The sequence below is a fragment of the Sinohyriopsis cumingii genome, chromosome 1, assembly GCF_028554795.1.
Source record: "Sinohyriopsis cumingii isolate HCF-2022 chromosome 1, ASM2855479v2, whole genome shotgun sequence".
Classification (NCBI taxonomy): Eukaryota; Metazoa; Mollusca; class Bivalvia; order Unionida; family Unionidae; genus Sinohyriopsis; species Sinohyriopsis cumingii.
The window spans coordinates 136,246,584-136,823,299 of NC_142961.1; the positions used below are offsets into that span (position 1 = coordinate 136,246,584).

At 35.7% G+C, this 576,716-nt stretch overlaps 4 protein-coding genes, 2 long non-coding RNA genes and 1 pseudogene across 16 annotated transcripts; 5 read left to right on the forward strand and 2 right to left on the reverse strand.

Moving 5' to 3' along the window:
* The first annotated feature begins 23,586 nt into the window (after window positions 1–23,586).
* LOC149807918 (dystrobrevin beta-like) lies at window positions 23,587–160,483 on the forward strand. 2 transcript variants are annotated; one of them, XM_089971962.1, is made up of 19 exons: window positions 23,587–23,995; window positions 34,348–34,445; window positions 58,746–58,844; window positions 68,143–68,223; window positions 74,386–74,599; window positions 83,925–84,010; window positions 86,091–86,242; window positions 91,193–91,301; window positions 94,054–94,220; window positions 96,725–96,849; window positions 104,412–104,495; window positions 120,839–120,941; window positions 132,344–132,429; window positions 136,834–137,041; window positions 142,062–142,371; window positions 144,158–144,196; window positions 146,155–146,323; window positions 146,904–147,057; window positions 153,049–160,483. In XM_089971962.1, the coding sequence occupies exons 3-19, from the start codon at window positions 58,760–58,762 to the stop codon at window positions 153,196–153,198; spliced, it is 2,322 nt and encodes a 773-aa protein (XP_089828088.1). In that variant the 5' UTR covers window positions 23,587–23,995; window positions 34,348–34,445; window positions 58,746–58,759; the 3' UTR covers window positions 153,199–160,483. The 2 variants fall into 2 exon arrangements, with proteins under 2 accessions (XP_089828088.1, XP_089828095.1); XM_089971969.1 differs by lacking the exon at window positions 104,412–104,495.
* On the forward strand, window positions 63,246–65,453 carry LOC149807919 (uncharacterized; annotated as a pseudogene).
* Window positions 160,484–164,661: 4,178 nt separating the features above from the next.
* On the reverse strand, window positions 164,662–261,538 carry LOC149807920 (CAP-Gly domain-containing linker protein 4-like). Of its 4 annotated transcripts, none has more exons than XM_089971995.1 (14): window positions 261,367–261,538; window positions 234,134–234,422; window positions 227,232–227,487; window positions 221,696–221,839; window positions 218,658–218,857; window positions 215,060–215,195; window positions 211,155–211,295; window positions 199,493–199,618; window positions 199,068–199,191; window positions 193,934–193,957; window positions 186,285–186,373; window positions 180,458–180,506; window positions 176,983–177,086; window positions 164,662–176,002 (listed from the first exon to the last, which is right to left on the reverse strand). In XM_089971995.1, exons 1-14 carry the CDS (start codon window positions 261,381–261,383, stop codon window positions 175,749–175,751), a joined length of 1,953 nt encoding a protein of 650 aa, XP_089828121.1. In that variant the 5' UTR covers window positions 261,384–261,538; the 3' UTR covers window positions 164,662–175,748. The 4 variants fall into 4 exon arrangements, with proteins under 4 accessions (XP_089828121.1, XP_089828127.1, XP_089828109.1 ...); XM_089972001.1 differs by lacking the exon at window positions 261,367–261,538 and adding an exon at window positions 244,517–244,679; XM_089971983.1 differs by lacking the exon at window positions 261,367–261,538 and adding an exon at window positions 239,245–239,620.
* A 678-nt stretch (window positions 261,539–262,216) lies between these two features.
* Window positions 262,217–264,157, forward strand: LOC149807921 (uncharacterized). Its single transcript, XR_016423772.1, has 3 exons — window positions 262,217–262,551; window positions 262,837–263,064; window positions 263,324–264,157. It is a non-coding gene; the product is annotated as an uncharacterized LOC149807921 (long non-coding RNA).
* On the reverse strand, window positions 263,802–265,783 carry LOC149807922 (uncharacterized). The gene is made up of 2 exons (XR_016423773.1): window positions 265,463–265,783; window positions 263,802–265,142 (listed from the first exon to the last, which is right to left on the reverse strand). It is a non-coding gene; the product is annotated as an uncharacterized LOC149807922 (long non-coding RNA).
* A 28,548-nt stretch (window positions 265,784–294,331) lies between these two features.
* On the forward strand, window positions 294,332–355,424 carry LOC149807923 (uncharacterized). Of its 7 annotated transcripts, none has more exons than XM_089972032.1 (17): window positions 294,332–294,484; window positions 295,312–295,485; window positions 300,231–300,297; window positions 311,077–311,241; window positions 325,121–325,186; window positions 325,961–326,056; window positions 331,040–331,150; window positions 335,828–335,932; window positions 341,627–341,704; window positions 342,621–342,950; window positions 343,696–344,019; window positions 348,188–348,247; window positions 348,720–349,103; window positions 349,831–350,136; window positions 350,508–350,819; window positions 351,857–351,970; window positions 354,674–355,424. In XM_089972032.1, the coding sequence occupies exons 2-17, from the start codon at window positions 295,330–295,332 to the stop codon at window positions 355,063–355,065; spliced, it is 3,066 nt and encodes a 1,021-aa protein (XP_089828158.1). In that variant the 5' UTR covers window positions 294,332–294,484; window positions 295,312–295,329; the 3' UTR covers window positions 355,066–355,424. The 7 variants fall into 7 exon arrangements, with proteins under 7 accessions (XP_089828158.1, XP_089828164.1, XP_089828150.1 ...); XM_089972038.1 differs by lacking the exon at window positions 294,332–294,484 and adding an exon at window positions 294,501–294,641 and having other exon boundaries at window positions 295,312–295,486; window positions 300,235–300,297; XM_089972024.1 differs by lacking the exon at window positions 294,332–294,484 and adding an exon at window positions 294,501–294,641.
* A 191,382-nt stretch (window positions 355,425–546,806) lies between these two features.
* On the forward strand, window positions 546,807–552,967 carry LOC149807924 (doublesex- and mab-3-related transcription factor A2-like). Its single transcript, XM_089948373.1, has 2 exons — window positions 546,807–547,481; window positions 551,085–552,967. The coding sequence occupies exons 1-2, from the start codon at window positions 547,058–547,060 to the stop codon at window positions 551,816–551,818; spliced, it is 1,158 nt and encodes a 385-aa protein (XP_089804499.1). The 5' UTR covers window positions 546,807–547,057; the 3' UTR covers window positions 551,819–552,967.
* Window positions 552,968–576,716: the final 23,749 nt, after the last annotated feature.

Genomic DNA, 576,716 nt, shown 5'->3' on the forward strand with positions numbered 1-576,716 from the left:
AAGACAGTATCGGTGTATTTATTTTTATCTTGAAATTTTGGAAATAAGTTCTCATTATATTAAAATCATGTTAACAATTAAACTAAGAACTTCACATTTTCTTTGCAATATAGCTGCCATCTCCGATTTATCTGATTTCAAATATAAAGGACCGATAGTAAACTAAAAGAGTATCTATGTATTTGTTATGATTGTAAGTAAGTTATATCAACAATAAAACCCCATTCCAATGATGTTGTACAAAAATTCGAAAATATTAAATGAAGGCACATAACGTTTGTAAATGAACAAAAGGACAGATAATTCTCAATAGAGTTATTCTGAGAACAATGACCAGAAAGTTGTAGCTGTCGCGGCAACTTCATTCATTCGTTCATTCTTACAGCCAGGCAGTCAGGCAGTCAGTCAGGCAGTCAGTTGGTCAGGCTGTCAGGCAGTCAGTCAGCCAGTCAGGCAGTCAGTCAGGCTGTCAGGCAGTCAGTGAGACTATCATTCAGTCGGGCAGTCAGGCTGTCAGGCAGTCAGGCAGTCAGCCAGTCAGACTGTCAGTAAATCAATCGAAGAAAGATTTTCTATTTAAGACACGTATGTTAATCGGTGAATTAGACGTCTTTCATCACCGACATTTTCATCACCATCGTCTTCGTCACCTTAATCATTACCGATTATTCCATGCATTCCAATGTTATAACATAAAAATCATTACTCCTTTCACTATGTGTCTATTTTGACATAATAATTAGTTCATCATCTTCTGAATATTAATTTTTACTTTGCTAATAAGTCTTTCTCTTCTTAACTATATTTGACTGACTGACCAAACGAAAACGCATTTTTTTAAAAACTTGATAACCACTTCCTGACTGACCGAACAGAGGCGCCTTTCTTTAAACTTGACTACTTACTGACTGATCGAACTGAGATACCTTTCTCTAAACTTTACTTCCTTTCCTAAATGACCGAACAGAAACACCTTTCTTTAAACTGGACTACTTCCTGACTGACCCAACAGAGACGTCTTTCTTTAAACTTGACTGCTTCCTCTTCTAATAGTATTTTTTTCTTTTTCCTTAAGTATCAGTATTCTTCAGTGAACCGTACACAGTGTTCGATATCACAAGATTCTCCTTCAATTTCAGGAAAATTGAAGAGAAAATGATTTTTCGCAATTAAACTCAATTTACTAAATGAAAAAAGATACGTTTGACCTCTGAATTTTGCACCAGCCAGGGGAAAACTGGTTTATCCGCTGATACATGCAATCAGCATTGTGAACTGCCCAAGTAATCAGTTAAATTAACACTAGCAAATTGCATCCTCTTTGTAGTAGTTAAATTTGATTTTCTATGTACGTGGTAGGACTCGAGATCTTAAAATATATAACAGGAAGAAGTGAAACCAACAATTTAAGTAAAATCAATAAGTTATTTATGTATCTATAATACAAAATGAAAATTCAAGAGACACTTACAGTGTTGTGAATTAAATCCCAGTTAATGCTAAATGTTGTATCAGACGTCGAAACAAAAATAAAATATATGTTCCGAATGAATTCCAATATCCTGTAATGACCATTCATAAACATAGATGCAACCCAGCATGTCTTTGAATGAGTTCACAAAAATCCAAAGTGATGTATATGTCGAAAAGTCAATGATCACTTTAGTAATTGCAATGAATAGTTTAAATAAATAATTCCTCTTGAATTATATCTGATTTCCACAACAAAAATACACACTCTGATCATGGATTCCTTAAGAATTATAAAGAACAGGAATGAATTATTTGTTTACCAAGTCCCTATTTATACATATTTTCACTTGACCTAGATGTGAATTATTCCACGGAAAATTCAAATCTAATTGTAATCAAGACTGGGCCTTGAATGTTCCGAACTGAAATGCTGTTTAAAAATTCTTGTTTAAAGTTGACAGTTATGGACAAAAGTTAAGTACACAATATGAATTAAAGATACGTAACAGGGAGCATGTCAGAATAATATGCGAATAAGCATTGCGCGGTCCAAAATAGATTCTTTTTGTATAAAAGTTATAAAATTTTGTCAAATTGTTTTGAAATTATTTATCTGTTTTTATGAGCAGCTAATCTCGGCATATTGTGACGCCAATGAAGGGTCAAAAGATTAATACCAAATACATCTATTTGAGAATGTTTCGCTTTTTCTTATTAATTAAATGAATGTTCCTTATCTATCCATAAATATTTCCCAGGATTCGTATTAGCTGAAACTATTCAGACCGAGTGTTGCTGTAATCGGGGATACATCTTGTACTACAAAGAAAAAAAGAGTAAAAGCAACGATAAACAAACAAATACCCAACAGTAAATTTTAAAAAAACTGAAGGCTGAAGAAATAATTTGGTGTTTTACGGCACATCAGTACAAGTAGATTATTTAACGTCGAGGCAATTGGAGTATTGTACATTGCTGAAAGACAAACCACGATAACAATGTAAACTCAGCCTGAGCCAATGTAAATATTCGACACCGCATCCTTTCTGTTTCGAGTCTGGCATGAAGCAGCAGGGAGGGCGAATATTACAACTTTTAGAAGGTTCCAAATAAACCCTTTATAAAACCGCGATGACGCTTTATTAAACGCAATTGTCGCCGTCGTTGCTGCCCTTTGTTGTCGTTGCCCTCCCTGCTGCTTTCTGCGTCCCTTTTCGAAAATCAAGGCCTTTATCGATGTACGAAAAAAAATATTTGCCCGTCTGCTGCCATAAATTAAAAATTATGTTGGAGAATCACATTCCACTAAATTTTTCCATAATGCTCAGGAGCATTGACCTCCTCGATAAAAATCTTAAAACGTTTATCAAATACACGTATACGATCTCTTAATTTAAGTTTCATTTTATTGAGTATCTTATAAAACGGTTCAATATCGTGAATTTGATTATATCTAACAATTATAATTTCACACTGTGTTGTAAGCATTTTAAGGATTTCCCACTCTGAAATTTCTATTTCTTGGATGTTATCGCGTATGCGTTTATCTATCATTTCTAATTCACAAATTTCATTTTCGAGTTTGTGAAAATCTAAGATCGCCACAACAAATCCTTCTCTTTCTCTCTCTCCAGTCATAATGTTCGGTCTCTTTCTCGTAGTAGACGCGCGTTCCTTCTGCGAGATTGTCACGCAACTTTTTTACGCGTTCGTATATGTTAGTTAGTTTTTCCGGGTCCATCAAATTGAGACAGTATTTACTGTGTAAATTTTCAAGATGTGTTTTGATTGATGCTATAATTTTGTCGTTCGTATATGTATATGATTTTGTCTAAATGTTTGTTATGTTCAGACAAAAAATGATTACGCAAAAAAAAACTATCGCGCGTCTGTTGTCATAAATTATAAATTAAGTTAACAATAATGGCCAACATTGGAGAAGCACATTCCGCTAGATTAGCTCGAGAGCGACTAGAAGCAATCAAAAAATTTCTTCCCGTGAGAGATTCTGTAAGACAAAAATTACAAGCGCGGCAACAAGCACAAGTTGAATATGCAACAGACGCAGAACAATTATTTAAACCCGTTACAACAGCTACTGAAAAAGCTGCGGTGGTCGCTGAAAGAGCTTTACTGGGAGATCCTAAAGATGATATTAAGGAGGAAGAGGAACGAAGAAAGGGTATTTTTCCAGTGCTAAAACAAACCGCCGCGCAGACTGAAAAAATTGCGAGGAGAACCAAACAAACAAAAAAGAAATTTACGAGACTTTCCGGCTGGCGTAGTTGCAAGAAGACCACCCGAAGAAGTTTTCGTAGATGCGCCAGAAACGCTACCTGGAGCCGAAGTTCCGCCGGGATACAAACCTGGTAAGGCAACAATCAAGGAGAGTGTGGCAAAAAATATTAAGATGAAAAATTACGATAACGCGGTAGATCTTGTAGGTGAATTTAATGATCATGAAAACTACCTGGAGCCGGGTTCGCCATTGTTAAAGTATGACCAATGGGAACGGTTGGTGTTTACTACACATAAAGGTTTTAGTCAGGTTACGTTAAAACACGAAAATGAGTTTGAACAATTTAAGAAAGATGTTAAAGCAAGGAGAATTGCAAGCCCTGTTGTGACTGCACATCTGTCAACACCATTAAAAACACCTCCGATAATAATACAACCGACTAGCATAAAAAAAACATCCGGCAAAGGTTTGGGGGGCGATTTTATCCCCTGTCCTAACAATATTATCAATAACGTGTCACCGTTAGAAGCTCTCATAGGAGGAAAGGGAGCTGGAAATAACTCGCCAGAAATAATTAATGAAGCAGCTGATATCTGTCAGCGATTATTTCAAGATGGTATTATGGATGCTAGTATATACCGAGAACTTATTGATGAACTCGCGGACGGTGTCAGTGGCTACTACAGCGATTAGTTAAATAAATAACTAATTAAATAAAATGATCGTACACAATTCTCATCGTCGACCAGTCATGGTCAGAGTTGTAAATTCACGAGTACCCGTATACAGGATGACTTATGGAAATGGATTCGGTGATGTTGTTCGGGGTTTATTCGTGAGGATGGCTCCTAAAGCAATACCAATCGCAAAACAATTATCGATGAAAGCTATTGACGTTATTAAGGATAAACCTACTGGCGCTGTTGGTAGCGCTGCCGGTAAAGCATTCTTGGCAATCAAGGATAGACTAGCACGATTAATACGCAAACCTCAAAGAGGTTCGCCTCCACCGGTAAAATTACCAGCTACCGCAGACATGCCTGCAAATGTTAGTAAAGTAATAAATGAAGCCGCAAATCAAAAACTAGCAGCGCTGATAAATCAAGGGGCTGAACAAATAAACACAAGTTTGGTGGCGGGAAGTGGTCTTCGTTTTAGACGATAACTTTTATAATATAATGTTTAAACGGGAATCCGACCCAGCATTTGACATAGACGAACCGGTTCTTAAAAATGAATCAGTGCGTGATTATCAGTATTATTCTTATGACGCACGAGAACCAAATAAACAAGGACGAATTGAATTACAGGTTCAGGATACAAGTAGATATTTTTTACCTGCTGAAGCATTTATTGAAGTAGAAGGTGAAATTTAAAAAAAACAGATGATACAGAATACGGACCTGAGGTTAAAATCGGTTTTGTCAATAACGGAATTATGGCCTTGTTTAGTAGCGCCACATATATGATTGACGGAAAAAAAATTGAGTCAGTTGAAAATAATGTCGATGTTGCTGCAACAATAATTGGTCTAGCAAGATATTCTGATGATTATACAAGATCAGCTGGTCCATCAATGTTGTTTGCCAAGGACACTTCTGATCATCCTAACAGTGATCAGTACAATATTAGACGACCAAGAAACTTTGGTAACACCGCTGACGCTGGTGTGACGCCGGTGGTTCATGGTGCTAAAGCAGAATTTAATTTAGGTTTCGCTGCACGTAGATTAATGTTGAGCGGGGATCGTAGAAATTTTTCTTGTGCCATTCCGCTGTCGCATATCTTTGGATTTTGCAGAGATGTCAGAAAGGTAATTTTCGGAGCAAAACATACGGTCGTGCTTGTTAGAAAAAATGACGATAATGATGCTTTATGGCAAACCCTAGGTGACGCTGGTAAAGTAGAAATAAAAAACTATCACTGTGGATGCCGGTAATGACTCCGGCAATTCCTGAAGAACAGCGACTGCTTTCTTTTATGGATCAAGGTGGTAAATTGTTGTTATCGTGCCTTACAACAACCACAGATAGTATTCAGAGTAATAATAATGGTTTATTTACATGGCATATAGCATCACAGCAGGGAGTTTCTGCACCGCGACATATTTTCATTGCTCTTCAAGATGTTACACGAACAAACTCACAAACACGGAGTCACATGATATTTGACAAACTCGGTGTCTCAGAAATTTCTTTAAGAATAAACGGGCATCAAGAACCATCTGAGAACATACTGTTAGATTTTGATAATAATCATGTTGCACGTGCATATCAACGCTTGACGAAATATCTAGCGCGTGATTTAAATATTGATACTGGTTTGCAAATATCACAATTAGATTTTATAAATTATTATCCAATCTATTACTTCTCACTAGAGCATCTTGATTTAACTAAACAGTCCGTCGTTGATGTGCACTTTCGGGCTAATGTGACAAGAGGAGCTATAGCTAATTACAGAGCAATCGCTGTTATACTTTCTGATAAAGCAATGTTACTTGAAGGTGCTGGCGGCCGAATGAGATTCGTTGATGCACCAGTAGAAAACATGTAGACATTATTTTAATAATGTGTGGACAATCAGATCAATCTCGTATTAAATAAAATGTCATACAGTCACGTTAATGTCACTCTGACTTCTGGTCAGGCGAAAATATTACAATCGAAACACGCGAGCACATGTGGGGCAACGATAACACTAAAAAATGATCAAATTACTGGCGGTCCAAACAAATTATCGCTGACTAAAACACAACTTAATCATTTCAATAAAGCAAAACAAGCAAAAACTGGGGTTTAGCTTAGTTTTGCTCCAAAAGCCGTCAAAGACATGATTAAAACCGGTGGTATATTTCCTCTTCTCGCCGCGATACCAGCACTGATAGCTGCTGCTGCCCCAGCTGTCGCTAAAGCCGCCGCGTTAGGAGCTGTTGGAACCGCTGCTGGAATGGCAATAAAAAAAGCCACAGGGAAAGGATACAAAAAAAATGGACGCGGCCTAAGACTTCCAGGAACTCCGCCTTCATGGTACCCAAGACGGTTCTATTCATCACACAAGGTGTTTTCACATCCAATGTCAAATTTTGATTTATTCGATGCTGTTAAACAATGAAATATAAAAAATTTCAGAGGCGTCTTCATGCGAGATCAGCTACCAGCACAACCAAACAATCCAGAAACCGGAATTATTGATCTCGATAACAGTAACGGTCCAGGAACTCATTGGGTTGCTTACGCGATACATCCACGTGGAATTATCTATTTCGATTCGTATTGGTTAGCACCACCAGTTGAATTTCTCAAATATGTGCAAAACACTCCATCCACAGTCTGGTACTCAACGCTACCAACACAAACACTAACCGATCCACCAATATGTGGCCGTGAAGTATGAACTGTTCTTGACGTGATATCAAAATCAACCAAACCACCTCACAAAGTCGTGCACGAGTATACCGCCGGTCAATTTAAACAGTTTCCTATCAAATAATGGTTGATATTTACGGAAGATCTCTTCTCAACAGAAAAGTGAAGCGCACCGATATAGATTTATCAAAATATGCGACCAAAGATGAAATCGACAATCCTTTAAGTCTGACCGGGATAGACCTAGATGAGGTTGTTATTTTTCAGGACCGACACGGAAAACTAAAAACCAGCGATATCAAATGGCATGAAATAATTCGTAGGCTTATTGGAGCTACTCCGGGTAACATCCCTGTGTTCACTGATAGCGGAAAAATCAAAGATTCATTTATATCAATTGCGGAATTGCGAAATGAAATGAGGAAAGCTGCAGGGGAACGCGTAAAAAAGACCGGCGATACAATGACAGGTGAACTCAGCATGAACGGAAACAAAATAACCGTGTTAAGAGATCCAACATCCCCGGAAGATGCCGCGACGAAAATATATGTTGACACCGTTGACGGTAAATTATCCACGTTGCGGGCCGAGTATGACGTTCACGTAAATGCGTTTGCAAATCTCAGTAGAAACTTTAGAAAAATTATTGAAACCGCAGATGAATTATTTGGTGATCCACTCAGCGTTGACGCAAAACTTTCTGATATCAAAACTAACATTGACCCCATCAAACAAACACAGTAGGATGTCGTAAGTGGGATTCCTGAGATCCTTAACAAAACCAGTTTGATTAAAATCCCATCTGGAGTTACTCCCGGGCATATTACCAACATAGTATACACAGTATCATCTGGATTTGCAACATGGTCTAAACAAAATAATACTATCAAATATACAGCAACAGTCACTGGAGTGTACAGGTTATCTGTATTCAGTGCTGCAAAATTTGAAATTTTCACAACATATCCCTGGCGACATTCCACTGACAAGTTTTCCGGGGTTGTGACTATCATATTAAACAAGGGAACCGAAGAAACATTTATACTGGAATCCGCCGACAAGAAATTAAATGCAACATCTTACTGGTGGTGTTTGGAATTTGTAGCTGAAACACCTCAGTTGGTTACTGCGTAAGATAATAAATGATGTCAGAGTCAACAGATGCGCAACAATATAGATATGATCAAGTACGCGAATGGCAGTCAGAGTTAAAAAAATACCATTAACGAATGCACAATAAAATTAAAAAAATACAAGCGGCGTGTAATCATCCTAGACACAATAGTGTATTCAGTATCCGCGATAGTTGCATCTACGGGAGTATTATTATCAGCGCTAACACCAGTGACAACTGCAATCGCAATCACAGTTACAGTTTCAACATCAACGACAATTGCAGGCGTTGCTAATATTATCGCGAAAAAATATCTTCATGCGCGCTAACAAAATTGCAAGAATATGAAAAGTTAAACAATGCGGCCACAAGCGCCTACTCGAAATTATCGTCGCTGATATCATCAAGTCTCAACGATACAGCAATATCAGATTCCGAATTTACGCAAATGGTAAAGATATACGAAGACTACACCAGTCATTTGAAAAGACAAAAGATAAATAATGGCAGAATTACTTCAACAGATAGTCGAAAATACAAGCCCAAAACGAACTTCTTCGATAACAGTAATCTCGACTAAACCAGAATTCAGTATTAATTTTCCAACTGCGATTCCAGTAAACGAGATCGCGTTAGCACAATTACGAGTATTTCACAGTTGGCCCAATATCAGATCAAAATCATTAGTGGATTGCCAGCAAATAATTCGTTTGTGTTTGCACATAAAAATAAAGAAGATGGCACTCCCGACTGGAACGTTATTGGGTTACCAACCGGGTCTTATGAAATCGAAGAAATCAATGAAGAATTACAACGTCGAATAAAAAATATCACAGGAAAAGAATCTAAAATAACAATAACTGTTCATGAGCCAACGCTGTCTTCTGCAATCGAAATAAGCACTCCAGACTACGCCGTGGATATATATCAGAGTTCGATCAGAACAGTGTTAGGATGGCCTGAAACTCCGCCATCGGCACCACCAATACCACCAGAACCTAAAAGGTCTGACTATGTCACTGACAAACAATCATATCACGAAGTTGAACCATCATACAAATAACGCTTAAATCTACTAAAAAGGGCAACGTTAGGTAGTGATTTTAGATTCTTCACTAAAGACAATATTGATTGGGTTTTTGTTTATTATCGATCTTCTAGCGGAGGAAACTAAAGATATTATTATTGATTTATCTGATATTAATAATATTTTTAAAGAAATTAATCAAGAACATAAAACACAACTACAGCAACTACGGCAACACTTTCAAGAACATCTTTTTGATATAGCGCTACGCAGCGAAGTCATCAAACGCGTAGAAATATTAAATCAGTTTGTATCCGACATGGAATATTTTAACCAGCGATTAATTCAGGCGATAACTGGTGGCTTTAAACAACAATTTTTAACTACATATTCGCTAACAGAAGCCACTCTGCCAAATTTTAAACTTCCTGGGTATAACGCAGACGAACTAAAAAAATCAGTCAGCGATCTCATCAATGAGTTCTTTGATGACATACTCGCACAGCACAGACGATCACTTCCACCGGCAACTATCGTGAGACATAACAATGACCCCGAAGGGCAAGGCCGACATGTATCTCCGGGCATAGTAAATATAACCGAAATGGTCGCGGTCAATCTTGTGTGTGATGTCATTGATGGCAGCTACAGCACAGACACGACAGTATCAAATCAAGTCCAGCAAGGATTTGTTCTTTATTCATTCACCCCGAAAGATGTACCACCTGGATTTCTAATCGTGCAAGAGCCGATCAATCCAGCCTATCTACGATGTCATAATCCGTGGCTGACCTGAATAAATTTCAAACTGACAGACCACTCTGGTCACCTTCTTGATTTTCGGAATGAAACACTACATATTAATTTACTTGTGAAATTCTAAGGATTTTCCAAGATTTTCAATCGTAGAAGTCGAAGACTTCCAAATCGAAGATTTTCAGTCTTAAAATTATATAAATAATTTTCACACTGACCTTTTTAGCGGGTACTTTACTAGCAAAAGAATTATATTTTTTCACAAACAACGATTTAAATCCAAGAAGTCGCAGACTTACCAATTAATATATAATGTACCACCGCGTAAAATGTTTCACACATAACAAAGAACTTCTTGATGAAGCTGTCAAAACCGAAAAAGTTACCCCGGAAAAAATAATTGTTGACGAATACGGTACTGACGATTTTATATTAACTGATACGCAACTAAAAAGACTAAGAAAAGATCATATTATGATCGCGCATTGCAGTATACCTCAAATTTTAAAATATGTACGTATATTTAGATCTTAGATCTTAAATATGTACCACCACATAAATGTTTTCGTGTATGACAAACAAGCGCTCGAGCAAGCAGTTAAGGCTGCATTTACCCAAGAAGAAATTAACGTTAAATTCATTATCGACGAATACGGAGACGAAGATTTCTTACTAACATAACAACAGTTAGATAGTCTCAGACGCAAGCATATTATTTCAATTGTAGGTGACCGAGATCAAATTCTCAATTATGCGCTCTCTTGCATTAAATCCGAACGACTAAGGAAAACATTATCAGATTGACAAAGTCACCTTGATTTTTATCACCTTGATAAAATCAAGGAAGTAAAAAAAATTTATCTGTATCACTTTTTTTACTTTCGATTTCATTTCCAAGTACTAGACTTCATTTCTAGGTATTTACTTCCTTGACTTCGTCAAGGGATATACAATTTTTTTGTTGTCTTACACGAGTATTTATCACCTTCCTTGTTTCATATTCTTGGGCTGATTCCAACCTAATTTTTTCAATCGCACGAGACAACGAAACAAATTCATTTATTTGTGCTTCTTCTACTGTAACCAGCGATTTATATAAATTCGTCTGGATACTCTTTATAAATCTGTACTGAGCAGGCAAAATATAACGCCCTGCGCATTTAGCTTCATGTAGTGATTCAAAATCAGACATGATTTTTTCAGGATTTAGTTCATCAGATATATTAAATCCGCGCTCTTCTAATTTTTTAATAGGAACAATCACATCATTTATATTTTCGTAATTCATATATATATATATATATATATATATATATATATATATATATATATATATTATATATTTAAAAGAAGAAAAAATTGTACACCAGCGACGACACATCTCCTTTGAGTCTCTAGCTTATCAAATGATAGGCTACCAAACTCAGGAGCGGAAACACAACCCCCATGTGAGCCCCTAACCTGTCAAACAACACTCTAGAAGGCCCAGAGGGTGTGTTTGCAAAAGACGAAACATTCCCCATGTTGAACCTCTAGCTTACCAAATGATATGCTAGCGGGTTCAGAGGAATACATATAAGGACATATATATACATAACACTATTTACATCTGTAAACTCCTAAGGTGCCACCGCATCTTAGCAAGTTTACAGAGACAGACAACAATACATATAATTTACACTATTACACATAGTATTTACATTATTTACATCTGTAAACTCCTAAGGTCCACCGCATCTTAGCAAGTTTACAAGCGAGTAAACCTTAATTAAGGGACAGCACAACATGTATTTTTTAACTATAACTTATACTAAGGACAGTACAACATGTATTTTTAACTATAACTTATACTAAGGACAGTACAACATGTATTTTTAACTATAACTTATACTAAGGACAGCACAGACAGATACGGGGTTATATTCTACGCTCAACAAAGTTGCACACCCTCCCCAAAATCAATCCCGCGAAGTGCAAAATGTCACCGCGTCGAGACGATAACGCGGAAGTTGTGCAACTTTGTTGGGTTTCGAAACCCCGTATATAATTCGGACGCTATAATATATAAACTGACTGATACTTGGAAATTTAAAAATAGCTCACTGGGTTTTTCGTACTTCTTTTCTTAAATATAATCGCAGAAAAAATACAGATAAACCAGAAAACCAAACGAATTTAATAAAACAAGGATTTTATCTGTGAAAAAAATATTATTTATTGTACGCCCGCCCGTGTTGACAGTTTTCGATAAAGTCCTTGATAAAGTCCTTGACAAGTCAAGGGGAAGTAATTGGAGATACCTACTTCCCTGTTGTGATCGTATAGGTAACACAGAGAACCGTTTACCCGTTTGTAGTGTATATCGTTACAGTTAACTGTATAACGTACCATTTCACTTCAGTTATTTTTGGTTGTTGCAAAATAATACTTGAATTTAGTCCTACTTTTCAGGATAATATATTACCCGCAAAAGGTGATGACATCTTCTGAAAGTCAAGGGGAGGGAACTAATTGCATGAGATATGCTTAACGGAGTTATCTCCCTTAAATAATGCTATTTACACTAAAAAAACTTCAGGATTTTAGTGAAGTACCTAACAATCTTTTTCCTATATTTTTTGAGAGGGCAGATTTGTATATATTTTCTGCGACTCTTCGTACTGAGGGTATGCAAATATCAAAATACTTGCCAGCTGAGTTCATCGATTGAAATATTATTTCTTCATTCGTATCTAAATTTATGGATAAAATTGCTTTGACTCTTTTATCACTACAGCCAGTATTACCAGACTTACAATTTTGACTTTGTGTTACAATTCTCAGAGTGGATAAAGAATTGTCGAGTTTGTTGTTGTTGATGTGATCAATCACAAGACCGTCTTGGATCACTCCGTTAAATACCTCGAACACGAAACTATGACAGAGATAATGTTTCTTTCCAACAGTTAATCTAAGATAACCAGCATTAGTAACAACACCAGCTGGTTTTTTCAACCTGCAATTTCTGACCATTCCATTACTATTCGCTTCGTAATTCTTGATGATAGGGTGTGGGACAAATTCTTGATTCATTTTATATAATAATGTATTTGTCTAATTTATAATTTGTCTGAAAACTTAGTTATATAATCGCGCTCACATTTTAGCGCATCATTGTTATTTTTTTTTTTTGTTATAATATCTTTTAAGTTCACGGTGTCCTTTTCCCGCGCAACTTGCACATAGCTGTGTTTTACTCCTGACCCCAACACCACATCGCAGGCAGAGTATTAGTCCTAAACTCCCCCTTCGGATGCTTTGGGAATGTTCCCCGCAGAATTCTTTCCTGCAGGATTTGTTACAAGCAGTTACAGATCCCATTTTAAGCCACTTCCACTGATTGGTTTGAGACATTATATATATATATATATATATATATATATATATATATATATATATATATATATATATATATATATATATATATATATATAATATTTCTTATTTAAATGTTTGTCTTAAATATAATATGGAGGAGTTTGAAAGATTATCTGCAATCAAGCCCTGGAAAGCTTCTAGATTCGATCTTGACAGACTAACCCCTGACTCGCGGAGATGAGCCCTGACTGATCTGTTTGATATTATCAGGAACGCCAAAAAGTAATTTCGTAATGATTTAGCATCTCACGTATTGTCTACATTCAAAATTATACGTGTCGTTGAGGAGGACATTGATGCTACAATGAATGATGCACGAGCGAAAACAATTTTCGATTATCTCTTTGATAATCAGAAATATCTTTTCAGAATAAAGTTTATCGTGCAAAAAGATTCCGATATGTGGATTATCCGTGATAAAAATGACCCTGTCCTTGCTAATGGAAAAACCGTTCTGTTAAGTAAAGATTCCAAACCAGGAATGTTGACTGGGATTGATAAACCATATTACGCTCGATCGTATCCTGTAACAGTGGTCATTTATGGAATCTATCCGATAAAAAAAACACAACATCGATAAACTTACCCCAATGAGATTTTCAAAGCTGAATTGTGTAGCCGAGAGAGTAATGGAACATTTCAAAAATGCGATGCGCGGAAACGGTCTAACTGATCTAAGACGTTCCAAGATAGCAGCGTGGGCTGAAAAAGTCAAGGATACAGGAGCATGAATAAACGATGTTGCCGAGCTAGAAAAAGCACTAAGATTTCCCATAACCATAGCAACGATAACAGAGGAAGTATTATACAAATCGAAATATAATCGGAACGGAGTTCCAATAAATATCATTGATCATAACACTCACGCTTGGACTAACGCAGTTACGATATTTCCGCGGGATCGTGTTGTGAAATATTATTCGTCTTCGGGAAATATGTTTGATTTTATTAAACAGATAAGCAAAAACGACCCTGTGTCGGTGTGGTTGTTTAAAAGTTCCGAAGATGGCGAGTATGATCAGTTTGTAAGATCTAACGGTGAATTATACCGGACGGAATCTCTGCAACAGGAAATGAAAAAACTCGCACAGAGATATTCAGAAAACACTGAGCAGTTATTAACTAATTGTTTAACAGTTCCGAGTGTTGCCGCTCACGCCGCCAGAGAAAGAAATTCGTGGAAGCCAACCCGAAGTGAGTTTCTCGAAGATATACAATTGAGTTGTGTCGAATATAGACATGGCGGTTTGTGGAATACCAAGTATGACCGCAGCGACATGATATCAGTTGATATGGTTGCGTGTTATCCGGGAAGCTTTCTTGGGATGGGCGAGTGTAGTGGATATTTTAAAAGATTTGGACATCCCACGAACTCGATGACGCGAGTTGCTCTAAATGGTCATTTACCCGATTTTGACTTGACAGGATTTGCTCGTGTGACATCGTTTGAATTCGCTGAAGAGCTTCATCCAATTTGTTATGTTTGGCTTGGCAGACATTCATTTCTCAAAGAAACGTTGGGCGCCAATAGTGTTATTACGCTATATGCTTGACAGCCGAATACTGGTATAGTTGACGGTCAGTGAAGCAATCATATCATATCGACCGCAGACTTCGGTTTGGTTACCAACACCGGAGCGTATCAGTCTCGATGAAGTCATTGAGGAATATGCACGAGAGTGTCCAAATACTCCTGTTGATGTCATTAACAATAACGCTCCTTATATTCTTAAGATTAAACTCAGCAATAGTGAAAAAACAGCAAAATATCTCGGTAGAAGAATAATCGGTAAATTTACTCAAGGTGGTGCATATGATCGTAAACGACATCACTCACGATTGATTATGGATGATGCTGAATTAAATTGTATAATTGCTGATGCCGCTGCGAGAAATATATTTTGTAATCGGGAGGACGCTTTCTTGTCCGACGGAACACGGTTGGGCACAGTTGTTAGTTATATTAATGGAGAATCACCTCAATACACACATTTAAGATCCTCGATGCTGGCTTATGCTTCTATAAATTTGCTATCGCAAGTAAATAGATTTCCAGACACTGCAGTTAGAGTTGCAACGGATTCATTTTATATCGATAAAAGATATTCAGAATTATTGGCTCGTTTTACAAGCACTGATGAGTTCGTGGAGAATAAAAAAGGAAATTACATTGTTATTGTGAATCCGCTGATGTTGCTATCAAAGACAGTTATTGCAAATCAGAATTATCGGAAGTGTCGTTGGCGCCGTCTGTGAATGATCCAATCACCAGACACAAAACCGTTTGTTTGAACGGAGCGGGTGGGTCTGGTAAGACAACTCGAGCGATTGAATTATTTCGAAATTCAGATATGATTGTGCTAACACCAACACACAGACTCGCCAGGGAGATGAAACAACGAGGAGTCAATTCTTGTACTTATCACAGCTTTTTCAAATACAACGGTGGTGCGTGGACTCCTGACCGAATGGGAGAGAAATATATTCCGCGGATTATTATTTGGGATGAAATAGGCACTGTGTCGTTAGATGTATTAAAAATATTTTTTGATTGGCTATTAACAAAAAATACTGCAGTCAATATGTGCGACGATCACGGTCAGCCACCACCTTTTGTTGGTCCATCTCCGCATTTGTGGTTAAAAGATTTTGTTGACTACGTTGAAGAAGTGTCTGATGATTATAGATCTCTTGATGCAACATTGAAGGAATTTAAAACATTAATCAGATTACAACCGAATAAAATTCAATGTGAAATTATGCCTTAAATAATTTCAGAGACTTCAATGAGCGACTTTTGGAAAACGTGGAGACCAAACGATTTGATAGTGCCAAGTAAAAAGATAGTCAGAGACACACTTCAACAGCAGTTATTTCAATTACAACGGGATAAATTTCCAATGTTGCCAGTGCCGTTGTGTTATAGACCAGCTGATACACGACTACAAAATATTGACGTTGATATACCAGGACAGACCGAAAAACAGAATTTAGTATCAAATGATATTGTCACAGTTGATGTCAATGTTGTAGAAGATGCACTACGCGCTGATAAATCCCCGTGGACGCTAGGATACGCAATGATGATTCATCCATCTCAAGGACTGACTATTACTGATACAGTTGTTTGGATCATTGATGATCGCATCGAGTGGTCAAACTTAGTTTACTTAGCTGTGTCCAGAGTCAGAAGATTTTCTCAATTGCGGAGAATTGTCTTGGATGAGTCAATGGCTGATGACAACGATAAATGTCAAGTCGATATAATAAGAAAAAAAATAGCTGGTTACAAACAAAGTGACAAAAAAAATAATCGAGAATTTGATCTCGATGTTGAATTTATCATGACACTGAAACAACAGCAGAATGATCGCTGTGCGAGCTGTAATTGTATAATGTTGTGGCAGTATTCGAGTAATAATCCAAGACAATTCACCGTAGATAGAAAAGATAATAGTCGCGGTCATACACGACAAAATGTGATGCTGACGTGTCTTGAGTGTAATCGACGTAGAGGTGCCAGCACCTTTGGTGCTAGTTAAGTGATCTAGGCGGTAATTGTGTGTCCTCGTGAATTACTTGTAATTGTTCACGTATAAATCCGCGCTGAGGAGCAGTTGAATCCAGTCTGTAAATTGCGGGCCTACCAGTAGATCTAGTTATGTTAGATATCTTGTGTGTGGTGATGCTCCAGATAGGATCAGTCGCTCTTTTTTACCACCTTCAAGTTCAACTGATTCATATAAATATCTCACAGTGACATCACACAATATTGGTTTTGTTGAAAAATCACGTCGTACGGGTATATGTTTTTTGGTAATTGCATTAATAGGTTTCATGTTGGTTGTTCGAGTTATTTCATTATTTAATGCAGTTATCACGCTTGGTAATCTTGCAACCCATTCGCGAGATCTCTTGTCCTGAATGAATTCCTTCGCGTATTGATATCCAAATAACCGCTCAGCAAGTGTTCGATTAAATCGCTCAACAATTGCCTGATCACGGTGAATTTCAGTATGCCCTCGTCTGATGGTGACATGTTGCTTCATCAGCGATGATACTGCACCCTGAAATTCTTTGCCAGGATCAACTTGTAATAGATTCGGCCATCGCAGACCACCTCGTTGATAAATTCGTTCAAAAGCAGAAGCAACCTCAGATGCTGTTTTAGTCGTTAACGGTTCTGCATCTTTGTATTTACTTGCAACATCAACGACAGTTAACGCGTACTTGTATGTTCGACGACGAACGGTATCATGTGGTAGAAATAATATATCTGCCTGATGAACTTCATTTGGCACACTAACATTAAAATGTGCAAATTTAATTTTCTAAGGACGCGGTAGATAAATTTGCCATATTGCTTGTTTGGATAGCCAATCTGATGCAGTATCACGTGTGACTTTTGCTGCACTGGCAAATTTACTAATTGCTGCGTTACTCTTCCAGTATCCTCTTGAGGAATAATAAATCGACTCCATTATAATTAATTACCAGCACCTAATACAAGCTTAGATTTCATCGCAGATTCTATTAACCAACTAGCTAACCTCTCCTTGAAAAATTTATCAGTAATGGAATTTACCGCGTGAATTAATTTCACATCCGCGAGATGCCTATCTTGTAGATTTTTACTTTTATAAGCTACATCATGGACATGGCATGCTTTATCGATAGCATTTATCGGATACTCACCTGGGTTTGGTTGATCCTGGTCATCAAGTCTGATATCAAGTCTGGTTCCAGGACTACAATAATTATATCCTGGGAGATGTTTTTCTCCTGGGTATTTAGCCCACGGAGCCCCTGGTAATTTTCCTAACTTGGCGGCAATATCACCTCCTTTTTTTTTTTTTACTTGACGCTGGCTTTGACTTTGGTTTTGACTTTGGTTTTGGCGCTGACTTTGGCTTTGGCGCTGACTTTCCACTGGAGATAAATTTGAACTTTTTGTACCGCATCGCTCACACTTGCCCGAAACCGCGGATTTATTATTTTTTTGTTGTAATGGTTGTTAGATCACTTGTTGGCGTGCGCGCCCTGCATTTCACACAATATAAATCCATATTTATTTTATATTATTCTAATGGAAATCACTGACTTTTCTGCAACAAGGAAACGAGAACCAGTTAAGCATCACGCAGCGCTACCAAATTCTGTTCGTATGATTATAATTGGACCATCTGGGAGTGGTAAGACACAGTTGTTACTTAATTTTATAATGAAGTGGATGAAGTGGGATAAGTTGTATTTGGTAGCACCAAGTGTAGACGATCAACGATGCTACGAAGTGTTAAAAGATTTTAATGAAAATGCAAAATCATTAAACGACTGTGATGATGTTGTTGAATTTATAACTGACATTGATGAAGCACCAAGTGTAGAAGATATTGATGGATTTATTAATAATTTAGTTGTATACGATGATGTGATGTTGGATAAACAATCAAATCCTGCCAGGATATTTTCCAGAGGCAGACACAAATACACGTATGTGATTTATGTAACCCAGCGATATACACAAATTCCTAAAGTGATCAGGGATAACTGTAATATTCTCGCAGTGTTTGATGGAGTTGATACACACAGGTTACGAAATATTCATCAGACTTGGTGTAGCGGTGATATGGATATAAATAAGTTTAGAAATTTATTTAGTCATGCCCAATCAACCCCGCACGGATTTATAAAAATAAATTTACATGATCCTCGAACACGGTATCGAGTCAGGTTAGATACGATTTTTGGATAATTTTTCGTACATCGATAAAGGCCTTGATTTTCGAAAAGGGACGCAGAAAGCAGCAGGGAGGGCAACGACAACAAAGGGCAGCAACGACGGCGACAATTGCGTTTACATAAAGCGTCATCGCGGTTTTATAAAGGGTTTATTTCGGCATTTGGAACCTTCTAAAAGTTGTAGGGTTCGCCCTCCCTGCTGCTCATGATGACAACCCAGCTACCGTAGTTCCTGTTGCATTAGTCGTCTCTGAAAAGCAAGACAACGCAGAGGACCATGTCCCGTCCAAGGTCTTCCGTTTCATTGAGCCTGGTCCTACTCTACATCCCAAACCCGCAGGACAGGAAGAGAGAGTAATTTAATGAAGAAAAACAAAATACACTGAAAGTTATAAAGACAAGACCAAATGAAAGTAGCATATGAACATTCTTGCTTTGGCGCATGCTTTTGTATCCTCCACAATGAGTGAGCAAGAGAGAGTCACCATAGATACAGGCCCGGCCCTAGAATGTGCGTGGCCTAAGGCAGCAAGCGATGAGCGCGAGGTCCCAAGCACAAAAAGTGCATTGACTGAAAGCGCGGGGCCCAAGGTGGTTGCCTCGTTCGCCTTGCCCTAGGGTAAGGCATGCATGGATACAGACGAACAGAAGAACCATGTAGAGTAATAATGCTGTATGACGCCAATCCATGGTTTTCAGATTTCATTGATCTGTCTAAACTGACATTGTACTCATCTTCAGTTCACGTTTTTCATAACCTCATCTTCAGATTCACATTTTCATAACCTCATCTTCATATTCACGTTTTTCATAACCTCATCTTCATATTCACGTTTTTCATAACCTCATCTTCATATTCACGTTTTTCATAACCTCATCTTCATATTCACGTTTTTCATAACCTCATCTTCATATTCACATTTTCATAACCTCATCTTCATATTCACGTTTTTCATAACCTCATCTTCATATTCACGTTTTTCATAACCTCATCTTCATATTCACATTTTCATAACCTCATCTTCATATTCACGTTTTTCATAACCTCATCTTCATATTCACGTTTTTTATAACCTCATCTTCATATTCACATTTTCATAACCTCATCTTCATATTCACATTTTCATAACCTCATCTTCAGATTCACGTTTTTCATAACCTCATCTTCATATTCACATTTTCATAACCTCATCTTCATATTCACGTTTTTCATAACCTCATCTTCAGATTCACGTTTTTTTTATAACTTCATCTTCAGATTCACGTTTTTCATAACCTCTTTTCGCTTTAGACAATGTACTTGTATCCCCATTTAAAAAGAACATATCAAATAATATTAAACACAAATTAGTCAAATTAGTTTGATTCAAAATTAGAAATAGAGTGCCCTTTGAAAAATAATTGATTATAAACAATGCATAAAAATCAGAACGAAACTACGGCAATAAAACAGACATACAAAGTTTGGTTTTGGTAACAGAATGACCACACATATAGAGCTCTCTTATTTATAGTAGACACCCGTGTTTAATTCCTAAAATTAATTTTGGACTCGTTTTCTCAAATATTGTTTTACTGCGCACGAAGCTTCGAGTCTGAGAAAATAACAAACCCCCACCAACAAAAATAATAACAATAACAACAGCAACAACAACAATAATCAATTGTTATGTTCTATTACTTGAAATTAGAACCTTCATGATCGTTTAAGGTTTGGTTCATTAACTTAAGTATTGAAATATAAAGGTTTACTCCAAGCATTATATTTGATCGTTATCTGCTTGTTATCTTTCTTTTTTTTAATTATTGTACTTTATGCTTGTCTACCCCGACAGTCATGTTCCGAGAAGATCGACGAGAATTACTTTTCCAAAAAGTGTGTGTGTTTATGTGTGTGTGCTTTAGCTTTTGAGATTCTTCATCATTAGCCCTATTCAAGATATACGCGAGCGCCGAGGCGCACTTTATTGTAGGGCAATGAGGCATTTTTGGGGATTGGAGAGAGAATCGAAAGACACCGGAACCAGTGGTATCCCCTAAACGTGTACATACAGGAACATATTCGTTCCTATTTTGATGTTGCGACAGGTGTTTACTTTTTATTCCAGAGCTTTAATGAAAAAAAATCTTTAAAACAGGCAATATAAAGGTACAGCCTTATTCGTCTTCTGTTTCTAATTTGAAAGAGAAAATGCAAGTCTATTGTGATATTTTGTTAACCAGCCGTCGCCAATATTATGCGATTATTGGGATATCATGACAGTTTTGAAAGTGCTTGCAAATTTTAAATTATCGCTCAATCTCATGGTCAAAGATGAATATCAAATATAGTGGTCAAGCAATGGCATCCTTGCACCATTTCGAAAGCTTACAATAATGTGACCTCTTTTACTTATATCATAGTTAACTGACATTTAAACAAGCACTTCTTGGTCCTTTAAGTGATCAAAATACAATACAATAAATATATTCCCCCATAATCTGCTTGGCAGACTTACAAGCCAGAGGACCCCTTGTCGAAAAGTACTTGCACTTCTTCACTTGTTTAACATTTATTTCCTACGAATCTGCTTTTTCTCGTTACACTTTTATAAATAGGATCCGCTTATAAAATTCATAGCATAGCAACATCATTTCAAATAGAAACAAAGGAGTTTAAAATTTAAGCAGTTTTAAGAAACTTAATTTAAATTCCTACAGATTTTCTTATTTTAATTACAGTTTTTGAATTTAAGAGTTTTCTTCTCAGATGCTAAAGTCAAGCCGGCAAAATCACAATGTCATTAAAATAATATTGTATACTTGTTAGCAAAATGTACTTGTTTTAGTTAATGCAGTAATTTAGCAAAAAAAAAAAAATTATCTAATAAAACCTCAAGAAAACATCAATTGCAAAATGTGGGTCTACAGTACACAAGTCTCTATGATGGGAGTTCAAAACTTAATGGCATTGCTCATAACTTGTTTCATCAGAAGTATATATAAAAAATAAGGACAAAGAACATGAAGTCGCAAGAGAAAGTTTTTGTTTTCAGTTTCTTATTTTTTTTGGCCACTACCTACAAATTAAGAAGATTAAATAGACCAAGATAGGTTTAATATCAAGATGCTGCTTATGCTAAGAAAAGGACACTGAAAAACGAAAAGTACTTTTGAAGGTAGATTGCTATTTGCCAAAAGGAGAAAAGGTACAGTATGCTGATTTAATTATTCGATATATGATAAAAATATATTTCTTATTACAAATATATAGAGTGTCTCGTACGGGTACTGATTTAATACTGAATTATGAAACGAGTTAAATAATTTCCAGATTTTGAGAGCCTTGTAGAGCAAAAACTGGAAATTATTCAACGAGTTTCATAAATTTAATATTAGATCATTACCCATTAGAGATTCTGTTTATCATATAGTAATTAATTAAAGCGAACGGAAAGAGAAAAGAACACGTCTTTTTTTGGCATTTCAGTCTGGCACAGTCGCTGCACATATCAATTCTTGCGCGTGAGCAATAGTCCCAGGCATGAGTTGAAGCAGTATTGAAGTGTGATTACAAATAACGTTTAGAAGTAAAATTTGTAATAAAAAAAAAATTAAAAAAGCAAAATGTCATAATAATCAAGAGAACATTTGTCACGAATCACGAACGGGATACTTTTTCAAAATTGGACCACCGCTGGAATTTCCTACGTGACTGGGTTTGGTCAGCTAGAAATAGTTTTGCATTTGTCAGAAGGAACAACAAGCGAGTTCTTTGATGTTTGTTTGAAGGGAGTATTACTGTATGCGGAAACTGCATGATATAGAAGTGTTGCTGAGAAGTGAGGAGATTCGTTGGTGCTGATATATATTCACTTGGCTGTGGTTATTATCTGACTGGATGTTTTGTAACCGGATATGTACATTATTTGATGTGGAAGAATGTTGTCTTTTGATTTCTGTCTGTCAGTTGGGAGACTGGCATATTTCGACATTCTTTTCAAAAGAGGGGTCAGTTTAATTACTCCTATAGGTTGATATTTGAACCACACTTGTTTTGAGGGTGGGATGCGAATATCAGGTTTGAACGCACCCCCCCCCCCCCAATCCATTGCCAGATGTTCTCAATTTCATTTTGTAACGATCTACTGTGAGGTAAATTGCCCGTATTCCAACAGATATAACCTTTATATCTCAATTCCCTTGGGCAATCGATTGGAAACGTGGTCGCCACGTTCTTGATAGCAATACTTTAAAATATATATATATATATATATATATATATATATATATATATATATATATATATATATATATATATATATATATATATATATAATGCGCACTAGTTTGATGGACTTATTTAGTCCTACAATATAAGGCATATCACATATTTTTTGTTTTAGTGCTAGTGCCATGACCTCCCCCACAACAAAATATCGGGTGATGTGTCGTACATTGTAGGACTAGGACTTACTGTTATTTTTGACCAATCAATTTAACGTAGTTACGTAACGTGATTTAACATGTCAAAACTAGTACACTTCAATCGCTGTATATAAAGTGTACCAGTTATGCGATAAATACAAATTATAATTACGTCGAGTAACCTGAACATCAGTGTATTTCTCTGTCGTTGTTTATGATACCACGAGCTTTCCTCGGCATTTGCCTATACTACGGCGTTCCAACGTTTTAAGTTAAACAAACTTTGGTAATAGGAACGAACGAATCAATCACGTCTGGAACGAAAGAAAAAACAAATTTCTTACCCCCAAAAAAACAAAAACATTGAAAAAAACATGGTTGAAAACTTCATTCCCAGAAAAGGAATTACCGGTGGTCAAAGTTGACTTTGACATCGCATTGAAGAAGACAGTAAGGTTAGATAATTTATATTTTCATCTTTTATTCAGTACAGCCACAATGCGAACTATTCGGTTTCACTGTCATTCAGACGATGAAGGGTAAAAGTTGTCAAGTTACATAACTATGCTACCAATGGATCAGTTATCATCATTGTTTTAGGGTTTGCTAATGCTTTCCGAATAATACACATTATCAGAAATCTTTAACTCTAACTTGGTAATCTCGACCTAATGTACGAATATATCCAACAGAAAAAAAGAAAAACTTAATACTGCCTAGCATAAATATCATAAAGTATCACAACTAACATGTTCCGCCTTTCTCTGGCAGTACCAGTTACTGCCAGAACCATTATTTCCTATTAAAATTTGATATATGGTTTAGTTTTGTATTGTAACAGAAAAAACCATTCACGTTACGTGTCGCAAACGTCACTGTTTGCAAAAGGGAAGTTCTACTTCACGAACTGTTATCATTCAAAGCAGTGTTCACATTACTAAAAGTAAAATGTACATATTGAATAATTTGAAAAAATATGAATTTAGAATCATGATATCTGGATAAACAAATGTTTTGTTTATAGGCATGTGATGGGCAGTCTCAATATGTTATTCACATTAATTTCAAATATTGTACTACTTAACTGTCTGAAAGTAACTCATCCAGTCGGTACTACTTCATTGTCTGAAAGTAACTCATTCAGTCAGTACTACTTCACTGTCTGAAAGTAACTCATCCAGTCAGTACTACTTCACTATCTGAAAGTAACTCATCCAGTCAGTACTACTTCAATGTCTGAAATTAACTAATCCAGTCAGTTCTACTTCACTGTCTAAAATTAACTAATACAGTCGGTACTACTTCACTGTCTGAAAGTAACTCATCCAGTCGGTACTACTTCATTGTCTGAAAGTAACTCATTCAGTCAGTACTACTTCACTGTCTGAAAGTAACTCATCCAGTCAGTACTACTTCACTATCTGAAAGTAACTCATCCAGTCAGTACTACTTCACTGTCTGAAAGTAACTCATCCAGTCAGTACTACTTCACTATCTGAAAGTAACTCATCCAGTCAGTACTACTTCATTGTCTGAAATTAACTAATCCAGTCAGTTCTACTTCACTGTCTAAAATTAACTAATACAGTCGGTACTACTTCACTGTCTGAAAGTAACTCATCCAGTCAGTACTACTTCACTGTCTGAAAGTAACCCATCCAGTCGGTACTACTTCAGTGTTTGAAATTAACTAATCCCAGTCTGTACTACTTCACTGTCTGAAAGTCATCAATCCAGTCAGTACTACTTCAGTGTCTGAAAGTAACTCATCCAGTCAGTACTACTTCACTGTCTGAAAGTAACTAATACCATTAGGTTACTAGTTAGATATACTCTGGAAGATGGTTGGGAATAATCATACTGACCTAGATGGACAACGACAAATGTCAGATGTAAATTTCTCCAAAGTAAACATTTCACACATGTTTATCTTTCAAATCACACATATGGGAACATCAGTAGAATTAACCCTTTAGTGGCCCAATAGGTTGACTAACATGTTCTTTGATTGGTGAAATGATTTCACTTGTTATAGATCATAACTATTGCTGAGAGCAATTTTTGCAGAGTGTCAGTTGTGGAATAAGTACAGATCAGTGATACCTGGCAGGCATTAATGGTTGCAAAATGAAGAGCAGGTTTTATTGCCCTTCAAAGGCAAGTGTCCTTTTATACAGATTTTTGCTAACTGATTCCTCATAGCAAATTGCATAGACACAGACCTGCCAGAGCATTAGAGAATTTAGATCTGCTTTTATGAAGATTCAGGGTGGATCCAGCTTATAAGCAAGTAATATATAAACAGTTCTTAAGAAAGTCTCTGCCAGTTCCACATTTATAAATTTTTAATACAGTGTACAAGCAGTTCATGGCAAAATGCAGTCGTACTTATCCTTTATGAGGATGCTTTTAAATTTCTTAGTCATTTACATGTAGGGATCGTATTTATGGATCCATATAAACCTTTTCAAAGAATTTGATTAATGTTTTGGAAGGGAATAGAAATAAATACAAGCAGTGATGGGCAGCTTCGTTCGCTAGCCAAGTTTCTGATATGTTAACCTATCTACATTTTGGTGGATTGATCTGATATTTCATTTCTTCAGGTCTGTGAATTTCATTGGATGCAGTGGTAGACAACTGCAGCCAATCAAAATCAGGTTGTTCAGATTTGAACACTGTTAGTCCTTGATCGAGACAAGGGGTGTACACACCTGGAATGGACTCATAAATAAGCGATTTTCCTCTGTCGATAGATGTTAGCACAAATACATCCTTTCCCTCAAATACACATGTAATAACTCTCTGGTACATATTAATACTTTCAATCTTAAACTTACCAAGTTTGAAGTCAGTTGCCTCCACCGTTTTGGGCCAATGTACAATGTACTGCTGTTAAATGCTGTTTGTTAGTTTACATTACATACTCTTGGTAGCTCTTTAATCTCCAATAGATATCGCTAGTGCAAAATACAGAAATATCGGCCATGTTGTAAATAGGTTAACTTACTGGAACCATGGCTAACGAAGATGGTGAGGGTGGTGGTGGTAGTGATGGGAGAACCATGAGTGATACAACCCTTGATCACAAAATCTGGGTAAGTCAGTTGCCAAGTTTGATGTAATTATGGATGGTATAAATGACAGATGAGCATCCAAGACAAAATATACAGGCAGAGGTTTTACAGCATTACCGACTCCTTCTCAAGAAATGGGGGGGATTGTATTCCAGTCTTTATAATGAATTACCGTCAAACCATGACTTGTGACCAGCTCCATAAAGTATAGTGACCACCACCATAACATATAGTGACTACATATCCATTAAGACCACCATTTTTCATTTTCCACAATATTTACTATGCATGTATGTGTGTGTGTGTGTGTGTGTATATATATATATATATATATATATATATATATATATTCTGAAACTAAATAATAGAAAAGAACAAAACCCTGCACGTTTTGTAAAATTCAACCAATAATTTATTTCCTTAGAATACAAAAGTGACAATTTAAAAACCCCAGAACATACAGTGTAGCGAATTAAATTCCAAATAGTCCAAAAAGATTTATCATCAGTCCTACAGAATAAAGTTCAGATTAAATTCCAGTGGAGTTTGAAAAAAGATCCAGTGATGAAGGCATTGAAATGTCTGTAGTCTTGAATGAAGTAATGTACCAGTAGCCTGAATTGTGATGACTTACTGACAGTCTTTGAATTAGTCACAGTAATATTATCCAAGATGCCCTTGTCTGAATTCATTATAATTTCAGATTAATGTTTCAATCCAAGAACATTGACGAAGAGCACTTTGTATTTCCGGTGAATAATATTTTGATTAAATAAATAAATCTAAATCAGAACTGAACACAATGTTACAAATGATTCAGCATCAAGATCTTACAGCAACAATAAGTAATTTCTCAAGTAAACAAGGTTATAAAGCCCTCTGCTTGACCTAGGTCACAATTAGCATTTACTGGAAATACTATGACTTAATTGAATTTTCCATGCTAGAAGATTCTGAGCTTGTCAATGAAGATAAAATCTTTTACTAAAATTATAATAAGGAACATGGTAAACATAATGTCCTTGAATCAGACTAAGATAATGATTCCCAAACTAACAAACAGTACAAATCATATATATATAACATTTAATCATGGAAAAAACACAACACTAACAAGCAGTGCAAATTAAAAATATACATAACATTTAATCATGGAAAAAACCCAACACTAACAAGCAGTACAAATCATCATATATACATAACATTTAATCATGGAAAAAAAACAAACTAACAAGCAGTACAAATTATATATACATAACATTTAGTCATGGAAAAAATCAAATCTAACAAGCAGTACAAATTATATATACATAACATTTAGTCATGGAAAAAAAAAAACTAACAAGCAGTACAAATTACATATATACATAACATTTAGTCATGGAAAAAAAAAAACTAACAAGCAGTACAAATTATATATACATAACATTTAGTCATGGAAAAAAATCAAATCTAACAAGCGGTACAAATTATATATACATAACATTTAGTCATGGAAAAAAAAAAAAATAACAAGCAGTACAGATTATATATACGTAACATTTAATCATGGGAAAAAAAACCCAACAAATAAGCAATACAAATTATATATACATAACATTTAATCATGGATAAAACCAAAATAATAAGCAGTACAGATCATATATACATAATATTTAATCATGGAAGAAAAACCCAACACTAACAAGCAGTACAAATTATATATACATAACATTATTGCCTGCATATAGTGACCAATAGCTTGATTTTAATTACTATGTTTATGTACCCTGATCCCATATGTTTTGCTTTCTGTAGTGGCCAGTGAGTATGAGAGGAATATGTCTACTTTTTCCCATCCCTGAATTTTCTTTTTGCCTGTTAAGCTATCTATCTGTCTGTCTGTCTATCTATCTATCTATCAATCTGTCTATCTATCTGTCTGTCTGTCTATCTATCTTGTGCTGAAAATGGCATTAAACCCTACAACAACAACAACAACAACAATTTATCTATTTATATTTGTATCTATCTATCTACCAGGGCACTGAGTGGCCAATGGTCTAAAGCGCTAGCCGCTATGGATCACAGCCATCTCACCTCTGTTGGTGCGTCTCAGATTTGGCTAATGTGGGTATGTGAGAAAGCTTGCCAGTAGCTTCTTGTGGGTCTGTGCTTATTTCTGGTGTTTTCCCGGGATCTTTCTCCACCATTTATACTGGTCGCCATGTAAATCCTATCTTGTGCTGAAAAATGGCATTAAACCCTACAATAACTTACATACCTACCTATTTTTGTATCTCCCTACCTACCTACCTACTATTGTTGTAAATATCTAATTATATGTGGTTTTTTTTTTTTATTATGGATTGTAACGGTTATTTTGAAAACAGTACTTAATTTCAGGATAGTGTGGTTTACTTTTAATCGGGGTAAACATGTTATTATGGCTTTATGACCTTGGAAGCTGTAGAAGAAAATCTTGATGACAAACTTGATGGTATTTCAGCTCAAGTCATAGTTTTTCCTCAAGAAAAACCAGGTGACCTAATTTCTGATTGGCTGATTGGTTAGCCGGATTAGGCCTTGTTGACCAACAGAATATTCTGGAATTGATTATTTGACCATTGTTCTGGTTCTGAAACTGCATCTTAGTTTTTTTATAAGGGATTTTTACCTGTGAATTAGTTATTCCTATGCCTAACAGCAGTTTTAGTGGAATCATTTTAGTCTGTTCAATTTGAGTGGATATTATATTTTTAATAATTAATCATTGGAATTATAAGATGCTAACAAAAAACTTTGGATTAAGTAGCTGTGTTGGAATTACAATGAATTCATTTAAAGACATTTTGGTATATATCATTGTGTTACATCAAGACTGTTAGCACATCAAACTATTCCAGTCTATTGGGACATCAGCACAGTAGATTGGACTTCTTTGAGAACACCACTGGAATTCTTTCGAAACACCACTTGAACTCATTTGGAATACTGGAAACTTTTGGACATTAGATAGAATATGTAGGACTGTTTAGGATTTCATTCACCATCATGCAAATTAGTTTTAATTTCAGTTTAATATAACATATAAACAACTTATGAAGTCACAAAAGCAGCATCAAATTTTAAACTGTCACATTTCTGTGATACATGTAGTTGCATACAGTAGATGTTCAAGAACAAAAAGTTGACTTATGACATAAATATTAATGAATGTTTTACTATTGAAAATGGGGTCTTGATTGGCCAAGTGGTCTAAAGCGCTCTCCATTCCTGATCATTGCCATCTCACCTGTGTCTGCGTGGGTTCGAGTCTTGGATTCAGCCAATGTGGGTATGTGAGAAAGCTTGCCAGTAGCTTCTCATGGGTCGGTGGTTCTTTCCTGGGTTTTCGCGAGTTCTTTCTCCACTATTAATACTGGCTGCCATGTATTGCCTATCGTGTGCTGAAAAATGGTGTTGAATCCTACAACAACAACAACAACTATTGAAAATTAATACATTAAATAAATTACAGGATTGGATGCCTTCTATTAATTTAGTTCAAAAATTTTAATTTTCAATAACTAGCTTTCAAGTGTATTCATTGGGGATTGTATCTCATCCTTTTTTCCATGGAAATAATTTGTCATCGAGTTCAAAAATATTTTACAATACGTGACTTGAGGATGGGTCAATCGTGGCCACAAAAGGTAAACTCAAATTCTGTGAATGCAAAACGCATATCCTTCTATGAATCTTTTTTTTACCTCCACTTTAAAGAGTTATGAGCCAGTTGGGTATACTGAATATCTGTGAGGTAGAGGACAGCACTATGATGGACAAATGTCAGTTAGATATGTGCCATTGTCTATAATCCATCATCTTAGTAAATGTATGGATGGTAGGTTGAAGTATCTCTTTTACTGAATCAGTAAATGTATGGATGGTAGGGGTCTTCCTTTTACTGAATCAGTTAATGTATGGATGGTAGGGGTCTCTCTTTTATTGAATCAGTAAATGTATGGATGGTAGGGATCTCTCTTTTATTGAATCAGTAAATGTATGGATGGTAGGGGTCTCTCTTTTACTGAATCAGTAAATGTATGGATGGTAGGGATCTCTCTTTTAGTGAATCAGTAAATGTATGGATGGTAGGGATCTCTCTTTTATTGAATCAGTAAATGTATGGATGGTAGGGGTCTCTCTTTTATTGAATCAGTAAATGTATGGATGGTAGGGGTCTCTCTTTTACTGAATCAGTAAATGTATGGATGGTAGGGATCTCTCTTTTAGTGAATCAGTAAATGTATGGATGGTAGGGATCTCTCTTTTATTGAATCAGTAAATGTATGGATGGTAGGGGTCTCTCTTTTATTGAATCAGTAAATGTATGGATGGTAGGGATCTCTCTTTTACTGAATCAGTAAATGTATGGATGGTAGGGGTCTCTCTTTTATTGAATCAGTAAATGTATGGATGGTAGGGGTCTCTCTTTTATTGAATCAGTAAATGTATGGATGGTAGGGGTCTCTCTTTTACTGAATCAGTAAATGTATGGATGGTAGGGGTCTCTCTTTTATTGAATCAGTAAATGTATGGATGGTAGGGTCATTGATCTCTCTTATATTGAATCAGTAAATGTATGGATGGTAGGGATCTCTCTTTTACTGAATCAGTAAATGTATGGATGGTAGGGTCATTGATCTCTCTTTTACTGAATCAGTAAATGTATGGATGGTAGGGATCTCTCTTTTACTGAATCAGTAAATGTATGGATGGTAGGGATCTCTCTTTTATTGAATCAGTAAATGTATAGATGGTAGGGGTCTCTCTTTTACTGAATCAGTAAATGTATGGATGGTAGGGATCTCTCTTTTATTGAATCAGTAAATGTATGGATGGTAGGGATCTCTCTTTTATTGAATCAGTAAATGTATGGATGGTAGGGATCTCTCTTTTACTGAATCAGTAAATGTATGGATGGTAGGGATCTCTCTTTTACTGAATCAGTAAATGTATGGATGGTAGGGATCTCTCTTTTATTGAATCAGTAGATTATCTGAGTACAAGTTATATTTCTATAGTTGATTGCTAGAATCATTTGGAATTTTCAGTTTTGTAAATTTAAAAAATCTCCAATAATAAGATTTGTTATTATTATTATTATTATTAGATAAAATCATAGTTCGGGCTTTATTTCTTATCGAACGATAATAATACATGAATCAGTATAAGTTAACCATATAATATGAATAATTTATTAATGACAAAAAGAAGAAACAATATACATGTAGTTAACTTGTTTTAAAGTGTCATTACACTGCATTATTATCATTAAAGTGTTGTAGTATATATGCTGTGTTGTACATTGAGTGTGGGATTGCAGGTTTCTATTTATTGTTTTGTTCAATGTCTGCCATATGTTGACACATCTGTGCCACATGGCACAAATTTTTGTCAAAAAAGTTTAAATATGTGTACAACTTTAGTGGATGTCCGTCGATATCTTTGTTGATGCTGGCAGTGGTCAGAATCACTCACTGAAGGTGATTTGGATTTGGATTTTTTTTTTTAACGTAGCTTTAACAATTTTTCAGTCATATCGCTACGATGTCTGCAATGTGGCAGTTTATAGTGATGTCTAGCACTGGGGCATCATGCCGCAGACATGTAGCATGATGTCCCACCCAGTCATGTTATCCTGACACCGGGCCGACCAGTCCTAACACTAACCTCTTAATGCTGAGTGCCAAGCGAGACAGCTGTTTAAGTACCGTTTTTGTAAGTCTTTGGTATGACTTGGCCGAGGATCGAACCCACGACCTCCCGCATCCGAGGCGGACGCTCTAACCACTTGGCCACCGGAGCGGTACACTGAAGGTGATAAAAAGTTTAAGATGGCATTTAAAAATAATGTATCTGGCAATGAAAACATTCAAGATTTATGGGAGTTGGCTGATCTCATTGTAAAGTCTTTGATGGCCGATTGTGTAGCATGTTTTCAAAATTAAAGTCATGCCAGTGGCTTTGAATATTTACTTTATTTTGAGGTTCAGTTAATGACAAAAGAGACCAAATTTATGCAATTCATATTTTGGGATTAAATCTGTAATTTACTAATGCATAATGTATCATTTAAGACTGTAGTTTTAGTAGTTCCAGATCATAACAATTCTCAGATGGAATTCATTTTGAATCAGTCAATTTCAGTGTGTACGTTTAGGTTCTGCAAAGGATTTTTATCTCCACATGTTTTAAAAATATAGAAGTGATCCTTTCTCATAAAAGCTTATGAAATGAAGTAATTTCATTCTTATTGTTTATTGAAAACAACAACTGTAAAGTACTGCTTGTTGGACAGTAATGTCTATAGCCTTGCTGTATGTTTTCATCACTTTAATTCAAGCAAACAGAAAAAGTATTGAACAGGAATAGATACCTTTCTATAGCAAAATAAATCATGACTCCTTGAGGAAAGGTATTAAAGTCATGGATGGGGAGCTGTGATTCAGGATTGGATCTTCTGCCTTTGTACAGAAGGATTTTGTCATGTGATCAAAATTTATTTGATCATGTGACTCCAATCCAGCTGTCATTCTTCTGAGTAGTTGTTGTTGTTCTAGGGTTTAACGCCATTTTTCAGCACAAGATAGGCTATACATGGCAGCCAGTATAACTGGTGGAGGAAGAACCCTGGAAAACCCAGGGAAGAACCACCGACCCACGAGAAGCTACTGGCAGGCTTTCCCACGTACCCACACTAGCCGAGCTTTGGACTCGAACCCACGCAGACAGAGGTGAGATGGCAGTGATCCGGAATGGTGAGCGCTTTAGACCACTCAGCCACTTGGGGCCCCCATTCTTCTGAGTAAGGCCTTGTGATCAGGTTGAAAGCTAAGGAGTCCTGATTTAGTTTGCTTCAGAAGGGTATCTATTCTTCTTCATTAACTATAAATGGCTGTAGCAGGTAACAATATTATAAAAAAAGTTTTTTAATTCCAGTAGGTGATTGACCTGATGTTTATCCATTTAGGCTAATGATTTTGTTAACAAAACCCTTTTAGCCATCAAGTTTTGCATTTCAAATATTTATTGCTAATAATACTTTGAAATGTATTCCTTATATTTCCCAAGATTAATTTTAATAGAAAGGCCACAGCTCCAAAGTTATGGATTGTTCCAGTCCTAGCAGTTTGGAGGGTACAACAAAAATTTAAGCTTTGATAAATTAAATATGTCCATAGCAGCAGGGAGGGCGAACAGTCTCTAATTGATTTTTTTTGGTTTATACCAAAGAAGGCTTCCATGAACAAATTTTTGGGTAAAAGCTTTATTTTCCAAAATAGTTTCACAAATCGGACTTGACAAAATATTTTAAAAATGTACAGCAGCAGGGAGGGTTCATCTCAGGTATATTTTAAGATTTGTCCTGATGCTACTTAATATATTTAATCCCATAAGGAAGCTTCTATTTTGGAAAATAAAGCTTTTTCCCAACAATTTGTTCATGGAAACCTTCTTTGGTATAAACCAAAAAAAATCAATTAGAGACTGTTCGCCCTCACTGCTGCTTGTCCATAATATAAAAAACAATATTTTTTCTAAAGCAGTGTCAGATGCTTGTGTGCATAATTGTAAACCAGATAAATATTTGTATTTTGTTGCCCACTTGCCAACCATTAAAGTAAAATGTAAAATCATGGCTCATGAGACAGTATAACACAGTGTGTATAGAGGGACCTAATCTATTTTTGTCTTCATTTCAGTGGATGGTGTCTCAATCACACAAAAAGTGGAGATTTTACACAGAAGTCAGGAGAGAAGTCTAACATGTGCAAGAATTCTTGAACTTTATGAGGAGTGGGTGAGTGGTTAGTGTGGCAAACTCATAACTTTATGAGGAGTGGGTGAGTGGTTAGTGTGGCAAACTCATAACTTTATGAGGAGTGGGTGAGTGGTTAGTGTGGCAAACTCATAACTGAAATAGTGATGGTTCAAATCGAACCAGTTGGATCAGCCATGTTGATTACCATATTTTGTCCTTGGCAAGGGTACTTTACTCCAGTTGCCATGGCACTAAATAAACCTGCTTGTCTTACTGTACCATAACAGATTAAACCAATGCATTCAACTTTCTGAGACTCAGCCTGCATTTCTATATTCAGTCTGCAAAAAGTCTCGTACAACCATTAAGACACTTGTCTGTGTATTTTAAATATTGTGGAGGAAAAGCAGAATATTTCACAATAAAATACCCACAAAATGGTGACTAAGTGTTTAAAACATAATACCAGTCTTAAAAATAAATTTTGCACCTGAAATACTGCTAGTCCTGTGTAAGATTTGATTTCAAAGTAGCATACATGTACATTGGATTAAGTAGCATACATGTACATGGGATTAGGTAGCATACATGTACATTGAATTAAGTAATATATAACTCGTATTAACTCAGTATGCATCTTTTTTATCAAAGAGAAACCAAGGTTATTATGATCTATAAATGTATTGAATGTTTTATACAAACAAATAAATGAATGGTAAGATGTACGGTGCATACTGCACAAGTAATTGTAAGATAAATATACTGAGCACAATAATTTAGCAACAGTTTTGTGGATTGTGACACACTTGATGAATAAGATAGATTTGTTGAAATTCAGATCCTTTATGTACATTTTAATTTTTATAATTTGGGAGACAGTTTAAAATTCAAACCATCTAACACATTTTCTATGAGCATTTTCCTCGTATAACCCATATTTTTTACAAACACTTTGGACATCAAAGGATATCCATGAAATGATGAACAACCATGGACAGTTTTTAGCTGTGAAACTTCGTATATTTGGACGTTGTGATTTATTTTCTAATATTCCATTAAGGTCTGGTGCTTGGTTGCTGCTTTTATTATTTTCTTTATGGAAACCTAGGAAATGTTATGTCGGGACATGGTCTCTGTCTGCTGCGTATATCTGTATAGGGGCCATCCATTTAGTACGTATGCATGGAAGGGGTAAATCCAAATGCATACGCTTTCCTATGGGGGAGATCTACTGATAATGTGCATACGTATAGGAAACAGGGTGGGGGTGGGGGGTGAAACTTCGATAATAATTTGTCTACATTGGCCCTCAAATGAGCCACAGCTACAGGGAGAAGTAGGACTGTGGGAGAGGTGTCACTTGTATGCCACCGTATCCCTGATTGCTAGCTATCACACAGCTCAGCATTGAGTCTGACACAGTCTGGCAGCCTGCCTCATGGATTACACATCCTTCAATCTGGCCTCACTGTGGACTGCTGCTGGCTCAAGATTTTAGCTGCTGTGGTGCTCAAGCATACATGCGCCGGTGGGTGTGTGTAAAAAAGTATGCATGTGTACAGGGGAGGGGGATAGGTCAAGCTTTGCAAGATTTTTGCATACATACTAAATGGATGGCCCCATATTAATTTGTCCCATGTCCAATTAATATACCATATATATTTTTGTTTATAAGTCTGATAAAACTGCAAACTGCATAGACCCAGATTTGCCATCTCATAATGCAATAGCACATCTGGGTCTATGCAGTTTGTTTGAAGTAATCAGTTGAACAAACAAAACACAACCTGATCTGCTGGTGTATTATGCAATGGCACATTAGGGTCTATATTATTTGCTTTTTGGACTCAACTTATAAGTTAGTTTATATGGTATACAAGACTGTAGAGTGGAGATCTCATTTGTTTCTATGTTATAATGCTGGAGCTAAGTTTTGAGGAGGAGGGGTTGGCATAGGAAAGATCATGGAGTCCCTGGAGTACGATGTGCTGACTTTCCAAACTTGTGAGACAGACAGCTCAGGTGCCATCTGAAAATGCATGTTAATTAAATGACCCGTAACCCCGTATTTCTACCATCTAGAGAGCAGAATTCCAAAATTGTTGGCGAAATCAGCATTCATGGGACTGTCATTGACCCAAGTGTCATGTTTCTAGCTTGAATGTTGTAGGGGGACTTCAAAAACATTACACATATATATGTGGATGGACTGTATAAAAATATCCTTATTTTCTTCAAAAGGGTGGGGATACTTTCTTTTGCCTTGCTTTATTTATAGGATATAAATATATTATTACTAACATGGTTGCTTCTTTTCTGCAAGGTTAAAATGCACTGTGTGTGCTCTTTGAAAAAAAGAAAGGCTTTTCACAATTGGAGTCCTCTAGTACAGCAAAGAAGTAATAAGGTGCAAGTTTTTTTTTTTTGTTTTGTTGCTAGCTCTATCCTTCCTAACAGCCCCAGGTGAAATTCAGTTATAAACTGGTGTAAACAAGGATGCCTGTGTAACACTTAAAACTGTATTGCTTGAATAAATTACAGGCCTACCAGTAGAATATGAAGAGAGGAATGGGTGTAAAGTGCACCTGTTCAATTTCTACCATACTTGTATAGGTACAGTAGCCCTGCTACAATACTTGAATTTTATTCCAAAATTTACATTGATTTAATAATATACATATATTCAAGTGATAAAAATATATCGAACAAAGAAAATGCAACTTTCTGCTGACATTGATTTTTTATTTAGCCATAATTTTGATTCTGAATGTTCTTCAACCTCCCTGTAAGGAGGGTTGGCAATGTGAGGTTTTCAAGATTTCAAGGTTTTTAAGATTTTATTTCATCTCAGGACTGATTGGATATGTGAGTATAAACAAGTTTTACGAATGAACAATCACTAAATTACACAGACATGATTGCCAATCTCCCAGGCAGTATTAATTGTTTTTGTTTGTAAGACTAAAAAAACTTCTCAGTACACTCGACCCCAGAAAGTGCTGTATTACAGTTGAGAACGAGTTCTCTGATCTAAGAAGCCTTTGGAATTAAACTAGAAAATTCATTTTCAAATAAAAGAAAACAAATATCAGTTTTATTTGACATATAAAATACACTTTCAAACAGAAATTAGTTGGTAGACTTAGCATTGTACACACACTCACACGGTGATGCTGTTCAAACTTCTCTGACATTCTTGCTGCATTTCTTATGAGCATAAAAGGGGCCCCGAGTGGCCAAGTGGTCTCATTACGCTCTTCATTACGGATCACTACCATCTCACCTCTGTCTGCGGCGGTTCGAGTCTAAGATTCAGCCAGTGTGGGTATGTGAGAAAGCTTGCCAGTAGCTTCTCGTGGGTTGGTGGTTCTTTCCTGGGTTTTCCTGGGTTCTTCCTCCACCATTAATACTGGCCGCCATGTATAGCTTATCATGTGCTGAAAAATGGCGTTAAACCCCACAACAACAACAACAACAACAACTTATGAGCATAACAAAGATCCTTGTTGATGCGTGTCACAAAGTCGACTCCCATCAACCAGAGTTCCAAAATTTAGTTTGCTGGGCTTTGCTTGAATCACTGATGGTTCATCCTTTCCTGAATAACAGCAGCATTTCGACATTTTGCCTTAAAAATTGAATCACAATTCTGCACTATTCCAAATACTGCAATAATATGGAGTAAAATCCAACTTCAAAGAAATTTTTCTGCTATTCACAAACTAGCAAATAATCTTTAATTAAGGATGTCTTAGACATTATCATTCAAGGCAGCAAAGAGTAATAACTTTTGTTTTTTTAACATGCTTCTCTTTCAATCAGACAGTTTAAAGTTGAGATCTTTGACAATGGAGATGTGATGAACACCAGTACAAGATCATTTTCTGTTGTTATGCCAATTAGATTATAGCTTTTGCGAAAGTCAAAGGCATCATTGATAATTTTTTCCTACATGAAATGCAAGCTTTCATGTGATAGGTTCCTAAAAATAAGTAGACCAGGTATTCCAAAGGTCACCCGAACATGAACATTTATCAGTGCCTGTCAGATCAACATATTTTAAGTGGATCTCAATTTTTATGAGCTTATTGATTTACAGACTTGTAACAAAATGGCATACCGCTCTGGTGGCCTAGTGGTTAGAGCGTCCGCCTTGGATGCCAAAGGTTGTAGGTTTAATCCCTGGCTGAGTCTTACCAAAAGACTTACAAAAATGGTACTAACAGCTGCCTTGCTTGGCACGCAGCATTAAGAAATTAGTGTTAGGATTGGTTGGCCTGGTGTCAGGATAATGTGACTGGGTGGGACATCATGCTACATGTCTGCGTCATGATGCCCCAGTGCTAGGCATCACTATAAACTACTACACGGCAGACATTGTAGCAGTATGACTGAAAAATTGTTAAAGCTACGTTAAAAATCCAAAAAACACACACACAAACAAAATTAGTTGTTCCACGCCCTATACATTACTGATGCAAATTGGCCTAATTGGTTCTCCCAGAAAGATTGTCTTAACATGATATGACCCTAGCTGTAGTCTGTCATTTAAATCATATATGCAAAGGTGGTTGTTTATCTCTGACTGACTTACCTTTTAATCACCTGTGGTAATCAGCTGTGTAAATTACCCTGGGGTGATAGATTTCCATGAGTGTTGGTACACCTGTTAACTGTTTATACAGGTTACAGGCATGAATCCTGGTGTCAAGAATAGTCACATTTTTGGGTGTTTTTATATACTAATATTACTTAATATTGTGTTTTCTTGAAACATGATTTTTCTGATTGGTTTAGGAGTCAACAGTCATGATGTTTGTGTGGTACATTATATTCTAGAAGGTATGCCAAGAAGAAAATATGGATCCCATATGAGTTAGTCCCCCTTTATCCTTTACTACATCACATTAAAATAAATTTTTAATTTCTTATTGGCATGCAAGTATGTATAATATTTTTCACCTGATTAGTGTTTTATATGGTAGCAAAGTACATATAATATTTTGCACCTGATGAGTTTTTATATGGCATGAAAGTATGTATAATATTTTGCAACTGATGAATGTTTTATATGACATGCAAGTATGTATAATATTTTACACCTGATGAGTTTTTATATGGCATGCAAGTATTTATAATATTTTGCACCTGATGAGTGTTTTATATGGTATGCAAGTATGTATAATATTTTACACCTGATGAGTGTTTTATATGGTATACAAGTATGTGTAATAGTTTGCAACTGATGAATGTTTTATATGGCATGAAAGTATGTATAATATTTTGCACCTGATGAGTGTTTTATATGGTGTGCAAGTATGTATAATATTTTGCACCTGATGAGTGTTTTATATGGCATGCAAGTACATATAATATTTTGCACCTGATGAATGTTTTATATGGCATGCAAGTATGTATAATATTTTGCAATTGATGAGTGTTTTATATGGTATGCAAGTATGTATAATATTTTGCACCTGATGAGTGTTTTATATGGTATGCAAGTACATATAATATTTTGCACCTGATGAGTTTTTTATATGGCATGCAAGTATGTATAATATTTTGCACCTGATGAGTGTTTTATATGGCATGCAAGTATTTATAATATTTTGCACCTGATGAGTGTTTTATATGGTATGCAAGTATGTATAATATTTTGTACCTGATGAGTGTTTTGTATGGTATGCAAGTATGTATAATATTTTGCACCTGATGAGTGTTTTATATGGTATGCAAGTATGTATAATATTCTGCACCTGATGAATGTTTTGTATGGCATGCAAGTATGTATAATATTTTGCACCTGATGAGTGTTTTATATGGTATGCAAGTATGTATAATATTTTGCACCTGATGAGTGTTTTATATGGTATGCAAGTATGTAAAATATTTTGCACCTGATGAGTGTTTTATATGGTATGCAAATACATATAATATTTTGCACCTGATGATTGTTTTATATGGCATGCAAGTATTTATAATATTTTGCACCTGATGAATTTTTTATATGGTATGCAAGTATATATAATATTTTGCACCTGATGAGTGTTTTATATGGTATGCAAGTATGTATAATATTTTGCACCTGATGAGTGTTTTATATGGTATGCAAGTACATATAATATTTTGCACCTGATGATTGTTTTATATGGCATGCAAGTATTTATAATATTTTGCACCTGATGAGTGTTTTATATGGTGTGCAAGTATGTATAATATTTTGCACCTGATGAATGTTTTGTATGGCATGAAAGTATGTATAATATTTTACACCTGATGAGTGTTTTATATGGTATGCAAGTATGTGTAATAGTTTGCAACTGATGAATGTTTTATATGGCATGAAAGTATGTATAATATTTTACACCTGATGAGTGTTTTATATGGTATGCAAGTATGTATAATATTTTACACCTGATGAGTGTTTTATATGGTATTCAAGTATTTATAATATTTTGCACCTGATGAGTGTTTTATATGGTATGCAAGTATGTATAATATTTTGCACCTGATGAGTTTTTATATGGCATGCAAGTATTTATAATATTTTGCACCTGATGAGTGTTTTATATGGTATGCAAGTATGTATAATATTTTGCACCTGATGAGTGTTTTGTATGGTATGCAAGTATGTATAATATTTTGCAACTGATGAATGTTTTATATGGTATGAAAGTATGTATAATATTTTGCACCTGATGAGTGTTTTATATGGTATGAAAGTATGTATAATATTTTGCACCTGATGAGTGTTTTATATGGTATGCAAGTATGTATAATATTTTGCACCTGATGAATGTTTTGTATGGCATGAAAGTATGTATAATATTTTGCACCTGATGAGTGTTTTATATGGTATGCAAGTATGTATAATATTTTGCACCTGATGAGTGTTTTATATGGTATGCAAGTATGTATAATATTTTGCACCTGATGAGTGTTTTATATGGTATGCAAGTACATATAATATTTTGCACCTGATGATTGTTTTATATGGCATCCAAGTATGTATAATATTTTGCACCTGATGAGTGTTTTATATGGTATGCAAGTATGTATAATATTTTGCACCTGATGAGTGTTTTATATGGTATGCAAGTATGTATAATATTTTGCAACTGATGAATGTTTTGTATGGCATGAAAGTATGTATAATATTTTGCACCTGATGAGTGTTTTGTATGGTATGCAAGTATGTAAAATATTTCGCACCTGATGAGTGTTTTATATGGTATGCAAGTACATGTAATATTTTGCACCTGATGAGTTTTTATATGGCATGCAAGTATTTATAATATTTTGCACCTGATGAGTGTTTTATATGGTATGCAAGTATGTATAATATTTTGCACCTGATGAGTGTTTTGTATGGTATGCAAGTATGTATAATATTTTGCACCTGATGAGTGTTTTGTATGGTATGCAAGTATGTATAATATTTTGCAACTGATGAATGTTTTATATGGTATGAAAGTATGTATAATATTTTGCACCTGATGAGTGTTTTATATGGTATGCAAGTATGTAAAATATTTTGCACCTGATGAATGTTTTATATGGTATGCAAGTACATATAATATTTTACACCTGATGAGTGTTTTATATGGTATGCAAGTATGTGTAATAGTTTGCAACTGATGAATGTTTTATATGGCATGAAAGTATGTATAATATTTTACACCTGATGAGTGTTTTATATGGTATGCAAGTATGTATAATATTTTACACCTGATGAGTGTTTTATATGGTATTCAAGTATTTATAATATTTTGCACCTGATGAGTGTTTTATATGGTATGCAAGTATGTATAATATTTTGCACCTGATGAGTTTTTATATGGCATGCAAGTATTTATAATATTTTGCACCTGATGAGTGTTTTATATGGTATGCAAGTATGTATAATATTTTGCACCTGATGAGTGTTTTGTATGGTATGCAAGTATGTATAATATTTTGCAACTGATGAATGTTTTATATTGTATGAAAGTATGTATAATATTTTGCACCTGATGAGTGTTTTGTATGGCATGAAAGTATGTATAATATTTTGCACCTGATGAGTGTTTTATATGGTATGCAAGTATGTATAATATTTTGCACCTGATGAGTGTTTTATATGGTATGCAAGTACATATAATATTTTGCACCTGATGATTGTTTTATATGGCATCCAAGTATGTATAATATTTTGCACCTGATGAGTGTTTTATATGGTATGCAAGTATGTATAATATTTTGCACCTGATGAGTGTTTTATATGGTATGCAAGTATGTATAATATTTTGCAACTGATGAATGTTTTGTATGGCATGAAAGTATGTATAATATTTTGCACCTGATGAGTGTTTTGTATGGTATGCAAGTATGTAAAATATTTCGCACCTGATGAGTGTTTTATATGGTATGCAAGTACATGTAATATTTTGCACCTGATGAGTTTTTATATGGCATGCAAGTATTTATAATATTTTGCACCTGATGAGTGTTTTATATGGTATGCAAGTATGTATAATATTTTGCACCTGATGAGTGTTTTGTATGGTATGCAAGTATGTATAATATTTTGCACCTGATGAGTGTTTTGTATGGTATGCAAGTATGTATAATATTTTGCAACTGATGAATGTTTTATATGGTATGAAAGTATGTATAATATTTTGCACCTGATGAGTGTTTTATATGGTATGCAAGTATGTAAAATATTTTGCACCTGATGAATGTTTTATATGGTATGCAAGTACATATAATATTTTGCACCTGATGATTGTTTTATATGGCATGCAAGTATTTATAATATTTTGCACCTGATGAGTGTTTTATATGGTATGCAAGTATGTATAATATTTTGCACCTGATGAGTGTTTTATATGGTATGCAAGTATGTATAATAGTTTGCACCTGATGAATGTTTTATATGGTATGCAGGTACATATAATATTTTGCACCTGATGAGTGTTTTATATGGTATGCAAGTATGTATAATATTTTGCACCTGATGAATTTTTTATATGGCATGCAAGTACATATAATATTTTGCACCTGATGAGTGTTTTATATGGTATGCAAGTATGTATAATATTTTGCATCTGATGAGTGTTTTGTATGGTATGCAAGTACATATAATATTTTGCACCTGATGAGTTTTTTATATGACATGCAAGTATGTATAATATTTTGCACCTGATGAGTGTTTTATATGGTATGCAAGTATGTATAATATTTTACACCTGATGAGTGTTTTATATGGTATGCAAGTATGTATAATATTTTGCACCTGATGAGTGTTTTATATGGTATGCAAGTATGTATAATATTTTACACCTGATGATTGTTTTATATGGTATGCAAGTATGTATAATATTTTGCAAGTGATGAATGTTTTATATGGCATGAAAGTATGTATATTTTGCACCTGATGAGTGTTTTATATGGTATGCAAGTATGTATAATATTTTGCACCTGATGAGTGTTTTATATGGTATGCAAGTATGTATAATATTTTGCACCTGATGAGTGTTTTCTATGGCATGAAAGTATGTATAATATTTTGCACCTGATGAGTGTTTTGTATGGCATGCAAGTATGTATAATATTTTGCACCTGATGAGTGTTTTATATGGTATGCAAGTACATATAATATTTTGCATCTGATGAATTTTTATATGGCATGAAAGTATGTATAATATTTTGCACCTGATGAGTGTTTTATATGGTATGCAAGTATGTAAAATATTTTGCACCTGATGAATGTTTTATATGGTATGCAAGTACATATAATATTTTGCACCTGATGATTGTTTTATATGGCATGCAAGTATTTATAATATTTTGCACCTGATGAGTGTTTTATATGGTATGCAAGTATGTATAATATTTTGCACCTGATGAGTGTTTTATATGGTATGCAAGTATGTATAATAGTTTGCACCTGATGAATGTTTTATATGGTATGCAAGTACATATAATATTTTGCACCTGATGAGTGTTTTATATGGTATGCAAGTATGTATAATATTTTGCACCTGATGAATTTTTTATATGGCATGCAAGTACATATAATATTTTGCACCTGATGAGTGTTTTATATGGTATGCAAGTATGTATAATATTTTGCACCTGATGAGTGTTTTATATGGCATGCAAGTACATATAATATTTTTGCACCTGATGAATGTTTTATATGGCATGCAAGTATGTATAATATTTTGCAATTGATGAGTGTTTTATATGGTATGCAAGTATGTATAATATTTTGCACCTGATGAGTGTTTTATATGGTATGCAAGTACATATAATATTTTGCACCTGATGAGTTTTTTATATGACATGCAAGTATGTATAATATTTTGCACCTGATGAGTGTTTTATATGGTATGCAAGTATGTATAATATTTTACACCTGATGAGTGTTTTATATGGTATGCAAGTATGTATAATATTTTGCACCTGATGAGTGTTTTATATGGTATGCAAGTATGTATAATATTTTGCACCTGATGAGTTTTTATATGGCATGCAAGTATGTATAATATTTTGCACCTGATGAGTGTTTTATATGGTATGCAAGTATGTATAATATTTTGCACCTGATGAGTGTTTTATATGGTATGCAAGTACATATAATATTTTGCACCTGATGAGTTTTTTATATGGCATGCAAGTATGTATAATATTTTGCACCTGATGAATGTTTTATATGGCATGAAAGTATGTATAATATTTAGCAACTGATGAATGTTTTATATGGTATGCAAGTATGTATAATATTTTGCACCTGATGAGTGTTTTATATGGTATGCAAGTATGTATAATAGTCTGCACCTGATGAGTGTTTTATATAGCATGCAAGTATGTATAATATATGTTGAATATTTTATTTACTGCAGTATCTCAAATACAAAGAGTTGAATATTTTATTTACTATTGTATCTCAAATACAGACAGTTGAATATTTTATTTACAATATATCTTGTGAGTTTTAATTGTAGATGCAAACAAAGAACTTGTATGTACTTTTAGGCCTAACCAAGTGATTTCTCTGATCAGCATCCATCTGAACTTAAAAAAAATGCATACCTTTCAAATTTAAAGTCTTTGAAAATACATAGTGGTCATACTTGTAGAACTTGATCAATTCGATTATGAACAGAGCAAAACAGCAGTCATATGATATATCCCTTCCTCCCACCCAATATCTCACTTATGTATAGTCTTTGTAACTTGCTGAAAATACTCCTATGGTATTGCTGTGGTCATATATCCCATTATAAATTAACTCAGAATAACATGGTCCTCTATAACAAAGGTATGGTTATGAATCCTATTATATAGGGCCTCAGGATAGCATCAGGTTCTCAGGATAGCATGGTTCTCAGTATAACATTGGTATAGTCATGAATCCCGGTATAAAGTGCCTCAGGATAGCATGGTCCTTAGTATTTGATTGGTTTAGTCATGAATCCCATTATAAAGTGCCTCACTATAGCATGGTCCTTAGTATAACATTGGTATAGTCATGAATCCCATTATAAAGTGCCTCAGGATAGCATGGTCCTTAGTATATGATTGGTTTAGTCATGAATCCCATTATAAAGTGCCTCTGGATAGCATGGTCCTTATTATAGCATTGGTATAGTCATGAATCCCATATAAAGTGCCTCTGGATAGCATGGTCCTTAGTATAACATTGGTATAGTCATGAATCCCATTATAAAGTGCCTCTGGATAGCAGGGTCCTTATTATAACATTGGTATAGTCATGAATCCCATTATAAAGTGCCTCTGGATAGCATGGTCCTTAGTATAACATTGGTATAGTCATGAATCCCATTATAAAGTGCCTCGGGATAGCATGGTCCTTAGTATATGATTGGTTTAGTCATGAATCCCATTATAAAGTGCCTCAGGATTGCATGGTCCTTAGTATAACATTGGTATATTCATTAATCCCATTATAAAGTGCCTCACTATAGCATGGTCCTTAGTATAACATTGATATAGTCATGAATCCCATTATAAAGTGCTTCACTATAGCATGGTCCTTAGTATAACATTGGTATAGTCATGAATCCCATTATAAAGTGCCTTTGGATAGCATGGTCCTTCATATCCATTGGTATAGTCATGAATCCTATTATTCATGGCTGAAGTATCATATAGTCATGAATCCCATTATAAAGTGCCTCTGGATAGCAGGGTCCTTAGTATAACATTGGTATAGTCATGAATCCAATTATAAAGTGCCTCTGGATAGCAGGGTCCTTAGTATAACATTGGTATAGTCTTGAATCCCATTATAAAGTGCCTCTGGATACCATGGTCCTTAGTATAACATTGGTATAGTCATGAATCCCATTATAAAGTGCCTTAGGATAGCATGGTCCTTCATGTCCATTGGTATAGTCATGAATCATATTACTCAGGGCTGAAGTATCATATGGTCTCTGATATAATTCGAGTCTGGTCATGGATCACAGGATACTGATTCAATTATATTTTCCATCAGATTTAACCCAGTATGATGTAATCTCACTTGTCGAACATGGCATTTAAATCTTTCCTGGACCAGTGTTTTAGTGAGGGACCTCTCTGTCTTGTGATGGACGGATGAAGGCCAAGTTCTGCAAGTGACCTTATATTACTGCAATGCCTGGGTTGGTCAAGATCTGATTCAGCCATCCAGATTATAGTCTGTCTGATTGATAAAATATTATTCCAGTAAGAGAAATACTGGTACTTTTCAAAATTGATATTAGATGTATCAGCACCCCACACTTGACAGCCATATAACAAATCGGTTTTATAACTTGTTAAAAGAACTGCATCAGTGTTAGAGTGGGTTTATTATAAGACTTGATTTTAAATGATCTGACTTGAGTGCCTAATATTTAAAATTTAATACAACTGATTGCTATTTACCTTTGTAATAGAAGTCCAAGCCCAGATAAGTAGAAGACGGTACAGTGTACTGTAGTGAATGGTTGTGCCTAAGTAAGTGTTAGACATGACTTCATGCTATCGTCATGATGAATGACCATACCTAGATATTGTAGTGAATGGTTGTGCCTAAGTAAGTGTTAGACATGACTTCATGCTATCGTCATGATGAATGACCATACCTAGATATTGTAGTGAATGGTTGTGCCTACGTAAGTGTTAGACATGACAACATGCTATCATCATGATGAATGACCATGCCTAGATATTGTAGTGAATGGTTGTGCCTAAGTAAGTGTTAGACATGACTTCATGCTGTCATCATGATGAATGACCATACCTAGATATTGTAGTGAATGGTTGTGCCTAAGTAAGTGTTAGACATGACAACATGCTATCATCATGATGAATGACCATGCCTAGATATTGTAGTGAATGGTTGTGCCTAAGTAAGTGTTAGACATGACTTCATGCTGTCATCATGATGAATGACCATGCCTAGATATTGTAGTGAATGGTTGTGCCTAAGTAAGTGTTAGACATGACTTCATGCTGTCATCATGATGAATGACCATGCCTAGATATTGTAGTGAATGGTTGTGCCTAAGTAAGTGTTAGACATGACTTCATACTGTCATCATGATGAATGACCATGCCTAGATATTGTAGTGAATGGTTGTGCCTAAGTAAGTATTAGACATGACTTCATGATATTATCATGATGAATGACCATGCCTAGATATTGTAGTGAATGGTTGTGCCTAAGTAAGTGTTAGACATGACTTCATGCTGTCATCATGATGAATGACCATGCCTAGATATTGTAGTGAATGGTTGTGCCTAAGTAAGTGTTAGACATGACTTCATGCTATTATCATGATGAATGACCATGCCTAGATATTGTAGTGAATGGTTGTGCCTAAGTAAGTGTTAGACATGACTTCATGCTGTCATCATGATGAATGACCATGCCTAGATATTGTAGTGAATGGTTGTGCCTAAGTAAGTGTTAGACATGACTTCATGCTGTCATCATGATGAATGACCATGCCTAGATATTGTAATGAATGGTTGTGCCTAAGTAAGTGTTAGACATGACTTCATGCTGTCATCATGATGAATGACCATGCCTAGATATTGTAGTGAATGGTTGTGCCTAAGTAAGTGTTAGACATGACTTCATGCTATCGTCATGATGAATGACCGTGCCTAGATATTGTAGTGAATGGTTGTGCCTAAGTAAGTGTTAGACATGACAACATGCTATCATCATGATGAATGACCATGCCTAGATATTGTAGTGAATGGTTGTGCCTAAGTAAGTGTTAGACATGGCATCATGCTATCATTATGATGAATGACCATGCCTAGATCAATGTTAGACTCTGCATGTGTGCTTGTGTATTTGTTTATTCTTAACTTAGCTTTAACAATTTTGGTCATATCACTATGGTGTCTGCAGTGTGGCTGTTTATAGTGATGTCTAGCACTGGGGCATCATGCCACAGACATGTAGCATCATGTCCCACCTGGCCACATTATCCTGAAATCAGGCTGACCAGTCCTAGCTCTAACCTCTTAACGCTGAGCACCAAGCGAGGCAGCTGCTAGTACCATTTTTAAAAGTCTTTGGTATGACTCGGCTGGATGCCAAGCAAGTAATGCTCTACATCATATTACCATTGTAGTGAAAGGTTATGCCCAGGTAAGTGTTTTACACTACATAGTGAAAGATTATGCCCAGATAAGTGTATGACCCTACATATTACCGTTTTAATGAAAGGTTATGCCCAGATAAGTGTATGAAACTATATCATGTAACCATTGTAGTGAAAGGTTATGACAAAAAAGTGTGTGACACTACATCATGTTACCATTGTAGTAAAAGGTTATGCCCAAATAAGTGTATATCTTACCTATTACCATTGTAGTGAAAGGTTATGCCCAGAGAACTGTATGACACTACATCATGTTACCATTGTAGTGAAAGGTTATGCCCAGAGAAGTGTATGACACTATATTAGCATTGTAGTGAACATTTATGCCCAGAGAAGTGTATGATTCTATATAATGTTACCATTGTACTGAAAGGTTATGCGCAGAGAAGTGTATGACCCTACATATTACCGTTGTAGTGAAAGGTTATGCCCAGATAAGTGTATGAAACTACATCATATAACCATTGTAGTGAAAGGTTATGACAAAAAAGTGTATGACACTACATCATGTTACCATTGTAGTAAAAGGTTATGCCCAAATAAGTGTATATCCTACCTATTACCATTGTACTGAAAGGTTATGCCCAGAGAAGTGTATGACACTTCATCATGTTACCATTGTGGTGAAAGGTTATGCCCAGATAAGTGTATGACACTACATTATGTTAGCATTGTAGTGAACATTTATGCCCAGAGAAGTGTACGACTCCATATCATGTTACCATTATAGTGAAAGGTTATGCCCAGATCAGTGTATGATCCTACCTGTTACTATTGTAGTGAAAGGTTATGCCAAGAGAAGTGTATGACACTACATCATGTTACCATTATAGTGAAAGGTTATGCACAGAGAAGTATATGACACTACATCATGTTACCATTGTAGTGAAAGGTTATGTCCAGAGAAATGAAGTGTTTGACACTACATTATGTTACCATTGTAGTGAAAGGTTTTTCCCAAAGAAGTGTATGACACTACATCATGTTACCATTGTGGTGAAAGGTTATGCCCAGATAAGTGTATGACACTATATTATGTTACCATTGTAGCAAAAGGTTATGCCCAGATAAGTATATGACACTACATTGTATAACCATTGTAGTGAAAGGTTATGCCCAGAGAAGTGTATGACACTACATTATGTTACCATTGTAGTAAAAGGTTATGCCCAGGGAAGTGAATGACTACATCATATTACAAATGCAACCATATGCCTACTTGCCTGTTTAATGGGAAAATTTATTTCCAATATTTACTGCAAGGACAGTTAACTGTAATACTTCTAGTTTTAAGTGTATTTAAATTAAATGTCTGTTCTCAGCTCAAGAAAATTGTTAAAAGCAACTACTGTATGTCTGAAGACATATTTTAGTGACAGGATTAGTTCATCAGCAAATGAGAGGTCATTTATTGGAGTTTTTTCTGAAGTTTCAGACAGCTGTTCTAGACACCATACGATAAATTCAGACATCACCGTTTATTTTACTGAACTGTTACAACCCAATTCAACAAACTTCCATTCATCCAAGGAGTGTAATCCAAAGATTTCTAGACCACATACATGTACTGAACAATTCAAATGCAGTTATTGATAGGTGCATTGATTTGGAACTCATTTCCCTTAAATGTCAGAATGGCAAGCTGAACAGACAATTTAAAAAGGAAAGGCTTTGAAAGCAGAGACAGTCATGAAAAAGATAAATATATGACACTACATCATGTTCTGTCCTATCAGAACTGCAAGCAGTACATGCAAGTCAATTGATAAAACATATTTTTGTATATTTAATTTGCATTATTCAATTGGTTGTTTTTTTTTAAAAAAAAAAATTAATTTCATTATATGTTATTGATAATGTAACCATGAATGTTGAAATTTCCCTTGTCCAAATCAAATTCATTTTCTACCTAACCTGAATCATTGATTTTAGTTTTGTAAACAACATGTTTATCTCAGTCTGAGTCTAACAAATTTGGAAACTTCACATGAATTGTCAGCTTTACAAGTTGTTTACTATTTTTATATTATAATTTTAATGATATTCTTCTAATATAAGATTTTATTTTGTAAACATTATGAACCTTCCTGAAGTAGTAGTAGTAGTGTTATTTAGAAAATGCTAATTGTGACCTGTGGTCAGGAAGAGGGCTATATAATCTTGTTTTATAGATATTATTCATTCATGTGTTGAGATCTTAGCAGAATCAGTTGTATTATTGTTGTGTCCAGTATATCTTTTGGACTGGAATTTATTTATTTAAATTGTTTAATTCAAGTGATTCTTCTCTGGAAATACAAAGTACTCATAAAATATAACATAGTGAAATTTCAAAGAAGGATATATTCTTGGATTGTATTTATTGTTATCCAACAAAAGACTGTTGCCACATCACCACTATATGGGCCACCACAGGCACATCAATACTTTTAGTATTGGATTTAAGTTTGGATTTCCACTGAAGTTTATTCAGAAATTGAACCATTAGGACTTGTGTCTGTAATGCTAGGATTATTTGGGATTCTATTTCCAACACCATAAATTCCATTTTTCCACATTGTAACTTTCATTGCAACTTTCTATTCTAGGGAAATAAACTTTTTGTTGAATTTTAGAAAGTTTGTTACTTCTTACTCTTTTCTATTACTTGTTTTAAGACCATAGAGTCATAATAATATGTATGCTGTATTCCTTTTTGTATTTAATGTGTGTTCTTACACGTATATGCATGCTGTACTCCTTTTAACATTTTATTCGGGTTGTTACATGTATGGAGTGCATTAAATTGACAGATTTTAGGGTAGCAGAGTTCCTTAGAGGAAATTAGCTATGTACTAATTGAATTACTTAGTAAAATGAATTATTATTATTATTATTATTATTATGTAAGAGAATGGGCACATATTTCTTTTTAACCCCACTGATAGAGGCAATTATGTTAGATTGTGACTGTGTAGGTGGTGTTACTAGATTCATGTCAGTAAGGCCCTGTTCGGTTGTGACTATGTAGGCAATGTTACCAGGTACATGTCAGTTAGGCTGTATTAGATTGTGACTGTGTACGTGATGTTAGTAGATACATGAGAACTAATCATAAGTACCTTACCATCAGTTCTGTTATTAAAAAGTTTTTATAAGTGTCCAGGTCCCCAGACAGTATCGTAAACTTCACTACATTTAATGAAGACTGCAAAGAGATCAGTACCTGGGCCAACTCTTGGGCAAGGGAATATAGCTCCTTCCTGCTGATATGTATTCTCCTTTAGCATGTATTATGATCAGGTAACATATTTGAAGAAGAAGCCACTTTTTGAAGTAAATAAGTTTCTTTGATAATACCTACAAGATCATAATATGGGTATACATTCTCAAGCCCTCCCTGAAGTTAATTATTTGGAAGAGCATGGACATCTGCTCCAGTATTAACTGATGACTGAGCATATTTGATGCGAGTCCCTCTTTTCAAGGGGAGACTATTCTCATCTGACTTCTGTCTTGGCAGACAGACGTTTTAGCACTATTGTTACTAAAACAAGCTAAAAGACTTGATGAACATTTTTCTTAATTTAGGAGGGCTGGATTTGGAGATAATAGATGTAATCCTAATTAAATATTTTTGTGTAAGTGTTATCAAAGAAACAATTTTGTAATAAAAAGTATTGGTTTAAATAATCTTTCTTTGCACCACACTTTATTATTATGCTTTAAAACTTTACAAAATTGGACGTTGATGGGAAAATATATTTTGCCTATTTTGTAGCCATATCAGTATACAAAGGTTTGATCAGTATTAGATACAATTTGGACCAAGCTACATGACTGCCCTATCTTTTTTGGATCATGCTAATTGGCTACCCTATGTTTTTTGGATCATGCTACATGGCTACTCTATGTTATTTGGATCATGTTCAATGGCTGCCCCATGTTATGTGGATCATGCATCATGGCTGCTCTTATTTGGATAAAGCTACATGGCTGCTCTATTTTATTTGGATTTTGCTAATTGGCTGCCCTGTGTTATGTGGATCATGCTTCATGGCTGCTTTATGTTATTTGGATCATGCTACATGGCAGCCCTATGTTATTTGGATCAGGGACATCATTTTTTTTGGGGGGGGCAGGGGCAATTGCCCCCCCCCCCCATTTGCTTGTGCTGTAAAATGTAAAATTGTTGTTGCCCATGTACAAAAATTAACAAACTCATCAAGTTTTGGCCCCCCCCCGGAAAAAAGTTGAAATGACGTCCCTGATTTGGATCAGGCTACATGGCTGCCCTATGTTATTTGTATCATGCTACATGGCTGCCCTATGTTATTTGGATCATGCTACATGGCTTCCCTATATCATTTGGATCATGATGCATCGCTGTCCTATTTCATTTGGATCATGCTGTATGGCTGCCCTATGTTATTTGGATCATGCTATAAGGCTGCCCTATGTTATTTGGATAATGCTATGTGGATGCCCTATGCTATTTGGATAATGCTATATGGCTGCCCTATGTTATTAGATCAATCTACATTATTGCCTGATTTCATTTGGATCAAGCTTTATGACTACCCTATGTTATTTGGATAATGCTATGTGGCTGCCCTATGTTAGTTGGATAATGCTAAATGGCTGCCCTATGTTATTAGATCAATCTACATTGCTGCCTGATTTCATTTGGATCAATCTATATGAATGCCCTATGTTATTTAGATCATGCTACATGGTTGCCTTATGTTATTTGGATCATGCTACAAAAAATATGGCTGCCCTATATTATTTGGATCAAGCTACATGGCTGCCCTATGTTATTTGGACTAAAGTACATAGTCAGCAGAGGGTGCAAGATTACAGAGGGGCCCAGTTGAGGGAAGTTCAGTTGTATTTGTTGTAGAGCATTGGTTGTTGTTGTTTTTGTTGTAGGGTTTAACGTCATTTTTCAGTACATGATACATGGCAGCCAGTATTAATGGTGGAGGAAGAACCCATGAAAACCCTGGAAAAAACCACCGACCCACGAGAAGCTAGTGGCAAGCTTTCTCACATACCTACATTGGCCGAATCCAAGACTTGAACCCACGCAGACAGAGGGGAGATGGCAGTGATCCATAACTGACAGCCACACGGGGCCCCGTAGAGCATTGGACAAGGTACCCAATGGTATTAGATTTGATACCTGCCAAGGCCAGCCCTGTGCTATTGGGAGAGGCACTTATCTCCCATGCCTTGATTATGATAGAGCCAATCATGTGCTCAAAGTGCTGTTAACAACTAACCAGCCAAAAGAATTGAAATTTTCCATGACAACCACCTAACAGAATTTGTTTTCCATGACAGCCAACCATCCAACAGAATTTAAATTTTCCATGACAATCAACCATCCAATAGACTTTAAATTTTCCAAAACAAACAACCATCCAACAGAATCTTCATTTTCCATGACAAAACCAACCATCCAATGGAATTTAAATTTTCCATGACAATCAACCATCCAACAGAATTAAAATTTTCCATGACAATCAACCATCGAATAGAATTTAAATTTTCTATGACAACCAACCATCCAACAGAATTTAAATTTTTCATTATAACCAGCCATCCAATAGATATTAAATTTTCCATGACATATTAAGTTTAACTAAATAAATAGCTTATTTTAACAAGTGCCCATGATATAGCAAACAAGAAGCAATCTTTGTACATGATGGATTGCCATTATCATAAAGACAGAGAGAAATGTAGTAATGTGTAATTTAGTGACAAGCTTGCAGACAGTGGGGATAAATTTCATTTTTTTAAATTCTTAACAAAGGTTATAGACCTAAAGCTGTAAAAACAAACTTTTTTCAACAGTAACCCTTTATTAACAGTAACCCTTTATTAACAGAAAAGTATCATATACATGTGTGCATACATGCTTTGATAGATCCAAAATCATGAGGGAAAATGTTTTCATTAAACAATGAACAAATTTAAAGAATTTAATCAGATTTCTTCACTTTCAAAAAGCAATATGGTAAGGCATACATTTTGACAATGTGCAAGTTCAAAACATGGTGCAAGATAAATGTACTAGATATATGGTAGTCATAAGTCAGGCAGACTTTTTTGAAATAATGCTTCTTCTTCAACTGGCTCTAATCTGATCTGGCAGACAAGGCATATAGAATTGTGCACAGATGGAGCTATTAGTATAGTTTATTCAAAGCAGGGGAAGTAACTAAGCCAAATGCACTTCATCCAATGAATAAAGAATGTGCAAAATTAAGGCCCTTGATCAGAGGCCATAAATGCACCGAGACACACAAGGCTTAATTGTGATCATTATTGTCCAAAAATATCCTCATTATAAAGCTGCACACAAATTTGATGGAAATCCAGTCAGTATGTAATATATAATATAGTATATTAGAAATTCCCACTCTATTTCCTTCTTCCAAAGCCAATATATCCAGTGGCTTCAAAGATGCAGCTAAATTAAATAAATTCCTTTGCATGAGGGCCTCAGGGTAGATTAGTTCTTAGCTAATTGTGTTACCCTTTTTAAATAAAGTCGTTCTTCCTTTTTGTTCTTCTTCTTCTTCTTCTTCTTATTATTATTATTATCATGAATGCTCTAATTAAATTTGTTGAAGGTACATGATTTGCTGCATTGTATATATAAATAAGAGTTTATTTTTCTCTAAAGCCTATTTTACCTTGTTATAGATGTGCATAAATATAGATCTAATCACCAGAATGATGTATGCTGTCATTTACAGACGACTTGTAAGATCAATTCCACTTGAGGCTGGTTCAATTATCGTCTGTTAATTACCATATGTACTTGCTTATAAGTTGGGTCCTGCTGCATAGACCTAGCTTTGCCATGACAAAATGTGCATATAGATCTGTGTAAGTGCAGTTTGTTAGGAGTAATCAGTATAACCAACATCATAGATGCTGATTGGCTGGCACATTATTTGGTGTCAGATCAGGATCTATGTTGTTTGTAGTTAGGTCTGTCTTTAAAGTGAATATATGTGGGAAGTATTCTTTGATTCTGACTAACCTGGGTCTATGATTAATTTAGGCCATTTTTGAGACCTTGGTCACCAATTATACCATTTTTATAATCAATTAGGATTAGGTGGTTCCTCTGTAGGAAAATGTTTCTTTCTCTGCAGCTAGGTGGGAAATATTGATTTTTCCCTCAGCAAACAACAGGCAGCATTCATGAATGTACATGAAACAGCTCCAATAGCATGTCAATATGGCAGCCATTCTAGAAGAAGTATAGTTGCAGAGTGTAAAGGAATTTTCTCCTGACAGTTGGATAAGTGATGGTGAAAATAGGATTTTAAAAGTACTGCCGAAATATGAAAATTGCTGTTAGCCAATAATTGTGGCAAACTTGGTTGCATTTCACAAGAAATTTAATATTGGGAATCTGGTTGTAATTGAGACCTCACAATTTTCAGAATCCCATTGCCATTGTTCTGCAGGCCATTTAGTTAAAATGGCTCAAAGCTGAAGCTAAGGTGCTAAGTCCTGCTTGAGGATCTGTATGTATATTTGGAATATGTATGGAATTAGATGATATTATTCATGTGAAGTTTTGGATACAGCACATCATGATTTGCTCATGGCTATAATAAAATATTCTATCATATTTTGCCACCTGTTCTGCTAATGTGATCATGCTCCAAAGAGGGATAGTGTTTTTCACTTAAGTGAAAAGTGTCATATTCTGATTACTGTTTTAATGACCATAGTAACAACTATTGCTGGAGCTGTCTTTTGAGTGCTTGAAAATTTTGAAGGCTTTTAAAGGTTGTGTATACATTTTGTGAAATTGACATACATTGCTCAAGTGGTACATGCTGTGAGTTTCTTGTCATCACCTGAATAATTACAGTTATTCCATCATTGTTTTCTTGAACTCAAGCACCTACTAAGTCAAAGATGGAATGTCTTGCTGCTAACCAAAATAAATTTGCCTCTGTTATTGAGAACATCAACAGGGAACTTCAGGAGAAAGGTGGGTTGATACTAAGCAATTTGTTAAAATAGAAATTGTATTATGACCTCTATAACTTTTGTACTTATGCAGGTAACATTTATGTTTTCTGGAAAAATATTCACAGTGAATGGGAGGATATGGAATACAAGAAGTCTATATCATTATGTGTCTTTGAGAAAACCATGCATAATGATGGGCCCTTATGCATGTCCCCCACTTTTACCAATGTTTCAGAAATATTCATACTTGAAAATCTTTATTGATAAGCACATTTCCTTATTTCTAAGACTTTAAAAAGCAGACAATCCTAGGCTTATAGTGGAAACAATGTGGTGATAGGAGGAGGAGGAGGGATTATTGTTTAATTGGATAAAATTATCAAACATTCATACACACTTTATCATCCTTATTAAAAACCATTCTAATACATTTAATTTGAATTTATGTACAGAACTGGATTTGGCTTTAAGCAGGGGTGGTCTGCCCATACAGGTGAACTAGATGTTTGCATAGGGTTCTGAGTTAAATGGGTACCATATTTGAGGAAATATTATCAGGAGTGGGGTTGCACCATGAGTCACATAGTTCACCTAGCTGGCAGCTATTCAAAGGCAGACCTTGGATTTAAGCAGGCACATACATGCATGATGGAAGGGAGACTGCTTCCTATGATGAACACCTAGTTTCAAAACAGTTTTGTACACACAATTATTGACCATGGTTGACTTCTATTAATCTCATTATTAAGACTTGATATCAGCCATGTTGGACTTCATTTAAGCCAATCAGTAAGGCTAGAAGACAGTGACATTCCATCCATCCATCCGTCCATCCATCCATCCATCTATCTATCCATCCATCCATCCAGTGTCCTTCTGGTTAGAGCATCTGCCTTGGATGCAGGAGGTTGCGGGTTGGAACCCCGACCGAGTCATCCCAAAGACTTACAAAATGGTACTAACAGCTACCTTGATTGGTGCTCAGTGTTAAGAGGTTAGAGTTAGAACTGGTCAGCCTGGCATCAGGATAATGTGACTGGGTGGAACATCATGCTACATGTCTGCAGCATGATGCCCCAGTGCTAGACATCACTATAAACTGCCACACTGCAGAGATTGTAGCAATATGACTGAACAATTGTTAAAGCTACATTAAAAATATAATACTGTACTAGAAAGCCTTAAAAATGTTTTAAAAATCTATTGTGCAGTACATATAGAGCTGCAAGTCTGCAATAAGATTCAAACAAACCCTCAAAATATTAAAGCACCAAAATCCTATTGGGGATCATACCTTCCCCTTGCCCAGTTTGGCATCACATTGAAAGCTTGTCCCTTTGATTTGGACTTTGCCCCACCCCCACCCCAAGGGGAAAAATTCCTGTGGATGCCCATGTCCACTTATATAATGAAATAGAATCTATAACTAGAACTGCCATGTAAAAGGAACTGTGTTATAATGAAGTACTTTATAGTGGGTAAGTACTGTTTTAATTAAGTACTTTATAGTGAGTGAGTACTGTGTTTTTATGAAGTATTTTATAGTGATGAGTACTTTGTTATAACGATGTACTTTATAGTGAGTGAGTAATGTATTCTGTGATGAAGTTGTATGACAGAATTCCATGTCTCTGACCTTTACTATACACAGTGCAATAACATTTGATACATAAGTCTTTTGTCTGTGCAGGTTTTATCCACCAGATGATGGATGACTATCGTGTCCTAGAAGATGCCAGTCCAACATTACAGGAATTACCAGAATATAGACAAGTGATTACTGAAATGAGTAAGTTCATGGGTCTTACGGTTTACCTCCAAGTACATTGTACAAGTTGATTACTCTTTTGTTTACATCCAGATACATTGTACAACTTGTCTAATCATATAGTTTACATCCAAATACATTGTACAAGTTGATTACTCTTATGGTTTACATCCAAATACGTTGTACAGGTTGATTACTCTTATGGTTTACATCCAAATACATTGTACAAGTTGATTACTCTTATGTTTTACATCCAGATACATTGTACAAGTTGATTACTCTTATGGTTTACATCCAGATACATTGTACAACTTGTCTAATCATATAGTTTACATCCAAATACATTGTACAAGTTGATTACTTTTATGGTTTACATCCAAATACATTGTACAAGTTGATTACTCTTATGGTTTACATCCAAATACATTGTACAAGTTGATTACTCTTATGTTTTACATCCAAATACATTGTACAAGTTGATTAGTCTTATGGTTTACATCCAAATACATTGTACAAGTTGATTACTCTTACGGTTTACATCCAAATACATTGTACAAGTTGATTACTCTTATGGTTTACATCCAAATAGATTGTACAAGTTGATTACTCTTATGGTTTACATCCAAATACATTGTACAAGTTGATTACTCTTACGGTTTACATCCAAATAGATTGTACAAGTTGATTACTCTTATGGTTTACATCCAAATACATTGTACAAGTTGATTACTCTTACGGTTTACATCCAAATAGATTGTACAAGTTGATTACTCTTATGGTTTACATCCAAATACATTGTACGAGTTGATTACTTTTATGGTTTACATTCAAATACAGTGCACAAGTTGATTAATCTTATAGTTTACATTCAAATATATTTTGCGAATTGCCTGCTTTTATAGTTTACATCCAGATGTGTTTTAAAAGTTGCCTACTCTTTTAGTGAAAACAAGTGATTGTGCCATTCTCTCTGTGGGGGTGCTGGGGGGTCATGTGGTCAAAGGCTATTGCTTTTACAGGTAACAGACATCTCACCTCTGGCCACATGGGTTAGAGTCTCAGGCTCAGTCACAGTGGGTATGTGAGAAAGCTTGCCAGTAACTTCAAGTGGGTTGATGGTTCTTCTCGGGTTCTTCTTCCACCAAATATACTCACTGCCTGTAGTATAGCCTGTCATGTTCTTAAAGATGGTGTTAACCCATACAGCAACAATTCTCTTTGTGTATGTTTGTGTTTGTTTTTACTAATGCCACAAATGTCAATTTGGACAATGAAAATATTGTTTGAGTTTCATGAAAAACTTATATTTTTGTCATTTTTTCCTTCATTTAGATAAATAAAACATTCAACAATAAAAACTCTTTTGCAAATCAGCTTTTCTGGCAGAATAAAGGAGATAAATAATTTCTTCAATTAATTTTTTTAGCTTATGGGTAGTCATTGAAATGATCATGCAGGTTCAAGTTCATAGGTTGGGTCAGAATTAATTGTATATTTTGGGAATTATAATCCAGAGTTTTTATTGCAATCAAAGTTTGGTAGGTTGGCCATCATGTGATTATTTTCTTTTATTTCTTGTTGATTATAAAGGGTGGGGGTTGCATTTACCGTTATTAGATAACTGCAGTTTATTTTCTGAGAATCAATGGCTCTAATTTTGACCAAAAATATTGATTTTATATATTTTTTTCTTTGTGACTTATAAATTGCAATGTCTAAAAATTACATTCTTTCTAAACTGCATTTAAAAAACCCAAGATTGCATTACTTTATTGAAGTGAAGAAAATATCTTTATAATTCTTACCAACAATTTTCAACTGTTAATGAAAGTGTTACTTTCAGGTATGGATGATTAAGTGATAAGTTTATACAGAATCATCCATATTTGACCTGTAAATGTTTCTGCTTGAGAAGTGTTTTTTCTTGAAGGAATTTATTGATTCAAGGCAAAATGGGTATTGTACGTTTTTATGAATAATTCTTAAACCAAGTTTGATTTTCCACCTTTTTCCACAAAATTTTTGACTATGTTATTGCATCTGTTTATCTTAAGAGTTCTGCCTTTCACGATGTATTGCTGTCCACACAGCACATAATCATACCGTACATACTCACTTATAAGGTGAGTCCAACTGCAAACTGCAAGATTCTGGTCCATCGCATAAAGCATCGACATGGTCTATGCAGTTTGTTAAGAGTTTGATAGTAGAACAAAGAATATAGACCCTGATCTGCTGGCATATTACAAAATGGCAGATCAAAACATGTGCTGTTTGCAGTTGAACTCAGCTTACAAGCAAGTATATATTGTATTTTGCCTTGGGCATAATTGTCAATTAAGAAATTAAGATTGTCATGAAACTCATCTTTGGATACAAAGTAACTGAGATTAAGATCCTGTGTGTGTGTGTGATTTGGATTTTTTACATAGCTTTAACAATTTTTCAGTCATATTGCCATGATGTCTGCAGTGTGGCAGGTTATAGTGATGTCTAGCACTGGGGCATCATGCCGCAGACATGTAGCATGATGTCCCACCCAGCCACATTACCCTGACACAAGGCCGACCAGTCCTAACACTAACCTCTTAATGCTGAGCGCAAAGCAAGGCAGCTGTTAGTATCATTTTTGTAAGTCTTTGGTATGACTTGGCTGGGGATCGAACCCGTGACCTCCTGCATCCAAGGCAGATGCTCTAACCACTAGGCCACCAGATTGGTAAGATCCTGTAAAATTTGCACCTATTTTGTTTGCTTTAGAAATGCAAAGGAATGACATTATGGAATAAACAAATTAGGGCATTAATGTAAACAGGTCATGACAAAATTACCTGTGCTTCCTGTATTTATCACTGACTATCGTAACAGTGACATTCATTATAATGTAATATTCTTTTAATGACTGAAATGTTTTATAACAAATGTACACACTACTAAATTTTGACCATTTGTCCAGTACACAACATGAGAGGGATTCACTGAGCTGTTTAATATAGTACAATTCATATAGAAAATCTTAAAAAAAAGCTGGTATTCTGGGACCAGCAGTGTCATCAGCATGCGGACTATGAGCAACAACATACATTATGGATAGTTGATACAGAAAGAGGTTCAAGAAACTATTTATGAAAGAGTGCACAAGGTCAAGACTTGGGAATCTTTACTAGCCCAAGCATGGAGTTAATTTCTCCCCCCTCCCCTTGTGTCAATGCCAAACTACCCCAAATCAATATGAAAAGGGCCAAAACACCAGTATTATACCATGATGTCTATATGATCATAAGTATGTATTTTGTCAAGCGGATATGGAATGGGGATGTATTCATGTATTAATGATAAAACTGCAAGTTAAATATATGATACATAACTACACAGTATTGAATATCATTGTAGAAAGAACGTGGAACAGATCATGTACATAAACTTGAGTTGCCTTCAATGACAGTAATAATTTACATGAAAGTTGAGCAGGTCTGTACTTTGTTATTAATGTATATGACCATACAGGGCGTGTATTATTATTAGTAACATAGGTCACAAGTATATTTAGTAAAGAGAATGAATACTGTGTTGTAGGCATGGAAGGAACTAAAAATCTTACAAGCATTAATAAAATAAAAAATTAGTGGTAAATATATATAGTTAATAAGGCATGTCTAAAAGTTTTGTGCCAGAGGCTGTATGTTACCTAGAGAGAGAGCAAGCCACATATGTCTTAAGGTCCCCTGTGATACTGCATGATATTGCTGTATTAAGAAATTTGAAAAGCAGAACTCATTTGCGTCCTCAATAGCTGGGGGTAGGTGCTCATCTTAGATTTACTACACAAAAACACAAGATTGTCGTTGTCTGTTCTTGGAGAAGAATAGACAGTTGCTGTATATGCATGACGTTGGGTGCAGCAAGACAGCAAGCAGCAAGACAGCAAGATAAAATATCAAGCATAAAGACAACAAGACATCAAACAGCAAGACAACAATACATCAAGCAGCAAGACAGCAACCAGCAGTATAGCAGGACAGCAAAACAAGCAGCAAGCAGCAAACAGCAAGACAGCAAGCAGCAAGACAACAAGCAGCAAGACAGCAAGACATCAAGCAGCAAGACAAGATATCAAGCATCAAGACAACAAGACATCAAGCAGCAAGACAACAAGCAGCAAGACAAGACAGCAAGACAACAAGACAGCAAGACATCAAGCAGCAAGACAAAAATACATCAAGCAGTAAGACAGCAAGCAGGAAGATAGCAAGCAACAATTTAGCAGGACAGCAAGTAGCAAGACAACAAGCAGCAAGACAGCAAGCAGCAAACATTAAGACAGCAAGCAGCAAGACAACAAGCAGCAAGACAGCAGGCAGCAAGAAAGAAATCAGCAAAACAGCAAGCAGCAGGACAGCAAGCAGCAAGACAGCAAGCTGCATGACAACAAGCAGCAAGACAGCAGGCAGCAAGAAAGAAATCAGCAAAACAGCAAGCAGCAGGACAGCAAGCAGCAAGACAGCAAGCTGCATGACAACAAGCAGCAAGAAAACAAGCAGTGAGACAGCAAGACAACAAGCAGAAAGACAGCAAGCAGGAAGAGAGCAAGTCAACAAGCAGCAAGACAACTAGCAGCAAGACAACAAGCAGTAAGACAGCAAGACAACAAGCAGCAAGACAGCAAACAGCAAGACAGTAAGCAGCAAGACAAGCAGCAAGACAACAAGCAGCAAGACATCATGACAACAAGCAGCAAGACATCAAGACAACAAGCATATGCACAAAATATATACCATATATACTCACTTATAAAATGAATCCAACTGTAAACTGCACAGACCCAGATCTGCTGTTGCATAATGTGTGAGCAGATCTGGGTCTGTGCAATTTGTTAGGAGTAATCAGTAAAACAAATAACATGGACCCTAACTGAAAAGGTTGCTTCCTAGCTCTGGATAATTCATGATCATTAGTGATTTCCCATACTCAGAGCATAAGTATCTTACAATTTAGAAAATTTCAGCAATATTTCACTGTCTTCTTCAGTGACTAACGCTGATCATGTTACTTGTAATGGTCACATGATATGATGAGACTGTTGTAGATGTGAAGAAAGATCAAATTGTATCTGATACATTGTATCACTATCGCTACCCCACTGCATCCTGAAGCTGTATGGATTAACTAAAATTCACATGAAGAATGTCTCACTCCACTAAAATGCCCCACTCCATTCCATAGTATCTAGTTCGGGCAGAGTATTGTATGCTTTGGCCAAATATCTAACTTCTGTCATTGGGCTTCTAGTTGGCAAAACAAAACACCATATCATCAATAGCGTACACTTGTCCAGAAGATCAGGGACCCAGATGTACCACCAGGTAGAAAACTGGTCTCTTACAATATATCAGCACTGTTCCACCAGTATTCCAGTGGATAGCTATGACTGTTATCAGAGAAAAATTAGAAGTAGACCATACTTCCATTCTTGGACATGTGTATACTTATAAATGATGACAGATCAATCAAAGTCACTTTTTATAGAAAACCAACCCACACTGACCAGCACCTCAACTTTTTTCCCAATCACCATCTTGAACACAAGAGGTCAGTAGTGAGACCTTTAGTGCATCAAGCTAACTCCCTAGTCGCTGCTGAGACAGACTGACTGGAGGAAGTAGAGCATGTAAAAGCTGCACAAAGAGTAAATGGCTATCCAGAGTGGATTTTCAAACTTCCAGAAAAGTGGTAAAAACACCAAACAAAACCAAGAGTGGCCCAAATAGTGTAGCATTGGTATGCTATATATCCGTGGTACATCAGTAGTCCTGGCTGGAGTATCCAGACAACATGGGATCAATGTATATCACAAACCATACAACTCTTTAAGACCGCAACTTATGTGTGTGAAGTACCAAACAGAAAATTTAAAGAAATGTGGTGTGGTTTATTATATCAAATGTAATGATCATGAGGATGACTACATTGGGGAAATAAGTAGATTGTTAGAAACAAGGATCAAGGAGCACATCAGTAGAGAGTCATCAGTCATACGTGAACATTGTAGCAATATGGGACATCCCATCATTCCTAGTCAGACCAAAGCCATCACATCAGTAGAGAGTCATCGGTCATACATGAACATTGTAGCAATATGGGACATCCCATCATTCCTAGTCAGACCAAAGCCATCACATCAGTAGAGAGTCATCGGTCATATGTGAACATTGTAGCAATATGGGACATCCCATCATTCCTATTCAGACCAAAGCCATCACATCAGTAGAGAGTCATCGGTCATACGTGAACATTGTAGCAATATGGGACATCCCATCATTCCTAGTCAGACCAAAGCCATCACATTAGTAGAGAGTCATTGGTTATATGTGAACATTGTAGCAATATGGGACATCCCATCTTTCCTAGTCAGACCAAAGTTATCACATCAGTAGAGAGTCGTCAGTCATACATGAACATTGTAGCAGTATGGGACATCCCATCATTCCTAGTCAGACCAAAGCCATCACATCAGAGGACAAGATATGGAAAAGGAAGGTGAAAGAGGCAGTTGAAATAAGACAGCAAAGGTCAACACTAAACAGGGACAAGGACTTCAGTATACCCATCTACACCAGTTTCCTCGTATGACATGACCATTAAAAACCATGTGATCAACATTAGTGGCTGATGAAGGCAGTGTGATATTGCCAAAAATTTAAATCTTAAGATACTTAAATATGCTCTGAGTATGGGAAATTACTAATGATTAACATGGACCCCGATCTGCATATGCATTATGCTATGGCAGATCTGGATCTATGTTGTTTGTAATTGGACTCGACTTATAAGTGAGTTTATTCAGTACATGAACATAAAACAGCAATTGTGCTCATCTCCAGTTCATGTCTCTAGCACATTTGCTGTTGCAGGAACATAAAACAGTAATTGCACTCATCTCCAGTGCATGTCTCTAGATTATTTGCTGTTGCAGAAGTAATTGACAACCTTGAATGCTGAAAATTAAGTGCACTTGTAAACAGTAGAACTGTATACTTGACTGGCAGAATTAATGAATGTAAAAGAGAGATAGTGGGCATGAACTCATAAGTTGGATAGTATAATAATACTGACACTACAATTGAAAACAAATTAACATGGAACATACATGATTTAAATATAGTATCAGCAGACAATTATAAACATGTAATGATAGTTACTTAGCTCAGACCCCAGGCTGATCAAGACAGGAGCATTAAACATTGACACTAATTATATATCCAGGTAATGTAGAGGGGTTCAGGTGACTGGGTGGTCTAAAGTGCTCACCTTTACTCACACATCTCAACTCTGTCTGCAGGAGTTTGAGACTCAGCTCCACCAACATGGATATGTGAGAAAGATTGCCTGTAGCTTCCCATGAATTGGTGATTCTTTCATGGATTGGGCATTCTTCCTTGAAGACTTCTTCGGGTCTTCTTCTGCCAGATAACTTGGCTGCCAAGTTTAGCCTATTATGTGCTGAAAAATGGAATTAAAACTCATAACTGAACCAGGTATTATAGATGTACAAGCTTAATGTTGGATAGGTTTAGGGCCATCGGCCCCCGGCCGCCCAGCCCCGCCCTGCCGCAGCAGGTCAACTTTTAAGAGAGCAGGCCACATGCTTCTTGAAGTGCCTTATAAATCAATGTGATAATGTTGCTACGGTTTGGAATTTTAAGAGGAAAAACTCACTGGAGGCCTCCAGAAGCTAGGTGTATGTGCAGTTTGGAAATTCTAAAACATGAGATGATAGTTATCTGTTATTGCAAATTGGATGCATGGTACTTAGGAGCAACAAGAGATCCAGCATAAAACATCTTAAGGTGTCTGATGAATACAAGGAAGCTGTACATTGCTGAGATAAATATATGCTTCCTGTCATAGGAGCACGAATCAGCCAGCTGTGCTCATCTCCAGTGCATATGCCGATTCAGCAATACTTTGTTAACTGCAGAAGTTAAAACTGAGTGCACTTGCAAATAGTTAATTTATAATTTGCTATTAGATGTAGTATCTGTTATAAGGTGCCCAGTTAAATTGCTGAGTCAGAAATGCAGAACTGAAGATGAATTCACTGTCATTCGTAGAAATTGGATGTTGTAATAGATTTGGCAATGCAGATACTGCTATTGACTAGAAACTCACATGTAACCTACACTGTTGAGACATTGTCTCAGCAAACAGTATATACATCTTCAGAGTGTTACTTAGGCCAAAAACCCCAGGGCTGTACATGAGCATTGATAGAGTGTCACTCCATCCTTAGCCCAGACCCCCAGGGCCGTACATGAGCATTGATAGAGTGTCACTCCATCCTTAGCCCAGACCCCCAGGGCTGTACATGAGCATTTATAGAGTGTCACTCCATCCTTAGCCCAGACCCCCAGGGCTGTACATGAGCATTTATAGAGTGTCACTCCATCCTTAGCTCAGACCCCCAGGGCTGTACATGAGCATTTATAGAGTGTCACTCCATCCTTAGCTCAGACCCCAAGGGCTGTACACAAGTGAATGCATAGTGTTGGTCAGTCCAAATAAGAATAAATGATGTTAACTGTAAAAATAATTGTAGAGGGAAGGACAGGAATATTTAAATTAAATATACCCAGATAAATGTGCAAGCAATGGCAGATCAGGGTACCTGTCACTTACAGATACAACAGGGTCTGCACAGTTGGGGGTTGGGGTTAGCAAGTGATATTATTTTTAGATCTCTTGTTTAAAATAAATGAGAAAAAGTCAAAATAAACATTTCTTGTTCTGGTATGACGATTTAATTTGCCAAGATAACTATGAATGGTTGTGATAAATCATCTGAATGAAATTTCATCTAAACTTACAAACCTGCTATATTCATACAGGATTTATAGTCAAGTCATTTGGATTGAATTTTCCATTTCATGTCCCATTATTGTATCAAACTATATTGTGATGATTCCAAGAATAATCTATTAATTCAACTAACAAGAGGGAAAATTCCATTGGTATATACATTGATATAGAAATTAATATATTTCTTTATAATATTTTTTTTGTCAGTATCAATAGCTATGAGAACTATTTTTAGTAAACTATTGAATATTTGAGAAAAGTACTTATATCATCTTTCCTTCTCTTCTTTCTCTTTCATTTGTTACATGTTGTATACTGCCTAACAGAAAAGATACTCTTGCAAGCAAAAATACCTCAACTAGTGCAGTGGCAGACTTGCTATAACAATGAAATTGCTTGCAGCTATGTTGGTCATTGTCAAGAGAGATTTATATATTTTATTTTATATTTGTTTCCATTGCAGGAGCACAAAACTTTGATGTTATCAGATTTGCTACATACAGAACTGCTTGCAAGCTCCGATTTGTACAAAGGAAAACACATTGTAAGTTTTCAAGACTTTTAACTTTAATGTTAATCACTAATACAGTCTCCATGTTTGGCTACATTATTTTTTCTGATTTTCAGTATTTTTTACAATTGTTTATAAATTTATTTATTTGTAAATTTATTTATTTGTAAATTTCCCACTCCAGTGCCAGAATGTTTTTGTTTGTTAAAGTGAGTTGTGTTTGAAATGTCCATCCTTCTTTGCAAATAAAGAGGAGTAGAATCTATGTCATGCAGTGGTGTGGTTTAGGGAAATGTTTTTTTTTTGTATGGTGAAAAGGGTAAAAGGAAATCAGTCAAGTTGCTTATTTTACTTTGAGATTTGTGGATATTTTTCACATTGAGATTTGTAGATGTTATTTACATAGTTCAGCATGATTTTGATAAGATTCTTTACCAGTTATCAATAAAAATCAAATTTCTGTTATGGGAATTTAGTAGCTCCCCCCTTCCACCACCATGTTTATAATATAGGGGTGGGGTATAGTTGCCGTTATATAAATCTGTCCCATTATCTGTCTGCCCATAAGCAGTTTGTTTCCAAAGTATAATTCTTACTATTAAAACACTGATGGATCTACTGGCAAAAAGAGGAATGAAAAAACTCTCAACCTTTGTCTCACCATCCTAGATCTGAAGGTACTGATGGATCTACTGGCAAAAAGGGGAATGAAAAAACTCTCAACCTTTGTCTCACCATCCTAGATCTGAAGGTACAGTTGATGAGCTTTCCTTTGATTGGAATGGTTTGGACACATTTGCCAACCCTCTAACATACCTCTTTCCAAACGTGATACAGAAAGCAAGAGAATCCGAGTCTTGCCTTATTTGACTGCTCCACTCAAGTGGGAAAACTCATGGATCAGTGACCTCATCAATTTAGTGGCTGAAATTCCCAGGAAAAGATTGAGTTCCTCATCTAGTCTAGTAACCACGATGGCGGGCATTCCATCTTTCATCTGGATCATATTAAACATGCCTTCATGAACAAATAGTTCTCATATCAAGCGTTGATGAAAATTGCTTGAGTAAGATAGCTCTCCACGTGAAATGTACAGGGGAAAAGGAGAATGATTATGCAGTGGTGTGAGCATGAACACATTGCACCACTGATTCAATCAAAATCAAAAGTGCACAAAGTGGACCTGTCATGGGAGCTAACCTGGCTCAATAGGTCACTGTTTGAACCACTCTCAATAGTTTCATTGGTTCCCCTGTCATATAAGACTTCCTTCCTACTTGTGCTAGCAATGCCAGGTAGAATTAGTGAGACATATTACAACTCTATGGTCATAAAGTAAGTAACAGAAAAGAGTGAGAAGCACCAAGCTTTGTAAAATTCAACAAGTAATATATTTCCCTAGATTACAGAGTGAAAATTTATTTTTTAAAAAGGGACTTAATGGTTTTACAGATTAAATTCCAAATAATCTGAGAATTACAGATACCAGACCTAAGGATTAAAGTTCTGAACAAATTTTAGTGGAAATCCAAAATTAAATCCAATGCTGAAGGAATTGATATGCCTGTGGTGGCCTGTGAAGTGGTGATGTGTCAACTGTCATTTGTTGGATCACAATAATATGTAAAAATTGTATTTAAAGAAGAATTGTACCTAGTAACATCACCTACCCAGTCATAATCTGACAGCTTACTGACATAAATGCCTCTATCAGTGGCATTATACAGAGATATGTGAGCAGTCCCATTCTCTTCAATATATCTGAATGACTAGGGAGAATATATCAGTCTTAGATAATAATAATAATAATAATGATAATAATAACAATAATAATTGTACAAAGTAACTCAGTCAGTAGATAGCTAATAACCTTTGAGTACCTCTGCCTTCCTAAAATCAGTAAATTTTAAAGCAATCTACAGCATGATTATTTATGTAAATATACTCATAAAATGTAAAAAAGAATAGAGCATGCATATTATTATGACTCTATGGTCTTAATACAATAGAAAAGAATGAGAAGTAACAAGCTTTGTTGCTGTGGGGTTTAACGCCATTTTTCAGCACACGATAGGCTATACATGGCGGCCAGTATTAATGGTGGAGGAAGAACCCGGGAAAACCCCGGAAAGAACCACCGACCCTCGAGAAGTTACTGGCAAGCTTTCTCACATACCCACATTGGCTGAATCTTAGACTCGAACCGCCGCAGACAGAGGTGAGATGGCAGTGATCCGTAACGGTGAGCGCTTTAGACCACTCGGCCACTCGGGGCCCCAACAAGCTTTGTAAAATTCAACAAATAATTTATTTCCCTATAATACAAAGTGAAAATTAAGAAAAGGAACTTATTGCGAAAGAGATCCAAAAAAATCATTGAATTACAGACACATGTTCTAATGATTAATGTTCTGAATAAACTTTAGTGGAAATCCAAAATTAAATCCAATGCGGGAGGTGTTGATGTGCATGTGGTGGCCTGCATAGTGGTGATGTGTCAACAGTCTTTTGTTTGATCACAATAATACAATCCAAGAATATATCCTTAGTTGAAATTTCACTATAAATTCAACTCTCTGTTTCCAAGAATGTTATTTTTGAAGAGCACTTTGTATTTCCAGAGAAGAATAATTTGAATTAAACAATTTGAATAAATAAATTTAAGTCCAGATGAATTACTGAACACAACAATTATCGTGAATGAATAATATCTTGAAAAACAAGATTACATAGTCCTTTACCTGATCTCATGTCACAATGAGCATTTTCTAAAAAAAAACTATTACCTTATGGAAAGTTTACCTTTGCAAGGTTCATAATGTTTACAAAATAAAATCTCAGTTACTGGTGTAATTATAAGTCTATTACTAAAATTATAATATAAATGTAGTAAACAACAGGTAAAGCTAGCAATTCATGGCAAATTTCCAAAGTTCTAGACACAGATTGAGAAAAACATGTTCTCCTAAGGCATTATGATCAGATAGTTATTATTGAAGAAACATGTTTTTACAAGAATATTGGCTTTTATATATTTTTCATGCAACTTGTGTCCATACTTGGTCATTAAAATGTAGGATTTAGGTCAATGCCATTGGGGTAATTTGGTAATGTATCACCAGTCCTGAAACAAGGTCCATTTCACAGGGGTAATTTGGTAATGTATTACCAAGGCTACAGCAAGGCCCACATCACACCGGTAATTTGGTAATGTTTTACCAAGGCTATAGCAAGGTCCATGTCACACTGCTATATGGGTAATCTATGAGTAAGGTACACATCACACTATTAATTTGGTAATGTATTACCAAGGCTACAGCAAGGTCCACATCTCACTGGTAATTTGGTAATTTATTACCAAGGCTACAGCAAGGTCCTCATCGCAGGGGTAATTTGTTGTATTACCAAGGCTACAACATGGTCCATGTCACATTTAATTTGGTAATGTATTACCAAGGCTATAGCAAGGTCTGCATCACACAGGTAATTTGCTTATGTTTTACCAAGGCTACAGCAAGGTCCACATCACACTGGTAATTTGGTGATGAATTACCAAAGCTATAGCAAGCCAACTCTTACGATTTTGCCTCAGGTCGTACGAAAATTACCCTTAAAATATGGACTTACAGCATACTAGCAAAAACCACAGAAAAATTATCGTTTCTGAAAAATCCAGATAATTGGTTCATCCGTGTTTTATTTGGATCTGGGTTTCATCTTATAATTAGTGAAATTAGTCAGGGGACCAGACTTACTTTACAGCAGCACCCCAGACGCTTTAAAATGCACCTATTTGTTCATGCAAAGCGTCTGCTTGATCAAACTGTTGTTATAGAATTTTTCAAAAAGGCGTCCAGATGCTTTAAAATGCACCTATTTGTTCATGCGAAGTGTCTGCATAATCAAACTTTTGTTTAAGACAAAAGGGAAAATAAGCTTCTAGAAAAGTGTTAACAATCAACACAGAAGAATAAAAAGGAGTATGCAGATTCTGTGAATAAAAGCTGGAAAGGACACAATTACTTTTATTGGAAATCATGTGCCAGTCTGAGTATGTCTCGTGTAGGGAGATATGATTACCATCATCATGTGAAACACAAAAAAATAACCAAGAATTATGTCAAGTTGAGAGATAGCAATGAGCCATTGAGCTGCATAAGGTTAGGAACTAGAGTTTGTGCAACTGTACTAGTAAATAAAGTCTACATGTACTTTCCAAAATTTTCAGTTGAACGTAATGTTTATCGTCGATGCGTCAAACCTTTAATTACATTTTCCTGCTTTACAATAGCAGTTATTGATATTTTGTTACACCTTACTGAAAACTGGTCAATCTTATGGAAAAAAATCAATTGCCTTACTGAGACGGACTCATTAGGGTTGGCAGGTCTGACAAGGCTAAAGCAAGGTGCATATCATACTGTTAATTTGGTAATGTATTACCAAGGCTACAGCAAGGTCCATTTCACACTGGTAATTTGGTAATGTATTACCACGGGTACAGCAAGGTCCACATCACACTGGTAATTTGGTAATGTTTTACCAAGGCTAATAGCATGGTCTGTGTCACACTTATAATTGGGTAATATATGAACAAGGCTACAGCAGGGTCCACATCACACTGTTAATTTAGTAATGTATTACCAAGGCTGCATCAAGGTACGTGCCACACTGGTAATTTGGTAATTTATTACCAAGGCTACAGCAAGGTCCTCATCATGGGTAATTTGTTGTATTACCAAGGCTACAGCAAGGTCCACGTCACACTATTAATTTGGTAATGTTTTACCAAGGCTACAGCAAGGTCCATTTCACACTGGTAATTTGGTAATGTATTACCACAGGTACAGCAAGGTCCACATCACACTGGTAATTCAGTAATGTATTACCAAGGCTACAGCAAGGTCCATATCACACTGTTAATTTGGTAATGTATTACCAAGGCTACAGCAAGGTCCATTTCACACTAGTAATTTGGTAATGTATTACCAAGGCTACAGCAAGGTCCATATCACACTGGTAATTTGGTAATGTATTACCAAGGTTATAGCAAGGTCCACATCATTCTGGTAATTTGTTTTGCAGATGGGACAGTAGATTTACATATACATGTTTTGTTTATGTTGGTAATACAATAAAAAGTACTACTAAATGAAGTATCCTTGGCTACTGAGGTTTCATGCAATTGAATTTCATATAGAAGAACGGAGGTATGCAGATAAACACAATGGCACTTATACAATAACACCTTTCTTTTGAGAACCTCAATATACCGTTTGGTACCTCACTGTTGAGGCCCTCATTTTACCACTTTGTACCTCACTGTTGAGGCCCTCAATATACCCCTGAGCACCTCACTTTTGAGGTACTCATCATACAGCTTGGTAACCATACTATTGAGGTCCTTGATATACCAGTACCCATCATACATGTATAAGGCAGGTTTGGTCTTGAATCCCATAACATTTAAGTTCTATCTTGTTATCCAATGTTACACTAAAACATAGAAGAGCAGGAAGCAAATGCTGGTTTGTTACTTTTTTTTCTTACAGTAGCAGAATGTACTACCAGTACTAAGAAGCAATGGTGTCACTGGTAGTACCTCTTTAAAATTTTTTGAAAGCCAAACTTTTATATCAGATTTTTCAATATGCAGTAAATTTACTACTTGATACTGTACATTTCTATCTATTTACTATATGTACTTGTACTGCCAGTTCATTATGTTATAGCAGGTTAGGGTCTATGTTGTTTGCAGTTGGACTCCACTTACAAGCAAGTACATATGGTACTTGTCTTAATCTCAATTTTGTTGTGGGCTGAGAAGAACCTTTAGTAATATTTCCATGAATACCCTACTTTTATGATTTTATGTTCACTATGTACCTATTATTAGACGGTAATTTGATTTTAACACACTTCACTAAAAGGCAGGAGTATCCAGTAATATAACATCAATGAACCATGTGATCATATGGAGCACTATAATGGGAATAGATATCTTGTTCACAGAGTTCAGAGGTTCGATTGAAAGAAATGACTTTTTCAATTTGATTTCATGCCTATCCCTTAAAATATGTACATTAGAAAACTATCAACTGTCAAGCATGTAAGAAAATATAATTGTTAATATATGACATTATTACCCTTTAAAAAAAGGCATGCATTTTTAAAATAAATTTTCATGTGTTTCAGTGGACATGGTAGACATTTGGAATATCATTGAATCTTTTCGGGAGAATGGGCTTAATACCTTAGAACCCACAACGGAGTTGAATGCATCACGTATTGAAGGGATACTGCGGAGTATTTTCTCTCAACTGAATAAACGGGTGCCAATATCTCAACAAGTCCAAGTAGATCAGTCTGTTTCAATGCTTTTGCACTGGCTTCTTTCAGCATATGACAGGTAAGAGGGTTATGTACTACTCATGTACTACTCATCACTTTGGCCATAAAATCTTAGAATTGGAATCTAATCATCATCTCAGTTTGTTATGGAACAAGTGTAGTTGGGTTTCTTGACTGGTTCTCTGTTTCTGGAGGCTTTGCTCTTGAGTTACCTACTGAAAAAGCCAGTCGCTAAACCCCCAATACATGCATGTCATCTGCATGATCAGTCTGATGCTGCGTTCCATTTGCAAACCGATAATTCTGAGTTTTGATGTTTTTAATTTTTTAATAAATTTGTTATTGCTGATAAATGATTCGTCTGGGAAAAGTATATGCCAAGGTCACTCACAAATTTTTAATTAGAGCCAATAGTTTAGGCAATTTGTATCCAATTGATTAAGACTGTTACCATTTAGAAAGTACATTTAATGATTTTGTAAGCTCTTGTGATAATGATAGTACCTTATGATGTTTGACAGGTAATGCCAATTTATATATTTTGTGGGTATCGGCATTCCTATTTGATTGGTATTTATTTGATTGGCATTTAGAAGAGTCTCATGCAACTTAATTGAATGCTTCCGTTAATCTCATGCAACTTAACCGAATGCTTCCACCAGCCTCATGCAACTTAATTGAATACTTCCACTAGCCTCATGCAACTTAATTGATTGCTTTCATTAGTCTCATGCAACTTAATTGAATGCTTCCATTAGTCTCATGCAACGTAATTGAATACTTCCACTAGCCTCATGCAACTTAATTGAATGCTTCCATTAGTCTCATGCAGCTTAATTGAATGCTTCCACTAGCCTCATGCAACTTAATTGAATGCTTCCACTAGCCTCATGCAACTTAATTGAATGCTTCCACTAGCCTCATGCAACTTAATTGAATGCTTCCATTAGTCTCGTGGAACTTAATTGAATACATCCACTAGCCTCATGCAACTTAATTGAATGCTTCCACTAGCCTCATGCAACATAATTGAATGCTTTCATTTCCAATATTTCTTTACATTATGTATCATTTAATGGAAGGATCTGTGTTCAGATGTAAATGTATATCACAATAACTATCTTAAAAGAACTTGATGTTTTTGTTGAATTTATGTATTGCACATATAAATTTAATTCTTTCATGTGAAATTCATGAAATTTGTTTTCTCAAATGTGTTGGCACAGTTAGACATAGGTTTTACTTTCTGCTGCAATGACAGCCAACAGTGTTAAAGTTCTGTGTTATATTCCTACATCAGTTATGGAAAATAGGTGTTACTTTTCTGCCAGCAAAGGCAGCTAACAGTGTTAAAGTTCTGTTATATTCATATATCAGTACATGAACATAGGTTTTACCTTTCTGCCAGCAACGGCAGCCAACAGTGTCAAAGTTCTGTGTTATATTCCTACATCAGCAATATGGACACATGTGAGATGTAGGACTCTGCAGAACACTTGTTGTCCTGTTGTAGTTACTACACATTTAAATTATTGAGTATTTTTGATGCAATGCATATGATTTGGGTATATATGTCATATACAGGGCATATGATTTGGGTATATATGTCATATACAAGGCATATGATTTGGGTATATATGTCATATACAGGGCATATGATTTGGGTAAATATGTCATATACAGGGCATATGATTCGAATATACATGTTATACACAAGATATGCTTTAAATATATGAATACACGTGATATACATATTACATATTTTAAGTTTAAAGGATGTGTGTGTGTGATTTAGGTTTTTAAAGTAGCTTTAACAATTTTCCAGTCACACTGGGGCATCATGCCACAGATATGTAGCATCATGTCCCACCCAGTCACATTATCCTGACACCAGGCTGACCACTCCTAACAAGTACCAGTTTTATAAGTCTTTGGTATGACTTGGCCGGGGTTCTAACCCACGACCTCCCGCATATATATATATGTATATATATATATATATATATATATATATATATATATATATATATATATATATATATATATATATATATATGATTTGAGTATACAGGTTGTATAAATGACATGATTTAAGTACACATGTGACATATATATGGCATATGATTTCAGAATACAGGTTTTATAAATGACATGATTTAAGTACACATGTGACATATATATGGCATATGATCTGAGTATACAGGTTATATAAATGACATGATTTAAGTACACATATATATGACATGATTTGAGTATGCATGACATGCATTTTGAATATTCATGTCACATGAATTGAGAATCCATTTTAGGGTTCCTTTTCTCATGATTGAGTAAACATTGTTTAATCAGAATTAACAGTTTATTTTAAATGCAGTTTGAAGTACAATCAGATGCTTAATACCTAACCATTTGGTTTCATGCAGTCAAACCAGTCTATAAAGTGCACCTAAAAAACTGACCTTCAGGCACTTAAAAAGTTGTTTAAGTTGCTATAAATCGCCCTTTCTTAATAAGTTTAGCAGTTAGATTCTTTAATTTATCAGAAATGACCACAATGAGATTGCAGAATGTTGGAAAATCCAAATATATAAATAGGTGGGATTTATGTTTTTTTTCTACTTAAATAATTGTTATTAGTGCAAAAAGACCAATTAATGAGTTACAGCATCTTTCTTTTATCCATAGGCCATATAATCATTGTTCTATTCTCAAACATACTACTTCTAAAACCACTCATTGTCCTATTCTCACACATACCTAGTTCCATAATTACACATTGTTCTATTCTCATACATACCTATTTCCATAACTACTCATTGTCCTATTCTTACACATACCTATTTCCATAATTATGTATTGTCCTATTCTCACACATGCCTATTTCCAAAACTACTCATTGTCCTATTCTCACACATACCTATTTCCATAATTATGTATTGTCCTATTCTCATAAATACCTAGTTCTATAACTACACATTGTCCAATTCTCATACATACATAGTTCCATAATTACACATTGTTCTATTCTCATACATACCTATTTCCATAACTACTCATTGTCCTATTCTTACACATACCTATTTCCATAATTATGTATTGTCCTATTCTCACACATGCCTATTTCCAAAACTACTCATTATTCTATTCTCACACATACTTAGTTCCATAACCACTCAGTGTTCTATTCTCAAACAAGCCTATTTCCATAACTACTTATTGTTCTATTCTCACATATATCTAGTTCCATAACTACTCATTGTTCTGTTCTCACACATACCTAGTCTATAACTACTCATTGTTCTGTTCTCACACATACCTAGTTCCATAACTACACATTATTCTATTATCACACAGGCCTATTTCCATAACTACTTATTGTTCATTTCTCACACATACCTATTTCCATAATTATGTATTGTGCTATTCTCACACATGCCTAGTTCTATAGCTACTCATTGTTCTATTCTCACACTAGTCTATTTCCATAACTACTTATTGTTCTATTATCATATACCTAGTTCCATAACTACTCATTGTCCTATTCTCACACATACATAGTTCCAAAATTACACATTATTCTATTCTCACACATACCTATTTCCATAACTACTCAGTGTTCTATTCTCACACATACCTAGTTCCATAACTTACTCATTGTTCTATTCTCACACATACCTATTTCCATAATTATGTATTGTGCTATTCTCACACATACCTAGTTCTATAACTACTCATTGTCCTATTCTCACACATACCTAGTTCCATAATTGCACATTGCCCTATTCTCACACATATCTAGTTCTATAACTACTCATTATTCTATTTTCACACATACTTAGTTCCATAACCACTCAGTGTTCTATTCTCAAACAAGCCTATTTCCATAACTACTTATTGTTCTATTCTCACATATATCTAGATCCATAACTACTCATTGTTCTGTTCTCACACATACCTAGTCTATAACTACTCATTGTTCTGTTCTCACACATACTAGTTCCATAACTACACATTATTCTATTATCACACAGGCCTATTTCCATAACTACTTATTGTTCATTTCTCACACATACCTATTTCCATAACTTACTCATTGTTCTATTCTCACACATACCTAGTTCCATAACTACTCATTGTTCTATTCTCACACATACCTAGTTCCATAACTACTCATTGTTCTATTCTCACACTAGTCTATTTCCATAACTACTTATTGTTCTATTATCATATACCTAGTTCCATAACTACTCATTGTCCTATTCTCACACATACCTATTTCCGTAACTACTCAGTGTTCTATTCTCACACACCCCTTTTTCCATAACTACTCATTGTTCTGTTCTCACACATACCTAGTTCTATAACTACTCATTGTTCTATTCTCACACATACCTATTTCCATAAATACTCTGTGTTCTATTGTCACACATACTTATTTCCATAACTATTCATAGTTCTATTCTCACACATACCTATTTCCATAACTACTTGTTGTTCTATTCTCACACGTACCTAGTTCCATAACTACTCATTGTCCTATTCTCACACATACCTATTTCCATAATTATGTATTGTCCTATTCTCACACATACCTAGTTCTGTAACTACTCATTGTTCTATTCTCACACATACCTAGTTCCATAACTATTCATTGTTCTGTTCTCAGACATATCTAGTTCCATAACTACCCATTGTTCTGTTCTCAGACATACCTATTTCCTTAACTACTCATTGTCCTATTATCACATACCTATTTCTATAACTACTCAGTGTTCTTTTCTCACACATGCCTAGTTCCATAACTACTCATTGTTCTATTCTCATACATATCTGGTTCTATAATTACCCATTGTTCTATTCTCACACATACCTCGTTCCATAACTACTCATTGTTCTATTTTCACACATACCTATTTCCATAAGTACTCATTGTTCTGTTATCACACATGCCTAGTTCCATAACTTACTCATTGTTCTATTCTCACACATACCTAGTCTATAACTACTCATTGTTCTATTTTCACACATACTTAGTTCCATAACTACTGATTGTTCTATTCTCAAACATAACTAGTTCATAACTACTCATTGTTCAATTCTCATAAATACCTAGTTCTAAAACCACTCATTGTCCTATTCTCACACATACCTAGTTCCATAATTACACATTGTTTTATTCTCACACATACCTATTTCCATAACTACTCATTGTCCTATTCTCACACATACCTATTTCCATAATTATGTATTGTCCTATTCTCACACATACCAAGTTCTATAACTACTCATTGTTCTATTCTCACACTAGTCTATTTCCATAACTACTTATTGTTCTATTATCATATACCTAGTTCCATAACTACTCATTGTCCTATTCTCACACATACCTATTTCCGTAACTACTCAGTGTTCTATTCTCACACACCCCTTTTTCCATAACTACTCATTGTTCTGTTCTCACACATACCTAGTTCTATAACTACTCATTGTTCTATTCTCACACATACCTATTTCCATAAATACTCTGTGTTCTATTGTCACACATACTTATTTCCATAACTATTCATAGTTCTATTCTCACACATACCTATTTCCATAATTATGTATTGTCCTATTCTCACACATACCTAGTTCTGTAACTACTCATTGTTCTATTCTCACACATACCTAGTTCTGTAACTATTCATTGTTCTATTTTCACACATACCTAGTTCCATAACTACCCATTGTTCTGTTTTCAGACATACCTATTTCCATAACTACTCATTGTTCTTTTGTCACATACCTATTTCTATAACTACTCAGTGTTCTTTTCTCACACATACCTAGTTCCATAACTACTCATTGTTCTATTCTCATACATATCTGGTTCCATAATTACCCATTGTTCTATTCTCACACATACCTAGTTCCATAACTACTCATTGTTCTATTTTCACACATACCTATTTCCATAAGTACTCATTGTTCTATTCTCACACATACCTATTTCCATAATTACCCATTGTTCTATTCTCACACATACCTAGTTCCATAAGTACTCATTGTTCTATTTTCACACATACCTATTTCCATAACTACCCATTGTTCTGTTTTCACACATACCTCGTTCCATAACTACTCATTGTTCTATTTTCACACATACCTATTTCCATAAGTACTCATTGTTCTATTCTCACACATACCTATTTCCATAACTACTCATTGTTCTATTCTCACACACACCTATTTCCATAATTATGTATTATCCTATTCTCACACATACCTAGTTCGATAACAAACTCAAACATACCTGTTTCCATAACTACTTATTGTTCTATTCTCACACATACTGATTTTCCATAACTACTTATTGTCTTATTTTCAAACATACCTGTTTCCGTAACTACCCATTGTTCTATTCTCACACATACCTAGTTCTATAACAACTCATTGTTCTATTATCACACATACCTATTTCCATAACTACCCATTGTTCTATTCTCACACATACCTATTTCTATATCTACCCATTGTCCTGTGGCCCTGAGTGGTCTAGTGGTCCAAATCGCTGACCATTATGGATGATTGTCATCTCACCTCTGTCTGAGCAGGTTTTAGTCTCAAGCCAATGTGAGAAAGCCTGCCTGTAGCTTCTCATGGGTCAGTGGTTCTTTCTGGGGTTTTCCGTGGTTCTTCCTCCACTATTTATACTGGCCGCCATATATTGCTTATCTTGTGCTAAAAAATGGCGTTAAATCCTACATCAATGACAACAACCCATTGTCCTATTCTCATACATACCGATTTCTATCACTGTAGCACTGCTGACCCGAACAAAGGATTATTTGAAAGCTAATTCAGATCATTTTTTCTTTAATTTAGTGTTGGGTCCATCACTGCATTTCCCAAGGATGTTTAACTTTCTATATGTTAACTGTTTTCATGATTAGAGCATGTATACCATGTTTTGTAGTCTGATTAAATATTGGTTTGGACAATTAACCAAAAATGATATAAATAAAATCAGTGTTAATTTATGTTTCAATTAATCTAACATAACGATAATTGTTTTATATATATCTATATGTATAATAATTTCATAATAATGATTTTAGTAAGGGTAATTTAGTTAATGACATTTATAATGCTATTATTTTATTGTTGTAGCCAGCACTTTCAAGATGGCTCACATCATATATAGTGTATTACGTTGTTCATTCATAAAAGTCTGAGGTTGAATTTGTTGGAAATAACATCATTTGATCCAGTGAGGACATTGATACTGATTTAAAGGTCAGACTGTCCTAGTTCCTGATTGATACATTGAGTAGCTTGATTATTTATTTAATATAATATCATTCATTGGAACTACCAATTCATTCAGAGATATTTGTATATGAATAGCTGAATGGATTTATTGTGAAACATTCCAGGACATTTGGAGTTAAAAACAGTGATTCTTCTGTAGTGTTGGGTGGGTGGGGGGGGTGTCATTTGGATTTTTAATGTAGCTTTAAAAAATTTCAGTCATATTGCATTGATGTCTGCAGTGTGTCAGTTTACAGTGATATCTAGCACTGGGGCATCATGCTGCAGATATTTAGCATGATGTCCCACCCAGTCACATTATCCTGACACTAACCTCTTAATGCTGAGTGCCTAGGGAGGCAACTGTTAGTAACATTTTGTAAGTCTTTAGCATGACTCAGTTGGGGTTTGAACTTGCAACCTCCTGCATCCCAGGCGGATGCTGTAACCATTAAGCCACTGGAGAGGTCATGTAGTGATGGTACAAACAGACATTACAGTTTTCATTCATAATACCTTTGGAATATATTCAGATTAATTGTATCTACTGGGCTTGAGAGAACATGTAGGATTTAGAAATTCATTAACCAATGTAAGTTATTTTTAATTCTTTCATTCTGTATCTTAGAGAAATAAATTTATATTTTTAAGTTATGCAGAACTTGTTGATTCTTGCTGTTTTTTGTTATGTAGTTTAAACCCCTAGGTTGTAACATAATGTAAAATAAATATAAAATCAGTGTCTATTTAGCGCTTTGTAAATGTAAGAAATTGTCATTTTAAATTAACTGGGTTTTACTTGTCTGTGACTGTCTTGCAACTGGGTACAGTAATAGTATTCTTTCATAAGGTCTATGGTGAAGGTTAGAATCCATATCGAAGCTTGGAGTTTTTTCGTCTGATTAAAATTTTTTTTATCAAATGATAATAATAAGATGTTTTTAAATCAATAATTTAGTTCAATCCAGTATCCACCAGTTTTGTTAGTACTATCTACCATATATACTTGCTTATAAATAAGTCAAGTACAACTGCAAACAACATAGACTCTGATCTGCTGTTACACAGTGCACTGGCAGATCAGGTTCTATGTTGTTTGTTGTACTGATTACTTGTGAACAGTGTAGACCCAGATTTGCAGGTACATTATGCAATGGGAGATCTGGGTCTTTACAGTGTGCAGTTGGACTTGACTTGTTCACATGTATATAAGGTAACTGTTGCATTATAGACTGATCAGCACTCCCTTTCCTTTCACTTCATTTCTTTCCTGGCCCCTGTGGAGCTGCATTCAGTGCCCTTAATAAATTAGTTTTTATGATTTAATGTCAGAGATTTTTAACCTAAAAAAATCCCAAGTATTGGATCAAATGTGAAAATTTTAAAGAATTTCAATTTTGAGATTCAAATTTATACAGGATAAATAAAAGAAATCTTCTTAATAATTTTTTTTGCTTCAAGTTTTCAAGGATTAAAATATTTACAGAATGTGCCATATGTATTGCCAGTACCTTATGAATCTGAGTCACTTTTGGAATCAAACCATTATCATTAGTTGCTAATATATGGAGTAGCCTTACAATGCAAAGACAATCATCCTGATATGCATGATGGTGTGTGTGTTTTGTTTGTTTGGGGGGGTGGGGGTAAGTGTGTGACACCACCCTCGTCATGCATATCAGGGACCATTTCTAACATGGTAGAATTATTATACGGAAGTGATTACTCTGAAAAGTTTGATTGTTGTACATGTTTTAAAAGCATGACATTACAAGTTTATGATAGAATGCAGTAACTGTGTTTTGTATTATCTATATCTTATTTATTATCCAATGATAAGCCTATACTTGACAACTTAGACTGTCATCTGCAGTCACATTATGCACAAGCCAATCAAGGTCTGTGTTGTTTGTTCAACTAATTACTCATGACGAACCACATAGACCCAGCTTTTTTGGTGCATTATGCTACAGCAGATCTGGGTCTGTGCAGCTTGGAGTTCGACTCGATGTATAAGCGAGTATATATGGTACGTTTCATTGAGAAAATAATTTTCATAATCCAATACAGTAAAATCCTGTTAAATATTTCAGTTGTCGACATGGTAAGATTCAAGTGTTCTCCGTCAAGGTCGCCTTGTCCCATCTTTGTGCAGGAAAGCTGATGGACAAACTTAGATGTGAGTATATCGTACATAAAAACAAGTGAAACTATTGAATTACAGTGATATCTGTCATTATAGGATGGTCAAGAGACAGCCAAGGAAAATTGCCATTGAAAATAGGTGACTTTCAAATCAATATTCATGCAGATCAAAGACATTCTGCATAACTGTGAAACCGCCGAGTTACTGGATATATTTTGATTTGGAAACAGTATGAATTTGTTACTGTAAATTCTTGGCATTATGCAGTTGAAATGGCATTTGTACAGTTATGAAGCAAATTAAATTTCATTTTTGTTTTCTAAATTATGTAATAAAAACAAATATTGACCATTGTTTAGAAGAATATGTAGTTTTATGAAACAGTAAACCTATTATTTTGACCCCTGCTTCATGTCAGTAAATATGAAGTATTTTGTGGAGGACAATAATAATAAATAATTTCTTTTGGGGACTCTTCTATGTGTTCTATCTGGAAGATTTCCTGTGAGTGATGCCGATACAAAAAATGTTACCATTGGATCAGGGCATGACAAACTTCAAAGTCATGCTATATTTTTGTGATTAGAATGCACAGTGATGTATAAACTGCATCCCAATTTTTGACCCAGACTCAGGGAATAAGCAAACATCCTGATGTGCCCTAACATAATGTGCCTGTATATCAGTGTCAATCTTGTTTGTTCTACTTATTACTCCCAACAAAATTTACAGCTCCAGATCTGCTGGTGCATTATGCAATGGCAGATCTGGGTCTGTGCAGTTTGCAGTTGGACTCATCTTATAAGCGAGTATATATGGTATGTGATTGTGCAGGATAAGTGCAAGCAGTTTGGTTGGTTGGTTTGTCAGTTTTAATGGCACTTTTAATACACTACTGGCTTCATGATGAAAAGGAAATGAAGCTAAGTGTCTTTTACAAGGACAACTGAGGCAGTTGATTTGGACTCGTCTGGATGGATATCAAACCACAGCCTTTCTGAGTTTGATGCTCTACCAAAATGAGCCACCATAGCTCCCAAAATGAGCTACCATAGCTACCAAAATGAGCTACCATAACTCCCAAAAAAAGTTTTGCGTTGACATTTAACAAAATCTTGCTATGGTAATTAAGACAGAAAGAACAGTTGAAATTTATGGTAGAGGAATTTATCATATGGTACCAATTTGCCTGGAGCCTGCGGTTGTAGTTAATAATTAAGGCCCATGAATAGTTATTTTTTCCATTCCATAAAATTAAGTACTGGAAAAAATGTCCTTTTGAAAAAGACCATGTTAATTGATACTAATAAAATTTCAAAGTAGAATAGATTCATGCATCATACTATTGTGACCTTACTGCCCCTGGACTCCTCACATGAAATTGTGGTTTAAAAAAATTTAAAATTTTGGGCAAGTTGCATTTTATTAATATGATAGAATTTTGCTTGTCAAGCAAAATTTGTAACTTGCACTAGGTCATCTAGCAGTGGAATTTATTTGTGTCTACAGAGATACAAACGTCCTGTGCATAAGTCACATGTAATGGTATATTTTGAATGGTTTAGAGAAAAATGTTAACAGAGCTTCATTTCATTAAAGGACTATTCAACATTTTCTACATTGTGTAAACTCTACCTTCTCACTTGTGGAAAAATCAAATGTGATAGTGTTTTTGCAAGCATGCCTTATTATCCATTCCTAATCAGCATGAAGAAACTTCATTCAGGATTTGACAGTTGGTGTTCCCTCTCTGTACATGTAAAAATAAGACTAATATGCATAAAATATAATAGTTCTGTATGAGGTATAACAGGTACCTGCTAAATTAGATGGTTTTTTCTAAATATTTTATTTCAATGCCATTCCAGAGAAAACTTTCCTAAGAGGTAAGATTAACATAAGGATTTACAGGATACTGTTTTTTTGCCTTTTGGAAGTCTTGAAAATCTCCAAATAAAATCTCCTCGAAATAAAACAGTATACACCAAATACAGTGCAACTACATGGATACAACAAGCAACTACATGAATATAGCAAGCAACTGCATGGATATAACAAGTATGCTTTACTGCTGTGGATAGCTTCTCTGGTAATTTTATGACTTCTTTTTCAGATATATTCACACAGTTGTCAGACTCAAGTGGTTACTTGGTGCTGTCAAAGTTTGAGCAGTACCTACGTGATGTTCTTGCATTACCCACTGCAGTGTTTGAGGGACCATCCTTTGGCTATTACCCAACTGCTGCACAAAGTGTCTTTGATGGGGTAAAAAAAAATAATGCTTCTTTTATTCCTAGATACGATTTGTGCTAATTCTCTTTATACCCTGATATGAATATGGCAGATTCATGTAGTATTACCCTTATCCATTTTTCAGTGTGTCCATTGACATATCCATCCATCACATGTTTTAGTTGTTATGCATTTAGGTTAATTCATTATGCATGGTTGAATTTGATATAATGTAAATACATCCTAGTGAGCACAACACCATTTTATCAAAGGTAGGTCACTGTCACCTATCTGTCAGGCTTCACTGATCAAGTTTTGCATTGAGGGGAGTTTGTTTTGCTGGTCTCATAGTCATGCCTCTTAGAAGGTGGGTACGTTTTTGTGTGTACAACATATTTATCAAAAATATGTGACTGTGGCCTAAATGACTGGTTAAGATGAGCATTTAGGTCTGTTTTTCTGGCTTTTTTGCCACAGAGTCATGCAACTTAATATGTAGACTCATCTTGAGGAGTACAACACTAACACAACCAAAACTTTGTCACATGACCTAAATTAATTCTATGCTTATTTGACATCGATTAAGTTTTAATTTTGGTTAGTTTCTTGGGCATTATTGGCCACAATGATACAACTTGGTTTGTAGACACATTTTGGTAAGTACAATACCATCTTATGAAAAGTAGATCACCAAGACCTAAATTTCACTTAAATAATTTTAATTAAAATTTGTGTTTGTGTTTGTTGTCATTTTCTCATGCACATTTGACTACATGATCATACAGAAAGAAAAAGGTGGGGATGCATGTTCTTTGAACACATTTGACTACAGCATTATACAGAAAGGAAAAGGTGGGGATGCATGTTCTTTGAACACATTTGACTACAGCATTATACAGAAAGGAAAAGGTGGGGATGCATGTTCTTTGAACACATTTGACTACAGCATTATACAGAAAGGAAAAGGTGGGGATGCATGTTCTTTGAACACATTTGCTACAGCATTATACAGAAAGGAAAAGGTGGGGATGCATGGTCTTTGAACACATTTGCTACAGCGTTATACAGAAAGGAAAAGGTGGCATGTTTATTCTTTGAATACATTTGATTACAGACATGTGGGGATGCATACTTTTTGAACACATTTCTAGTTATTTAAATATTTGTCAGTATTGTCATTATTCATTGCCTCTTTCTGGAATCATGAACTTGATTGTTCTGCCAATTTTAATGAAAAATATTAGACTTAGTCTTGAAGTTGGTGTCTGTGGCATCAACCTAATGTTAAAATTTTATTTTTTCAAGATCATAACTCCAAAACTACTGGTAGGAATTTGAAAACACTTGTGAGACATATTGTTCTTTGGAACCTTTCTTTAAGACATATGCTCCTTGGAACTCTTGTTTAAGACATATTGTTCCTAGAAACATTTGCACAAAGCATATTGTTCCTTTGAACCCTTGTACAAGACATATTGTTCCTTGGAACCCTCGTAGAAGACATTGTAACTTGGAACCCTTGTATCAGACATTGCTTTCCTTGGAACCTTTGCAATAGACATTGTGTTTCTTGGAACCCTTATGTTAGACATATTGTTCCTTGTACAAGATATTGTTCCTTGTAACTCTTGCATAAGACATATTATTCGATGGAACACTTGTATAAGGCATATTATTTCTTGGAAACCCTATATAAGACATGTTATTTCTTGGAACTCATGTACAAGACATGTTATGAATTCACTTTTGAGGTATCCATATTTGCTGATTTAAACATAAAAGTGATTCCCAGAAAAATCAAAGAACTCATACCATATTTATTTGCTTAAAAGTTCAGTCCAACTGCGAACAACATAGACCCTTATCTTTTCTCATACAGTGGACAGTTAGATCAGGTTCTATGTTGTTTGTTCTACTGATTAGTCCTAATGAATTGCATAGGTCCAGATCTGCTAGTGTATTACACAATGGCTTATCTGGGTCTATGAAGTTTGCAGTTGAATACTGTACTTAAAGTAATACAGTGTGAGATGTCTAATACAGTTCCAGAATGTTGTAGCTCCATTCTAGATTATTTTGGCCTAAAAAAATTAACATGTAGTCATCTCATTATATTGGATTTTACACACAGTATTCTGTCTTAGGAAAGGGTTCAGGCAAATTGGTACTATTCACAGTCATATTTTACACTAAGTGTTTTGTCAAACAGGCAAATTGGTACTATTCACAGTCATATTTTACACTAAGTGTTTTGTCAAACAGGCAAATTGGTATTATTCACAGTCAGATTTTATACTGAGTGTTTTGTCTTACCATCCAGACCAGTCAAATTGGTACTATTCACAGTCAGATTTTATACTGGGTGTTTTGTCTTACCATCCAGTCCAGGCAAATTGGTACTTTTCACAGTCAGATTTTATACTGAGTGCTTTGTCTTACCATCCAGTCCAGGCAAATTGGTAATCTTTATAGTTGAATTTCACAGATTCAGTTGTTTATTATTTTCATGTCTGCCTTAAGAAGGCATGATGATGAGAACTACATTGCATGTATCTATCCATTGGTCTTCTCATGTATCCATCCATTTGTCTACATGTGTATCAGTCCACTGGTCTGCTCATGTATCTATCTATTAATCTACATGTGTATCATTCCATTAGTCTACTCATGTATCTGTCCATTGGTCTAGGTGTGTATCTAACCTCTGGTCTACTCATGTATCTATCCATTGTTCTACTCATGTATCTAGCCAGGGCCCTGAGTGACCGAGTGGTATACAGTGCTCTCCATTACGGATCACTGCCATCTGTCTGTGTGGGTTCGAATCTCGGATTTGGCCAATGTGGTTATTTGAGAAAGCTTATCAGTAGCTTCTCGAGGGTCGGTGGTTCTTTCTGGGAATTTCCCAGGTTCTTCGTCTACCATTAATACTGACTGCTGAAAAATGGCATTAAACCCTACAACAGTAACAACACTTATCTAGCCATTGTTCTACTCATGTATCTATCCTTTGTTTTACTCATGTATCTGTCCATTGTTCTACTCATGTATATATCAATTCTTCTACTCATGTATCTATCTGTTGGTTTACTCATGTATCTGTCCACTGGTCTACTCTTGTATCCATCAATTCTCCCACTCATGTATCTGTCCATTATTCTACTCATGTATCTATCCATTGGTATACTTATGTATCTATCCATTGTTCTACTCATGTATCTATCTATTGTTCTCCTCATGTATCTATCTATTGGTTTACATATGTAACTTTCCACTGGTCTACTCTTGTACCTCTCCGTTGTTCTACTCATGTATCTGTCCATTGTTTAACTTATGTATCTATCCATTGTTCTACTCATGTATCTTGCCATTGTTCTACACATGTATCTGTCCATTGGTCTACTCATATATTTGTCCATTGGTCGGTGTGTCTATATAGCCATTGGTTTACACATGTATCTATCCATTGGTCTACTGATGTATCTATTTATTGGTCTACTCATGTTTCTGTCCATTGGTCTATGTGTGTTTCGAACCATTGGTTTACTTATGTATCTGTCCATTGGTCTACTTTGTATCTGTCCATTGTTCTACTCGTGTATCTATCCATTGTTCTTATCATGTGTCTATCAGTTGGACTACTCATGTATCCATCCACTGGTCTACTCTTGTGTCTATCCATTGTTCTACTCATGCATCCATCCACTGGTCTACTCTTGTGTCTATCCATTGTTCTACTCATGTATCTGTCCATTGTTCTACTCTTGTATCTAGCCATTGTTCTACTCATGTATCTGTCCACTGGTCTACTCTTGTATCTATCTATTGTTCTACTTGTGTATCTGTCCACTGGTCTACTCATGTATCTGTCCATTGTTCTACTCATATATCTCGCCATTCTTCTACTCATGTATCTGACCATTCTTCTACTCATGTATCTATCAGTGATTGTACTCATGTATTATCTATTAGTCTACTCATGTATCTGTCCACCGGTCTACTCTTGTACCCATCAATTGGTCTACTCATGTATCTGTCCATTGTTCTACTCATGTATATATCCATTGGTCTACTTATGTATCTATCCCTTGTTCTACTCAGGTATATATCTATTGTTCTACTCATGTATCTGTCTATTGGTTTACATATGTATCTTTCCACGGGTCTACTTTTGTATCTATCCATTGTTCTACTCATGTATCTTGCCATTGTTCTACTCATGTATCTATCTGTTGGTCTACTCATGTATCTCACCATTGTTCTACTCATGTATCTGTCATTTGGTCTAATCATGTATCTATCCATTGATCTACCCATGTATCTATCCATTGTTCTGCTCATGTATCTGTCCATTGTTCTACTCATGTATCTGTCCATTGGTCTACTCATGTATCTATCCATTGGTCTGCTCATTTATGTATCCATTATTTTACTCATGTATCTAGCCATTGTTCTACTCATGTATCTATCTGTTGGTCTACTCATGTATCTCTCCATTGTTCTACTTATATATCTGTCCATTGGTCTACTCATGTATCTAGCCATTGGTCTACTCATTTTTCTATCCATTGTTCTGCTCATTTATGTATCCATTTTTCTACTCATGTATCTGTCCATTGGTCTACTCGTATGTGTATCCATTGTTTTACTCATGTATCTGTCCATTGGTCTCCTCATGTATCCATCTATTGGTTTACTGATGTATCTTTCCATTGGTCTACTTGTGCGTCTAATTTCTGATTTAAAATGTAATAATTTTTCTTTCAGTAACTTTCTGCTTTTATATTTTGTGTAGTAGTTGTGCCATAAAAAAGCCAGCATGTAGAAATATTCTGCCAGAAGTGACCATGAGTTCAAACCATATGTATTTCAGAATACATTTAATGTAATTTGTTGTGTTTTGTCTGTTACTAGTCACATATGGGAAACTGAATTGACATGAATTTAAGATATTACTGTAGGCCATTGTGTTTTGTCTTTCAGAGAAATCCAGTAAATGTGAATGACTTTCTGAATGTGATAGTAAGTGAGCCAGGCCCCAAGTGTCTGATGTGGCTGCCAATTCTCCACAGAATGATGCAAGTAGAAAATGGTATGCTTTTATTTTGCATGTATATATGTACTCATATGTAAATTGGACTCATCCGCATAGACCCATATCTGCAATCACACAATGCACTGATAGATAGTGGTCTATGTAGTTCATTAGGAGTAGTGCCAGCACACTGATCAGGGTGTATTACACTTGCAGTTGGACCTAACTTATAAGCAAGTGTATGCAGTACCAATGTCAGCACTATTTTAAAATAAAGACTCTTACCTGCAAAATCACTGGCACATTTTACATATGCCTCATTGGCAGCTTGGCAGTGAGACATTGTTGTCAGATTGGGCAAGAATGAAAGTGTAGCACACTGTTTCTGCTGAAAATAATTCATGTTTATCTGTGACTTTTAGGTGAACAGTACTATGATGATTTGTTGTCTATAAGGAACATCCAGGTACAACAATTTCAGTACATCCATTCAAGCTGCTTGCATATAACATGCTATGCATATTTATGTCATGCAAATTTACATGTCTGACTAAATTCATGCACATTAATGTCATACAAATTTACGTGACTAAATTTGTAAAAGTTCAGCTGGTATGCATTTTTGTATCTCCCACTTGAAGCATATTATCAGTTTTCTGGCAGAGACATCATTACAGTGGATACCCACGTGAAAGGTCACTTAAGAGAGGCAACCCCTGATTAGAGGGCACCTTGCCTGACACCTCTATTGTATAACTTTTTCTCCCTCATTAGAAGCCACTCCATTTATAAACCCACTTTCTTTGTGCAGAATGGATGGTCTGATAATAGGGGGACCATTGTATAATTGTCAACAGTCTTAAGATAATGTGGGTTTTCTTTCTTCTGAGTTATGTACCTTCTAAATCTGTGGCTGCATTCAACTGAAAATTTGGTATATAGCAAAATTGTCATACCTTAATTTGACTCAACCCCACTAGCAGAAACTACATCATAATGCCACTTTTAGATGAGGGACTGCATTTTGCACCATGCTCCTCACAGCTCGTATTCTTTATAAACATATTGATGTGGTAATGCTGTTTTGACCCCAGGGTCATTTGAACCTTTCTCTGGAGCTGCTGTGCATTAGGACCTGAGCACATTGACTGGATTTTACTTTTCATTTCTCATTATATTTAAATCCAGTGAGGGAAAAAGAACCAGATTATGTATGGTGGCTCAGGTGCACTTCATTGTGACATAATACATTATATTTTGTAACATGCAACTGTGTTGCCCCTTTGCTCTATTGCTGCAAGTAAACAATTTCTTGCTTTTTTCTCCTTATGAGGCAGAATTTTCCCAGTCTGCACTAAAGCTCTTATGGTGAGAAAAGATAGCAGCAAATGCAGTCAAAATCAAGTGTAATGCAGTTATCAAAGCATATGGTTTTCTCCAGGTGGCACTTTGCCACCATATTTACAGCATTGTGGCAGTGATTACCTAGCAAAGGGAGTTGATCAGAAGTATACTGAGGAGTATAGTTCTGTGGAACTCATTTTGTATTTGGTACAGGGGCACATCTGATATGATGGCTGAACATGAAACATGCCATATATTCAGTATATCCATTACAATTTATAATCTCATCCTAAAAATGCTTCTTTAGATGAACTTCTTAAAAAGTATAGCACAGTACGAATTTTGCAATTCATTAAAACACAATATGAATATCACAATTCAGTATAAAACTATGAATATTGCAGTTCAGTATAAAACTTGATGAATATTGCAACTTAATATAAAACTGTTTGAATTCAATGTCAAAAAGTATGACTATCACAGTTTAGTATAAAACACTGAATATTGCATTTCTGTATAAAAGTATCAAGATCTCAATTCAGTATAAAACACTGAATATCACAATTCAATATAAAACTATGAATATCACAATTCAGTATAAAACTATAAATATCACAATTCAGTTTAAAACTGAATATTGCAATTCAACATAAAACCATGAATATTACAATTCAGTATAAAACGTATGACTATCACAATTCAGTATAAAACTTTGAATATCACAATTCAGTATACAACACTTTAAACATTGCAATTTATTATAAAACTATGAATATCACAGTTCAGTGTAAAACACTGAATATCACAATTCAGTATAAAACTGTGAATATCACAGTTCAGTATAAAACTGTGAATATCACAGTTCAGTATAAAACTATGAATATCACAATTCAGTATAAAACACTGTGATTATTGCAAATCAGTATAAAACAGTATGAATATTACAATTCAGTATAAAACAGTATGAATATTAGAATTCAATATAAAAAGTATGAATATCCCAAGTTAGTGTGTTATTGATTGGAAAAGTTTGATGTCAAATAGTCACCCCAAGTAGAATTTCAATAGGTATGTAAATTCCGGGCTGTCATGACATTTATACACTGTAATTTTCATATTAAATAAATCATATAAGGTTTCATAATTACTTCCCTTCATACAGTTTTAATCTGATGTGGAGTGGTAGAAGGCACGATTTGTGTTACAGTCAAATAAAGTGAACTGCTTTGTCATCCTTTTCCCTTTATGACCCTACCTACATTTAACACAGCACAGAATGAGAGTTGTTTAGAAACTTGTCTCACCTTGTATTAGAATGATTACTTGTATGCTAATACAAGGTAGATTCTGTGTATTGATTTTGATGTATGATTTAGTGTATTAGCATGACTGAAACAAACTTGGGCCTAGTCGTCAAAGTGCTCATTGTCCACAAAACTGGCAACACCGTATTTTGACATTTCAGTTTTTCACCCAGTCCAGTGTGAGGGATGTCACAGAGATTCCTTTTTGGGGTTCAGATACAGGTGTCAGCGGTGTTATAACTACCAATTATGTCAGGACTGCTTCTGGAGGGGACGTGTGTCGGGGAACCATACAACAGACCATCAAATGAAGGAATACACCACTTATGTAAGACCTTCTGTGTGTCTTAGGGCACAGTTTTTCTTTGCCACAGTTATTTTGCCAAAATAATTGTTTCATACCTTATCATTTTCAGTCATCGTTTTAAAAGAATTTTATTGATGCCTTAATGTTTTTAGGCAGTGGTACACCTGCAATGATAAGAGAGTCAGACTGATATTACTTTTGGAAAGTGGAGGTATGGCTTGTTTATCATTAGAAATATAATTGTAAAGTTACGTATTTGGTTCAAATTATCAAAAACATTGGGAGAACCACATCTCAATGTTAACAATAGATCAATTACACTGATATAATGAGTAACTTTTGTTTAATACTAATTACAACTCAGAAAAGATCTCATCAAAATAATCAGAAGAATATTTCGTCCTTTATTAAAATAGAAAAATGTTAAAGTCAAAGTGTTTGTCTTGAATAGTTTGTTGATCATTACCATTACAGATAAGACTTAAAAACTGCATTTGGTCATTTATCAGTACAAATTAGTTTCAGTAGATAAAAGACATGAATTTTCATATTGTTTTTATTAAATGACATACCCTGAGACCAATTGAGTTATGTTTATGCAGATTTTCATGGGCAGTAGATGATGGTAAGAGATTAAAACACGGTAGATTCTTATGCTTCTTGTGTGAATTTGTGTTTTTCTTGTGCTTGTATATTTTGTGGAATGAAATAATATAGACAAAACAGGGCAAGTAAAGTCGGTTTTCATTGTAATGGTTTTAATGTAAATAAAAGTGTGATTACTTTGCTGTGTGATGTGAGGGATAGCCTTATAGAAAATGTGTGGGTTTCATTGCTTGGGCTTGGAGGTTTTGCTCATTTGCTTTTGGACACTAAATGAAATATTTCTGAATGTTTTGTGGGCATAAAAGAGTAGTATTTTTTTGTCTTTCGTTAGGTTTTTACATTTAGGACAGTTTTAAGAAACTGTAGCTGGGCATCCATGTTCAATAAACACATTTCTAGTTTATTTTACATCAATTTTACAAGTTCTCATATCATATATGAAGTACTCAAAATGACTCAGTTTTAGCATAGAGCAGTCATAGAGGTGGAGTAAAACAATAAACTATTACAAAACCACTAAAATACCTTGGATGGCAAACTTCTGGGGAAAAAAAACCCCAAATAAACTGCAATCAAAAATTATACAAGACTTACTGTTTTAAACAAGCCAGATACTTTTAGGCTTAATACAGAAATCTGACTGTGTATAGATTTTACTGAGGGACAATTTATGTCTCTTATATGTAAGCAAGGTGAGAAGCAGTCCAGTCATTTTTCCAGTGGCAGCAGTGGTGACAGTAGCCATGTCATCATCAACATTGTTCAGGTTTTGCATTAAAGTTTTGAAAGTCAGAAGCAGGTTATGCAGACAAGCATACAGATGCAGTTGAGACACTGGGTTATGCTGACAAGCATACAGATGCAGGTGAGACACTGGGTTATGCTGACAAGCATACAGATGCAGGTGAGACACTGGGTTATACCAACAAGCATACATATGTAGGTGAGACACTGGGTTATGCTGACTAGCAATAAGATGCTGATGAGACACTGGGTTATGCAGACAAGCAATAAGATACCAATGAGACACTGGGTTATGCTGACAAGCATACAGATGCAGGTAAGTCACTGGGTTGTGCTAACAAACACACGGATGCAGGTTAGACATGGGCTTATACTGTCAAGCATACATACGCATGTGAGACATGATTATGCTGACAAAGATGCAGATGCAGGTGAGACACTGGGGTATGCTGACAAGCATAAGCATACAGATGCAGGTGAGACACTGAGTTATGCTGACAGGCATACGGGTGCAGGTGACACACTGGGTTATGCTGTCAGGTAATAAGATGCAGGTGAGACACTAGGTTATGTAGACAGGCTATAAATGACACCTCCATATAGGACTCAATTAGGATTGCACAGCCCACAAATTCCCTGTATATAAAGGACACCTGTCTTGTGTGGACAGTGGTCACTTGTTAAAAATGTATATATTGTTGGTACATATAAATGGTATTATTCGCCAAATAAAATCTTTGAACTGTCAAACAGATGATTTCATTTTGCAACTGTTTATAGTATTGCTTATATATTTTGGGGGGGACTTGAATGTTATTTTTAAATATTCATTTTTTATTCCATTAAAATCTTGACATAAGTTGAATGAAGTTTATCAGAAACAATGAAATATTTCTTAAGTATGTTGAGTATGTACATAAATTCAAAGCTCATATAAACTTTCATTTGTATAAATATCACATGTCTGTAAATAACAAATCTTCCCAAGGCCTTTGATTGTCTATTAAAGACAGGTTTAACTTTAAATTCAGTTTGTAGCAGCAGTGGAATCCATGAAAACTGTTTTCCCTCAAATATTGCTTAATTTATAGTATTCAGATTATAAATCTTATTCTAATATTATTTCTTGAGTGCATACAAAGGAATCTTGTAATTTCTATTCTTGAATATTTCAGAAATCTCCTGCTAAACAGATAGGTCACTCCTTGAAGAAGTCTTTTCGCTGTGTGCAACAGAAAGACAACCACATTCCTATGTACCCTGAATATCCAGAGAAAACTGTGGATCTCTCTTACATCGTGTAAGTTGAAGATGCAGGTCTCTCATACTCACATGAAGAAACATTCAGTTTTCCTTGTATGTAGTGTGATATTAACTCCTGACATGTAAAATGTACTTGCTTGCAATATGGGCATGAGGATAAATTACATAATGGCACTTTGAATGAAAACCTTAGTGTATCTCCTTTGAATACATTCCCTGTTCACATTACCATTACGGATATAAGTCTGTTATTTCCCCAATTTCAGCCCTACTAAAAGATGAAAATTCTGTCTGTAGCATATATGCAAAGGGCAATAACTCTTGCAGATTACCTCCCCTTTCCACCATGGGGTGCCACAATTTTTTAAGCTTTGCATTGTATGAGACACCTGACAATCCAAACCAAATTTGTGTTAATTCAAACTATCTGTACAGGAAATTGGATATGTTTTGATTAGTATTCATTCGTAAAGAGGTGGTAAATATTTTTTTAATTTTATAAATATTTTGTGAAATTTTCACTTTCTTAGATGTTAAATTTTAGATCACATGGTACAACATGCTGTCATTGATTCAATTTGTTATTTGCGGTTTTGCATGCACTGCGTATTGCATGCTCACCCAATTAGTAATCTGTGTTGTTTTTGTGACTTACTAACATGCTGTGTTGTTAAGTTTTTCATTTTTGTTCTGTTTTATTTTATCTTGTCACTTCAGTGAAACCTGTTGATGAAGTGAAATAAATGGAACAAGTTCAAGGTCAAGGAGGCCATGCATCAGGGAATCTTACTGAAAGATGTGCCCATCATGCCAGGTCTGTGGCTTCATCATTCTACATTGATGGAGATCTTAATGATAGATTTGTCTGTCCTACCATGATATGGCTACATAGAATTACAAAATCATGGGTATCTTACTGATAGATCTATCCATCTTGCCAGGTCTACGGCTTCAACTTTGTACAGTTATGGAGACCTTAATGATTGATCTGTCCATCCTAATATGCCAATGGCTACATACAGTTACAGGGATCTTACTGATAGATCTGTCCATCCTAATATGCCAATGGCTACACACAGTTACAGGGATCATACTGATAGATCTGTCCATCCTAATATGCCAATGGCTACATACAGTTACAGGGATCATACTGATAGATCTGTCCATCCTAATATGCCAATGGCTACATACAGTTACAGGGATCATCCTGATAGATCTGTCCATCCTAATATGCCAATGGCTACATACAGTTACAGGGATCATACTGATAGATCTGTCCATCCTAATATGCCAATGGCTACATACAGTTACAGGGATCATCCTGATAGATCTGTCCATCCTAATATGCCAATGGCTACATACAGTTACAGGGATCATACTGATAGATCTGTCCATCCTAATATGCCAATGGCTACATACAGTTACAGGGATCATACTGATAGATCTGTCCATCCTAATATGCCAGTGGCTACATACAGTTACAGGGATCTTACTGATAGATCTGTCCATCATACCAGGCGTTAGGCTACACAAAAATATTATGATGTATATTTTAATGGTAGATCCGTCTGTCCTGATTCCAGCCATTTTATGGCGCAGCCGGTACTGGCACTAACTGGACCACCTTCTGCATGGCCGGTAACTGTGCTGACCATACTCATGGCAGAGCCACTTTGCCCTATATTCATAACTTACCTGTTGTTGTTGTGGGGTTTAATGCCATTTTTCAGCACACGATAGGCTATGCATAGCGGCCAGTATTAATGGTGGAGGAAGAACCCGAGAAAACCCCGGAAATAACGACCGACCCATGAGAACCTGTAGGGTATAGAGTGTGAATTATATAGATATGATGGCATAGCAACATTGTTGCCACAGGGAATGGTTTATCCCAAAATTGAAGCAGACCATGAACAGTAGACTTCACACACCCAGTGTGAAGATATTTCCGAGTAACAGTCCTACTCAGATCCGACCATGGTGAATACAGAGCTTAGGTTTAAGGCTGCTGTTGAGGAGATATAGCAGGCGTTGCAGGCTTTGAAATGCCTTCCACCCCCTACCACCTTGCATGATTATAAAGTCAATGCATTGGTCAACATTGATGATGAAGAAATCTCATTATTTCATGCTACTTCCCCGGTCAACAAAAATCAAGGAGAGTAATGATAGGGTATCTGGATGTATTCATGACCCAGGAATGTCTGAGAGCCAAATACCTGCAGCATTTTTATTGCACTGATACAAGGCACATTCCACTGCCTATCGTATTGAACTCCCAGCTTTAGAAAAAAATGTAGCTGCCGTTAACATATCTGTTATACTTTTTCATAAAGTGGAGAAAAAATTTGTCACATTGAATCAGGTTCGAAAGATTGTCTTCATATCTTTGATGTTAGATTTGGCCTCCTTGGCGATTTTCTGACTGATGGAAAAATTGGTCAACAACACACCTGGGAGTTGGCAGCCTGAATTACTTGGGTCAATAACAGAGCAGCTTACCATTCAGTGTTGAATGCATTGACTTCCAATCTTGACTTAATACATGATGATACATGCCATGTCAATAAAATCTGGCTTTAAGGATAATTCCATTTGGATCACCTAGCTGTTTCATGGCAAAATTGTAGTTCAGAGGTCGGCAGCTCAAAACTACCTCTCCAAAATTGCCAATTCACCTCTGTCCTCATTTTAAATACCAGCTGTCCCTGGCACAATTGAGTTACTACAGGCAAGCCAAGCAAAAAGGATCGTTACATCCCATGTGCTGTTCAAATCTAACAAACAGCCAGATCAGTCTAGGAAGTACCCTGACAGGGAGATAAATGTTTCTCCACCTCCAAGCCTCCTGTTTCCCACAGATGGCTTAACACCCACACCGTCTGCAGTCAGTCTACCAGGAGGTGCCAGTCTCCTGCATCCCACCCCCTCCTCTTACTTCCTCTCCCCTTCTGATGGCTCTGCCGTAAGATCCGGAGAAGGATAACATTCACCAGCAGGAGATACAGTCACTTATCATCAAACAGGTGGTGTAGATTGTATGGTAACCACAATCTCTGGGGTTCTATTCATGGCTGTTCCTTACCAAAAAGGCTAACAGCCAGCTGAGGCTGAGCATAGACCAGAGTTGTCTCTTAATAGTCTCAATCTCACAGATGTTTTCTTGTCCCTGTTCACCTGGTTTAATGAGTTTCTTCAGTTTGCTTATAGGGACAGAGGTGATCAGTTTCAAGTCCTTCTGTTTAGTCTTAATTTTAACCCATGGGTCTTTGGCAAATTATGGATTGTGTTGTCACCTTGTGTGACTCAACTTTCCGTATGGCAACATAAGTGTATATGGATGATCTCAATAAACATAAGGTAAGTTCTCCTATCTCTTTTGAATTATATGTTTTTTTTGTGAATTTTGGAAAAATCCAGCCTTCTGGTACATCTCCTTCATGCCCATGTTATACAGAGCATTAAACTTGTACAGTCCGTTTCTAACAGAATGTGGACTTCAGTAAGAGAGTTATTGCAAAAAAACAAATGGTACTCTCCTCAAGAGCCAAAATGATATCATCCCTTTTGAATTATCTTGGTTTTCTCATAAATTACAAAATTCCAACCTTCACCCAACCCAGTTTATGGTCCACCTGGATATGGAGTTTATAATCAGTCTCAATCTTCTATGTCTTCCTCATGTCCACATCATACAGATTGTCAGATTCACAGAGTCCATGTCCACATCATGCAGATTGTCAGACTCATAGAGTCCATGTCCACATCATACAGATTGTCAGACTCATAGAGTCCATGTTCACATCATACAGATTGTCAGACTCATAGAGTCCATGTCCACATCATACAGATTGTCAGACTCATAGAGTCCATGTCCACATCATACAGATTGTCAGACTCATAGAGTCCATGTTCACATCATACAGATTGTCAGACTCATAGAGTCCATGTCCACATCATATGGATTGTCAGACTCATAGAGTCCATGTTCACATCATGCTGATTGTCAGACTCTAGAGTCCATGTCCACATCATACGGATTGTCAGACTCATAGAGTCCATTTCGAACAGCATGGGGATTGTTAGACTCATATAGTCCATTTCCAGCAGCATGGGGATTGCCAGACTCATAGAGTCCATTTCCAACATCATACGGATTGTCAGATTCTTAGAGTCCATTTCCAACATCGTATGGATTGTCATTCATAGAGTCCATTTCCAACAGCATGGGGATTGTCAAATGCAGAGTCCATTCCCAACAGCATGAGGATTTCAGTGTTCTTGCAACTCCTTGCATTATTCACTGTGACAACATATTTGATCATGCTGGGCTGTCTTTATATGCACCTCTTACAAATGACTTTACTGACTCAATGGCACCCTTTCTCAAAATTGTGGTATGGTCATGCCTCTGTCAGTGTTACAACCAAATGGCTGACTCAGAGCATGAAGTCCTATTGAGAAGCCCCAACTGGAAGTGATATCATGTACAGATGTAAGTAGATACAGTTAGGGACCCCACATATTGCTGGGATTTGATATGGCCAGCAGCAAATGGGGATACATCAAAAACATGTTTCAGTTCTGGAAGGACCAGCTCATTGAGAAGTCAGTCCTGATTATGTCAAACAACTCTTTAGTGGTTTCTTTTCTCAATACCTATGCTTACTGATTTGGCAGTTTATTCATTGGTTTTGTCGATTTCAGATCAACATACAAATCAGACACATTCCTGGCAGACTCAATGTCCAGCCCAATGTTCTTCCCACAAATGTCAGGTTATCCATATGGAATGGTCCCTTTGTCCATTGGGGTTCCACAGAAAGAGTCAGGTTATCCATATGGAATGGTCCCTTCATCCATTGGGGTTCCACAGAAAGAGTCAGGTTATCCATAATGAATGGTCCCTTCATCCATTGGGGTTCCACAGAAAGGGTCAGGTTATCCATATGGAATGGTCCCTTCATCCATTGGGCTTTCATTGGATTCATGCACTTTTTGGGGTATCTGATGATCAACCTCTTTGAAACTAGCTTGAATTGCAAATGGCTTACTTTTGTCTCACTGAACCCAGAAGTTTGGACTGTGGATGCACTGTGAATCAGTCAGGAGGAGTTATGGGCCTTTGTCTACACACACCCCCTCCTGTCTTAGTAACAAAATAATGCAGAAAACAAATGGTCAGAATTGCAAGATAATTTTGATAGCTTCTCTCAGCTGGGACAAGTCCTTGGTCAATGATCTACTTGATCTGGTGATAAATCTACCCTGGAATATTACGGCCAAGCTGAATATTCTCAAACAACCTGAAGTGCAGGTGTTTCACCTCAGCCCTGAGTGTTTTCTCTTTCATGCCTGGTAACTTATTAAGATAGCCTTGTAATAGAAAGAATTTAGACATTTGATTATGGAGAGAATCTAGAGAACAAGAAATCTGACACATTTGGGCATCTTGGCAGAAGAGATTCCGGTCATTATAAAGATTTATCAGACCTACTATCCAATTTTGATTTGAATAGACCAAAATCCCTCACCTGATTCCAAAATCAAATCTGTCTTGGATCTTAACATGGATTAGTTCAGATAAAATTAAGGCATTAGCCTGGACCTCACTGTTATCATACAAAACCTTTTTCCTGATAGTCTTAGCTTTGCCATGCAGTCAAACTGAACTATCTTCAAATCAGATGGTTCAGTGATCCTCATGACAGAACTAGGCTGTGTAGCCAGGAACCAGTTGCTGTCAGTGGGCATTCAGAAAGTCTTCATACAATCCCTGTCATCTATAGATGCCCACAAGCACTACTTGAAACACACAGAGTCAAGTTGCCAGGCAACTGCAAATGACTCTGTGATGGCAGGAAAGCAGGATATCACCACCCAAGCCTGAGCTTTGTGGCATCAGTGGGTTACATACTTGGCATGCTCTGATATCTCCAAAGACGAGTCACTTCTTGAGTATTTAAGCTCATGAAACTAGAGCTAACTCAGCACACTTTGTGTTTGTGAACACAACACTTCTGAGATATCACAGTAGCTATTAGATGATTGAGAGTCAACCTTCTCAAGTTCTTTTCTAAGTGAATTAATCTGCAGAGACAAAACCTAGATCTGAAGAAACTGGATGACCACCAGACCCATTTAAACCAACATGGCCTCATAATTTCATTTGATTCGCAAGTGAATTTTGAAGGAAAGAAGATTTTAGTAATTATCTTAACCTTATGGAGTGGTCATGGTTCACATGACCGTAGACTGTGTTGCTTTAAGTAGGAGACAGGTTATCATTCATGTAGGGAATTTGGTCTTTCTTTCCTTGAAGGATACCTGAGGTATAAATAGGATGCTCAGCATTCTCTCCTCCTATAACCTATTTTCCTGATGTTAATATGATAGAGGAATGTATTCAGTGGGGAAAGCAAATTGTTATCACGAGGACCCACTCACCCTCCCCACTATAAGAGCATTTTTGTTAGTAGGTCACCCAGCTTAAAACTGGTGACATGTTTTGTTGGCAAGGGGAGTTGATAGGAAGAGTTATTGTCCTTTGTATGATATATTAACAAAAGATGAATTTTTGTTTTTTGGTAGTGCTGGAATCAGGATTTTATCTCTAATATTAATGTGAATGGGTAAGTATTCTTAGAGAAATATAATTTACTAGAAAAATCAGCTCTTTTCAAAACATGTCGTTCTTCAGGTTGAAGAATATGTTCATGGATTGTACTAAGAATCTTGATCTTTCTATGATAAACTCAAGTGGATAGTCATGTCAGTTTTCATAAATGAAATTTGCAAGAATTGAATTTAAAAAATGTGGGGCTGGGCTTACTGTAAAGGAGATGTATATACTTAATTATAAACAGTCCAGCTGCAAACTGCTCAGACCCGGATCTGCCATTGCTTAATGTATTGGCATGTCTGGGTCTATGTACTTTGTTACTAATAATCAGTAGAGCAATCAGCATATACTGCATAATGCGCTGGCAGATCAAGGTCTTTGTTGCTTGAAGTTGTACTTGACTTTGAAGTGAGTATATATGTTATGTGTATGTCGCAAAGTCAGATACCTACAGTGATAACATTAATCCAAACATAACCTTGTAGAGAACTGACACAGATGATGGGATCTTAAGGAATTCAGTTAGGAAATAATTGACATTTAGGAAAGGCACTTTATTTTTGTGCAGCCACTCAGTAAATTATTTTATATGTTAAGTTAACATTTGATTATCAAAGACCAAAGGTTTATATATACATTGTGACATTGTGTGTATGTGTGTGTTTCTATATATATATATATATATATATATTATAACTGCTCTAGTATTCAGTTAGGTCCATTGAGAAGACATTCCTTTATGCATAAATGTTTTATTAGTCTCAGATTTCCAATGATTAGATACTTGATACTTGATCAGTTTTCTTATTTTTATCAGCATGTTTTGCTGTTACACTAATCGGTCCCCATTTACTTAATACCAGTATACAGATGTAATAAATATTAGTATAAACTTTAATAACACATTCATGTAAATTAGGATACATCAGCAAATGTTCAGTTTCATGCATGTGGAATTTTTCTGTACCTTATTTCAGACCTCCAACACCAGTCAGAAACGGGTACCACAACTCAAACAAACGACCTTATGTAGATGTTACGTCTATAGATACTTCAAAAGGGTGGGTAGACTTTAAGTATTCCTCTTGAACCTGATGCACTGGCATTTAGATCACTTTGACACTTTTTGCCAAAAGTCAGGATTACAAGGCATATATAGTTTATGTTGTCTTCCTTTTGTTTGGGCCCCAAACCAGTGTGCTAGAGCCCTTTAATTACTCTTTTTGTCCATATGTCATCAGTCCATCATTCATCTGTTCATCAGTCAAAACCACCATAGCTTCCTCAACCCTTGTACAATATTAAATATCATTTGGTGGGTGAATTTTCCTTTACATTTAGTTGTGCCTTTAAAAGCATTTTAGCTTTCAAGTGTCCAGTTTTAGACATAATTATTTACCCAGTTTTGATCAGTTTTAAATCACCACTGTGTTAGATCCTTGTATCCAGCATAGCTCAGTTTTAAATCACCGCTGTGTTAGATCCTTGTGTCAATCATAGCTCAGTTTTAAATCACCGCTGTGTTAGATCCTTGTATCCAGCACAGCTCAGTTTTAAGTCACCGCTGTGTTAGATCCTTGTATCCAGCATAGCTCAGAAACCATTTAACATATTCTGATGCAATTTCATGCAGTTTGTGTGTTGCCTCAGACCTAGATGCAACTCTTATGGGTTTTGTCACGTTTATAAGAGTTATGTCCCCTGATTTCCAAATGTCCTGACATTGGAATCAGCAGTACTCAAATTTAGAAGCCCTTTTTAGCCCCTTTCAGTTTGGAGTGGTGCTGGTAACATATGCATTTTGAGGGGTTTCAAATCAGAAGGTGCCAGCTTTAGAGGGCTTATCTTTTGCAGTGACAAAGATTGTTATTTGTGACCCTCATACACATAGCCTTACCCAACATAATGTTATTGTTTCATTTATCTCACTCTCATACAGACATAGCCTTACCCACCATAATGTTATTGTTTAATTCATCTCACTCTCATACACATAGCCTTACCCACTATAATGTTATTGTTTCATTCATCTCTCTCTCATACACATAGCCTTACCCACTATAATGTTATTGTTTCATTCATCTCACTCTAATACAAATAGCCTTACCCACTGTAATGTTATTGTTTCATTCATCTCACTCTAATACACATAGCCTTACCCACCATAATGTTATTGTTTCATTAATCTCACTCTAATACACATAGCCTTACCCACTGTAATGTTACTGTTTCATTCATCTCTCTCTCATACACATAGCCTTACCCACCATAATGTTATTGTTTCATTAATCTCACTCTAATACACATAGCCTTACCCACCATAATGTTATTGTTTCATTAATCTCACTCTAATACAGATAGCCTTACCCACTGTAATGTTATTGTTTCATTCATCTCTCTCTCATACACATAGCCTTACCCACTATAATGTTATTGTTTCATTCATCTCACTCTAATACACATAGCCTTACCCACCATAATGTTATTGTTTCATTAATCTCACTCTAATACACATAGCCTTACCCACTGTAATATTACTGTTTCATTCACCTCACACCATAATGTTATTGTTTTATTTTCCTTACACCATAATGTTATTGTTTCATTCATCTCACTCTAATACACATAGCTTTACCCACTATAATATTATTGTTTCATTCATCTCACTCTCATACACATAGCCTTACCCACTATAATGTTATTGTTTAATTCATCTCACTCTCATACACATAGCCTTATCCACTATAATGTTGTTTCATTCATCTCACTCTCATACACATAGCCTTACCCACTATAATGTTATTGTTTCATTCATCTCACTCTAATACACATAGCCTTACCCACTATAATGTTATTGTTTCATTCATCTCACTCTCATACACATAGCCTTACCCACTATAATGTTATTGTTTCATTCATCTCACTCTAATACACATAGCCTTGACCACTATAATGTTATTGTTTCATTCATCTCACTCTCATACACATAGCCTTACCCACTATAATGTTATTGTTTCATTCATCTCTCTCATACACATAGCCTTACCCACAATAATGTTATTGTTTCATTCATCTCACTCTCATACACATAGCTATACCCAACATAATGTTATTGTTTCATTCATCTCGCTCTAATACACATAGCCTTACCCACCATAATGTTATTGTTTCATTCACCTCACACCATAATGTTATTGTTTTATTCTCCTCACACCATAATGTTATTGTTTCATTCATCTCACTCTAATACACATGGCCTTACCCACTGTAATGTTATTGCTTCATTCATCTCACTCTCATACACATAGCCTTACCCACTATAATGTTATTGTTTCATTCATCTCACTCTCATACACAAAGCCTTACCTGCTATAATGTTATTGTTTCGTTCATCTCACTCTAATACACATAGCCTTACCCACCATAATGTTATTGTTTCATTCACCTCACACCATAATGTTATTGTTTTATTCTCCTCACACCATAATGTTATTGTTTCATTCATCTCACTCTAATACACATAGCCTTACCCACTGTAATGTTATTGCTTCATTCATCTCACTCTCATACACATAGCCTTACCCACTATAATGTTATTGTTTCATTCATCTCACTCTCATGCACAAAGCCTTACCTGCTATAATGTTATTGTTTCATTCATCTCACTCTAATACACATAGCCTTACCCACCATAACGTTATTGTTTCATTCACCTCACACCATAATGTTATTGTTTTATTCTCCTCACACCATAATGTTATTGTTTCATTCATCTCACTCTAATACACATAGCCTTACCCACTGTAATGTTATTGCTTCATTCATCTCACTCTCATACACATAGCCTTACCCACTATAATGTTATTGTTTCATTCATCTCACTCTCATACACAAAGCCTTACCCACTATAATGTTGTTGTTTCGTTCATCTCTAATACACATAGCCTTACCCACCATAACGTTATTGTTTCATTCACCTCACACCATAATGTTATTGTTTCATTCATCTCACTCTCATACACATAGCCTTACCCACTATAATGTTATTGTTTCCTTCATCTCACTCTAATACACATAGCCTTACCCACTGTAATGTTATTGTTTCATTAATCTCACTCTAATACACATAGCCTTACCCACTATAATGTTATTGTTTCATTCATCTCTCTAATACACATAGCCTTACCCACCATAATGTTATTGTTTCATTTACCTCACACCATAATGTTATTGTTTCATTCATCTCACTCTCATACACATAGCCTTACCCACTATAATGTTATTGTTTCATTCATCTCTCTCATGCACATAGCCTTACCCACTATAATGTTATTGTTTCATTCATCTCACTCTAATACACATAGCCTTACCCACTATAATGTTATTGTTTCATTCATCTCATTCTCATACACATAGCTTTACCCACCATAATGTTATTGTTTCATTTACCTCACACCGTAATGTTATTGGTTCATTATCTCACTCACATATGCAGACAGTGTTACCAACCATAATGTTGTTTCCTTCATCTCTCATACACAGTCTTACCCATCTTAATGTTATTGTTTCATTCATCTCACACTATAATGTTTTTTTAATTCATCTCTGTCACATATACACACAATTTTACCCACCATAATGTTATTTATTCGTTCATCTCATTCTCATACATAGTCTTATCCACCATAATGTTATTTATTCATTCATCTTATTCTCATACACACAATTTTCCCCACCATTACATTCTTGATTCAATCATCTCATTCTCATACACACAGTCTTACCCACCATTATGTTATTGATTCATTCATCTCATTCTCATACACATAGTCTTATCCACCATTATGTTATTGATTCATTCATCTCATTCTCATACACATAGTCTTATCCACCATTATTTTATTGTTTTGTTCATCTTATTCTCATACACACAGTCTTACCCACCATTATGTTATTGTTTCATTCATCTCATTCTCATACACACAGTCTTACCCACCATTATGTTATTGATTCATTCATATTATTCTCATACACGCAGTCTTACCCACCATTATTTTATTGTTTCATTCATCTTATTCTCATGCACACAGTCTTACCTACCATTATTTTATTGTTTCATTCATCTCACTTGCATTTTTGCTCATTCCCTTGTAACAAAAGAGGTCTTTTTGAGTTCATTCAGTATATCAAGTTTGGGGTTTGCCAGATTTCCTAATTGCATGTTAATTCAGTGATGAAAGAGGATACAAATTAATAGGATTTTAATTGTTCTATGGAATGAATAACAACGTAACTGATGACCAAAGAACAAGCCTACTGCATCATACGCTAGTCACCTGTACATTACATTAATCATCATCAGCTCCTCTTGCATCTGCATTTAGATTTCTTGGTTTAGAGGTTTATTATCATTTTAATGGAACTTTCATTTGAGATACCATCTCTGCTTGTATTGTAAAGATTTCAAGGAATAAAATAATTTAATTTTTTTTACACCAAGAGTTTGTTCAATTTTATATTTTTACTCAAAGTTTAAATTTTGGGGGCACATGTATAAAATGCAAATTAACTACTTCGAATTGAAGGGCACTGACTTTAGAGCATTGCTAGAATTAGAATAACCATGGTAATTTAGTCATGGTAACCATGGTAATTTTAGTCATGGTAACCATGGTAATTTTAGTCATGGTAACCATGGTAATTTAGTCAGGTTTGCTCATTTCCAGTCAGATTTTACAGACAGCTTATCATAGGTGACAACTTGTACAAGTTTGAATTCCAGTGTTCTGTGAGATTGTTTGCAGCAGTTATGCCTGAACCATGACCCTCTACTCTGCTGACAGAGATTGCCTTTTGACTTAACTTTGGTTTTCAAAGCATTGCTCAGATTGTTGAATTTCAAACAAATTTGATATGCAGTTTTGTATTGATTAAACCTATAATGAATTCAGGTGTTCCATGACATCATTTACATGGCATATGGCTAACGATGGCCTGTTCTCCCAACTTGGAATTCTGCAGCATAACCATGTTGTGTTTCAAACAGGTTTGTCATAAATCTTTATATTGAGAAACCTGTAGTGAATTTGGCTTCAGGTGTTGTATGACATCATTTGCATGGCATATATCTATGTCGTGTTTTAAACAAGTTCATCATAAATCTTTATGCAGTATAGCTATATCATGTTTCAGACAATTTTATCATAAATGTTTCTACAGCATAGATATGTTTCAAATAAGTTCATCTTAAATATTTATATTGATGAAATCTTGAATGAGTTGGATTTCCAGCATTCCATGATGTAGTTATGGTCCCTGTTGTGAGTTTGGATCCCAACACATTTCTTTTTAAAGCCTTGCTATGTGATCTGTAGTGAGTGAAGCTCTTTATGATGCACTTGTTGCTCTTTATGATGTGCTCATTGCCCTTTATGATGCACTTGTTGCCATTTATGATGCACTCATTGCCCTTTATGATGCACTTGTTGCCATTTATGATGCACTCATTGCCCTTTATGATGCACTTGTTGCCATTTATGATGCACTTATTGCCATTTATGATGCACTCATTGCCCTTTATGATGCACTTGTTGCCATTTATGATGCACTCATTGCCCTTTGTGATACACTTGTCATTTATGATGCACTCATAGCCATTTATGACACTCTCATTTCCCTTCATGATGCATTCATTGCTAATAGGAAATGGTAAAATTTGCACAGGAGTGAAATTTCGTTAGTTTTCTCCTTATTTTTATAAAACAATATGTCAAGATATTTTTGCAACTTTGAGTTTAATGTTGTATGTTATAAATATTCTGTGATCAGACTACAAACTATTTTCTGATGTCTCGTACAGTGAAGTACATGATTGCCAGAGTTGAACAGAAATGACTTTGATAATGCTTGGTCAGTGTGATCTGCTTTTGAAGAGTGAGTTAGAGACAGGCTAATAGTTCTAGTCTGGCATCTGTCACTAGAAGAAATCTTGATTGTCCAGACACTATATTTCCTTGAACAAATTTGTTTGAACCCCTGTCACTAGAAGAAAATCATGACAGGCCAGACACTACATTTTCTTGAACAAATTTGTCTGAACCTCTGTCACTAGAAGAAAATCATGACAGGCCAGACACTACATTTCCTTGAACAAATTTGTTTGAACCCCTGTCACTAGATGAAGTCTTGATTGGTCAGAAGCGATATTTCCTTGAACAAATTTGTTAGGACATCTGTCACTAGAAGAAATCTTGATTGGTTGGACTATATTTCTTTGAAAAAAATTTGTTTGAACATTTGAGACTAGTCTTTTTACAGAATTGTAAGAATTCTAAATGGCATGGTATTGTATAAATTCTAAATGGCATTATAAGAATCTTAAATGGCATGGTATTGTAAGGATTCAAAATGGCATTATACAAATCCTAAATGGCATGGTATTGTATGAATTCTAAATGGCATTATAAGAATCTTAAATGGCATGATATTGTATGAATTCAAAATGTCATTATAAGAATCTTAAATCGCATGGTATTGTATGAATTTTAAATGGCATTATAAGAATCTTAAATGGCATGGTATTGTATGATTATAAATGACATCGTTGGATTGATTTTTGTTTGTATGCCCAAATTGTAAGAATTCTAAATGGCATGGTTTGATTTGTTATTTGTCCTAATTAATGGAATTCTAATGTCATCTTTGAGTGGGTGTTTGTTTGTATGCCCTGATTGTAAGAATTCTAAATGGCATGGTTTGATTGTCTTTTATTTGCATGCCTTGATTGCAGCAGGGAGCCTGTAAGATTGTGCAAAACCATTTGACCTACATTTTGGTCATGATCTTTTTTTTCACCTGCATAAGGATGATGAAACGTTTGCATAACTCTTCATGCGGCAATGTTAGCAATATTAATATTGAAGCTTGTGTTTAAGTTGTTGCAAGTGTCTTCCCTACGTTGGTGTGTTTTTGTATCCCTGTGCATCTGATACATCCACGCTGATGTATGTGATATACTGGGTTTTGTGAAACGTGTATATTTGGATGACCTGATTAGATTTTTCACATTGAAACAATTTGCTTGTTTATTTTTAGCTCACCTCTGCAAAGTAGAGATAAGCTATCATACTACCCTCAGAATAAGTGACATCAGCATCCACATAGATAAAAGCATATTCATATATGCACCCTTACTGAATGTAAACTATCTTTTCTTTCGATGCCTGAAGCAGCAGTTTGGAATGGGTTTTGTAACACCTACCCCCCAGGGACAGGAGCTAGGAGGACTAATTTTGTACATAGGTGTAAATTAGTTATACATTCTTAGTCAAGTTTTTACATTCAGCTCAGGATTTTTGCACACTGTATAAATATTGTTATTCCAGGACTCGTAAAACTTGGTGACATGATGCAACTTGATCAGTATTCTACCCTCATTACAACTGTAAGTCACTTTGACCTATATTTCATGCTTTGCCAACTTTGCTTAAATTTTTGTGGTTTAACTTTATTTCTCAAGTTCTGTTAAAAATAGAATCATTAGACTATATAATTGTATGCATCTCTCATTATTACCATGCCCTTTTTACAAAAGAAGTCACTGTGACCTACATTTAACATTTTACTGGCTTATGTTTTTGCATTTAGCTCATGATCAGTTTTTTGCACCCTTTGTATATAGTGTTGTACCAAGAATCATGAAACTTGGTGAGGGTTGCATCTTGATGAGTGCTATACCCTCATTACAAAAGTAGGTCACTGTGACCTACATATAATTTGACACTGTCTTTGGTAAAATAATTTTGTATTTTAAGTTTATTTTTCTTGCTGTGTTCATGCTAGAATAGTCAAACCAAATGATTCTCTGTATCTCTGTGACCAACATGTCACAATTTAGTGACTTGTGTTTCTTCATTTAGCCTATGACCACATTGGTGTTTTATCTACTGTATAATACTTCTGTACTTGGAATCATGAAACTTGGCAAAGGATGCCGCATGATGATTGCTACATGTTTATCTTAAAAGTAGGTCACTGTGACCTATATTTCACATTTCACTGACTTTCAGTTTTTACATTCTTACTGTTCATGTTTTATTCTCTAAACTAGATGATTGTATACATGTTTTACTACTTCACTGATACCAAAAAGTCACTGTGACCTATTTAAAGTTGTTGCATTTATCTCGTGACCACATAGGTGATTGGCATGCATTGTGCATACTATTCAATATAGAACGATAAAACTTGGGGATGCATTTCAGTGGGCATTTATATATCGTTATGGTCCATATTGTATGCTTCTCTGTCTTGGGTTAATTTTGTTTCTTTGATGCTCATTTCTCAGGTGCTGTTCAAGTTAGAATTGATGCGGATATGCATTTCTGTTACCACAACACCCTTGGAAGAAAAGAGTAGGTCCTTGTGACCTATATTTAATCTTCTATTGGCATTGGTCAAGTTTTGTGTATTTAACTCATGGCCAGATGATATTTGGGCATGTTAAATGCATTTTATTCTACCAAGAATCATGAAATATGGTGTGTGGATGCATGTTGATGAACAGGATTTATACTTAAGAACTGAAAATTTAGTCAGGAAATTCAGACCTCTTTGTGAAAGAGGGTGGGTTTTCTGAATATAGGAGAGATATAATGGAGATAAAGTTGGATCTTGTAAGTATGATGTATGATGTTGACACACTGTTGATTTTTAGCATGATTCTTTAGAAATTATATTTGCACATCCATGAATAATAATAATAATAATAATAATAATAATAATAATAATAATAATAATGCTTTATTTATAGAGGATGACTCATTAGTCAAGGACTATTCTCCCTTGAGGAGAGTATAACAATGCACATTATATGAAGAGAGCAATAATTGCTGTTTATTTTAACATGTTTAGTATTAAAATACTAAATTCCATTATCTATTAGAAGCACATACATGCTCATGATATCTCTTCTTAAATACTCTAATATTTTCAGCAGATTTTACATGTAGTGGACAAGCTTGTTCCACAGATCTGTACCAGAATATTGGAAGCTCTTTTTAAATTGCACTGTTCTTGGTTTTGATGCTACAAGGTTTCCATGTGATATTTATCTCAACTGGTATTGTGTTGAAAAAGGCCTGAATAAGTCCTGAAGATACTCTGATGCCGTTCCATGTTGACATTTATGTAAATGAACTGCCTTGTGAAAATCTATCCTGCCATATATTGTGAACCATTTGAGTTCTGTAAATAATGCTTTTGAGGGATGAACAATAGATGCATCTAAAATTACGTGTGCTGCTCCTTTCTAAAGTTTCTGTCAAGCTCAGATTTAGCACAGTTTCTCCATACATTTGATCAATAATCCATTGTTGGAAGAATATATGACTTGTAGTATAGATTTTGAGTTTCCATAGGTAAATATTTCTTGATTCTGCTGAGTAGGGCAATTTTGGAAGACAGTGTTTTAGCTTGGATAAGTTTTACATCCTTTATTCCAACGAGGTTTCTGTGGCATATAATTCATGTTTTAGTGACTTTGTTCAAATTTTTGTGCTAAAAGTTGATTTAAAGGGTGCTGTTTACGTTCAAATTATGAAACATGATAATTAGATGCATCTCTGTTACTACATTACCATTAAAACCAAAGATCACTGTGACCTACATTTTATTCCCTTCTAACATTGGTTAAGCATTTGTGTTCATGATTGCCTTGATTCATCCATGCTAGACCTGTATATATCATGTCAGAGGGTCCTCCTATGGCCAGTGCGTTTGAATGTTAGTAGATATACTTAATAAGTGGTAAACATTCCATATTAACGACTGTACATTGTATATTATGATGTTACTTTCAGCAGGTTAGCTTGTATTGTACCGTATTTGTCGGCCTATAAGTCCATGCAGAGTATAAGTCAATCCAACAAATTTGGCAAATTTTCTATCCTTCAACTTTATATAAGTCAATGCTGAGAATAAGACAAGGCCAGATCAACACCTTGGATTGTGTTTTTCACTTCGTTCCACACAGTATTGTAACTTTATCCTACCTGTAACTCAGTCACCTTTCCAGTCAGGATCATTAAATGTAACTAAAATTACCTAATTTATTTCACAATACGTATTTTAAACGTATGATGTAATTTTAGCTACATGTAATGATGCTGACCCGAAAATGTATTGAGTCGCAAATAGGATAAAACTTGCGATGCTGTGTGGAATTAAATTATAATAACTTCTGGTTTCATAAATATTAAAAGTATCACTGTATGCTATTTCAGATTACCATCAATAGGGAAATTGCATCATTAATACTAAAATGCATTTTCTGAGGGGGAGGGATGGGAAGAGAGATACAGAGAGAAGGATGCATATGTATTCCATTGCATTTTTCTTTTTTGCACCTTGTGATCAAAATCAAATATGGTCAGATATATGAGAGAGAGAGAGAGAGTTCAGCTCTTTGTGGATTTTTTGTTCTTTTTTTTAAAACTTATTGCCCACGTGTTGCTGAAGCTTTTGTCAAAGAGAGAAAACATTAATAAATGAAACAGTAAATGTAAGCTATGAAAATACATACCATACTCCATAAGGGTTTAAATATTCATTATAGTTATATCCGTATAGTCTCCATTAGGTTAAATCCCAAGAATGACTATTTTGCATGCTGTCTAATTTTCTTCACAAGTATAACAACCTCTTCATTCCCAACAATTAAGATTTTGTTTAAAGTGCATGTATTCTTTCTGTGCTTAGGCGGCAACTGTTTTTGACCTTTGCCCATGCTAGATGTAGTTTAAATTGCTGTCGGCAAGTTCAAAAATGTCACTGGCTGAGAAATTTACTGTAGCAACCATCTGGCATTTCCTTTAACTATATGGTACAGTATTCATAATACCTATGGGTAGCCTCATTTCCCTGCTAGTAGCCTCGCTAATCTGATCTGGTCTGCACAAGCTTAACCTTAAACAGGTGTTGACTTGGAATGACTTAATACAGCCATAGCATGTTTAATTAGCATGTAAATACCACAACAAAGCCATGTGATTCTTGTAATAATGGAAGTGGAAACAAAAATTAGAAGGAATCACTTAACTAGTGGTATTAATTGATAATGGAATATGGTACTTCACTTGTACACAAGTAAAATCAGTTATCAGGTAAGTGAACAATACAGATTTACAATCATGAAGAATCTGTCTCGCTCTCAATGGGGCATACAGATTATTTGATCATTAGGTGCAAGAAGAAGATTGTGATGGAATATTTCTTTGTCATGGTTTTTCATCTTCTAACTTGTTGATTCTAACGTACATATATGTAATTAAATTTAAACAATGTATGTTACAAACAATGTACATTACTGGTACATGCTGCTTTAGCACAATTGCATCTGATCTATGTTAATTTTTAATACTGACGATCATGTAATTGTTTAAAATACTCAATGTGGGATCCAATATTTGTTCATACACAATCTCTTCTCCAAAATGAAATAGTTTTCACCTTATTTTTCATACTCTTGGTAAAAAAATATCGTCTTATAGGCCAGAAAATACGGTACGTGGGAATGTGTGTAGGAATTAGATGGTTGACTGCAAGTTTTTCAGGTGAGGCATCAACTGTATTGGCTAAACAAGGAAGTTATTGATACATGAGTTTTCCTTGCTGGTTTTACTATTTAAAAAAGCCCTTGTATATATTAGGTATTTGAATTCCCTTTATGTTGGTGTATGACTGATGGATGTACAGCTTGGCCTTACTTCAGATGTGAACCTATTAAAAAACTTCTGGCTCTGCTTGGTGATTTCCTCCTCCTAGATATTTAGAGATTAATTGTAACAAAACAGCCAATAAGTTTTTTTTTCATTATTTATCTTTGGTAATTCATTCATTGCACTTTCTGTAGCTGGTATTGTCAAGCCTTTCAAAATTAATTTTCCCTATTTTAATAACTGATACAGAGAATGAACTTGAGACTGATTTTTCAAACAAATAGGAGCAGTTATTTTGGTTAACTCTGCTGATACCATGTACAATTTCCACAAGTACAGTATCCCATTTTTTAAAGTCAAAATGCATGAAAGTAACATAGAGGTATTCCAACATTCTCTCTATTGTGTATGCTGTGAATGCAGATAACATCAATTAAAAGTAGAAAACATTTACATAGCTTTATAATTACAAAAACACTTAATATAATTTTTTTCTACTTTGAAGCAAAGCATCGTGGCATTTCAAATTTGACACAAAGCATTGTGGCATAGGAAGCTTTTAATATTGGACAAATGAAGTTGATTCGGATATTGATGAAGATAAAAAGCTTGAAAAACCTTGCAACATCTATTTTGATAACGTGTAATCAACAGCAGTGGAGTGATTCAAACATAAACCATCCTACTTATCCATATTTCTTGGCCAACTGCCCTTACATTTGGCTACTTGGCAGATGTCAGCAGGTGAGTGGTCTCAAGACAGCTTGGGCCTCTTGTTAGTGTTACATTTGGACATTGTGGACTTAGATTTGTCAGGTAAAAATCTTGCCACCAACTGCTTGGCATAACAAGATTAAATATTTATATTCATAAATTTTATGCTCTTTTTCAGTGGCTCGGTATTTATATTAGTACGTTTTAAGCTCTTATTCACAGAGGCCAAGTTTGATATTATTACATTTTAAGCTTCTGTTCACAACACTAAGTATATATATATATATATATATATTAAGCTTGCCTAAAACTAAAATCAATTTCTTTTGTTCTTTCTGATGCCTACTAGTCCTTTCAGAAGTAATAATTATTACAGCACTTTCTCATCATAACAGAGCAGTTAGTGTCCATTACCACCAACTGTTTTATGTACCAAACTACTGCACGATAATGAGAACAGCATAGTGAGAACAATGTTATGTGAACAATGTTATGTACCAAACTGCAGTATCACAAGGACAGCATTATGTACCAAACTGCAGTATAGTGAGGACACATGTTATGTACCAAACCCCAGTATAGCAAGGACAGCATTATGTACCAAACCACAGCATAGTGTGACAGCGTTATGTACCAAACTGCAGCATACATGTAGTCAGAATAGTGTTATGTACCAAACTGCAGGAAAGCAAGAACAGTTTTTTGTACCAGGCTGCAGCATTGTGAGGACACCATTATGTAACAAACTGCAGCATAGCAAGAACAGTGTTATGTACTAAACTGCATTATAGTGAGAACAGTGTTATGTACCAAACTGCAGTATAGTGAGAACAGCATTATGTACCAAACTGCAGTATAGCAAGGACAGTGTTATGTACAAAACTGCAGTATAGTGAGAACATTGTTATGTAACAAACTGCAGTATAGTGAGGACAGCATTATGTACCAAACTGCAGCATAGTAAGAACAGCGTTATGTACCAAACTGCAGTATAGCAAGGACAGTATTATGTACCAGACTGCAGTATAGTGAGAACAGTTGTGTGTACCAAGCTGCAGTATAGTGAGGACAGCATTATGTACAAAACTGCAGTATAGTGAGGACAGCTTTATGTACCAAACTACAGCATAGTAAGAACAGCATTACGTACCAAACTGTAGTATAACGAGGACAGAGTTATGTACCAAACTAGTAAAGCGAGGACAGCATTATGTACCAAACTGCAGTTAACGAGGACAGTGTTGTGTACCAAATTGCAGTTAACAAGGACAGTTTTGTGTACCAAATTGCAGTTAACGAGGACAGTGTTGTGTACCAAATTGCATCATAGCAGGAATAATCATACTTTTTCAAATAATAATATTTTGAAGAGGAAATAATATCACACTAAACTTCATGTTTTTGTTTCTTTCAACTTGAATTATTATAAATAAGATAAACCATTTCAGATGTGAAATGATGGTTTCATTTTGGTCATTGGGTCCATTTCATAGCACATTTATATCCAGAATTGCATCACAATGTAGCATAATATAATGGGGTAGAGCTGTATCTTTCTATGCCAATAGTCTTTCATCCTTACCTTTTAAAAGCAGTGGAGGTTAAATCCATTTTTTCAGTTATTCTTATAAGAAATTTTTGTGTATGATAGTATGGTGTGTAACAGTTTAGTTCCTATATTCAGCTCAATGTAATGATTGCTCTGCAGAAGTGGCATTCAATGCTTATATTTCTTGACCAGTGAGGTGTAAGTTTTAAAAAGTGATATATTTCGGAAGTGATGGGGCCTCAACCATGACAGGAAGTAAAAGTGGTGTGGTAGTGTGAATTAAGGAAGTCAGCACACATAGCTCCTTGAGAGTTACTGACAGTCTATTTTAGTCTGTCTTGATAGCTCCCAGAGAGTCCCTGACAGTTTTGTTTAATCTGTCTTAATATCTAATGAGAATCAAATTTTAATCTATCTTGATAGCTCCATGAGACTCACTAACTGTCTTATTTTAATCTGTCTTGATATCTGATGAGAATCACGTTTTAATCTGTCTTGATAGCTCCATGTAACCTTGTATACATCTAGTTCTGATACTGAAGCTATCCAAATGAGATTAAACTCAGACCTTATTAGAGTCCAAAGCTGGACACAACAAAATCGGATGGTAATTAATGAAGGTAAAACAAAATGTATAATTTTGGGGACATCACAAAAGCTACACAAGTTAGGGAACCCAGAACTATCTCTTGCAATAAATAATCATCATCCATTAGAAAATGTCAAACATGAAAAGCTTGTAAGTGTGACCGTAGATGATAATTTATTATGGAATGACCATATTGATAAGCTTTGTAAAACACTGGCTTCCAAAATTGCCCTACTTAGCAGAATCAAGAAATATTTACCTACGGAAACTCAAAATCTATACTACAAGTCATATATTCTTCTAGGAATGGATGATTGTTCAAATGTATGGGGAAACTGTGCTAAATCTGAGCTTGACAGGATTCTTAAACTTCAGAAATGAGCAGCACACGTAATTTTCAGACCTGCCAACTCATACGTTTTGTTGTAAGTCTTACGAAAATTACCCTTAAAATACGAACTTATGGCATGCTAGCAAAAACTACAGAAAAATGATCATTGCTGAAAAATCAGGATAATTGGTTCATCTGTGTTTTATTTGGATCTGGGTTTCATCATAGAATTAGTGAAATTAGTCAGGGAACCAGACTAACTTTACAGCAGCACCCCAGATGCTTTAAACTGCACCTATTTATTCATGTGAAGCATCTGCATAATCAAACTGTTGATTATAGAATGTTTAAAAATGGCATCCAGAAAGTGATGCATGTTTAAGACAAAAGGGAAAATAAGCTTCTTGAAAAGTGTTAATAATCAACACAGAATAATAAAAAAAGTATTCAGATTCTTGTGAATAAAAGCTGGAAAGGACACAATTATGTTTATTGGACATCACATGCCAATTTGAGTATGTCTCGTGGCGGGAGATATGATTGTCGTTGTCATGTGAAATGGAAAAGAATTTCCAAGAATTATGTCAAATTGAGAGAAAGCAACATAAGCCAGTGAGCTGCATAAGGTTTGGAACTAGAGTTTGTGCAACTGTACTAGTGGTAAATAAAGTCTACGTGTACTTAACAAACTTTTCAGTTGAACATAATGTTTATTGCAGATGTCTCGAGCTTTCAGTCACATTTTCCAGCTTTACAGTAGCAGTTATTGATATTTTTTACACCTAACTGAAAACTGGTCAGTCTTATGAAAAAATCAACTGCCTTACTAAGACTGGCTCAAAAGCATTATTTACAGAACTCAAATGGTTCACAATATATGACAGGATAGATTTTCACAAGGCAGTTACTTTTGTATGAATATTTACATGGAACTGCACCAGAGTATCTTCAGGACTTATTCAGACCTTTTTCAACACAGTTCCAGTTGAGATCAATATCACAAGGAAACCTTGTAGCACCAAAACCAAGAACAGATCAATTTAAAAAGAGCTTCCAATACTTTGGTACAATTCTGTGGAACAGGTTTCCACTACATGTAAAATCTGCTGAAAATATTAGAGTATTTAAGAAGAGATATCATGAGCATGTATGTGCTTCTAATAGATAATGGAATTTAGTATTTTAATACTAAACATGTTACAATAAACAGTAATAATTGCTCTCTTCATATAATGTGTATTGTTATACTCTCCTTAAGAGGACCTCGAGTTAGAATAGCATTGACTAATGAGTTACCCTCTATAAATAAAGCATTATTATTATTATTATTATTACAGTCACTGACTGTCTGGTTTTAATCTATCTTGATAGCTCCATGAGAGTCACTGACAGTCTTGTTTTAATCTGTCTTGTATGCTCCATCAGAGACATTGACAGACTTGTTGTTACCTGTCTTGATACTCCATCAGAGTCATTGACAGTCTTGTTTTTATTTATCTTCATAGGTCCATCAGAGTCAACGACAGTCTTTCTGCTGCACAAACAGATGACGAACATCGACTGATTGCCCGATATGCTGCACGCTTAGCGGCAGATGCCAAAAATGCTGTAAGTTGATCTTCATCCACCTTTGTTAGATGTTTTGGGATTATGACTATCTTCAGATCTACTCATTTGTGGTGAAAAGTTATGTTTCTAGTATATAGTCACTTATAAATCAGATCCCAATGCAAGCAATGTAGACCCTGATCTGCCATTGCATAATTCCCTGGCAGACCAGGGTCTTTGTTGTGTGTTAGACTGATTACTTTAACAAACAGCATAGACCCAAATCTGCCAGTGCATTATGTGAGTGCAGATCTGGATCTGTGCAGTTTGCATTTGGACTTGTAAATGAGTGTATACAGTACAGTATGTCTTTTGATATTAGTAGTTTTACTGTTGGTTGTAAGTCTGATTTGAAAGAATTGAAAATGGAAGTATAACAGACGAGGTAAGAGTAGGACTGTTCATTTTCAAATTTATCCAGAGAAATTTCCCTGCATGGTCTGTTTTTATAACAGATTTAGAGCCATACGTTTTAATTTGGTCAATAAAGTATTTGAAAGTGTATTCACCAGGTCTTTGTGGGAAGGAAGGTCTACTGCAATCCCATCATTGCCCCAGCAAAATACCAATGATTTTATTTATGATGACTAGACCATTACTTTTAACATTTTCAGATTCCTAACACTTTATCAAGGCATGTCATCTTCTGCTAATTGATTTTCATGGTTTTGATCCTTGAATATTACCAAAGTAAAGAACTTATCAAAAACTTATAATGTCATCTTGTGAAATGTGTTTACCACTATATGCCTTCACAAAATTTACACAGATGGGTGGTCACTGGGCATATGTATATATGTACAGATAAAAGTATAAAAAGGTAACACAGTGAGAGGAGGGGCATAAATGATGCCATTATTTGCAGGTAGCTATTTGTCATCTCTGGTACCAGAGGGTAGGACTCAGTTAGTTTATTATTATTGCACATGTTAAAAGTAATGGTCTTTTCATCATTGAAAAATTCCAAGTGTTTTATGGGGACATTGATGGGATTTCAGTTTCTTGTGCTAGACCATAATATTTCAATGTTATGTCTTCCCATCTAAACTGTTCTTGCACTAGTCCATGCAGTGTATCAGTTTCTTGTGCTAGACCATAATATTTCAATGTTATGTCTTCCATCTAAACTGTTCTTACACTAGTCCATGCAGTGTATCAGTTTCTTGTGCTAGACCATAATATTTCAATGTTATGTCTTCACATTTAAACCATAATATTTCAATGTTATGTCTTCCCATTTAAACTGTTCTTACACTAGTCCATGCAGTGTATCAGTTTCTTGTGCTAGACCATAATATTTCAATGTTGTGTCTTCCATCTAAACTGTTCTTACACTAGTCCATGCATTGTATCAGTTTCTTTTTCCAATATGCTACACGATCATAGTACCTTAGGCAAACTACTATGTTGAAAATCCAGCCCACCCAGGCTAACACGATTTAGCTAAAAAGCTGAAAGTTATCTGCCCATCTACATGGCAGTTAGAGTGATCTCTCCTTGATACAGGTGTTGGCACCTAATCCCATGCATTCATCAGTTACTACTTTCACTCATGCTGAGTAGCATGCTGTCTACAGACAGAGGCCTTACAATCTACATGCAAGTATTTTTTTACATTAAAGCAAGTTGGAAGGGTGTTCTCTTTAATGTAATTTATACTCCATGTATGAATTTCCAACTGTTTGTGTTCTTTATTTCATCAATGACAAAGTTTCTGGTTTCTCAGTGTCATCACTTTGCCGTCTTCACACACTTAGGTACCTGTGGTACATACCTGCATGGGTCTCAATGGCATCCCTTCACATTGCTATTGCTGTATTTAAATAGGTGCAGGTCTGGTGTGTGATATAAAAAATATAATCATGCTGTGTAATTTCCACTATGGTTGGATACATACAGGTTTCCTATATTAATCTAGTCTTGGCATCCACTTCACAGTTTTGTATATGATGTTCTACCAGTTTTACCTCTATATGCAATCATTTTGCCTTTCATACAGGTAACTTTGTCTCACAGATGATATAATAGCATTGACTTCATAAGTATCAATGACAATGCTTCAGTACATTTTTATGTGCATGTATAGTGTGTACTTTAGAAAACTCGGTTATATTGCTGTATAGTTTCTACTGTGGCTGGATACATACAGGTATGTTTTCTTTATAATGCATTGTTTAGTCATAATGTCCACTTCACAGTTACTTTAAGCAACACTTTGGTGATTTCACTGGTACAGGCGGTGAGTTGGCTTTTCCTCCAAGTAACATTTTTTTAATTATATTTTAGTTTCCACATTGTAAATATTAATGTTGTAGACTTGTAGGGTTTATTGCCATTTTTCAGCACAAGATAGGCTATTCATGGCGGCCAGTATAAATGGTGGAGGATGAAACTGGGAATACCCTGGAAAGAACCACTGGAAAGAACCACTGACCCATGAGAAGCTACTGGCAAGCTTTCTCACATACCCACATTAGCTGAATCTGAGATTCGAACCCATGCAGACCAAAGTGAGATGGCAGTGATCTGTAATGGTGAGCGCTTTAGACCACTCAGCCACTCGAGGCCCCTAAATATTAATAGTGATGCTCTACCTGTACAGGCTGTTTGTGCATTTTTACAGGTAATTGTCATAATGTGCAGCTCTGCATGTACACTCTAAAGTTCATAAAGCAGTATGCTTGCCACACTACACCTGTACATATTGTCTGTTCTATTTTGTCTTACAGATTTAGACCAGACTGACAGCCACTCTGTATATGTAGCTTGCTCCATTTGTCAATCTATGAATACATGTCAGACTTGCTTATTATGGACAGAAGTCAGTGAATGGCAGTACATGAGGTAATTAAGGGGATGGTGCAGAAGTGCACCTTGAGTGATGAGAATGTCATCAGTTTGCATACAAGGGTGACAACAACTTATCAATTGCCAGGGATCAAGGTAGAGAGCAAACAACAGTCTCGTTTACTATCTTGCCTAACAGTTTTCCTGACCAGCTACATAGATCAATATCTGGTACCCCATAACAAGTTCAAGATAAATGAACTTGACATGTCATGCCAGCCCAGATGGCCCTGTTTCATAATGACTGGACTCTGCCATATACCTGTGATTGTTGTGGGCAATGACTAAAATCATACATTATCAGAAGAGTGAGACAGGTTTGTCCAGTTTCATGAAACCATCTAACCTGCATAGTGCTTCTAAGCACTTCCTGCTTACAATTCCAAGAACACATTTTCACAAATGCAGCTTACACAGGTATTCTATTAGATCAGTATAATCTGCATAGTGGTGCTAGGCACTTCCTGCATATTTTGTCCAGCGTGGTGCCTCAGTATCCAAGAGACTTAATCTCAAGCCTTCACTACTCAATTAGAGCCTATATTTAGCAACAGCTTGGAAGTCTCCATATCTAAATCAGGGTTGCTATGGTAATAAGCCACCATCCTTAACATTCTTCTCCAGCTACTTCACAGGTAGCACAAGAAAACATGGCTTCATCACCTTTATCATCCAAAGACAACAAATCTATGATGCATGAAGATTCAGCCTTTCAAGCATGGAATGAAGAAGTTTTCTACCTACTTGTCTTCAGTTCTGGCAGAGTTACTGATATTCTGGACAGTTTACATCATTGATTTTAAGTTCCAACCATTAACCAACTCTTTTTCTCACAGACACCTTCCCTCGAAATTTAGGTTCTATAAGGCCCACACACCAGTTTTCCATTTTGGGCACAGAGCAGTCAACAGAGATATCACAGTTTTGTAGGCATGGATTGGAATTCTTTTAATGACACAGCAGTTGGTGTGCTGCAATGTGGTGGGCATGGAGTCTATGATGGATCTCATAGCTATAGTGATCTTTCAACAGATGGAACACAGCTTGTCTTTTCCCATCCCAAATCTCACAGGACATGTCATTTCTAGAATGGCCCATGTAAAACAGTGCTGCCCAACATACTCTGGCCAATGCTGTATCAACAGCTACAAACTTACAACTTGAATGGTCAGGTTGACAAAATCCACAAACAAGCCACCAAAGAGAATGTTTTCCCTCCCTTACAGTCTCTGCTACAATGAATGGCTTTACAAGGCAATCAACAAAAATAATGCAGAGACATTTCTAGAACATAGGCCACTGACATTCATTGAAACCACACTCCTCCTGAACAAAAGTAGACATGAGGCAGAGAGAGGGCGATCATTTTTGCCAGTGTTTCAGAGCAATGAGAGGCTCCCTATCTAAAAAAACGACATAATCTTTTCGTTGCTCTTATCACAGATCCTCCAATTCTTCATTGCTAAATTGGAAAAAATTGACATAGACACAGCCAAATTGGATAAAATTTTCTCACTTGGCACCAAGTCCCAATTTATAGTCACTCGTTATGTCCTTGAAAGAAAATCCTTGATCAGGTAGGTTGATTTCCACAGTCTCTGAAATATCAGACACAGTCAGATGAAGCAGGATTGGTAAAATAGTTTCCATATTCCCAACAACTCAATCTTGGGATCCAAGAGTAGAAACAGCCATCTAATTGTGATTTTTATTCTCATGTTTTCAGAGATCTTTTTTCTTTTGTATTCTGACAATGTTTGCAAGAAACTTTTAAACCTATGTGTACAGTATTTATTTGTCACTCTAGAGACTGGCAGTGTTTAAATGTTGCATCACACAGGACACACAGATCGCTCATCTTTGATACGGAGCAGTTGTGATGCAAAAGATCACTTAGCAGTATATTACGCTTCTATCCACAAACAAAGTGATTGGGAGGAATGGTAATAAAAGAGAATGCTGGACAAGTCAAGCATCTGCTACTCTTATTTTCTTTCTACAATAAAAACAGGAACAGAATATCATCGGTTGTCAAACTTCAAAAAACATAACAGAAATGGCTATGTCAACAGTGCAAACCAAAAGGCAAAATAGCAAGAGGTCTAGAGATCAGCTTGTGCACAAGAGTTACAGATTGTCCAGCCTTATTGTTACCCATACACTGTACAATGCTGATGAGTCTGATACAGCCTTAGAAAGGCTAAAAAGTCTCTCAGAGTTATCTGCCCATCCAATCTACTTGATGATTCGGGAGTTCTCAGAGACATCTGCCCACCCAATCTGCTCAGTGATTTGGAAGCTGCAGATTAACATTAATAGCTTGTAATTTGGCTTCAAATAAACTCAGAATATCTTCTACAAAATCAGAGTATATTAGCTTTATGAAAACTGTTACTAAACTGCAATTTAGTGGTGTAATGCAAAGAAATCTCTCAGGCCATTTGCCAACCTGTCTCTATTGAATTTGTTCCAAAATCCTCCCATTCTTGCACAGAGCATTGGTTTTACATTAAAAAATCAATTAACAAGAGTTAAGTATTCTAGTAAACAATCAGGTTTTACAGGTAAATCATTTGCAAACAAAGTATTAGGTTGCAAGATCGTTAACTGCACTTTTTTGCCTGAAAATGGATATATCTAAAATATTTTGAAGCATTTACAGTTCTCAAATATACTTCTGAATTAAGAGGTTATTATATTACATGTAATGTGATTTACTTACCTGCCATTTCTGCAGGAAACAATACATAGTTGAAAGTAAAAGGGAATTCCAAGTGAGAATAAAAGAACACATTAGGGATATCTGAAATAAGGAAACCTCAATGTTTGAACACCATTAATTAACCTGACAACAGCATAAACTGTGTTTAGTATCAGATAATATAAATCATCCAGTCTGACTGCAACATAAACTGTGTTCAGTATCAGATAATATAAATCATCCAGTCTGACCACAACATAAACTGTGTTCAGTATCAGATAATAGAATCATCCAGTCTGACCACAACATAAACTATGTTCAGTATCAGATAATAGAAATCATCCAGTCTGACCACAACATAAACTATGTTCAGTATCAGATAATATAAATCATCCAGTCTGACCACAACATAAACTGTGTTCAGTATCAGATGTTAGAATCATCCAGTCTGACCACAACATAAACTGTGTTCAGTATCAGATAATAGAATCATCCAGTATCAGATAATAGAAATCATCCAGTCAGACCACAACATAAACTGTGTTCAGTATCAGATAATAGAAATCATCCAGTCTGACCACAACATAAATTGTGTTCAGTATCAGATAATAGAAATCATCCAGTCTGACCACAACATAAACTGTGTTCAGTATCAGATAATAGAATCATCCAGTATCAGATAATAGAAATCACCCAGTCTGATCTAGTAGCAACTCTCTAGTAGCATAAACATTAATTGGAAAGACAGAGGACTTTATTGGATACACCAATTACATTCTTTAGATCTAGTAGGGGTCAATATCTCTATCCAGTTTGATCTAGTAGCAACTCTCTAGTATCAACATTAATCAGAAAGATGGAGAACTTTATTGGATACACCAATTACATACTGTATATCTAGTAGGGATTATAGAAATCATCCAGTTTGATCTAGTAGCAACTCTCTAGTAACAACATTAATAAGAAAGACGGAGAACTTTATTGGATACACCAATTACATAATGTATATCTAGTAGGGATTATAGAAATCATCCAGTTTGATCTAGTAGCAACTCTCTAGTAACAACATTAATAAGAAAGACAGAGAACTTTATTGGATACACCAGTTACATATTGTATATCAAGTAGGGATTATAGAAATCATCCAGTTTGATCTAGTAGCAACTCTCTAGTAACAACATTAATAAGAAAGACAGAGAACTTTATTGGATACACCAGTTACATACCGTATATCAAGTAGGGATTATAGAAATCATCCAGTTTGATCTAGTAGCAACTCTCTAGTAACAACATTAATCAGAAAGACAGAGGACTTTATTGGATACACCAGTTACATACTGTATATCAAGTAGGGATTATAGAAATCATCCAGTTTGATCTAGCAGCAACTCTCTAGTAACAACATTAATCAGAAAGACAGAGAACTTTATTGGATACACCAGTTACATACTGTATATCAAGTAGGGATTATAGAAATCATCCAGTTTGATCTAGTAGCAACTCTTTAAGTAACAACATTAATAAGAAAGACGGAGAACTTTATTGGATACACCAATTACATACTGTATATCTAGTAGGGATTATAGAAATCATCCAGTTTGATCTAGTAGCAACTCTCTTGTTGCAACATTATCAGAAAGATTCGATGACTTTATTGGATACACCAATTAAATCCTGTATATCTAGTAGCAACTGTCTATCTTATAGAAATCATGTAAAGAACCTTCCCAAGTTAGTAAGATGGTCATATTTAATGGCAAATCAACATTATCATTCTAAATTTTAAAGACCTTGGTATTATCTGTCTAAATTTTAAAGACCTTGGTATCAAAATGTGTTCTTTCAAATACTGCCATTACTCAGATAGAAGGAACTTTTAATGACTTTGAGTGACTGACAGCAGAATTGGACATTATTTAAAGGAACACATTTTTGATACCAAGGTCTTTAAAATTTAGACAGATAATGTTGATTTGCCAATAGATATGACCAGCTTACTAACATGGGAAGGTTCTTTACATCATTTTTATGAGAATTAGAATTTTACTGAAATCATTTAGGCATTGTGGTTTTTAAGTTTGTGCAAATGATGCCAATCAGCCATCAAAATCATCAATTACTTTTTCATAATTGCTTAATAGAATTTCACAGAATTTTTATGCCATCAAATATAGTTGCCTTTGTTAAAAGTGGAAAAACTGTTACACAACTTTATCTGCAGAAAATGTCAAACAGAATTTGTCTTGACTTTTACACCAAACTTCTTGGTATAGTGCCTTTAGTATTGGACAAGTCATGCTATTGTGTGATCAAATATTGATGAAGATACAAAAATCACAGAAATCTTGAAGCAGTTGTTTGCATAAAATATGCAGTCAACAGCTTTGAAAAATTTCAGCAAAAATCATCATGCTGATCCTGGTTTTTTGGTTAACTGCTTTTGCATTTAGCAGTTAGGCAGATGTTGGCCAGGTGAGCTAGCCTAGTGTCAGCCAGGTGTGCTAGGCAGATCTTGACCAGGTGAACAGCCTCAGGCCTCTTGTTATGCTTTAATTAGCTGTTAGGCACATGTTAGCCAGGTGAGCAAGGCAGATGTCAGCCAGGTGAGCTAGGTAGATGTCATTCTGGTGAGCTGTCTCAGACCTCTTGTCATACTCTAGTTGGCAGTTAGGCTGATGTTGGCCAGGTGAGCTGTCTCAGGCCTCTTGTCATACTCTAGTTGGCAGTTAGGCTGATGTTGGCCAGGTGAGCTGTCTCAGGCCTCTTGTCATACTCTAGTTGGCAGTTAGGCTGATGTTGGCCAGGTGAGCTGTCTCAGGCCTCTTGTCATACTCTAGTTGGATGTTAGGCTGATGTTGGCCAGGTGAGCTGTCTCATGCCTCTTGTCATACTCTAGTTGGCTGTTAGGCTGATGTTGGCCAGGTGAGCTGTCACAGGCCTCTTGTCATACTCTAGTTGGCTGTTAGGCTGATGTTGGCCAGGTGAGCTGTCTTGTGCCTCTTGTCATACCCTAGTTGGCTGTTAGGCTGATGTTGGCCAGGTGGGCTGTCTCAGGCCTCTTGTCATACTATAGTTGGCTGTTAGGCAGATGTTGGCCAGGTGAGTTAGGCAAGTGTCAGCCAGGTGAGTAATCTCAAGTCTCTTGTCATACTCAAGTTGGCTGTTAGGCCGATGTTGGCCAAATGAGCAGCCTCAGGCCTCTTGTCACACTTTAATTGGCTGTTAGGCAGATGTCGCCAGGTAAGCTAGACAGATGTTGCCAGTTGAGCAGCCTCAGGCCTCTAGATAGCTGGCTGCTAGGCACATGTTGGCCAGTTGAGCTATCTCAGGCCTCTTGTCCTACTCTAGTTGGCTGTTAGACAGATGTCGCCCAGGCAAGCACTCTCAGGCATCATGTCATACTCTCCATGATGATGAAAAATTTCTCTTGCTAATCAAAGTGGACCTTAGTCCATTTTTTCTTGAGAAAGAGCTTATGTGGAACATACTCATGAAAGATTTATAATAAAAGATGGAAAAATGCACTATAATGCCCAGGCAAGCACTCTCAGGCATCATGTCATACTCTCCATGATGATGAAAAATTTCTCTTGCTAATCAAAGTGGACCTTAGTCCATTTTTTCTTGAGAAAGAGCTTATGTGGAACATACTCATGAAAGATTTATAATAAAAGATGGAAAAATGCACTAGAATGTTCTTACTTGTAAGAACAAAAGTTATTTAGAGAAATATGATATGCATTTATAGACATTAAGAATAATGTCCTCATGATTCTAGATCAACTCATTGTCGGTAGCTTTGACCACTGTATTGAAATCTGACAAGCTTTCCCAGCAATTTTCCCTGTGACATTTATAACAAATGATGTGTATACAGGAAGTTAGTGTGAGATTTGTATTTAGAATTAAATATTGATGATTTTAAATTGCCACATTCAGCCTTAGATATTGATTTCTTGTCTGAAATCATTGTTCCATTGAATGCTATTGTTCATAGAATGTTGTGGTTGGCGTATTGATCAGTTTGGAATTGTTCAGTACTTTGGCAGACACAGAAGCTGTTGTTTCTGTCTAACAATACTGCTGCATCATTCTCTCTGGATATTTATTGAGACCAAATGGTGTGTAACCAGATGGTGTGTAAAACAGTTCTGTGGGTATTGTATTGAGACCAAATGGTGTGTAACCAGATGGTGTGTAAAACAGTTCTGTGGGTATTGTATTGAGACCAAATGGTGTGTAACCAGATGGTGTGTAAAACAGTTCTGTGGGTAGTGTATTGAGACCAAATGGTGTGTAACCAGATGGTGTGTAAAACAGTTCTGTGGGTAGTGTATTGAGACCAAATGGTGTGAAACCAAATGGTGTGTAAAACAGTTCTGTGCAGTGAGACCAAATGGCATGTAAAACAATTCTGTGGGTAGTCTATTAAGACCAAATGGTGTGTTAAACATTTCTGTGGGTCGTGTATTGAGACCAAATAGTGTGTAAAACAGTTTTGTGGGTCATGTGTTGAGACTAGGTGGTGTGTAAAACAGTTCTGTGGGTCATGTATTGAGACCAAATGGTGTGTAAAACAGCTCTGTGGGTTGTGTATTGAGACCAAATGGTGTGTAAAAAGTTCTACGGGTCGTGTATTGAGACCAAATGCTGTGTAAAGCAGTTCTGTGGATCGTATATTGAGACCAAGTTGTGTGTAAAACAGTTTTATGGGTAGTGTATTGAGACCAAATGGCATGTAAAGCACAGTTTATGAATGTAATTCATTATAATAGGTAAACTACAAGTTCTAGGAATACTTCACCTCTGAAATTGATTGATATTTCTGTAATCAGTGTGGAATGTTTTAGGCTGCATGTTATTGACTGCTTTAATGTTACATGATCAAAGATTTGTTATCTCTGTGATAAGCAATTTACTATTCATTCTCTTATAGGTGACATTATTCAGCCAAAGCATATATTTTTTGTTTTTTTATCCTTATGGTAATGTAATATGGGGAATATAGCTACTTCTGTGTTCATCTTTCTGTATGTAAACATTTTCATTCTCAGAGTAAAGTATTTCAGACAAAGTTGGTAAACCTGTCAGGCAATTTCCAATCAGGTGTTGTTGTTGATGTTGTAGGGTTTGACGCCATTTTTCAGCACACAATAGGCTATACATGGCGGCCAGTATTAATGGTGGAGGAAGAAACTGGGAAATCCCCAGAAAGAACCACCGACCCTCGAGAAGCTACTGGCAAGCTTTCTCACATACCCACATTGGCCGAATCCGAGACTCGAACCCACGCAGACAGATTTGAGATGGCAGTGATCCGTAATGGAGAGCGCTTTAGACCACTCGGCCGCTCGGGGCCCCTCGCAATCAGGTGTATTTTCATGCTTACAATTTTCCACATTCAGTACATTTTTATGTTACAGTGGAAACAAAGTGTCATAATAGTTGTACAGTATGTACTTGTGTATAAATCATATCCAGCTGCATAGACCCAGATCTGCCATTGCATAATGTGCCAACAGATCTAGGCCTTGCAGTTTGTTAGAAGTAATCACTAGAACAAACAACAAGTGTCAGGGTTTTGGAATGAAACATCTCGAAGATAAAAGCTGGGGAAAGTGGACTCTGACCACCATCCGATGGCATGGATAATTTCAGTTACGAAACATTTTTGCTCAAATGCAATGCTTGTGGTACTATCCTATCTTCATGGGCTGAAATGTGTGTATTTTGTGTGCTATTTTGCACCGCGCTAACTCAAGATTTGGAACATGGGATTGCAATGACATTTTACAGTACACCTCAACCCAGGGCATGCAGACCTTGATCTTGTTATTTTTTGTTTTCATTGCAGGCAAGAAGTCCAGTCGAGTTAAACTTTGCTCTTGACACAAATAAAGCTCAAAGGGAATTGATAGCACAGTTGGAAACAAAGAACAGGTAAGACAACTAAGGTAATAAAGTACATACATAGTCCATGTATGGATTCAAATCATTTTTTTCTTCATATATATGTATCAGATATACAATGAAACCCTCTTTAAAGGAGCTTCATACCAGATCATGTCATTAATGGACAGGTGTCCTTTATACAGAGGTTGAAAATTATAAAGAAAGCAAGAAAAGTTTTTTAAAAAAATAATTTACGAATAGATTTTAAATAGAGTTGTCTATTATGGTAGGTTTCATTTTGCAGGAAATTTAAATGTAAATAATTTGTTATCGACAGTGGTTGGGCTTATAATATTACCTTTGTCTGTACCTCTCTGTCTTTCCATCCATGGATCCATGGCACTTTAAGTTTTAATTTCAGGTACTGTGTAGGGGCATTTGTGTTCTATGAACACAATTCTAGTCAATCAAAAACTACTAAATGGCTTTCATAGTGGAAATATTTTTGCGTGAATAAGACTGCTCATGTCAGAAAATCACTAAAAATGAAAGTTATTAGTATGTATACAAAATAAAAAGCAAGAAGGTTTTGTATGTGCAATCAACAAGAAAATGTGTATGTCAGTATTACAAGATAAATAAGTAGTTTATCAGTAATAGTTACAGTGGCAGAGTAAAAACTCACTGGTTAGCATGAGTCTGTGGTAGAGTATCTAAAAACTCACTGGTTAGCATGAGAGTCAGTCTCAGAGTAAAAACTCACTGGTTAGCATGAGAGTCAGTCTCAGAGTAAAAACTCACTGGTTAGCATGAGTCTGTGGTAGAGTATCTAAAAACTCACTGGTTAGCATGAGAGTCAGTCTCAGAGTAAAAACTCACTGGTTAGCATGAGAGTCAGTCTCAGAGTAAAAATTCACTGGTTAGCATGAGAGTCAGTCTCAGAGTAAAAACTCACTGGTTAGCATGAGAGTCAGTCTCAGAGTAAAAATTCACTGGTTAGCATGAGAGTCAGTCTCAGAGTAAAACTTAACTGGTTAGCAAGTGAATCAGTGGTAGTGTACATGACACTTGATCACCTAATGATACTAGTCTAGGTGTACAGAATAAACAGAATTTTGTCTCATTCTGCTCTGAACTTAAGAATCAATTTGCAACAAAAATGAAAGTTCTCAAAAAGACTTTTGTCATTGTTAGTGAACAGGAGAAAGAGAGAGAGAGAGCTCTAAGCTTTTAATTATGATATCCATTTTTGCAAGAATCACATGCTATGCAGTGTTATTTACATGCAGATTAAATATGCATAGAGGTTTGGCCAAGTTACTCTAGTTGAGACCAGACTGAGGGCAAGATTCAACTGAAGTAATCAAATTACTGCGGCTTCCAATGGAAATGAAGCTATGCATAGCAAAATGAAAATCTGTTATTGAGCTATGAAACCATTGTACAAACAGCAGTAGATATTATAAAGACAAATGATCACATACATTGCTTGTTATTCATACTTGCTGAAAAATATATCAAATAAGTGGTGTATTGTAGAACAGATTCACAATAAAATGTTTATGAGAAAACTTCTTTGCAAAATGAGATTTTGATCATTGGACATATCTAAATTGTAACTCAGTAATATTTTGAAATTATTTGAAATGGGAACCTGTCTTCAGTTGAGATAAAAAAAACAAAAAAACTGACTATAATTATATGATTTTAATTTCTTATTCATTTTTGTAAGACAAAATATAAATATTTTTGAGCTGTTTTGCTGTTAAAGCAAATGTTCTTAGTAGAACTTTTAAAGGATTTGATGACAAATATAAAGTACTAAGTATGAAAAATCATGATACATTTAATTATTAATTTGATAGCTAGATATTGTATTATTTTTCAGAATATCTGATTCAGATATTCTTTTTATTGGGCACTCACGGCGAATAATATTGCTGTGTTTACATTAGTATTAACTAAAAAGAGTTGCACATGAAAGACTTGGATCTGTCTTTACATAATTTCCTTAAAACTCAGGGTCAGTGCTGCTCGTTTCAAATCAAACAAACAGCATTGGATCTATCTTTACATAATGCTCTTACACATACCTGCCATATTCCCAGATAATGTTGGGGTTTTGTGGACTCAAAAAGTGTAATTTGACGTCCCAGTGGGGGGGGGGTTAGTGACCAGGACTTAAAAACCATGTCCAGTTGAATATAAATTACCAATTCCTAAGGGCAAATATAAAATTAATGAAAGTTAGATATGATAAAAAATGAAAAGAAAGTTTCTTTGTTATTGAAGCATTTAATATACTTACAAAGCAAAAACAGTTGGTAGACTTGGCACTGCTCAATAGCAACACCACACATATCCACATTCACAACACAGCATCACTGACAATAATTAAAAAACATACCAAGTTTCTGTCTTTTAAATCCATTGGACAGTAGAATATTTTCTTAATTAGCTCCTGTCTGTGCTGTTCTTAATAGTTCAGAAGAATGGGGTGGGGTTGAAAAAAATGCAAATGTCATTCATGCTTATCTGTAGTCTTAATATACCTCCCAATTTGTTTGTACCCCTCTACCCATTTATAAACGGAAATCTTTAATGTGACAAAAAGTGCCCAGAACTTAGTCTATTAATTCATTGATTTATAATTTTTGAATGTGACCAGAGTGGCTCTAATGCTGGCATGCTCTGCACCTTTCATGCTTAATGGACTTTCCATACTAACACGGCACCATGTTGCATACACTATGGGCAAGTTGATTTTCTCAGACAACATTGTGACATAGTTCATCCTAGTCAGTAACTGCCGAATAATTCCGTAAATTACCATAAAGTAGAGAGTTTAGAGTTATATCTCTTTGCACACATGTACTTAGAAATTACACCACTTGTTAAATCCATGTGAAAGGCAGATTTGTAATTATTTTCTTTTACTTGATTTGACATTGTAAATATCAGAAGCAGACGACATATTATTTTCCTTCTGTGGACATACTTGTGTAGTCATGCATATACCCCATTGCTGAAAATGGTCTTGTCCAGGAACTGCAAATGACTGGTGAACAAGGTGATCTTTTAGTTTGGAGCGAAATGCATATATGATAATGGTGTTAGGGTCCCACCTGGTCATATTCAGATTTGAAATTATAAGTCAGTAAAGGAACTGAAAAAGTTCTGTGCATCTTTTATCTCAATTGTGCTTTTCGTCTTTTAAATCAGTTTGTGGGGGGTGCAAACAAATGTTGAGGTATATTCAGACTATAGGCACTCACCTGGAACTGGATGATACTATTGTTTAAACTTCCCTGAAAATCTTGTTGAAATTTTATCAGCACAGATAATTATCTTTTTACATTTGTTTTGCTAATGAGGGAGTGGCAAGCTTGCTAGGTGGTATTTTGTCAGCGATGTCATGCACTTCAAAATGACTAGTGTTGATAGGGTGTTTGCACTGTGCATAAAAAAATAAAATGCTCCCCCTTGCTGATTCACTTTACAATGTCAAACTCTGTCCAGTAGTTTTTAAAATACAGTTTTGGTGGTTTAGCTCTTTTTGCAGATGACTCATCTTTTTCTAAATTAAATCTGCATTTTGAAATTATTGCATATTATTCCAACTACCAGAATAATCGTGTATTGCTTTTTATATATAGAGTAAAATCTGACTCAGAAGCAGTGCCATTAATCACAAACTTGCTAATAAATAATCTTTAATAATAATGGCTTAAATATTCTCTTTCAAGGAAATGATGTGTAATAACTTTTATTCTTCAGCAGGTATCTCTGTGACTATACTCTTCTCAGATGAATTGGGTAACTGTGTTCCACTTAGTGTACTTGACCTATGCATATTATGTATTCAAAGTACTTGACACAGCATCATCCTAGCTGTCCTCATATGAAATGGTAATTGTTTATGTCCAACTGCCTTACATTTGAATTGACTCCTTGGCGTGACATCATGTTATGGCAGGTATGTTTAAAAATCAGGGCCTTTGCTGTTCATTTAAAATTATACTTGAATATCATTGACTTTGATCTGCCAGTGAGTTGTGTACATGTCATTCCAAGCAAGTAGACTAAGACTAAGAGTGAAGGCTGCCCACAAATAAGCTCTTATTTATTCACCTGTCTTCATATTGCTCCTGTTGAAACTAAATTGAGAATAAAATCAAAGAACACTAATGTTTCCTCCAACAAAATCATTACTGTAAATATATTATAAATATTCATGAAAGAATTGATATTCCAAGCAATGCAAATACAATCCCTTTGCACATATGAAGACTTCACACATAACACAATACAGGTATTGGTGTATTTGTCTTGGAGTATTCCTCCATTTTATTAAGTTGCTAGTACACAACAATTTCAGTCAGTGCAGGCATGACTGAAGCAGTGACTATTTTTCCTAGGTTCTGACTTTTTCACATTATTTGTGACTTTCAGAGAAATAATGCATGAAATTCAAAGGCTCAGGATGGAGCAGGAGGCGCATGCTAAGAGTACAGCAGAGGCACAGTTTAATCCAACACTTTTTGCAGAGTTACGTGTCTTACGTCAAAGGAAAGATGAGCTAGAGGCCAGAATGTTAGCACTGCAAGATGGTCGTAAAGAACTGGTCATTCAGTTGGAGACATTGATGAAAATGCTGAAGGTAGGAAGACATTTAGATTTTATTCACGTTAATTATTCAAGTATTTTTGCTGTTGACAATTGAATGTTTACTATCCATCTCAGGTAGGCATAATCATTTTATTATTATGTTAGCTTTATGACATGATTCCACATACACCTCTCCCTTGATAACTTGGGAGCAGTGAAGTCCAGAAACATACCGTATATACTCGTGTATAAGCCAAAAAATTTAGGAAAAAAATAAGGCCTGAAAGAAGGGGGGTCGGCTTATCTGCTGGCCATGGTCCAAGTCTGAAATTTTTAACGCTTTTTTCCCTTGATTTCCAGTATTTATTGTTTCTGTCGTTTGCTGAAGATGAGATCACATGCCTAATGATGCCACATGGTTCATAAGATTTGTGCTGTTGTGAAGTGAAAGAAATATTTTTTTTCTAACTTAAGTGGTAGGATAATGAATGAAAAACATGTTTTAACGTACTTGACGTCTATTTGACAGATGTCCATCCACCAGAAAATGCAGCCATACGTGTTATTTGAGCCACGGTGGTACATGTATTTTCCAAAAGAACCGCCATATTAGTAGTCTCTAGCCAAGTATTTAACCCTCAGCTAATCAGTAATCATTAAACTCTATGGTATCGTACAAATGCATGCTAGCTTATTTCAGTGTAAATATGAAAAGAATCTACGTAACAAAATAAAAGAATTACGATACTGAAGGAATATACTTCAAACATTTTGATCGAGAGTAGAAATACATGTACGATAGTCTTAAAGGAACAATAGTGAGAGGCTCCATAGGGGTTTGTTGTGCGCATGCTTAGGAAGGGTAAATAACAGGGCAATATACGAGTCAGCATGAATAATTGTAAAACAATATAATTTGTGGGATTTCTTTGACAGGTGTTTTAGAAGTAATCGGCAGCGACAGTTTATATACTACTGTTGTTTAGTTGTTTGTAAAGCAAAGTGGTTTGTTAGCGGTAGAGTGTTGTACAATAGTTACCATATGCTTAATCTGTGGTAAATGCCTCGGGGATAATAGGTTTGTTTTGTTGCACAATGCCAATGACTTTACTAATACATGCCAACTCTCAGATGTATTGTTTAATGAAATATGGTAGTGGACATGGTTTCTACTCAAAGTTAAAAACTGTCACAATACTTGAATAATGTCCACGCTGAAACCGATCATATTTTGATCAATTGAATCACACTACCGGTAGTTTAAAAAAAACCACACAAATAAACAACAATGATAAATAATTATCAAATACAAATTGATAACCAACCACACATGGAAATAATTACAGGATAAGGTATATAAATAGTATACTACCACTATAAGAAATTATTTCAGTTTAATCTCTCTAGAAGTTTATATTCAGTTCAATCAGATAAAATGAATAGTGTTGGAAGTAAAAGAAAGCATTCTGCTTATGATGCAGCATTCAAACTTAAAGTTATTGAATATGCAGAAGCAGATAACAACTGTGCTGAATTTAATGAGGCCGGACATTGATTTGGTCGCCAAGTGGGTAAAAGAAGCGTGGGACTCAATTCTTTCAGAAATGATTGAAAAATCATTCAGGAAGTGCTGTATCAGCAATGCCATGGATGGAACAGAGGATGATGCTATATTTCAATCCGACAATGACGAGGAGAGCGAGAAGGAGAACAACACACTATCGGATGACCATGATGACAATGACGACACATATGATGAAAGCATGCCCGTAACAGAAGCATTCTGCTTATGATGCAGCATTCAAACTTAAAGTTATTGAATATGCAGAAGCAAATAACAACTGTGCTGAATTTAATGAGGCCGGACATTGATTTGGTCGCCAAGTGGGTAAAAGAAGCGTGGGACTCAATTCTTTCAGAAATGATTGAAAAATCATTCAGGAAGTGCTGTATCAGCAATGCCATGGATGGAACAGAGGATGATGCTATATTTCAATCCGACAATGACGAGGAGAGCGAGAAGGAGAACAACACACTATCGGATGACCATGATGACAATGACGACACATATGATGAAAGCATGCCCGTAACAGAAGCCGAGTTTCGTGAACTGTTTGGCGAGTCTGATACAGAGCCAGAATTTGAAGGATTCTAAAAGTGATAGAACTTTTATAATTCATGATTTTAGAATGAGGATTAATTAAATTTCCATTAAGACTTAACACTTTAGAATTGTTTTTATTTCAACATATAAATTAGCTTTCTTACTTTCATTTTATTTAATAATCTGATTTGCCTAAATAAACGCATTCCGAACTCACTTTGTGCATCTTGTGATGTACCGGTAGTCTAGAAATTATGGGTCGGCTTATACGCGGGTCATGCACTTTATAACAGTTTTACCAATTCAGTTTTGGGGGGTCGGCTTATACGTGAACGGGCTTATATGTGAGTATATACGGTAGACTGTACTATAAGCAAGTGCAGGAGTTACCATGGGACCTCAACAAAAATCCATTAGACATCCATAAAACTGGGGGGGTTGGGGTGGGAACTGGGCTGTTTAATGACTGAATCCTCATTTTATAATCACATTGAGAATAATTGTCCATAAAGCTTTTTTTTAATGAAGTTGTTCATTATTCTGTGTAAATTTCATTTATTTTCAGAGTGTCCAACAGCTGAAACATCATTAACGTTATTCCAACTGGTTTTAACAACCATCACATTTACGTGAAAACATGTGTTATTACATCACTGCTTTTTTTAATTATTAGTCTGGTTTGCTGAGTGGTGTATAATAGTGTAGAGTATATCAGGGAACCAGGCTAACTGCTGATACACCACCAAACAAGATTCTTTGTTTTTCAAACACTAGCAACAATTATTTCATAAGACAATTGTCTACGTCAAAACTCAAGTTTTTGATAAGATACACAGCACTCATATGAATTTCTTTGTGTACTTGGATTGTTACAAGTTTTTTTGTCAAAAATTAAATCTTATGAGGTTTGACCAGTGATAATCTTAACATGGATTTTTACATGCTTACATTGACTGATGTCAGGATAAATATGTATCTCATTTTGGTTGTGACTTTGTTGGTGCCAATAATATATTAGAATTTTTTCTTATTGATAATTGCTTGAGAAATTTTTTAATATTAATATTTTACATAACTAAGGGTCAAAACAATCAAAACAATCACTGAAAAATTATATTTTCCATAAATATAGCTGAGGGTCCAAGCAATCCAAAATCACTGAAAAATTACATTTTACTCAGCTATTTAATTTCTAAAGAAACCAAAGTCACTAAATATTTTTATTTTACTTTGCTATTGGTTCAAGCAATCCAAAATAACGAAATTACATTGCTATTGTCTAAACAGTCCAAAATCACTAACACATTTTATTTTAAATGGCAAATGGTCCAAGCAATCCAAAATCACAAAAAATATATAATGTACAAAGCTAATGGTCCAGCAATCCAAAATCATTAAAATTGTTTTATAGTTTACATAGCTAATGGTCCAAGCAACTCAGAATCACTAAAAAAGATATTTTACATAGCTAAGGTCTAAATAATTAAAAATCTCTAAAAACTTGTATTTTACATTGCTAAGGGTCCATACGATCCAAAGTCATTTAAAAAATGTAATTTCCATGGCTAAGGGTCCATACAAAAAAAAAAAACATGTTTGTGACTGAAAATACACACAAAGAAACTGTGTTTGTGACTGTGAAAACAAACAAAACAGTATGTTTATTACTGAAAATACACACAAAGAAAATGGTGTGTTTGTAACAGAAAATACACGCAAAGAAAATGGTGTGTTTGTAACAGAAAATACACACAAAGAAAATGGTGTGTTTGTAACTGAAAATACACACAAAGAAAATGGTGTTTGTAACTGAAAATACAAAGAAAACGGTGTTTGTAACAGAAAATACACACAAAGAAAATGGTGTGTTTGTAACAAAAAATACACGCAAAGAAAATGGTGTTTGTAACTGAAAATACACACAAAGAAAATGGTGTTTGTAACTGAAAATACAAAGAAAACGGTGTTTGTAACAGAAAATACACACAAAGAAAATGGTGTGTTTGTAACAGAAAATACACGCAAAGAAAATGGTGTGTTTGTAACTGAAAATACACACAAAGAAAATGGTGTTTGTAACTGAAAATACAAAGAAAACGGTATGTTTGTAACTGAAAATACACACAAAGAAAATGGTGTGTTTGTAACAGAAAATACACACAAAGAAAATGGTGTGTTTGTAACAGAAAATACGCACAAAGAAAACGGTGTGTTTGTAACTGAAAATACACACAAAGAAAATGGTGTGGTGTTGTAACTGAAAATACAAAGAAAATCTTGTGTTTGTGACTGAAAATACACTCAAAAGAAAACTATATTTTTGACTGAAAATACACTCAAAAGAAAACTATGTTTCTAACTGAAAATAAACACAATACAAATGTTATCTCAGCTACTGAAAATAAACCAAAACTACTATTTAGTGACTGAAAGTACACACAAAGAAAACAGTATTTTTTGACTGAATCTTTTTTCTCAGTTTGAGATCCTGTCAGTTTTCCGTAATAAAATCCCTACATGGTACAAAAAAACCTGTGCAGTAACAAAAAGCCTGCATAGTAATACAAGCTTGCAAGGTTGATTTACAGCAGGTCATAACTTGCTGAACGTGTCCAGAAGTCTCGTATTCTTTCTGTTCACTTTATTATTTTCTGTCACATCAGTGTTATTGCAATTTTTAAGATAAAGAGACAAAAGTTATTGTCTTGTTATTTTCAATGCAGATTTCTTCAAACCATATGATACACCCATGTAAAATGTAATGTCACAACAGTGACATGATGTTCAGATCATTATGAGCTGTGCTCTGGGAATCGATTTTGCGAAAGTGGACTATGTTAAAGTTTTTGAAATTTATATAAAACATAAAAAAGCATTGTTCACAGGCATGATGTAGTGTTTTTAGTGTTATGGGAAAACCATGAAAAAAAGACAAGTAATGTAAAGTAACATACTTTTATTTTGACAGTACCAGCCTACTTCTCCAAAATCAACACCTCATGACAGTCTACATTCATTCAGTTGTTCCCCAACAATAGACATGAGCATGAACAGTCGGAGTGGAATTTCATGCCATCATAGCGCCCCAACCACAGCCCCTACCACTCCCGCCTTTGAGTCCTCTTCCCTACTCGGGCTAAATGGAGATGTACAGCAGGCTTTCACTCACCCCCAGTCCTCAGCATCCACCCTAGTGAAAAACCTGAAGAATGAACTGCTGTTGGCTGCTGACTCCATAACTGGAGCAATGTCTTCACTGGTCAGGGAACTCAATTCAGGTACTGTGTCTTATTATCCATTTAGTAAATATTTACATGGCAGCCCAGTAACCTTTTCTTTTTAAAAATTGCAACAGTAAAAAGATAATCCTCTGAATTGACAATGTTAAAATTGCTTTGTATTCATCTTTGAATTTTAGGCAGACTAACTTTTCATCTGTTTTTGTCCCTTGCCTTTTGGTACAAAGCAGATTAAATTCAGCCTGCTCATCAGTCCTCTGTCTTTCCATCCATCCATCCATCCATCCTTCCTTCATTCCTTCATTCCTTCCTTTGCCATTCTCACTTTTGCACAGGAACACCTTGATTATTATCTGATATGAACCAAAATTTGGTATGCATGTATACATGGATGAGACCTTGGCAGAGTCAGCATTCTACATTGTTGTTTAACGAAGTTAAAGCTTCTGAATTTTGAACCCGCAATGCTTTAATTCTGCACAATAACTCCCTTAATTGTTGTTAGATGTCAATGAAATTTGGGTCGTAGTTTGCTATTGATGAGACTTGGCTGGGGTTGACTGTCAGCATTCCATATCACCATTTGGCAGAGTTATAGCCCTTGGTTGTCAGACCCACCCACTTTTGTTTCTGTACAGAAGCTCCCTTCATTATTAGTGAATTTCGACCAAATTTGTTATGCAGCTAGATTTTATTGAGTTAATGAATGATTTTGATTACAAGCTTTCTGTGTCTTTGTTTAGTACAGTTATAACTATTGACTGTCAGACCCATCTAGTTTCTTTTCTGCATAATAGATCCCTTGATTATGTATTATTGGGTTTCAACTAAATCAGGTATGCTACTTTCAGAAAAATGATGCAGTACAGTTCATTGGTTTAAAACACACTTTTATGTTCTGACTTTTGGGTATGTTTGGATACAGTAACTTTTCATTTCTACACAACCAATTGTTCATCTTCCCTGAAAGAAAACAAAGAATCACCTGAAATTCTCTCGATTTAACTGATGTAAAATATGATATGTTTGTGTTTTATAGGTGTTTTTTTGCAGATCATTGCTTGGAGTCAGGGTCTTTATCTCTCTCTTCACTATGAAAAATGACATTTTGCTGAAATTGTAATGTTATCATAGTTTTATTTACAAATTTGATAGACATTAGCTATACATTGAAAATATAAATTAGCTTAACATTGAAAATATAAACTAACTCATCAAAGAAAATAGACATTAACATGAAAGATGGACATTAGCTCAGCATTGAGAATAGACTTTGTTGTAGTATTGAATAATAATAGCTCTGCACTGAAGGTAGACATTAGCTCAGCAATGAAGAGCATTGAAAATAGACAGTCACTCATCATTGAAGATAGATATTAGCTCATCATTGAAAGGAGACGTTCACTCATCATTGAAGGTAGACAGTATCCCTGCATTGAATGTAGATATAAGCTCATCATGGAAAATAGACGTTCACTCATCATTGAAGGTAGACAAATATATATTAGTTTGAAAAATAGGCTTTAGTTCAAAATTGAAAATAGACATTGTAGTGTAGTGCAGCACTGAAATAGACATTAGATCAACATTGAAGTTAGACTTTATCACAACATTGAAAATATACATTCAAAACTCAGCATTGAAGATAGACATTAGATCAACATAAGTTAGACTTTATCACAGCGTTGAAAATGGACATTCAAAACTCAGCATTGACGATAGACATTAGCTCAACATTGATGTTAGACTTTAGCTCAGCATTGCAAATAGACATTACCTCATCATTGAAGGTTGACATTAGCTCACATTTCTTCTTCTTTTGCAGAACAAAGTGGAAGTGATGATGAAGATGACATTTTAAATGGTAAATGTTATTTTTCAGAATTTTTTATTACATCAGAATTGCACTCTTTCTTTCCATATTAGTCTGTCTGTTTAATTACTTTAACATTACACTTTTCCTTTCTTATTGGTTCGTATGTTTATTACATTACAATTACACTACTCCTTTCCATACTAGTCTGTATGTTTGATTATTCTAAAATTACACTACTCTTTTCGTATTAGTCTGTTTAATTACATTGAAATTACACTACTCCTTTCTTATTAGTCTGCATGTTAATTACATTGAAATAACTCTACACCTTTGCATACTAGTTTGTATGTTTAATTACATTAAAATTACACTACTCCTTTCCATACTAGTTTGTATGTTTAATTACATTAAAATTACACTGCTCCTTTCCATACTAGTTTGTATGTTTAATTACATTAAAATTACACTACTCCTTTCCATACTAGTTTGTATGTTTAATTACATTAAAATTACACTGCTCCTTTCCATACTAGTTTGTATGTTTAATTACATTAAAATTACACTACTCCTTTCTTATTAGTCTGTGTTTAATTACATTAAAATTATAGTACTCTTTTCTTATTAGTCTGCATGTTTAATTACATTGAAATAATTCTACTCCTTTCCATGCTAGTTTGTATGTTTAATTACATTAAAATTACACTACTCCTTTCCATACTAGTTTGTATGTTTAATTACATTAAAATTACACTACTCCTTTCTTATTAGTCTGTGTTTAATTACATTAAAATTATAGTACTCCTTTCTTATTAGTCTGCATGTTTAATTACATTGAAATTACACTACTCCTTTCCATGCTAGTTTATATGTTTAATTACATTAAAATTACACTACTCCTTTCTTATTAGTCTGTGTTTAATTACATTAAAATTATAGTACTCCTTTCTTATTAGTCTGCATGTTTAATTACATTGAAATTACACTACTCCTTTCCATGCTAGTTTATATGTTTAATTACATTAAAATTACACTTCTCCTTTCTTATTAGTCAGTTTGTTTAATTACATTAAAATTACACTGCTCCTTTCCATACTAGTCTATTTGTTTAATTACTTTAAAATTACACTACTCCTTTCCATACCTGCCTTTGTTTAATTGCATTAAAATTGCACTACTCCTTTATTATTAGTCTGTATGTTTAATTACATTAAAATTACACTACTCCTTTCCATATTAGTTTGCCTATTTGATTAAAGAGGATCAGAGTATTCACCAGTGGCATTGATCATATGATCTGTGACATCTCATCTTGTCAAAAAATGATGTATACACAATAGCAGTGTTTTGCATTTTCTGTTTGCTTGCACGGTTTTACACCAACATATACATATTCTAGTAAAAATTCCAATGTTTTTGTGCAAACTTCTGTCACACATTTAGTGTCTCTGTTGATAGTGTCATTCATCTAGACTGTCACATGATTCTGACTATCGTATCTCTTGATAGTCTCATTCTGCCAGACTTATGTAGTTCTATGCATGGTCTCTTTTGAAAATCTCATTCCACCTGACTGCTACATGTGTATCTGTTGACAGTCTCATTCAGCCAGACTCTCAGGTGGTTCCATGTGGTGTATTTGTTGATAGTCTCATTCCATCAGACTGTCACTTAGTTCCATCAGAGCTTCACCATTTGAGGGTCTTTAGAATGTTTCATTAAGCTCTGTTATTAATAGAAGGCACTTAGTTAAAATTTTGTACAAGTGAAACTACAAAGGCATGTTCCCTAACCTCAAAGTTTTTCTAGATATTTTTTCTGCATCAAACCAAAAAATAATATTGAAGGTTACAGTGATATAATGTAAGACCAACATTGATGGAGGAAGTGTGTCTTAATCAGCAAATATAAAATATCCATGTGTGTGATATCAGTTTATATTACAATTACATAAAACATCACCTCATTTCATCAGCCAGCAAAACTGTTTTTCCATTTCTTTTCCAAAGGAGAGCTGGAAGTAGCAGACAACTCAATGATGCAGACAAGAGAAGATCTGGAGAACTGGCAGAAAGAAGTTCAAAAACGACTTGATCAAGAAGCCAGATTTATTGCAAAACTTAGAGCAAAACAGAGTGTAACATCCAATACAATTTCCAGTGACCCAGGAAGTGAAAAGTTAGCATCAGTATTTGATACTTTTAAATTTGTTATCATCTTCTTCTAATCTTATATTGAGATGTTAGTAATAAATATTGCTCTCACCCACAAAATAAAGTGCAAATAATATTATTCTGACTGATGGGAAAGTTTGAAAATAAAAATAATATCTGAAGTATTTTTTCATATCCTAATGTGTTTGACAGTTGGAATCTGCATGTGGTTATCTCCAGTCTTATCTCTAATTGGTTTGATAGTGGGAGACAGTGTTAGTGTATGCATTTCTAGCTTACAATATCTGGTTCCATCTGTATCACATAAACACACAAAATATTTTTTTTTTGCATGAATTCCTCATATATTCAGAACATTCACAGCTTTATATTTATTACTTATTTAGATTATTTTTATGTTGACCCTGGAATAATTGTCAAATATTGACATCAGAAAATGTTCTGAGATATGAGTCACTAATAAAAACCATGGTTTGGCTGGTGTTATTTACACAAATTGATGTTTAGGAGTTGCTTAATTTGCACTGAGTATTTATTTTTATGTTTTAAATGGCCATTCAGTCAGGTTTTTACATCTTTTGAAGCTTAGCCCAAACAGATGATGGAGACTCCTTAGTGAGGACAGATGAAGAGTGTGCCATGGTAACCGATGATGGCGAGTCTTATGTCAAAACAGATGATGAGAGTTGTACAAGAACTGATGAAGAAGATGCAGAGCTATATGATAGTCACCCTAGGGTAAAGCAGAACTCTTTTCTGATGTCTAAACCCATCCATCTTGAAAATCCAGTTATTGCTACACCTGATGAGGGAAAATCATATTAACTTGGAATTTTCATCAGAAAATGTTTTATGATATCTAGTTGGTTCTAAATTAAAATGATGGCACTTGGACAGTCACTATGGTCACCACAACTGACATCTTTGCTGTCTCTACTCCTCCTGAATGGATGATCATATCAAAATGGGGTTTTCACTAAAAGACCATATAAGATGTCTGGATGCTGATAAATGAAAATGGTGCCTATCTATGAAAATAGCACAACTTGGACATCCAACATGACTGTCATAGTGGCCATCTTGAAAATCTTGAATGAAGGGTCATATCAGCATTGGGTTTTCACTAAAAGACTTCTTGTGTTGTCTGGTTGGTCCTAAATGAAGAGTGTTGATTTGACATATATTATGGCTGCCAAGGCAGCCATATTGAAACTTTTTGGTTGCTGCTCCTTCTGAATGGAAAGTCACTGACATGGGGTTTTCACCAGAAAAATTCTATGGATGTTTAATTGGTCCTGAATAAAAATATTGCTAATGTAATATCCTGTATGGTCACCACAGTGGCTATCTTGGTTTTAAATGAAATCTGGTATCCAGTAAGGTTGTAATAGTAACCATCTTGAAAATCACTACGTCCCTAAACAGAAAGTCATATCTAAATTTAGTTTTCATCAGAAGACTTCTTATGATATGTAGTTGGTTGCCACGGTGATTAAGAATCTAATTGCGTAAAATCTAATTGTGCAAAATTATCAACGATGGTGCACCACTTGGCAATTAAAATCCTGTTAAAAACTTTGTTACTAAAACTTGGTATTGTAAGGAAAAGTGTCTACAGCTTACGCAGAAGACACTTAGTCCTAAAATTGAAAAGAAAAATTCACCCTAACTGGCTGAAAAATGCTGGTGACAAAGCAGCAGGTCTGATTTTCTCTGGGTCCTTTTCTGCTGGGAGTTTCTCTTGATAGGGCATGGGACAACTAATGCACTTTTGATTGACCATAATGTTCGTGTTTTGTTAAATTACACTTTATTGGTTAGATCAATAATACATATTCGGGCCATAATGTTCGTGTTTTGTTAAATTACACTTTATTGGTTAGATCAACAATACATATTCGGGCCATAATGTTCGTGTTTTGTTAAATTACACTTTATTGGTTAGATCAACAATACATACTTATTAGACCATAATGTTTGTGTTTTGTTAAATTACACTTTATTGGTTAGATCAATAATACAGTAGTCCCCCTCTTGAACGGCCCCCCTGACCAGCGGCCACCCGCTCCTTACGGCCAGAATCCGTTGGCACCGACGAGTTTGTGTTCAAAAGTACCCCTCGCGAAAGGCCACCCGGCTAACGCGACCAGCGGCCAGCATATTAGTGCAAAATCATAAAATTTACCCGTCACAAGCGGCCGCATTTTATTTGAATATGTATCCAGAACCAGTATTGTATTCATAACGTGTGTTAAGTAATCCGATTTCTGTTTCCCGATGTCAGGTTTTCGTTACTGAAAGAAGTGTTGAGTAAAGTACATTTACCACTAAGGTTAATATTATATCATTTACGCCTCACGAGAAGCCAAATTTATTCCATAAAAACCGAGAAAGACTCAAATTTTAATCCATTCAAAAGGGTAAGTACATGTAATCCAATTAGCCTTACTGCTGTGTTATCATAAGATGTCCGGTTTAGTCACTCTGATAATTGTTAAGAATACAATTATCGAACAGTAGTAACAGCTGAGAAGTGGCAGTATCGATGAACAATACCCAAGTCAGCAGGTAAATGGTTTAATAGCCTTTATGGCTTCCCTTCGTAAGATGTTGAGCTTGTTCACTTTGGTAATCAGTGGCTATTACTACTGACAATAATTGTCAAAATTACGAATCCTAGCGGCCGCGAGGTCAAATCTGCGTGATGTTAATGGTACACATCGAACCCGTTTTGGCTTCTCTCACCTAGTTTCAAGAAATGTATAAAAATAATAGGGTACCAGACTGCGACTAACAAATCACGTGACAAGATCACTTCCTTTAAAAACACACGGCAATTTGTTTAGATGCATACAAAATTGTTTTATCAGTATTGTAGTTGGCAACATGAATAACTTACTGCAAAAAGATCAACATGTCATCGAGGAAAATAAAGATTCTCAGTTTAGAGGAGAACGTGAAAGTAATTCAACTGACGGGGGGGGGGAGAGGGATCGTCGAGGATCCTTGCAGAAAACTAACGTCGGGAAGACTCAGATAAACAATATCGTGAAAGATAATGAAACAGTTCTGCAGAAGTGGAAAGGTGAAATGGACGGAGAAAGGAAGATTGTTTGAGCCAGGAGACGTTTGTATCCTGATTTGAAAGACAAGAAAAAGCAAAAATTTTGTCTGTTGAACTGGGATATGACGACTTTACCGCAAGTAACGGATGGTTGCACAGATTTCAAGTGCGACACAATAGCAAGTGTTCTGTCATTAGCGGCGAATCAGCTGATGTTAATAATGAAGTTGTTGAAGATTGGAACAAAAGACTAAACGATATATGCAGGGGATATCACAGCAAGGATATTTTTAATGTGATGAGACTGGTTTGTTTTTTAAACTGTTACCAACAAAGTGACGTGATGTGAACTGTAACATAATTAAAAAGGCAGTTTTAAAACTGTATCAATGGTTATTCATAGCATTCTTTTGCAAATGATGACAAAGTTTGTTTTACATTTATTTCACATCATGCATGTGATTTTTTAATTAAAATATTAAATATTTAAAATTAAATGTACTTGTGACTTTTTTCATATGTATTTACTATTCGCATTTGTCATCCCCCTCTAGAAAGGCCACCCGCATTATAAGGCCACTTCCCTGCTGCATTGGGGTGGCCTTATAAGAGGGGGACTACTGTACATATTCGGGCCATAATGTTCGTGTTTTGTTAAATTACACTTTATTGGTTAGATCAACAATACATATTTATTAGACCATAATGTTCGTGTTTTGTTAAATTACACTTTATTGGTTAGATCAACAATACATATTTGGGCCATAATGTTCGTGTTTTGTTAAATTACACTTTATTGGTTAGATCAATAATACATATTCGGGCCATAATGTTCGTGTTTTGTTAAATTACACTTTATTGGTTAGATCAAAAATACATATTCAGGCCATAATGTTCGTGTTTTGTTAAATTACACTTTATTGGTTAGATCAACAATACATATTCGGGCCATAATGTTCGTGTTTTGTTAAATTACACTTTATTGGTTAGATCAACAATACATATTTATTAGACCATAATGTTCATGTTTTGTTAAATTACACTTTATTGGTTAGATCAACAATACATATTCGGGCCATAATGTTCGTGTTTTGTTAAATTACACTTTATTGGTTAGATCAATAATACATATTCGGGCCATAATGTTCGTGTTTTGTTAAATTACACTTTATTGGTTAGATCAATAATACATATTCGGGCCATAATGTTCGTGTTTTGTTAAATTACACTTTATTGGTTAGATCAACAATACATATTCGGGCCATAATGTTTGTGTTTTGTTAAATTACACCTTATTGGTTAGATCAACAATACATATTCGGGCCATAATGTTCGTGTTTTGTTAAATTACACTTTATTGGTTAGATCAACAATACATATTCGGGCCATAATGTTCGTGTTTTGTTAAATTACACTTTATTGGTTAGATCAACAATACATATTCGGGCCATAATGTTCATGTTTTGTTAAATTACACTTTATTGGTTAGATCAACAATACATATTCGGGCCATAATGTTCGTGTTTTGTTAAATTACACTTTATTGGTTAGATCAATAATATATATTTGGGCCATAATGTTCGTGTTTTGTTAAATTACACTTTATTGGTTAGATCAACAATACATATTCAGGCCATAATGTTCGTGTTTTGTTAAATTACACTTTATTGGTTAGATCAATAATACATATTCGGGCCATAATGTTCGTGTTTTGTTAAATTACACTTTATTGGTTAGATCAACAATACATACTTATTAGACCATAATGTTTGTGTTTTGTTAAATTACACTTTATTGGTTAGATCAACAATACATATTTATTAGACCATAATGTTCGTGTTTTGTTAAATTACACTTTATTGGTTAGATCAACAATACATGCTTATTAGACCATAATGTTATTGCGTTGTCAAATTACAATTTGTTCATCAGATCTACAATAAATACTTATTAGACCATATTTTTATTGTGTTGTCAAATTACAATTTTTTCGTCAGATCAACAATACATACTTATGTTGTCAAATTACAATTTTTTCATCAGATCAACAATACATACTTATGTTGTCAAATTACAATTTATTCATCAGATCAACAATACATGCATCCTATGCATGAATTTACATAAACTTTCAAAACGATGAAAATAATAAACTGCATGGCTCTATTTTGAGAAAAATTCCAATGTTGATTCAAGATGTCAAAATCGGGTTCATTGAGATTACATCCCAGTAGTAGCATTGCATTAACAGCGATAGCAATATGTATACTTCATCTGGAAAAATTACATTAAATTTTTGGTGGGTAACTATTTTAAGCTAATCAGTGACCTTCACTCATTTAAATGCCGTATTCAGTATTCGACCACACTTAGTTTGGTTTTGTAGCTCATAAAATAATTATCCGAATATGACCAAAAAATCCAAACTTAATTTACCTCCCAGCTGGTGTTTTTCCAGGCTTTTATAAATGATGACATTGTCGTGTCTTTGTTTATGTTTCTTGTATAACTTAACTCTGTTTGTTACATCACAGTGTGTGACAAAAACCTGCTTAAGCGGGATCACCCCGCTTGGGTGACTAAGGTCTAAAAATGGCAATGTACGGTATCACTGAATTTGCTGTTAAGCATTTATCGAGGAATTTATACAATAATCTTACATGGAATTTTGATGGACAAGGAACAGATTACAGTAAATAAATTCCATTTAAAGGTATGTGTAATCAGATTCTTCAAAATGACACCTGTAGCTGCTAAAAGTTACTCGGAGCGCATACATGACCTATAGTTTTCATTAGGCCTCACCCTCTTTTGTATCAGTCCCAATAAATGCTTTATTTTTATCAGAATTCCTCAGTACTTGATACTTCACACCCAATAAATACTTTCATTTCAGATTCCTCCATGAAGCTGGATACAGCATATGATAAAATGTGTATATTGACCAGTCTATAAGCTATATTTATATTTGAGTTATTGCCCTTGTTTACATGGAGTTAGATGCAGTATGTGACAATCTCATGATAGCTTCTCATAAATATGAATGAATTTTTGTGCTGCTTGGTATGGCCCAAGGGCTGCACTGAATGGATACCAATCAATCATTTGATCGATCAATCAATCAACCAGTCAATCAATTTATGAGTTGTCAAAGATTCCTATTTCTGCCAGTTTTAGAGGAATGATAATTTTTTTAAAAAGGAAATAATCTGTGCCTAAAAGGGTCAGTGTACTTACTGTAAGTGAAAAAGGATGTCCAAATAATTAACAGTAAAAAGATTCTAGGTTTGAGAAACTGCAAGTTAAATTGATATTTAAAAATTGTAGCATAACTAAACAAACCTCCATGACAAAAATCTACATCATTTAATTGTTCAAATGACAAAATTATAGGAAATATCCCTCATGATCAATTCATTTTCAGTTCATATACTTATAAGATGAAGTATATTTTGACCAATTATTGTGATTCTACAATTTTATTGAGTTACTGCACTGTTTTTACTTTTGACTGGAGGCAAGTGTTCAAATAGTTGTTTTCAGTGGAGGCAGTATTGTAGATCATTTTCCATCATGTGTGCTGGCATGTGATGTGTGAGAGGAAGTGGTGTATTTTTTCAAACAGTTTGCTCTTTAGTCTGCTAATTAAATCTAATTTATTGCAGGAGCTTCGGAATGAAATGTCGTCAAGTCGCTACTCTACTGAGGAAGAAAGTTATCTCCAGTCCGATGCTGAATCATACATACGAACAGATGATGAAGAAGGAGGTAACACAGACTGGGAAGAGTCCATGAAGAGATGGGTCAATCGATGAGTTCAGCCTTCAAATTTGTCCACAAAGGATGATCGGTGCTGAGTTGTGGCAGCCACTGGTCTATTCTCAGAATACCATTCAGGCTGCCGCAGTGTTGCAACGTCAGTGAAGCACAAAATGTAGAGCTGCCTTGTCACATGTATGTGTGATTGTAGATGAAGAAATGCAACTCACTGCTGAAAAGAAAGGGCTGAGGTCTTTACAGATTTTGAAAGATCTCAGTGCTCCAGATCTTAAATTTTGCTGCTGGATTAAAGCTTTAATTTAAATGTATAAATCTTGATCAACATACAGTACTTTTCAAGGCATACAGCAATCTAAATTTGTTAATTTTTTGTAAAAGCCAGTTTATAAAGCACACTTGGTGAATCTTAATTTTTAACAAGTATTCTAAACATTTGTTTTTTCTCGAGAGGGAGGATCACAGTGTAAATGAAATTGAACAAAGGAGTTCTGATTTGTTTTCCTTCTTATGGTGCCCTTGTAGTTATGTTTCATTGTAGTGGACATGTATATATGAGGTTTAACAGCATGATGTTCTACATTTCTTTATATTACAGGTTAGGGACAGCAAGTTATTCTTCCTTTGTGGTCTGAATGTGTCATTTAGGTTAGGTAACGGGTCTGTGATCTGAATATTATCCAAGATCTTTTAGGTTAGGTAACAGGTCTGTGTGATTTGAATATTATCTAAGATCTTTTAGGTTAGGTAACAGGTCTGTGTGGTTTGAATATGTCTAAGATTCTTTAGGTTAGGTAACAGGTCTGTGTGATTTGAATATTATCTAAGATCTTTTAGGTTAGGTAACAGGTCTGTGTGATTTGAATACATCTAAGATCTTTTAGGTTAGGTATTAGGTCTGTGTGATCTGAATATGTCTAAGATCTTTTAGGTTAGGTAACAGGTCTGTGTGGTTTGAATATGTCTAAGATTCTTTAGGTTAGGTAACAGGTCTGTGTGATTTGAATATTATCTAAGATCTTTTAGGTTAGGTAACAGGTCTGTGTGATTTGAATACATCTAAGATCTTTTAGGTTAGGTATTAGGTCTGTGTGATCTGAATATGTCTAAGATCTTTTAGGTTAGGTAACTGATCTGTGTGATTTGAATATGTCTAAGATCTTTTAGGTTAGGTATTAGGTCTGTGTGATCTGAATATGTCTAAGATATTTTAGGTTTGGTAATAGGTCTGTGTAATTTGAATATGTCTAAGATCTTTTAGGTTAGGTATTAGGTCTGTGTGATCTGAATATGTGTGAGATCTTTTAGGTTAGGTGACAGATGAAGTTTTCAAACTGTAAGAAAGAATATAACAAAAGGTTGTGATCATGGAATAGTTATATGTGATGAGGCTCTTTAAGATGCTTTGATATTTATCAGTGGTGCAGATCATTTAAAACATAGAATTATACACCTTTACAACAACAAAAAAAGTTCAGTTATGATGAAATCTTCAATGTTTACACTGAGAGTGAACAAAACTCTTTACAGAAGAATTCAGTATGTTAGACATCATATTAATCAGTGATGAATTTACTGTCCAGAATAAATCAGTAATCATTACAGAGAAAGGAAGTAACAAAGATGTAAAACCATATTAAGATATAGAAAAAGATGGATTTAAAAAAATTGTTTTTAGGAAGAAAATGCCTGGCACAGTATTTTTTTCCTATAATGTACAATTAGGAGTTTGTTTTCATGAAGGATTTGCTAGAACAAAGTTTTCTCTTTATATATCTTTGCTCAGATGTTTAATGTGGGTGTTCATTATACTTAGGAATTTATAATACAAAGGTTTATAATTAGGGTTGGTTTACTGTACTTGGTACACAGCTTTACTGTTGACAACTACTTAAATAACTTCATTGCACACAGCTTCATCAAACAATACATTCATCACATCTTTTTCCCTCATATTTCTTACAATAAGAGAACTACTGGTTTGATAAGAGGTCAGAAATGGCTCCCTAGCAAGTACAATTCATCCATATTTAGGGTATTAGACCCTTTGTTGCTACGTACAGCTGACTGATGAATTGAAATGACCAGTTCATAATGTTTAAGTGCATACATAGATTTCAGTCTTAGGATGTACAGTGAGATACAAAATCCTTATTTATCTTTGAGGATGAAGAAATACAATAGACAGTATATGTTATTGTAGAAAAAAAATTATGGATGCAGTTACTAGTTATAAAGGATATTTGCTAATTTGACAATATATTGATTATTCATTTGTTTTGTAGGTATAATTGCTTGAGGTTTTATACAAATTTATAAATTTCTTGGTATTTAAATTCACTGATATGCTGCATTCCTAAAGAGGAACATTTCTGATAAAAATTTGTATTATTAATAATAATAATCATAATTTTTTTAATTATAAATAGTTACAACTGAATCATGTGAAGCGGAGTGGATGTCACATGATGATTGGCAATACATAGCTTGACAAAACAAAGTGGTAGATAACCTTTGATTCATCAGTTAAAATGCAGATATATAATTTATGATCCCAATAAATATGAGTCAATCAAAATTATCCAAAAATGCTTTATTTTAATTAAATAATGATGATTTGTCATTGCTTTAGCAGGACTTTTTTTTGGCCCATGAAAGGTAACTGTTGCAACTAGTGTTCAGCAATTGTCTACAAAGAGAGTAATTGTCTGCTTTGCCATCAATCATCTGCATAGCCAGTAATTGTCTGCATAGCCAGCAGATGTCTGCATAGCCAGTAATTGTCTGCATAACCAGCAGATGTCTGCATAGCCAGCAGTGTGCATAGCCAGCAATTGTCTGCATAGCCAGCAATTTGCATAGCCAGCAGATGTCTACATACCCTGCAGTGTGCATAACCAGTAATTGTCTGCAAAGCCAGTAATTGTCTACATTTCCAGTCATTGCAGCTAAGAGATGCACAGTGCACACCTGTGATGAAATTTTGGACAAAAGAGTGAAATAAATTCATGACATATTTACTGTTGTGTACAGAATGTTATGTCCTGTCTTGAACCCCATATACTCTTCGCCTATTTAGTGGAGGGGATATGGGGTTCACAGTGGTCATAATACTTGATACAATCCAGTAAACTAACATAAAAATAACATCCCCACTGGATATTTGAATATTTCATTTGTGGCAAATGATTATAAAAAGGGAATTCACAGTAATTAAATTCATTTATTAGAATATCAGTTGTCATTAAAATATATGCATTTACTTTCCTTTAAACATTTTTTAATGGTAATGATCAAAGAAGAAATTTTTGTTTTGATATTTTATTGCATTACAAGTTTTATTTGTAATACGAAGACTTTAAAATTTTAGTCTGATCAGATTGTTTATGTTTTTAGTCTGAATACAATGTTTATGTTTATTTGGTTTTGAACAACACAAAGTTTATGTTTTTACTTCAGAAATATTTAGCTGGTTACACGTTTTTTTATACATGTGGTTGTGTCTCATTCAAGTTGTATGCATGCTTATTCAGGGAAGTCTCTGATGAGTGATCTCTAAGCAGGGCCAGATTAAGGCACTGAAAATATTATAGTTCCCTCCCCCCCACAAAATGTGAAACTGAAAAAACAATATTAAAAGCTAAAAAGGTGTGAATATACCAGTGTTGCCATAATTCCAAATCAAAATACTCTACATGCAGATTGAAATGGTTATATATAATTCATTTAGTTTTATCCTCAACAATTAATTTGAATTTATTCTGGTGTCCTGTGCCTTAAGCACGTGCTTAGTATGCCTAATGGGTAATCTGGCACTGTCTCTCAGCAATGCTAATTAGTGCAAGATGGGGCAGAGGATTTGTAAAATACTAGTAATCTGTTTTAGAAGCCAACATTAGGAGAAGAATTTTTATATTAATTTCAAAGAGACAGAAGAAAAATGTGATTGATTTAACAATAATTGTTGCTCAGGATCTGTCAGGTTCTAAATCTGCTGAACCTTAAGAGGAGAATTTGAATCCTTCATCCCTGGGTTTAAACACTGTTCATATGATTTCTTCTCTAAATTTAAGTTTAGCAACACTTTTCTTAATTCTGAAACTTGTTGTTAATTAAGGGTGAGATCAGTTAAACAATCAGAACTCCCCATTTCTATGTTTGAAACTTGATGCAGAGTGAAAATTGAAGAATTTACCATTTTAGAATTCTGTTATGTCAAATTTTCTTTATTAAAGCTCTTGTCTTACATAAATAAAGAATTGAATTTTCAAACACTGATATATTACATGCTTAAAAGTTTTTAAAATTACTCTTCATAGAATAGTTACATAAGGTTTACATAAATATTCTTAAAGAGCTATAGTCAGGAAGTAGAATTCTGTATTACATGTAAACCAAACCTGTTGGGAAATACTTGCTATATTTTGTACTTGAAAAACTTCTGTTAGTTGAACATGAATGCAAAAAGATAGAACCTCTAGGAATCCAAGGATTTACTTGGTGTCAAACATGGCATAAGTAATTTTCATCTCATCATTTTGATTTTATAAAAGAAAACTAAATCTGAAATTTTTTAGAAATTCAACTTGATGGGAATTTCCAGTTATATATTAATAAAAATGGGGGTAATCCAAATGCAGGATATCCAGTTTAATAAATACAAAGAAATAAACTTGGACAACAATGCAGTATACCAACATTTTATGAATTATCAGAATAACTTGGCATTGTATATATCACTGTCACACTAGCACTTTTATGGTATATTGTTTTACGGTACTCCCTCATTATAGCCCTTTTATGATATGTATTTTTTACAGTACTCCCTCACTTCAGCGCTGTTGGGAGCCATAAAAGTGTAGCATCCTAGAGGTGGGGTCATCTTTCCGTATGTATTTGCTTATAAGTCTAATCCAGCTTCAGACTTTAAGGACCCAGATCTGACATTGCTCTCAGATCTGGGTCTATGCAGTTTGTTAAGAGTATTCAGTAGAACAAACAACAGTGACTCTGATATGCTGGCACATTATGCAATGGCAGATCAGGGTCTATGTTGTTTGCAGTTGGACTCGACTTCTAAGCTAGTATATATATAGAGAGAGAGAGAGTATATTGAGGTATTTTATGTGTAATAATTAAATAATGAAGTGAGCTTCATTACCATATATACATTATACTGAAACACCTTATGATGAGGGACTTGTAATTGGATGAAAATAAGTCTGATGATGGAGAGTAGATTGTATTTTAGATTTTTCAAAGCTATCAGAGTACAAATGCAGTTAAACTTTAAGAGCTCAAACAGTGATCACTGGAATGATGCAAATCATTACTCAGATTCTTGGAGAACTAGAAGCAACCAAAAACTTGTAAAATTTTGTCCTGCAGCTCTTTGATTCTTCGAAGTTCTACTGTATCACCTTTGAGCAGACCACCAGACATCGTTAAATTGAATGTATTCCTGTGTTTGGTACATTTTCAAACCACATGCTGAAATTTAATTTACTGGCTTTAAATTGAAGTCCCTAATTTGATACTTCATTTAGGTACTTGAACTCTCAATTTTCTCAATTGCAATTTTTTATAGCAACTATTGCATTAAAGGTATTTCTAGTTTATTCTGTTTTTTATCAAATATTTTTATTCACAAAATGAAACTTGTATTTCCTTAAACAGAAAGACCGTACAGTAATTTTAAATCATGATTGCTGTCACTGCTTAAATTTGAGGATGTCACTAATATGTGAGGATATCATTGCTTAAATGTGAAGATGTCACTAATATGTGAGGATGTCATTGCTTAAATGTGAAGATGTTACTGCTTAAATGTGAGGATGCTACTAATATGTGAGGATGTCACTGCTTAAATGTGAGAATGTCACTACTTAAATGTGAGAATGCTACTAATATATGAGGATGTCACTACTTAAATGTGAGGATGTCACTACTTAAATGTGAGAATGTCACTACTTAAATGTGAGGATGGCACTACTTAAATGTGAGGATGGTATTAATATATGAGGATGCCACTACTTAAATGTGAGGATGTCACTACTTAAATGTGAGGATGCTACTAATATGTGAGGATGTCACTACTTAAATGTGAGGATGCTACTAATATGTGAGGATGTCACTTCTTAAATGTGAGGATGTCACTACTTAAATGTGAGGATGCTACTAATATATGAGGATGTTACTGCTTATATGTGAGGATGTCAGCTTCAAGGAACTTATTGCAACTCAGACATTTTGAGAGCATAGCATTTTTTGGAATTTAGCAAGAAAATTAATTTTCACTATGATTGTATGCTCCAAAGTCATTCTGATTGACCTTTTGTCTGTAATTTATAAAACAACCCTCCGTGAGTAGTACTTCTTATTATGTGTGATTTAATAAAAAATATCTATTGCATCACAGTAAACATCAGTAATGTTGATGCAAAGTATCTGAAAATTTTGAGCATAAAACTTCATCTCAAAGTCAAGCATTTTGAATCATTGAACTGTTTGTATTTTTACTTATTGTAAACATAATGATTAAAATGGTTTTTTTGGGGGGTTGGTTTAAAATTATTTCAAATTATGTAATACTTATCTACTACTACAGCAACGATACCCTCCACCTTCCCCACTCAGACGCCTGTAGTCTTGCTCCAGGTCAAAAGAGAAAGATATTCCACATTAGTTGTGACTTGGGAATTAGACAAGTTCTTTTTTGTGAAATCTGCATCAGGCCAGCAGTGTTATAGTATCAGTCAAGTACATGTACTACATAATTATAATAGTATCAGTCAAGTACTGCATAATTACAATCAGTCAAGTACTACATAATTACAATAGTATCAGTCAAGTACTACATAATTACAATCAGTCAAGAACTACATAATTACAATCAGTCAAGAACTACATAATTACAATAGTGTCAGTCAAGTACTACATAATTACAATAGTATCAGTCAAGTACTATATAATTACAATAGTATCAGTCAAGTACTACATAATTACAATGCATAATTACAATAGTATCAGTCAAGTACTACATAATTACAATAGTATCAGTCAAGTACTACATAATTACAATCAGTCAAGAACTACATAATTACAATAGTATCAGTCAAGTACTACATAATTACAATCATTTTTTTTGTTGATAGAAAGCTTGATAATATAGATTGTTTTTATTGGATACCAGTTTATTGTTTGAACAACTAAGCTGTTGTGTTTCTCATTGCTGTTATTGCTTTAAATATTATTGTTTGAAATGAGAGATTTAAACAGTTGTGATAATCTGTTTGATCTGAATAAAAAATCTCTATCTTTAGACTAATGTGTTGTCTTGCTTCCTTCACATAAGAGTGAAATGTTAATTAGATTTTCATGAATTCATGAATTATACTCAGACTTGCCAGTAGTATAGTAGTTATATTGGTGCAACAGTTTTATTTATTGATGTCCCAACCTCAGGCACCAGTCCTTCAAATAAAATTGGATATATTCATGTTCTTAAAGGCACCATACTATTCACCCAAACGAGGTCATTGCTGTGACCCAAATTATACTGTGTGTATCGTTCTATTTAGTTTTTTCACAATAACTTTAGTTCTTGGCCTATATTTTCAGGTACTAAAATTTGAAACTCACTTGCATTAGGGTCAAGAAAGGTGTTTATTGAAGATCACATTGACTCCAAGAAGAAAAATGGTTTTTGCATGACATGTTCAGTTTTTTTCTAGCAACTTTTACCAAACTTTGTGGATGACTTGCCTATGAAACCAACAAGACATTTTTATTTGGGGGTGAAAAGTAAAGGGTCAAGGTCACGGAACTTAATGAAAGATCATTTCCACAAAAGCTGACTTGCATATGAGACAAGGAAGACACCTATTGATTTAATGTCAGAAGGTCAAATGTTAAAGTCAGAGGGACTCCAAAAAAGAAAATGATTACCACAAAATACATAATTCCTATGCAACAAAACATGATCAAACTTTATGAATAACTTGTATTTGTGACAAGAATAGCCACCTGTCAATTTTGGGACCAAGTGGTAAAAGGTGGTTCTTCACTGAGACTGAAAGAAGAAAATATGGTTTCCACAAAATAACTTTAGTTCAGTGTTTTCTATCATGACCACATTTTGTGGATGGCTTACATTATGGCAAAGAAGATACCTATTGATTTTGTATTCAGAAGTTAAAGTATCCCACCAAAGTAGGTTTTACATCGAAAAAGTTTTATAATACTATTTATAACATGGAAGGTGTTTAATGTATAGTTTAGGGTATTCTTGTTATCATTATTCATTAGCCCATTTGGGAATACTGATTTAAAATGTAAACCTTTGGGTACTCTTGTTATCATTATTCATTAGCCCATTTGGGAATACTGATTTAAAATGTACACCTTATGGTACTCTTGTTATCATTAGTTTAGGGTATTCTGGTTATCATTATTCATTTGTCCCTTGGGAATACTGCTGATTTAAAATGTACATTCTAGGGTACTCTTGTTATCATTATTCATTAGCCCTTTGGGAATATTCAGATTTAAAATGTACAGTTTAGGGTACTCTTGTTATCATTATTCATTAGCCCCTTGGTAATACTGCTGATTTACAATATTATCTGGATAATGTTGGAAAATTAATCTATTTATAATGGTTTCATTTTCAGCCCTTTCCCACGCAAATTCTTCTTTTTTGCCAGAGGTGCTAGAAAAAATCTGAAAATCTTAACAATATTTTATCTTTTCCTGGAAATATTTTAAAATTATTTTCCAGAGCAAAATGTCAATATAATTTCAGTAAAGACTTTCATTTGAAATGGCCAACATTAGCATCAGTGATGTGGAGAACTATAGTCTGAAATGATAACTGAACTTTGCAGGAACCTTGTCAGCATTTGCAACCTAATCTGTCAAGTTAGAGATAATAATTCCCATTTAAATTGTCTTTCGTTGATCCCACTGACCAGTTGTAGAGCAAAACTGCAGGACTTCACAAAATCAGCATGTTTCTTAATTCAGTCTGTCCCATTGTGAAAAAGTAGGATAAAATAGGACCCTTTTTTAAAATAACTTGACATCATGAAATTGAACAAAAGCATGCTCTTACATACTAGCTGTCTCTTTAGCCAAGTTGCCTCTTTTTTCTCAAACATCCAGCTCCACATGACAGAGGCCATATCTGATTTAGTTTTAGTAGTCATTACCTGCATTTTTTCATAACAAAATTACCATCAGAAAGATAAGCATTATATATAAAAAATATTAGAAGGCTATCATTTTAAAGATTATATTTAGCGCATTAACATGAGATTGTTCATACTGTACAAACAGCCTTAGGAACACAGGGCTTCTATTATGATCTGAATTATTTGCATTTATGGGGATTAGGAAAAGTTATATATTAAAAAAAAGAAAGAAATGCACAACTATTTTATAACTGTATGATAGATGATCTAATTGCATCTTCATTTGTGAAATAAGAATAGTAACACATCATAAAGGCTAGTACTGGTACATTTCTTAGAAAAAAAGAGAAATTGTCCAATTGTAAGTAGGTCTCTGAATATTGTACAGTGTATTTAGTAGGAAGTTGTTACTATGCTTGCAGTAGTGTCAAGGTCACCACCAAGCAAACACAAATTTATTTTCAAGCCCAACTCAATGTATATTTAAACCAAATTACAGATTCAGTTTCCATGTGAATCTATAAACACAAGTCATATTTCCTCTACCATATAAATTAGGGGTAGATCAAAAAACAAAATTAACTTGTTAGGCCTTAAGTCTAGTAGAAAAAAGTTTCAGTTCCAAAATTTTAGGCATTTTGAATAAATCACCATCATAAATGGTTAAAAATTTCAAATGTTTTGTCTGCTAAAATTTATTTAATTCCTCAATGATTCAGAAGTTATCATGTGGAGCAATGGTTATAAGATACCTTTATGCCTCATTTGTAACCTTTCCCATTTAAAACTAAAATTACCTTTCTCACATTTGTAACCTTTCCCATTTAAAACTAAAATTACCTTTCTCACATCTCTGCTGTATTAAGTTTATAAGTTTATAAACCATGGAGGGTTAGTTTCTGGTAATTACATAGTGCAAGACAAAAATTCTTACACCAATCTCGAAATGAATGGAACAAAACAAGAACAAAGAATTTTTTCTAAGTAATTGCACAAAGCGTGTATGCTTTTATGACTTTATGGTTTTAAATTAAGAGAAAAGAGCGAAAACCAACAAATTTTGTAAAATTTAACAAATAATTTATTTCCCTAGAATACAAAGTAAAATTTAAAAGAGAACTTACAGTATTAAGAATTAAATCCAAAACAGTCTTAGAAGTCCTATCACAAGTCCAAAAGTATAGAGTTCCAAAGAATTCTAGTGGTGATCTGAATGAATTTAAATTTTGAATGTGCTAATGTGCCTACAATCTTGAGGTATCACAATGATATTATCCAAAATGTCCTTGAATGAATTCACAGTAATCACAAAATAGTGATATAATTCAAAAGTATTAATAAGCACTTTGTAATTCCAGTGAATTATTTAAATAAGTAAATTCTCTCAAATAAAAATTGTACACAACAGTAAGACTGATTCCACTTTGGAAGTTAAGGTAGGAATGAGCAAGAAGTAATTCTAATACAATCAACCTTAATATAAAACCTAAGACACAATATGAGAACCAGAAGGAGGGTCATTTTTCCACCAAATTCATTTTCAGAATATTCCATGTTGTAAACAAGGTTAGGTCTCTTACTACAAATATAGTAAAGATCATGCAAAACAACAGGTACACCAGGGATTCCCAAAGGGAACACCAATGTCCTGAATTTGAACTCAAGTAACTTGTTTACCTCCAGTAATAATTATCTGAATATTTAATCTATAATCATGGAGCAATATTAGCTATGTGACGTTTCGAAAATAAATGTCACTAGTCAGGTTATTCACCAAGGTCAATTACACATAGCATAATCATAGTGAAAAACCAACACACAATACAAATATACATAGCAATGCTTAAGTGTTCAACAGTTTGCATAAAACAAAATCATTCACTGGAGTCATAAAACACATCTGAGCAACAGACATTTATTACACCTTGCTAAGACTCGAATAAAGTTTATATTTATATGTATCTGCCTGTAACAGCTTCATAGCAACTGCTGCAACCAACTCTAGAGGAAATATATGATGTTCTTGCAGCTAGAAGTACTCTTCAGTGGGTATGATATCCAATACATTGAGGTTTACAAGACAAAGACAACTTCAAGAATAAGGCAGCTTGACACTAGAGACTGCTGATAATGTTTGTATTTAATTGTAAAAAAATTAATTTATTGGTGGCTTTTCAGTTCCCACGTGTATTATGTTCTAGCACCATGTAGTATTATTCAGAAATTAATGGGACTGCATGTTTTATTGCAGAAAATATGGAAAAAGTTGATTTAGATGACATATTTTGGATGGCACAAGAAAACAGGAGATAATCTGCAACAAGTTTTATTAATTTCCTTCTGAAACATGTACAAATTGTTCTATATGATGCTGAAAAGTTGGGTCTGAGCCTAATCTTACACATATCCAGTTTGATTGTTTTCTAACTTAAAATGACATGAAATTTCTGTTTTTCAGTAACTGTTAGATTGCTGATGCATATATATATATATATATATATATATATATATATATATATATATATATATATATATATATGTATGTATAGGCCATTGTAATTTAAATTTCCGTGAACAGGATGAAAATAATGGATTCAAATATTGTAGCTTGAACAGATAAGAACGTAAAGCCATGAAAGTAATCAAAATTAAATAATGAAAATACAAAATGTACATACTGTAAATACAGAGAAACTTAACATCCAAGTTAAATAATTCAATTAAAAACAATCTGAATGAAATTTCAATTGCTTAAGTTATTTCATCATGGTTTAAAAGTGACAGCTTAACACCGACACTGTTGGGTTAGATCCCTTGTTCTATTATTACTATAAATTCTATAGGAAGTCTTATTATGTCGGATTCAAGCAGATTTTGGCACAGCAAATAAGTATGAGAAGATCTGAAAAAAATGACAATTTCTGATGATCTCGCTGGCATGTATTTTTGGTGAATTTTCATTCGGCAATGGAAGATTGAAAGATTGCAGAAAAATAATAATTATACATTAAAGATACAAATTAAAGCTAATTATTTTTGCAGAAAGCATTCTTACAAGATTTTAATTAAGGTATTCAGGTTAATTCCTTGTAAAAGTGATATATTTCACACTGAACCAACAATCAAAAATGGAAGAAAATTAAAAATATCCAGAGTCATGGTCTTTTTTGGCTTAGAATTAGTCACTAGTTTAATACATGACTTGCTTTTCTGGGATAATAAACTGTACTGTCACCTAGTAATTAACAGTGCTTCTATTTATATTTTACTAAAATGTTTTTTTTAGTAAAAGTCACTGGACTTTATGAAGTTATAATGTACAATGTATAAGTATGCAGTACTAAAATGACTAAATTCTAAGAAAAATATTTATAATTTACTAGTACTATCTATATATGCATACTTTATCTCATTATATGTACAAAAATTATTCTGAGTTACAATATCATTTTTGGCACATGTAGGAGGATCAATTTTTTTAAGCAAACATTTAAAACGTAAATTGACTCAGCAACGTAGCACCAAGGCTAAATTAGATGTTGAATGAAGATTATTAAAATAATTATTTATTCCCCTCTCTGACTACAATCTAAAATTCTCATCAGTTAAAGGTATCTTGATATGAAATCATACTGGGTCAGTAAACATCCTGGTTATATGAAGTTATACATACTAATAAATAATTTCATAACCATAATGTCCTACAGCATAATGGAGTTAACCTGAACAGTTCATGTATACTATTGACTTTTTGGTTCCCAGTTCAAAAAAATTGGCAACAACCCAACCTGATGAAACATTAATCAGTCTAGAAATTCATAGTACATTCACACCATCAGGCCACATAGCTGTGATTGGCGAGTTCTGTTAAGTGCATTATCTCCCTTGTCTTTTTCGTGTGAACAAACTATGTCACACGTACATTGAATCAAGAAAATAGAACTAAGGCCCTTGATGTTTGCAAGCTATATAGTCACATAGACAGCTGGCTCCAAAGTTGTGAAACTTCTAAAATGAGTACTTGATCAAACTCAAAATTTATTTTGTCATATGTCCTATTTGTTACATTTTTACAAAACCAAATATACATTTAACAGAAAACGGAATCTAAATAAATTTCTACTTTGAAATCTCTTGTATTTCAAAAAGTTTATATATAGTAAGCTGTCAAAATTTGAGTCTTGCACTTGAGTAGAGAAGTTTCATGCCCACAAGGCCAGGTTAAAGGATTGTACCTGAACAGTCAGGATCATATCATACCAAGTCCAATAAATGTCACAAAATGATTATGTAACTTTAGGTCACACATCTTCCTCCAGATTTTCACAGGAAATAATCATTTTATACTGTATCTATAATAATATTACCAAATATGATAGTTTTGGATCAATGATTCTTGTTTTATAAAAAAGTTTTAAAAGGTTTCATTACACAAATTATACACTCAGCTATCTTCCATTTGCCTCCAAAGCAACTCTGACAAATTGCTCTCACTGCATTCCAATTATGTCAAAAATAATTTAAAAAAAGATTAGATGTGGTTTTGTACTTCACAATATTAATGTTATAAAACAATAATAAAGCAATGAAAGCATAGTTTTAATTCATTCTAAATTATTCTGCACTATGGTTTATTTTTTATATTCACTTAACACTCCAAATGCAAACAGACAAGACCATGATCTGCTATCACAGAATGCACTGGCAGATCAGGGTCTATGTTGTTTGCTCCACTGATAACTCCTAGCAAACTGCATAGACCCAGATCTGCTGGCATATTATGTGGCAGATCTGCATCTCTGCAGTTTGTTGTAGGACACTCAGTAAGTGAATATATATATATATATATATATATATATATATATATATATATATATATATATATATATATATATATAGTAAATCTATAATTATGAATGAAAATTAAGGCTATTTAATTCAGCTTGCATTTCTTGCATACTTTAAACATAAGTAAATATATTTATTCTCAAAGTCTTGTACATCCATGCTCATATCTAGGATGCCAAGATAAAGCTAATAGTGGTTTGAAATTCCTTTTGCTACCATAATTGAATGCAATAAGTACTCTTACTGTTTTTCATTCCTTCAAGAGCATGTATCTCCATTATCTTAAATAATATATATATATATATATATATATATATATATATATATATATATATATATAAAGAAAAGGAAACTGATGACAAAGTCAGCACAAAACAGACTTGGTATGAAAATATACAGCATTTATCACTACATAATGTCATGGCAGTTGATTTTACACTATAAATACAATCTCTATCAAAACATTCATTTCAACAAGTTTACATTTTCTGTGACAGGGTTCTGAAGTCAAAGCACAAAGCACATGATGCTACATGCATAGGACCAAATGGGCAAGTATAACATTCTAATGACAGGGCAGTACATGATGCCCTGTGGAACACTGTATTGATGCATAGGATTGAATGGGCATGGTATAACGTCCTAATGATAGGGCAGTACATGATGCCCTGTGGTAGATGGAACACTGTATTGATGAATAGGACTTAATGGGCAAGGTATAACATTTTAATGATAGGGCAGTACATGATGCCCTGTGGTAGCTGGAACACTGTATTGATGAATAGGACTGAATGGGCAAGGTGTAGCATCCTAATGATAGGGAAGTACATGATGCCCTGTGGTAGATGGAACACTGTATTGATGAACAGGACTAAATGGGCACTGTATAACATCCTAATGATAGGGCAGTACATGATGCCGTGTGGTAGATGGAACACTGTATTGATGAACAGGACTGAATGGGCAAGGTATAACATCCTAATGATAGGGTAGTACATGATGCCGTGTGGTAGATGGAACACTGTATTGATGAACAGGACTAAATGGGCAAGGTATAACATCCTAATGATAGGGCAGTACATGACTCCATGTGGAACAATGTACAGTGTGACCCCGCTATAACGTGCTCCGTTATAGCGCTTATTCGGATATAACACAGTCGTGGCGTGGCTCCCGAAATTTCATATACACGTATTTTTCTTGTGCACAAAAATTTTTCTTAAAAGGTATAGAGAAAAAAAGTAAAAAGTTGCTTATCATTTTGGGATAGAGATCGCGTATGAATAAAAAATGCAAGACGATTGTGGCTTGGCTCCTGAAATTTTATATGTATTTTAAAAGTAAGAAGAAGAAAAGAAAAACGCATAAAAAGTTTATTCTGGGATCGCGTAGGTCTTCGCCAATGTCGCAAACTTGGATTGTTTTTCCTTATTGGCTGCAAAACATACCATGTGGCTTTTTTTTGATCTGTTGGCGACATTGTTGGCTGTTTAAACTTTTATATACAACCATTGGTTTGGAGTGCAGAAGTTCAGTGGCCCGATGAAAGGAAGCCGCAAGCTAGATATAAAATGCACTGAAATTTATATATTGTTACATAAACAAATTCTTTGTCTATACTGACAAACCATCTAAACAGTGCATTGTTATATCATAATCCACTTATCCTGCCATCTAGCACGAGTTCTGTATGTTGTGAAATATCTGATTTTTTGTTGTTGACATTTCTGGTAACGGAGATCAACTGGACAAGGCATTCTCTCGTAATCTTTCATCGGATTTTCGGCTGCTCGCTAGTAATTAATATATTTACAAAGACTGGCATTTGTGTGTGGATGGTAAGTAAAATTCCTCTTCTTTTCACTCAGAATTAAATCCTTCAGAACACTCAAGTTTCTGTAATAATCCATGTCATCAGAACACCTGTGTCTCTATCGTCCGTTGACCCTTTGTTAATTTTCAGACGCATGCGTAGAAGGCAGCATCACGCTGCTACCACAAATGTAAAAAAAATAAAAAAATTCTTATTGATTTCAGTAGGTATGGAGGGACAGTAACTAGAATAGTCTAAACGATGGCCAATTCCTTTTTAAAAATGTATCCAGATAAAACAATCTGCTGAAATTTCAAAGGAAACAGATTACCTTTGAAGCACCGACTGTTATGAAAACGTACTCAGCAAATGGAAAAAAATCACCGTCTCAATCATGCAATACAATTATTAGATGTTGCCGCCACAATAAGAAATGGGCATTCATTTGGTTCTCCAAAGCTGTTCTTTAGCGGTGACTTCAAAAGCACATGCACCCTTCATCAAAGAAAGCCAACTACAACCTTTCAATAACAACAAAGAAGTTTTCTTCAAAGGAAGTCAGTACCAAACTTAAATAAAAGTGTTGAATTTTTGCATTTTCCAACATGACTGGAACACTTTAACTGTGCTGTGGAAGTTTACTTTTTGTAGGGAAAAAGTTTATGCCAACGGCGGCCTAAAACGCAAACTAACTTTTACCGACTTCGAACGTACTTCAAAGTAAATGTGCTTCTTCATTCGTTACATGATTGTGCTACGTTTTTCCACTGAATTCAGACCAATATGACCTGTTACAAAATTAATGAATATTTTAAAGCTGTGTAAGAATATTTTCGATGGAATCATTTGTATTGTGGATTCAATGTATATGATGAGGTTCGCAGGTGAGTACACGGCGTTGATACTCTATTCATGCTATACATTAGACATTTATATATAAACAGTATTCATGTATATGTACCAATTCATGGTTCTCTAAATAAAGTAAACTATTATATGATGTCTTTTCTCTTTTCACTACAGGTGTATTTCTCATTTAATATGCATTAATTCAAGATAGCAACTGTGCACGTATTTTACCGCCCGCATTTATTACCCCCCCCCATTTTTTTTTTTTTTTTGGGGGGGGGTACATTTTCTTCAGCTAACTGACTTGGTTGCATATAACACGGCTCGGTTCATAACATGGTCGGATTCTATGGCTCCCAACTACCGTGTTATAGCGGGGTCCCACTGTATTCATGTTGAATGAGCATGCTACTGTGGTGTGTCCTTGGGTAAGGCACTGAACTCCAACTGCCTTACGGACTAAATAAACTGCTTGCGCTGCTTTGTTACAAATCACTAAAACAATCCAGTCTTTTCTGCACAATAATTCTTTTAATTTCATTTCAACAAAATTTGGTAAGCAGCTTAATCCTTTTAAGACACTGGCCAAGTTCAGCTATCTGCATTTTATGTAATTTAGCAGAGTTATGACCCCCTGATTGTTATCTTGACCTACTTCCATTACTGTACAATGACCCACTTATCATATTTTAAACAAATTTATTAGGCAGCTTTATATTATTTGGATGAGTTTTTATAAAGAAAGATAACATATATGTAAATTACTGAAGAAATAGAACCTTTACCTATATACTTGATTTACCTGTGCAAACTTAAAAAAACATGTTCTTGTTCACATACTAGTTGTCTCTTACATCCAGGTTGCCTTTATTTTCTTAAACACCACCCAGCTCCACATCACATCTGAATTCCATTTGGTGTGGCCATTCATGCAGTGTGCAATCATTTTTAACATAAATTTGATTAAATGATGGGTCAGTAGGGCCATTTCGGAGAATATAGGAACAATGGGAGGTTTGACACAAAAGGAGGAAAAGTAGGAAAAATTGGGGCCACTGATGCTTCATGCTAACAACACCTTGGCTTTTATGTTTCAACATTCATCACTGTCATCATTTAATGGAGTTGTGGTACATTATTAATGGACTCACCCACTTTTGTTTCCATACATTTCCCTGAATTATTATTGGATGTCAAGAAAATTTTATATGCAGCTCTAAAATTATAATCATCAACGGAATTTAATTATCAGCTTCCTATGTCAAAGTTTAGTGGAGTTATGACTGTTCAATGTTGTACTTGCATTTGGCATACACATTTACATTGATGAGACTTTATCTTTTTGGATTGTCAGTATTTTTCAACATCAGTAATGTCTTCCTTTATAAACATACCTCAGCTCATTTACCATATCAACAATGTAACCCTTGCCCTTTTCTCTGCAAAACCGTTTTCCTCTACTTCTGAGGAAAAACAAGAGACATCAGTAATCTATCATTCTTACGAAAGTTGAAGTTATTTAATAGTCTTCATCTGGTAATCATTAATAATTAGTCTCCATCTGGCAATCATTAATAATTAGTCAGACACAAATATATTTATTTTGTCAGATATTACAAAAACCAGTTTGGAGTATTCTCTGAACAGTTGAAGGATACAGAGTCCATTGATAAAATACACAATTTCAAAAAGAATATTAATAATTCAATTTTATTCTGAAAGTATGTAAGAATCAAGAGTGTGTTGAGTATTTTTTATATAAAAATCCCACTTTCCAAACAAATCTTGGATTTATGCAAAATATGGTTAAAACAATAAATTCATCATAGTATCAACTTCATATTTTTAACTCACCTCTTTACAAACTAGTAAAGTCTCTCATCTTACATCATTACAATGAAAGCAAGCCTCTCATCTTACATCATTATAATGAAAGCAAGCCTCTCATCTTACATCATTATAATGAAAGCAAGCCTCCCATCTTACATCATTATAATGAAAGCAGGCCTTCCATCTTACATCATTATAATGAAAGCAAATCTCTCATCTTACATCATTATAATGAAAGCAAGCCGCCCATCTTACATCATTATAATGAAAGCAGGCCTCTCATCTTACATCATTATAATGAAAGCAAGCCTCTTATCTTACATCATTACAATGAAAGCAAGCCTCCCATCTTACATCATTATAATGAAAGCAGGCCTCTCATCTTACATCATTATAATGAAAGCAAGCCTCTTATCTTACATCATTATAATGAAAGCAAGCCTCCCATCTTACATCATTATAATGAAAGCAGGCCTCCCATCTTACATCATTATAATGAAAGCAAATCTCTCATCTTACATCATTATAATGAAAGCAAGCCTCTTATCTTACATCATTATAATGAAAGCAGGCCTCCCATCTTACATCATTATAATGAAATCAAATCTCTCATCTTACATCATTATAATGAAAGCAAGCCTCTTATCTTACATCATTATAATGAAAGCAGGCCTCCCATCTTACATCATCATAATGAAAGCAAATCTCTCATCTTACATCATTATCATGAAAGGAGGCCTCACATCTTACTTCATTATAATGAAAGCAGGCCTCTCATCTTACACACTCATAATGAAAGCAGGCCTGTCAATCATTATAATGAAAACAAATCTCTCATGTTACATAATCATAATGAAAGCAAACCTCATCTTACATCATTATCATGAAAGCAGGCCTCTCATCTTACATAATGAAAGCAAGCCTCTCATCTTACTTCATTATCATGAAAGCAAGCCTCTCATCTTACATAATGAAAGCAAGCCTCTCATCTTACCTCATTATAATGAAAGCAAATCTTACATAATCATAATGAAAGCAAATCACTCATATCATTATAATGAAAGCAGGCCTCTCATCTTATATCATTATAATGAAAGCAGGCCTCCCATGTAACATCATTATAATGAAAACAAGCCTCTCATCTTACATAATGAAAGCAAGCCTCTCATCTTACATCATTATAATGAAAGCAGGCCTTCCATCTTACATCATAATAATGAAAGCAGGCCTCCCGTCTTACATCATTATAATGAAAGCAAGACATTATATCATTATAATGAAAGCAGATCTCCCATCTTACATCATTATAATGAAAGCAAGACTCTCATATTATATCATTATAATGAAAACATGAATGTAAATCATCTATAAATTAAGGCAACATAATGTGATAAATAAAATGTGACACTTTTAATACAAAAGATACACAAAATGACTAGCTGTGTAAAGAGGGTATCAGAAATCTTCATTAGGTGACCAAAGTTTGTTGTCCTGTATAAGTGTTCCTTCTGTACTAAGTTATTTATGCATGGAATGTACATTTTTTGTGATAAAAAAAAAAACTGTGCATAAATGTTTGTGGGGGGCTTGGGGGTGTTTACAGGTGCTACCTGGAAAATTGTAATGATGTCAATGTGACCAACATGATATTAATATGAAAACAATATTGTATGCACAGGTGGATACTTCTGATGGTGAGTATGACAAGGAATACTATAAACATGCATTTCCTTTCATGCTGATCCAGCAAAAAAACAATATTTATTTAAGATTATTTGGTAAACACCATGGCTATAAAAATATGGTATATGACTGTAACAATATGGTAGTCCTGATATGATACAAATTAAACTTAGAGAAGGAAACGTACTTTGTAAAAAATCAACTTGCTATTATCTAAAACAAATTTATTATGATTAAACAGCTTTTACTCTGTTTTACTCTTGGCACTATTAAAAGTTATAAATACTTGAGGCTCAACTTCTCCAATAATGAAATTCTTAATGTATCTAAATTGCATTCTTTTAATATCTTACAAGCTGTGCTATATTTCACCAACATAACACAGCAATGCAATGTATATAAGAGTTTGTTCTCCCCAACACAACACGATCCACTTTTCATATAAGTCCAGTACTGCATTGCATTGGTTTTTAACCTATAATGATGTTGCACTAAAATAGGTTTGTTTACAAACATTCCATGTTTCTTAAATTAACTTAACAGTGCAAGTCAACCTTCAAATTTGATTCTAGGCAATGTGACATATAATTGAATTGTCCTACATACCTTCATTAGCCGATCAGAACTCTTTTTTCCCGTGCAATTGGTTTCGTCGCAAATAAGCAAATCAGCTGTTGACAGATATTGCTAGTGATGTGGTAGTAAGATAATTATGGATAAACAATAAATCTATCAATCTGGACATGGTAGTGAGATAATTACGAAGAAATGATATTTCTAGCAATTTAGACATGGTAGTGAGATAATGATGAGTAAATGATATTTCTAGCAATTTAGACATGGTAGTGAGATAATTATGAATAAAAATATCTCTAGCAATTTAGACATGGTAGTGAGATAATTATGAATAAAAATATCTCTAGCAATTTAGACATGGTAGTGAGATAATTACGAAGAAATGATATTTCTAGCAATTTAGACATGGTAGTGAGATAATTATGAACAAAAATATCTCTAGCAATTTAGACATGGTAGTGAGATAATTATGAATAAAAATATCTCTAGCAATTTAGACATGGTAGTGAGATAATTATGAATAAAAATATCTCTAGCAATTTAGACATGGTAGTGAGATAATTATGAATAAAAATATCTAGCAATTTAGACATGGTAGTGAGATAATTATGAATAAAAATATCTCTAGCAATTTAGACATGGTAGTGAGATAATTATGAATACAAATATCTCTAGCAATTTAGACATGGTAGTGAGATAATTATGAATACAAATATCTCTAGCAATTTAGACATGGTAGTGAGATAATTATGAATAAAAGTCACATCAGAAAATTTAATTTTGAAAGGGCTGTTCTATTTAAAAAAGTATCATGTTTTGTGAAAAATGTATTGCATCTCGTTTTGTAGTCAGAATGTCATGATTATGAATGCATCGTTATAACCCTAATAAACATCCATCTTGCCCCTCCAATTCTTCTTAGATATAATCTGTGCAAAATATAAATACTGCTCTGAAAATATAACTTGGAGATACATCATTGGAATTTTAATGTGGGGACACTGAATTTTAATGTGGGGACATTTAATGTGGGGACACTGAATTTTAATGTGGGGACACTGAATTATGTGACTGCATACAATAATTTAGTTCAAGTAACAAAGGAATCAGCTGAATTTTAACTACATGCAAAATTTAAATGTTCAAAAACTTTTGCAAGCCAGACAATATTATTTGCCAGAAAATGCTTAGACCCACATTTTTCAATTAAAGTAAACTTTGGTCATTTTTGCATATTGATGGGTTGTCAATCTTTACTGAAAAAAGAAAACCAACATTCTAAACATTCAAGTTTTGTATGACACAAGATATTACATAACATAAATACCATAAATAAATCAAGTAGTGACATGAGATAAAAGTAGAACAGAATGTGCTTTTTTCAAAAAGCAGGAATCAGCAATATCATAGTTCCATGTTATTACATGCCAATATGTTTAACACTCAAGCAAGCTTTTGCAAAGTAACAAAGTCACATCAAGCATATAACTCACCAGTATTGTTTGAAAGCTTTTTGGTTGACTTTAGCTATCTTACTATAGCATAAGACAAAGACCTTCTGGAGACAGTTACTCCTTTTGCCTTGAAGGCATACAAACAAAGTTAATCTGTTTGTTTGGCCATGAACATTTACAAAGTGTCTTGATATCTTCTGGTCACTTGTAACAAGTCCAATGAAATAAATGGCTCTCAATTCCTTCATAGCCACAATCTAAACTTCAGATTTCTTTGAAGTACTTACTCTTCTTGTATAAGCCAAAGTAATAATACTTTTAACAGATAAATAGTCATTCTTCCACTACTGTCCATTTTCTTTGACTTCTCCATTTGTGAAGCTCTCAGAGTGACTGAGGTAATCTCCAATTAATTTAGCACCATTGATTCCACGGACTGTGATTTTGCTTGGTCTCACTAGAACTCCATGATCTGGTTTACAATGAAAATACCTCTTTCCTTGTACACTGCCATCATTCTTCCCTTTAGGAATCCTAAGTTCTACACCAACCCAGATTCCATCACCAAAATCAGTTGGGCCAATGTATTTTATAACTCCTATAAAATAAAGAAGAATTTGAATTAATGATCATATGTTATCAAATTTATGACTTTGCATACCAAATGGTTTATTTATTTAACATTGTTTATATTGTTTGTAATTGGTCATGATACATGAGAAAGCCATCTATCTTCTTTTTCTGTTGCATGACTGAAGAGACTAAAAACCAGCAGTTGTTTAAATTCTAAAGGTCCAGATGCCCAAATGCTCACTGAAAATTTGGTCATATTCTGTTGTGGGCTTGTTGCTACATTTAAAAAAAATAACTTGCAAATGAAAAGTTATATATTTTAAGCAATGACCACAATATAAATACTTTCTGTGAAATTTGGCTATGCTCAAGATGGTTCCATATCTATTAAAGCAGAACCACCTGGCACCTATTTAAATAGAACACAACAACAAGAGATCATTGCAAAAATTCTGATTGGTTTTCACCTCTTCAACTCTCTTTCTCAAACATTTACGAACCTAATTCGTTGTTACAGAAGACACTCATTCCATTTACGAACCTAATTTGCCCTTACAGAAGACACTCATTCCATTTACGAACCTAATTCTACGAACCTAATTTGTTGTTACAGAAGACACTCATTCTAATTACGAACCTAATTCGTTGTTACAAAAGACACTCATTCCAATTACAAACCTAATTCGTTGCTACAAAAGACACTCATTCCAATTACAAACCTAATCCGTTGTTACAGAAGACACTCATTCCAATTACAAACCTAATTCATTGTTACAGAAGACACTCATTATTTTACGAACCTAATTCGTTGTTACAGAAGACACTCATTCCATTTACGAACCTAATTCACTGTTACAGAAGACACTCATTCGAATTACGAACCTAATTTGTTGTTACAGAAGGCACTCATTCCAATTATGAACCTAATTCACTGTTACAGAAGACGCTCATTTCATTTATGAACCTAATTCTTTGTTACAGAAGACACTCATTCGATTTACGAACCTAATTCGTTGTTACAGAAGACACTCATTCCAATTTCTAGCTTTAAGTTGGAACTGGATCCAGGTGTTCTCATAATGCTATCTCCTCCAAGTCCACTCTTCGGCCTGACAAAGAGTACAGGAAAAAATACTAAAAACTGCTGCACACAGAGGGGAAAGCCATTAGGCTTTTCATCTGATTAAGTTTTCTACACAGCTTGTACCATTATTCTTATCCTGGATATTATGGTGCAAGTTAAGCCTATGACCTACTTACAGATAATAACTTTTCAAACCAACAGATCTTTTATTAATGATAATCACCCTCAACATTTTTAATAAATGTATAATAAATTGTACATTATACTCCAACCCTGTATCTAACAGTCCTAGATTATCAACCACAGAGTCTCAATGACCTCGACCTCTGTCGACACCGGTGATCTTCAACCAGACTGAATGTACAGAAACCATTATTTTCTTACTGGATTTACCATGACTAAGACAGCAGACTTTCAGACCTCAGCATAGATGCCAACTCACTGAGAGGTATAAGTGTAATTTTTGCTAATATAATTGGCAAAAAGTGTAATTTGGGCCAAAAAAGTGTAACTATATACTACATGCCATAATTACTGAGCACTATACATTTTTCCTACTAACCTGGTCTGCAGCCTGTCAAAATTCTTGTCACAAATGGGCAAAATCCATGTGAATTAGAACCAAAATACAAAGATAAAATATACTATTTATATTGAGCATTAATTTTAACCAATCTACATGTGTAACTTTTGCTGATTGATTCCTGAATTCTTCAATAAGCATGATGATCTTGTGCTCAGTATGAATGCTGTATTACATTACTCAGTATGAATGCTGTATTACATTACTCAGTATGAATGTTGTATTACATTACTCAGTATGAATGCTGTATTACATTACTCAGTATGAATGCTGTTTTACATTACTCAGTATGAATGCTGTATTACATTACTCAGTATGAATGCTGTATTACATTACTCAGTATGAATGCTGAATTACATTACTCTCATATTCTTCTTTTAAAGTTTGTAGAGCGGTGTTGTTTTGTCCATTTTTTAATCAGACATGCTTTGAAGTTTGAAAAGATCCATCTGCTATACAAAATTTCAGTCATATAACATTCTCATGTCACACCAAAAAAGTGTACTTTGCTTAACATCTGGCACCATTTTCTTTAAAAATATAGAAAAGTCCTCTACTTAACTATTTTGTCAACATAATAAGTTTCAGACTGAAGAAACCCATCTGTTTTCTTTGAAATGTGTCATATACAGTTGCTATTGAAATGTGTCATATACAGTTGCTATTGAAATGTGTCATATACAGTTGCTATTGAAATGTGTCATATACAGTTGCTATAATTACAAAATAAGAAAACCAGATGTAGGTCTCGGACAATGTAGCAGTCATCTTTGTAAGAACTTTCTTAGATTTATGTTAACTTTGTGGAATTAGGGAGATGAGAATAAAATTGACAAACACAACTCTTTTGCTTTATGTTTGTTTTATTTTGTAATTGATCAAAAAAAGCATAATCCATATATGGTTGAGCATAAGACATAATTATGTTAAAAAAAGTGCAATGATTATGCCAAAAGCATTATGGGTGGCATCTATGCCTCAGAATCTATACCTATGTTCATTAGTTCCAGTGCAATTTCAAAACATTTGGTCAAGGAACCTACTCTAGAACAGAAGTTGTTCTGCAGAACCCATATTTCTTTCAGCCACAATGAACTTTGAGCTTTTGGCCCTAAAATCAATAGGACTCCTCCTTACCTTAACGTGAAAACCCTCAATAGATTTTAGTCAAGGTACTAAAGTTGTCATTCAAAATACATTTCTTTCAATCAGTGACCTTGGATTTATAACTCCTTAAAATCGATAGGCTTCTTCCTTACCAAATTTGCATGTCATCCACAAAATTTGATGGTGCAATTTCAGTTAGTGACCTTCACCTGCAACCTTTAGATCCTAAGAGAGATAGACTTCTTTTTCCTTAGCCCAAGCGCAAGCCATCACAAAGTTTGGTTCAAGTCTGTGATGTAGAACAAATGTTACTGTGTGGAAACCTTGTGACTGTGCATTTGACAGTCTTTCTTGCCTTAAGTGAAAGTCTGGTAACAATGGTAGATTGTACAGAACTGAAATTATTGTGAACAATGTAACAGTGGGACAGATATATTAAGCTCCAACTTACAAAAGATGGGCAACTGGGCTAATCAACATGGGCACCCGGGGCTAGTCAAGATGGGTGCTGTGGGCTAAAGACTGGAGAAATACTATTGATAGCAATATTACATATATATCTTACTGAGTGAGCACATGCTTTCCAATTACTGTATACATATCAATCAATTTGTCTATCTGAGTAGAATGCTTCACTGCTTGTAAAATATCAAAAAATGATTACTTGCTGATCAATGTGATTCACTTGTAAACACTTTCACTGATTTCCATCTTAACTTTCAGACTTGTTTACCATTCATTCGTTAATATATTTTATTTATAATTTACTATTAAATAAGCATGTTACTTGCTCATTCTGATAAGGTGAGTAGTAAAAATCCAGAAAGAAAAACTAGGACAACTTAGATGGCTTGTTAACACACATCTGCCGTAGTTTAAATATTGCCTACTCATTGTACTGCTCTCCCATGAATATAGTCTTCAAGCTATAACCAAGTATAAAAAACGTTTGTCACAGAATACATAATATTTAAATATATTCAATTTCAATACATCCAACCATTTAACACCCTCCACACATGGAAGCCTAAGGCATTGAGACAAATGATATCCCTCTTGTACAAGGTTTCTATGTGGTCAAGTACAGTACCACATTTTCTGAAATCTATCCAGCAGTAAGTATCATGTAAAGAACAGACAGACATATGGATGAATCACTGACAGACAGGGTAAATGGCTTACATTTCATTAAAGGATCTTGTGTAGTTCAAAAGTGACAAAGATACAAGTTACAGAATTTTCCCTTGCAGTGACTATTACCTTGAGGGTGGACCCTTGCAGTGACCATTACCTTGAGACTGGACCCTTGCAGTGACTATCACCTTGAGACTGGACCCTTGCAGTGACCATTACCTTGAGACTGGACCCTTGCAGTGACTATCACCTTGAGACTGGACCCCTGAAGTGACCATTACCTTGAGACTGGACCCTTGCAGTGACCATTACCTTGAGACTGGACCCTTGCAGTGACCATAACCTTGAGGCTGCAACCTTGCAGTGACTATTACCTTGAGGATGGATGCTTGCGGTGACCATTACCTTGAGAATGGACCCATGCAGTGACCATTACCTTGAGACTGGACCCTTGCAGTGACTATTACCTTGAGACTGGTTAATTTAAAGCAAGAAATGCCTTAACATCATATAGTTGGCTTAGATCAAGCATATAAAAAAGTGTGCTGATAATTTTTTTAAATAGCACGTACCTCTTAACTGGAGTCTTTGGTCTGCCACTTGCACCACCCATGCCAATTCCTGAAAGCAAATAAAATTGTGCAATATCCTATTTTAATAATATTAAAAATACAAAATCACAAATTGAATCAAAAAGTGATGGTCATGGTCCATGCAATCTAGAATTTATATACAATTAACAACCATCAGCAAAATGGCTAACAAACCATGACCAACCATAGCTAAACTGGATCTAAGAAACTTGTCTTGTTGTGGGGAATCATACAGATTTTACACGTCCTATGTTGTCTAATATAGATTTGCCAGTTTTAACATCTTTACATTTAATATTTTATCTTTTTTCACATTTACATTTATCTGAAAGAGTTTTACTTTCTAAAATTGTTGTACATTTTGTATTGTTACTTTTTTAAAATCTTTATCTTCAGTTGGCACCATATAGTCACTACTGTGCCAGTGTTTCCCTTTACACATATTTGTGTGTCAGGGACGCACGCTGGAGAAAATTGACACACACATTTTGTTACTGTGCGTTTTTTTGACTCAAAGGATTTTCATAATATGATCATGATATATTTAATACCCAATGCATTTAACGATGTATGGCATCGTATATACTTCGCGTATAGGCATTGACTGGTTCCCCACTTTGTTTTTCCCCCTGCCTTGCGCTCCTCTATTCGTATAGCAAAGTGCAACGCAGGGAACATATAAAACAATGAACCAGTCTAGCATAGGGAATGTTATGACGGAGTAGCTTCCCCTAATCTCACGAGCTTCTCGCGATTTCCATCGAGCTCAGCAAGCTGTTCTAGATATTTAACATCAAGGCTTGTTGCACCAGAAAGTGATCTCCAGATTAAAACATCATGCACTAAAAAGCATTAGCGAAGAAAGTGAAAGAAGCAGAACACAAAAGAGTAACTGTGGATCTAACTTTAATGAAAAATGGAGAAAATTATTCCCTTGACTGGAATATTCATTATGATTACCGGTGTGACTTCTGATCGTGTGATTGCAAAGACTGCAAAAGTGAATAATCCTTTCGTGACAGGATTTTAAAATTTTTAAAAATAGGACCTCGTTCGCCATAAGATATCTGGAGAACACATTATAACCTAAGACATTATTTCACAACAAAGAAATCAGTAAACTTGCAGAGACAAATGCGTCATTTGGATTACAAAGTCAGCGGGTCATTGCAGATTTTGTTGGTTTTTACCTTTTACTGCAATAAAATAAAGATGTTAAAGTTCAAGTGTAACTTATTAGAAAGAAGATGAATCAGTATCCTCCTTGATATTTGGATAAATGTGTTCTAAGACGAAGTACAATGAAACCTATGATAGTACACATTTCAAGAAAGGCAGTAAATTAACTCCCATTTGGTTAAAAAGATTTATTTGGCTTTTTGTATTGGCTTATATGTATTGTGTTGGGCTATAATATTGTTGAGGAGACTGTTAAAAGTATGACTTTAAAAGAAAAATGAACTAATACAATTATTCTTTGAATGGACAATGCATTTGTTTGTTAACTGTGCATGTTGGTGTATTTGTATGTTTAGAGAAAGAGAGAGAGAGAGAGTATGTTGTGCAAGTTGCAATATCCTATTTCAAGCTGAAAAAGTACGAGTCGTATTAAAATTTGTCAGAACATTTTTGACCCCCACATTTTTTATCTGACCCCCAGTTTTGACACCTAGTTTTTTTTGTACCCTCAATTTTACACCCATGAGGGATACATTGATGTGCTCTGATGCCTTAAAATGCTACTGTATACTTACATGCATAGTTACTGAGGGGAAATAAAACAAAATGGCAATGTTGCAATGATCTTGCTCTTTCACCTCCTGAACTCTGAAGCAATAGGGTGCTGCCTCCCCTCAAATTTAGTCAACCAATTAAGTCTGATGACAATAAGGCCCAGCAAACTTAATTACCATGTGAAAAGCAAAATTCCATTTTCTGCTAGTGACCCTGAACTATGATGTATCAGCCAGAAAATCAACAGCACACATGAGGTTTGAAGCAAACCAAAGTTGTGTTTTTATGACCTGGACTACTGACAGATGGCTATTATTGACATTTCCCACCACTGCTTCATTTACGACCAACCAGACATTATACCAAATCTTTTAGTGAAAATCCATTGTTGACATAACAAACTACTCATGAGAGTAATAATAGGAAGATTTTCAAGATGGCCACCATGGTAGCTATATTGGACGTCCAAGGGGCACCATTTTCATTTTCGATCTACTAAAGATATAATCAGAAATCGTTTAGAGGAAACATCATGTCATAATGACCTACAGTTTAACAAAAGCAGCAAAAACAAGATTTTCAACACTGTAAATGTCAGACTGATACCATTTTCATGTAAGACCAACACAACATCATAAGAAATCTTTAAGTGAAAATCTGATGTTAATACAACCATCTGTTCTAAATGAATAGTGATAGGATTTTAAAGCTGGCTGTTGAGGAGGGGATGTCAGAGAGGCATCTTTTTCATTAAGGCATCAATCTGATAGCTCAGTGGTAATAGCATTGTTTCTGTGACTAAATGGTTGCCAGTTGAAACCTATCACTGGATCAGCTTGGGTTGGCTACCGTCATGTCATTGGGCAAGGCACTTTACTTCATAAGTCTCAACAGTGAAATAACTTACTTGTGTTTCTCTGCCTTAAAACACCAAACCAAACCATCAAAAGGAGTCTATTAGTAATTCTATTAATGAAATATGTATGTCAATATGACCATCCATTAACCAAGAACAGGACGTGACTTTCAAGTTGGGTGCCATGACAACCATATTGATGTCAGATTGGTGCCATTTTCATTTAGGAACTACTAGACTACAATAAGAAGTCTTTTAGTAAAAAAACATGTCAAAATTACCATCTGGTCTGTAGAGTTTGTAAAATGGCTACCAAGGAGGCCATACCATTTTAGCTGAGGGGTACCTTTTTCATTTCAGAAAAATTAGATATTGTAAGAAGTCTTTCAGTGAAAACTCCAAGGTAGATTATGATCATCCACTTATGAGTAGTAAGATTAAGATTTTCAAGCTAGCAACCATAGTGGCTACACTGCATCTCAGATCACCACCACTGACACATAAGCTTTACTGGAACTTGGGATTAATTTTATGGAAATCTTACACCACCACTGACACTGGGATGAATGTATTTGTAGTTTTACAGCAATCCTACCAGTAGTTTTGGAAGATTAGTGATAACAAACTAACAGACAGACAATGTACACCACAGGTCAAATGCAATCAAATACACTCTTTTGGTCTATAACCATTTGGGCTAATACAGTCCTACCCGTTTATGTCAACATCCTCGGTCCCGAGGAAATATTGTTGACACAGGCAGATGTCGAGATAAGTGTTGGGGGGGGGGGGTGTCTGCAAAAAGATACAAGTTAAATTCGTCAGTAAGGGGTGACCTGTTGTCAGTGAGTAGCATTTACACTTTGAGAAAACAAATGGAAATTTTGAGACATGAAGACAAAACCAGTGTGAAATACACTTGTATATTGCCAAATTACATTTTGGTTACCTTTGTGTAATAAACTCTACAATAAAATATTGCATCGGTCACATCCTGATAGGAAAAACATTCACTACGATATTCAATGTCGGCATTAGCACATGGTTGCATAGTTGTTATTTACATGCTTCAAGTACATGTACTTAAATTGTCCTAGATTTTGGTCAGTCTGTTCCCATCTTATTGAGGCTACCAAGGGGATGGGGCTATTCACAGGGAAATGAAAACCTGTCAAAAAGTTGGTTTAAACAGTACATGTATTTAGTTACATCATGAAAAGTACATAAAAGCAAACGAGAGATATGCTGATATGATTAATAAAGGAATAATATTGTATACATTGACACATGCTAATGAGGTATTAAAAGAAACTGATTCTTACAATAAGATATTGTAACAATGTCAGCTCAAGTGGTATACATTTAAAATACGACCCCGAGATAACAAGTTACGAATTCTCTCAAAATACAAATACATGTAGCAGTAAAAGATTTTAATGATAAATACATATACATGTAATTGAGATTATTATCTATAGCATAATCAATGCATAAAATTATAATAAAATTTAATTTAATTTAAATTTAAATTAATTAAAATTAAATGTTGTTAGCACAAGTAGGTAGGGGAGATAACGAGAGTACATGCATTTCTGAACTTCATGCAAGCTTCTTCTGTTTGAGCCCCTCTGGAGAAGATGCTGCAACTTTTCCAAGTGACCATGCACATCGTCTTATATTGACAAGGAGTTATTTGCATTCCATCTGCATTCCATTTGCATTCATTCTGCATGTTATTTGCATTCATTCTGCATTCCATTTGCATTTCATCTGCATTCATTCTGCATGTTATTTGCATTCATTCATCAATTCATTTGGATTCCTTCAACATTTCATTTGGATTCATTCTGCATTCCATTTGCATTCATTCTGCATGTTATTTGCATTCATTCTGCATGTTATTTGCATTCATTCTGCATGTTATTTGCATTCAATCTGCATTCCATTTGCATTCATTCTGCATTTCATCTGCATTCATTTATCATTTCATCTGCATTCATTCTGCATTCCATCTGCATTCATTCTGCATATTATTTGCATTCATTCATCATTTCATTTGGATTCCTTCAACATTTCATTTGGATTCATTCTGCATTCCATCTGCATTCATTCTGCATTCCATTTACATTCATTCATCATTTCACCTCTGTCTGTGTGGGTTCGAGTCTTGGATTCAGCTAATGTGGGTATGTGAGAAGCTTGCCAGTAGCTTCTCGTGGGTCGGTGGTTCTTTCCGGGTTCTTCCTCCACCATTAATACTGGCTGCCATGTATAGCCTATCATGTGCTGAAAAATGGCGTTAAACCTTACAACAACAACAACAACCATTTACATTCATTCTGCAAGTTATTTGCATTCATTCTGCATATTATTTGCATTCATTCTGCATTCCACCTGCATGTTATTTGCATTCATTCTGCATTCCATTTGCATTCATTCTGCATTCCATTTGCATTCATTCAACATTTCCTTTGGATTCATTCTGCATTCCATTTGCATTCATTCTGCATGTTATTTGCATTTATTCTGCATTCCATTTGCATTCATTCAACATTTCCTTTGGATTCATCCTGCATTCCATTTGCATTCATTCAACGTTTCCTTTGGATTCCTTCAACATTTCATATCGATTCATTCTGCATTCCATTTGCATTCATTCTGCATGTTAATTGCATTCATTCTGCATTCCATTTGCATTCATTCATCATTTCATTTGGATTCCTTCAACATTTCATTTGGATTAATTCTGCATTCCATTTGCATTCATTCTGCATTCCATTTGCATTCATCCTGCATTCCATTTGCATTCATTCAACATTTCCTTTGGATTCATCCTGCATTCCATTTGCATTCATTCTGCATGTTATTTGCATTCATACTGCATTCCATCTACATTCATTTTCCATTCATTCATTTCATTTGCATTCATTCATTTCATTTGCATTTACTCTGCATTTCATTTGAATGTAGTCTACATTTCATTTTTGTTTCAATAGCAAAATTACCTACACTGGGTCTGTATATATTTATTAAAATTATTTGCTTTTAATTTTTGAAGACAATTTCAGAGTGCAAAAATATGCATAAAAAAGAAATCCACAAAAATGACCAATTATACCATCTATGCTCAAAGAGACCTGCATCAGATTCTATGGTCTTTGCATCCAAATGAATATGTTAAATACTCTTACAAAACACACAACAAAAAATACTGACCTGAGTGCCGTTTTTCCACTTTTTCTGACACGGTTCCCCAGCTTATTGTGTCAAGAGACTCATTGGAACTAAATCTCTTGTCCCCTAATCTAGAAATGTAAAAAACATGACATCAGTCTCTTATACTCTAGTCCATAAAATGTAAAAACATATCATCAATCTTGACCCCTGATCTAGAAATGCAAAAACATCACATCAATCTCTTGTTCCCTAATCTAGAAATGTAAACCACTAGTCCCCTAATCTAGAAATGTAAAATAACATATTATTAACCTTGTCCCCTAGTCTAGAAATGTAAAATCATCACATCAATCTCTTGTTCCCTAATCTAGAAATGTAAAATAACATATTAATCTTGTCCCCTAGTCTAGAAATGTAAAAACATCACATCAATCTTGTGCCCTAACTGAGAAATATAAAAATGTGACATCAATCCCATGTCTGCTAATATAGAAATGTAAAAACATCACATCTCATGTCCTCTAATCTTGAAAGGTAAACCCCTTATCCCCTAATCTAGAAATGTAAAAAGATCACATCTCTAGTCCCCAATCTAAAAATGTAAAAATATCACATCAATCTCTTCTGTCCCCTAATCTTGATATGTAAAAACATCACATCAATCCCTTGTCCCATAATCTAGAAATATAAAAACATTACATCAATCTCGTGTCCCTAATCAAGAAAGGTAGAAACATCACATTAATCCCTTGTCCGCTAATCTAGACAATTAACAAAACCACATCTCTTGTCCCCCTAATCTTGAAATGTAAAAACATTACATTAATATCTTGTGCCCTAACCTAGATATATAAAAACATCGCATTAATCCCTTGTCCCCAGATCTAGAAATGTGAAAACATCACACTAATCCATTGTCCCCTAATCTAGAAATGTAAACATACATCACATCAATGCCTGTCCCCTAATCTAGAAATAAAAACCCCATGTGCCCTAATCTAGAAATGTAAAAACATCAATCTCCTTAGTATAATGCTAACAGTTAAGTCTGACACAACTAACTCCCTCTTATAATGCCAAGTTATAAATAGAGCTGTACATTTATGGCCGCTATTTTAACCTGAAGGGTTAAACCCCTCACGACAAGAAACTGCAATAAACTGCAATTCAACTGAAACCGCATAATGTTTCAGGTCCTGATCTTTTCTTCTCTAATTTAAGAACTTGAACACCAGAAATCCAAATCCATTTACATAGAAAGAAAAATAAAATGTGCAATGACAAATATCAATTAAATACCAAAATGAATCATAAAACCTAAACTCAGTCAAAACATGTGGTTAGCAAATGATTTTCAAACAGCCTAAGATATAAAGAGTGAAATAAAACCCAATACGGAAATACATACCAGTGAAAATGAACCTGTACCATGTTTGGTTGAAATGTCCTGAACAATCTGAAGGTTATGATCCAGAAACAACAAAAATATTTATAGGCTGACAGAGACATATGTAATGATAACTATATCCCCCATATTACACAAAGAAGTAGGAAGGGGGTGGGGGTGATAAGACAATAGAAGAAGAAGAAAAAAAATATCCCCCTCCGCCTAAATATCTGTCAGGTGAGAAAATGAGTAGGATATGACCCAGATCTCATATAAAGTTCATATGTGCAAAGTGTACAGGGAAGTGAGGTTTCATGAAAATTGCTCCAGAAATAAAAATGTGAATGCTGGATAAATATAGGTTCAGCTATAAACAGTTCCTATATTCTGTAAATTAGCAGAACATAGGGCTTCATTCATGGTAATCATTTCTAGAACTGACCAAAATTGTAGTTAAACATGTGTGAAACCAACAGTAATATCACTCTCAAATATAAACAATGAAACAAAACATCAAATTTAAACATAATATACAAAGTGTTTATTATAAACTCAAGTACACACTGTAACTGACCTTCAACTGTTTCTGTTTACAAGTAGGTAAAATGAAATTAGTTTTCTATGCATTCTGATTATAGTCAGTGTTATTGTTAGTTTGTTCCCAATACCAATCTTTGTAGCCAGTATTGTGCTGACATGCCATCAACTCCTAGACATACACATACTAAACAGAGCAAGCTTTCTTTGGAGCAGCAAAAATTTTAAGTCCCTGCCTAGTATTTCCAAATTCTTTCACAAAAATCCAAAAAAGATTTTAGATGTCAAACATCTTTTGCATTTGAATATCCTTTGCAATTGCTTTCTTTGTATTTAACAAAAACTTATCCTGTAGGCAAAGAAATTTAAATAAAAATTGTACAAACTTTACAGTAACCTAGAGCTATATAATGACTAAATTTTGTTATAAAAGCAAAAACTAAAAGAAAAAAACTACTCAAAGAACTGAAATGGTGCACAACTGCAAATTCTACCAAATGTCACTGTATATTATAATGCCCCCATCCCCATCCCACATTACCCCCTACACCCTACCCCAACCTACCCATATACCACCCCATCCCCACCCCAACACCACCAAACAGACACAGGGCTCATAATGCAAAATCTGTCACATGTCATCTTCCTGCTTCATCATGCAAACCAACAAGGATAATCTTTCACCATAGAGGAACTTAACCATAAAGTTAATTGAATTTCCACTAAGCAGTTTAGGTGTTGTGATAACAGACAAACAGACTGGCCAGACAAACAAACTGGTCAAACAAACAGACTGGCCAGACAAACAAACTGGTCAAACAAACAGACTGGCCAGACAAACGGAATGAAGGTATCACAATATATCCAATGCTTCTTGAAAAAGTGTAAGGATAATAACTACATATTTTCATCTTTCATGCAAATGATTTTTTCCTCATATTTACTGATATGTGCATGAACAGTCAGTCCAATCTACAGAAACAAAACTGAATGTGTTGACAGAAATGTGACTGCCATGTAAATCCACAGTTTCAAACCGAATCATCAAAATTAAACCATTCTTTATGTGGTTATTGAAATATTAATGGTATTTATGAAGATGAGAACAGCCAATCTGAATCATTCAAAAGATGCTTCATAAGAATAAACTCCATGCATGCTTTTAAACTTAGAATAAAAAATGGGATCATTCACCCTTCTATAATATGCACCCAACTACTAACATCATAGACTTGTATCGACCTTCAAATTATAAGCCAGAAGATTAGGGTCTAGGTTATCTGCATGAAATTACAAAACATAGACACCAATATGTGACAGCAGATCTAAGTCTATTTAAGTATACAATTAGTAACTTTCGATGAGGTGGATATAAGGATTTATAAAGCCCAGGAAAGCAATATGCATGTAGTATGAATCTGCTAAAATATAAAATGGTTGTTGAATGTACTGTCTCTGAAATCTGAAATATTTTAACTGATAAAAAATTGTTCACATAGTACAAAAACTTGCATTTCCATTTCCTTCACTATTTAAATTTGTGAGTTAGTGAAAGAAAATTACTTTAAGTCTAATCACTGTTGTAACATAGAGCCAAGAACTACTTTAAGTCTAATCACTGCTGTAACATAGAGCCAAGAACTACTTTAAGTCTAATCATTGTTGTAACATAGAGCCAAGAACTACTTTAAGTCTAATCACTGTTGTAACACAGGGCCAGGAACTACTTTATGTCAAATCACTGTTGTAATACAGAGTCAAGAACTACTTTAAGTTTAATTACTGTTGTAACAAAGAGCCAAGAACTACTTTAAGTTCAATCACTGTTGTATCAATGAGCCAAGAACTACTTTAAGTTTAATATACTGTTGTAACAAAGAGCCAAGAACTACTTTAAGTTTAATCACTGTTGTAACAAAGAGCCAAGAACAACTTTGGGAGCGCTCACCAGTTATTATGTACTTTTGAGAGTGACGTATGTAAGGTGAAGTTGTTTGCACTTAAAACAAGCACAATGGAGACAATGTTGGCATACCTCTAAGCTTCTAAGCTACATTAATGTAATGTGGATGATATTTTTTTGGATATTGTACTTTTGGAAACTGTACATAATCTAAGCACACTGCTAACTAAAATGACTGCTCCTTTGTGCTAAAAAATCAGCCCGAATTAGTCACTATCCATAGCAGCTATTAAAATAGGGAAAATGAATTTTGCCATACTAGCTAATACCAGCTTATGAAAGTGCAATGAATGAATTACCAAATATATAAAATGTAAAAAAAGTTATCAGCTCTTTTTTATACAATCTACCTCTGAAGTTCAGGAAGTGAAAATGACCAAGTGGTGCTAGGACTATTACACCCATCAATCATACACCAAAATAAAGGGAATTAAAGGTTCTTTGAATTATACCTAAAATATACAAGGTCTTTTTTAAATAGCCAGTATAACCAGTGAGGAAAGCCGCGGAAATTCTTTTTCTTTAAAATTCTAACCCTATGCAAAATACAAAACTGTAGAGCGCCACCTTTAAGTTTAATCACTGTTGTAACAAAGAGCCAAGAACTACTTTAAGTTTAATAACTGCATAACCCAGAGGACAATGATGTTACAATTCTGGGAATAGGTAGCTAAAATATTATACTGTATGTTGCCACAAGTGAGATCCAACTTAGCAAAATACAATACACTTCTACAGTTACTGACCTTTATATATCCATGTTTTAGCAAGGGAATACTATCACCCCCCCCCCCCCATCTGTCAATAACCACCTCTCCTCCTAAACATCTGCATGGAAATTCAATAAACTAGGTATAGTAATTGACCTTTTATATCCATATTTGTTAGCAAGGGGAGACTGTGGCACCCACCGTCTATCTCCTCCTAAACTTCTGCACGGAAATTCTCTATGTAAGTACAAAACAACAATAGGTTGCCCATGCAGTGACCATCTGTCAGTGGTATATAACTTTTGGGTTTTTGCCATGGTCAAATATCAAATATATAAAAATTGTAATTAAATTTAAAACCTGAATTTTTTAGTTGACCTAACTCTCAACCTGCATTTGCAGGGGTGAGGTGAGGAATATGATAAAAATTTATGGATATCTTCCCATGGGGAAAACCACAATGAAGTTGCTCAAGTTTCAAAATGTGGAAATTGTATGAATAGGTTATATCTAAGTTATAAATTACATTCTGCAGCAAGTTGAATAGTTAATATTTAAATACAGTCCTGATAGAAATAAAAAGAAAATTGCAAAAATACAACAACGTAGAAATACATTGATAATCTGGTAACAATAGAGTCCTACGGACTTCTGTCTATTACAAACTGTACAGTGCAAATGTTTCAAAGCTTATTTAAAATTGTGTTTCTGAAATCCAATTCATTTCTTTTAAATGATTTCATTTGTCTAGATGTTATAAATAAATGGGTGGGATGTATTCAGGTGCATTTGATCTCAACCTTATACAATGAATACTTCTACTAAACTAGATGTTAACAAGGAAGTATATATAAATATAAATGTATATTTCTCAGGCCTTAAGAAACCCTTCAATATGCTAGACATATCTGATGGTAATGGTATTCTGACCAATTGCAAATACCTGTTGTACATTCATAGTTATGAACATAAATCGTATTCTTGTCTTTAACTTCAATGCTGTAAAATCAGATACCTGGAATTTCACTCCTTTTCTGACAAAATAAGCACTTGACTGAAAATCTTCCTGTGACAGGTGTCAGACTATCTTGAGTGTAAGTCAAAAAGTCTCAACAGCAAATAGTCAAACCAGTTCTCATAGCTGAGATATAACTAAATATTGGCTGCGAAGAAGAACAATTTTGTCAGTTCAGGTGTTTAAATCCTTAAAAGCCAGTCTTCACTGACAACAAGTAATGTAATGAACATATTTATTCCTCAAAAAATGAAACTAGCAAAATTCTTCACTCATTTTACTATGTTTGAAAAAATGTCAGACAATGGAGATGAAGTTATGACAATGATATTTATATGCCAATCAATTAAGTTCCTTTTCTACACTGAGCACTACAGTAGTTCTAAACCTTTTATATTACTGGGTGCCGGAAGCTAAACAGGAGTTTGATGTTTCATGCATACAAAACAACAAAAAGTTATTTTAAATAAACCACAATATCTGCATCTACATTATACAAATTATGAAAAAAAATATCTATACTATTTAGAATAGGTAAGGCATTTCATCATTTTCATAACATTTTATTGTTTTATTTATGCAACAAACATCTGACTCCTGTACATCAGCAATCTCAACTTTCAGCTTATCCAGTAAAAAAAATTATTGTTTATAAAGTCATAATTTTATTAAGTTTCATTATGGATTTAAATGGTTGTAAATATATACGACTCAAAAGGTGCTGGAAATTTTAGTATGATCATGCAAGCTCCCCTGTTCTCTCTCCAAAATGAAAATCTAATGTCTGACAGTATATAAAAACATGCTTTCATCTTTCACTGTGAAACGTAATGTAGACTTTGTATGGTACTTGCAGTTTTGAGATTTGTTATGTCATCATTTGCATCATTATCTTTTGTGGCTTTGTGTCCTTGAAAAAGAGGAATCAGTAGATTTTGAAAGTGCTTGGGCTTGTTTTGCACCAGTTTTGTACTTTTTTTTCTGACCAGCACAAACTTTTTTTATCCAGTGCTTTTGGACAGAATGTTATTTGCCATGTAAAAGTCCATCCTAAAAGACCACTACTAATGCAGACTACCTTTCTTGAGACAATAGATTCTCAATGTACAGATTTATTTATAGTGTTATATAATGTTGTGACCTGTCTTGAGAGACCACCTGTCCTGACAGACCATTATTTTCTGGCAGAAATGGTGACCTTTCAAGACAGCTTCTACTGTGTGTGGACGTATGTGTGTGTGTATATATATATATATATATATATATATATATATATATATATATATATATATATATATATATATATATATAATTTTTGTTCAGTGGGGACTCATGTTTGGTCAGAGACTATTTTCTATACTGGAATGTGAACCATCAGTAACGATATCAGATTCAAGAGTAACTGTGATTTATGTAAGCATATGATGGGTATTACAAAAAATGTGCATGTTGGGTGGTTGTGCTTAATCGTGGATGAAATATTATGAGGGTTGCAAACTATGTTTCTAGCAGGGAACAAAAGATATTAGCCAATAATAGGGCAATGAAAAAAAAAACAAACAAACAAACAAGGAAGTTTTACATCTTTGATCTGAAACAAGTTTTTTCTTTTAGAATTCCTTCAGGGAGATAGATGTCACCCATACTTTTTAAACAATGTTTTTAAAATACTTCTTTTCCTATTTTAATTTTCTAAATATACCTACAACATTTCTGAATATTTTAATAAAGTTCTTTCATTTAAAAAAACCGGATGAGAAATTTATACTTTTTTGGTCCAATGACACTACAGGCAAGAAATATTTACCATACATACTCACTTGTAAGTGTACTCCAGTTGCAATCTAAACATCACATAATACATAGGAAAATATGGATGACTGCATTGTATTAGGAGTAATCAGTAGAACAAACAAAACTGACCTTGATCTGCCAATGTCCTATGCAATGGCAGATCAGGATCTATGTCGTTTGTAGCTGAAGTCAATTTATATGAGAGTATATTGAAGTAGTAAAACTCCCTTGTTGAATTTATTGCTCAAAGAAATAATTTTAAAAAATGAACCATGCAGTTACCCTTCCTCTGTCTCAAGAATAATCCTTTCAAGAGATGACAAAATACAATAAATATAAACCCATACTTTTTTTGTATACCTGTCAAAAATGCACAGAAATACCCACCTGCTTGACAAATTATATAACTATTCTTATCTTATTGTTTTTAAACTATAAAAGCAATAACACAACTACTGTCAGTTCCCAATATCATTTTGTTGTTATTTAAAATTACATTCCAATTGCTGAAATTTCAAATTAACACAAAGAATATAACTTTGGTGCTTGTTTTTTTAATTTTTTATAACAAAGTCTATCAGTTTAACTAAAACCATATTCAGTCTATGTTATAAACATTAAACAAAACAACATTTAAGCAGAACTGTACAAACATAATGGATAAATTAACTTGCAAAATGTAGTTTGTAACATCCTTGGAAACTTTAAGAGTTTCTTAAATATAAAACATCATGATGCTTACTGTTTTTGTACTTCATTTGTTTTGCAATGTATAATATACCATTTATTAGACTTTGACTGAAACACTTGCATACATTGCCATAAAATTATAGAAATTAAATTTATGTCCCGCTTCTTAACAGGAAAACATTTTTTATATGAGCCAAGCAAATATGTCCTCTACATTATCCTCAAAGTATCATGTATTTATATACAGTTTATACATATTTCAATGCTTGATTTCTGCTGTGGTAGGCTGTAAGGATACCGGATACTGATTCAGTGGGCTAATTCCACATAAACTTGGCAGGTGAAGGCAAAACAATTCATGTGACCATTTTCTGTTCACTTCTTGTGAATAACTGCCTGACACAAGCAGAAAAATGATGAAGAAAAACAACACAACTACAAAAAAAAATAGGGAGAAAGAGTGTTTAAAATAATAAGCATTTCTGTTTCCAAATTTTGTATATGGAGAAGACGATAAATGAGGATTCTGTGAACATCGTGTTAAGGCTTGCAGCCACTGCAACGTACTACCTATGCCCATGGATACAGAATCAAGGAAATGTGCCCCCTATGGGTTCGAGGATATGGGATCATGGTAATGTACCCTATAGGTTTGGGGATGTAGAATTTTGGTAATGTGTCTAATGAGGGCTCAGGACGTAGAATCATGGTAATGTGCCCACTGAGGGCTCAGGACGTAGAATCATGGTAATGTGCCCAGTAAGGGCTCAGGATGTAGAATAATGATAAAGTGCCCACTGAGGGCTCAGAATGTAGAATTATGGTAATCTTCCCTCAGGATGTAGAATCATGTTAATGTGCCCACTGAGGGCTCAGGATGTAGAATCATGGTAATGTGCCCACTGAGGGCTCAGGATGTAGAATCATGGTAATGTGCCCACTTAGGATTCAGGATGTAGAATCATGGTAATGTGCCCACTGAGGGCTCAGGATGTAGAATAATGATAAAGTGCCCACTGAGGGCTCAGGATGTAGAATCATGGTAATGTGCCCATTGAGGGCTCAGAATGTAGAATTATGGTAATGTTCCCACTGAGGGCTAAGGATGCAGAATAATGATAAAGTGCCCACTGAGGGCTCAGAATGTAGAATTATGGTAATGTTCCCACTGAGGGCTCAGGATGTAGAATCATGGTAATGTGCCCAATGAGGGTTCAGGATGTAGAATTGTGGTAATGCACAGTTGCTTCCAGGATCTTATCTAAAGGGGGCAGCTCCCCCCCCCCCCCTTATTAACTAAATAAGGGTAGAGTAGAAATAAATGAGTGCAAATGTGGAAACAGACATTGTTCAATATTTACCGAACACTTCAATATCTCTCTTTATTCCTGTTCAACTCTGTTAGAGCTCTGATGAAATTAAAATCTTTAAAAGATGTTGCCTCTAATTGTATAAGCATTAATCTGTTGCTTTTTCTGGGCTTAATATGTGCCTTAGCTGTGTATGAATATTGTTCTATGCTAAGAACCCCCTTTCACAGTCTGCTGTCTGAAGGGGCATATACACAGCTAGCTAAGCCAACTTGAACAAGTTGAGAAACTGTCTTTAATGCTGTTATATCCAATTTTCCACAGCTCATAGCAATAGTCTTTTTCTTACTTCTGTTCCAAAATGAGATTTTCACTAACATAAGCTCTGCCAAGATTTGACTTTCTTAAATCACTGCTTTGCTGGCTGCTGTGCCGGACTTATCTGTTCCATAATGCTGTGCTAGGATTTTACATCCCTCAATGCCTTAGCATCCTTTTTAAGACCAAGATAATCTGGTCAAATAAATAGCTTACTCTTTAACTTCATATCAGATTCTTATTTATTCATTTTATCTTAACCCTTAAAGGGTTATATATTTCTGCAGCAAATGATATATCTTTGCTAGCCAAGGTTCTGATAACCCTATCTATACCTTGGTATATCGAGCAGATATTTCTGAGTTTCATGTCTGTGAATTTAACTGGATGTGGCAGCAAGCCACCACATCCAATCAAAATTGAACTGTTCAAAATTTGAACACTTTTCCTATGTGACTGAGACAAGGGGAGCAAACAACTTGAATGGACTGATAAATAAGTAATTTTACAGTGTCGGTCCGTGTTTGCACAAATATCTTTCACTCAAATAGACCTGTAATGGCTTCCCTCCGGTACATAGTCATACTTTCGATGTTAAACTTACAAAGTATTCTTTTCAAGTCAATTGCAACCACCATTTTTGGCAGATGTACAATGCACCACACTAATGGTTAGTTGGCATTATATACTAAGGGCAGCAACACTTGAAATCTAATAGATGTCACTAGGACAAAGCACCAATATAGCTGTTTGATCCACCAAGGTGTAGATAGGGTTATCGAAACCTTGGCTAGTGAAGACACAAATGATCCTGCAGGGCTAAATTGTCTTGGATGAGAAATTAAACATTCACTCTGATTTTAAATTGTCTGTATTTTAATCAGGCTTAGTGTTATGACTTTTCTATAGTTAATTTCAAAATATTGCTGACAGAGGGGTTGACCTCCATGCAGTCCGTTCTTATCCATTGGACTTGTATTCAGAATCATTTTTGGTTTTCAAAATCACTCTCTGTTATCTCCAGTAACATTTTCACTGCTCCAATAATCTGATAATAGCTTAGACTTTAAAAATCATTGTCATCATTGTTATCATCAGCTGAATTAAATCATCATCTGAAGATTTTAAACCTTGGGACGTGGCCATTTTGTGTGCTCAATGTTGTCTCTATCTGAAACATGCATCAGTAAAACTTCCTTGATAAAAAGATCAAATTACAACAGATAGCTTGTTCTGGATGCAATGTGTCAATCAAATTAAAGTTTAACACCCATTAATGTCAAGCTGCAGAACCCAGCCATGTAAAGATTTGCCCTATGTGAAAAAAGACAGATGTCACAAAAAGTACTATGATATCTTCTATTGGTAGCATGACTTATGCTGCAACAAAGATTTTAAGAATTAACAGTTAAATAAAACTTGTATACTACGCAGATTACAGTTTACTACACACAAGTTTAAATTAATATGCTGGAGTTCTTGTGAATCACAACTCTCCAAGTGTGCAAATTTGTATGATTCACACCCTCGCAGCGTCTCTACGTAATGTAGCCCTGCAAGCTTGGAGATGTAGACTCATGGTAATATGACCCTGCAGGTTGGGGGGGGGGGATGTAGAATCAAGGCAATATTCCTTCTATGGGTTCAGGGATGTAGAATCATGGAAACATGTTCCCTGCAGGTTTGGGAATTTAGAATCATACAATACACTTTCTATGAGCTCAGGGATGTAGAATCATGGTAATTTACCCCATATGGGCTCAGGGATGTAGAATCATGGTACTGTACCCTCTTGTGGGCTCAGGGATGTAGAATTGTAGTAATGTACCCCGTGGGTTTGGGGTTGCAGAATCATAGTAATGTACCCCCTGTGGGCTTGGGGTTGCAAAATCATGGTAATGTACCCCCTGTGGGTTCAGGGATGTAGAATCATGGTAATGTATCCCAAGTGGGCTCAGGGATGTAGAATCATGGTACTGTACCCCATTGTGGGCTCAGGGATGTAGAATCATACTAATGTACCCCCTGTGGGCTCAGGGATCTAGAATCATGGTAATGTACCCCAAGTTGGCTCAGTTATCTAGAATCATGGTAATATACCCACTTGTGGGCTCAGGGATGTAGAATCATGGTAATGTACCCCCTGTGGGCACAGGGATGTAGAATCATGGTACTGTACCCCCTTGTGGGCTCAGGGATTTAGAATCATAGTAATGTATCCCTTGTGGGCTCATGGATGTAGAATCATAGTAATGTACTCCCTGTGAGCTCATGGATGTAGAATCATAGTACTGTACCCCCTGTGGGCTCATGGATATAGAATCATAGCAATTAACCCTCTGTGGGCTCATGGATGTAGAATCATAGTAATTTACTCCCTGTGGGGTCATGGATGTAGAATCATAGTAATGTACCCCCTGTGGGCTTGGGTTGCAGAATCATAGTAATGTACCCCCTGTGGGCTCAGGGATGTGAAATCATGGTAATGGGTCCGCTGCAAGCTTTGAGATGTGGAATCATGCTAACATACCCCTTGCAGGTTCGGGGATGTAGAATCATAGCAATATACCCTCTATGGGCTCAGGGATGTAGAATTATGGTTATGGGCTCCTGAGGCACAGTAACAGAATAGGCCTGATATGATCTCATGCATATGACAAAAGGCAACTAATCTTGGCAGAAGCCACAGTTTCGGTCACAACCAAATGGAGTGGACTAGTACTGGATCAACCCAGGTAAGTATTCACTCTAATAGCTTGAGCAGTAAATAAGCTACTTGTGTTGCTGTGCTGTAATGCACCTGAAAATCATTATAATGTAGTCTCTCCCCATCCCCCCATATCTAACCTGCAAAAATACGTAAACACAAAATGTATAATCTTAAAATTCATCCCACCATCACCACTGTTGCTGTGACTACTGCAAAAATAATACCTATATCTGCTCAAGCATACACGTATGAAACAAAGAGTGTGACAGAGAGTGGCACTTTCAGACAGGAATAACAGATATCATGAAATCTAACAGTAAAGATAAGAGACATAAAAAAGTTACGGAGATAATACAAGTCAAGACCTGTATTGAAATCCATGACTTACTTTTGTATTCTTGATGGAGGTGCAAAAACCCCATGCTTCATACGACATATGAAGTATGTTTCTCCATTCACTGATCCATCATTTTTCCCTACTGGCCGGTCCAATTCCACACCATACCAGATACCTGAGTAAGATTGTATGGATATGAGACATGTCACCTTTAGCAGTAAAATGCATATTGATATCATGTTTGTTATGTCGTATCTCAGCTTGTGAAAAGTATAAGTTTAAGTATACTAAAGATATATTTGTTACAAGAATACAATCATAATACTCAACATGAATGGATATAATTGCTTATAAATTCTGAAATCGACATTTTACTTTGGAAATAAACAATACTGTGTAAATTACTGAAACTGATGCACTTTACGAATAAATTCTCCTACTTTATATTCTACCATGCACATCTGTTGCTTACAAACCAGGAGCAAACTTGGTTTCTCCAACAAATTTGACAGTCCCCTTTCTTTGTCCAGCAACTATCACTCTATCCCCAACCTCAATCTCTGCCAGAGAAGATATAGAAGACGTTCTGGACTTCGTAAGCCCTGAAGTTAAAATTGTAAACATATTAATTCCTGTCATAAAAATAACCTGCCATTCAACTTGCTTATGAGTCAGACCCAACAGCAAACTGTACAGACCCAAATCTATCATCACACAATGCACCATCAGATTCGGGTCTGTGCAATTTGTTAGGAGCAATAAGTAGAACAAACAACATGAACCCCAATCTTCTGATGCATTACATGAAAGCAGATCAAAATCTGTGTTGTTTGTAACTGAAGTTGTTAAATAAACACATAAATATAGTACCGTAAAACCTGTATTGAAGAATGGTAATGGTACCCTAAAATTGTTTTTTGAACAGTCATTTAAAAACAAGACGGAATATTCAAGGAAACTTGGATATATGAATTCTGTCCTTTCCGGGTGAATAAAGCTATCTGCTAAGAAAATGTTACACTATATATTTATATAAAATGTGGAAAACCAGTTATATGAAGGTGCAGTTCAAAACACCCTTCATTTACCTGTTTTCATATTTTCATCATTTGAGAAGATGACTGTTTCATATTCATGCATTAACAGTGTTTCTGATGTGGGTTACAAAATTTGCAATTTGTAAAAAGTATATCCTTTTGGCAGCATTTTTACAAATTTGGCAAAACTTTCAGATGAAAAGGAAAGTTTCAATAAAGAAGATTACAATCTGTTAGTGGGTTTAAATGGCACTTTTAACACATTACAGGCCATATTATGCCAAGGAAATGGGAGTTAAGTGCCTTTTCCAAAGACACACCAAGGCAGCTGACCCTGGATGGCATATGCAGGTATCAAACATGTAACCCCTGGATTATATATGACACTCTACCAACTAAACTACTACTGCTCCCTTTGTTACCATCAATCCTATCTGAGTAAATGTAACAATGGTTGTGTGGACCATTTGAGCTGGTTAACTATTGGATGGGACCCATACAAAGATAAGTTGCCAAAATTACAATGGCTCATTCAATTAATTACCATTTAACATGGGTAACAAATTTAGTTCAAAGCCTTTATAGAGAATTCAGTCAAAAGTCCATCAAAGTTTATTCTGTCAGCCTATATTGCAAGGTTAACAGATAAATACATGGCACAATGAAATGAAACACAATTGTTAGCGTCATTACTTAACATTGGCAATGAAATGATTTCTTAATCTTCAAACAGTGCCTTAAGAATTAAGCAAAATGAAAAAGCTGTACACATAAATTATGTTCTAATGCTAATGCATGTAGTCCTAATTGGATAGAATTTTGGGGTGAGGTGGATTTCCTGTTGGTCCTAGCATTTTAAGAAATGAAGGAAGGAAGGATGAAGAGAATAAAAAAGAAAGCTTACTGATTGGGTACTAGACCTCAGTCCTTACTGTCAATGACCAAAATATCTGGACATAAAAAATAATTACTTTTTCTCTGTCCAGATAAATCATGCACCAGAGAAAATTATCAATTCTTTAAATATTTTGTCTGGAAAATTAGTTCAATTGTTGTCTGTGAATCAATATTCAATGATGATCACAAGTGGTCTATATAAACAAGGTTGTGCTATATGATAACTTGCCAATAAAGAACACTTTCATGATTATGTTTCAGTCTTTTCTCCAAAGGAAGTGTGGTTGCATTTCTAGTGAGTGTTTATGTGTGTATCAGTCTGTCAAGCTTGAAGATGTACTACCTCTTGTGATTAGTGTCAACCAGCCCTAATTGATATAATTACCAATGGTTTATTTCTGTAAAGTCTAATTCAAGAACTGTGGAAGATACCAATTTGCTTAATCTGTTTCAGTTAAGTACATGTGATAACAAATTCAACTGATTAAAACCCAACAAGTTTCAGCCATTGCTAGAGAACTGTCTATGACTGGAGCCTATTCTAATATCAAGACTGCTTTTGAAAACAGAATGTATTACTGACATGATATACATCTATCCATATTTTCCTTTAAAATATTTCAAACGATAGCTCCAATTATGGCAATGAACACCCTAAATATGCAAATGAGATAAATCACTTAACCCATTTTAGGAATTTAATTATGCAACACATTTTACTGTAATGATACTCTGGGTACAAAGACCAAACTATGACCACAACAAGGTTTCATTGATACTCTGGGTACAAAGACCAAACTATGACCAAAACAAGGTTTCAATTATACTCTGGCTACAAAGACCAAACTATGACCCAAACAAGGTTTCAATTATACTCTGGGTACAAAGACCAAACTATGACCAAAACAAGGTTTCAATGATACTCTGGGTACAAAGACCAAACTATGACCAAAACGAAGTTTTAATGATAATCTGGGTACAAAGACCAAACTATGACCAAAACAAGGTTTCACTGATACTCTGGGTACAAAGACCAAACTATGACCAAAATGAGGTTTTAATGATACTCTGGATACAAAGACCAAGCTATGACCACAACAAGGTTTCAATGATACTCTGGGTACAAAGACCAAACTATGACCAAAACAAGGTTTCAATGATACTCTGGGTACAAAGACCAAACTATGACCAAAACGAAGTTTTAATGATAATCTGGGTACAAAGACCAAACTATGACCAAAACAAGGTTTCAATGATACTCTGGGTACAAAGACCAAACTATGACCAAAACAAAGTTTTAATGATACTCTGGGTACAAAGACCAAACTATGACCAAAATGAGGTTTTAATGATACTCTGGGTACAAAGACCAAACTATGATCAAAATGAGGTTTTAATGATACTCTGGATACAAAGACCAAACTATGACCATAACGAAGTTTCTTAAAGGGGACAACTGACTGAATAAAACTGAGACAACAAGAACTTGTGGAATTGCTTATCACACACAAAATTTATTTTATTGGAAATGGGAAAACAAATGTAATAACCTGCATATATGTACACTTTATATCACACAAATTAATCCACTTTACTGAGAATGTGAATTGTCAGCAGCTAGTCTTGGTAACTCTTTCAGTTAATCCATGGGATGATGTGGGCAATCAAAGACGTTTCATGGTTTGACAGTTGTCTATTCAGATATATTACTGAGTACTGGTACAAAAGTTCCAACTTAAATGGGTATTTTTTTTATTTTGGCTTTACACATGTTACTTGGTAATTTTTGTGCTATTGCAAACTATGACAAATTAAAAAATATAATTTAGAGAAAATTGGAAGGGTTTAGATATTTAGGTCAATTACAGTGAACACTTGATTGCCAGAGTGGTATGCAATACTAATTATGACAATTTTTCATGAAGCTAAGTTTTCAATATAGTGAATTGTCACACTATGATTTAGTCAGTATAATTTTATACAAATTCAAAGCTCATAACTTCATGTTAAAACAAGAAAACAAACATTGAATGCATAGTAAAGTATTACTGAGTTATTGCAGTAACATCTTTCCATTCAAAAAGTTTTTTTACTGGTATAATTAATACATTACTGGCTTTAACATGCTATGGAAATGAGAGCTAAGTGCATTTTGCAAGGATTCACTGAGGCATCCAACAACAGACTGGCCTTCATGTGTATCTAACCAGTGACCATCTGATTACAAGCCCAAGACTCTACAAATCAGGTTACTGTGACTCATTGCTTACACTTAAAAACCTAGAATTCCCCAATGGGCTATGTACTCTACTGACTGAAAAGAATTTTCAGGAACTTAAGACCATTTCTTCTTTATAAGTGTCGAGTCTTGAAATCATCTCTGATATTCTTGAGTGTTACGATTTCCAAGTTAGCCATGTGGCACTCATATAGGCTGTAAGAAGACTGGTACCATTTTCATTTAAAATAAATAAGACACTATTAGAACACTTTCTGTGAAAATCCCATTCTGATATCAGCATTGTTTTCATTTAGTACAACAAGACCATCTTCGCAAGCCAAGGTTCCAATATGTTAACCCTATCTGTATTGAGCAGATAATTTAGTGCTTTTTCCTTGCAACATCTATTGGATTTCATGAGTTGCCTCCCTTAGTATGCAATGCCAATTAACTAATAGCGTATAACAGCGGTGCATTGTACATCTGCCGAAAATGGTGGAAGCAATTGACTTTAAAAGCATATTTTGTAAGTTTAACATTGAAAGTATGACTATGTGCCAGAGAGAAGTCATTAAAAGTGTATTTGAGTGAAAGGTATTTGTATAAACAGGGACTGGCACTGGAAATTTGCTTATTTATGAGTCCATTCAAATTGTGTACTCCCCTTCATTCGATCATGTAAGAACAGTGTTAAAATTTGTACAACTTAATTTTGAATGGATGCAGTGGCTTGCCTCCATATCCAATGAAATTCACAAACCCAAAGCACATAAATATCTGCTTGATAGGATTAATATATCAGAATCATGTCTAGTGAAGATGCAAGAAGACATCAATGAGCAATAATTTTAAGTTCATTTAATAATATAACATATACTACCTATTTATACTGTGACATTTAATAATATAACATATTCTACCTATTTATGCTGTGACATTTAATAATATAACATATACTACCTATTTATGCTGTGACATTTAATAATATAACATATACTACCTATTTATACTGTGACATTTAATAATATAACATATACTACCTATTTATGCTGTGACATTTAATAATATAACATATACTACCTATTTATACTGTGAAATTTAATAATATAACATATACTACCTATTTATACTGTGACATTTAATAATATAACATATACTACCTATTTATACTGTGAAATTTAATAATATAACATATACTACCTATTTATACTGTGACATTTAATAAGATAACATATACTACCTATTTATGCTGTGACATTTAATAATATAACATATACTACCTATTTATACTGTGACATTTAATAAGATAACATATTTACCGTATGTTTTCGGACTGCAACAAATAATTACTTTTTTTGTCGTCAGAATACATATCAAATTCTGTAATTAGGTGTCCAAAAACATACAGCTGAAGATAGATTTATCCCCCCCCCCATGTCTGTAACAAAGTTACCGTTAGCTCACATGACGACGTGCTGCCATGAAGTAAAACATGTATTTTGTCAAGCACCACGGAAAGGATAATGAATGAAAAACAGGCATTACTTGCCTATTTTGTCTATGTGATACATGTCCATCCACCAGAAAACACAGCCATACATGTATTAGAGCCATGATTGTGTGCGTATTTTCCAAAAGAACCGCCATATTACTATATAATCTTGCAATCCACAGTTTAACCCTTTGCTAATCGGTGATCATTAAAATCTACATTACCAACGCGTGCAAGCTTAATTTCTGTGTCATTAAGATATTAATGCAAACTAAATAAAAAGATTTTGGAATTATAATTTTTAAGATATTTATGACAGAAACATTAGTATTGAGAGTAGAAATACCGGTACATGTATGATGGCTAATCTTAGAGCACCAAAGGTGAGAGGCTCCATATGGGATGAGTGTTGTATGCATGCATAGGAAGGGTAAAAATAACAAGTTGCAATATAAGAGTCAGCATGATTAATATGTTGGTATTTTATAAAAAGTTAAGGTGGTCTATTTGTTCTGGTTCTCTCTTTTTTTTCTCCCCACCTAGCTGAGGGTAGCTTCAAAATGAGTAGAGTTTGCTGACTCGAAACAATCGACTGCTTAAAGATTGTTTTGATGTACCGGTATGTCGGAGATTTCAAGGTGTCTAGGTGATAATTGTTAATAATAAAACTTGTGGGATTTCTTTGACATGTGTGTTCGGAAATAAAATGCAGCCATCTGGATTTCATTAAAAGAGCACATGATGTACCGAACATTTAGCACCCACAATCAATATTTATCGTCTACAAAGAGGTTTACTACCAATAGAACAATAACTATGTTTAAACCTTGGTATATAATGCCTCAGGGATAAGGGGTTTGTTTTGTTGCACAATGCCAATAAATTTTACTAATCCATACCGACTCTCCGATGTATTGTTTAATGATATAAAGCAGGGGTCATGGTTTCTAATCAAAGCCATAACTGTCACACCTGTTTGAAGTGGTTTCGTATGTAATAATGTCTACACTGACAACCAATCATATTTTTGTTAGCCAATCAAGCTATTAAAATATAAAGTATAAATAAAATACCCACCACAATCAAAAGTTTATATACTGGATAGCTGTCGTTGTGAAACATAATATTGTTAGTACTGTAATAATTTTGATGGATAAGTTTATCATACGTTATGCAACAAGCAAGGAGGCACTGCCTAGTTCGTGGAGGGACTCTCCCTTGCCAAAATCGTCTCCAAAGAGGCCAGTAGGCCGTCCACAGAAGCGACATCGAATTAATGATTCTGAGGATGCATCACAAAAAGAACCACCTAAGAAGAAAGCTGCTCTAGATGACAAGTCTGATTATCTTGAACCCAAGAGTGCTCCACCCGGTTCTGTACGTGGTCACTATAAACATTATACATTAAAGCAAAAGCAGGATATCGTTAACAATGCAAAATGTCTGGGAATTAGACCTACAGCAGAAAAATTCAAGATTCCGAAATCCACAGTGAGTACCTGGATGAAAATTGACTTTTCTGCTAATCTGAACTTGAACGGACATTTGCCTAAGTGTGGACAACCCATTTCATATGGACAAGCTATGGATGATAAGATAGCTCAATGGGTGCTCACTCAGCGTGACTTACAAATTCCAGTCAGTGTTGAGGGAATATGTATATATGCCAAGAAGCTTGTCTCAACAGAATTTCCGGAGAGCAAATTCCATGCCAGTCGTTCATGGGGAGAGAGTTTCATGAAAAGACATGACTTTGTGCTCAGAAGCAGGACCTCTCTTGCCCAACGTTTACCAAATGATTTGGAAGAAAAGATTGCTTCGTTCCACAAGTTTGTGATGTATAGACATGAGGAGGACGAGTTTGACAATAAGTTTATTATTAACATGGACGAGACACTGATGTACTTTGATCTTGTACCAGGGAAAACAGTGGACAAAGAAGGAACAAAAAGCATTCTGATTCGTACAACTGGTGCGGAGAAGAGACACATTACTGTCGTTTTAGCCGTTGCAGGTTCTGGCGACGTATTACCTCCAATGATTATTTTCAAGGGAAAGAGACAACTAGATCTGAAGGCACCAAAAGGGTGGATTATTGCAGTTCAAGAGAAAGCATGGATGGACGAAACGCTAATGCTGCGATGGATTGAAGAAATTTATTTGCCATTCACCAGAAGAGAGTGATCACTATTAGTTATGGATTCGTTCCGGACTCACATCACTGATGACGTGAAGAAACAGTTGTGGCGCGGAAATGTTGTGCCAGCAATAATACCTGGAGGCTGCACATCCAAATTGCAACCTCTTGATGTGAGCATCAATAAACCTGTCAAGAGCTACCTCCGCCGCAGCTGGACGGAATACATCAGGGATGCTACGAATGCATTAATATCATCTAATGAAAGCAGCAACGGATGGATCAAGACAGTCAGCAGACAGACTGTATTGGACTGGGTTGTAAATGCCATGGACACAATGAAGGAAAAACGCACAATGATAATTAAATCTTTCAAGGTGTGCGGCATCAGTGTCAATCTGAGCGGAAGTGAAAACGCGCTGATCAGAAATGACAAACAATTAAACAATATGGATGATGATAGTGATACAGAATTTGAGGGCTTTTCGCCCGAGGACCTACAAAAGGCTATGGACAAGCTACTTGATATTGAATAATATATTTAAATATATTACAGCATTAGATCATATTTCTTTTCATTCTTTGATATTGCTACTTATTGTGTATGGCTTAATATAACAATATTTATCTATCTATCTGCATACATACATACATAAATATATACATACGATTAAAAAATTTAAATTATATTAGTTCATGGAAGTTCATGATCACAATAAATAATTATCTACCAAGTGAAGCGAATTTTGTATCAGTTAAATTAATGGTAAACACGCTGTGAATTTTACAACAAAATGAAGCAGCAGATCTTCCTAGATTGTGTCCGAAAACATAAATTGCAGAAAAAATTATAGCAGAGCAATGTCCGAAAACTTACAAGGCATTTAAATATTATATTTTCAACAAAAAAAAAACGGTGTCCAAAAACAAACGGTGTCTGAAAATATACGGTAAATACGGTACTACCTATTTATACTGTGACATTTAATAATATAACATATACTACCTATTTATACTGTGACATTTATTTTTAAAAACACCTGGTGGATTTGCAAATGAACCTGAAACATAAGTAAACATTTGAAAGTTGCAAATTATCAACAAGAGAAGAAAATAATCAGTTTTGGGAATGTGTTTGCAAAAAAGTATATAAAAGTCTACGGGAACATGAACTATGAAGTAAATAAATCAGCACTAAGCATCAACAAATACTAATGCTTTTTAATGCATATTACCAGCTCCTCTGTGGGTCACTACCCAAAATCAACTACACAGGGTTTATTCTAGAGCTGAAATTGTTGGGGGACAAATTCTCACTTTCGTTTGGAAAGAGGGTGTAATTTAGGATACAGGTTGGATTTAATGAGGAAATAACGGTAGGGCTTGTAAAATAGAATTCACTCATTTGGTTGAGATTATGGCACTATTTGTTTTTGAAATTAGTGCTAACCTGCAGTTGCACATCCTAGAATGACCCTGTTACATATATGATGTCTTTCTGCCATGATATCATGTTTAAACAGGGTTAGTAGCATATTTCTTTAAAAAATTTCCAGGTTTTTAAAAAGGTTTCCAAGGTTCAAAATCATGTTTTTCAAGGTGCATTATTACATTAATTTTAAAGGATTCATAAATTAAACTGTATGTAAACACAAGTTACTACCTACTATTACTTCATACGAGGAACATTTCTTGCAATTTAAAAAAACAACAACCTAAAATCAAAAGTATTATCATTGATGTCATTCCCATTAATACTAAACATCCCACATCTGGGCATTATAATAATGTACAGTCACTGATGTTATTCCCATCAATGCTAAACATCCTACATCTGGGCATTAGAATAATGTACAGTCACTGAACAATGTTCATTTGACTCTAATAACACTACACTATTTACAAAGTCCACAATATTTTGAGTGAATTTCTTCAGTTATTGTAGCTTGTCATCAAGCTGTGCTTCAAGAAGTCCAAGTTCAATGATTTTGTCCTTAACACTTTTCCTCAAACTATCTGATGTCGTGATACTTTAAATTTTCCTACGGGTCTCTGTTTTCAATGCCTGGTTATCAGCAGCAGCTGCCATTGTCTCAATGTCTTTTTCAGTGCCTGCCTTTCTTCTCTAACTCTGCTATTTCCTCATCCAGTGCATTGTTTTGTGTCCTCCTCTCTCTTGCTCAAGGTTTTCCCTCTGCTCATCCAAGTACATGTTGTACCTACTATAAGCACTGCCTGCATTTATAAGTATTTTTGGTGTCGTATCAATTTGGCGAATTCCACCAGCATTTCTTACACTGTCAATACTCTCTCCTTGCAACCAGTCCTTTCCTTCATATTTACATCTTCACACTCATTACTGATAGAAAAACTCCTTTCAATGGTAGCCTGTCATGGAAAGACTTTACAGGATTCCCATTCAATAATTCCTACTATGAAAATGAGATCCAAATAACAACATACTTTTTAAAGTGAAACTCTACTGTAAACCCGTCTGAAACCTACCAATGAGTATTAAATTCATGGGAAAAATCTAAATTAATATGGGCTCCTGTGCTGAGGCCTTGTTATTTATGCCCCATCCCACCCCATAAAACAAAAAAGTTACAAAAATATTTGTTCTTTATATTATCACTTATTTAAAAAGAGCACATCGATATCTTAAACATTTTCATATTAGATATACTAATATTTCTCTCAGCTTAGCTGTATTCTATATTTTTAGATTTATCTTGCTCATTTTAATTATTGTCTGGCCTATTTCTATTCAATCCAAAAACAGATCTAGATCGAACAAATTTCATAATTAAGACTACATACAGTTTCTATTTTAAAACGTGAAGCTCCGTGTTCACAGACATACCTCTTTTGTCAAACATAATTTCATGCTTAAGGCGTCTTCTTGTTTTGCTGTATTAGCCACAATTACATAATTTACGAGAGGTAGGGTGATTTTTTCCCCAGCTGCATGTGACCGTAGAGCACTCTCTCCCACTGCATGCAAATCAATAGCCATCCAACATAATCTGCATTTTCCAAACTTTATATTTTTCCCTGTCTAGCCACTAAAGTTGGAACTGACAGCCAGCCATTTTGAAGCTTACAAATGATTCAGATTTAAACCGTGGCTACATTCAGAAATTCGAAATGTACGACTGCACAGTGGCCAGTTGTGGAAATTTCCGTTCTGGGACAAACTTAGTGAGAGAGCATTTCTTTCCTTGTTTTTTTATATATATTTAAATCTGCAAAATGGAACTATTTATTAATTCCTTTAGGTTTCAATAAAATCAAGGCTTTTCAATGTACCCAGACAAAATTTTGAATTTTCAAGGTGTTTTCATGGCCTTGAAGGACAAATTCATTTTTCAAGGCTTTTTAAGGTTCCCTATGGACCCTGTTTAAAGCTTTGGTTGTTGTTGTTGTTGTAGGGTTTACCATCATTTTTCAGCACATGATAGGCTATACATGGTGGCAAGTATAATTGGTGAAGGAAGAATCCTGGAAAACCCAGGGAAGAACCACCCAACCCACGAGAAGCTACTGGCAAGCTTTCTCACGTACCCATGTTAGCCAAGCCAGAGATTCAAAACCATGCATACAAGTGAGATGGCAGTGATCCTGAACGGTGAGTGCTTTAGACCACTCAGGGCCCCTAAAGCTTCAGTGACAAATTATTTGAAAAAATTAATGTTGTTGAAATTCTGTAACTCTGATGTCCACCCTCTCTCCCAGGGACTTCAGGACTAGGAACCAAAAATGGTACAATGTGGAATAAAATAAATACCAAACTTTGTGAAATTGCATCCAGCAACCAAGATGTGGAGAGATGGAAGAATAAAAGGACAATAGAAGGTATCACCATTTTCCCACACCTAATGCACAGAAATAATCATGTTCAATTAAAGCTAGAAATGTTCAGTGTCTCATTAAGTGATGTATTTACAAAAGCTTGTAGCACCTTCTTCCAGAAATTAGCATGTACAATAAAATTAATTATTTAAAAAAAATATATCAAAGTAACCAATATAAAATTATGTCTGAGTAATGAATCAAACAACATTTTCCAAGGGAGCAAAAAATTGCATTATTTTTAACAAAGCAATGTAGTGCCAACCAAAAATTATTGAAAATGAACTGTCATGTACAATAGCTGAATAAAAGAAAATTAACATTAAAGAATTGCAAGCAACCGACCTTCAACATGGAACTAATCCAGACAACATGGCTGTTTACTTTTAATTTAACTCCTCCACAATCAACAAGGAACTAATCCAGTCAGCATGGCTCCATAATTTAACCTTGAACATGGAACTAATCTCTGCCTACATATAAAGTGTACATAACTACTTACCAGTGTCTATTTTGGAAGTTACATGAGATACATCCACACTGGACTGCTTGACAAGTGGTTGTTTAGAAGGGCTGGGAGTTCCTGGAGGTTTCACAGTAGAACTGCCTGGCTTTGCAATCTTGCTGACAGGTGCAAATATTCCTAGAAAGGAACACACAAAAAATAACATGAATGTGGTATTATCACTGATAGCTTGCCTTTCTAAAGATAAGTACCGACGAACTTGCTATGGGGTTGGTTTGGGGTTTGAAATTAAAACAACAAAAATATGTACCCACGGTTTACATACAGACCTTAAAAAAGATAATTTAACTGATAAAGTGAAGACAGAAAGTCACAGAATGCATAGTTAATGCATACCAATTACAAAATGAAACAGGATGCAAAGTTAATGAATACCAATTACAAAATAAAACAGAATGCATAGTTAAGATACCAATTACAGAATGAAACAGAATGAAAAGTTAATGCATACAAAGTACAGAATGAAACAGAATGCATAGTTAATGCATACCAAATACAGAATGAAACAGAATGAAAAGTTAATGCATACCAATTAAAGAATGAAACAGAATGCATAGTTAATGCATACCAATTACAGAATGAAACAGAATGAAAAGTTAATGCATACCAATTACAGAATGAAACAGAATGCATAGTTATTGCATACCAATTACAGAATGAAACAGAATGCTTAGTTCATTCCTGCCAATTACAGAATGAAACAGAATGCATAGTTAATACATACCAATTACAGAATGAAACAGAATGCATAGTTAATACATACCAATTACAGAATGAAACAGAATGCATAGTTAATACATACCAATTACAGAATGAAATGGAATGAAAAGTTAAAGTATACCAATTACAAAATGAAACAGAATGCATAGTTAATACATACCAATTACAGAATGAAATGGAATGAAAAGTTAATGCATACTAATTACAGAATGAAACGAATGAAAAGTTAAAGTATACCAATTACAGAATGAAATAGAATGCATAGTTAATGTATACTAACCACAGAATGAAACAGAATGCACAGTTAATGTATGAGAATTACAGAATGAATGTACATGAAATGATTGCAATATGAAGCAAAAAGAAAATGGAGAATACAGAATAATAAATAATAAAGGCAAACAAAATGCAAATGCATTTCTTAAATGGATTTCAAAATTTATTTACCTGTATTTTAAGCTGCCACTAAAGTTTCAGTCAAAAGTCATTTTGTATGATAATCTAGGATCAGAATAATTTATTCTTTACACTGACAATGAAGTTTTAATTAATTGAAAGCTGTTACTCTAATAACTGCCACTGATTTGTTGACATGATTCTTTACACTGACAATGAAGTTTTAATTAATTGAAAGCTGTTAAATTACTCTAATAACTGCCACTGATTTGTTGACATGATTCTTTACACTGACAATGAAGTTTTAATTAATTGACAGCTGTTAAATTACTCTAATAACTGCCACTGATTTGTTGACATGATTCTTTACACTGACAATGAAGTTTTAATTAATTGAAAGCTGTTAAATTACTCTAATAACTGCCACTGATTTGCTGACATGATTCTTTACACTGACAATGAAGTTTTAATTAATTGAAAGCTGTTAAATTACTCTAATAACTGCCACTGATTTGTTGACATGATTCTTTACACTGACAATGAAGTTTTAATTAATTCAAAGCTGTTAAATTACTCTAATAACTGCCACTGATTTGGTGACATGATTCTTTACACTGACAATGAAGTTTTAATTAATTGAAAGCTGTTAAATTACTCTAATAGCTGCCACTGATTTGCTGACATGATTCTTTACACTGACAAAGAGCTGTTAAATTACTCTAATAACTGCCACTGATTAGTTGACATGATTCTTTACACTGACAATGAAGTTTTCATTATTTGAAAGCTATTAAATTACTCTAATAACTGCCACAGATTTGTTGACATGATTCTTTACACTGACAATGAAGTTTTAATTAACTGAAAGCTGTTAAATTACTCTAAAAACTGCCACTGATTTGGTGACATGATTCTTTACACTGACAATGAAATTTTCATTAATTGAAAGCTGTTAAATTACTCTAATAACTGCCACTGATTTGTTGACATGATTCTTTACACTGACAATGAAGTTTTAATTAATTGAAAGCTGTTAAATTACTCTAATAACTGCCACTGATTTCTTGACATGATTACCAGTAGCTCTAGTTGTACAATATTTATCTGAATGAAACAAAAGAAAACTTTCTGATAAATATCATGTAACTATATTTTTACATCTACTGCAGTTGTAGTTATATTACTTTTATAGTCAATTCAATGAGGTCCTTGGAATTTTATTAACTTGCAATCTTATTTAAGCACAGACTTAATAATACAGGATAAAGAAGCAACAGTTCTTTCCATTCAATGCTTATCAAGAATGGAAATTCTTAAGTTTTATAAATGATATCAAAATGAACAACAATGGAGAATGAAAGTGATAAATATTAAATCAGAATGAGATGATAGCAGAAATGTAAATGTGAATGAAATGTGAACAGAATGTAAATGAAGTGCAGATTTGGTAAAAAATTATCTCTTTCGAAACACAAGAGGAAGACATGATACTTTCAAGCAAAATGTTTAGTACTACATGGTAAATTGTCCAGAATTAACACATGGTTTTCAGGATACTGGACAGATGTATAGAATTAAGCAGTGGTTTTCAAGATATTGGGCAGATGTCTAGAATTAACAGGTGGTTTTTAGCATATTGGGCAGATATCTAGAATTAACAAGTGTTTTTTAGGATATTGGGCAGATGTGTAGAATTAACAGGTGCTTTTTATGATATTGGGCAGATGTCTAAAATTAAGCAGTGGTTTTTAGGATATTGGGCAGATGTCTAGAATTACCAGGTGGTTTTCAGGATACTGGACAGATGTCTAGAATTAACCATTTTTTTAGGATATTGGGCAGATGTCTAGAATTAAAAGGTGGTTTTTAGAATATTGGGCAGATGTCTAGAATTAAGCAGTTGGTTTTTAGGATATTGGGCAGATGTCTAGAATTAACAGGTGGTTTTCAGGACACTGTGCAGATGTCTAGATATAACCAGTGGTTTTTAGGATATTATGCAGATGTCTAGAATTAACAGGTGGTCTTTAGAATATTGGGCAGATGTCTAGAATTAACAGGTGGTTTTTAGGATACTGTGAAGATGTCTACAATTAAGCAGTGGGTTTTTTTTAGGATATTGGGCAGATGTCTAGAATTAACAGGTGGTTTTTAGGATATTGTGCAGATGTCTAGAATTACCAGGTGGTTTTTAGGATATTGTGCAGATGTCTAGAATTAACCAGCTGTTTTTAAGATATTTGGGCAGATGTCTAGAATTAACAGGTAGTTTTTAGAATATTGGGCAGATGTCTAGAATTAACAGGTGATTTTTAGAATACTGGGCAGATGTCTAGAATTAACCAGTGGTTTTTAGGATAATGAGCAGCTGTGATAATAATGTGACACTACTGATAATGATAATACGAATCTGGTAGTAATATAATAACACTTATATGTTATGATAATAAAAAGGGAGATAAGCATGAAACAAAGGGAGAAGGTAACAGCAACACAAGTGTACTACATTTAAGAGAGCAGAACAATGTTTAAGATACAAATCTAATACTGAGTAGGAATAAGATGCTTTAGTAAAAAAAAAAAACAGTAGAAACTGACAACAGTCTGTGTTGTACACTTTGCTAAAATAGGTAAGTAGGTCTTAAAAATATCTGTACATTTAAGAACATCTTTTGCAGATCATAAAAATGCTTTTATTTATGTTAAGTAGTGACTGATCAAGCCTAACCTAAATTGTTAATCCAAGTAATAATAATATTTCATACCCTGGTTACGAGGACAAGTGAAATAGGATATTCCTCCAATACTGCCATCATTCTTCCCTGCTGGCTCATCCAGCTCAATACCTGCCCAAATGCCACCTGCAAACTCTGTGGGGCCACAGTATCGCAAGGTGCCCATCTAAAGAAAAAACAAACAAATATAAAATGAGTACCTAACAGCCTAATGCAGCTTTTCTGGTCATAATTGTTTTATTTCTAAGAAGTTTGGAAAATCTGCCAACTGATAACTTTTCATACTACTCAACATATAATTTCAGTTAACTTCTTGCTTGCAATAATGCTATTCACTCAGTCCTTTTGATATGCTATATGTATGTACAAGTTCTACCATAACAGGGGCACACAGTGTTGCTAGGACTATACATGTGTTTTGAATGGATGATAACACAGTTCTGTTTGCAAGAGTTTGCATTTAATGATATGAAAGAGGATATAAAAGAAGGCCTAGGTCGCCGTGTCTATCTTCCAATCAAAGTATTGCTGTTAAATATGTCACCTTTACCTCGAGACCAAAGGGGACGGGGAAAGAGGTCAAGAATAGTCCCATAATGATTTATCCCAAATACAAAGATATTTCATCAAAGGGTTTAAGAAATGTAGGCAAGATTTTTTTTAAAAAAGTTTAACAAATATGTTAATACAAAATTTTATTGACTGTGACCTTGACACAAAAGTCAATGTGGCAATCAAGCAAACATACCCAAGTAATGGTCACAGCAAGGAATAGTATGGAAAAAGCTCATCATCACAAAAGGTCCCAAAAAGTAACAGCTGAATGAGTATATAAAAAGTCATCCAATATGAACAGATTGAAGATCATAGACTAAAAAGTCATTAAATATGAACAGGTTGAAGATCATAGATTCCTCATACCAATTACACAATGAAAAGTGTATGTTGGTGAATGAATTTTACAGTATGACACAGTCACTGAGATCACTTAAAATTTCTTCAACAATGAGCCAGTGTGACCAATTAGCAGCAGGTGTATGACCAATTAGCAGCAGGTGTATTACCAATCAGCAGCAGGTGTATGCCAATTATTATTTGGTTGCAAACCACTGATGATTTTTCAAGGTCTTGTATATTTTTTTGTTGACTTTATCATTTTCTCACAGAACTGTTACAGTGCTTATCAAAACTATAAGTATTTTTCTTTGTCATTATTAGTAAGAGACAGAAAGTCACAGCCACATAATCTTATAGCCAATATGTCAGACCTACCAACCCTAACACGGCTGTCTCAGTAAGACAGTTTATTTTTTTCTTTAAGTTTGACCAGTTTTCAGTAAGGTGTAATAAAATATATACTGCCTTTGCCAAACTGGAAAACATGTATTTTTGAGTTGGGTATTCGACACTGATGCAGTAATGGTAAACATAATGTTCAAATGAAAAGTTCATAAAGTATATATAAACCTTATTTACCTCTAGTACAGTTGCACAAACTTCAGTTTCAAACCCTATGCAGTCAAATGCTTGTTGATATAATAATTGGATTTTGTTTCAATCTTACATGATGTAGGAAAAACTTACCTCCCACCATGAGACATACTCAAATCGAAATGTGATGTCTAATAAATGCAATTGTGTCCCTTCCTGCTTTTATTCACAAGAATCTGAATATTTCTTTTTATTCTTCTGTACTGATTATTAAAATTTTTTAAGCAGCTTATTTTCCTTTCATCTTCAACATGTACCACTTGCTGGATGCCATTTAAAAAAAAATCTATAATCAACAGTTTGATCATGCAGACACTTTGCATAAAATATATGTGGAATATAAAGCATCTAAGGTACTACTGTAAAGTTAGTCTGGTTCCCTGACTAACTCCACTAAATCTAATATGAAACCTGGAATAAACTCAAACATGGCCGAGCCAATTATCTGGATTTTACTGCAACAACAGAAGAATCCAGTTTTTGCTTTTATTATGGAAGTCCATATTTTAAAGGTCAGTTATCTAGTTGTAGAAATGGCAGCCATATTTAATGATGAATCAGAATCACCTGAAAATCTTGAAAGATGTTCATGCAAGAATGTTTTACTTCAAATTTGGTCAGTATCATTTGTACAATTTAAAAGGACTTCATTCCAGCATTTTCTATCAAAATTGGTTAAATTCTATTCAGCAGCTTTTGAAAAATTATCTGAAGGTTGTTCTATTTTTAGTAACAGTAGCCATATTTGATAACTGATCAGTATCATTTTGTACAAACTTTAAAGGTCTTCACACAAGAATGCTTTATGTCAAATTTGGTCATACCCTGTTTAGCAGCATTTAAGAAAAAGTCCTTTAAATGTTTTTTATATATATTTTTAATAACAGTGGCCATGTTTGATGGCAGATTGGTAACATTTTTCAACATCTGAATGGTCTTCAAGCAGAATGCTTTCTGTCAAATATGATCAATTCTGTTCAGCAACTTAAGAAGTCATTTGAAATTCTGTAGCCATTATTTGAGGACATGCTGATATCATTGGTATCAATCTAAAAGGCCTTTATGCCAGGATGTTTTTGTCAAACTGGATCAAATTCTGTTCAGCAGCAGTTTTTGTGAAGAAGTCATTTGAAGGTTTCACTGTTTTAGCAATGGTGGTCATATCTGATGCCAAAATGTTTTCATTAACATTTGATTAAATTCTGTTCAGCAATATCTGAGAAGTCATCATTTAGGTGGCACTCACCAGTTTTGTATTTTGCATAGGGTTAAAATTTTATAGAAAAAGAATTTAAAGAACCTTTAATTCCCTTTAGTTTGGTATATGATTGATGGGTGTAATATGGGTTACAGAGTATACAGCTTGGCCTTACTTCAAATGTGCACCTCTCAAAAAAACTGCTAGCTCCACTTGGTCATTTTAACTTCTGGACGTCAGAGGTAAATTGTAAAAAAAGAGCAGATAATGTTTTTTAACCTTTTATATATTTGGTAATTCATTTGTTATACTTTCAGAAGCTGTTATTGTCTAGTTTGGCAAGTTTCATCTTATCTATTTTAAAAACTGCTAAAGATAGTGTACTTTAGACTAATTCAAGCTGATTGTTTTAGCACAAGGGAAGACATTTTAGTTAGCTGTGTGCTTAGATCATTTACAGTCTCTTCAAGTACAATATCCAATAAAAGTTCAGCCACCATACATGAAAGTATCATAGAGGTATACCAACATTCTCTCCATTGTGCATGTTGCAAATGTAAACAACTTCACCTTAACACCCACCACTTTTTCTGAAGTTCATAATATCTGTAGAGCACCCCGTTAAGGCTTCTGTATTTTTAGTAGCAGCTGCCATATTTGATTGTGGATTGGAATCATATATACAAACATAAAACAGCTGTGTGGTCTTTTGGCTTTTATGAAGAAGCTAAAATGAGCAATTGCTGACAGACGAAACACAACAAATGCAGGACCATGCACCAGGATCACATGGTCATATGGTCTAGTGAAGTAGAAATTCATGTCTCAAAGGTAAGATTTTTCTTAGGACTCTGAATTTAGTTGCTACCCACAAAATTATTTAACAGCAATTATTATTGAACAGATTTTCCACATGCACCCTGTAAGACCTAAACTTACCTTAATACCTCCAACCACTACTTTGTCCCCAATAGAAAGCCCCATTGATTGCAGCGTGACTTTGCTCTGGACCAAATCATAGCTTGGTGGGGGCTTCCTTTCTACCACACTTGAGGTTTCTGACAGTGTTTTCTTCAGCTTGATTACAGTTTTGTGTATCTCAGGGTCTGAGTCTAATTCACTTGGATCAGGAATGCAATCTGTTAACAACATGTAAATGATACATACCAACATCACAAAGGATCCATTATTTGGCCCATTTTACTTTTTGTACAAGAAAAGATCAGGTGAAAATTTATATTTCATAAAGAAATGTGTAAAAAAAATCACTGTACCATTATTTTCTCCAAAACTGATTGGGAAGTTAATTTTACCTGTACAAAGTTGAATAACAAAAGTTTAATTTGAAACTGGCCAAAAAAGATATAATTTAGTGAAAAAATGGTCAATAAAACAAATGGTAACTAGAGCTATTAGTGATAAGTGTATCACAAAGAGTCATGCCCACAACAATTTTCTCCATAGGGTCTTAAAAAGTAGAACTTGTGTAAGGAACCATAATTAAGTGATAGGTATTCTGGGGTCCTGACTCCTCTAAACAATGATACATAATGCTTAAAATCCAACACCTTCAAGATCTTATCAATATAAGTAACATTCAATGCAATGATCTACCTTGAAGACATTAAACTGATTGACAAGGGACATAACTCTCTCAAAACAGATTAAAGGAAATTGATAAACAAGGAACATAATTGTCAAAAATGACATGAAATTAATTTGAGAAGGGACATAACTCTGTCAAAACTGGAGAAGGTGATACAATATTTACGTAAGCCAGGATAAAATCCATAAATGGCAAATTCAGCCAGAATATATTGGATGGTTCCTGAGCTTCGCTTAGTGCAAGGAAAATTCAAAGTTTTCATGTGAAGACAACATCCTCAACAAAAAGATTGGCACCATACAGCCATTATTGTTTTGACAGGCCATTAAACCCCATTACATAAATATCATATAACTCAGTCCATAATTGAGTACATGAAACTAAACCCATAACAAACACTTGCAAGTCAATGAATGGTTCTCGAGTTATTCTGATTACAGTATCTAATGTGAAGGTAAGTTGATTGTCATGGGACATGGCCATATCCAACTGGCAAAACCCAACAATGGCACGTCTAGTCCATAAGACAATGCTGGTAGCAGGATACATGTATACCAAATGGTTGTTGAGCTGTAACAGTGAAACTGACCACTTAAGAAACATTAACACTGAAGTTAATCGTGGGTGTGGATGTATGGTTGCATGGTCAGACATGCATACTGATGCCCAAATTATAGCTATGTTGAGCTACACCAAGACAGACTTGACAGAAAAGGAAATTATCATATTTCTTTGTGTATCAATTTTCATGGATTTTGTAGTATACCAATTTTCATGGATTTCATGTTATACTAATTTTCATGGATTTCATACCACACCAATTTTCATGGATGTCATGGTGTACTAATTTTCAGGGATTTTGTGGTTACTAAAAACCAGAAGTTTAAAGACCCCAAAACAGCAAAGCCATTATGAAAACCACTGGACACCTTCAAAAAATTAATTGGTGAAAAGGCAGTAGCAATAGCTCAGTCAGCAAAGCATTGGACTCATAATCCAAAGGACCTGGGTTTGTCATTGAGAAAGGCAATATAGCCAATACTGTGCTAAAGGTGATGTTAAAGCCACGAAAAACAAAAACAAAAATGGCTCATAATACTATGAAAATAAATGAATTGATTGAATCCTGGAATTTTAAGCTTACACAAGTACATGAAATAAGAATGCGCCTAGTGTGACATCTAAAAAATTAGTGCAAATGTTTAGACCAATGATAATGCTGTGTACAGTAAAACCTGATTTGAGTGACCTTTGATATGAGTGACTGTCATATATGACCAAAACTGTAATGCATGAATCAATTATCCAACAAGCCTTGGTAAAGTTATGCTGTGCAAACCAAATTAAGGTCAGATTGGTAATCAGGGTATGTAACTCCTGTAAACAATGTTGATCATGTCACAGGCAGCTGGAAATTGATTCGTTTTGAGGTTTCATCAATATAATGATACATAAAAACAATCTTGATTAAAACCCAACCATTTCGGTAAAGTTATTCTGCACAAACCAAACTTGAGAGATGGACAGACTGACCAACGATGGGATTACTATAATGGTTCTGATGAGTTTGTCATGCTGTGGCCTAGCGAGGCATCAGTCTTTCTGTCTGGCTTTTCTTTTTATTAAAATAAGTATTGTTGATAACAAAAGATTTGTACTGGTCTCTGTGAATTAAGTAATGACTCTTTTCGGTAAAACCAGTGCAACAGATGATATGGAACCTCAGTGGTCATAAATTTACTTTTGCAGTAGTACCAACTGGCTGTTAGTCCCATACAAGTCATCCAAATTTAGCCATTTTCAACCAGTCAACCAAGTGAAAACCAACAAACTACGAACACAACAATGACTTAAATCATCTTTTTAACTATTCTATTGATATATGTGTTTTCATTTTCCTTCGAATTCCAAGAATTTATTTCTACCATCATATTCCAAGTACATGTATGATCAAAAGCTACTACTGGTTTGTTACACATCTGCAAAAGAAGCAATTCTGAAAAGGGTCTTGGAACAGGTTCTGCTTCCTACTGCTGAATGCTTACCTAAGGCGATCACTCCGGCAGCCTAGTGGTTATGGTTTCCACCTCAGATTTAGGAGGTGGCAGGTTCTAATCTCGGCCGAGTCATACGAAAAAACTTATAAAAATAGTTCTAACAGCTGCCTCACTAGGTGCTGAGCGTTAAGAGGTTAGTGTTAGGACTGGTCAGCCTGGTGTTAGGATAATGTGACTGGGTGGGACATCATGCTACATGTCTGCGGCATGATGCCCCAGTGCAAGACATTACTATAAACTGCCAAACTGCAGACATCGTAGCGATACGACTGAATTATTTTTAAAGCCACGTTAAAAATCCAGATCACACTTACCTAAGGCAGTTCTCCCTTTTTCATCTTTCAGCTCGACATTGGCTCCATTCTGCAGAAGGACCTTTACTGCCTCATACGCCAGGTTAGAGGCAGCAATGTGAAGTGCTGACCCATTGTCATACTCTGAACACGGACTGTCAATGTCTGGATAAAAGACCAGTTGAAAAGACAATAAAAGCACAAGCAAAATCTCCATGGAGATGGTAGAAACATCATTTAGTTATTAGGATGATGCAATGTCTTTCCATGCAGCCTGTATGCAAATGAGTTCAATTAAACTTCCATGTGAGATTGGTTCTTCTTAATTACCTTACGAATCTTTGAAACCTTTCAAAACAATGTTAATCTTTCATATCTGTAAAAGGATTCAGGGTATTAAACAGGTTCTATGATGGACTCAATTTTAGGGCAAAAAGACGTCTCTCAACTTTGAACTGCCAGAATAGAGTGTATCGAGGAAAAAATGTACAATTTTCAAAACAGTCACTTAAAAGATACATTTTTACTAAACCTTGGAAACAAATAATATAAACATAATTTAAATACTCACTAGAAAATTATGAAAATTATGAAATATTTACACTTTTCTCAGTATGATTCAGAAAAACTGTTGCATTTTGTTGTTTTTGAACAAGACAGTAACCCTGACACTAGGCTATTATTGAAAACAGGTTACATATATCAAGATGCAAGTTCTCTTCCTATTTGTTTATTTCACTAGATATAAGGCTATAAACCTCCTGAGTAATAATAACCTGTTCATGTTTGGGTTGCTAATACATGTACATGGAATTTCACGCCTGATTGGGTTATTAATACATGGAATTTCACGCCTGATTGGGTTGCTAATACATGAAATTTCACACTATCCTCCATGTTTCTATTATGATCTTTCTCTGTCAATCTCCAAGTTTTAAAATATAACTGCCATTATAATCACTAAACTACACATATGGTAATCAAAACTGTTTTACATTGCTCTTTGAACAGAAACAAGAACAAAATTTGATACTGCACTCAGAATACAAAATGCATTCAATGCCCAAAAATAGAGACTGAGTGGTTCGATTTGAGAAAAATATTTTCTATGAATATACAAGCAAAACGACAGCAACTGGGATGACTATTTCACCTGAAACATGCCCAGCATGGATTAAAGTAAAAAAAACCAGCATAAAATGATAATACACTGCTGTAGTCATGTGACTGGTCAGCAATGATGGAGTCTACAGGTAGTGTGTGTTATGTATATTTCAGTCATTTCCATTACCAACTAAATAACTTACACATATTACATTTTAAGTTAAGCAAATTCTTGTGCAAAATGGATACACCACCTTAAATAATATACACAACCCCTCCTGACTTGACTACAATGATCAATGACTGGTGTCACCGATGTCGATTCCAATTCAGTGATTTCCCTCCCAAAAAGAACTTAAGAAATGAAGGATGGGGTTCAACATTGAATGGATGACTTCACATCCTTAGGTGGAAACTGCTGGATCAGATAACAAGTCTTTCATGTAGCTAAAGTTTCATTCGGATCCACTTGGCCACCAACCAATAAGGTGTGTGTGTGTTTTTGTGTGTACATATAATTTCTTGCACAATATAACAATATTTTTGTTTTTTCAATAGCTATGAAAGCTATCATTCATATTACTTTCCTGAAAATGTGATAAGAAATCAACATTGTGTTTTATCCGCAAGTTGCTCTTATATTTAGTTTGCTCTGAACAAGAGAAACGTAGTTTGATCAGCAAACCCCGACTGGAGTGGGTGCTGTGGTAATAATTGTTCATTTCTCTTTTATCAACATATGAAAAAAGAGCAATTGTTATTTTAATATTTTAACTATTTTGAAACCATGTAAATAAAAAATATAGGATAAAATTACCTTCAATTATATTTGAAATATTTCTCCAACAATAAATAACTAGAAAGCAATCTGAGTGTAGATTTATTACATGATAAATTACATGGTGGTATTTTTCAATCAGTATATGTTATCTGATTATCTGTCAGAATTGCAAATAAAAACAAAATAACTTCAATCAGTGTGCTATTTTCTACAAGCTTCACAATTTCCACAGATGAACTTACAATCACATTATGTTTTTGACATTTGGAATAAATATATCTTGAATAGTTCATCAATTTGTTTACATATTATTTAGTAAAGTCATACCCTTGAAAGCTTTGTATCCTTTTGTAATGCATTAATACCATATATATTCACTAATAAGATGACGTAAACTGCAAACAACAAAGATCCTGATCTGCCATAGCATAATGCACCTGTAGATCAGAGTCTACCAGTATGTTGCTTGTTATACTAATTACTCCTAACAGATCAGGGTCTAACTGTATGTTGATTGTTATACTGATTACTCCTAACAGATCAGGGTCTACCTGTATGTTGCTTGTTATACTAATTACTCCTAACAGATCAGGGTCTACCTGTATGTTGATTGTTATACTGATTACTCCAAATGGATCAGGGTCTACCTGTATGTTGCTTATTATACTGATTACTCCTAACAGATGAGGGTCTATGTTGCTTGTTATACTGATTACTCCTAACAAACTGCACAGACCCAGATTTGGCAGCGCATTATATGACAGCAGATCTGGATCCAAGCCGTTTAAAGTTAGACTCATTTTATAAGCGAGTAAATATGGTAAACTGTATCTTCCATTTCATTTTAGAATATGAAAGTTCATTCCCTGAAAAACTTCATGAAGAGTAGGTTAGGGAAGAGGTTGACACTGAGGGTGTTGAATTACCAAATTACAATTAGTACAGAAGGACTCTGCCTGAAAGATTTTAATTTTAATGTGACAATCATATATATGGGCAGGTGAAGAAACAAAAGACATAATTTATTTAAACTGAAAGACAAATCAGTTTGAAAATAAATCATGTATGTACTAACAAGATATGGCAAACTGCAAATGTGTAAATAAAGAAGCAATGTAATTATATGTACATCTTTTATATTTCATTTGTATACATTTTTTCAATTTTACATAATGTGCATTTTTTAAAAACATTTAAGACCAATGAACTCTTGCAAACTGAGTCAGAAATGATGATATTCAGTTACCTTTGAGATGCAGCATTGAAAATGTATCTCAGGGAAACCTATGTCCAAAGACGAGCAGCCACAAAACCTTATGCTAACTGAAGGAATTGAACTTAGGTGTAAACTGGTACAAAGGTTATAGCTAAACCTGATAAATTTCACATCAGTGTTTAGCTTTTCGCTCTGTAACTCAACCGTAAATACATGTACATACAACGAGTAACTTGTTCTATTCACAAAGCTGTGCAATGTACTGTACTGAGGTGGAACAAATATGATTACGGTAACCATAAATGTTCAATATATGATAATTGTTGATCTAATAAATTTCTTACATTTTTTCTTCATTTATTAATTTTTTTATTTGTGCTTGAATTTTAAATACAAAATTAAGAATTTAAATTGTGTTAATGTTCTTGACAGAGGCATATTTAGGTGACATCTTTTTGTGACTACAATTTTTTAGTGTAACATTGACATATACCATGAAACAAAATAACAAGTTAACTAATGTATGAAATTGTGAAATGTTTTTTTTTTATTTAAAAAAAATCATGTTTCTTAGTTTTATTTCTCATCTTAAATCACAATATTTGATATTCTTTCTTAACCAAACAGTAATCACTGCTTCACTGACTCCATGTGGTCTTTTCATGGTAATGAAAAACTGCTAAAGCTTAGATGTGCTAAACTTAATTACAGTACTAAGCTTAGATGTGCTAAACTTAATTACAGTACTTCATCCAGGTGTATTTGCAATTTATTTACTTTTCTTAAGGAAATAAACTTGGTTCTTTAGTTTTGTTTCTCATCTTAAACCACCATAATACATACAACAATTAATGTTTAATTGCTCTGGTGCAGTGTTTTTAATGGTACTCAGCATCAGCTAAAACTCTTATGTGCCAAATATAATGATAATGCATTGTCTTGCTAAATTCTAGCTTGTACATACATTTCCAAGGCATCATGGTAGTCCAAATAGGCATAAATACTAGGCCTAAACATTCACAAGACAGTCCCAATAGGTATATATAGTGGGCCTAAACTTTCACATGATAGTCCAAATAGGTATAAATAAAGGGCCTAAACTTTCACATGATAGTCCAAATAGGTATAGATACTAGGCCTAAACGTTCACATGACAGTCCAAATAGGTATAAATACTTGACCTAAACTTTCACATGATAGTCCAAATAGGTTTAAATACTGGGCCTAAACTTTCACATAGCATCCTGCATTCAATCTTGACTGGCCAAATACATTTAAAGTGTCAAGATGGGCAATGTCAGAAACTTGTACACTGTGAAAGACAAGCTAACTATCATTGCCTAAGCAAAAGTAACAGAGCTGCTGGGATGAAGTTCCATGCTGGAAAGTCTTCTGCTAGAGAGCAGAGAAGAAAAACAGATGAGGACACATCGTGACTTTTCAAAAGTGACAATGATGAAGAGAAATTTGATGCAACAGACTAAACAACAACAAGGCAAACCTTAAAATGACCCTTTTAAGGACTAACCCATGCAATTAGAAAAATATATATTCAATATTGCCACCTTTTGGTTCTTTCTTTTAAGATATCTATAAAATATTATTTCCCATGATTGGGTGGCACATACTAACAGAAAAGATCCGAGAAATGGTCTAGCACTGGTTTACTGTAAACCAATCAAGCACTGCCTAACAAATGATGATCAATGAACTATCCAGAATAGTTGACTACTGCTGTACTATGAAAGTGAAGAGAAAGGATCAAAATTTGAAAATATTCTGGGTCAAAAATGGGTGTGCATTTAACACGAGTATTATCCAAAATGTGGTTAATCACAATATTTGTGTAGAGAGAACACAATACAAGCATTGTAGCAAATTAAGCAAGCAATTGATATTTGTTAAAATTTTATGCTCATTAGAAGTGGGTAATCCTTGATTTTTGGTAGTACTTCAGGTAATGTTCATCTTTGTAATCCCTCATAATGATATTTACTGGCCATTATTCCTCTAGCAAAAGTAAAATTCACTTTCATCTACAATGGGTAGGCATGGCTTCATATAGAAATTTACTGGCCATTATTCCTCTAGCAACAGTAAGATTCACTTTTATCTACAATGGGTAGGCATGGATTCATATGGAAATGTACTGATGTACTGACCATGCATCATTCATATGGAAATTTACTGGCCATGCTTCTTCTAGCCAATAGTAAAATTCACTTTCATCTACAATCGGTAGGCATGGATTCATATGGAAATTTACTGGCCATTATTCTTCTAGCCAATAGTAAAATTCACTTTTATCTACCACGGGTAGGCATGGATTCATATGGAAATTTACTAGCCATTCTTTTCCTAGCAATAATAAAATTCACTCTTTTCTACAATGGGTAGGTATGTATTCATATGGAAGTAAAATCAAAGAAACCATATAAATATTTGAAGTGACTTACCAAGACCTTTGGTAGCTTTGAGTAAAACTTTGATTGTTGGTACTACATCGAAATAAGCTGCATAGTGAAGTGCCGTCATACTGGTCCAGCGACACCTAATGTATGGGTCAGCACCCTTTGCTAGAAGCATGCTGACAACGTTAGCTGCCTCTTCTGGATTCCCAATTCCAGCTGCACCAGATTTGCTGGCATAATGTAGCAAAGTCATGTCTGTCAACCCATCCCTGTCATTGATATGTGAGTCTCGCTTCAAAATCTGGAAAGAAAGTGATTGCAACATAAAGTAGCAAAGTCGTGTCTGTCAACCCATTCCTATCATTGATATGTGAGCCTTGCTTCAAAATCTGGAAAGAATGTCACTGCAACATAATGTAGCAAAGTCATGTCTGTCAACCCATCCCTATCATTGATATGTGAGCCTTGCTTCAAAATCTGGAAAGAATGTCACTGCAACATAATGTAGCAAAGTCATGTCTGTCAACCCATCTCTATCATTGATATGTGAGTCTCCCTTCAAAATCTGGAAACAAAGTCATTGCAACATAATGTAGCAAAGTCATGTCTGTCAACCCATCCCTATCAATGATATGTGAGCCTTGCTTCAAAATCTGGAAAGAAAGTCATTGCAACATAATATAGCAAAGTCATGTCTGTCAACCCATCCCTATCAATGATATGTGAGCCTTGTTTCAAAGTCTGGAAAGAAAGTCATTGCAACATAATGTAGCAAAATCATGTCTGTCAACCCATCCCTATCATTGATATGTGAGCCTTGCTTCAAAATCTGGAAAGAAAGTCATTGCAACATAATATAGCAAAGTCATGTCTGTCAACCCATCCATATCATTGATATGTGAGTCTCGTTTCAAAATCTGGAAACAAAGTCATTGCAACATAATGTAGCAAAGTCATGTCTGTCAACCCATCACTATCATTGATATATGAGTCTCGCTTCAAAATCTGTAAAGAAAGTCACTGCAACATAATGTAGCAAAGTCATGTCTGTCAACCCATCCCTATCATTGATATGTGAGTCTCGCTTCCAAAATTTGGAATAGAATGTCATTGCAACATAATGTAGCAAAGTCATGTCTGTCAACCCATTCCTATCACTGATATGTGAGCCTTGCTTCAAAATCTGGAAAAGAATGTCGTTGCAACATAATGTAGCAAAGTCATGTCTGTCAACCCATCCCTATCATTGATATATGAGTCTCCCTTCAAAATCTGTAAAGAAAGTCATTGCAACATAATGAAGATGTAGCAAAGTGAAGTCTGTCAACCCATTCCTATCATTGATATGTGAGCCTTGCTTCAAAATCTGGAAAGAAAATCATTGCAACATAATATAGCAAAGTCATGTCTGTCAACCCATCCCTATCAATGATATGTGAGTCTTGCTTCAAAATCTGGAAACAAAGTCATTGCAACATAATATAGCAAAGTCATGTTTGTCAACCCATCCCTATCATTGATATGTGAGACTTGCTTCAAAATCTGGAAAGAATGTCACTGCAACATAATGTAGCAAAGTCATGTCTGTCAACCCATCCCTATCATTGATATGTGAGCCTTGCTTCAAAATCTGGAAAGAATGTCACTGCAACATAATGTAGCAAAGTCATGTCTGTCAACCCATCTCTATCATTGATATGTGAGTCTCCCTTCAAAATCTGGAAACAAAGTCATTGCAACATAATGTAGCAAAGTCATGTCTGTCAACCCATCCCTATCAATGATATGTGAGCCTTGCTTCAAAATCTGGAAAGAAAGTCATTGCAACATAATATAGCAAAGTCATGTCTGTCAACCCATCCCTATCAATGATATGTGAGCCTTGTTTCAAAGTCTGGAAAGAAAGTCATTGCAACATAATGTAGCAAAATCATGTCTGTCAACCCATCCCTATCATTGATATGTGAGCCTTGCTTCAAAATCTGGAAAGAAAGTCATTGCAACATAATATAGCAAAGTCATGTCTGTCAACCCATCCCTATCATTGATATGTGAGTCTCGTTTCAAAATCTGGAAACAAAGTCATTGCAACATAATGTAGCAAAGTCATGTCTGTCAACCCATCACTATCATTGATATATGAGTCTCGCTTCAAAATCTGTAAAGAAAGTCACTGCAACATAATGTAGCAAAGTCATGTCTGTCAACCCATCCCTATCATTGATATGTGAGTCTCGCTTCCAAAATTTGGAATAGAATGTCATTGCAACATAATGTAGCAAAGTCATGTCTGTCAACCCATTCCTATCACTGATATGTGAGCCTTGCTTCAAAATCTGGAAAAGAATGTCGTTGCAACATAATGTAGCAAAGTCATGTCTGTCAACCCATCCCTATCATTGATATATGAGTCTCCCTTCAAAATCTGTAAAGAAAGTCATTGCAACATAATGAAGATGTAGCAAAGTGAAGTCTGTCAACCCATTCCTATCATTGATATGTGAGCCTTGCTTCAAAATCTGGAAAGAAAATCATTGCAACATAATATAGCAAAGTCATGTCTGTCAACCCATCCCTATCAATGATATGTGAGTCTTGCTTCAAAATCTGGAAACAAAGTCATTGCAACATAATATAGCAAAGTCATGTTTGTCAACCCATCCCTATCATTGATATGTGAGACTTGCTTCAAAATCTGGAAACAAAGTCATTGCAACATAATGTAGCAAAGTCATGTCTGTCAACCCATTCCTATCACTGATATGTGAGTCTCACTTCAAAATCTGGAAAAGAATGTCATTGCAACATAATGTAGCAAAGTCATGTCTGTCAACCCATTCCTATCACTGATATGTGAGCCTTGCTTCAAAATCTGGAAAGAAAGTCATTGCAACATAATGTAGCAAAGTCATTTCTGTCAAAGAAAGTCATTGCAACATAATGTAGCAAAGTCATGTCTGTTAACTCATCCCCCCCATCACTGATGTGAGTCTCGCTTCCAAAATCTGGAAACAAAGTCATTGCAACATAATGCAGCAAAGTCATGTCTGTCAAAGAAAGTCATTGCAATATAATGTAGCAAAGTCATGTCTGTTAACTCATCCCTATCATTGATATGTGTCTCACTTCAAAATCTGGAAAGAAAGTCATTGTAACATAATGGCAGTGAAACATTTGTTTGATTTTATTAATAGTCATTATTACCTCCACAGTTTGGCAAAACATTCAATTCCAGAGAACACTACCATCAATTTGTCTGAATCTAGGTAGCCCATCTGCAAATGACAATTTAAAAAAAAAAAAAGAAACAAACTTTTATACTGAGGACAATCATACTGAATCTTCCATTACATTCTGTCATAAGGAAAATAAATGGTGAATCTATTCAACCAAATTGAATTCAAATTTTCTTCAACATCACTGCCAAAACAATAACCAGAAACATCAATTTTTCTCACAAAATCCATCTTATTTACCTCTGCTGTCATTTTTCACCTATTAAAAATCCATGTGACTGCTTCTTGTTGTGGGCATGCATTGCTGAATTTTACAACTGAGAAACCAATTTTCATAGTGAAATATGTCTCTTTGATAATACATGTACTCACCCAATGTTAATACCTTTAAGTTAGGAGGACTACTACTACCTTGCAAATCCAACCCTACCAGGCTAGAACTTTAAGCAAAGAAACATGAAGTTACCTGCCCACATAGGTGTGGCAGTTTGACAGAATTACTTCCCTCTAATACAGCAATTGGTGTCAAATTCTCTGAATACATCCGTTACCACATGCACTCATGCCATGTAGCCAACTTCTCTTGATGAGTGGCCTCACAATCTAACCTAAAAGAACTGTGAAGGTATTCTATCTTAAAGTAAATGGGTGGCTTTTTCTTTTCAAAGGAAAGTATACTCCTATAATATTCCAACCTTTTTCTTGCTCTTTTCTTTTGACAACTAAATTATCTGACATTTGTAGAATTATAACTGTGACATTCTCAAACACATAGCGCCCTTTGTACCAAGCTGCACAGGTCACTAGTGTGTCCACTTACACTGGTGTAGGTTTATTTTATGTGCAGGTATTGTGTGTGCTATATTGTTTAGTATGTAACAGTGTCCACTTCTTAATTATTTTAAGCGATGCTTTGGTGAATTTACCTGTATATTCAGTCAACTGGTGTTTTCTACAGGTAGGTTTTTTTCCCCGTTAGAACTGATATTATAGTGTCCACTTAATATGTACTAATACCAAGATTTCATTACTTTTCCTGTATAGGCATTAGCTGATTAAGTCTAACAGCATCTAGCAAGATCTATATATCTGAAAGAAAGCATCAACTGTGGTCCTACAGATGCCATGCCATGATCTTGATTTTGGAACACCACATTTAATGCTGTGAGGTAAGGGATTACATAACATCCTCAGGTGTAATGTAGCCACAAATGTGCCCTCACTACCGGTAATATTCTAATACAGAGATTTAGCCCCAATGCTGCATTTCTTATGCTGCTGGAAAAACTTCAGTCATTTATAGGCTCTATACACTGCAGTTAAAGAATCACAGACGGGAAACATCTATTCTCATGTACCTCCATCTTTATTATTGAGTCTCTTTTTAATTCTTCTGTCCTGGTCAAGGACTTGGAGAAGTAACAGTCAAGACCAAATATTGCAACTTTTGAAATGTTTCCTTCAAATACTGTACCTCATCTAATGCTGTTAATGTACTAATATTTAGTCCATGAGCCCTACAGTGAATGGAAATCCAATCTGGTTTGTCTTGTTTTATGTTATTAGCCACTTCAGACTTTTCTCAAGTCATAACTCTGGCTCCATCTTAGCCAGATCCTGTAACTTTACTTGAAAATACCATACAACAATTGAACTCTAAAATGTCTCTAAAGCTTTAAGAACACTTCTGAAGTTATGCTAACATCTGAGACCTTTGGATTTCAAAAGAAACATGCCTTTGTTTTAAGACCATTATCAGCCACTTTAATTCCCATAAATTGACTGCTCTGGTGGCCTAGTGGTTAGAGCGTCTGCCTCAGACTCAGGAGGTCGTGGGTTTGATCCCAGCCAGAGTCATACCAAAGACTTACAAAAATGGTACTAACAGCTCCCTTGCTAGGCGCTCAGCATTAAGAGGTTAGTGTTACGACTGGTCGGCCTGATGTCAGGATAATGTGACTGGGTGGGACATTATGCTACATGTCTGCTGCATGATGCCCCAGTGCTAGACAACACTATAAACTGCCACACTGCAGACATCGTAGCGATATGACTGAAAAATTGTTAAAGCTACGTTAAAAATCATAATCACACACAATTCCCATAAATTGAAGTTTTTTTGTACATAGATGGATGTGCTTTTATCAACCATAATTGTTACAAAATCATGAGTTTGAAGTGATTTCTATTTTTTTAAAATGATTTTAGCAAATATTTCGGAATTAATGATCTCAGCACATGTTCAGGAATGGAATGTGGCATTTTCTCTTCATGTGCATCACTCAAATGCAGATTATTTGTCACACAAAGTTCAAATAAACATGTATGTAGTGGCATTTTGTCCACGCTAATTGGACTTTGAATCATGTTTTGTATGTTTTACTTGGGTAATCACTCTCATATTCATAAGTAACATCATCCCTATGTCATCTGTCATTTTCATCATCTGCTTTAGTAGCAGTCCCCTACTCAGCTGTTTCAAGTTTAATTGGTGCATTTTGGATGATGTATTTACACCAGGCACTGACATTATCAAAAATACATTTATATCCCACCCACCCCCACTATCAGTACTCCATTGGAAAAAATCAATTAACTGCTTTCTTTTATGAATTATAACACTTGATAAGTACTAAGTTCAGCATCTACTGGTATGTCAAGGCCATGGTGTAGCAATTTCAATATCCCTCTATGTACACTGACTAATTTCTAAGAAATTCCAGTTCTAAATATAAACCAAGCTGAACTGTACTGGCTTATGGAATGAAACAAAATAATGTCATTTGCATATAAATAAATAAAAATTAAAATCTGAGTAACATTACTTAGTTCGCTGCCAAACATTTTGCAGTTGTTATATTCCTCAACAGTTACAGATATTACACTGCATGATTTGATTACTTCTCATTAGAAGTTGGCTCTCATGCATGATGTGCAGCTGTTTTACATCAACTGCTTGGGAACATGTACCATCCCCCAAAATGATTAAGCAAATCTAACATACCGGACCAGTGCCTTCACCATCACAAAGAAAACTTTAAACTGCATCTGAAAATTTAAAGTTGTGGGGGATTTTATACAAAAATAGCAATTATACATGTTTTCCTTTGTTCGTCAAAAACCTTTGATGTGTTGAAACCCTTGCCCTTTGGGCTCAGGCTTCAATTATTCCATGGGCTTTGGCAAAATTGATTAAACAATAAGCATGCATGATACCTATATTAACTAATTAATTGGGGGCCCCGAGTGGCCGAGTGGTCTAAAGCGCTCTCCATTACGGATCACTGCCATCTCACCTCTGTCTGCGTGGGTTCGAGTCTTGGATTCAGCCAATGTGGGTATGTGATAAAGCTTGCCAGTAGCTTCTCGTGAGTCGGTGGTTCTTTCCGGGGTTTTCCCGGGTTCTTCCTCCACCATTAATACTGGCCGCCATGTATAGCCTATCGTGTGCTGAAAAATGGCGTTAAACCCTATAACAACAACAACTAATTAATTAATTAAGAGAACATATGGCAAAATGTATTAAATGTATGAATTCATTGTTAACTGGATGGTATTTAGCTCATGAATTCAGGGATGGCATGGGTAAAATATATTGAATATTTCTGAACAGTATTCATATGATCTCTTCTCTACAAGCCTAGACAAAAGATCTAGTCCCTATTAAAGGATACAAAATGTGCTTACAAACAAGGTGAACTGGAAACTTACTTCATTAACTAACGTCTCTAAATGTTGTTGTGTTTGTGGAGTCCACTGTCGCAGGATGGCATAAATTTCTGCCACTGTGGTGTTGGGGTTTTCCAGAATCTCGTGACATCCTGCGCAGTTGGGATCAAAAAAGGGATACTCAAGTTTCTGACACTCTTCACAAACAGGAGGGTCCACACAGGGATGTATCATTGGCTTTTCTCTTTGTGAAATGTGGTTGACATCAGGGTCTACATGGGCATTCCCATTAAGCTCAGCTACTTCCCTGCCTTCTTCCTCTAATGTCATTCTACAAGATAAGTACAGGCAAGGTATTATTCAGTTATACATAAACAAACATGAATATGCGTAGACTTCCTTAAATATGAGAGCTTCCTCAACATTATTTTTCATGAACAAAACAATCCTTAGGTATAGTTTTAGAACTATGTAATTTTGTATCCTGTCTACTTTCTCTACTGAAGACCAAAACATCAATATTATCAGAATACATGTATCATGATCACTTAAAACCTCATTTTGCAAGGAAATGTTGTGAAAGTGAATGAAACTAGGGCCTGTCACATCAGCAATAATAATAATAATAATAATAATAATAATCATCATAATGAAAGGATATATGTGACTTTGTTGAGCACCTTAACCTGTGGAATGAAACCCTCACCAAATTTTCACAAAATGTCTAAAATTTCTCCTGCGAGATTTTACATGATCTTGTTAATCCTACTTCTGACAATATTGGGTTTTTTTTCCAGAGGTAGGGCTGAGAGAACGAATGAAAGCTATCTCCATGCAGCAGTTATAAAAATTCTATACTTCTGAATGTTTTTACTTCTTCAAAATAAATGTGAGATATTTCCCAAATTTGAAGAAATCCTAACAGTTTTGTCAGAGCTATTGTTATTGTTGTAGGGTTCAATGCCATTTTTCAGCACACGATAGCCCATACATGGTGGCCAGTATCAATGATGGAGGAAAAACTCCAAAAAAACCCAGAAAGAACCACCAACCACGAGAAGCTGCTGGCAAGCTTTCTCATGTACCCACAATGACCAAGCCAGAGACTTGAACAAATGCATACAGAGGTGAGATGTCAGTGATCCGTAATGGTGAACGCTTTAGACCACTAAGCCACTCAAGGCCCCTTGTCAGAATTTAAGACCAGCCTCTTTTCAGAGGAATTCAAAATGTCACAACTACATTGTAATCCTTCCTGGCAATCTGATTAAAATCAGATCTCCATGTGCTACATGAAGATCTGACAGCAACCGCTTATGGGTTTGTTCTGGTGGCCAACAGAAATAAATCTGAATATTAAATCAAATTGTTTGGCACATAATGATGCTCTTCAGCCATACTACTCAGTCTCCCAAATGCAAAGATATAATACTTCATCTGATTGGGTGATAAAATTAGGGATTATGGTAATAATATAGGTTTGGTGGCAGTCAGATTTTCACTTAGGACAGAAGAAATGTGATTTCAATCTAAATATCTTACTGGCTCAATGTTTAGAGAAAAAAAAGTCATTGTTGCCAATCAAAAAATAAAAGATATAAAAAAATCTAAATTTAATGAAATACTCTTTACATAACATAAGATCTCAAAAATGATATTCAGCTCAGTTTAAATGGTCAGTACTGCACTCCACACTCATCTGCTATGGGATCCACAGTAGCTCAGTTAGTAATACACTGGACTTTAATCCAAGGGTAGCAGGTTCAATACCTGCTCAGGCAAGCCAAGGTCAGCTACCTCAATGTGTGCTTGGGAAAGCACTTAACTCCTATTTCCTCAGCATGACAGTGCCAATAATGTGCTAAAAGTGCCGTTAAAACAGACAAAACAAAACACAGATACATGTACCTGTATGCATAGATACCTGCTCAGGCAAGCCTAGGGCAGCTACCTCAATATGTCCTTGGGACACAGGTACGCACACATGTGTGCTCTTTCTCTCTCTCTCACACACACACATGCACAAACAAAAACAAACACATGCATGCACACACAGCATGACATTACTGATAATGTGCTAAAAGTGCTGTTAAGACACACAAAACAAAACAAATCATCTGCTATGCATAGATCGCTGTCACAAGCACAACCTTTACTAAAGTGAAAAGATGATTAGTGTGTCTTTGATTTTTATGACATATTTCATTTACAATGAAATAGATTATATAAAACAAACTAATGAGCAAAAACTAAATGTAAATAACAGTTAAATCTATGTGTTTGGTCAAATCTAGAATACAATTTACCACATTACCTGTGCAACAGTATGAATATACCACATGCCAATTACATCAATAACTTGCACCCTGCATATTTACACATGATGGAGTACTCCTGTTTGCTTTAAAATTAAATTCTGGTTCAGTCTGTCAAATGAGATACGAAACTCCTTGATCAAATATGCTAAACATTGTATAACAAAATATCTATGGAGACAAATAAATAGAGCAGAAACCTAAGGTGCCTTGCCAGTTACTCATTATTTCCCAAACAGAAAAGAATTCTGTATAAGGGACAAAGACAACCTCCACAGCACAAATTCAACTGACTAAAGGACAGATAATTTACACACAGCAAATGCATGTAATGATCCACAGGATATTCCCAGTCTTTAGAAATAACACATGAGTACCCTGCACATTATTCTTGGCGAAGTGATATACCTATACTTACTCTTCAACAACCAAAACGCAATGCTTTGTCTAACGATTCATTTGAATAATTTGCACTGGCTGATATATAATTCCTTATTCATGTATCATTTATAGGTAGCTGAACATGGGGAAAAAACCTATTACAAATCAATGATTTACTGGAGTGGAGATAACAGAAAGCATCAATGAATTCTTTGCCTGGCAAATTTCATTCCAGTATATATATATATATATATATATATATATATATATATATATATATAAGCCAAGTCCAACTGCTGCAAACTGCATATGCCTAGAACTGCCAGCGGGCAGATGTTGATCTATACAGATTGTTAGGAGTAACCAGTGGAACAAACAAAGATGCTTATCTGTAAGCAAATCATGTGATGGCTTATCAGGGTGGATGTTGTTTGCAACTGATCCGACTTGTAAGCAAGTACAAACAGTAAGCTGACTACTCAGCAAAACACTAATAAGACAAGGAGAATTTTGTGACCATTTCTGTCCATAATAACTATAATTCGGAGGGTTTAATGTGTGCATTCAGCAATATCACCTTCATAGCAATTCCAGAATGGTAATCTCTTCCAGAGTCCTCTCTTAGTCCAAATACTATACTGAATATCATGAGGAGTGACCAGAAATGGCCTTTATAAACAGATGACCATTACAAGACGGTTATCTTACCACATCTCTGAGATGAAGAATGTGATGAGTAATGCTTGAAAGCTGAGCAATATTTAAAGAAATCAGACTACAGATATGTTTTCAGTTAATATTCTACTTAATAAGCCGATTAAATATCAAGGCCTGAGCCTGCATGTTGAACTCATTGTCAAAGCACTGTTAGGATACATGTGACCTTGAATAAAAAGGTCAAATGGTTGTGTAAGCATATCTATGAAACAACTGTCTTAACTTCATGATGATTCATCCTTCATATAAGAAAATCCAGCAAAAGGTATAGAAAATATGAACAAAAGAAAAACCTTTTAACCAGAAATTTAATGCAAATTTTCAATGTGAACTTGACCCCATGATCAAAGAATAAATTGTCTTGGTTTCATGATGATTCAACCCATGTACAAAGTAAATCCATTGAGGGATTTAGGAAAAATTTAACCAAATTCCAAACATAAATTTTCTATGATTGTGATCTTGACCCAAGATCAAAATGGATTGTGCATGTATCACAAAAAATCATCTTAGCTTAATAATAATAATAATAATAATAATAATAATAATAATAATAATAATAATAATAAAAACAACAACAACAATAATAATAATAATAACAATAATAATACTAATAATAATAATAATAATAATAACAATAATAATAATAATAATAATAATAAAAACAACAATAATAATAATAATAATAATAATAATAATAACTAGAATAATACTTTGTTCATGGGGGTGATTCAAGAGTAAAGGACTATTCTCCCTTGAGGCCCTCTTGAGGAGAGTATAACAATGTGCATTATATGAAAGATAGCAATGATAATTCATACAAAGTATGAAGAAAATCCAAGGCATTTAGGAAATACAAGCAGTGAAAAACTTGTAGAAAACTCCAATGCAAATTTTCTGTGACTGACCTTAATGAAAATCCATCATAATTTTTTTAGGAAATATATGCGAACATTTAAACAAAAATTCAATGTACATCATCTATAACTGTGACCGTGAGTTTAAGGTCATAGGTTGAACAAGCATGTCACAGAATGAATTGTCTTAGGTTCACATAGTGATGATACCATTATGACCATAAACTGAATAAACTACATTTTCTTCTGCAATCATCCCTACACTTGTACCTTTCAATTCAAGCTCCTATTTCATCTGAATGCAATCATGACAGCAAAATGTGAAAGCAGTCCCTTGTTGTGTGCTAAATCCCTGCTTAGGATTCATCAATTATCAGCAAAAAGCACAAATATGAATCTTAAAATCATACAGTAGAACAGTTAGCAGCGCTGGGGAAATTAATTTTTTCCAGCTGCCCAGGGCAAGTTTAAAAATTTTCTTGGCATAAAATGTTATGTTACTACACTAGAATTTTGCAAATATATACATTATTAAAATCTGATGTGTACAGTTTCTTAAAAATTACAATCTTAGGCATTTTTCAGATTTTAAAATCCCTATATTAGGATGCAGGGCTCAAAGCTTCCACCTGTCCGATCATGACAACGACTGTGATTAAAGGACATGTAACATTTTGGACAAGTGACATTTTAATGACATTAGGGCAAGTAAAAAATTGATGCACGGCCAGTAAAAGTTCCAGCTCAGTTCCCTTGCACGACAAATAGCTGCCTAAAAATTGTCCAGTCCTGTAGTGCTTCTGGAGCAATTTGCCCATCCCTTCCCAACTGACAACAAGACCCTAAGTTATATAGCTTGTCCAAATGAACTTAAGAAAATTACCTGCATCTCCAACACAGGCTGTGCTGTGCACCTAGAGAGTCATCTACACTTGAAGATCCAGCTGAATTTAAAGTTTGTGTTCCAGCCTCCATTGAGGCCCCATAACTCCTTTCCACGGTCATGATTGATAATACATAATGAAGATGGGCTATCCTCAAGTATTACATATTACAAGATGGACTGGTAGCCATTTAAATGGTTGTGTTACACATCAATACAGAGTGACATTCTTGAACCAATGAAAAGCATTACTAACTGCAAAAGTTACATTATGATGAATTCAGTATAAACTGTGCAAATTAACCTTAAATTATGATTATGAACAACTTTCAAACTCCAGGTCTGGGTGAAAAGAAATAAATGTGTCAAATTCGCATCCACATGAGAATAATCCTAGAGGAGTGATAAATCTGTGAAGCTAGCAGGCTTGAAAATACTGTCTGCCAATTGGATTCCCATATCCATGTCTTTCGGACCATAAATCAAATGTCCAGCAATAGGTCAGTAATCCTATCATAAGCTAGCTAAAGTACAAAATGATACAATCCAAAAAAGCAAACAATGATGATGTCCAATAATGTACACAATGATACAGTCCAATAAAGCATACAATGATACAGTCTGATAAAGCCTTTGGATCTAATGGCTTAGACAACTTAATGTAACTCCATGTCGGTTGTTGACAATCACAGTTTTCCAGTCTGAGCTTTGCCAATGTTGACAGTAATACCCCTACAACCTCCAATACAAAATCCCTATTAATATTGAATCAATTGCAACTCAGTCAAAAGCACTGACAGTTCCAGGTAAGAACTTTGTGAGATTAAAGTTACAAATCTTTTCAAGTCAAGTAAACACTTCTAGCTTGTTTCCAATCAAAACAAAAATATACTGGTTGACAAAAGAATGAATATTTTCTCTAAGATAATGATTTTGCAGTACGTCATATCAGTACACAAAGTGAACTTCTCTTGAGCCATGCCTCTAATTATAGACTGAAGATCACAAAGGACTGAACCAGTATTTGTTTTATTGCCACATAGATGATCTCTTGTCACCCAAATGCTTTATATTACATGTAACCTGGTTTTCAAAAAGTCATGCAAAAGTTCAAATTTGCTTCCATCCTTACTGAATAGCAATATAATACAGTCAAGAATTATAAAAACATTTTAGCAATGGCAAACAAAAATCATACTGATAGTAATATAATTTTTTTATTGTAAGAATATCACATATATTGCATTTGACAGGAGAAAATCTATAGAGCCAAGCTACCTAGACACATATCACTTGAAAACAAGACAATACCGTGTAAGAAGAACAGGTCATAATGATTTGTTTATAACAATGATGGGCAAAAACTAGCCAACCCTATGAAGAAGACAAACAGGATGTATGTGGTATTGAAAACAATGACAAACTGCATGAATGAAAAACGAAACTCAGTGCCACTGAAACTATGCTAGTAATTGCTAGTAATTGGTGGCTCAGGTACAATTATATATATTTTTCATATGTCCAACAAATCTTCACCCTGGGCCCACTTTTTCATTGGAAAATAACAGAAAAATATGCATACAACTTTTTATCAGTTGATATTTGTCCATGTCTCTGTTGATGCTAGCAATGGGCCAGCTGCAAAGGGCAATTTACACTCAGTGAATACTGGTATTAAAATAACATATAATGGCAATACAAACATTCAAGGTTTGTGGTAGCTGGCAAAGTTCCAAAGTAAACTATTTGATGGCTGTTATTGTAACATAATTTTAAGGTTGAAGTCAACTTATGGTTAGGATGATTATTTATTTTGAGGCTGAACTAGTGAAAAATGAGATTAAATTCAAGCAAATACACAACTTGTCATTTAATGAGTGTTAGTTTACAATGAAAAATAATTCAGAAAACATAGGTATTTATTTTAATAAATTCTGGTAGATAATGAATAATAAACATTACAGTTAAATGAAAAAATATCTGAAATAGAAAACTGCATGGTGTTTTTCTTATCAGGTTAACCAGATATTCAAACATTTAAATATTTTCATGAGTTAATTGAGTACATAATAAAACTTTCAATGCAATAATGTAGTTGTCCATGGAAAATATGATAGCAAAGTGCAGACGACAGAGTTATGGTGGCACAATTGTTGAAACAAATAAGATTATCTCATTTTTACAGCACTATTAATGCAAAAAGTACTTTTATTTTCCTTTGTCTGTCTAAAATGTTGTGTCACCAAAATCTGGTGGGTGGGAGACACAGAGTCCATTGCCCTTAAGATCCTGTGTGCAACACTAAGGTACAGTCTGCAATTATATGGCTCACATACAAATAAAATGATATAAATGTACAGTCTGCAATTATATGGCTCATACAAAAATAAAATGATATAAATGTACAGTCTGCAGTTATATGGCTCATACAAAAATAAAATGATATAAATGTAGTCTGCAATTATATGGCTCATACAAAAATAAAATGATATAATTTACAGTCTGCTATTATATTTCTCACATAAAAATAAAATGATATAAATGTACAGTCTGCAATTATATGGCTCATACAAAAATAAAATGATATAAATGTAGTCTGCAATTATATGGCTCATACAAAAATAAAATGATATAAATGAACAGCCTGCAATCGAACCCATGACATCCCGCATCCTAGTGGTTAGAGCATCTGCCTTGGATGCGGGAGGTCGTGGGTTCGATCCCCGGCCGAATCATACCAGAGACTTACAAAAATGGTACTAACAGCTACCTCGCTTGGTGCTCAGCATTAAGAGGTTAGTGTTAGGACTGGTCGGCCTGATGTCAGGATAATGTGACTGGGTGGGACATCATGCTGCATGTCTGCAGCATGATGCCCCAGTGCTAGACATCACTATAAACTGTCTCACTGCAGACATCGTAGCGATATGACTGAAAAATTGTTAAAGCTATGTTAAAAATCCAAATCACATACACACAGAGTTTGCAATCATATGGCCCATACAAAAATAAAATGATATAAATGTAGTCTGTAATCATATGGCCCATACAAAAATAAAATGATATAAATGTACAGTCTGCAATCATATGGCCCATACAAAAATAAAATGATATAAATGTAGTCTGCAATCATATGGCCCATACAAAAATAAAATGATATAAATGTACAGTCTGCAATTATATGGCCCATACAACAACAAAAAATGATACACATGTAGTCTGCAATCATATGGCCCATACAAAAATAAAATAATATAACTGTGCAGTCTGCAATCATATGGCTAATACAAAAATAAAATGATACACATGTAGTCTGCAATCATATGGCCCATACAAAAATAAAATGATATAAATGTAGTCTGTAATCATATTGCCCATACAAAAATAAAATGATATAAATGTAGAGTCTGCAATCATATGTCCCATACAAAAATAAAATGATATACATGTACAGTCTGCAATCATATGTCCCATACAAAAATAAAATGATATAAATGTAGTCTGTAATCATATTGCCCATACAAAAATAAAATGATATAAATGTAGAGTCTGCAATCATATGTCCCATACAAAAATAAAATGATATACATGTACAGTCTGCAATCATATGGCCCATACAAAAATAAAATAATATAACTGTACAGTCTGCAACCATATGGCTCATACTAATAAAAATGGATTAATTGGCATGGTGGTCTGATTAACAATTTGGACCATCTACAGACATCACATAAATTAATCATACTCAATGCATTCAATCAAATCATTAGCGCATGTAATAGAGTATTATGTTAATAATATATCCTGAAATATTTAATGGAAAAAGATTTGATGTACAAATGTATATACACTGTAGATGTAACCAGGACAGTTCTGATGGCTATTCACTAATAATCTCAACATTTTCATATAATTACCCAATTTCAAACAGTAGGTAAAGCCTGATCTCAAATTTTGATTTCATTATATTAAGTTCTTTATATACTACTAAGTAGAAAAGAAACAAGGACCAAGTGCAAAGTCAATCAGGGGCCATAACTTAGGTTACTCCATGCAATTTTGCCAGAAACCAGAAACTTGACTGAATTAGTGCTCCAGCTGGATACCAATGGAAGAGGCCTCGCACAGACATCCCTCATTTCATCAGGGTTCATTTCAGACTGCACCCTTGTGCTAATGGTCCTAATTTGTCATCTCTGGTGAAAGAAAGTTCCACCTTGGCAAACAAAGAGTGCAGAAAACAAGACCCAAGAAAAAATAGATAAAAGATCTTAATCAGTTATTTCCTTTTACCCTCATTTTCACTTCAGAGACCCCCAAATTTGGGTTTGACCCCCCACCTTTGATACCAGAGTTTGCTTTTTACTCAGTCTGACCCCCAGTGCCCCTCCCCCATCAAATCTGATTATAATTCATGAAATCCTTAAAAGTTATTGAACAGAAACAATATTTTCCATGAACATAACAGGAGAAATAGACATGTTTTATACAATATACATCCGTCACAGATATAGTTGGGGATAAAAAGTGTGGGACAGAAATCAAGTAACAGAAATCTCACAGGCAAATTTATCCTAAAATCATACAAAGCTAGTAATTAATTCTGATTGTAATTTTAGGGCACAATAAAACCACATCATTTTCTAGTCCTGAACTTTTCTTTTTGTTTCAGTGAAACTTAACTTCGAAAACTGAAACTCATCTACAATGAAAACCTTAACATAAGTGTGTGTGCAAGTGATACACCTTTGATTCTTTCAGTCACAACAAAAACCCTATAAAACTAAAACTCAGTAACCAAAGCATGTGGCCAGGAATTGGCAGCAGCTGAAAATCAATCAGAGAAACATGTGTAATTAAATCCCAACTAGAGATAATTAATGCATGCATCTGTTGTAAAAACTGACTGCCTATAAATTTTATGAACATATAAAGCCTCATTCCTAAGAACTAAAAATAAACAGTGAGATAGAGAACTTCAGTGAACTTAAAATTCTCCAAAACTGACAATTTATTTTGGTCCTGTGAAAATGTTTGGTCTTATGAGATGTCATTGTACAGTATCAAGAAATCAATGATTTAGATGGGTATACTTAGCTTCAAGGACAGCCAGTATTGTGAATTAAGACAGGCCATGTTAAATGTCAAGGATACAATAAATTAAAAGATATTAATTTCCACTATTAAGAAACTCTACATTTGAAAATACCAGCTTCAACAGGAAATAAATTTGATTTTACTACCCCTCCAAACTGCGTTATTCCATACTGACCATGTTAATAACTCCACTGCCTCCATATTTCAGCAGGAAAAATAGTCCCTTTAAACGTCAACTTAGATGAAAATAGCACTATACAAAATACTGTAATAGACTAACTGTGATAGAAAATGAAGGGTCTGCTCGCTAAACAAATTCAAGATTTCCTGTATGTGAACACGCATGTTGATATGCGATAGGAATATCAGCAGTTGAATAAATGTGGGTTCCTGTCAAACAGGAATAACCAGCTTCCTGTCAACACTCCAGTTCAATTAGATCCAGCTATGAAACTGTCACTGTGATCAAATTTATATCTGAAACTTTTGTATATAGGGACTCAATCTTATGTGTAACTTCCTTAAAATATTAAATGACTGCATCAATTACAAGGCCAAAACATATTTGTCAGTTTTATTTATAAAAATATTTACGTAAACATATATATTATTTCTAGAGATCTGCCTCAAATATTATCTATAATCTTTAATGTATGATTGACTTTTACTTAAATAATAAATGTACATGTCCCTTATGCCTGGTCCACTGAAAGACACATGACAGCCATTTCTGCTAATTTCTTTTTTTTTAAAAATCAAGCTACAATTAAAATGAATGCACATAAATTTTACCTTTTCAAAACCCTAACTTCCTTTCTTTAGTAAGTCAATCCTATATTCAGCAAAAACCTGCGTCTTTTCCCCCCACTGAAAGTGGAAATTTCCACCCTAATAATAAGTTCCACTTTAGAACATGCTTGTGCTGTATATTAGATTTTACACACCTACTTCATATTGGCCACCATTATCAGACCTGGGGTAATTACAAGTCATATTCTAGCCATACATAACTATTCCTGGTTCTTAAAATAATCAGTGGTAATAAGAGAACCATTAAATAAAAGAAATTACAACTTCTGTCATTAAAATAAACACTGTGTAACATTTGAGTCTGTTCATTATGTGATTACTACACACTATCATAAAACAATGAAGTTTAGATTATAGATTATCTTAAGTCTTTATGCAAATTTCCTTTAAAATATTAAATACCTGCATTCATGAAGACATTGGTTTTGACATTTTAAATGTATATTAAACCAAACTATATTTGTTTAATATCAGAAATGTAGTCAAAACTAATAAACAACTAACCAACTACATTCTAATGAAAAATTAATTTTTGACAGATACTTTGCACAAAAGTGAGTATTTGTAATTAGCTTTATAATCAAAGTTTTGAAAACTAATTGGCATTTATTAGTAATTGACAACATTTGAATTTAACTGATGTTAGAACTGGTTTCCAGGCATGTATTAAAGGTCTGCCACTAGGGCATAACCGATTAGCATTTTTCTACCGATTTCCGATTCCGGATTTTGGGCATGAAATTTTTCCGATTCCGGATACGATTCAATTAATCGGAAATGCTAAATTAAAAGGTTTTTCAAATTAACTTTTTAAACCGTGTTACACACGTTTTGCATATCACACCGATGTCACAAGGGGAAGGATATGGCAGGACTAGAGCAAAATGCAACGAAGTTCAAAGCCACAGTGCCGACCCATTCTTTGTTCAACAATTAGTTGATCTTGCCGCCAGGCTTTAATATTCCCGCCTTAATCATTTATGTCGGCAAGCGGCCAGTTCCATCCTGTACTTTATTCAACAATTAGTTGATCTTGCCGCCATGCTTTAATGTCGCGGTCAAATAAAAGTAAAACAGGCTTTTGTTTGGTCCTATAGAGTTGGCCTCTTGCGGCGACTTAAATAAAAGCAATGAAATCTGATCGATTCTTGCATTTTCCAAAGTGATCGGTGATTGAAACAAGTTTATTGTGCTGTGAAAGTTTCCTTATTAACTTTATTTATATTTACGATTGTAAGAATCATTTTCTTTTAATACCTCATTAGCATGTGTCAATGTATTCAATATTATGCCTTCATTATTGAGGATGTTGACATAAACGGGTAGGACTGTATTATATATTTTAATAAATTTAAATCTTTCGGTCTAACTCAAGTATTATCGTTTCACCCCGTTGTGTTGACCATATTGGACTTTTCTGACTTCTTATTTAACTTTATTAACGCACTATCGAATGACACACAGTGTTAGACACGGTGCTATAGAAATTCAACTTTATTATTTTTATTATCCGAATCGGTCGTTCCTGCCTTGTCCGACTCCGATTAATCGGAAGTTCATACTATCCGGTGGAATCCGATTTCCGGATCAAAAGTCGGTTATGCCCTATCTGCCACATAAATATTCACTAATAACAATACCAAAAATCTGTCAGAAAATTAACATTATACAAATTTAATAAACACTGAAAAGGAAAGAAAAAGAAACAACCACAGATTTCCCTTACCAAATTTAATTATTTTGTTTATAAAGATGACTAAGTGCATATATTTACTAGTCACTCAAATCAAGGTCAATAGTTTATCAGAATAATGAGTGATATTCCCCCAAGCTATCACAGAAAAATTAATGCAATAAGACAGTGCTTTGAAAGATAATACTAGCAATTATTGATTGCAATAGATCTAACTATAATTGCTTGATCACGAATGCCAATTAAAAAAACCCCAACACAAAACAGGCTCAGTTTAGGGCCTACACTGTTGAGACAATGATCACACCTTCGTTGAAAAACTTTAGCCAAATACTTAACAAATTGTTGATGAGGTGGAAATGTGATTATGTCTTGCTTTGCTGCATTAATAACAGCAGGACAAAATCCATTTAACTCATATGTATGTATGTATGTATGTACGTACGTATGTATGTGTGTGTGTGTGTGTATATGTGTGTGCATATATGTGTATGTGTGTGTGTATGTATGTATGTATGTATTTGTGTATATATATGTGTGTGTGTGTGTGTGTGTGTGTATATATATATATATATATATATATATATATATATATATATATGGCAAGGTTCCAATCAGAGTAACAAGTGGTAGACTTAGTTTACTGAAGCTCATTGAGGCTTAACTGCTTCGATAATTTAGATCAAACCATCTGATCCTCATCAATCAATATTGCACACAATGAAAATAATGACAAAGCATTAACATAATACACACCTGAGTGTATATGAGTGGTACAGCACCATTTCTTCTCTGGAACAAAGCATTTACGTCAAACAGTGTTATTTGATGATTTGAGGACAAATTCATGTTTATCAACTCTGTGACATGCAAGCATGTTTTACATTTTGTATACTTTGACATGCATCATATCCATTAGCTATTTTGCATGTATACAATTCTTCCATAAATGACTAGACTTTTTGTTAATTCATTGTACCTACCCCAAAAAAATCAAACTGTTAGTTATCAAGAATGAAAGAATTCATAAATCATTAGAGCTGTGCAGCAAAACAGCACTATCAACTTGGACAGAACTGAACAGCAAAACAGCATCGTCAACTCGGACAGAACTGAACAGCAAAACAGCACTGTCAACTCGGACAGAACTGTACAGCAAAACAGCATTGTCAACTTGGACAGAACTGTACAGCAAAACATGTCAACTCTGACAGAAATGTACAGCAAAGCACTTGTCAACTCGTATAGAACTGTGTAGCAAAACTGCACCATCAGCTTCAACAAACTTTAAAGTAACACCCATAACCATATTCCTACATTTTAAAACAACAAAATTAGAGAGGCTTCAAGAATGCTGTAAAATCAAAGCATACACACATGCTTTTGGAATGAAGTGTATCTGATGCTTACAGATACTAAATAGTGAAATTTAAGTCTCTATCATAAAAGACTGTATGTGTATCCATGATATTCAAGGCATGTTACAATCATACACTCACTCTTAAGTAAAATCAAAATCTCTAACATAATCAAGATCTAACAGATGCTGATAAAAGTTCATTTCTGGTGTACTTATTTTGGGCAGCCAATCAAATAAAGCATTGCATTTCATGATAGAAAGACTTATCATTATTATATGTTTAGAATGAGTTTGTTTTTTTATCAATTTAAAAATGTGAAAGCTGTAATTTGATTGGTGAATCACAACATCCACAAAACAATGACTTCGTAAAGGGGTTCATCAGATTGTATTAATATAAATAGATTTTAATCGATTGCATGATACAAAGATGGATGACTAAAACAAAAAAAAAAAGAATTAGAATAAACTAATTTGATCCCTAAATAATTAGCAACAAAACAATAATTAGAGGTATACCTGTATGTCCCGTACTTATGGTATCTTTTCACATACATGTATATATGTCCTGTACTTATGGTATCTTTACATATACATGTACATGTCCTGTACATGTATCTTTACACATACATGTATGTGTCCTGTACTTATGGTATCTTTACATATACATGTACTTGTCCTGTACTTGTATCTTTACATATACATGTACATGTCCAGTACTTATGGTATCTTTACATATGTATGTCCTGTACTTATGGTATCTTTACATATACATGTATATGTCCTGTACTAATAGTATCTTTACATATACATGTATCTGTCCTGTTATTGTAGGGTTTAACGCCATTTTTCAGTACAAGATAGGCTTTACATGGTGGCCAGTATAAATGGTAGAGGAAGAACCTGAAAAAATCCCAGTAAGAACCGCTGACCCACAAGAACCTACTGGCAAGGTTTCTCATGTACCCACATTGGTCGAGCCCAAGATTCAAACCCATGGAGGCAGAGGTGAGACGGCAGTGATCCATAACAGTGAGCACTTTAGACCACTCAGGGCTTCTGTATATGTCCTGTGCTAGTGGTATCTTTATATATACATGTATATGTATATATGTCCTGTACTTATGGTATCTTTGCATATACATGTATATGCCCTGTACTTAAGGTATTTTTAACAAACATGCTTGTTGCAGCAAAAAAAAACAAAAGGCTTGTATGCACATATTATCCATATGCACTTATTTTCAAAAACCTACTTGTTATTGTGATTTTACAGCATTTCAAGTTCTGAGGAATATCTACTTTAGCAAACTGCACATTGAAACATATTAAATATTGATCATTTTCAGTCTATAACAAGGAAAATAACAGACCTAGGTTATGGCCCAATGTCCAATAAGAGTACTATACAAGCCTGCTGTCTGATAACAGTACCAGATTAAGGCTAATGTCTGATAACAGTACCTTATGGCCCAAAGTTTAACAAGAGTACCAGATTATGGCCCAACATCTAATAACAGTACCAGATTATGGCCCAAACAGTACCAGATTATGGTCCAAACAGTACAAGATTATGGCCAAAACAGTACCAGATTATGGTCCAAACAGTACCAGATTATGGCCCAAACAGTACCAGATTATGGCCCAACATCTAATAACAGTACCAGATTATGACACAATGTCTAATAACAGTACCAGATTATGGCCCAAACAGTACCAGATTATGGCCCAACATCTAATAACAGTACCAGATTATGGCCCAAACAGTACCAGATTATGGCCCAACATCTAATAACAGTACCAGATTATGGCCCAACATCTAATAACAGTACCAGATTATGGCCAAAACAGTACCAGATTATGGCCCAAACAGTACCAGATTATGGCCCAACATCTAATAACAGTACCAGATTATGACACAATGTCTAATAACAGTACCAGATTATGGCCCAAACAGTACCAGATTATGGCCCAACATCTAATAACAGTACCAGATTATGGCCCAAACAGTACCAGATTATGGCCAAAACAGTACTAGATTATGGCCAAAACAGTACTAGATTATGGCCCAATATCTAATAACAGTACCAGATTATGGCCCAATGTCTAATAATAGTACCAGATTAAGGCCCTAACCATAATTTTAACCCTAACTCTTCAGGGAACCACTACCTCTACTAAGTATGCACATAAAAGATACCGTATATACTCACATAGTCAAGTCCAACAGCAAACAGCACAGACCCTGATCTGCTGTTACAGTAGCAGATTTAGGCCATTGCAGATTGTTTGGCATAATGAAAAGAACAAACAACACAGACCTTAATCTGCTGGTGCAAAGTGCAATTGCAGATCAGGGTCAATGTTGTTCAATGTTAGAATCGATTTATAAACCAGCAATTGTTTATACCATTTCAACCAACTAAAGAGTTATCTTCTACTGTATCTGTAGTCTTGCATATTTTAGGTCAACAACATAGACTAGTATACAATGTCCTAAATGAAATCTGAAACTTATAATTCAGAAATGAAATATTTATATTGACACTCTTGTGATATTATGATAAACTGTGTTTTTGTTTTGCTTTATAAGAGTTAACCAATGGCATTACTGAGAAATGATTAATAAGCCCCTAAACCTTGTCCTTTCATCATTAATATTACAAGTTTGTGAGTCAATCCAAGGAAGGTCAGACAAAGGAAAGTAACTTATAAAAAATGTACTAATTAGGAAATATCTATACAGAAGGGCTAACATTTTCAAGTAGGGTTATACAGATCAAGGAAAGAAAAACATACTGCAACAAAGTTTTCAAAGAGGCAATCAACAGAACCATATTAGTGAACTGCAAGCTAAACAAAAACTAAAATTACACACTGCTTCATACATAAAGCTGCTAGTAGTTAGAGAGAATTCAATTGTAATTTTTAAAATGAGTGTTTTCAAGCAAAAATCTAATACATTCTCACTTAGTACAGCTCTGTGAAAACAGAGTACAATTAAATCTTAATAAATGTTTACAATAATCAAGTGACAATAATCCACACATAGAGTCCAACTTTCTTAAACCAGACACATAAGCTCAATGATGAATGTGTATGGCTCCTATGCTGAAGACCCAGGTTAGATTCCTAAGCCAGGCTGGGTCAGCCACCTTGTTTGTAGGCCAGGCAGGGTCAGCTACCAGGTTGTATCCTTCGCAAGATGTCAGTCTCTGCATTGCCCAACCATAACCTCAAGGCAGAGCACCTTAAAACAGGCTTATCCCAGCCAGTGTTTCTCAGAAGTACATGTACACCAATAACTTAAACTGGACAATATGAGGAGCAAATATATATCTTAACAGTTCTGTAATAGTGACAGATATAAAGAGATTTTGTTTTACTGCATATACTCATGTGTAAGTCAAGTCCAACTGCAATCAACAGAGACCCTGATGTGCTGTCACATAATGCACCATCAATTCAGGGTCTATGTTGCTTGTTGTACTGGTTACTCCAAATAAACTACATTAACTCAAATCTGCCAGCACAATATGCAATGGTAAATCTGGGTCTACGAAGTTCATAGTTGGTCCTGACTTATAATCAAGTACACACAGTACATTAAAACCACCTTATAATAATTCCAATTTTTGTGAACTGACTGCGATTTTTACACTTTGATTGGATGTAAATGGTCACGTGATACTGATCTGGAATCTTTTACTATAGAATTAAATGATCATGGTTGGGTACCTATCGATGTGTACATTTTACCTAATCACTCACAAAGTAAATAAAGTCCAAAGGACTTTATGTAAACTTTGTGAGTGATTAGGTAAAATTTACACATCGATAAATGCCCAACCATGATCATTTAATCCTTATAATTCCAATTTACTTCCTTCCTAACATCAGATCAGGAGATCTAACCAACAAAACATTCACTTTACTGTACATCAGTTTTCTTTCATTAGCCTCTCAACTGCAATATAATACATAGGCCTATCTTAGCTAGCCAAGATTCATTGATTCTTTATACAGTGATACTGGGTAGAATGTCATAGCGGGTCATGCCAGTGATATGCTGTTATGATCATTATTTTAATATATAAAAAAGGGTTGTTGCTGTTAAACAAGGAATATTCCTTTTTTTGAAAATTACGCTTGCGTATGGCATGTGTTGTTATAGCAATGCCATTGTTACTTTCTACGCGTTTCGATCTTTCAAAAGCAAAATCGTGTCCATATTTCGTGTAATCCCTTGGTTGACATATGACTCTGACCTTTAATAACTGCTGCTGTAACATGTCAAGGTAAAATGCAATAATTTCCGAAGATTAGCTTCTAAAGCCTACAATATGCCTTCTTCGGCAAAAGGGTGAGTGTTGGAGTGCAAGAAGGTCTGTGCAATTACAATGTTTTAGCTTCTAATGATCGATTTTAAGCTGTGGCTTGTCACTTTTTATTGGAAATCACAGGAGTGGGTGGGAGGGAGCTTGTTGTTATTAGTATTAGGGTGTAAGGCGTTGATATAGATAAAACTTCACATCAAATGATCTGGTAATAGTGAACCAAAAGTAGTTCACAGAATTTATGGATATGTAAAATTTCCAGATCAGAATCACGTGACCATTTACATCCAATCAAAGTGTAGAAAACACAGACAATTCATAAAAATTGGAATTATACATCGATAAATTCTGCACGTATTTTTGGTTTCTACTAACAAAAATGAGTGTGTGTGTCTGGAACAGCTGGCTGATTAATTCTCAACTTAATGAATAACTAGGCAAATTAATAATTATTGATGACTGCTGAAGATTAAAATAACTTGTATATGGTAAATATCATTTGTATCAATTTTCCACCTCTCATATCAATATGTGTATCGGTACAGAAAAGTATTTATGCATCAATATACTGATGAATCGTTTTACCCCTAGTTGCTATTGCATTATTCCTCACAAGATCATGCGCATAAAGCTAATAATGTTCCACTGTTTTCTATATTTTAAGCCATTGGAATGTCCTATTCCATGATTCATTTCCACCCCCATATTGAACAACTGAAAATCAGGTTATCAAGACATACAGTATGTCATTTCAGTCGACCAATGAGATGGCAGTATTCTATTCAGATGGCTGCACTAGCATTGTATGTGGGCACAATCATGGCCATTTTGAATGGTGGCATGGAAAAATGGTCTGGCACTCCTTAAAGGTATGATAGTAAGTCGAACTTTGTTTAGGTATACTATGCTGAATGCCTGAGCTAAACATCGATACCAAATTTATTATGCTATACATGAAGTGTAGCTTGAAATAGCACTGATTCTTAAATTGGTCACGCAAGAAGAGAGGGAGACATATCCTCGCTTATAGGATTATCCAATACATGTATGATTTGTAGGCAAAATGATACAAGCTCATGTGCCCTATTCCACCACTAGGGTTGAAATTATACCAACATGTCGATATGACTTAAGATACTCAGCTTATGATATGATATATTATCAATACAGATATTACCTCGATAGCCTTTTCATCTTTAGAATGTCTCTCAGTTGTAGGGTCGTGACATTTTAGCTGTGTTGACAAATTGGTTGTATTTCAGATTGACCTAGATTTATTATCTGTTCATATGCCATTCTCATACTTGACAAGATAAAAAAAAACCATACTTTAAAACTGATTAATTATTTGGTGTCATTGATTTTTATTCAACCTTTTAGGCATTTCAGGCTGATCCATTTGATTAGGTACTGGGCTCATCCTCAACACCACACCCTCTGTTTTTGCACTGCATGAATGCTTTATTTTTTTTATAACCAATTTCATGTCTTCGCCTAAATTTAGATGCCATTATGGTTTAACATTTAAAACAGAAGAAATGGGATAATTTCCTTGTGCAAGAAAGTCTAAAACAAGTCTGAATATGGGAGCAGAGCTGCCAACCCTCCAGACTCATAATTAGTGAAACGTATATCATGACACTAATTCCATCCACGTCGATGGTCAGTACTGCATTATATGAAAATCCACAAAATAAACAATAACATTACTGATTACATGTAAAACTAACTATATTTGCTGCCAAATTTACTGATATATACACAAACTTCACACTATTTGTCATGATATAATGCTGTGACAGTGTTGAACTTCCTCAATCGGGCCATGGTAAATTTGTTTTCAAAACAGTTCAGGCTTCTTGAAAGCTGGTTACTTGTGGTGACTAAAATTGTTGCAAATTTTCAGCACCTAAGGAGGCACTTAAAGTTTATCTTATTTTTCCTCACAATAGGAAATAATCTTTCACTGTCACTTTTGCTGATCTATAACTGAGAAAAGACAGGTGCACATACCCACAAGGGTATCGTTGCTTAAAATTTATCTGTCAGACATGTAATATATAATAATAATGCTACATGGTACATGTATGACAGCTAAATTGTATGCAACAATACCAGCCCTTGTGCACATTCCCATTTGTACATTTCACGGCACAATACTGTGTGAAAGGCATAATGTACATCGATGTTTGATGGCTGAACGGAAGGCCAAAGTTTGATGTACTCCAATCTATACTTCACTTTTTATGGAATACAAATACATGTAGTTTTCCTTGAAAGTGAAAACATTTTAACTGCAGTGTAGCTTAATTACGAAATGGTATTAATCCAGAAGACAAAAAGTTGATTAGTAAACGAATAGTGACATGGGCGCATGCGCGGAAAACTGTAAACTCAGGCAAATTACAATATAAATCATGCTAATCTTTCAATCTCAAAAACTTCAACACTTGACAAAACTGTCTTCATGTAGTTTCCCAACTCTATGTGCTTTTTGCTACCAATGTGCTTCCTCACATCGTCCCTGTCACCATGCCCAATGCTAAAATTTGGTACACTGTGTGCAAGAATAATGACGTATATCGGTATTTGATGGCTGAATGCATGGCAAATATTTAGTATGTTCCAAACTAAACATTACTTTTTGTGCAAAAACATTTCTTTTTGCCTGGTGGTCAAGCTGTTTTCAAATAAGCCATAATGAACAGAAATTCAAGTCAGTGTTGGCGGAGGGGCCCCGAGTGGCCGAGTGGTCTAAAGCGCTCTCCATTACGGATCACTGCCATCTCACCTCTGTCTGCGTAGGTTCAAGTCTCGGATTTGGCCAATGTGGGTATGTGAGAAAGCTTGCCAGTAGCTTCTCGAGGGTCGGTGGTTCTTTCCGGGGATTTCCTGGGTTCTTCCTCCACCATTAATACTGGCCGCCATGTATAGCCTATCTTGTGCTGAAAAACGGCGTTAAAACATACAACAACAACAACAGTGTTGGCGGGCCAGTTTTTCAAAAGAATTTGTACAACTACTTTTATACACATATTAAAATATGCTAAAATGCTTGCTACCCAGCCAAATGTACCAATCTGCTATAGCTCTACTTCTACTGGACCATTTCGGCAATGGCCAATTTCACAACTAGCACTTAACATGAAAATTTAAAATAATTGAGAAGTGGGGAATTCGTGATATTTTTGCACGTAGCATGAATCCATGAATTGCCATAAGAAGTCATGAAATTCATGCCAAAATCATGAGGGTTGGCAGCTATGTGGGAGACATGATGAGTAAGAAAAATCCTTCACACAGTACCTCATGCAGATTCAAAACATCTGCCATGGACACAAGACATTTGTTCATTGGATTAAAAAAGTGAAATTATTGATAACACCCTGTTCCCTTCTAAAAATTAACAAGGCTACTATAACTTATGTGGTCTGGAATCCTTGTCGATTCTGTGTTAATTTTATTTGATCATGGCATATTCAATCTCTTAATTACATATATCAGCACAAAAGACATTCCAAACTTGTTCCCCATGTATGATTCAAGTAATCAACAGATCATTCACTTTTCCGAACATTTTCTGCTGCTTTGTATCTATTTCTATTGGGTTTGTAAGTCAATATTTCTGGTGTGTCACACTACACTTAGTTCTCATTGACAGTTATTATTTTTATCTATCACTGAACAAACAATACCCACAATCAGAAATGAATTTAACAGATTTCACTGTGTGACATAGCAGATGCCTAGACATCATACTGAAGTCAAGCTGACATGATGTGAAGCAACAGCGAAACGTTGCATAAGAGTGGTTATTAAATAATCAGTAAATTATTTAAATCACACAAAGGGAAGGCACTGGTTTTAAATAGGCTGTCACAAAAAAAAATCGCCAACCTCAACATTTTTGTCTCCAACTTTAATTTTTTTTGTACCATTTTCGTAACTGAGTACTACCCTTACTTCTCAATATCCTCGGTAATATTGCTGACATAAGCAGTATTTGGGATGGGGGTGAGAGACTGAAAAAAAAAGCAAATTTTGCAGAAAAGCAAATTTGTAAGAGGTGATCTGACACAAGTGAGTAGGATTTATACTGAGAGAAACTAATGGAAATTTTGATTAAGACAGGACAAAACTAGTCAGAAATACATCTGTATATTGACAACTTACCTTTGTATTGTACAATCCATAATGCAGTAAGTACCATACATTTATATATAAAAAAAATCCATCACTTTGAGTATATATCACATGTTAGAAAATTTAGTCATATCCTGTTAGAAAACACAAATAACACATATCATCTTACATGGGATGAGGCTATTCATAGCAAAATGAAAATGTGAGCAAATCAAAAAGTCTTTGTGAGATGTCCCACCTTCAATTAAGTAGATGGCCTGATATCTATAGTTTCAAAAGATTGGAAATTTAAACTGCATTTTATGCTACTGCTGGTAGCGATCGTAAGCATAAACATTTTTCCTGCAAACAGGAAACTTTCACAGCACAATACACATGTTCCAATCACATTGGTAAATGTAACAATCTATCAGATTTCATTGCTTTTATTCAAGTTTTATGCTGACTTTCTTTGATGAAAGGTGCTTAGTTTTCTTTGATGATTATATAGTTGGGTTGTTTTGATGAAGGTCTCATGTGTAATTTGATTCAACAAAAAGCCAACTTTGGAGGACAAAACAAATACTGGTTTGCTGTTGTGGCAGCAACATGAAATAACTGTTGAACACTGATTGAGACTTAATTTTTTTTTAAAATTTGCGTGTGTGTGTGATTATGATTTTTAACGTAGCTTTAACAATTTTTCAGTCATATTGCTACGATGTCTGTAGTGTGGCAGTTTATAGTGTTGTCCAGCACTGGGCCATCATGCTGCAGACATGTAGTATGATGTCTCACCCAGTCACATTATTCTGACATCAGGCTGACCAGTCCTAACACTAACCTCTTAATGCTGAGTGTCTAGCGAGGCAGCTGTTAGTACCATTTTTTTAAGTCTTTGGTATGACTGCCGGGGTTCAAACCCACGACCTCCCGCTTCCGAGGCGGACGCTCTAACCACTAGGCTACAGGAGTGGTTTTCTTTTTCATTTGCTAAGTAAAACAATCTGTGCTTGAATGGTAATCAATTTTCTTAGAAGTTTCAGGAAAACTGTTTTTGTCTGATACATTCCCTCCCTCAAAGGATTAGCCATCATTTGGTTGATTGTAGCAGTTCCCGTTCCTGCCTTCAGTGGTTGGTCCATTGTAGCATGACTATTTGAGTTACTGAGTAATATAACACCATACAGTACTCGGGCCAGATGTCAGCATCAGCAGATTATGATATAGCAATAACAACACACTGTTATGATGGTTTGTCAGTATGAATAAAGGATTTTCTTACTTAATGATAGATTCCAGTTAATTTTATATGCAAGTCTGCAGCTTCCTTTCATGGTACCTTTGAATTTCTCCACTCCAAAACCAATAGTGTACAAACGAGTTTTAACACCCAAAAATGTTGTCGCCCCTAATATCTCCAGATGTTTACTTGTTGCCAAAAAGAAAAAATCACAATTTGCGACAAATCTGGAATGTCTTCTCTATGTTAATACATGTCTTCTTTATGTTAATACATTATCAGTGGCTGAGCATTCTGACATAAAATAATTAGCATGGAACTGGCAAGGGGTCAGACAAATTTCAGACCACATGAGTTAGTCATCTTCTGTTTGTTAATTTGTTGTTCAAGGGTTTAACGCCATTTTTCAGCACAAGATAATTAGGGTATATATGGCGGCCTGTGTAACTGGTGGAGGAAGAACCCTGGAAAACCCAGGGAAGAACCACCGATCTATGAGAAGCTACTTGCAGGCTTTCCCATGTACCCACACTAGCCGAGCCTTGTACTCGAACCCACACAGACAGAGGTGAGATGGCAGTGATCTGGAATGGTGAGCGCTTTAGACCACTCGGCAGGACTGCAAGTGGGTATTGTCAAAAAATATTTTTTTGCATTACTGACAAATAAATGTGTGTGCCTTCTAAAGTTATCTAAAGAATAAAACAACTAACTGCTGATGATTAAAGTAACTTGTATGGGGTGAGTATCATTTGTTTGATTCTTCACCTCTTGTATCAATATGAGTTATGATATGGAAAAAAATAATGATACATCAATATTATCAGTTAGTTCTTAGTAAACCCCTAGCCACCATCACAATGGTGGCAAATTGCAACTCTCTGACAGGCAGTTGGCTCTGACCACACACCCAAACATAAATGTAAAAATACATCAAATGGAATGGGAAGGGTCAGAGGAAGCTCAAGTTCTACAATGTAAGACATCTATCCTGATATTTATGTTGTTTGAAACGCAACAGTTGCAGAGGAACATTGACAAAGTTGGTCGAAGATGTGGTATGTTTCCTTAACAGAACAAATGAAAACATACTAATATTGACAAATGTGATTAGATAGATTTGCTTCGTTAAAGAGACTCAACTCTATTTTAACCCTTTACCTCATGCAAGCGCCTTTGTATGCCTCTACCCGATTTGCATACAAATGCGTTTTGATGCCTGCTGTAAACATCAGCCATATTGAGCAGGTTTTCGTAGTGCCACCTTCGGGGAAAACCCCCTATTAGATACTACATTCATTGCTGTGAATGATCATTACATCAGATTACACAGTCGCTGTTTATGCTCTGGTCGAAATCTGCGATTTAAAGTAACTGGGTCATATTCCCCACTGTCCAAAATGGCTGTCACAGATTTCGTTCAGTACTTACAGAGTTTTCACGATTAGAATCACAACTATGAAAGCTTTAATAACTTAAGTAAAGGCTCTGATATTGATGTAGGCAGCAATTAGTTTTTATAAATTATCAAATTCAGATGACTTAGTGATGTAGATGCAAATTTCAAGTATGAGAAATGGCAGCTATGGTAGGTCATGCAGCTTCACTGACTTGATGGTGAACGAGTTCTCTCATGATTGTAAAGCATATAACAAATTCTTCTGTGAAAAGTAATTACACAGCTATAACGAGCAGACTTTACTCTTAAATTTTTCCACTCATAATAGATGTGTACCAAAAATGTAAAATGGTTAAAACTGCTGTTAAACATAACATGCACTACACTGCTTAACAGTTAACAGGCAGGCCTATGTGTACGGAGTCGAATAGGTAACAGATGTTCTTTTTATAGCGCACTGCACTGGGTAACTTTGCTACATGTGTGTCAAAGGGCTAAAAAGACATACACTCTATGAGGTGAAGGGTTAACTGCCTTCAACATATCTTGGCTACCATCTCACAAATCATCCAAGTGAAACATTATGTCAATGGAACTTGAAAATGCATCCAATTGCTTGTGTCAGAATTTGATTCCATCAGGAAAAAGACATCAGCATAAGTAGAGTCTGACTAAAACAATTAGGCTCTAATCTGCAGCAAACTGTAAATAATGGCTGCCTAGCATGAGAGACAGTCCTGAAAATTTGGCTTCATGTTCTATGTCATTATACTAGGAGACACTCTAAATGCCATTTATTTTGGAGTAAGGTGTTGACTGAAACAAAATAATTTCTGGGTAGTTGTCTTACATTGCAAGACAATGGAAACTTAGACTATAATATTCATACACCCTTTGTTTGTATCCCCCGCCACAGGAGTCTGACATTTTATCAATAAAGTACGATGAAATCTCTGACAACACAAAATCACCTTATTGGTACCATAAATTACTGTCACAAAGTCTTTCTACAGGACACCATCAGGCAAAAGTAGCCTACTGTGCTAGATTCTACCCTGCTGTAATAAAAGTTAGGGTCTAATACTCATACCAATCACAGAGCAGAGTCTGTGTTATCTTCTAACACTACCGAATCCAGCATCTGTCTTTGCTTTAATATTGGAAGTGTGTGGACATCATCAACACTCATTTCTATCTTAAATTTAACTAGATATTTCTGTTTATTTATATAAAATTATCATATAAAATCTGAAATAAAAGACAAGTCAATCATTTTATTTTGTGAAATTACTTTCAAAGTGTTATTCATCCCATGGCAGAATTGGCTACTTCCGCCTGATGGAGTCCTGTGGAAAGACTTTGGAACCATAATTCTCAAAATAAAGGTTAATTCGCTGGATTAGATTCATGCGATGGTCGTCCGAGAGTTATGTGTTGGTACACTACTGTATTCTGAATGGATATGTGTAGCTTTTCAGTCTTTTGGTGATTCTGAAGCAATAAAAGATGTGTGACAAAAGTCAAATAAAGCAGAGGGTTTATGTCATGCTTTCACTCCTTGTGTTAATTTATAGTAGACATAAGGTGATTTCGTGTTGTCAGAGATTTCATCGTACTTTATTGATAAAACGTTAGACTCCTGTGCCTCCACACACCAAGTTTAAAACTGAAAAGCATTAATGATATAAGAAATTCACAAAACTTAATCCCATTGATCATTTTATAACTTTTAACCTGACTGTCGCTAGGTGGTCTCTAACGCTGAGGGGTTGGGGCAGGTACAAACAAACGTGAGGGTGTGCGAATACAATAAAAAGAAAGTTAATTTACCACTTCGGCATAAGCAAGTTTATTCAGGTAGAAGGTCAAAATATAGTTTATAACAAATAGTAACTGTATTAGAGAATTTATAAATAATGAAAAGTTAAGTATTATCAGAGGTAAGACATAACAGATATATAATTTATTAAGTACAGCTGATCTTAAGCTGAGATGGGGTCGGGGAACGTGCATGGGTATGGAAAGTAACACTTGAATTCCGAGTTCATGCAAATGCTTTACCTCAAGTTGGACTTCATTGCACCCCATACAAATATTAGAATGGAAACAAAAATGGTGGCAAGTTCTCACAAGAAGCTGTCATGCTACGTGCATGCAGTGTGGATTTGTCTACACACACAAAGAAAGAATCAAGTCCTTCTGCTCCATATTTAAGGAAGTAATACAATCGGACACCGGAACAGGTGCGGGACAGTCCTGCGAGAGTCGTTTCCCTTAGACTAGGCCTTGACCGTTCAAAGAAGAATGGAGATAAATATTGCACTGTTTACAGGATTTCCTATTTATGAAATCCGTCGAAATTAAAGATTTTTTTCTTATTTTCAAGCATATAATTGACACATATTGAAGGTCTGTGCTAAGAGTGAAGCAACAGGAACATTCTGTTATGTGGCCTGCAAAAGCCAGTAACGTGATTAAAAGAAAAATATATCTGATTGTAAACAGTTATACATGGTAAACTGGCTGATTTTGACCAGCCTTAATTCGGCCCAAATTACTGGCTGATGAGGCCTGATTCGGACCATGTGAGACATGGAGGATTACAAATGGGTAACGATTAATATTGAATTTATGAAACTAGTTGAATAAATTTGATATTAAATCATTACCCATTTGAGATTCTTCTTATCACAGTTTTTATTTCAGTGTAAATTATTTAGATAGAAAGAATAACGAATAATTTTGTTCGTTGTGACAGACGGTGCACCTTTCATTTATTGTGCATAAAATATAGTCCCAAACAAAGTTGAACTAGTAAAAGTAGATTGTACATTTTTACAAACTATAAATCAAAGAGAAAGCTTCCATCTGAATAAACAGAACATTTTATAATGACAAAAGCATTTTTCAAAACAGAATTCTCGCAGTCGGACTGACGTCATCGAGTCACGTGCTCAACATAGCAACTCGTCCGCCATATTTGTTTGGGGGACACGTTTGTGAAAGATCGAAATTCGAAGAATTCAGTTATTATATTAGATTAATTGTTAAATTTAATTGAAATGTCTTACCAATTTCAAGACAATTTGGCTTTGGACGCACAACAGAGGTACTTGGTAAAACTGAAGTTGATTGCAATGGATATTTGTCCTTATAAGGTGCCCGCTGATACCTGGATCAATGACCCGAAACAATGGCCAGCTACTGAATACCACGATGTTTATAACTACCTGATTAAACATCCACGTAAGTATTTATTTTATTTGACGGATGAATTAACGTATTTCTTTGAATGTAAATAATAATATTACTAAATGTTGCAAATAACGGTAAACTACAATAAATTGATGCTTGTAAATAGTGAATAGTGGTGCTTGTAAATACCATGTTGACAAAGCTAGTAGTGTAAGAATTTGTAGAATAGAAAGAAGGTATTGTCTATATATCTTTTACATTTTCATTTAATAGATTCAACTAATTGTTTTTACATAATTATTCAAATTTAAAACAACTTATCATTTTCATTTACAGGTATTTATTCTGCTGAGGCAATGGAGAACTATAGGTCTCTAGAGGCACACATTTTTTTGTGTCAGGGTGGGTTCAGACTGTTTTCCACATGAAGACTGACAGTGGACATTATGTTTTGAAAGCTGATGTAAAGCCTTCTTGGAGAGTGACTGAAGAACCCCACCACCCATGGGTTGCATTAAAAAGATCAGGACCTGTTATTGCAGCACATTGTAACTGTATGGCTGGGTAAGTACATGTAACTTAGTTAGCATGACATAAATTTAGACAATAAGGACACTGTCACCTACTCAAACCATTTCTTTTCATTGTATACTGGAAAATCTGGGATAAACGCTGAACTCTGTAAACAGCCCAATAAATTTAAAGAAAGAATCTAAATCTGTAACCTTATAGTTATACATATGCATATTTTAAGACTATAGTTGCACCAGATTAAGTATATTATATCATAATGTTAACAAAACACTTTATTGCTTTATTATAGGTTAGGAGAGACTTGTTCCCACATTGGTGCATTACTGTTTAAAATAGAAACTGCAGTGCGACTGGGATATACATCGAGCACCTGCACAGACCACCCATGTGAATGGAATGCATGTTTTGTGAAGAAAGTAGAACCCAAAAAAACATAGCTGAGACACAATTTTATAAGACTGCTGCCAAAGAGGCCCTAAAAAGATCTAAGAAAAAGATGAGAAAGATGTCAGAACCAGCAACCGCTGAAGAGCAGAATCGATTTCTGAAAGCACTGGCTAGTTTGGATGAACCTCGTGTTGGTTTGAGTGCCTTTAAAGAGTACAGTGGTCGGTTTGTTTCTCTTGGACCTGAGCCAACATCTAGTAAGTTGTCACCATCCTTCCGAAGCTTTTATTCGGCAAAAATGAGAAAATTGAAGGCGTCGATTTAAACAAGATGTGTGATTCAATTTATGGAAATTGGCAAAAAAATGAAACAGACAACAATTTACTATTAAGTTTGTTTAATAACAATGAACAAATTTATGATGCATGTAAATACGGTCAGCTGTGTACAAAAATAACAACTCATGAGGCATTTCTTTTCATTTTGTCAATGAATTTCAATGTATTCAATGTGATTAATGTATTGACATAATAAAACAGCTTAATGTAGTAATTTACATATATGAGTGTGTTTATTGATAAAAATATTGCATTAAAATACATTTCTAATATTTGTGTCACAGTATACATGTACATGTAAATAATTATTGTCATGGATTATGTTTAAATTTCTTTCATAATGTATTTGACATGTCATCATGAAATGCAACAATTGAAATAAAAATCTCAAACATATATTCTGTGATCCGGTTTACTCTTTAAACACAATCCCAGTCCACAAATTAGTTAGGGCAGCACACACCTTTATTATTCTGTCACAACTCTATAACACCGATTCAACGCTTTCATCTTTAATGCTTTTGACACATCTGATTGGTAAAGTCCCTTTCAATACAGTAAATCTATTTTTCATCAATCCGATCACACGTTCTCTGCCTCCCCATGCATTATATATGTAACTGATGGACCCAAGAGGTGTACAATAAATAAAAACTTTAACTGTGCAGTGTTTCTTGTATGAACTATAACATTGTGCCCTTGCCAATAAATTTTTGGGTGCTTCAATGAATATTTCAAAACAATCTATTATTGAAGTCAGACGAGGAAATTTGGATTTGAACACTGGCGGTATTGTGCTGAATATTGTCTCTCTATCAGTCCCCTTGATCATGAATCCAATTTTTTCATGCATGAGATCAATCCATTTCCAGAAGCAGTCAATTGTTGTTGATTTGAGACACATTATGATGTAGTTTCACAAGTGTTAAAAACAGTTGTTCCTTTAGTGGCAGGCTGGCTTTATTTGACCATTTACTGGTAATACATGTACTTAAAAAAGTAAACAGCTGTAAAATTATATCCCAGCTAATGCCAGTCATCATCTGGCAGGCATCATTGTTTCCCTCTACTGAAGCTGATGAAAGAGAGGTAGCACTAATTATATGTTCCAGACTTGATGTTTTCTGTAAGGCATCATTTCTTTCTTTTCTGAGATTGTCAATTTCCATATATAGCATTTCTCTCTCAGATTTTTCCAATGGTTGTTTCATTGGCACAAAATGTGGTGCAGTTGAAATTGACTTAACTTCAGGTGACTTTGTTTTCAGGTGTTGTGATTCCTGTGTCATTGTCATCTGAAGTAACAAGATGGTATATCCATTTGTTTGTTGTCATCCATTAACTTCAACTTCTTCGTTGCCTGACATGGTTCAGCCAATTTCACTGTTAAAAGAAGCATATATATATTACTTATGGGAACGTTATGAACTTTCACAAATCTCAATATTGATTGACCAAATTGTTCATCTTGATTAATTTAAAGTTATACAATATACAAACTTGTACCAATGTTTTGTAAATTTGTGTGCACATTTTATACAAATCTCTCTCTCTCGTTGTGAACGGGTACTTAGTGAAACGAAATTGACTTCAGGGTGCGGTAGAACACGTTATATTATAAAAAATTTAATTCCATTTCTCATCATTTACAGTAAATCAGATAACGGTTTAAATGAAGGGATATAAATTAGCATAATACTTACCAGGAATGAAATGTGCTGAACAAACGTAACAGTGTCCGCATCTTGGAGACCAGCGTTTATTTTTATTAATACTGCCGTCAGGATTTAGCTTTGCTCTGCTGATTGCATGTAACCATCTTTCTCTTCGTGAGGATTGATTGGGTATGATATAAAACTTTTGAGCCTGATTTTTCCTCTAGTTGGAATGACAACCTGGTGCACAATAGCTCTTAGGAATTTTACAATGGATTGTGATTACTTGTTTTCCCCCAAACAAATATGGCGGCCGCGTTGTGATGAATGTCACGTGACAATTCCCCGGATGTCCGACTGCAAGAATGATTAATGCTGTGTGATGCCACATTGATGCTGTACTCAGTAGTTTTAGAGTACATGTTTACCCTAAAATGTCTCTTGCAGAACTAAACGTTACATTGTTGCGATTTTTATGTGAAATAGGATTACTGGATGCAGAAATTCCTACATTTACTGCAATGAATTTGTGACCGGATATTTGCAGTATTTGACCGGAACAATAGACTGTGCAGAAGACATAAACAAATTTCTTTTTGAGTCGGATTTGTATCCCAAATATACTGCGTAAAGTCTGATATGGTTGGATAAAGTTCTGTCAGTTAGGAGACCCATTTATGTCTGAATTCTTCTGTGAACAGAGATGAGTTAATTTACTTCTGTAAGTTAACATTTAAGTCACGCTTGTGTATACGGTGGATACTGTATCTATGTTACAGATATACCACTCCTTCACCCCACCCTGCCATCAAATAACATAACAAACCCCTGTAGGGGTAACATATCCATATTCAGACAGCTGAGATAATTTTTCCTCAATTTCCTTTTGCAAGTCAAGTTCAAAAATGGCCACCAAAAATGTTAATTCCAACAAAACATTCCAGAAGGCGGGGTTAATAATGTTTTCCCGCGATCCCAGCCAATCAGTAAAGAGGATACTGCACAATAATTTCATGGACTCATTTGGACCAATCAGAATCACATAAAGTGATATTTTAACATGTGGTAATATAAAAAATATGAAACTGCACATACTGTAGGAAAACTATACCTGCCATGTGATAAATTAAGTTTTGGGATTACTAGAAACACCACAATATGCTTAAAAACCGAAATACACAGTTATTTACATCTTTAGGGTTTATATATTGGTGTACAATCAGATATTATGATTTGTAACTGTTTTAATAATAATAATAATAATACAAACTTTAATTTAAGCAAATTTGAGACGAAGTATTTCTTTTTTTAAATTTATGAATAAACAGATAAAGTTTTATTAATATTTTTATTTTTATTATGTATAATTGTGCATTTAAAAAAGATATAAAACATAAATAATAAATAAAATAAAATAAATAAATAAGACCAAATAATACAGAATAATCAAAATAAAAAATAATAATATATTGTATCTTAATAGATTATTGACAGATGTACAATATTTCATCAGAACTCAATTCATATAGCAAAAAATTATGGTGTGCATAATATTATAATCAAGTATTTTATAAGTATTCGTGATATATTGAGAATTAATTTAGAAATGCACTTTCATTTTTAAAGAATTGGTTAATTTATTTTTATGATATTAGTTTGTACTTTCACTAATTAAGTTATTCTGTTAATTAAAAATATATAGAAATATTCTTGACTTATTGTAAAAAGAGGACATAATTAAAAAAAATTCAACAAAAAAATGAGCAATAACAATAGGCTGAAAGGAGAAATCTTGCAAAGTATGGACCTCTTTTCAAAATGTGCGGCAACATGAGATGAGAATGATTAATCAATATTTTTTTATGTCTGATCCATGTTGGTTCATGCATTTAGACATTTGTTGACTGGTTTGTCCAATATATTGGATGCCACATTTTTTGCATGTGATCAAATAAATAACATTTGATGTTGCACAATTAGTATCACAATGCATATTAAAAGTTTCTTTCATATTATTACTATTGAAAGAAGCATTTTCATTAATAAAAGAACTGCAAACATTTAGGTCCATTACATTTAGTTGATGGTTCTTTTGTATATGATGTTTTTTCTAATTTAAAATTATATGTAATTAGGAAATCTTTAAGATTTTTTAGTCCTTTTATAAGCAAGTGTGGGTTTGCTTTCATGTAGCGATTTAACACTTTCTTTACGTGAAAATTTTAATAAATCTCAATATTTATTGATAATCTTACCTATATTAGGCAAACTTGGATTATATTCAATAACAAAAGGAATGATATTTTCAATTCTATTTTTGATTTTACATTGTAAAGATTCAAGTTGTGTAAGAGAAGATACATTTTGGAAATAAGTATTAATGATGTCAATAGGGTAATTTCTGTTGAAAAAATGCAGACTAAACTCTATCAAAGATGATTTAAAAACAGTGTCATCCAAAATAATTCTTTTATATCTTTTTGCTTGACTATATGGTATCCCGTTTTTACATGATTTAGGATGACATGAAGAATGTTCAACATATTGATGAATATTTGTGTTTTTAACTTGAACCATGGTAGTGATGTCATTATTTTCATTTTTCATGACATCTACGTCCAAAAATGACACTTTAGTTTTAGAGATATTGAATGTAAATGATTTTGTTGGATGTAATTTATTTAAACTGTCTATTAAATAATAAAGGTCTTCAAATGAAAAACTCCAAATCATAAAGATATCGTCTAAAAATCTTAACCAAACATCTGGTTTTAAGAGGCTTTTATTTAGAAAATCATTTTCTAATTTTCCCATAAATAAAGATGCATAAGAAGGTGCCATAGCACTACCCACTGCTGTTTCCAATTTTAGGAGATAGTTTGTATTACCAAATTGAAAAAAATTTTTTTAGCTCAAGTTTTATCAAATCACAAACATGTTCTTTTGATAGTTTACATATATATTAGTTTTCTTCAAGATAATAATTACACACTTTGATACCATCATTGGTATATTCGTGTAGAGTGGTCAGATCAGTTGTAACTAGGAATGACTCATCAGTTAGTTTCAGTAAAGATTTCAATTTGATAATGAAATCAAAAGTATCATTGACATACGAAGGTAGTGATTTCATAGGTGGTTGTAAAATATGATCAATATATTGCAATATATTATTTGTAATTGAGCTACATGTAGAAATAATGGGTCTACCTGGATATCCTAAAGGTGGTGACTTATCAACCGTTTTATGTATTTTGGGTAAAATATAAAACTGAGGTGTGCATATTTTATTTGGGAAGATATCTAGTTCATCATATATGTAGCAATTGTATATAGAGATTTGATTAATATATTTGCTTATTTTTTCTTTAATTTCTTCAGAAGGATTATAGGAAAATTTTGTATAATATTCTTCATCATTTAATTATCTTTCTTCTTCTTTAATATAATCCTCCTTATTCATTATTACTATGGTGCTAGACTTATCGGCTTTTTTAATAATAATACTTTCATCTTGTGATAAGGTACGTAAAGAATCAGTGATTATGATGATTATCCATGATGATTTGACATACATGGGTAAGTCCATGCGGAACAGCATCGATGACATGAGGGTAGACAATTCAACATTAGTCCACATCTTGTGATGAGAACATGAGGGGAATGAAGTGAACTGCGGTTATTTATAGAGGAAGAGCAGATTGAAATGGTTTGAGTTTTTTCACCAATCCTAACATGTGTTACAAAATTCAGTCATAGTGGGGAGTCTGTCTTCCAATCTGAAGAGAGCTAACTGTGAAGTCACATTCCCTATATAGGTGGCCACCCACCTCTCTCGAGAAGAGATACTAGTCATTTTGCCAAATTCAAATAAAACTCAAAATCCCTTTTTTTGCCCTATGATGAACATGTGTGAATGTATGAGTTTTTTCTTTCTATTATATTCTGGCACAGATTTTACAATCCAATTCCCAACACTTTAAAAAGTTCATAGACTTCTTCTTTCTTTGTCTTTGTTCACTCTCTGTTTTTTGAATTTCTTCACTTTCACAGGTTTTTCCTCTTCTTCCTCACTTTCATCTCATCTTCTTTTCTTCTCATCTCTTTATGCACTTGTTGGGGTTTTTTCTTTTGCAGGGTACCTCTTCTTCCTGTTCGGAACCCCTCTCTTCCTTTTCCTCCTGTTCTTTCTCTTATGGCAGTCTGAAGACCAATGTCTTTCTCTTGACAATGATAACAGGTATCTTGACTTTTATCTTTTCTGATACAAGTTTTGCTTTTTTGATGGTCTTGACACTCTAAATCCCAATGCTCTTTCTTCTGACAGATATAGCAAATATCTTGACTTTTATCTCGAAAGAAGAGGGGGTAAACCATCAGCTTTTCTGAAGAAAACTTTATTATGACACCTCGCAAAGCTTTGATCAGAAGTTTGATCTGTCTTGGTTCCTCCATCTTTCTGGTCGGCTTGAGAGTGAAATGAATACTGGGAGGGAAGACACTGATCTGACATTGATATAGGGACCCATAGTTATTAAAATATAGTCATCTGACTTTTGTAGTCAGTACCAAATGATCGCATCGTTTCATGGAGAAAGGAGAAGAAAGTAAGAGGCAGAAACATGACCTATCACCTCACACAGTAGCTGAAGTCAAATTCATGCCAGCGATTTTGAAGATGACATGAGTGAACCAGAATCCAGACCCAGAGAGTCTACACCAAACCAAAATCCACCACCATTAACCCCTCAAAACTACTACCACATTCGAGATATGCAAAATCGCTTCTGTAGAAAATTTAGAACCATGGCCTACACGTAGACAGTGAAGTTTAAAGATTTCAAGTCTGATGTACCATTGGAGAAGGCAGATGTGTTTAGCACTGATGTGTGGGATTCTTTGTTAACCATACTGAACCGACAATGTGAAGCCAAAGAACTCGACCGCTTGAGACTTTCCATTTATCACGACAGTTTGAAGTCACCTATTTGGATCGAGTTAAGCGGCCTGGCAGAATTGACACCTTCCAAAGTCATCGACAAGATTCAACACGTTTGACAATCCAACAATAAGTTTCACATCACTGATGAAAAAGCGACACTGTTCATGACCCATGTTTCTCTTACCCAAGGTGCCGGGCAACGCAGAAAACTGTTATTGGTAGACGACCTTGGTAGCATCAAGTGTAACCTCATTAAAATTAACAATCCTCAAGACCAGATGTGTTTAGCCAGTGCCATAATGTTGGGATGAACATATGCCGACAAGAACAACACTGCAAAATGGAAGAGAGCCTAAAAAAACTTCAACGATCAGACTGAGCCAAAAAATGAAAAAGAACAGAGGCAGAACTCCTGTTACAGCAAGCTGGGATATTCAAAGACACACCCTGTGGCATTCATAAAATGCAAAAATTGCAAGATGTCTTGGCTCCATCCTACACCTTGAAAGTGCACCCTCAGGGAGTGTGCGGACCTCTGTTGTCTCGAGGAATTTTTTTTTAAAGATGATAAATACATTCACGTCTATATCACGATGAACATTTTGATGCCATCACCAGTATCACTGTATTCCTGGGATGCGTTATTACTGTGAGAAATGTGAATACGGCCATAACAATCGAGAGCAACACAAGCATTGTGGATTGTAATGCGAGTTCAAAGCCACTTATATGTCTCGAAAAGATTTGCTCTCTTGCCTAAACATTTTTTAAGCTGATTTTATATTTTATGTTTGCCTTGAAAACATTTAGTCTCTTGCCTAAAATTTGTCTTGTCGATTTTGTATTTTATGTGTGATAGACTGATGTTCATCAATCTATGTATAGTGTTATATATATATGTCTATATCTATGCCTCTACTGTATATGTCTCTACCTTGGGTAGTGCATATTCAGGTCAGACCCTTGCAACATTGTTGCCAATGTCCAGTACCATGATGTCACCCTACATGTGCCATTCATATTGTCCCTATGCAAAACCCAACCTTTTTCCCATGTTGCTATAAATTTTGTCACTATATAATAATACCGTCCCAGGAGGTCTTGTAATGCTAATTCCCAATGTCGCTACATTATCCCCCTTCACTACTCTCCAGCATAGAAACAATATTGTATATGTCACCAAATCGTGGACTTGGAACATGAATGCTACATTCAAAAATAAAAATAAAATTCTGAGCTAAGAGGACATTGATGACTGGGTTGGAATGTTTGGTAGGTCTTTTTCTCTTAGGTCTAGTTAAACGAGTATGATATATTTGTCTCAGATATCTTAACTCTGCAAAATTATTGCATAGCACAGTCACTTCCTTCTTCTCTCTTTTGCACTTTCTTTTCCATTCTTCTTCTCGTTTTGTTCTTTCCTCATCATGCTGTTGCTGATGAATGACAAAGGCTTCTTCTGCTACTTTCTGCTGTTATAAAAATTTCTCTCATTCTCCCTTCTGTCCCTGTCTAAAATCCTCTACCTGAGATAAGAAAGGAGATGGTGATGAAGGAACTAGTATTGGTACAAATTCTTGAGATGAGAAAAGAAAATCGCATAAATCCCAATTAAAACTATGGTAGTCTCTTCTGGTAGTATAACTTTCTTTTGTTTTGGTAGACGCCATTCCATCACTCCTCAAATAATAAGAAGTCGCACCCGAACACATCTTCTTCTTAAATTCAGCAATGCTCCAACTATGTCACATATATTGACTGTGGATAGAAGTACTTATGGAGACAAAAGTGTTGATAGCAGGGGAAAATGGTAACTTTGTAAGTGCCATGGGCCGTAGATTTGCTCTGTGGGAACCTTAGGAAAATGTGATACAATCTGTTTAGATACAATCCAAACATGCACCTAACAAATCAACTTCTGATCATTATCCAAGCACACCACATATATAATCCGGCATCTGATTTTTGATAAATGTCCAAAATGTATGGAGTCTACTTGAATTTAATGTGGGAATAGTTATCTACCAGCATACACCCCATACACACTATCCCAAACCCCTTCTATTAGCTTAGAGTTTAATAGAAGGAGATGAAATCTTACGAACATCCATCAAATCACTTATACCGTCCAACACACAGACATACACAAGCACTCTGAAGCGCCTTTTATCTATCACATCATATATACCATCGAACAATCCATACACAATATCCAAAAGCCCTTTACCCCATCTTTCAGTGCTGTGCGTGTGTGACTGTTTAAGTCAATAAATATCACCAATGAAGACATAGAAGAGACGTATGGTGAGACTGACAATTGCACCACTTGGGTATGCCTAAGTGAAGGAAAACATCTCAATTTTGATTTGAGTGAAAATATGACTCAGATTGATAGGGAGAGGTGAAAGAACAAACAAATACACAATGTCATATCAAAATACAACATCTTCAATGACAAGAACAAGCTTCTCAAACAGAAAATACAAATCAACATGTCCATAAGTTTTAAACATGGCTACAGTTACAAGGTTGACAATGATATGGAGTCGTACTTTATTTCAGGTGATCCAGGTCATTTGGTCATCGATGCACACTATGTTTTCTAGCTAAAGACAAAAGATAACCATAGTGTTTACAAAATTATTCTACTTTATGTTTCTAGCATAATCTTATTCATAAGAAGTCACTAAATGTTCAAAATGATATCAAACCTGCACTGATGAAGCAAGTACACGCAAGATTGTCCACAAACCATTGAATCTGTTGCTTGTAATCTCACATTATGATGTCATCTTGCAAAGGTGGCAGTACACATGAATCAAAATATGCCACACTGTGATCATTGGGAAAGTAGAGGGTGTCTCAGTTGGCTCCTGGTTCATGTCTGTTGTCTGTGTTGATCACCTAAGCTTGAATTTTTTAGTTTTGCAATGAGGGAGTTCATCTTAAGCACACACCAGAGGATTACAAGAAGCAGTGTTTGATCTGTACATCAGAAGGTAATGAAGTTCCTCGGTTTAAATTTTTTCTGAGGTAATGATGATGATCATTTCCTTGCAAATGAAATGTCTGTCAAGTAATTTGCACAGGTAATGATGAATCAACAATTCACACCTGACTTTTTCATTGAGAAGTCAGTGGAGGGGAGGAATGGTCACTCAAGTGTTTAAGCCACTCTCTTGACACTCTTTTCGTCCAAGATAATAACCCAAACGTCATGCTGATACTTTTCCAATTTTTCTTCTGGGCTCATCATCAACCCTTTAAATATTCATTCATTCTCCATACGTATGGATATTTATCAATCATTGTCACTGCCTTGGTCTGTAGTGAAATCAAAGGCTGACAAAGCATATCCTCTTGCAGAAATGGGTGTACAAAATGCCGGGGCTGATGTTCGTACTTAACTGTCCAGTGGCTTATTACAGGGACTAGTAAGACCTCAGTTAATTTTTCTGCTCAAAGTTAAGATTAAGTGTCTGGGACACAAGGTGTGGTCATCTCAACTGACTTCTTTCTTGGACACTCTGTAGTGCTAAAACTCGAAAGGATCTTGTATTGCTAACGTTTATATAACTGTCCTTGGAAACGATGATATTCGATCCTTGATCCAACTTCAGCAGCATTGGTAATGCTTTCTATTTCCCCTCATCGTATCGGATGCTTGACTGTCATTTTCCTCATGATGTGGCTGATGTCGTTTTCCACTTTGGGTTCAATTGTTACTGCGTACATAAAGTCGTGCTTCTTGGGTGATGGTTTTGTAATCGTTAGCTTCAGCCATCAAATGGAAAACGTTACCGCATTGATTCAGCCTTAGGCGGACATCCAATTCGTTCAATAAATCATGTCTTGCAACCACATGTCCAAATGCAAACGATCCATCAGTTCCAAACTACGCCTTTGTTTGATTTGTCCACATTGTGAGATTCGTCAGCTTGTCAAGGCTGTGCCATTGAATAATTCCATATTGTCAGGTTTCCAAAACACGGAAATATCCAGGTGCGTGTTCTTGGCTTCTTTTCCATTACAGTAAGTATCCATGCTGCTGCTGACCAGTTTGCATCATTTATTTTAGCAATCAAAGACGTCTTATTCCCTGGCTGTTATTTTCTGAATCTTCATTGTGTGGACAAGCTGTGAAGGAGTTTTGATGCCTCCTTCTGCCTTGTCCTTGCTATGGCGTGGAAGAGAAAGAAATACTTTGGCCATCAGCGCATTTATAGGGGTCTCTAGGCGATCCATAAGGTCTCTTCCAGTTTGAAGCAACAAAGTTTTGCCTCCTCTAACGATAGAATCTTTTGGACTTTGTCAACGATACCATTTTGAAAAATTCCTTACATCAATGCGACATCTTTCAAAGCATACAGTCTTTGTGCCACGATCGGTTTTAAGATTGGGGCCACCCTTATTAGAAGAGGATTTGAACATAGATCCTAAACTGTGTGTATGCAAGATACATGGGTTATAATTCGCTAACGACTTTTCCGTAAATGTAGCTTCAGCGTGACTTTTCCATTCGTGAATGGAATAGTTTGTCCTAGATCTCCTTTTATACCAATAGTAACACTGTTGAAATTGACTTACTGACAGGCAGATAATAAGGATGTACAAAATGCACGACGAACATGATATGTGTTTCTAGCTTCTTTGCATTCATCAGTGGCAAAATCCACTTTGAAAAGAATAACTTATTAGCGTACCGGCTGTGTTTTCACTAAGTTGTACTCCACTACATTGGAATACAACTTGATGAAATTCAATCCTTCATTTAATTCCACAGGGTGACGAAATTCCTTGCAAAATCAGGCGTTGTTATTAATGTCTTTTGAATTTGGGGCTATTTTGATGTGTCTACCCAGAATATAAAACAAACTAGGAGAAAAAAGTGATAGACAACGTGTTGGCATCCCAAAAGAATAAATATTCAGGTGAGGAGCTATTTTATGGTACACTTTGCTTAGTTTTGTCCAGTGCTTTGACAGATTGATCATTGAAAATAGTGGCAATTGTTTCAACCAGATGTTGAACACTAAAAAATAAATGTTTGTCTCCTTGTTGCAAACTCAAAATGGCAGTGGTTGCTCTGATGTCACAATACACCACCAAGACTGGCAAAGAGGACAATTTGCATTTTAGGCACATGCTCTCCACACTGTACCCATAGGGTTTGCTTTTGTAGATCTTGAATAGAAGAACCCTGAGAAAGAGCGGTTGCTGCTGTGCTGAATGGCATGATGATCACTTGTTTTTAGAGTCGATGACTTACGACGCGGCAATTAAAGAACGAACACTCCAATGCATTTTCACTTCTTCGAATCTGCATTTGCCTACTTTACGTGCTCATCGATCGAGAATGCTTTCAATGTAGTACACGTCTTTTATTTTGATCACTCGTTTTAACCCAGGCAAGTAAAAAGTGCCTTTAAACATTCACGATTCATGTCTTCCAACATATAGGCGGGTTGATGGCAGTCACACTCTCGTCCAGTGACATGAAACCAGATAAATAATCTTTGTCGAAGGTGCGTTTAGTTTTTCCAATGCACACCCAATTTCCCATCGTTAACTATCTACGTTTCTTGGGGGCAGTATGGGGATGTTCACAACAAGTTTCAAGCACGGTCACTTCATTGTCAGGGTCACTGCTATGATTTATTGTAAGCTTTGACCAGACGCGGTAACAGTTCGATGTATTTGAGAGTGTGTTATTGTGTAAAATATTTCCACATGCGTTCTTTTAAAGAGCGATGAAACGTGAACAGTGCTTGCTTTGATTTCGGGATTCTTGGTGGTGAAATTATGTTTTCTCTTTTCTTCAATTCTTTTTGGAAAGCTTGATTCAGGAATTTGGGGCCTTATTCTGTTTGCCAGTGGAGATTGTGAAGACCGCTTTGTTGCAACTTCAGTTACAAGGCTCTCATTTGCTCTGAATTCTGTTGGGATGTAAAAGGCACAGCCCAAGCAAACATGGAAAAGACGTCGATGACTGAAAACAAATATTTATAACCGCGATTACACCAGGTCAAAAAAGAGCCATTGGTGATCGGCAACAATTGTGGTTTCAAGTCTGGAAAAGTTTCGTCGATTGGGCTTGTGTAACATCTACTTCTTTTGTTCTTGTAACCATAGTCTCACCTGGAATAAACGTATACTTTTAAGTTTTGTTTTGACAGCACGATACACTTCTTCAACTGCTCCATAGCCTGCAGGATGGACAGGATTGTAGTAAATGCTAGTTAAAAGGTTCACCAAGAGAAATCTCTTGAATAAGTCACCAACTGTTCACCGATGTTACCCTTGGGTTTGTAGACTACTTGGACTGGACGCACGAGAAGGAGCAGAGTGTGTTGGTGGTAAAAGGGTCACTTTTCTTGCTTTCTTTTCTCACTTCTGTCGACATCACCTTTCGGATACAAGCTATTATCTCTTCTCGTTGGGGAGTGATGGAATTGGTCTACAATGCCGTTGCAATCGTTCTAGGTATGGGAACCGACTGAGTTTGAAGACACGCGCTGTATGTCCTCTTCTTCCTCTTTCATGACAGTGGCTACCTCTCTCTTGGTCACTGGAGGTAGTACTCTTTTCATTATCGCCTTGAAACCTTTCAGAGTCAGTTTACCTGTTTCGTCTAAAGCTTTCTGGTGGAGACATTGCATGACTTGGCCATACCTTTGAGACTTTTCCTTTTCTTTCAAATCAGTGTGATCCAACAGCGTTTGTAATTCAAATTTGTAACTTTGACATCTCGGTTACATTAAATGAAGTGCCCATTGTTCGTGCCAATGATAGAATACCATCCATTGTTTGTAGGGCACTAGAGTCAGGTTTCGTCCTTCCATGAGATTCCAAGGTACACATATGATGTCTTTCTTGAAAAGTGACCCTTTTTATCTTCGCGTGATGCCTCCTAAGAGGGGCCCAGCAATTGGTCCTTATAAAAGAGTAGCCACTTTCAGCAAGGACATTGGGATGCGTAGAAATACTCCGCGTTGCACCAGCATTTTGTTATTTCAACTGATAAATATTTTCATTTAACAGTTTGGCGAAGATCATTCCAATGTTTTCCTAAGCATTCTTTCTGCTTCTTGGTCAAAGACACCGTTCCTTTCAAGCCATTCAAACTATATTCACACACGGTATCAATTATTTCTTTAGGGGCTGTTTGAATGAGCTTTTGTCGCATAGGTTGATTGGATTTCGTCATTACCGACAACATATTCCAATGCTTGGCTAAACAAAGGAGGCAGTCCTTATCGTTTTCCTTTTTTTGGGAGGAGGGTAGAGTGTGCACATGTTGGGGGTAACATGTATTTCTTACAGAAATATAAAACACTGAAGTGAATTGCCTGGAATACGTCTCCACTGATGGTCTACACACCGTATCATCTTCATGACGGGCGTCACTCAACGTAAGATGTTTGCAAGGGTCTACATCATGAAGTTCTTGTTCGGATAAATCCAGTTAACTTTGGAGCCAAGAGGACATTCAGAGTTACGGAGACTATCATCGCTATGCCACATTGATGGCTCACAATTTTTTGGGATATCATAGATAATTATTTTTAAAATACTATCCAGAATAATACACCGAATGTCCCGAAATCATCATGAACGGAGCCAAAATCATCAACATGCAAGTGGGACAAGTACAGTTTAAAGGTCCCTGAGTTATTTGACCATGCCTTTTAGTCGAATGCCTAACGCGTTTGGAATGACAGAAATGCCCAAAGGGTATTTTCGACAATTTTTTTTATTCCGAAGCTCATATGCTTTCGAACTTCCCAGTTCATCAGCTGTTGATTCTCCGCCAAAGCTTTGCTTTTGTTACATTACTTGCACGTAAAGGAAGACAAATGGACCCAATATGCCTGAAGCGGAGGAGGTGAAAAGATTACTGAAACTCTTAGATGGTTGTGATTTAGAAGGCCTCAAGATCGTCTGCGAATTTCGTGGATGCTTATTTCATGGGTGGCCATACCTGTTACCCTCAACGGCTCATAAAAAGTCAATTCTCGGACTTCACTTACGGAGACTTGTACGAGAAAACATACCAACATCACCTTAAGTTAGACTAACAAGAATAGCGAGTGGGAGCACGATTATGATAGATTTTTCAAAATCAATCCCGTGTTTAGGCGCATTGTGGAAAGTTATGGCGTGGAGGACGTGGAGCCTCTGGACCGCCGTGGCAGTTTATTTGGGGACGAACCAATACTGCACACTTGCAGTACGACGGGGGCGAATCTCAAGGAGAAGAAATAAAATACATTGACATGTTCTTTCTATCATTTGGTGTGCAAATATTGTCGCTTTCCAACAGGACACCTCCAAGTGTGGTAAACGTTCTTCAATATGAAGGATTCATCAAATGTGATTTCTTACCTCCCACTGACTTGTACTATCCCTTCCTATCCCACCATTGCTGTACCTGTGCCGACACCTGTAACCAAGATCAACCTTGTAATCACAGCGTTTTGACAGTAACGTGGGTCAAAGTGGAATTGTTTCATGCTCTGTATCTGGGAGACCGTCTTGGTTATAGTCTACAAAATTTACCGCTTTCCATGCACAGAACTCTACCAAAAGGACGACAACTCCCAGAAAGGCATTTTCTCGGGCTATGTCAGCACATGTTTGAAATTAAACAAGAAGCCAACGACTATCCCTCCTGGTGCAAGACTCACGAAGACCAAGAGAAATTTAAAGAACAGTAAACAGTGCTGTACCAGGTTTGCTAAAGTAATGTTCAGCTGTGTGTGTGGAAAAATGGCACAACATCAGTGCTTACCCAAGACGGAGTGCTTTACAGATCCATACCATTACTTTGAACTGGTGTAAGAGAAAATAACACAAATGAAACGCGTGGACGTCGTTTGTAAAGTTTTGATTGTGGTAGGTTACGAGGAAGAGCCAGAGTTAGTACTTCCTGTTGAGTTTGGAAATGTCATCATTGCAGCCTATGCTCGCTTAAAATGGTACAAAACCTTGCACCTTTTAGGAGACTCTGTCCTGTGCTTTGACACGGACAGTTGCATCTACAGTCACAGAATTGTGTATATTTATTGTTAATGAATATTTAGAATAGAATGTTTTCGGGTTTCATTTCTGTGTACAGCGTTATATGAGGGTGGTTTGTCTATATCATAAATTATTTTGATGTAGTGAGTTCAGTTCACTCCATGCTTGATGAGCGAAGTGTTTACAATGGGAAAACTGATATTCCTTGAGCACACAGGCCTTACATTTGCAACATAGCCAGTGTACATATAGGCTCATGGGACATTAAAATATCACATTACAGAAAGTCTTCTCAGTAAGCGGCTTACTTTAGGGCGCAATGTCCTCAGCTGTGGAGGTATATGAATTATATTTCTCTATCTGTATTATAAGATAGAAATGTTTCGTTGTATTGTTCTAATATTTTTTGTGTGTTTTGTATAGTTCCAAACTGTGTAATGTGATGTTAGATTTTATTATAGTCTGCTTTCAAGTTCATCTGTATGTAACTGAACAGAAGGATTATATTCACATTAATATTGCATGAATTAAGGGACGAGGGAATGTTACTTCAAGTTCTGTAAGAATCTCTTCAGATACAGGTTCACATATGAACCTGGTTATTATGATAACCTTATAAAGCAGTCCCGATGATATGATTTCTTATAAAAATGAACTCCACTTACGCGCATGCGTCACGTACGTCATTGCATGTTATACATGACCGTGTCACTGATATTACACGGATTTAGACATTATATTTTCAGCTGAAAAGGGGTGAAGTAGTGAAGGAGTGATAGGGCGATAGTGACTGAACTATGTTTTATCTTTGTATTGAAGGTGTTTTATCCGTAGTGATAATTGGGTTGGTATATCCCCGGTGTGCTGCTCTCGGTGGTGACGTTATATCTCTCAGGAAGATGAGTATCTCGTGATGAGGGGCCAGAGCTTCAAGACCAACGGGTCTGCAGAGAAACAAGAGGTTCGACAGATCCTTAGGCAGACTTTGAGGGGCGGACCGTTCGTGGTGGCTCCTGGACAAACCGGCAGAGCGGAGGGTGGGGGTGGTGGTGGTGGTGGCTGAAATTACCATGTATTTATGAATTGGATGCCGTAAGATATATGTCCCAATTTATAATAAATTAGTTATCACTATTTGATTGAAAAATTATCATTTTTCACATGAAACCAGTTTGTTTTGAAATTCACTTATCATTGTTTTGAGTGATTATTTGTTTCTTTTTGTGCTTAATTTTGTTTAATTTTCATTTATTTAGTTATATCACTGTCACTGGTCTACACGTTTTTAGAAGGTGTCTGCTTCAGAGATAAAATGTATTTATTGTGGATTTTTATGTGCTGAATTCAAATATGACAATTAAAACAACTGATTGGCTACTGTTTCTAAGATATATTAATTTTTACATTTTACGTCTATGTATATTACATAGTAGAGTTTTAGTCATAAATTGTAAACCTAGGTCTTTTCATGTGTTTATGGTTGCTTTACGTGATAATATTTCACCAGTCCTGTTTATGTAACACTTTAAAAAAGAAGCAAAAGGGTTATATAAATAAAATTTATTTTGAAACAAAAGGCAAAAACTATTATGTGTATATAAGTACACAGGTTATTCCTTATTCAGTGTCTACTCGGCGGTTATTGGCTTGTCTTCAGTATTCATGAAATGGAATATCTCTTGTCACTGACCAGCAATAGTCTGCAATGCTTCATTGTTGCAATGCCCTGGTGAAATCGCTCATTGCTTACTGCTCTGCAGTTTGGTGGGGAAAAAAAAATCTAGATGAGTGCAAAAAATGTATCTTTAGTGACATGTTGCAACAAAGGCTTTTGTATGCCTTAAGGAGGTTTTCCACCAACTCCCTGTAGTTTTCTGCCTTTGTTGTTTCCGAGAAAATTTGTTGCCTCTAACTGGAAGGCTTTCCATGCTGTCTTTTCCTTGACACGTAATGTACGGTCAAATGCATCATCTCGAATAAGTTCGTAAATCTGAGGACCAACAAAGACACCTTCCTTTATCTTAGCTTCACGTAACCTTGGAAATTTCCACAGAGGTACTTGAAAACTGGTTGTATTTTGTCCATGGCCTTGACACAGTTCTTCATCAGACCCAGATTGATATGCAAGGGTGGTAACAAAACCTTCCTTGATTTAACAAGTGGTGGATGCTGAACATTTTTCCTCACAGGTTCCAATGACTGTCACAGTGACCAATCTCTCTTGATATAGTGGGAATCTTTTGCACATAAAACAGTAGTACTTTGTGTATCCAGTCTGCAGACCAAGCAAGAGAGCAAGAACCTTAAAGTCGACACAAAGCTGCCACTGATGGTGGTCATAGTTTATGCACATCAAAAGTTGTTTCATGTTTTCATACGTTTCCATCATATGGACTGCATGACCAACTGGAATTGATGACAAAACCTTGCCATTATGCAACAAAACAGATTTAAGACTCGTCTTCGATGAATCAATGAACAATTTCCACTCATCTGGATCATGAATAATGCTGAGGGCTGCCATCACACCATCGATATTGTTGAAGGCTACATGATCACCTTCCATGAAGAAGAATGGGACAAGATCCTTATCGCGGCCATGAATATGGAAACCCTAACATCACCTGCCAGGAAATTCTACTGGTGTAGTATGGAGCCCAACAGCTCTGGCTTACTCTTAAATAGTTCCAAATCTCTAACAAGGTCATTCAGTTCAACTTGTGTTATGAGGTGTGGTTTAGAGGAGGAGGATGGGAGAAAATATATGTCATGTGACATTGACGGTTCAGAACTAGAAGTTTCAACTTCTTCATCTTCCTCTCTGACTCAAGTGAGAATGATTCTGGTGCATCAGGAACCGGCAATCCTTCTCTGTGGGGTACTGGGCATATAGCTCATGGAATGTTTGGATAATGCTCAGTCCACTTTTTCTTCTTTGACACACCTTTCCCAACTGGAGGCATCATGCTGAAGTAACAATTGCTGATACGATCTGTTGGCTCTCTCTGAATCGTTTGCACTGCAAAAGGCATAGCTTTCCTTTTCCTGTTCAACCACTGGCAAAGATTTGTTGCACAAGTGTTGCAGTATATGTGTGGGGCCCACCTCTTCTCATGATCTCCAATTTTGTAGCCAAAATAAAGGTGATAGGCTTTCTTAACTATATTGGTTATACTGCGCTTTGTGATGCATACATAGCTTCACCACAAACATAACAAGTTATTTGCATTGTTCACACAAATACGAGACATCTCTGTTCACTTTGGTTAAACAAAAATGTGTCCCTTTGCAGTGTCAAACACCGACAAATAAGAGAGCACATTACACAATGATTTCTAGAGCTGATATATGGCAATTTGTTCAGCAGATTGATGTAAACTTAGTTATGATTGCATCATCCATGACGTCTAGGGATAACATGATGCAATTCATATCACATAAGATGCAATACCAGCTTCATATTGCATCATTCATTGTTTTGCCTAAAAAGCAAGTACTGTCCAAACCCAGTCATAGATTAATTCATAGGTCTAATCAAAGATGGAGTTTAGTCATTTCTGGTTGAGATCCCTTCCATTTATAACTCACTTATCCTTCACCATTCCCAAGTGACGTTTTGTATATACTGACCCAGTATCGTATCTTTAAAACTAGAGCTAGTTTGCAATTTAAGCATCATTTGCGTTCTCAGTGACCCAGAATTAGCAAAGTTTGACTACATTTATTTCGGAAGCCTTTTCGCTGTAGACCAGTGCTGTTGTTGACTTTTCGTTTTATATTACATCTCACAATTCGTTCCAGTTAGGAACCATATCAGTTTACATTATATTATTTCAGTTATCGTTCAGTTATTTAACTTGGTGTGCATTATTGTGTTAAAAATGCAATCTAGGAATTTATACGCACGAGTTTGACTTGTAGGATTTTAATTTCTTTAACCATCTATAAATATACATCGTCTTTTCGTTTATCATTCTTGGTGTCTTCATTGTAATAAGCTGATCCCAACCCTGTTTAACCTTTTATATCTACAGTCATCACCTTGATAAGCTTCACTCAAAAATACATGGGGACCGTGTAGGGGAATGGATGGACGAGCACCCAGAAGACAAGATGATGAGTTTTGCTAGTGGCTGTCCGAAAGATTACAGCTAACAATACAGAGACCAATGAGATGAAATGCATAGCAGCTGCAAAGTCAAAGGATTGACACTGAATTATCGAGTTAACCAAGCAGTGAACTCTGACGTGCTTAAAAAATATATACAGCGTTGATAGAACCAACACTTTTGCGTGACTACTTTGGAGCCGCACGAAATGATGACCCATCTGGCAAAATTTGGGAAGCATGCCAGATCATATACTAAAAAAATTCGCTTCCATCTGGAATCTTGCAACAGTGGGGACAGTGATGTTCTTGGATACAATTTTCGCAAGCCCGAAAAGCGACGAAGAAATTAGAAATGTTTATGCCAGTCTCTTGCATACCTTCGAAATGAAAAAGATGAAATCCACACGTAACTTCTCTTTCGTGGTCTTCAAATCTTCCTTCTGCTGTTGATATTTTTAGTGTAACATTCATTCTCAAATTCGAAGATTTGACGACAGAAACGGCATTTTTTTTACGCTTTACAACTGTGGTTGTTGGAACGAATGACATGTTCACAGGGAGAGCACAATCTCAGCAATTGGCAAGCACTTTTCTGCTGTTGACTTTGGAGGGTTTCAGTTCTGCCGGGTTGATAACATCGATCACGACGAGTAACTTCAAATTGTCCGGATGAATGGAGAGTCTCAATGATTGTCTTCTTTGGCTTGGCATGGTCGTGTCAGTGCCTCTAACAAGAAATCCCACAAATTATTGATGAATGCTTCTACTTTCAAGTTAACTGTTCAGACTTAAAGTTGACAGTGTAGGTGTAAGTAGTGGTTCTAAATATTCTGGAGGTGCGTTTTTGCGTTACTCGAATGTGGTACTAATTTTCTGTAACTACTGACTTACTTTCTTTCTGGGGTATACTCGCTTGGTCTTGGCACAGACGTGGAAGGCGTTGATTCAGGTTCACTGGTGTCGTCTTCAAAATCGTTGGCATGGATTTGAGTCAACACTTAATTTTTTGTGTGAAGTGATATGTCACTTCGTTACCTCTTATATGTTTCTCCATTCTCACTGAAAAAGTGCCATGTGTTCATCTTGATTGCAAATTTTCATTTGACTCAGCTTTAACTGCTTGAGACGCAAGGGCCTTATTCATAGGGCGAGCGCCTTGTCATCATTGTCAAAAGGACATTGGTCGTCAGAGTGCCCAGAGAAAACAAAGAACAAACAAATGAAGAAAGAGGATAAGGAAGAGGCGAGGCCTTCAAAAGATGAAGAACTATTCCCGTCAAGAAATGCAAGAAATCTGGACCACAAGAAGAAACAGAAGATAAACTCATGCCAGTCAAGAAATTCATAAAGAGAGACAAACAGTAAAATATGATGTAAATGGATTCTAAAGATGTGTTGTGAAATGTTCATTGTGATTTAAAAAATAGAATATACCCAAAAGAAAACGTAAGTGCCACTTTGTCTTGATTTTTTATACTATGGATAAACACACGCGGACTCACACACGTACATCATTCAATCATAGGAAAATATTGTGATAGTTTGTATGGATTGTTGGATAATATATTTATGGTATGTTGGATAGTGTAAATAATGTGTATTAGTATGTTTGTGAGATGTCATCTGCAAAATTAAACTCTAAGCTAACAGAAGGGGTTTTGGATAGTGTGTATGGGGTGTTAGATGATACATAGCTATTCCTATATTAAATTCAGGTAGACTGTGAAGGGTCAAATTTCTGGCGATCTAACAAGAATACATTAGTTGAGGCCAGAGAACCATTAATTAGATTTATGTGCGTATCATATCGCCATACTACCTTGCACGGTAATGTCCTTTAGAGGGAGAATTTTATTCTTAATTAAGCATTTATACAGCAGCCAGACGGACTATTAGGGACACGGTAAACTTCATTTTCATGGTAAAGTTGTCACAATTGAGAAATCGCAGAAACTCTGTTACTCAAACTACCAGGTCAAGCTGACCCCGACTTTGGCGCCTCTGAAAAAAAGACGGCAGAGATATTTGATTCTGATTGGTTACGTTAAATAAGGGGCGTGTTTTCTACACAAAATTTTCTAGGTGTTAATATCGCCCACATCGGAAATTTTAATCAGTCTAAGCTTTTCTGCTGCTGAAACTAGAGTAGGCTCCGGGGGATTTTGCAAGAAAATTCCTCGTAAAGAGAGCTGCTGTCCAAAGGGGACTGTCGTCGAAAGAAACCGACGAAATAATTTGACGATTAGAGGGAGGAACGTTGAAAGCAAAGGGGGAAAATAGCTCCTGAGACGTATTATCCTGAGACGTATAATCCTGAGACGTATTATCCTGTGACGTATGATGTGACGTTACCCTGAGACGTTTACTGAGAAATATAGAGAGAAGTGCAGTGAGACGTATTATGACGCAATCCTGCGACGTATTAATTTCTGAAACGTATTCTGAGAGTATCCTGAGACGGATGGTGGAAAGTATCATCCTGAGATCCAAGGGTCTGAACAGCTACAGTGGAAGCAGAACAACTGAGGGCGAGCAGGTTATGCAATCGTACAAGACGTTGACTTCGATTGTTCACTCGATCCCATGATGAACTAAATCTATTAGTAAACGGATCGGCTATTTTATTTAAATCTATTTGCGTTTTCTTTGTATTTCGGTGAAAGTTTAAATTTCTAAAAGCAGAGTATATTCCTGATGTAATGAATTTTCACAGTGTTTTTTTTTATGTAATTGATTAAATTGTTTGTTTACATGTACGGGGGCTCGTGTTGGTTTGTTCTTTATACCTGTTCAGATCTCTTATCTATTTCACCTATAGTTTCACCACTTATATTTATATTTACTCGAACCGAGCAATAACGTCGAGGGCGGTCACCCCCTAGATAACGAAAACCAAATTCGGCGGGACACCCACCAGGGACAATTCTCCCCACTTTACATAGACCCTTACACATTTTGGATAGTCATACAAATCTGATGCTGGATTGTATATGTGGCGTGTTTGGATAGCGATCAAAAAGGTGTTGAATTGAATGGTCTGTGTTTGGATTATACCTAAAATGTTTATTTATTTTCTTTCTCCAAAAGGTTCACATATAGAGCATAGGAACGTCTTATAACAATTACACAGTTACTATTTTCCCTTGTCTCTATCAATACATTTGTCCTCGTAAATACTTTTGTCCCCATAAACTCTTTAAATGTTAAATTACCATTGTCCCCCGATAGGATCTCACATGTTGAAGTCCGATAGTGCCCCGGTAGACTCTCCCGTCCATCATTTGCCTAGGCTGTTGACACCTGTATAGTGGTGGGTTTATTTCAAGTTCTCTTTCACATAGGTCTTTCCAAAACGTTTGATACATTTTTTCAACTGTTTAAGCTCTGCCAGAATGTCTTGTAACACGCTAATGGTTATGTTTTCACTTTCTTCCTTCTCTTCAGCCATGCTATACTGTACAATCTATCTGTCTATCTATCTATCTGTCTCTGTCTCTCTCTGTCTCTGTCTCTCTCTCTCTCTCTCTCTCTCTCTCTCTCCATCCATCCATCCATACATTCATTCATTCATCCGTCCATCCATTATTATTACAAAAAAAACATGGCTTTTAAAGTGATTATATAATGCAGTTTGATATACCAAAACTATGGGTATAACAAATTGTGATCCACCCATGGGGCAATAATACGCTAATATAAATATTGTTTCAACATTTGGTTATATTTTAACATTATGTATCTCTTTATATTCTCTTTGATGAATTGCCAGTTATTAATCATTATTGTAGCGTTGTAATAAAATAACGAAAAAAATATTAATAATCCCCGTCTTCTGAAAGATTTAAACCCGGTGCAGAATTTGATTGAAATCATCTCTGCCCCCCCCCCGGAAAAAAGATGAATGAAATTGCATAGTTACCTATAAGAACCTGGGTATTCGTTACGGTTAGGTGTAAGCGCTCTATGGATATTTGTAAGGAAGTATGCGCATACTATAATCTATTCAACACTTTGTTTTCTAATATTTCTTTAAGTTTTATAAATTGAAGGCCGATCTTTCTCTATCACTCACTGTGTAGGTTGGTAAGACAGCAGAATAATCGACCAGTAAACAAGCATAAAGACATAGGGATGGGCAATAAATGAATGATGAATGCCATTTTGGTAAGTCTCCCCAATCCTACCACCATCAGGGCGGAGAAGACAGCTGTTCCCCTCCCCCTCTCTCTAGATCTTCGTAGAAAGATCCCCCCCCAAAAAAAAAAAAGTTAAAAAAAGCGTGGCGGATTTTCCCCCGTGTTATGCGACGATGTCTTTGAACCTATGAAGGAAAAATGTAGTCACACGAAGCAATGGAGAAGGATAAGTTAATAACGGAGGATAGAAACAATTGTACAGTTGGTGGATATGTTAATTAAATCATAATAATGGCTTAGATCAACTGTAAATACATTTAAATATTTGAATTACCTCTTCTATCTTCATATTTTCGCTTAGTTTATATTTCCAACTTGTTTAAATATGCTAGCCGGTATGGGAAAGTCAGAGCGTAAAGATTTTCAAGTAGTTAACCATGCAGCGTTTGCAGTGCTCTACTTTCTTCATTTAAACCAATTTTCTTGTTTAAATCATATGCGTGTCTTATATTTATACAAGAAGCAACTAACCAATTTGCAAAGGAGATTGCGATTATTCGCAAAAGGTTAAAAAAAGAATTTCTAGCGGTCACACTGGACAGGGCTGTGCAGAGTTCATTCATTATGACAATACACAGTTACTTGAAGTCAATCTTAACTGTGTTTCAAATGCATGTATGTGTATTTGTATGTGCTATAAATAAAATATATGTATAGTATGTACGCTGTATCTTATATACCACTCATTGTATACATTTTTCATTAAAAGGAAACTTGGCAAGCCTCTTTTAATTTTACAAAAAAATTATACATCTAAAGGAATATGAATGATACAGCGTACATACCATACCATGCACACATTGCAATATGAAAAGTACGTTTTTAATTGCAGCTACAATTGTGATATTGCAACTACTGCAACAATGAAAGCTAGTTCCCTTAACTAAAAGGGTGGCTACTGAAAATAAATTTATTTCCCAAACATTCTAAATTGTAAATAAGATCAGGTATGTTACTAAACCTTTAGGAAAGAACGTGGCAAAAAGCAGGTAGTATTTGTTTACATACAAATACTAATAATCATTGTATAGAATACATAATCATAGAAAAATCAGCTGTGTAATATATTGTGTACAAAACAGAAGACATTAATGGGGTAGGCCCACACTCCCACCCTCAATTATGGACAAAGGTCAACCACACAATATAATATATATTCTAATATGTTGCTGTTTAGGCATGATTATATTACAAATTTAACTTAAATATCCGTACTTTATTTAAAGCAGTTTGAAAACCAGATCGGATTGACTTAATTGACCATTTAATCATCTAAAAGGTCATTGCTAATATTTTTTCTTGATTTAGCTTATGAATACATTGACGTGTACAAACATAAACGACTTACGGACAGATTGTGTATTGAAAATGAAATTAATTTATATTTACCAAACTTTTGTATGTGGCTTCATCTTAACAATGTTTGCACTGAGTTCATTGACAGTGCATACACGGGGTTCAAGGTCAAAGGCCATTGCAACATATTGTTACTGCATTTACACCTTGGATGTTTGTGTGAACATATTAACTGGAAGATATACAAAACAGTGTTGTTACCAAATTCTGTATTTTTTTTAAAAAGAATATTCGAAGACGTTTTTAATACTTACAGTTAAACGCATAAAAGTAGAAGAAAAAAAAAAACGGACGTATCGTGAATTCCTTGAAAATCTTTTCGGCCAGTTTATTATCAGTCCTTTTGAAGAAATCTTCTTGTCTTTGTTTTTAACATATACATTTGAAATAATACCAGCCAAACTGCAAAAAATAAATAACAAGTATAATGCAACTTAGAACTACAACCAACCATCTGTAATTTTGGTGTGTTGAGGTTACAACCAATCATCTGTCGTTTGGTGTGTTGAGGTTACAACCAATCGTCTGTCGTTTGGTGTGTCAAGACACTACCAGTTTTTAGTCACTTGGTGTGTTAAGGATGGTGGATTGTTTTCCTTTTCTAGGACCTCTGTATGAGGCAATAACCAAAATATAAATTGTCTTCGCTATTCTTCGCCTCAGTATTCATGTGTCGAAGAAAAGCGGCAGATCCAAGATTTTTTTTTTTAAAGAATTCGACCTGAAAAAGAGGTGGTTCACTTTGGTAAAGTTAAAATTGTAAAATTGTTATGTTTTCAGTGAAATATGCCTGATTCCCCTTACGAATTGATCTACTAAAAATAGTACGCATGAATAAAAATGTGTGCCGTGGTTTCTATTTTCGCTTGGCTTTAATTTGAATACATACCTGTACCCCAGTTATCATAAAGGATATACACCTTATTAGATTTGACTCTTTCGATGGAAACGGATCTCATGCAATAAGTAACAAAATTCCTGACCGCAAATAAAGTGTTCATTTGAGGATTCCGTCACTATGATTTTGCTACACGGTGTTGCTAAGTATTATGTCAAAGTGTTGCGAACAATTGACATGGCATAATAATGCTATTTCTGCAAATCTTTATGCATGTCACTACTTGTCCACTTGCCATCGTGCTTTCTGCAGCATTTGATTGTCATAATTATATCTACAGAGCAGCATACAGTCTTGTTGACCAGTGCCACATCTAAGAACCGCCACCCATATATGTTGGCCAGCATCTTTGGATAATACTCAATACAAAGTGTTACTGATAATCACTCACACTTACAAGCACATTTTTTTTTTTTTTTTAAGGGCATGATGTAAAGTTAGGAAGTAGAGCAAAGAGGAGTAACACCATATTTAACAGACAATCACTCAATATCACCATCCAACACGCACCAATGTACAAACCAAACAAAGGAATGGAAGTATCTTAAACAGAAAACTGCCCTATGGCTGCATGCCTATATCCAAGATCTATAGATAAAGTTTTATATATGCTTAAGATATTATTCGTTCTTTCAGTGAATTTATATATATTGCACTGATATTATAAATATCAATAATCAAAGGAATCAACTAATAATATCACAAACATATACCTGACTAACGGTAATGTTTGCAAGATGGTGAGTGTATGATGGTGATAGTGTGTGCTTCTTTTTCTAAAGTTAGTTGTTAATCTTGTTTACTTTACACCATACCCGTACGCATTTGTTAGTAAACGTTGATGCTGGCCAGTAAATGTTTGTATTGGTTTGTAGCCATGAGTACTGGTCAGTACGATTGTGTTGGTCACACACACACACACACACACACACGATTAAATATAGTTACACTCGCACAATTTTTTTTTAATCAAGGGTAAAGTAGAAATAATAATTTAATTACTCGAAATAGAAGTATACAACGCTGTTACTTCCCCTTAGTTACGATTTCCCACCTATAGAGGACGCAACCGGAAATGACGTGCATTTATCCCTAGAAGACGAAGTACATGCTTGTTGTCAAAAAATAAAACACCATAAACTATGGATAGGGAATATTTTAGATGAAACTAATGAAAACTAATTTACTGTTCAGCCTTATATCGGTATGCTTGCACGACGCACTAGATTGTGTCGCTTTAAAAACTGTTCTTTTGTCTCAATTTATTTTGAAAATTCCTGTTAATACAGGTAAACAGAATCAATGCTGGCTTCCCTGTGTCGGCAGACTTTATAAAAAAAAAAGAAAAGATGAAAGAAATCGGCACACTTAAAGAATCCAAAGGAACCAAACTTGACTTCCTTTTGTCGGCCGACGTCAGAAGAAAAAATCGGCACACTAAAAAGATACCAAAGTCAATTTTCCGGGGTTGGTTTGCATTGTAATAAAATAATCTATGTATTTGATATCCTGTCAGTAAGTTTAAACAATGAGTTTATTGCTCCATGCCAACTGTGTTTATCACCCGGGCTTCTATTTGTTTTCCATATGTAATCATAATTGATGTTTGCAGGGCAAATATTATACTCAATAGTAACTTGCTTTAATAATACTTTTATAACCCATGCAAGCAAAAAGATTATCATTTGCACTCACATTGAATGTGTTTTAAAATAATGATTTTTTATTATTATTTGCGAGATACCGACTTATAGTTAACCTGGATACAAAAAAATCTGTGTCAGTTTGCAATAAGTAACTTATCATGCGTAAATGGCAGGTGCCTTCAAGCAATCGGGTGATACTTTCATCTCATTTGCGATTTTGTTATTTGACATAAGCGATACACACTACACTGAGTATGCATACGCAAGCCGGCATCCGCTACATATACAAAGTTCGTGGATATATATTTTAAAAAAAAAATAATTTTCGCATGATGAAACAAGAAATATATATGATAACAATGCAAGGTTAATTTCTTTCATTTCATTTTCAAACAATTGTATGTTTATCAATTTATTTTGTACCGTGAGTGTGTGTGTGTGGGGGGGAGGCACAAATTAACACAAAATTATTTCCTTTCTAGTTTGTACTGAATAATGGAGCAAATATGATTGACGATATTGACCAGTAATGACAAGCTTTCAATTTACGCGCGTAAACACTAAGAAAACTTGAAAAATAAAAACAAACAATAAAATTAACTGGTAAGAGCTTCATATTGCAGCAACTAAAGACTGACAAAATGCTCAACATAATTCTCTCTCTCTCTCATATGTAATCGAGTATGTATTGTATACAGCTGTGTTATAACGTGAAGCCTAAAATTAAGTACATTTGTTATAATATCTCATGTACACTACCCTTAGCAAAATGTATACGTATTATGTAGAATATTATCTGTTACGTATTTTTGTTTTATAAACGATTATTGATAATTTGACGGGAAGACTTAAATTGAGAATGTCGTTGTGCAGATGCATATATTTGTTAGCATAAAAAATTTATATAAATATTTTAATTAGAACAAGCAAGATATGTCAGTTTGTGTTTTCTCTCATAAATATGTGCGTTACGAAGTATGATTATTTTCTTTCAAAGAATATCAAAATAGCTTGTTTAAATTTAGTTTTTTTTTTTCTTCTCCCTAAAACCTTATATAACATATACTTTTTTGTTGAAGAAAAAGAACGTACAAACTACTGTTAAGTTTGGCCGAATTGTATTTCGAGTTGGGCCGAATTGTCTTTGGGCCAAATTCACTATAATCCGGCATAAATGATACAACTTTTCCATCCCTACCCTATTCGATCCCACAGATTAAATACACTTTTTTCTGGTAAACATGTTTTCTCGGAAAAAGAAAGAATGCTTTTTCCCCCATCATCACTCGTTTGGTTACATCCGTATGCAACACAGTGCACCCTATTTGCTGTACAAAGGCACGATCGTACGCTATAGCAGATAGACATTTACGTGGGGAAATTAAGCACTTGCATGGCTAGGTTGAATAGAAGGGATGATAGTACGTCATATCCGGTTTTGGCACGCGGAAACTACCGATTGTTTACGGAGATTGCCGAATAATGTTTTCATTTTATAAAGTGGAGTTTTAAGTCTAATTAAACATTTTTATGGTGTGCATACATAACCAATGCGTTTTGTTTATGACTATATAATATCACATGTTTGTACAATATAGGTGGCAGGTGACCTTTAACTGTAACTTTATAATTTTATGATTATCTGCAGGCAATTCCCTATCCGTTGTTTTCATGTGACGTCACAAAACGTGTGTACTTCCATATCCGCCATTTTGTGCCCCTAGCCCCTCAAATCGGCACCTAATAACATTGTTCTTCCCGCATAATTACGACGGCACGTCTCATTTTGTTCGTAAGAATATAATAATGCATCACATTCTGCTGTGCATGTCAACCGCACGAGACAGAATGCGTGATTTTTCTACTTGTTTTCTTCAAGTAAAACGTTTAAATTTCAACAATCTTTGTTATTCTTTCATAAGCAAAAAGATCGATCGATGAACAAACGCATAAACAAATGGATACACAAACAAGCAGAAACATTTAATAAATTCAGGAATACTTCGTTTTGTCATTCGACACAAAGTCATGTTCCGTTTTGCATGTGTTTCGTTTAAATACAGTGAAGATGTAAAGTCTTTTTGAACGGTTATCACTTTCATTCAGTATCATCCTACGTCCATCATCTCAACAACGAATACAATATTTGACCAGTCTAATTAAACTGGTTTGTCATCTGTCTTTGGTACAAACACCTGTTTTCGCGAAAATTATTTGTATATAAAAGTTCTGGCAGAAAACACATGCTGTACAATTTTAATTCATAGCTGATATTGTATCCCGAAAATCATTGTCCGGAAATACTCTTTCAAGATGACAAGCTTAGGGATATGATACGACACACTTTTAAAAAATGTCAATATTGCCTGTTTGTAAAATAAGAATGCTTTTCTTTTTGATAGCAATATACATGATTACGGTTCAGCTTCACTGTTATGTCTTTCGAAAAAAGCAAGGGAACTTCTAGCTTTAGTTTTATTTTCGTTCTATAAGGCACTTAATTTCAAGTTTAATATATGCATTGTTTCAATGAAGTAAATGTCCTTATCGACAGTTAAATCAGATTATTATCTTGAATATATGTGAGGACTAATGTTGACAACGGTTTGTTAGGGACTCATAATGGCGGCGCAAGTGCGATTACATTGCATTGTGGGTATTTGAGTACTCAATCGTGACGTCTGTGAAAACAACCCATTTCACCCGGCCATACACTAGACACGAGAAACTAACCGTATTCTATTACCATTATATAATTTTTTAACAAGCAAACATACATGAACTCTAGATTTATTTTTGGCAACGATTAAATCGATTTAAATGAACAAGGAAGTTTAAAAAAAAGATAACTATTGGTTGCTTGTATGAAAGCGGTGTTGATGGTGTTGAATTATTCAAAGGTAAGTGACACAATTACGCCATGACACTCAAGAAATGTCAGTAGCTTGTTTTTCAGAACATCGGTCATATGATAGTATTTTTAAGCAGTATCTCGATTCTGTGGGACTATATCTTGAATGTGAACGGAGTAAAGTTTGTACAGATGAACATTAGCAGGTAAAACTTCGAGTCTTGTAAATAAACTCAAGTAATTAGCAATTCGTTTTCTTTTCCTTTGGTTGGAAGCGAGGCATAAATTTAGAGCAAATCTCAAATCTCTCTCTCTCTCTCTCTCTCTCTCTCTCTCTCACACACACACTCATGCTCTTTTGACGTATATATGTCACTAGGTAAGTAGGATTGGTAATGATCAGAGGCACAGGTTACAAAGGCCAACATTTTATAATACTAAACATCCCTGATCGTTACCCCAATTATTTCTGTTATTTGTTGAATTAGCGATGAATTAGAAACTGACCGGATATTTGTTTGAATTTAGCAAGACCAACCAGTACGATTTTGGCAGGATCAGTAAAAAATTTATATTAGTGATCCTGTCAATATGTATGTATGTATGTATGTATGTATGTATGTATGTATGAATGTATGTATGTATGTATGTATGTATGCATGATATGACTAGTATGTATGTATGTATGTATGTATGTATGTGTGTGTGTGTGTGTGTGTGTGTTGTTACTTAGTTTGAAACCATAGAGTCGTAACAAATGGGTTTTAAAAGTGTGATTTTTTCACCCAAATAGCGCTCTTTATAACCAATTGAAAACCTTTTGCCAAATATATTACTGTTTTTTTAATGCATGTCAAATGATCATTTAATTTTTAGTCCATATAGGTCGGCAATATGGGCTGTGAATTCTCTTGCATACATTGGGGTACAGTAAAGGAAGGACATTACATCACAGTGCCAGCTAGTGGACCAGACTTACAGACAAATGCATTGACAGTATTATCAGAGTGCGAAAATGAGTCGGATGTATCAATGCGCAAGCAACAAAAAGGTATGATTTTAATATAAATGCGCGAACAACAAAAAGGTATAACTTGAATATCAGTGCACGAACAACAAAGAGGTATGATTTGAATATCGATGGTTTTAATATAAAGAATGGGGTAGTTTTATGTTTTGGGGTGTTCGCTTTATGGTTGTTGTTGTTTTATTGTTTATAACTTAGTTCTTTATCTCAGCTTAACTAGCTTTCTAATGTACCTATGTGTTAAGATACCTCTTTGTTTTAGCGATGTGTAAGACTATAATATAATTCGAGGCAACGCAACAGCAACAAAAGATTAGAAAAAGAAACATAGGAGTCAAATGTTAAAATGTTTGAAGTCATAAACACAATCTAAGGCTAAAATGTCCAAGGTTATAGGCAGAAAATATAAATGAAATTCCATAAGCGGCTTACATACCAGAAATACATATTTCATATGAATATTCCATATCTGACACTGTATCTTAAGTCTTAAGCAATAATAAAAGGTCAACAAGAGAACCGTACAGAGTTGAAGCATTCATAATCAATATCATACACCTTCTTTTCAGGCCTCTTAATCATATATATATATATATATATATATATATATATATATATATATATATATATATATATATATATATATATTCTCAAACGTTGAACTCAATAGAGACAATACAGATTCTAAACGTTCTGTTAAAGTTTTAAACATGAAAATATTTGTGCCAAATTTCAAATTTTTTTTTGCCGAATCATTATAGAGACATTTGGTGAAAGTTAAAATTTAAGGACAAGTGAAAAATGGTCAAGAAATTTATTTATATCATATATGAAACTATTACTTGATTATGTTCGTTTTCGGGGTGGTGATGGATATGGAGAGATGGAGGTTTAATTGTCCATGAACTTATTTGCTTTCTTCACTGCATTGAATAAGAGAACACTTGAATTGCATTTTTGATTTTTATTTCAAAAGATATATGCCGTTCTAACCCTAATTGTAACATTAACCATAAAACATGGAATAATCACTTTCTTGCTGCTAACGATTGTCCCTTTAATGCTTTTATTCTAGTCCACATGAGTTTTCAAGAAAGCTAATTTAGACCACATCAATTTTCAAGAAGACTAATTTAGACCACATCAGTTTTCAAGAATACTAATTTAGACCACGTCAGTTTTCAAGAAGACTAATTTAGACCACGTCAGTTTTCCGGAATACTAATTTAGACCACGTCAGTTTTCCAGAATACTAATTTATACCACGTCAGTTTTCAAGAAGACTAATTTAGACCACATCAATTTTCAAGAATACTAATTTAGACCACGTCAGTTTTCAAGAAGACTAATTTATACCACGTCAGTTTTCAAGAATACTAATTTAGACCACGTCAGTTTTCCAGAATACTAATTTAGACCACGTCAGTTTTCCAGAATACTAATTTATACCACGTCAGTTTTCAAGAAGACTAATTTAGACCACATCAATTTTCAAGAAGACTAATTTAGACCACATCAGTTTTCAAGAATACTAATTTAGACCACGTCAGTTTTCAACAAAACTAATTTAGACCACGTCAGTTTTCCAGAATACTAATTTATACCACGTCAGTTTTCAAGAAGACTAATTTAGACCACGTCAGTTTTCAAGAATACTAATTTAGACCACGTCCGTTTTCCAGAATACTAATTTAGACCACGTCAGTTTTCAAGAATACTAATTTAGACCACATCAATTTTCAAGAATACTAATTTAGACCACGTCAGTTTTCAAGAATACTAATTTAGACCACGTCAGTTTTCAAGAATGCTAATTTGGACCACGTCAGTTTTCCAGAAGACTAATTTGGACCACATCATTTTTCAGGAAGACTAATTTAGACCACATTTTTTATACCATCCACACTTGAACAAAACAATCGCTGCTTTTCAGACACCGATATCATTGTTAGAGAACAAAGAAAGTGAAAAATAATTTGAAAATTATTTGTGGATGATAAAGAGTATTTTCGAGGCAACTGCACAATTGTACCGGTCTAAATGCTTACGCTGTTCTCTATTGTGGTGCCATCTCGGAACAAATGAGATCATATGTTGCCAAGTAAAATGTGTATAAAGATAGAGTTCCATGAAGACGAAATATTTTTATAATCGCAAGATTAAGGAATTATTGGAATTAAGAAGGGTTGAATATTTTTCCACTTACTCTGATACGAAAAAATCTAAAATAGGTATTTGTACTGCACAGCCTCTTTCGTGAACACTGTAATACGTATCACAGTCTTTTTCATGAACACAATAATACGTATCACAGCCTTTTTCATGAACACAATAATACGTATCACAGCCTTTTTCATTAACACAATAATACGTATCACAGCCTTTTTCATGAACACAATAATACATATCACAGCCTTTTTCATGAACACAATAATACGTATCACAGTCTTTTTCATGATCACAATAATACGTATCACAGCCTTTTTCATGAACACAATGATACGTATCACAGTCTTTTTCATGAACACAATAATACGTATCACAGCCTTTATCATGAACACAATACTACGTATCACAGCCTTTATCATGAACACAATACTACGTATCACAGCCTTTTTCATGAACACAATACTACGTATCACAGCCTTTTTCATGAACACAATAATACGTATCACAGAACAATTCTACTCCAGTTGAAGAAAGCATCGAAGAAAATGAACACAGACAAATAGTACTAAGTGCAAATATTGTGACATCTTCCATGATCAAATAAGAACACTCAAGGGTCTCATGATATATTGGAAGATTTTTTAAACGGCAATCTAGAATATGGTCAAATTACCGCATCACTTCCTGTACCGGCTGATTATAACAGAGTGCGAGCGCACTTGAAAATTCAAACCCATGACGGCATCTTTCATAGGCATTAGGAGGTTTCTTTACAACAACTCTTACGCTTATCTAACCAACATGTGAATTTGAAATTAACATCTTCACAAGCACTATTCCAAGACTTTATAAAAAATTATTCAGTACCATGTTCTACTACGATGTTCAGTGACCGTTCCGGTGGTCTAGTAGTTAGAGCGTCCGCCTCGGATGCAGGAGGTCGTGGGTTCGATCCCCGGCATAGTCATACCAAAGACTTACAAAAATGGTACTAACAGCTACCTCGCTTGGCGCTCAGCATTAGGAAGTTAGTGTTAGGACTGGTCAGCCTGGTGTCAGGCTGATGTGACTGGGTGGGACATCATGCTACATGTCTGCGACATGATGCCCCAGTGCTAGACATCACTATAAACTATAGACATCGTAGCGATATGACTGAAAAATTGTTAAAGCTATGTTAAAAAATCCAAGTCACACACACACACACACACACACACACACGATGTTCAGCAAGGACAACCAAAAAAAAAACAAACTTGGAATTCTTATTCTCAATGTAAATAAAGGAACATAACGACACTGTGATAAACTCAAACGTTTTCAGATACATCAAGTAATATTTCGTGGTATTGTGGTGTGAAAATCAGTTGTCTTTAAAGAGAATATAATTAATTCATTTGTCGATTTCAAGCATGAAACTGTATTTGCTATCTTTGAGAAAAATGTCTATTTACAGATTACATACAATGATGATGACACTTAAATAAGCAGCATCCACACTGAGGGCATGATTATCAAAATATTGCAGAAGGAATAAATACTGTACTTGCTGTGGATAAATATAAAATAATTATCTGGCTACATTTACTGTACAAAGCTAAGGTTTCATAAATTGCACAAGCTTCATCAGCAACGGTTTGTCTAAAACATGTATAGTCTGTGGAAAACAAAGTTCGATTTAAAACAGCATATATTAATGGCAAGTTTGACATGTATTTGAAATCATGCGTGCGTTTTAAAGAATTCTTGAAACGTTACAGACTATCGAAGACAAACGAATCTAGTTTAGACCAACTATTGGCTTGTTGATAACTCCTAAAATAATTTATAAAATATATGTCTAAATGCTTGATATCAGAGATTTTTCAGAATAGGATAAACAATAATAATGACATTTCTACTACGACCCTTAAACTCCAGATGTTTACATAATTATCATTCTATCGTGTGAACAAATTAAAAGGAATTATTGTAAACGTTAGGACCCTTTTTTATCAATGTAGTAATGCGGCTGTTAATCGCATTGGCATATAATAGAGAAAATCTATGCAAATCAAGTGTTTTTGCCTTTAAAATTATATGACAAAGAAACCTTAATTTTTCGAATAGATATGAGAAACAATATAATGCTTAGACTTGATGAGTGAAGTATTTCCGTATATCTTCTCTAAAACGTAGATATCCTCTATTTGCGACATTTTACCACACTCCAGGACAATCACTACCATTTTGGAGGATACTAACCAATATAAATCGAACAATTGAAACTGAGTTTTTCTTTGTAGAGTAAAAAAGCTCGATTTTATAATATCTCAAAAGTTTCCATATTTTGTTGTATTGTTTCTTCTATTAGTCAGATTGTGCACTCTTTCAACATCCATATTATTTTCTTTTCATAAAATGGTTAATGCATAGTTTACAATATAAGTTTTTTTTTAAAAAAAGATTATAAAACTATCAAACCAACTGTTTTTATAAGCAAATTTCCATGTTTTTAATTCAACCATTGAAAACGTTCTAAAACTAAATCGTAAACAAACGTGTTACCCTCCATTTTTACTTAATTGATTATTTATTGATTTATTTCTTTTTTTATACTGGAGTCTTATCAGGGATTACGAACCCGACTTATTCGAACCATGCGGACCTAGTAACCAGGAGCCAAGGTAATGAATGATGCTGATTATTTGCATTATAAAATTTATCCTTCTAAGTTCATAATACTAAGCTGTCTTTGCCCACGGCAACATAATTATCAAATAAATTGTGTATTTTGGTCTAATTTTGAGCTTGCTTCTTCTTGTGTCTTTTTAGTGCTGGTTAGACACACTGAATAAATAAATAAATAAATAAATAAATAAATAAATAAATGATAACAAATAAATAAAAAAGAGTGAGATAAATAAATAAATATGAATGCAATACATATTTTCACATACATATGCTGAGCTCAGCATGTCACTTTACTCTGGGTCCTAATGTTAATGAGGTAACATTTTGATTGCGTCAGGAATAGCAAGTGACACTTTTGACGCGCGAGCTGTTCAGATAATCAGGAGCGCATTTTTGAAATTTTCTTTATTTATGTAATTATTTCAGTCCTACACCTAAGCTCTGAGAGAGAGAGAGAGAGAGAGAGAGAGAGAGAGAGAGAGACAGACAGACAGAGAGAGGGGGGTGCATTGGAGGAAGAAACGACTTCTCCACCTTCAGTTAAAGGGGAAGAATTGAAGCTTTCATCTTCAAATAGTTTCTTTAATTTTTCAGTCTTTTTTCAATTTTATTTTATCAAGGAATTTTCAGAACACCACTTTTAATTGACACTATATAGCTTGTATTGTGCTAGTTGTGTGGTTAATACTATGTCTTTTATTGTCTTGTCTGAACGTTTCTAAATGACTTTTTCCATGTTATCACAAGATGTTAACTTCGATTTGTGCTCAAGGCCTAACTTTTTTTTACCAGCTTAGAATTATCTGGAAGAGAAATTGTGACCCACGTCCTGGGTATTTTACTTTGTCTTAGGTCGAGTGAAATTAGTATATATGGTTGTGTTAAAAAAGGACTCATTTCTATTTTTAAGTTGGGTATGTGAATACCGCTGCGTTCTGGTATATATTTTCAGAGGAGTCATTTGTGCAAATTATTCATCGGAATTACAAAGTGCTCGTTGACTTTTTGGACCGAAACACTATTTTGGGATTATTGTGAATTTATTCAAAGACATTCCGGATTATATCATCGTGATACATCAAGACTGTTGGTATATCAACCTATTCAGGACTATTGGTGCAAGAGCGCATTTAATATTGAAATTGATTCGGTACACTCTATAGTATTCGACTTTAAGTTTATTTGGGATTTAATTCACAATACTGAAAGATCTTCTTAAGTTTTCTCTTTGTATCCTTGTTTTTCTTCACTTTGCTAAACTTGTTGGCTTCGCTTCATTATGTTGCTTAGTTTAAGACCATAGAGTTGTAACAATCGAGTCAAAGTGTATAGTAATATCTGAACATTTTAGAATCAACGTACTAGCAATAATAATAATCGTTATTTGCAGCATAGGCCACCGACCCAAATTACATGCATGGATTAAAAAATGGTACAACCACAAAACAACAGCTCTAGGATTAAAACACTATTTTAGATTTTGCCAGATAAATAACCAAATTATGTAATAATGTATATTATTATTAATTCTCTGGATAAAGTTTTAAAATGGGATGTGATTTACATTGCAAAGAACGTATTAAGGCACATTATTCTTATTCTTCTTCTTATTATTATTATTATTATCATCGAGAGTAAGGAAAACAGTGTCAATAAGCCTTCATTTTTAGCTATCATGTCAGGAAATATGCTACTTGTACACTTTATAGATATGAAGTGTTACAGCTTAGGTTCTATTGAAAAACAATTAATGAATTACTGAATATATTAAGTTCTTTCTCATGTGAAATGTTGGATAACTATGGTTTACCTGTAAACTGGCATCAGCATTTAAATTAGGAACAATGAGAGATGAATGTGATGCATTTACATATTCACGATACAACATCTGGTGAAATCCGAGTAAATTTCACATGTGTGTAATGGGTGAATGGCTATTAACCAGTGTATTGTTAAAAAGGCAGACCAGAATCGTGGTGATTCCCACCTGTATAGATAATAATTCTCGATGTACAAACATTGTTTGCTGATACAATATGCAGAATACCTGTACACATGTATACACGTATGATTTCTTTTGTGGACATTGTATAAACGGCAGGTGGGTATTCCCCTAGATTTAACCTGTTATCCGATTTTTTGACGTCTAATGCATTGTTATTATCGAGATATGTTATTTTATTTAGAAAATACCAACAGCTTTAAGGGTCCGCAATCATATGGTTATGGTTATTAACACAAAGAAGCAAATATTCTTTTGATTACTTGTGTTGAAACTATCACGTGACTCAAATTAACTAGGAAGTGCAGACAAACTAGTTAACAAAATGTTCTATTGTCAGTAACACACTCGTAGGTCGCATTGTAAAATCGAAAGGAATGAACGGTGACCATTTTCGGACAAAGATGTAAAGGACGTATATCTGACATATTTATTTTTAATGGCGACTAACCAAGCAAAGCACGGTCAATTTTGACAAGAAATAACATTTTGAGTTTCCAACGACATACTTTTACGTTTCTTTGGGGCCTAACAGAATTACTAGGAAGGAGGGAATTTTTGTAGACATGCAGAAGACTTAAAGCCCAAAGGTAATTTTTGAACCTATAATAATTGTCTGTATGTATTGGTTAGGAGCAACTCTCTCTCTCTCTCTCTCTCTCTCTCTCTCCAAAATTTATGGAAAGGATGGATAGAAATGGATTTTTTAGAAATGGATTTTTTAAAATATCTTCTCCCTAACACAAATATGTCTATTTCTATGTTATTTTTGGACGAGCAACGAATCACGAACATACACCTGCTATATTTAAAACAGATTTCATGCATTAGGATGTATTACTATAGACTGTTACCTACTTATTGCTTAATAAAACTGTACTCTATATAGTGCCAATTCACATTCAAATGATGAAAACAATTGTTCCCAATATATGTTATCATGGATATTTACTTAGAAAAATTTCAGCTTTGTTTCACAAAATTAATAATTCTGACTTTCTTTTAAGTCAAAAATGAAGACATACACAAAGCACACATGGCAATATAGATGAATATATCAATTTTCTAGAGATATAGGTGGCCCGGATGTTAATATAAATGGCATCTCACTGGATTTGTTATCCTCAAAGTTCGTTTCACAGCCGGCCTATACAATAGAACTGTCTTCAAACACCATTGCCTCTCCACACACAATCCTTTCTTCAATAATTTTGTCTCTGTGATTATTGTAATTGGCCATGATACCTGGGTATACATCAGATAGTCAAGTTAAAACAGGTACTCCGAAACAAGCAATGAAGCTCTACGACAGCCAACATGGTATACATCGTGAGTTGCGTTAAAAACAGGTGAAACAATAGGAAAATACCGGATTGAAACGGATTAAAATGTTCCACCAATCCAAATGTACTTTACATAATTCCGAGTTTGGGGTCTTTCTTCCAATGAGAAGAGAGAGGACTAGTGATGTCATATTCAGTATATAGGCGCGACAGTCTTCATTCGGTTTATCCTTTCTGCAAATGTTGAATATTTCTGAAACAATGAAGACAATGGTGGGGGGGGGGCCTGCTGCGGATACCTTGTATACTCGGAGTTATAGCAGTACGGCTGCGAATGCAACTGTTGTACTTCCGGAGGAGGATGACTATAATTAGTATTGGGCTGACTTTCTGTCGCCAGTTGCCAGTCTGCAATAGTTACCACATTCACCTTCTGTTCCAATAATGACAAGAATGACTTGGTCGCCGAAAGGACGGTTAAAGCTACTGATGTCAAGTCCATGATTTATTTCAAAACGAACATCCAAATGTCCTTTATCAGGTCCACCCATATCTTTCAGATTAGAGATACTACTCAGTGATTGCCAAATAAAGTACAATTGAAATGTCTTTTCCCCTTAATTAGTGAATATATGATGTGTGTGTATGAAAGCATCTTTAAGTAGATTATCAATTGTATACAAAATCAAGACAAGATACACGTTTTGAATCACAACGACAATCATAAAAGTATATTTTCTTTAATCTTTCTTCACTGTATTTTCTTTTCTGTTTGCATTTCTTTGCTATTATGGATTTTTCATCTTCACTGTCTTATTGTTGTCTTCTTGACGGGTCTGAATTCTTCTTCTGTTTATGAGGAAGGAACTCTCCTCCTCTCGCTTATTTTCCTGCTGTGCCTTTCTCTGTTATCTTAGGGTACTCTGAGGGCAAATTTAATTTTCCTAACAAGGATAACATGTATTTTTACCTTTGTATCTAATTTTCTGTCTTTCCTTTGCTCTGATGCTCTGGACATTCTGGAGCCTAGTAATTTGTCTCGTGAACGATATAGCATGTTTGACTTTGATATCAAGAGGAGTAGTCCGTAGTCTTATCTGAAGTAAGCTTTCGAATTAATCACTGTACATCTATGACCAGAAGGGAATCCTGTTTTGACTCCTCCATCTACACCGATTGAAAGCTGAATAAATATTTACTCTTAGAATAGGAAGCTGTCTCTGTATAAATATGGGTCAAACGTGTGTAACACATAGTCAAATTTTGAATCGATATGAACCAGTTACAACAGTCCAGTAAGATATCATAATAATAAGAAGCCAAGAAGCAGCGACCACCTTCCATATTTCTAACACGATAGCTGAAGTGTAAGCCCAAGTACATGCTAGTAATTTAGAAGCTGACCTGGTGTGCCTGAACACACCCCATCAACTTCTGTCACAAGAGCAAAAGAGTCCAGATCCACCAAAAACGGAAGCCGTGCAGTATCATCCGAAACTTATTATCACATTCGAGATACCAAAACATGTACCTTCCAGAAAATATTAAACAACGGCTTACAGAAGCGGGGTGAAATTTAAAGAGTTTAAGTCCGAAGTGCTAACCGAGAAAGCAGAAGGTTTCATTACAAAATTGTGGCATTTCTTGTAAGAGACATTGACACGACAATAACAAGGTAAAGAAGACGATCGTTTAAAACTCTTCACCCATCACGACAGTTTAAAATCCTGTGTCTGGATCGAGTTTAGCACGCCGGTAGAATCAATACTGTCCAAGGTCATCTACCGCGTTCAACACGTCCATCAATCCAATGATGGGTTAAACATGGCCGATGGAAAATGTACACGTTTCACCTCCTAATAGTAACGAACACGCAGCAAAATGTTATTGGTGGACAACATTTGCACTACTAATCGTAGTATCATCGAAATGGACAAATCACAAGCCCAGATATGTTTAGCCCGTGCTATCTGCGTGTAGCAAACGTATGCTGACAAGAACGAGACAACATAATGGAACACAACATGGGAGAGCATTCAAAAGTTGACACGGCCAAGCAAGGTATAGAAACAGAACTCCTGTTACAGCAGGCAGGCATATCTAAAGAGAAGGCTGGTTTCCTCCCTTAAATGAAAAAACTTCAAGACGTCGTGGCCTTTAGGTATGCTTTGAAAGTGTATCCTCAAGTTGTTCACGAAGCTCGGATGTTTCGAGGAATCAATTTCCCAGACGAAAAATACATTCAGGTGTATCTAAAGGATCAGGTCGAAACCATTACTAGCATCACAGGATTTCTCTGATGCGCTTATTATTGTGGGAAATGTGACCATGGATTAAAAAGTAAAAGCTACTTATTTATTGTGTAGAGAGATGCCGGGGCATTGTAGAACGAATTAATTGCTCAATTTTCAAGCGAAGCATTGTTAGCCTTAATTCTTACGAATAGCATCGCATGAAACAAGTTCAACTGCAGAACAATGCCCGTGAATTATTGACATTGTGCTTCACCTGTTGACTTCTTATTCGAACAAATGAAATACGAGCACACATTTGTCCAGCAAAGATAAGATGTAGGTTTTGACCACGTTGTGAACTGTGAACATCAGTGCTACATCCAAAAATATGAGATGAATTACAGTCAGACTCGAGGAAAGACCAGCACAAGAAGAGATATAAACAAGAAGATTTTATCTTTTTCGATTCGGAATGTAAAGAGACTGACATTCAACTCCCGAATTTCTGCGTGCCTCACCGGGAGTGCAAGAAGTGCATACAAGATACGAGAGCCTATATATTTGTGTTGTCCCAATTGTAGAAAGATTCCAGGTTGACATGTAAAAAAGTATTTCGAGAACCCCGCACTCGTCCCAATTTCGCCATATGGATCTTAGATTCTATCGAGAATATTAACAAATTTCTCCGGATACACCAGCCAATTTCTTTTGAAATATTATTCAGAACAAGGCATCGAGTGTCCCACAGTGCCAACATTGAGAAAAACTCATCTACATGAAAGTGGGGAAAATGCAGTTTAATGATCCTAAAAGTTATTTAGTTATTTCTTGGAACAGAATGCCTTAAGTGTTTGGAATGATAGAAATGTCTAAAGGCATTTTCCACACTTGCTGAAAACATAAGCTAATCAACACTTTGTAACCCCGGCATTTGCCTGACGTTCACTAATACGACCGATCCTGCACACAGAACAACGAAAAGCATTCTACGCTTGTTACCAAAACCACTCTTCAAAACGTTTGACTTTCAGGAAGAAATGTTGAAATATTGCTGATCTGATGAGGAGATTTTACGCCGTTGCTGTGGAAAACTTCGTCAATTATTTCTGGATCACGGACGATTTTTCCACCATTTATAAATCGTGTGGATTAGTGTATCAAAAGCAGTTCATGTTCGAGTACAAACAAACAATCTCACTCCGTTAATCTTATGTCTGTCAGCTCTCGATACATCGATGAAGACTTGCGCTGACACCATTACTTGTGTGAAAGTGAAGACAAATGGATACAGTATGCTAGAAATGTTGGTGAAAAGGAAATTGGAAGTCTCTCTGTGGACGGCTGAAATTTAGAAACCCTCTGATGCTCTTTGTATTTCCCTCAACGAAACCTGAAAATTAGTTTCTTAGAGTTCACTACGGAAGAATTGTTTGAGCAAACATACCAACAACACCTGAGGTTAGAAAGACGAGAAAATTAAGTGATGGAAATGTGGGTACACGAGTGCCAATGTAGTTTCAAAACCAATACAGAATTTAGACTCAGTACCCAATGTTAAGAACCGATATACATCGAACCCTTGAACCAGGCGACATTTGGTTTTGCACGAACCACTGCGTTACACTTGATGTAACTCACTTGTACCATCCGAAGGAAGACGATCGTTTGCCAAAGTCATATGTAATTGTTTGTGGCGAAAATTTACAACTGGTGGACGACAAAGGGAACTTTATGAAACACGTGGAAATTATCCGCGAAGATCTGATCTTGGTGAATTATGAAGAAGCGTTTCGAAATGCAATCATTGCAGCCTCCGTAACAGCCACTATCCGTTTAAAATTGTACGAGACCTTAGAACTTATGAGATACAGTCTTTTACTTTGATATCAATAGTAGCAGGTACATCCACTTTGTCTTATCCTGTCCCAAATATCAAAGGGGATCATGTAGGCGTGTGGATGGAAGTGCACCAAGGAGACGCAATCGTCAGCTTTTCTAGTGGTGGCCCCAAATATTAAATATACCAATGCTCTCACAAGCCGTTCTGGATACCACTTGCTCATCAAAGAAGAATACCCGTTTCATGTGGCTTTGTCTGTCTTCTGTGACTTTCAAAGTTGCCTCAAGACTTTAAAACATTGGCCCAAAGATCTGGATGGAATGTCAAGTAAGGAAACGTTATCCAGATCCGGATTTGTTTACGAGGAAACTATGCATAGCGTTTCTGCTCTGGTGTGAAGATCCACTAATGGAGTATGACCATGCCAGATGGTCACCATGCTGTCACTATTCTCCTTTGGTAGGGCAAGTATATTACCCGCATGAATACTATACAAGCGAACAGTCTAAGTTTGTTTATTGAGCTATGAGAACTTCTCCTCCAGCGGCAGCAACGACGTCTTCTCCTTCTTTCAGCCTCTGCTGTACAGCGAAAGACGGCATTACCCAAGACAAAAGTCCGAGACAGAAACGGAGTGTTTCAAAATTTAGTGGACTTATCCAAACAAAAACTGTCACAATTCAGTTCATGAAAAACACCTCATCATCGAGTGCTAAGCGTGATGAAATTCATACGACGTGCCGCCAATGAGTGGAGACGAATCTCCCATGCGAAAACAAATCATTCAAAAAACAACAAAAACAACAACAAAAAAACTATTCGCTGTTACCGTGTGTTAATGATATTTGAGCGTGTTGAAACCTTTATTGAAGAAAAAGAAATAACGATTAGAAAACATCGGAACGTTTTTCGTTAAATGATGAATATAGAGTACTCATCAGTCGAAATACGAAAATACTAGTTCAGTGAAGAGGATTTCTAATCAAGCTGATAGGACCCTTGATACAAAGTGGCTGCTCATTTGATAGTATCGATTGCTGACAGAATTAATTAAGACGTTTGCAGAACGCACATTAAAGCGTTGTGTGGGTGTCTACCACCAGTTAGACGATTAAGAAGCATGTGGTGCGTACATTAGTCAATCTCACGTCACCAACTGGGCAAACACGACTATAATTCAAGACCAGTGAATCAGCCTAGCCAGCCATCATTGACTCGTCAACAACCGACAATGACTTCAAAAATTGCGATCTTGAATGAAACCATGATGTACATACGTGCAAATGATTCATTGGAATTACAAATTGCTCGTTGACTTTTTGGACCGAAACACTATTTTGGGATTATTGTGAATTTATTCAAAGACATTCCGGATTATATCATCTTGATACATCAGGACTGTTGGTACATCAGCCTATTCAGGACTATTGGTACAAGAGTGCATTTAATATTGAAATTGATTCGGTACACTATAGTATTGGACTTTAAGATTATCTGGGATTTAATTCACAGTACTGAAAGATCTTCTTAAGTTTTCTCTTTGAAGCTTATGTTTTTCTTTCTTCATTTTGCTAAACTTGTTGGCTTCGCTTCATTATGTTGCTTAGTTTAAGACCATATAGTTGTAACAATCGAGTCAACATTTTAAGATCAACGTACATGAATGTAATATGTAATGTTATAAAGAAGTATGGTCATGAATAAATTTGACTGATATAATAATAATAATAATAATAATAATAATAATCGTTATTTCCAACATAGGCCACCGACCCAAATTACTTGCATGGATTAAAAAATGGTCCAACCACAAAACAACAACTCTAGGGTTAAAACACTTGTTTAGATTTTGCCAGATAAATAACCAAATTATGTAATAATGTATATTATTATTGATTCTTAGGATGAAGTTATAAAATGTGATGTGATTTACATTGCAAAGAACGTATTAAGGCACATTATTCTTATCATTATTATTATTATTATCATTATTCATTATTATTATTATCATCGAGAGTAAGGAAAACAGTGTCAATAAGCCTTCATTTTTAGCTATCATGTCAGGAAATATTCTACTTGTACACTTTATAGATACGAAGTGTTACCGCTTGGCACAAGTGATGTAAGCTGACATATTTTCCCAACATAGGTTCTATTGAAAAGAAATAATGAATTACGGAATATATTAAGTTCTTTCCCATGTGAAATGTTGTATAACTATGGTTTACCTGTAAACTGGCATCAGCATTTAAATTAGGAACAATGAGAGATGAATGTGATTAATTTACATATTCACGATACAACATCCGGTGAATTCCGAGTGTATTTCACATGTGTGTAATGGGTGAATGGCTATTAACCAGTGTAATGTTAAAAAGGCAGACCATAGTCGTGGTGATTCCCACCTGTATAGATAATAATTCTCGATGTACAAACATTGTTTGCTGATACAGTATGCAGAATACCTGTACACATGTATACACGTATGATTTCTTTTGTGGACATTGTATAAACGGCAGGTGGGTATTCCCCTAGATTTCATCTGCTATCCGATTTTTTTGATGTCTGATGCATTGTTATCATTGAGATATGTTATTTTATTTAGAAAATTTCAACAGCTTTAAGGGTCCGCGATCATATGTTTATTAACACGAAGAAGCAAATATCATTTTGATTATTTGTTGTTGAAACGATCACGTGACTCAAATTAACTAGGAAGTGCAGACAAACTAGTTAACAAAATGTTCTATTGTCAGTAACACACTCGTAGGTCGCATTGTAAAATCGAAAGGAATGAACGGTGACCATTTTCGGACAAAGATGTAAAGGACGTATATCTGACATATTTATTTTTAATGGCGACTAACCAAGCAAAGCACGGTCAATTTTGACAAGAAATAACATTTTGAGTTTCCAACGACATACTTTTACGTTTCTTTGGGGCCTAACAGAATTACTAGGAAGGAGGGAATTTTTGTAGACATGCAGAAGACTTAAAGCCCAAAGGTAATTTTTGAACCTATAATAATTGTCTGTATGTATTGGTTAGGAGCAACTCTCTCTCTCTCTCTCTCTCTCTCTCCAAAATTTATGGAAAGGATGGATAGAAATGGAGTTTTTAGAAATGGATTTTTTAAAATATCTTCTCCCTAACACAAATCTCTCTATCTATATGTTGTTTTTGGACGAGAAACGAATCACGAACATACACCTGCTGTATTTAAAACAGATTTCATGCATTAGGATGTATTACTGTAGACTGTTTCCTACTTATTCATATTCAAATGATGAAAACAATTGTTCCCAATATATGTTATCATGGATATTTGCTTAGAAAAATTTCAGCTTCGTTTCACAAAATTAATAATTCTGACTTTCTTTTAAGTCAAAAATGAATATCTCATTTGATATAGTGGACAACATGGGTTGCATTTTCTCCCGCCTGCATAGCGATACAGGAAACGAAGAAAGAAAGATCAAGAATAAGTTTGCTGGACCAAACGTTCAGGCGTCAGCACCGCCAGTTTCGTCAGTCAGAGACACAGACACGGATGTAGTACGGCGCAAACAGGAAAAAGGTACTACGTGTATATCTATATATCGTTTCATTTAAGATAAATAATGAGATACTTTTATATTCCAAGGTTTGACTCTATCATATTACATTTTACTTCTCCATGTATATCGATCTTCACCATAGAAAGAACGTATTTTATGTAAAATATTTTAAAGAAAAAAAGTGATGCAGTTAGCCCAATATCTGCGAAGGCATGTTATAATTATATAGGCGCCCATTGGTTAGAATGCAGGAGATGCATGGGGGACATATCATGTCATATAGGTGCCTATGAGCTTAACATGGGGATGACATTAAAGAGACAGAAGTGTTTATGGGGACAAAAGTGATTATAGAAACAAAAGTGTTGATACGGACAAATAAAAATGGTAATGGTAAGAGGTTATAAGTTTTAGTTGTTGTAGACATAGATATAGATAAACATCGAAAGACATACAGAGATAAACAACGAAAGACATGCACAAAAGGGGCCCCGAGTGGCCGAGTGGTCTAAAGCACTCTCCGTTACGGATTACTGCCATCTCACCTCTGTCTGCGTGTGTTCGAGTCTCGGATTCGGCTAACGTGGGTATGTGAGAAAGCTTGCCAGTAGCGTCTCGTGGGCCGGTGGTTCTATCCGGTGTTTTCCCGGGTTCTTCCTCCACCATTAATACTGGTCGTCATGTATAGCCTATCATGTGCTGAAAAATGGCGTTAAACCATATAACAACAACAACAACATACACAAAGCACACATGTCAATACAGATGAGTATATCACTTTTCTAGAGATATAGGTGGCCCTGAAAATGACAGTTGAGGTTCTTAATCAAATGGTGTTAATATAAATGACATCTCACTAGATTTGTTATCCTCAAAGTTCATTTCACAGTTGGCCCATACAACAGTACTGTCTTGAAACACCATTGCCTCTCCACACACAATCCTTTCTTCAATAATTTTGTCTCTGTGATTATTGTAATTGGCCATGATACTGGGTATACATCAAATAGTCTAGTTTAAACAGGTACTCCGAAACAAGCAATGAAGCCTCTACGACAGCCAACATGGTATTCATCTTGAGTTGCGTTGGAAACAGGTGAAACAATAGGAAAATACCGGATTGAAACGGATTAAAATGTTCCATCAATCCAAATGTACTTTACATAATTCCGAGTTTTGGGTCTTTCTTCCAATGAGAAGAGATAGGACCAGTGATATCATATTCAGTATATAGGCGCGACAGTCTTCATTCGGTTTATCCTTTCTGCAAATGTTGAGTATGGCTGAAACAATGAAGTCAATGGGGGGGGGGGGGGCGGGAGCCTGCTGCGGATACCTTGTATACTCGGAGTTATAGCAGTACGGCTACGAATGCAACTGTTGTACTTCCGGAAGAGGATGACTATAATTAGTATTGGGCTGACTTTCTGTCGCCAGTTGCCAGACTGCAACAGTTACCACAGTCACCTTCTGTTCCAATTATGATAAGAATGATTTGGTCGCCGAAAGGGCTTAAGACGGTTAAAGCTACTGATGTCAAGTCCATGATTTATTTCAAAACGAACATCCAAATGTCCTTTTCAGGTCCACCCATATCTTTCAGAATAGAGATACTACTCAGTGATTGCCAAATGAAGTACAATTGAAATGTCTTTTCCCCTTAATTAGTGAATATATGATGTGTGTGTATGAAAGCATCTTTAAGTAGCTTATCAATTGTATACAAAATCAAGACAAGATACACGTTTTGAATCACAACGACAATCATAAAAGTATATTTTCTTTAATCTTTCTTCACTGTATTTTCTTTTTTGTTTGCATTTCTTTGCTATTATGGATTTTTCATCTTCACTGTCTTATTGTTGTCTTCTTGACGGGTCTGAATTCTTCTTCTGTATATGAGGAAGGAACTCTCCTCCTCTCGCTTATTTTCCTGCTGTGCCTTTCTCTGTTATCTTAGGGTACTCTGAGGGCAAATTTAATTTTCCTAACAAGGATAACATGTATTTTTACCTTTGTATCTAATTTTCTGTCTTTCCTTTGCTCTGATGCTCTGGACATTCTGGAGCCTAGTAATTTGTCTCGTGAACGATATAGCATGTTTGACTTTGATATCAAGAGGAGTAGTCCGTAGTCTTATCTAAAGCAAGCTTTCGAATTAATCACTGTACATCTATGACCAGAAGGGAATCCTGTTTTGACTCCTCCATCTACACCGATTGAAAGCTGAATAAATATTTACTCTTAGAATAGGAAGCTGTCTCTGTATAAATATGGATCAAACGTGTTTAACACATAGTCAAAGTTTGAATCGATATGAACCAGTTACAATAGTCCAGTAAGATATCATAATAATAAGAAGCCAAGAGGCAGCGACCACCTTCCATATTTCTAACACGATAGCTGAAGTGTAAGCCCAAGTACATGCTAGTAATTTAGAAGCTGACCTGGTGTGCCTGAACACACCCCATCAACTTCTGTCACAAGAGCAAAAGAGTCCAGATCCACTAAAAACGAAAGCCGTGCAGTATCATCCGAAACTTATTATCACATTCGAGATACCAAAACATGTACCTTCCAGAAAATATTAAACAACGGCTTACAGAAGCGGGGTGAAATTTAAAGAGTTTAAGTCCGAAGTGTTAACCGAGAAAGCAGAAGGTTTCATTACACAATTGTGGCATTTCTTGTAAGAGACACTGACACGACAATAACAAGGTAAAGAAGACGATCGTTTAAAACTCTTCACCCATCAAGACAGTTTAAAATCCTGTGTCTGGATCGAGTTTAGCACACCGGTAGAATCAATACTGTCCAAGGTCATCTACCGCGTTCAACACGTCCATCAATCCAATGATGGGTTAAACATGGCCGATGGAAAATGTACACGTTTCACCTCCTAATAGTAACGAACACGCAGCAAAATGTTATTGGTGGACAACATTTGCACTACTAATCGTAGTATCATCGAAATGGACAAATCACAAGACCAGATATGTTTAGCCCGTGCTATCTGCGTGTGGCAAACGTATGCTGACAAGAACGAGACAACATAATGGAACACAACATGGGAGAGCATTCAAAAGTTGACACGGCCAAGCAAGGTAAAGAAACAGAACTCCTGTTACAGCAGGCAGGCATATCTAAAGAGAAGGCTGGTTTCCTCACTTAAATGAAAAAACTTCAAGACGTCGTGGCCTTTAGGTATGCTTTGAAAGTGTATCCTCAAGTTGTTCACGAAGCTCGGATGTTTCGAGGAATCAATTTCCCAGACGAAAAATACATTCAGGTGTATCTAAAGGATCAGTTCGAAACCATTACTAGCATCACAGGATTTCTCTGATACGCTTATTATTGTGGGAAATGTGACCATGGATTAAAAAGTAAAAGCTACTTATTTATTGTGTAGAGAGATGCCGGGGCATTGTAGAGCCGTAACTATGCATTCCTTACGTAAAAGAACGAATTAATTGCTCAATTTTCAAGCGAAGCATTGTTAGCCTTAATTCTTACGAATAGCATCGCATGAAACAAGTTCAACTGCAGAACAATGCCCGTGAATTATTGACATTGTGCTTCACCTGTTGACCTCTTATTCGAACAAATGAAATACAAGCACACATTTGTCCAGCAAAGATAAGATGTCGGTTTTGACCACGTTGTGAACTGTGAACATCAATGCTACATCCAAAAATATAAGATGAATTACAGTCAGACTCGAGGAAAGACCAGCACAAGAAGAGATATAAACAAGAAGATTTTATCTTTTTCGATTCGGAATGTAAAGAGACTGACATTCAACTCCCGAATTTCTGCGTGCCTCACCGGGAGTGCAAGAAGTGCATACAAGATACGAGAGCCTATATATTTGTGTTGTCCCAATTGTAGAAAGATTCCAGGTTGACATGTAAAAAAGTATTTCAAGAACCCCGCACTCGTCCCAATTTCGCCATATGGATCTTAGACTCTACCGAGAATATTAACAAATTTCTCCGGATACACCAGCCAATTTCTTTTGAAATATTATTCAGAACAGTGTCCCACAGTGCCAACATTGAGAAAAACTCATCTACATGAAAGTGGGGAAAATGCAGTTTAATGATCCTATAAGTTATTTAGTTATTTCTTGGAACAGAATGCCTAAAGTGTTTGGAATAATAGAAATGTCTAAAGGCATTTTCCACACTTGCTGAACAGATAAGCTAATCAACACTTTGTAACCCCGGCATTTGCCTGACGTTTACTAATACGACCGATCCTGCACACAGAACAACGAAAAGCATTCTACGCTTGTTACCAAAACCACTCTTCAAAACGTTTGACGTTCAGGAAGAAATGTTGAAATATTGCTGATCTGATGAGGAGATTTTACGCCGTTGCTGTGGAAGACTTCGTCAATTATTTCTGGATCACGGACGATGCTTCCACCATTTATAAATCGTGTGGATTAGTGTATCAAAAGCAGTTCATGTCCGAGAACAAACAAACAATCTCACTCCGTTAATCTTATGTCTGTCAGCTCTCGATACATCGATGAAGACTTGTGCTGACACCATTACTTGTGTGAAAGTGAAGACAAATGGATACAGTATACTAGAAATGTTGGTGAAAAGGAAATTGGAAGTCTCTCTGTGGACGGCTGAAATTTAGAAATCCTCTGATGCCCCTTGTATTTCCCTCAACGAAACCTGAACATTAGTTTCTTAGAGTTCACTACGAAAGAATTGTTTGAGCAAACATACCAACAACACCTGAGGTTAGAAAGACGAGAAAATTAAGTGATGGAAATGTGGGTACACGAGTGCCAATGTAGTTTCAAAACAAATCCAGAATTTAGACTCAGTACCCAATGTTAAGAACCGATATACATCGAGCCCTTGAACCAGGCGACATTTGGTTTTGCACGAACCACTGCGTTACACTTGATGTAACTCACTTGTACCATCCGAAGGGAGACGATCGTTTGCCAAAGTCATATGTAATTGTTTGTGGCGAAATTTTACAACTGGTGGACGACAAAGGGAACTTTATGAAACACGTGGAAATTGTCCGTGAAGATCACATCTTGGTGAATTATGAAGAAGCGTTTCGAAATGCAATCATTGTAGCCTCCGTAACAGCCACTATCCGTTTAAAATTGTACGAGACCTTAGAACTTATGAGATACAGTCTTTTACTTTGATATCAATAGTAGCAGGTACATCCACGTTGTCTTATCCTGTCCCAAATATCAAAGGGGACCATGTAGGCGTGTGGACGGAAGTGCACCAAGAAGACGCAATCGTCAGCTTTTCTAGTGGTGGCCTCAAATATTAAAGATACCAATACCGAGACAGACAGGTCATGGAATGAGGCAAAAGAATGAAACTGAACTCTCCATTGAGCCAAGAAGTCAAAATTCACACCTTGAAAACGGTTTTACAGTCTAGACGAGATCAAGAATTTCGCGTGAAAAATATTGAATCCAAACAAAACTGTACATTTACAAAACACCCAAATCGTCAGTCGCTTTTTCTAAACAGTTTATAAAATTATGCATAAAAAAGTGCGACTTTCAGACCACAACATTTTACTGTATCGACGCTCCGAACTCCAGTATAAAAAATGATAAGTTCCAAGACAAACACTTCATTGCGCAAAAAAATGCAGTCCTAAAAGGACGACGAATAATTCGACATAACAACCAAGCGTGGGTCCCATTATGAGCTCCATGTGCGATTTTGAGTCAGCACATTTTCACCAATCCTGAGTGCGGGACTCACAACAAACGTCAAGTTCGATCATGAATTCGAGTGCGATGATGAGAATTGAGACCAGAGCCATGCCGTACTTTGTGACATCAGCAATGCAGCACGACCTTCTGGCCGTACCTCGACTACCATCGAAAGCGATATCGGTGATGTGTATTAGTGCTCAACTAGCGAAGGCGATGCAACAGAACCTTTATGCTTTACGGGTAGAAGTGAAACCACGAATGTACCTACTTACTGTTCTCATCATGCACTCACAGGCCGTTCTGGATACCACTTGCTCATCAAAGAAGAATACTCGTTTCATGTGGCTTCGTCTGTCTTCTGTGACTTTCAAAGTTGCCTCAAGACTTTAAAACATTGTCCCAAAGATCTGGATGGAATGTCAAGTAAGAAAACGTTATCCAGATCCGGATTTGTTTACGAGGAGACTATGCATAGTGTTTCTGCTCTGGTGTGAAGATCCACTAATGGAGTATGACCATGCCAGATGGTCACCATGCTGTCACTATTCTCCTTTGGTAGGGCAAGTATATTACCCCCATGAATACTATACAAGCGAACAGTCTAAGTTTGTTTATTGAGCTATGAGAACTTCTCCTCCAGCGGCAGCAACGACGTCTTCTCCTTCTTTCAGCCTCTGCTGTACAGCGAAAGACGGCATTACCAAAGACAAAAGTCCGAGACAGAAACGGAGTGTTTCAAAATTTAGTGGACTTATCCAAACAAGAACTGTCACAATTCAGTTCATGAAAAACACCTCATCATCGAGTGCTAAGCGTGATGAAATTCATACGACGTGCCGCCAATGAGTGGAGACGAATCTCCCATGCGAAAACAAATCATTCAAAAAACAACAAAAACAACAACAAAAAACTAATCGCTGTTACCGTGTGTTAATGATATTTGAGCGTGTTGAAACCTTTTTTGAAGAAAAAGAAATAACGATTAGAAAACATCGGAAAGTTTTTCGTTAACTGATGAATATAAAGTACTCATCAGTCGAAATAAGAAAATACTAGTTCAGTGAAGAGGATTTCTACTCAAGCTGATAGGACCCTTGATACAAAGTGGCTGCTCATTTGATAGTATCGATTGCTGACACAATTAATTAAAACGTTTGCAGTGTGCACATTAAAGCGTCGTGTGGGTGTCTATCACCAGTTAGACGATTAAGAAGCATGTGGTGCGTACATTAGTCAATCGCACGTCACCAACTGGGCAAACACGACTATAATTCAAGACCAGTGAATCAGCCTAGCCAGCCGTCACTGACTCGTCAACAACCGGCAATGACTTCAAAAATTGCGATCTTGAATGAAACCTTGATGTACATACGTGTCAAACACCGCCCGATCCAGAAGACCACTGATATGAAGAATACAATTTTCTTAAAAATGGCGCAATGCATTGTAGATGTCATGCGCGAAGAAATAATGTGGCATAAATTAGATTGCGAGAAGAGACAGAGGCAACAGCACATGAAGCAGAGGAACCAACATCAACAGGGATGAGAAGCATTATGTACAATGGAGATAGAGGCGATCTCCTACTGTTTTAGAAGGAGTAAATAGTTTAGTGTAGTGCACCCTGCAGTGAGACAGGACCGTCGTCATAGAAGATAAACCCAACGAGGACAACAACTCACCAAGCAAAACGGTCCTTTTCAGGGCCAACCATATTTCTAGACAGGAGAGAGAGAGAGAGAGAGAGAGAGTAATTATTTTGCGAAACAAATTGTATTATTATATTTTGTATTTGAGTATATCTGTGTCTTCCCACTCACTAAACCCCACCGATTCCTTTATAAAATGTGTGTTTGTTGGGTATAATGTGTTTGTATATAAGGGTATGGCAGTGTACCTATTAACACTCCCTTCCTTTTGTGTAACTATATGTACAAACTGAAAGAAATAGTTTAATTAAGGTCCTCACGATTTGTCTCCTTCGGTATCCTTCAGGCATTTAAATCGGTGCGTTCGCCGTCATTCTTCTTCAGAAATAGTGTTTAAAATGAATGACCCAGACATACACAAACTGCAACCTCGACGACGCTATCTCTATCCCGTCTATCCTCGCACTTAGATCTAGATGGGATCACATCGACATAATTCCTTCTTGGGAAACAAGAAGGCATCAAAACTCATCAAATCTTTTCCAATGCTGATCTTATCTCCTTGAAATAACGAGAACCTCATAACCATAAACATGGTCCAGTTCAGTGACTCCAGTAGGAACGATATAAATAAAATAACTGAAATACGAGACTCTTTTGTTTGTATTCCATGAATGAACGAGAGAGTCGAGAAACAAACATCGCCACCATATGCCTAGATCATTAAAAATCCAGGACCTACCTCACCAAAGATGTTGACCCAAAAGGTAGCACCAATAATCCAAAGTCTCCCCTCAAAATCAGCTTTTCCAAAATTGCTGTCCACCAAGTCACACGACAGAGTCAGGCCCATAAAAATAATCTAAACATAATAAAACAAAGTCAGGTACTAAACCCCAATCACCCCATACATGCATTAACACCCAAAAATATAAAAATTCTAAAATTCTTAGCAGTCGAGCACTATATCCATTTAAAATAAGAGCGAGAACGCCAGTCAGAAATATCCCCAGAAAGACAGAACTACCAATACAAATGAACAAACCAGGCATATGAAACGGGAAATAACCACATCAAAAACAAACACAGACAAGCAAACAAGAAACAGTGCAGGCAAATGTGATAAACAAATGCAACGCGGTGTACAGCTCTCCAGCACATTCGATATAAATTGCTTAAAAAAGACAAGGTTACGTTCTCTTAAAAATGCAAAGAATGGGACCTTTCTCAAACAGATGTTAATTTCAACCAAAATGTGATTAATTTGTTGTTTCTCATTCAGAGAAATTTCAAGACGAGGTCCACAAATGCTAAAACTGCAGAGGCCCTCATCAACCCATGTCAGATGAATGCCTATATAATATCAAGGAAAACAATACTCTCATATATGGAACAACACATTTTTCTATATTTGTAAGGTAGCAATAAGGAAATTAGAAACACAATTATCCAAGCAAGGACACACACACACACACACACACACACACACACACACACACACATATACATATATATATATATATATATATATATATATATATATATATATATATATATATATATATATATATATATTGCTTGGAGGACGGAAAAGATCGGATATATTTATAACCAATGTAAGATAGTAAGATAAACAGTAGCAAGTACACTGGCCTTGGCTGAACAATGTAGGACACACTCTTTTTGCTAGAGTTTATAACCAAATTCAACACACCCTTCGCAGAGGCCATTCAAATCATGGCAATCAGAAGTGACCTTTTTACTAGCAGAATTAACATTTGTACAAAGAAATTTGTTAAAACAGCAAATTAACGTTAATTTCTCCTTGTCCTATAACACGGCAAAACTGTCCTACTTCTATTTATTCTCACAGTCCATAATATTACTACTGTTACCGCTACTGCTAATATTACTATTGGTACTAATAACAATAATAATGATATTACCATTTTATGATTTGTATTCTGTTTGTGTTTAAAAAAGTAGGTGGATTGGAACTAAAGGGAGGTAACAAAGGGGCATTATAGAGGGGGCTATATGTTATTTTTCTTAATTTTAAAATGGATAATAAAGTGGTATGGCCTATAGTATTTCTGTTGGGATTTAAATTCTATCTCTCACGCCATAGTTTACATCCTACTTTTTGGTAACAGGATGATAGTTTTGCTTAAAAAAATTGGTAGGGGCCAATTAAAAGGGCCTGACATTTGTTTTATTCCTTTATTTATAAGAAGGATTATAGATTGGTAGGAATCCTAAGATGGCTTAGAGGATATATTTTAAATTTATATTTATACATTTGGTCAAGAGATATAATTTTTGTTGAAAATGGGAGAGTAGGGAATGAGTGCGATATTACAGATTATTACTTCATAATAAGTATTATAGTGTGGTACGGAAGACACTGAAGTGAGTTTTGCTGATAAGATTGTAGATTACTCTGCTTCTTTTAAAACCTACCTCGTGTGAATGTGGCGGTAGTTTTGTTTAAAACAGTTGAGATGGAGCGGATAGGAATAGTATATATGAACGTCGAATCATCTGATACTTCTATAGTAGATGACTACGTGCTGATTTTAGTTAACTGGGTGCTGGTAGTTTAGAAATGGATGATGATTGTAAATAACTGGGTACTGCCAGTAGATATTTAGCTGATAGTAGATAATTAGCTGGTTGATATAAGATCACTGGGTGTTGATAGTAGATAATTGGTGGATGGCTGATTCGTTTATCGCATACGTTGCAAATATTCTTGAGTGTCTTCAATATATACTCTTCTTTATATTTCAGACTGTTCTTCCCATGTTAAAAATGACGATAAAATAGAAAAGCGTGTATTTGTGAACATTATAGCTATATATTTTCTTGAGTACTTATAGCACAGTGATACTGTACCAACTGAATGGAAATTTATTCTTATTTTCACAATGTTGTCAACGTTGTAAATATGTTCATGTTTAATATTTGGTATTTGTTTATGATAAAGAAGAGACAACCATTAGTTCTTCCACTTAATTGGCTTATTAATAATGCTGATTTGGTACAAATGCTGTTGACCGGCTTATTAAAAATGCTGATTTTGTACAAATGTTGTTAACTGGCTTATTAAAATTGCTGAATTTGTACAAATGCTCTTGACTGGCTTATTAAAATGCTGATTTTGTACAAATGTTGTTAACTGACTTATTGAAATGCTGATTTTGTACAAATGCTCTTGACTGGCTTCTTAAAATGCTGATTTTGTACAAATGTTGTTAACTGGCTTATTGAAATGCTGATTTTGTACAAATACTCTTGAATGGCTTATTAAAATGCTGATTTTGTGCAACTGCTGTTGATTGGCTTATTAATAATGCTGATTTTGTACAAATGATGTTGACTGGCTTATTGAAATGCTGATTTTGTACAAATGCTGTTGACTGGCTTATTGAAATGCTGATTTTGTACAAATGTTGTTGACTTTTTCAAAAATTAATTAACTCTCAATCTACGCTTCACAAACGGACAAACTCAGAATGACAAACACACATTTGTTGAAAATTTGTACTCCCCTTTTATATAAAACATTCCCTCCCTCTTTCACACTTGCACACACAAACACTTTAGCTTGCTTGTTTTCGAAAACGGTGCGTCAAAGTTAACTTAAGCATACTATATTTTGCCAAAACACTCGGAGCCAAGATTATTGTTTCCCAACTATCCCCAATATATTGACTTTGGTTGTCAAGCAAAGTCGGTTAATGTATTTATCAATCTACCGTAGCTATTGAAGACGTCAAGATGTAAATTTGTATAAAAAGGACTGGATGAAACTTTGACCTCACAGTATGCCAGTTGAAATGTAACATATCTGAGATCTTGAACACGCCAAATCAGTCTGCCTGACATGGGCTTTAGAAACTAAACAGAGAGAATTAGCTTAACTCGATGAGCTGCTGTGTTTTCTTTTTTTTTTCTTTTTTTTAAAATACGGTTATCTGACGCTAATCTTCCATTTGGAGAACATTGGTCCGTATTTAACAGGGACCTCACCTCCCAATGGCTCTAAAGTGACACACGCTACTATTGAGAGAAATGCATAATGTATCTTATATATGTTTTGCTGAGGTTAGCTGCACCATTTTATATGTAGTGTGGGTATTTTAATATTTTTATAGGACATGTTACCCTATCACTTTATGTGATTCTGACTGGTCCAAAGTTTGCCCATGAATGTCTTGTGCGGTATTATTTTTACCGATTGGCTGCGATTGTGGGAACGTTTCTTTATCCCTCCTTCTGGAACGTTTTGTATTTATTATTACTATCAACAGTATGGCGGCCAAAGGGTATTGAAATGAAAATGGCCATGTCTGAATACTACAATTTATCCCACAGTGTTCGTTACGCCATGTATGTCATATCATGCTCTGAAATATGGCGTAAAACTTGAAAACAAGAACAACATCAACAACAAATGAAAGATAGGGTATTGGTCAACTGATAGCGGGAAAGGGGGTGGGGTGGGCGGTATATCTGTAACATGGAGTCCATCCTATATACAAGCGTGGTTTAAATGTTAACTTATATGAGTAAATAAACTCATCTCTATTCACAGAAGAATGTTAACACAAACTGGGTTTCCAGCTGACACAAATTTGACACAACCACAGTATTTTTCACGGTAAAATAGACTAAACGAGCTAATGTTTCTTATTATGTGATATAATTAAATTGTTTAATGTCTACTGTTCCAAATTAAAATTAATGCAAATATCCGGTAACAGATATATTACAGTAAATCTTGCATTCGGTAATCTTCACATCAATACCCAGCAACAGGAAATGGTTAGATGAAACAAACGCACATTGGGTGTGGACATTGATCCTTTAGCCTAATCTGACACAAACTATGTGACATCACACGGAACTTTCACTAGACATTCTGTGACGAGAAAGTATGTTATCTGTGTCAAATGTTCTTTTTATTCGGAAGGACAGTAGATCTTTGATTTATAATTTTTCGTTGCTGATATCAGAAAATATTTGTATTGAATTTGTATTTAATATTTGTATTTGTATTGAATATTTGTATTTGTATTGTATTTAATATTTGTATTTGTATTGAATATTTGTATTGTATTTAATATTTGTTTTTGTATTGAATATTTGTATTTGTATTGAATATTTGTATTGAATACAAATATTTTCAAGCGTCAGCAACAAGCTGAAATCAACTAGCTGAAACATAATAAAGTTAAAAGGTTGAATTCCTGTAGAAACAGCCATGCAAAGTTCCTCAAACATAACCGTTTTTCTGTTTTAACTGTTTGTCTTGTCTATGTCTGGTATTTGCCTTTGAAAAGGACTCATTTAAGAGTCGAAAGCACCTAGGCTAGCTAGATACTAGTTTCGCACTGTTCGTTGTTAGTTAATTGCATTTATCTTAATCTATCCCAGACACACGTGATCCTTTGCTGGATCCAGTGCACTAGAAAGGATTGTTATTCGCCATATAATTTGTATTCTTTATATATATATATATATATATATATATATATATATATATATATATATATATATATATATATATATTATTTCCTGGTACATGATTTTGTTTTGTTTGTATAAGTTTTATTTATGGATGCAAATTATTGTGAGTATCTATAGCCGGATGTGGATGTACGCGAATAGACGTATTTTATGTTTTAAGCAGATATTATTTGAGAGGAGAAACATTTGTTTGGATTGTTCAGTGGAAATAGAAAGTGTTTATTGAACTATAATATTATTTCGGAGCTATCTGATTTATTCAAAGGAGTTATGGACAACATTTGATAACGCCACCATTTTGGCAGAACGGTACAATTCCGCTTCTGAAATTTATGCGGAACTTCCCATTCTTTTGGACTTTTATATAATTCTGTCAGGATTATTTTCTATTAACTTTATTATACTCTAAGTTTTTCTTACATTTTCATTTATATCTTTGATAATTAAATTATTTGTTAAGTTGTACGAAACTTTTTGATTTTCTAATTTATGTTACTTACTACATGACTACAGAGTCGTAACACATGAATTTTCTGTACAGATCTTTCGTGCTTCCACCGCCCAGGAACATTAGGTCAAGGTCAACGCATAGATTTTCAGCTCAGATCATTCGTGTTTTAATAACCCGGGAATATTACATTAAGTTCAAAGCAGGGATTTTTTTGAGTGGTTGGGAATAGGACATGGGTCCATTTTTTATATAAAGAAAACAATAAATAATTACAAATACAATTTTCAGCAATAAATTGGCAATTTTATATGATCGTGAAATGTTTTTATTTGCACCGGAACAGGGGTTTGTTTTTGGCCCGTAGGACCCCTAAATATACCATGCATTACTTATATTGTATATCGACAAAAAAGATAATATATAGGTAAAATCGAAATCCAAGGGACAAATGTTCTAATTTAAATTCAAATTGGAAACTTTCTAGAATTAAATTTTACACAAATGCTCAACGTTAAATGACAATTTGTTGATTTATTTTCTTTTCGTGACAGAATTCATAAAAGCGTTTTCGAACCCCACTTATGCAAATAAAGCGGACCATATAATCACGAGTCGAGGTAATGCGTTATGCCATCTATCTATTCATCCATCGATCAATCAAACCATCTATCTATCTTCCTACCTACCGATCTATCTCTATGTATGTCTGTCTGTCTACCTACCTACCAGGTCAACTAGATAGATACTGTTCATGTGAGCTATTCATCTGAAAGAGAGACATTTCTCATAAATCAACACACACACACACACACACACACACACACACACACACACATATATTAACGCACACAGAGAGTGTGAGAGAAAGAGTGAGGTCAGCTCTCTCTCCCCTCTCTCTCAGCAAGTTCTAAGCAAGACTTGGGGGCTCCTTACTCTGAGAGAATAATTTTTTCAGGTTAGTATTATTACAAATATTAATGCAGGAAGTTTTGTTCCATAATTTTTCTTTTCGTGTGTTATTTATTTTGTGATCGCACTCAGATGGCGTTTTATTTGAGTTTTCCAATTATTGCTTTCTTAACAAGAAAATCAAGCTTCAATCGGTTTGTACAAATTGGATTAAAATTTTGTTTTGCTTTTGTTTTTGCCTTTACCAATATAAAATCAGATTTATTATATCAGTCGTTCTGTTAGCTTCATTTTTTCATCCATATTCTTGTATGTCAAGCAGCAACAATAGCAATAATTACTACTACTAATACGACTACCTGAACTACCACTACCACCACCAAGAATAACAAGAACAAAACAACTATTACTGTATTTAGCAATAATGAATGTGCCAGAAGAACAAGCGAAGTTAAATTATCAGTTTTCTTTATGTGCTGCAGGTGATTCGAATCCATCCTTGACCTCATCTTCCGAGCTTAGAGACAGCAAAGACCACCAGAATAGAACAGTAGAACATTCAAGCAGCGGATACGGTGGTATGTTCTAAACTGACACTGTTGCCATGCGGAATCAGGTTCTAAATTGACGCCATTGCAATGCGGTGTTAGGATCTTATCTGATACTGTTGCCATACGGTGGTATATTTTAAACTGACACTGTTTGCAAACGGTGGTAAGTTCTAAACTGACACTATTGCTATGAATAATTAGGTTCTAAATTGACTCCAGTGTCATACGGTGGTAAGATCTAAACTGACACTGTTTCCATACGGTGATAGTTTTGTGTCTAACTCTATTGCCAAACGTTGGTAGGTGCTTTACTGACACTATTGCCATGCGGAATCAGGTTCTAAATTGACTCTAATGCCATACGCTGGTAGGTTCTAAATTGACTCTAATGCCATACGCTGGTAGGTTCTAAATTGACTCTAATGCCATACGCTGGTAGGTTCTTAACTCCATTGCAAGACGGTGGTAGGTCCTAAAGTAACTCCATTGTCATAAATTTAGGTTCTAAATTTAATGTGTGTGTGTGGTGGTTGGGCACTCTGGCCTCACATGGGAATTGTTAAGTTGTGGAGTGTTAAAAAATTTCTGGCCTCATATGGGAAATGTAATGTTAAAATTTGTTGATATACAATCCAACTCACACGAGAACCTAGTTTGTATTATGTTTAGAATGTTACGGTCCATGCGCTTAAAATTACATAAAAAGGAAAGATTGACAACCAGCACAATGTCTGAAATTCAAAATATAAATTTATTTCCCTAAAATACAAAGAGAAAGACATAAAAATAGCTAAGAGTATGGTATCAGTTCCCAGTCCCTAAAATAGATCTATTCCAATTGATCCGTTTTATCTGAATAGGCTTCTAAGGTACTGCCATTAAGTATTCTAAATTCTAAGGCGACTATGTGCCACTGTTTTAAATCCAAATGGCTTTAAGTGATCTCAGTGTAAAATTCAATATAATTCAAATAGTCTTGAAGTGAAATCACGGTAAATTCCAAAATAGTTTCTTCTTTGAACATTATAGTAAATATCGAACTGTCCTTTGAATAAACTTGCAATACGCAGTTCATCTATTACTATCTGAATATCTTCGAATAAATGTTCTTGACAGCAGTGCAATAAATAACTAATAATTAAATAAGTAGATCAACATCCTCAATGTGTCTCTTACAAGACTGATATGAACTCTAAGAATGAGCTCCTCTTCGCTTATGATGAACATTATATTACGCAAACATCAAAATACGTTTAACTAGAAGATCAATCCAAAGTTTTGTGGATATCTAGTTATTTCGAAATGTCTCTTTTTCAGTCAGCAAGCTGTTCCAGGTTTAACCGATCACAAACTAGGACAGTCTGACCATTATACACTACAAATGTCATTCTTGGATCACGTGATTTTGTTTATTTCAACTTGGTACATGGACCTTGCAATTTATGAATGAAATCGATGTACGCATTGATATATGACTCATTAAAAGTACGACCCATTCATAGGATCTAAGAATTAAAAATATCATTAAATGATTCTTACAAGCTATTATTATAAAACAAATGTACATTATGGTATAGGTATACACAATACAACTCACACCTCTACCATCGCGCAACCTCTTTCGGTTTACAATCCAACGCTTCCCTTACTATTCAGCAGCCGATTTTAATTACAATCCAAAACACACCCTACTATCTAGCATAGGCTTTCTATATACAATCCAACATACTCTATGCTATCCAGCATCCACATTGTAATTGCAATCCAGCAGACACCCTACTATCCCTAAAAATAGAATAATGATCCTACACTTATATGCATACAAACACACCATTACATAAAGATAAGGATTGGAGTGTTTGCCCGCATCTATTATCTAACACCTCACACTATATCATCGACACGCTATGTACAGTGACCAATACCCCAACGTCGCACACTATACCGTCAAGACCCTCTGCGCAGAGTCCAGTACTCAGCCATCTACTATGTAACACTCAACACTCTACCATCAACATGCCATATGCAATGACCAATAACCTACATATATTATTCAACACAACGTGAACAGTGACCAAATCTACATACTTACTATCCAACACCCCATATTCTACCATCAAGATGCCGAGTGTAGTGACCGCTGCCTAGTGGCTATATGCATATATCTAAGGTTTATATAAAAAGAAAGACTTACACAAATTTGCGTATATTGTGCTGATGTTATAGGTATATATAATCAAGGAAGCTAGATGTGAATAAAAGTAGAGATTAGAAAAAATCCAAAATATTAGATTAAAATTAAAATGGTTGACTATAGTAGTACGAAAATCCAAAGCTCCATTAGTTGTGCTTTACACTTTAGAATTTCAAGGACAACTTTTGGAGTGAGTCTAAATTTTGATAGTTTTTCCAGATTTCTTTGTCTCCGTAAAAGGCTATGTAAGTTTTGTAATTCGGATCCCGCATTTAGTCTAAGCCAAAACATTTGTACAGTATATATATATATATATATATATATATATATATATATATATATATATATATATATATATATATATATATATATATATATATATATATATATATATGGTTTTGTTCACTACATATGGTATGTTGATAGTACAGTTGCTGAGTACTGATAACTAGGTATTGGTTACTGCACAAGACGTGTTGATGGTATAGTGTGCGTTATTAGTCATTACACACGGCATGTTGGACAGTACTTATTGGGTACTGGTCACTACACAGGCATATGTATGATATAGTGTGGGGTATTGGATATTAAATGACTGTAAACACTCATACCCTTGCGTTATTTTGAAAGCATCTTTGTATGTATGCAAATATGGCGTGTGCATAAACTCTCCTACCTTTTCCTTTGGATAGTAGGGGTTTGTGATGGATTGTAACTAAAACAGTGTGGCTGTATAGTAGAGTGTCTGTCTTGAATTGTATACCAAAAAGGCGGATGCTGGTTAGTATGGAGGTTTTCTTTGGCTTGTAACTAAAAAGCGGCTGCTGCATTGTATGAGTAAGTGGAGGATTGTAATCAAAAAGACTTACTGGATGTATGGGGGTGGGGTGGGGTTGGGTTCCACGGTAGTAAAATTCTAGGTGCTGGATAGTCGGAGGTGTGTTGGATTGTTTATCAAAAATGTTAACCTTTTTTTTTTATGAGGCCAGATAGATTTTACATGGAAATGCCCTATAACACTCCACAACCTAACATGAGCATCCCCATGAGGTAAGAGTAATCCCACCCTAAGCAAACATGTCATATTCCAGTTAAAGACCAAAGCGCCCACCAAATATGAACCTACTGCTTAAAGTTAATTCCCTATATGAAGCCAGATTGCCTTCCACATGTAAACCTACTGCTTATTGTTGATTCCCTATATGAAGCCAGAGTGCCTTCTACATGTACATCTACTGCTTAATATTAATTGCTTTATTAAGCCAGAGTGCCTTCCACATATAAGTCCGTTGCTTAATGTTAATTCCCTATATGAAGCCAGATTGCCTTCCACATATAAACCCACTGCTTAATGTTAAATCCCTATATGAAGCCAGAGTGCCTTCCACATATAAACCTACTGCTTAATGTTTATTACTTATATTAAGCCAGTGTGCCTTCCACATGTACACCTACTGCTTAATGTTAATTACTTATATTAAGCCAGAGTGTCTTCCACATATAAACCCACTGCTTAATGTTAATTCCCGATATGAAGCCAGAGTGCCTTCCACATGTACACCTAAGAACGCCTAATACATTCTCATTGAAGGCCAGAGTAACTCCACATGCTGAACCTATGGAGTATTCATAATTCGCACGTCTAATACGTGACGGTGTTAATAAATATAATATTATAACCCAAAATGTTAATTTCCCACTGAAGATAACATGTAATATTAATGAAAACTTAAGGCGCTTATATAGTTATCATTTGAGTCTACTTTGCCATATATAACTGCTCACCATTGAGCTAAACACACTAGAGGTAGACAATTATAATGGTGTTGTCATCAATATGACCTGATTAGATGGTTAGTTAAATTACAGCAATTTATTTTGAAATTCTGTTGTTATCAATATGACCTGATTAGATGGTTAGGTAATTACAGCAATTTTTATTTTGAAATGGTGTTGTTATCAATATGACCTGATTAGATGGTTAGGTAATTACAGCAAGTTATTTTATGCACATGTTACAACTTTTTGGACTTAAACTTTTGGTAAATCTTCTTACCAAGATTAAGTGAAAACCATTTGAGATAGACAAATAACGCACAGTGACATTTCGTATGTCGATATCATCAGCTTTTCGAGCTGCTGTAGACATTTTGCATTCCCTTTTGTTGTGTTTCTAAATACATTTTTTTAAACTTATGAACTTGTTAGCATGATCTAGCAAATTCCTCTAGGAGCAGCAAATGTAACTTAATAAGCATTTCTGTATCGATATGTAAATCGCCTGAATAGATGTTCAAGCCATTTAAGCCCTTTTCTCAAATGTTCTCTGCATTTGTACTTTTCAACATTAATTTCTCTGTTATGCAGTAGTATCATACATGTTTTACTTACACATATCTAGATTCATCCAAAATACATGTTATGCACATGTAACTAATTGCTCGTTCCTATCATTGATGAATGATGTTTAGTTATTTGTTCCATAGTGGCTAAATACAGATTACTGGAGAGGTAGACAGAGAATTTTAGATCTAGAAAAGTTTAGTTTTTAAGCAAATTAAAAACGTGCATTATTTCTTGTACAAAAATAATAGCAAGGTATGCAAACGGGATAACAGTATTATCATCATCGTCGTCCTCTTCCTCCTTCTGTTCATCATCATCAACGACAACAACAGTAGCAACAGAATGCTATACATTTTTATAGTTAAGAATGTTATAATTATGAATGGTATTATTGACAGGGATCAAAACAGAATCAAAACTTCGAATGTATGCGGAAAGCTTCCTTCTGATTCGTTTCTTTCATTGTTAAGGTTCAGAAGAATCGGGACGGTCCTCCTTCAAATCGACAACGGATGGTTCAAGTATGAACAACTGTTTAAAAGTGGATGACATAAATGAACGACTTAGTAGCATACAGTCCTGTAAGTAGCTTCCCTCAATTACGCATCTACTATCGCAAAACAAGACGCATAAATAGTGCACGCTGTTTAGAATTGTCTGCACTAAATAGTTTCTATTTAAAAAGAATTCGTATACCACAAATATCATCAGAACTCGACTTTCATCATGGTGCATAGAGAAACATTTCGAGTACGAGTTTCATCATTATGCACAGAATAACATTTTGAGTCTGATTTTCATCATTATTCACAAATAAATATTTCGAATATGACTTTCCTAATTAAAGACAAAGAAACATTTCCATTATGATTTTAATAGTTATACACAGAGAAGCATGTCGAACATGAGTTTCATCTTTATACATAGATAAGCGTTTCGAGTATGTTTCTTCATTCTACACAAATACATATTTCGAATATGATGTTCGTCATCAGTCGCAGATTATCCTATCGAGAATGGGTTTCATCATTATACACAGATATACATTTCGAATATGATATTCATAATTGTTCAAAGAGAAGTATTGCGAGCATCGGTTTCATCATTATAAAAAGAGAAACATTTCGAAATCTCTAAGTCCTTTTGATCCCTAGTCCTTTCTTGCCAAGAGTCCTCGATTGACTTTGTTACGTATCAACAGGATCGATGTCGAACGAAGTGGACATATTATCTTTGGCTGCCGAATATGCGGGTCCGAAAGCTATCTACTAGTTTGTAGTTAGAGGTATTGAAGCTGTTCACATGAGAATCAGGCCTCTGTGCTCACCTGTCACGAACATCTGACACCATTTATTTTACCTGTAACGAACATTTGACGTCATGTATTGGTCGGTTGGACACCATTTGACACCATGTGTTGGCCTGTTGGATACTATTTGACACCATGTATTGGCCTGTCATTCGACATTATATCTCGATTGAGAATTCCCTGACGAATATTTCATAAACGTTTTATTACGCTTCTGTTTGGCATAAAACCGATTGGAGGAATTATCCGGAAATCTTAAAGATCACGAGACCTCCTATGCAACTTAAATTTCAGTACTTTTTGATGATGAAGATACTCAGCTGCCTCAGTGGTGATAGTGGCTGCGATGTGACGCGGGTTTTTATTCACCATTGACTTTAAGTGCAATATCTCTTCGTGTGGGGAGAGTAAACATTTTTATATCTATTTATTTTATATTGCTCGAAGTTTTCTTCCAGTTAGACACTGTACAACTGTAAGACTCAATAACACGAGTATATCGGTTTTCTTGCACCTCTTGGTATGTGTATATTACGCTCAAGCGTGTAATCTTTCACTTGTTGCACTCTCAACCGGCTGTGGTTGATCTCGGGTATCTGGTTGTGGTTCATTTGTGTTTTCTAATAACGCAAGTATGCCAGTTTTTTGCATACGGCCGTCGAGCTATTTTCCTCAGTTGATTAGGCTTACGGTTTTACAAGGGAACATCATTGTTTAATTGTAGATGCCATCAATAAATTGTCTAAGCATTCTTTACTTTATCAGGTGAAGAAACTGGAATCGCTTTTATCCTGACTATTATTCCATTATTTCATTATCTTTTGTATCTTTCTGATCTATCTTGTATGGTGTTTTTACAATCGTATCGTCTGGTGTTTCTACATCGTCGTGTTCTCTGCAGTCATTGGTTCTCGCGAATAGATCTTTACGGTCGGTAAAGTTGATTACGCGAATGTACTCCAATAACACATTTAATGCATGGTTGAGAGTTCACGTTTTCCAAAGCATACACTTTAGCATTGATTGCGTCTTATGCTATTGAACTTCATATATATTCACTACAAACTTTGTCTAATTGTTCTGATTATCCTGCTGACAACGTGTTAACTCCTGTTCAAACTGTGGTACATAAATAATGAGGTTTTAATCCAAACAAGAGACTACAATTGCACGAAGTCCATCAAGTGATGTAGAACATTTCTGTGTTACAGTAATCCGAAATCATAAATCAGGCTATTGTAAATAGACTGCAAGAAACCAGTATGATGCATTTAAAGGAAACAGCGATTTGTTTCTTTCTTAAGTTTTAGAGATGCTCCAATGCTCTGATAGGACAATCCAAGAATACTGTATAGTCATACATTCTTTCAAATACTATATGGATCAATATGCAAATATTTCGCCATTTATGTTATATATATGCCATGATATTGTTTAATATACTCACAAGCAATCTCTACGAACGACACATTAGCCATAATAATCTCACACAAGATATTGTAATAAATTTAGCAAACAATTCACACAAAAAAATTATTCTCACATGACGAATGTCTTTTTGAAATATATTATGTTAGCTATATATTCTTGCGCAGTCAAAACAGTCTCTGTGTAATATTTGCTGTGATGTATAACATGATTAATAATCCCACTGGACGGCAGATACAACAGGGCACTGACCTCGTATAACAATATCACTTGAAGTTCCCCACAGGGAGAGGCTCTCAATAGGTTAATGTATACTTTATTAAATCATACACTTGCGTGTGATTTAATGGTACAATTATGCGGTAAAAAAGGCTTCGACTTATATCATTACCCGGAATCTAAAACACTCCTAATGATACTACTCCTTTTCATTCGTTTTTAAGTGTGAGCATTGTTCAGCCATGGAAGCGTGAATTTGTAATAGTCTTCATATCTTTCACAATCTACAAAAATGTTATAAAGTTTTTTTTAATGATTCTGTAAAATGTTGTTACAAGTTGCAATTTTTTAAATTTGTATGGACATATATTTTTGTCACATTAATGACCGCGATATTCTAAAAAATTAGTATTATCTTGAGTGTTGGCGTATATTTTTAGGAATATTGGTCCCACTCGAAGTCTGCACCAAGTCATTGTTACCTTTTTTTCTTTTTGTAGTCGCCGCTAAAGGTTGTTACAGGTTTTGGATTTTTATTACCACATTGAGTCTTAAATATTTTTAACAAAATTATTTTTATGTTAAGTTTTCAGTCTCCTCTAAAGTTTGTCTTATTTTGAAAACTGTAGTACTACTTTTAGTCTGACCTAAAGCTTTTATAAAATTTCATGATTTTGCAGTCTTAGCTAAAGTAAGTGACAGTGTTTAAATCGTAATTCTACTTTTGTTCCCAATCATTGTATTGTAATTTTTGGGATATTTTCTAGTCTCCGTTTAAGATCGTGACAGTTTCGGCATTTTAATGCCACCTATAGTCACGTCCATGTTTATCTTTTTATTTTTTATGAATTTGTTGGTTTTAGCTACCTTTAACATCAGTACAATATATGAAAAATTAACAAGACATCACAAACATCATATGTGGTTTAAATAGACGTTTATATATAGTCCTCAAATATATACATTTAGCCAATATGTAGCAAGTCACTACACACTGCATTCTGATAGCGTAATGCGGGATGTTGACTAGCAGTATGTGGTTTTGATCACTACACACATCGTGTTGGATGCGCACGGCATGTTGATGGTTTTGTGCTGGGTGCTGGATAGTAGATAACTGAGTATTGGTCACTGCACAGGGCGTGTTGATGGTATCGTGTGCGGTATTTCTCACTAAACACAGCATGTTGGATGGTACATACGCGATATTGGCCACTACACACGGTGTGTGGATGATATAGGGTAGGAGACTCAATGGTAGATGACGGCAAACACTTATACCCTACCCTGATTATGATAGTATGTTTCTATATATGAAAGTATAGCTTGTGTATACCCCCCCCCCTTTTTGTTGAAGATGCTAAATTCCCATTGAGACTAAACTGTCATACTGAGGTAAAACTACGAATCCTATCCACTAAATGTAAACGAACGAAATTTGGTACGCATTTTTTCATCCAAATGTAGTTGACCTAATTAGATGGTTAGCCATTAAGAAAATTATTCTATACACGAGTTAAAACTTTTTGGAAATTCTTCTTACCAAGAATAAGTAAAAAGCACCTAAGATAAAGATATGAATGCACACTTGTATTTCGTATGCTGATAACATCGTCAGATTTTTCTTATACTATAGACATTTCGCATTTCCTTTTCATTTATATTTTTAAATACATTTTTTAACTTCATGGACTTGTTAGCCCAATCTAACTAAGTCTACAGACTGCATACAAGTGGAATTTAGCGTGATTCTTTGTATGCTTATGTAAATGAGCTGATTATATTTATAAGCCATTATAGCTCTTTTTCACATTTTTCTACTTTTGTTAATTTTCTAGGATATGGATATTTCTGCTATTCAGTAAGACCATACATGTTTTTTTTTAACACATTTATAGTTTCATATAAACTACTACTGTTTGTTCGTTCGTGTTACTCGTTGATGAAGTTTAGCTGTTTGTTCCATAATGGCTTGAATACAGCTTACTGGAGGGACAGACAAAGAAATCTAGATCTGGAAAAGTTTAATTTTTCAGGAGATCGAAAACATAAGTGTGTTCATAAAATTATGTCTTGCACAAAAATAATAAAAACTTATGCAGACAGAATAAAGTATCATCATCTTCATCTTCTTCCTCATTATCATCATGAACAACAATAACAGTGGCAGCAAAATTCCATGCATTTTTGTGGCTAAGAATGCAAAAATTGATAATGATGCTTTTGATAGAGATCCAATCATAATCAATATATCTCACTCATGCGGAAAGCTTCTTTATCATACGCATTTTGTATTGTTAAGGTTCAGAAGTATCAGGGCGGTCTTCCTTCAAATCGACAACGGATGGTACAAATAACTGTGTAAGAGTGGATGAGATAAATGAACGTCTTAGTAACATGCAATCCTGTAAGTACTTTGCGACAATTACGCATTTACTATCGTAAAACAAGATTCAGAAATACAGGGCACACATTTGAACCGAATTGTCTTTATGACTCATCTCAACTATCTTCACATTGTTACTTTCTTCATGATTATACACTGAAAAAATTCGAGTATGATTTTGGTCATTATACATAGAGAAACATTTCGAGTATGATTTTCATCATTATACATAGAGAAACATTTCGAGTATGATTTTCGTCATTATACATAGAGAAACATTTCGAGTATGAATTTCGTCATTCTACATAGAGAAACATTTCGAGTATTATTTTCATCATTATACATCGAGGGACATTTCGAGTATGATTTTCGTCATTATACATAGAGAAACATTTCGAGTACGATTTTCATCAATATACATAGAGAAACATTTCGAGTATGATTTTCATCATTATACATCGAGGGACATTTCGAGTATGATTTTCGTCATTCTACATAGAGAAACATTTCGAGTATTATTTTCATCATTATACATAGAAAAACATTTCGAGTATGATTTTCATCATTATACATAGAGAAACATTTCGAGTATGATTTTCATCAATATGCATAGAGAAACATTTAGAGTATGATTTTCGTCATTATGCATAGAGGAATATTTCGAGTGATTTTCGTCATTATACATAGAGGAACATTTCGAGTATGTATTTCGTCATTATACATCGAGGGATATTTCGAGTATGATTTTCATCTTTATACATAGAGAAACATTTCGAATATGATTTTCATCAATATACATAGAGAAACATTTCGAGTATGATTTTCGTCATTATACAAAGAGAAAAGTTTTGAGTATGATTTTCGTCATTATACATAGAGAAACATTTCGAGTATGATTTTTATCATTATACATAGAGAAACATTTCGAGTATGATTTTCATCATTATACATCGAGAAACATTTCGAGTATGATTTTCATCATTATACATAGAGAAACATTTCGATTATGATTTTCGTCATTATACATAGAGAAGCATTTCGAGTATGATTTTCGTCATTATACATCGAGGGACATTTCGAGTATGATTTTCGTCATTATACAAAGAGAAAAATTTCGAGTATGATTTTCATCATTATACATAGAGAAAAGCTTTGAGTATGACTGTTCTCATTGTACATAGAGAAACATTCTGAGTATGAGTTAAGTCATTGTACATAGAGAACCATTTCGAATATAAATTCCATCATGATAGAAAGAAAACATTTCGAAAATAACTTCCATCATTGTAACAGATGAACATTTCGAGTCTCCATTTCATCAGTATACATATAGAAACCTTTCAAGTATACGTATCATCATTATACATTTCGAATATGAATTTCATCATTATAAGCGTAGAAACAGTTTAAGTTTGATTTTCATCATTATCCATAGATGAACATTTCGAGTATGACTTTCATCCTTGTCCATAGATAAACATTTCGAGTATGAGTTTCGTCATTATACATAGATAAACATTTCGAGTATGAGTTTCGTCATTTTACAAAGATAAACATTTCGAGGATGAGTTTCTTCGTTATCCGTAGAGAAACATTTTAAAATGAGTTTCATCATTGTACACAAAGAAACATTTCCATATGACAACCATCATTATACACAGAGAAATATTTTAAATATGAATTTCATTATTATCCACAGAGAAACATTACTAGTACGAGTTTCCTAATCATACATAGAGACAAAGTTTTGAGTATGACTGTTCTCATTGTACATAGAGAAACATTCCGAGTATGAGTTTCATCATCATACATAGAGAAACGTTTTGAGTATGACTTTCATCATTATACATAGAGAAACATTTCGAGTGTTAGTTTCATCATCATACACAGAGAAATGTTTTGAGTATGACTGTTCTCATTGTTCATAGAGAAACATTCCGAGTATGAGTTTCGTCATTATACACAGAGAAACATTCCGAGTATGAGTTTCATCATCATACACAGAGAAACGTTTTGAGTATGACTTTCATCATTATACATAGAGAAACATTTCGAGTGTTAGTTTCATCATCATACACAGAGAAATGTTTTGAGTATGACTGTTCTCATTGTACATAGAGAAACATTCCGAGTATGAGTTTCATCATCATACATAGAGAAAAGTTTTGAGTATGACTTTCATCATTATACATAGAGAAACATTTCGAGTGTTAGTTTCATCATCATACACAGAGAAATGTTTTGAGTATGATTGTTCTCATTGTTCATAGAGAAACATTCCGTTTATGAGTTTCATCATTATACACAGAGAAACATTCCGAGTATGAGTTTCATCATCATACACAGAGAAAAGTTTTGAGTATGACTGTTCTCATTGTACATAGAGAAACATTCCGAGTATGAGTTTCATCATCATACATAGAGAAAAGTTTTGAGTATGACTTTCATCATTATACATAGAGAAACATTCTGAGTATGAGTTTCATCATCATGCATAGAGAAAAGTTTTGAGTATGACTTTCATCGTTGTACATAGAAAAACATTTCGAGTGTTAGTTTCATCATCATACACAGAGAAATGTTTTGAGTATGACTGTTCTCATTGTTCATAGAGAAACATTCCGAGTATGAATTTCATCATTATACAAAGACTGTTCGAATTTGATTTGCACCTTTATACATAGAGAAGCGTTTTGAATCTACATTTCATCGCCATACAAAGAGAAACATTTTGAGTATGATCTATGCATTGAGAACCATTTCTAACTTGAGTTTCATCGTTACCATTATACACAGAGCAACGTGTCGGGTATGCGTTTCATCTTTATACGTAGAGTAACTTTTCGAGTCTGAGGTTCATCACTATAGATAGAGAACATTTCGAATATGAGGTTCATCAGTATAATAAATAAATAAATTTCAAGCATGACTGTCATCATTACACATAGAGAAACATTTCGAGGATGAGTTACTTCATTACATAGATTCACTTGTCAAGATGTTTTTTTTTTTTGTTTTTTTTTGACGCAATACGCTGGCCTGTCAATCGACATTATTTTCGGTTGTCAGTTGGAGTTTACAGTGATATTTCTGTTGGAAACCTCATCAGTCATACAGTTATATAAGAGTTATATAATTAAATCTAGACCAATTAATCGGTTCAAAACGATTCCCTTTTAGCCTAATTGCCAAATTTTATTTACATAGCTGGCTTTGTACTTATTAAAGATGTCTAAGAGATACAGTTTTGGAACAGTATAAGCAAGACTATATATCTTCTGTGAGGCCGTCAAACAAGCCAGAGTTTTCTTCCTTGAGTAAAGAATAATTATCATTTCAAACAAACCAGAGTAATCTTCCTTCAATAAGGAATAATTATCATTTCAAACAAACCAGAGTATTCTACCTTAAATAAAGAATAATTATCATTTCAAACAAACCAGAGTATTCTACCTTAAATAAAGAATAATTATCATTTCAAACAAACCAGAGTATTCTACCTTAAATAAAGAATAATTATCATTTCAAACAAACCAGAGTATTCTACCTTAAAAAGAGAATAAGTATCATTTCAAGAGTACTTAGATCACTAAGTAGATCTAGAACAATTTTGCATCAACTTGAAAATAGAAATCCGTCGTGATGAGGGAGTACCAAGGAGCAAACGTCTCTGTAATACGTGTAATATACGGTTATGTAATACGTGTAATAAACGGCTATGTAATACGTGTAATATACGGTTATGTAATACATGATATATACGGTTATGTTATACGTGATATATACGGTTATGTAATACGTAATATATACGGCTATGTAAATACGTGTAATATACGGTTATGTAATACATGTAATATACGGTTATGTAATACATGATATATACGGCTATGTAATACATGTTGTATACGGTTTTTTAATACGTAATATATACGGCTATGTAAATACGTATAATATACGGTTATGTAACACGTGATATATACGGTGGTGTAATACGTGTAATATACGGTTATGTAATACGTGATATATATGGCTATGTAATACGTGTAATATAAGAGATGTAGAAAATGAAAATCATTTCTTGATTGTTTGTCTGAATGGAACTCAGAGCAAAATAGTAACACAATATTATTTTTCATGGCCAAAAAGTTAGCAATTATGTCTGCAGATTCAAAAGAATGTTAATTACATTGTCTAAATTGTTATGGTTTGCGCAACATAAATATCTTTATAATTACTAATTATGTTAAAGAATTATAATTTTAGTCGGTATAGTTATGCAAATTTATTGGTAATGTTTTCTCTTTTTCACTACATAAAGTCAGTATTATACTTAATGCTAAATATAATTGTATTACACATCCTCTATAGTAAGACATGTTTGCATCCTCTGTAGTAAGATATGTTTGCATCCTCTGTAGTAAGACATGTTTGCATCCTCTATAGTAAAACATATTTGCATGCTCTGTAGTAAGATATGTTTGCATCCTCTGTAGTAAGATGTTTGCATCCTCTATAGTAAGACATGTTTGCATGCTCTGTAGTAAGATATGTTTGCATGCTCTGTAGTAAGATATGTTTGCATCCTCTGTAGTAAGATATGTTTGCATCCTCTGTAGTAAGATATGTTTGCATGCTCTGTAGTAAGATATGTTTGCATCCTCTGTAGTAAGATATGTTTGCATCCTCTGTAGTAAGATATGTTTGCATCTTCTGTAGTACGACATGTTTGCATCCTCTGTAGTACGATATGTTTGCATCCTCTGAAGTAAGACATGTTTGCATGCTCTGTAGTAAGATATGTTTGCATCCTCTGTAGTAAGACATGTTTGCATCCTCTGTAGTAAGATATGTTTGCATCTTCTGTAGTACGACATGTTTACATCCTCTGTAGTAAGATGTGTTTGTATCCTCCGTAGTATGAGATGTTTGCATCCTCTGTAGTAAGACATGTTCGTATCCTCTTTGGTAAGATATATTTGCATCCGCTGTAGTATGATATATTTGCATCCTCTCTAGTAAGACATGTTTGCATCCTCCCTAGTATGATATGTTTGCATCCTCTGTAGTAAGACATGTTCGTATCCTCTTTGGTAAGATATGTTTGCATCCTCTGTAGTAAGACGTGTTTGAATCCTCTGTAGTAAGATATATTTGCATCCTCTGTAGTAAGACGTGTTTGCATCCTCTGTAGTAAGACATATTTGCATCCTCTGTAGTAAGATATATTTGCATCCTCTGTAGTAAGACGTGTTTGCATCTTCTGTAGTAAGACATGTTTGCATCTTCTCTAGTAAGACATGTTTGCATCGTCTGTAGTCAGACATGTTTGCATCATCTGTACTACAACATGTTTGCATCCTAGCGTCGGTAGCAGTTTATGTTCTCTTCATTTCTATTCTACATGAGGTCAATAATATATTAATTGTATAGCACATCCTCTGTAGTAAGACATGTTTGCATCCTCTGTAATAAGAAATGTGTGCATATTTTTTAGTCATCGTTTGCAGTAAGACTTGTTTGCATCCTCTATAGTAAGACTTATTTTCAACCTTTGTACTAAGACATGTTCGCATCGTCTGTAGTAAGACATGCTTGCATCCTTACGTCAGTAGCAGTTTAGGTTCTGTTCCTTTCTGTTCTATGTATGGATGATTTTGATTAGCACCACCTGTTCAGATTTATCCTAAAATTTAATTCCATGGATGTTTTGTACAGATTCCACAGAGAATGATAGTAAGTCATTTGCTGCAGAACCGACGACCATTCATGTTCCACTGCCGCCGAAACAAAAAGGTATGAACGCACAGTGTGTGTGTATATATATATATATATATATATATATATATATATATATATATATATATATATATATATATATATATGAGGGCAATATGGTATGAGTTGACTCGTGCGTCATAAATAAGTAGGAAGTAATAAAGGGAATAATAATAATAATAATAATAATAATGTCGTTAAAGAGGCTAAAATATTTAAAATAAAAGCTCTAATTTCCTTCGTAAAACAATATAGAAAAAAACATTCACATATGCATTAGTTAAAAACAGAAATTTCCCTTAATGCACTGACAGAAAATTAATCCGAAATATGGGATGATAACATCCTTAATTTAAAACAATTAAGAACTTGTAATCAATAAAGGTACCAAACAATTTGTGAGAGTATTCACATGCAATTTCAACATACTTGAGCTTGAATAGTCAGCTGATTCAGAACAGGAACTAATTTTCGTATAAGTAGTTTTTAGTATATTTATATGCATTTTATTTTGTGTACACCACTTTCGAATAGATTAAATATATGGTTAAAGTTAATATTCGCCAGCGGATGTGAAGCTATCCGAATGGTGGATTGTTGTGTCATCATAGCGTCGTAAAGAAGGCATACCAAATCAACCGAGACACCAACACTGTCCCAATGATTTACTGCAGAAATCAATAGTTACTTAACATATGTCACAAAAAGAAAGACGGATAATAATCACCGATAATTGAATCATTTTGCTGTATACTAAAATAATCAGATGAGGCACTAGTTATTTGAACTTGTGATGTAAATCATTAAATGAAAACACCAGTACCATATTAATAGAAAACCCATAACTGTATACAGTCTCATATTTGAAGGCATGTCTTAACTCCGCTTTTTTCCATTGTGCATACCTTGCTACTTGACGGAGTTGAATAAACAGATAGTTTGGTTTACACAGGACATTTTCGTCACAAAACTAAGCTTAAGTTACCTCAGAGAGACAATCTTCAGCGAAATTTCCGCTACATCAAAGCTGAACTCACGGATACTGCAGATGTTGTTGATTACTTGATTCAAGTGGGAGACTTGGACGAAGACGACCACGACGAGATTCGGATGGCGGGATCGAGAAGGAAACGAGTGGACCTGCTCTTGCGAAAACTTTTGACATCAACACCAGCCGCCTATGACCATTTTGTGGAATCTCTCAGAGAGATAGGTAGACAGGATATGGTGGATGTTCTCAGTGATGACAACGTAAGGATAACAGGTAAATGGTACAGGATAACGACTAGTAAATTATAAACCTTAAATGTAACTATCCAATATCTGTTGTTATAATACATTTGACATGAGACTATATACACTGGTTCCCCTCTTGTGAAACCCCCTCTTAATAGGCAACCTCTGTTATAAAGTCACCCTGTCTGACAAAATGATGTATATTATAACTACTTTATCTCCGTCATGAGAGGACACCTTTTTATTGCAGAAGAGTTGGCCGTGCAAGAGAGAAAGACCACTCTATAAGCAAGTGCAAATGTGAACAAGTTTGCAGAGCGAAATAAACCCAAGAAGATACATGTGCCTATACTCTCCATAAACACATAAAACGGAGTGAGAAAGAAAAAGAATTTTTATTGTATAATTTCGCTTTTAAAATACCCATCCCAAGCCCTACCCTTTAAATAATATGATGGATGCCATTAATTCTTAAAAAAACAATTCCTGAAGAATTTATCATGTAGACTTTTGGAGAAGTTTGTTTTTATGAAAAATAAAAATTAGATAAAAATGGAAATGGGCCTAAAAAGAATAACAGTTTAAATATCCAAAGCTTCAAATACTCCATTTGTTTGTTTGTTTTGTTTTTGATTTGTTAGTTGGGTTTTTTTGTTGTTTTTTTTTTTTTGTTGTTTTTTTGTTGTTGTTTTCATATTAACTGCAAGAATGCTAGAATCTTGTAATAATGAAACGTATTCTGGCTTAAACTTTCTGCCGATTGATTTTTGCAGAACTCGTTCCTTTGAATCAAGATAATGCTCCAGGAAAAGAGCCAATTCTACATGCTAAGGGCGATTTCCTTGTTAGGGAGTTGAAACCAGATTTAATATTGGACTTTTTCTTTCAAAATGGAACATTCTCTTTGGACGATTACGAGTATGTTTCTGTCAGAAAGACACGAAAACAGAAGGCTAATAAACTCATAAAATTGATACGAAAAAGGTTACCCTGGGGATACTACGATCTCCTTTATGCGCTGTGGATGACACAGACCTACCATATCATCGAAGAACTGCTCTTACCCGTTCAGGGAGATGAAAGACTGAACACAGCAGGTAAATGTTGCAAGTCTAGAATCTTTAATTCAGTGTCATAGGATGCTTATGATTAAGGACGCCATATGGATTCTGTAAGTCTAGAATCTTTATTTCATTGTCATAGGATGCTTATGATTAAGGACGCCATATGGATTCTGTAAGTCTAGAATCTTTAATTCATTGTCATAGGATGCTTATGATTAAGGACGCCATATGGATTCTGTAAGTCTAGAATCTTTATTTCATTGTCATAGGATGCTTATGATTAAGGACGCCATATGGATTCTGTAAGTCTAGAATCTTTAATTCAGTGTCATAGGATGCTTATGATTAAGGACGTCATATGGATTCTGTAAGTCTAGAATCTTTAATTCATTGTCATAGGATGCTTATGATTAAGGACGTAATATGGATTCTGTAAGTCTAGAATCTTTAATTCATTGTCATAGGATGCTTATGATTAAGGCCGTCATATGGATTCTGTAAGTCTAGAATCTTTAATTCATTGTCATAGGAAGTTATGATTAAGGACGCCATATGGATTCTGTAAGTCTAGAATCTTTAATTCATTGTCATAGGATGCTTATGATTAAGGACGCCATATGGATTCTGTAAGTCTAGAATCTTTAATTCAATGTCATAGGATGCTTATGATTAAGGACGTCATATGGATTCTGTAAGTCTAGAATCTTTAATTCATTGTCATAGGATGCTTATGATTAAGGACGCCATATGGATTCTGTAAGTCTAGAATCTTTAATTCAGTGTCATAGGATGCTTATGATTAAGGACGCCATATGGATTCTGTAAGTCTAGAATCTTTAATTCAATGTCATAGGATGCCTATGATTAAGGACGCCATATGGATTCTGTAAGTCTGGATCTTTAATTCAGTGTCATAGGATGCTTATGATTAAGGACGCCATATTGATTCTGTAAGTCTAGAATCTTTGATTCATTGTCATAGGATGCTTATGATTAAGGACGCCATATGGATTCTGTAAGTCTAGATCTTTAATTCAGTGTCATAGGATGCTTATGATTAAGGACGCCATATGGATTCTGTAAGTCTAGATCTTTAATTCAGTGTCATAGGATGCTTATGATTAAGGACGCCATTCGGATTATGAAAGTCTAGAATCTTTAATTCAATGTCATAGGATGCTTATGGTTAAGGACGCCATATGGATTCTGTAAGTCTAGATCTTTAATTCAGTGTCATAGGATGCTTATGATTAAGGACGCCATTCGGATTATGAAAGTCTAGAATCTTTAATTCAATGTCATAGGATGCTTATGATTAAGGACGCCATATGGATTCTGTAAGTCTAGATCTTTAATTCAGTGTCATAGGATGCTTATGATTAAGGACGCCATTCGGATTATGAAAGTCTAGAATCTTTAATTCAATGTCATAGGATGCTTATGATTAAGGACGCCATATGGATTCTGTAAGTCTAGATCTTTAATTCATTGTCATAGGATGCTTATGATTAAGGACGCCATTCGGATTATGAAAGTCTAGAATCTTTAATTCAATGTCATAGGATGCCTATGATTAAGGACGCCATATGGATTCTGTAAGTCTAGTTCTTTAATTCAATGTCATAGGATGCCTATGATTAAGGACGCCATATGGATTCTGTAAGTCTAGATCTTTAATTCAGTGTCATAGGATGCCTATGATTAAGGACGCCATATGGATTCTGTAAGTCTAGTTCTTTAATTCAATGTCATAGGATGCTTATGATTAAGGACGCCATATGGATTCTGTAAGTCTAGATCTTTAATTCAGTGTCATAGGATGCTTATGATTAAGGACGCCATTCGGATTATGAAAGTCTAGAATCTTTAATTCAATGTCATAGGATGCTTATGATTAAGGACGCCATATGGATTCTGTAAGTCTAGATCTTTAATTCAGTGTCATAGGATGCTTAAGAATAAGGACACCATATGGATTCTGTAAGTCTAGATCTTTAATTCAATGTCATAGGATGCTTATGATTAAGGACGCCATATGGATTCTGTAAGTCTAGAATCTTTAATTCAATGTCATAGGATGCCTATGATTAAGGACGCCATATGGATTCTGTAAGTCTAGATCTTTAATTCAGTGTCATAGGATGCCTATGATTAAGGACGCCATATGGATTCTGTAAGTCTAGTTCTTTAATTCAATGTCATAGGATGCTTATGATTAAGGACGCCATATGGATTCTGTAAGTCTAGATCTTTAATTCAGTGTCATAGGATGCTTATGATTAAGGACGCCATTCGGATTATGAAAGTCTAGAATCTTTAATTCAATGTCATAGGATGCTTATGATTAAGGACGCCATATGGATTCTGTAAGTCTAGATCTTTAATTCAGTGTCATAGGATGCTTAAGAATAAGGACACCATATGGATTCTGTAAGTCTAGATCTTTAATTCAATGTCATAGGATGCTTATGATTAAGGACGCCATATGGATTCTGTAAGTCTAGAATCTTTAATTCAATGTCATAGGATGCCTATGATTAAGGACGGCAGGTGAATGTTGTTAGTGTATAATATTTATTCAGTGTTATATAATGAAATAACCATGTACTATTGAAAGTCCTGCTGTAGGCATACAACTATTTCATAGTTAAAGACCAAGCGTTGATAGGCGTCCCAATATTCTAATCCTTTTTATGGGGGTTGGGTAACGTATAATAAAATGCCATTGATCCAAGCTTAATCAGGGAATATGCATTGTGTATGGATAATCTGTATTCCAAATGGTCAAAGTTTGTTCAAAAGTGCGAATTATGGAACGAAAATATAGATATAATGGACGGTTATTTTGTATGGTGTTGTGAACACAAGTTTCAAGGGACTTTCGTCAATCTAAACTCAGCTGTGGTGGATTCTAATCATACATGTGTCCGACGGCGATTAACTTTAATCACATGTTAACTCACCACTGTCTGGTGACTGACAATTCATTACTAAATAATGGTTTTGATCAGACTATTTATTCGTGCTTGATTAGCGAGGGAATGTGTATGAAAAATGACATGTTGCCACAGTGGCTTTTACTTATCAGCCATCTGGTGTAAGATTACATTACTTTGTTCTATGTCTGTGTTTTATTGGGCAGATTAGTTTCATTTACAGATACATGTTAATTTTAGTAAGTAAAATTTTGTATGGGCAAGATGATGGTCTGGGCGCGCGAATAATTGCTGTATATTCCTGAACAACTTGACACAGTTTCATTGCACTTGACGCTAATATAATTCAGTCTAATACATGCTCACTATCTCCTTGCCCTTTGTCACAGAAAATGTATGTTAAGATTTTGTTTACATTTGTGCTCATTTGTTAATATCTCGTACAATTCACAAATTTGCTTATATTTCCCAAACATGTTGATAAATTGATTTGTTTAAACTTAGGACGAATTATTATGAAGCTACAGCAAATAATTGATGACACACTTGCTCTCCCCATTGACTTTAGGGTCAAGGTCACACTCTTTAGAAAAAGTGAATTAGGGTTTTGGTTACGTTTTTAATTAGCTTATATTTCCTAAATCCCTTGATTGATATATTGATTCTTGAGATGAATCATTACGTTGCTAAGTCAATTCAGTCTGCGACACGCTCGATTGTATCATTTGACCTTGTTTTCAAAGTCACATACTTTGCATTATTTCTTTGATCATGGGCTCGACATGCAGGTCATGACCTATTCGTTTCTTTTACTGTTTTCTACCTTGTGAATTATATTTTATCATTCAGGACATTCGAAAAATATTCTATTCTGCCGTCATGTTACACATATGTAAAGCCATGCCTATACCCGCATGTTGTTTGGAGACTGAGTTAAACCTCTGAAATACAAACAATTTAACATGTTCCATGGGAAAAAGACATAGGAAGAAAAGTTTTAATAAGACTTTCTGAGTATTTTACGATTCAGCTTTAAAATCGGCTACAGTTAAGTCGTAAAATCCTTTGATAGTTTCATCAAAATATTTCTGTGTTGTTAATCGCCATCAGTCGACGTAACATATTCGTCCATTAAATAAATCATCAATATCACCATAGGTAAGAGGACTTACTGTCCTGATCATTACCTTGTTTTGTTTCCTTTCTGTGCAGATCTCGATTTAAAGCTGTCTAGAATAATTTGTTGACATTGTTGTAAATTTCAGCTGAATCACCATGTGTTTGTTGTCTTGCTACATCAGGGGAATTCACGATGAACCAGCATGGTAAGTGCAGTTCATGCCACTGTCGATAAGATATTTCTTTTAATGCTAAAATATGAAATTTAGCTTCATCATCTGACATTAATATACGTCTTCTCTAGAATCAGACAAAATAAGTTTTTCTTTATCTTCGGCTATTATTCTTACCGTCTACAAATACAAGAAATTTAAACTAACCAGTTTACTAAAAGATGATTGGAAAATGAAAATCGAATCACATCACGTTCATATAAAAACAACGTTGCTTTAATTTTATAATTGGTTATATATTCAGTCTGAAAAAGAAAAATTACAGGTCAGCAGTGGAGAGCATAACGTCGAGAATACACGTGTATGGAGCTTAGAAAGAGGAGTGCAGGTTACTGAATAGGAATGGAGTGGTACCTCGCCACTTTCAGACGATATAGGAGAGCATTAATGAATCATTTCAAATTTCAAATATTAAACATCATAACATTTGGTAAAAATTTTTCAGCTATTGACAACTCAGAAATCCAGATTGAGGTACACTTATCTACTAAGAATGGGCAAAGACTGACAGAATTAGAAAAGAGAATAAACGATCACCTCAATGATTCTGAAGGAGATGATGTAAGAGAGCTTCTTTTGGAGCATGCAAAATGCGGGTTTGTGGGTGCTAACATGGGATCAATTATTATACATCTTCGACCCTATAGCACTACTTCAGTGAAGACGATACAAGAATTTTGCAGCAGCGGATGTATACGACCACTGATCTTGAAAATCTTGAAGGCTAAAAATTTGCTGTCTCATCTTCCAGAGGGGGAAATTAACATTGATTTTAAGGTAGAAGGCGTTAATCAAGATGGAATGAAACTGGAAGAATCAGATGAATATGGTACGTGTACTAAATATTCCTTGAGCTTTGAAAAAGTAGGAAACATAATGTTGACAACACAAGCTTAGATAAGTATAATTTGTTCTGCAATTAGGGATAACACGAATACGTTAAGCTTCTTTTGCTTTAATAGAGACTGAATTTGTAACCAAGGAAGTGCTTCTTAAATTTTGGGTAAATGTAGAGAACATTTTGTAATTGAATGCAACGCCACAAATTGTTATTTCATAGACCTTTCCGGCATTTTCTCGTTTTTTTTAACCCGTTTTATTTTGCCAGTTGTATTAAGATACGTGTATTGCTACTGTAGCAAAATACGTCTATGGGTACTGTATCAAGATACGGGTATGCTTATATGGCTACTGTTTCAAGATACGTGTGGCTACTGTATCAGATACAACTGTATTAATATACGGGTATAGGAACTGTATCAAGATACGTGTATGGCTACTGTATCATATACGTGTGTGGCTACTGTATCAAGATACGTACATAAATATTGTATCAATGTACGTGTATGGCTACTGTATCAATATAAGAGTATAGCTACTCAAGATACGTGTACAAGATACGTGTATGGCTATTGTTCCAAATTTTAACTCAGTGTTATTTGAACGCAAAAATCTTTTTTGTTAATTATACCGCTTGAAAAATATGTTTTATTAATTTGTCTTTAGTTATCTATATGAGATAGACTCCAATAATATAATTAGATATTCATTTGCAGTCGGCAAAAGAGAAAGCCATCTGACAGATGCAGTTGAAATGGTGAGACGGAACAGATCTTACTTATTAGAGGAGCTGGATATATTTCGTGTGGTCAAAGCGTCACTAGATAAAAAGATATTTACTGATTCTGATATACAAAAGATTAACGAGTGTGCTGGATCAGGTCGTCTAAAAATGACGGAAACGTTCCTGGATTGTTTGCTTGGAAATGGGTACATGGCATGCTACCAATTTCTTGAAGTTTTGAAAAAGATGAAACAGATCACCGTCTTGCAGCATTTACAGGGAAATGATTCATATAGTGGTAAGTATTCATATAGTGGTAAGTATTCATAGTAGTAAGTATTCATATATCGATAAATATTTGTGTGTTTTAACACCTTTTGCGATATCGTTTTAAAGTTTTGCAGCAGGAATTTTCCTTCTCTCTGATATTAAGCACACATAAGTGAAAACATTAATTCTGGAATTCTTTATCTAGCTTGTAGCTGTCGTTTTATGAAACTATTTACGTATTTCATATATGATATAAAGTTAATAAGCGTAACGTCTATTGTGGTTTAGATAAATTAGTTCTAGTTATACAAAGAAACAGATGAAAAAATGACAAAAATAATACATTTAGGCCCTAAGTATGCCCAGCCAATTAAGAATTATATAACAATTCAATTTCAGGCCAGTTATATGCTTTAAAGGATAATTTAGTTGCCCATTTCCAAATGGTGGCTGATGAAATCGATCCGATGGACTTTGAGGAGCTTTTTATAGAAAGGGGAATTCTTACAAAGAGGTATTTTTGCAGTCTCCGTGAAAGGTTTAGCAGTAATCGGAGAAGCAGAGCAATCTATTTCATCAAAACCATCCTTGACCACGGTGCCGATGTTCTTAAGGCTTTTGTGGATGGCCTTGTGCAGGAAGGTCATGATCAGATCGTAAAGATGTTATGTGATAACACGGTAAAGAAGGAGAACAGTGATGCTTTGGAAGGTATTTCATTAAATCCCAAATAATGCTTGCAAAACAACTGTTTGATAAGTCTTTTAAGGAACTATTCTAAGTCTTTAACTATGTAACAAAAAAAGCGAAAGCAGCAATTTAAGTAGAATTCACAAAATAATTTATTTCTCGAGAGCGCAAATTGAAAATTCAAAAGACACTTACCGGTATTGTGAATTAAATCCTAAATAATTACAAATGTCCTGTCGCAAGTCTACACGAGTTCCGATAGTACTGAAGTTATCGATGTATCACAATGATATAATCGAGAATGTCTTTGAATAAATTCACCAAAATCCTACAATAATGTGTTAATCCAGTCAATGAACACTTCATTAATTTCAATGAGTGATTTTAATAGTTCCTGTAGAATTATATCGGAACACAAGTACAAGCTCTTTTCATACATTCCCAAAGACTAAAAAGAAACATGAATGAATGAATGTTTACCTAACCTTTATTTAGATTAATACTGCCACCTGACCTATAACTCAACATAATGCCATGGAATGCCATAGATGTGGGTCATTACTAACGGAGTATTACATCAAATTATTAAACAAGGTCAAACATTGAACTTAAATTTAAGTAAACATCTCGCTTACTTCTTAGAATCATACAAAATTCACGACATGACAATAGTCAGATAGGCGATAATATACCCTAAATCACGTACAAAGGTCAGGTACACAATATACATTGAATATGCTTAACAATTGATAAAATTTTAATTTTCTTTAAATAAGATAGATAGAATACCTTGAAGATGTTGGTGGTAAACATTGCTGATGATCATGAGGGTGAATGTATCGGACTTAGATGTTATTAAATGTAAAGTGGTTAGCACAGGTTTAAGGACAATTAGACGATATTCGGTTTGTTTGTTTTCTGTCTGATCACGACCTATTTACCCATTTTTGTTTGGTCATTGAAGCTAAGTTTAGATTATGTATAAGCTTTGAACACTTTTTATGGAAAACAACAACGCACATTGGATCACCGTTTGCATGAGTGTTTTGTTTTCGTAGACTACAATTTGGAGACTGGCTTTGAAATCCAGGAGGTATCCGTGGAGGAAACAACAGAAAAAGGTGCGGTATTTTCGGGAAGGGTAAAAGTCATAGTCGAAAGGGCCAAAAATCGTAAGTTTACATTTTGTATTTTCAATCACATAGTTTTATTGACAAGGTTTTAATTAAAATAACCACATATTCTGCATACATGTATTTATAAAGTTAGTTGCAAAACTTATTCAAATACAAGATTATGTTTTACGTAGGTTTCATAGTTTCACAAATTTCCAAATCCCTTTTCTCATAAATAGCCAGAAAAATATGATGTGCTTAGTCTCATTAGTTTCAGAATCTTGTACAATATCAGTTGACCCGAACACAACATACCATCCAACGATCTTGTTTTGAAAATATATGACATACCGTTAGTGTAGTTCCATTAGTATATGTGCAAAACATACATAACTCATAGTGGCAGACGGCAAAACTATCAATATGCCATTTCGTTTACGTCATTAAATACAGTTATGAATTCCAAGATGTGTCTTTCCACCGAGCTACATTTTGATTGCAACAAAAAATCGTTGTTTTCTAACAGTGTTTCTGCTAAATAAATTAAAACTAAGTCACTTGAATTTAATTAAAAGAAACAAAAGTTTAGCTCCCGATTTCAGGTCTGAGTAATCTCCATCATGGAAGCAAAATATGTAAATGTAGCCAACATGATGTTAGTGTTTTAACCTTCAAGTAATAAGATGGAAATGACACTTTTCAGGAATATTTTATTCCATTATGATTGCATAAGCAAACATATAGACCATCGGTCAACACGCAGAAAAGAGCTTACAATTTTGCTATTGAATATGGTATGACATAAAAGTGTTGTGACTTTGAAGACAAGAATCTTGTAGTCATATTCGAAATTAAATTCCTTGAGTAGTAGTTGCCAGAGCAACTGTACACAGCCTAAAATAATAAGATGAGATTTTGTCAAGGGCTTTACTGTTACCTAAACATGTAACATATTTGTCAGACTGAATCAGATTATAATGTACAATCAGGCAATACGCAACTGTATAGTGTTCGTTTCCCTGGTAAATTGACTGTCATAATGGTATTGGTCTCTGTGGTTAATGGCTGACATAATAATGTTGGTCTCCGTGGTGAAAGCTTTACATAATAGGTTTGATCTCCCGGTTGAATGGTCTGACAAAAAAAGTGATGGTCTCCCTGGTGAACGGCCTGAAAAATATACCTTCTTCACGGCGTTGATGGCCGCTTAAATGGCCTGATATATTGTTATACACAAAGGGGTCTCTTTACCGAGCAAAGCCAACACTCGCGTGAATTCTGTTAGAAGTCCGTTAATTTTCCCCTTATTTCCAAAGATTTCAAGACAATAATCATTGTCAACTGGAAGTTCTTATAACGCGCCAAGACCGTAAATAATCTTCCTCTAATCAAACAAAATGTCCCAACATCATAACTGCATGGCAACCTCACAACTGCATGCCATCCTCACAATTGCATGGCTGCTCGTTGTTACAATACTGTAGAATAACGTCAGTACGTAACTACCATAAAATACAAATCGAACTCAGACACCAAAAACCATTCTCCTACTCTATCCCTGGGTCACTCATTTCGCATGTGACTTTATATCATATTTATGATCATGCCAAGAATAAAAGTGTTTCCAGATAATGAGTAATCCCTTCTCAATTGTTCCATTTTACAAAATATCAGTCCTTATTACAAGTAGTTTACATGTAAATAGTTTGACAATCAGCACCATGATATTTTAATAGGAACTATTTGGCTCATGCTCACTTACCCGACACTGATCTGAACTCAGCTACGAAACTAGACCACTGCATCATGAAATATCATAATGCATTCTGTGACGTTTGGCCCTAGAAATTGGCTAATTACTCGGGCTGAGGAATATTTTCGAAACACTGACTTTCCACAATCAAATATCTAATTACTAGAATCAAATAAATCTTTAAAATGGAGACGTAAATGCAAATGGCACATGCCCTACTTTTTATTACAATATTATGTACACTCTTTACGGAGTTGATGGCTCGGTGAATGGCTTGATATATTATGCACCTTCTTTCCCATGTTGATGGCCTGGTGAATGACCTGACTTTCGTTTCGGCGTTGATGACCATGCTATCTACAATAACATGTATTGTAGGTCTTTTCTTAAAGGTTTAAAGCATCAGATTTGCTAATTAAGTAGATAAATACATGATTTCACCCTAAAATGATCGTTTTAAGGTATGCTTTTATTCATGATAGATCACGTATTAATTCACAAACGCTAAACCTGCTTGTACATGCGTCAACTGACAACGGCTGCACTAATCAGGCCGCCCAATTCTGACTAGCACCAACATGCCTCATTATCACTACAATGTGCACGATTATAGCTAAAACTTTGTACGCTAGAGACGAAATAAATAAGGCCAGTTCTAAAACTAGTTTTGTAACGTGTGTTTATATGTGTGTGTGTGTGTGTGTGAATCGCAGTGATTAACAATGCTTAAAGTTTCCTCTATGTAAAATGTCCTTGCAAGGAACATAGCCATTTATCCTATCACAAGCACCTAACGAAAAATTAAAACGAAGAAAACAAACTAATATGAAGTTTAAATTTATACAGCAGGAAGAATAATCATTATATCAACATTTGCTTGAAAAGATGGAAATGGTGCAGTAGCCATTGAAGACTGAATCCAGAGGGTCAGTTTATTTAGAATGTAAGTTTAGATCAAACTATTTCTCAATAATGTGTATTCTTTCAAAGTTTACATTTTCGTTCAGGAGCAGTGGAAAAGAAAGTGTCTGAAGAAACTGACTTGGAATATAGGGATGAAATATCTTCAAAAGGGAAACATGTTAATGATGATGATGACGATGATGATGATGATGAAGAAACTGAAATCAGAGAAACATTTCCAGAATACCATCATAACAAAAAGGATCATCGAATAAACAGAGAGAATCGTCCAAAAACGCTACCAATACAGACGAGCGGGGATGCAAATGATACCGCAGGTCCCGATCCACCACATAAGATTCAGAAGGCATATACATTCCCGAAGAATCGTAAAGATGATGCTGATAATATGGAGGCGATTTCTCCATTGACTCCAAGAGACAGTGGATACATGGGATCACAAAGCTCAAAGCAAAACTTGACACATATTCTTTGACACAAGATATATATATATAAACTATAGAAAATGTATTTTGTTTTACATATTTTAAATACATATGTGAACTATGCAGCGTAGTTTGGCTTGTGGCGAAGAACTGAACTGGAGGACAGTTATACAATAACATAGTCTTCGCATATCCATTGATCTCATGCTGTGATATTTACACGTCCTGAGATCTGACCATTTTATTTTGTGCGTTCTATATTGTATTTGTACGGTTTATAAATATTATAATGGTATGATAGGGACGTGCTCATGCTTGGCACTAATTTGGATTTTTCTTTGAATTTGACAATTGTGTTAGCACTTTTATACATTCTTCCATATTAAATATAATCCATTGAAAACTGAAAGACGTTTTGGGAAATATCACAATTCCGCTGCTGATACAAATCCATTCGATTTTTAAGAAAATGAGGGATATGTCAATAGATTCTGAGAGAAATTTGATTTATTTCTGTGGGATCTGATTTTATTGTTAAGCCGACCAGGTGCACAGACGCCAAATGCAAGCAAACTGTCCTGGAGGTTGCTTTGATCGACTAAGTACACCTAGATGGTTTTAAATATGTCTTGAAAGTAGTGAAGTGGGATACTATAGGGTCTATGGGACTTATCATTAAAAACACCCCTGGGACGATATAGGGTCTATGTAAATTTAACATGGACAAAATCCCAGGGACGATATAGGGTCTATGGGAATTAACATGGACAAAAACTCTGGGACTGTACAGGGTCTATGTAAATTTAACATTAACCACCCTGGGACTGTATAGGGTCTATGTAAAATTGAAACAGGGAGGGTCTCTATTTTTTAAAAAAAAAATTAAAAAAGGGGTAGGCAATGAAAGTCAAGGTCCTTTCGAGATATTGGAGTGGCCCTGAAAAGGGCCTTTGGTTTTCTTCTTCTTCTAATTACTTCTATTTCTCCACCAGCTTCTTATTTTCTGTCCTTCACTTTTTCTATTCTTTTCTTTCTTTTCTTCCTCATTTTTCTTCTTTTTCTCTTCTTTCTGCTTCTCCTCTTCTTTCTTCCTCTTCTCATTTTCTTCTTCCTTTTCAATTTTTTCGTTCCATACTCTCATCCTTATCCTTTCCTCTTCATCCTCCTTCTCCTCCTTTATTTCTTTCAACAGATCACTGATAATTTCCTTTACTTTTCTTAAATTGTTGATCTCCATCTTCACTCGATGGGGACTATAAGAATAGTGATCCTCGTTTAGGTTAACTAACATTTGCTCCATCATACCCAAATTCTCCAGGACGTCTTGCAATTTTTTCATTTTATCAAGTTGGTTCGAAGCCATCTTCTTTTTTATTCTTTGCAGAATGGTTTGAACGACGAATACTGTGGGTTCTTATACGAAAAGCGCGGACGTGAAGGAAAACATCCCTCTAAGACAAAACTTATATTACCTAGATCATCACTTGAAACGTGCGGACGTGAAGGAAAACATCCCCTACTTTTCTAATTTCATATTATCTACTATCCACATACGTGAAGCAGCAATAAACAAACCCAAAATCTAGTATTCACACACTCAAAGCATTAAAATGAAACCCAAATCTACTATTCACAAAAACCAACTTAAGCGCTTACAAAACCCAGTAATCTACTATTCACACAAACGTACTTGAGCGCTTACAATCACAAACACATACAATCACACCAGAAAAGAGTGATTGTTTATATTCACACCACTCTACATACACATTGGCAAATCGATTGTTATTTCTTTTCTAAAGGTTTGGGTAGCCCTGAAAAGGGCTGTTTGTTTTGAACTCCAGGGCACCTGGTTAATGGTTGCACCTTCCAGGCCTGGCACCAGACACACATCTCCTACTCCAATCTCCTTTCACTCTTTTTTGGGGGAGAGCAGAGGCGGAATGAGTGGCTTCAGAATCCCAATCTTCTGTCTCTGGGATTCTCAAATTTCCTTCTTGTGTCTGTGTTACAGCCATTCCTCTCTCCCTTTCCTCCTCTTCTTTTTTTCTTCTCTCCTCTTCTTCATCCTTCCCTCTTCGACGATGGCCTCCGCGGCCAGTTCATTTAGTATGAGCCTGGCATATTCCAGGTGCACATGAAGTTCCAACAGTTTCGCTAGCCTTCTGCTCATTCTCTAGTGTTGATCAATCAACAAGGGTAGCTAGACTGACGAGCGATTTTCAATTTATAGTGAAAGCGCTTACGTGAAGGAAAACATCCCCAAGACAAAAGTTATATTACCTAGATCATGACCAAACAACGCGCGGACCTAAAAGAAACACTCACTCACTTTTTACTACCCATTACTAATTTAAAAATTTTCATTAATCACTTCAATATACTATCCATATACGCAAAGCAATCAAATGAAACCCCAAATCTACTCTCCACGCACGTCAAACAGCAAAAAACATTATCATTATCTACTATCCACACAAACGTACTTGATCTCTTATAATTACAAACACATGCACTCACACCACAAAAGATTAAGTGTTTATATTCACACTACTCTACATACATACATTGGCAAATCGATTGTTATTTCTTTTCTAGAGTATTGGGTAGCCCTGAAAAGGGCTGTTTTATTTGTGTGCAAAGTTGAAGCTAGGGCGATCTTTTAGTTTCTAAGAATGCGACGTCCTCTGACAATAGACTTTCTGACGGTAGGTCTGCTTCTTCGGAAAGAGAAGAAGAACTCTTTGGTGTCGATACGACAGTCGACAAAGCCTCTGTCAGGTTCAGGTTGCTGCTGCTGCTGCTGCTGTTGTTGTTGCTGTTGATGCTCTCTCTGCTGTTTCTGAAGTCTGTACTTCTCTGTCCATTCTTCTTTCTCCCTGTTAATTTCTTCTCTGAAGAGCTCTTCTATCAGGTCTTCAGTGACTTTTAACATTCTCACATTCTCTGTCTCTTCAGGCTTCGGTATCAGACTGTGTCTGACCCTATGCAAATTCACGTAGGCTTCGTTTAGCTTAGCTAGTCTGGAGCACATCTTCGTAAGAGGATGAGTCGACAATGGATGGTTAGACTGGAAACTACTCCGGTTTTAAAGTTAAGGAAAACATCCCTACACGGTTTTAGAGTCGGACCGTTCAATGAGTGCCATGAGAGGGATAGTAAGAAGTCAAAGAGCATGAATCAAGATTCCTATAGCCAAACAAACCACAAAGGCATTTTTTTCTTCAAAACACAACATTTTTATTCAAAATCACTTAACACTAACAAACAACTCTAACATTTTTAACAACAATCAAACAATATAACATCAATTTTTTAAAATGACAAACATTTTTTTTCAACTAACACTCTACTTTAAACAGGGTTGACAACGTTGTGAATGAAATTGTGATTTCCACTGTTGGAAGTCATTAGACCATTGATGGACACTACGTTTCCTAGCTTGAGACAAAAGATAAGCATAATGTTCACAAAACCATTTATCTACTTTCACATCGTTTCTAGAAGAAGAGCGAGGATCAAAATGAGTCCCTTAATGTTCTAAGGAATAGCCCAGGCTGCGATGATGCAGAAAATACACACAGTATTGTCCACATACCAAGGAATCTGTGCCTTGTAATTTCACATTATTGAATCGGGTGGTCTGAGCATTTCTTCTCATAAAGTCAATGATATCGTCTTCCAAAGGAGGCAATCCATACGAATCAAAATATTCCACACATCCTTCTTGAGGAAAGTAGACGGCTACCCAGTGGGTTCCTGGGAGATGACTGTCATCCGTGTTGATCACATAAGCTTGATGGTCTTGAGGTTTGCGATGAGGGAGTTCATCTTTAGCACAGACGACAGGATTCCAAGAAGCCGTGTACGAACTGTGGTTCAAAAGGTAATAAAGTTCCCAGGTATCCATTGATTTGTGTGGTTTTTTTCTTTTTTCTTCTTCACAGGTAATAATAAGTGATCAATTCGATCCTGACTTTTTGCTTGAAAATGTCTGACAAATAACCGTTTCTTCGCTTCGTCTCCCCATTTTGATTCAGGAGAACTTCGATACGATGGATCTCTTGAGTGGTTAATGGTGGACAAGAATGTTCACGCAAGTCTTTATACCACTGATGCAACACGACTTCGTCCGAGATGAGACTCCAAGCTTCATCCAGATACTCGTCCATTTTTTCTTCTTGACTCAGCATCAGGCATTTATCGTGTTGAATTTGACTGGGATGATCGTTTTGACATCCATAGCAATCTTTCTTGATCAATTCCGCAATTGTTTCGACCAAGTGTTTGGAAAAACAGGAGACTAAATGGGCTTCTTGTTCTGGCCATCTCGACTTCATCATGACAACTTCTTCTTCCACAGTCTCCTCACATTCCATCTCCAAAGTTTCTCCACTAGGTAAAGAGGGAAAACAGTCTTCCATGGCTTCTAATAATCTAGAATGACTTCTCTCAAACTGTTGATTTCTATCGTATTATCAAATTCTGCATACAGGATGACGTTCACCGTGTGGGTTGGAGGTGGGTCTGCAAACTGAAGTTCCACACGAATCTGACCAGATTTTATAGGGTGGAAATGTCCCTCGTCGCTGCCTTGGTCTGGAGTGAAATCAAAAGCCCACAAAGCATAACCTCCTGCATAATCGTCGCACGTAATGCCATGACTGGTGATGGTTCCTAACTGTCCGGTGGCTTCGTACAGGGACAAGTACGATCTCAAGTAATTCTTGTTCTCAAAGACAGGTTCAAAAGGTCTGGTACACAAGGTCTTGCCATCGCGACTGACTTCGATTTTCTTCACTTTAAAGTATTTAAACTCAAAAGGATTTTGATCGAAGGCTCCGTTGAAGGCTTCATTGTTGACCATACCAAGGATTAAACGTTTGCGTAAGTGTCCTTGAAATAGATGATCTTCGATCATGAAATGATGGCCAGCGGGAATGGTGAACGTATTCACTTCCACACGGCGTATTGGATACTTGGCGGTCGTTCTGCTCAAAGTGTTACTGATGTCATTTCCCACTTTAGGTAACACTTCCACGCGTCGTACGTAGAGTTTGGCCTCCTCGATTTTGCTTTTGGGATTGACGAGAGCACTATCAGCCAACAAATGGAAAGCGGTACTGCTGCGATTCAGTCTCAAGCGGACATTTACACCGTTCAGCAAATATTTCTCTTGCAACCGGATTTCCAAATGCAAACGATCCATCAGTTCTAGACTCTTTCCATTTTTGATTTTGTCTCATAGTTCTACAAATCCCGCATTGTGTGATGTTTTGCTTGAATCAGGTTCGAATTGGTTAAACTCGTCCGCATCGTCAGGTTCCCATAACACGCAGGCATTGAGATGAGTGTTCTTGGCGTCTATTCCGTACGTCAAGAGGTTTTCCAGGTAGGCACGGTAAGTATCCATGCTGCTGCTGACCAGTTTGTTATTCAAGTACAAGTCCACTGAGCTGAACAAGGAATGCATGAAATTGTTGACGGGAGCTACTTTCTCGTCTACTATAGTATCTCCTCCTTTATCTAGAATTTTGACTTTCAAGCACAAGTAACTGCTATTCAGATCGATGTAATCTTCGGGCTGTCCTTTGATTTCAAATTCGATGGGAGCGGAATCTGTCAGTGAGGAGACAGGGTGAAATTCCACCCATTGGGATTCTTGCATCGTCATCATGGTGGGGGGCATGGCAAACAGATCCAGTTCCGACTTGGAACAGGCGCAAGACTCTCGGTGCATCATTTTGCTGTTTCTCAATATTTTAATAATCAAAAACGTCTAAGTCTCGAACGGTTCTTCTTTTCTTAGTCTTTCTAGCTTTAGACGTGTGAAGTCTGGTGAAAGGGTGTTTTCTTCGTCGTCTCTTTCTGCCTCGTCCTTGCTGAATGCAAGACTCGGTAGCGTGCATGGCATTTATAGGTGTTTCTCGTCGGCCCAAAAGGTCTTTACCCGTTTGCAACAAGACATTTTTGCCTGCCCTCAAGAAAGCTTCTTTGGGATTTTGTTTTTCGATGATGACATTTTGAAGAAAGTCTTTACCGTGTGTCAGTGCCGCATCTTTCAAGGCGTGCAATCCGCGTGTCACCATCGGTTTCAACACCGGAGCCACCGAACGAAAAGCCGATTTCAACATATCTCCTAAACCGTGTCCTCGCTGTCGAGCAACCCCTCGGTACACTGGATACATGACTCACAAGTCGTGAGAGAACCGTTTTCGAAAATGAAGTTTCACCGTGACTTTTCCTTTGGTGAATGGAATATTTTACCCAAATCTCCTTTTATAGCAATGTTGACCGTGTCCAAATAAGACTTGCTGACAGGCAAATAGTGAGGATGTACAAATTCGCGGTGGACGTGATAAGTGTTTCCACCTTCCTCGTCAGCGTCCGTGGCAGAATTCACTTTGAATGGAATGACTCGCAGTAATGGCACAGAGGTGTGTCCCACCACGTTATACTCCACCACATCGGAGTACACGAAGATCAAATTAAGTCCCTGGTTCAGTTCTACCGGGAAACGAAAATACCTCGCAAAATGCCCGTTGTTGTCAATGTCTACCATGTGAATCTTTTTGGTATACTTCTCCGTGACCATATTGAGGTCTCCACCCAAAATGTCATGCAATTCAGGGTAAAATTTAATACGTATACTTTTTCCTCACTTTCACATTTGATTAGTAGACGATGAGACAGTTTATGGTGCTCAATGGTGACACGATTTTTTAGTCCGGTTAGAACTTTGTCAAATGCTGCATGGAATTTGTCAGCGATTGCCTCCACCAGATGTTGACCACTAAAATAATGGCCTGAGTTAATTTTAAAGTGATAAATGTAAAAAAGAGGAGAAGTGTCACTGCTGCGGGGTACTGTGTCCTTCGGAAGTGATTTATGTTGATTAGTGGTCATCATGGTTTGCTGCACTGTTTGGTCCAGAATTTCGACGCTAAAAGTGTTTTGAGTTTCAGTGATGTTTTTGATTTGTGTTGGGTAAATCATTTCTACCAAAGCCACTTCCCAATGGGCTTCGTGATCAAAGGGGATGGCCTGAGGTAATTTGGCCGTGTAACAGCACAAAGTGTTGTTGGGAAACACCTCCATAGAACTGTCACTGGGTAAGGTTAAGTAAAATTGGTTTTGGTGACTCATAATTCCAGAGTTCTGTGGCTGTCCGAGGGGTTACTGGACGTCACAGGAGTGTCTCCTCCCAAAATGGGGTTATTGTTGTTGGAGTAGTGACTGCCACTGGCACTGGACACAAGGTTCCCGTTGTTCCCGTTCGAGGAGAATTTCAGGGAGGGATTGGGAAGCAGGTAACCGATGCAACTGCTCAATAAAATAGTCCACAATTGTTTGTCTCCTTGTTGCAAACTCAGATTGGCAATGGCTGCCCCGATGACACAATACACCACGAAGATTTGGCAGAAAAAGACGATTTGAGTTTTAGGCACATGTTCTCCACACCACACCCACAAGGGTTGTTTCTGTAAATCTTGCAGAGAAGAACTGGGTGAAGGAGTGGTCGACGTAGCTGCGTCTGTGTGAAAGGGCATGATGGTCACTTCTTTTTATAGTCGATGACTTGCGAGGCGTCGATCCAAGAATCAAAACTGGGTGGATATCCTTTCCAACGTACTTTGACTTCTTTGACACGTCGTTTACCCACTTTACGGGTTCTGCGTTCGATAATGCTTTCGATGTCGTACACGTCTTCTTTTTTGGTGACAAGTTGTAACTCGGGCAAATAAAACGTTCCTTTGAGCACTTCTCCGTTCATGTCTTCTAATTTATAGACGGCAGGATGACGACCATGCACTCGTCCAGTGACACGAAACAATTCGGTAGTCCAGTTAGGTAAGTAACCTTTGTCGAAAGTGCGTTTGGTTTTGCCAATGCGCACCCAATCTCCTACGGTCAACACTCCACTTTTCTTGGGGACAGCCCTCGTCGGGGACGTACCAAACAGGCGCTCAAACACCAACACTTCGTTCTCGGGAGTCACTTCTTGTGGGGCACGTCCGATGCTTCGATGGTGAGATTGGTTGTACGCTTGCACCAGGTGCGGTAAGATGTCGATGTACTTCAGAGTGTGGTGATGTGTAAAATATTTCCACATGCGTTCTTTCAAAGTGCGTTGGAAACGTTCCACGATGCTGGCTTTGGTTTCAGGATTCTCGGTGGTAAAAAAATGAATGTCACGTTTCTTTAATTCTTTTTGGAAAGCTTGGTTCAGAAATTCGGTGCCTTTGTCCGTTTGCCATCGAAGAGGCTGACGACCGCTTTGTTTCACCACTCGTTGCAGGGCTCGCACTAACTCACTGCTCGATTTGGAAGTCAAGGGTACGACCCAGGCAAATTTGGAAAAGACGTCGATGACACAAAACAAATATTTGTAGCCGCGATTGTAGCTGGCCAAATGAGAGACATCGGCTAAATCGGCTTGCCATTGAAGATCGATGCCTTCCACTCGGGTGCGACTTCTGGAAAACTTGCGTCGAATGGGTTTGTGTAAAGTGTAAGTAGCTTGTTCTTGTAACCATCGTTGCACTTGCGGTAAACGAAGACTTTTCAGTCGAGTTTTGGCAGCACGATACAATTTTTGAACTCCCGCGTAACCTGCAGGATGCGAGGGATCGTAGTAAATGCTGGCTAACACTTTTTCCATTTTTATGTTTATGTGTTAATAAGACACCCACTCCTGGAAGATGCTACTCTTTTTCACTTGGGATATTTTCTTGGACTGCAATGCTTTGCGTGTGCGACCAGAAATAGGTGTCGAAGAGGAGGATGTCTGAACAGGGGATATCGGTTCTTGTTTCACTTCTGTCTTCACCTTCTTTTTCCCTTCTGATGAAGAAGGGGTGGTCATCATCTTTTTAATCCATTCAATTCTGGAGGTAGGTGGTGTTGTTAACTTGCGTACTTTTTCTGGTGGAGTTTGAAACCCTTCTTCTTCTTCTCCTTTTTCTGTTTTGATCACTGGCAGTGGTGATGGTGCTGGACTTTTCATCAAAGTCTTAAAATCTTTCAGAGTGGGAAGAGCTGTTTCGTCTGAGGCTTTCTGGTGAAAGAGTTGCAGTCGTTGCAAGAGTTGACCGTACTTTTGCGATTTTTCTGTTTCGGACAAATCTTGGCGATCCATGAAGGTTTGCAATTCGTGCTGTAACTGGGACATCTCGCTCAAATTGGGATTGGGAGGTAAATGCTGGGTGCGTTGTTCTGGCCAACGATGGTATTCCATCCATCGTTTGTAAGGCACTAAAGCTAGTTTTCGTCCTTCCATGGGATGTCAGGGGTCGATTCTGAGATTTTGGGACTTCAGAGGGCCTTTTTATCTTGCTCCCATCAGTCCTCCCAACACGGTTCCCAAGACTCCTTTCAGTAATGGGCCTAACAAGAGGGGTAAAATTCCTCCACGTTGGACCAACATCTTCTTCTTTTGTCCGATGGGAATTTTCTTTTGAACCATTTGGCTAAGAACGTGACGATGTTTGCCTAAGCATTGTTTCTGGTGTTTGAACAAAGGGATCGTACCTTTCAAAACGTTCAAACAACATTCGCACACGGTATCGATGACCTCTTTGGAGGCCGATTGAATGAGTGTTTTTGGTAGGGGTGGAGAAGCTTTGGACAGGACAGATAACATGTCCCCATGTTTGACTAAACGTGGAGGCAGTCCTTTCCTTTTCTTTTCTTGGGGTTGTTTAGAAGAGGAATGTTTTCTGGAGGGTGTTATCTTTGCTTGTGGGTTCCGGGATATTCACCAAACAGACACTAACGTCGATGACTTAACACACACCCTATTATCTTTTTTTTATTTTTGGGGGGGACTATCGCTTTGTCATAAAGGTGACAATGTTTTTCCCAAAATCGCCAAGTAATCCTCCCCTTTGTTGACGCCTCTTTTTCTTTGAACGACTGTATCTTTTCTTAGGGTAACGTCGATGCTTGGCTAAGATCTTTGTTGGATGATGAGTCTGCCTTTGTCTCTTTCTTTTTTGACTTCTTGGAGTGACATCTTTTGCAAGTTCACTGATACCCCTACTTGGTCGCAGGCCTTTTTATACTGGAACGCGTCGCCACTGATTGTCTTTACGGCGTATCAACTTCAGGACAGGCATGACACGTCGTGCAGGGATACGTAACGGACTAAATCGAGCCAGTTCTTGCTTGGACAAATCCAGTAAACTTTGTAACATGCCCGATCTTTCTTGAACTTTGATTTTGGGAGCAGGTACTTTGTGAGCAGCAGCCACTGCCACTAAATTGGAGGGTCCTGCCACTGGAGAAGTTCTTGGGGTAATCAACGGGGAAGTTCTTGGTGTGATCAACGTCTCCAAGTACTCTTCAGTTCTTGGTGTCATCAACGGGGAAGTGGATGAACCTGAGGCTGCCGGAGACGCGGTCACCGCCGTTGCAGGTCGTGGTTTGCGAGTGTAAGGTTGCGTCCTGGCCGAAGTGCCTCTCTTGCGACTAGTTTTCTGTGGACTTTTCTTTTTCTGGGGACTTTTTCTCTGCTTCTTTTTCTGGGGGCTTTTCTTTTTCCGGGGTGGTGTCTGGTAAGAGGAGGGTCCCGCCACTGGAGAAGTTCTTGGAGAGACAGGTCTCCTTGGGGACCTGGTCTTGACACCGTGACTCTTTTTCTTCTGCTTGGAGCTTCGTTTGACTTTTTTCTTGGGGAGAACTTTGGGGGCATTAGGATCCCATCTTAAGAGAGAGCGAATGATGAACCCTCCTAGAGTACCGCTCCCTTCAGGTTTCAAAATGATTTGTTTTTTGGTTTGAGTGTCGATGCGGAGATCGGCCAGTTGGGTCAAAGCGACTTTGTTTCGATCAAAAAAGCGTTTGGTTTGATGAGGAATCTGAATGATTCCTTGCAGTAATTGACGTGCTGTCACCGTGAACCATCCTAAGACTTCTTTGAGACTAGCTTCTAAAACACGAGCTCGTATTTGTGGATTTTTTTCTCGACTGATGCCATACAATTCACGAATCATTTTGACGGGGAGATGTGATTGAAGGGACGTCATGTTGACGCTGTGTGAGACAGACGAAAAGTGTTTGAGGTTTTTATAGATTTTTGTTTGGTGCGGTTAAGTCGAGGACGGAGACGTGTACAGGACAGGCCCTCCGTCTTGGACCCAGTGGTGAAACAATTGGGTACGAAATCGCAAATCATCGGGGGTCGTAGGTTTCAAATCGACGAGTAAATAGGCGTGTGGAGTTTGAGTGGCATCGTCGTACGCCTGAGTCAGCCAAGGCGTTCCTGTTTAGCTAAGACTTGCACTTGCGATTTATCTCGAGGGCTTTTAAACAAGACCACGTAATGCGCATTGAGACTGATGGTACGATGGGCTTTACTTTGTTGAAATAAATTTTGGGTGATGTAAACGACACTGGCATTACAATGATGCCCTTCGCGCGTGAACCACAGTTTAATTTCTTCTTCGTCTTCTCCTAACATGTCGTCGAAAATGACCAAATGGGTTTGACGTGGAGTCAGAGACGATTCCGTCGTCTTCTTTAGGAATGCCTTCCACAAACACGATGGAATCGCCTTGACTTTCTCGCAAGAGGCTGTACGCCGATTGCCACTCTTTGTAACACTACACGATGTGTTGAGGTGGTCGATCGATCAAATGATGTTTATGTTCGATCAAACGTTTGACGAATTCGGTTTTGCGTGAACCGCTAGGTCCAGCAATGAGCATGTTAAAGGGATGGCGAAGAAACAAAGCCTCCCAACTGTCACGATCTAAGTGTTCGTCGATGACTTTGACAGTGGAGGAAGAGGGAGGAGAGACAGCAGAGGTAGCCATAAGGTCAGGAATGTCACTTGTGACACCAAAACAAACAAGACAAGAGTTTATATACTTTTTTTCAGAACACGTTTATTGAATGTTTAAACATGAATACGAAAGACAAAAATACATAAAAGCCAAAGGCTTAAGTACAACGATAAATGGCACATGAAAACCATTAACGTGGAATAAAAACAAGTGTCTCTAGAACATGTTTTGGGTAGTGTGCTGACCAGTTCTATAGGGGGTAAGGTCACACAAGTGTCCTCCAGAAAGGGTCTTTCAGGCATGTCCACGACAGTCCTGTCCTGGGTGACGGGTTCTTCTTGTTCTTCTGGCACTGTCACTAACACTGTTTGAAAAGTGACTTTTTTCCTTGAGCAACTCTCGTGCATACTGGGCCACTTCTTGGGTCCAAGCCTCAAAAGCCCCTTTTTTCCAGGCACGGACATCTGTCCAATTGGGATGTAAGTCACAAGCTACACACACATCGTCATACACGTCTTCGGTAGCTAAAAGTTGACGAATCTTTTTTTCCCGTAGAGGTCGCGAAGTATCCAGATGAAAACGCAAGGCTTTGAGCAAAAGGAGTCTTTCGTGACCATTTAAGGACATTTGGGTGGTAAGTACTGTTCGTAAAGAGTCCACAAGGAATCGGCTGGTAAACGAAATCCCAGAAAACAAGTCACTAAGACACACACTATGCGTCGTCCCAAATTGATTGGATACAGTTCTTGTAATAATTGATGGTAATGATCCACAGTTTGAATATGGTCATTGAGTTCCTTCCATGGAATCTGTTCAATCACATGTGATAAAAGTCGTGGCATGGATTCCTGTTTTTATAGTCTCTTTGTTTCGGAAGCAATACACGTACTTTCTAGCCAGAGACCTTCGTTCTCCAGTGGGAAATTTAAATGCTCCAAACTGTAACCTACAGTTCAAACTTCGTTTAGAAGTTTCCTCTTCCGCTAAGCAGATTCCGCGTAATAGAACTTTGTAATCCTTCAACTCGTCTTCCTCAATGCGTTGCACTAGGTGAATCTCGAAGTAACCAAAATGATGAACATTTCGATCATTCACTAACTCAAAGTGTTGAACAAGATCTGACCACTGAAACAATTTCTGACGAATCAGTTCTCTTATACCATTCAGGTATCAGTGGTTCAAACACCGGTGACGTAACAGATGCAATTGTTCTTTACGTTTGACTTGTATTTTGACCAGCTCTCGGTAAATGCGTTCTCTCAACTCCACAGGCAAAGCACGAATGTTCTCTTGTAAAGTATCCATGAATAGGTCATACTAAATCCTCTTTCTGACACAAGAACTGTACCGTTTGCACAGACATGGTTTTACTTCAGTGTCGAATCTAAATCGTTTAATCACTAATTTACACATTACAATTCGTTCAGAAGTTTCCTCTTTCACTAAGTTGACATTGTGTAAAAGATGTTGGTAATTCGTTAACTCTTCCTCTGGAATTCGATGCAGTAAATTTACAATGAAGTAGATAAAATCATCAATAGCAAACCAATCCTTTTTAAAACTAGGGGGTCGTTGATCAATGTCTGTCCAATGGAACACTTTCAACTGAATCAGTCCTTGTATAACATTCAGGTACCAGTGGTTCAAACACCGGTGACGTAACGGATGCAATTGTTCTTTACGTTTGACTTGTATTTTGACCAGCTCTAGGTAAATGCGTTCTCTCAACTCCACAGGCAAAGCACGAATGTTCTCTTGCAAAGTATCCATTTAAATATATTGTCCTACTAAGGGTAAGTAATGACAACTGGGAGACCATCGAGCATGTTCCAGGTAGGCTGAATCTTGCGGTTTCCAGTGGTGAAGTGACACACCGCAACTGAAGCACTTGACTTTATCCCCTTCGCCCAAGTAGTAAAATCCGGCTAATTCTTCGGGGGTCGGTCCTCCCAGATACTTAGGCCATTTTCCTTTGAACGATTGAAAACGATTTTCAAGTTTGCAGTATTCCGACAAACGCACAGGGAACGAATATTCGTCTTTCACACGTTCGTTTCGATGAGGGCTGGGTGACATGGACAGGAGTTTGCTCAGGGCTGGATGACATCCGTAGGGAGGTAGACGTGAAGGTGGACATCCACCTTTAAAACGAAACCCAGTAAAGTGTCCAAGAGGACGAGCGGCATCGCTTTCGCATCCCTCAGGTTTGACACGCACAGCATCACTTTCCATGATAGGGGCAGTGAGAACAAAGTTCCCATGATGCTTTACGGCATCGCTAAGGTCACAGCGTACAGCATCGTTCCCATCGCAAGGCTCAGAATCGCATTCCACTTCAGAGACCCCAAACTTGAATTGTGCCTGTCGGAACATGTTTTGTGTTTCTCTGAAAGTATTCATCTTGTTCGCTTGTTCCTGGTAGTCACAATGAACTATCGATCTTGACCATAGCCCCCATTTTATACTAGTCGCAATGAAGTCTCAAGCTTGTACATCGTTCCTTTTGTATGTCTTGTTTTGGAAGGTACCGTCTCTAAGGTGCCGTCATAATTGTACCGTAGTGTAATGGGTGGAAAGGCCATAGAAAGGGACTGGCAGTGCGGAGACCATCGAGTATGTTCCAGAATAGCTGAATCTTTATAGATACATAGATCCATTCGTAACTTCAGGCCACAGCTGAAACACTGTACTTCGTATCCCAATCCAGTCTCAGGTCCCAAGTAGACAAATCCTGTTCTAGCTAAAACATGCGAAGAAGGTAATCCTTTCCTATCCGTAGGCCATTTTTGAAACGTGTCCAGTCGATGGGCACAATCACAATAGTCAGGTAAGAAGAGTGAAAAATGGTAGGGGTTTGAACTTGGAGTTCTCACTGGATTTCTCACTTGATTCTTGTTGTGGCGAAGTCATACATCTGGTGGGTGGCTATCCTCTTACAACCAGTGTTTTATACCAACATGTCCATACGGTAATGTAAAGTGGTTGGTAATCCGCACTCGCTTCTGGTACACGATTTGATAGACTTTTTCTAAGGGTCGACTGACGATGTGGTGGGTGGGTAAACGTACAATTTTGTTCGGCTGATAGGTGGTCACTTTAAAGTGTTCATCTTCTCTAGACTGCAAGGCTTCTTTCAATACGTCAAAGTTCACCACTCAACTGGACGATAATTCAGAGTCAATCCTTTCACTTTACCAAGCGTAAAAAGCTTCTCGTTGTTGGGTACGCATGTTGTCGGGGTCGTAATAGTGAGCCTCAGGCAAATGGGGTAGAACGGCATGTTGATTGGCTTCGGTATTGAAAAAGTGTGGAAAATACTCTTTAGCTATTTCTGTCATTCCAAACGTTTTAGGCATTCGACTCAAAGGCATGGCCAAGTAACTCATCGAATCTTTAAACTGCACTTGTCCCACTTGCATGAAAATGATTTTGGTTCCGTTCAAAGTGACTTTAGGACGCTCGGTGCCTTGTTCCGTATAGTATCTGAGAAGAAACTGTCCATCGTATCCGGAGAAATTGTGAGCCATCACCGTGGCATGACGATAACAATCTCCATAACGTTCGATGTCCTCTTGGCTCCACGTCTCGTCGATGGGGTCTAAGACCCATCGGGCGAAATCGGCTAGCGTGTTCGGTCCCCGAAAGATTTTTTCACGCCCTCCAGGAATCTTGCTGCAGTGATGGCAATGACTGAAAATAGGTTCTTGAATGCACTTCTCGCACGCTCGATGAGCCACGCAGAAATTAGGAATGTGAATGCCGGTCTCTTGCATGCATTCGAAATCGAGAAAGATGAAATTGCCTTTCTTCTTGTGTCCATCCTCTTTCTCTGGTTAGGGTTGGTATTTTTGCATATAGCATTCGTGTTCCAGGTCCACGATGTGGTGACAAATGTGACATTTTTTCTTTCCTCGACATACGTGTGCCTTGGCATTATTGGTAAGTATGCCCTGTCAACACGTGGGGCACAATCTCGTCAGTTGACAAGCACATTTCTTCTGTGAACCTTGCGTCTTCAAATGTTGTTGGTAACAGGCAGGGCTGACAAACGTGCGCAGACAAGTTGAACAATGCACTGGTTCTTGTCCTAGGCTCAGACAGGGTGGAGAAGCCAAACATCCTGAGCATTTCGATCCACAATGTTTGTGTTGCTCTCGATTATTATAACCATAGTCACATTTCTCACAGTAATAACCGTATTCCAGGAATGTGGTAATACTGGTAATGGTATCGAAATGGTCATCGTGATGATAGAGGTGAATGAATTTTCCATCTTTAAAGTCTTGGCCTCGAAACAACAGAGGCCCACGCACTTCTTGAGGGTGCACTTTCAAGGTGTAGCGTGGAGCTAGGACATCTTGCAATGTTTGCATCTCAGGAATGCCACAGGGTGTGTCTTTGGACAGGTCAGTTTGTTGTAACAGGAGTTCTGCTTCACTTCGTTGTTTGGCTCGGTCCGATTGTCGAATGTTCTCCCAGTCTCTTTTCCATTCTACCGTGTCGTTCTTGTTGGTATAGGTTCGTCCCACCACAATAGCCCTGGCTAAACATATCTGGTGTTGAGAATTGTAAATTTGGACGAGGCTACGCTTAATGCAGCGAAGGTCGTTCACCAATAACATCTTTTTGCGTCCAGTTCCTTGAGGAGGAGACACGTGGGTCATAAACAGTGTGGCTTTTCCGTCGGTGATGTCAAACTGATCATTGGTTTGTTGTACGTGTTGAATTTTGTCCATGACCTTGGAATGGGTCAATTCTGCAGGGCTACTAAACTCGATCCAAACAGGGGATTTCAAGCCGTCGTGTTGTATGGAAAGTTTCAAGCGATCGTCTTCTTTGGCTTGACATTGTCGCTTCAGTGTGGTGAGCAAAGAATCCCACATCTCGGTGATGAACCCTTCTGCTTTCTCTAACGGTACGTCGGACTTGAAATTTTTATACTTCACCGTGTAGGTGTAAGCCGTGGTTCTAAATTTTCTAGAGGAGCGCTTTTCTGTCTCTCGAATGTGATAATACTTTTCAGGGTTGACTAAGGGTGGTGAACTTTGCTTAGAGGAAGACTCTCTGGATTTGAATTCTGGTTCACTCATGTCCTCTTCAAAATCACTGGCATGAATTTGTGCCAAGACTTCAGCTCTGGTACGAGGCGATAGATCACGTTTCTGCCTCTTACTTTCTTCTTTCTTCTCAAATGAATTGGATCGTTTCATCTTGTAGGAAAAAGTCAAATGACTAAAGTTTAAACACCACGGACTAATTTATAGTCATAGCAGACCAGCGTATATAAAGGGTATGTGTCTTGTCCTTTCACTATTCATTTCACTCTCAAACTGAGCACAACGATGGAAGAGACTACACAAATCGAACGTTTCATCAGAGCGTTGCGAGGGGTCATTAGAAAATTTTCTTCAGACCAGTCGTCGGACTACTCACCTTCGTTTCGAGATAAAAGTCAAGATACTTGCTATATCTGTCAAAAGAAAGGGCATTGGTCTTCAGAGTGTCCAGACCGTCAAAAAAGAAAAAAAGGGGTTAGAAGAGACAAAAGTCAAGATACTGTTATCATTGTCAAGAAAAAGGACATTGGTCTCCAGATTGCCCAAAAAAGAAACAAGAAGAGTCAGAAGAAGAGAGGGATTCTTCAGAGGAAAAAGAAGAGGAAGAAGAAGAGGAGGAAGAAAGATGCCAGGTAAAGAAAAAGAAACAGGAGAAGAAAAGAAGAAGGGAAGAAAGTGAGGAGGAAGAGGAGGAAAAGACTTTGACGGTGAAGAAATTTCAAAAACAGAGAGACTAAACAATGAGACAGAAGAAGTGTATGAACTTTTTAAAGTGTTATGTTGTGAATTGAATTGTAAAATTTGTACCAGAATAGAAAGTCTATAAAAACGGAAGTGTCTTTGAGTTTTGATTTTAAAATAAGAACCTACACTCACACACTCGTACACATGTACTATAGGGGTAAAATGTTGTTTTCTTTTGAGTTTGAATGGATGGTGGCAATTGAAAGTCTATCTATTTTCGAGAGACGTGGGTGGCCCTGAAAAGGGCCTTTTATGGTGTAGGGGTGAGTTTAAGCAATTAACTTTAACTGTCTTAAGCCTTTGCCACGGCCAAGGCCTACTTCTGGACTGCGTACTGTTCATGATGATTTGGTTGAAATCACTAAGGGTGGCACGGTAGGCTTAGTCACAGGGTTGGAGTGTTTAGGTCGGGAAGGTCGTATTCTCTTCGGTCGTAATAAAGAAGTATGATACATTTGTTTCAGACTTCTTAACTCCGCTAAAATGTCTAACAGTACCGTGACCGTTTGATTTTCACACCCTTGTTTCTTTGCTACTGCTACTTCTTGTTGTTGTTTTTTTCTTACCTCTTCTTCTTCTTGCTGCTGTTGGAGAAAAGCTTGTTCCGCTTCCTTTTGTCGTTGTATAAATTTCTCCAATTCTTCTTTCTGTCTCTGTCTAAAATTCTCCACGTGCGGTAATGAAGGAGAAGGTGGCGAAAGTTCCGGAACAAATTCTTGCGAGGTAAGAAAATCCACAAAATCCCAATTCACCTCTTCTGAAAGTAAGTCCGGGTTCTCTTGGGTAGTCTCCACGGTTGGTGCACCCCAATTTATCGTTTTCTGAGTTTCCGTCACGTTGATAAACTGTCGCATGGATTGACTGCACACAGGCGCTAGAGAATCTATATAGACCACGTGACGTCACAGACTGCTCTCTTCCGATTGGACGTGGGCTGACTGAATTTTGTAACGCGTGTTTGGATTGGTCAATGAACTCAATCCGTTTCAATCCTTCCTCTCCCTATAAATAAGCGCAGTTCACTGCATTGATTCACCTGTTCTCGGCGCCTCAACATGTGGACCGACGTTCAATCTTCTACGCTTGTGTCTTCGATGATGTTCAGGACGGACATACCGATGTATGTCCGATCCAAGTGGACAGTTGTCCATAGGACCGACACCAGCCTACGGATACGAAGAGTCTATGTGGAGAGGCAAGGATGCCTCAAGAGAGTCCTGATTTACGGTCCTGCAGTCAGGCGCAGCCTAAGGACAAGAAGAAGACCAATGCCGTGCCCTTTATGTTAATATATCTTAATATTAACATAAAACCCAAAGGCCCTTTTCAGGGCCACTCCAATATCTCGAAAAGACCTTGACTTTCATTGCCTACCCCTTTTTTATTTTTTGTTATAAAAAAAAAATAGAGACCCTCCCTGTTTCAATTTTACATAGACCTTATACAGTCCCAGGGGTTTTTGTCCATGTTAAATTTACATAGACCTTATACAGTCCCAGGGTGGTTAATGTTAAATTTACAAAGACCCTATACAGTCCCAGCGTTTTTGCCCATGTTAATTCCCATAAACCCTATATCGTCCCAGGGGTTTTGTCCATGTTAAATTTACATAGACCCTATATCGTCCCAGGGGTGTTTTTAATGTTAAGTCCCATAGACCCTATAGTATCCCACTTCACTACTCTTGAATGATTATTGTAACAATCCATCTGCATGTCTGCATTCATTATGAAAAATGTCTGCATTTATTATGAAAACATGTCGGATACAATATTTTGTTCATTGATTTGCATCGTAGTCAATAACTTTCACGCAAATAATGAATATCACCAGGAAAAATTTGCCATTAGTTTGCAAGCAAATGAATGAATTATCACACACAAACACACATACACACACACACATACATACATACATACATACATACATATATATATATATATATATATATATATATATATATATATATATATATATATATATATATATATATATATATATATATATATATATATATATATATATATATATATATATATATATATATATATATATATATATATATATATAAAGTCTTCATCATTTAATACCTAGAACTGAGTTGGCAGTATTTGAGATTCTTATATACAACTTCGCTTGTCTTATATTTTATCACATGTTGATTCTCATGTACTACTTTCTCTTTCAAAGGCAAGACAAGATAACTCATATCTGAATTTGATATAAGAGAGAAGCGTACACGAACATGTTTGTGACTCTCAAGATGAGTTCGTGAAGGATACGACATTTCCAAATTTATCTTAACATAATATGACCTTAAGGAAAGTAAGACAAAGAAGTCATCTTTACAGTTACTGACAAGCTTAAGGGTAAAGTATGGAAGATTTTGTTTAGACTTAATTTTGAATCATCCCTTCCTGAAAACCCAAATTTGTTGCTGTTATAAATTTATATCATATAGTTTTCAAATACTTGCATTTACACGTATCACCCTCACAAAAACTGGATATTAAAGTTTAATCCAGAAAAAAAGATGGCTTTGTTTTTCACGATCAAAAATGTAAGAAATATTGCCGAACTTGTTAAATATTGATCTAAAGTATGTGGAATACTCCTTTCATCAAATATTAAATGGACTTACCACATTGATATTATTTAAAACAACAAATCTTCAAAAACTAAAATAAAAACTTACCAGCTGAGCTTAAACAATATACAATTTATGTCTAGCCCTGCTTTGAATTTGCAAGTGTAGTCTGGGATAGATATTCGTTGATCGATTTAGAAAAAGTGGAAAAAACTACAGCTTAAAGCGGCAATAATAGCTACATTACTTCCAAAATATACTAGTAGGCAAATTGCTATATTTTGAACAAGATGGAAAGGTCATCAATCTAGAGAAAGAGGCACAGTTTATTAACGCTCTACAACCTTAAAACAAGCCAAATGCCGGACTATCACATTTAATAACTCCCTTCTTCTGTGTTCGAACAAACACATGATCAGCTTCGACGTTCAATTAATATAGTAATTTCTAAATTCAGGGTATATTCTACCAAATCAACAGTTATCCCCACAACAGTGGCCTTGAAGAGAATACTCAGTGTAGCATGCATTACATTGCTAGTAGTTATAAGGGATACTTTATGGTCTATGGAAATCCCAGTCAAAAAGGTCGTGGAACTGTTTAGGGTCTGTGGGAAATTTTACATGCGTCAAAACCTTGGGGTTGTATAGGGTCATTGGAAGTCCCAGTCAAAAAGGTGTCCAGGCACTATGGGGTCTATGGGAATTTAACATGGGTGGGCATGTATAGGGACATTGGGAATTCAACATGAGAATGGCACCTGGGGAATTGAACATGGGTGTCGTCATGGTGTTTATAGGGTCAAAACTATTTATGGGGTGAATTGCATGTATAGGGACAAAGGTCGATAGGGACAAACATAGACATACAGAAACAAACAAATACACATTCAAACAAAGAAGATGGAAACACACAGAAAAGAGGACAGTGATGTTCTAAAGAAAAACTCACACGTAGAATAGATGCTTGAAAAAGAAAAGTCTATTGTATGGGTACAAAACATTTATTCAAGTATATACGTTGGCTCTCTGGCCTGTGCTTTGATATAAGCACTATCCATTTAAGACCTAAACATTTGGACATGAAACAAACCTATTTACGAGTTATTTAGTTATTGGTTCTAGTAAACTACTTTTTAAAATTAAAGTTCACGCCTTTCTAAAAATCACTTTATATGCAACGTATTTACATTAAATGTTCATTTATAAGAAAAAGCTAAAACAAAACAAGATACAAACAATCCAATAGGACAAAATTCATGTTTTTATCTATATTTAAAATCTGGTTAGCTACCACTTGTGTCCCAGAGTAGATGTTTCCCATCACGTACTCCCTTTCATTCGTAAATCTGCTGTTATGTCCATCGTGCTAGGTACACTTATCGGTAAACAGATCAAGTGCAATCATCGTCTTCTTCCCATCGTGGTACAATATATGCCATGTGAATGCTCACTTTTCCATCAGTGATGTCAAAGTTTTCTTTCACCGTCTGCGCGTCTTCAATACAAACGCACACAAACGCTTACAAACCTCAAAATCTAATATCCACACAAACTAACGCGAGCTCATACCAACACACACACAAACACACACACACACACACACACACACACACACACACACACACAATCACATCAGTAAAGTAGTGAGTGTTTGTAATCACACTACTCCACACTCACTCAAATTGGCAACTTGAAAAGTCTCTTTTCTAGAGATTTGCTTAGCCCTAAGAAGGACTGTTTTATAAAATAATTCCAGATTCACCTGGTTGATGGTGACACCTCCCATGATGAAGCCCCCTTTCACATCGTCTACTCCAGTTATTGTCCAAATTCACAGTTATGGGTGGAAACGCAGAGGCCTCTTGAGTGGCTTCAGAACCCCAATTTTCAGTTCCTGGGATTCTGAAGATTTGTTCCCACTGCCTTCTTCTTCAATGCCACATCAGGAGATACTATCCTTGTCGTGGTTCCAGCTGTCTCTCCAGTTCAGCCTCCCAGTTTTCGGTCTGGGGGACAGCGGCTCTTGGTACTGGTACTGGTAGCAGTAGTGTCTGTGGTTGTTGTTAACGTTGTTGCTGTGGTTGTGGTACTGGTGGTGACTGTGGAGGTGTCCTCACCTCGGGCTTGACCTTCACCATGAGGTGAGGCAGGATCGTTCTTTTCCTTTCCTTATCATCTTCCTTCTTTTCTTCCTCTTCTTCTTCTTATATTCTTGCTCTTTCTGCAATGGCCTCCATGGCTGTCTCGTCCAGGAGATTTCTGGCATTCTCCAGGTGCATCTGAAGCTCTAGTAATTTTGAAATTCTGCTAATTGTGTCACTGTTGACAGGTCAACGACGGGTAGCTAGAGTGACAAACGCTTTCGCATCAGATTTTTGTGAAGTGCGGACGTGAAGGAAAACATCTCCTGATTCCAAAACGAACAAAACCCATATCATCACAAAAAGATGGAGCGAGCGGACCTAAACACTTGTTTTTACTTACAAACTCTAAATACAAACACTAACACATTCAATCTTTTAACAAGCAACGGAAACGAAGTGTTTATAGAAACACTTCTACCAAAGTTAAACAAACGAAGTCCTTATAGACACAATTCTATATTTGAACTTACTAACATACAATATGCAGTTGAATTAGTATCTTTTTTCTAGAGTATTGGGCTATCCCTGAAAATAACTATTTCTTTTGTGGACGACGAGTTATGGCAATCTTTTATCGTCTAAGATTGCATCCCCGTCTGGCGACAGGCTTTCCCACAGGATAAGGTCTACTTCTTCGGAATGAGAATGAGAACTATTTTGTCTACACGACAGTCGACAAAACCTCTGTCTGGTTCCTACAGCTGCTGTTGCTGCCGCTGTTCTCTCTGCTATCTCTGCTCCTGAAGTCCGTACTTCTCCGTCCATTCTTTTTCATTCTTAATTTCCTATCTGAAGAGCTCTTCCACTAGGTCTTTGGTCATTTTCAACATTCGGACATTCTCTAACTCTTCAGGACTGGGTATCAGGCTTTGCCTGACACGGTGTAAATTCACGTAAACTTCGTTCAGCTTGGCCACTCTTGAAAACATCTTCATAGGATGATGATTCAACAGTGATGGTCAGATTGGAGCCTAACTCGCTTTATATTTTTCAAATGCGGGTGTGATAGAAAACATCCCTACAAGGTTTAGAATCGGAACGATATGACAGTTTGATTTTAGGGTGAGCGGTAGAGAGAAGTCAAAAAGCATGTATCATGATACAATTTGAAAACAAACGACATACACTTTTTTTTTAAAACTTCAACATTTGTATTCAAACAACAAACAACCAACACTGAACCATAAAACAAACAAATCATTTTTGACAAGGTTGACAACTTTGTGTAGTGAAACTAGACTTCCACGAATGGAAGTCCTTGAGGCATTGATGTACACTACATTTTCTAGCTAAAGAAAAAATATATCCATAATGATCACAAAACCATCAATCATGCAAATCTTTATACCACTGATGCAACACGGCTTCTTCCGAGATGAGACTCTAAGTTTCGTTCAGATACTCGTCCAATATTTCTTGTTGACTCATCATCAAGACATTTATCCTGTTGAATTTGACTGGGATGATCATTTTGACATCCTTAGCAAACTTTCTTGATCAATTTTGTCATTTTGTCCGCTAGGTGTCTTGCAAAACAGAAAACTAAATGTTGTTCTTGTTCGGGTCATGTAGACTTTATCACTACGTCAACTTCGTCTTTGTCTTGGGGTACGGCTTCCACGGCATCCACCCATTTCATTTTCATAGATTCTCCACCATTCAAAGAGGGATAAGTGTCTTCCATAATTTCCATTAATCTAGAATGACTTTCAAGCTGTTTATTTCTATCGTATTATCGAATTCGGCATACAAGATGACGTTCACCGTGTTGTTTACGGGTATTGGTTTTGCTAACTGAAGTTCCACACGAATTTGGCTGAAGTTTATAAGGTGGAAATGTCCCTCGTCGCTGCCTTGGTCTGGAGTGAAATCAAAGGCTCACAAAGTATAACCTTCTGCATAATCCTCGTACGTAATGCCATGACTGGTGTTATTTCCTAACTGTCCTGTGACTTCATACAAGGATAAGTACGATCTCAAGAAATTCTTCTTCTCGTCACTAAAGTCAGGTTCGAAAGGTCTGGTATGTTTTGCCATCTCGACTGACTTTGATCTTGGACGCGTTGTAGTGCTGAAACTCAAACTGAGTTTGTTCAAAGGCTCCATTGAAGGTTGTGTTTTGACGATACCAAAGATCAAATGTTTGTGTAACTGTCCTTGAAACAGATGATCCTCGATCATCGATCGATGTCCAGCCGGAATGGTAAAAGTTTTCTTTTCCACGCAAAGTATGTGATACTTGGCGGTCGTACTGCTCAAAGTGTGACTGATTTCGTTTCCCACTTTAGCTAACACTTCCACACGTCGTACGTAATGTCTGGCTTCTTGAAATACTGTTCTGTAATAGGCAGACTCAGCTATCAAATGGAAAGTGGTACTCCTACGATTCAGTCTCAGTAGGACATCCACTCCGTTCAGCAAATACTTCTCTTGTAACCACATGTATAAATGCAAACGATCCATCAGTTAAAAATGTTTGTTGGTTCCTTTGACTTTGTTTCCTCGACTGTTGAATCCCACATCGTGGATTGGTTCTTTATCTGTAATCAAATATGTATCGTTGAATTTGCCTGCTGTGTCAGGTTTCCATACCACATAAGCATCCAGATGGGTGTTCTTGGCTTCTTTTCCGTACGTCAAGAGATTTTCTAGGTACGCTTCATAAGGGTAAATGTCAATGCTGCTACTGACCAGTTTGTTATTCAAATTCAAATCCACTCCAATGAGCAAAGAATGCACGAACTTGTTGAAGGTGGCTATTTTATCTTCGTCCTCTATATCGGGACCGTACCCTTGCGATTTTTCTGTTTCGTACAAATCGTTGCAATCCATCAGCGATTGCAATTCGAGTTGTAACTGGGACATCTCGGTCAAATGATGATTGGGTGGTAAATTCGGGGTCAGTTGTTCTTGCCAACGATAGTATTCAATCCATTGTTTGTACGGGATTACATGAAATTTTCGTCCTTCCATTTGATTCCAATAGTTACATCTGAGATTCTTTCACTCCAGAGGTCCCTTTAATCATCTTTGTACATTTATTTATCTCTTTTCCCATGAGTCCTCTCACCATTGTTCTCAATACTCCTTTCAGCAAGGGTCCTAACAACATGGATAAAATTCCTCCGCGTTGCACCAAGATCTTTTTCTTTTGACGAATGGGTATTTTCTTTTCAACCATTTGACAAATGGCGTGTTGATGCTTGGCTAAGCATTTTTTCTGATGTGGAGACAAGGGTATCGTGCCTTTCAAGACGTTCAGGCAACGTTCACACACGGTGTGACGACATCTTTGGATGCTGTATGAATGAGTTGTTTTCGCATGGGTGAAGAGGCTTTGGAGAGGACAGGCAACATGTCCAAATGTTTGGCTAAACAAGGTGGCAGTCCTTTCCTTTTATTTCCTTTTTTAGCCAGAGTGTGATGTGTACTTCTTTGAGGGGACATCCTTGGGCGTTGACGATCACAAAACACTGATCCATATCCTTTACCGCAGGTCTTTTTTATACTGGAATGCGTCGCCACGGATTATCTTTACGTCGCATCAACTTGACGAGAGGCATCACCCGTCGTGGAGGGGATCGCAACGGACTATATCGGTACAGTTCTTGCTTGGACAAATGCAGTGTAACATGCCCGATCTCTCTTGGACTTTGATTTTGGGGACAGGTACATTGTGAGCAGCTGTTACTGTGGCTAAAGAGGAAGAGGGCGTCACCGCTGTAGGAGAAGTTCTTGGAAACGCGGGTTTCCATTGTTTCATCAAGTGAGGAAGAATAGGTATCAAATTGGGCTTGGCTAGCATCACTAGGAACGGAGAAGTGGAAAAACCCTTAGGCTACTGGAGACGCTGTCACCGTCACTGTTGGGCGTGGCATTTTGCGGGCAGAAGCTCTTGGCTCCATGTCGCGTCGATGGGGTTTAAGATCCACTGGGCGAAATCGGCTAATGGGTTCTGTCCACAAAATGTTTTTTCCACGTCCTACAGAAATCTTGCTGCAGTGCGGGCAATGACTAATGATAGGTATTTGGATGCACTTCTCGCACGCTAGATGAGCCATGCAGAAATTAGGAATGTGAATGCTAGTGTCTCATGCACTCGAAAACGAAAAACGAAAAAGATGAAATTGCATTTCTTCAAGTCATTTTCTTCATGTTGGGGCTGGTATTTTTGAATATAGCATTCGTGTTTCAAGTCCACGATTTGGTGACACATGTGACATCGTTTCTTTCTTGAACATACGTGCGCCTTGGCATTATTGCTACCAATAACTTGTCCACAAGTAGGACACAATCTCAGGAGTTGGCATGCACTTTTCTGCTGTGAGCCCTGCGTCTTCAGGTGTTGTTGGTAACATGTTGGGCTGAAAAAGTGCGCTGACAAGCAGGGCAATGCACTCGTTCCTGCCCTTCCTCCAGACAGGGTTGAGAAGCCAAACATACTGAGCATTTCGATCCACAACGCTTGTGTTGTTCTCGATTGTTATAGCCGTAGTCACATTTCTTACAGTAATAACCGTATCCTAGGAATCCGATGATACTGGTAATAGCATCGAGGTGTTCATCGTGATAATAGACGTGAATGTATTTTCCGTTCTTAAAAGATTTGTCTCGAAACAACAGAAGTCCGCGCACTTCTTGAGGGTGCACTTCCAGCCAAGACGTTTTGTAATTTTTGCATTTCAAGAATGCCACAAGGTGTATCTTTGGATAGCCCCGCTTGATGTAACAGGAGTTCTGCTTCTCTTTGTTGTTTGGCTCAATCCGATTGTCGAATAGTTTTCCAGGCTCTTTTCCATTATGCCGTGTTGTTCTTGTCGGCATTCGTTCGTCCGACCACGATGGCACGGGCTAAACACATCTTGTCTTGATGGCTCGTTTTGGTGCTGAGAAGGTCGTCTACCAATATCACCTTTTTGCGTCCGTTTCCTTTCGGAAGAGAAACGTGGGTCGTGAACAGTGTCCCTTTTCCATCGGTGATGTGAAACGTGTCGTTGGATTGTTGCACGTGTTGAATCTAGTCGATGACTTTAAAAGGTGTCAATTCTGCTGGTCTGCTAAACTCGATCCAAACAGGGGACTTCATACTGTCGTGATGAATGGAAAATCTCAAGCAATCGTCTTCTTTGGCTTGACATTGCCGTTTCAGTGTGCTTAACAAAGAATTCCACACCTCGGTGATGAACCCCTCGGCTTTCTCCAACGGTACTTCGGACTTGACATCTTTAAACTTCACCGTGTACGTGTAAGACGTAGCTCTAAATTTTCTAGAGGAGTGCGTTTCCGTCTCTCGAATGCGGAAGTACTTTTCAGTGTTTACTAGAGGTGGACTTTGGTTGGGTGTAGAAGCTCTGGGTCTGGATTTTGGTGAACTTCAAAATCGCTGGCATGAATTTTAGCTAAGATTTCAGCTACTGTGTGAGGTGATAAGTCACGTTTCTGCCTCTTACTTTCTTCTCATTTCTCCACGAAATGAGGCGATTGTTTCATCTTGACTGCAAAACGTCAAATGACTACATTTTAAACGCCATGTGTCCTTTTATATCCATGTCAGAGCAGTGTATATATAAAGGGTCTGTGTCTTCCCTTCCAATATTCATTTTACTCTCAAACCGACCAGAAAGATGGAGGAGCCACCACACAATGAAATATTTATCAGAGCTTTGCGAGGTGTCATACGAAAGTTTTTTCAGACAAGCCGACGGACTACTCCCCCTCTTTTCGGGATAATAAGAAGAAAGGGCATTGGGTTACAGAGTGTCCAGACCGTCAAAAAACCAAAACAGGTATCAGAAGAGACAACTGTCATGATACCTGTTATCAATGTCAATAGAAAGCTGTTGGTGATATTACATAGTTAACAGTCTGATACAGTGATTCATTTTCAGATTAATGTCTATATGAACTGTTTATCCTTCAATATATAGTTTTAATGTATCTGTGGATTATGTGTCTTTTGTAGAATTTGTGGATCATTGATAGAATTTGTGGATTTTAGAAATCTGAAAGTAAGCTTTCTTTCTCTTGTGAGCATACTTTGTGTCAGTTTGCACCTTCGTGAGAGGACCCCCATGCTGATTAAATTACACAAACTTCATTACTTAATCACAATATCACTGAGACCCATGCATTAAGCTGTGCTGAACTCTCATAACCTGTCCAGATTAATCAAGCAACATATGCCATGCAACGAAAACTGTTCAGTCTACCCTGCACACTATTTATAAAAGGAATTGAATTTCGTGCAATAGAACTAAAACAGAACAAGAATATTAGGTTTTTCTAATAATGAAATAGAGTTTATATTATGGCAGTAAGATGATAATGCTTTTCTATTATGAGACGGTTCCCCTTTGTATTGAAGACAACCATGCAGATTTCAAATGACTTTGACTCGGTATCACGTCTGCGCTGCAATGTGTTTAAATCAAAAGCTACTTATATTCAAAATATTAAATAAATCAAATGAAAAATATGTCCTGAAATTGATATTAACTGGCCAGTTGTCAATGTCAGATTACTGGGAGTAGATTTCTCTTTGAACTTGGAGGATGTGGTTGAACTTAGTTATTTGATGAAGTTCAAGGTAGTAAAAAAAATTGCTCAGCTGATGGAAGAAATTTGTCCGTTATTGGATAAATTACTTTGATAAAATCCTTGATTCTGACAAAATTTATTCATCTTTTTGCTGCTCTTTATTTCAGATTTATTTGGGGTGACAAAAGCGAGAGGGTCAAAAGAGATACTCTTACAGCTCCCTTAAAGGGAAGATGATTAAATATGATTCACTTGTACTCATTTATGTGTTATATAAAACTTTCCTGGATTGGGCGCTTTATCCTGAACGAAGATTGTTTATGGCCAAAACGTGTTTCCCAAGTTTCTGGGAAACGTTGTAGGTATACAGTTATTAAAATTAGAAAAAGCTAAATTGACAGAAATCTCTAAAACTTAGAATATCTTTTGGCGTGATGTCATTTATGCATTATCTCAATGGAAAATTGAACCATTGACTATTCAGGAATACTTGTCTCAACATATTCTTAATTTAGTAACTATAGACAATTCTAAATCATACACAGGGTGGATATCAAGCGGTGTTATTCTTATTGAACACCTTTTTGATGCACAATGATCTCTAAGTTTTGATGAAATAAAACAAGCAACACAAATTAATAATTGATTACAGTACTTTGGTCATATCTAATAAATATCAGTGAAGTGGGAAAAGAAAATTAAATCTTTTTCTGAAAATGGAAATAATTACCATATACTAGTGGATATAATTTTGCTCATTAATGTAAGAGCAAGGAATACATTTTTTTTAAAAAAGATCTAATAAAAACCAGGATACAAAAGCCAAATGGTAAATATGAAACTTGGTCCAGGCAGCTAGGCTGTGCTATTGATGTAAATGATTGGTCTCACTCTTTTGTTTGGGCTAAGCTTTGTGCTAAAGACACAGAACTGATTAGCTTTAATTTTTAGATTTCTACATAGAACTATTGCCTAAAACCTGTTATTGAAAGGATTAATGTAAGTAATAATGATAAAGGCACCTTCTGTAAGGAAATTTAGCACTAATCATATGACTGTTCAGTTACTGAACATTTTTGGAAATTATTTATGGAATGGATCCAAACTTATGACCAAAAATTGTAAAATTACACGAAATGATGTCTTTACAGGAAATAAAAAATGACGATCTTGTTAACTTTCTAGTGTTGCTTTTAAAATATGTTATATATAAATAACTTTGTGAATCGAAAATACCAAATCTTACGTATTATTAAAATTGTGTTTAACCGTACAAAGGCTGCAAACATATGTTGCCAAAGTGAATAACATTACTGATGATTCAATAAAAAGTTGACCCTTCTTTCATATTTCGGCTTCATTTAGTTTTCTTTACTTTCGCATCAAAGAAACAAACAATGTAAAATGCCTTGGGATTTGTAAATGCATAGTTATTTTGTACAATATTTTGAGAGTTACGTGTCTGTGTGTGAATGTGAGTGTGCGTGTGTGTTGTGTATGAGTAAAGCTCAGGATGGAAAATAATTTTAAGGATGACACATTCGATGACTCAGTCTGCGACACAGAAGACGACACAGTCGACAACTCAGCGAACGACGAGAAGACAGCTCAGTCGATGATGCAGTAGGTGATATAGAAGATGACCTAGTCATCGATCTAGTTGGCCAACAGACACCGACAAGAAGCCAGGATTATGACGCTTGGGTAATAAACTATCACACTCTGGAGCGGCAGTACTCAGACAGTTAAAACTGGGTATCACTGCAATATAAACACCTATCCTATAGAACCAGCGATAGCGAGACTCAGTATAGTGTAGCCGAGTAATATAGAAATAAATTGTTGGCAGGGGTGGAATAGAAATAATCAAGATGGCTTGCAGAGGGTCGAAATTCGGCGACTGGACGGTGATTCCCAAAATGGATGCAATGACATGAATTCTTCCAGTGAATTCTCCCAGTGGAGGGCAGAGACAATGGGGAGTCAAGAACAACTGGTTTTGAGCGATCTAGAAGATAGAAAATTTTCCCAAGAAGTTGGATGAATTCTTTGTTCAATGATTCTAATCCGGGATAGTGAACAAGCGTCGTCATGATGCCTGGTAGGAGGTACTGATAAATGATGATTGCCATTCAGAATGGACATTAATTTAGTTGTGATTATTTAATAATGTTTCTTGCTTTAATGTAACCGAACTTTACCTGATTGTATTGTCCATTTAGATGTGCGTAGAAGAACACACTTTTGGTGGCCTGTTGGTTTTGTAATGAGAAACACATGGACAGTTCAAGTAATTCCGCCCGTTGACTATAGATATATGGTGGTGTAGTATGACGCGATGTGGTGTGAAGACGTTATATAAATAGTAACCGAAGATGTCTTTTCTCGCATAATTTAGCCCTATTCCTCTCTCTGTCATCTTGAGTGAGTGACGAACCGCAATCAGACTACGTCACTGTCGGCGAACCAGAGGACATTCAACGACTAAAAGCAGACGACTAAAGCGGCTAACCGTTAAGACGACACGGTCGGTGATCCAGACGATGACTCTGTCTGCGATCCGGAAACGGCCATTTGGGTGATCAAGTTGGAATAAGACGTAATCCCGCTGGGTTGGACATCTGTCACACTCTGGAGCTGCAATCCTTAAATACATCGTGGTTTCACTCCAATATAAAGACTTTTCCTAAAGAACCCGAGATATAAAGAGACTCGGGATAGTGTAGCTGAGTGAATTCCGCTGAAATAAATAAATAAATAGATAAATATAATAATAGCCTTGTGGGGATACAAATAATGTAACCCTTTGACTGGAATTTAATTGTCTCGGTGCAATCCCTAATATAGATTTTCTTAATCTTGACACATTGCATTGGAAAGAAGGTTACACGGAGGTAGGTTTGGCAACTTAAGATGCATTAAAGAAAGGTACGTTCACAGTATTGATTTATGTGTTTGTAGACCTGTCGCCATTTTTGATTTTTTAATCTCTCTATTGATTGGATGAATTCTCAAAACCTCGATTGGCCATCAATACCATTTCTATGAAGCTTCGATTTTTTTAAGTTTGTAAAAACGATTTCAGGATGGGTGGAGAAACGGGGATATGTGTGTTTGTGAGTGAATGGGATTTTTAACGTAGCTTTAGCAATTTTTCCAGTCATGTCTGCAGTGTGGCAGTGCATAGTGATGTCTAGTACTGGGGCATCATACCGCAGACATATAGCATGATGTCCCACCCAGTCACATTATCCTGACACCAGGTCGACCAGTCCTAGCACTAACCTCTTAATGCTGAGCGCCAAGCGATGCAACTGTTAGTACCATTTTTATGTCTTTGGAATGACTTGGCCGGGGATAGGTAAATGTGCAATAAATGTAACAGCCGTCATCACGAGTTATCTCGCTTTACTTGCTCTTCGAACAGTACAATGAAAATCAATCTTGTGTAACTCGAAGTTTAGGGTACAATGGACAGTTTTTATTCACACATTTGATCTCACATCAAACTGCCTAGTATAAAAGTTAATGGAAAAGTAATGTACATCGGTTAGGTCAAAAAGTGTAATATATTATCAGATCATTAAAATATGAATCGTTTGACCTGACAAGTCTATAAAAGGTCATAGCAAAAGAAATATTTGTACCCTATATCCAAATTTGCATTTGCGTTTATCACATAAGAATGTAAATTTGAAGTTTTGAACTTGTCGTGGATGGAGCTTCTACAGTTCTGTAAGTGTCGTAACTCGTGTTTACACTTCCCGGGCGTTTGCATAGTTATTAATGTTGATGACTGTAGATAAAATATAAACAGTCTTCAAATATATGTAGGTATCATACTGAGTGTTACATTTATGTAAAATATGCATCGGTCAGTGGTGTATCAAACAAGTGGAAGGAAATGGAGAAAAAGAGATCTCATTCTTAGACATTTGTTTTAGTCCTAGTCACCGTGAAAGTAAAGTGTCAATTATTTCGATTGATATAAATACTAGGTCACGATTTCTTGCAATTTATGTTAAAAAATACACTGTCGTGATTTCTTGAAATTTATGTTATTTGTTATCAACTAATAATAATATATCGCATGCTTGTTTTATAATTATGTTGCTGATAACATGAATGGTACATGTTAACCACAAGAGCAGTTTTCAAAATAGACCGTGAATTCCCTTTAAGTGTCAACTGATTCTGAGTGAGATAAATAGTCGTAGAACATAGTTTCGGAATTTCAGCATGTCGGCCTCCACATCAACAATACGTGGATCATTGTATTTGTGTTGTAAAAGTTAATTAATATAATAAAGCAACAAATCTAAAATCCCAATCCTTCTGCAAGTCTCCAGATTTGAGAAAAAAATAAAATATTTCCCTGTCGATTTCTTTCTTATTGCGTTCAGTAATTGAAAGTTGAACTTCGACCATTCTTGAAAGGATGGTTCACATCACGAAACACCTGAAGGAACGTATATTCACTTCTCTTAATTCTAATGGATTTTTGGACTGCGAAAGTGTTTTTTTTTTTTTTTTTTATACAACCGTGTCAATGTTGAAAATGTGCTGAAATGACTTTAGAAGTCGGAGAGCAGTCGACATCCCCATGACTATAAAGAGACCCTATAAGAGAAGAAGAAACAGTTTGTCAAAGATTGTATGCAGTTATATTGAAAACCATTTCTCAATCATATTACTTAATAAATGTTAGGTATATTTTTTATAGAGGTGGGGATGCAACTGCAACATATTGCAACTGCAGATAGCAATAATGAATAAATCTCCGACGTTGACGTTCTTGTAGTGTTTGTGTATTTGTCAATACTGCTGTAAAGTTTGAAATATACCATGTACACAATTCGCCATGTCAAAAGATGAAAGTAAAGGCAGATGATACTTGTTGATAAAATACTGATAAATATTATTGATAAACGTTAAAGGGCGTGATATAAAGATAGCACAGCTTGGTAAGCTTCAGATGCCAAAAGTTTCAAAGCTAATTTATAGGTTGAATAATAAGCATACATTAAATTCATTTATCTTCCGAGGGCCGTGCAAACAGCTTATTGAAGCGTCTCTTAATACACGTCATGTTGACAACATCATCTAAATGATTTAAAGAGCAAAACCTTTTGCTATATTCATATTGTACTCGATAGCAACGAGTGTGATTGTTTGCTATTTTCATATTGTACTCGATAGCAACGAGTGTGATTGTTTGCTATTTTCATATTGTATTCGATAGCGACGAGTGTGATTGTTTGCTATTTTCATATTGTACTCGATAGCGACGAGTGTGATTGTTTGCTATTTTCATATTGTATTCGATAGCGACGAGTGTGATTGTTTGCTATTTTCATATTGTATTCGATAGCGACGAGTGTGATTGTTTGTTATTTTCATATTGTACTCGATAGCGACGAGTGTGATTGTTTGCTATTTTCATATTGTACTAGATAGCGACGAGTGTGATTGTTTGCTATTTTCATATTGTCCTGTATCAGAATGAGTGTGATTGGTAGACACATGTTTATAGTAATACACCGACACATACCTAAAATGATGCTAAAAGGTTTGACAGAAATATTGCATTCTTTTTCTTTTCGTTTAAAATTACGGGTGTTTTGAACCTCCGTCTTATCTTTATTTTACTGACCAAGTATAACACAGTTTCCTTTGACTTTCGAACCAATAAAATGGGTGTAATAGTTTCTCAAAGAATAATTTTCTAAGTATTTTTAAAATTGGTCAACATTAGCTTGATTAGAGTAATCATCTACACTAGGTTCTTATGCAAACACGATGCTTTGTCGCCACTAGTTGAAAAAATAAACTGGTATTAATCTCCATAACCTACAACTGTCTTCATACAATCCTGTCCATTTCACGGAAATAAAACTGCTTTCTTGACAATTATATTATGGCTGTATTGGAGGACTTCACAAGTTTATGACTTTTTTGACGGGAAAATAAATTTCTATCGCCATATTACATACCTGAGGGGCAAATGTAAATAAAGCCTTGGATTTAATGCAAGTTATGGCAACAACAAATTAGGAAGCAGACGGGAAGGTCTTACAACTGGTATATTAAGGTCATTCGTAACATCGGAAGAGGAATATGCCTTGACTGTGTATCGATAACTAGTACATCATACGTGCCGACACCTCCTGAACTTTTTTCTAGAGCAATTGGAGCTTTCAAAATCCAGTGTTGAGGCAAATGAAGCATAATTTTATTTTAGACGAAAGAAATCGTCCTTCAGCATGCTGTCCCCTCATGCATCAAAACTTGTATATGCTGTAGTCCTTAGGACGAAATGCCAAACCTTGTACGCTCAGGAACCAAATTTTATACCACCTTTTGGTATAAGAATCAGCTAGAAGCACAAACTATCAGTCTTGCAAACACTAAACATTCTGTTTATCATCTTGCTCTGTCCCCACCCATTTTCGAAGAAAATAATACTGGATATTTACAAATTCCAAAATTCATCAAGTTTTCCTCTCATTTTTTCGCGGCCATACTTCCCTATATAAAGACTCTTAGCAAGATTATGCTAAGACTGGAGCTGCAGTTGGAATATAATGTGAAAATGCGATGTATATGCCAGATTATGACCCTTTTTTGTTCTTTTATAGTTGTTACCTTTCTCTTATGTTATATATATTTGTCAAAATGTTGCATATTTTATTTTGTCGCACTTCCAGTCTACGTTTATTTTTAAGGGTATATCCTTTTAAATGATTTTATTCAACTCGTTTTATTGCAATTTTGAAACGTCTTTTGTCGCCAGTATATAGCTAATATTGTATTGACGTGCTGTATAACTAATAAAATAGCCTAACATGCATAAATACTGTCCATTTTACTTTCTATCAACAGCGGATTCTTACTATTCAACATGACTTTTAGGGGCAAACATCAAAGGTTTTTTTTATAGATAAATTGAACATGGCCTGTAGGAGCAAACACCTAACGGGATAGACAATTTAACGTTACTTGTTGGAAGAAACACCTAAAGAGATCGATAAGCTTAACACGTTCAAATCAATAATCAATCTGACGTACCGGAAGGTATACGAAAGACACAAAGAGGATATACCACTGCTAAACCAAAATAAATGAGGGGCCCAGACCTATTGTCCTATCCCTTCATGATATGTAAAACAAATATGGTTGGTCCAGAAATGTGCTAGTATTCATACACAATAATGAGTGGCTCAGAAATGTTTTTGTATATTTACTGTAGATGATGATACACGAAATTGATGAGCGTCTCAGTTTTCTCACATTTCTCTGACGTATTGCCCAAATATCCTTTTATATCATACGAGGAAATTTCCCTCAGTCAAACTATTTTGAAACAGGTTTCGATATATTTTTCACATGCATTTTAAATTTAATAAAATATTTTATAAACCGGAAAGAGATACTGTGTGTTAATTAGCAAGGATATTTATGCCATAAATACTGAAATTGTTGGTAATCCAATTAACACACTTAAATGCAATTACGTCAACATTCATTGTTAACAACATCCATACAGCTCCGACTGTCCACTGTTTCTACAGGGTCAAGTGAGTATTTTCCCGCAAATCACATTTTGTCCAATTTGTCATACATAATCATACTGTTTTCTGTCAATACCCTTTAACCAACTTAGGTGAAAATATTTGAGCTAGTATGGCCACATTATTGTCAGGTGAAACTTCGTTATTCAATATGCAATTTTTCAAAATATATTCTGGATATTATCATAAAGCTTTCAAGAAGGTGGACTATAGAACGACATATCGTTGAATTTGGGAGTAATCAGGTCATACTATTTTAATACGGTTATCATTTTTGAGTTATACCTTTTCTTTATGTTCGGATCGTCCGATTTAGCATAGAGTTGTTTGTGTACTTTCAACTAACTTGTGAAGAGCGATGTAATCTAAAGGGCACTTTAAGTAAATTGTTCTCGATAAAATTAACAACGTAAATTATTAGTGTATGTACGTAGGTAAATTCGAAAAAGGATATCTTCCAGTCACCTCATGTCATTAGTATATATAATTGGTCACATGAACAGTCTATAAATGGGAAATTAAGTATTGTATTAGTCTTCTAATAAATATTTGTATGTTTTGCCAATATTTGACGGGTCGTAGATAAGATTATCACATATTTTTTTTATTGAATAATGGTATAAAAAAAACCATGTTTCGTGATAGGCATCGGTATCTTAGGCAGAGTTTCTATTGATACATGACAAACAGTATTTGTTTCAAGGAGGAGGTCATCCTTCAGTTCTTGGTACATCCACATTATCTTGGTTATATAATGGAAGGTATGAAAAGAAGTATGAAATCATAAATGCTACTACTAATAATAGTAATACAAAAATAGAAAATGCAATCGGCAATTTTCCGTACGTGTATACTAGTCCAAAAACAGTGTTAGTGTAAAAACATTTTTTTGAATAAAACAACTTATGATTTTTAAGCATGGAACAATGGCTATTAATCATGGCAAAGACATCATATTCAGAAAAAGAAATGACACATACATATTTGGTTCTTCAAGGAGATGACACCTTTTGATAGATGTTTAGTCTTTGAGATAAATGCGTAGTCTTTGAGATGGTACCTTTGATTAATGGTTAGTCTTTGAGATGGTACATTTGATAAAGCTTAGTCTTTGAGATGGTACCTTTGATAAATGCTTAGCCTTTGAGATGGTACATTTTGATAGCCGAGATGGTATATTTTCATTAGTTTTTAGATGATACCTTTTGACATCTGTGTAGTCTTTGTGATGGACAACAGGTCCTTTTGACAGCTGTGTAGTCTTTGTGATGGACAACAGACACCAACGACAAACGAATGTCCAAGTAAAGCTTCAGATCTTAAATATAAAAGAGACGAAAATACTTCTGAACGTGCGTTGGATGCTAAACAATGAAGGCTAATGGATCTTCTATGCCTAACTTCACTCAATGCGCTTCTGTACTCTGATAATAAAAAGGAATCATTTATGAATAATTGCTACTACGTTTTATTCCGTTCGTGGTTGAGGAAGGCTGGCAATATACATACTCTAAAATTTATCTAACAATTATGAACCTATACAGTTTGAAAAAGAAAGCTAATTCTTATGTTAAGTGAGATTAATTTTGTTTCGTTGAATTGGTATCATCACATTACTCAAGCACCTGGCGTAGAATTATATCATGGAATGAAGTTAAATGAAGTGTTTACTCTTGATAAAGCAAATACTTACGGCCTAGCCCATCTCCTTTGAAATTTATATTGCTTTTGTTGCACATTACCTCCAAGGCGAAACAACAAATTCTTTTGAAAACTTACACTGCAACATCTAAGGTAGTTTTGGACTTACACTTTCTGAAATAAAATGAATATAACATTTGAGTTTCAAGGAGCCAATTTAATTTTAAAATATTATAACATTGATTTTTTTTATATAATTATTCATTTTAAATGTCGATGGAGCAAATATATTGTTGGCGTTTTGGACATATATCAAATGAATAATTACGCATTGTAACAACCGACGATATTCGTTTTTTGGCAACAATGTCCGCCAGGCGTTATATGTTTCTCCCTGTTTATAGCGTTCTAGCCTTTCACAGCGATTCACGGACAATGGAAATCCCAGTCAAAAAGATCGTGGACAATTTTGGGGATATTGGGAATATAACATGGGGAATTTTATATCCACTCTAGGGACAATGGGAATTTAACATAGGTTTGGTTTGCATAGGGACAATAGGAATGGAACAGGTGGGGTGACTTCACGGTACTGTTACATTGGCAACAATGCTGCAAATGGCTGACCGCAATCGAGCCAAACGGTGACAGATGGAAGAAAAACTATAACGCTTGTCGGTACTGACCATCAAGCACAAACATCGCCTGGCAGGGCGGAAACCCGTAACTCGGGACACATAACTCGATAGACACAAAGTTTTTTGTTAAGGTAAGAAAACAAACACAATACACATATATGAACGTACGCAAACGCACACAAATACATACAAACACGCACATACAGACACATACAATCTCTTTTCTGTTAAGGGATAAGTTTTGTGCTAAGGGAAGAAAACAAACACTCACACAATCACTATTTTGTTAAGGGATAGGGTTTTTGATTAGGGAAAAAAAACAAAACAAACACACACACACACAAATACACCCCCCCCACACACACACTCTATCTTAAAAACCCATAGAAACGAAGTGTGTATAGGCACACTGCTATTTTGTAACCAACAAACACAAAAATAGACAAATATTTTAAAAATTTGACTAGTATCTCTTTTAATGAGTGTTGGAGGTAGCCCTAAAATAGCTGTTTTGTTAATGTGGTGATGAAAGGAACGCTATATAGTTTATCTCATGGTGAGGGATACAGAGAATTCAAAGAGCATATATTCACAGTGGGTTTTTTTGAAAACAAATCACCAACACTTTTTTCAAAACATAACATTTTTTATTCAAACAACCAGTAACTAACAATAAAACAAATCATATAATATCAAATAACAAATTTTTGACAAGGTTGACAACGTTGTGAAGTCAAGCTAGACTTCCACTGAGGAAGGTCATTGGATCATTGATGTACAATACGTTTCCTAGCTAAAGACAAGATATAGCCATAACGGTCACAAAACCATCGATCTACTTTTGCATCGTTTCCTGAACTGTCTCGATCAAAATAAGTCACTAAATGTTCTAAGAGATATTTAAGACTGCGTTGATGAATAAAATACACACAATATTGTCCACACACCATAGAATCTGTGCCTTGTAATGTCACCTTATTGAAGCGAGTCGTCTGGGCATTTCTTCTCATAAAGTCAATGTTTATCGACTTCCAAAGGCGGTAATCCATAGGAATCAAAATACTTAACACAAGCATCGTGGGGACAGTAGACGGTTACCCAGTAGGTTCCTGTGAGATGACTGTCATCCGTGTTGATGACATAAGCTTGATGGTCTTTAGGTTTGCGATGAAGCAGTTCATCTTTAGCGAACACGACAGTATTCCAAGAAGCGGTGTACCAACTGTTGTTCAAAAGGTAGTAAAATTTCCATGTATCCTTTTTTTTTCTTTTTTCACAGGTAATGATAAGTCATCAATTCAATTCTGAGTTTTTGCCTGAAAATCTCTAACAAGTCATGGTCTCTTCGCCTCGTCTTCGTACTCTGAGTCAAGAGAGATTCGATGCGATGGATCTCGAGAGCGTTCAATGAAGGGGATGAATGATAACGGAAGTCTTTATACCACTGATGCAGCACTGCTTCTTCCGATATGAGACCACCTTCAGATACTCGTCCAATTTTCTTTCTTGACTCATCATCAGGCATTTATCATGTTAGGTTTGACTGGGATGATCGTTTTGACATCAATAGCAATGTTTCTTGGTCAACGCTATAATTTTATTCACCAGGTGTGTGGCGAAACAGGAGACTAAGTGCTATTTTTGTTTTGGCCATCTGGACATGACCATCACGTCATCTTTGTCTTTGTCTTTGTGTTCTACTTCCACCATATATTCCCATTCCCTTTCCAAATATTCTCCACCATTCAAAGAGAGATAAGCATCTTCCATAACTTATAGAATAGTCTAAAATGACTTCTCTCAAACTGTTGATTTCTATCGTATTGTCGAATTCGGCATACAAGATGACGTTCACCGTCTCCGTGAGAGCGTCTGTAAATTGAAGTTCCACAAGCAGTTGCCAGATTTTATATGGTGGAAATGTACCTAGTCGCTGCCTTGGTCTAGAGTGAAACCAAAGGTGCAGAGAGTGTAGCCTGCCGCATAATCGTCGTATGAAATGCCGTGACTGGCGTTGGTCCCTAGCTGTCCGGTGGCTTCGTACAGGGACAAATACGATCTCAAGTAATTCTTCTGGGCAGACTTAGGTTCAAAGGGTCTGGTACGCCATGTTTTGTGATCTCGACTGACTTCGATCTTGGACACTCTGTAGTGTTTAAATTCGAAAGGATTGGCAGTGACTTTGTTGCTGACGATGCCAACGATTAAATGTCTGGGTAACTGTCCTTGGAACAGATGATCTTCGATCATGGATCGGAGTCTAGTGGCAATGGTGAAAATATTCACTTCCACACGCCGTATCGGATATTTGGCGGTCGTTCTGCTCAAAGTATGACTGATGTTTCCATCTTTAGATAATACTTTAACGCGTCGCACGTAGAGTCTGGTTTCTTGGATAATGGTTTTGTACTCGTTGACAGGGGCCATGGAATGGAAAACGGCACTGCTTCGATTCAGTCTCAGGCGGATATTCACTCCGTTCAGCAAATACTTTTCTTGCAACCACATGTTCAAATGCAAACGATCCATCAGTTCTAAATTGTGTCCCTGCAGGATTTTCTTTCGTTAAAGCCCACATTGTAAGGATCGTCATCTGCTATCAGAGCTGTGTCATTAAACTTTTTCTCGCCTGCTGTGTCAGGTTTCCATACGACGCAAGCACCCAGATGAGTGTTTTTGGCCTCTGGTCCGTACGTCAATATATTTTCCAGGTACGCACGGTAAGGTTAAGACATCCAATTCAGACCCAGGGTCATGTCTCTAGCAGAGAGGACATGTCTGTTGAGTCACGATTTGGTAACTGTTGAGAACCATACCCTATAATTAAGTATCTTTCAGTTGATGCCAGTAAAACACTTGTATGTTCATTAGTACTTTCAAGACTGGATTATAGTAACTCAATTCTGTCTGGTTCATCTCAATATCTACTTCAGAAACTTCAAAAAGTTCAAAACACAGCTGCTCGGATCATGCTTAGAGTACCACGATCAGAGTACACCTCACCGCTGCTCTGTACCCTACACTGGCTATCCATTCGATCCAGAATCAAACACAAAATTTGTTCTCTGTGCTACGTTTCACTGACGGACTCCAGTCCAGCATACATATCCGACCTCACCCATGTGTACACACCAGCAAGATACTTATGCTCCTCTTCTGACAATCGTATGCTCATTATTCCCACTACGAAAACGAAGTCATATGGACAACGTTCTTTTGCATACCAGGGCCCAGCAAGGTGGAATGAAATGCCCACTGAACTTAGACGCAAAGACACAGTGATCCCATTCAAGAGTGCTCTTAAAACTCACTTATTTCGACTGCAAGAACAAACTTAAAGACCTAATAATGTTCCCTACCTTAAATATTTTCAGCATGTTTTTATGTTTTCTAATTTCATGGTGTTTGTTTTCTGTAATAATATCATTATATATGTTTTTTGTGTTATAGGTGTTGTCTAATGTTGTAAAGCGCTTAGAGCTTCTAAAGATTAAGCGCTATACAAAGTCCTCATTATTATTATTATTATTATTATTATTATCATTATTATAAACACTTAGGGGGCACTCACCAATTAATATGTACTTTAGAGAGAGTGACGTATGTAAGGTGAAGTAGTTTGCATTTAAAACATGCACAATGGAGAGAATGTTGGCATACCTATATGCTACCGTAATGTAATGTGGATGATATTTCTTTGGATATTGTACTTTTGGAAATTTTACATGATTTAAGCACACTGCTAACTAAAATGACTGCTCCCTTGTGTTAAAAAATCAGCCTGAATTAGTCTAAAGTACACTATACATAGCAGCTATTAAAATAGGGAAAATGAATTTTGCCTGACTAGACAATACCAGCTTCTGAAAGTGCAGTGAATGAATTACCAAATATATAAAATGTAGAAAAAGTTATCGGCTTTTTTTTTATACAATTTACCTCTGAAGTTCAGGAAGTGAAAATGACCAAGTAGAGCTAGTACATTTTTGAAAGGTGCACATTTGAAGTAAGGCCAAGCTGTATACTCTATAACCCATAGTACACCCATCAATCATACACCAAAATAAAGGGAATTAAAGGTTCTTTTAATTATACCTAAGATATACAAGGTCTTTTTTAAATAGCCAGTATAACCAGTGAGGAAAGCCGGGGAAATTCTTTTTCTTTAAAATCCTAACCCTTATGCAAAATACGAAACTGTATAGAGCCACCTTAAGACTCACATGTGCATCCAACACATGCACTGGGTCATGGCCAAGGGTAGGACGCATGCCTCTGTGTCGTAACTTGGAAACTGTTACGATATCTACCATTGATCATGTAAACACTTACTGGAAATTAAGAGGCGAATACCCATATGAAACACTGGTTCATTGACTATAATTCAACCTAGTATTATTCTCGGACTCTTTTAACGGGGGTGGGGGTGGGGGTGGGAACATATTTAAATGTCATTTTGAGTTCAATTAATTCCATATTATATTTTATCTAAACCAAAGAAGATTTAAGCCGTTTCGGATTATGATGGTCCATTGGATTGGCAATGTACAGTGAGAACGATGTTTAGAAAACATTACTGGAGTACTAAGAACGGAATCTCTCTATGTATGGACGGACTTCAACGCCAACGTTTGAAAAACGTATTTGGACTTATTAGCATGACAATAAAGGTTATATAAATGTGACAATAAATTACTACAAAGTCACTGCACACATCTTATTAAAATTAAAATTCAGAGCAATTAATGATGACTGTCCGGATGTCAGAACACTTGTAGGGATCTCACGTGAAGAAAAAAGACATAAATAGAATCAATTCATGTCTCTGTGCAGACAAACACGCACGGACATTAATTATCACATAATTTGCTTCTCAAAACGCTGGAATAATAATAATAATAATAATAATAATAATAATAATTGACTACAGGGACGGAATAAGCACACTAATAAATGGTGTGAAAATATCCAGGGTTATGCCAGCCTTTTCGAATAGAGATTTATTTTGATCATCAACCTTGGTGTCCATATAAATGAATCTTTAGCTTTCCTTTTCTCTGACCGTTATTTGTTATTTATCGCATCCTATTTGTTGTTAGGCTTTCGTTTTCTTTCTTTCTTTTCTGCCGCTTGTCGTGTTTAATTTACTTGTACGATTATATTTGTATGCGAAAGACCAACTCGCAATCCAACCCCTTGGAATAATTTAGGGAATAAAATATGTTTAAACTAACTGTTTATCATGAATACTGCACTCATTTTACTCCAAAGTTTAAGGTCATCAAAGTGGCTGAGTACTTTTCTAATGTTTCAACACTATATAGATAAATACATATACTGCAAAATGTATCTAAGGTAAGTAAACAATGGTGTTACCAGTTTTCGAAAAGAATATAATTTAGTATGTAATGCACATACATGAACTGTCAATGAGTCATTTCTACTGCCTGAGATAGGTAAAAAATCTCTTCCTAATAGATACATGGACTGTCAATGAGTCATTTCTACAGCCTGAGATACGTAAAAATATCCCTTCATATTAAGATCTTAGGACAGATTAGGACTCGTTGTATCCTTAATGTATTTGTCTGAAAATGTTTTAGATTCAAAGTTTGTATAGTTTCAAGTTCAAACAGAAAAGAACGTGGAGATGAGAACGAACATTTAGTCAAGACTAAGTAGAGAACTGTGCATTGACTGCAAAGGGAAATCTAATCTGTGCTTCTACCCAACAGCGACAATATATCAGATGACTGCCATACCAATGTTTTTAAGGTCCCTACGTTGCTTCCTGAGCCTAGTATGAATAACAAAATATTTACGACTACAAGATGAATAATAACAAAAAATGATATTGTTTTGTGGATAATATAACCTTTTAGATTTTAAGAAATCGCTTTTCTTTGTAACATCCTTAGGTACTGTCTTCGACATGAGAATAGAAGAGTTAAGTGAAAATGTTTGGATTGTTATTTTAAGTCTGGGATTTAATTTAATTTTATCGATTACATAGATTGTATCTTGACATTTAACCAACCAAAGAGGAAGCAGCTCTTATAAATAACTATTACAACGTTGTACGAATTCAATGTATTTGGCGTGTATGAACATGAGTGTCTTTGGACGTGTTTGGAAACTGAAACATACTTTCAAAACTGTAAGAAGATCAAAAATGTTTATGATTTAGTTGAAATGGGTTCATAATACTGCGATGTTTACATAAATCAGTGCTTGTTTTGTGTATATAGAATGCTTTGCTTTCACTGGTCTCCTGTGCGTACACGATGACGTTTGGATGATAAATTAAAATTTGTTGTAATTAATAACATGATAAGTTCATGGAAAAATAAAATACATATTTAAGATTTATTTCACATTTTATATTAAATAAACTTTATGTTAGTAAATTTTCATTCAATATTATGATTTTTCAATTCAAAAGGTTTAAGGACATTTTCCTGATAAATACTTTTTTCACACATTTAGCACATATACCCACCCCACCCCCAAATTAATACAATGATTGCAGCAGATAGGGAATAATTATATTGGTCTATTTCAAATGTTTATAGCCATACCAAGTAACATGATACGTGCCATAGACATAATAGCTGCAGCCATAACAGACAACATGATAAGTGCCATAGACATAATAGTTACAGCCATAATAGATAACATGATACGTGCCCTAGAAATGATAGTTACAGCAATAACAGATAACATGATACGTGCCATAGATATAATAGTTACAGCCATAACAGGTAACATGATACGTGCTATAGACATAATAGTTACAGCTATAATAGGTAACATAATACGTGCGATAGACATAATAGGTATAGCCATAATAAGTAACATGATACGTGCGATAGACATAATAGTTACAGCCATAACAGGTAACATGATACGTGCCATAGACACGGTAGTTACAGCCATAACATACAATATGATGAACGTCATAGACATCATAGTACCAGCCATAAATACAACATGATACGTGCCCTAGAAATGATAGTTACATATATAACAGACAACATGATACGTGCTCCATAATTGATAGTTACAGCCACAACAGACAATATGATACTTGCCGTAGAAATGTAAGTTACATCAATAACAGACAAAATGATACCTGCCATAGACATGATAGCTACAATCGAAATATGTAAAAGACTACATGCCCACAATTGTCTTCATTGGAAATATATATCAAAAGACAGACGATTCTGCAGTTGTTTACAAATATTGAAAAGACCTCTTTTCTAAGAAAGAAAGATAATTCCACCCACGCAAGCCTCCTTGTACCAGCACCCTAAACTAGCAGCGAATCATGGTGGATATATTTCTGGACAATACTTGGTGCTTCAGACGCAGAGACAGGTAGGCCTATTGATTCTGAAACCTATTGTGGCGATAAAGATTTAGCGCAAGCACACGTATTTGACACTCCGATATCTATGTTCTTTTCAATCAGTATATCAATTAAATAATTGTTCATACCATTAATGACTCTAAGGTTGGATGCATTATACATATTGTTTTCACCACATCACTATACTTGGAATAAGATACTTTTACGCATGCGAAGGTATTTCGCTGTCATGTGACTTTAGAATAGACTCTGATACATGGAATTAGGGATGTTATGTACCCAACAATGTCATATCGACTACTTGTCAGCACTGATTCATAGAACTGGGGATGTTATGAACCCAACAATGTCATATCAACTACTTGTCATTACGGATACATATAATTGGGGATGTTATGTATCCAGTAATGCCATATCGACTACTTGACAGTTCTGATACATAGAACTGGGGATGTTATGTACCCAACAATGTCATATCGACTACATGTCAGCACTGATTCATAGAACTGGGGATGTTATGAACCCAACAATGTCATATCAACTACTTGTCAGTACTGATACATAGAACTGGGGATGTTATGTATCTAGCAATGTCATATCGACTACTTGACAGTTCTGATACATAGAACTGGAGATGTTACGTACCCAACAATGTCATATATACTACTTATCAGTTCTGATACATATAATTGGGGATGTTATGTATCCAACAATGTCATATCGACTACTTATCAGTTCCGATACATAGAACTGGGGATGTTATGTATCCAACAATGTCATATCGACTACTTATCAGTTCCGATACATAGAACTGGGGATGTTATGTATCCAACAATGTCATATCGACTACTTATCAGTACTGATACATAGAACTGGGGATGTTATGTATCTAGCAATGTCATATCGACTACTTGACAGTTCTGACACATAGAACTGGAGATGTTACGTACCCAACAATGTCATATAGACTACTTATCAGTTCCGATACATAGAACTGGGGATGTTATGTATCCAGCAATGTCATATCGACTACTTGACAGTTCTGATACATAGAACTGGGGATGTTATGTATCAAACAATGTCATATCGACTGCTTGTTAGTTGTGGTCTAATTTTATGACATTTGTAGCTAGCAGAAATAATGAAGTTTTGCATGTGCAGAAAACTGAGTTTAACATGTGCCACCGTAACTAAACACGTCTGACTTGACCAATATATGAAGGTCTGCTATTTGGCACAATATCCAGATATGTCTGACTTGACCAATATATGACGGTCTGCTATTTGGCACAATATCCAGATATGTTTGACTTGACCAATATATGAAGGTCTGCTATTTGGCACAATATCCAGACATGTCTGACTTGACCAATATATGAAGGTCTGCTATTTGGCACAATATCCAGATATGTTTGACTTGACCATATACGTCTGTCAGGATTTATCTTTAGTAAAGATGTGAATAAGTCTCGTGCCAAACTGCTAGAATGTACATGTCTTGCATAAATTCCAAATGCATTATCGTTATTACGGAGTGAATATGAACACTTACATACCCGTTAGTGCTAAATGCGTATTATTGATTTTTTTCTCAATACACGGATAGTCAAATCTGAAAATTTGCCAAAGAAGTCGGTCATCGGTGTTTTTGGCTCTTAGAAAAAAGTCAATGCTTAAGATATACGAATATACGTAACAAGAACTTGAGACTTCCATCTTGTAAATATATTACTTTACAGTTATGTTAGTAACATGACAAAAGAAGTACGATTTGTATCTGTAATCAAGTCATTTTATTAGATGTTCCACTGTAGGGAAATGACATTAACATCCTTTTTATATCAAACAAAACTAACATTTTCTTACCCAGCGTAGATTATACAAATGGATACATTAATTTGCGTGAATACGTAGATCATAAAATTATTAATTTTAGACCAGACCTTTCTTGACGGCTATAATGCCAGCTGTGTTGATTTGCTAGGGTAATCATTTGAATGTATCCCCTAAAGAATTAAATCAGCAAAACAATAATTAATACGATTCTCTATATTGGCATGTAATTTCAAGAATTGAAGGCAGTCTCTTCCTTTCTTATAATTATATAATTGTACATTATTAGCACAAGTTAATCATGTCAATGTTCGATCCCGATATCAGCACAAGTTAATCATGTCAATGTTCGATCCCGATATCAGCACAAGTTAACCATGTCAATGTTCGATCCCGATATCAGCACAAGTTAACCATGTCAATCTTCGATCCCGATATCTGCAACAAAACAAAATTTTGCTCTTGGGAGCTACGAAAGTAGGTCTAATTCAAATTTAATTGTATAAATTATAACATTTTTATGAATGCAGTCTTAGACAGGCTGTGTATCAACCATACATTTTTTATTTGACTCAAGTTGTAATATACTGGAAAATGATGGTTTTCTTAATTTACTCAAACATGCACAGAATAAAACAATGAATATGTATTTTTATAGATTAATGTTTCCATTTTTTTCTACTTTTCCATTCTCCCTTTTAAGTTTTTTCTTAGATGTTGGAGTAATACACCGAAAAAGAACGTCAGCATGAATTGTGAAAAAGATTTTATGTTAGCAAAACTAACTTGGATACATTTTACTTAAATCATCCCACTATTCAAGTGCTCGAGGAAGAAAATATATTTTAGAAGATGGTTTAATTAGTAGGTTTTTCCCCGACCATGCCACAATTTAAGACGTTAGGTTTTGGTATTGCTAATGTCTGATTTTTATGCAAAGAAGCATTCTATCCCATTTATAATATTTTATGGATTTGATGTTTGTGGATATCCCCTCTGCAAGAACAGGAGGTTACCCAAATTATATGATTTGTTTTGAGAACCTCATAGTTTCACTGATACGTAGGCAGGGTAGGAAAATTGTCAAACACATTTCAGATTTAAAAATGCATCAATCAATCAAAGATTTTGTTATCTAATCGGACATTTTATACAGGAGAGCTTATCTCAGAAACACATTAGCAATTTTAAACGCGGTCGTTCATAAAAAGTTGACATAACAAGACTGTTTATGTCATTTAAGAACAATGAATTCAAAAGAAATATATCATATGTACCATATGAAAAATGGCCAATGTATTTAAACGTTTAGCCATTAGATTACTTTGATACATATCTGATTTCGTTTATCTACCAAAGACATTTTACGTTCTCCTTTTACATATTTCAATTGTGCCAACATAATGCGTTTAGATAGATGGATTTGCAAAGAAAAGTGATGCATGGTAATGACAAGTACACTATATGACAGTGATTAACGTTTGTACACAGTGAAATCTAAAATGGCAAAGTAACAGTGACACCTTCTGAAAACATAAAAGGTACTACAGATGAGGAAAATAAACCAACTTCGTTTGTCATTTAAAGAAGAAGTATTAAGTCAGATCAATTGTTTGATTCAAAAACTTTTGAGGCGTTCGTTTATATATCATTTATCTAGGCAGCTGTAGTCAAATTAGTCATATATTAACCTACATGTATCAATTATATATTAACCTACATGTGTCAATTATATATTAAGCTACATGTATCAATTATATATTAACCTACATGTATCAATTATATATAACCCTACATGTATCAATTATATATTAACCTACATGTATCAATTATATATTAACCTACATGTATCAATTATATATTAACCTACATGCATCAATTATATATTAACCTACATGAATCAATTATATATTAACCTACATGAATCAATTATATATTAACCTACATGCATCAATTATATATTAACCTACATGTGTCAATTATATATAAAGCTACATGTATCAATTATTTATTAACGTACATGTATCAATTATACATTACCATACATGTATCAGAACATCATGTGATCGCATTATGTATTATTGACATATTATATTTTTTCGTATTCATATGAAATAAACTGAAAAATGTTTGCTCCGGCTATTTTTTCTTTAAATTTAATAATTAATAAAACAGCAAAGAAAAAAGAAGGAACCCATCAAGCGATCTAGAGCTTTTAAGTACAATACAGAAAGGAGTAACTCCTCATAATTTCATTAATTTGTCATGATAAGGAAAGTTTTCTTTTTTCAAACATTTGAAATAAATTCATGCAATCTAGCCTAAGGTAATGATGACATTACCGCCACCACTTGTTTATTTTGTTTTCTTTACGTATGCTGAATTTGTGATTTCATTAAACTATGACGCAGATGCTGTCTTCCCTAACTCATTTTAAAGCAAAAATAAACAATTGTTTATGACAATTAATATATATATATATATATATATATATATATATATATATATATATATATATATATATATATATATATATATATATATATATATATATATATATATATATATATATATATATATATATATATATATTGTACATGTAGAATATTCCACAAAATGCTGCCAACATATATAAGGGGGAGTCAGAGCTTCCGCAAATTCTGCGATGACTCGGACAGACATTACCTGTTTATATCAATCAACTGTCCAAACCGAGAGTTCGTACAAGAAGGCAAATGGCCCATCCATCAGATGACAAACAAGAAACCCAATACTACAAGCGAAATATTGGTTATATCCAGTTCACTAAAAGTGCAGCAAACCAATGGCAACATATGTCAAGGTAACAGTATGACAAGGTAACAGAATGGCAAATAAGAGACTCAGCTGCTCTACGATCAAGAATCCGGTTGGATCCGACCAAAAAATGAGCAGTACACCTCTGAAAATGCGTGCTCCAAACCAAAATAAGCAGCAAATAAAAAGGTATACTAGGCTTCCGAAAGGACCTAAGACATGGCCTTACAAAAGGGTCCATGAAAGCATAAAGTAATCAGAAAACCAAAACCTGGCATTATAAATAGGTCCATGAAAATGCCAAGTTGCAATATCAAAGCATGATAGAAAGCTTTACCAAGTATTCCGTCTAAATTTAAACGTTTGCATATAACAGTTCCAAACAAATATGACAATTTCCACATCTGACCATAAAAATGAGAACAATGAATGTGGCAAATTTTAAACCGTTGTCTTACATATATCTAAAAGTTTCTTGATTTTCATACTACTGCTTATATCAAATTCAGAGTTACAAACAACACACTAAATGCAACCCTAATATAATATCATAACGTACAAGAACACTCTCTCTTAAGCTTCAAAAAGACACTCTCTAGTTCATATGTGTATATTTACAAAACATCGTCCAGCAAATATGTTAGTTTCAGTTAACCTTCGAAGCTGAATGTTTTTGGAAGATTTCTTTTACAGACTTACACAAGTATCCGTACACATTGTTTCTTCATTGTCCTTGAGAGGCAGACTGATAGTGTCACTTGTACAGTTAAATTTGCATCCCTCGTACACAAAAATTCTCAAAAATGAAATAGTATTGTGTTATGTATTTTTAACTTGTATTATATGCTGACTTTAATTCATGATTATATATTATATACAGACGATCTTTAATCATTTGTATTGGCCTAAAATTAAACGTGGTGCTTGTAAATACAGTAGATAATGTCACACTTGACAAATGGTAGGCAAACCTAACTAAAATTTACCTACGGCTCATCAGCAGCCTATTCCTGCATTTGACGAACCATTTAGGAGAATAATGGCAGACTGCGTTGGTCCCTGACCTAAGACAAAGTCAACTAACTAATACATGTCAACCATAATGTGTGCGCCACAAGATTCCCTTTGAGGAATATTAAAACTAAAAGCATAGTGAAAGCTTTGAAAACGTTTTGACATAATTTGAATGTCCAAATCTGTCCCATATGATCAGGGGTCAAAATTTGTCTGTAAAATTTGCCAGCAAGCTTTGCATGAATTAGGAATCTAGCAGTCTAATTCTTCTGCCTATCACCATGAAAGCCAAGGGGCTTTAAAAAGATTTCATCAAAAACTGACAACCATGATTCTGTCATTATTCTTTTGATACGATAAAAGATTGGATGAAAATATTATTTTACTTGTTAGTAAGCCAGTTCAAGAATCATCAGGATTTAGTTCTTTTAAACTAGTTTTTAGACATACTGTCCGTTGACAATGAAGTTATTAAAAAAAGATAAACTTCTTTCTTCTTTATTATAGTTCTGATTTCAAATGGAAGTTATCAAAGGTTTGTGAAGTTGCAAGAACTAATCTTGACTCTACTCCGTCAAAAATGAAATTACAAATATACAAATAAAGAAGTTTTCAGCTGGGGGATAGAGTTTCGAATCTATTGTCTATACCTCAAAATCCTTTTCAGGCTAAGTACTTCTACAACCGAAAAGAGAAAAAAAAATGGCTTAAACTGTATCATTAATGCTCCTTGGAGGCAAAAACAGAAACAACTTGCCATGTAAATATCATTAAATGAGTATGTTGATAGAGATAGTCTTGTTAGCTATACGGTCGGTTTTCTAGTAACTGTCCCACACTGTCAGGATGTAGGTGTTGGAATGAAATCGAACTGTAGTGATTTTGTAACTAATCTTCGGAATGCAGACATATTTAATAATTTGGAGCAGGTAATACTTTTCACAGTTGCACCGATTATAGAAAAGTGAACAGTGTGACCAACACAGATTAATTTCCACTGTCAAGAATCGATGACTGCATTAACAAAATTCAAAATACAAAATATGTCACCCAATTTGACGTTTAAAAAGGATTCTGGCAAATTCGACTCACAGAAAGGGCAAAGTAAATTTCGTAACTCTAGATGGTCAATATCAAAATAAAGTAATGCCGTTTGGAACGAAAGGTTCGCCCTTGTTCATTCAAACGTTTAATGAACATGATTACATCGGGTCTTGGAAAATGTGATGCTTACATCAATGTTGTTTTTATTTACAACTATAACTGCAAAGATCATTTGGAGATCATTCAGAAATTCTTTGATAGACTCAGAGATGCAAATTTGAACATTATTTGATCGAAAACTGAGATTTGCCGTGTTTATGTTACATTTTTGGGACATATCAATGGACGCTGTAAAGTTAGAGTGATAAGGACAAAGCTATCTCTGAATTCCCTGTTCCTATTAGTAAAAAGCAGCTGATGCGATATGGCTGGATATTATCGGAAATTGTGATTCAATTTTTTTTCATGCTTGCTGAACTCATGACCAATTTGCTGAGTAAGAAAACAAAATTTTATTGGTATAACAAAATGTCACGAGGCTTTTGAAATGTTAAAAGCCACTTTTAAATTACAAATGTTCTTTCGGTTCCAACTTTCAATCGATCATTTAAAATGTATGTTGATGCAATTGATGTTGGTGTTGGTGGAGGATTGATTCAAGAAGACAAAAATGGTATAGATCATCCAGTGTGCCAGTGTTCTAAAAAAAAGATAAATAAACACCAGACAAATTGTTCCACAATCGAGAAGGAATATTTAGCTTTGATACACTTTGAAGCGTATATTAGTTCAGATTCTTCTCCGATTTTTCTATTTAGTGATCACATCCCGTTACTTTCGTTGACGAGATGGGAATAAAACCAGATACACGTCCAGCTGCATAGATTATATTGTTTTATGTATATTTTGTTTGATTCATAAGACCTGATCTTATCTAATTTTAATTAAGTGTATATTTGACTGATAGTCAAAAAAGGTTTATTGTATAAATCTTTCTTTTTCCTTATGGGGGAAGGTGTTATGTATATTTAATTTGTATTATTTTTGGGGCTTTTTTATGATTGTTTTATATATATTTGTATTGTGTACTCTACCTTGTCCAAAATCAAGTTCACTGTGTATCTGACTAGGGACATTTATTTTGTCAACAATATAATACATAGGTAAAAGTTTTTTTTATGATTGTGGATTAAATATTCAGATCATTATTAATGTAAACATGTTTACTTGGATTTGATTTAAATATACGGTCTTGATTCTGACTATAGGATCTTTTAAAATAGAAAATTGCATTCATTAACAGAGTGTTTCCAGAAAATAGTAATTGCGACCAAGGTTAAGTTGATGGTTTGAAAATCTTATTTATATACAAATTAATCATTCTTGTCATAACATCTTGAAGCAGAATCATTCTTATCGTTGTAATCAATATTTTTTGTGGGGTGGATTTATTTATTCAAAATATTATTCACTAGAAATACTAAGTGATCATTAATAATATTCTTGGACAGGAAACACTTAATTTGGAATTATAGTGAATTCAGACAGAACATTTTGGATTATATTACTCTGATACATCAAAAGACATTTGGGACTTCAGGCCACTGGCACATTAGCAACATCGAGGTTTCAGGCACATCAACACATTCAATATTGGAAATTATGTGATATATCACAGGAATTCAATTTTTGACTTTATACATTTGGAAATGTGATAGAACATTTATCACTATTTGGGATTTAATTCACAATATTGTAAGTTCTTTTTAAATGTTCAATTTGTGTTCTAGGGAAATAAATTATTTGTTGAATTTAAAAAAGAACTTGTTGGTTTTAACTCTTTTCTTTTACTTAGTTTTTTTAAGTCCATTGAGCCGTAACAATTGTATGATTAGTTATAGGACACATATACCTAATTTATGCATACCTCACGAATGGTAAGCTTTGATCAGACTACATACCATGCCAGTGTCCACACAAAGGTACGCAAAATTGATTAAACAACACGATACATGTAATTTATAAATATCAATCGGGAAAAGTTTAATAAATTTTAAAGGGGTTACCTTCTTAATTATGTTGGCAATACTTTTTTTGAAACATTTGTAAAACGTACCCCTCCATCGGCAGTATACTGCGTTAAGGCCCGTGCATTCATAATTAATAATTACCTCGTTAATTTTGCTTGACCTTAGACATTAACACATGTTTCGCGTTTCAATCGCATTGAAACATAGTTCTTGCGTATTGATCTTGTACATAGATAAGTATGTGTTATTTATAGTTTGACCTACTAATGAAGACTTAGTTTGCAAACGAAGACATCAAAATGAATTTGAAGGTATAATGTACTTATATATATATATATATATATATATATATATATATATATATATATATATATATATATATATATATATATATACACACACACACACACACACACAATCTTTAGGTAAGTATATTAGGTAAATTATATCAGTGGCATGATGGGATCTCAATATCATAGTAGTTTCTAAGCAAAGACTCATGAACTAAGCTCCTGTGTGTGACGATTTCCCCCAGGGTCAAAGCAAGTTGCAGTAATAAGTAATATGCTGAGACAGTAACGGCCATCTTTCCATTTTGATTTAAAATTCAGGAGCAGCTGAAGATGAGATGTGACAATATCCATTGTATAAGTTTGGAACAGGTAGCACTGACTTAAATTATCTGCATTAACCGAGTTAAGCCTTTCGAATTCCTGCCTAATCGAGACATCTATGACATTAAAACCAAGCCAAACATTGTGACATAACTGTCATGAATATTCTTGACACCGTCTAATGACATATTTTCTTTTATGATTCTCATTTTACCCATTATGCGATCACAATAAATTAGCCATATAGGCCAAGGTGATGTTGATGTTTGTCCATCGGTGTAGATGAGGACCATTTAATGTCATCGATTCACTTGGGGGTGGGTCCGGAGATGGCTGATCAGTCCGATCCGGGCCCGGAAGAGTCTGTTGCAGTGGGGACATGGATGTGCAGGTTGCTGGCCGGCGTTGCTTAACTGATGTTCCTGGATTTGCGCAGATCACTTTTTTCAGCTGCGTCCACCAGTCTTTTCTGCCCAAAGGCTTCCACACCAGCGTTGACTTGACTGCGCCAAGCAGATCGGTTAGCAGCGACACTCTCCCAGCTATCAGGATCAATGTCTAGGTTCTTCAGCGAACCCTTGAGGGTGTCCTTGTAAGGTAAGGAATCATTGTCTTACTTAAAGTAGAGTGGTCTTTTGTCTCGGAATTTTTTTTTCAATGAGGGACCGAAGGTATAAGCAGTCTATATCGATCATGTGGTAAAAACTCGGCCCACTGAAGTCACGTGACATAACTTTTATTCGGCCTTCTTGATTTAACAATCTCATTTCTGAATTGTATTTCAAATTATTTTAAGAAAATAACGTTTCATTGGCTTTGATAGTACCTAATTTAAGAGTTCACTTGCATTTGAAAAATTAATTACAAACATGAAGGATTATGATGTAGGAATTATTGTGCTTACGTGTTTCAAAACGACCCAATATCAAACAATATGTGGGATTTATTGTGCTTGTAAACTTTATTATTCTTTTCACTTGGGCGTACTCAACCTTCAAAGGGAAATTTAGCATGACTCATAAATAGATTTTACGCTAAGAGGACTTATTTTGTTACTATACACTGAAATTTTAACATTGCTCAGTCTGTCGAGGAATAATGACTATTTTGCACAAGAGCTAATTAAGTAGTTTTCTTTTCATTATACAAACACTTAGGGCGTTTAGCGCCTTTCATGAAATCTGCTCCAAGACCAAAGTACCAATTCTCTTGAAAACTTATGATTCCTTTTTTGTAAGCTCGTATTCAGTCACGCGGCTTTTGAATAAAATAAGTTAAATGTGAGTTTCAACGATCTTATCTATTTTCAATATATTATAAGTCTGATTTAGTCACCAAACTTTTTATTTTGAAGACCAGTACAATGAAGAAAGTTTTTGTAATTATACAAATACTTTATTTAATCAAATCTACACCTGCGAATATGTTAATAGCATAATATCCTTTGGTAATTTAAAACCCCTTAATTTTATATGCACAAAGTCATCCGGGGATCAAATTAGAATAATTTCAAATCACGGTATCACATGTATTAAAGTATTGAATATTAAGATCGGTAATCTGAAATGAGAACTTTAAAAAGGGGAAAATTGAAAACGGGCCAAATCCTCATTACTGCTGAAGATTCTACTTACTGTATAAATTCTATCATTACTGACACATATCTGAAATTGACGAACATTTTGACATTTAATTTGCTACACTAGACCAATGGGACAATTATGTTGCTACACTAGACCAATGGGACAATTATGTTGCTACACTAGACCAATGGGACAATTATGTTGCTACACTAGACCAATGGGACAATTATGTTGCTACACTAGACCAATGGGACAATTATGTTGCTGCACTAGACCAATGGGACAATTATGTTGCTGCACTAGACCAGTGGGACAATTATGTTGCTGCACTAGACCATTGGCATAATTCGTTTGCTACACTAAATCATTGGGATATTTCTTTTGCTACACTATATCACTGGGATATTTATTTTGCTACACTAGACCATTGGGACGTTTCTTATGCTACACTAGACCATTGGGACGTTTCTTATGCTACACTAGACCATTGGTACATTTATTTTGCTACACTAAATGATTTGGACATTTCTTATGCTACACTAGACAACTGGCATATTTCTTTTGCTATGCTAGATCATTGGGGCATTTATTTTGCTACACAAGATCATTTGGACATTTATTTTGCTACGCAAGATCATTGGGACATTTATTTTGCTACACTAGACCACTGGCATATTTATTTTGCTACACTAGACCATTGGAACATTGATTTTGCTACACTAGATCATTTGGACAATTCTTTTGCTACACTTGATCATTTGGAAGTTTTATTTTGTGCTACACCACACCATTGGAACATTTGTTTTGCTACACTAAATCATTGGGATATTTCTTTTGCTACACTAGATCATTGGTACATTTCTTTTGCTACACTAGATTATTGCGACATTTATTTTGCTACACTAGACCATTGAGAACCAAGTGTTGCTAAACGTAATGGTCTTTAGGTAAGCACAAAGCAAATATATGATAACGATGAACATGTTGAAGACAATCAGTTCCTTCGGTAAATGTCCAAACTAGATACCGCTTTACGTAGAGAAGCGGCATTCTAGATATCACTGACGACTGCGCCTTGTCGAACCATAAAGGTACCGATAGGATAGTCGAAATAGAAGGTAAGCTAGACGCTATATTTACGTGCCCTGTAAAACGTTTTTGTGACTGATAAACGCCATCACAGGTGCTTCGTGTTTTGCACTTAATAAAACGGGGTCTATATGTCTGAATTGAAAGGTTTTAGATGGTAGTAGGTGACTGTGTAGCAGGTGCAACTGTACACGTTATACATTCCAAACACAGGGTTCAGTTAGACTGTGATAAGCTGTTTTGTTCTAGGAAAATACTACTGGTCGTGAAACACTAATCAAAAACTTTTCAGGCATTTGCCTGCATTACTACTATACACGTACTATAAAAAGCTTGCTTGTAGTTACATATCAAATCTGAAGACAAAACTGTGCATATCACTTTTTATATAAATAGTATTAGCGGACGTTACTTAACCAATGAAAATCAGTTTTTCAGTTGCAAAAGAGCTTCAACTAAAACAAGTTGTATAGTAATTATGCACGTGTTTTATAGTGACACTTAAAATTGACACAAATAAACATGTCTAACACTTACAGTTGTCATAAATAGATATGACTAACACTTAAAATTGCCATAAATATATATGACTAACACTTAGAATTGCCATAAATAAATATGTCTAACACTTACAGTTGTCATAAATAGATATTCGGACACTTAAAATCGCCATAAATATATATGTCTAACACTTAAAATTGTCATAATATACATGCCTAACAATTACTTGAATTACAAATACAATTGTGAAGACAGGCATCATATGTATTCTAAAATTAACAGTCACAGAAGTTTGTAAACCCTTATATATATATATATATATATATATATATATATATATATATATATATATATATATATATATATATATATATATATATATATATATATATATATATATATTGTGTGTGTGTGTGTGTATTCGAATCAATGCTTTAAGTTTGTGAAATATATCAACATTTTTAATCCCAAATTTTAAACTTTTACATATTCAATCTATGCATATACATGACACTTTAATAACTTCCCTATTAACCATAAGCAATATTATAGCACGTTACACAAGTCAATTATATCGTAATTGCATAAGTCGATGATATCTTAATTGTAGAAGACATGTCAATGATATATTAATGGCATGACATTAGTAAATGACATCTTAATTCGATGAACTAAGTCAACGATATCTTAATATTATGAGCTAAGCCAATAATTTCGTAATTTATGTGAATTATAATAGAAATGTTTTGTTTTTGATGGATCATCGTTACCATCTTGAATTGTATACCATTTCTTATTTCCCCTAAACGACAAAGGTCCATTCCAGCATTGCTGTATTCCTTCATTAGCATTGAAAGCATTGTTCTCTTGGATTGGTGGATGCAATCACGTGATCATTATGCACGACTATACATTAAAACATGGACCATGAACACTTTCTTGCTCCCTTGTTAAACAACAGCATTATCATTCTCTATCTTGCATTGGCTGTTTCAATCAAACAGCCAAGTAATCCAGATAAACTACCCCTGAAATGCGAGGAAATGTTGCAGAGACTGATACTCAGTGAAGAAACTTTTTCCTTGCATCTGTTGAGTACATGTACCTAAACAAAGACAAAGATTCATTACCTTGGACTATATCTTGCTGTGTTTAATATAACATCCAATGCCGCATTCATTTTATGTTTAATAACACATTCAAGATCGCCTTCTTGCTGCTGTTTAATATCACATCCATGGCCGCCTTCTTTCTGCTGTTTATTATCACTTTCAAGGCCGCCTTCTTGCTGTGTTTAATATCACATTCAACGCTGCCTTCTTGCTTTGTTTAGTATCACATCCAATGCCACCTTCTTTCTGTGCTTAATAGCACTTTCAAGGCCAGCTTCTTGCTGTGTTTAATATCACTTTCAATGCCACCTTCTTGTTGTGTTTAATATCACTTTCAAAGCCGCCTTCTTGCTGTGTTTAATATCACTTTCAAGGCCGCCTTCTTGCTGTGTTTAGTACAACATCAAATGGCGCCTTCGTTTTTGTGTTTATGATCACATTCGATATCGCCTTCTTACTGTGTTTAATATCACACCCAATGCCGCCTTCTTGCTGCTGTTTAATATCACTTTCAAGGCCGCCTTCTTGTTGTGTTTAATATCACACCCAATGCCGCCTTCTTGCTGTGTTTAATATCACACCCAATGCCGCCTTCTTGCTGTGTTTAATATCACTTTCAAGGCCAGCTTCTTGCTGTGTTTAATATCACTTTCAATGCCACATTCTTGTTGTGTTTAATATCACTTTCAAAGCCGCCTTCTTTCCGTGTTTAATATCACTTTCTATGCCGCCTTCTTGCTGTGTTTAATATCACTTTCAAGGCCGCCTTTTCGCTGTGATTAATATCACATCCACCGCCGCCTTCTTGCTGTGTTTAATTTCACTTTCAAAGCCGCCTTCTTGCTGTGTTTAGTACAACATCAAATGGCGCCTTCGTTTTTGTGTTTATGATCACATTCGATATCGCCTTCTTGCTGTGCTTAATATCACACCCAATGGCGCCTTCTTGCTGCTGTTTAATATCACTTTCAAGGCCGCCTTCTTGCTGTGTTTAATATCACATCCACGGCCGCCTTCTTGCAGTGTTCATTATCACTTTTAAGGCCGCCTTCTTGCTTTGTTTATTATTACTTTCAAGGCCGCATTCTTGCTGTGTTTAATATCACATTCAAGTCCACCTTCTTACCGTGTTTAATATCACCTTCAAGGCCGCCTTCTTGGTGCTGTTTAATATCACATCCACGGCCGCGCCTTGCCGCGTTTATTATCACTTTCAAGGCCGCCTTCTTGCTGTGTTTAATATCAAATTCAAGGCCGCCTTCTTGCTGTGTTTAATATCACTTTCCAGGCCGCCTTCTTGCTATGTTTAATATCTTTTTCACGGCCGCCTTCTTGCTGCTGTTTAATATCACACCCACGGCTGCTTTCTTGCTGTGTTTAATATCATCTCTAATGCCGCCTTCTTGCTGCTGTTTAATATTACAACCAAGGCCGCCTTCTTGCGGTGTTTAATATCACTTTCAAGGCCGCCGTTTTGATGTGTTAAATAGCAAGTTCAAGGCCGCCATCTTGCTGTGGTTAATATCATGTCTACGCCAGCCTTCTTGCTGCTGTTTACTATCACATCCAATGCCGCCTTCTTTTTGTATTTAATATCACATTGAAGATCGCGTTCTTGCTGTGTTTAATATCACATTGAAGATCGCCTTCTTGCTGTGTTTAATATCACATTGAAGATCGCCTTCTTGCTGTGTTTAATATCATATTCCTGATCGACTTCTAGCTGTGTTTAATATCTTTTTCAAGGCCGCCTTCTTGTTGTGTTTAATATCACTTTCTTTCAAGGCAGCCTTCTTTCTGTGTTTAATATCAAATTCAAGGCCACCTTCATGCTGTGTTTAATATCACCTCTAATGCTGCCTTCTTGCTGCTGTTCAATATAACATCCACGGCCGCCTTCTTGCTGTGTTTAATATCACTTTAAAGGCCACCACTTTGCTGTGTTAATAAAACATTCAAGGCCGCCTTTTCGCTGAGTTTAATATTACATCTAATGCCCCCCTGTTTACTGTGCTTAATATCACATTCAAGACGCCATCTTGCTGTATTTAATATCACGTCTACGGCCGCCTTCTTGCTGCTGTTTAATGTCACTATTAAGGCCGCCTTCTTGCTGTGTTTAATATCACATTGAAGATCGCCTTCTTGCTGTGTTTAATATCGCGTCTACGGCCGCCTTCTTGCTGCTGTTTAATGTCATTTTTAAGGCCGCCTTCTTGCTGTGTTAAATAACACATTCAAGACCGCCATCTAGCTGTATTTAATGTCATGTATACGGCCGCCTTCTTGCTTCTGTTTAATATCACATCCAATGCCGCTGGCCTTCTTTTTGTGTTTAATATCACATTCAAGATCGCCTTCTTGCTGTGTTTAATATCACATTCAAGATCGCCATCTTGCTGTGTTTAATATCACGTCTACGGCCGCGTTCTTGCCGTGTTTAATATCACATTGAAGATCGCCTTCTTGCTGTGCTTAATATCACATTGAAGATCGCCTTCTTGCTGTGTTTAATATCACATTCAAGATCGCCGTCTTGCTGTGTTTAATATCACATTGAAGATCGCCTTCTTGCTGTGTTTAATATCACATTCAAGATCGCCATCTTGCTGTGTTTAATATCACGTCTACGGCCGCGTTCTTGCCGTGTTTAATATCACATTGAAGATCGCCTTCTTGCTGTGCTTAATATCACATTGAAGATCGCCTTCTCGCTGTGTTTAATATCACATTCAAGATCGCCGTCTTGCTGTGTTTAATATCACATTGAAGATCGCCTTCTTGCTGTGTTTAATATCAAATTCAAAATCGCCTTCTTGCTGTGTTTAATATCACATTGAAGATCGCCTTCTTGCTGTGTTTAATATCACATTAAAAATGGCCTTCTTGCTGTGTTTAATATCACATTGAAGATAGCCTTCTTGCTGTGTTTAATATCACATTCAAGATCGCCATCTTGCTGTGTTTAATATCGCGTCTACGGCCGCCTTCTTGCTGATGTTTAATGTCACTTTTAAGGCCGCCTTCTTGCTGTGTTAAATAGCACATTCAAGACCGCCATCTAGCTGTGTTTAATATCATGTATACGGCCGCCTTCTTGCTTCTGTTTAATATCACATCCAATGCCGCCTGCCTTCTTTTTGTGTTTAATATCACATTGAAGATCGCTTTCTTGGTGTGTTTAATATCAAGTCTACGACCGCCTTCTTGCTGTGTTTAATATCACATTGAAGATCGCCTTCTTGCTGTGTTTAATATCACATTCAAGATCACCATCTTGCTGTGTTTGATATCACGTCTACGGCCGCCTTCTTGCTGCTGTTTAATGTCACTTTTAAGGCCGACTTCTTGCTATGTTAAATAGCACATTCAAGACCGCCATCTTGCTATGTTTAATATCATGTATACGGCCGCCTTCTTGCTTCTGTTTAATATCACATCCAATGCCGCCTTCTTTTTGTGTTTAATATCACATTGAAGATCGCCTTCTCGCTGTGTTTAATATCACTTTCAAGATCGCCTTCTTGCTGTGTTTAATATCACATTGAAGATCGTCTTCTTGCTGTGTTTAATAACACATTCATGATTGACGTCTTGCTGTGTTTAATATCATATTGAAGATCGACGTCTTGCTGTGTTTAATATCGCTAATCTCTCGTAGGTTTTAAGGCAATTGTTCGTAACAAGACAGTGACCTTATATGACTACATAAGTCAACACCAGCTGTGCCATAGTGATGGAGGTCGGAAATCGTTACATCTGAACAGTAGCTGCTTTAACATTTTTAAAAAGAATTGAACTATAAACTACTAGTACATTTCCGGCATATGCCTTCAAATATAATATTAGCCATTTTGTTCAGTACTGAATCCTCCCCATCATTTTTTAAAAAACAAAATAATCCGTCTTTGCTACCAATAAATTCATTGCAAAACCAGTATGTTTTACAAAGGACGGTAAGAGACATCTACTGCCGCCTTAAATGTACTAGCTTTTTTCTTGTTATACTTACATTACCCTTTAACTCTGAATGCAATGTTGAAAGTCAAACGAGTAAATTAGGGTTTACCGTTTTGACATTTACTAGTGGCACCGCACTTTGAAACGGTTGCAATTTGCGACGTCTGCTGTCAATCATGTCATCAGCGGTGTCATTTTATTTTAGAAGAAAAGTATTTCTTTGTTGGAATTTCCGTCAATGTATCAGGCCTTTTTGGAAAGGTTGGAATCGATTAAGTTCTTTGTCTCCCTGTCCATCATTGGCCAAGCCATGTCCACGTGTCTGTCCGTTCGTACGTTATTTTTTATTCTACAGTATTCCAGAAGGGTCCATATTATAACTCTTTATCTACATATATATTTATATATCCATCGGTATATCTGCTGAAGTGGATTTTTTTTAAAAAGTAATAAATCCATTGGTATATCTGTTCAAGTGGATTTACCAAAAAAAATAAAAAAAAAAAATAAAAAAAATAAAAAAAATAACCAGGTTATATATCCACCGGCATATCTGTTGGAATAGATTGAAACGGATTCGCACAAATGTCACACTTTCCAAGGATAACGTTAACAGATCTTGATGACCTTTACAGGCGGAAATTATGCAGATGAATGTTTTACAGCTGCGATTTTGCATGCAATGTTATCGTTAAATGTCACTTATCTGAATACATGGTGTTTCTCACAATCTCTACAAAAGGGGTCTCAAACTCAATCCACCCTGAGGACCGCATAAGGGCATTTCTGATGGCCAAAGGGCACACCACCTTTGTTATCTCTCATGACACCTTGTGACGCCAATCATTTTGCGGGCCACAGGATACAGTTTAGAGGGCCGCATGCGGCCAACACGACGTGTGTTTGAGACCCCTGCCCTACACCAACTTGTTAGAAACACTTTGTCAGTGATGTCTTAAAATTTGAGATTTCTTACAAAAAGTAGCACAGGTAAGTAGCTAGTGTCCGCCTCGGATGCGGGAGGTCGTGAGATCGATCCCCGGCCGTGTCATACCAAAGACTTACAAAAAAGGTACATTCAGTTGCCTTGCTTGGCACTCAGCATTAAGAGGTTAGTGTTAGGACTGGTCGGCCTGGTGTCAGTATAATGTGACTGAGTGGGACATCATGCTACATGTCTGCGGCATGATGCCCCAGTGCTAGACATCACTATAAACTGACACACTGCAGACATCGTAGCGATATGACTGAAAAATTGTTAAAGCTACTTTAAAAATCCAAATCACACACACCCATACACACGCGACGAACTTTACATTTAAACATGTATTAATTATTTGTTTTTATATACAGGTATCGAGTGTACCTGTGAAAGTATAAATTTATGTTTCTACTCTCTTTATATTAAGGTTTCGAGTGTACCTGTGAAAGTTAAGTTGAATTTTCTACTGTCTTTATATTATAACTTAAATTGGGGGCCTTCGTTACAGTGGCACTGTTCCATAGCCACAGAGCTCACTTCACTTTGTTTGGGCCATTGCCAAGTTTCATGCATTCGCAACTTTGCTTTTGACCCCCAATTTGTGTCAGTACTTAAACGTAATCAACTATTATGCCCATATACTTCATACCCATTTCCTACGGTGCATGTATGGAGTATTGGCAGATGTTTGTTATTATAGTAATCCTCAGGATCAGACTTACCGAGTTTCGTTTATCAGTGTCCCTATATACCTCGTATCATCCTCTTGCGGCTCCACATACAGGTGTCGGACAATTCACAACCCTACAAACTCCCATAAGTCTCTCTGCCTGACGTATTCCTATAGAAACAGTTCAGAGCTCGGCTGGTGCAGTGTGCTGTGACAGGATTTGCCCCTATTATGCCAAAGATTATTTATATTTACAATAAAGTTTATACTGAACCTACGTATTGTGTATTATTTAAATTATAATTTATTTGGTTAAATGTAGTTTAAGTAATACACAGTGCATCCTTGTCTGGCTCCTTGCTGGGCCCCTATCTGTCTGCTATGGTTCTTTGCCCAGACATGATGTCATTGCTGGCAATATATGTTAATAAGCTAGAAACTAAATTTAGATACGTTGTCATGTTGAACCAATCAGATGACGGAGTTGAAGCATGTAATCAAACATTGTCAGTTAGGCGTCATTCATATAACTGATACACCTGTAGAGATGCATTCCTTTCAGTGCAGATGCTGCATTTAATTTTTAACATTATTTGAGGAAAGAACCACCCGCCTCCCCTCTTTCCACCATGTTGTTTATTTGGGACATTTCTTGCATAACGTACCGTTCCAGCTCTGTTCTGGGGGGTCTTTGTCTAATCGGCTAATGTTATTGCCATTGCCAAGTTTCATGCATTTATAGCTTTGCTTCTAACCCCCTATTTGTGTCAGTACTTAAATGTAATCAACTATTATGCTCATATACTTCATACCCGTGGTCTAAGGTTGACATTGCCCGGGGTGGGAGTGGGAGACAAGAGCCCCACTCCTCCAAAATGCCCCATACGGCCTGCGTCTCTTACTGCATCTGTCAACTAAAATCCAGCTCCTGGCCTTCGCGAGTGGCTTACATTTGAAGCCTGGCAGGACATGTTTTCTACTAACAGGAGAAGGGGTGAAGGCGGCCCACTGGCGCCTTAAAACCAGTTGCTTCGGGTAGATGGGACTCGTAATCCTTGGATGGTAGCTCATCTAGGAGAAGGAAAACTCCGATTCCAAACCTCTGCTGCCTTGTGGCTATACCCACTCATGGGAAAGGCTAAGGGAGTAAACCCCGACAGAAAATACGGAGATGGAGTCCCTAAGGCGGTATGACATTAACTTCAACGTCATTCCGGCAACTCCTGCGACGCCGTTAGTGCCAAGCTGTATCGGCATTCGTCGTTCCCTTGGGCACACCAGCTGCGTGGAGAGGGGGGATCTGCTGCATGGGCAACAGCTGATTCTCCATACCACCCTGCCCAGGCTTCATAGCTCCACTGGAGTGGACACTCCAGCGTCGTCGTACGGCGTCGGCACAACACGAGAAGTAGCAGTTTACCGGTTCTAAGTCAAAGCTCTATTGGCGTAGAGCTTGGCGCCAGAGGTTACTTCTGACGGTGGGAGAGATCATCAGGTCTCACTGGACAGCTACCGCCCGCCTCAAGCTGGGCAGCCCCCAGTCAGTAAGGTGCTGCCCGCCATGGCCTGCCTGCTTCACTGGGTGCGTGGAGCTTAGAGAACCATCTCGACAAGTGGGCCACAAAACTCTGCACCAGGAAAGACTAAAAGAAGAAATAAAAAGACTCCAACTCTTCATTTTGCAACCTGGAACATCAGGACCATGTGTCCTGGATTGACCACTGACCTACAGCAGATCGACGATGCACGGAAGACTGCCGTCATTGACAGAGAACTCTCCCGACTGAACATCGACATTGCCTGCCTCCAGGAGACCCGACTGGCTGACAGCGGCACCATCAGGGAAGCCAATTACACATTCTTTTGGCAGGGGAAACCCTTGGATGAACCTAGGCAGCATGGTGTAGGCTTTGCCGTCAAGAACACGCTAATCGCCTTCATTGAACCTCCATCATCAGGTACTGAGAGAATCCTTGCCCTCCGGCTGTCAACATCCTTAGGCCCGGTCAACATCTTCAGTGTGTACGCCCCAACCCTCTACTCCACCTACGAGGAGAAAGACAAGTTTTATGAGACTCTGGATCAGGCAATATCCAGTATCCCCAACATCGAAAGCCTTTACTTACTAGGAGACATCAATGCTAGAGTGGGAGCTGACCATGAGGCCTGGTCCACCTGTCTCGGCTTTTACGGAAGGGGCAAGATCAACGAGAATGGTCAGCGACTGTTGGAGATGTGCTGCTCCCACAGCCTATGTGTGACCAACACTTTCTTCAAATGCAAGGAGATCCACCAGGTGTCGTGGAGACACCCACGTTCACGCCACTGGCACCAGCTAGACCTCGTCATCACCAGGCGTGCAGAACTGGCCAGTGTCCTCCTTACCCGCAGCTACCACAGTGCCGTTTGTGACACGGACCATTCCCTCGTGGCCAGCAAGGTGCGAGTATTACCCAAGAAGCTGCACCACGCCAAGAAGAAGGGTCACCCACGTATCAACACCTGCTGTGCAAGCAACCCAGAGAAAACACAGCAGTTCATCAGTAAACTGAAGGAAGCCCTCACCAAAGTGACACCTGATGACACCATTGATTCCAAGTGGTCCCATATCCGTGACTCTGTGTACAATTCAGCCATCACAGCTTACGGGAAGAGGGAGCGAAAGAATGTCGACTGGTATGAGGCAAACTGGGAGGAGATGGAGCCCGTGACTGAGGCAAAGAGGAAAGCCCTCCTGGCATGCAAGGCTGCACCTAGCCCCAGAACACTACAAGCCTTAAGGATTGCAAGGAATAACGCCCAGAAGACCGCCCGCCGCTGTGCCAACACCTACTGGCTGAACCTTTGCAACAGTATACAGACAGCTGCTGACACCGGGGATACAAGAGGAATGTATGAGGGTATCAGAAAGGCGACAGCCCCCCCCCCAGCTACAAGACCGCCCCCCTGAAGTCCAAGACGGGCGAAGTCATCACAGACCAGGGGAAACAACTGCAGCGATGGGTTGAGCACTATCTCGAGCTATATGCAACCCAAAACAATGTCACTGGAACTGCCCTGGACGCCATTCCAGACCTGCCTGTCATGGAGGAGCTAGACACACAGCCTACCCTGGAAGAGCTCGGAAAAGCCATCGATTGCCTTGCCTGTGGGAAGGCTCCTGGAAGCGATGGCATTCCGCCTGAAGTCCTCAAGAGCGGAAAACCAGCACTGCTCCAGCCCCTACACACACTCCTCTGCCTTTGCTGGAAACAGGGATACATCCCACAGGACATGCGTGACGCCAACATCGTCATTTTGTACAAAAACAAAGGAGACCGTAGTGACTGCAACAACTATCGGGGCATCTCCCTCCTCAGCATCGTCGGAAAGGCCTTCGCCCGTGTTGCCTTGGCGCGCTTGCAGATCCTAGCCTCCCGCGTCTACCCAGAATCCCAGTGTGGATTTCGAGCCGGCAGGTCAACTGTAGACATGATCTTCTCACTACGTCAGCTGCAGGAGAAGTGTCGCGAGCAGCGGATGCCCCTCTACATTGCCTTCATAGACCTGACGAAGGCGTTTGACATGGTTAGTCGGAGTGGATTCTTCAGACTCCTGCAGAAGATCGGCTGCCCCCCACGTCTGCTTGCTGTCATTATGTCATTCCACGAGAACGTGCACAGCACAGTGTGCTTCAATGGCGCAACATCTGAAGCATTCCCAGTCATTAGCGGAGTCAAACAAGGCTGTGTCCTTGCACAGACGCTCTTTGCCATCTTCTTCTCCATGCTTCTCCAGTACGCATTCAAGGACTGCAGCGAGGGAGTGTACATCCATACCAGGGCTGACGGCAAGCTGTTCAACATCGCCCGTCTCCGTGCTAAGACTAAAGTCACAGAGGTACTCATCCGTGAATTGTTCTTTGCCGACGATGCAGCCTTGACATCACACACGGAAGATGGACTTCAGCAGCTGGTATGCTGCCTCTCCCATGCATGTAAGGAATTTGGACTGACCATCAGTTTGAAGAAAACGAATGTCATGGCACAGGACACAGACTCCCCTCCCTCTGTCTCCATCGATGGGTACAATTTGGAAGTTGTCGAGAACTTCACATACCTCGGGTCTAACATCTCCAGCTCACTCTCCATTGATTCTGAGGTGGGCGGCAGGATTGCCAAGGCAGCAGCAGTGATGGTCAGACTTAACCAGAGGGTCTGGAACAACCCCAACCTCACGGAGAAGACCAAACTGCGTGTCTACCAAGCGTGTGTGCTCAGCTCACTTCTCTACAGCAGCGAAACATGGACCACCTATGCAGGACACGAGAGGAAACTCAACAGCTTCCACCTGAGATGTCTGCGGCGCATTCTGCACATCCAGTGGCAGGACAAAGTACCCAACACAGAGGTTCTAGAACGCGCCAATATGAACAGCATGTTCTCCATACTCAGCGAGAGGCGCCTTCGCTGGCTCGGCCATGTCAAGAAAATGGACCCACGTCGCATTCCCAAGGACCTGTTGTATGGGGAGTTAGCAGAAGGTGCACGACCAACTGGACGACCACATCTGCGCTACAAAGATGTTTGCAAGAAGGATATGAAGACAGCAAACATCAATGTCAACGACTGGGAGAGCTGTGCAAACAACCGTTCCAGCTGGCGTCTAGCTGTCAGGCAGGGAGTTCAAAACGCAGAGGAAAAGAGAAGAATAAAGCAAGCTGAAAAGAGAGCTAAAAAGAAGGATAAGCAAAAGCGCACTTTGGAGCTATGCCATCGTCTCTCATAGACGGACGGATGCCAAGAGAGACTTCATACTCGCTTCCTATAGTGCATGTATGGAGTATTGGCAGATGTTTGTTATTACAGCAATCCTTAGGAGCAGACTCATCGAGTTTCGGTTAACAGTGTCCCTATATACCTCGTATCAGCCTCTTGCGGCTCTACATACAGGTGTCAGACACTCTTCACAACCCTACAAACTCACCTAAGTCTCTTCCTGAGGTATTCCTAAAGAAACAACTCAGAGCTTGGTGAAGTGTGCTGTGACAGGATTTGCCCCCATTATGCCAAAGATTATTTATATTTACAATAAAGTTTATAGTGAACCTATGTATTGTGAGTTATTTAAATTTAGGCACTGGGTGTACAAGTGAAAGTGTAAATTGCTTGTTCTATTTCTTTTATCTGCGTTATTTCAGAAGCGCCCAGAATATGTGATCTAGTACTTCCGAACGAACGATGGTGTGTAATGACACATGTAACATAAAGGACTATACTGAGTAAGGGCCATGTCCCCCCCCCCTCCAAATGTCCTTATATTATGTGTACTGTTCATATGAGGTGGTTAACATTTATTTCTGACATCAGTTTTGTGTTCACATGTCCGTTGCCATGGTTACAGGGTGTCAAAACATTATCAAAAGAGGCATGAAAAGTAGTCATCTTTTCCATGTAAGTCTCATAGATACTGCTTTACAGTGAGTTATTCACTCAGTTTCAAAGTTGCAATATGCATTTGTATTATTTTAGGGGTTATATAAAGCTCTAGACATATAACGTTTAGTTTCTAAACTTATACCAAAATGGTCCATCGTAGACAAAAATAGAATACCGAACTTACACGTCAACTGAAAACTGTTTCTAAAATACGTTGACAAAAAGGTACTTAAAAATTAAAATACAAAAACTGTTCCTCAATAAAATATTGTTTAATATTATTGAATGATTTAAATGATTGTTTCATAGTATTGCATATGACTATAAAGGTGGTGTCGGGGGCCTGTACGTTCGCTTCTTCGCCGAATACATGGGTTTGTTACCTTCACTGGAAATGACAAATGTTCTTTATGTATTTATGTATTTTAATCCTTATATTTTCATGCTATATAACACGCTACTGTACTTCTATTTTAAGAAGAAAAAGAAAAACATTTGTCTTCCACACCACTTGTGATAGCCTATAGTCAAACCATAATTTATTTATAAACTATATATTAGTAGTGAAGTGGGGCGATTTAGCGTCAAGGGGACTTATCATTAAAAACAGGGTCCCGGCACTTTGGCGTCTATGTAAATTTAACATGGGGAAAACTGTCCCGGCACTTTGGCGTCAAGGGGAATTAACATTACAGAAGACCCCTGGGGTTTGTTTAGCGTCAAGGGGAATTTAACATGGGAAGCACAGGCTGGGACTGTCTGGCGACAAGGGGGGAATGGAACAGGGTCGAGACCCTATTTTAATATGGCCCGACCGTATGGGTCTATGGAAATGGAACATGGGAAATTGAAACAGGGAGAGGTCTCTATTTTTTTTAAAAAATATATAAAAAGGGGTAGGCAATGAAAGTCAAGATCTTTTCGAGACCTATGAGTGGCCCTGAAAAGGGTCTTTGGGTTTCTTCTTCTTCTTCTGCTTCTATTTCCTCCACTTCTTCCACCACGTTCTCACTTTTTCCATTATTCCTTTCCAAAAGGGGTCGGCTTCTACAAAGTCCAGATCTTCTTCGTAATTCACTAAGATCAAATCTTCGCGAACGACGTCCACGTGTTTCATGAATTTAGTTTTGTCGTGAATCATCTGGAAGTAGCGGGAAGGTTCTGTCAAATATTCCGTCTTGGTTAAACACGGTCGTTGTGAGATTTTTCCCCACAAGCAATTTAACATCACTTTGGCAAACGATAGCCTGCCTTCGTTTTTCACGATGCTCTCTCTGCTGTTTCTGAAGTCTGTACTTCTCTGTCCATTCTTCTTTCTCCCTGTTAATTTCTTCTCTGAAGAGCTCTTCTATCAGGTCTTCAGTGACTTTTAACATTCTCACATCCTCTATTTCTTCTGGCTTCGGTATCAGACTGTGTCTCACTCTATGCAAATTCACGTAGGCTTCGTTTAGCTTAGCTAGTCTGGAGCACATCTTCGTAGGAGGATGATTCGATAATGGATGGTTAGACTGGAGACAACCCCAGTTTTAAAGTCAAAGGGCGGACGTGAAGGAAAACATCCCTACACGGTTTTCGAGCCGGAACGTTCAATGAGTGCCATGAGAGGGATAGTAAGAAGTCAAAGAGCATGAATCAACATTCCTATAGCCAAACAAAAGACAAAGGCATTTTTTCTTCAAAACAACATTTTTTATTCAAAATCACTTAACACTAACAAACAACTATAACATTTTTAACAATAATCAAACAATATAACATCAAACATTTTTTTCAAATGACAAACATTTTTTCAACTAACACTTTACTTTAAACAAGGTTGACAACGTTGTGAATGAAACTGTGCTTTCCACTGCTGGAAGTCGTTAGGCCATTGATGGATACTACGTTTCCTAGCTTGAGACAAAAGATAAGCATAATGGTCACAAAACCATCGATCTACTTTCACATCGTTTCTAGAAGAAGAACGAGGTTCAAAATGAGTCACTAAATGTTCTAAGGAATAGCCCAGGCTCCGATGATGCAGAAAATGCACACAATATTGTCCACACACCAAGGAATCTGTACCTTGTAATTTCACATTATTGAATCGGGTGGTCTGAGCATTTCTTCTCATAAAGTCAATGATATCGCCTTCCAAAGGAGGCAGTCCATACGAATCGAAATATTCCACACATCCTTCTTGAGGAAAGTAGACGGCTACCCAATGGGTTCCTGAGAGATGACTGTCGTCCGTGTTGATCACATAAGCTTGATGGTCTTGAGGCTTGCGATGAGGGAGCTCATCTTTAGCACAGACGACAGGATTCCAAGAAGCAGTGTACGAACTGTGGTTCAAAAGGTAATAAAGTTCCCAGGTATCCATTTATTTGTGTGTTTTTTTTTCTTGACAGGTAATGATAAGTGATCAATTCGATCCTGATTTTCTCTTGGAAAATGTCTGGCAAGTAAAAGGCGTTTAACTCTGATTTCGGACCCTGGTTCACGAGAGTGTCGATGCGAGGGATCTCCAGAGGCGTTAATAGAGGACAAGAATGTTCACGCAAGCCTTTATACCACTGATGCAACACGACTTCTTTCGAGATGAGACCCCAAGATTCGTCCAGATACTCGTCCAATTTTTCTTCTTGACTCAGCATCAGACATTTATCGTGTTGAATTTGACTGGGATGATCGTTTTGACATCCATAACACTCTTTCTTGATTAATTCCTTCATTTGTTCTGCCAGGACTGTAGCAAAACAGGAGACTAAATGGGCTTCTTGTTCTGGCCATCTTGACTTCATCATGATAACTTCTTCGTCTTTGTCTTGGGATTCTTCTTTTTCCACAGTCTCCTCACATTCCATGTCCAAAGTTTCTCCACTAGGTAAAGAGGGATAACAGTCTTCCATAGCTTCTAATAATCTAGAATGACTTCTCTTAAACTTGATTTCTATGGCATTGTCAAATTCTGCATACAGGATGACGTTCACCGTGTTATTTACGGGTAAAGGTTCTGCAAACTGAAGTTCCACACGAATCTGGCCGGATTTTATAGGGTGAAAATGTCCCTCGTCGCTGCCTTGGTCAGGAGTGAAATCAAAAGCCCACAAAGCATAGCCTCCTACATATTCCTCGTACGAAATACCGTGACTGGTGTTGGTCCCTAACTGTCCGGTAGCTTCGTACAGGGACAAGTACGACCTCAAGTAATTTTTGTCAATAAACTTAGGTTCGAAAGGCCTGGTACATAAGGCCTTGCCATCGCGACTGACTTCAATTTTGGACACATTGTAATGTTTAAACTGGAAAGGATTTTCATTGTAGGTTCCGTTGAAGGCTGAATTCTTGACGATACCAATAATCAAACGTTTGGGTAGCTGTCCTTGGAACAGATGATCTTCGATCATGGATCGCTGTCCAGCAGGAATGGTGAACGTTTTCACTTCCACGCGACGTATCGGATACTTTGCGGTCGTTCTGCTCAACGTGTGACTGATGTCGTTTCCCACTTTAGGCAACACTTCCACACGTCGCACGTAGAGTCTGGCTTCTTCGATTTTGGTTTTGTAAGTGGCATCAGCAGCAGCCATCAAATGGAAAGCGGCACTGCTACGATTCAGTCTCAGACGGATATCCACATCGTTGAGCAAATACTTCTCTTGTAACCACATGTCTAGATGCAAGCGATCCATCAGTTCTAAAGTGCGACTTCTAGCAATTTTCGTTCGTCGTTCTACAAATCCCGTTGTATTTTGATCATCCCCAGCAACTGTAACGCTATTGAACTTAGTCGCTTTGTCAGGTTTCCATACCACGCAAGCATCCAGATGAGTGTTCTTGGCTTCTTTTCCGTACGTCAAGAGATTTTCCAGGTACGCTCGATAACGGTAAGTATCCATGCTGCTGCTGACCAGTTTGTTATTCAAGTACAAATTCACATCGCTGAACAAGGAATGCATGAAATTATTGACGGGAGCTACTACATCATCATTGTCTAGGTCATTGTTGGGTGGCTCGATCACTTTCACTTTCAAGTACAGGTAACTGCTATTCAGATCGATGTAATCTTCGGGCTGACCTTTGATTTCAAACTCGATGGGAGCGGAATCCGTCAAAGAGGAGACGGGGTGAAATTCCATCTATTGGGATTCTTGCATCGTCATCATGGTGGTGGTGGGGGGGGGCATGGCAAACAGATCCAGTTCCTACTTGGAACAGGCGCAAGACTCTCGGTGCATCATTTTTTTCTGTTTCTCAACAATCGAGAACGTCTAAGTCTCGAAAGGTTCTTCTTTTCTTTGCCTTTCTAGCTTTAGACGTGTGAAGTCTGGTGAAAGGGTGTTTTCTTCGTCATCTTTTTCTACCTTGTCCTTGATCTGGCTTCAAGGAAGTAGGAATGCCTGACTTAGTAGCATGCAGGGCATTTATAGGTGTTTCTCGTCGGCCCAAAATGTGTTTACCCGTTTGCAGCAAGACATGTTTGCCTGCCCTTAAGAAAGCTTCTTTGGGGTTTTGTTTGGCGATGATGACATTTTGGAGAAATTCTTTGCCTTGCGTCAGTGCGGCATCTTTGAAGGCGTGCAATCCGCGTGTCACCATCGGTTTCAACATCGGAGCCACCGAACGAAAGGCCGATTTTAACATATCTCCTATACCGTGTCCTCGCTGTCGAGCAACCCCTCGGTACACTGGATACATGATTTACAACTCGTGAGAGAACCGTTTTCGAAAATGGAGTTTCACCGTGACTTTTCCTTTGGTGAATGAAATATTTTGTCCCAGATCTCCTCTTATAGCAGTGTTGACCGTGTCCAAATAAGACTTGCTGACAGGCAAATAGTGAGGATGGACAAATTCGCGGTGAACGGGATAAGTGTTTCCACCTTCCTCGTCAGCGTTTGTGGCAGAATCCACTTTGAAAGGAATGACACGCAGTAACGGTACGGAGGTGTGTCCCACCACGTTATACTCCACCACATCGGAGTACAGAAAGATCAAATTCAGTCCTTGGTTCAGTTCTACCGGGGCACGAAAAAACTTGGGAAAAGAATCGTTGTCGTAAATGACTGGTAATTCGTCTTTTTGTTGTTCTACTTTCTTCCTCAGTTCCATGTCCCCGCCCAACATGGCAAACAATTCAGGACAAAATAAAATGGACATGATTTTACCCCCCTCAGGAAATTTCATCAGGAAGCGACGAGCTACTTTATGGTACTCCAGGCTGACACTTTTTTGACACTCGGAAAAGCTTTAAGAAACACGACATTAAACCTGGAGGCTATGGTGCTCACCAAATGTTGACCACTAAAATAATAGCCTGGGGGAATGAACAAGTGATAGGTGGTCCACTTTTGATTTTTTGTGCCAGGGGTTTTCTTGTCATATTTGCCATAGGTATCCAAGTACTGTTGCATTTGCTCGTCATGAACTTCCACCGCAAAAAAATTTTGATTGGGAAGGACATTGAGGACTTGGATCGGGTGAATGATTTCCACTAAAGCCACTTCCCAATGGGCTTCATGATCTAATTGGATGGCCTGAGGTAATTTGGCCGTGTAACAGCACAACGTGTTGTTGGGAAACACCTCCATGGAACTGTCATTGGGTAAGGTTAAGTAAAATTGGTTTTGGTGACTCAGTTCCAGAGTTCTGTGGCTGTCCGTGGGGTTACTGGACGTCAGAGGCGTATCTCCGCCCAAAATAGGGTTGTTGTTGTTGTTGGAGTGGTGACTGACACTGGCACTGGACACAAGGTTCCCGTTGGAAGAGAATTTCAGGGAGGGATTGAGAAGCAGGTAACCGATGCAACTGCTCAATAAAATGGTCCACAATTGTTTGTCTCCTTGTTGCAAACTCAAATTGGCAATGGCTGTCCCGATGACACAAGACACCACAATGATTTGACAGAAAAAGACGATTTGCGTTTTAGGCACACGTTCTCCACACCACACCCACAAGGGTTGTTTCTGTAAATCTTGCAGAGAAGAACTGGGTGAAGGAGTGGTCGCAGTAGCAGCGTCTGTGTGAAAGGGCATGATGGTCACTTCTTTTTATAGTCGATGACTTGCGAAGCGTCGATCCAAGAATCAAAACTGGGTGGATATCCTTTCCAACGTACTTTGACTTCTTTGACACGTCGTTTGCCCACTTTACGGGTTCTGCGTTCGAGAATGCTTTCGATGTCGTACACGTCGTCTTCTTTTTTGGTGACAAGTTGTAACTCGGGCAAATAAAACGTTCCTTTGAGCACTTCTCCGTTCATGTCTTCCAATTTATAGACGACAGGATCACGGCCATGAATCGTCCAGTGACACGAAACAATTCGGTAGTCCAGTTAGGTAAGAAACCTTTGTCGAAAGTGCGTTTGGTTTTGCCAATGCGTACCCAATCTCCTACGTCCAACACTCCACTTTTCTTGGGGACAGCCCTCATCGGGGACGTACCAAACAGGCGCTCAAACAGCAGCACTTCGTTCTCGGAAGTCACATCTTGCGGGGCACGTCCAATGCTTCGATGGTAAGATTGGATGTACGCTTGCACCAGGTGCGGTAAGATGTCGATGTACTTCAGAGTGTGGTGATGCGTAAAATATTTCCACATGCGTTCTTTCAAAGTACGTTGAAAACGTTCCACAATGCTGGCTTTGGTTTCGGGATTCTCGGTGGTAAAAATAAATGAATGTCACGTTTCTTTAATTCTTTTTGGAAAGCTTGGTTCAGAAATTCGGCGCCTTTGTCCGTTAGCCATCGAAGAGGGTGACGACCACTTTGTTTCAACACCCGTTGCAGGGCTCGCACTAACTCACTGCTCGATTTGGAAGTCAATGGTACGACCCAGGCAAATTTGGAAAAGACGTCGATGACACAAAACAAATATTTGTAGCCGCGATTGTAGCTGGCCAAATGAGAGACATCGGCTAAATCGGCTGTATCTTTTCTTAGGGTAACGTCGATGCTTGGCTAAGCGCTATGTCGGATGACGAGTCTGCCTTTGTCTCTTTCTTTTTTGACGATAGTGACGGTGTGCACTTCTTGGAGGTGACATCTTTTTGGAAGTTCACTGATACCCCTACTTGGTCGCAGGCCTTTTTTATACTGGAACGCGTCGCCACTGATTGTCTTTACGTCGTATCAACTTCAGGACAGGCATGACACGTCGTGCAGGGGTACGCAACGGACTAAATCGAGCCAGTTCTTGCTTGGACAAATCCAGTAAACTTTGTAATATGCCAGATCTCTCTTGGACTTTGATTTTAGGAGAAGGTACTTTATGAGCAGCGGCCACTGCCGCTAAATTGGAGGGTCCTGCCACTGGAGAAGTTCTTGGGGTCATCAACGGAGAAGTTCTTGGTGTGATCAACGTCTCCAAGTACTTTTCAGTTCTTGGTGTCATCAACGAAGAAGTGAATGAACCTGAGGCTATCGGAGACGCGGTCACCGCCGTTGCAGGTCGTGGTTTGCGAGTGTAAGGTTACGTCCTGGCCGAAGTGCCTCTCTTGCGACTAGTTTTTTCTGGGCTTTTCTTTTTCTGGGGACTTTTTCTCTGCTTCTTTTTCTGGGGGCTTTTCTTTTTCCGGGGTGGTGACTGGTAAGAGGAGGGTCCCGCCACTGGAGAAGTTCTTGGAGACACAGGTCTCCTTGGGGACCTGGTCTTGACACCGTGGCTCTTTTCTTCTTCTTGGAGCTTCGTTTGGCTTTTTTCTTGGGGAGAACTTTGGGAAATTAGGATCCCATCTTAAGAGAGAGCGAATGATGACCCTTCCTAGAGTACCGCTCCCTCCAGGTTTCAAAATGATTTGTTTTTGGTGTGAGTGTCGATGCGGGGATAGGCCAGTTGGGTCAAAGTGACTTTGTTTCGATCAAAAAAGCGTTTGGTTTGATGAGGAATCTGAATGATCCCTTGTAGTAATTGACGTGCTGTCACCGTGAACCATCGTAAGACTTCTTTGAGACTAGCTTCTAAGACACGATCTCGTATTTGTGGATTTTTTTCTCGACTGATACCATACATGGCACGAATCAATTTGACGGGAAGATGCGACTGAAGGGACGTCATGTTCAAACTGTGTGAGACAGACGAAAAGTGTCTGAGGTTTTTATAGATTTTTTTTTGTAGGGGTTAAGTCGAGGACGGAGACGTGTACAGGACAGGCCCTCCGTCTTGACACCAGTGGTGAAACAATTGGGTACGAAATCGCAAATCATCGGGGGTCGTAGGTTTCAAATCGACGAGTAAATAGGCGTGTGGAGTTTGAGTGGCATTGTCTTACGCCTGAGTCAGCCAAGGCGTTCCTAACTGTTTGGCTAAGACTTGCACTTGCGATTTATCTCGACGGCTTTTAAACAAGACCACGTAATGCGCATTGAGACTGATGGTGCGATGGGCTTTACTTTGTTGAAACAAATTTTGAGTGATGTAAGCGACACTGCATTACGATGATGCCCTTTACGTGTAAACCAAAGTTTAATTCCTTCTTCGTCTTCTCCTAACATGTCGTCGAAAATGACCAAATGGGTTTGACGTGGAGTCAGAGACGATTCCGTCGTCTTCTTTAGGAATGTCTTCCACAAACACGATGGAATCGCCTTGACTTTCTCGCAAGAGGCTGTACGCCGATTGCCACTCTTTGTAACACCACACGATGCGCTGAGGTGGTCGATCGATCAAATGATGTTTATGTTCGATCAAACGTTTGACAAATTCGGTTTTGCCTGAACCGCTAGGTCCAGCAATGAGCATGTTAAAGGGATGGCGAATATACAAAGCCTCCCAACTGGCACGATCTAAGTGTTCGTCATTGACTTTGACAGTGGAGGAAGAGGGAGTAGAGACCGCAGAGGTAGCCATAGTGTCAGGAATGCCACTTGTGACAGGAAAACAGACAAGACAAGAGTTTTTATACTTTTTTCAGGACACGTTTATTGAATGTTTTAAACATGAACACGAAAGACAAAAATACATAAAAGCCAAAGGCTTAAGTACAACGATAAAATGCGCATGAAAACGATCAACGTGGAATAAAAACAAGTTTCTGTACAACATGTTTTGGTTAATGTTCTGACCAGTTCTATAGGGGGTAAGGTCACACAAGTGTCCTCCCGAAAGGGTCTTTCAGGCATGTCCACGACAGTCCTGTCCTGGGTGACGGGTTCTTCTTCTTCTGGCACTGTCACTAACACTGGTTGAAAAGTGACTTTTTTCTTTCGACGTTGAAAGGAAGGATCACAACTCTCGTGCTTACTGGGCCTCTTCTTGGGTCCAAGCCTCAGAATCCCCTTTTTTCCAGGCACGGACATCTGTCCAATGGGGGTGTAAGTCACAAGCTACACACACATCGTCATTCACGTCTTGGGTAGCTAAAAGTTGACGAATCTTTTTTTTCCCGTATAGGTCGAGAAGTATCCAGATGAAAACGTAAGGCTTTGATCACAATGAGTCTCTCGTGAACATTTAAAGGCACCACTTTCATGTTGAATGGGGCGGTAAGTACTGTTCGTAAAGAGTCCACAAGGAATCGGCTGGTAAACGAAAACCCAGAAAACAAGTCACTAAGACACACTCTATGCGTCGTCCCAAATTGATTGGATACAGTTCTTGTAAGAATTGATGGTAATGATCCACGGTTTGAATATGGTCATTGAGTTCCTTCCACGGAATCTGTTCAATACCTTGTGACATAAGCCGTGGCATGGATTCCTGTTTTTATAGTCTCTTTATAAAGGTACTTTCTAACTAGATATATTCGTTCTCCAGTTGGGAATCTAAATCTTGCATACTGTAACCTACACTTCAGTGTTCGTTTAGAAGTTTCCTCTTCCGCTAAGCAGATTCCACGTAAAATATGTTGGTAATCCTTTAACTCGTCTTCCTCAATGCGTTGCTCTAGGTGAATCTCGAAGTAACCAAAATGATGAACATTTCGTTCATTCACTAACTCAAAATGTTGAACAAGGTCTGACCACTGAAACAATTTCTGACGAATCAGTTCTTTTATACCATTCAGGACCAGTGGTTAAACATCTGGTGACGTAACGGATGCAACTGTTCTTTACGTTTGACTTGTATTTTGATAAGCTCTCGGTAAATGCGTTCTCTCAACTCCACAGGCAAAGCACGAATGTTCTATTCGAAAGTATCCATGAATAGGTCATACTAAATCCTCTTTTGTCTGACACAAGAAATCTACCGTTTGCACAGACATGGTTTTACTTCAGTGTCGAATTTTAATCGTTTAGTCACTAATTTACACATTACAATTCGTTCAGAAGTTTCTTCTTTCACTAAGTTGACATTGTGTAAAAGATGTTGGTAAGTCTTTAATTCTTCCTCTGGAATTCGATGCAGTAAGTTTACAATGTAGTAGATAGAATCATCAATAGCAAACCAATCCTTTTTAAAACCATGGGGTCGTTGATCAATGTCTGTCCAATGGAACACTTTCAACTGAATCAGTCCTTGTATAGCATTCAGGTACCAGTGGTTCAAACACCGGTGACGTAACGGATGCAACTATTCTTTACGTTTCACTTGTATTTTCACCAGTTCTCGGTAAATGCGTTCTCTCAACTCCACAGGCAAAGCACGTATGTTCTCTTGTAAAGTATCCATGAATAGGTCAGGTCGTACAATTCACAATCTTCTCCTAGAGCAAACGTAATCCACATAGTAAGTAATTTCTGACCACTGCAACTCAGGGTAACTCCCAAGAATCTCATTGAACTCGTTTGATGTAAACGGTCTAGAGTGATATAATAGGATGAATGCACCCTTGACCCAGAGAAATCTAAGACACTGGTTGACGTTTTTCACTTCCCTCTTGTGAATTTCTCGACACAAATGTTCTACAGTTACCCATTAAGATTTCACTCTGGCAAGTCCCTGCCAAACTTCCTTGTAAATCTTCTCTTGCAGTTCTTTAGGTAATGATTCAATATCGTTTTTGAAATGGAGTTTAAATACTGGTCTCGGTGATATCCAACATTTGATTCCTAGTCAATCTGGTTTCTTCTTCTTCAACGACATGGTAAGTTACTTCAATGTCTCGGTCCCACTAAGGGTAAGTAATGACAATTCGGTGACCAACGAGCATGTTCTAGGTAGGCCGAATCTTGTGGTTCCCAGCGGTGAAGTGACACACCGCAACTGAAGCACTTGACTTTATCCCCTTCGCCCAAGTAGAAAAATCCGGCTCTGGCTAATTCTTCGGGGGTCGGTCCTCCCAGATACTTAGGCCATTTTCCTTTGAACGATTGAAGACGATTTTCAAAGTCGCAGTATTCCGACAAGCTCACAGGAAACGAATATTCGTCTTTCACAGGTTCGTTTCGATGAGGGTTGGGTGACATGGACAGGAGTTTGCTCAGGGCTGGATGACATACGTAGGGAGGTAGACGTGAAGGTGGACATCCACATTAAAACGAAACCCAGTAAAGTGTCCAAGAGGACGAGCGGCATCGCTTTCGCATCCCTCAGGTTTGACACGCACAGCATCCCTTTCCATGATAGGGGTAGTGAGAACAAAGTTCCCATGATGCTTTACGGCATCGCTAAGGTCACAACGTACAGCATCGTTCCCATCGCAAGGCTCACAATCGCTTTCTACTTCAGAGTCCCCAAACTTAAATTATGCCTGTCTGAACTTGTTATGTGTTTCTCTGAAAGTATTCATCTTGTTCGCTTGGTCTTGGTAGTCACAATGAACTATCGATCTTGCCTAGGGTTCCTTTTTATATACAGACCAATACCGACGTGTCCATACGGTAAGGTGAAATGATTGGGAAGTCGCACTCGCGTCTGATACACGATTTGATAGACTTTTTCCAACGGTCGACTGACGATGTGGTGAGTGGGTAAACGTACAATCTTGTTGGGCTGATAGGTGGTCACTTTAAAGTGTTCATCTTCTCTAGACTGCAAAGCTTCTTTCAATACGTCAAAGTTCACCACTCGACTGGTACGATAATTCAGAGTCAATCCTTTCACTTTACACTTCGTGTGCACTTCTCCTTGTTTGTTCCGGTATTCGTAGCCGTAATTTTTTGGACCACCAGTTACGAAACTTAGAATCTTGTCGTCGGGGTGCTCGTCTGTCCAGGCTCCTAAACGGTCTCCTTCGATGTCAGGGTGCTGTTGACTCGGGTGATCGATGTAAATGCAACTGTCCGTGTCAAAGTACAGGACGCGTTCCCCTAACAGTTCTAAAGCTTCGTACAATTTTAAGGGAGCATGAGCTGTCACGTAAGCTGCAATGATGACATTTCCAAAAGGGGTCGGCTTCTACAAAGTCCAGATCTTCTTCATAATTCACTAAGATCAAATCTTCGCGAACGACGTCCACGTGTTTCATGAATTTAGTTTTGTCGTGAATCATCTGGAAGTAGCGGGAAGGTTCTGTCAAATATTCCGTCTTGGGTAAACACGGTCGTTGTGCCATTTTTCCCTACAAGCAATTTAACATGACTTTGGCAAACCATCGCCTGCCTTCGTTTTCTCGATGCGATCTAAAGTGATGCCTTCTTGTGCCCAGTATTTCTCCTTGAATTGTATCTGGTCTTCGGGAGTGTGACACCAGGACGGATAGCCACTGGCTTCTTGCTTTAGTTTCAAAAAGGCATCCACGTAGTCTGCGAAAATGCCTTTCTGCGTGGGGTCACCCTTGTGGTATTGTTGTGTCTTGGGAAAGTGGCAAATTTCGTACACTTCTAACAGTTGGTATCCCATGTCCAGAGCTTTGAACAATTCTGCTCTGACCCAGGTTCCCGTCAAGGCCTGTTCTTCCAGGGTGTGCTGACAAGGTTGGTCTTGGTTGCACGTTTCAGCACAAGTACGGCACAAAGGAAACATCAGTTTGTCTTGACAATGGTGAGGTTCGTGGGAGGCAAAACTTTGCACTTGATCAAGCCTTCATATTGTCGAATGTTGACCAGGTCGATGTGTTCCGTCAGCAATTGTGGGTGCCCTGCAGGAAAGTGACAATATTTGCACACGTAGGGATACAGCGAACACACGTCCAAGTATTTCATTTCTTCTCCTTTCTCTTCGTCGGCTTGGTACAGCAAAGAGGTGGCATTGGTCCTTCCTCCGTACAAACTATCCGTCGGGTTCAGGGGCTCCATGAACTGGTAACTTTCCACGAGGCGTTTAAACTCGGGATCGGTTTTCAAACGGTGATCGTACTCGTGTTCCCACTTTTCCAGCAGTTGGTATCTTTCCTGTTCTAACTTTAGGCGTCGCTGACAAGTGGCCTGGTAAAAGTCTTCCATGTTTCGTTGTAAAAACTGATTTTTAGTGCCACGATCAGGGTAACAGACGGGACATCCGTGAAATAAGCAACCGACAAACTCATACACGATCTTGGGGTTTTCTAAGTCCCAGCCATCGACCGAATGCGTTCCGATGGTCTTTTTGCCCCCTCCGTTGCGGGCATGCTGAATCCGTTTGTCTTCCTTGTCGCACAAGTAATGTAACCAGCGTAGGGCTTTGACCGAGTATTGACGTTTGACATAGTTGGTCGTTTGAGGACTGATGACAGCCACGGTGTTTTCCGGCACGAATCGTTGCCGGTACACTAAGGAACACGCTTTGGCAATGGTGCAAGCTTCTTTCAAAGGATCGACCCCTCCATGTTCCATGAACAGTTCTCGAAATTTTCCACAGCATCGCCGTAAAATGTCCACGTCGGAACGACAATACTTTAACATTTCTTCCTGAAAGTCGAAAGGGTCGGAGGCATGGACCTGGTACCAAGCGTAGAAAGCTTCTCGTTGTTCGGTACACATGTTGTCGGGGTCGTAATAGTGAGCCTCAGGCCAATGGGGTAGAACGGCATGCTGATTGGCTTCCGTATTGAAAAAGTGTGGAAAGTACCCTTTAGCTATTTCTGTCATTCCAAACGTTTTAGGCATTCGACTCAAAGGCATGGCCAAGTAACTCATCGAATCTTTAAACTGCACTTGTCCCACTTGCATGAAAATGATTTTGGCTCCGTTCAAAGTGACTTTAGGACGCTCGGTAGCATGTTCCTTATAGTATCTCAAAAGAAACTGTCCATCGTATCCGGAGAAATTGTGAGCCATTACCGTGGCATGACGATGACAATCTCCGTAACGTTCGATGTCCTCTTGGCTCCACGTCTTGTCGATGGGGTCTAAGACCCATCGTGCAAAATCGGCTAGCGTGTTCGGTACCCGAAAGATTTTTACACGTCATCCAGGAATCTTGCTACAGTGAGGGAAATGACTGAAAATAGGTTCTTGAATGCGCTTCTCACACGCTCGATGAGCCACGCAGAAATTAGGAATGTGAATGCCGGTCTCTTGCATGCAGTCAAAATCGAAAAAGATGAAATTGTCTTCTTTCTTCTTGTGACCGTCCTCTTTTTCTGGTTGGGGTTGGTATTTTTGCACGTAGCATTGATGTTCCAAGTCCACGATGTGGTGACAAATGTGGTATTTTTTCTTTCCTCGACAGATGTGTGTCTTGTTATTATTGGTACATAGGCCTTGTCCACACGTGGGGCACAATCTCAGCAGTTGACAAGCGCATTTCTTCTGTGAACCTTGTGTCTTGAGATGTTGATGGTAACAGGCAGGCAGGAGTGACAAACGTGCGCAGACAAGCAGGACAATGCACTCGTTCTTGTCCTTGGTTTAGACAGGGTTGAGAGGCCAAACATCCTGAGCATTTCGATCCGCAATGTGTGTGTTGCTCTCGATTTTTATAGCCATAGTCACATTTCTCACAGTAATAACTGTATCCCAGAAATGCAGTGATACTGGTAATGGCATCGAAATGTTCATCGTGATGATAAAGGTGAATGTATTTTCCATCCTTAAAATCTTGACCTCGAGACAACAGAGGCCCGCGTAGTTTTTGAGGGTGCACTTTCAAGGTGTAGCGTGGAGCTAGGACAGCTTGCAATTTTTGCATTTCAGGAAAGCCACATGGTTTGTCTTTGGGCAAGCCGGCTTGTTGTAACAGGAGTTCTGCTTCGTTTCGTTGTTTGGCTCGGTCCGATTGTTGAATAGTTTTCCAGGCTCTTTTCCATTCTGCCGTGTCGTTTTTGTTGGCATAGGTTCGTCCCACCACGATGGCACTGTCTAAACACATCTGGTCTTGAGAATTGTGAATTTGGACGAGGCTCTTTTTGGTTCTGCGAAGACCGTTCACCAATAACACCTTTTTGCGTCCAGTCCCTTGAGGAGGAGAGACGTGGGTCATGTCCAGTGTGGCTTTTCCATCGGTGATGTCAAATTGGTCATTAGATTGTTGTACGTGTTGAATCTTGTCCATGACTTTGGAAGCGGTCAATTCTGCAGGGCTGCTAAACTCGATCCAAACAGGGGATTTCAAACCGTCGTGTTGTATGGAAAGTCTCAAGCGATCGTCTTCTTTGGCTTGACATTGTCGCTTGAGTGAGGTGAGCAAAAAATCCCACATCTCGGTGATGAACCCTTCTGATTTCTCTAACGGTACTTCGGACTTGAAATCTTTAAACTTCACCGTGTATTTGTAAGCCGTGGTTCTACATTTTCTAGAGGGACGCTTTTCCGTCTCTAGAATGGAATAGTATTTTTCAGGGTTGACTAAGGGTGGTGAACTTTGTTTAGAGGAAACCTCTCTGGGTTTGAATTCTGGTTCACTCATGTCCTCTTCAAAATCACTGGCATGAATTTGTGCCAAGACTTTAGCGATGGTACGAGGCGATAGATCACGTTTCTGCCTCTTACTTTCTTCTTCTTTCTTCTCAAATGAATTGGATGGCTTCATCTTGATAGCAAAAAGTCTAATAACTAAAGTTTAAACACCATGGGTTACTTTATAGTCATGGCAGACCAGCGTATATGAAGGGTATGTGTTTTATCCTTTCACTATTCATTTCACTCTCAAACCGAGCACAACGATGGAAGAGACTACACAGATCGAACTTTTCATCAGAGCTTTGCGAGGGGTCATCCGAAAATTCTCTTCAGACCAGCCGAGGGACTACTCACCCTCCTATCGAGATAAAAGTCAGGATATTTGCTATATATGTCAGAAGAAAGGGCATTGGTCTTCAGAGTGTCCAGGCCGTCAAAAAAGCAAAACAGGGGTTAAAAGAGACAAAAGTCAAGATACCTGTTATTATTGTCAAGAAAAAGGACACTGGTCTCCAGATTGCCCTAAGAAACAAGAGGAGCAAGAAGAGGAGAGTGATGGAGAGGAAGAAAGCAGACAGGTGAAGAAAAAGAAATAGGAGAAAAAAAAAGAAGAAGGGAAGAAAGTGAGGAGGAAGAGGAGGAAAAGACTGTGACTGTGAAGAAATTGAAAAAACAGAGAGAGAGTGAGCAATGAGACAGAAGAAGTCTATGAACTTTTTAAAGTGCTATGTTGTGAATTGCGAATTGGATTGTAAATATTTATAAAGAATAAATTAGATATAAAGGTAAGTGTCTTTGGGTTTTGATTTTAAAATAAGAAGCTATACTCACGCACTCATATATAGACACGTACTATAGGGGTAAAATGTTTTTTGTTTTTTTTTGAGTTTGAATGGATGTTGGCAATTGAAAGTCTATCTCTTTTCGAGAGACATGGGTGGCCCTTAAAAGGGCCTTTTTCGTGTATGGGTGAGTTTAAACAATCAACTTTAACTGCCTTAAGTCTTTGCCACGGCCAAGGCCTACTTCTGGACTGCGTAATGTTGATGATGATGCTGATTTGGTTGAAATCACTAAGGGTGGTACGGTAGGCTTAGTCACAGAGTTGGAGTGTTTAGCTCGGGAAGGTCGTATTCTCTTCGGTCGTAATAAAGAAGCCTGATACATTTGTTTCAGACTTCTTAACTCCGCTAAAATGTCCAACAGTACCGTGACCGTTTGACTTTCACACCCTTGTTTCTTTGCTCACACCCTTGTTTCTTTGCTGCTTCTTCTTCTTCTTGTTTTTTTCTTACCTCTTCTTCTTGCTGCTGTTGCTGTCGGAGAAAAGCTTGTTCCGCTTCCTTTTGCTGTTGTATAAATTTCTCCAATTCTTCTTTCTGTCTCTGTCTAAAATTCTCCACGTGCGGTAATGAAGGAGAAGGTGACGAAGGTTCCGGAACAAATTCTTGAGAGGTAAGAAAATCCACAAAATCCTAATTCACCTCTTCTAAAAGTAAGTCCGGGTTCCCTTGGGTAGTCTCCACGGCTGGTGCACCCCAATTTATCGTTTTCTGAGTTTCCGTCACGCTGAAAAAATTGTCGCATGGATTGACTGCGCACAAGCGCTAGCGAATCTATATAGGACATGTGACGTCACAGACTGCTCTCTTCGGATTGGACGTGGGCTGACTGAATTTTGTAACGCGTGTTTGGATTGGTCAATGAACTCAATCCCTTTCAATCCTTCCTCTCCCTATAAATAAGCGCAGTTCACTGCATTCCTTCACCTCTTCCCGGTACCCCCCAACATGTGGACCGACGTGCAATCTTCAACTCTTGTGTCTTCCATGATGTTTCGGACGGACATACCGATGTATGTCCGATCCAAGTGGACAGTTGTCCACAGGACAGACACCAGCCTGTGGATAAGAAGAATATATGTGGAGAGTCAAGGATGCCTAAACAGAGTACTAGGATATGGCCCTGCAGTCAGGCGCAGCTTAAGAAGAAGAAGAAGATCCCACAGATGCCCGTTATGTTAATATTAAGGGTATATTAACATAAAACCAAAGGCCCTTTTCAGGGCCACTCATAGGTCTCGAAAAGATCTTGACTTTCATTGCCTACCCCTTTTTATATTTTTTTAAAAAAAAAATAGAGACCTCTCCCTGTTTCAATTTCCCATGTTCCATTTCCATAGACCCATAAGGTCGGGACCCTATTAAAATAGGGTCCCGACCCTGTTCCATTCCCCCCTTTTCGCCAGACAGTCCCAGCCTGTGCTTCCCATGTTAAATTCCCCTTGACGCTAAACAAACCCCAGGGGTCTTCTGTAATGCTAATTCCCCTTGACGCCAAAGTGCCGGGACAGTTTTCCCCATGTTAAATTTATATAGACGCCAAAGTGCCGGGACCCCGTTTTTAATGATAAGTCCCCTTGACGCTAAATCGCCCCACTTCACTACTTATATTCAGCAGTAAAGATATAATATGGATATTAATAAAAAAGAAAACACTATTGGTTCAGCATGAATTTCTGAAAAATGTGAAACATGTTTTGGACGTAATGGCGTTGGAGTATACAGGAAAGTAACAGACTATAGGTATTCTACTCTCTAGACCTTTTGCGTTTATTTTTAAACCAGCGCGGGAGTACTGCATTACATTGACTGCATACAGTTGTCTGTGAAATGAGAGGATCTACACGTTTATAAAGAACATATTCCTATAATGAACAAATGGAAACACAGTTATTTTATTATTCGTTTTGCAAATGCTATTTACCAGCACTTACAGTCGGCAAAGATGGTGATTTACATAGTGCAAGATTCTGGGATTTATAGAATGAATGCAACTTGCAAAGAATTTTTGTAAGCAAGTTTGCACATAAACATGGATTGAAAACGAGTCGAAGTATTTTTTCTACCTTTTCTTGTTTAAAATAACTGTATATAACTATACTCTCTCTCTCTCTCTCTCTCTCTCTCTCTCTCTCTCTCTCTCTCTGCACATGTAGGCCTATATTCAATTCTTGGTAGAGACTCAAATTGGGGCTCTTGATGGGGGGCAGTGAAGAAAGTCAATACAGTATAAAAAAAATTTAACGAATAAAATAACTTCATATGAATATGTGTTTATATATATACCATTAAATTAAAGCTAGTCACATTATAACATTTACTATATGAATATGTGTTTATATGTACCATTAATGTAGATCTAGTCACATTATTACATTGACTATTATAATTTGACAGCGGTTTCGAAGGCAAATTTTGTGCATGCATATTTCAAGTACTGTATACTATAGGGGCCCCGAGTGGCTGAGTGGTCTACAGCGCTCACCGTTACGGATCACTGCCATCTCACCTATGTCTGCGTGAGTTCGAGTCTCAGGCCCGGCTAACGTGGGTACGTGAGAAAGCCTGCCAGTAGCTTCTCGTGGGTCGGTGGTTCTTCCTGGGGTTTTCCAGGGTTCTTCCTCCACCAATTATAATAGCCGCCATGTATAGCCTCCGTGTGCTGAAAAATGGCATTAAGCCCTACAACAACTACAACTACAACTGTATACTATACATGTAGGCTGACATGCTTGGCTTTATTCCTACGCAAAATCATGCGAATATCTTGTCGTAAGGCTTTCTATAAAACTGGAGATTCAGAGAAGTGTTAAAATGACAATCCGTGCAAACAAGAGATGACTAAGCATCTGATAAAAGAAATGCACTCACTAAACACGTTGCAGTTATCCAAAACTAATAGCAAATCTTGATGATTGTATCGTCCCCACTTATCCAGCCACAATATGACACAGGGGTGATACACTCCTGTCGTCTGGACAGTTGAGATGATGAAGTGTTACTGTAATTGCCGTTTTTGTGTGTATTTAACCTAGGACCCCTCTTATATTCACAGGGTGGTGACCAGACATAGCTCGTAATGACTGCACAGTCATCAGAGAGAATAAAAAGCATTAAAAATAAACTGTTCAGGCCATCGTGAACATGAAAAGTCCAATTATTAATGAGTATGTCTTAACAATATACCTTTTTGTATTCATTTGAATGTGGTATGTACATTGCCAGATTACCCATTAAGCATACCAAGCACGTGTTTTAGGGCACCAGCCCAACTGAGGCATCAGAAAAATATATAATTATTTGCAGATGATAAAACTGAATGAATTATATATGACCATTTCGATCCGCATGTACGAATATTTTGATTTGGAACGGTGCAGCACTGGTATTTTCCAGCCTTTTTTACCTTCTGATATTTGTTTCTTTTTATTTCACATTTAGTAGTGGGGGCGTGGTACTATACTATTTTCAGTGATAAGGGCCCTGGAAGGCCTTAATCTGGCAATTCTTATGTATTACAATTCAAATTATACAAAATTATCATTTGTCATATAAACATAAAGGAGCCAGATGACTACTGATGAAAGTAGTGGTCAGAGTGTAGAAAAACAACTCCTCATTTGATTCCCCATTGTAATGTTCACATTCTGGAATAGAATATGCATCCTTAATATGACTAGTTAATGATGCTTTCTTTGTCTACTCATCCTTTACCAATCTATTGCAGCCAAGAAACCATAGGAAACTAGATACACGAGCACAACACCCAACATCCCGAGCACCAACCTTGCAGATACAATTCCGTTCTTTGATGGAGTCCATGGAATATTTCGGCTTGTATCGGATCCACAGTAAATGGGTTTTATTTTTGGTGTGGAGCTGCTGAATGTTTACATGTAACAGGCCTGGAAAATCCATGCATGCCATAATCTCTTAGTGCCTATCCTTTGTTAGATGCTCATTTGTATACTTTGGAACCTGTTTCACTTGATAAATGCCCATAGTGATGTCATGCAGGTAATCAACTAATATCTTGGGGAATTCATTCAGTTTCCAAGTGGATCCATCCATCTTCAAGTACAATTTGTGCTTATTCAGCAAGTTATTCTCTTGAACCAGGATTTAAACCTTATTCCGTTACAAGAATTGATTCATTTTCAAGCCCCAAAAGGTGGAAATAGTCATCATCGGATAACGAAAGAAGGAACATCAAAGTTACGATATGACTTCGCTTTAATTAGCTCAAGCACATTTTGCAAAAGTGATGTAATATCTGTTCTTAAAAAGTTTTCAAACTATTTTGTTGCAGTGGTAGATCGCAGGGATTCGTTAGTGAAGTAGGAGATTCCAAATGGAAATTTCAACATCTACTATTTGACTTTATAAAAATGCAAAAGATTGAATTATGGCCATCATTGGGATATTAACAAGATGATTTTTATGTTTTTGGCGTAGAAGTATTGCAAAAAGTATTTTCAATTAAAAAATCATTAAAATAAGTTCAGTTCCACTGTTTGGAAATGATTTCTAGTTTCAGTAATTGTTAGAAACATCATTGATTTAGTAAGTAAGTTTAAATTTTTTATGTCAGTCTAAAACCAATTGTTCTTCACGTGGATGAGTGCACCGGAAAATGTGAAAAAAATTCAGTATGAAAAAAAATGAAAATAAAAAAACGTTTATGAAAGTTAAACTATCTAATTATGGAAGAATAACAGCTTCACAACACTGGTTCCAATATCATTATTTTCTGATGCAGACATGATTGGCCACCCTTGTATTGTTCCATTTAGATGAATAACATATTGATAAAAAACTGTTACCTTGCACGACATAAAAATATTTTCAAATTGAGCATTATTTTTTGTCGGATTTGAAAACTAGGACGTTTCTAATTTTATTTCAAACCTGTAAATTGACAGCTGTATATATCATGGATACTAATTCTTAAAAAGGAAAAAGAAAAAAAAAAAATAGAAGCAAAGATTCTTTGGGGGTTTGAACTTGGTGCGACAATTTGGCAAAATAATGCTATACAGTTTGACCTATTGAAGTTTGATTTGCTCAATCTGTATATGATGCAGACGACAAATTTCTTCCAAGCAGAATTATATAACTGCAGATATCCTTTGTTGTTTGCCCATTTAATGCTTTAGTTCTAAAGAATTAATAGTGTTGCTATGTGAAGAAAGACCCAGTTAACAAAATTTAATGAAAAATACGCCGGTTGCGACTGTTATTTCCATATGTAAATTGACAGATTTCATGTACGGAATTATGTAATAACAGTGAATTAAGTGTAGCTAATGGTATCGTGATGGAAATGAAGAAAAAGTCCTGTTATTTGTGTATAAAATAAATAATACATATGTACTTATCCTATTATTTACAGCATACCTTTGCAAAAAAAAATTGGCAACGTAAAAATACGATTCCATTTAATGTTTACTCCACGTAGTCTTTGTTTACATAGACTACGTGGAGTAAACTTTAAATGGAATTGTATTCTTACTCCAAGTAGTCTTTGTTTACACAGACCACTCTGGTGGCATAATGGTTAGAGCGGCCACCTCGGATACTGGAGGTCGTGGGTTCGATCCCCGACCGAGTCATACAAGAGACTTATAAAAATGATACTAACAACTTGGCGCTCAGTATTAAGAGGTTAGTGTTAGGAATGGTCGGCCTTGCGTCAGGATAATATGACTGGGTGAGACATCGTGCTACATATCTTTGGCATGATGTCCCAGTGCTCAACATCACTATAAACAGCCACACTGTAGACATCGTAGCGATATGATTACAAATTGTTAAAACTACGCTAAAAATAAAATCACACTTTGTTTACATAAAGTTCCAAATGCCCCTTTCAGGGCCTCTTAGAAAAACCGTGTTCCCAAGGCAATTTAGAAAGAATGAAGATAGAGAGAAATTAATAGATAACATTGTTTTTAAAATATCTAATTTGTATTATTCCCGAATATTTTTTAAATATAATAATGAGGGAAATAATATAGCGCATTCTAGAAATGCGGGTCTAATTGCTTACCCTAGCGATATTTAGGCAGCTACCGAGCAACTGGAAAAACAACAGCAACAGCAATGACACAAATATATAAAAATTAAAGATTGTTTAATAGTTTTTAGTGATTAGCTCAAACCTGCTCACATAAGTTAACATGAGAACCAAAAAATGTTTATAAAAATTAATCAATTCGTGTAAATCCTTGTCTGAGCAAGCCTGCGCTTAGATCTTATTTCAAGTTTCAAGTTGCTCAAATGTAGCATTTTCTCTTAAATTTCCCATACCAGCCCATGTTCAAAGGTCGTGTTTAGGTATGAAAAAGAAATTTAGATGCATATTTGATGCAGAATAGGGTGATCTTATTTCTAGTTTTAAGTTGCTCAAATGTAGCATTTTCTCTTAAATTTCCCATACCAGCCAATGTTTAAAGGTCGTGTTAAGGTATGAAAAAGAAATTTAGATGCATATTTAATGCAGAATACGGTGGTTTATACATCGAATAATACAATGAGACACAGAGTTGTGATATTTACAAGAATTTTTTCCCCCATAAAAGTGGAGGCAGAAAATGGCCTTTATTCAATATAGTCCTTTCAAATGACATCTGATTTATATGTCGCACATACCAGAAAATTAGCGCACGTGATCCATGACAAGTATCAACACATATCAGACTGACTCGGCAGTCTTTTCGTACCGCTATAAATTTAGCTCCTGGGTTATGACGTAGAAACGAGATTTCCTCAATTAAACAACACGTGCTATACGTAACTGCAATTTATCTTGACCCTGGGTTTCATCGAATCTAAAATGAATTAGATCCAATCCATATATATATATATATATATATATATATATATATATATATATATATATATATATATATATATATATATATATATATATATATATATATATATATATATATATATATATATATATATATATATATATATATATATTAAGAATACAAATGATATGGCGAATAACAAACCTTTGAAGCGCACTGGATTCATCAAGGGATCACGCGTGTCAGAGATTGATTAAGATAAATGCAATAAACTGACAACGAACAGTGCGAAACTAGAATCTAATTAGCCTGAGCGCTTTTTACTCTTCAATGAGTCTTTTTCAAAGGCAAATGCAAAACATTGCAAGATAAACGAATAAAGCAGAAAAATGGTTCTGTTTGCGAAACTTTACATGGCTGTTTCTACAGGTATTAAACCTTTTTACTTTATTATGTTTCAACTAGTTTATTTCAGCTTGTTGCTGATACTAGAAAATATTTATATTGACCTAAAATTGATGAGCCATAACAACGTCATTTTATTTATGTAAATTTATGCAAGCGCAAATTATATCCCAGATATTTCATTTTTATGGTAGGTATCAGCTATTAAGCAAATTTAAAGATTTATTTAAAAGAAAATGTGTCGGCTGCAAAAGATAATTTTATTTGTTTTATTTGTGCGTGGTTGTCTTTTTCTAGTCTTCTTGGCTTAAACAGCTTGGTTTCAATGTTCTAAGGCGGCGTATCCAGTAAGATTTCTTTTCTTTCCCGGTTTGGGAACTCCAATTGGGGTTGTAAGCAATTGCAATAAGTGTTATATATCACTGAAAGTATGGCATGGGGAGGAGAAGTGATCTGCAACCGGTCATCTGTACAGCTTCTTTGTCATCCAATCAGATCTGTGAAGGTTGATATTTTTGTGTAGCTTTTCAGTTTCTCCGACATACTGAAGGCTGTTTCGCACGTTTTGTTTCGACCATGTATGTTTATTTTTTCTCTAGTCGCTGTGCTAGAAAATGTCATGGTCTCTATCATATGTTGACAGGTTTTACACCTTTTATCGCCACAGGGGCCAGATTGACTAGGGTAGTCTTGATTAGTGATTGGCATTAGCTTCGCCCTTACCAGGATGTCCTTGAGGTGTTATGGTCTTCGTTAGGCTACTACAGGTTTGTTAGGGAGGATTAACTTTAGTGCGCCTGACCATTCCACAAACAAACCGCGATGACCTACTACGATATGGAAAGAAAGAAAGAAAAGAAAAGGCTGATATGATGCCATTTATCCTGACCTACCATCCAGACAACCCCAAAGTAGGTAAAATCATCGGGAAACATGTTCGATTTTTAGTCACACAGATGCATTCAATTTGCAATTGAAGGCACCTGACAAATAAAAAAAAAATTTTTGGTTTGCTCCATTACCAAATTTATTTCTATAGTCTGTTTAATATAATTTAAGAAAACTAAAAAATTCCGGTTGAGTTCGTATACGTTTACGTTTATATTGCTTACTTTAGGCGTATTTTTGCATACTAGGACGTACGATCTATTGAATACTTATGTCAAATCATCCCCAAACTCTAACAATGTATAGAAATGACTTTGAATCATATGTTTTAAGTTTATATTATTTGTAAACCCAGTCTGAACAACTATTCTATTAACCAGTTAACTTGGGTACAAAAAGCACGACAGCAATTCAGTAAGACTGGAAGAAAGGTCTTTATTTTTAGAGTTTTATTTTGTTACTTTTATTGCTATCACTGCATTACTCACTCAGAGTTTATTTTGTTACTTTTTATTGATATCACTGCATTACTCAGTCAGAGTTTAATTTTGTTACTTTTTATTGATATCATTGCATTACTCAGTCAGAGTTTAATTTTGTTACTTTTTATTGATATCATTGCATTACTCAGTCAGAGTTTAATTTTGTTACTTTCTATTGATATCATTGATTACTCAGTCAGAGTTTAATTTTGTTACTTTTATTGATATCATTGCATTACTCAGTCAGAGTTTAATTTTGTTACTTTTTATTGATATCATTACATTACTCAGAGTTTAATTTTGTTACTTTTTATTGATATCATTGCATTACTCAGTCAGAGTTTAATTTTGTTACTTTTTATTGATATCATTGCATTACTCAGTCAGAGTTTAATTTTGTTACTTTTTATTGCTATCATTGCATTACTCGATGCAAAGTTAATATGACGAATAAGAGTTAAGTATACAGGAGCCTTACAAAGATACAAACGCTCGAGGCGTTAAAGACCTTCGTGAGATTATCTCCAAGGCGAAATTACCAATTATACTGAAAACTCAGAAAACTTCCTTGATTGTATGCTGGTATATAGTTACACAAAGTCTGAATTAAAACACAGTTAAACTTGACTTTCAACTTTCTTATCTCGTTTACTATGTATTATGTAACTGATTTCAACATTGAAGATATATATGAAGATCCATCGAGTGACAATAGTGGTCCCAAATATACCAATAAATTTCAGACCTTATCTCATCAAAGCAACAGGTTCATGGCATAATTTCTTGTTGGTAAATTAAAACCCATTGATTTTATATATATGAATACTCCTGGTGACTTACATGAACTACGATAATTAATGGAAAATATGCGTATTTAAGTGATCCCTGTTAAGATTAAGCAATATAAATTGGAAACATTTAAAACAGAATAAAATTGAGCCAAAAGCAAAAGAGACGAATTAACTGATACAGTTACGTTGTACCGGATATATTATGTACATATATCAAATCTGTTGAGAGAACGAGATAATTGTTAGGTCGTGGGAAGGAGGATGCATATTTTATGTCAACGGGATCATGTATCATGGCCATGAGACATTATACAGAGGTCATAACATGCTATATCTTATAAAGTGATAATGCAAAAAATCCCTCATCTGAAGATATTATCTTGTTAACACAGAATACAATTTCATGCCAAAGGTATTACGAGTTTGTTCTCTCGATAAACCGTCTCATGGCGAAGAAATAATTATCTTATTTCCTCAACAAACCCTCTCATGGCGAAGACATAATTATCTTGTTCCCTCGACATACCCTCACATGGCGAGGAAATAATTATCTTGTTCCCTCAACATACCCTCTCATGGCAAAGAAATAGTTGTGTTGTTCCCTCGACATACCCTCCCAAGGCGAATAAATCATTGTCTTGGCCTCACGAAATACCATCTTATGGCGAACAAATAATCTTCCTGTTCCCACGACATATCCTCTTATGGCAAAGAATAGTTATCTTGTTTCATTGACATACCCTCTTATGACAAATAAATAATTACCTTGTTCCCTCGACATACTCTCTCATGGCAGAGAAACAACTACCTTGTTCCCTCGACATACCCTCTCATGGCAAATAAATAATTACCTTGTTCCCTCGACATACTCTCTCATGGCAAAGAAATAACTACCTTGTTCCCTCGATATACCCTCTCATGGCAAATAAATAATTGTCTTGTTCCCTTGACAAATCCTCTCATGGCAAATAAATAATTATCTTGTTCCCTCGACATACCCTCTCATGGCAAAGAAATAACTATCTTGTTCCAACGAAATACCCTCTCATGGCAAAGAAATAACTGTCTTATTTCCTCAACAAACCCTTTCATGGCAAATAAATAATTATCTTGTTCCCTTGACAAACCCTCTCATGGCAAATGCATACTTATCACGTTCCCTCGACATACTCTCTCATGGCAAAGAAATAACTACCTTGTTCCCTCGATATACCCTCTCATGGAAAATAGATAATTATCTTGTTCCCTCGACATACCTTCTCACGGCAAAGAAATAACTATCTTGTTCCATTAGACAAACTTATTAAACTCCGATCTCTACTGTCCTGCGTGGAGGTCTGACAGCGACCACTTAAGGGTCATATTCTTTTGACCGATCCCATTACCATAATAGCCAATTTTATCAGCCATTCAGAGAAGTCTTGTATCTTCACGTTTGAGAGGCCGAGCAGTATGACTGAAGAGCGTCAAATGTCTGTCAAACGATTTGATTTATTTTAAAATTTATGAAAGCTGCATTTCCATGGCTAATTCAAAGATCACGAAAACATGACCCCTAAGCGATCGCTGTCAGATCTCACCTAAGACAATGGAGATCTGATTTTAATTATGGCAAATATATGATTTTGTTCCAACGAAATACCCTCTCATGGCAAAAGCATAACTAATTGGTTACAATATACCATATCATTGCAAAGAAATAATTTTCTTGCTTCAGATCTTTTTTGCAGACTAAACATCTAGCAGTCATGATGTGCTGTACCTAAGTGAATTAAATAGATGATTTATGCCTATATAATGGAGTTCTAAAGCTGCGTTTTTAGCTCTAAGTTTCACTCAAAGAATTACTTTTATAGAATTCGTGATAAGATGCGTGTGCTCTTTTGGTTTTCAAGTTATATATATATATATATATATATATATATATATATATATATATATATATATATATATATATATATATATATATATATATATATATATATATATATACACATATAGTATGTGTGTGCTATCAATTGTAAGTATTCATGTAGAATCATTTTCCCCCTTGCGTCATGAATATAAAAGTAACTCAACCACGAGAAATATTATTATTTGTTGAATCTTACGGTAAACACCCAGGAGAATGTATAACAAAAAACATTTCCGTTACTCAAAACCTTAAAATTTTTATTCCCACTATTACTTCTGATCTTTTTAGTTAATAAGTATGTGTATGTGTTTCTAATTGCACTTTCAACACCTTGTCCGCTGTATTATGTTGAGGAAAATAATGCATACCACTGAAATTCGTTATTCATCTAAGGCTATAGAAAATTATTTTTCCATCGGAGAGAACCCCTTATACTTTCTTTGATTATATATATATATATATATATATATATATATATATATATATATATATATATATATATATATATATATATATATATATATATATATATATAGAAGTGTTGTGACGTTTGATATCTTTTGATCAGTGTTTCTTCTAGGCTGTACTAAATGACGTTTAATATCTTTTGATCAGTGTTTCTTCTAGCCTGTACTAAATGACGTTTGTTATCTTTTGATAGGTGTTTCTTCTAGGCTGTACTAAATGACGTTTGATATCTTTTGATCAGTGTTTCTTTTAGGCTGTACAATATGACGTTTAATATCTTTTGATCAGTGTGTTCTCATGCCAGTTTCATAGCCAGATTCTTTTCTCGAGTAAGGTAATACGCATTCATTTATAGGTAACCATACGTTTTCAGACCTTAGTGGAGGATTCTATTCTTATCCTATTTGCTTTTGAACACATGAGGCACATTTACCCATGAAGGATCAACGTAAACGAAAGCTAGGATTTTTAATGGGCTTTTAATACCGATTTCAACTCCATAGCTTTCATCAAATAATTTAATCAATGGGTCTCAAAATCATATTTGAGATGTGGCAAAATTAAAATGTTATTTGTTCTACTGACTACTCCTAACCAACTGCATAGACACAGATCTGCGTATCCATTATGCGACGGCATAGCTGGGTCTGTGTAGTTTGCATTTAAACTCGGCTTAAGCGATTATATACGGTATTACTTTCATTATTATATATTTGTGAAGTAATCCAGTGCATTATAAGTTCAGATGCACCAAGTATATCGTACTTAAATTACAAACAACTAATTCCTTTCCACTAGAAGGCATCATTCAAATTTTAACCAATTCATTTTGAGGTAAGATCGTCAAATGACGCTTACATCCAGTGAATGATCAAGAGGGGAAAAAATGTTATGATGTGCGGTTCGTTTTTGACAACAATTCTGTTGTAGGTGCCGACAGGAGAAATCTAGCTCGGTGAAATTTCCTAGTTTTCATACAGTAGTACCTGTGCGCAACAAAACGTTTTCTGTTCAAGCCTATTAAGGCGCATATTTTATGTGTGTGTGTCTGTGTGTGTGTGTGTGTATGTGTGTGTGTGTGTGTGTGTGTGTGTGTGTGTGTCTACCACATACATTACAAATAACATCCATTTAACGTGTAGGTTTAGAACAATTTGATATACCAGTGCTGTTGGTACATCAAACGGTGATCCGCCTGTGGCTCAATAATACGCATATATAAACATCCTTGCAGCAGTGTGCTGTCGATTCTAGGCCTATGGATCAATGACGAATTTGCACTCATTAATAATTAATGACGTTTGAAAATATGGATAAAAAGAATTAATAATCCCTGTTTTCTAAATGAATTAATATGGTGCACAATTTCATCGCAATCATTTCTGCTTTACGTTCCGACACCTTTCTCTTGGATAAGGGACAAAATACGCAGAAATCTAGGGCGAGAGAAAAAAAGAATTTGGACTGAATAAAAACCTTGAAACTGAACTTGCACCAAATTACCAGGATTAATTTACGTTCAGCGTGGTAACCACTACGTGCTTGCAGAAACGATGTTTTGTGAAAATATACAACATTCCTTCAGGACAGATACCGCGTGTAATAAACGTGGTCACATAAATCATATCCTGCTATGAATTACCTAAATTTGCAACAAAATGTGTTGAATTTAATGTCTGAGTCGAAAGTGTTGATGGAATGTAACCAAATCACAACGTCTCAGGCCTTGTAATGAACTGAAACAAACCGTCGAATGCAATATGGTGACTATAATATTCAAATGTTTCAATGCAGTAGAAGTTTAGTTGTTTATTCATTTTGTTATATTTCGGGCATTCCAAATTCAGCCAATCTGAACAATATATTGTCTGTAACACAACATAGCCGGGTCGATGGGTGGGATGTTGGTGTGGTTGCTTTACAGTGTTTCCTGACCCCACCCTCCGCTAATACAAACCATACACACACAAATGTACAAACACTGGTCACTTGAAATTTGAGTATTGTTTTATTTTTTGCTCAGCTTCATTGGGTATTATGCACACATAATAGTAAATGGACACAGTCGTTTGCTTTAGTGCCCTTTCTTTGGAAATTCATGGCCATTTTGAAGTGTTGGACGCTCCAAATACTTGGCTTGACACAGAACGAAGCCATATTTAACTGATGTGATACTAGCAATTTCTTGGGTGTATAAATACATCACTTTTTTAATGTGTTATTCCGTCAGCGGAAAGGTCAAGAAAAGTTTGCGCCACATACACTTCAAGGGTTTCCTAACTCTGATCCCGCCACTTGTGTTCTAGTTGGTGTTTACGTGGGTGTCCTAAGTGATTCCTACACTAGTGTGCTAACTATGTGTTTACATGGGTATCTCACACTAATCCCACCACTAGTGTGCTAACTATGTGTTTACATGGGTATCTCACACTAATCCCACCACTAGTGTGCTATGTGTTTACATGGGTATCTCACACTAATCCCACCACTAGTGTGCTAATTTGTTTTCATGAGTGTAATCATTGAGTATCACATATGGTTTAGGTTTTTCTTTAATTTGAGTGTTATTTTGTTTTTGTACAAACTGATAACAGAACACAGAGCCCGATATTGTTACCAGGATTAATTTACGTTCAGCGTGGTAACCACTACGTGTTTGCAGAAACAATGTTTCGTGAAAATATATAACATTCCTTCAGGACAGATACCGCGTGTAATTAACGTGGAAACAAAAATCATATCTTGCCATGAATTTCTTAAATTTGCAACAGATATAGTTACTCTTCTCCACTTTTGCCATGAAAGGCCAAACATTGACTAATATGACTTCTTTGGCAATCAAACCTCTTGCAAACAAATGTAAACAGTCCAAGTAAATATCCCTCTTGACCTTGGGGGTATTGGGGGGGGGGGGCGACATGGCGACAATGGGTCTTAAGATTGAAATTAGGTGGAATCGAATGTAGTAACAGTGGGAATTTAGCATGGGAAAGGTCCATGGGGGTCAATGGGAATTAAACATGGGTGACGGCATGGGGTTTATAGGGTCAGAGCTATTTATAGGGTGAAATGCACTTATAGGTACAAAGTTTGATAGGGACAAACATCGACAAAAGAAACAAATACACATCCAAACAAAGAAGATGGAAACACACAGAAAAGATGACAGAGTTTTCCCAAGAAAGACTTACAGATAGAATAGAAATTCCAAAACGAAAAGTATATTGCATGGGTACAACACATTTATTCAAGCATAAACATGGGCTCTCTGGCCTGTACTTTGGTCTAAACGCTATCCGTTTAATACATACAAATTTGGACATGAAGCAAACCTATTTACAATGTATCTATTTCTTGGTTCTAGAAAACTGCTTTTATCTTTTTATCCGTCACACACGTTGTTTAAATCTGGTCAGTTACCATCCGTGTCCCAAATCTGTGTCCCAGCGAAGATGTTTCCCACCATGTACCCCCTTCATTCGTAGATCTTTGCTATATCCATCGTGCTCGGTACACTTATCGATAAGCAGATCAAGTGCAGTCATTGTCTTCTTCCCATGGAGGCACAACGTATGCCATATGAATGGTCACTTTTCCATCGGTGATGCCAAATGTTTCTCTCATCGTCTGCACGTCTTCAATAGCCCTCATAAGTTTGGAAGAAGTTAAAACTGCAGGTGTACTAAACCTGAGACATACAGGAGAGTTCAAACTGTTGTGATACATAGACAGGCTCAAACGACCTCGATCTTCGACTTGGCACTGACGTTTGAGTTCCTCTAACCGTGATTCAAATAAGTCTGTAATGAAACCTGCTGCTTCTTCGGTTGGAATGTCAGACACGAAGTCTTTAAATTTCACCGTTTAGGTGTAAGTTGTCGTCCTAATTTTTCTCGAAGTCGCTGTCTGAGTCATTTGGATGTTAAAATACCACTTGAGGTCTACTGAACAATTTCCTTCTTAGAAACACTTTGCTGTGACGACATTGTGGTGAAAGCGGTCAATGATGTTTGTTCCTTCTCTTTTTTCATTTGCGTAGAGTGATTCATCTTTGTCCTCCCAATAAAATGTCGTTCTTGGAAGTCATCCCTTTTTATACTGGGTGATAAGGTAAATTCTTGTAGTCTGGAAGTCGCACTGGTTGCACATAGCTTTCCATGGCGTTAGCATATAAACAACTAAGATGTGGTGCAGCATTGGTGATGTGATCATGAGGCACAGCATCATACTCGAGTTTCTCGTTGGACGTGTGTCTCTCGCTCGATCCTTGCTGTGTTAAAGGATTCATCTTTTTTAGCTTAGCGTTTTTTGTCGTAATGAAATATCGGTCTTGAAAGTTTTCCTCTTTATATGCTGACCAATATCGGTTTGTTCGTACGGTAAGGTGAAGTGGTTAGGATGTCGTGCTTTCTTTTGATACACGATTTGATACATTTTTTCCAAAGACCGATTGACGATTTTATGTGTGGCTATATCTGCAATCTTGTGCGGGTCGAAGGTGGCCATTTTAAAATGTTGATCCTCTCCATACTGCGGCGTTGACAAGTGTCCTCGTACACTGGTACGTTGTAAAAAACATCGCTTCTTTCCTGGACGAATGTGTGCCTTGGCATTATTGCTACGTATAACTTGTTTCTTTCCTGGACGAATGTGTGCCTTGGCATTATTGCTACGTATAACTTGTTTCTTTCCTGGACGAATGTGGGCCTTGGCATTATTGCTACGTATAACTTGTTCACAACAAGGGTACCATCTCAAGAGTTGAAATTGATGAATGAAAGAAAACAATAAACATTTTTCACATAGAATGTATGGTTGTCTTAATTATTCTCTTTGTCCTATAATACCGCACAAAATAAAAAATAAAATACAAAATGGTTGCTACGTTTTTTTTATTTATTCACTTTTTAACCTTTCTTTCTTTCTTGCTGTAATGTTAAGTCTGTCTGCCCATCTCTCAAAACACTCCAGACTACAGTGCTGCCCGTTTTACTGTCACTCAATATGTGTGTGTGTGTGTTGTGTGTGTGTTAGAGGGTATATATATATATATATATATATATATATATATATATATATATATATATATATATATATATATATATATATATATATATAGAGAGAGAGAGAGAGAGAGAGAGAGAGAACTTGGTTAATTAAATCGCGCGATTTCAGTAAGAGAGAGGAAGAAGGTAAGAGACACTGACGTGACGTATCGCCACACACACATAAAGAAGTGTTGGCTGAAATCGAAGGCATGAGCGAACCTGAAACAACACCTTCCATGTCTGCGACCAGACCCAGAGAGCCTACTCCAAAACAAAATTTACCACTATCCCCCGAAAAGTATTACCACATTCGCGAGACGGTATAGCACTCCTCTAGAAAATTTACAACTACGGCTTAAACTTACACTGTGAAGTTTAAAGATTTCAAGTAAGACGTACCACTGGAGAAAGCAGAAGAGTTCATCACCGATTTATGGTAATTTTTGTTAAGTACACTGAAACAACAATGTGAAGCCAAAGAGGACGATGTCTTGAGACTTTCCATTTATCACGACAGTTTGAAGTAACCTGTTTGGATCTAGTTTAGCAGCCCGACAGAATTGACACCTTCCAAAGTCATCGACAAGATTCAACAGGGGCAGCAATCCAACAAAAAGTTTCACATCACCAATGAAAAAGCGACACTGTACATGATCAATTTTTCTCTCCCGAAAGGAATCGGACAACGCAGAAAAGTGTTATTGGTGGACGAACTTCTCAGCATCAAGTGCAGCATTGTCCAAATTAGCAACACTCAAGAAAAGATGTATTTATCCCGAGCCATCGTCGTGGGACGAATGTATGCCGGGAAGAACGACACGGCAGAATGGGAAAGAGCCTGGAAGACTATTCAACGATAGGACCGAGCCAAACAACGAAGTGAAGCAGAACTCCTGTTACAGCAAGTAGGCCTATCCAAGGACACCACTTGTGGCATTCCTAAAATGCAAAAATTGCAAGACGTCTTGGCTACACGCTACACACTGAAAGTGTACCCTCAAGAAGTGCGTGGACCTCTGTTGTTTCAAGGCAAAAAATTCAAAGACAGAAAATACATTCGCGCCTATCATCACGATGAAAAGTTCGATACCATTACCAGTATCACCGCATTCGTCGGATACATTTATTACTGTGAGAAATGTGACTATGGGCATAACAATCGAGAGCAACACAAGCATTGTGGATCAAAATGCCTGGGATGTCTGCCTCTAAACCCTGTCTTGACGAAGGACACAAAGGAGTGCATTGACCGACTTGTCAGCTAACTTTTGTCAGCCTAGCCTATTACCAACAAAATATCATGACGCAAAGTTCACAGAAGAAAAGTGCTTGTCAACTCCTGAGATTGTGTCCTTCTTGTGGACGAGTTAACGTAGCAATAATACCAAAGCACGCATTTGCCTAGGAAGGAAACAATGCCACAACTGTCTCCAAATCGTGGACTTGGAACACGAATGCTACAAAAATACCATTCTCAACAAGAAGAGGAGGAATATGCCAAGTAGAGAGGGAATTTCATCTTTTTCGATTTTGAATGCATGCAAAAGACTGGCATTCACATTTATAATTGGTGCGAGGTTTATCGAGCGTGCGAGAAGTGAATCCAAGAACCTATCTTTTGCCATTGCCGCCACTGTAGCAAGATTCCTGGAGGACGTGAAAAAATCTTTCGAGGGCCTAACAAGCTAACAGATTTCGCCCGATGAATCTTAGATCCTATCGACGAGACTTGGAGCCAAGACGACATCAAACATTAAGGAGATTGTCATGGCTATGCCACGGTGATGGCTCAAAATTTTTCGGAATGCGATGGACAGTTTCTTCTGAAATACTATACGAGACAAGGTACCGAACACCCTAAAGTCACCTTGAACTGAGTAAAAATCATCTCCGTGCAAGTGGGACAAGTGCAATTTAAAGATTCGATGAATTACATGGCTCTGCCATTAAGCTGAATGCTGGAATGACATAAATGGCCAAAGGCTATTTGTCGCACTTTTTAAATACCGAAAAAAATCATTATGCCGTTCTGTGACAATTGCCTGATGCTCACTACTATGACCCCGTCAATTTGTACACCGAACAACGAGAAGCCCTCTACGCTTGGTACAAAACTCACGCCTCGGACTCCTTCGATTTTCAGGAAGACATGTTAAAGTAGTGAAAATTGTACGGTGTTACTGTGGAAAATTTCGAGAATTGTTCATGGACTACGGAGGGATCGATCCTTTAAAAATAGCCTGCACCATTGCCAAAGCGTATTCCTTAGTGTACCGCAAACGATTCATGCCCGAAAACACTCTGGCTGTCATCCGCCCTCAAACGACGAACTTTGTCAAACGTTGATACTCGGTCAAAGCTGTGCGTTGGATACATTATTTGTGCGACAAGGAAAACAAGTGGATTCAACATGCCAGAAATGGAGAAGGCGAAAAGACCATTTGACATTATTCGATAGATGACTGTGACTTAAAACTCCTTAACATCGTATACGAGTTTAACGGATGCTTATTTCACTATGTCCGATCTGCTACCCTCAAGTTGACAGCAAAAAATCAGTTTTTACAGCGTACCATGGAAGACTTGTACATGAACACTTGTCAGCGCCGCTTTAAGTTAGAACAGCAAGGATTACCAATTCGTGGAAATGTGAGAACAAGAGTACGACCACCGTTTGAAAGCCGATCCCAAATTTAAGCCCATCGGTAACCTGCAATTGCTGGCGGAACACACTGAAACACACTGACCTGGACTACATTCGACAATACGAAGAATAAAGTGCAAAGTCTTGCCTCCATCGGACTTCTACCATCCCGTTTTACCTTACCATTGCCAGGGAAAACTGATGTTTCCTTTGTGTCGCACTTGTGCCGAAACATGCAACCAGGATCAACTTTCTCATCACACTCAGGAAGAGCGAGAAATGACGGGAAGGTGGGTGAGAGTGGAATTGTTCAAAGACCTGGGGTACCTATTGTTAGAAGTGCCACTTTCCCAAGACCGAAGAGCACCGAAAGGGTGACGAGACTCAGAAAAGCATTTTCGAGGACTACGTGGGTGCTTTTTTGAAACTGAAACAAGAAGTCAGCGGCTATCCTTCCTGGTGTCAAAACCCCGAAGACCAAAAGAAATTCAAAGGGAAGTACTTCGCCCAGAAAGGCATCGCTATAGACCAGGACGAGAAAAACGAAGGACGACGATCGTTTGCCAAACTGATGCTGAATTGTTTGTGGGGGAAAATGGCACAACGACCGTGTGTGACGGATAAAAAGAGAAGCATGAACTTTGTCCAATTTGATTATTTGTTTTTTGTTTTCTTTTTAGCTCTTTTTTTTAAATACGGACATTAATTGTAGTATGAAAAATGTTTTTCTTTTATGAAATGTAAGTAGGTTGAAAATGAAGTGTTTTTTTGAAGGCATGAACTTTAATTTTTAAAAGTAGTTTTCTAGAACCAAGAAATAGATACATTGTAAATAGGTTTGCTTCATGTCCAAATTTGTATGTATTAAACGGATAGCGTTTAGGCCAAAGTACAGGCCAGACAGCCAATGTATATACTTAAATAAATGTTTTGTACCCATACAATAGATTTTTCTGTTTGGAAGCTCTATTCTATCTGTGAGTCTTTCATCGAAATATCTCTTTCCTCTTTTCTGTGTGTTTCCATCTTCTTTCTTTGGATGTGTATTTCTTTGTTTCTGTATGTTTATGTTGGTATATCCACAGTGCTAGGTAAACTTATCGATAAGCAGATAAAATGTCAAGCTTTGTCCCTATAAATTCATTTTACCTTATAAATAGTTTTGACCCTATAAACTCCATGCCGTCACCCATGTTTAATTCCCATTGACCCCCATGTGCCTTTTCCATGTCATATTCCTTTTAACCTATTATCAATGATAAGTCCCATTGCCACCACATCGCACCCCACCCAATCTGAAAGGGGGTCGGGACATCTAGTGGTCAGCTATTAAGTGTGACCCCTCCCCGAAAATTGCCCCATTATGTTTGCACATATGCATCTTTTGGTCACATTATGATGGAAAACTATTATTATTAGATCTAACTTCTCTGATCAATAAACCGAACTCTATAAAAAAAAATGCAACTTACACTTATCTACCATACTCTACATATATATGCTCTACTAGAAAGCTGACCAATCATATTCAACCTAATCAGCTGATGGAAACAGTATGAGCTTAGTGACAGTGATGTCACTATGATCATCGAAATAAGGTCTGGGCTCTTTTGAAATCAATGATATTGAGTTATAATCGGCTAAGAAGCGGTAACGCTGTAGAAAATAAGGAAGGGAATTTAGAAGTTGAATATAGCTTATTTTATTTGGATTTTCTGTTGCAACTATCTGTTTGATTGAAGACAAAATGCAATTTGTTATGAAGTCATAGCAAACTGGTTGATATAGAGAGTGGTATTGGTGTTCATTAATACACATCTGTACACTATATTTGCCTTTCGTATCAAATTATAATTCTTTAATATTTTGAGAAATATAAAATGAAGTGTTTCATTATGAAACAATAGAACATTTAAACTACTATCAAAGACATATAGCGCGATTTAAAACGACTACTCTGACAACACCTGCGATAAACTCAAATTCGAGTATTGCACTATTATTAACACCTTCAAATCTCTCAAATTCACTTGTATCCTTTAATTACCATTGCAAAAAACATGTGCACAATGAAATGCATAAGAACTTGCAGTGAAAACAGAGAAAAGGGTAGGAATGCTCAAATGGATGCAAATAAATAAATGCTATCACATACAATTGTAGAGGTGGTTGCACAATATGCACACAGACATACTGATATACCGTCATTCAACATTTGTCTACTTTTTACCTTGAAAGGATTACTGATATACCGTCATTCAACATTTGTCTACTTTTTACCTTAAAAGGATTACTGATCTAATATTTCTGCTACCATAAAACCTGACCTTGTTCGTTAATGGGCGAGGGTGCTTTCTGCTTATCAATTCTAATTTTTTTTTATTCTAAATTACATTCACTTTATTTTGTCTCTTTCTCTCTGCAGATGCGTTTCCTTCTCTTCTTTTTTCTTTGCATTTACATTTTCTTTCTTCTCTCTCAATTCTTAAAGACTTAACAAAACTTTATGTCCTTAATTATTGTCAGCATGTCTTCATTTTTGTAATTTCATGTTGAATGCTTTTGTGATCTTGACTTTGTACTTGTCTTTTATGTGTTGTCTAATATTATAAAGTGCTCAAAGTTTCTAAAGATTTAGCAATACTTTTATTATTATTATTATTATTATTATTATTATTAAACAGCCTTTGTCAAACATGCCTTTTGTCTTTCAAATGCGAGCCCAATGTCCGTTGTTTAATCGTTCCTTCTTTCTTCTGATCTACGACGTCTCAAACAATCAAACAGGGTCGCTTCGCTTAAAGGCCTCTGTTCTTTTGGAACACGTACAGTGCTGCAAGGGTACGATTGACTGTACCTACTGACAAGACATATTGCACATGAATGTATTTAAGAGCATGCTGATGTGTAAATATTTCTACGTATGTTCGTTCAAGATTCTGTGAAACGTACTACAACAGTAGCTTTGATTTTAACATTTTCTATGTTGAAAATGTTATGTGTCGGTTTATTTCAATTGTATATGAAAAGCATGCTTAAAAAAGTTGGTGTATCAGTCCGTTTGCCATCACAGAGGGTGTAGATAACTTTGTTTCAAGAAGACTGTTAAGATTATCATAAACTGTGACCTTGTTTTAGAGGTCACATAAATCAATCAAGCTAATTTTGAAGAAAAGCATCAATGACACCAAGAACATAATTTGTAATATTGATTGCAAAAAGCTAAACGAGAGCCATCTGCTAAATCGACTTTGCTATTGATCATCGATTCCTGCTACTTAACTCGACCGTTCAGGTAACCATTGTCGTATACCTTGCAGACGTCGTCGATTGAGTTTGGTTTTGGCTGAACAAAACAGTCATTAAAGTTCTACCAACTAATCATACCCGTTTCTCTGCGCGGTATTCTTTGATTTGAATTTTATTTACGTGTCAGTGATCAACGTGAGCAAATGATGATGATGTCTGAACAAGGTTGATCGACTCGTATCTTTAGTTCTTTCTTCACTTCTTTCTTTTTCTTTTCTGCTGACGATCTGGTTGACATTAAATTTTTGATGCAACAAATTCATGAAGTAGGTGTAACCTTTGGATACCTTTGCAGGTTAGGGTTGAAACTCTTGTTTTCTTCTTTCTCTTTCTCTGTCATAGCCGTGACTGTGTCTATTGTCTTTTGAGTGTTGCTTGTTGTTTTGATTTCGATTTCATAACCTTTTTCAAATCTCTCAACTTAGGCATACACGTCTCGCTTACAGCTTTTTGAGGGAAATAGTTGAATATGTTGCAATAAATGTACGCACTATTGCGATGCTATCCTTGTTTATGACATCTTTTCTTTTTATCAACAAGTGTAACCCTTGCTGTAATTGTGACATCACTGTAACATTTTGTCTAGGTTACAAGTTCGTTATTTATAGAACAATGGAGTTCCATCTATCGTTTGTAAAGGAATTAAGGTTCATTTTCGTCATTCGATAAGATCCAAAAGGTGAATATGTCTGTCTTATTTTACGTTCACGTCAGACATTCTGTTCCAGCAAAAAGTCGTAAAGTGGGGTATTTGGCTTTAGCAAGTTCTCGCAAGATGTTTACATAAAGGAGAAGGGATGGCTTGTTTTCATTTTACGAAAGACATCTTTGAACGTATGTATTGAGACTGTAAACTGTCAGTGGAAGACGTATAATTCACAGTAACTAAAGTGAATCTTATCTAACATGTCTTTTATATTGGAATTCGCCTTTACTGATTATCGGGATTTCGATCCTGCTTTAGGTACCACTGGATGACGAGGTTGGGTCAGCGGAATAAAATGTGCCAGTTCTTGTTGGGCAAAATCAAGTACACTTTTTAAAATGCAGCTCTGTATGTCACTTTTTTCTCCAGGGGATGCTACCTTTCTGATTGCATCTTCAGCTGCAAAGCATCAACAGAAGATGTCAGCTTAGAAGGAGTTAAAGTCCCTTAGAGATGTCTTTAAATTTTGTCAACATATGGGGAAACACTTGTCGTAATTCTGGTCTGGTTGGCATCATCTATAGAGGAGGAGAAGGAAAGGAAAAGGAGAATAAAAAGAAGAAACGGTCAAAGATTGAGATTTGCGTGCACATTCTAGCTGCAGCGCACTTCTTTATTGAATGGCTCGTCTCTTGGTTTTTTACTTGAGAGATAATACAATTTTTGTTCCTTTTGCACTTGATATTTTGAGTAGGTTGTACTGCTTTTCAGTTATGAATCAGGATCCCTTTGTAGAAGCGAACGAATAATCAAACCTCCCAGAGATCTACTTCCACATGGTTTCAAGATAATTTATTTCTATGAATATAGATTCTAAGATTTCAAAGACAGTTCATGTTTTTGAAACAAACGTTATGTTTGATGATAAATGTGAATCATTCCATGTAGCATTGAAAAGCATTTCAAAGTAAACCATCGTCAAACTTCCTCGAAACTGTATTTTCAGTTATCGGTGAGGATAACACACGGGACATTCACTAAACAAACATCCCTGAAACATGTATAACTTATGTGGGTTTCCTAAATCGAAATCACTCACGAATAAGATCCAATCTTCTTTTCTCCGCCGTTTCTAACATGGCTGATGCTATTGTTTTCAATATCACATATGTAACGTAACCAACACAAAGCTTTGCTGATTATTGACGGCTGATTGAGGTAGAAAGATGGTTATTTTGTCCTTTGAAATTAACTTCTTTCGGTGCACCAATGCATACGCTTTAGCAATGGTAGAAACATGTCTTTATGAATAGATACCTTTAAGAGAAATAACTCAAAATTTTCCTCAGTAACAGTGTGTAATGTCTACATGGGATCATTTTGACATTTCTTCTTGAAAATTTTAAGGGTCTTGAGAGGGGGCCCCTGATGTAAGGCATTTTGTTCTGTCCTCATATGTTCGTTTCGTAGTAATGAACATCAGGTAAATGCAAAAGCACGTATTAATTTGCTTCGGTATTGAAAAGAGTAGAAAAATAGCTTCTCGCCATTTCTGTCATCCCAAACGCTTTAGACATTCTTCTCAAAGACTAACAAACTCATGGACTCTTTCAGCTGTACGTTTCTAACTTTCTTGTAAATGATTTAGCTTCGTTCTAGGTGACTTGTGGAAATTAAGTTCTCTGTTCTGAAACATATTTCAAAAGAAATTGTCCTTCATATCCCGAGAAATTGTGAGCAAAGACTGTAGCGTATTAATGACAGTGGTTGTCGTGATACGCCTCCTCTTCAGAAGTAGTGTCATCTGTGGGACCTACAACCCACTGAACGAAATCAGTATGATCATCTGAGCCACAAAAAATCTTTTCACGTCACACTGGGATCGAATTACAATGCCAACTGGGCTGAAGTATAGGTTTTGTCATATCTCTGAATATAAAATTGACGAGCATATTCGACGATTTCATGTCCATCAGGAACATATGGTATACCGCTTAATATGTAATACATCGTTGCCCGCAATGAATATGTCAAATTATTGGTCTCCTATGCCACAATAGCAATAACATTTGAGAAAATCTTCTGTACTGGTAATACCATCACAAGGATGTTGGTGATGATAAACGTGACTATATTTTCCGTCTGGAAAGTTCGGTTATCACAACATGCCATTTCCATAAACAACTGTAGAATAGGCATTCAGCGTGTACTGAATAGTCTTGTCACGTTTGTACAGCCCCCAGTTCTTAAGTCGTGTATAAACTAAGGTATTATTACAAGCCACGGTTTGATGTCTAAACAGTGACGCAGGCTAGAGTCAATCTCTTAAACAAGATTACCATGATCAGAGAGAAGACCCATACAAGAACATATGAGTACGTGAATGAATGCGTGTCCGAAGGAATTTAACAGCCATTATCTGATGATAGGCTGGGTGTAGTGTAATAAAAGCGGGCTAAGGAAAATATTGTACCGGCCTTGTGTTTTTACAGGAAGCATTTTGGGGGACAGAACTTCCCGTTCAGTTAAATCACGAGTCTCTGAGAGGCGAGACAGAAGTGAGACTAGCAGAGCAGTCGGAGTCGACAAGTCTAGTCGGTGGAGAGAGTCTAGGAGGAGGAGAAAAGGAGTCGAGAAGGAGAAAGTGGAGAAGGAGGAGGTGTATAGAGAAGTCGAGGAGGAGTAGGAATTTGAAGAAAGTCGGGAGGAAGAGGAGAAGGAATTGGAGGAATATGAGAGAAGAATACACAGATGCGTAGAATACAAGGACTGGTAGAAAGCTAAATGACAATACTAATCAAATGATGCAATAGGCTATCACAGAGTCGAGCGGAAGGAGAGTACTTGGGAAATTTTAATCATTTATTGCTTTGACATTAAAATGTTATTCGTTGAATTTCACTTATTTTGTATATTAAATCATTTAACCGTCATCATTGCTGTCTGGGGCTTGGAGCTTTACATCTATCTTTTACTAATTTAACTTACAACCAAAATCGAGCCTGGGTGGGACTTCTATAATAATTTAAATAGTATAATGGGAGCATCCCACCACAACCATAACCTACAATAGTGGCGGCATAACAATCCGTCATGTCACAGACTGTACATTTTTATTTTCTACTTTTCAGGCGCTCCACCTTCAGTCTCTTTCGAAATTCGTAATTTTTTCTAAAGGATTTCTGCTTCACTCTGATGTTTTTCTCTCTCATATCTTCTAATACTCTCCCATAATAGTTTCCACTTAGGTGAATTTTGTCTGTTTGTGTGTGAGCTAATCTAGACGATATTCGTTTTGGTAGCTGGGATCTGATCCCTGGATAAAACATTGAGTTTTCCGCTGACTGAAGGAGGTGTCATATGTAGGATAGCTTATTTCCACCACTGTATTGTTGGATGTGTTGAATTTTGTCCAAATTTTGTTAGCAATAGTCAAATCAGCATTTGTACTAAATTTGGTCCAAACCAGAGATTTGAAACTGTCGTGTGCGTGATCGGTTGCCTCAAAGATTTTTGTTGTTTAGCTTGGCATTTATATTTCAATTATAACGTCCATTAAGTCAGTAATGAAGGCAGCTTCTTTATCGGAGGAGGGTGGGCGGCTTGAACTGCTTCAATTTGACAGTGTACGTACAAGCAATCGTTCTAAAGGTTTTGGAAGTTACTTTGCGGATTTGTTGAATGTGAAAATAATCTTCAATAGCTACTGAATGACTATCTTTCTATGCTGATCTTGATTCTCTCTCTCTCTCTCTCTCTCTTGAGAAGGTTGATTGTTTCGGGCAGAGATTCTCATGTCTTCGTCAATTGGTGTATTTTCACCTAGGAAAGGTGTTATTCTTGCATGACAGTAGACGATTTAAACGTGATTTGACACCATGACTCTCTCTCTCTCTCTCTCTCTCTCTCTCTCTCTCTCTCTCTATATATATATATATATATATATATATATATATATATATATATATATATATATATATATATATATATATGCATGATAAGAAAACATTATTTCATATACAATGTGTAAAGATGGGAGAGATACAGCAAATTACACTTCTAGTCAGCGAGTTACAGAAAGTGTTTCGAAAATGCACTTACTCCAATACTTTAAGAGACCATCCAGGTTACTCCTGCCCAGGTTAAAATCAAGATACCTTTTATATGTGATTATAGCATCGGAATGCATTAAGTCCAGAAGGTGACATCTACTAAAACCGAAGAAATCAAAAGTAAAGTTACCTATCAGTGTGAAGGAAAAATACATTGGTCATCTGAGTGTCCAAAGAAAGTTTTATAAAAAAAAGGAGATAAAAGAGGAGCTCACAAAATAAAATCAAACATAAGACGATGAACCCAATCCAGCAAAGAAATTCAAAGCATATATCGGAACCGAAGACAAGTTTTCTTTAGTCTTCGGTAGAAGAAAAGAAAACAACATTCCTTGACTAAATTATGCCACACACGTTCTGATTGGTGGAAACTCCAACTCAATTTTGACCCGTGCGTAGAAATGCGTTTTCCCTTTTGTCATATTTTACATGACAAGTGGAGATGTCGCTGCTGAGGGCGGAGAGGTCCACAGCAATATCAGATATGTAGTGTGATCCGTACAGCCCATCCTACGTCATAGACAAGTGGACTATTCATTAAAGGACAGATGTAGCCGTCGTTGTCAGGAGACTCTATGTAGAGTTTGGACTATATCTAAAGAACGTAGACTATGGGCTGATAGCCTGGTGAAGCGAAGGGGTGTGGTATGCATTAACAATGTTTGGTGAACATCCCCGACGGCTCTTTTTAAGGCCATCCAAATCTTTCAGAAACAGAAATACTACTCAATTATTTCCAAAACATCTGTCTTGTGTGTGCATGTATATTTGTCTATATTTTGTTTTTAATAACTAAACCTTAGATCCCCTTAGATGTTTGCATTCTGGTGAAATATTGTTACATTTTCCTTCCTTTTGCTTCATGTATGGCGTTATATAGGTATATTTATTTTGTAGTGTGCCATTGTATCCCTTCGTTTATGTTATACTCTGTGCGGTAAGAAGATGTTGATACTTGTCCGTCCCACCATCGTATCGATTAGTAAGTGTAGGTATTGGTGATTCAAACGATGTATTGGTTAGTAGGTTCTTCAGTGGATGATTTGGTGATGGTCAGTTAGTAGGTTGGTGTATGTTTCTCCTAGGAAAGGTGTTATTCTTGTATGACTGTAGACATTGTTTAAACAATCTAGTTAGTAGGTTGTTCAGTGGATGATTTGGTGATGGTCAGTCAAACAGAATATTAGTTAGTAGGTGGGGGTTATTTTAATATTAGAATTCCATTTGCTGCCTGAGATCAAGTTTTGAGTTCACGACAAAAACGGTCTCTAGGGAAAATAGGAAATTTTAAAGAAATAATGTTGAATTCCCCTTGTCTCAAGATTCAAAATTAATAACATTAGAAACTGGTGGACATTTTTTCATGGTTTTCCACTTGTCACCAGACTCCCATTATTCTAAGATGGCGATCCAGTGTTCATTTCCATTGTCCCCCTATCCTATTTGTACGACAGATTTTGTAATAAACTAATAAACATCAGATGTTGTCACGTGTCTGCACCCCCTGTCGCCTGCCTTTCGTCGTTAATAAACAGAAAGATAATGGTTTTGAGTGTGATCTTTTTGTAATGACAGTGACAGCTTATCATAAATGACATTTCCATGCGAGAATGAATTTATGGTTCAATGCTTTAATTAGTACATTGATTATTATATATGACCTCGTTACAAGTACTTACAGTTTAATCATTCTGGCAATTTGAAGCAATGAAAAATCATTCTTATAAACAAATTAAGCGATGTTTATCAGGTAATTGTCCAACTTAGATTAAAGACGTGCAGAAAAAGTTTGTGAAAAGAGTGAATCAATATTGAAAAACAACACAATCGACATACAGTACCACTAGTAGTATTACTATTACTGCTGCTGCTACTGCTAATTCTGCTGCTACTTTAACAGCTTCAACTACTTATAGTACAATAATTTCTACTGCTACAAATACTACTACTACATCAGCATTATATCGCCAAATTATACACAATAGTCTCTATTTAGCCGTGTAGACACGATTTATTCATGGAACAAAGAACTACGTCTCACGATTTCTTAAGTGGTGTCAATATTCACCCTCTGTAGTAGCAAACATATATTCTAGTCATGCTCGGGATAGATTGCTACCAAGATAATTGTAACATATGCACAGAGAAATACAATCCTTCAGTTACCTAGGGATGAAATTCTTTTTGTTTGCTTCATGCCACGTTTTAAGTGATCACCGTGGTACAGACGTTGAAATATGACTGGTTCTGGTGGTTATTTTCAGCTTCCGACTACAAAGATAAAGGTATAATATTACCCGCTTTAGGACAGCTGATCAATGTAACCATCATCCTCACCTTGTTTGAAGCTCGTTTATAATAATAAAGTACGGCATGTAACCGCCATCTGCAATTACATATATGCCATTATATCAGATACTTCTTATGTGGCTGTTATTACAAATAACCTTTCAAAAATAGGCGTGGGTGCGGCAACTGGGTAAATTTTCACTCTTCGTGTACAAAATATTTATTAAATTGCTGACAAAACTAACAAAAAAAGGGTCTTTTCCAAGTGAGTTGAAAAATTTAATGATTGTTTCAATGGGCTTTATCACAAATGTCTTTTGGAACTGTATTTGGACCAGTTACAGGTTTACTCTTACATTTTAAAGAAATATTACGTTCAGTGTACGTATGTATGTATGTATGTATGTATGTATGCGTGTGTGTGTGTGTGTGTATGTATGTATGTATGTATGTGTGTGAGTGTGTGTGAGTGTGTGTGTGTGTGTGTGTGTGTGGATGCATGTATGTATGTATTGATAAACAGGGCTCCATCTTTGCCCAGTTTCCATCAAGGTGCTCCAAATAAAGAATGGGTTCTAGCAACTTCATATACACAGCATATACGCATGCCAGTGATTGCTCTAAATATAACTTTTTATGAACGACTGCCATTATCCAAAATAATTTCAGTGCCAGTATCCCGCTGCGCTAGTATGTCAGCTTACAAGTAGTCAACAGAGTAGCATCTGCATCTCAACCACCCAGATCGGACACACCAGCAGCTCCAAACGCTACGTCGGAAAACGACCTCCAAACTGACACATACAAGCGATACTAAAATCAACGCTGAGTCCATAATGTGTTACAACTCCTGATGATTCCGAGATATCACTCAGAAACCATGAAAGATTTCCCAAACAGATAGACGTTTCTCCGGAATAAAATTCAAAGTAAAGGTATTGTTGACTTGAGCGATACTTGTGCCTTGATAATCTACCCAGCCACTTGATCTTGTGGTAACAGAAACACACTTTGTTAACAGTGATCCACAATTTACAATGAACTCGTAAGTAAGAAAAAAATCCTTCCTGCAATTCAAATTATCTATAAAAAAATGAAAGAGATGCAACACAAGAAAGATTATCATCACCAATCCAGAGAAATAGTATCTTATTAAAAGACAATTTCAAAATAATTAACAAATTCCATGTCTAAAAAATACAAGCCAAACCTCTGAAATAAACTGTTCGAAATTTTATTGCTAACTGCAGAAAACACATTATTGGTGGCATAGATAACTCAGCGAGTAGAGACATATATGACCATTTCAAAAAACCAAGACATACCATTAAAGTCAGTAGTATCGAGAGTAAATCAGACAATTTGTACACACTTATTAATGTCAAAAGTTATTATGTATAACAGATTCTCAACAGTATTTGTGGCACAAGGTATCTTCGCGACGAACAGGAAAAATCTTAAAGTCAAAGATCAAAGTTAAAAGCAGATAAATAAATACAAAATAAATTAAACGTCACCCTTGTTCTTTTCGGTCTACAAGACTACCAAAAACAATCAAAAATCGACTTGTTTCTTCCTTTACATGCATTTGTTTCAATTAAGCAAGATTTCTAAACTTAATACTTGTGATGTGCGAAGCATTATGTTAGCGCCAATTTAATGAACCCGTACGACTGCGATATCGCATTCATAAATGAGCACAAGCTACCTGCTTCCAATACATCATTTATTTCAAAATAACAAATACAATACAGTCTCTGCTATTGTAAAGATATGTCTCACACTGTTCCATTCTCACCTGTGATAAAGGACACTGACTGGGTCTTGGGTAGAGGTAGCGAGGTGTTGGGGAGAGATAGTGCCTTTGGCATTCTTGCAGCTACACCGCTGTATGGAGGAAAGCATTGGTCTTCACCAAAAAAAGCACTGGTCCTCACCAAACACTCAACTCTCACTGCTGGCTTCAAGTAGTTGTTGTGTTTGTTACATCGAAAGAAGGGAAGAAGGCCAATGGAATACACTCTGACAAGATAATCTGGACTCGAGCACTAAGGCGGTCTGAGGTCAATTTAGACATTTTCCAAACAAGTCTTACCCCTTTCATTTCGACTCTGATAGTGACGTGTGTGTGTGTGTGTGTGTGTGTGTGTGTGTGTGTGTGGCTGATACTTGAACAACTCAAGGTGAAAACAATATCCTGCCCAGATGTGCGCCCCGGCGAGGTCTCTCTAGCTTTGCTTCACAGCATCGACACAAAATGGGGAGAGAGAGAGAGAGTTACCGGTTATAAGCCCTAGCTCGGTTTCTGTAAAGAATGGGAGACAGTAGTTGTCTCATACGATGGGATAGTTCCTCACATGCCAATGGACAACTACCGACCGCCATACAATTTGGTAGCCCCCCAGATAATAAGGTGTTGTCCCACCACAGTCCGCCTGCTTCAATGCGTGCTTGGAGCTTAGAGTCTAACCTGATAAGCGGACTGAAATTGTTGTACCCGGCATTACAAAGACGAATAGAAAGACGAATCCAATCTTTAGAATAACATGATGGAACGTCAAAACCATAACAATTGGCCTGTCCGATGAGCGCCAACAGATCAACGATGCAAGCAAAAGCACTTTGATTAACGTCTGAAGACACACTCATATACGTACACTGCGTAACATGGAGGGAGTCAGGTTTTACTTGATTTGGCAATCGTTGAGTAGCATCTTCTTTCTAATATATATAATTTTCTAAGACACACTCAAACACGTACACTGTGTAACATTAGAGGGATTCAAGTTTTACTTGATTTGGCAATCGTTGAGTAGCATCTCCTTTCTAATAGACATGGTACTAAGACACACTCAAACACGTACACTGTGTAGCATGGAGGGAGTCAGGTTTCACTTGATTCGTTGAGTAGCATCTCCTTTCTAATAGACAAGGTACTAAGACACACTCAAACACGTGCACTGTGTAACATGGAGGGAGCCAGGTTTTACTTGATTCGTTGCCTTTCTAATATATAAGGTACCAACAGTGCTGGATTACCAGATAGGCATAGTAGGCAAAATCCGAAACATTGTATCAGAAAAGTTAACGCGGAATGTAGCAAAAAGCAGATGGTATGTGGCAGTCCAAAAAACATCTGCTTTAGTTCATTCAGAAACAAATATAATCAACCAAAACGTAAAGCGTCTGCTACACGAGTGTACATGATTTGTTTACAAAGTAGTTCATAATACACTATTGGGCACATGTGTCCTGCACGTGAGTGCAATAAGAAGGTGTGCAATATCGTAAAATACTGAACGATTCTGACAATGTAAAGTTAACGGAGAAACAAAATGAGTATATAATAATGTCTCGTTTTTGCGGTTTTTGAGAGAGAGAGAATTTTGAACCAAGGTATCAATGAACAACCGCTCTTTCAAGCAAACTGTTGTTTTTTATTCACTTTTATTCCCTGTAAATAACATTACTTTACTAGGCATTTTAATGAAATGCTAGCGACTCAGAAATAACAACATCCTTATTTTTAGGTTTTGTCTAAGACCGATGATCTACATATACCTTTGCTATAACCCAGACGCGTACTGCACTTTTAAAATTTACCCGCCACAATGAAAACATCGAAAAAGGACGACAACAGAGACAAAATCATTGACGGAATTGTTCTGGCTTATTTTTTCATACCTCTGTATCGACTCTATAGTCTTAAAGAAAGTTATGTAAACGAGAGAAAGCCAACAAGCTTCGTAAAATTAAAAAAAAAAAAATTTATTTCCTTAGAATACAAAGTGAAATTGTAAAACTAACTTTCGTTATAATAATCCTGGAATTTCGAACACAAATCCTAATGATTATAATTTTGAATAAAACTTTGTAGTATTCCAAAATGATTCCAGTGCTGAAAGTGTTGATGTACCTCTGATGGTCTGAATAGTAATGATGTGCTGGCAGTCTTTTGTCGAATCACAATAATGATTCTAAAACATATCCTGATTTGAATTTCACTATAAATCTAAGTCTCTACTTCCAAGAATATTACTTTTTATGAGCACTTTGTATTTCCAGTGAATACATAGTTTAGTTAAATAAATTCCAGCACAAATAATATCTTTGTCACAATAAAAAGACTGATTTCTGCTTCAGACGTTATAGCACGAATAAATAATTTTTCCAACAAAAAGAAAATTATTACTCCTATATCTGACCTAGGTCACAGTTACATTTTCTAAAAACAATATTACCTAATGAAAAATTTCATTCTGGACGGTTCCAAAACATTACAAGATAAAACCTTCATTATAATTAGAAGGTTTGTTACTTAAACTATAACAAAGGACAAGGTACACACAATATTGTTGACTCAGAGACCAATATAACAATCTTAATATTAATCCTTCAGTCAGAAAAAGGTAACGAAAATGTTGACTACAAGACTGTCACTGATTTTTGACAAGGTTAGCCACAAAAACTCAAGTTTACATAACCGACAGTATATCATTAAATAAAAAATAAAAAATAACAAGTACTGCAAATTAAATATACAAAACAACTGTATCTTCAGCATTCAGTGATATATTGTGTCATATTTTCCCTATATCTATATTTCTATCTTTATTTGGCTGGATAATATGTTATCTTCTTAAAAAACAATTTCGTTCAGTACTGAATATGAATCACTCCATGTCAGCGAAAGCTCCCAAAATAGTTAAGCTGCATACAACACTGTGTGGTGATCATGTTTCATGCATGCTATGAGCGAAGTGTAAAATGTTAAACAGTTTAAATAATATTCTGTTTCAAAAGTGTTCAACTATCAACTAACTCAAAGATTATTATGTGAATATTTAAGTATATAATAAAAACGTGAATGACTAAGTATAACAATACTGGGTCTTCGTTCTTGTGGCGTAGAATGTCCTCGCAAGCACAGACATTCTGCGTCACATGACCTAGGGTCCAATATACTTCAATACTCATTTTATAACATACATGCATATAATCCTTGTGTATACACATAGTCATGAGCTCCTAGATTTTGTTGAACTCCGCGGTAGGAACACTTAGATATGATTATATATTCTCTTTAGATTGTATTTTATTGCGTAATTTTTCAAACAGCCTTTGCATAATTTTGTATATTAATTATTCCATTATCATTCGTTTCCAAAATGTATTGACAAGTCATGGAATTTATACGAACGCTTTTATTTATATGCACATTTCTTGCATTTTTTGTATATTATTTTCATTGTCTTTGATCTATTTGTTGATTTATTTTTTTATTTTCTTTCATAACTATCACGCTTGTGTTTTTATTCAACAGTTGAAGGAATATGGTAGTAGGTAAAACAGTATTAAAAGACGGTTAATGATCGGCAAGTACTTTCGTCTGACATGCATGCTTATTACGGAAGGTAAAATCTTGTTATAGTTAAAGAAAGTGGCTGTCAACCGTCGACAATCCTACTATTCTTTTCGGTAATTTGAAAAGTTGTACTCGATGCAGATTTTGATTCATTATATATATACTTAAATTAATTTTGTTTAACTGTAGTCAATCGGATTCGTTACCATTTCATAGAGAATTAATTCAGTCGGTCACTTTCGTGTTTCTTATTTTGTATTTTAGGTGTTAAGTAAGTGTCTTTTCTTTTGATTTTTTTAAATTATGTTGTTTTTTTTTATTTTTAAAAAAAAAACTTATTTCATAGAACAGGTTAATTTTATATTATATTCCTGTTAACAAGGAAATAATCATCTCGCGTAACATTATTATATCTTATTATTTTAACGTTATATATTTTTAAAATCCTGACTAACCAGATATACATATTATTGAATATGAGATGATAGTATTATGTTTCTGAAGCATTCCATTCTTCAATTTAATAAACAAAATATGACTGACTTTAATAGAGTCACAAAAGAAAAGAACAACATATATGACTCAGTACTATTCCTCCTGAAATCTAGACTTAGCCTATTGAAAACTTATTTAAGAGACGCTTGTTTCAGAGTTGAAGAAAAGAGAAAGAAACATAGTTCATACACCGAAATTAAATTTAGACTTCAACATTGCCGAACTATTAAAACTTCTAGAAAAGAGTGAAGTTGCTATTTACTCGGCAAACCGATCTAAACGTTGTGCGTTATTTTGCTTTGTTTGACTGGCTAGCCAGCAAGGAAAGGTAACAGGAAAACTATCCGTCTAAGCACATGCACCCTAATATAAGGCAAGCTATTTAGCTGTCTACCATAATCCATAGCAAGCGGTTTACCTTTTTATCATCATCCAAGGCAAGCTGTTTAGCTGTTTATAATAATCCGAAGTAAGCGGTTTAGCTGTTTATCATCATCCGAGGTAAGCTATGTAGCAAAATCCGAAGCAAGCTGTTTCTCATAATCCGAGGCAAACTGTTTAGCTGTTTATCATAATCCGATGCACGCTGTTTAGCTACTTATCATAATCCGAGGCACGCTGTTTAGCTATTTATCGTCAACCGAGGCAAGCTGTTTAGCTATTTATCATAATCCGAGGCAAGCTGTTTAGCTATTTATCGTCAACCGAGGCAAGCTGTTTAGCTATTTATCATAATCCGAGGCAAGCTGTTTAGCATTTATCATAATCCGAGGCACGCTGTTTAGCTATTTATCGTCAACCGAGGCAAGCTGTTTAGCTATTTATCGTCAACCGAGGCAAGCTGTTTAGCTATTTATCATAATCCGAGGCACGCTGTTTAGCTATTTATCATAATCCGAGGCAAGCTGTTTAGCTATTTATCGTCAACCGAGGCAAGCTGTTTAGCTATTTATCATAATCCGAGGCAAACTGTTTAGCTATTTATCGTACCTCTTTCGCCAAAACAAGATACAGAGCTTGCATTTAGCTGTTCTGACTTTTCATGCCGGTATTTTTGTGTGACATATTCGGGGGAGCAGCACGGAGGCCCGTTCGTGACATTCACATTTCACTATGTCAAACTACATATTTAATGATTTAGTAACACCTGAGCTTTTGTGCATTTTATATATGTTCGTCTATTTACTTTTAAAAAATAATGTTCAGCGGTAAGGTGTCAATGGAAAGATAAAATGTTGGCTTTTCTCAGGCCTTTTTTAGGCGGGGGGTGGGGGGATAGGTATTAGTGAAGGTAATTTTGAGAGAAAATGCAGTATGATCATACAGTTCATCGTACAGTGTTATATCCATTTAGCCTTAAAATAACATTTATATATTCTTCCAACTAACTGGAAGACATTAAATTACTTTAGAACCATTAAATCTTCTATCCTGTCGAAAAGCATTATTCAATGAAGTGACTGTTTGACCAACTAGCCTGCAATAAAGTTATTTACTATTTAGTCTACTGTCTTGTCAGATACCATCGCCCAAAAGTAAAACGTTGATATCATTTCTCATTTCGCTTTATAATGCTTAAACTGCAACAATAAGATAATACCTATTCATGAAAGCGTAACACTAAGCAGCGTTAAGATCGTTATCGTTGACGTAAATGAATTATATGGCACAGACAACAAAGGTTGTCTCTTATTGCCACGTGATTTATACACGTAAGGCAATTTATTCAATCTTGTCTCTTTAAAACGCAATACTTTCTTGAAGGTAATTTTTACCAATTGCCTCTAAAATAAAATCAGCCTTTGCCGTGTTTTCAAATTGCTGCTTTGCATTTTTTAATGACGTCATCTTCCTTTCTAAAAAGATATAGTAATGGTGATACTATAATGCTGTTATATCAGATGTTTCTTGTGTACCTGACGTATCGTCTTATTTTTATTATTAAATATGAGCTGCCCTTCTTTTTTTTAGCCTTTCTGGTGCGTAGCGGGACAAGGCCATTACGTCAAAATATTATACCGTGTATAACAGTTCTATATGATTAATGTCTTGTAAATGACATCATCTCAAAATATACAAATTAATTAGTTTTAAATGACTTTGATAATATCTAGGATCAAATTTGTGATAAAAAGGGTCTAATAGTTTGCCAATTACCGACCGATCCTTACATTTTCTACACATGCTTTAATGTATGCGCGTATATGTTGCTGTCCAAGAAGATGACGTATGCGTATATTATAGGGGGTTTCACGGTTAGTATTTCCCCTTGAAAACACCAGAAGGCATCTCGGTGCAACTCACTTTCGGATAGTTCAATCAATTAGGATGGCAGATGTAGATCAAGAAAATGTGACAGACCGCTCACATTATGCAAGCGAGATTGATATCTCACTATCTTAAAAAGAAATTCTATCAATATTTTATCAATTGTTTTTACATCTTTTATTTTTTTCACTAACTTGCGCTGCTCCCAGCTTTCAAATAAATATTCTCTACCCATTTCAGACTTCATTATCTTTTTATTACTACCTTATTCTCTAGTTTGTATTATTTGATTGTGCAAAAGTGTATCGCTGCTTAAAAAGTTCTTGCAATTTATCTCGCTTGAAGAATAATGAAAATATGTTTATTTTGTACAGATTCAATCATAGCAGCTAATGGAGGTTGAACGACAAACGAGAAAAGTTATAACTTCTTAAGGTTCTTTTATTCTTGATTTAGACTATTGCTTTTTTAATAATGTTCATTATATTTTTCATGAAATAACTTGAGTTTTTTCAAAATGCATAAGTGTCGACCACGCTTGAACAGACAGGCGCACGTATGAGCCTCCTTGATGATTATTTTAATTTTATTTCCTTGAACGGTTGGAAATTTTAGAGTATAAAATTTGGAGAAATATCGATGTTAGACACACTATGCATGTATAGGACATTTGTGGCTCTCACCTATCTGCCTGTATGTCTGTCTGTCTGTCTCATTTCATCTGGTGCATGGGTATGTATATCCTCGAATGAATGTGTGTTCGCATACGTATATTACATACACATACTTCTGGTTAACAACGAGTATAAAATGATGCTAAGATAGAAAGAGTGACTGATAGATAAAGACAACAAATATGAATATTTGTGAGTATCCATTTATTATTGACTTGTAGAGCATGTTTTTACAAGCAGTCTCTTTTTTTAAAAATCATACTGTTTGCAATTTCACATCCGGTCACGTGGATCAATATTGATTTAAAAGGCAAACCAAAGTAATAGGACGGAATCTGTGGAATAAATGGATCTTTAAAACTTACATATTTGATACAAGGAAAGTTAAACAAAATTAAACTAATTTTAAGAAGGCTGTTCTAGATGAATTTGCTGGTGGCAGTCAGAAATGTTGTCTAAAGACCCCAGCAAATTTGAGAGTTATTACGTGTCAGCATAAGCAAAGAAAAATCATGCTGAAAGTTATTGCATGTACCGTCCGATACTTGATGTTTCAAAAGTCAAATAAGAAAATGAAACAAAAACACGTCATTGGCATGTTATTTAATCTGAATATTGTACGATATTTACACCCAAATAAGAATAAAAATTCCGTCTGCATTAATTACACTCATTAATCGTTATGATAGATAATGTAATTATTGCTTTGTTAAGTTCCTCTGAATACATTAACGTACTGTGTTCCATTTAAAAAAAAAATAATTTCTGGTTTAAAATATTCAGCATTACAAATCAGCTGACGTATTGAATTCATGTTATAATTTTCTTATCGAACTTGCTTTATAACTTTCTTAACTCGTGTTATAAACGAACTATTAGCCTTGCTAAATTAACTGAGAAAGAAGGATATATCAACATATGAAGAATGCAGATTGTTGAGATTGTTTTCATTAAAGTTATATAGCCAAAAATGTGCAATAAATGTTTAATATAGCCAAAAATGTGCAATAAATGTTTAAAATCGGAGAGCAAAGTGAAATGTTTCTGCAAATGTATCTGAAATTATGGATAATGAATCTATATTATCAGGTATGGACAGTGTGTTTAATTTAATTTTTTGAAATCATATAAGTATGGAAAGTAAATATTATTTAATTATCTGATATAATGTAAGTATGGACTCTGAATCTAATTATCTGATTTAATATCTATAATTATTATCCTAGTATGAACAAAAGATGTTTGACATATAATCGATTCATTGATTTAACAATAATGATCTGTAATACAGCTAAGATTCTTTCCTTTGTTGACTTTATGTTTCGCTAACCAAGTGTAGAACGGTGAACTATCCGGAACTGGGATTTTTTTGATGGGCATGCGCATTGGAGCTAAGGGAAGTAATTTTAGGCGCTACGATCAGTAACTCCGTTGCAACCGTGAAACCCCCTTTATAGTTAGACTGTTCTTTGAACACGGATGTCACTGTTTAATAGTGAATATTTTTCTCAGGAAAACAGAAATTGAAAATAAACAACCTAAACCAATTGACTACATCGTCATGAGCGGGTAAATATAATTCCTATTTGTTGTTTCTCAAAAATAGCTTAAAAATTTAACACCTTTTGTTGTTTATCGATCGAAGCTTCAGAAGTCAGCACCTATAGTTGTTTATCGAATTCGAAATTCATCACATTTTCTTGTTTATCGAATATAGGCTATGGACAATATACACAGGACGTTGAGGAGAGCGGACGTGTTTTTTGTGCGCTCTCAAAAAGTTTGACAAACAACTTGCCCTTGAGAAGTACAGTCTGTTGTTTTATCGTCTAAAATGGCAAGCACAAAGCAAACAGTTTAGAAGTACTGGACCCCCTAACAGGACTATCTTTACTGTCCACTACAGACTCCAAATCTCAACAAGGGGAAGATTCAACTTATATCAAATATACAAATATAAAGGAAAAATAACATGGAAAGTCAAAGTCAAGTAAGCGAAACCAGAGCACGTGAAACACGAGGCAATATGGCGACCAGAAGAGAAGTGAAACAACTAGAGAAATTCTTTAAGCTGAAAAGGATAGATACGCATGAAATAAGCTACCTGCAATGCACATATAGAGAAGGTACACAAGAGATAGATATGAGGCACATACAAAGGGACAAAATACCTAGTATTACTTCGGTAATGATAGCAATGAAGATGGCACATCCAGAATGTATAAACAGAGTGTACTCCATAAACCCTAACGGATACAAAGGTTACATCGTAAGACCGAAAGGGAAAAAACCGATTTTGCCATATGGAGAGATGATTATTGGGAAAGAAAAAGTGACAGTAAAAGAACCAGCACCCCTGCTAAGAGAAATAAAAAAACGAACTGGAGAACTACATGTGACCGATATCCCACTTGAAATTCCACTAGAAGAAATAGTAAAAAGGTTTGAGGAAAAATTTCATATTTCAGTAATCTCAGCACGAAACAGAACTATAGAGACAACAACAATACTTGACGGAACACGAATACTAGAAATAGAAAAAAGCGATATGAAGAAGATCAAAAGAGCTTTCTACATGTTCGGGTTCCTAGCCAAGTCCTGGTACAAAGGATGCATATATGATCGTACATGCAACTGATGTGGAAAAAGAGGTCACACATCATTTAAATGTCCTCAAAATCAAGAAGAAAGAGTACCAACAACGACAACAACAACAACAATAACAATCACATCCAGCAGACAATTAGCAACAGAAGAGATGCAGCCCCAACAACAACAAATATCACAAGATGGGAACGGACAAGAACATTATAAGCAGCTACAGCAACAACAGCAACAGCGACAAGTACAGGTAGAAAACAACCAACAAGAACAGATAAAACCTATACAAGCAGCTAAAAAACAAAGGATAGATCAAATACATCCTCAACAGCAGCGAGGAAATATAGAGCAACAGGAAAGAAAAAGGTCACTACAGAAAGAAACTACAAACACAAAACAAGGGCAGAACATTCAACAACAACACCAACAGACTCGAGCCCAGTTTCAAGCAGAAAATAGACAACAAGAATATAGACAACAGCAACAACAACAACAAATACAGATACAAGCAGGAAATAAAGACGCACAGACGACAATAGATCCTAAGAAGCAACAACAACAGAAACAACTAGTTCAAATACAAGAAGAAATAAGTCTACAACAAAAAGACACACCAAGCCAACAAGTTACTGAAACCAGAGAACAACAACAACAAAGGACACAACAGCAATTAGAAATTAAGAACCAACAACAACAACAACAAACGCTGCAAAGCTTACAAGGAAAAGACAATAGACCAATAAGATCACAACAGCAACAACAAACCATGTCTGTACAGCAATGTACAGAAACTGCAAAACAACTGCAAGATGAACACTCTTATATAAAGAGTTTAAGAAAAGATTCATTACAAGAAGAAATCACAACCTTCCAATTACAAGAAATCCAGAAAACTCAAGTACCTCGAATATCAGAAATAACAAAAAGCACCAAGTCACCGCAACAAGGAAACTTAGATCCACATGAACATCCATATTGGAGGAGATTAAGAGAGGAAGAAGAAAAGAACAAGATAGATGCACTACAGATAGAAAATACAATTAAGAAACTTAGGCAACAAAATACACAGGAACATCCATTAACTAGGAGATTAAGAGAGGAAGAAGAAAGGAACAAGATAGAAGCACTACAGATAGAAAATACAATTAAGAAACATAGGCAGCAAGATACACAGGAAGAAGAAAGGGAAAAGATAAAATCGCTTCAAGCAGAAAATGCAATTACAAAACAAAGAAATTTGGAAGAAGAAAGGAAAACAAAAACTACCGAAGAAGAGCAACGAACAGCAAGCCCGAAGTACGAAAGGCGCTCAGAGAAATGACGAAAAACAAAAGAAAAGAAAAAAGAAGACAAAAACAAGAGGAGGAGGAAAAAAGAATGGAAATCGAAACCTGGTTTAGCAAAGATGAATACATTAAAAAATAATGAATAAAAAAAAAAAATAAAAAAAAATAAAAAAAAAAAAAATAAAAAAAATAAATCAATAACACAATAGCAAAACATACAAAAATAGCAACCCATAACATGCAGGGCAGGAGGGCCTCCCTAAATGGTCCGAGAAGATCAAAAAGGAGAGAGAACCCTCCAAAAAAAAAAAAAAAGAAAGAATATAGGCTCAACAAAAAGTCAGATTTTGCACCTGTTGAATAAACAAGAAAATAAACTTTAACGTGGATACCATTTATTTATGCGGACATAATCAAATCAATTGCAGATTCGGTATCTTTTTGCTCTGCAACGAGAATACATAAAGAAAAGATAGACAGAAAAAGAATTCATCATGCTCGCCTATAGGAAGATCCATTGGAAAGATAATTTTTTCCTCCACGTTTTGATTTAATTTTGGTATAGAATCGAATTTGTAAATAATGACTTTAAAATAATTGTATCTGTTATTATCCCAAAGTTACAATTAAAAAAAGGAAATCTTAGTTTGACAGCCACAAATATGAAATGTCAAGCAAAATATTGGATTTTCTTGAATAGATAGCAGCAAGATTTTAGGGAGAAAAAAAAACGAATAAGGAAAAGAGAAATAGGTTTGGAGAGTATCTCGTCCACATAGCACTTTCAGAACATAGCAAACTCGTTCGAAATGTCAATCATATATTGAAGGCTCAGAAAGATTTTAGAGGTGCTGAAAATTATATGATTACAGTTTTCTGTTTGAAGTATTAAATGAGACACGGTATATAATGCAATTTTTCTACGCAAACGGTCTCATACCGAACGAATCAAACACCTGTGTGAGCCTGGACTGGTAGTCTATGTTTCCCTACTTCCATGGACCTCAAGACAACGGTCGCTGTCAGATGAAAGGTTTTTAAACGCTCAAATACTAATATAATTATTACCTAATCACCATACATCGTGAAACTCTAATTTCACATTTGCACGGTTTTTCTCTTGTGTTACATTTCTGTGACTTATTAATGAGCCTTTTCGAGTCGAATATTAGTACTTCACGCCTTGCAACACTGAACTTGACCCAAACACTGAATACAATACCTTATTCCTATATCAAATTACAAAAAACGTATACATCAAATACCCCGAGAATCCCCTATATTAAAAAAGTAGGGATGGTCCCTATTACGAAATTAATCCATGTTGTCCTAAGGTGTAGTAGGTACAATACATTATGATGCCTGCTGTTAAAAATTGGCTAATTAATCGGGTTGATAATTATCCTCCCAACACTATCTCCGCATAATCACTAGAATCCAACAAAGTTACAAACGGATAAGTAAATACAAATAATAGATGTCATAGAGTTATTATACAATATTCTAAGACGTACACTAAAGAAAAGTCTGTAATAGTGTTAGCTTGCTATGGTACACAGTCCTAGATACCATGTTCTTTAATTCAAACCAACTACATGAGACAGTTTTCCGATCTCCAGAGATTATTCGTATTAAGTAAATCACACAGAAAACATTTGTAAGCTAAACCTATCGTATGCTGCAGCAAACCAACGTATCAGACCCTAATGAATTAAAAATATAATTGCCTCCAATCATCGAAAAATATCCTGATTATATCAAATATTTGATCAGCTAACATTATTGGAGAAAGGTTTTCTTTTTTCTTAATTTAACAAGCATCTCCTTGGGTAACTATGAAGTTTGTAGCTCGTCAAAAGTATTTTTTCCTGACTTTACACTCACTGCCTCAGTACACTGAGCGAGATAAAATGACTAACAATGCTCTTAATAGTAGCTTAACAGGTAGCTAGCTGTTGAGAGAGAGAGAGAGAGAGAGAGAGAGAGAGAGAGAGAGAGAGGAGGGACGGAGGTGAAAGGTAAGTGAATGTGTCAACAGTACAGAATTATAAACACTGTTATCGTGCCTTATATCTTGTGCTTCTTAAAACTCTTCTGAGAGAGAGAGAGAGAGAGAGAGAGAGAGAGAGAGAGAGAGAGAGAGGGTAAGAGAAAACGAAAGTTTCAACAATTCATGATTTAAGTCTGTAATAGTGCGATACTGTGAACACGTGTTTTCTCAATGGATTCGTTCGAATCATTTATCAAACCTTGACTATCACTAGTCTTTATGGAAATAACTGACTCATCCAGGTTTGAAAGATGAAACTATCTTTCCATGCTTTAAAAACACATCATTATGTCTAGTCATTTCGTTGTCAGTATGATAAATCTAAAATGGATACATTTCTTATTATCCCCTTCTTTTTCTTTCAATATTAGAAGTTGATATTATCATCAAAATTCGCAACTGGACCTATTCCATCAGATATGTATTAAATAGTCGTGGTGAATACTACAATCTGCATTTATATTATTCACTATATTTATATATACACTAACGTCGAACAGAGCAAAACAAGTTTTGTTTAACTTACCTAAGCTATATCGACTCTCACTGAGTCTTAAAGCTTTTCTCTGGTGTCGCTGTGTTTCAGAATAGTCTTAACAAATACATATAATCCTTAGATATTGCTGGTCGATGTCCTAAGATTCCAACTGACCTGAAGCCAATTTTGTTTAATTAACACAAGTAGGAAATTATTATAAAGGTAATACGACAAAGTTAGCAATCAAATTTATACAGCATTTTGAGTTTCTAATTGTTCTATAGAACTAAGTGTGTGTGTGTGTGTGTGTGTGTGTGTGTGTGTGTGATTAGGATTTTTAACGTAGCTTTTTTATATAAAAAATCAGTCATATCGCTACGATGTCTGCAGTGTGGCAGTTTATAGTGATGTACGTAGCATGATGTCCCTCCCAGTCACATTATCCTGACACCAGGCCGACCAGTCCTAACACTAACCTCTTAATGTTGAGCGCCAAACGAGGCAGCTGTTGGTACCATTTTCTTAAGTCTTTGGTATGACTCAGCCGGGGATGGAACCCACGACTTCCCGCTTCCGAGGCGGACGCTCTAACCACTAGGCCAATGGAACGGTTTATAGAACTAAGTGGACATTAAGAGTGAGGCTCGGGACACGAGGAGTCTGGCATGAAATCGTACACAAAACATTGAAATAGCCCAAAGTCAAATAATTATTTAAAATCCCAGTTTGTTCACCCTTTTGTTCTAAAACAGCACTTAATGACATCAGTTTGCAAACATGTTATGCTTATGTTTCATATGTGTAGATGTGTTCATTCAATGCGAAATAAGTAATGTGTTCATTCAATACGAAGTAAGTAATGTGTTCATTCAATACAAAATAAGTAATGTGTTCACATGATAAGAAATAAGTAATATGTTCATATAATACAAAACAAGTCATGTGTTCATTCAATACGAAAAAGTAATGTGTTCATATAATACGAAATAAGTAATGTGTTCTTATAATACGAACACAGTAATATGTCCAATCAATACAAAATAAGTAATGTGTTCATATAATAAGAAATAAGTAATGTGTTCAATCAATACAAAATAAGTAATGTGTTCATTCAGTAGGAAATAAGTAATGTGTTCAATCAATACAAAATAAGTAATGTGTTCATTCAGTAGGAAATAAGTAATGGGTTCATATAATACGAAATAAGTAATGTGTTCATATAATACGAAAAAAGTAATGTGTTCATTCAATACAAAATAAGTAATGCGTTCGTATAACAAGAAAGAAGTAATGTGTTTATTCAGTAGGAAATAAGGAATGTGTTCATTCAGTAGGAAATAAGTAATGTGTTGATATAATACGAACAAAGTAATGCATTCAAAGTAATGTGTTCATTCAATACAAAATAAGTAATGTGTTCAATCAATACAAAATAAGTAATGTGTTCATGTAATACGAAATAAGTAATGTGTTCATTCAATACAAAATAAGTAATGTGTTCAATCAATACAAAATAAGTAATGTGTTCATGTAACACGAAATAAGTAATATGTTCATTCAACACAAAATAAGTAATGTGTTCATATAGTACGATATAAGTAATGTGTTCATATAATACGAAAGAAGTAATGTGTTCATATAATAAGAAATAAGGAATGCGTTCATTCAATACAAAATAAGTAATGCGTTCAATCAATACGAAGTAAGTAATGTGTTTATTCAATGCGAAATAAAATGTGTTCATGTAATACGAAACAAGTAATATGTTCATTCAATATAAAATAGGTAATGTGTTCATGTAATACGAAATAAGTAATGTTTTCATTCAATACGAAATAAGTAATGTGTTCATTCAATACAAAATAAGTAATGCGTTCAATCAATACAAAATAAGTAATGTGTTCATGTAATACAAAATAAGAAATGAGTTCATGTAATACGAAATAAGTAATGTGTTCATGCAATACGAAATAAGTAATGCGTTCAATCAATACAAAATATGTAAGGCGTTCAATCAATACAAAATAAGTAATGTGTTCATTCAATACAAAATAAGTAATGCGTTCAATCAATACAATATAAGTAATGAGTTCAATCAATACAAAATAAGTAATGTGTTCAAACAATACAAAATAAGTAATGCGTTCAATCAATACAAAATAAGTAATGTGTTCAATCAATACAAAATAAGTAATGTGTTCATATCATAAGAAATAAGTAATGTGTTCAGTCAATACAAAATAAGTAATGTGTTCGTTCAGTAGGAAATAAGTAATGTGTTCATATCATAAGAAATAAGTAATGTGTTCAGTCAATACAAAATAAGTAATGTGTTCGTTCAGTAGGAAATAAGTAATGTGTTCACATAATACGAAAAAAGTAATGTGTTCATTCAATACAAAATAAGTAATGCGTTCGTATAACCAGAAAGAAGTAATGTGTTTATTCAGTAGGAAATAAGGAATGTGTTCATTCAGTAGGAAATAAGTAATGTGTTGATATAATACGAACAAAGTAATGCATTCAAAGTAATGTGTTCATTCAACACAAAACAAGTAATGTGTTCAATCAATACAAAATAAATAATGTGTTCATGTAATACGAAATAAGTAATATGTTCATTCAACACAAAATAAGTAATGTGTTCATATAGTACGATATAAGTAATGTGTTCATATAATACGAAAGAAGTAATGTGTTCATATAATAAGAAATAAGGAATGCGTTCATTCAATACAAAATAAGTAATGTGTTTATTCAATGCGAAATAAAATGTGTTCATGTAATACGAAACAAGTAATGTGTTCATTCAATATAAAATACGTAATGTGTTCATGTAATACGAAATAAGTAATGTTTTCATTCAATACGAAATAAGTAATGTGTTCAGTCAATACAAAATAAGTAATGCGTTCAATCAATACAAAATAAGTAATGTGTACATGTAATACAAAATAAGAAATGAGTTCATGTAATACGAAATAAGTAATATGTTCATGCAATACGAAATAAGTAATGCGTTCAATCAATACAAAATAAGTAATGTGTTCATTCAATACGAAATAAACAATGCGTTCAATCAGTACGAAATACGTAATGTGTTCAATCAATACAAAATAAGTAATGCGTTCAATCAATACAAGATAAGTAATGAGTTCAATCAATACAAAATAAGTAATGCGTTCAATCAATACAAAATAAGTAATGCGTTCAATCAATACAAAATAAGTAATGTGTTCAATCAATACAAATTAAGTAATACGTTCAATCAGTACGAAATACGTAATGTGTTCAATCAATAGAAAATAAGTAATGCGTTCAATCAATACAATATAAGTAATGCGTTCAATCAATACAAAATAAGTAATGCGTTCAATCAATACAAAATAAGTAATGCGTTCAATCAATACAAAATAAGTAATGTGTTCAATCAATACAAATTAAGTAATGTGTTCATTCAATACGAAATAAGTAATGTGTTCATGTAATACGAAATAAGTAATGCGTTCAATCAATACAAAATAAGTAATGTGTTCAATGAATACAAAATAAGTACTATGTTCAATCAATACGAAATAAGTAATGTGTTCAGTCAATACAAAATAAGTAATGTGTTCGTTCAGTAGGAAATAAGTAATGTGTTCATATAATACGAGAAAAGTAATGTGTTCATTCAATACAAAATAAGTAATCGTTCGTATAACGCGAGAGAAGTAATATGTTCATTCAGTAGGAAATAAGTAATGTGTTGATATGATACGAACAAAGTAATGCATTCAAAGTAATGCATTCATTCAGTATGAAATAAACAATGTGTTCAATCAATACAAAATAAGTAATGTGTTCATGTAATACGAAATAAGTAATGCGTTCAATCAATACAAAATAAGTAATGCGTTCAATCAATACAAAATATGTAATGTGTTCATGTAATGCAAAATAAGTAATGTGTTCATGTAATACAAAATAAGTAATGTGTTCATGTAATACGAAATAAGTAATGCGTTCAATCAATACAAAATAAGTAATGTGTTCAATCAATACAAAATAAGTAATGCGTTCAATCTATACACGATAAGTAATGCGTTCAATCAATACAAAATAAGTAATGCGTTCAATCAATACAAAATAAGTAATGCGTTCAATCAATACAAAATAAGTAATGTGTTCAATCAATACAAATTAAGTAATGTGTTCATTCAATACGAAATAAGTAATGTGTTCATGTAATACGAAATAAGTAATGCGTTCAATCAATACAAAATAAGTAATGTGTTCAATCAATACAAATTAAGTAATGTGTTCATTCAATACGAAATAAGTAATGTGTTCATGTAATACGAAATAAGTAATGCGTTCAATCAATACAAAATAAGTAATGCGTTGAATCAATACAAAACAAGTAATGTGTTCAATCAATACAAAATAAACAATGTGTTCAATCAATACAAAATAAGTAATGTGTTCATGTAATACGAAATAAGTAATGCGTTCAATCAATACAAAATAAGTAATGCGTTCAATCAATGCAAAATAAGTAATGCGTTCAATCAATACAAAATAAGTAATGTGTTCAATCAATACAAAATAAGTAATGCGTTCAATCAATACAAAATAAGTAATGTGTTCAATCAATACAAAATAAGGAATGTGTTCAATCAATACAAAATAAGTAATGCGTTCAATCAATACAAAATAAGTAATGCGTTCAATCAATACAAAATAAACAATGTGTTCAATCAATACAAAATAAGTAATGTGTTCATGTAATACGAAATAAGTAATGCGTTCAATCAATATAAAATAAGTAATGCGTTCGATCAATACAAAATAAACAATGTGTTCAATCAATACAAAATAAGTAATGTGTTGAATCAATACAAAATAAGTAATGTGTTCATGTAATACGAAATAAGTAATGCGTTCAATCAATACAAAATAAGTAATGCGTTCAATCAATACAAAATAAGTAATGCGTTCAATCAATACTAAATAAGTAATGTGTTCAATCAATACAAAATAAGTAATGTGTTCAATCAATGCAAAATAAGTAATGCGTTCAATCAATACAAAACAAGTAATGCTTTCAATCAATGCAAAAGAAGTAATGTGTTCAATCAATACAAAATAAGTAATGTGTTCAATTAGTACAAAATAAGTAATATGTTCAATCAATACAAAATAAGTAATGTGTTCAATCAATACAAAATAAGTAATGTGTTCATGTTATACGGAATAATGCCTAGACTAATATGAACTTTTTCCTGGCATCAGGCAAGTAGATTCTGAAAACTGTAATAACAATAATACGAGTGTGTATTATATTCTGCATGAGATTGATGATGACTTGTGCTAATGACTGTTGACTAGATTTATAATTATTACAATTGTACGAGAGAGAGAGAGAGAGAGAGAGAGAGAGAGAGAGAGAGCATAAAATAAGATTCAGTTATTTTTTATTCCTACTGTTTTAACATCAGACATAATTAATAATCAATTGTTTACGTGTAATATATTGCATGGAAACAGTTTCAGATCACATATAGCAAGTTCATGATCCCTCCTCCAAGAAGATCAAACTAATAAGACCAAACTAGCACTGTTGTGTCCATATTAGACATCCGATCAGCACAATTTTTGTTTAGAACAGACAAGACATCATACGTTTTCCTGTGAAGACCTGATGGCAATATGACTTTCTATTATGGGATAGCAAAACGATTTTCAAGATGCCTACCATGGTGGCCATCTTAACATCAGAACTCCACCATTTTAATTTAGGACCAAGACATTACAAAATGTCTGTTGGTGAGAACCTCATATTGGTGAGACTATCTACTCAGGAGTAGTGAGAACCATATTGTTAAGATGGATGTTGTTATGGAAATATTGAATGTTTGAGTGGCATCATTTTTATTTTAGAATCAATTAGATTACGTGTGGTAAACTTTGATGGCAATCATGAAGGTCTAGTAGTACCAGCAGATAATGCTTCTTTACACTGTGATCTTCATATTTTTGTATGATAAATCCAATGAGTATAGTTCACTTAAAGTGATCGTGCATATGAAGATCTGAACAATTTCACTGGGGCCCCTAGTGGCCGAGTGATGTAAAGCGCTCACCGTTCCGGATCACTGTCATCTCACCTCTGTCTGCGTGGGTTCGAGTCCAAGGCTCGGCTAGCATGGGTACGTGGGAAAGCCTGCCAGTAGCTTCTCGTGGGTCGGTGGTTCTTCCCTGGGTTTACAGGGTTCTTCCTCCACCAGCTATACTGGCCGCCATGTATAGCCTATCTTGTGCTGAAAAATGGCGTTAAACCCTAGAACAACAAGAACAACAACAATTTCACTGAATTTTATTGCAAAATACCACCGTGGAAACAAGGCATTACCTGAGAAGAATATGACAAGTGATAAGGATTCCCTTCCTCGTTGCTCTGAATTGTGCGATATTGACTTTGGTCAGTTATTGCCGATTTGGAGTATAAGATAAAGCCCAGACTTTCTAATCCAAAAGTTTCAACTTATAGGCGAGCAAATATTTATCATCTGTTTGAATTTTGCAGGTAAAGGTTCTAGTTTTTTTTATAGCTTTAATATCGCTTTAGATTTTGAATTTTTAATAGGCTTTAATCTGGTTCCATAGACACCTCGCCATATTAGGTTCCTTCTTCTTTGCCTCTTCACATGTTGCTTTTCCTGGTAGTGAAGCAGTTCTTATAAATTGTCCGAGTTGTCTTTCTACAGATGCATTCTCCTACTTAGACCATGTTATTCTAGTCATTTTCTTCTTTTTTGCTTTCACACTTGACTTGCAGTTTTTACCTAAAACAAAATATTCCCTTTTACTTTCAGATCTTACATTCCCCAAAGATTGATACCATATGAAACAGGAATTGTTCAACCATTTAAGGGTTGTTCCATTAAAACATAAAATGGACCCAGGGAAAGGACGTTTAAAGTGGTTACTCACCCAAAGATGCAATTTAGAATTTTCTTATGATTTTAATATGAATTGTGTGAAATCTAAGTACCGTGGCGTATAGTTTTAAAACACTGCCTTTCCTGGATACCATGTATGAACAGCCCATAGCATTGAATTTAACTTATTCAGGACTTTAAATTATTAGGACTTGTGTCTGTAATTCTAGGATTATTTGGGATTTAATTCATAATACCGTAAGTTCCTTTTAATTACATTTTCACTTTGCATTCTAGGGAAATAAACTATTTGTTGAATTTTACAAAACTTATTGCTTTTCACTATTTTCTGTTTCTTATCTTAAGAGCATAGACTTGTAACAGAGCTCTTCTTCTTCTTCTTCTTCTTCTTCTCCCTCCTCTGAACCATCATCCGGTAGGTCTTCGATAACATCTGTAAGAAAATATCTTCAAATATATTTTAAATTAAATAAATTGTAAGAAATGGATATTGCCAATTGTTTTCATTATCAAAAATACTATAACAAGGTAACCAAATCTGGTATGTGTATTATATCTTGCTATAATCTGACCTTTAAAATTGGGACCTATCAAATATGTGAAAATGGTGAGCTATAATGTATATTTGCATATGGTGTTATCATCATATTTCCTGAAGCTAAGAAATCTACATATCAGATACATAAAACACATTAGACAGAAAATGTTTCGCTGTACATGACACTCTGTCTAGCTATGATACAAGTCTGGGTTAAATATCAGCAAGAAGACATATCAATTGACAAAACAAAAGCTGCAGAATAATCGGACAGACTTTGGATAGCACAATGACACCATCATCCTTCCAGCTGTTTTTAAGGAAGTAAGACTATTACCAGCCGTAATCCCATTATACTTATCAGGGACGACAGCTGACACAGTAAGACTAGGATAACAGTGTTATGTTGCTCAGTTAGCAACCTTAATGCTATAGCAGTCCATCATTCAAGCATAATTTCTAATTTTGGAAGCAATAATGTAGCCATTGCTTCTAAAATTTAATTCTTTACTGACCACTTAATGGGGCCTGCAATGGGACAACTACTTAATTCATGAACATCATTTAAGATTCAAATAAAGCTAGTCATAATAATACATTAAATACTACATATGTAATAAAAACAATGCACTATTCATTTGATTCTATAGAAGTATTGATAAGGATACTAATATGCTTTATACACAAGAAATCATAGTATAAAAATAGTAGATACAATAACAGTATCATCCTACCCCATTTTGATTATGCACTGTTTTGACTCAAAGTCATAAACTTAAAAAAAATCCATTACACTAATAATTCTGTTTTGAATTAGTGAAGTTCTCATCAAAGTCCTTAGTAACTTCTCGGATGAGGCAAACCAACCTCTGCCTAAAACAGTCAGCTACTAAACATGTGATGGCAATGTGAGAGACAGTGGACACCTATAACAGTGTGCGTGTGTGTGTGTGTGTGATTTGGATTTTTCACGTAGCTTTAAAAAAAATTCAGTCATATCGCTACGATGTCTGCAGCGTGGCAGTTTATAGTGATGTCTACTAGCACTGGGGTATCTTGCCGCAGACAGGTAGCATATGTCCCACCGAGTCACATTATCCTGACATCAGGCCGACCAGTCCTAACACTAACCTCTTAATGCTGAGCGCCAAGCGAAACAGCTGTTAGTACCATTTTTTTTTAAGTCTTTGGTATGACTCGGCCGGGGATTGAACCCACAACCTCCCGCAACCTACATCAGTAACACTGTTCAGAATGATGTAATGAAATCTCAAGTTCCATGAGGAGCTCTTGTAACCGAATTTTTTAGGTGGTTCTTTGTTACTGTAATGTGTGTATATTTACAAGAAACAGATACTTACATGATACATTTCATAGCTGTATCCGCGTCCTTTACATTTGTTTTAGGGGCCCGATTGGCGAAGTGTCTAAAACACTCACCGTTCCTGATCACTGCTGTTTCACCTCTCTCTGCGTGGGTTTGAGTCTCAGGCTCGGCTAACGTGGGTACGTTAGGTAGCTTGCCAATAGCTTCTTGTGGGTCGGTGGTTCTTTCCGGGGTTTTCCAGGGTACTTCCTCTACCAGATATACTGGCCGCCATATATAACCTATCTTTTGCTGAAAAATGGCGTTAAACCCTAAAACAACAACAATATTTGTTATGTTTGAAAGTACTATGATCTTAAATCTGATGATAAAAGCAATTTTACTTTGAAAGTAAATTTTCAATAATCCTTTAACAGAATCTTGATATTTAACTTAATCTGATCTATATAATTAAGTTCATTTGAAGATAAAGGTAAGAATGATAAAATATTGAAATTAAAATCTTCTCGTGTAACTTTGTCTTTTGTCTATGATTATCTGCACTTCTCGCGAAATGAGTTGTGATATGCACATTACCCATTATTTTTTTTAAAAACGGGCCATAAGCTAAATCTGATACTAGGATATTTCTTTACTAACAAGTAAGTAATTTTATTGTAATACCATCACGAATTGCCCCAAAATGTATTATTTTTGCTTTCGAGACAGAATCTCTCCCCAATCAAAATTATAATAAATATAAGAAAACCTTTAGGAATGTTAATGTGAATTTTTTGGTCTCATTTTTCTGGTAAATTTGAGTTTTCTATTATACTACTGTTATTACTCTAAAACATTGTTTTCTAATAGGGCATATATTACAACGGTGGCACGAGAAGCAATATCCTTGTGTTAAGGTGAAAAGTGCGACAAATCTTAAATTGGGTAGCTTGGGGGTCATATATTTATGGATGATGTCACCAAGAGTTGTATGTGGGAACTATATATCTATAGTGAAACGTCACCTAGCTCTGTGTACAGATAATATATATTAATGGCACAGGACAGTGACGTCTTCTGATGTCAGTAGTGTAGTGGGACGGTATAGGGACAAGGGGGTTTTAATATTAAAAAGGGGTATATCGAATATAGGGACTATGTAAATTTAACATGGGAGTACAGGATATCCACTATAGGGACTATGTAAATTAACATGGGAGTACAGGGTATCCATCATGGGGACAATGCAAATTTAACATGGGGTCTGTCTAGGGACAGTGGGAATTGAACATGGTGGGTCTGTCTAGGGACAATGGGAAAATGAACATGGGAATAAATCGTAGATTATAAACATTGATACAACATGAAAAAAAAATTAGAGGCATGAAAGTCAATTTCTTTCGTGACCTATGAATGGCCCTGAAAAGGGCCTTTGGTTTCTTCTTCTTCTTCTATTTCCTCCACTTCTTCCACCAAGTTCTCACTTTTTCCATCATTCCTTTCTTCTTCTTCTTCTTCTCCTCTGGCATCCAGTCAGGATGGCCCAAGGCTCGGAACTTCTCCTGGACTTTGATCCAATTCTGATTGAGCCTCTCAAACTCTTCCTTTTCTTGTTGTTTTCTCGTTCTTTTCTCTCTTTTGTCCAGTTGTCTTTGATTTTTTTAATTTCTTCTCTCATCACTTTCGTCATCTGTTCTTCAGGTTTCTTCACCTGACTTATTCCTCACTTTATGAATGACCACTGACTCCAAGCCAAATTGTTTTCCAGGAAGCCCCTGACTCTTGTGAGATGATCTATGGCCTCCTTCAGTGATCCCATTCTCACATAGGGAGGATGAATCAAGCCTCTTAACCTCTTTTCCTCCTCTTCCATCATCCCTTTTATCAACTCTTCATCCCTTTTATCAACTCTTTTGCTTCAATTCAATTCAATTAAAGGATTTAAGTCGCCTACGCAACTAGTGCTTTCGCGACTGGTTAAATCTCGAAGGTAGAGATTTTCAATTGATCGGGACTGTAGGAATGGAGCCACTACAGTGCCGCTTTTATGTGCGAATGTCGCACTTTTTAATTCATGAACATGTCCGGCCGAGGAAAGGAGACAAGGGGCCCACGGGACTCAAGTCCAGTTGTACTAATGAACAGAAATCTATTCCAGTGGCGTGTAAGTCACTCGTGTAATTTTCCTAATCCTTTGAGTTGTGTAATTTCATTACTATTTTTAATTAAAGTTGGAATTTGGTGTACATGGTGTACTTTTGATTTTCCGAAATGTTGACAATCAGCTGGGTTTCAGGCACCCTACACAGGTTTGGGTCACGCTGTGTTTACTTTCGGTTTTCATTTTGGTGGTTGTATACAAAGGATCGAGTTAGGGTTGTGGGTATACAGCTTGCATCGAAAGAGGTCTTAAATAGCCGAAGGAAGAACCTCATATAAATTGGCAATTTGAAAGTCGATGTCCGTTTTCTTCTTTACTCCTTCTTCATTCTGTGATACCCTCTTTCTTTCTTCTTCGTGCTGTTGTAGTGTTTTGCTGTTTTGCTAGAGTCTGCTGTTCTCGACTCGATTTCCATTGCCTTAGATCTTGATTTTGCGACTGGTCTTTTATCGCCACGATTCTTTGTTTAAAAGCTATATTGAATTTAGAAGGTATATTGTGCCACCTTTTGTTGTATAAATTAGTATGTTTGGTCTGAGTATAAGTGTTGGATTTACATGTCGTGTTAATAACTGGGGACTGTGTTGTTGTTGTTGTTGTTTATTTAGTTCCGCAGTGTGCTTTTATGTGCGAATGACGCACGTTTTAATTCATGAACATGTCCGGCCAAGGAAAGGAGACAAGGGGCCTGCGGAACTCAAGTCCAGTTGTACTAGTGGACAGATGGTTGGGGCCGAAGAATAATTTGTGTTTATTTGTATCTTACCACTCTTGTTGTCGTGTGTATCTGGGCCTGATGGCGGGGGTTTCCACCTTTATAATATGTATACATAGTTATGAGAATATATGTGTTGTTTTTCTCAGACCGTGGTGGTTAGCATTCTGTTAGCTTGATGCCTACATGAGGGGAAAAAAATATTTTAGAAAAGCCCCACACACAACAACAACCATGGGCGTGCGCTTCAGCTAGCAGTCTTACCTTACTGCTTTAGCCCTTCTATTAATTGTTATTATAATTACTTGTGGTTCGATTTATATGTTGCCATGTTTGTTAATTTGTTTGAGGTACCTTATTATGTTCATGTATGAGGTATCGATGTTTTTATTGCGTAACATGTCCAAAAATTCAGGGTATGTTGTAGGGGAATTCATTTTCTTTTGGTAATCTTGGAAACCGACTCGTTGATTATGGTATCTGGGACAGGTGTTGAATACGTGGTCCAGTGTTTCTGCAGCAGGGCAATGTGGACAGTTAGTAGTTTTGTTCAATTCCTTCCTGAGATGTTTCCCAAAGCTGTTTCGGAGTAAAGTTTTTCCAGTTTTGATCCTACTGATAATTCGGATGTCCACGATTTCCAGGATTTTAGGTGTCTTGATTACCCTTGTGACATCTTTTTGCAGTTGGTATAAATGTATGCCCTTGTTGGAGTTGTCCCATAGCTGCTGCCATTTCTTGTTCATTTTGCTTCTTATCTGGCTAAATATCTCGTACACACTGTAATTAAGTGTTTCTGTTACATTTTGCTTCCTATAGACTATTAGCATAGTCCAGACACTTTTCTAACTTAAATTCTTTATCTATCTTTTCCATTACAAACGAAACATCCACTATCCAATAATAAATGCCTATCAAATGATTCAACAGTTCCGTCGCAGTCACCATCTTCCTTGTCTTTATTCCGTAGAATAGCGCGAACGACGAACGCTGTAAGTTCTTATATGAAAAGCATGGACGTGAAGGAAAACATCCCCTACTTTCCTCTTCTCATATTATCTACTATCAACACAGTAATGACTAGACAAATAACATAACCATAATATACTATTCACTCACGTAAGCAGCATAAACATAACCAAAATATACTATCCACACACGGTAAGCAGCAAAATCAAACCCAAAATATACTATCCACACACGGTAAGCAGCAAAATCAAACCCAAAATATACTATCCAAATACCCCAAAGCAGCAAAAAACAAAGACATAATTTACTATCCACACACGCAAAGCAGCAAAAACATAACCATAATCTACTATTCACACACGCCAAGCAGTAAAAAAACAACAACAACCCCCCCCCAAAAAAAAACATACCATCCACACAGAAGGGAAGGTTTAATAACCACTCACTCTACTATTCACACAAACGTACGTAAGCCCTTACAAACACAAACACAAACACAAATACACCATGAAAAGGAGTGAGTGTTTGTTTTCACACTGTTCCACATTCACATATTGGCAAATTGAATAGTTTGCCTTTTCTAGAGTTTTGGTTAGCCCTGAAAAGGGCTATTTTTTAACCTCCTGCATAATCCTCATACGTAATCCCATGACTGGTGTTGGTTCCTAATTGTCCTGTGGCTTCATATAGGGACAAGTACGATCTCAAGTAATTCTTCTTGTCAAAGTCAGGTTCGAAAGATCGGGTACACAAGGTCTTGCCATCGCGACTGACTTCAATTTTGGACACGTCAAAGTGTTGAAAGTGGAAAGGATTTTTTTTCGAAGGTACCGTTGAAGGCTGTATTCTCGACGATACCAAGGATTAAACGCTAGGGTAACTGTCCTTGGAACAGATGATCTTCGATCATTGATCGCTGTCCAGCAGGAATAGTGAAGGTTTTCACTTCCACGCGTCGTATCGGATACTTGGCGGTCGTTCTGCTCAACGTGTGACTGATGTCGTTTCCCACTTTAGGTAACACTTGCACACGTCGCACATAGAGTCTGGCTTCTTGGATGATGGTTTTGTAATCGGCACAATCAGCCACTAAATGGAAAGTGGCACTGTTACGATTCAGTCTCAAGCGGACATCCACTCCGTTCAACAAATACTTTTCTTGCAACCACATGTCTAGATGCAACCGATCCATCAGTTCTAAACTCTTTCCCTCTTTGATTTTGTCTCTTCGTTCTACAAAACCCTCATTTGTGTGCTTTGGTTGTATCAATTTCTGTTTCATCAAATTGGCCCGCATCTTCAGGTTCCCATACCACACAAGCATTGAGATGAGTGTTCTTGGCGTATTTTCTGTACATCAAGAGATTTTCCAGGTAGGCACGATAAGGGTAAGTATCCATGCTGCTACTGACTAGTTTGTTGTTCAGGTACAAGTCCACTCCGCTAAACAAGGAATGCATGAAATTGTTGACGGGAGCTACTTTCTCGTTATCTATATCACCTCCAGTCTTATCTAGAACTTTGACTTTCAGGTACAAGTAACTGCTGTTCAGATCGATATAATCCTCGGGCTGTCCTTTGATTTCAAACTTGATGGGAGGTGAATCAGTCAAAGAGGAGACGGGATGAAATTCCACCCATTGGGATTCTTGCATCGTCGTCATGGTAGGTGGCATGGCAAACAGATCCAGTTCCGACTTGGAACAGGCGCAAGACTCTCGGTGCATCATTTTTTCTGTTTCTCAATAATTTAATAATCAAAAACGTCTAAGTCTCGAGCAGTTCTTCTTTTCTTTGTCTTTCTAGCTTTAGAAGTGTGAAGTCTTGTGAAAGGGTGTTTTCTTCGTCGTCTCTTTCTACCTTGTCCTTGCTGTGGCGTCAGGGAAGTAGGAATGCCTGACTCGGTAGCGTGCAGGGCATTTATAGGTGTTTCTCGTCGGCCTAAAATGTCTTTACCCGTTTGCAGCAGGACATTTTTACCTGCTCCCAAGAAGGCTTCTGTAGGGTTTTGTTTGTCGATGATGACATTTTGGAGAAATTCTTTGCCGTGTGTCAATGCAGCATCTTTCAAGGCGTGCAATCCTCGTGTCACCATCGGTTTCAACACGGGAGCCACCGAACGAAAAGCTGATTTCAACATATCTCCTAAACCGTGTCCTAGCTGCCGAGCAAGACCTCGGTACACTGGATACATGACTTACAGGTCGTTAGAGAACCGTTTTCGAAAATGGAGTTTCGCCGTGACTTTCCTTTGGTTAATGGAATATTTTGTCCCAGATCTCCTTTTATAACAATGTTGACAGTGTCCAAATAAGACTTGCTGACGGGCAAATAGTGAGGATGTACAAATTCGTGGTGAACGTGATAAGTGTTTCCACCTTCCTCGTCAGCGACCGTGGCAGAATCCACTTTGAAAGAAATGACACGCAGTAACGGTACGGAGGTGTGTCCCACCACGTTATACTCCACCACATCGGAGTACACAAAGATCAAATTCAGTCCTTGGTTCAATTCTAACGGGGAACGAAGAACTTGGCAAAAGAAGCGTTGTCGGAGATGACTGGTAATTCGTTTTTCTTGATCATGGCCATCCTCATCCCCATGTCTCCACCCAACATGTCAAACAATTCAGGACAAAATAAAAAAGACAACATTTTGTTACTCCAGGGTGACACTTTTTCTGACACTTTCCAAAGCTTTAAGAAACACGACATTAAACCTGGAGGCAATGGTGCTCACCAAATGTTGACCACTAAAAAAATATCCTGGGGGAATGATCAAGCGATAGGACGACTTTTGAGTTTCTGAGTTATGTATTTTGTTATCATATTTTACATGGGTATCCAAGTACTGTTGCATTTGCTCATCATGAACTTCCACTGAAAAAAAATTTTGATTGGGAAGGACATTGAGGACTTTGGTAGGGTGAATAATTTCTACCAAAGCCACTTCCCAATGGGCTTCATGATCTAATTGGATGGCCTAAGGTAATTTGGCCGTGTAACAACACAAAGCGTTATTGGAAAACTGTCACTGGTAAGGTTAAGTAATATTGGTTATGATGACTCATTATAATTCCAGAGTTTTGTGGCTGTCCGAGGGGTTACTGGAAATCAGAGGAGTGTCTCCGCCCAAAATATGGTTGTTGTTGTTGTTATTAGAGTGGTGACTGACACTGGCACTAGGCACAAGATTCCCGTTGTTGCCTTTCGAGGAGAATTTCAGGGAGGGATTGGGAAGAAGGTAACCGATGCAACTGCTCAATAAAATGGTCCACAATTGTTTGTCTCCTTGTTGCAAACTCAAATTGGCAATGGCTGCACCGATGCGTAGAAAGCTTCTCGCTGTTTGGTACGCATGTTGTCGGGGTCGTAGTCTTTTGATTCAGGCAAATGGGGTAGAACGGCGTGTTGATTGGCTTCGGTATTGAAAAAGTATGGAAAGTAGCCTTTGGCCATTTCTCTCATTCCAAACGTTTTAGGTATTGGACTCAAAGGCATGGCCAAATAGCTCATTGAATCTTTAAACTGTACTTGTCCCACTTGCATGGAAATGATTTTGGCTCCGTTCAAAGTGACTTTAGGACGTTCGGTGCCTTGTTCCGTATAGTATCTCAAAAGAAACTGTCCATCGTATCCGGAGAAACTGTGGGCCATCACCGTGGCATGGCAATGACAATCAACGTAACGTTCGATGTCCTCTTGGCTCCACGTCTTGTCTATGGGGTCTAAGACCCATCGGGCAAAATTGGCCAACGTGTTCGGTCCTCGAAAGATTTTTTCACGCCCTCCAGGAATCTTACTGCAGTGAGGGCAATGACTAAAGATAGGTTCTTGTATGCACTTTTCACACGCTCGGTGAGCCACGCAGAAATTAGGAATGTGAATTCCGGTCTCTTGCATGCATTCAAAATCGAAAAAGATGATATTCCCTTTCTTCTTGTGGTCCTCATTTTCCTCTTGTTGGGGTTGATATTTTTGCATGTAACACTGATGTTCCAAGTTCACGATTTGGTGACAAATGTGACATTTTTTCTTTCCTGGACATACGTGTGCCTTGGCATTATTGGTACGTATGCCTTGTCCACATGTAGGACACAATCTCAGGCGTTGACAAGCACATTTCTGCTGTGAACCTTGTGTCTTTAGATGCTGTTGGTAACAGGTAGGGCTGACAAACGTGCTCTGACAAGCAGGGCAATGGACTCGTTCTTATCCTTCGTCCCGACAGGGTTGAGAGGCCAAACATCCTGAGCATTTCGATCCACAATGTTTGTGTTGCTCTCGATTGGTTTAGCCATAGTCACATTCTCACAGTAATCTTTGTATCCCAAGAATCCGGTGATACTGGTAATGGTATCGAAATGTTCATCGTGATGATAGACATGAATGTATTTTCCATCCTTAAAGTCTTTTCCTCGAAACAACAGAGGTCCACCCACTTCTTGAGGGTGTAATTTCAAGGTGTAGCGTGGAGCTAGGACATCTTGCAATTTTTGCATTTCAGGAATGCCACAGGGTGTGTCTTTGGACAGGCCGGTTTGTTGTAACAGGAGTTCTGCTTCACTTCGTTATTTGGCTCGGTCCGATTTTCGAATGTTCTTCCAGGCTCTTTTCCATTCTACCGTGTCGTTCTTGTTGACATAGGTTCGTCGCACCACAATAGCCCTGGCTAAACACATCTGGTCTTAAGAATTGTTAATTTGGACGAGGCTAAGCTTAATGCTGCGAAGGTCGTCCACCAATAACACCTTTTTGCGTTGTCCGGTCCCTTGAGGATTAGAGACGTGGGTCATGAACAGTGTCGCTTTTCCATCGGTGATGTCAAACTTGTCATTGGATTGTTGCAAGTGTTGAATCTTGTCCTTGACTTTGGAAGGAGTCAATTCTGCAGGGCAGCTAAACTCGATCCAAACAGGGGATTTCAAGCTGTCGTGTTGTATGGAAAGTCTCAAGCGATCGTCTTCTTTGGCTTGACATTGTCGCTTGAGTGTGGTGAGCAAAGAATCCCACATCTCGGTGATGAACCCTTCTGCTTTCGCCAATGGTACGTCGGACTTGAAATCTTTAAACTTCACCCTGTAAATGTAAGCCGTGCTTCTAAATTTTCGAGAGGAGCGCTTTTCCGTCTCTCGAATGTGATAGTACTTTTCAGGGTTTATTGGTGAACTTAAGCTGAGTGTAGAATCGCTGGGTTTGGATTCTGGTTCACTAATGTCATCTTCAAAATCACTAGCATGAATTTGTGCCAAGACTTCAGCGATGATACGAGGCGATAGATCACGTTTCTGCCTCTTACTTTCTTCTTTCTCCTCGATTGGATTCGATCGTTTCATCTTGACTGCAGAAAGTCAAATGACTACATGTGAAACACCATGGGTCACTTTATATCTATGGTAGACCAGAGGGTGGAATGGTAGGTGTAAGTTACAGGGTTGGGTTGTTTTGCTCGGGAAGGTCTTTTTCTCTTCATGTCGTAATAAAGAAGTCTGATACATTTGTTTCAGACTTCTTAACTCCGCTAAAATGTCTAACAGTACCGTAACGGTTTGACTTTCACCCTCTTGTTTCTTTGCTGCTTATTCTTGTTGTTTCTTTCTTACCTCTTCTTGCTGTTGTTGCTGTAGGAGAAAAGCTTGTTCTGCTTCCTTTTGCTGCTGTATAAATTTCTCCAATTCTTCTTTCTGTCTCTGTTTAAAATTCTCCACGTCATGTTGGAAAACTGTCGCATGGATTGACTGCGCACAGACGCTAGCGCCTCCATAGAGGGAATGTGACGTCACAGACTACTCTCTTCGGATTGGACGTGGGTTGACTGAATTTTGTAACGCGGGTTTGGATTGGTCAGTGAACTCAATCCGTTTCGATCCTCCCTTCCCCTATAAATAATCGCAGTTCGCTGCATTCCTTCACCTGTTCTCGTCACCAAGATGTGGACCAACGTGGAATCCTCTACTCTAGTCTCTTCAATGTTGTTCCGGTCGGACTTGCCGATGTATGTCCGATCCTCGTGGACTATTGTTAGGATGACAGATACAAGCCTTTGGAAGAATATACGTGGAGAGGCAAGGATGTTTAAAGAGGGTTTTAATTTACGGTCAAGAAGTGAGATAGAGTTTAAGGAAAAGAAGAAGACCTAAGCATTGCCCTCTGTGTTAACATTGAATAAGGTTAACATAAACCCAAAGGCCCTTTTCAGGTCCATTCATAGGTCACAAAAAGAAATTGACTTTCATGCCTCAATTTCTTTTTCTTCATGTTGTATCAGTGTTTATAATCTACGATATATTCCCATGTTCATTTTCCCATTGTCCCTAGACAGACCCACCATGTTCAATTCCCATTGTCCCTAGACAGACCCCATGTTAAATTTCTATTGTCCCCATGATGGATATCCTGTACTCCCATGTTAATTTACATAGTCCCTATAGTGGATATCCTGTGCTCCCATGTTAAATTTACATAGTCCCTATATTTGATATACCCCTTTTTAACATTAAAACCCCCTTGTCCCTATACGGTCCCACTACACTACTGATGTCCAAACTAGGCCAACTATAAATCGTGTGCTAATAATAGCAGGGACATATCACATGTAATAGCCCATAGCTCTGTATCACTGTAAGGGTATATTGTTTATAAACACTCCTACCCTTGTGCGATAGTATATTATATTTTGTAAGGGTATATAGCGCTTATAAACATTCCTACCCTTGTGCGATAGATATTATATTTGTAAAGGTATGTTTTGTTTATAAATACTCCTATCCGTGTGCGATAGATATTATATTGGTATGGGTATGTTCTGTTTATAAACACTCCTACGTTTGTGTGACAGATATTATATTTTTAAGGGTATATTGTGTTTATAAACAATTCTACCCTTGTGTCATAGATATTATATTTGTAAGGGTATATTGTGTTAATAAAATCTCCCTTTGTGTGATAGTATTGTGTATTTTTGGGAGAGGCTATATTGTGTTTATACAAGCTCCTCGTTTTGTGTGATACATTGTTTATTTGAGCGGCTATATTGTGTTTATAAAAAAAACAACCCTTGTAAATCAGCATAGTAGATTTTTATGAGAGGATGCTTCTGTTTCATCCACCTTCTTTTTGCATCCAGATCCCTCTTGTGTGATTGCGTGTTGTATATATGTAATTATAGTGTGTGTGTATAAGCACTCCAACCCTTTTCATCAGACAGTCGGAGTATGTGTCTGACTATAGTAAAAAAGCATTGATATTCCCGTTGATTGAACATTGCATCTTTCGTACAAACATTAAACACCCCCACACTTAGAACCTATGTACAATGTTCATATAGAAATTCCCGTAGAGGGGTGATCATTACATCCAATGTAGGTCAACCAAATCTAACAATGTTAGCATTTACCCTCGAAGTTAAACCAATATATATATACAATATAGGTCAATCACTAATAATACTGTTATAAAATTACCTCTAATTGCGGTCAATCACTTCTTAGACAGTCGCAAACATTGAACATATTTCAAATTTCCGTTTGAAGCAATACATTATCGATCTGTTTAACGTAAAGTCCTATTTCAGTCTCAAGTGCTACTTACGACTTATATTTTCAACTCAAGCATAAATGTGTAACGTCGCCGTCTTAGTAAGAGGGGTGGTTAATTGGATTTGGCTGGCGTTATCTAGAGATGACCTTCTCGATGTTATAACCCGGTGGGAGTGAAGAAAGAATAGAATTTCAACAGAGAACTGAGCAAGAATACTGAAAAAAGATAAAGCAATACGAGCCCCCTTAGACTAGAAAAATAACAAACTTAATGAAAACAAATTAAATGTGGCAATTCCAATTCAATATAAATTATGTCAACAGAATTTAATAGCAGTTTCCAATTTGGATTAATTACATCATAATAACGAGTGGTGACAAGAACTCAACGTCCACGACCAATTTGCATCACCTTCCTCCCTTGACCGTACATGTATCAACGTCTTCCTATTTCCTCGACTTTCCATTCTCTACGCTACGTTCCTTCCTGAATTTTACAGGCCTTTATTCTGAACTCGTCCTTCTTTTTTTTTTTCTCGGACTTTTGTCTTCGTACTGTACCGTGTCTCTCCCAAAAAGCTGTTCTGTAAAGGACAAAATTACCTCTAAATCTCTGTATGTACCACTTTCTATACGGACATAAAATTCCCTCACTTCGTTACGCAGAAGCATACTAGCTATCCACACACTGCATAAATTCTAACTTAGCAACCTCGCTTCACAGCGACAGGTAATAAATTACCACGTGAGCGTCTATCGAACATTACCGTATTCTTTTACCTATCCTACTACATGTTCGATTACTATTGCATGAAATTCATAAATTCTAACTCACAGCAATCTCTACCTGCAAGATTATTTAAACATTACCACATTAAATATAAATAGGTAATTATCGCTAACTCACGATAATCAGTATTGTCCAAACAGATAAAGGAAATTATTTCATATAACCCTATGAAATCCTGCACAAAGGAAATTTACGATCGCATACAATCAATTCTACCAATGGACTAATAACTATAAAATTAAAAAGTAAATTGCATAACAACTCTAGCATCAGCACATTTCCATGAAATTGAATAAAAAAATTGCATAGCAACTCTAGCATCAACACTTTTCCATGAAATTGAATAAACAATACATAATATGGAACCTAGTCATAGCAAACACATTTGCATAAAACAAGCAATAAAAAAATAGAAAGTTACGTGGAAAATTAAAATTGCGTACCTCAATGATGTTCTCTTTCAGAACTGTGCGTCCTAGCACTAAACCCTGTCTTTTCTCACAAGACAGCCATTTGGTCCCTTTCTGGTTTAATGAGGAAAGCACTATTCTCTTCAGGCTTCCTCCGGAGCCAAAGCTATTCCTCTCTCAGGAAATTAAGACTAAAGAATTCCGACTAAGGACGTCACTTTAAATTCACATTGCTCCTAAAGTGTACGCTTTAAAAATTTATTCTGCTCAGTCGTGGGCAGCGGTTCCTAAATTTTCCCCAAGATAATAATTTCTTCCGTCAGATTTAGACAGCATAGAATCTGTGAACTACGGGTATATCAATTTCCCTTTGAAAATGATAATTTGACATGGGTTCCTACCATGCGGTTATGGTTGGTAGCTCAAATGTTTATATTCTCAGGACAGCGTAGCAATGCCTTGGTCAAATCTCGCTCAGTCATAAATTGTAGCCTTTCAAGTTTTAACACTGACACGGGGGGGGGGGAGAAAGAAACAAGGTCGAAGTGACCTTTCACAATGACATTTCTGGCTTAAATGCGATAACATTTTAATTCTCAATGCATTCAACTTTAAGGTCCAATACAATTAAAAATTCGACACTTCACAAAATGGAACAACTGTTTTGTTTTCAATGTAAGAAAATATAACGTATGTCAGATCAAAGAGAGAACTATGTTGAGGGACATATAGTAATTAAAATCGATACAAACATAATATGTTCGAAATTGTTACCTAACGCTAATGAAGGTGTGAGTGTTATACGCTTTTACAATGTAGGAGATGCAATTCTGTTATATACTTTTACCATCTGTCAGATATCAGCCTTTTATACGTTTTTATCATGTGGCGGACACCAGCCTGTTGTACGCTTTTACCGTATACAGATGCAAGCATGTTATACGCATTTACCATGTGGCAGACACAATTACATGTGCCATATACCTTTTAAAATATCTTTTCCATGTAGCATACACTAGCCTGTTACACGCTTTTGACCACTTGGCAGATACAGGCATACATTTGTACCATGTGGTCGATACTAGCCTCTTTATACGCTTTTAACATGAGCTAGATACAAGCCTTTTGACGCGTTGTTGACATGTTGCAGATGCAAACTCATAATATGTGTTTACCATGTAGCAGATTCAAGCTGTTATACACCTTTAGCTTGCAGCAGATGAGGGTCTGTTTTACGATTTTGCACTATTACAGATACAAGCCTGATATAACATTTGGCAGGTACCAGCATGTCATACGCCTTGACCAAATGACAGATACCAGCTTGTAACAAGTGTTTACCATGTGGCAAATATCAGTCTTTTTTACGATTTTACCATTTGGCAGAAATAAGCCTTTTATACGCTTTTACCATGTAGCAGATACCAGACTGTTATACGCTTTACTGGTCAGATAAAAATCTGCTATAAGCTTTTAAGATGTGGCAGAAATAACACTCCTAGAAGCTTGTACCATGTGACAGATACAAGCCCGTTATACGGTTTGACCATGTGACAGATGCAAGAATGTTATACGGTTTGACCATGTGACAGATGCAAGAATGTTATACATTTTTACCACATGGCAAATACTAGCCCTTTGTAGGCAGATACATACCGGGTATACGCTTTTTCCATGTGGCAGATACCAGCCTTTTTATACACATAAATATTCAAGGTGATGAATATAAATCTGTCAAGTCTAAAAACAATACATTGCATACTACCTTGTCTGAAGATCATTCCTCTGTTCACAATTATCATGTCTTTGGCCTCCTCAAAAGAGGTATGCAAGTAATCAACCTAAATATTTATTAGCTTAAAAAATCAAGGTGATGAATAGAAATCTGTCAAGTCTAGAAAAAATACATGGCATACTACCTTGTCTGAAAATCAATTCTCTATTCAAAATTGTCATGTCTTTGACCTCCTCAAAAGAGGTCTGCAAGTAATCAACCTCAATATTCAACAAATCCTCCCTAAACTGAATGAGTTTAAATTAATATTACAGCGAACTAGACATTCTAGGTCTATGTGAAAGCCTTCTTTCAGATGATACTGATGATTTGGCTGTCCATATAGAGGGGTTCAACTTTGAAAGAAAATATATGGACTCCATGGTGGATGGGGGTGTTCTTCTCTATGTAGACAGTTCCATTAGTTATAACAGACGTGTTGATCTAGAGACTATCTGGACCGAAGTAACCCTTGCCCAATCTAAGCCAATACTCTTATGTTCAGTTTACAGGCCACCTAGTTCCACAGCTGACTGGATTGATAGATTTGAGGTGCAAATTCAAAAAGCATTATCAAAGGAAGAATCAGAAGCTGTCACATTATGTGATTTTAACTTTGACTACAAAAACGCCACCATTAACATGGATAAGTAACTTTGAAACTCTTAACTTTACACATTTAATTAACACCCCAACTAGAGTAACAGATAACAGTGGTACTATCAATGATCATGTATATACTAATAAACCTGAAAACATAAGTGAAATTAATGTGCCAGGGTACGCACTACCCAGTCTGTATAACTAGACATGTTCGGAAATTATCTAAAAATGGTCAACACATTGAAATACAATACTGGGACTTTAAACAATTTGATAAGGAAATGTTCTTAAATGATTTAGTTTGCAAACCCTTCCAATCAGTCTGCAATATAGCAGATGTCAACACGACCTTATAAAAATGGTAGACAAACATGCCCCAATTAAAACAAAAAGGGTTAAACACCAAATTACAGCCAAGTGGATTACCCCTGAGATCAATGAGGCTAGGCACCTAAGAGATAATTTCTACAAGAAAAAAGACATGCAAACCTATAGAAAATGGAGGAATAAAACTAAGCACATGATAGATAAGGCAAAAGAGAACTACTATAAACAGACTATTGATGAAAGTAAGAGTACCAAAACATTGTGGAAGCATCTAAAAGAGCTGATCCCACTAAGAACAGAACAGTTGTTTTTCCCCTAGACTTAAGCAACATGACGATATAGCAACATCTGTACAATACATTGTGGAAATGTTCAACAATTTCTTCGTAAGCATCTCCAGTAAGAGTATTCAGAACAAGACAAACAACCTAATTATACTTGATGCTCTTTTATCATTTATAAGAGCTAAAATTCCTGATGATAATTATTTTTCAATAGCTAATGCTAGTGAAGCTGATGTTTTGATATGCTATTTAAGCTGAATATGAATAAATCCTCTGCATTGGATGGGATTGGTCCACCAATTCTTCAAACTGCTGCGCCAGTAAAAACAAAGTCATTAACGCATATCATAAACTTAATGAGTGGGAATTTTCCAGAAACACTGAAATGTGCAAAGGTTACACCTGTCTATATGAAAGGAGAAAAGGAGGCTGCAGGGAATTACAGACCAATATCAATTATATCTCCATTGTCAAAATTATTTGAAACGCATATAGCCATTCAGGTCTATAAAGTTTTTGAAACATATTCTCTAATTCATAAAGCGCTATCAGGATTTTGAAAGTACCACTCGTGCAAAACAGAATTTACCAAATTAATCGATCTTTGGCTGAAGGAAATGGATAATGGACATATGACTGGGGTTGTTTTCATTGACCTCAAGAAAGCCGTTGATCATGAAATTCTGCTGCAAAAGTTGAACTGTTACAGGTTCGACGATCCATCTTTAAACTGGTTTAGATCATACCTAAAACCAAAGGTCTCAACAAGTAAGCATTGGCAATATTAGCTCTCAGACTCGCACTATTCATTCAGAGGTCCCTCACGGCTCAGCTTTCGATCCTCTCCTCTTCCTTATTTATATCAATGATATACCATCAAATTATGTATCCATAAATACAGATTTGTTTGCAAACGATGCAACCTTGTTTACATCTAGATCCGATACTGAAGTTATCCAAATGAAATTAAACTCAGACCATATTAGAGTTCAAAACTGGTCAAAACAATTTGTATGGTAACACTGGACAACAAATTTTTACAAAAGTCATGTTACTGAAATAAAATTAGTCAATTCTTATAAATTTTTATGTGCTGAACACGAATATGACAGTCAAATTGCAAAATTGGCTCTAGTTTTTTTGTAATCTGCAAGAAATTAATGTTTACATAACGAAATGCATTCCAATAGTAAAAGGTCAACTGTAATAGCCTACCTATAAAAAATCAAGTCATTGACTACATCTTAGATTTCTTCGCCTGTCTCTTGTACAGCTGTTCGGGAGCATCTCTGAGGAGTGTCCAGCAGTAGTCAGCCAGCATTGTAGTGGACCATTTTCCCTGGTATCTTTGTTCCATTGTTGCGATATCTTGATGAAAACGTTCGCCGTGTTCATCACTAACAATACCACAGTTGCTAGGAAAGAAATCCAAATGGGAATGAAGGAAGTGAATCTTTAGAGACATATTGCAGCCAAGTTTCTTATACTTCATCAACATGTCTTCTACTAGTTCCTTATAGTTTTCTGCCCTAACATTTCCGAGGAAGTTTGTAGAAACTAGGCGAAAAGCATTCCATGCTTGTTTCGCGTCACCTTCCAGCAAGTTGTTGAACCGGTCATCTTTGAAAAGCTCTCGAATCTGAGGACCCACAAAAACTCCCTCTTTAATCTTTGCTTCGCTGAGTCGAGGGAATTTTTCATGCAGGTATCGGAATGCTGGCAAAGTCCGGTCAATGGCTTTCACGAAGTTCTTCATCAAACCTAGTTTGATGTGAAGGGGTGGTAGCAAGATTTTCTGAGCCTCAACCAGAGCTGGGTGTTGGATATTCTTCTCTCCAATGGCTACATTCTGCCTGTGAGTCCATTCCTTCCTCATGTAGTGCATTTCCCTTGCTCGGCTATCCCACTCGCATAAGAAACACATGTATTTTGTATATCCTTGCTGCAGTCCCATTAAAAGGGCAACTACCTTCAAATCACCACAGAGGTGCCAGCTGTACTTGTTATACTCAATGGAATTCAGTAGCTGCCTTAAGTTATCGTATGTCTCTTTCATGTGGACAGCATACGCTACTGGAATAGATGGAAGAATGTTTCCATTGTGCAAAAGCACAGCCTTGAGACTCAGTTTCGAAGAGTCCACAAATAGTCTCCATTCTTGTGGGTCATGAGTGATTTTTAAAGCATTCATGAGGCCCTCAATATCGGAACAGAATATCAGATTACTTTCCTTTCTGAAGAAAGGCTCCAATTGCTGGTGGCGCTTTCGATATGCAGTAATTGTGACATCTTCTTCTAGAAGATTCCATTGTTGGAGTCTTGATCCTAGCAATTCTGCCTTGTTCTTTGATAAGTCCAAATCACGAATCAGGTCATTTAGTTCTTCCTGTGTTATTCTGTGTGGGGTTGATGATGCACCACAGTGAAAATCTGGATCACTGCATGCTGATGGACCAGGAGAAGAACAGGTCGACTCACCTTTGTCTTCGTCAGATGAATCAAGAGAATATTCTGCTGGAGGTTCTGGAATAGGAAGTCCCTCACCATGTGGAACTGGTCTCAATGCAGATGGAATGTTTGGGTAGACTATTCTCGACTTCTTTCGCTTCGTTATTCCGCCGGAAAGAGGAGGAACCAAGCAGAAGTAACAGTCATTTAGGTGGTTGCTTGGCTCTCTCCACACCATTGGGACTGCAAACGGCATTGATGACCTTTTGCAATTCAACCACTGTGAAAGCTGTGTTGTACATGTAGCACAGCATATATGCGGAGCCCAAGGCTTGTCTTGGTCACCAACCTTGCATCCGAAGTAAAGATGATATGCCTTCTTCACTTGAGAATTGATACTTTTCTTCTGGTTGGCAAATGTCACTTCCCCACAAATATAGCAAAAATTGTCCGCGGTATTAACACACTTTCGAGGCATTACTGTTCTTTATTGTACGTAAATGGATAAAATAATAAGTTTTATGTAACAGTAGCTTGAACTGTCTCGCACAACGTCTAAAATATTTTAAATGCTGAACCTATCTGATTGGGCTTTATATAGTACACTGCTTACGTCAGCTTCAGCAGCCGCCTGGCATTAGTATAATAGGCCTACACATGTATAGTACACTGCTGACGTCAACTTACTTCAGCAGCCGCATGGCATTAGTATTGCATTGCATCAGAAAATGATGCAATCAACTGTGGATGATGTGAGCATGATGGTATTATGCAATGTTACATCATTATTCCGGATGTTGCTGCAGTCCTACTGGAGAAATTTACACAGTGAAACATAGAAAATGAGGTATATGAATATCTTCAAAACGAGAGCCAATACAAATTTTTCACGGTTATATTCGTGTTCGGCACACCAAAATACTACAGATTAGGGCCTTTTCAAGTCAGTAATGATTTCACTGTTGACCAGTGTAATTAATGAAGGTAAAACAAAATGTATGATTTTGAGTACATCACAAAAACTACACAAGTCAGGGAACCCAGAACTATCTCTTGCAATAATCGTTGGTTAGAAAATGTCAAACATGAAAACTTTGTAGGCGTGTCCGTAGAAAATAATTTATCATGGAATGACCATATTGATAAGCTTAGTAAAACACACTCATCCAAAATTACCCTACTCAGCAGAATCAAGAAATATTTACCTATGGAAACTCGCAATCTATACTACAAGTCATATATTCTTCCAACAATGGATTATTATTCAAATGTATGGGAGAACTCTGCTAAATCTGAGCTTGACAGGATTCATAAACTTCAGAAACGAGCAGCACGCATAATGTTAGATGCATCTATTGATCATCCATCAAAATCATTGTTTACAGAACTAAAATGGTTTACAATAGATGGTAGGATAGATTTTCACAAAGCAGTTCTTTTATAGAAATGTATACATGTAACTGCACCAGAGTATCTTCAGGACGTATTCAGGACTTTTTCAACAAAATGCCAGTTGAGATCAATATCACATGGAAACCTTCTAGCACCAAAACCCAGAGCAGAGAAATTTAAAAAGAGCTTCCAATACTCGGGCACAGTTCTATGGAACAAGCTTCCACTACATGTTAAATCTGCTGAAAATATTAGAGTATTTAAGAAGAGATACCTTGAGCATATAGATAATGGAATTTGGTATTTTAATACTAAACATGTTAAAATAAACAATACTTTTTGCTATCTTCATATAATTTGAATTGGTATACACTCACTAAGAGGGCCTCAAGGGATAAAAGTCTTTGACTAATGAGTCACCTTCTATAAATAAAGCATTATTATTATTATTATTATTATTATTATTATTATTATTATTCCATATACAAGTCCTTTTATACGTTTTTACCATGTTGCAGAGAAAAACCTGTTATATGCGTTTATCACGTAGCAGATTTAAGCCTGTTATACGCTTTTCGCATGCATCAGATACAAGCCTGTTATACAGTATAACCATGTGGCAGATACCAGCCTTTTATACCCTTTAACCATGTCGCAGATAAGTCTTTTCTACGCTTTTAACATTTAGCAGATACTAGCCTGTTATACCCCTTGACCACTTGGCAGATAGAAGCTTGTTACAAGTTTTTACAATGTGGCAGAAACAATCCTTTCATATGCTTTTACCGCGTGGAATATACTAGGCTTTTATACGCTTAAATCATGCGGCAGATACCAGCCTGTTATCTTTGACCACTGGGATGATACAAGCCTGCTATAAGCTTTTACCATGTGGTAAATACAAGCCTGTCATCGCTTTGACCACTTTCAGATACAAACATGTTGTAAGTGGCGGATACTAGTCTTTAATAAGTTTTTACTATGTGGCAGATACAAGCAGGTTATATGCTTTTACAATGTGGCAGTTACCAGCCTTTTTGCACACTTTTACCACGTGTCAGATACCAGCCTTTTTATTTACTTTTACCATGTGGCAGATACAAGCCGGTTATACGCTTTTACCATGTAGCAGATACAAGCTAATTATAAGCTTTTACCGCATGGTACATACCATCCTTTTATACGCTTTTACCACGTCGCAAATACCAGGTTGTTATACGCTTTAACCTTGTGAAAGATAAAAGGCCTTTGTACGCTTTTACCATGAGGCAGATACAAACCGGCTATACGCTTTTTCCATGTGGCACTTACCATCCTTTAATACACTTTCACCATGTGGCAGGTACCGGCGTCTTCGTGCGCTTCAGTATGTGGCAAATACCAACCTATTATAGGATTTAAAGCAGTATGGGTACTGATTAAAGATCAGAAAAATGAAAATATATGAACATGTTTCCCATATCAAAATCTTTTGAAATGAAAATATGGAAATAATTGGTAAGATAACGGCCATTACGTCATGGAATTAATATTTTTAAGAATTTTTAAACCCTAATGCATGCAAACATGTATGCGTTTCTAACATACCTGAAATGTATTTTACTTAAATGTAGGGGATCCATGGTTTTTCAGTTGACATCTTTAACACTACCATGGCCTCTTTTGGTAAGTCTCAACGGTCATGTTCTTGAGTATACATACGCTTATACTTGCTTTGGTTTTATTTTAAGATCTAAACTATCAAATGATGAAGATAGGATGAAGCATGGTAGATTTTATTTCGATTCCAAAAAACATGGCTGACCTTAAATGTAGAAACTAATCTCTTTTTTTAAATTAGGTTAAAATCTTATTGCGCACCTTTCTGGTCAACTAAAAGTTAATACATAACAAGAAAATTCGTTTACTTTGATCCTTTCGGTGATGGAATAGCGCTTCTACAATGTTTTGTAAATTCTAAAGTATTTATTATTTTAGAACTAATGAGAAAGCATGTATGTTGAATCGCAACAAGAATGTCCAATAGTAAGAATCCAATCTTGAAATTTCTGTGTAACTATATTTGCTTTAATTCTCGGATTATATTTAGATCAGAGGTTCCCAAGTTTTTGCGGGTCAACGCCCCTTGGTTACCCTCACCCCCCCCCCCTTACCCTTTATAAAGGATGATTCAGCGTTAGTGTCCACTCGGTAATCCGACCACCCCTAAAGTGCTGTAAGGTTAACTTTGGGAACCAGTGATTTAGATTGAAGAAATAACTCTGTAAATGTAGCATATAATTATCTTATTAACATAAACATTCTGTAGCTGCAGATGTATCTATTTGTTTTGTACACAGGATATTTATGGCGTTGTGTTTTGTTAAATACATTTAAGTTTTAATTTAGGTGCATTGTCCATGCAGTCTGAGATACACGTACATTCTAATATATGTGCATGGACCATGTAGTCTGAAATACATGTACAAGATAATTTAAGTGCATTGACTAATTAGTTTGAAATACATGTATATTTTAATTTAGGTGCACGGACAGTGTAGTCTGAAATACATGTACATTTTGATTTAAAGTATTGAACATGCAGTCTGAAAGAACGAATTTTAATCTTCTCTCATCTCAGCTGTTTCGAATCGCAATACATATTCGGATAAGTACAAGCTAATAATAATAATAATAATAATAATAATAATGATAATGATAATAATAATAATAACAATAATAATAATAATAATAATAATAATAATAATAATAATAATCAATATATTAATAATTACAGATTGATAATCTTAACTTAAACACACAACCTAAACGATTGTAGATTTGATACATGGATAAACTACCTATGGTTAGGCTGACAAACACTTATGAACTTTAAGCACACATTTACACTACGCATGTCCAATTGTCGGATAAAGTCTGTATAATATCTATTACGGTAGAAAGGAAAAATGAGTAAACTCCAAAACAGTTCAGACTTAAATGTCTATACTCTTTTAAACTGGAAAATCTGTCATTATTCATATTTGTAAAAAAACTGAAATATTAAAGAATCAATAAATGCATTTTTGAAAAATAGGAATGATACTTAATCTCAGAACATAAAATATCTTCGGTTTTAATCATCGAAGCTAGAAAAATTATTTATTCGGATCATAGCAAAGAGACAAGGCTGTTCCGAAGAACTTAATCAATGACATAAAGGTTTGGTTTGATTCTGTGTATTTAATGCGATTTTTATTCAGCACATGACAGACGGCCATAAAAAAGACTCAGACGTGGGACTCTCCTTTATATTTAAAGTATTTATTTTAGGTGCGCTATCAACAGGTATATATCACAGATTATAGGTTTTACCTTGAAAATTATTTGCAAATACACAAAGTAAACATACTCGATAAACAAAAGATTCATTTCTTTTGAGATCCCAATAAAAATGTCAACACGTACGGCAAATACTCATTTTTCTGAGAAAAGTTATTTTGTAACTTTACGTTTATATTATCACAAATCCCACCTAGCACAGGATGAATACTTTTATCGAGTAAAAGTTCGATTAAATAATTTTGTTTTAATTAAGTAAACACTTGAATATGCAATGGGAGGCGTATTGAAATTCAATCTTTTATTTGATATAAATGATATCAGAGACTAGAGCACTTGGTAGGTGCATGATAACACTTATTTCGATATTTTTAAGCTTTCTTCTTTTGAAAGGAAAGTTAAACGTGTCCACTAAATTTGGGGCATTGATTGTCGTATTTTTGAAGAAAGAAAATTTCTATTTCAGATGTACTGCACACAATATTGGCAAACTGCCTTTGCTTGGATATGTACAGATCGCATTATAATTGTCTACCATCACTCGTGAAAAGTCGTGATGACTGTATTGTATGCTGGAACAAAGACAACTTATATCAAAGCAACAAAGATATCATCATTTATGATTAAAATATTTTCTGCAATATATGTCCTTACATAACATTGTGTATGTACCACATTAAAATCATACAAGTACGCAATAACAAGACATATATATGTGTGTGTGTGTGTGTGTGTGTGTGTGTGTGTCTGTGTGTTCAAAGGAACACTGGAAATGACTTCTTTTCTAGCATTCTGATGAGAATGTCCGCGAATTCTTAATGAATCATTTTTCTCTTAACCCCATGTTATGTATATGTGATTTAATTTATATTTGATTTGATTTAATTGTTTGTTGGTTAGTTATAATTTTGTTTATTCCATTACATGCTATTGTAATTTTATTTACTGAATTTGATATTTTCTCGAAAGTCAGTTCAGTTGTTCGAAAACCTAATATTAAACTTTGTATCTAAAAGCTGACATAGTTCCTGGCCTTTTTTCATAATTGGAAGTAAACAACTTCTTTTTTATTCATTCTTAAGGTTGGATTCTTTGAGTGAAATCTATGCCGCACGTGACTTTAGAGATGTAAATAGATTCTACATTGTTATTTCGAAAAAATGGTTTTACCGGAACTGCGCAGTAGCCAGATTTAATAGTGATGTGGGAGATAGTTGGGCTTTTAAACACTTAGACTTCAAGGTGGTTTTGTGTGTGTATGACCAGTTTGAGTTGAAATTCTATTTTTTTAATTATTAATTCTTTTCCGTGGGAATATTTAAGTACTCGTACAGAATTCTTGGACAAAGACATGTATTGATTTTGAAGAAAAAATCCAAACTGGAATATTATTTTATGTGGTTCATCAAAGAATTGTTGACTTTTCAGTACTACAGTATACGTCATCGCCTTTAATTTTGGATTATCGTCGGGACTCGAACTCCAATTAAATAGAACATTCTATTAATAGGACTTCTAATTTTTAAATATTGGACTATTCTTGGTTTATATTTTGATTTGATTCTTAAAAGAGTAAGTTCTTTTTCTCACTTTCACCTTGTTTATCTTGGTAAATAATCTTTTTGTTAAATTTTACAAAGCTTGTTGTCTTCATTTTTTCGTGTTACTGTTTATGAGAGCCTAAACACGTTACACCAATATATATATATATATATATATATATATATATATATATATATATATATATATATATATATATATATATATATATATATATATATATATATATATATATATATATATATATATATATATATATATATATATATATATATATATATATATATATATATATATATATATGTGTGTGTGTGTGTGTGTGTGTGTGTGTGTGTGTGTGTGTGTTATCAAACGGAGATATATACGTACTGTTTCACACAATGTCAAGTTTTGGTCACTAACTGGTTTTCTGCGTGTTCCTTTCTTCCTAATACAAGGAGTTTGGTTTTAGTCCTTTTGATGCATAAGTTCATGGTCTTTCCCGTTAGTATGCTCTTCATAAAGTGTTCATGTGAACTACGTCATCGGCAAATCGAGGTTTTAAATTCTGCTATGGTGTGCTTCGACTACTCCTCTTTCCTTACATTCTCTGTTTTCCATTGTCTTTTCCAGGATGTTTTTGAAGAGAATATGTGATATCGGGTCTTCTTGCCTGCTGCCGATTTTGGTCGTTTGATTTATCTCTTATCTACCAAATTTGCATTGGCTTCAATGTACCGCCATACATGTTAAGTCAATTCCAACTGCAAACAGCTGAGGCCATGATGTGCCGTCGCATTATGCGCAGAATGATTAGGATCAATGTCGTTTGTTCTACTGATTACGCCTAATAAAATGCGTATACCCAGATCTGCCGGAGCATTATGGGTGTGTAGAACTGGTTATGCGAGTGCAAACTGTACATATAAACAAAGCGTGAAACGCTGATTTCATCTCTCTAAACTAGTTCATAAGCAATACTTTCCTTTTTTAGACGTCAAAACGACCAGGAAATAAATGGGTCCTTATTTACTGAACCGGATTAAATTTGTTTTATATGGAGAGTGAAATATGAGCATATGAAACCAAAAATGCATCTGGAAACATGATTCCTTTCTCTATAACAATTCTAAGATATTCGAATGTAGATCTGCATTGTACAAGAAAGAGAAATTAAATTCAGAGTTAATTTTATTTTAGTTGATGATATTGCCTACTGTTGCAAATGATTGAACATATTTCAGAAATAAATTACTCTTACATTGCGGGGGCATATGTGGGTGCATGGGTGGTGATTCGTCATTACAAATTTAGGGCTACATGAAACTCGCAGTGTCAGCAGGAATTTCGCATAGTGTATACGTCCACAGTTAAGTTTATTTGCGAATGCATACATTCTAAGCACTCTACGAACCGAGAACTTGCTCCAATTGATGTTGTATAGAAGGACAACACGTAATGTAAATACACATTCATCTGCGAGAAGTATTTTAGTTACTTTACATTGATATCTTCACAATATCATGCAATATAGGAGGAACATGCTCTTGAGTGAAGCTATAGATTAATTATTTTGTATCTGTTATGCAAATACTTGAATGTAAAATAGCCTCGTAATTGTAATTCAATCGTTTATTTGAGATCAATTAACTGGAGACGAGAGCACCTGTTCTGTTTGAAATCTCGCCTACTTTTAAGCATTAAAGCTTCCAAACTGTAACGGAAAGATAGATTTAAAAAGGAAATAATCCCCTAAATTCCCGCTTCATGTTACTCCGATAGTACTAAATCACATTATTCCATTGGTATGTCTCACAGTCAGTATTTTTATATATTAAATAGAGTGATGCTACTCCAGGACCATGCTACTGTACTATTTAAGTTTACAATATAATAATCTTGTTTACTTCATGCTATGCCAGAATTATCCATATAGAGGAAAAGTATTGTAGAAGAATAGACCGTTTATTTTTATATTATAATCAGAGTTCTGAAATACTGAAAATACTGCAGAGATAGGGCCATTGGTAAAGTGGCTAGTGGAACACCGCTAGTGAATGTACTCTAAGAAAGGGGCATTGGAAAATGGGTTAGTTGAACACGGCTAGTAAAAGTACTCTAAGATAGAGCCATTGGAAAAATGGCTAGTGGAACACGGCTAGTAAAAGTACTCTAAGATAGGGCCATGGGAAAATTGGCTAGTGGAACACGGCTAGTAAAAGTACTCGAAGATCGGGCCATGGAAAAAGTGGTCAGTGGAACAGTGCTAGTGAAAGTACCAACCCTATATAAGTTCCAGTTATGCAAGTGATTTTTCAAGATAGCTGTCATGGTAAGCACATCTTAAGTCGAGTTGGCTACATGTTCTCCATTATCATAAAGAGTCATTAGGAAAAACTCTATGTCAATTTGACCATTTGTTCAGCTGGACTAAATGAGCGAAGATTGTACGATGAAACCGATAGTGGATGTCAGAAATATGTCATTTGTATACGAAATCAGCTACACATCAATGTCAGTCTTTAAAGGAAGAAATCTGTTGAAGCAAAAATTCGTGCATGAATGGTAGCAAAAAAAAAGATTTTGGTAGAGGATTGTGAATTTAAGATCTGTTTATCCTGATGCGGAAAAAGGAAGAGGAAAACATAGAAGGATAAGAAACGGAAAAAATGAATTCAGCATAAATATCGAAATACAAAGTTGAATAACACGCGTATGGCAGATGAATTTCCTAAATGGAAAAAAAAATTGTTCCAAAGCGATATCGCCACTTTTGAGAAATAATTTTTCTTCTGTCTGATATATCTGAATACCTCATTGTGGGTTAGTTAAATATTAATATTCATTCATCATGGATATATTCACATTATGTCTGATTTTTATTTTCTTTAACAAAATAAATAAATTCATTTTTAATGATCTATTATGGACCATATTCGATCTAAAAGTAGCATTTAATTTGATGACAAAATGTTTTGGGTCATTCGCTTGTTTGTTTAAAGTATTATTGTAATTATGGGCGAGTTAAAGGACAAAAAAATAATTAGTAAATGAATAATGAGATACAAAGCAATACACATTTTGCAAATGAATACTAACACCCATACTATCGTTGGTGAGCTTGACATCTCTTCAGAATGATGAGTATTGGAAACGACTTAACTGAGGATGTATGTTTGATTATATAGCAAAAGCTTATATACAAATGTTAGTACACTCGTTGCTCAGGTTTTTTAATATATGTTAGTTATTTACACTGAAACGGACAGAACGTTCCATCACTCTCATTGATATTTTGAACATTAAACTTGATTTTTTTTAATGTAGATGTCACCTGCTTTTAAGACAATGTTATTCTTGATAACACGTCTTCTGAGGTCACTCTCCTTTATCTGAAATGTCTTCTTCTATTGAAAGTGTTTAATTCATGGAGTAGTGCCTCTGTTCATTTTCTTCTCTATGGTGTAAATTTGGCATCGGACATAGTTTCAGGATTTATATCTGTCGGAACAGATACTTCTGTGCACATTATGGGTTTTCATTTATTACTAGTAAATTATCTAGCTGGATTAAAAAGTTGATCCTATTGAAAATTAAATCCCTGATTTAAGCGCCGTGTGTGCAGTTTCTAGAGCTATGGAAAAAAAGATATCTCTTGAGAATGAAGTTGATCAGGAAATTATTCAATTGGCTGACACGTGTATTAGTGATGATGTCACATTTGCATAGATTAATTTAAAGATATTGACCATTGTGACCTTTTATTACCACACATTATCTCATTTCTAATCAGGGTGACAAATGACCATCACTTGTCGTCGAGCAGGAATAAAATCCTGGGATCTGCTGTTTGTTTCAGAGCCTTATTTGCGATTCTAAAGCAACAGAGGTACCAACTTGCTTTTCGTTAAAAATGTTGTCTGTATGAGAAAAGGGAGGCCACCCATTGGTGATGTGTGCTCCCATTGTTATTTGTAAGTCGTACAGAGAGGAATTCTTAGTTTAGCCCATGAAATTATATTAGCTGGTCGTTTAGTAGTCTGTAAGACTGATCACAAGATCATTCATTATATTCATGGGCCGGATGTTAAAATTGATGTTTCCAAATACTGTAGGTCTTGCAATACGTGTTACATAACAGGTTTTACTCCTTTTCAACCAGATTTTGGACACGATCTTTGGAACATTGAAGATGCTGAGAGAAAAAAATTCTTGAATAGAGGATTCAGAAGTTCCTCTACTTGATTGTGTTTCTGTCTGTGAAGTAGGAAAAACATATGTTGAAGGAGTGTGTATATAGATATGGCCATGTTAATCATTCATTCATTTTAGCTGTACCTGTCCCACATAGTGAACATTTAAACCATGGCGTGCAACCAGACTGTAGTGACGTTAGTTTAACCAGTCTTCGAAACTCCAAAATATTAAAGAATCTAGACTAGAAACTTTCACATCTACAATCGTAAGAAAAGAATTAACTAAAGCAGCTAATATGTGAAAATGAGCACTTGTTTCTAGATGTTCCAACTCGAACAAACAAAATCTGTCATGATGCTGAAATTGTAAACTCTAAACCGGTAAAACAACATACTTACATTGATGGATGCTCTCAAGCAGAAATGTTTAAAAAAGGAGTTTGAATATTTTGTTGGAGAATTACTTCTGTGAACGAAGCAAAAGAAATCGAAGTTCACGTGTATTATTGTGCAGAAACCAAATAATATGTTCCGTATATACACTTACATAAAAAAATGACCATTTTCGTCACAAACAGACTCAGTTCCAGTACCAAAAATTAATGACTGTATTGACAAAATTGGAAATGCGAAATATGTCATCAAGCTTGACCGGTTAAATGGGTTTTGCAGATTCAATTAACAGATAGAGCAAAAGAAATTGGGGCATTTGCCGCTCCAGGTGGACGCTACCAATATAAAGCAATACCGTTTGGTATGAAAAATATATATTATCTGTCATGCTAAAGCTGGGTTGACGAGGTACACTTTTAAAAATGTAACCTTATTCAAAGAGACTCTACAACGTCATTGTACTTCGTGATCACAGTAAATTAATATTACCAATGACGATGTCATGATCGGTAGTTAGAATATGCAGTATAATCCTTTTGTTTGTATTTTCCTTCAAAACATCCGCCTGACACGTCTAAAGTGCTTGCGCAAATGTAAATTGATTTTCCTTTTCGTTTCTGAAAATCTATATTATGTCAGCTCGGGCAACAAAAAAGTGACACGTAACACTTTCAAAACTTAGATCAAAGGTTAAGTTAAAAATATTGTCAAGTCCTTAGGTGACTTATTTATTCAGAATGGATTACATCCCACACATTGTCATGACACTGCTTTACACTATAATACCGTAGTCGAGTAATTAAAAATCCATTTATCATGAACCTAAAACAATTGTGATAATTTTGTTTTAAGTTGAAAAGTCTAAACATTTTGTGTTTCTTGCACATCATCCGTTATTATTTATTGATACGTCCCTAACATTCTCAATACGTGGTAATGTAACTCCTTTGCATTTCTAATTAATTTCAACAGCACCGAGCAAGTATAACTGCCAATTTTGTTTTGCTGAATTAGAACAAAAGATCAGTTCCATATGACAAAATATCAACCGCGTCCAAAATTGCACATTAACATCCATAAGCTAGATTTAATTATAATTGGGGCAACACATTTTTTCTTCTCATTTCTGTGTACTTGCACAGAACAACTGGTCTCTTATTTCCGTAGTTGTTTTATATATTACATATTGACAATGAATCGTTAGATTTGATAAATAATGAAGGCTTATGATTCTTTCACGTGTATTTCCAGTACGAATTTTGTTTTTTAAACTTGATAATTGGCTTTCTTAATTAGATGTCTAATTTTTTTCTTTCAAACAAGGCATGCACATGTACTCTTTGTTCTTATCGTGATAGAAAACAATAGCCTTCTTTGATTAGTTTATTCAATAATTATTCCTCCTTCCAATTGCTTGTACAATCTAGGACTGTTGCTGACTGGGGTTCAAACTACAAGTAAATGTGTCGAAATTGTGTACTCTAAACGCAGCACATACAACGCAATCTGTGTGCAATCGATGACAGTGGTAACATTATCTCAGAGATAACTTATACAACATCTCGATATGTTCTTTGTCACTAACAAAGGTTGATGAAATCCTAGATATTGCATTTCAGTTTCACCATTTCCACCTGTCATTTGAAGACTGGGCCAAAACGTGTGATTAATGTTGCAATTGTTGCCAAAAATCTATACTATGTTGTCTAGTGGGCAAAAAATGTGAAATGTAACACTTTTCAAGTCTAGATGAAAGGTTAATGTACAACTCTTGTCTAGGTGTGTAAAAGAGCCGTCTATTCAGAAGCCTATTCAGACAATGTGCTATAATAGAAATAGATGAAAGAAAGCAAATGAAACTACAATACGTTTGTAAATATTTGTTCTGCCATTTATCATCCGGCTAAAGCAACAATAACTGTTGGACAACTATATAATTCTTAATGTTTCTTCTGTACATTCAAATGTAGTTGCATTTAAGTGAAATTTAGAAATTCATTAACGACTCGAATTTGTATGTACTCATTCAAAATGATTTATGTAGTCATTGATTTATCTGGGCCATAGAATTTTCCAGATATATCAATGACCATGTGACAATGCTGGAGTACTGAAATTGAGTCAGTAATTATTTCAGAAATTAAATTCTCACTTATCAAGAGCTGTGATGACAATATTTTATTACCTAGAAAACCCAATAATAATCAAAGGTTTAATGTTAACCAATACAACCCTATTGTCTATAATTATATTTGTTAACTAAGATATTCATTGGCATAATTTGTATGGAAACATCAGTGTAATGTTTCTTCCTGGCTATTACATGTCTTTCTCAACACCGAATGTTCATCACAATTTCAATTTAGACTTGCTAGTTGTAGCATGCGAAAATATCCCAATGCCAGATGGACTTGATTGCAAGTTAAGTATAACTACACACAAAATAGACTCTGATCAGCCGTAGCATAATGCACTAAAAGATCAGGGTCTATGGTGTGCGTTTTACTGATTACTCCTAACAAGCTGCATACCCCCTGATCTGCCGATACATTACACTACGACAGATCTGGGTCAGTACAGTTTGCAATTGGGCCAATCTTAAGCACGATTATAAACTGTATGTCTTTCAACAAATATATATATATATGTGTGTGTGTGTGTGTGTGTGTGTGTGTGTGTGTTACTACTTCTTTAGAAAAGAAATATAATCAGCTTTAGAGACAAATTTTCGTATACTTTCCATTTTTAACAACTCGAACAATTTCTTCCTTCCAATTTGTTGAATAAGTTTTATATTCAGTTATTTAACTTTTAATGCTGTCAATTTATGTAATACTGTTTTTGATAAAAATGCTTATAAATTGAAAAATCAAGTGCTTGTTCAAAATCACCGTGCTCCAGGAGAATTAGTGACGTCTTGTTGGGTTTATGATGTAAATATAACAGTGTTTGACCCAATTTTGTAAGTACTGATATAAATATAATTTACGATTTTATACACATTTTGTGAAATTCTAAATCAAATGTTTACCCAGAGTCTAGCCGCAGATTCGATTCATGTTAGGAATTATAACTCGTTAACTTGTGGGAATCTGCTGTTGTCATTCAGAATAGGCAATGAAAGAGAAAACGGATACGTTAAGATATTGAGACGGAATGAAGAAGGACTTAGTAAGAGGAAAAAACAAATAAGTTTAACGAATTTATCTGGAACGTAGCTATTATGCTAACCATAAACATAGACTAAACAAAATAATTCCATATATTTGTATCTTGTCAAGTTTTTCGTTTTCCTCGAAAATTCGTTCAGAAAACCAAGCAATATCTGCTAGCGTAGGTATTGTATTACACCCCAGGGAAGGTCTGGTAAAAGATATACAAGATGAACTATGTCATTTTGATTGCATCGATTTGGTTAAACTTAGATAGCAGTTATCTTGGCTTTTTTGAAGACGATGTTTATATTAGGTTTTTTTTTATACTTTCCACCTAAACAATCACCGACTCATAATCTTATTATATTTCGATTTATTTGGTAAACTGCAGATGGAAGTCAATCATATAAGCAGAAGGAAACCGTTATAATAGGGTGAACTTAAGAGGATGACCGGTCTTAAGACGAACTGCATAGAAATATGACTACCTTAATAACGAATAATGAGGTATATACTGCAGACCTTCCAATTCTACGTGCTAATTATGACAAAATAGTAATAGATTTGGAAATAACCTATTCGATTTATGTATAAGTGCACTGGTATACCCACTGGAAACAGGATATTTTGTTCAAGATGCGGATAAGGTTCGGTACACGTTTCACAACAAATGGAGAAAGTACAATTGATTATGTTTTCACTATTTATAATAATTTCATTATAAAACCTCCAGTGTAGAAAGTTTCATAGAATTTTCAAATTTTAGTTCATTGTCTTTTGTCTTTAAAAACTACAATACTGCAACATAAATGGAATCCTGATTTTAAATCAGCGTTCCTTGCTGACAAATAACGAATCATTGGTGATTTCGAAGAACACTTTAATATTAGTTCCGACAGACCCATAAACCAAAACTCAATCGATGCAAAAGCAGTATCACTGAGGCTCTTTATCACCAGAACTTCAAATCGAAATTGCAACAACAACAAAATTTGTACTTTTTCGGGAAAGGAAATGTAATGTTTGTATTAATAATAATGCTCCTTGGTTTAATGGTGAATGTAGAGAAAAAGAAAAATATACTAAAATAATTCTTTTGATTAAAATTCTTTCAAATCTGATGTAAATGTAAGAAATTAGATAATGAAGAAAAAGATTTAATTTTTTTATGCCAAATGTGTAAATTGCTCTTAAAAAAAGGTCTAGAGGGCGGAAATTGCATGATTTTTACGCAAAGGAAATCGATGTGAGTTTTGGAATTTATTCGAATAATTGTTGGGAACTTAATAAGCATCTTAAGAAATTTGCAACAGCTTTGCCATACGATACTGGTCAGTTAGAAGAGAGTAGAAACTGTATAACCGTACGTAGCCGTTTATAATACGTGTCCAACTGCAAACTGCGTAGACCCAGATATACCGGAGCATTATGCTTGTTATTTTATTAGGATTAATTAGTAGAACAAACAACATAGACCCTGATCTTCAGGCGCATTGTGTTACAGCAAATCAGGATCTTTGTTGTCTGCTATTTTGACTCGACTTATCAGCTAGTAAGGACGGTATTTAAGCAACTGATATTTGTAGAGTTTTGAAGGATTACATTTTTGAGTCATTTTAGCGCATTGAAACGTTTTACCTTTCAAGTTAGAGCTAGGGTCTTATTATAACAAATTCTTAAAACAGTTCATCCATCCGATGCAAATAATTCTAGAAGAAATGCATCGCCAAGTTTTATAGGAAACGTTTCCACTGACATAGTTAATCAAAGACCGTCCTCTTGGTAATTAAATATGATATTCTTACTGACGCACAATTTGGTTTATTAATTTAAAAAATAGTACAGTAGACGCGATGTTTCTATTAAATTATTTTATTCAAATGCTGCTCGATGAAAGGAATACACTGTACTGTGTCGTTGTTAATTATAAGAAAAGCAATTGACTATGTAGAACAGACAAGACAATGCCAAATATTAGCAAAATAAAGAGTGACTGGAAAAAATTAACGATAATAAGATATATTTACAGTTTAGTACAGTTATGTGTAAGCGCACTTAAGCTCAAACTCAGACTCTTTTGACTGTTCACTTCAAACAGAAATAAAACCTCACTATTTTCTGGTTTATTTTTTATAATAATGATCTGAAAAAATGCATTACAATCAAATATGGAGGCGGATATAATTTTAGAAGAAATGTATCTGTTATTGTTTGCCTATGATACGGTGATATTCTCAGAGATATTAGATCTTTTGCTGCTACTGGATATTACTTATAATCTACGATGTCCAGTCAATATAATGTGTGATATACTGAATTCTTTTGTATCTACAAATCTGTCATAATGCAGCGAAACTTTGGAAGTTTTGAAAGCAGAAAATATAGTACAGGTGCATAGAAAATAATGTAAGTGTTTAATAGATGTTAAACGTCCTATCAATCATATGTTTGTAAAGGAATAGTTGGTCCGCTATCCACTTTATCTAAGTAGATATGTGAGCAAAATTAATTACTGATTTCATGTGCTAAACACCAAAAATTGTACTGTACAAATATACTAATTAACTCTTACAGATTGCAACTTATTAAAAAAAAAGTATGGACCCCACTTCGAGCACAGTTAATCTCATGATAAAAAAGCGAGTGCGAACACAAAATAGCACACATATAAACCACTAGGGTTTTAATTTATATAACAGTACATTGCTGACTCGCCAAAATTCAAAATTGCCACAAATCTCCTATTGAGATCATTACTCATAGGAAAAGATAGGACAACTGGGTACTGGAATTTGATCAATAATTTGCTGTCCCAACATAAACACATATATAGCAATCATACCATATAGCATACACATATAGCACATATGGGACATGGGGCAACCCCTAGCAAAGGTCAACTTGCGCGAAGTAGGGAAGGAACTCCGAGGAGGTGATAGAAACCATTCTCGGATGAAGTTCCCTATAGATACACTAGGGACTTTTTAGAAATACCCCAACAAATTTCTAAATGTAAAAAATATTTCATTTCAAAATTCTTTTTATAAAAAAGACACATACAACACACCTTTGGGGGAAACAACAACACATAAACAATTTCCGCTTCTTTGGCTAGGTGGGGGAAGGGGCATCTGTCTGGTGCCTCAAAAAAAAAAAGAAAAAATAAAGTTACAGATTACAACTGGGTGCCGAATGTTCGATATATACTACTAATTTGGGGAAGTGTCGTATTACTCGAATTCAGTCCAAGTCTCTTCCATTATATCTCTTTAACCAATAGCTAAAATAATATTTCATTCTAACTGGAGTTCAGCAGTCGCTTCCAAAATTTCGTATATATCTATAAAACCGCTTTCTATCTTCGAGTAATTGCTATTGCCAATCATAGAAGGCTACAAACAAATTAAGGGTGTTATTACACCCCTTACGTATCGAGGCCGCTAGACATGTAGAAAACGAATAGATTGAAACGCAATGGGAAATTTTGTGTAAATAATAAGATTGAAGATGAATACCATTTTGGCATAATATGTACGATAAACCTCTCACATAAAAATCAAATCTTGATCCTTAGTATTGGCATAAACCAGGATGCATAAAAAGCATGAATTACATAAATATGAAGATTTGACAAGTGTAAAATACCTATGTAAATATGGGTATAATGCAATCCAAATTACTCTCTCTCTCTCTCTCTCTCTCTCTCTCTCTCTCAGGATCAGGATATATATATATATATATATATATATATATATATATATATATATCCAAAAAGGGGGCCCAGGCCGAACAACACTTTTTAATTTTATAAAAGAAACATTTTGTTTGAATAAGAGCTAGGAGAGACCCGTGTGTTTCTTAGTCCAGGGCCCGTGATCGCTGTCTATGGCCCTGCGTGACAATGGAATTCATAGATAAGCGCTATCCTTTCTTTTTGACATCTATGTGCAAAGTTCTGATTACGATTTTTTGTAAATACCTTGCATTTGTAAAAGGTAATCTAAATGCTTTGTACAAAAAATAAAGGGTTTAAGATCTCTTGGGTAGCGATTTGTGGTGTATCTAGGGTACTTTCATTTGACAGAGTTCAGACCCTTCCGGGAGAGTGAGCGCATAGTCGAGTCAAGTGCTGCCGTTATACATGAGAACAAATCCATACGCTTTTGTAACCGCGACAATGGTTCCATTCCTCCATGGATGAATTACAACTATCTGCCTACTATCTATAGTGCTTTTGGGGTGTGTGTATATGTGTTGTTGTATATATATATATATATATATATATATATATATATATATATATATATATATATATATATGTGTGTGTGTGTGTGTGTGTGTGTGTGTGCGCGCGCGTGTGCATGTGCATGTGCATGTGTGTGTGTGTGTGTTAAATAGAAAAACACAATTTGTCGATTCATCGATTTGTAAAGAAAACTTGATGGTGCAGCTTTGGTAATGTTCAGGCTCGGATTCAAGGCAGAGCCCAATGGACATATGCCCCAACTTAGGACCGCAACATGCCTGGTAAACTGTCTTTTATTTATTATTTTATTTTATTTAGGTTTCATGTTATTGTCTCTGCCACCACAATGAATATTGCATTCTCTGGTGCCATCATCCCCAAGACAGGTTTTCATACAGTGAAGCTGAAGACAACCATCAATTGCGAATTGTTCTGAATTTCAACAGTGGGTTTTATTTTCTTTAGTCAGCTTGGTAAATAAACAGCATGCCACAAAACAATTGGTCCTTTTCCTGGTCCAGGTTGATTAGACAAACTTAACCGAGCCTCATATATCTATCAGACGACAATTCGTCAACCAAACATACATTGGATGAACTCTTAAATACAAGTTGAATAATTAGTTTGCCCAATAGGTGGGTCTTTACAGAAATAAAACTGATAATTATTATATAGTATTTGCAATGATGAGATTTACAGCATGGAATAAAAACAGATAATATGATAACTATGTGTGAAAAAAAAAGCAGGGCAATTATCGAAATTCCAACTGGGTTTATGAGCTTTGGATTTATTTATCCAATAGGCATATTTCGTTTTGGCTGATTGCATACGTCGTTTGCTTTGTAATGATTCTTCAGATTGGTGTTCATCAAAAACTAAATATTATGTAAATTGGATGGATGTATAGATGGACTGGTGGGCGGCGGGCGAGGGATAGATAGATAGATGAGTATCGTAGTCTAATAATGCAAAGCATATGACGCTTAAATAACACATAGCTGACATGTTTTGACACCTGCTTTGACACATGGTCTGAATCGAGGCTTGATACTAATAGGAAATCTACTTACTTTATTACTAAACATAAATTTAAGAATTTAAAAATAAGCCATCGGCTTATTCTCACCACCTCACATTACAAACAACTCTCAAGAAGATGAAAACTGATTTGGATTTAACATAGAACGCATCACGTGAACGTGGCGGTAACACTATCTCCAAAGTTCCTAAAATACAATTGGAAAACTTGTTGTTTGGTACATTGCTATTAAAATTAGTGCCATTCCGATTTGTTTATATTCGCTTTCCAACTGAAAGCTAACTACACATGTATCTGTGACGTACTGAGCTTAAGTTACAATTTGACTCCTCTGCTATGACCACTCTCCAAAAAAGTTTTGATTTCCTTTTTCGTTAATCTTCCACTCTGTCTATCGTTGGAAGGCATCTTCTCTGAATGCTTGAAAATTTATTATCGATCAATCAGGACAATTTCCACTTATATATGGTACACAAGGGTAGAAAGGAAACTGTGTAATTTTATATAATTATGAACGTAATAAGTAGGAACATGTTACTTCCTAACCTAATAGTTATGACTGAACTCTTTGTCTAACCTAATAGTTATGACTGAACTCTTTGTCTAATTTCAGAGTTATGACTGAACTCTTTGTCTAACCTAATAGTTATGACTGAACTCTTTGTCTAACCTAATAGTTATGACTGAACTCTTTGTCTAACCTAATAGTTATGACTGAACTCTTTGTCTAACTTCAGAGTTATGACTGAACTCTTTGTCTAACTTAAGAGTTGTGACTGAAGTCTTTGTCTAACTTCAGACTTGTGACTGAACTCTTTGTCTAACTTCAGAGTTGTGACTGAACTCTTTGTCTAACTTCAGAGTTGTGACTGAACTCTTTGCCTAACTTCAGAGTTGTGACTGAAGTCTTTGTCTAACTTCAGCCACAGGATTAAATTCTATTGGGCTGTTATGAGAGCTGCTCAAAAAAGTCCACTAGGTGTGCAAATTTTATATTATTTTGCCAGTTCTCAAGTTAATTGTCAGCTTGTGTTCCGAATTGACTTTTGTTTCTTTTTACATATAGTTATTATGACTGAATTTTTATTTATTTAGTAATGTACTTAAATCTAAAATTTATTATTTCAAACATGCAGGGCACACCCACAAACGTAAACTGCTTAATTTTCAATGTTTGTATATTCTTTTTGGCAACATATTGATGAGAACATAATCGTTCAACACATCAATTAAATTGTTCCTTTTCATAGTCTTTGATGTTTTCACATAGAACTAGTTTTACTTTTACTCATATAATATAATGGTTTTCACCAATTCTGACGATTATCTTTAAAAAAGCTTTCATAATATATTGTATAACAAAATTTCTTTCACTGTGTCTGGACAAACATAAGTATTTTTTCTTCTGAGAACTCACTTATCTCAGTATCAATCGTTTGTTATCCGTCTATGTCGAGAAAGGTACACCTGCTAGAGACGTTAATTATAAGTACAGAATGTTGAAGACTTTGTATACAGGCATGAATATCAATAAGAACTTCAATAATCATTAAATACTGAGCGCCAATGATTTGATTGAAAGACGATCTTTTGTACACACACATAACTGCACATACATATATATATATATATATATATATATATATATATATATATATATATATATATATATATATATATATATAGAGAGAGAGAGAGAGAGAGAGAGAGAGAGAGAGAGAGAGAGAAGATTATTAGGTAAACGTTTATTCTTTTGTTAAAAATGTTATCAAGTTATCATTTCAGCAGGCTCCCAGTTGAAAGAAATTCCTCGACATTTTCAAAACTATGATTTTGAGGGAGGTTTTACTGCAAAGTGTTGTTGACTATGAATAATAATTATAAAATCAAAATTGATTTTAGGTCACAGGCATGAGCTACATGTACAGTAATATGAAAGCTTATCCTGCTCAAGCTAATCCACCTTAAGATAATCAAAATTTTCGCCTTGTTCCAAATACCAGGAACGACCTAAAAGAGTATATAGATTTCTTTAATCTTAGTGATCACTAAGCTGTCGGTAAATGAAGTGAAAATAATCTGAGTGATCACTTATCTGTAGGTAATTGAAGTAAAAATAATGAGTGATCGCTAAGCTGTAGGTAATTGAAGTGAAAATTATCTGAGAGATCACTGATCTGTAGGTACTTGAAGTGAAAATAATCTGAGTGATCACTTACCTGTAGGTAATTGAAGTGAAAATAATTTGAGTGATCACCGACCTGTAGGTAATTGAAGTGAAAATAATCTGAGTGATCACCGACCTGTAGGTAATTGAAATAAAAACTTCTGTTTGATCACTTACCTGTAGGTAACTGAAGTGAAAATAATTTGAGTGATCACTGACCTGTAGGTAATTGAAGTGAAAATAATTTGAGAGATCACTTACCTGTAGGTAACTGAAGTAAAATATTCTGAGTGATCACTTACCTGTAGGTAATTGAAGTGAAAATAGTATACAGATGGTGTATCGCTCAGCTGCAGGTACGGGAGGCGAAGATGAGCTAGGTATGGTAAGTCACTAAGCTGTGTGTAATAAGGATAAAATGAGCTGAACACTAAGCTGTAAGTAAATGCGGTACAAATACGCTATATGCGGTGAATCACTAAGCTATAGGTACATGAAATGAAAATAAGCAGGATATCGTGAATCACCTTTCTGTAGCTAAATGATGTGAAAATAAGTTAAATATGGTGATTTCACAAAGCTGTAGTAGTTCATAAGCTCACTTGCACAACGTTAATTCAGATGATTGATTTGGAAAACATTTCTGGTGTATATTTAGTTGTGTTACTTAACAATTATCAAGCGGAATGGTTTGTTAGAATGTGATAGCTACGTATGCTACAATGACTTACTATGTCAGTCAATGTCTCATCCTAAATTAACAATAAAATGTAATCTATTTCATGACAGACTTAAATCATTTTGCTGTTTTCATTCATCAAAGTTAATAATACATGGGGGAAGTACATTTGATCCGATGGCGTATATTTCATTTCACATTTCTCATCCTCCTCACATTACGTAGAATGTAACTATGTCATTAACAGCTGTTTTAAGCGTGACAAGTACATATTTGTTACTAACGTATGGCACCACCATTATTATAAAGATCAATACTAACGTAAGACATCATCATTTGCATAAATATTAATACTAACGTACGGCACCACCATTAGTATAAATATTAATACTAACGTACGCTACCACCATTAGTATAAAGATTAATACTAACGTGCGTCACCATCATTTGCACAAAGATTAATACTAACGTACGGCACCACCATTAGTATAAATATTAATACTAACGTATGGCACCACCATTATTATAAAGATTAATACTAACGTACGATACCATCATTTGCATAAATATTAATATTAACGTACGGCACCATTAGTTAAAGATTAATACTACCGTACGGCACCACCGTTAGTATAAAGATTAATATTAACGTACGACACCATCATTTGCATAAATATTAATACTAACGTAGGCACCACTATTAGTATAAATATTAATACTAACGTACGGCACAAAAGTTAATATGAATATTAATACTAACGTACGGTACCACCATTATTATAAAGATTAATAGTAACGTACACCACCGTCATTTGCATAATTATAAATACTAACGTACGACACCATCATTTGCATAATTATTAATACTAACGTACAGCACCACCATTATCATAAATATTAATAGTAATGTACGGGACCACTATTAGGATAAAGAGTATTACCAACGTACAACACCATCATTTGCATAAATATTCATACTAACATACGACACCACCATTAGCATACATATTAATACTAACGTACGGCACCATCATTAGCATAAAATTAATACTAACGTACGGCACCACCATTATCATAAATATTAATACTAATGTACGGGACCATTATTAGGATAAAGAGTATTACCAACGTACGACACCATCATTTGCATAAATACTAATACTAACGTACGGCACCATCATTAGCATAAAATTAATACTAACGTACAGCACCACCATTATCATAAATATTAATAGTAATGTACGGGACCACTATTAGGATAAAGAGTATTACCAACGTACAACACCATCATTTGCATAATTACTAATACTAACGTACGGCACCATCATTAGAATAAAGATCAATATTAACGTACGACACCATCATTTGCATAAAGATTAATACTATCGTACGGTACCATCATCTGCATAAAAATTAATACTAACGTACGACACCATCATTTGCATAAATATTCATTGAATGGACATATAACAAAAAGAGTAAGAGACCTTCATGCTCTAGAACTATGTTTTTATGTATTTTGTCTGAAGGTCACACTCTAACTTTAAAATAAGGACAAATCGACTATTGATGCCATAAAAAGTGGGTAGAAATAACAAACATGTCACTTTACTTCAGAATGATACAATAAAAAGAATTCAAAGCTATCAATACTGTCAAGTTTAAACAAATTATTTCTTTCAATTAAAAAGGTCAATTTTATATTTAGTTTTATTTTTAAAAATCTAAAAAAATAAATGAAAGATTTTGCGAATTTTAAATTGTGTACTGCAATATACAAGTAATGTGAGATATGAGTTTTCTGGCTGCAGTGGTTTGCTCAGACTGAGGCATGAAGGCCATGCATATATCCGAACCCCATACCTTGTTGGAACCACTAACAGGAGTCTCACACAATTTTTTCCGCATATATTTCATACATTTTCCTCTAATCACCGAACTTTATATTGAGTACGTATAAATCAAACGGTAACCCAAAGTATTTTCTTAAACCAACGTACAGTTCTCGCCATAGGTTATGCGGCAGTTGTCGGAGAGGCCGGACAGTTGGGAAAGAAATGGCTTGGACCACATGTTTCACTTCTAGGACAGCATCCTTGCCGGATTACTCGTTGTGCACTATAGTAAAAGTCCGCATATAAAACCTACACACTTGTAAACATACCATAATGAGCATATTCTAAGCATTATAAAAATAAACAGTGCATCAACAATGCCTGAGTCCAAGCCAAGGATAAAAACGCAAAACAAAAGGAAAACACCCTAAAGCTACACAGGGACTACATTCATGGGGACAACATATTCTGTGACACGCATGACTGATGGGAAGGCTGGACAACCTATGTAAGTGGAATAAATTGAAAATGGGTTTAAATATTGTGCCCAAAATACACCATTATGAGTTCAAAGATGTCTCCAGAATCGTTTGCTTCTAGGCGCTGACTGTAACCCTCTAATACTCAATATTTTTCAAAGTCAAAGAACCTGATCTGGTTCTCGAAACCTTCTAAGTGAGATGTTGTGAAACTGGATATGGCATGATTTTGTTTAAATCTTCGTCACCAGCTGGACTAATTTTACAAGCACGAAATATATCCACGTGATCTTAAAATTGGCTCAAGATCATGAAATCACAACGAAAGCTATTGGCTGTTTCAAGGCATAGACGTATTTGATTAAATCTTGATTAGTGTTGTAGTTCCCAAGATTTCTTTTTTCTCAAAATGAAAGACGAAAATCAAGAAATCCAGTGTGCATCCGGCCTTAATGGGGAGAGGGTGGGGATGGGTAATTTCCTTAGTCAATTATCCTTCTATATATAACTAAAATGTGATATTTTGAAGGTACAGCTGACAGGTGCTAAAATTACTGATAAGCTGTTACAATGATATAATCGCCGGTATCAAATCTGCTGTCAGTCGCCGTGGTAACATGAATTTTGGGTTAGCGTTTCTAAATGCCCTAATCTATCCATTGTTACAAGTTTATAGAGATGAAATGTACACACTGTTTCTCAGTTTCAATTTTCTCTGCTTTCACCTGTCAGTCTCACAATGCCCACAAAAAGCGTTATTAATCTCTCATTGTCTCTGAAAATCTATATTTGGATAGCTAGACGGACACAGTATGTGAAACGTAACACTTACCAAACTGAGATGAAAGGTTAATTTGGAACTCTTGTCACTTGTGTAAATGAACTGTTGTTTCAGAATGATATTGACCTTCAAACAGAATGTTAACATAAATTGATTACCGAAATAATATCATGACACGTAATTGGACAACCACACGATTGTAAATATTTGCTTTCCCAGTTATTGTCCTCCTAAAGTGATAACAATCCAGAAGCATAATTTTGCTTAATGATTTTTTTTCCCTGTACGTTGGACTGAAGTTGCATTGCAATGACGTTTATATTTATGTAGTCATTGGTATCAATGATACCTATTTAAACAAAATCAATAAACTGCCATCAAATTAAAGTGAGGCAAGCTCCGGATTATCTTCTAAATTATCTTTGATGCCCTCAACACTGGCCTTGTGAAACACAATCAGCATATAGAACATCCTAACGTAATCTTTATGTAACACGCTCAACAGCGGCCTTGTGAAACACCCCAACATTGGCCTAGTTGAACACCCCTCAGCAGCGGCTTTGTGCAACACTCCCAACCATGTCCTTGTAGAACTCCGTTAACATTAGGCTCGTGCAATACCGCCAACATTGGCCTTTTAGAATACTTCCAACACCGACCTCGTGGAACACCCCCAAAATGACCCCCAACAGTGACATGGAACAATCTTACTACGACGGCTAAGACCGAGAATAGTACGGTTTAAACCTTGTCTCCTTAAGCTGCCCATGTTGTTCCATGCGAACGAAAGTATTTCAGAATATTGTTCTCAATGGCGACGAATTATGTCCGATGCTTCTTCCTCGACTTGACGGAAAAGACCAAGAACATTTTCATTGCGTGTTTCCATCACGCGATCGTGGATACCTCGAGCAGTCATATAACAAACCATTATTTGCCTTTGTTTCAGGGATATGAAAATTGTTTCAGCCATAGAACATGACTTAACTATGGTGAACAAATCTTCATATCTTCAACTATCAACTACAATACACATATAATATGCCTCATAATTACCAGATCTATATCGCGCAACTAGGACAACGTGATTCAAACCTTTTTTACTGTATTGGAAAATATGATGTGGGTGGCATAGAAGAATTAAGCTGATTTTTCCCATTAAAAGTAACCATTTTGAAGCATTCCAGATCACGTTTGGTTTTCATTACTGTATAAAACTTAATCATTACAGGTTGGCAGTCATACTTTCATCTGCCGTATATTTTTCATGTTGGCAGTCATTCTTTCAGTTGCCCTATATCTTTCATATTGGCAGTCATTCTCTCAGCTTTCTGAGTAGAGTATAATCTTTAAATACATTTATAAAATAATCTTGTATTTTGCCTAAATGATTGACCATCTCATTGGAAAGAGTAATACATTTTATTCGTTTTGACAGACTGAGAGAAAATGCAAATTTGTCTTCAATGTGTCCAAACGAAAGCCACATTGAATATTAAATGGCGTAATTAGCGCAAAATGAACATTTTTGCAACCTCTCTGTGCGCAGACGGCTACACCTGACGGAAACATCTGCAGTTTGGAGGTAATATATTTAAAGGTTTTGAATATAAGTATGAATATTCGTATACTTTTAATGTGAATCTAAGTTTGATTAAATTTGATTTTAAATGAAGCAAACTATACTCTAAATCTATATATAACGAAAACACTGATATGACTTCAAATATTCGCTTAAATATTACAATGCTGCTTTCAAGACAGTGTCCCTACTCAGTAATAGGGCATACCATAAAGTGAATGTGCCTTACTCTACCTGTATTTAGCATACTAGAAAAGGAACTATATACATCACATCTCAGTACAATGACTAACATTAGTCGTGCTAATAGACAACGTTTAGTCAGTAGCGATAAAAACTAGTTGATTACGTTCTTTGTTTTTATCTGTGACTGTGGAAATTACTTTTCATGTGGCTGATGTAACTGTTTGTGGTAGTGGTACTTGTAATTGTATTAGTTGTGGTTAGGTGGTTGGATGGTTGGGTGGTTGCACATTATTCGTAAAAGTACTAACGATAGTGTTAGAAGTAGATGTAGTCATCATCATTATTGTTGTTATCATCATTTTGGTCTTAGTCATATCATCATTATCATTATCATCGTCGTCATCGTCATCGTTGTCGAAATAGTAGTAGTAGTAGTAGTAGTAGTGGAGAAGTATAAAATTTATATATGCCATTGGCTGTGATAATTTCGAATAATTGTATGGGTCGTATACCATGCAATAGGCTGAACACAAGAAGTTTGTAGATCTGACAGTACACGTGTCTGTGTTTACTAAATCCTATATCTTTATACACAAATAACGTCTCTTTTTCTGGATGGATATAACATTTGATCATAAACAGAAGATTTAAACATATGAATCAAAACTGACACAAAATCTAAACCTTATTCTACAAAATAGCTAAATGTCGAATTAATTAAAATCCTAGTGATTTATTTTTTGACTTGGGACCAAATCGTTTCAAATTTTCATACGAGAAAGCGAGTTCTTTTGGAAATACATGTACTCGATTCCATTCCCAATATTTGTTTTACGTTAGAAATGGATTCGTTATTCAGTTTTTGACCTCATTTAATTATCTTTGGAACCCTGAATGTTGTAAAAATTGCTTGAAAATAGACGCACTTAATTAGACTAACATATTTGCTTTCACAACTGTGAAATTGAGGTAGATTGTCCATAAAAATGTCCTAAAATTGTAAAGCTTTATTGAAAACAAATTACAAATAAATACATCCCATTATCCTAAATTATAAAGGCCTTCTCTTCACTTAAGTTAGAAATCTAGTCTGTATTATGCAGGTAGTTGCTATCTCATATATGCAATACTGTTTCTTTTCAATTGTTTTTTTTCCAGAAGTTGAAGCACTAAACGAAGAATACGTTTCCGGATAAGTGTTGGGTAAATAATTTTATTTTTCCATTAAGTAAACACTTAAAGGTAAAATACTAGAACGGATTGCTACAAAATTCTTTTTTACATTTGCTAGATGTTGTCTCTTACATGAATAAGTACATTATCCCTCAAACGTATCACCTCCCGCAATGTTTGCAGTTTCCCGGCGTTTCATTTTAACATGTGACAATTCAAATTCGAATTATTCACCCATACATATTGGATATATTTAAAGAACATGTATCAAACCAGTATGTCTCAATGCACTATCTGTGCAGAACATTAATTCAAATCATTAGAAAAATACGAACGAAACCGGTTAAAAGTGTTTATTTTGTCGACCTTAACATGGGCATATCCACAACATGCAAATTTGTAGTATTTGATTACGCTTTGTTAGCTGAATTTTCGAGTAGAAATGAAAGAAAAAATGTGTAAAATGCTTGATAGATGAAAATGTCATAACCTATAGTATAACCAATGATTGCATACAGTCTGTGTACCCTTGGGAGGCTGATGGCTATTAAGCATCAACAGACGGTCAGAAGGAGTTTCACATATGGAGTGCTATAGAACATCATTCGCAGGGTCTAACTGGCGGCCTATACAACCCACCTACCCCCTTAGAATTTTTAAAAATATAATTTAGCTCTATTACTGTCATCGCAGTGGCAAAGGAAATATGAACGAGAAGGCTGCACGCGGTACGGTCTTGCTACCTATGTGATTTCACCTTGATTCACCTGGGATTGAAGAGAGAGTGGATCACAGTACGACATACTATCGGTTGAAGATTATATCTTGCATTTCAGATCACACGTCTAGAGGTAAAATTTGGTTAAGTCGGTCATCACGAGAATAATTTCTTCGTGCTCCATACCTCTCATTATTTCAAAAACTGTGATTCATTGACAGCCTGATTTCCTGATCCCGTTCCAAACATTAAAATTAAAACTTCGTATTTTGTTGCGTTTTTATAAAATGAGAGTGTGTATTGCAAGCTTGATTTTAATTGTATTTATTTTCTTTTTTTATCGTTCGATTGTTATGACTTTAATTGTCTTTCTTTCCTTTTTATCGTTAGACACTGCTATGATTTTAGTTGTATTTCTTTCCTTTTCATCGTTGGACACTGTGATGATTTTAACTTCATTTCTTTTCTTTTTTATCGTTATACACTGGTATGATATTAATTGTATTTCTTTCTTTTTTATCGCTAGACACTGTTATGATTTTAATTGTATTTCTTTCCTTTTTTTATCGTTAGACACTGTTATTATTACATCTTATCAGAAGATACATTACGATATTGCATAATGTAGCTAGTACAAGGTAAATTTGGTTACAAGATATATCTTTTTACTTAACTACGTATCACCTGTAGATGTTACCTGTAGCTCGATAATGGAATTTGTAATTGTTTTGTATATGTATGCCTAATAGCCAGTATGCCTAATTACAATACAGTTAATATGTACGCCAAGGGACGGTACGTCTATTGACAGTTCTTGTTAATATTTTTGTTTCCTCTTTTCTAAACAATTGTTGAATTACCCTGAGACTTATAATTACAACTTTTATTATCTTGATTTGTAAAATATTCATTTTAAAGAATTACCAATCTTTGAAATAAATACCTAGAAAAAGAAAAAGCGAAACTTCGTCTGTGATGCTTGCGTGAATACTCTCCTAATGTTGTGCTTGTGTTTAAAATAACTGAGGCAATATAGTAATTATATTTAAATACCTTGCACTGAATGTAGAGGTAATAACACGTTATTAAAGTTTATAACACATTATTAAAGGTTATAACACTTGATTAAAGGTTATAACACATGATTTAATGTTATAACACGATTAAAGGTGATTAAGGGTTGTAACACATGATTAAAGGTTATAACAATGATTAGGAAGCATAGGAGAGAGAATAAACAAACGTAGATATTACAACAGTTACACTGGCACACATATCCTTCTATTTCTTCAATCCCGCACCCAGTTAGCGAACCAATGAACGGTACGGAAAACAACAATGATTTGCGTAAAAGTTAAAATATTAGCATATAGTAATTCAATGCAATTTTGCATTATTCGCTCTCAGTACAGTATTTATTTTGCTTTTAGTTATGATAACAACTATGATGTAATTAGTTTATTGTGATTCATTGAATGGCTATAGTCAAGGGAATTAACGATTAATATTAATGGTAAAAATTATGAATACGAAATCCAATATTCTGGAAGTTTCTGGTTAAAATAACAATTGTTTTTCCAAAGTTATGTATTGTTATCGTCATGAGATTATGCATTATTGGTTTTAATTTAATGGCATTGAGTATTTGAGTTTATAAAGGAATGACATTGTGCATTTTAGGTTATTTGGAAGGGCAATGGGCATTTTAGTTTATAATGGAATGATACTGGACATCTTAGATTACATGGAATGGCATTGGGCATTTGAGTTCATAATGGAATGGCATCGAACATTTTAGATTATGTCGAATGGCATTGGGTATTTTAGTTTATAAATGAATGGCATTTGGCATTTTAGGTTATATGAATGGCATTGGGCATTTTATTTAAATAGGAATGCCATTGGACATCTTAGATTACATGGAATGCCATTGGGCATTGAGTTAATACTTGAATTGCACATTATTCGTAAAAGTATATTTTAGATTATATCAAATGGCATTGCGCATTTTAGGTCATATGGAATGGCATTGGGTATTTTAGGTTATATGAATGGCATTGGGCATTTTATTTAAATAGGAATGACATTGGGTATTTTACGTTATAAAACAATAGCGACAGTTGTTAATTATTCTGTGTTATTGGTATGACACACTTTATTTAGCTTATAACAGAATGATGACAGTTGTTAATTATTCTGTGTTATTGGTATGACACACTTTATTTAGCTTATAACAGAATGATGACAGTTGTTAATTATTCTGTGTTATTGGTATGACACACTTTATTTAGCTTATAACATAATGATGACAGTTGTTAATTATTCTGTGTTATTGGTATGACACACTTTATTTAGCTTATAACAGAATGATGACAGTTGTTAATTATTCTGTGTTATTGGTATGACACACTTTATTTAGCTTATAACATAATGATGACAGTTGTTAATTATTCTGTGTTATTGGTATGACACACTTTATTTAGCTTATAACAGAATGATGACAGTTGTTAATTATTCTGTGTTATTGGTATGACACACTTTATTTAGCTTGTAACATAATGATGACAGTTGTTAATTATTCTGAGTTATTGGTATGACACACTTTATTTAGCTTATAACAGAATGATGACAGTCATTAATTATTCTTCGTGATAGTCTTTTATATTCCAGTGAAGTTGACAATAGTGTTGATATCCATTAGTGTACTGGAGGCAGCATAATATCGTTGATATAATTTAGTACACAGGAGACAGTATAATAATGATATCACGTAGTGAAAAGGATTAGTATAAATAACCACGTTGACATCACTTGGTGACCGAGGCAGTATGATAGCGTTGATATCACTTAGGCCAGTGTACATGAGGTAGTATCATAGCGTTGATATCACTTAGGCTGGTGTACATGAGGTAGTATAAGAGCGTTGATATCACTGAGTTTACAGGAGGCAATAGAAGAGTGTTGATCTAACTTAATATACAGGGGACAATATTATAACGTTGATATCATTCAGGCTAGTGTACAGGAGTTAGTATAGTAGCTTTGATATCACTGAGTGTACTGGAGACAGTAGAAGAACGTTCATATTAATTAGTGTACAGGAGACAGTATTATAGCGTTGATATCACTCAAGCTAGTGTACAGGAGTTAGTATAGTAGCTTTGATATCACTGAGTGTACAGGAGACAGTAGAAGAACGTTGATATCACTGAGTGTATTGGAGACAGTAGAAGAACGTTCATATTACTTAGTGTACAGGAGACAGAAGCATTAACTAATAAAAGTAGTCTTTTTTGGATGTGGAATGAATCGGCTGGTTGTGATTTACAAAATTATATTCACATATTTTATCAAGATCTTCTGCAATACTGATCGCAACATTTTACTTGATACGTTAATTAGACTAATATATTAATTAGTTTGTGTGCCTTGCTTTTTTAAAAAAAAAGTGTTCAACTGTAAGCAGTTATTGGCAAAAGCTGATCTTATTGTTTAGAGCTGGTGTGGATATATTTCACTTGGTGTATGCAGAGTTGTCGTATTTAATTCATAAAATACCGTTTTTCTGACTTAATTAGGGTACTCGTGAAGACTCAAAACGGATTATAAATTAAGCTATTTTTCTTTTTTATTTTATTCTCGGTGAAAATGAGCCGATGACATATCCTATTTAGTGAATTGGCAAAGGGAAACAAAATCAAAAGAAAAAATTGCAGGTATTCACAAGCTGAAAGTTAATTTGTGAGAGGATGACTTAAGTTTAGAGCCATCCACCAGTACACAGAGCTGAATAAAAGGGGCGTTTCTTTTCTGCAACAATTGTCAATATAAGTGTTGAAAAACACCTCCCGGAATCGATCGACCGAAGCGCAGTTGGTTTATCTGAGCGATAATCGTCTACTAACTTTTATACGCTTCTGTCATAGCCTGCTCTCTCTTTGACCGTTTATAATCAGGTATCCAGAACAGTACGTAGCACATTGCCTCAGAGAATATATTATTCAGTTGATATAAACATCTTCGAAATCTTACCAAAAAGGTTTATCAACGACCTCGTACTCATTTAGTGAATTTGGCAGAAAAACTTTACATATAGAGTAATCGATCATAAACAATTGTGGAAAGCCATTTAGCATGGCAACTTTGTCGGATGAAGAGAAGGTCAATGTTGACAGCTTGGAAGTTGAACGAACATCTCCTTTTCCGAGATCGACATCAGATAGATTGCCGAGAACACCTAAATGTGCACGTTGCAGAAACCACGGTGTTGTTTCTGCTCTAAAAGGACACAAGAGATATTGTCGCTGGAAAGATTGCATGTGTGCCAAGTGTACTCTCATTGCCGAGAGACAACGAGTGATGGCAGCTCAAGTTGCACTGAGAAGGCAACAAGCTCAAGAGGAGAACGAGGCACGAGAAATGGGACTTCTTTATGGACCGAATGGACTTCTCCAAGTCCATCCAGATAGTCTAGCACTCTACCCCGAGGCTGAGACATACCTACCTAAGATAAACAATGAAGAAGAAACGATGAGCGAAGGAATTTCGAGTTCGCCAGGTATTTAGAGACATTTTTAAAAAATCTGTTCTGTATCTTTTTCACTTGTCATATTTTGTGTGAAAGAAAAACATGGGTATAGTTTCGTATCCTAAACAAATCTGTATACCTCAGAGTTACAGAAATTCGCTTTCTTTTGCCATTTAAATTATTGGAAACAATATCGTTAAGTACATATTATATAATACCACTGAAATTATTGGAAAGAATATCGTTATGTATATATAATATAACGGGTCAAACTACTCAGAGACAAAAGTTCCTTTACCAAAATCCATTATGTTTTCCTTTAGGAAGGCATGCTAAAAAAGGCGTTAAGTTTTATCTAAAGATTTATAAAATATTGCAACAAAATAATCATACGAAACATTTAAAACAGAAATTTTATATCTGTCTGTAATTGTATGGTACCTGACCCAAAGCATACTGGTATGTGTAATAGTTTTGTACCTCACCCAACGCATATTGATATGTGTAATTGTATGGTACCGGACCCAACGCATACTGGTATGAGTAATTGTATGGTACCTGACCCAAAGCATACTGGTATGAGTAATTGTATGGTACCGGACCCAAAGCATACTGGTATGTGTAACTGCAGTAATAAAGTAATTGATTAATTTATATTATACTTGCTATGCTTGAGTCTCTTCATCTACTTTTCATCTTGAAGCAGAGATGTATTTTGCAAAATCCGAAACAGAAAGATATAGTTAACATTTTCTTTAGGATTATACACATAGTTTCCTATCACTCTACGTTTAGAGATAAAATTAACATCTGTGAAATTCTAGGGCTGGCTAATATCTAATTTGAAAATAAGTTGGTCTATATATCCTGCCAGCACCACGAAACAGGAGCAGGAAATGTCTTCCAGTGGTGAATTCCATGTTGATTTGAAGGTCGTAAGCAGTCGCTTCGTGTTTACGTACGAAGATTACGACACTAGATACAGATAACCTATCTTTAATATCGACAAAGGTTCGAGAGGCACCTCGGACACCTTCCAATGATAGCTAATTTCGACTGTTCAGTGTCTAAAGCTCTATATCACGTAATATTACTCTCACTACAATTTTTTTTTCTAACTAAGTAAAGTAAGGTGGAGTTACACGACATTTACACCTAGAGACTTAAATATGCCTAAGTATGCATTCAAGGAAGTAAGAAACATTAATACTACAAAACACTGAATAAATAGTTTAGTTTAACTGCAAGTTAATCGACAATGCAAAATGTGTGCACGGAAAAAGATTTCCATACACTTGCTTGCTTATTTGGTACAAATAAATCATGATTCGTAATAATTACATCATAGTTGTTTACTTCAAATTAATTATGACTCGTAATAATTACGTTTTACTTCAAACTACAAATGTGTCATTTATTTGGAAAAACAATACTAAAATGATTGTGACATAACTGACCGAAACGGTCGAAGTTAATCAAGGGACAACATTCACATACATTTGTTTTTAAAAAAATGAAAATAAAATACATATGAACGACTAAATAAATGATCTCACCAGCACGCTCTGTGATCCTAATCAAACAACACTGGCTGAATATGACCAGATTAAAACAGATTAGACCAGATTAGACATTTATTGATAATCCACATATTTCCATATTAAAAATAAATTATGACTTAAGCAGAATAAAACACTCTCATTGGAAAAGGACTTATTTTACATACAATGAGCTGATTATTAATCAGGCAGTAATATAAAGTTTTCCAGTTCAGATGAAACATTACAAAAATCATCCAAACAAGCATTTTTGTTCCTAATTAAAGATTTCAGGAAGTGTCCTATTTAAATAATACGTTACAGTAAGTGTCCTACTGAAATTGGCTTCAGTAAGTGGCCTAATAGAACAATAGGCTACAGTAAGTATCCCAATACAATAATAAGCTACATTACTGTGTTTCATTAGAAAAATAGGTTACAATAGGTGTCCCATTAGAACAATAGACTATAGTAAGTGTCCCATTAGAACAATAGGTTACGATAAGTGTCCCATTATAACAATATGTTACGGTAAGTATCCCATTAGAACAATATGTTACGGTAATTGTCCCATTAGAACAATTGGTTACGGTAAGTGTCCTATTCAAGTAATATGTTCCAGACAATGCCCCAAATGTTATCACATCAAATTGTTGACCCTATGTGGGCACAACCTTTCTAATCCTCAATGAAGTCCCAGTTTCATGCCGAAAGGGACAGTGAGTTCGCAGTAACGCCGAACATGGCCATTGTCTCGCTTGAATCAGCATTAGTGTTATTGTTCATGATCAGATAAAATTGTACTAAACAGTAATTAGTAATTTGCAAATAAGTAACAGTTAACTTTACCTGTGCATGAATAAAATTCTCCATGTATACACATGAAAATCTATCCCGATAAGGATCATTATATCGGACTGCGTGATATTGAAACTATTCTAATTATTCTACTATATATGAAAAATGCATGGTTAATAACAATGTTAGTACGACTATCGCTTGAACAGTAAACGCTATCCAATTAAAATAGCCTAAGTAAACGATATCCAATCAAAATAGCCAAAGGCAATGGCAATTCTGATTCTAATAACAATAATGGATAAAACTCGCAAACAAGTCAATGCATGTGCCTACCGACTGAATATGCATAACAAAAATAATATTTAAAAGAATTCATAAATGTACCATTTCAGCTGGAGATAAAAATGCAATTAGCCTCAAGGTAAATGAAAGGCTTTGTGACGCAGTAACAATTACAAATCTTCTATATCCGTAAGAGCTAACACTATGAATGAGATACACGCGTTAAGCTTGAAGGCGAAGGTGTACGATATTTATCTATAATCGATTAAAACAGGATGTCTGCCAAATATAGTATGCAAGGCTGGACGAGTAGATTTGTTCTATAGGAAATGTACAATAATGATTCCTGCAGTCAAACACAATCCATACATGGAAATAAAACACAGTCATTAAACTAACTGCGTAGACTTGCCTGATGATCTATGATACATTAATTATATGATACATTAATTCGATGATACATTAATTCTATGATACATTAATATCCGTGTCGATCCTCTTAACGTAAATATTATGGCGAGATTTGATATTGAAAGCTAAAATATTATCTTGAAATGATGCTGCAAACTACTGGAATCTTTTACAGTGTGGTATTTCATTCCGCCTTCGTGTCACTTTGAGGAAATATTTGTATTTTTAATCATACAATTTGTGAATTTTGTAATAAATCCTAATTTGCTTGTTTAAAAAAGATAACAATCATTGCTTTTGGAGGAAACCATCTGAAATGTGATTTTTAAATTTTCCACAAACAAACTTGTTTTATTAATTAAATCCTTCTTTTGAATATTAAACAAAGAAACGCCTGTATGATTTGTTGAATCAGACTAATTCATATAGGATGATCACAGTGGACATGTACAACAGATAATGAATACATTTTACCATTACACGGTGATACAATTTCTAAGATAAGGGTGATGTATTAACATATTATAACCATAATCCACGACAAATGTAAACTATTAAAAATGTAATGTCATGTTAATATAAGTTCCACCTCATTTTACAGCTGCCAAGAGAGCTCGAACGGATTCTAAAAATGAAGAAATCATGTCACAAAAGTCATTTGAAGGTTCAAGACCAGGATCCCCTATTCTTTCGGACCAGGCTCAACTGAACCAAGATGCAACTCAAAGGTCTCCGCTGGACTCACCAGAAACTGCATATGGTCAACTTGACGAAACCGCTGGCACCTTGGATGCATGTGGAAGTCATCCGTCAGAGGACCTGGTATTAAACTTGACAAAACATTCCTCAAAAAGACATCCGATAGATACTCTTTGCAAGATATTTCCTAATAAGAAAAGAACTGTGTTGGAACTGATTCTTCAAGGTTGCAGAGGGGATATTCTTCAAGCTATTGATCAAATTTTAAATATTCAAAAAGATGAGCAGATACATTTTGCAAACGCACTCTCTTCAGCCCCTGCAAATTACTTTCAACAACCATTAACAGCCCTTGACAACTTGGCAAGCAAATCGGCATTTTCTCCTATGTCATCCTTAGGAGCGGGACATTCTTTAAACTCTGCAAGGTACGCTTTGGGTGCCTACTCTGGGCGCAGCCTACCCTTCACAATGCCTTATTTTCCTTTGACACCTGGTCTTTCAGTAAACTCAACCCTAGGGTGCAATGGGATCGGCCATTCCGAGAACAAACTCTCCTTTTACGGGATGTATCCATTTTGGACCGGCCGTCCTGTTGTTGGTAGAGAGAGTGAAAAGCCGACAGTTGGACAATAGGGATAATCCAAAAGAGCATATAGATAACGGAATGTTACCTGATCATCATGGAATACTGTTTGGTCGCTACTTGGTCATCATGGAATGCTACTTGGTCGTCATGGGATGCTACTTGGTCGTCATGGAATGCTACTTGGTCGTCATGGGATGCTACTTGTCGTATGGGTCGAGCAAAATGTATCGTTTGTAAAATACCAAATTATATAACTGTCGACGTACAGAATATGGAGCTGCAATTGAACTCATTTTCGCATATTTTATGCATAATGTCATTAACAAAATCGCATATTTTATGCGTAATGTCATTAACAAAATCGCATATTTTATGCATAATGTCATTAACAAAATCGCATATTTTATGCATAATGTCATTAACAAAATCGCATATTTTACGCATAATGTCATTAACAAAATCGCATATTTTACGCATAATGTCATTAACAAAATCGCATATTTTATGCGTAATGTCATTAACAAAATCGAATATTTTATGCATAATGTCATTAACAAAATCGCATATTTTACGCATAATGTCATTAACAAAATCGCATATTTTACGCATAATGTCATTAACAAAATCGCATATTTTATGCGTAATGTCATTAACAAAATCGCATATTTTATGCGTAATGTCATTAACAAAATCGCATATTTTATGCGTAATGTCATTAACAAAATCGCATATTTTATGCGTAATGTCATTAACAAAATCGAATATTTTATGCGTAATGTCATTAACAAAATCGAATATTTTATGCGTAATGTCATTAACAAAATCGCGATAGAACAGATTTTATATATTTCTAGAGGTGAAACCGGGATTGAAAGTAGAGCAGAGATACCTTAGGTTTCTTCAAAACAGCTATGTCAACCAATTATTATACTTTTCAATACGTCTTCAAGCTTTATAGATTTCTTTATGGTTTGGTTTACCAATTCACTATTTGTAACCAGCAATGCCTATAGAAGAACCCTTTCTCGTTGGATGATCTTAGAACTTATCAAGACTTAAATTTTAATGATCTCTATTCAATACGTTTATATGGCTACAATATATTTCTCTTATTCTATATAACAGTATTGTCCAAAAATGATATAATACCGTTACTTTTTGGTTTTGGTTGCTGATATTAAAGCTTGAACTAGTTTTGTAAAGTTTTGTTATTTCTCATGAAGCCAAGATACTTGTAAGTTTTATTCAATCCCCCTTAATGATCCATTTATGTATGTATGTATGTATGTATGTATGTATGTATGCATGCATGCATGCATGCATGCATGCTTGTATGTATGTATGTATGTATGTATGTATGTATGCATGAATGTATGTATGTATGTATGTATGTATGTATGTTTTGTATGTATGTATGTATGTATGTATGTATGTATGTATGTATGTATGTATGCATGCAAGCATGAATGTATGTATGTATGTATGTATGTATGTATGTATGTATGTGTGTATGTATGTATGTATGTATGTATGTATGTATGTATGTATCTATGTATGTATCATAGTAAACATAATAATTTTATAATAAATAGTCATACACTTTCTCTATCAGAATGCGGGTGATTTAACAATGAGATCAGGACACCAGTGATTGAGGAGGTGATTAAAAATGGCATCTACCATCAGCAGTTAGCAGGTGATTCAAAATTTGAGATTACTATAAAACGTTGTCAGGTGATTCAAAAATGAAATGTAACATCACACGTTGGGGCGATTAAAAAATGAGATCAACCATCAATGGTTGGCAGGTCATTAAAAATGAGATGGAACATCAAACTATAGGTAAAAAAAATGAGATCAATCATCAGTGGCTGGCAGGTTTTTAAAAAATGAGATGTACCATCAAAAGACGGGGTGATTAAAAAATGAGATCTAACAGCAAAGGTTGGCAGGTGATTCAACAATGATATGTAACATTAAAGGGTGGCGGTGATTCAAAAATGAGATCGCACATCAAATGTCGTTATCGCCCAACCAACCCAGCCCGCCATCTGCGTAGGAAAAACTCACCAAGAAAGCAAACTGAAAAGAAAAATGCCGTTAAAATTCACTCAGCCAAAGTAATGACTGGGAAAGTGCCGTTTCAAACCACCCAACCAAACAGCCAACACATTACCTAGGAAAGTGCCATTAAAAATCATTCAATCAACCAACCACCAAACCGACTAATTGCGTAAGCACTCAGCATAATTTCACGTTCTGATGTGTCATTAAATACTCAAGAATTACAAATAATTTTTTCTTTTCACTAGACGTTATCGAGCTAAAAGTTGTATCCATAATGATGGATCATATCAGGATAATGATAGTATTTAGATGTTTACATTACCAATAATACTTTTGTTCTCTGTTCTCTTACATAAGCATTTTTTCCTACCTTTCTAGATTACTCAAAAGTAAAAACTACCTTTCTGTTTTGGTTTTCATCAAGCTGAATGTTTGCATCTCCGAGGTTTTATTCATATAAAAAGAAAGGTAAACTTCATTGATATATTAAGAATATAACTCCATTAAATCAAGGCATTACTCATGCTCACATTTGCAAACACTGAAATTATTTCCATTTCGCATTATGATATTTGATCTTAATAGACGTCGGTTTGTTGTATTACTTTTTATAAAAGAAACTGTAGCCAAGTATTGTGCTTCGTTCAAAGCGAATTCTCGTAAAATGGGCAACACACAGGTTCTGTCAACGAGAACTCCAATAGGAGTTACCACAGAAACAAGAAATGAATTCAAAGGGTATTCAGTTATGTATAGGGAAACACAAACAAAAATTCTTTATTTTTTAAGAGCATCTTATTACCTGTAGGTACTGATATAAGCGGCAAACCGTCTGATAAATTTTGTCTTTATATTCTAAAAATCAAATGCTTGGCATGGTGATGAAAGAAGAGATGCGAAACTAGACAAAGCTGAGAGAAATGTTTAATGTAAAAGCCATGTCACAGCCGCTGGTGGGTAATTTTGTTTCAGTATCCAGTGCACATCAGTACCCAAACCTTTATGCGGACTGCTTTGATTTACAATTACACTAACAACGATCTGGAGACACGTACTAAATTTATTTACATAGCCATTTGTCACAAACAAAGAGCAACAATAATCATTCCAAACTTTGAATTGGATTTTTAGATTGTGTTTATTTTATTGACCCGCTTTATTGTTTCTCGTTAATCATTATACTCCAGTGAGAGTTGTGTATTCATTATGGCTTCACGATAAATGTTCTTCTAAAGACTTGTTTTCCTTTGATGGATATATCCCCTATAAATAATTCAATAACCAGTCAAAAAGGTTTTCTTCAAATTGTAAATGTGAAACCACTAGGAACAAAAAGCTGAATCTATTAACTGAATTCAAAATTCCACTAAATGTTTCTAGATTTCATTCCAATATGGAACACTCGTTTAATCTGTCGATATTTATACCTGTCATTTAATACATTGGGTAGTGTTCGTTCACCCATACGATATTTTCGATTATTTCAGCGTACTGGATTGCTTGTAGAAAAAAATGCAAACAAACACTTGCAATTTTTCATGTCTATTACAAACTAAATTTTCAACAGGTGCAATATAGCTTTGATGCAATGTTACATGTATCATTTACAAAGGTTCATAAATCCTCATTGTAAGATTGCATGAGCCAAAATATACTACACATAACTGGCCCTACACAACTACACAAAGTGTTAAGGCAATAGCAAAATAACCAGGCTTTGAAAGGGAATATATATTAAGTACGATTGTATATATATATATATATATATATATATATATATATATATATATATATATATATATATATATATATATATATATATATATATATAATGCAAATCATATGGCGAATACCAGTCCTTCCAAGTGCACTGGATCCAGCAAAACAGAACGTGTTTCAGGGATTGATTAAGATAAATACAATAAACTGACAACGGACAGTGCAAAACAAGTATCTAACTAGCATGAGTGATTTCGACTCTTAATGAGTTTTTTCAAAGACAAATACAAAACATAGACAAGACAAACAAATAAAACGGAAAAACTGTTGTGTTTGCAAAACTTTACATGATTATTTCTGCTGGAATGAAACCTTTAGATTTATTTTGCTCCAACTTGTTTATTTCAACCTGTCGTGGATTCCGGAAAATATTTTCTACTGACCTAGAAATCGATGAGACATACCGATATCTTTAATTTTATGTAAATTTATGTAAGCGTACATATTTCCCATATATTTCATATTTTAGTAGTAATTATAGGCTATTGGGTGACTAATAATCAAATTTAGAGACTTATTTAAAAAAAGTGTGTCGGCTGCAAAAAGATAATTTTATTTGTGCTTGACTGCCTTTTTCTAGTCTACATGGTTTATCCCGCTTGGTTTCAAAATATTAAGGTGACGTATCCAGTAAGATTCCTATTCTTTCTTGGTTTCCGAACTCCAGTTCGGGTTGTGAGCAATTGCAATAAATGTTATATCACTGAAAGTGTGGCCAGGGGAGGATAAGTGTTCGTCGACCGGGCGTCTGTACAGCTTCTTTGTCATCCAATCAGATCTATTAAGGCAGATCCTTTTTTGCAGCTTTTCATTTTCTCCGACATACTGAAGGCTGTAGCTTTTACATGTGATGAGATAAATTACATTCTCTGTTTTGCACGTTTCGTTTGGACCTTGTATGTTCAGGATATATATATATCCCGCAAATATAGTTTTTGTTATAGAAAACAGTCGATTTAAAACTTCCCTTTCCATTGCTGATATATAATCATGAAAATACTGGCAAAGACTGAAGCAAATCTGTAAACATTCCATTTCCTTTACTCTGGATAGTAATTCTATAGTTGCAGAAAATTTCGAGCGTGCTTACAATGTGTAGTAATGTATGTAAAGATATTAATTCAAATTAGGTGGGACACGAGAAAGTTTCTGTTTTGCTTTTCAGATAGGAATGTACATCATACAATTTATTTTTATAAAATGCTATTGGATTCAATAACTTTATTATTGATTTACTTTTACTAGGATTTTAATATTATATTCTGGCTAAAAATCAAATGTGTCACGTGTTTAAAATTTTATTTACAATGTTTCTTCGTCTGAATTTAAGAAAAGTAGTAACAGTCTCTGCGTTGAAAATAAAATAGGCACACGAAGTACATTTACGTACTATTTTTTGTTGCAATGTCATGCAACTCGTGGTTGTTTCCAGACAATGGATAACTGTCTCTCTGTTCTAATGTCATGCAAATCTCGGTCGTTTCCAGACAATGGATAGCTGTCTCTCTGTTGTAATGTCATGCAAATCGTGGTTGTTTCCAGACAATGGATAACTGTCTCTCTGTTGTAATGTCATGCAAATCGTGTTGTTTCCAGACAATGGATAGCTGTCTCTCTGTTCTAATGTCATGCAAATCGTGGTTGTTTCCAGACAATAGATAGCTGTCTCTCTGTTCTGATGTTATGCAAATCGTGGTTGTTTCCAGACAATGTTTCCAGACAATGGATAGCTGTCTCTCCGTTCTGATGTCATGCAAATCGTGGTTGTTTCCAGACAATGGATATCTGTCTCTCTGTTCTGATGTCATGCAAATCGTGGTTGTTTCCAGGAAATGGATAGCCGTCTATCTGTTGTAATGTCATGCAAATCGCGGTTGTTTCCATACAAAAGACAACTCTCTCTGTTCTGATGTCATGCAACTCGTGGTTGTTTCCAGACAATGGATAACGGTCTCTTTATTGTAATGTCATGCAAATCGTGTTGTTTCCAGACGATGGATAACGGTCTCTCTGTTGTAATGTCATACAAACTGTAGTTGTTTCCAGACAATGGCTAACTGTTTCTCTGTTCTAATGTCATGTAAATCTTGGTTGTTTCCAGACAATGGATAACTGTCTCTCTCTTAAAATGTCATGCAAATCGTGCTGTTTCCAGATAATGGATAACTGTCTCTCTGTTGTAATGTCATACAAATTGTAGTTGTTTCCAGACACCGCATAACTGTCCCTCTGTTGTAATATCATGGTTATTTCCAGACAATGGATAACGGTCTCTTTATTGTAATGTCATGCAAATCGTGTTGTTTCCAGACGATGGATAACGGTCTCTCTGTTGTAATGTCATACAAATTGTGGTTGTTTCCAGACAATGGCTAACTGTCTCTCTGTTCTAATGTCATGTAAATCTCGGTTGTTTCCAGACAATAGATAACTGTCTCTCTGTTCTAATGTCATGCAAATCGTGGTTGTTTCCAGACAATGGCTAACTGTCTCTCTGTTCTAATGTCTTGTAAATCTCGGTTGTTTCCAGACAATGGATAACTGTCTCTCTCTTAAAATGTCATACAAATCGTGCTGTTTCCAGATAATGGATAACTGTCTCTCTGTTGTAATGTCATACAAATTGTAGTTGTTTCCAGACACCGCATAACTGTCCCTCTTTTGTAATATCATGGTTATTTCCAGACAAGGGATAACGGTCTTTTTATTGTAATGTCATGCAAATTGTGTTTGTTTCCAGACAATGGATAACTGTCTCTTTATTGTAATGTCATACAAATCGTGGTTGTTTCCAGACAATGGATAACACTCTCTCTGTTGTAATATCATGGTTGTTTCCAGGCAATGGATAGCTGTCTATCTGTTGTAATGTCATGCAAATCGTGTTATTTCCAGACAATGGATAAGGGTCTCTCTGTTAAAATGTCATGCAAATCGTGGTAGTTTCCAGACAATGGATAACTGTCTCTCTGTTGTCAATCTTTTATTACTGGATAAATTGCAGTTGACTATCAAATGTTGAAATTATGCCTGTGGCGATTATGTACATGAAAAGACACATAAATAATATACTTTGTTTAGATTATTTATTATGAACAAGGGAAGTGAAATTAATTGTCATCGAAATGCGTTAGAATTTTATTATCGAGGCATTTCATTTTTTGGAGGGGTTCTGCAATGTACGTTTTTTATTGCATCATTTAATAGTGTGAAATGTTAAAATTGCTCAACGTTCTCTTGGTTTTCATATAACTGCGTAGTGGCAGCTGAGACCATTTTGAGAAAAAGATTGGCACATTTCGTTGCAGTTTGCGAAATACTCGTCATGATACGTGGATCCTGTACAGGTTGGATGACGTTTCTCAAGAATGAACATATGCTTTTAAATTCGTTTTATCTTCAAAGAAATAAAGCAACCGGAAGCGGAAATTTATACCAATAACATGTCTTGTCAAATCACGTTAAATTCGCCGAGACAAAGAAATGGTTTCCTCTAGGAGGAAAAATCAGCTGCATTCTTAAAGAAAGAGGATTCCACAAACAACATGGAATTTTATTTTGGCGTAAGGCAATCCATGTTTGTGTTCTTATTGGGACTACGGCAAATTAAGTTTCATTGAATGCTTGACAAGTACGATCGATAACAACTTGTAAAGTAAAATGCTAGTCACGTTCGTTAAAAAAGTTTACATGGAAGAAATTTACAATGATACTGCAAATTTTCAATCCTGATACTATCAGGTTTATCAAAATCGTCTAAGACTTGTCAAGATTAATTTTCAAAGCCCCATTTAAGACAGAAATATGACATAAATAAAATAATTAAATTGTATGATACATGCGTGAGACATGCGTTTTCACAAGGACAACGAGTTGTAAATTGACGTAATGAAAATCGTAGGCGTTGAATACTTGTATCTCCAAATAAATATTTGGCCGTTAAGAAAAGTCAGGTTCAGTTAATGGTCAATATCAAGGCAACCTTTCAATATGGTGAGACAACCAACATAAAGATCAGCTGATATCGTCAATAGCACTAAAATGTATCTCCTACGTGTTTCCAAGGCAGTGGAATTCATTTTTTTAAATAAAAATCTTCGATAATTAGGGAGGACAAATGTAGCACAAATTTTATTATATGCCGCCATTACTTCCGTATATGTAATAAAATGTCCTTTGGGTTTGACTGTTGGTAATCATGATTTCTTCGTAGATTTATTTTTGTAACTTCTTTTGATAATCATGACTTATTCGTAGATTTATTTGTGTAACTTCTTAAAGGCTCGTGTTTGCACGGCTTAATATACATTGGAGACTGTAATGTTCGTGTTTTTCTAGATACAGTCTAATCGACTCTAGGGTATGTAAAGCTCGCGTTCTTCACAAGTACAGCCTAATAGACACTAATAACTGTAAAGGACAGCGTTCATTCAGGTATAGCCTAATAGACACTATTAACTGTAAAGCTAGCGTTCTTACAAGTAGAGCCTAATAGACACAATAAACTGTAAGGATAGCGTTAATTCAGGTACAGCATAATATACACTGTAAACTGTAAAGCTAGCGATCATTCAGGTACAGCCTAATATACACTATAAACGGTAAGGCTAGGGTTCTTACAGGTACAGCCTAATCGACACTAATAGACACAATGAACTATAAGTGTCTCTTTCTTGAAGGTACAGCCTAAAAAATTCAAGAAACTGTAAGGCACGTGTTGATCACAGGTACAACCTAATCGACACTAGAAACTGTTGCCTTCGTAACATTACCTCCAATTGTAAAAACCCAAGGAACATTTAATACATAAAACAGAAGAAAATAACAACACGTAGGGTGTTTTCCACTTAATCAAACTATAGCTAATTTGGGATATGTGAAAGTCGTGTATAATAACTTTGTTATACTCAACAGCGGCATCGATTGAAACTCTCTGTATCTGTTGGTAATGTTATACATTTTGCCGGAATTATTCGTTAGTTTCTGCTTTCTAACTATTTAAGTAGTATTTAACTAAGTAGTTAGTTATAGTCTCTCTTGAGAAAACGAGGGAGAAAAATAAAGACTAATTCTTGTAATATAAGTATTCAACAATCATAAGTTAGTGACTGTTAAATCCTAGAGAGACTGTAGAGAGAGAAAAATGCTAAAATTACTGATGCGCACCTTTATGTTAAAGGTACAGGAGTCCGCACACTAAGAGAAGTGTACTCAATTGACCTCAACAGAACCACAGAGGAGGAGTAAAATTTGAGAAGGACGGATGTCAGCACACATGGACTAGGATAACACAATAGTTTCTTTTTCACATTTTGTAGCATTGCATAGAAGAAAAAAACAACGACACTTTTATACATAAACCATGAGAAAAACTCAAATAAGTATCCATCTTTCCTTTTTACTCTGTTATTGTTCCAACGATATATATATATATATATATATATGAATGTACTCTATGCACGTTCCAACAATATATAAATTTAGACATGAATGTATTCTATGAACCTTCCAAGGATATATATATATATATGTGTGTGTGTATATATATATATATATATATATATATATATATATATATATATATATATATATATATATATATATATATATATATATATATATAGATATATATATATATAGATAGATAGATAGATAGATAGATAGATATTTAGACATGATTGTACTCTATGCATGTTCCAACAATATACATTTAGACATGACTCTAAAAAACGAGGCAGCCTTTGGTTAATCCATACAGATATGACTCTAATAATGATACTCTTGTTTGCTTACACTTTTATATACTTTAATTTTAAACAACTAAATAAATTCCAGAGGCTTTGTATTATTATCATTTTAATAAAAGGGTCACCTGCTTATGTTTGCGAACAGAATAGTCTTTACAGTGTTTGAGTAGGTCAAAAATTGTCAAAAGGGCCAAGAAATTCACACTGCAAATTTGTTTGAGGTTTAAACACGGGTTACCAATGTGGTTGAACATAACTGTTAGAAAATGTGGAGGCCGAATTTAATAACTCGAGTATTTAATGTTAGAAACAATCAAATGTCTATGTCTGCACTGTTCAAAATACAATCAAATTATAAAAAAAAAATAAGCAGCTTTCCACAGTCAGTCACTGAAAGCCAAATTATATTTCTACATCTCCAGCTGTTTAACTATTATTTCATTGCCAGTCTGATCCGTTAGCTATTATTCTTAAAAAGAAGATTTGTTTTTTCTCTACGTGAATATTCTGATCATATAATATTTAAGTGCTGATGTGGCGGCCCGTGTCTTGGTGATGAAATAACAGTCTTTCGTTGAATCACAACAATACTATCAAAGAATATATTCTTATTCTATTTTACTACAAATCCAAGTTTCTATTTCTAAGAATGTTATTTTTGTTTTAGCTCTTTATATTTCCAGAGAAGAATGCCTTGAATTAAATAATTTGAATAAATCATTCCCAGCCCACATGAAATACTGGTTTTGCGTATATCTTACAGCACATATAAATAAATTTTCTTAACAGTAAACACACATTTATCTCCCCTACCTGACCTAGGTCACAATTATCATTTTTCATAAAGACTACTACTTAATGGAAAATTTCAGTCTGGAAGTTTCCAAATGTTTGCAAGATAAAATCTTACTTATAATTAGAACCTCTGTTGCTAGGCTTGCAATGAAGAACCTGGAGAACAAAATGTCGTTATTTCAGACAAAGATAAATATGTTTACGACTATTAATATTGGTCCTAATATTTAACCCATACCCATCAATAAAATATGAACTATGTATTAGTTGTTTAGAGTATATAAAAATCAATGATTCACGTCAGGTAGAAAATGAACTTTAATCTATTTCAAGCTGTCAAAGCATCTTGACACTCTACATTTCAGCGCTCTCGTGACATTTAGTTTGTGCACAGGGCATGCGCACTTTGTAAACGCTTTGACTGAATACTTGTGGTACGAGCACTATCCTAAAATTCTGTGTATGTGTTTGACACTCAACAGAGTTGACCTATTGCTGGCAGGATTCTTTGATTATAAACAATGTAACAGAAAGAAGCTAACAAACGAGATTTGTTTTAATTAATTATCAAAGTTATAAATAAAACTGTAAGAGGAACTTAAAGTATTATGAATTAAATCCCGAATAATCCTAAAATGTTTTCAACAAGTCCAAAACATCTGCCTATATATTTTATGTTTCTTTGGAAGTAATAGTAATTGGAAACTTTTAATTTGAAATTTTGTTTGAAGTGTTACAAATTGTGTTCCAGTCTTTTTTAAGGATTGTTATTAGTTACATGTAAGAGAGATAATCATTTAACTGCAGTCATCTCGAAATACTTTTCACCAAACGTTTAAAAGTTGATAATCCAATTGCTGGATAATATAAGTGGCTTAAGACAAGAATTGACAGAGGCCACATTTGTAGCAAAAGCTGTCTTTTCCTTCTCTTGAAGGCTCATACCTAAGTGAAATGTAAATCATTACTACATAGCCACTAGAAAGTAGTCGACGAGTCTAAGCAGTCGTCAACTCTAGAAAGTAGTCGACGTGTCTAAGCAGTCGTCAACTCTAGAAAGAGAATAGGCATCCTTTACGGTTATGTCATTCATGTTTGTATAGATAGCCACCAATCTGGTACTTCCATCCTTCATGGCGACAAGGACTCATGGCCTTTATAATAATACCTCGTTGCAACATCTATTCTATCTCAAATTTCTCTGCCTTATGCCTAATAGACGGTTGAAGACTCAACCTTTGTATGGCACCATGACAATATAAGTAGAGCAACAAAGCCAATTGTACAATGAATATGGAGTTTTGTAAAATTCAACAAATGATTTCTTTCCCTTGAATGCAAGTGAAAATATAAAAATTACTAATTATATTGTGAATTAAAACCCAAATAATCCTAGAATTTATAGCACAAGTCATAAAGGATAAAGTTCTGAATAAAATTTAGTGATATTTCCAAATAATTTATAACTCTGAAGGTGTTGATGTGCCTTTAATGGCCAGCAGTCTCTCATATGTACTAATGTAACACTGGCTAGAGTGTTAATGATGTGCCAACAGTCATTTGTTGAATCACATTGGTATAATCTAAGGTGTCTTTTGAAGTTTGAATTCTCTATAAATCCATGTTAATATTCATTTTCAAGAATATTATAAAGCACTTTGTATTTTCAGAGAAGAACAATTTAAATTAAAGACTGTGAGCCAAAATCAAACAATGAACACAACAAATGATTCTGCCTCAAGATCGTATAGCAAGAATGAATAATTTCTAGATAAAGAAGACTATACTATAGAAATAAGACACAAATGAAGAGCCAGGATGTAGGCCAAAAGTTAATTTCCAGAACAATCAAAGCTACAGTTAGACAAGATCTGTTACTAAAATTATAATTATAATGTGGTAAACGTCAGCTAGATCCGGCATTGTATGGGGAATTTAGAATGTTCTGGGCAAAGATTGAGATAAATATGTTGTTTACAAAACCAAAATCAATGATTCTTGTTAGGTGGAAAATTAGCTTGGTTTTGGACAAGTTGATCTAAAAAATATACTTTTATATAACCCATAGAATATAAGAGAAGAAAACAAACAAACAATGCAGAGTGTGTGTGTGTATATATATATATATATATATATATATATATATATATATATATATATATATATATATATATATATATATATATATATATATCCAAGCTTGATACTCCGTAGAAACAAATTTTAAATGGCCTATTTTCACGAGTTTTGTCATTTTGGTCAATTCAGCAATCAATCATTTAAAAGCATTTTGAATGAAATTTAAACCTAGGCTGTACGCCAAATAAGGCGTTATTTTAGGCCTTGTTAAACTCAAGTTTATTGCAACCATTTCCATCATCATCTACATCAGTTAATGGCTGCAAATGTTTCGTAAAATCTTGTTAATGGGAAGCTGAGAGATACGTAGCATAATAATGAATGTTAGCTGCGCCATCTGATTCCATTCCGACCGAAAATGGTTCTAAGGCAGTTACCGATCAACCGCCCAAGGGGCAGTCCCTGTGGGGGCAAAACATTCCCATGAAACAAATATTTGTATTGGGACTGGGCCCCATAATTAAGTTTTGTGGTGGTAAGGAAAAGACTTTCTTGCTACGCCACTGAATCCAGTTATGTTCAGCAGAGGTAGATGGCAATATCTGTATCGAAACTCTAAGTAAACAACAAATACTTTTAAGGCCATTGGTGGCCGATTGGTCTAAAATGCTCGCTTGTATCGATCACTGCCATCACATTTGTATCTGAGTGGGTTCGAGTCTCGAGCTCTTCTAGCGATCACTGCCATTACACCTATGTATGCGTGGATTCAAGTCTCGTGCTCGGATAATGTAGGTATGTGACAATACTTGCCACTAACTTACATAGCGTTTAACGGGATTTTCCCGGGTTCTTCCTCCACCATGTATAGCCTATTGTGCTCAAAACTGGCATTAAACCCAGAGCCACCCCCACCCCCCAACTAAAACAGTAATGTTTTTGCAGTGTTGTAAAAACTACTTCTTTTTGAAACGCACCTTGTTAAAACAAGAAGTATCTGAACGGAAGTGTTTATAAATATCCCGAATTATTCTTCGTTTTCGTGCAAATACGAAATCAAAACTTGCGCCATCCTAATAAAAACAACTAAATAACATCTTTCGGTAGAATGTAATGTTTGATAAAATGTCACGAGTTTTGAGAGATTTTGAGATAGAATCCGAAATGCATTAGTATGTAATAAAAGCTAGACTGAGTACTAACATAAGGGTTTCTTGTTTTCTTTACTCATGTACACACAAGTCAATCTGAAATAAAGTTTGTGGTTTGGTTTCTTTACTTCTGGTCACAAGAGTCAATTTGAATTAAAGTTTGGGTTTGTATATGCTTGCTCTTGAGGAAATGGGAGTTAAGTTCACACCAAATCAACCGACCCCGAGGGGCGTGAGCATGTATCGAACCCGTTACCATTGGACTAATAGTCCGACGCTCACTTACTGAGTTACTTCTGCTCCCCCATTCAGCTACATGTTTTCGCGCACAAAATTCTCATTTTCATTCATCATTTGTTATCATCATTTATTTTCTCTAGCTGCTCTGTAGTTTTTTACAAAGAACTTTGGATGCACAGATGAAATTTGGACTGACGAATCAGTGAAATTGTAAGTAGTGGTACATTTGAAGTATATTATATTTTGGAAAATATACTGTAAGAAACATTTAAAATAAATACTCACTTTAAAGTCAGATGCAATATTATTACCTCAGAATCCTGATCAATCGTCGGTAGATCTGGATCTATCTCTGAAGTTTGTTAGGACTGATCAGTAGAACAAACAATATAGACGCATTACTCGCCGACCTATCAGGGTCTATGGTTTGTGCAGCCTGACAAAACGTATATGCGAGTACATACGGCAATAGCTCGTAAGCAGGTTTAATATGGAAAAAAAATGGAAGAAGCAGCGAACGAAGTAAAATTTCTTATCTAATTTTACAAATGATTTGTTTAAAGAATGCAACCATATCGGTTAGAGAATCTGGATTGTGAAAACCTCAGGATCAAAACCCTTATGTTACTGACGTCATATTCAAATATTCACCCTTTGCCTTTCTTATATACTCTAGTCCCTAAACGTACAAACGTTTCGTCTCTTCCATACAAATGACCAAGTGCTCTAGGTCCATTTCGTCCCGTCCATAAACGTACAATAGTGCATTTAGTACATTTATTCCCTTCTCTACAAATGACGGAGTACCCGAAGTCCATTCCGTCCGGTCCCTCAACGTACAATATTGCATTAGTACGTTTAATCCCTTCCCTACAAATGACAGTAGTACATTGAATGCGTTTCTTCCCTATAAATGACCGAGTACTCTAAATCTGTTTCGTCTCGTCCCTAAAAATACCCTGGGTAGGTTTTGGGTGCTGGTCAGGAACTTCTTCCAATGTGTAGAAATTTCCCTGTTGTTGTAAGGACTAAAAGTTGATAATTGAAATACCAATATTTGACAGCCGAATGAAACATTCTATCGATTGAATTAGATTATCAGATTCAAGATAAAAAGATTACAAAATGATAAATGTTTGAATACAATATTACATAATCCTGAACCAAAAAGCCGTGCTCATTGTTGTATTCCGTCAAGCTTGTAATCGGGACACTTTTCAGGGTGACTCTCTGACGATGGCACTAGAAGTGTAGGTGCTTTACATATGCTGATAAGGTGACACACAGTTACAAGCAGTAGAAAACAGATGACTCGAAAGGTCATGGCTGAATTCGGTTGCATCGACAGCTAGGCTACGTGTGGAGGCATTACGTGAAAGTGAATGTATACTAAATTTGACAGGAGAACCTGGTCTGAATTAAATATTTCACAATCAGATTGATTTTCAGGAGATTACAAGAACACATTTTCAAGAAATGTCACAGTTACATAAAGCAAACAAAAAGGCGGAACTTGGTACAAAGCGACATACTTGAAACTCAAGATAAAATCTATTTTTACTCGAGAACCATCTAAGTAGGTTATCGACTCTATCGGTTTGATGAACATATTTTGTTTTGGCTTATAAAGCGATTTCCTTTGATGCAATTAATTTTCAAAATTAGTTACTCAGTCTCGATTTCTGCGTCATTTATAGCCTTTTATGCCACATATTGAAAGTGATTCTGTATGTAAGAAAAGCCTATGCCGTAACCTCTATCAATGTGACATTTCTAAATGCCAGTAATAACAGATTTAACTTTTTCTTACTCGTGACTGTTTTCTTTAAATATAGTTTGATTCTGTAGACTCTTTTAATAGCAAAATTTACAAGATGGCTTAACTTAAAGAAAAGAACTTTATGTTTAAGTTCAGAAATATGTTTTTATACTGTATAGCAGATGTAATATCAGTTGAAACATACAAATTGTTTTTGTTTTGGGACTGAGTGTCTAAACATCGGTGCAAAATGTGTAATTTCACTTCTTTTTTGTTTAGGTACTAAGTGATAAACCGCTGATTGAGACAAAAATAGCATATAAACACGTGTCTTATATATATTAATGTAGCTAATGACATAATATAGGGTTGCGGCGTACAAATGTAAAATGTGAGATTTCATAACAAGGATTCTAACTTAGTTTTATATGAGATCGATTGGAACACGAATTAGGAATAGACCAAACATGGCATATCGAGCCACGTTAAATCCTGTAAAACGGTATTTGGAGCCACGTTAATGCCTACAAATGGTATATGGAACCACGTGATTGCCTACAAAATGGTATATGGAGCCAAGTTAACGCCTTCAGAATGGTATATGGAGCCACGTTACAGCTTGTCTACGCTTTCAGATCATATAATGATATGTGGAGCCACGTTAAAGCCTACAAGCTGGTATCTATCTCTCTATCTATCTATCTATCTATCTATCTATCTATATATATATATATATATATATATATATATATATATATATATATATATATATATATATATATATATATATATATATATATATATATATATATATATATATATAGCCACGCTAAAGCCTTAAAAACATAACAATGGTATATGGAGTTATGTATATCTATATTTTCTTTAGCTTCTGGCATAATATGTTATTTAATTTTTATTCATGGTAGTAAACTGTATACAATATTCTTTGTTATAAATTGTGTACGCAATTTGGCTCTAATGAAAACACAAATTACGTAGGATCTATAAATAGATGTTGACGTACATGTTGACAATTAATAATAATAATCGGAATAAAAAGACTTAAAATGGTTCCTATGGTGTATTTTCGGAAGTGACTAATGAGACTGGAAGTTTCAAGAACCATTCTGCGGATTCCCATTGGTTGCGCGAGGTCATGTAAATGTCCGTAGTTTGTCAGAAATCAATCGTGTATTTTGTCATATGAGGTATGTTGCGAACTACAGTCGCAATATACGAGAAACTTAAGCATGCAGTTCCATTCCGATTTCTGAGTCATTCACAGTTTTAATGTTCATGTTGTAAGTGTGCAGACGTAATTTATGTTGTACTTAGATATTATTCGAGGAGAAAAACATTTGTCTGGACTGTTCAGTGGTGATACATAGAGCTCATTATTTGGACAATAATATTATCCTGGAACTGTTAAATATTATTCGAAAGAATTCTGGACAATGCCATCTTGACATCATCACGGTTCTTAGAGGACCAGTACCTTTTCGGAATTGAAATTATAAGTGGCTTTTCAATCGTTTAGGACTTTCAAAGACTTTCTTAAGGAAAAATTCGGATTCACGTCATTATACTGTAAGTTCCTCTCACATTGTTCATTTACCACTTTAATAATTAGATTGTTTGTTAAGTGTTACAAAACGTGATGGTTTTGTTTCTTTTCTGTTACTTTAATTTGTGACCATAGAGTCGTAACAACGGAACCAAGTTAAAACCCACAAAATGATAAATGGAGCCACGTTATTACCTTTAGAGTGATACATGGAGCCACGTTAAAGCCTATATAATGGTACATGGAGCCACGTTAAAGCCTACATAATGATACATAGAGCCACGCTAATGCCTTCAGAATGGTACATGGAGCCACGTTAAATCCTACAGAATGTTACATAGAACCATGTTAATGGCTTCAGAATGTTACATGGAGCCACGTTAAAGCCTACATAATGGTACATAGAGCCACGTTAATGCCTTTGGAATGGTGCATGGAGCCACGTTAAACCCTACAGAATGGTACATATATACACGTTAATGCCTTCATAAAGGTACATGGAGCCACGTTAAAGCCTTCAGAATGGTATATGGGGTCACGTTAAAACCTTCAGAATGGTATATGGGGTCACGTTAATGCCTTCAGAATGGTATATGGAGCCACATTAATACCTTCAACACATAATAGTGGTATATGAAGCCACGTTAACGCGTTAAAAATGGTATATGGAGCTACATTAGAGCTTGTTAAAGCTTTCAAATCATAAAAATTGTATAAGGAGCCACGTTAAAGCTTCCGAAATATTAAAATACTGAAAGACAGGTTCGCTTTAATCTTGATATCAGTAAAGCAAAATATATACAGGTAATCATTTAAAGTTACGAGAGAGAAAGAAAGAGACAGACAGAGAGAGAGAGAGAGAGAATGCTCATAGACATTCGAAATAGAAGTCACATATAAGTTAAACATGAAAATAGTGGAGAAAATCTATTATAAGACAGATACTTGCTAATCTGAAAGATGAGAGAGAGAGGGGGGAAGGGAGAGAGAGAGAGAGAGAGAGAGAGAAGGGGGAGGGAGGGCGATTGTACAAAGTACATTTCTTCGCCGGGAACAATCTGTTTCCTCTGTTGTATTAGAAATATCATATTTGTATACATGACCACTTCTGTATTATTTCAGGATAATAACAGATTACCATTCTTTTGTGTATTAGTCAGACCAACTCTATTGTTACAACAACAACAATCTTTTTTCTCAAACGTTTTCCTTACCTCATATGCTCCAGCTGTTGAAAACATGAATTATGTAATTCTTTGTGATGCTTTATTAATCAAACATACATCTTTACGTGCCTATTGACGAATGTATGCTCATGGTTTTGTATGTCAATTGCATATAACACTATGAAACTCAAAAAATGAAATTTAAGAAAGCATTTGTCGCAGTCGATACATCTCATGTCAGTAGAAAAAATTGCTATCATTGTAACAGGACAAAAGCATCCATGTCCAAGTAACCGAGCAATGTTTATAAGCCTGCTTTGTCAATATAATTTTTTCTTCTTCTTGTGATATGGTGTTAAGACACACCTGTTTGAGACGATTGTATTAATTAGAAAGAGCGTACAAGAGTAAGGCACCTCTTCTGTGTTCTATAAATGAATCATGAAATGCGCTTGATACTCCCCTCATTTCCATAAAATAACTTTCTTTTACTCTTTATGGATTAGAGCAAATATATTAGTTGGAATTTTAATGTTTTCTTCTCATATTGAGGTTTCTCGCAGGAGACAAAACTAAAGTAAACAACGACAGTGAAGGCAATTTAAAGGTAATTCATAATGTCTACAAATGTAATGGTATTGATGAAATGGCGATAAATCAGATAATTGAACTGGTGTTCTCCAGTACATTATCTATCTATCTATCTATCTATCTATCTATCTATCCGTCCGTCTGTCTGTCCGTTTATCTACCTAACTAGGATTATGGTGGGTTGGTATTAGGCAGTTTTAAATTTCAGTATAATTTGTACATTAAAAACAATAATAATAACAACAACAAAATTATTAGCAATTCACTCTAGATGTCTTTTTGTGCTTGTTGTTTTTCTAATATTTACAGAATAAGCACCAACACACACACACACACACACACACACACACACACACACACACACGTATATATACACACGCATACACAAAAAGGGGCATCGAGTGGACGAGTGGTCTAAAGCGCTCACCGTTATGGATCACTGTCATCTCACCTCTGTCTGCGTGGGTTCGAGTCTCGAATTCGGCCAATGTGGATATGTGAGAAAGCATGCCGGTAGCTTCTCGTGGGTCAGTGAATCTTCCTCCACCATTTATTTTGGCAGTGATGTATAGCCTATCTTGTGCTGAAAAATGGTGTTAAACCCTATAACAACAACAACAGCATACACAAAATAGACGGATCCCACTAATCTTTACTTTCTTCTCCTGTCTCATTTTAGGCGTTTGTTTGCACAAAAACAAGGGAATAAACAGATAGTGACAATATGCAATAGATACGTGCATACAACAAGGAAATAAATAGTGACATTATGCAATGAATACTTGCATACAACTAGGAAATAGATAGTGACAGTATGTAATGAATACTTGCATACAATTAGGAAATAGATAGTGACACTATGCCATGAATACGAGCATACAACAAGGAAAATAGAGTGACAATATATAACAAATACGTGTATACAACAAGGAAATACTGACAATATGTAACGAATACGTGCATACAACAAGGAAAAAAGATAGTGACAATATGCAATGAATATGTACACACAAGGAAATAGACAGATAGTGACAATATGCAATGAATACGTGCATACAAGGAAATAGTGATAACATGCAATGAATACGTGAATACAACAAGGAAATAGTGACAATTTGTAACGAATACGTTCATACAACAAGGAAATATACAGACAGTGACAATATGTAATGAATGCGTGCATACAATTAGTAATTAGACAATTAGTAACAAAATTTGACGATACAAGGACACTAATACACCATCCCTACTTGCGAAGTACATAAGAAATGGTTAAAGACACTGCTGAGACAACGGATCTTGAAACTAAATTTTAGAAATGGGTACATAATGTAAAGACATTGATCCTGCCACAAAAAGCAGACACCATGCTCACTAAAATTTCAAAATGTCTCCTCAACTTTAGTTTTAATTTATCTTACAGGGCCCCGGGTTGCCGAGTGATGTACAATGCTAACCTTTATAAATCCCCGACATCTCACCTCTGCCTGCGTGGGTTCGTGTCTCAATCTGGAACAGCGTGGCTGTGTGAACAAGCTTGCCAGAACTTCCTGTAGTTCGGTAGTTCTTCTGGGCATTTTTTAAAGGTTCTTCTTTCACCAGCTGTACTGTCCGCCATGTATAACCTATCATGTGCCGAACAATGGCGTTAAACCCAAAGCAACAACGACAACAATTTAATCTTGCTTGTCATACTTCAGACAAATATCGATGTTATTATCAGATGTAGAGATAGTGCAATGGATGCATAATCAGCTTTTATTTTAACACAAGGAAACCTATACAAAGAAGAGCTGAGGAATTCCTCAAAATTTCATATGAGATAAGGCAAGACTCCAAGGAAATTTGAAGATTTTATGAATGTAATCGAATCCTTAACACCTGCTTATTACTCTGTGAAAGAATCATTGTTGCAAATCATGCAAAAACAAAGGTATGCATAACTCTCAATTTGAGAAAGACAGTTTCGGAAACGGTGAAATTATGGCCTTATCCACAGCTATTGAGATTGTGGATAATCTAGCCTTATCCACAGCTATTGAGACTGGGAATATCTCATAAATGTTACAGAAATTAAAATCTTACAGACTACAGAGACAATATCAAACCATGTTATTAGGTAGTTCCTAAATTCCATATTCGAATAAAGGCATGATGAATTTCATCATTACGTTGCTAATTATGTCATCAGTGTGGTAAAATTGGATTGGTCGAACGTATAACAAATATTCGCTTGAGTATCACCAGATGTGCGTTAGTTAACTGAAACATATGTATTGCCATAAAATGGTGAAATTCAGTGATACATATTTATAAAGAAACGTAATATTTATAATCACAGGCAACAAACAATACTAGCAGGCACCCAATGACTACAAAAGAACTATGTAAAATCTGTGGAGGAGAAGTTATAAGTTTCGATTCTCCTGAGTATGGCTACATTCCTTCACGGGGATTAAATCAACACCAATCTTCCATAAAATGTCAAGTCAATATACAACAGTAATGGGGTATCGTGCTATTATTATACTCACAAAATTCTCAATGTCAATGCATGACATAACACAAAAATGGCAGGGAACAAAACATTATTTCTCCCTTACCGGATCATGTCTCCCTCATGCGACAGCGTTCCCCTTTCTTGTTTTCCAGATCCGTATAATAAAGAATGTATTGCACCTTATTTGTAGTAGACACAAAGATTTCCTCACCCTCGACTAGTCATGTAATATTGGAGGATGACTTACTTTGCTTGAATTAATCTTAATATCTCTTTCTTACATGGCAATACATGTATATAGTACACAAGTGGCAGAGGATAATCGAGTTGTATGGACAAAGTCCGATTTATGAAAAACATGCTAAAACAAGGAGGAATGAAAGGATTGCCAGCATTAACATGAAATATGTAAATTTAGACATTTACATTGTTTTAAAACCCGACGGTTTTCCTTCATATGCTCCAAAATTCAAGCATGTAGTGTATTATGGCTGATTTGAACTCTTTCAAAATAGTAACACGTTTCATCTGACAAAACTAATAGCTGACCATAACAAAAGTGTTCGGTAGAGATATATTTTAAGTTTTATTAACATGTAGAAAACAGAGATGTTTCCTTCTTTTGAATTTTTTTTTTACTTCCTTAATAATGTTTTGCCAAAAACAGTTCCACAAAACTTCCTGTATTCAAACAAGATTGGGTGTAAAGTTTAGAGTCATGATATGATGTAAAGCTTAAAACATGATAGGGTGCAAAGGTTAGAACGTAATAGGGGATAACGTTTAGAACAGTATAGGGTGTAGAGTTTATTACATAATAGGGTGTACAATTTGAAACATGATAAGGGATAAATATTAGAACATTGCAGGTTGGAAAGTTTAGAACATAATACAGTGTAAAGTTTAGAGCATGATACAGTGAAATGTTTAAAACACGATTGGGTGTAAAGTTTAGAACACGATTGGGTGTAAAGTTTAGAACATCATACAGTGTAAAGCTTAGAACATGATACAGTGAAATGTTTAGAACATGATTGGGTGTAAAGTTAGAACATGATACAGTGTAAAGTTTAGAACATGATACAGTGTAAAGCTTAGAACATGATACAGTGAAATGTCTAAAACACGATTGGGTGTAAAGTTTAGAACATGATTGGGTGTAAAGTTTAGAACATGATACAGTGTAAAGTTAGAACATGATACAGTGTAAAGTTTAGAACATGAATGGGTGTAAAGTTTAGAACATGATTGGGTATAAAGTTTAGAACACAATAGGGTGTACAGTTTAGAACATGATTGGGTGTAAAGTTTAGAACATAATACAGTGTAACGTTTAGAACATGATACAGTGAAATGTTTAGAACACGATTGGGTGTAAAGTTTAGAACATGATTGGGTGTAAAGTTTAGAACATGATACAGTGAAATGTTTAGAACATGATTGGGTGTAAAGTTTAGAACATGATACAGTGAAATGTTTAGAACATGATTGGGTGTAAAGTTTAGAACATGATACAGTGTAAAGTTAGAACATGATACAGTGTAAAGTTTAGAACATGAATGGGTGTAAAGTTTAGAACATGATTGGGTATAAAGTTTAGAACACAATAGGGTGTACAGTTTAGAACATGATTGGGTGTAAAGTTTAGAACATAATACAGTGTAACGTTTAGAACATGATACAGTGAAATGTTTAGAACACGATTGGGTGTAAAGTTTAGAACATGATTGGGTGTAAAGTTTAGAACATGATAGGGTGTAAAGTTTAGAACACGATCGGATGTAAAGCTTAGAACATGATATAGTGTAAAGTTTAGAACATGATGCAGTGTAAAGTTTAGAATATGATTGGGTGTAAAGTTTAGAACATGATACAGTGAAATGTTTAGAACATGATTGAGTGTCAAGTTTAGAACATGATACAGTGACATGTTTAGAACACGATTGGGTGTAAAGTTTAGAACACAATTGGGTGTGAAGTATAGAACATGATACAGTGAAATGTTTAGAACACGATTGGGTGTAAAGTTTAGAACACGATTGGGTGTAAAGTTTAGAACTTGATACAGTGAAATATTTAGAACACGATTGGGTGTAAAGTTTAGAACACGATTGGGTGTAAAGTTTAGAACATGATACAGTGTAAAGTTTAGAACACGACTGGATGTAAAGTTTAGAACACGATTGGGTGTAAAGTTTAGAACATGATAGGGGATGAAGCTTGGAACACGATTTGGTGTAAAGTTTAAAACACGATTGGGTGTAAAGTTTAGAACACAATAGGGTGTAACGTTTAGAACATGATAGGGTATGAAGCTTAGAACATGATAGGGTGTAAAGTTTAGAACATGATAGGGTGTACAGTTTAGAACACGATTGTAAAGTTTAGAGCATGATAGGGTGTAAAGTTTAGAACACAATAGGGTGTAACGTTTAGAACATGATAGGGTATGAAGCTTAGAACATGATAGGGTGTAAAGTTTAGAACATGATAGGGTGTAAAGTTTAGAACACGATTGTAAAGTTTAGAGCATGATAGGGTGTACAGTTTAGAACACGATTGGGTGTAAAGTTTAGAACATGATACAGTGTAAAGTTTAGAACATGATACAGTGTAAAGCTTAGAACATGATACAGTGAAATGTTTAGAACATGATTGGGTGTAAAGTTTAGAACATGATTGGGTGTAAAGTTAGAACATGATACAGTGTAAAGTTTAGAACATGATACAGTGTAAAGTTTAGAACATGATTGGGTGTAAAGTTTAGAACATGATTGGGTATAAAGTTTAGAACACAATAGGGTGTACAGTTTAGAACATGATTGGGTATAAAGTTTAGAACATGATACAGTGTAAAGTTTAGAACATGATACAGTGAAATGTTTACAACACGATTGGGTGTAAAGTTTAGAACATGATAGGGTGTAAAGTTTAGAACACGATTGGATGTAAAGCTTAGAACATGATACAGTGTAAAGTTTAGAACATGATACAGTGTAAAGTTTAGAACATGATTGGGTGTAAAGTTTAGGACATGATACAGTGAAATGTTTAGAACATGATTGAGTGTAAAGTTTAGAACATGATACAGTGAAATGTTTAGAACACGATTGGGTGTAAAGTTTAGAACACGATTGGGTGTAAAGTTTAGAACACAATTGGGTGTAAAGTTTAGAACATGATACAGTGAAATGTTTAGAACACGATTGGGTGTAAAGTTTAGAACACGATTGGGTGTAAAGTTTAGAACATGATAGGGGATGAAGCTTGGAACACGATTGGGTGTAAAGTTTAGAACACGATTGGGTGTAAAGTTTAGAACACAATAGGGTGTAACGTTTAGAACATGATAGGGTATGAAGCTTAGAACATGATAGGGTGTAAAGTTTAGAACATGATAGGGTGTAAAGTTTAGAACACGATTGTAAAGTTTAGAGCATGATAGGGTGTAAAGTTTAGAACACGATTGGGTGTAAAGTTTAGAACATGATACAGTGTAAAGTT

Bases quoted from the DNA above. Each gene is read 5' to 3' on its own strand.
- LOC149807918 (XM_089971962.1), top strand. From the start codon at position 58,760: ATGATGGATGACTATCGTGTCCTAGAAGATGCCAGTCCAACATTACAG. The intron at 58,845-68,142 runs GTAAGTTCATGG...TTTCCATTGCAG, and splicing joins ACAAGTGATTACTGAAATGA to GAGCACAAAACTTTGATGTT. The intron at 84,011-86,090 runs GTGAGTATATCG...CTTCTTTTTCAG, and splicing joins GCTGATGGACAAACTTAGAT to ATATATTCACACAGTTGTCA.
- LOC149807920 (XM_089971983.1), bottom strand. From the start codon at position 239,366: ATGACCGTGGAAAGGAGTTATGGGGCCTCAATGGAGGCTGGAACACAA. The intron at 234,423-239,244 runs GTAATTTTCTTA...CTTATCTTGTAG, and splicing joins AGCCTGTGTTGGAGATGCAG to AATGACATTAGAGGAAGAAG. The intron at 177,087-180,457 runs GTACGTGCTATT...ACTCTTTGTCAG, and splicing joins CCAAAGACTCCAGTTAAGAG to GCCGAAGAGTGGACTTGGAG.
- LOC149807923 (XM_089972032.1), top strand. From the start codon at position 295,330: ATGGGCTGTGAATTCTCTTGCATACATTGGGGTACAGTAAAGGAAGGA. The intron at 341,705-342,620 runs GTATGAACGCAC...TTGAATAAACAG, and splicing joins ACTGCCGCCGAAACAAAAAG to ATAGTTTGGTTTACACAGGA. The intron at 342,951-343,695 runs GTAAATGGTACA...TGATTTTTGCAG, and splicing joins TGACAACGTAAGGATAACAG to AACTCGTTCCTTTGAATCAA.
- LOC149807924 (XM_089948373.1), top strand. From the start codon at position 547,058: ATGGCAACTTTGTCGGATGAAGAGAAGGTCAATGTTGACAGCTTGGAA. The intron at 547,482-551,084 runs GTATTTAGAGAC...CTCATTTTACAG, and splicing joins AGGAATTTCGAGTTCGCCAG to CTGCCAAGAGAGCTCGAACG.